General features: G+C 41.5%; 2 protein-coding genes across 4 annotated transcripts; both read left to right on the forward strand.

Annotated features, from left to right (window-relative positions):
• The first annotated feature begins 34,577 nt into the window (after positions 1–34,577).
• Positions 34,578–301,633, forward strand: DNER (delta/notch like EGF repeat containing). Of its 2 annotated transcripts, none has more exons than XM_074963860.1 (13): positions 34,578–34,847; positions 154,757–155,053; positions 175,026–175,120; positions 178,305–178,471; positions 205,392–205,537; positions 230,798–230,951; positions 239,280–239,393; positions 252,400–252,624; positions 268,201–268,323; positions 277,723–277,836; positions 282,596–282,727; positions 292,805–293,051; positions 300,533–301,633. In XM_074963860.1, the coding sequence occupies exons 1-13, from the start codon at positions 34,593–34,595 to the stop codon at positions 300,642–300,644; spliced, it is 2,181 nt and encodes a 726-aa protein (XP_074819961.1). In that variant the 5' UTR covers positions 34,578–34,592; the 3' UTR covers positions 300,645–301,633. The 2 variants fall into 2 exon arrangements, with proteins under 2 accessions (XP_074819961.1, XP_074819962.1); XM_074963861.1 differs by lacking the exon at positions 34,578–34,847 and adding an exon at positions 61,977–62,128.
• Positions 301,634–341,116: 39,483 nt separating this feature from the next.
• Positions 341,117–516,838, forward strand: PID1 (phosphotyrosine interaction domain containing 1). 2 transcript variants are annotated; one of them, XM_074963862.1, is made up of 3 exons: positions 341,117–341,462; positions 399,080–399,226; positions 509,122–516,838. In XM_074963862.1, exons 1-3 carry the CDS (start codon positions 341,433–341,435, stop codon positions 509,596–509,598), a joined length of 654 nt encoding a protein of 217 aa, XP_074819963.1. In that variant the 5' UTR covers positions 341,117–341,432; the 3' UTR covers positions 509,599–516,838. The 2 variants fall into 2 exon arrangements, with proteins under 2 accessions (XP_074819963.1, XP_074819964.1); XM_074963863.1 differs by lacking the exon at positions 399,080–399,226.
• The last annotated feature ends 59,878 nt before the right edge of the window (positions 516,839–576,716 follow it).

Here is a 576,716-nt window from a genome sequence, read left to right on the forward strand (position 1 = left end):
CAAGCACTAAATTTTAAACATATCTCTAAGATTACTTCAGAGAATTATGGGGTGGTAGATTATGTGCTGGGGTTAACTCTTTTCAGAAACAGTGGGTTCAAAGAAGAGGTAATTCACACTAGAATTTAATTTGGTGGACACCTCCTAATCCCTGATGGATATTTTGTCCATGTCATACAATTCAATACAATAAACAATCTGCTCAGCAATTAGGCCCCTAGCAGTGTGGCTATAGTTCAAGAGTAAAGTTCTTTGCAATCTGAGAAATTTAGGCCTTATCTACCTGGTTAAATCATACTGGTTTTATACATGTATAACCCCTTCCCCCACACACAATCTGTGTGAATACTCTTATTCTGGCTATTTTTTATTTAGTTTAAACCCCTTTTCACACCACATACTAAACTGAAAAAAGGCAGACTTATTCTGGTATAAGTTTCTATAGAGGATTTTACACCTGTAACTAGATCTGTTTTTTAAATTAACATCTTAGGTTACACCAGGTAGATAAGGCCTTAGAAATCCTGCCAACTCTAGCCCTAGTGCTTGTCAAAGACATTAGTCTTTCACATCCTGATCTCTAAAATAACTCAATTTATAAGCAATTTTTTATAATAAACTTGCATTGTTGCGTTTTAAACCTTCCCATAAAGCATATACAGATAACAACATAAAAAGAGTAAACATAAAAAGTAATGCATAGTGGCAAATTTTAACTCATTACATTTAAAGGTTTTCTTCATATACAGATTGCCCACTTAAGTTTAACTTCTTATCCCTTTGGGTGTTCAGTGCCTGCTTTAATAAATAAATTTTAAAACTCTGGGCTGGTCTACACTAGGAAATTTACATCAGCATAGCTACATGAAAAATCCACCTGCCTGACAGATGTAACTATGCCAGCTAACCCCCAGTGTAGACAGTGCTTGTGTTAACCTAGCTACTGCCTCTTCAGGGAGGTGTACGAAGTACAGTGATGGGAGAACCCTTCCCACCACTGTACTAAGTGTCTACACTGAAGTACTACAGCAATGCAGCTGCAGTGTTTTAAGTGTAGACATACCCTAAGAACACATGCCTAACATCAGTGGTCACGCTGGGTTTTTTGTTACTTCATTCCTCATTGTTATCTTGTATGTCATTCACTCAGACTGTGAGCTCTTAAGAGTATAGTCCTTGTTCATATGCTTGCATGTGAAATGCACTTCTCCATCATTAGCTCTCCCCTAGTGAAGACATTTCAGCTGCTCCTCTCTTCCTGCAGATACAGGAGGCAGTTTAGACTTGTCCACAGTTCTAGGCTTCAGTCTCACACTGTCCACCCCCAATCATATTGTCTTCACCTATTTAAACAGACTGGCAGATCAGTCTTCCTGCCTGCCTTGTTACCATCCCAGCTTTCAAAGCCAGACTCTGGAGCAACACAGAGCAGTCATCTCTCCTCTTTCCTGCATTTAGGGGACAATTCTTTGAGGGATTAGTCCTTGAAAAGGACCACTCACGTCCCTTAATTTTTCTCCTACCCTGAAGAGGGCAGAGATGGCCAAATAGAAAAGGTAGGCCCTGAGGAGCTCCATCTGTGACGACCCCCTGAAGAGGGGGTCATTGAAAGAGTCATTGAAAGGGTTTGCACTGCAATAATTTCTGGCCCATAAAAGTTTGGGCCCAGATTTTTGAGTATATAGGCATTTCTGAGGTCAGAGTTTCAACTACTGTCATTAGAAGGAATTTATTTAGGAGCCTAAATCTCCTTTTCTAAACGGATTTAAGTATTAGGGGCTAAATCCCATTGACAGTCATACCTACAAATATCCCTACGTACCTTTAAAACTCTGGGCTTTGGTCCTAGTAGCTAGCTTGAGCCCGTCTCCCACACACGCTGTCCCCACATGCTGAGATTCCTTCAGAGGCACCTTTGGACAGGTGGGTCAGTCCTTACCAGCAAACTTTGATCATCATTTCTGATAAAGAACTCTTGAGTGAAAAGTCTAAAAATCCTTCTAAAATTTTCCTTAGTTTAGTCCGTATGTATATTGAAAAGTTCCCAAGTCTCTTAGCGGTAACTGAGGCACTTGGCAAGGAATTGGACATCTTAGGGGATATCCCTCCTTACCAGTTAAAAAACCTCACAATACATGGGAATATTCTCCCCCGCTACTCATGACACACTTCCACTCCAGTTATACAGTGGGGATGAGCTAGACAAGGACTCCTTTACCTCTGCTCCTCTATGCTCTCTGATCCAGGAGGCAACTCCTTCTAATGATAGTTTTGTATATGACTATCCTCCTCCCACATGGAAACTTAAGCCAAAAGGGCTAAAAATAAATGAAAACAAACCCACATAAGCTATTCATCCTCACCTCCTTCCATGATCAACTTTTCCCTTGGAGACAGATTTCTCTGCTTTGAATTACAAACCCAAACCTCAGAAGCAGCAGAAGGTTTTCCCCATACATAATTGAAATCATGTTGAGAAAGATGGTAGCCCGCATTTAGCACCAGCCAGAGAGGGAGAATTCTTCTCCCTTATCCCATCAACTGGGTATAGATTGTCATGTAACCATCTGCCATCTTTGTCTGAGCCAACACAGGTCTACCTGCTTTTACCATCTTTGATGCAATCAATCCATTGCTTCCTCAGTGGTTTTCCTACCACCTTCTCCTGCCATGCTACCTTCCCCTTCAGTCATCCTTTGAATGTGTCCAAACATCATGGACCTTGACTTCCACACTAATACTTCCATTTTGAAATCTGTCTCTGTGTATAACTCCTCTTATGGGATGAAGACATGTCCTCTCCAACACCTATAGGGCTTGAACCTGCTGTCGCCCATGCTTCTGTACGGTTCTGGACTTCTAGTCTCCAGGGGCATAAGCTTGTCATACATAACCCTGAAGATTATATTTCACACTCCTCCAGCACTCCCCTGTCTGGAGTTCAAGCTCAGTCTTCTGTGAATTAGCTGCCAAGTTAGTAGTACTGGACATCTGGTTTACTCTCATTCCATTAATCTCTGTCCAATTTCCCTGTGGCACCTCTCTAACTAGTAAACTTAACCAGGTAGATAACGCCTGCAGTTCTTTCAGTGGCTCTGCACATTCCCACTTACAGGTTCTATAGCACTCTGCAGTAGAACCCTCTTCTAGCAGTGACAACTAGAGCACTCTTGCGTCCCTCTCCTGAGCATCCTGACACACTGAGGGTGAGGTTGTAAAAGGGGCAGAGTGTCCTCCCCACCTCAGTTCCTCCCAACCATATGCCAGGATGGATGTGAATACTTCCAGTTCTTTGAAGTTTTCTACAAACTTTTGTGTTAGCTTACAGTATGTCAGTAATAATGAGGGTTTTCCCCAGTCCCAGGGAATGGTGAAACTGAAAAAGCCAGGAATTTAAAAGGTTGTTTCCTGCTGGCCCTCTTCCCAATATCTGATGACTACATGTGGTGCCTGAGCTGCTTGGGAGAAGGCCACTATCCCTCTGGCTGTTCGATCTGCTTGACTTTCACCCCTAGAGCCCCCATCACAAGAAGATTAATCTACAACTCCTGCAACTTAAGGAAGCCCTCCAAGCTAGACCATCTAGATCTGTTTAAACTCTGGTTCCAAACTCTAAGGAGCCAGCCTCAGCCCCAGTGGCCTCCATCTGTTCTGGTCAACTGTAGGGTTCCAAGAAGTCGCAGCTCCTAACAAGGATGGACTCTGTTCCTGCAGCTCCCCAGTCAAGCCCCTGAGGCGACACATGTCCTAAGCAAGGGTTGTGTGGTTTGATCCCACTGCCCTGGTTCTGGAAAAGTCAAAAATGAGTTAGCCACCCTCGCTGGTACCTCATGTCTCACAGTGATCTCACTCTGATGCAACCCCTCTGGTTGCAGGGCCAGTGTCATTTCCAACTGCCTCTTCCAGATCCTGGAAAATGGATGTAAATGGTGCCTCTGAATGAGGGCCATCAGTGCTTTCAGTTCCAGATGCTGCAGCACTGAGGAAAAAGAGGCAGAGGAGCAAGATGGCCAATGTTAGCAGTGCCAGTTTTCATGCATCAGAGCTCTCCTGTCTGATTCTGATAAGGCCACCACTGTTCTGAAACAGAGAGCTGCTCCAACTCCAGCTTCAGTAATGGAGATAAGCCCATATGTACCTTCAGATCTTCTGTCCTTTCCTGATCGGGTTCCTGTTCCAGAGAGTTCTGTCACTGTGGTGGCTCAAGTCCACCCTTCAGCTACAGCGCATGCCCTGGATCTGGGCGTGAAGTATGTGGTGCACAAAAGGAGGCAAGTGCCATTGGTTCCATGGTCGTCATCCTCTTCATCTCCCATTAGGAAGAAGAAACCAGATCCCATTGCTCGTCCTCTCCTGGAACACCTTCTGATCCTTCCTCCAAGGACTCCATCAGGGTCTCCATGAAGAACTGGATCCCCATTCCTCCCTGTGGAATCCCTGTTACATTCTTTCTCAGATCTGGACCCACACCCTCTCCAGAAGAAGGATAGAGGAAAGAGAGAGAGCTATAGCAAGGTTGGACCACTCTTTGGTCCTCCCCCTATTAGCATGTTTCCAACCCCCAGTAGTTAAGGAGACTAGCAGTCTTGGGGTCTTAGTGGGTACCACTTCAAGACCTCTTCAGTTTCCCTCCTTGTGGATGGAGGGATGGTGTTTCATCTGCCAAGAATCCAAAAGTCCAAAAATCCTTGGACCTGATTTCCCTGGATCCATTGATGCTACAGCTAGTGCTACCTGATACCCTGTCAGAAGAGGAGGACAAAGAGTGAGCTCCTGTCTCTGAAGAGGAGTGTTTAGGAACTGATTTTAAGCCTAGTCTATCAGATGTTCATGTGGGGGAAGGCTTCAGCCTCCTTTTCTTCTGAGGGTGCTGTGCAGTTCTATGATCTGGTGGATCACGTGGTGTCTACTTCGAATCTCCTTGTGGTGCCAGTGGAGGAGACTTCCCACCTGGTATTCAATACCCTTGGTGTCAGAGCCATCACTTGGGTAGGGCAAATTGGGGCAACCGCCCTGGGCCCTGCGCTTCGGGGGGGGCACCATGCTTTGATAAAATTGGGACTGTCGTGATATTCAGCCCTTTGTCCCGTGTCCTGACCAATGTATGATTTGAATATCGGGACAGATGGTGTCCCAATATTCAGGTGAGGAGTCAGGTGGGGAGGTGAGGCAGGCAAGCGGAGTGAGGAGACAAATGGGGAGGCGAGTGGCAGACGGGCACGTGGGAGGAAGGGGGGGTGAGGAGGCAGGTGGGTGGATGGCAAGGAGAAGAATGGTGGGCGGGGGGTGAGGAGGCAAGTGGCAGCTGGGCACGCCGGACAGATGGCGAGGAGACTAGCAGGGAGGCTGATTTGTCCTGGGCACTCCCCTAGGGACGGGCCTGCTTGGTGTTACTGCCAACCATAAGATCACTCCCCATCTTGGATGGTTTGTTGCAGTCTGCCAAATCTATGACATTGACAATAGGTGAGATTGGTCCAATCTCTAAAAAGGCGGACAAACTATACCAGATGCCCTCTGAAGGTTTCTTGTATTTCCATAACCACCTTGTGCCTAACTTGCTAGTGGTGGCTGCTGTCAGCAACAGGGTGAGGTCTTAACAGCCACACTGCACCCTGGGTGATGGGGGGGCGGGAATTGACACAGTGGGGAGCAAGGTGTTCTCCTCATACCTTGGTATCAGGGTGGTGAATTATCTGGCAGTCACAGCCCATTACCAACTCCATTTATGGGAGATGCTACAATTTCTCCAGGGCCTTCCTGATTATAGGAGAAGGTTGGCAAACATCATCTTACTGGATGATCAGAATGTAGCTATGCATTCCTTCAGGGCCTCCTTTATTGCCTCAGACTCTGCTGCCAGAGCACTGACATCAGCTGTGATAATCAGGAGGCATGCATGGGTTTGGTCCTCTTCTCTAGTTATGGATGCTATAAAGTGAGATGGAAGATCACCCCTTTGAAGTGGGGATGTCTTTATGGGAAAAGACTGACTTAATAGAAAAACTGAAGGACACAAGATAAACAGCTTGTTCCCATCCACGTAAAGGAGGCCTCCACCCCCTCTTTCCGATATCAGAGGCATCACTATCCCCAGCCTTCGGCTTCTTTTTGCCCAGTCAGAGACTCAACAATACCAACAACAGAAAGATACCTTTCAAATGAGGCTCCACACCTCAACAGTCCACTTCCTCATCAGTGTCCTCATCCCAGGACACCAAGCCTCGGTTTTGACAAGATGCCCAAGAGTTTAGAACCAGCCAACTAGCATTCTTCTACTCCTTCTTTTGAAGACAGGCTAGTCCCTTTCATCAACAAGTGGAGCAAACTACATCAGAACAAGGGTTGGGTGGTGCACTTGAATCACTTAACAGTTTGTGGACACTTGTTTTGTAAGGAAATAATGTTGCATATCTGCATACTAGAAGGAAGCTGTTCATCTGGCACTTAGAGCATTCCTTTCTCATCTGCAAGGGAAGGTTTTGCAGGAAGTAATGCACAACACAACTGTAATGCATTATAACAAGAAGCAGGGGGTGCTCAGTCCAACCTCTTGTGCACAGGAGCGATAAATCAATGGGATTGGTGTATCCACCACCCCATTTATCCCACGGGACAACATTTGGCAGAAGAGAACAATGTAGCTGCAGATAACTTCAGCAGAAACTGCTCCTAGATACATGAGTGGTCCCTGAAGGATCAGTTGGTTCAGACCATATTTTCCAGAAAGGATTGACCAGTTGTGGATCTATTTGCAACAAGGTTCAACAGGGTGTCAACATTTCTGTTCCAGAGGAGGCAGGGACGGTACATTGGATACGTTCCTGCTGCACTAGGGGAGTAGACTGATGTCTGCCTTTCATCCCTTTCTCTTGAGCAGTCATGTTCTTCATTTGTGCAGGACATACTAGTTAACTCTAGAAAACTGTCAACTAGACATTGCTACCATCAAAAGCGGTACAGATTCCAGGCATGGATGCAGAGGAAGTCTGATTTCTCCGATATCGGCTTCCATTCCTTGTGATCTGAAATACTTAATGTACTTTAAAATTCAGATGTTGTCTAACTGATCTTTAAAGGTCCATTTGGCAGCCATCTCCACGTACTGTACTTTAATTGATGGTAGATCACTGTTGATGCTTTAGTTAAAAAGTTTATGAAAGATTTATTAAATGTGTGTCCTCCTGTTAGAGACCATGTCCCTTCTTGGGATCTCATTTTGGTTTTGACCATGTTGGTGAAATCTACATTCAAGCCATTAGCTGAGTGTTCATTTTATCATTTGTCTACCAAAATGGCCTTCATTATTGCCATTACATCAGGCAGAAGAGTAAGCAAATTGAATGCACTGATGGCTGACCCACCTTTTACTTCTATTCATAAGGACAAGGTAGTCCTTAGATCTGATCTTTTGGTTCTTACCAAAGGTAGTGTCTGATTTTCATATAAATCAGTCTATTAATTTACCATTTCCCCTCTAAAGGCACATTCTAATAAAGGAGAATGTCCTCCTTATACTGGCTGCTATAAGGGCTCTCACCTATTATTTGGACAGTACTAAGCTTCCATAAAAGTCTAGACTTTGTTTCTTATGCTAAGAACAATATGGGACACATGCTTTCTCAGACTGTTCCCCAGTGGAGTAAGCAATATATTGCTGAGTATTACATGCTAGCAGAAGTTTCTGTACCTGCTTCAAGTAGACTACATTCTACTAGAGCTGTGGCTAATTCCTGGCTCCAGCCTGTTGCCGAGATCTGCAAAGCTGAAGCCTGGACTTTGGTACATACTTTCACCAAACATTACACTTTGGATTTTGCTGCTAAAGATGACAGTAGATTTGACAAGATCTTGCTTGAGTATTCAACTAGGACTCTGTCCCCAGCTCCCTGTTAGTCTCAGCAGTGTTAATCAGTCTTTCCCATAAGTGGGAATATGCAGAGCCACTTTAAGAAATGAAGGTTACTTACTTTCAACCAGAGTTGAGATGGCTCTGCATATTCACAATTCACACTCTGCCCTCTGTCAGGGTCCTTATAATTGTCTGTGGCTTTCAAGCAGAAGGAACTGAGGTAGGGACAGTGCTCCACCCCTGTTATATCCTCACGTTCAGTATGTCAGGATGTTCAGGGATCAGGCCCGGTGTGGTGACTGCTCTAGCTGATGCTGCTAGAAAAGGCTTTTACTACAAGCCATATCAAGGTGGCTCAGTACTCTTGAAGAACTCTGGTTACAGGTAAGTAACCTTCATTTTCTCAGATTCAGGCTCTGCAGCAGGACTGGAAAAAATGTAGCCAAGTTTTCCCCACCCTACATCCTTTGAGGATGTGTCAAGGTTCCTTCCCCACTCTGAACTCTAGGGTACAGATGTGGGGACCTGCATGGAGGACCCCCTAAGCTTATTCTTACCAGCTTAGGTTAAAAACTTCCTCAAAGTACAAACTTTGCCTTGTCCTTGAACCGTAGGCTACCACCACCAAGCGTCTTACACAAAGAACAGGGAAAGAGCCCACTTGGAGACATCTCCCCGTCTCCCCTCCCCCAAATATCCCCCCAAGCCCTACACCCACTTTTCCTGGGGAAGGCTTGATAAAAATCCTCACCAATTTGCATAGGTGAACACAGACCCAAACCCTTGGATCTTAAGAACAATGAAAAAACCATCAGGTTCTTAGAAGAAGAATTTTAATTAAAGAAAAAGTAAAAGAATCACCTCTGTAAAATCAGGATGGTAAATACCTTACAAAGTAATCAGCTTCAAAACACAGAGAATCCCTCTAGGCAAAACCTTAAGTTACAAAACGACACACAAACAGGAATCTACATTCCATTCAGCACAGCTATTTTACCAGTCATTTAAACAAAACAGAAATCTAACGCATGTCTAGCTAGGTTACTTACTAAGTTCTAAGACTCCATTCCTTTTCTGTTCCTGGATGGAAAAGCATCAGACAGACAGACAGACCCTTTGCTCCCCCTGACCTCCAGCTTTGAAAGTAACTTGTCTCCTCATTGGTCATTTTGGTCAGGTGCCAGCGAGGTTATCCAAGTTTCTTAACCCGTTACAGGTGAAAGGGTTTTGCCTCTGGCTAGGAGGGATTTTATAGTTCTGTATACGGAAAGGTGGTTACCCTTCCCTTTATATTTATGACAGGATGCGATCAGGGAGGAATGGAAAACCCCTGACGAGTAAAGCACCTAAGCAAGCATGCACTTAAATACTGCAAGTTGTGAGAGTCAAAAAAATTCCAGAGTCAGAAATACTAGAGGACAATGTTGTGGAGGCATCTCAAGCAAAACATGTAATTCCATTTGAAGGGATTTCTTTCCCCACAACCCACTGATAGGAAGGTGGAAGCCACACTCAGAAGGCATTTTGAGGCTTCCTCTAATCCCCCTTTACCGTGTCGCTAGCTACTACGTGCTTCACAGGAGCCATAATGTCCTGGCTGGATGACCTTAAGGCTGTGGAAGATGAGGACTAACCTATCTTCAGGGATACCCTTAAGAAAATATCCCTAGCAATAGCTTTTTGAGACTGATGCCTCAATGGATGCAATTAGATTCTCAGCCAGGGCCATGACATCTAGCTCAGCAATCAGGGCCAACATCTGGCAGGCACTTATGTCACACAAATCCTGTGCTCATTCTATTCCACCAGCTTTCCTGTCTGGGGGAAAATGGTTAAGATTGTGGCAGACAGTAATACTGAACAGTCCCCCCCTCCTCTGCACGCTGTGCCTTGAGAAGGGACTACCTGCCCAATACCAGGTAGATATGCTCCTTTCATCCATCCATCCACATAGAAGTACCAGAAGAAAGACAGCAGGTTCACCAGTGGGAAAAGCCTGGAACTACAAGTCAGGCAGAAAAACCAAAGGTGGTAGCATCCTCTGTAAGAACTCAGTTTGACAACAACCGGCTGTGCCTCTGCCAGAATCTGAACAGAGGAGGCAGAATTTCCTTCTCAGGAGAATAGTCTCTGTTGACCACAGACAAGTAGGTGAGAGAGGTACTGAGTTGTGACTACCCCTGGCCTAGAACACTGGATCCCACTCCATCTTTCATCTAAAAATCAGATTCCAAATGGAAATAATAGCCAGGTAGCATTCCTGTCCCAAGGGGATTTCCTTGCGTCAGGGGCCCTAGCAAATGTGTATCTACACTCCCCTGTACCTCTGGACCGCCAGCACTACCACCTACTGAGATTTATGTACAGCACAGCATGCTACCACTACAAAACGCGACCATTCAGCCTTTTGTTTCCCCCTATGAACTTTACCAACATGTTGGTCATAGTTACAGGTCTCAGAGCACTCACCTGTATCCCCTCCTAGCTGATGTTTTGATCAGCAATCCAACCAAAGTAGCAGCAGTCCAGACACTGAAACCACTTCAAATACACGGTTTTGCGATAAACACCAAGAGAAGTTCCTTGATCCCTTCCACAAGGACAGTTCACCAGGGAGTGGATACAGATGCTTCTGTGGCAAAAGTCTACCCACCACTAAACAGACTCCAGAAAATCTAGAACCTAATATTTATGTTGGTAAGGAACATAAGGCCATCCATAGCTCAGTGTCTCCAGCTACTGGGCCTTCTGTTTCTGTGTATAGGGGAAAAGATCCCATATCAGGTATTTCTCCTGAAAATATAGAATCATACCCTGGAACATATACAGGACCAGGTGAAGCTTCTAACCCAGTTACTGGACTCCCCTGAGAGTGGGTAATCCTAAAGAACATTTGCCAGGGTTACCCAGTATGCCATTAAGACCTGTAGGTATTCACTTCAGATGCCAGCCTCATGGGGTGGAGAGCACACTTGGGACTAAGGACAGGGCAAGGCATGTGAACAACCATAGAAAGGAATCAGAACATCAATCTCTTGGAGCTGAGAGCTGTCATGCTAGCCCTTCAATAGTTCCACAGCCAACTCAAGGGCCACCACATTTTGGTCCAGTCAGACAACACTAACACTGTGAAGTATCTCATCTACCACTGGGGAATTTGGACCTTAACTCTGTGTAGAAGCAATGGAGATAATGGATGGGCAGAGAAGAACCTCTTTTCCATAAGATCAATACACATAAAAAGGGAAATGAACCAGAAGGCAGACTTGCTCAACAGATGTGCAGTCAACAACTCAGAATGGTGCCTGAATCAGGAAGCCTTCACTTGATTTCAGAGAAATATGGAGAGGGTTCAGAGAAGAGCCATGAGAAATATGGCCTCCCAGCAGTTGACCTGTTTGCTAGTCACAAGAACAGAAAGCTGATTAAGGACTTTAGCAGGGAAGCAGATTCTAGGTCCCTTTAAAAAAACACACACTCCTACAGAAGGCCACAGAGCCTGTTTTATGAATTCGCACCACTTCCACTTTTAGGGAAGGTGAATTGAAGCAAAGTTAATTGTTCTAGTTCTATGCTGCCCAAGGAGATGATGGTTTTTGGATCTGGTAGATTTGGCAGTAGAACCCCCACTGCATCCACCAGTGAGTCTGAAAAGCCTTCACCAAGGTCCTTCTCACAGGGTGCTCTACTCACTGCCAAAACGCTGCCTCCTGTCTGTTTCTGGGGATTAGCTCTGCTAGGCCAATGCCCCTTCCTGGGGTTGCACTCAGTCACTCCCTGCCTCTTGGTCTCTCAGGACTCAACTGCTCTCACTTCATGGCTTGGCCCTTGAGCCAGGTCCCTGTAGTTTCCCCTTCCAGAGGAAGGAGTGGGTTGTGTGCTCAAAGTCTCTTAGGACCTACTTTTCCATAGCTTCTCTTTCACTGTCCCTTGATAGTGGCACTTCCTAGTGGCTGGTAGGGGGACCCAGGCCCACTCTCTACACTTGGTTCCAACCCAGGGATTCAACATCAAGCAGTCAAAGTCTGCACAGTCCTGAACTTTACTGCTGTATCCCTGGGCTACTTCCTACCTTACTTTCTCTCACCCTGATAGTAACTGCAGTTTCTCTCTCTGTAGTCCCCTTCTACTCTCAACCAGTAGGTTTGATACAGGCCCCTCGTGTTCCCATCCAGCTGAGCTTCCTCTTTAACTAATCCTCATTGCTCCCTGGCTCCTCCTCCAGGTGCAGCCTATGTGGTCAATTGGCCCACTTAGCCACCTTTAATCCCTTCAGGCCTTGTGTGCGGAGGACACCCCATCACAATCCTATTCTCCAGTCAGCCCCAGACTCTAAAACTGGCAGTTTGGCTATTGAAAGGGAAGTGTTAATCTCGATCGACTATCCTCCAAAGTGACTGGAACTCTGCTCCTCCAGATGAGCTACAACACTAAAGGCCTATTCCTCTGTCCGGATGATGTTTAGCTCATGGTGTCAAGAAAACAACAAAAATCTGCAAGGCCCCTGGTATCCCAGCTATTTTAAACTTTTTCAAGACGGTGTGGACAAGGGACTTCAGCCTAGCACCATCACGTGCCAGGTATTGGCCACAAATAGCATTTTACACACAGGCTCCTCGGGTTCCTTCGCAGAGAATCCTCAAATATCCAGATCTTTCAGAGCAGTTAGACTGGCTAGACCTCAGTCAGACCAATATTTCCTAAATGGGACCTACTACTGGTGCAGGAAGCCCTGACCACCCACTCACTTAAACCATTGACTATGGTCACACCATTCTACTTCAGTACCTGTTTTGTGGTCAATACCTGTTTCATGGTCGCTATGATGTCTGCTAGACAAGTCTGGGAGTTGGCAGCTTTGGCTGTGCAGGAACCTCAGTGCGTTCCATGATGAAAAGTTGGTGCTAAGGACCCCAGAATCGTTTTTGCCAAAGTTGAACTCATTGTTCCATGCCTCACAGGAGGTGACTTAGTCAGATCATATAACACGACTCTTTCCACACACCACTCTTTCCCATTCTCCTAGTATCACAGTAACATCCTCAGGATGTTAAACATCAGCTACTAAAGTTAGACATTTTTAAGTCAGTAGGTCTGGATAACTTGCATCTAATTATTAAAAGAGCTGGCTAAGGAGCCTCCTGGACCGTTCATGTTGATTTTCAATAAGTCTTGGAACACCAGGTGAGTTCCAGAATACTGGAAGATGATTCAGGTAATTATAGGCCTGTCAGTCTGACCTCAATCCCAGGCAAGATTATGGACCAGCTGATATAAGACTTGCTTAACAAAGAATTAAAGGAGGATAATGTAACTAATGCCAAACAACGTAGGTTTAGGTTGAACTAATGATGTCATGTCTTTTTAAATTAGTTTACCAGTTTGGTTGATAACGGTAATAGTGGTGATGTAATATATTTAAACTTCTGTAAGACATATGACTTGGTGCCACGATGATTTGATTAAAAAATTAGAACGATATAAAATCAACATGACGCATATTATATGGATTAAAAGCTGGCTACCTGATATGGCTCAAAATGTAACTGTAAATGGGGAATCCTCATCAAACAGGTGTGTTTGTAGTAAGTCCAATCAGGGATCGGTTCTTGGCACCACACTGGCATTTTTATTAATGACATGGAAGAAAACATAAAACCGCCATTGATAAAATGCAGAAATTGGGGAAGTGGTTAATAATGAAAAGACAGGTCCCTACAGAGTGATCTGGATCACTTGATAAGGTGGGTGTAAGCAAACAATATGCATTTGCATAAGGCTTAAATGTAAATATATGCATCTAGGAGAAAAGAAGTTAGGCGATACTTACAGGATGGGGGACTCTGCCCTGGGAAGCAGTGACCCTGATGAAGATTTGGGGGTCATGGTGGATAATCAGCTGAACATGAGCTCTACTGTGGTGCTGTGGCCAAAAGGGCTAATGGGATTCTTCGATGCATAAACAGGAGAATCTTGAGTAGGAACAGAGGTTATTTGACATCTGTATTTGCACTGGTGCAGCTACTGCTGGAATACCGTGTCCAGTTCTGGTGTCCACAATTCAAGAAGGCTGTTGCTAAATTGGAGAGGGTTCAGAGAAGAGCCATGAGAATTATTAAATGATTAGAAAACATGTCTTATAGTGACAGACTCAAGGAACTCAATCTATTTAGCCTAACAAAAAGAAGGGTAAGGGAATGACTTGATTGGAGTCTATATGCCCCTACATAAGGAATGAATATTTAATAATGGGCTCTTCAGTGTACCAGAAAAAGGCATAATACAATCAAATGGCTGGAAGTTGAAGCAAGACAAATTCAGACTGGAAATAAGGTGTAAACTGTTAACTATGAGAGTAACTTAGTAGTGACAGGCCTTAACTGTTTTCCATTATCTTCCAGGCTATGTGCTGCGTGGGTATGAAGAGTACTATTGCTTTTCAAGGGCAGGTCTACACTTAAAAGTAGTGTATCAGTGTAGCTGTACTGATACAGTTGCACCACTGTAGTGCTTAAGTGAAGGCACGTCTATGCCACTCGGAGAGCTTCTCCCATCGGTGTAGTTAATCCACCTCCCTGAGAAGTGGTAGCTATGCCAACAGGAAAAGCTCTCCCATTGATATAGTGCTCTCGACATGGTGGGTTAAGCTGGTATAACTATATTGCTCAGGGGGGTAGATTTTTCACACCCCTGAGCGACATAGTTATACCGATATAGATCTGTAATGTAGACCTGGCCTAAATGATGTGTAATTTTTACTGAAGACTGGGTTGCAGCATCTGAAACAAGTACTTGAGGCTTTTAAACAGACAGCACTGAGTGTATTATTCCTGACAAGTACAGAGAAAAGCAGTCCTGAGCATGAAAAAATAGGCCCCATTAGACTTGATATAAAAAATAATCCTCTTTGGTTGAGAAACCTAGATTTGGTTTAATAATTTTAGTATCTTCTGAAAAATCAAAAAATTTAAACCTCTTTCATAGGCCTCAAAGGTCTAGTAAAATGAGTTTAACCAAGTAAATTGCATAGATATCTAAGAAAATAAAATTTCGGCTATAAGTGGCTACAAGCATCACCAATGCTCCTGAGTTCTGGTAATCAAAGTAATTTTATTTGCAACCCAAAACCTGTAATGATAGCACCGTAGAGGCAATACTGAGTCAGACAATTGAATTAGGAACACACATTCATAACAAAAGTCTGTAAGACCTGATGCTTCTTGCCCACATGCTAAGGGTCTAGCTGATCACCATATTTGGGTTTGGGAAGGAATTTCCCCCCAGGTCAGATTGGCTGAACTGCAGCATGAGGCAGGGGTCACTTGGAGGTTTAAACTAGTGTAAAGGGTGAATTATCTGTAACTTGAAGCCTTTAAACCATGATTTGAGGATTTCAGTAACTCAGTCAGAGCTTAGGGATCTATTTCAGGAGTGGGTGAGGTTTTATGGCCTGCAATGTGCAGGTGGTCATACTAGATGATCACAGTGGCTCGTTCTGACCTTAAAGTCTAATCTGAGTTTAGAAGACTGTAACATTAAGGCTATTTCTACACTTGTCACACAATGACAATTAATTGTCAATACTATAAAAGGTTGCCACAGGGCCTAAATTAATTGAATAGTCACATGAATGTACTGAACCTCATGGTTGGGGAAATGGAAAATAATTCATAATAAATGTTATATATAATATAAAATTAAACATGATAAAACAGTATAGACACTGTAATCACCCTATAAAATTGCAAATGGAATGGGGTCCTATACAGAAGAAGGGAAAATGTAATAGATGTGGGGCCAGATTTTTAAAAGGGATCAGCCCTCATAACTGAGGCCAGATCTTCAAAGCTAAATGAAGATACCTGCTTTCCAACAGGTAGCTTCATTTGTGTGCTGAGCTCTCATTAAAATCTGGCCCCAGTTATGAGTGTTGAGGCCTTCTGAAAGTTCTGGCCTTACTGGTAATAATAGAGGGTATTGGCTAGATTGAGGAGAGGGAATTTTCAAGTGTTTTCAAGTGGAGATGGGTGGACCGAGTTAGACACAAAGAAGGTGAGCGTTCTCCATTCTAGGAACGAGTAAAGCAAAAGCATGATTGCAGGATGACCTGAAACACGATGTTGGACTCCCTAAAAAGTCAAAGCTCAAATACCTAGCTAGATAAGGTTCAAAATAGTTATTACTCGGGGGGAGAGGGGTGTTCTGTGTGACTGCATGCCCACAGAAACCACCCCCCACCCCCGAATTCCTGTGCTTCCCTGCAGAAAATGGCAGGGAAGCCGCACGTGGGGATGACCATGGGTGCAGTTTTGGGGAGGGGAATTGCTCCCCCGCCAAACAGAGGTGAGGCATGGGGTGGGCACAAGGAATTACGTGCCACTGTCCCCCCTCATTTCTGCAAACGCAAAGCTTCCCAGCTGAAGGAGGCTGTCTCTGCTCCCCTGACTGTGCAGCTGAACGCCACCTCCTGGGTCTTTGCCAGTCGAACTCCCCTTCTGTGTGCTGGGAGCCTTCCTGTTTTCTGTGCAACAGTGAGAGCCCACGGTGGGAAGTGGGGGGGAAGAGGCCATGGGGAAGGAAGGGGGTGGTGGAATAGGGCAGGGGGGAGGGGAATGGAGAAAAAAAGGGGATAGGGAAATCACTGGGGGAAGCGGGAGCCTGGCATGTGAGGTCCCCTCAGCGGCAGCTAGAGTTCCCCTATTAAGCGGCCCATCGAACCTTCAACCCTGACAAGCCCTACACCTGGACTCCTTTGAGTCCCCCACACCCAGATCCCCACCCCACTGATCCCCAACCAGCTGCACCTGGACCCCTACCTCATCAAGCCCCACTCTCCTGGTACCTGGACCCCGCACTGAGGCCTCCTCATCCCCCCCCAGCCCCATCTCCCCACACCCAGACCCACCTGCTGAAGCCCAACCACCTTCACCTGTATCCCCTGCAGAGTCCTGCTGTCCATGCACCTGGAAACCCCCCAATGAGCCCCTGTGCATCCAAATTCTCACTGAGCTGTCCGCACCCGGACTGGCCCACACAGAAACCTCTCACCCCACACCTGGATCCCCCCACACTAAGCCCCTCCACACTTGGATCCTGCTGAGCTGAGCCTGCCCACCCACACCTGGTGCACCTGGCACAGAAGGGCAGGACCAGCACTTGCACTGAGTCAGGGTCAGGTGCAGCCTTACTGACAAGTCCCTGTACCGGGGGAGGTGGGGGCTTCTGAGTGATCTCCCACCTCAATGCAGCCAGTGACCTGTGGTTCCCCACTGCCATGTTGGAGCCACATTTATTTACTGACATAAAATTTGCATAATTTTAAAATGTGTGCATAATTTTTAATTTTTTGGTGCAGAATTTCCTCAGGAGTAAGTTATTTTTTGATATACTCAAGGCTTACATAAACAAGGGTAAATTTAAATAATGCCAAGATATTTAAAATAAACTTACCACTTTAAAAAAATCAAGAACATTATGTTTCAGGGTGGATCATTGAAAGGATGCAAACCATGGAGATATTTCAGTTCCTCATTAAATATACAGGGGAGAAAAATGCTCTCTTGTCGACCCCTTACTTCAAGCCACCAGAGTTTGGCTACTCCTCCATCAAATAATAGTTGAGCTATAATGTAGCTGATTTAAGCTTCACTAATAAGCTCTTAGACTAGTAATGCAATTCAAATTTTAGCAAGTGTAAACGAAGGAAGTCAACAGGGATTCAAGTTGTCTACAGTATTCAGTAATTTGCTCATGGATAATTGACTATAAAATCATTTAAATTGTGTATATTGGCACAATTTAAGTGTGTGAAGGAATAAAGTGTGTTGGGAAAATGCTATCTAATAGAATAAGAATAAATGTTGTTCTGCTTAGAGTTAAATCTTGCAAGAATAGTATTTTCAGTGCAAACATTGCCTAGATAGATTATACAGTGCTAAGGAACCTCATGTGATGTAATGTACAATTTGCCTCAAAACACTGTGTTGTGCCTTGCTTTGCTGATTGCCCTATTTATTTAAGAAAATCCTCTTCTAAAAATCCTGTGTGGTGTTAATTCAATGAAAGTGATTATTGGAAAGACAGACATCATGGATGACAGCTAGTTCAGGTGTAATGGTGTTCATATTTCAGTTTTATGTATTATTAATTTCTGCCACCATAAAACCTAGTAGCTGCAGTTGTGGACCAGAACCCCATTATGCCTCGGTGCCGTACAAATACAGAACAAAAAGACCGTTCCAATCTAAGAATAAGACAAGACACCAGATAGATACAGAGAGACAGGGGAGTACAAGGAACCAACAAGACAGCATAACCATTCTCAAGTTTTTTGTAGGCATCACAGCAAAGGAGAGTTTTAAAGCAGGACTGTGAAGAAGGATAAAGAAGGGGAGCTCTGTTCAAGAATGAGGGACAGCATGGGGAAAAAGTGCTTGTTTTGAAAATTCATCAAAATTGAAAACTTAACAAGTGGGCAATGGAGAATGGGATGAGTGGGGGTGGGAATCATAGGCGCTGACTCTGTGGGTGCTCTGGGGCTGGAGCACCCATGGGGGAAAAATTAGTGGGTGCTCTGCACCCACTGGCAGCCAAGCTCCCCTCACCCCGTGCCCCATCTCCTCTTCCCCTGAGCACACCACATCCCTGCTCCTCCACCTACCGCCCAGCCGCAGCCAAATGGGAGGGAGGGGGAGGAGCGGGAATGTTGCATGCTCAGGGGAGGAGGCGGGGAAGAGGTGGGACTGGGGCGGGGACTTTGGGGAAGGGGTTTGAATGGGGGCGGGGCAGGACCTCATGGAAGGGGTGGAGTGGGGGCAGGGACAGAGGGGGGTTGAGCACCCACCGGAAAGAGGGGAAGTCAGCGCCTACGGCAGGAATCAACATTTTGATAATGAATGAGAGCTTATAGTTTGCGTGATGATAGGCCATGAAGGGCCTTGAAAATGAATGCAATGAGTTATGTTTGATATGATGGAGAATGGGGAGCCAGTAGAGGGATTCAAGGAGAGGGGTGACATAATCAAAGCAACAGACTAGGAGAATGATCTTTGCAGCAGCATTCTGAATGGACATGAGCGGGGCAAGATTGCATTTAAAGCCAGAGGTAAGGATATTGCAGCAATCAGTTTTCTAACTAGCTTTATAATTGCCAGTACCTGATCTAAAATTTAAGTTCAGTTTGAATAGAAACTGTATCAGTTCCATGATAAGCACCTGAAAGCACTGTAACATTGAAGGTAAAATCATTACCTTGTTTAAAGTCAATGACAAATCTCCCATTAACTTGAATGGGATCCTGATATAACTCTTGAGTGTATTTCACTATCAGAAGTTATATAAATTCATAATTTGTTAACATTCCAGGCCCACTGCAAGATGAATCTTTTCTCATCTTTGGAGATGGGACAGGGTGAGGCTTTCAGGATTTTATATATGCTACTTCTGGGAGGAAGGGTTTATTCTTTTGGGCAGGAGGGTTGGTTCATTGTATGGAATTTTAATTACATTGTGTAATGTAATTTGCCAGGGTGCAGAGAACCTTGAAAGGGGTGGCTTACGGTTTTTAGAAATTGAAGTAAATAATCTTCATTTTTCATTTCACCCTCTCCTTAGGACCAAAGAATGTCTACTAACATAGTCAGCTGTGTTTTCTTCCAACCTTGGAGTCTATTCCCTGCCAAAGTTAAGATCTTCACATCATAAATGCAAAATCAACATGTGGACACCGTCTGGATTCAGGAGTTACAGATATCTACTTTGGCCCACAGAGAATATCTCCTAGCTTTTGATCAATCATACACTTGGAACGTGGAAGACTAAGCTCTTTCTAGGCTCACACAGAAGACAGCCAACTCTCATGATGTATCCATACTGCACGGAAACTGTTAGAAAGGAGTACACAAAACCCTCAAGAGAACTCTAAAGGTGACTTACAGCAATTATCATTCATCTGTATTAAAAAAAAATAAAATGTTTAAAAAGGAATATTTTCAGAGCATCACGATTGCTTTCCTGCTCCCTTATTGCTGTGGTTGGAAAGAGACAAACTTCTTTCATCCTTTTTTGGTAAGGCAGTTTACTCCCTCCCTGTGTGTTCAGCCAGGTATTCTGTCCAGCGTAGGGGGAAGGCACCAGGGCTTCTCCAAATCTCTAGCACCTTTATCCTCTCCCAATCCACTTGCAGCCAAGGACAGTGCTGAGAAAGTAGCCCCTAACTTTCTTGCCACCCTTTCTGTTCCTGGAGTCGGACTCTGAACAAGGGTGAAGAGGGAATAAATTGAGAGTCTTATTCCCTAGGTGGCAATGTAACAGCTGTTACAATCTAACCCAATATAACTTTCAGATCGTGATCATAAAACAGGATGCTTTAATTTTTCCAACGTAATGCTTATTTGCGAAACAAAAGCTATGTAAGTAACAACATTTATCTATGGAAGGGGATCCTCAAATATTCAAAGGAGACAAGTGTGACACTCTATACCTCAAAGTAGCACCCTGTAACCCACATATTCACCACTGTGATATGATTATATGTTTTGTACAAAATATGCCTTGTGAGGTATCATTTTGTAAGTCTTGATTGGTTGAAAAATAATATCCTGTTAGATTGTATGTGAAGTTATGAAGTATTGTAATATGTGTTATTGAACTATGTTGTGAGGTTCGGAATGCTCAGACAGCCTTTCAGTTTCAACAAAGGAATAGCCATCACCGGCCAGACTGTTGTTAATGGCTCATCAACACACAATCTGCTACCCCAGAGGCTTCTCGGAGAAGGCACTTAGGCTATAGGGGTGGACTAAGCCATTTCACAGAAAGGATCTTTCCAGCAGCTGGAAGAAACTAGTAGGGCATGTCTATGCTGGCAGAATTACAGCACCGCTCAGAGAGTGTTGAAGGGAAACCGCTGTTGTGTGTTCACACTGTCAGCTGCCCGTGCAATAGCGTGTTCACACTTGCGGCACTTGCAGTGGTATTTGGAGCGGTGCACTCTGGGCAGCTATCCCACAGAGCATCTCTTCCTCTTCTGCCGCTAAGAGTTGTGGGAAGGCGGAGGGGGTCATGGGGCATCCTGGGTCCTGTCCCAGTGCCCCGTGATGCATTGCTTCACATCCTAGCAATCCCTATGCTTCCGTCCACATTTGGCACCATCTTTCAGCAGTTTGTGTAGTGCGCGCCCTGCCTCTTCGGGCTGCAGGAATGGATCCCATACCGTTGACCAGTACGCTGCTCACTCTGACTAACATGTCACGAGTGGCAGTGGAGTCATTCCTTAAACTACAAAGGCAAGAGGAGTGCAACATTGATCTCACCACGCATAGTAGCTATGACACGAGATTGCTTGTGGCATTCACGGAGGTGCTGATCACAGTGGAACGTCGCTTTTGGGCTCGGGAAACAAGCACTGAGTGGTGGGATCACATTGTGATGCATGTCTGGGATGACGAGCAGTGGCTGCAGAACTTTCAGATGAGGAAAGCCACATTAATGGGACTGTGTGATGAGCTCGCCCCAGCCCTGCAGCGAAAGGACACGAGAATGAGAGGTGCCCTGCCATTGCTAAAGCATGTGACGACTGCACTGTGGAAGCTGGCTACTTCAGACTGTTACCAATCGGTCGCTAATCAGTTCGGAGTGGGAAAGTCGACCTTTGGGGTTGTGTTGATGGAAGTCTGCTGGGCCATTAATCGCATCCTGCAGTGCTTGTAATGCTAGGAGGTGACTGGTGCAGATGATGCAATATGTGGGTTTAACATAATTGAATGTTGCTTTGCAGGGCTCTTTTTGCTTTCAATTAATAGAATAAAGATTGCTTTCATACCAACACAATTCTTTTATTAAAAAACAACAACCGGAGGAGAGAGTCAAACCAAAAAAAAATCAGCAGTGAGGGGCATGGGGGAAGGGAAGGTCCCAGGAGGAGGAGGGGTCCTGGGATGGCTAAAGATTTGTGTATGTCCAGGAATCATATCCAACCTTCTCCTTTGGAGTACAATGCAGCAGGTACTGTACTTCAGCAGAGCCAAATTGCAGAGGGAAGGGTGTTGAGTGCAGTGGGAGTGCGCACTGCTGGACTGTGATGGGGCAGGAGTGGAATGCCGCGGGTATAGACTGGAGCCAAGAGGTTGATAAGAGTGTGTTGGCGGTGTCTGGGGGGGAGCATGGGAAAGAGTTTTGTGACAGTGGCTGCAGGGGAGGGCGGGTGTGGTTTGAAGAGATAGTATCCCCTGGAGTGTGTCTGCTTGGTGCTCTATAACCTTTAAGAGCCACTCCGTGGCTTCATTCTGGTGTGCCGCATTCTCCTTTCGGTCCCTCTTCTCGCTGTCCCACCACTCCTTCAATTCCTGTTTCTCGGCGGCGGAGTGCATCATAACATCAAGCAGAAAGTCCTCCTTAGTTCTTCTTGGTTGCATTCTAATTCTGCACAGCCATTTAGCCGCCAATAACAAAGAGGGAGGCTGGGCTCCCAAAGTCATCTCTGTGAAGTTTAAAAGTAACGTTTTACAGAAGCAGTATTCTTTGCAACACAGAGAACACTGATTCAGTGATTTAAAACACAGACAGTACTCACACACCAGTCACTAACTGGCTGACCCCAGGCAAGCACACATGAGCCACAAGACCCCCAAAATGGTGAGTAGCTGCAGAGGCAGGGTAAATCACTCTTCCCGGACCCTGATGTACACTGGGCATGTGGCTCTTCGGGAGAGCCAGCATTGTAGCGGCGGCCTGATAATCATTCCTGTCCCCACACTTTCCACAGGATGTGATCATTCTGGAAGGTATCTCGCTGCTGAGGGTGAGCAGGGAATCAAGGGAGGGTCTTCTCCAAGACTGTGGCCTTCCACCCTGGCCCCTATGCAGCTCGCCTGTGTGCAGCAATGGTCCTCCCCTCCCCCATGATGGCACAGTGGCATAGGAAAGTCACCGTTAATGGGGCAAGAAACAAAGCAGCTCTGCCAAAGAACCTGTGGCAGCAGATTGCCCAGTATCTCCACGAGAGTTTCCTGGAGATCTCTGAGGGAGATTCCCGTGAAGTGAGGGAGTCAATCAACAGCCTGTTCCACTGCTCAGACTAGGCATGCGGTGGGAGACAAGCCTGCTTTCTGCAGCCTTCCTGCCCCCAAGAACTCACTTCAGCGATTCCCAAAATCAAATCCACATACCAGGGGCTGCCTCTCCTGTTTGCACTTCACCAACATCTGTCAGCTGTGACTGGCTAGCCTCCTCCGGGGTAGAAAAGAGCTCCTGGTGCATGCATCTCTGGCTTCCAAGTCATCCTCTGCCTCTGGGTCCCCCTCCTGCTCCACATCCTCGTCCAAGATTTCCTCCTCCTCCTGGCTTAGTCCACTTTCAACTAGCACATGAGCCACTGAAGTATCCACAGTGACTTTCGCAGTGGAGGGGGGGTCGCTGCCAAGTATTTTGTCCAGCTCTTTGGAGAACCAGCAGCTCGTGGTCACAGCACCAGAGCAGCGGTTTGCCTCCCACACCTTGTGGTAGGTGTTCTGCAGCTCCTTCACTTTCATCCTACACGGCAGTGTGTCCTGGTCATGGCCCCTTTCTGTCATGCATTGTAAAATCTCTCCGTAGGTATCATAATTCCTATTGCTGGAGCACACCTGGGACTGGACAGTCTCCTCTTCCCGAATACTGATGAGGTCCAGCAGCTCGGCACTGCTCCAAGCGAGGGATCACCTGGTGCATGGAGTATGGCAACCTGGAAAGGTCCACTGAGACCACTGCATGCATCACCGAGCAAACAGGAAGGGGACTTTCAAATTTCCAAAGAAATTTACGGGGTGGAGATGATGGTTAGTCACCTGAGGGCAGGGCAGTAGAGTTCAAACCGATGACCGGAGAGGCGAGAACAGGCATTGTGGGACACCTCCCGGAGGCCATTTGCAGCACTGTAATTGACTGTGGTGTCTACACTGTAGTCCCGGTGCAGAAAGTTGTATGCCTCTCATTGGGGTGCTTTTTTGGAAGCACTACCACTGCGCAGTTTCTGTGCACTAAGTGGCTTGGCAGTGTGTACACCTTGGGAGTTACAGCGCAGAAAGCTGTTCTACTGTGCAGAAACTTGCCAGTCTAGACAGGGCCTAAAAGAGATAGTGACATCATCACTTGGCCTCTCTTCCCCCATCCTCACCATCTTAGCACCTAGAAGAACATCTGAAAGACACAGACTTTGAACTGGGGAAGTTCAAACAAGGTAGTCTGTGCACTGAGAAACTGTAACCTGCTTGTACCATCTGTTCGGGTGAGACACTGCTTGATTCAAAACTTGCTTAATCTGTTAAAGTTAGAATTTAGACTGCGTTTCTATTTTTATTTCTTAAGTAACCAACTTTGATTTCTATGCTTGCTACCTACAAGCACTTCAAATTTATCCTTCTGTAGTTAATAAATCTGTTTTATATTTTACCTAAAACAGTGTGATTTGGTTGAAGTGCTTGAGAAATCTCAGCTCAGATTACAAAGGCTAGTGTGTGTCCTCTCCACATCGAGGGAGGCGTGAACTACTTAATGAATTTGCACTGCCCAAGGAAGCCTTGAGCGGTGTAAGACAGTACAGTTCTGGAGTGCAGGGCTGGAGGGAATTGGCTGGAGCCTCTCTATTGATGGTTCATGAGCAGCGTGGAGATCATTCATGTAACTCAGTTGGGTGTGTTCCTGCCTATGGATGGCTGTGTAAAATCAGAGCCTGTCAGAGGCTTGTAGCTTGGCATCAGCATCACTCTGTGAGAAGCAGACCAGGTTGGTGTGTTTGGAGGACTCAGGGGTCCCACAGTCCAGACTGCACCCCTGAAACTCTGTCACAACAAGGTTTTAAATAAGTTTTCTGGGGTATTTGTAGGGTACTATTACTTTGCTTTACAATTTTAAGCTCTAATTTTTTAGCTCATTAGCATTCTTTTGCGGAAGACGCACAGTTTGCTGTTAAGAGAAAAAAACTATTTTAGACAAAAGTACCGGTGTATCAAATATTACTCCTGGGGGAATTCTGCACCACTGCGCAATGCAGAATTGTGTAGAAATTAATGTGCATGCAGAATTTCCTTTCCCTCACAGAAATGGGTTGCAGTGTTGCTAGCCACCACTAGGGGCCACTGGATCTGGCAGAGCCCAGCTCACATGTAGAAGACACTGCTGGGAGGAGGGGAGAGGGAGCTAGAGGGTTTCTGACAGCTACAGTTCCCAGCATGGCCTGAGGGAAGGAGAGGACGGTGTGCAGGAAACACCGTGCAAGCCTTGGACCCAGCACCAGGCTGTTTCTCCCTCTAGATCCCTGGGCTCTGGGGAGGACAGGTCTCTGGGCTGGGGGGGAGCTTGGCTGGGCTGTGGGGGAAGGGGGTTTGGGTGTATTGGCTGGGGGGGGGCTCTGTGGCTGGGCTCTGGGGAGGAGGATTTGTGAGTGTCTGGCCCCCTGGCTGGGCTGGGAGGGTGGGAATGGGGCAGAGAAACAGGAACTGGGTTGTCATAGGGGGTTTCTTTAACTCACTGCTCCTGGGGGAATTTTTGTGTGTGTCTGTATTGTTACAGACATACTTGCTGACAGTTATTTTGAAATATATTACCAAAATAACTGAAACTGGCGTGATTATGTAGTGTTATTTTGACAAATAAAATTTGCAGAATTTTGCAGAATTTTAAAATATTGTGCACAGAATTTTTAATTTTTTTGGTGCAGAATGCCCCCCGAAGTAAAATATACAACAGTAGCCTCCAGGCAGCAAGTGTTTTTTAAATGACTATATATACTCACTTTGAGGTGCAAAAGGAGTATATTATGAGTATATAATGTCTTTAAGATAAATTTTTAATATATTAAGGTAATGAAAACCATTTGTAATTCTTAAGGTAAATTGTTAATACACTGAAGAGCATCCTAAGGATACTTGAACACAAGCAGTGACAATGCCTTAGACAATAACCTAAAGTGTGAATCAATATCAACTTCTTTATATGAGATAAAACATTGGGAAACTAGTAGGCCATTTAAGTGGGCCAAGGTGTGTGTCTGTGGGCTGCTTTAAGGAATTCCAAAATAGACCATCCCTTTGCCTAGGAAGGAGATTTTAGCTTAAATTAAATGGTTCTGAGACTGATTAAAAATAAAAGTAAGCAAGTAATTACTTACAAGGATTTTGGGAATCCGATTTTACCACAATCCAAAAACTCATTGGTCCAGGAAGTTTGTCATCTTCTGGTTTGGCCTCAGGTTTGATGACTCCCAGGGTGGAGAAGAGGTGAAATTACAACAATTCTGGTTGATTCATATCGCTGCTCTTCGGCTCGTGGTTTTGGGTTCAGAATGCATGAATGAAAAGGTGATAAAACAGCTCTAGGCAGTTTATATAGGATTAAATCAGGATAACATAGCAGGGTCTCCCAACTTCTTAGCTTGGCCCCCACTCAACAGTACATGCAGCAGCTTAGTTGTGCTGCAGCCTCTCGAGTTTCATAAATTTAGATTTGTATGCCCTAATGATTCCCAGATTGGAGAAGTGGATAGTGCCAGCTCAGGTTGACTTATAGCTCTTCTTACGCTTCAGACCTCTGCTGGTTTCAGCTACCTAGGTTTCAGCTAGAGAGCATCTTGTCCAAAGGTTTGTTTGTTTTTTCCCCTGATTTTTTGATCTGTGTTTGGGGGGCAAGGACAACTCTTAATGGTTTTTCTGACCACCGGACCCATTTTGCAGGTAACCAATTCTTGGGTCTCTGCATTCCCTTCAGTTTCCAGTAGATGGGGATGATGTATTAAAATGCTTCTTAGGCTATATTGACACAGCCCTGCAGTTCAGACTACCTGGGTCTGAATTGCAGCATGCGCTAGTATGCTGTGCTGTCACTTCACCAGATGGATGCTGCCGGCATGAACCAAAAGGTACTCAGCTTGCATTACTATAGTCCCATTTGAAAGATGACTATGTTAATGCAAAATAGGAAGAAGAAGAAAAGAAGATGGTGGACCTGTCCATTACTTCCCTTATAAACTTTAGCCCAGTGGTTAGGGATGTGGGAGACGGGAGTTCAATCCCCCGCCGACACACCCTGATGTGGAACTTGGATCTCCCCTTTCCTAGGTCAGTGCCTAACCATCAGACTACAGGGTAGTCTGGGATGGTTGTGTCCTGTGTATAAAATACCTGACTAGTTATTAGATGAGAGAGAAAGTGTTAAAATCACAGCCTGGTGGTTAGGGCACTCATCTGGGAAACTGGAGACTCAAGCGCCTGCTACAATGCCCAGTTAATTATGTATACACAGTGGAACAGCTTCAACGGGTGAGACTGATAAAGCCATGCCTCAGAATATCCTATACCTACTGCTTAGCCCCTGCTCCACTTCAGGGGAGGGGGAATTGAATAGGGGTCTCCCACATCTGAGGTGAGTGCTCCAACCACTGGGTTAAAGGTTATAAGGAAGACACCACTACCTGCTCCTGCTGTAGTGGTTTAACAAATGGCACTTACACCCCCCGCTGAATACAGCCCCTAAATTTTATTTTGGCTGAAACTGTTTGGTGAATTCATGTCAAAAATGAGACTTGTTTCAGGTCAACTGAAACTGCATTTTTCAACAAATACACTATTTGTGTGAATTTTTTCACTCAGCTCTACTAGTCAGAAGAGAGAACATTTAACTGATATGTAAAGTGAGGGAATAGTTTTCCCTTATTAATCATAGAATTGATGGCCTATTTCATTTTTTTGCATTTTATGCCTTTTCATAGTTACAGAAGACATCATCACACTGAAAACTCTAATGCGTTAAAGAGAACATAGCTACTAAACTACAACAAAAAAACTTCAGAAACTATCTGATTTATTATCTTAACAGAAGAGCCAACACATTTTCTAGAAGAACTAAGACAAAACAAACAGGAAGATAGTGTAAGGTAACAAAAATGTTAAGATTTACAGAGGTCCCCATATAGTATAACTGGATAGCCAATCAGTTGGAGAAAAAAAATATATGATTTAAGTATATCAGAAGCAGGAAGCCTGTAAGAAAGCTGGTGAGTCAGCTGGACTTGCAGGGAGTAAAGGCAACAATTAAGTAGAACAAGAACATTGCAAAGAAGTTAAATGATTTCTATGCATCAGCTTTCACAACAAAGCATGTTGTAGACATACCTACCCTAGCCCTATTCGATTCTGGTTATAAAAATGAGGCATTGTCATGGAAAAAGAAGGTGCTAGCACATTAATAAATTACAAAGCAGGAACAGCTAGCATTCATCCAAGAATTTTGAAGAGACATAAGAATGAAGTGAGTGAGCTGCTATAAAAAACAGTCTCCCTAAAATCATTTGCTATCCTGGGGGAAAAAACATTAGACACAGATGCTGAAAAGGCACTGGGATGATTCAGCTCTGAAGGCAGTGCACTGCCAGCAGCAGCACAGAAAGAAGGGTGGCAATACCATACCATACCATGCCACCCTTCCTTCTGCGCTGTTGCCTTCAGAGCTGGGTGGCCAGACAGTGGTGGCTGCTTACTGAGGGCCTGGTCTGCAGGCAGCAGCACAGAAATAAGGGTGGCAATACCATACCATGCCATCCTTCCTTCCGTGCCGCTTCTCCTTCCTTCAGAGCTGGGCTCCCAGTCAGCAGCTTTGAAGGCAGGGCTGCCGCCAGCAGCAGCGCAGAAGTAAGGGTAGCAGTACCGCAAACCCCCCCCCCCACTCCTTTTTGTGTCACGACCCCTACAATTACAACACCATGACATTTCAGATTTAAATAGTTGAAATCATGTAATTTACGATTTTAAAAAATCCTATACCTGTGAAATTGATCAAAATGGATCATGAATTTGGTCGGACCCTATTCATAGGATAAGAATTAAACTACTGTCATAGATTAGAAACAGACTAAAATACAGAAGACAAAGAGTAGGAACAAATAGACAGTTTGAGCATAGCAAGAAGTTAACAGTAGGGCACCCCCCAGAATTATGATTTAATGTTTACTATATTTATAGCTAATTTATGAAAAGGGGAAAAGTGTGCAGATGAGACAAAGTTTTTTGGTTATTCAAGACTAAAGATGACTAAAGTAAATTCAGAAGGCCCTATCAAAACTAGCTGAATGGGAGCATAATGGCAGGTGAAATTCAGTGCTGATAATTATAAGGTAATGCACACTGGAATGAATAAATTACTTACACATCTGGGGCAGTACTTCAATTGTTGTAAGTCGAGGGGCCTATGACAACTTAGAACAGCAAAAGATCCATCCCTCTAAATCAGTTGTAAGCAGAGCTACCTTTGTGACATTGTGGACTACTAAGTGAAAATGTTTTCTCAATGCACAGCTGGAGCCAAAAAAGGAAAAAAATATAAATAAAGGATTGGGTTAGAAAATAATACTGAAAATGTCACAATGCCATTATATAAATCAGTAGTACATCCTCTCTTGGAAGACTGTATTAACTTCTGGTCATTCTGCTTAAAACTTTTAGAAGAAATATAAGGAGTCGAGAGATGGACAACAAAATGAATTAGCAACATTGAAAGACTTCCATATGAAGAGAGATTGAAAAGAGTGGAAATATTCAATTTGGAGAAGAGCTAGATAAGAGGGGACATGATAGAGGTATGCCAAGTAATAAAGATAGGGTAAATGGGACCACCCGATTTAACCTTTCTCATAATGCAAAAGCAAGAGATCATTCAATAAAATTTAAAGGCAATAAATTTGAAATTACAAAAGAATGTTTTCATACAGTGAATAATTAGCCTTTAGAACTTATTAGAACTTATTGCCACAGTAAACTCTTGCCCTCAATAACATACGCTTTAAAAATAATTAAACAATTATACGAATGAGAACATCCAAAGTTATATTAGGTTAAAACATTTTAATAAAGGATATAAATCCTCATGCTTCAGGGCATATACCAAAGGTTAGAGAGAAACGTCTCTATAAGCTGGACATTGCATAAGTCTCACAATGGAATTTCTTCTTTCTCCAGCTGAGGCATTTGGTACTGGTCACTGAAAAAGACAGGTTACTGGACTAGTTGGACCACTGATGTGATGTCGTACAGCAATCTCTATGTTCCATCATCCCCAGGGTTCTGATGAATAAACCTTCGTAGGCAATGCAGAGGTCATGAACACATAAGGATGGTAGCAAAGAGGCCCTGAGGTAAAGTAACAGAAAAAAACCTCCATTCAAGCCGTACGTATATTATTGTAAAAGATTCTATAGGAAGCCACAGTATGTGTGGTTTTGAACCACACAGGAGAGAATCTGATTGAAGTAGTTTGCCTTTGCCTGTTGGTAGCATTTGGGTTTGCTACTATCCGTCAGGACTACGGAGAGTTGAAATAAGGCTTGCTCCTTCTTTCATAGAATCGTAGAATATCAGGGTTGGAAGGGACCTCAGGGGTCATCTCTAGTGCAACCCCCTGCTCAAAGCAGGACCAATCCCCAACTAAATCATCCCAGGGCTTTGTCAAGTCTGACCTTAAAAACTTCTAAGGAAGGAGATTCCACCACCTCCCTAGGTAACGCATTCCAGTGTTTCACCACTCTCCTAGTGAAATTTTTTTTCCTAATATCCAACCTAAACCTCCCCCACTGCAACTTGAGACAATTACTCCTTGTTCTGGCATCTGCTACCACTGAGAACAGTCTAGCTCCATCCTCTTTGGAACCCCCTTTCAGGTAGTTGAAAGCAGCTATCAAATCCCCCCTCATTCTTCTCTTCCGCAGACTAAATATCCCCAGTTCCCTCAGCCTCTCCTCATGAGTCATGTGTTCCAGTCCCCTAATCATTTTTGTTGCCCTCCACTGGACGTTTTCCAATTTTTCCACATCCTTCATGTAGTGTGGGGGCAAAACTGGACACAGTACTCCAGATGAGGCCTCACCAATGTCGAAAAGAGGGGAACGATCACGTCCCTCGATCTGCTGGCAATGCCCCACTTATACACCCCAAAATGCCATTGGCCTTCTTGGCAACAAGGGCACGCTGTTGACTCATATCCATCTTCTCGTCCACTGTCACCCCTAGGTCCTTCTCTGCAGAACTGCTGCTTAGCCAGACGGTCTCTAGTCTGTAGCAGTGCATGGGATTCTTCCATCCTAAGTGCAGGACTCTGCACTTGTCCTTGTTGAACCTCATCAGATTTCTTTTGGCCCAATCCTCTAATTTGTCTAAGTCCCTCTGTATCCTATCCCTACCCTCCAGCGTATCTACCTCTCCTCCTAGTTTAGTGTCATCTGCAAACTTGCTGAGGGTGCAATCCACACCATCCTCCAGATCATTTATGAAGATATTGAACAAAACTGGCCCCAGGACCGACCCTTGGGGCACTCCACTTGATACCGGCTGCCAACTAGACATGGAGCCATTGATCACTACCCGTTGAGCCCGACAATCTAGCCAACTTTCTATCCACCTTATAGTCCATTCATCCAGCCCATACTTCTTTAACTTGCTGGCAAGAATACTGTGGGAGACCGTGTGAAAAGCTTTGCTAAAGTCAAGGAACAACACGTCCACCGCTTTCCCCTCATCCACAGAGCCAGTTATCTCATCACAGAAGGCAATTAGATTAGATGAATCCATGCTGACTGTTCCTGATCACTCTCCTCTCCTCTAAGTGCTTCAGAATTGATTCCTTGAGGACCTGCTCCATGATTTTTCCAGGGACTGAGGTGAGGTTGACTGGCCTGTAGTTCCCAGGATCCTCCTCCTTCCCTTTTTTAAAGATGGGCACTACATTAGCCCTTTTCCAGTTGTCCAGGACTTACCCGATAGCCATGAGTTTTCAAAGATAATGGCCAATGGCTCTGCAATCACATCCGCCAACTCGTTTAGCACTCTCAGATGCAGTGCATCTGGCCCCATGGACTTGTGCTCGTCCAGCTTTTCTAAATAGTCCCGAACCACTTCTTTCTCCACAGAGGGCTGGTCACCTCCTCCCCATGCTGTGCTGCCCAGTGCAGTAGTCTGGGAGCTGACCTTGTTCGTGAAGACAGGCAAAAAAAGTATTGAGTACATTAGCTTTTTCCACATCCTCTGTCACTCATGTCTTTCCCAAAGATTTTACAATGGAAATGGTGTAGAGCAGTGGTTCTCAAAGCAGGTTTGCTGCTTGTTCAGGGAAAGCCCCTGGCGCGCCGGACTGGTTTGTTTACCTGCTGCATCTACGGGTTCGGCCGATCGCAGCTCCCACTGGCCGCAGTTCGCCGCTCCAGGCCAATGGGGGCTGCAAGAAGGGCAGCCAGTACATCCCTCAGCCCACGCTGCTTCCCGCAGCCTCCATTGGCCTGGAGCGGCGAACCGTGGCCAGTGGGAGCCGCAATCGGCCAAACCTGCGGACGCGGCAGGTAAACACACTGGTCTAGCGCGCCAGGGGCTTTCCCTGAACAAGCGGCGGACTGGCTTTGAGAAGGACTGGTGTAGAGCAGAGAACTACAGGTAGCATCTGAATACACAGATTTCAAGAGAAAGTCAGGGGAGAATGTCTTTCTCCTGAAATCATGCACAGATAAAAAAAATTGTACTTAGAATCAGAAGCATTATTTGTTACACAGCTGGGAATCGGGGCACCAGACAAAAGCAATTAAAAAGAATTGGTGAAACTGGAAAATGGGCAAATAGTAAGAACGGGACCAGCAGAGGGAGTTAGTATGGCACAGAAAATGTAACATTAAAATGCAGTGGAAATAAGATAGGAAAAAAGAAAGTCATGAGGTTATGGAAAAGCAATTGCAGTTCATTTTTGCTTCAAGGTTTGAATCCAGTACTGTGTCTAGGCTGCAAATAGTCCAGCTGAGTTTTCAGTAGCTCATTTCAATTCATGAAGCATTTTCAATTATTTCAGGCCATGATCCAGGTTTCAGTCATCATTTGTAGGAGAAGTGTCAAATATCTGGACTTGTGTTAGAACAAGTTTCTGAAAAGTATCACGGATTGCTGTCCGCAGTATTACCACGTTCTTGCAAAGGTGTGACAGAGATCTGAGGGGAAGTCATTAGCTATTACAGGTTTAAAGGCCTCTGTGTAGGAGCAAATGTACAATAGCATGGATTATCTTCATGTTTTGTTATGCAAGCTACAGAACATGTTGCTTAGTTCTAGACAGGGGCAACAGAAATCTGCAGAAAAGATTAGCAAAACGTAGATAAATTTTTTTTAACCTACTGCAGTTTACCTCAATAAAGGAAAAAGAGAGTCATCTACTACTACTGCAGTTTCTTTGGGATTTTTATGAAGTGTAGATAGCCAAAGAAGAGCCCAAAAATGCACGTTACACATTTTATCTGCGTACAGCTTGATCCTAATATAGCATTATAAAACTAAATAGCTGTAATAAAATTCAAATTGTAAACTCTCTTGAGCAAGGACAGTCCCATACTGTGTGTTTGTATAGTACCTAGCACAGTTGGGCCCTGATAATGTCTGGGGTTGTGGGTATTACTGATGACATACTGAAAGGCTGACAACTGTTCATTTCTTATATTTGTCTCTTAAACTCAGGGTACTCTGGTGCTCCAGCTGGGGTGCTGGGTCGGGGGCTGGATCACATGGCTCGGCCCCACTCTGGCTGGGATGCTGGGTTGGGGCCGCACCATGCAGCTTGGCCCTGCTCCAGCCAGGGCGCTGGGTCAGGGGCTGCACCACGCGGCTCCTGGAAGCCACGGCATGGCCCCACTCCAGCTTCTGTGTTCCAATGGGAGCTGCAGAGGTGGTGCCTGCCGATGGGGCAGCATGCAGAACTGCCTGGCTGCGCCTCCGCGTAGGAGCCAGAGAAGGGACGTACCACTGCTTCCGGGAGCTGCTTGAGGTAAGAGCCGCTCGGAGCTTGCACCTCCTGAGCCTCTTTCCATGCCCCAACCCCCTGCCCCAGCCCTGATCCCCCTCCGAACCCCTCGGTCCCAGCCCAGAGTACCCTCCTACACCCCAAACTCCTCACACCCCAATTCTGTGAGCATTCATGGACAGCCATACAATTTCTATTTCCTGGTGTGGCCCTCGGCCCAAAAAGTTTGCCCACCCCTGCTCTACTGCATGAGCTAAAAGCCATATGGCTCTTAGCTAAGGCTGTAGAGTGGGTTCCTTAATCTCCCTCTACGTGGTCTCGGTGCCACTAAACGGGACAGAGCCCCACACCCAGGAGGTGTGTGGGTTACACAACCTCCCGGTGCCGGCCTTATTGCCCGCCTCTTGACCTCCAGGGAGCAGGAGCGTGAAGTGCATTGGGGGCTGAGCATGGGCCAGGTTCAGCTCACAAAACGCATCGCCAGTGGGCGCCGCAGTCCCACCGGCAGCACGTCAGCGACCCCACCGCGACCTGTGCACGGACAAAGGGCAGGTTGTGCGGGCTCCATTATCTCCCCCACCCGCGCCGCCTCCTCTCTTCAGCCAGCCCTGCCCCTGCGCTACACTGCCGCCCCGGGGCAGGCGCTGCTCACCCCCGGCCCCAACCTGCGACAAGGGGCGTGCTCTCAGGCTGTTCTCCCTGGGGTGGGTGCCCGGGTTCCCCCCAGCCCGCCCCGCTCCCAGCCGCGGCCGGGCGCCCTCTGCCGGGCACTGGGCGGGAACGATCCCGGCAGCCCGGCCCCTCCCCGCCCTAGTCCCCGCCCGCACGTTGCTCGGGGAAGCGGCGCCGGGGAGCAGGCAAGAAGCAGCGCGTCGCTGCCGTCCCCGTGTCCTCTGCCGCCGCCGCACAGCGGCCCTCAGACCCGGGCTGACCCGGCCGCCGCTGCAGCGCCATGCCCCGCGCCGCCCCGCTCCTGCTGCTGCTGTTCAGCCTGGCCCAGCGCCGCGCCTGCCTCTCCGGGCCGGTCAGCGCCGCGCCCTCCGGCCCCGCGCGGGACCCCTGCCGCAGCCAGCCCTGCTGGAACAGCGGCACCTGCTCCCCGGCGCCGGCCCGGGGCCCCGCCGCCCCCCGCCGCCTGCCGCTGCCCCAGCCCCAGCCTGCCTACAGCTGCGCCTGCCCCGCCGGGGTCACCGGCACCTACTGCCAGGTAAGGGGGACAGGGGCTGTGCGGGGAGCTGCCTGCCCGTGCCCCGCCGCCAGCCCCGCCTGGGTGCGCCCCTGCCCGTCCCCCGGCTGTGCCCTGGTGTGTGTCCCTCTCTGCTCATCTCGTGCCCTTGTGTCTGTCCCCGGCTGCCCTTGTGTCTCTGTCTGTCTGTCTGTCGGTCTGTCTGCCTAGCTCTGCTCACTAGGACTCTGCGTCTGGGAGTCTGTCTCTGTCCCATCTTTCTGTCTCTGTCTCCGGGGTCTGGCTCTGTCTCTATCGGCTCATTCATTCTCCGTCTGTAGGTTCATCTGTCCCTACCGCTACCCAGCTGTTTGTAAGTCAGGCTGCGGCTCTATATCACTAATGGACATCAGTGTTTTTGCATTATTAATCTATTAGTTCAGCAATATTATACTGTCTGTCGTAGGTTAGGTACTGTCCTCTACATAGTGGCTATAATTGTCTCAGTCCATCTCCGTATATACAGCTATGTATTATGCGCCTGTCTGTAGAGCTGCCTTCTTTTCTCTCATATGTGCGTGATACATACATATATCCAAGGAGATATCTGGGTGTATGAGTCTGCTGATCATAACGTTTGCTCTTCTTCTTTCCTTAGCGAAGTGTCCAGATTCTTAGGTGTGGTAATAGCTGTGGGTCAGAGGAAGTACCTAGGCTGCAGTTTCTGTCTCCTGCAAAAAACTATCTGAGGATGTTAGTCTTTTTTTGTTTGTTTTTTTTTAAAATCCATTAAATATTTAAGGTGGATGCTATTACTCAGAGTAACTGAGCTTGACTATTCTTGGGCAAGTGTTGGGGTTTAGTTCCTAGGCTTGTAAAACTGACATATCAAACCTGCAATGCTTTTAACCCTACCTGCATAAAAAATATATGCAAACTTGGTGGGTTAAATTATTAAAAGATGAATGGAAAGGTGAATGATCTCAGGAAATTAGGCAGCTTTCCAGAATTAGACAGAATGTTTTAGCATGGATCTCTTTTCTTTTTCTTCATTTTTCTTTCTGCACTCTGGTGGCATTTTATATATTGTTTATTTTAAGATCAAAATGATTGATTTTTTTTTTTTTTTGGAAAATGGGTAGCAAAATTGTACTGAATATACAAAAGACGACTTAATAGGTTTATGATGGCCATTTCTTTCTAGTGCATTTCCTATCACATTTTGTGTGCCACTTGGTTTCACCTTATTAAATTCTACAGAAAGATCAAAATGTCAAAGTGAGGGTAGAAAAATATTATCTGGTACATCTAGAATAAAAAAAAACTGTGGACAATAACGAATATGAGTAACATCTTTCTAGCCTGCTTGGTCATATGCTGATTTAATACAGTTTTTTTGATAAAATATTGCATTACTTGGTCTATGACGACCCAAGTGAATGCTGATCACCATATGAAGAGGTTTTGTTCATAATCCTTGCATTTTGTCTCGTTATTAAATGTCTTTGATACCACATTCTAAAATATAGATAAAATCTCTCAATTTATCCCACCACCTCTCTTTCCCTTATAAGTAGAGAGAAGGGTTTGTTTTGTGAGGGTTTATATGATAGTGATATACTTCCAATGACAACAACTATAATAGCACACAGATTGGTTCACATTTCTTTGGGCAACGCTTCCTGGTTTACAGGATTTGACATAGAGGTAAACTGATTCAAGTAAACTAATGTTAATTTTTTAAAATTTTTTCTACAGCACGCTCCTTAACTTAAGTAGCCTGATTTTGTTTTGTTGTTATATGTGTTCATTAGGTCACAAAATATCAAAGCTGTAGTTTTCCAGTGTGGGTGGAGAGAACAGATTTCTTTCTTAATAAGCCATGAATATCATGTGTAGGGTTCAATAATGAGTATTGTATGGACATATTGAAAGTCCCTGTGAACTGCAGGCATTTTAGAAAGAAATACTTCTGTGCTCGCCCTAAAATGTCTCACTTGCTTCCTTTTAACAATGAAAGTCAAAATATTACCGTTAATGAGGTTCTGCAAAATCAGAGAGCTTAAAGTGGATTAAATAGAATCCCCCCTCTGGCAAATTTTAGCAGTCTTGCTGGTAAGAATTTGACTACTTGCGCTTGGGTTTATTCTGTTTTCCGCTCTAGAAGAGACAGACAAAGTTGCATGTGTGCTGCTGCCTATTGCTGTTATACTGTCTGAAATCCATGACTGAAGGATAAATGGCTCTCAAGTGTTTTGGTAAACTGTATCATTTACTGGTGTCATAACCTGCAGGAGGTGTTGTATCTGGGGTTTTGGTAGAAGAGAGGAATACATTTCTTTGTAACCTGAGAAAATAGATAATGAATTCACAAGCACGCTTTTTATTAAACGATATGAAAGGGCTAATTCTGGGAGTATTGTTTATAAAATGTTTATTTGAGATATCATTGACTTTTATTTTAACCCATGGAACAGTAGTTTTATAAGGGAAACTTTCTAAACAAAAGATAAAAGAAATTCATCCCTGTCTATCAGGACTGGAAATGAAGCAAAAACATTTTAGTTCACTCTGAAAAGTGATTTTTAAAAAAAACTATAGTTGTAATGAAAGAGGGGACAAATCATCTGCCTAAAGAGAAATTAGTAAAATATTGTATGTGGCTGCATACAAGAAGGTTTCCTACTTTGATAAAAGGAGGATAATAAAGAAATATGAATTACAGGATTGGTTAGTAGTTCAGATGCCTGTCTTTTTAGCAGTTTAAAAAAACCCCTCACAAGTGAAAACAATATATGTACTCTATTGATGAACTTTTCCGACTCAAAGGGATTCTAAAACACAAGGAATTTTAATTCCAAAAAGGGGTATGAGAAAACTGAGTGCTAAATCAGGCAGTTTGCTTCAAATTTAAAGCTGCATCCTCAGGCAGAGGCTTTTCAACTTACTGGTGAGGATGTTATTAAACTATTAAAATGGGGAGAAGGAAATATTAAGAGGGAAAACAAATACAAGTAAGGAATTCAGCTATGTTGAAATAATTAGCCACTAGTAATCTGAAGATGGTAAATTCGCACTGCTGCTCTTTGTCATAGAAGTGGAATAATATCTCATCAATGTTTGTTCTCTGAAAACAAATTAAAACATAGCCCTGTTTTGACACACACACTACGTTCTGTAATAAAAAGATTAAGTAAACAATCCATCTGATTCTATGTTGTTTTGATGCAAGTAGGTATAGAGTTGCGGGTCAGAAGAGGACATGCTAGCACTCTTCTCTGCCTGTGTTGTAAAAAGACTGATAACATAGTCACAGCTGGAAATTACCCAGAACTTTCTCAGTAATATATTAGCTGGGTCCATTTTTTTATGCACTTCACAGTGCTCTTGGTGGAAGGAAAGTGACAAAGAGGTAAATTGGCACATCAGATGCTCTTAAGATATTTTTGAAATCCACAGCTTTTCTATCACCAAGAGCAATCTTTCATTGTGTGTGTTTTGTTTTTTGTTTTGTCTTGAGGAACCATTTTTCCATAAGATGTGGTGGTTGCTGTGGTAACTTTTTTCTATGGAGTGGAAGAAAAAAATCGTATCTGTGCATACATCAAAATTACTTATGGGTACATTTGACATATGCTGTCTAGAAAACTTCTAGTTTTTCTTACTATGTAATATTTTCAGATTGCACATTCAAGGATATGCGTGGTTTTCATTACATTCCACTAATGAAGGAGTGACAGGAGAAAAGGGATTTGTACAATTGCTTAAGCATATATTTTTCTCAAGAAGTTAATTCTTTGCTTTTGTGTATTGTGAAGAACATGAATGGATGTTCTGCATAAAATTGTGCAAACTTTTTTTTAATGAATCTGGTTCTTCTGGAAGAGATTGAAACAAATTGGAAAATTTTTAGCTTTTATTCTGAAAGAAATTGGTGGCAGAATATTAAATCTAATGAAAATATGAAAAAATGTTAAAATTATGTTGACATACTTCCTTTGTTTCTGCTGTTAAAAACCAAAATATAATATTTAGCTAAAGAGTAAATTCCATATTTTTTCTTTGATTTAGTATATCCAAAATCCAATAAAATTATTTTTTTCTTGAAAGGGACAGGTTGTTGCTTGTACTGTGTATTCAGTTGGAATATATTACGTGGAAAGTCATTTGGATTAGGACATCGTTAACTTTAGAGACATAAGAATCAAAACAGTTAAAAGGGGAAGGGGATGAAGAATTCCATGCTAGGTTTGGAGTTTGAAAAAAGATAAAATGAACCTATCAGGTAAAATTTTCTTACATTAATCACTTTTAGCAAAGTCCTGTGAGAATTTCACTAACATCTTATCTCCTGTAGAAACTGTTACTTATTATTATTTATTATTATTATTATTACTTTTAAAGAGATCCTGTCAGATACTTTTATCATTTTTATTTTTTGTCCTTTTGCTTGAAAATAAATTATTTTCCTTTCTCCCCAGTTGTCACACAACCCCTATTCTTTTGTTTCTGGCAATGTAGTTTTGTTGTATTCTGTATCCGTATTTCATAGACCTCTTCAATAATATAATCAAAGCCAGAGATCAAGTATTGTCTTTTGGGTGGTGCTCAGAACTGGCTATCAGCATTTGAGTTCTGGTCATTGGTTTGCTACTCTCTGTTCGGTTTTAGACAAGTCACTTCAGTTATCTTTGCCTTAGTTAACCCATATCTAAAATGGAGATAATATCTCATGTGCTTGATGTTAGTTTTAATTTTTTAAGTGATTTGGGAGCCTGTGACGAATATACAAGTGCTTGTTGCAGTAGTTATGCTAGCAATTAAGGGGATAGTTTCTTGTGCTCCCCCTGCTGGATAGCTTTCTGCAGCAGCAAAAGTTTTATAAAATCAACTTAATTGTGACTCTGTGAACAAATTATTTATATAAAATGGAACATAAAGAAATATATATCCTGAGTTTGAGAAGCTACTGAAAGATTTAAGATTTAAAAGCAACAGGTATATCATCTCTTTAACTCTGCTCTTAAAAATGGTTTTATTGCAAAAGATATTTTAACCAAAGACAAGATTCTTTTTAAAAAAATCACCTTTAAAGTATCCTGAGACAATAGATTCTTTCCATTTGATTAAAAATTCATAGAAGCTTGGAAGTTTGGAATAGAAATGTCCCAGCAAGTTATCCTTTCCATCCTTTTGTCACTATGGGATTTTTACTTTTAGTACATTTCCTAAAGTTTTTTCTGGTTTTAAAAGTCCTAAGTAATGTGGTTTCCATCTCTTCCTTTGGGAGACTCTCTCATATGCTAATACATCTTGCTGTGAGTTTTCCTGACATTTCAGCCTAATTTTTTTCTTAATTTCTTCCTGTTAGTTATCTCTGTGTACCACGTTAAATAATTCCTGTCCCCTCTTGATCGTAATGCTCTTCAAACATTTGTAGATGGTTATATTCCTTCCGAGCAAACTCTACTCTCTGTTCTGCACCAGCGCTATCCTCTTCTCCTCTGAGAATCCCCCAGAATCTCCACTCACACAGGTCTCTCCAGCTCATCTGCTGGGGCTCTCCGGATGCCACAGCTCCTCTTTCCTTGGGACCTGCTCCAGATGGAGCTTCTGAACCTCCGTGTCAGATGGACAACACAACCAGAACTTTTCAGCTTTCCCAGGAAGCGCCACTCAGGAGCCAGTGCCCCGTGCTGGGACTGAGGAATCCTGTTCTATCTGCAGGGAACTCAGTGCATAGGTGGAACTTTCCCTGTGATGTCCTATCCCCTTCCTGGCCCTCATGTCCGTGGACATGGGGCTTTGCCTGCTGAGCTGGCCATGTATGTGGGTGGTGGGGTGGCTTAGAAAACTGACATGTGTAGAGATAGACTAGCCCTAGCCATCCTCTGCCTAATGTCATACTAGGGCTACCTAGAGGAAAAGCTATTGCTTCCCTGCTCTACGACATAATGCCTCTATGTAAATCCATTTTATTTACTGGCTGCACTACACAGCCCTGAGTCTCTCAACATCCTTCAGTCTGTTCTGCTAGAAGATTTAAGATGTACTTTACCTTCACATCAGTGTCCTAATATATTCCATTCCTTCTCTGTTGTCTCTCTTGCTCCTGCTAGGAGGGGACATCCTAGATAAGAAGTCTTTAAGGAGTTGTTTTAGGTCTGTGCTCACAATGGACACATCACAATATTAAAAAAAATTTTTTTTGGCCATTCCAAGTTTTTTAATTGTTTGATGGTATTTTCTTTGATTTCTAGGCAGTTACTGAAGGTATATGGCTACTCCATCTGTTGCTTTTTTATCTATGCATAAGAGTAGACTGTACAATTAGATGACATCTTCAGTTTTGTTGTAAGACTGACTATTGGCTCTCTGTGCATTCTCCAGCATAGCATAGGTTCCTGAGATCTTGTACCAGTTTCCTGGTGAACAACAGCACTATTAACTCATACAGTCTTTCAAAATGTCAGACCATAAGTATTAACATCGATTTTTGTGGGATTTTGTTCCTAGATGTCATGTTCATTGGTCCTTTTCTTTCCTTTTTGTTTCTTTGGCAGAGATCCTGCTAGACCATTTCCAGGCGGTGGTTTAAGTGTGTCACTTTGTCTTTTATGCTATTTTCAAGAACCATCGAATACTAATGTTGTTCAATTATTAAACAGCCTAAATCTCCCAAACTGTTGGATTGTGTTTCAGTTTATGTGTTACCCAGTTGATGGCTGGATGGTTTGAATACCATTGGGGACAGACCACTGAACTCTGGGTTCAAGTTTCACAACTCTCTTATATTGACTTTGCCATCATGCTAGTTTGTGCCAATTTTATAGTGGTTTAGTTTTTTATTAGACTTACTAAATATATTTCACAAGGCACTGGTATGGGTGGTATTGTTATGTGTAAAATTAACAAGGTTAATTGAGAACTTGTTTTGTAATTCTTTAGGTGCAAATTCTGCTCTTCTGTTATGGAGACTTGGAGGCCCCTGCCTGCAGTGAAACTGGTGCATTTTCAGCAGTGTTGAGGGGACAGGATATAGGGAGCACTTGGACAGAGTAAACAAATTGTCTCCCACCCCATATACACATTTCTTTCAGTTATGCAAAAAGAAAAGGAGTACTTGTGGCACCTTAGAGACTAACCAGTTTATTTGAGCATAAGCTTTCGTGAGCTACAGCTCACTTCATCGGATGCATACTGTGGAAAGTATAGAAGATCTTATTATATACACACAAAAAGCATGAAAAAATACCTCCTCCCACCCCACTCTCCTGCTGGTAATAGCTTATCTAAAGTGATCACTCTCCTTACAATGTGTATGATAATCAAGTTGGGCCATTTCCAGCACAAATCCAGAAAACCTGGATTTGTGCTGGAAATGGCCCAACTTGATTATCATACACATTGTAAGGAGAGTGATCACTTTAGATAAGCTATTACCAGCAGGAGAGTGGGGTGGGAGGAGGTATTTTTTCATGCTTTTTGTGTGTATATAATAAGATCTTCTATACTTTCCACAGTATGCATCCGATGAAGTGAGCTACAGCTCACTTCAAGCTTATGCTCAAATAAATTAGTTAGTCTCTAAGGTGCCACAAGTACTCCTTTTCTTTTTGCGAATACAGACTAACATGGCTGTTACTCTGAAATCTTTCAGTTATAGTAACTTTAGATATTCCTTGTAGCTGTAGTGGGATTTTTTTTAAGTTGGTATTGTCTCTTGAGGAATTGTGGGTACTACAGTAAAAATTGCCATAAGAGAAAGAGGATTATATCTCAGCAGTTCCAAATGTTTGCAATAAATTATCTAATTGAATTGTTCTCAATGCCTATAAAGGAAGGCTACAATTATTTAAGGACCAAATGTTGTGTCTCAGCTGTATAAATGGGTATTATGATCAATTTGACAGTTTATATACTAACAACTAAAAAACCTTCACTATCTCTGTTTCAAGCTACTCAAATAGCCCATTGAAATCTATTCAAAACACTTCTTTGAATCTCATGCAGGTCATTACACCATGTAAATTATTTGGCTTCCAAGAATTGTATGATATAAAGAAAAATTGCAGATGTTGCATTGGCTTACATTTCTGTGATTAAAGATGCTGAAGAAACTTGCCAAAAGTTTTGAGGTAATTGAATAATTGCAGAATATAGCGATGCTAAAATGCTTAAATTATTTCATGTTCTTGTTCATCACAATTTTCCATTTTCATATGGTTTGATCTGAGAGAATTGCCTTACTTCTCTGTATATGGAAATGATTTCTGATTATTCGTAAACCAGTATTTTCTTTTCCTTTGAAATATGTATCAATACCTAATACTTTATGGCTTCGTTGAGCACTCCAAGGTCGAGATATAGTCAGATGCTTTTTAGTTTTTTTTAAACAGTGTTCTAGAATCTTCCACATTTTGCTTAACAGATAGGAAATAGTTGCTTTCTTAAACATATGAAAAAACCTTGAAAAAGATGACAAGTTCTGGTAGTAATATTGTAGCTTTGTGGGTGCACTGTGAGCAGGAGATCATCAGCTTCAGAGGAAGGTTTAAGAAATCTTGTAGTAAGCAGATGTGGGATAATCTGCCCTCCAGGGGAGTCTCCCCCTAACCCTTAATGGTCAGAGATTAACTAAAAACTTGAAAAATGAGATTTGACAGCTATTCTAATTTTTCTTTTTGTATTTATTATTAACTCTCTGTATTTTTGTTATCCATATAAATGTTGAGTCTCTCTTGAATCCTGGTCATTTTTTGGCTTTCAGCAATATCATATGGCAATAAGTTCCATTGTTGAATGATATATTATGTGAAAATATTTTGTTTTATAAGTTTACATTTGCTATCTTTCAATTTCATTACAAGTCCCCTTGCTCTTGTATTATGTGATAGGGAGAGTGGAAGTTCCCAGTCTACGTTCTCTGTACCATTAATTATTTTTATATTGCTGTCAGGTCCCTTCTTAAAGTAAACAATCCCAACATTTTCATATGAGAGTTTTCCCAAACCCTAATCAAGCTTGTCGCTCTTCTGCGTTTCCTCTAATTCTGCGATATTATTTTTGAGATGAAGTAACCAACATTGAACACAATTTTCCAGGGGACGGTGGACAACTGATTCATGTAATGGCATTACAGTATTTTCTGTATTATTCTCCATTCCATTCCTTACGCATGCTATCATTTTATCTGCTCTTTTGAGCAGAGGTCACCATTGAGCTATCCACAATAATAGCTGAGTTGAAACAGATATTTTAGAACCCAGTAACCTAGTTGGAGAGCACTGGTAATAGAAGCCTTTGGTTTTGGATCAGTCAAACCAAAATGAAAGCCATTACATATAGATGGAAAAATGCTGCATTTGGGAAGCTTGTGGTTCCTTGTCCTAAAACCTCTTCTAATGGTAGTGTAGTGTATAAGTGCATTCAACCTGTTAGGACTTACTCTTCTACTAGTAGATTTTTTACTAATTCTCCGCCTTACAGAAGGTAAAATAGCTTTATTCAATGTTCTATCTCCCTAACTACTGTACTTGTCAATTTACATTGTACATATATAATATAAAAATTGAAAAAAGTACCCTATGGTGGGAAACTCCTATCATATAGCTCTCCAACATGAACAAGATTAAGCATAACGATAAATTATATTACTAAAAGAAAATTTGTATGAGATATACTACTTGAACAAGCTATACCATAACCGTAGAGGAGCATAGAAAATGCAAATCATGTCAAAGTCTATGTCACACTGTCTAGAGTGGCTCATGACTGTGAATGCCTACCTCAATGCAGACTGTCAAAAACAGGGCCAATACCCCAAACTGCTGGTGTGTTATATAATTAGATTTCACCAAGCTAGCAACAAATGTGAACTCCTGTATCACTATACCAGTTTTACCTCATATACAGTTCCCTTATATCCTCCAATCTGTCTTGCCACCCAGACAAACTGGACTTAGTGGTCAGTGGTCACTTACACAAAAAATCACACCAAATTCGGGTTGCTCCCAGTCCCAAGAAATCAGTCACTTACCTCAAATCAATTGGTATCTTAGAATTTACACTAAAGACAAGTCTTGTAGCCAGTCCTGTAATAAACTATCTAAAGGTTTCTTATTCCTTTTCCTACTTAATAGAGTTATTTACAAGGTAAAGCAAGCAAACATATGCACACAAGTTATCTAAATCCTAAGAATGATAGAGTTGGAGTGATATGTCAATTCTAAGTGTCTTTCAGGGAGGACCCAGGAAGCAGCCCTGGGGGATCTCTGGCTTCAGTTTAGAGTCTCTGGCTTTGTCAGAGTTCATACAGCCGAAAAGATGGATATTTTTCAAGTGACCTTGTTTTATTTCCTTCATTCAGCTTCCAAGTCCACAGGATAAGCTTTCTTGCACATAGCATTTCCAAAGTGTGATAGGGCCATTAACTATTCCTTGGTATCGCAATATTCTTTGGCCCATCTGATTTTGATAGTCCTTCACGATGGGTGAGAGGGGGATGATTCCTGTGCCTGAGTTCACAAGCAAACATTTTCAAAGTCGTTATAAAGCAAAATTTACCTATTTTCTTATGGCATGGAATATGGACATTACAAGTGAGATGAATGCATGCAGCAATTTACAAGCATTTCAGAGAGTCTAAACACGAAATACATTCTTATAAGACTAATATCTATTTTGAGCAAAACTAACATACCGGTGAACTGGTCTGGTCTCCAGCTATGAGTTTGTTAGTTCTTAACTTATGTCTGCAGTCTGGGCAAGAGCTGTGTACATTAGGAAAAGTAGTGCCTCCTTTGATACAAAGTTCTTTGAATCCATTTCTTCCACAGGTCAAGTGCAGTGTTTTATCCAGAAACACTCTTGCACCTAAAAGGTACCCATGCTCTACATGTGGCTCATATTTTTCTTTCGCTCTCCCTTACTGTAATAAATGTCTTCTGATGTAAAAGAAAAACAGGACTGTTAGCCTGAAGGAATAGCTGTGAGCTCTGTGGAAAACAAGTCTGTTGTTGAAAGTTCAAGACTAGGATTCTGTTCTTGGCTTTGCCACTGACTTGGTGTGGGATACTGAGCAAGTCACTTTACTTACTGTGTCGCGCTATTCCCACTTACACATGGGGGAAAAAACCCTATCCTTATAGGAGTGTTGTGAGAACTAATTCCTTAATGTTTGTAAAGAGCTTCAAGAAACTTGGAAGAAACTATAAAGGTGAATTTTATTCATTACTTTGAAATGCAAGATTTTGAATTTCCAGAGTTTCTGATATCAATAATTGCCATTTCTAGTGTATTGGGGTAAAGGATACCTGGGCCAACCGCACAATATAACCAAATTGATCTTAGAGGAAATTAAATTACTAATCTCCAGTTTCTTCATAACGTGTTGCAAAAATAATTTAACTTCATCTGTTTTCATTCCACTTGTACATTAAACAATTTGAATACTTCATAGTGCTGGTTGTTAGGTGCAGCAGGGATCTGAGATACAGTTTGATTCTCAGGTGTTTGCTGCTGTTTGGTCAGCGTTTCAGTTGCCAACATCAGGTTGTGATCTCAGTCTGTTGAGGAATAGGCATAGCTCCAGCAGTGCTTTGTGGGTGACCATTACTGACCTATCTGTTTCCCTCTGTGCCCTCCCCTGCTCTGGTGTGAAGTTGACCAGATGTTTTCACCCCATCTAAAAGCTGCTACTGGGCCAGATTTTGCCTATTTGCTCCTGGATTTGAATGTGTTACAATTCCTGTGATACTACTCCAGAAGCCCTACACCATGCTGCAAACCGTCACTTGGAGCTGTGCTGAGACTCTGGATCTCATCACCATATGGGAGAAGAATTGGTGCAGGAAGCTTTTTGTAGCCAGTCACTGCAATAAAGGTCTGTTTGTGGATGTTGCTAAGCAGATGCCCATGAAGGGCCACAACTGGGATGCCAGCCAGTGCTGGATAAAGAGCAGGGATTGCCAGGAAATAATCCCATCAGGCGACATGTAACCGGTTTGTTTTTTGAAGAGCTGGATAGGATTTCACACAATTATACAACTACCAAACACAGGAATGTTGTGGAGCCTGCTGCCTGGTCCCTTCACCACCCACTTCCCAAGGTCAAACAGCAAGACTCACCAGGGGATGAGCACAAGGAGGCCTGTGAAGAGATCTCCCCAGAAAGCCAGGATCTTTTATGCGAGCTTGATTCCTACCTTGCCATAGCTGAGCCCAGTTCCCAGGCAGCAACCCAGGCCAGGGCTGAGAAGGCAGATCCTATGGAGGGAACCTTGGCATGTAGCTATCATTACAATTTGTTGTTGTTGTGCTATGCTGCATTGCTAGCTTCTGTTCCAGGTGCCCAACGGCTGCCACCATTTTAAGAGAATATGAGCCAGGAGCCTTTCTAAGTCTCCAGCCCCTATTTCCCTCCCTCCTTTGGCCCATGTTTTCTGATCAGCTCCCTATATACATTTCCAAAATGGCAGGCAATTGGCCCCTGTCTCTACCAAAGCCCCAACTATTGACTGTTTTAAGGCCCAATGTCAACGGCACCTGTCTATCTATATATTTTCCTTTCCACTCCCTTTATCTGTTCCACAGTCCCATTTTCCAGCTCAAAATGGCGGCCAGCAGCATGGCACAGTTGCAGCCTCTACCTCCCCCCTTCTCTGGTGGCAGATTCAAGTAATGAAAACATTCATTTCTGAAAAATGCAACAGTTAATTGAGACAGTGGTTACCAGAAAAGAAGTTTGGTTAGGATTCTCAGCCTGCAGGAGACAGACGTGGGCATTGCATGCCCACAAAGACTACAGTGCCCTGTTGAGGTATAAAAACATGCGTTCATGCAGAGAAAGGGCTTTTTACCTTAGGGATAGCAAGGCCTATATAGAGAAAGTCTAGGTACAGTGAATGATTCACGCAATAATTACAGAACCCTATCTGTTTTTCTGAATACTTTAACCATGTTTGCAGGGGAGATAAAGCAGAATCTAACAATAAGAAATTGCTCTATTTTTGTCCAGCCATTATGGGGGATAGCTGCCTGGGATTCCCCCGATATAGCTTACAGCTCTCTTGTACTTCTGTGTGAACCATCTTTGTGAAGAACTTCACAGTATATCTTGCTGGTCTGTTCTTTGCCTTTCTGAATAAGGTCATTCTTTGCCTCCTAGTCACCCACCTCACTATAATGTTATTTAGAGTCAGGACAGCTTAAGGGGATGTAGAAGGGATTACTATCCAGTTTGACCCCACATGCCCTCCGCTACCCACTCTGACATCATATAAACACCTCCAAGGTACAGCAAAACTACAAAACCAAGCTGAGAACAGTCTCCCTCCCCCAAATCTTCAAGGCACAACAGCAAAAGTAAAACAGCATATTTTGCACAGACAAAAATCCCAATGCAGCCAGTCCTCCTCCTGCACCGCTTACCATGTCTGAGGTTCCCCCAAGACTGGGAAGAATCTCAGGGAAGTAAAATACATTTAGAATACAGAAAAACATTTAGAAATGCTATCACAATCTCTTTAGAATATGAACAATAACCGCCTGTGTCGTCTTTAATATTCCTGCAACCATGGCACTTGCAGCAGCCAGATCTTTAAGGACAGGCCCTTAATCAACAACTGAGTGGCTGGCTAACCTGAGGGGGAGAAAATGGAAAACTTGTGATGAAATGTTCACAGACCTCACTGCAGAGTCCCACAAATCCCTGAAAATAGTGGAGAGGTAGAGGCAGTATTTGAAGATGGAGAGGAAAAGAGACGAGATCTCAACAGTTGCCAGGGTAGCATTGACGTGGGAAAAGATAGTATTGAAAAAACAGGGAGATGAATAGACAACTCCTGGAGGCAATACAAAGCCAAAATGCCCCGTTGCAGCATATGTTGCTGCTACAGCAGCTGCTAATGTAGTCCTACAAATCAGCACCCAGCCATGTTGTGCAACCCCTGGACAATACAGGCTAATGGGAACAATAGCAACTCCTCCCTGTTATACCCTTGCAGCAGAGCTCCAGAGCCATTCCCTTCACAGGCCCAAGCTCACAGCATTGAGAACAGTTGCACCTGGGAGCCCAGCTCTTTTGAGCCCTTTAACATTTCTGGTTAACTTCAAGCCTTGACACTCAACACCAGAAGGGCCACAAACAGATGAGGCAGAGGCATGATGTATACTCACCTGTGACTTTAAGCTATCCCCTTACTTCCTTGAGTTGTGCACTGCCTTGAACTGTTGCACTTTGATTTTTGTTGTTTTGCTGTTGTTTTAATGAAAGGTATGTTTGTAGTTGTTTAATAATAGAAACCTTGAAAACTTCATTCATGAGGAGTCTACAATGCATTTTACACAGAAAATCATTAAGTATGAAATAATTCATGGTTTTACAAAGATATCTAGGCAAAGACACACAGTAAAATAGGGATTGCCCCAATGTTGTATTTTTACCACCTATAAATAACACAGAACTGCTCACAATCCATTCCCCTTCTCAACCTCCATGGGTTAATATCTAGATGTACAGCTGCACAATTTCAGGCCTGATAGTCAAAATAAGAGCAATAGGAATTACTGATAATATTACCCCAGCTGTTCCCATTTTCTGTTGGATTCTGTTCTGTTCAAACAACTGAGCAAGTCTCTGAATTTGAGCCTCCCACCTCAAAGCTTTCTTGCTTATTCTTACAAATATTGTGCAAAATAGAACATGCTGCTGTAATCTTTGGCTTGTTGTTTTTCTGCAGCTTCCAACCTGTTCTACAAACAGTACCCCCTTCCTTTCAAATGGCCAAATACACACTCCATTACCATTTTCTAGCTACTGAGGTGGTGGTTAAACAATTCCTGCCTTGTGTCCAAGCAGCCTGTGTACAGCTTAATTAAACAGGGAAGCAGAGGATAAGACAGGTCTCCCAGGATAACCAGTGCAATCTCCACATCATTAATGAACACTGGACTGGTTTCCCCCAGAAATACTTTCTCCATAAAGGTAAATAGAGCTGAGTTCTGAAAGATCCTAGCATTGTGGACCCTTCCAGACCACATGGCATTTATGTCTGTAAAGCTGCCATTGTGGTCAACCGGCACTCAGCACACCTAGGAGAAATACCCATTTCTGTTTATAAAGTCAGAGTCCTGATCAGGGGAAGCAAATAGATACATGGATCCGATTAATTGCCCCAATACAGTTTGGGAACCCCATGCATGCAAAGCCATCAATAATCTCCTGAGTATTACCAAGCTTTATAACTTGGTGCAACAGTACCATTTCCATGGCATTGCAGATCTTCATAACAATGGCCCCAAAAGTCAGTTTCTCCACAGTGAATTGTTTGGACCAGTAGCATTTAGGGGTGGCCAGCTTTCTAGACAACAGTGATGATGTGCATCTATGGGAGCCTGGGGCACCTCATATTAGTAGGTTGTTGCTGCAGCTCTGTAGTTAGTTTAGCACATATCTAAAAAAAAAAAAAAATTGCTTTCTCTATCCTGAAATTCTCTTGACACTGTTGGTTGTCCTAGGTGTTCAGAATGATCCTTTTCCACCTCTTCCACGCTGGTTTCCCGAGACCAGAAATGGCACTGCACAGTTTAAAGCTGTTCCAGAAACTGTTCTTATACTATCAGTTGTTCTGTGTCTGTCTTCTCATCTTCCCTCCACTGCTGAAGCTCCTGCAGCCGCAGAAGGAGCTGCTGCTGCTGCCACATCATCTGCTCGGTGGTGCAGTGGATGGAATCCAAAGCCAAGTTCATCTGGCTATAGGTGCTGAAATACAGCCCCAGCAGCCTCTGCATATTCAAGGTTGCTAGCATAGCTACAGAGCACTGTTGGGTCGATGCTGGCCAACAGCAATTGAAAATAATGTTAGTCCACCCAGAAAGGAAGTATGGGTTGGAGACAGCAGAGACGTGGGACGACTTAAAAAAAAATTTGAACCTGCCTGGTGTTTGCCGTGCATAGTGAGAAAAATTCCAGAATGTGCACTGCTTGGCAGCAAAGCAAAGGACCATGGGATGTCTTCCAAGAACTAGTACACAGCAAGCTGCTGCTGTGTTTGCATGCTGTGCAAATTGAAAGATCGCACAGGCATCTTAATGCAGCTTGAGTATTGTATGTTACCTTACGTGCATCAAACAGATATGGATTACCCCCCGACCAGACAAGCTCTTTGTTAAAAATAATGGAAATGGACAAATGACCTTTATTTAGGCTTTTTTTGATGGCCTTAAAACGTGCTATTTCCTAATCTTGCTGGTTCCGGGATGTAACTTTAAAGCAGTATATAGATGCAACTAGTCTAGTTACTTGTTTAATAAGTCATCTCATTATCTAGGATACTGAAGTTTTATTTTTTCTATGTTACGTTTGGAAATCAGTAGTGTTTTCTTAACCATTTAAAATCATTAGGCCTTACGATTCTTTGGATGCTTTGTTTAATACTGAATTTTTCCTTTATTTGTTTTCTTTATGTCAATAAACATTTTAAACTTCCTATAACCTGCATTTTCACAACATATACCTATAAAATAACTATATGGATAGATGCAACTGTGGAATAAAGCAGCACTTCAACAATTAAGTAATCTAGCAATTCATTCAGTTGGCAAGGTAGACAAAGGCCAGTAGCCTTCTGATTAATTTAGTTTTATAACATTCTTTTCCACTGGAAGTACACATAATAGCTCAGTAATCAATTTTTTTTTAGAGTTTTATAGTGATGATATGTTTATGAATAAGATCAATAAGAGTGAATTAGATAAGACCAAGAGGATTGACTTGGACTGTGAAAATAGGGTGATTTTGAGTTATGGCTTCCAGTGATTTCAGAGACTTTGCTGTAAATATCTGATGTATTGGTCACTAGAGGAACCAAATTGCTATTTTGATTGAGAAGATTGTCAAGCAATTTCAGGAACAAGGCAAGGAGAAACAGAAGGCATGTTCTGTACCTGGAGGCTTTCCTTTATAGTAACAACCCATCTTTTCCGTGTAGATTACTACTTCTAGGTCCTTTCTACTGGAAAATTCAGAAGAGCCTAATAAAGATGAAATTCAGAGCTGACAAATGCAAATTGGAAGGAATAATTTGGACCACGTTTGCATAGTCTTATGAATTGTATGGACTCTGGAAAAAGATTTCACGTGTCGTTGTACGGCTTGTTGAAAACATCTCACTATGCAGTGGTGCTCAAAAAAACCCAAATGATATTATGAATTATAAATAGAACAGAAAGTATTTAAAATATAACACCATTGTATGAATCGATGCATACTGTCCCCTGAAATTCACTTTTGGTCACCTTCCCTTAAAACGAGTCCAGAGATGGGCGGCAGAAACGGTTGGAGGCTTGTAAGGGATTCCATATAAGGAGAGACTGGAAGGAATGAACAGTCTAGTTTAGAGAGGAGATGAATAAGAGGGTACCTAATAAAGGTGCAAAATAATGAAAGGTAACAAGAAGGCAAATCAAATGTTTTTATTTACCCACTCATAATACAAGGACAATGAAATTGTAAGATGATCAATGGAAAACTGAAAAGGAAATATTTTTTCTTTTAACTTAATGTATAATCAACTTGTGGAATTCACTCCCACAAGAGGTTACTGAGTCAAAAAGGTTAGCAGGATTCAAGGAAGAACTAGACTTTAATATGGATAATGGGAACATTTGTAGTTTCATTAAATAGGACAGTTTGAAGGAAGAAGAAAAAAAGAGAGAGTGATAACTACATGCTTTAGGACATAATTCACTTGACAGGCCTAGGGAAAATATTGGTGTATTGGCAAGTTTTCCCATAATTGTCTGCTACAAGGTTTCTTGCACCTGCTTCTAAAATATCTGGCAGTGCGTCCTGTCAGAGACAGGACAGTGAAGTATTTGGAACACTGGTGTGATCCATTATGACAATTTTAATGTTCCTCATTTCTCTCATAATTTAGATAATCCAAATGCATATTCTGTACACATTTTTAGAAGACCTAGTTTTAAGACATGAAGTTCTAATTGTTTGATTTAAATTGAGAAAATCTGTAAAACTGTCTGCAGATTGCTCCTGTTATTGTTTAAACGTGTTGCCACTATGCAGTGAGATGTTCTAATAACTCATATCAATATCATGCTCAGCTCAGGAAAACTAGTAAGGAAATTTTACCAAAATGCTATTTGGTGAATATAAAATTTGGTATTTTATTTTTCTTCATTGTTGATAGCCCTATATTACCAGTATTTTGGTAAAGGATCCCATACATTCTTTGGCAGATCTGTCAGACTTTTAAAATGTATTAATTATCTACATATCAACATGCATGTATCAACATGCATTGATCTTGAAACCTATTTTTAGGCATGGCCTAGATGAATACTACTGCTAAAAAAGAAGTAAAGTTGACTGGCAGGAACTGTAGACACTCCTGGTTCCTAGCTCTTTGCTGTGCCCCATAGTACACACGAGAACCTTATGACTGGAGGAAAGTTTTGTTTTCTGGTATTTATTGTCATGGTATGACATCAGGACAATGTTACAACATAGGGGCCTGATTCTGCAAACCTTGCGACTAGTTATGTGAGATTTATTCATAAGTAGTAAGAATTGTCTGGATCAGGTCCTTGATCTTGCATTGTTAATGATATAGCATGGTGTATGATGACTGCATATGTGATAGTTGCAGAAAATAGTGCTGAGTCTTCTGTTTTGGGAAATTAATATGTTTAATTTAAGTAAGGACAGATTTAGATTTAATTTACTTGACAATAATTGGACTTAAAAATTTGGCTGATTATGATCTCTTAAAGGTTCTAAAAAGGTAAAAAAAATTTGGTGGGGGAAATGATTAGGTGTTTCAGCACATACTAAAGAATTTGAAAGGTCAAACGGTGTCTTCTCTTTTGTCTTATGGGCGTTTCAGAACCCAGTTCTGATGTTTCTGACAGAAGAAGCTCAAATTAAATGAGGTCATTCTTGCATTGCATTACTTTTTGTGAACAAGGAGAATCCGACGTGGGTTATTTCAGTAATCATTTGCACACAGGTCATCTTGAGTTTTCATATAGTACCCATAATGCAGGAGTGCTTATTATAAGAGATAAAGCACTTCTATGGAGTGAATCAGAGGCTCAGGATCCATTGTAAAACTTGTCTCTGGTTTATTTGAGTAGCTTGCATGCAGCTTAAAACCCCCCAACCCTGAACTGCTTTTGCAGACAACTAGGAAGAAAGGGCAAATAATTATCGATTAAGGTGATGCAACCCAATTATAAATTTCTGATCATAAATTGGGTGATAGATTAATTTTCTTGAAATTAATAGGGATGGCACAAAAAGTAGCATTATGGTAGAGACGTTTTCTAGGGTGAAGTCGTCATTAGTTATAAGTAGGACCCATTATATTATTGTTTGCATAGCAGTATCACCTAGGAACTCCAGTGGACCAAGATGCTGTTATAGCTAATTTAAAAGTTTATAATGCATTTGATCTTTGAATGTAGCATATTAGTCAGTGAGTGAATAATTTGACTGCATTTTATGTTTAGAAAAGGTAATCCATTTGAAGAACATACTGGGAATGACAGCTATGGTGATAAATCTTCTGTGTCAGGGGTCAAGCAGCAGACACAAGTGCAGTCTGTCTTAAGGCTTGTCTACATGGGGACACTCAGGAACGTTAAAGCAAATCAGCTGAAGATGTGAAGTTAATGCACATAAGGTACATTAACCCCCTATGTGGATGCTTTCACTCAGCAGTTAAGTGGCCTTAGTTCTCTTGTCTCCTATAAACAAGCCTTAGTCTATTTCTCCATGGTTTGTGTGTGCCATCCATTTTGTGATCAGCACACTACAAGGAAGTCTAAAGAGAAAAGTTACTAGGGTTGCCAGCCCTTCCAGATTGGCTGGGAGACTCCCAGAATCGACCTTGATCTCCTGGTGGCTATTGAAAGCAATCCGAGAGATTTTAATAGTCCGCTAAAAGTCCAGTTGGTGGTGCAGTGGGGCTAAGGCAGGCTCCCTATCTGTCCTGGCTTCACGCAGCTCCCGGAAGTGACTGGCACGTCTGTCTGGCTCTAGGTGCAGGGTGGCCGGGGGGGGTCTGTGCGCTGCCAACACCCCAAGCGCTGATTCTGCAGCTCCCATTAGCCGGGAACCTCACCCAAACTCCCTCCCAGAGCCTGCACCCCCCCGCACTCAACTCCCTGTCCTAGGCTAAGCCCGGAGCTCCCTCCCACACTCCGAACCCCTTGGCCCCAGTCCAGAGCTTGCACCTCCTGCCTCAGCCCGGTGTAAGTGAGTGAGGCTGGGGGAAAGCGAGCGATGGAGGGAAGGGTGAGCAGGGGGCGGGGCCTAGGATAAGGCATGGGGTAGGGGGCGGGGCAGGGTTTGTGTGATTAGACAGTTAGCAACCCTAGAAGTTACTTTTTAGTTTCTTGTGTAATTATTTGAGATTTAACATTGGAACAGCCTAAAAGTAATTGTGAAATTGATCTTCTCAGACTACTTCAGCAACTTGGAACATCATTTAAATATTTGTATAATAGAAAAAGAAGCATTTAATCAGTTTTGTGTTTTTGTTTTTTTTTGGTATTGTTCAAGGGAGTTTAAGTGGAGATGATGCATTGGACTTTGAAAAGCCATGGGGAAAAACACCATTGAAACATTCTCTCAACGACCTTTGCAGTGTTGCCAGGGGCTGAATTAGCATGACTAACAACCACTTTTTCAACATTGGTAGGAAAATGTGAATTTAGTGTATTTTTAAATTACAAAATTAAGTAAGATTTTAAATTCAGTATATTTTTTAAACTTTTTGCATGTTGTCCTTACAGCTGGAACAACGTTTCTCTTCCACTATGCCAATGTCTTCACTGCCCTTCAAATCTCTCCTTAAAACCCTCTTATTTCAGCTGATTTTCAACCACTTGCTTCCATTCCAGTATTTTCTTCTTCTCCTCCTTTGTCCTCCCTTATTGGCTCAATTTGGAAAACAAAAATGTTATTTACAAACTTCATGCCTTAGGTTACAATTATGTCATGGAGGTTGTGGAAGTCACGGAATCAGTGACTTCCAGCGACCTCCATGGCATTGGAGGCCCCTGCAGCTGACCAGCCGTGGTGTAGTATGAAAAACTGCACTCTGGCTGAATTTGCTACTTATGGTGTACTGAGCATGCTCACATGAACTGAGCGTGCTTGGTAACATCTGCTGAAGCCAGCAGTGGGGGACTCCAGCAGCAGCTCAGGCTCTGCGGGCAACAGCTGCAGGCGGTGGGACCCCCCATTGACAGGGCACCGGTGGTGACTCCTGAGCTGCCCAGCTGCTGCCACTGGCAGGAGCCCCCCCGCAGCGGCTCAGCTGTTGTGAGCAGCTGGGTCCCCCCAGCAGCTCCCAGCCACTGGCGATGGTGGCAGGGGGACCACGGAGCTGCTGAGTGGCCATCAGTGGGAGGGCCCCCCACAGCTCCCCAGCTGCTGACAGGGACCCCGCCCCCGCAGCTGCTCAGCTGCCAGCCTGAGAGGGACCCCAGAGCTGCTCAGCGGGCAAGGGCCCCCCCTTCAGCTCCCCAGTTGCTCCCATTGGCAGGGACACCCCACAGCTCCCGTGCCGCCGCAGGGAATGGGGGGACCCCCCCAGCTCCAGCCCCACAGGGCGGTAGGGAGACCCCCCCCAGTTCCCAGCCACTGGGCAATCGAGATGCTGAAGCTCCCAACGGTTGCAGGTTGGGGAGCAGGGTTCTGGACCCTCCTTCCTCCCCATTTTGTCAGGGTTGTTTTTAGTATAAGTCAGTGACAGGTCACGGCTTCTGTAATTTTTTTGTTATTGCCTGTGACTTGTGTGATGGCTTGGACCCCCCTTCCGCCAGTTCCACCAGCCTGGGATCCCTCACACTGTTCCGCTGTGTCAGGCCCTCAAGCCTTCTCCAGCACACACACAGGTAGGGACACACCCAGCTGCAAATGGACACAGACACACTGAGATCAGCTTTGTGTGGGAAGACTCAGCTCGGGGATTGCCCAGCACTCAAGTGCACACCACTTTTGGGATGCAAACCGAAAATTATATTGTCTTGCGCTGTATAAAGATCTACATAGCGTAAGTTCATATACTTGCTCCGTCCCTCAAAGTGGAGGAAGATATGCACAGCTCTTTGCCCCCTCCCAGTTATGAATTGCACAAACTGGGTTTTAGAAAACAAAACAAGTTTATTAACTACAAAAGATGAATTTTAAGTGATTATAAGGGACAGCAAACAGAACAAAGCAGATTACTGAGCAATTAAAACAAAACATGCAAACTAAGCTTAATACACTAAGGAATACTGGCTACAAATAATAACTTCTCACTCTAAATGTTGTTTCAAGCAGGTTGCAGAGTTTCTTGAAGGTAAACTGCTCTTCTTACAGCTTAAATCTTCAGGGATTCCTTTTACAGGCTGATTTGTCTCACCTGGGCTCACTCCCGACCTCTCCCAGCTTAGTTTCTTTGTTTCTTCAGGTGCTTTCAGCAGTTTTCCTTCTTGGGCGAGGAGGCAGTCAAGAAGAGCCTCGATTAATTCACTTCCCAGCCTTAAATAGGATTTACATATGGCGGGAACCTTTTGTTTCCCAGTCTGACCCCCACCCCGTCTTTTAATGAAAAAACATTGGAAGCCCAAGGTGGGGGCCTAGTACCAGGTGACACGATCACATGATCCTGCAGCATCAAAGCAGCAACTAAGGAAGCTTCTTAGGAAGGTGGAAGATTAGTATCTTCAAAGTCTTCTTATTCTTCCTTGTGACCCGTTCAGGCTGATTGCCTACTGTCTGGTGGGTGTTCCCCAGATGCAAACACTTTTTTGTAATTGATACAGATCTTATATTCCTAACTTCAGATATAGCAATGATACATGCATACAAATAGGATAATTATATTCAGTAAATCATAACCTTTCCAGTGATACCTCACATGACCCTCTTGCATAAAATACATCTCAGTTATGCCATATTCATATCATAAGCATATTTCTATGAAGAATATGGGGCATAATGTGACAACCTGTCTGTGACTTTTACTAAAAATATCCATGACAAAATCGTAGCCTTATTCATGCACAATATAGTATCAGTCAGATTAGGAGAGTCTCTAAAGATGATAATGCTAACCCCAGAGGAAAGAAAAAGGATATAAAAAGAAAAAGATAGAAAAAGACCATAACTAGGGTGCAGATTACTGAAATTTGGGATAAGTGGCTTTAATTGAATAGTAACATGGCAGTTTAATTGTTTTCGACATCATGGAATGAGGGGGATAAAGGGATCTATGGAAAAATATATTGCAGATTTAAAACATTTCTATAAAACAATGAAATAGAGGCAGGCGCTGGAGGAAAGGACAAAAGTTAAACTTTGATGCATGTGTAATAGATACCCTTTAGCACAGTGATTCCCAACCAGGGGTACGCGTACCCCTAGGGGTACGCAGAGGTTTTCCAGAGATAGATCAACTCATCTAGATATTTGCCTAGTTTTACAACAGGCTACATAAAAAGCACTAGCAAAGTCAGTACAAACTAAAATGTCATACAACTTGTTTATATTGCTCTATATGCTATACACTGAACTGTAAATACAATATATATATTCCAATTGATTTATTTTATAATAAATCCAGTCAGCATGGATTCACCAAGGGCAAGTCATACCTGACTAATCTAATTGCCTTCTATGATGAGATAACTGGCTCAGTGGATGAGGGGAAAGCAGTGGACTTGTTATTCCTTGACTTTAGCAAAGCTTTTGACACAGTCTCCCACAGTATTCTTGCCAACAAGTTAAAGTAGTATGGGCTGGATGAATGGACTATAAGGTGGATGGAAAGCTGGCTAGATTTGTCGGGCTCAATGGGTAGTGGTCAATGGCTCCATGTCTAGTTGGCAGCCGGTATCAAGTGGAGTGCCCCAAGGGTCGGTCCTCAGGCCGGTTTTGTTCAATATCTTCATTAATGATCTGGAGGATGGCGTGGATTGCACCCTTAGCAAGTTTGCAGATGACACTAAACTGGGAGGAGAGGTAGATACACTGGAGGGTATGGATAGGATACAGAGGGACCTAGACAAATTAGAGGATTGGGCCAAAAGAAATCTGATGAGGTTCAACAAGGAGAAGTGCAGAGTCCTGCACTTAGGACAGAAGAATCCCAAGCACTGCTACAGACTAGAGACCGTCTGGCTAAGCAGCAGTTCTGCAGAAAAGGACCTAGGGGTGACAGTGGACGAGAAGCTGGATATGAGTCAACAGTGTGCCCTTGTTGCCAAGAAGGCCAATGGCATTTTGGGCTGTATAAATAGGGGCATTGCCAGCAGATTGAGGGACGTGATCGTTCCCTTTTGTTAGACATTGGTGAGGCCTCATCTGGAGTACTGTGTCCAGGTTTGGCCCCACACTACAAGAAGGATGTGGAAAAATTGGAAAGAGTCCAGTGGAGGGCAACAAAAATGATTAGGGGACTGGAACACATGACTTATGAGGAGAAGCTGAGGGAACTGGGATTGTTTAGTCTGCGGAAGAGAAGAATGAGGGGGGATTTGTTAGCTGCTTTCAACTACCTGAAAGGGGGTTCCAAAGAGGATGGATCTAGACTGTTCTCAGTGGTAGCAGAACGAGGAGTAATGGTCTCAAGTTGCAGTGGGGGAGGTTTAGGTTGGATGTTAGGAAAAACTTTTTCACTAGGAGGGTGGTGAAGCACTGGAATGGGTTACCTAGGGAGGTGGTGGAATCTCCTTCCTTAGAAGTTTTTAAAGTCAGGCTTGACAAAGCCCTGGCTGGGATGATTTAGTTGGGGATTGGTCCTGCTTTGAGCAGGGGGTTGGACTAGATGACCTCCTGAGGTCCCTTCCAACCCTGATATTCTATGGTTCTATAATAATATAGTAAAAATGAGAAAGTAAGTAATTTTTCAGTAATAGTGTGCTGTGACACTTTTGTATTTTTATGTCCAATTTTGTAAGCGTGGTAGTTCTTAAGTGAGGTGAAACTTGTGGGTATTCAAGACAAATCAGACTCCTGAAAGGGGTACAGTAGCCTGGAAAGGTTGAGAGCCACTGCTCTAACATCTGCTATCGATATCCATGCCAGAATGAGGAAATTGATAAATTCCTGCTCAGTTGCAAAGCACAAATGGCAAAGTTCCAGGACTATGTAATTTGGGGGAGAGGGGCATTAATTTGATGTACAAAATATATTTCCAGCAGGGACTGAGTGTGCTGCTGCTGCTAACTTGGGAACGAAGAACTAAACTTGATTCCTAGACTCTGATTGCCACTTACAACATCCTGCCACTGGACCATCAGGCTGCCCTTGCTTTTGGGCATATGTCTTACTCTGTGTTTGTAAATCTACTTTTAAGATATTAAATATACTGAAACTGATATAAAAATTACCCTTATTGGGCAACCTTCATTTTAAGAGAGAGCCCCAAGAATCTCAAAATGTATTTGTATAGTTCTGTTACACCTTAATTAGGAGAACATCTATTTAACAACTGATTTCTACAAGTCCCTTAAGTCAGATTTCATTTTAGTTTCAATAATGTGATTTCTGTTGCTCCTGATAATTATTTTCACCTTAGTTGCTTTGAATTTCTTATCAAATTAAGTTCACTTCTAAAAAAAATCTTTCATTTTTGTCTTAAAACAAGTCTCAATTTTTGAAAAACAATATTTTATAGCTTCCAGTTCTCTTTTAAGTGCTATTGTGGAGTCTGATATTTGTTTTGAATAAGTGTTTTCAGTACCAATTGTTCTCATGGTACAAATAAAATTATGGTTGGTTTGTTTTTCCCAAGTATCAGCCCTGCAAACTCATTCAGGGAAGTGAGAGTCAAGCTTCGTTCTTTGTCATATGTATCATCATTAGAAGTAGATTCTGCAGGTCAAATTACCCTTCCCAGTTACACCTATGTAGTCTAAATTATATTCTCAGTTAAATTAGTGCTATCTGTCTATGTCTAGTCGAGTAGCACACATATTTAATTGTCTTCCATGATTTCACAGGTGTAGACGAGGACAGAATTTGCTCTTGGAGCTGGTTAACAGTATTGGCGATGATGAGTGAGAAGAAAATAGAATCTAGATGACTCTCCCATTGCTGTATTGCCTCTGGATGATATACAGAGCAAAAAGTAGTAAATAGTTATTTTTGCCATTAAACAGCTGAGAGACTAAATAGATACAGGGAGCAAGTGATTAAGAAGTAGTAGAGAAAAATTACATTTTAATGTACGAGAAAGAAAGGTCAAAGTTCCTTAATTCATTTCTTTTGGAACTCTTCTTTGAATTATCTTCCTTTAGGATAAAGTCTGGGCAGAATTAATCAAGTTGATAGGACATCAGTATAATCATAAAGGACTTATTTTCCAGGAATGCTTACAGTATAGGATAATTTTAATAGATTCACTTATTTTAGGCTAGTAAAAGCAAATTGACTATCTGGGTTAGTGGTGACTTTCCAACTGTAACAGAGTGATAGGGTGTCTTCTCCCTCTCCTATAGCGAAGATGATTCCCTTATTACAGAACATGATGGAATTAACATTTGTGATATAATTTTGTTTGCATTTGTTCTTGTGGGACAAAATTCTGGGCTCTTTTGCCGTTGAAAGCGATTGTGCGGTAGTAACTAATTATAGCGATGACACCACAACTTGTTAGAAGTGAAATATTATCTACACTACGAAATTAGGTTGAATTTATAGAAGTCGATTTTTAGGAAGTGATTTTATACAGTTGATTGTGTGTGTCCCTACTAAGCGCATTAAGTCAGTGGAGTATGTCCGCAGTACTGTGGCTAGCATCGACTTTTGGAGCGTTGCACTATGGGTAGCTATCTCACAGTTCCCGCAGTCTCCACTGCCCATTGGAATTCTGGGTTGAGCTCTCAATGCCTGATGGGGCAAAAACATTATCACAGGTGGTTTTGGGTACATGTCATCAGTCGTCCCTCCCTCTGTGAAAGCAATGGCAGACAATCGTTTCGCTCCTTTTTTCCATACAGACATCATACTGCTGTCAGCAGACGGTGCAGTAGGACTGCTAACTCTTGTCGTCGTCATCCACCACTTCTGCTGCAACTCTGCTCTCCTGGTGTCATGAATCCACCTTGTAGGTCTTCTCGCCGTTCTGTATAAATATCTATTCTTGTGGCATCCATCGTCATCCACTGCTTCCGCTGCAACTCTGCTCTCCTGCAGACGACATACCACGGCAAGCATGGAGCCCACTCAGCTCACCGCTGCTGCTGTGAGAATTGTAAACACCTTGCACATTATCCTGCAGTATGTGCAGAACCTGCAAAAGCAGGTGAGGAGGCGACGACAGCGTGATCATGATAGTGATGAGGACATGGACACAGACTTCTCTCAAAGCACAGGTCCTGGCATTTTGGACATTATGGTGGTAATGGGGTGGGTTTCTGCTGTGGAACGCTGATTCTGGACCCGGGAAACAAGCACAGACAGGTGGGACTGCATAGTGTTGCGGGTCTGGGATGATTCTTCTGTTGCTCTGGGGTGGAGTGGCTGCGTGCCCATAGCCTTCCCCCCCCCCCGCCCCCATGTTCTTGGGCGTCTGGGTGAGGAGGATATGGAACTTGGGGAGGAGGGCAGGCGGTTATACAGGGGCTGCTGTGGCAGTCTGTGCTCATGCTGCCTTTCCTGCAACTCAGCCAGACGCCTGAGCATGTCAGTTTGCTCCCCCATTAGGCTCAGCACTGCATCCTGCCTTCTCTCATTGCGTTCACTTAATGCTTTCCTGGACTCTGCCATTGTTTGCCTCCATGCATTCTGCTGAGCTCTTTCAGTGCGGGAGGACTGCATGAGCTCTGAGAACATGTTATTGCGAGTGTGGGTTTTTTTGCCTTCTAATCTGCACTAGCCTCTGGGATGGAGATGATGGGGGAGCATAGAAAACATTTGCAGCTGTGGGAGGAAAAAAGGGAGAGTAGTATTTAAAAAGATACATTTTAGAGAAAAAAGGGAAGACTATTTCACCCTGAATCAAGCAATTCATATTACACAGCACATGTGCTTCACCTCCCCCCCCCCACACCGCATGGCTAGTATCAGGGAAGATCTCTCTCAGCCAAACGCAAACAGCTCAGCATGAACGGGCCTCTCCCCAACGTGTGGCAAAGGCTTTTAGAGTACCTCCAGGACAGCTTCATGGAGATGTCCCTGGAGGATTTCCGCTCCATCCCCAGACAAGTTAACAGACTTTTCCAGTAGCTATACTGGCCGCAAATGCATCCCAAGTCTTCAGGGCAAATTAATCATTAAACACACTTGCTTTTAAACCCTGTATTATATTTACAAAGGTACACTCACCAGAGGTGCCTTCCCCGGCTTCATGGTCTGGTAGCCCACCTTGGGAGGGTTCGGAGGGGATTGGCTCCAGGGTGATAAACAGTTCCTGGCTGCCAGGGAGAAGGGATTCTCTGCTTGCCTGCCATGTGCTATCCTCAACCTCCTCATCTTCCTCATCCCTGTTGCGTGAGACTCCCCCCTTCCAGGTGTCCATGGACAGTTGTGGGGTAGTGGTAGGGGCCCCCCCTTAGAATTGCATGCAGCTCATCATAGAAGCAGCATGTATGGGGCTCTGACCCGGAGCGGCCATTTGCATCCTTTTGTTTTTTGGTAGGCTTGCTTCAGCTCCTTAAATTTCACGCGGCACTGCTGTGTGTCCCAGTTGTAGCCTCTGTACATCATGCCCTTGGAGATTTTGGCAAATATATTGGCATTTCGTCTTTTGGAACAGAGTTTTGCCTGCATGGATTCTTCTTTCCATACAGCGGTCAAATCCAGTACCTCCCGTTTGGTCCATGCTGGAGCTCTTTTGCGATTCTGGGACTCCATGGTCACCTGGGCTGATGAGCTCTGCATGGTCACCTGTGCTGATCAGGTCGCCACGCTGGCCAAACAGAAAATGAAATTCAGAAGTTCCCGGGGCTTTTCCTGTGTACCTGGCGCGTGCATCTGAGTTGAGAGTGCTGTCCAGAGTGGTCACAATGGAGCACTCTGGGATAGCTCCTGGAGGCCAATACCGTCAAATTGCGTCCACACTACCTCAAATTTGACCCAGTGAGGTCTATTTTAGCGCTAAACCCCTCGCCGGCGAGGAGTACAGAAATCGATTTTAAGAGCCCTTTAAGTCGACAAAACAAGCTTGGTCGTGTGGACGGGTGTAGGGTTAAATCAACCTAACGCTGCTAAATTCGATCTAAACTCGAAGTCCCAGCTGTGAAGAATTCAGTAAAACTTATTAGGCACAAGACTATTGTTACAAACATAACTATCTTAGTTAACAAAGTCTTAGGTTCATCTTTATTTTGATCAATACTTTATGTAAAAGTAGGGTACTATTGTGAAATATAAGTGTATGAGTGATATTTTTGGGGGGAGAGGGAAGGGAGGGATTCATATTTGTGTCTGTGACTTCCAGATCAAATTTTATGGCTTTGCAGGTAAAATGAAATTTTCTTCTTTTTTCTTAAATGATAGTTCTGTAAATTCTTCATGGAAGTCAAGCTGGGTTCTTTATAACTAGTACATTATTGCCATAATTAAGCTTCGTAGACCAAATTGGGCCCTGAATGATACTTCTGGGACTCCTGGTCTTCAATGGATCTGCACAGGTGTAACTGATTAGAACTTAATAAACAATATTGTTGGTACCTAGAAAGGAGTAGTTAACTCCCACAGTTGTGTTAGCACCGAAGTATTAACAGTTGGGTCAGAGAGTCCAGCCAATAAACGAGCATGGGAGCATAAGGCACTTGAACTACAATTCCCACGAGGCACTGCAACATGATTTTTAATAAAATTATTTTGGTTTTCCATATTTTGCTGAGAAGTCTAAATGTGCAGAAAACTTGGACAAAAACTAATTTTCAGTTGAAAATTTTCTGCAGAAGCCTGTTCAGCTCTAACAAGACTACAAAGTGGTAGAAACTTGCCTTTGTCAGTAAAGTTAAGAGGTAACTCAACAGATATAGGGAATCTGTTTAAGAAGGTGCAGTTTTTTTACATAGTTAGAGTAGAAAATAAGTTTAAAAACAATCCATTGCCAAATCATGTAGCAGTATAACTATCTGAAAATGCAGCTAGAAAAAGAATTATCCAGAGTTATACAACTGTTTCTTCAGATCCTTTGGGATGACTTATGTAGTTCGGATTCACAGGTTTAAAACCATTGGGTCATCTGCAGTCCTCATGTGAGTGCGAGCGCGCACGCGCACACACACACACACACACACACACACACAGGAAGGGACACACCCAGCTGCAAAGGCACACAGACACTGAGGTCAGCTCTGCGTGGGAAGACTCAGCTTGGGGATTGCCCTCACGCCTCCTTTGAGGGTCAAACCCAAAACTATATTGTCGTGTGCTGCATAGCGATCTATATAGCATAAGCTCATGACATCTGTTCCCTCCCTCAATGTGGAGGAAGATATGCACAGCTTTTTGCCCCCTCAGTTATGAATTACACAAACTGGTTATAGAATAAACAAAAAACAAGTTCATTAACTACAAAAGTAGATTTTAAGTGATTATAAGGGATGGCAAACAGATTAAAGCAGATTTTACTGAGCAAATAAAACAAGCACGCAAACTAGGCTTAATACACTAAAGAAATTGGCTACAAATAGTAATTTCTCACCTTAAATGTTGTTTTCAGCAGAATGAAGAATTACTTTGTGGACAGACAGCTCTTTCTTGAGTTTAGAATTCCAGATATTTCTTTCACAGGACAAACCCCTTCTAGCCTGGGTCCAGGTCTTCCCCAGTTCAGTTTTAGGTGTTTCCAGCAGTCATCTTGGGTTGGGATTCTTTGAAGAATGAACCAAGATTAACTCACTTCCCGGCCTTAAATAGGATTTGCAAATGGCGAGAATCCTTTGTTTCCCAGTTTGACCCACACCCCCTTTTAGTGGGAAAAACACTAGAAGTCCAAGATGGTGTCCAGTGCCAGGTGGCATGATCACCTGACCCTGCAGAGTCAAAGCAGCATCCCAGGAAACTTCTCAGGAGGGAGGGAGATTAGCATTTTAAAAGTCCTGTTGTTCTCTGTAATGGCTCATTCCAGGCTGATTGCATTCTGCCTGGTGAGTGTTCCCCAGGTGAAAACAGAGTGATAATTGTTACATAGTTCATCGTCCTAACTTTAGATACAAAAATAATACATGCATACAAATAGGATAATCATATCCGTAAATCATAACCTTTCCAATGATATCTCACATGACCCATCTTGCATAAAGTACATCTTAATTATGCCATATTCTTATCATAAGCATATTTCTATGAAGAATACGGGGCATAATGTCACAGCCTCATCTTTAGACAGTTTCTGATATTTTCTCAAGGAGATTGGAATTATAAAGAGAGATTCAGTGTGAAAGAATGTATTAACTCCAAAAAGTGAGATCTTAAGCCCACAAAATAGACTTTATAAAAATAGAAAAAAAGTCTGACTACTTCTGTTTTTAGTTGGGTCAGTCCATCACTTATATTGTGATTTAGAATAATAGAATATCAGGGTTGGAAGGGACCTCAGAAGGTCATCTTGTCCAAACCCCTGCTCAAAGCAGGACCAATCCCCAACTAAATCATCCCAGCCAGGGCTTTGTCAAGCCTGACCTTAAAAACCTCTAAGGAAGGAGAGTCCACCACCTCCCTAGGTAACCCATTCCAGCGCTCCTCTGCATCTCCAGTAACCTCTACAGTTCTTTAAGTGTTTGCTGCTCTAATGCTAACTCTGTCTCTTTAAAAACCGGTCCTTTGAACTGGGGTGAACAACGCTACAAACAAGCCTGTCTTTTCTCTTAAGTTTTTTTTTTTTTTTTTTACTTTTAAGCACTGTTACATTGATCAGTTTTCTGGCTTTACTGCTGGACCAAAGCAAAAATTATTTGTTTTTGGTACCACAGTCACTAAATGTCACCACATTTGGATTATTTCTTTTAGCCTCATACTTAAAGGTGTTATAAATCTCACTGTTTCTCCCAGTACAGTTTGGAACAATGAAGTCGTTGGTAGCTTTTCATCTATCTGCCTAGCCATTTAATAAATTGGAAATTGTTGTGTGATCCATCTGTCATTCAGCAATGTTTCTTATGAGAAGTCGCTTCAAAGACACATTCAGTTTTTAACCTTTAGTCTGAGTTGTAATTAGAGGTCTAACCAGACCCAAAAAAAAAAATTTTAGGAAATTTGGGCTGGGGTGAAAACACATGAGCTTTGTGGGGGGAACATCAACAGACTAATATAAAGTTGTTAGGGAACCATTTCCCCCTCATACTTCAAGGGTTTCACTTATGGTTGTAATTCCAGTCTGGCACCATATTGTATACAGAAGCAGCCATGTTGGCTAACTCTTTTATTATGTAGCATTGGAATTACACAATAAGTAAAGAAACATTATTGCCATTAGAAGGATCTTTTGTAGCAACATAATAAAACAATTATTTCTGATTGGAGAGCCTCTGTGCATTCCCACTAATGGGATTCAGCGCTTCTAACATACAGCTGCAGAACTTTATAAAAAGCCATGTCTGCTGGGGAGTGCAGTAGTGCTCTTGCATTCGAATGATATCCTTGGCTCTGTGAATATAAGGGGTTGCACTCTCTAGCTCATCTCAGTGTCTTTGCTGCCCCTGACAGCTAATGGATCTCTTTCTCTTGTCAGCAAAGGCTAGTTAGTTTGTTTTCTTCCAATAGGTGGTTATAGTTAGCTTAGTTGAGACGATTGGTCTTCATTCTGCTGAGACCACGTTGTGTCCTGAACCACGTAGGGAATTCAAAAGGAGTGTGATCTGCTCAGTAGTCTTCCCTAAGTCAGAAACACATATCCAGTGCCTTGTGTGCTTGGGAGAATCACACATCATATTGCAGTGCATGATTTGAGATGCTTTTTTCAGACAAAGAAGATCAGACAGCTTGCTCTGCGAATGCATTTGGCTTCAGTAAGCCTTAAACTGGACCATCGTGATACTCTGTGGGAAGTTAGAAGTCTGCTTTTGTGTTAGTGTCGTCACTAAAGAAGCCTGAGATGCACCGAGCCAGTCCTGCCTTGTCAGGCCTGAGGTCCACCTCCCCAGTGCTAATGTGTACAATGTCTAAGTTTCCTGTCCAGCACTGCAGGCTTCATCTAGACAACATGCATCATCAACATGGTCTGTATTGGCGTCACTGTTGAAGTCTTTGGTGCCATCAGAATTGGTGCTGGCTGATGCCGTAACCAAAAGGCAGGCTTCCTGTCCACCTTGTGACTCTGCTCTGGGGAGAAAGAGGAGGAGGAAGCATTCCAATATGCAGAGAGAGTCCAAGTAGAAGAGGCATTGTTCTCTTTCTCTGCCATCGGCACGTTTCCTACGGGAGCTCCTTACTGGTGCCAACATCACCTTCAGCACACACCCATTCTCGGCTTGAGGCTCTGCTGCCGAGTTATAGTGACAGTCCATTGCTTCTGGATACTCGGATGCTGGCAGTTTCTTCTCACATCAGGGAACTCACATCAAAGCTGTTGGCTTTGCCTCAGCTGCTTGACTTTGTGCAGCAGTATTCGCTGCTGTCTTCAATCTGGAGCGTCGTGGTAGAACACAAGCTCTCCTTGGTACCAGAGAGGCGGGTGGCGGGGCTCAGGTTACAGGCCTCCTGCATGGGGCTGAAGCCCTTGGGCTTTGGCCCCGGGGTGACAGGGCGACAGGGCTCAGGCTTCAGTCCCCTCTCCTGGGGTCGTATAGTAAGTTTTGCTATCAGAAGGGGGCCACGCTGCAATGAAGTTTGACAACCCTTGGACTAAAGCATTTAGACAATTAAACAGACTGTCTGTAGCTTATGGGTAGAGATGTAGAGAGGAGGCTATTAATAACAGACTCTATGCCACTGGATCAAGAGATGTATTCAGCATGGCTATTCCTTATCCAAGAAGCCAATAGCTATGGGTTAAAGGCACACTCCTCTAAGGACACAGCTTCCTCTATCACCCCTTTAAGACTAGTTCCCCGGTAGAGATTTGCAAAAAGTACCATGGAATTGAGTTCATACTTTCACTAAGCACTACTATTAGACTTGGTATCATGTTCTGCCCAATTTGACCTAATTCCATTTTTGCCTAGAACTCCTTATTCACCACCCTCCAATGGGGGCATGGCTTGCTAATCTCTCATTAGTGGGAATGTACAGAGAGTCTCGAAGAGTGTGAGTCTGTCTACACTTAAACCACTACAGTGGCTCAGCTACAGTGCTGCAGCTTCATCACCGTAGTGCTTCAGTGTAAACACTCACTACAGTAACAGGAGAGGTTCTCATGGTGCTGTAGTTATTCCACCTCCCCGAGAGGAGGGCTAGGTCAACAGAAGAGTTCTTCCATCAATTTAGTGCTTTCTACACTGGGGGTTAAGTTGGTGTAGCTATGTCTCTTGGATGTGGATTTTTCACAATCCCGAGAGATGTAGCTATGCCAATGTAAGTTTTCAGGGTAGACCAGTCCTTACGGTTACTGTTGTTGTTTGAGAATTGTCTCTGTGCATTCACACTACACATCCACCTTCTTCTCTGCATCAGAGTTATTTGTATTTCAGGACTAACTCTGGTCTTGGGAGAAGGAACTGAAAGGGTCTGAGTGGGGGCATGCTCCCTTATATACACAGAGCTAATGATAGGTTTCAGAGTGGCAGCCGTGTTAGTCTGTATCCACAAAAAGAAAAGGAGGACTTGTGTCACCTTAGAGACTAACAAATTTATTTGAGCATAAGCTTTCATGAGCTACAGCTCACTTCATCGGATGCATTCAGTGGAAAATACAGTGGGGAGATTTATATACACAGAGAACATGAAACAATGGGTGTTACCATACACACTGTAATGAGAGTGATCAGGTAAGGTGAGCTATTACCAGCAGGAGAGCGGGGGGTGGGGGGGAACCTTTTGTAGTGATAATCAAGGTGGGCCATTTCCAGCAGTTGACAAGAACGTCTGAGGAACAGCGGGAGGTGGGGGGGAATAAACATGGGGAAATAGTTTTACTTTGTGTAATGACCCATCCGCTCCCAGTCTTTATTCAAGCCTAAGTTAATTGTATCCAGTTTGCAAATTAATTCCAATTCAGCAGTCTCTCGTTGGAGTCTGTTTTTGAAGTTTTTTTGTTGAAGAATTGCCACTTTTAGATCTGTAATTGAGTGACCAAAGAGATAGATGTTATTTTAGCTGAAGAGTGCCACTGCACCTCCAGTGGACATGGCTTTTCTGTACAGTTCTGCAGCTCAATGCTAGTGGTACTTGAATCCCATTAGTAGGAATGCTCAGACAAAACTCTTAAAGAACAGTTACTAGTAACCTCTCTTTACAATTAATCCGCAACCACTGTTGGCTGCATTCAATATTCCTTTTGTGTGTAATTCTAGTGAGAGGTTTGGTGAGTTGGGATGTGTGTAGGAGGGAGAGGAGAAGGCTGGTGCCTTGTGTTGCTCTGCACCATTGCAGAGAAAAGCAAGTATAGTTGGCCGGAGGAGCAAGGAAATACTGCCATATCAGATCACTTTCAGCCCTACATAAACTCTGAAGGAGGCGATCTGAAGTGCTGTCACTATACTTTGTGTGACCGTGGGTTTTTTTGGTGTCCTTCTGATGACAATTAGATTATGTCTAATAGTGTATGCTGTGTATTCTACATACAACTACCATATGACATATAGTTTTTTGTTATGGAAAGTCAATGTAAATATTTAAAAAAAAATTCAGTTGTCCATTAAATGCAAGTGACACATGTTTAGGCCTACTTAAAAAAGCAAACAAACAAAAACCAAACCTGAGCATGGTGCAACTTGATATTTAAAAGATCATTTAAACTTTAGTCTGTATTAGAGACTTATGGTTCACCTGTCACCTGGGTGTCAAGGCTTGAATGTGATTTACAAATCGCAGTGCTAAATGAAAGTTTTCCGTTTAGCTCTTCATTTGAGGTGACAGTGGACGAGAAGCTGGATATGAGTCAACAGTGTGCCCTTGTTGCCAAGAAGGCCAATGGCATTTTGGGATGTACAAGTAGGGGCATAGCGAGCAGATCGAGGGACGTGATCGGTCCCCTCTGTTCGACACTGGTGAGGCCTCATCTGGAGTAATGTGTCCAGTTTTGGGCCCCGCACTACAAGAAGGATGTGGATAAATTGGAGAGAGTCCAGCGAAGGGCAACAAAAATGATTAGGGGTCTAGAGCACATGACTTATGAGGAGAGGCTGAGGGAGCTGGGATTGTTTAGTCTGCAGAAGAGAAGAATGAGGGGGGATTTGATAGCTGCTTTCAACTACCTGAAAGGGGGTTCCAAAGAGGATGGCTCTAGACTGTTCTCAATGGTAGCAGATGACAGAACGAGGAGTAATGGTCTCAAGTTGCAATGGGGGAGGTTTAGATTGGATATTAGGAAAAACTTTTTCACTAAGAGGGTGGTGAAACACTGGAATGCGTTACCTAGGGAGGTGGTAGAATCTCCTTCCTTAGAGGTTTTTAAGGTCAGGCTTGACAAAGCTCTGGCTGGGATGATTTAACTGGGAATTGGTCCTGCTTCGAGCAGGGGGTTGGACTAGATGACCTTCTGGGGTCCCTTCCAACCCTGATATTCTATGATTCTATGAGAATCTCCTGAGAACCTCTAAATTGGTTGGTTTTCAAACCCCTGTTTAATTTCTGATGACCATTAGCTTTGTCTATCTTCACCTGGAGTGGAAAACTTGCTTCTGTGAAACAGAAGACTGAAGAGTAAAGTTTCTGTTTATCCACAGATTAGATACAGCATGGGGAATGGCAATGTGTTCTGACAATGTGCCTAGCGGCTTTCTTGTTGAAGGCGGTTGTTAAATTTCCACATCAATTCAGTCCTTCATCTCCGATAAGATTGCCATTGATGGTGCCAGTTAGTATCAGTTGTGATGCTGGTGTTCACATACATAGGTGTCACAAAACAGCTTCTAGAATTTTAGTTCATGAATTTTAGTGAGCAGTCTGTCCCTAAGAATAGACCGTAATCCTAGAGTAAATACACCCTCTTATCCATTTATTTTTTCTAGTAGCATATGTAACTCACAAAACAAGATATTTCTTTTGTTGTCAGAGACAAGTTCAATGTGACAATAAAATGTAAAGAAAGCAATTGGATTTCTCTATACAATTCCCTCTTGCATTATTGTCTACAAAACTTGACAAATGACTAATGGACACTGCATGTTCTTGTCTTATGTATGTTTCTTTGGGGAAATTACTGTTGTTAGCTAACTGCATGGTTGAATGCTTAGCTGCTACGTTAGGAGGAAAATAAACTTTCTCAGTTGTGGATGATTATTTTGGAGAGCTACTTATAAACATCTGGTAGTATAGCAATCGTAAAGCCAGATAGAACTTGTAGTCTTAAAATATAAAGACAAATTATTTCACATTATTAATCTCCAAAAAATTAACATGATGTTATTTATGGTTATTTAGCACTGCATTTAAAGTTAAATTACTATTGATTCAAGTGAGGTTGGTAAGTAACTTTTAAGTCCTAATTTATTTTATGAGGATAAGAACTGCATGAGTCCATTCAAATAATATTGTTTTATTTAAATAGATTTCTTTAGACATTTGAAGAATGAAAACTAATGGGCAAGTCACTCTTTCACCCTAACTATTTGAATTACCTGGAACAAACCTATACTAGACAAAAAGGAAAAGAAAGAAGATAAGTAGTAATATTAACATGTAAGTAGTAACATTACATTAACATGTAAGTAGTAACATAAGTAGTAATATTAACATGCCATCCCTGCTGCAGCAGGATCCTCAGAAAAAAGCAATTAACTTGGGTTATGATCCTGCAAACCTTCCCTGAATGAAATTCCATTGAATTCAATGATCATTCTTTACACAGAAGGCTTCCAGGATTGGGTGTATAGTTACCTGCCCAGAAATGTAGTGTAAAAGGCTCCACTAATTTTTATGTACTCACCTTTATTATGCATCTTTACCAGGTTATGGTCCTTGATGCTTTGTTCTTTGGTTTGGCATGAACAAATACCCTTGAACTCTCTGAAGTAGAACTTGTTACCAACACTATTGTTAGCAGACTTTAAATGAATTTGCTGTTAGTATAAACTAAAAGTGTTCAATCTTTGACCATATCAGAATAGACCAGTCATAACAACAATTCCATTGATCATGGGAAGAATTCATTTACTGACTAGGATCAGGAGAGAACTATGGCATTAATAATACTAAAAAATTGGACTCTATTGTACATTGCAATGCAAGATACATTATCATACTGTGTACTTTTTGTCCTACCTTCTATTCAAGGCTACTGGTTGCTAAGCAACTGAAGGGGCGAGTCCTGTAACCTTGTAGTGTTGTTGTCCCAAGGGAATTGGAAAATCAACAGAAAGATAAATATACATTTCAGAATGATTGTAATAATTCAATGATTATCAAAATGTTGCAGTCTAGAGAATATTTATTTTCTAAAGTAGATTCAGTCTCATCATTTCTGAGTTTACTTAGTCCTGCTTCAGCCTAAGAGGCTGGATTTTCGTAGAATCATAGAATATCAGGGTTGGAAGGGACCTCACTAAATCATTGCAGCCAGGGCTTTGTCAAGCCTGACCTTGAAGACCTCTAAGGAAGGAGATTCCACCACCTCCCTAGGTAACCCATTCCAGTGCTTCACCACCCTCCTAGTGAAAGAGATTCACCTAAACCACCGCCACTTCAACTTGAGACCATTACTCCTCGTTCTGTCATCTGGTACCACTGAGAACAGTTTAGATCCATCCTCTTTGGAACCCCCCTTTCAGGTAGTTGAAAGCAACTATCAAATCCCCCCTCATTCTTCTCTTCCGCAGACTAAACAATCCCAGTTCCCTCAGCCTCTCCTCATAAGTCATGTGCTCCAGCCCCCTAATTATTTTTGTTGGCCTCCGCTGGACTCTTTTTTCAATTTTTCCACATCCTTCTTGTAGTGTGGGGCCAAAACTGGATGAGTACTCCAGATGAGGCCTCACCAATGTCGAATAGAGGGGAATGATCACGTCCCTCGATTTGCTGGCAATGCCCCTACTTATACAGCCCAAAATACCATTAGCCTTCTTGGCAACAAGGGCACACTGTTGACTCATATCCAGCTTCTCGTCCACTGTAACCCCTAGGTCCTTTTCTGCAGAACTGCTGCCTAGCCACTCAGTCTCTAGTCTGTAGCAGTGCATGGAATTCTTCTGTCCTAAGTGCAGGACTCTGCACTTGTCCTTGTTGAACCTCATCAGATTTCCTTTGGCCCAATCCTCTAATTTGTCTAATTTGACTTCTTGAGATCCCTTTCAGCTCTACATTTCTATGAATCTGTGATTTTACAAGGTCATCTGGACTTTTTCATTTCAGTTATATCCAATATTCTTACGTTATTTAACTTTGATTTTATTTTACTATTGCTTGTGATTTAAGATCAACTAATAAAACAAACTCTTAAATTTAAAATGAAATTAAAAGGTCTGTCTAAAATCAGGAAATTTTGAGTTAAAACTGGGTTTTACCTGTCCTTTGGGTTGCCTGTAAGTAGGAAAAGGGTGGTTTTCAGCAGGATTTCTCAACTCTGGGATGTGAAAAGGGGTGTCGGAGTCACAACTACCATGCCCATCCAGTACTGTTAATTGGGTGGGGGCCCTGGCTTGATCCCAGCTATCTGAGAAGAGGCTCCTGGAAAGGAAAATAAAAAAGACATTGCCTCTCAATAACAAAGGATGATCAGTGAGTTTAGGTATGAAGTTTCAGCCTTTCCTCTGAATTTCCTGGATTTTGCTGATTTCAGCAACAGTTTTTTTTGCCGCCACTCTTTCTGCGTATAGATCACACATTTTGATATTCTGTACATGCACATTCTATTTCCAGCAAAGAACAGAGGGATGAGTGAACAGGAAAATAGCTGCATCTTTTTGTGTGTGTGTGTGTGGGAGAAATGAGCACCTTGAGGATCCACTTTCACAAGGTATAATGATTTAATTATTATGATATTAGGAGTGGTGAAGATAGGTGAAGACGATTTTGATTCAATAAACTGTAATGACAGTTCAAGAATAAAACAAACCTGACAGCTAACTTGAACCTGCAAAAACTTGTATGCACCAGCATTTGAGCATGAAGGGCATACCTTTTGCAAAAAGTTGTCGTCTTTTTATGGTTCTTGCATACTTTCGAATTTAATTTAATTTTTACCATTTGTAGTGAAAATGTCTTGCACAATATATTCAAACCTGAAAAATAATTCTTGTTGAAATTTGAATTGGCAAACGGTAGTGCACACCAGCAAGAGGAGCATCTTGTCTAAATTTAGGCTCTGTGCCACCTGAACTTCCCATGTTCTCTACTGCATAATCTAAATCAGGCTTGCCAGTTCTGATATGAATGATTATGCCTTGGATTCCATCCAAAAAATGGTCATATTCCTTGTTCTGTTCCAGATTCTGGGTCGTCTATGTCAACAAAGTGTGTCTATTTATTTCCCATCCTGCACTATTCTGATATATACTTTGACTTGATCAGATACATATATATCAGTGGATCCAATCAGCAATTGCTGTAATAAACCAGCATGCATTTCTGAGACCTTTCCACTTGCAGTTACTTCTCTGAAGTCTTTTACCTCATGGGTGTGAATACAAGGTTAAGGTCACTTTTGACCTGCAAGTAGCAGAGTGTTTCAATATCCGTATAGCTGAAATAATGCATTTAACAATTGTGTAACCACTGATAATCAATGTTTCAAAATTTTTGATTTTCTGTTGCGTTTTACAGAGCAGTCGTAGAAAACATCTCGCTATTTCTATTACATGTATTTCAAAAATAGCAGAGCAGCCATGTAAATGTATGGAATAAATTTGAAAGGTCTTATACCCACTTACAAAAAGACAGTACTTTATTGATAAGCTTTTCATGCTTTCTGTGAATTACATAAATCAGTTTGTCTTTCTGATTTGAAAACTGTGGAGGTTTAGATTTCCATTAATTCTGGAAAGTAAACTTGTGTCTTAACTTCTCATTAAATATATTTTAAATACATAGTTCAGAACAGTATTCTAAGGGAGAACGTCTTAATCGGGAACAGTCAGTAATAACCCTCTGCTGATTAAGGCTTGTATGTGTGGGTGGTTGTTTTGTTTTTTTAAATTTGAGTTTTGTGATGTAGTCAAGATATTTTTAAATTAAAAAAAAATCAGCCAAGTCTGTATATAGTGTTAATTTTTATACAAATGTGTTTAAAATGGTTAATTTATAAATCAATGATTGATTAGTGTACACATGCGGTCACAGTAGGGTTTTTTTATTACTAAGAGTATTTGCTTGGCTGGCCAATTAAACTATTGGTTGCTCTTCTCCCAAACATAGTTGTGTTTTATCATGATATTCTGTACCTTAATATTAAAGCAAGCTGTGTCTTTGAAATTACCAACAGTCCAGGTCTGGACTGTTCAGCTACAGTCTCTCCCCTGCCCAGTTGTTGCAGACCTCTGATCAGAGCACTAACAGAAAAAACATTCTAACTTAGTCCTGGTCTATTGTACACAGTTAAGTCTACACAAGGGAGCTTATGTCGACCTAACTCTGTAAGCGTGTACACTAAAATACTGCTCTCACTGACTCCGATTTAACTCCACCTCCACAAGAGGTGTAGTGCTTAGGTCAATGAAGTTAGGTTGGCACAGTGTCAATGTAGACACTGTGTTACTTACATCGACTTTAGTGGCCTCCAGGAGGTGTCCCACAGTGTTCCACCTTGACTGATCTCATCATTGTTTTGAACTCTGCAGCCGAGTGGCCAGGTACATGCCTCTCCTCTTTAAAGCTCAGCATATACTCATTCCCATGAGCTATCCCCTCCTTATTTCAACTCTGCCCCTGGGCTGTACTCACCATTGCTGGATCTTCCACTGTGCTGTATGAATCCTGAAGAGAAGTGAGAAGGTAGTGCTTGCAAGTTGTGTAGGTCAAGGGGAGTGAGTTCAGCATATGAAGTTTCCATTTATTTTCTGAATATACTCTCAATAGTACCTCTTTGCATTGTATGTTTTGCAGATAGAAATGTGGCCTTGAGGGTTTCTCCATCCACACCAGCAGGGTCGCTCGGCTAGATAAGGAGGAGAAGGAACAGGATGACATGTTCCAAGAGATCCTGCAAGCCTCTGCTGCTTCAGATACCGAGCACAGGACTTGGAGGATCTCTCTTGTGGACAGCGTGGCCAGGGATAGGGCGGAGAGGAGAAAGGCACAAGCAAAGGAGAGAGATGTGTTGCAGGAGATGCCAACACTTCTCAAACAGCAAACAGACATGCTGCAGGCTCTTGTTGACCTTCAGGTTCAGCAGACTTGTGCTCACATCCCTCTGCAACCCACAGAGAACTGCATTCCAGGACCTCCCTACGCACCCTCCCTGCATTCCATGTGGTGTTTCAGGCTGCTGCACTACCCTTACCACTCCACTTCACGGGAGAGTACAGGCAGTCACATCTGCATGTACACTGACCTGTGGAAGACATGGTTGGTGTATGTGTTTGTGAAATGGAAATGACTGTTCTTTCCCCTTCAAAAGTTCTTTCCTCTGTATTTATTGAGTTTCATTCAGTTATAAATATGTTTGTTTGCATGGGTTTGAAATAAGTCTGTTTATGTAAACTTAATTCATCTTTATTAGTTTACAACATATGTTGATTGGGGCTGACATCATTCACAGGTAACAGCAATAGGTGTATTTGCAATGTTATATTACTACACACGCACAGCACTCATTACAAGGCTTCAGACTGGGATGCAAAAAAGCAATACCAGGCAGAGCACAGTACAGCAACACACTTTGCCATGGCTCACTATTAAAGTGGTCTTTCAAAGCCTCCCTGAGCTGAATAGCTCTGCATTGAGCTCTTCTTATAGCCCTGGTATCCAGCTGCTCAAAATCAGTAGACAGCCATTCCACTTCCACCCCCGCAGAAACTTCTCCCTTTTGCTTCATAGATATTATGCAGAACACAGCAGGCAGCTATAACCATTGGGATTTTTTTCCCACTGAGTTCCAGTCTTGTGAGTAGACAGCGCCAGCGACCTTTCAAACAGCCAAAGACACATTCAACCATCATTCTGCATCTGCTGAGCCTGTAGTTGAAATGTTTCTGGGTTCTGTTGAGGTGGCTGGTGTGCGGCTTCCTGAGCTATGGGCCTAAGGGGTAGGCTAGGTCTCCCAGGATCTCTGTTGGTGTTTCAACATCCCCAATGGTAATTGTCTGCTCTGGAAACAAAGCTGCTGCTTGCAGCTTTCTGAACAGTCTGTGTTCTTAAAGATACATGCATCATGCACCTTCCCTGACCAGCCCACGATGATATCGGTGAAACATCCCTACTGATCCACCAACACTTGCAGTATCATAGAAAAGTAGCCCTTTCTGTTGATGTACTCTGTGGCAAGGTGGTCTAGTGCCAAAATAGGGATATGCTTGCCATCTATTGCCCCACTGAGTTTGGGAACCCCATTGCTGCAAAATCATCCACTATGTCCTGCACATTGTCCAGAGTCATTGTCCTTCATAGCAGGAGGTGATAGATGGCCCTGCATATTTCCATCATAGCAACCCCCCATAGTGGATTTCCCAACTCCAAATTGATTCCCAACTGATCGGTAGCAATCAGGAGTTGCAAGCTCCTACAGAACAATTGCCACTCACTTCTCCATGGTCAGTGCAGATCTCATTTTGATGTTGCTGTGCTGGAAGGCTGGGGTGAGCTCCGCACGCAGGTCCAGGAATATGGCCTTGCGCATCTGAAAGTTCTGCAGCCACTGCTCATCATCCCCAAACTGCATAACGTCCTTGTTTCTCAGGCCCAGAACCACCATTTACATCTGCTCCTTGAATACCATCAACAACTTTGAATTGTCCCACAGCAATATCCTCTCCAAACAATCGTCATGTTCCCTGTGGCTCCTCTTGTGGCTCTGCAAATATGCAGGATCAGGTACTCTGTGCTCACAACACTCCTCACAATATTGAAAAGCTGTGCAGAATTCATGCTTCTGAGGGAGATGGCGGATGCACGGGTTTATGGGGATTTTGAAAAGAGGCGTGAAACATTATAGGATGCAGATGAAATTATAGGATGGAGAACACTTTATTATAGGATGTTGAAATCATATTCCCAGTCACCCCTGCACAACTCATTTGGCCCCATAAAGCATTGCAAAACCTTCCCAAAATGCTCTGCATTAGATGGCAGCAAGTTGCCCAGTCGGATAGCTACCCATGGTGCACTGCCCTCTGCATTGATGCAAGCGCTGCTAGTGAGGACATGCACTGCCAACACAAGGAGTGTAGTGTGGACATGCAAAAGCGATTTAATTACTGTGGTGGCTGTATGTTGACATAACTTAGGTCGACATAAATTTGTAGTGCAGACATACCTTAGGCTCAGCCTCAGGTATGCTCAACAGTGTACCTGTTTCTGGTCCCATCCCCTTCTCTCAAGGTGGTATTTGTATGGCTAGCATTTTGTAGAACAATCCCTCCTTCTCTCTGACTGGTAGCTCAGTTCTATTACTCTGATCAGGGCTGTTCCTTTCTTATTCAGCCATGTTTCTTTCTGACTTGCAGCATGGTGCTGCTGTGCCTTACGCAATTGAGCCTGCTACTCACCTGCTTTTTTGTGTTTGCCTAATGGGCAGAAAACTTGACCATCTGATTTGTCCAGACAGTACATACTTGTTATCACCCGGAAGACACGAACATTCCCCTTATTATACAATTAGATAAAAATGGGATTTGGAATTTTTTTTCTGAAGGTTGCCTGAGCAGCCTTATATCTGGCTTTTCTTAATGTTTGATATGCTTGGCTTTCAACCTTAGAGTTCTTGTAATGTATTATCATCATCATTACTACTTATTTGTCATATTGATTTACAATGAAAGAAAAATTAAGGGCACAAATAAAGTAAATTAGAAAGACTTTTTACAAATTAGCAGATTTAACATCACTGCTAATATCCTTACCTGCAAATGCAGTTGTAATGTATATGATTCCTTTAACCAATTAACAACACTCTTCTTTTTATATTAATAAATCTTTAGTTTTTAGTACTAAAGAACAGACTACAAGCCTGATTTTGGGGTAGGATCTGAATTATATATTGACCTGGGGAAGTGGCTAATCCTTTGGGATTAGAAGAACCTGATATATGATGAATCTGGTTTTCAGTAACCTCTCATCATAAAGACCTGATGTCTGGGTAATGATAAGGGCTGGATTGCCTAATGAGATTGTTTTTTAGTTTCTTGTTAACAGTATGGTGATACAGTGGCTTATTTTGTTACTGGTTGGGTGAACTCTAATGCCAGAATCACCAGTTTAGGATGTGTCTGCCCTATTTTTTATCAGTTTGTCCTGAATTTGGCATTCTCAGCTGTGACCCGTACCAGGCATGGCCCACAGAGGGGGAAGGGCAATAAAAGAAACCGCAGTAATGGCCGAAGTGTTAAGTGTTTTTTTTTTTTGTTTCAGTTTTTATAATAAAAGTAGGATTTAACAGGCAAGATCAATAATATAATTGTACTCAAGGAACTTGCTGAGGTTCTAAAAGAATCCATATTATGGTACTATTGATCTTGTTTCTTTATCCAGTCACTTTTTGCCAATATTGTCCACTGTGGAAACAATACTAAAGCATGTTAAACTATCAATACACATCAAAAATGTTAAGCTGAAAGCAAATAATTAGTGGAAGAATATGGCATTTATCATGGAAACTGCCTAGAGGCCAAGACAGTGATTGTCAGCAAGCAGAGCTATACAGTTATGAGTTTTACTGTCCTGAGTAACACTGAAGTACACAATTTAAAGAGAGACAACTACTTTCAGAAAAAAGACTGGCATAGTCGAATTGCTGCAAGAAGTAGTTCATTATCTTTGCTGTATTATATACATCAGTTGATGTTTGCTCAGCCCTTTTAAAATTGTAATATAATGCTAAGCATTATTATTATTAAAGAGGCAAAGACAAACTTCAGTAATCATAAATTACCTTACACGAGTAGAGTCATAGGGCCCAAATCTGACCTCAGCTATGCAGGCACAAATCATTCGATGATTTAGGGTGATAAAAATGAGGCTACAGTGCAACAGTATGCAGGCTGTAAATTGAACAAAAGGGTAATAATACACTTCTAAAATTTCTAGGCAGGCTCTCTTAATATCACAGCAACATTTTATTGCTGCAGAAAGGAAAATAATCTACAGTCTCATTTTCTGAAGCTGAGTGTGTGGATTGCAGACTTCTAAAAAGGAAAGCTTTTGGGGAAGAATAAACGAGTGTAGGAGTTTCCAAGAATGGTAGATATTATGACTGAAAGCTATTAGCTACTGTGTTGCTCTGCTTTTCTCACTGGGCTGGCAGTTTTGCATTCAACTCCTAGTAAGAAAATGTGTCTTGCATTGTTCTTCAGAGACTCCCTTCTATCAGGCTTTCAGGATCTGATTCTCCTCTCACTTGTACTGATTTATAAATCAGGAACGCCATTATTCAATTAAATGGTGTCAAAGAGAGAGAATTAGGTCCTTAGAGTGGTATGTGTGGGTGGAGGGAGTTGCGTCAAGCCTTCCTTGGCTAGATGGAGTGTTGCTGTGATGTATGTTCAAAAGATGGTTGGGTGGCCTGGATATCACTGAGGACTTTCCGTCCCCCCAAAATTGAGAAAACATAAACTGTTTGATGACAATAACAAAACTTAGGGGGAAATTAAAAGACACACAGAATACACACACTGGTGTATATTAGGGCTGTCAAGCGATTAAAAAAATTTATCGTGATTAATCGCACTGCTAAACAATAATAGAATACCATTTATTTAAATAGTTTTGGATGTTTTCTACATTTTCAAATATATTGATTTCAATTAACACAGAATACGAAGTGTACAGTGCTCATTTTATATTTATTTTTGATTACGGATATTTGCATTTTAAAAAACAAAAGAAATAGTATTTTTCAATTCACCTAATACAAGTACTGCTTCTTGTTCACAATGTCATCTGAAAGTGAGAACAGGTGTTTTCATGGCACTGTTGTAGCTGGCATCGCAAGATATTTACATTCCAGATGCGCTAAAGATTCATATATCCCTTGATACTTCAACCACCATTCCAGGGGACATGCATCCATGCTCATGACGGGTTCTGCTTGATAACCATCCAAAGCGGTGTGGACCCGTGCACATTCATTTTAATCATCTGAGTCAGATGCCACCAGCAGAAGGTTGATTTTCTTTTTTGGTGGTTTGGGTTCTGTGGTTTCTGCATCAGAGTGTTGCTCTTTTAATACTTCTGAAAGCATGCTCCACACTTCATCCCTCTCAGATTTTGGAAGGCACTTAAGATTCTTAAACCTTGGGTTGAGTGCTGTAGCTATCTTTAGAAATCTCACTTTGGTACCCTCTTTGCATTTTGTCAAATCTGCAGCGAAACTGTTCTTAAAATGAACATGTGCTGAGTCATCATCTGAGACTACTATAACATGAAATATATGGCAGAATGCTGGTAAAATAGAGCCGGAGACATACAATTTTCCCCCAAGGAGTTCAGTCACAAATTTAATTAACGTATTTTTTTTAACAAGCGTCATCAGCATGGAAGCATGTCCTCTGGAATGGTGAACGAAGCATGAAGGGGCACATGAATGTTTAGCATATCTGACACATAAATACCTTGCAATGCCGACTACAAAACTGGCATGCGAACACTTGTTCTCACTTTCTGGTGGCATAGTAAATAAGAAGTGGGCAGCATTATCTCCTGTTAAAGTAAACAAATCTCTTTTGTCTTAGCGACCTGGCTGAACAAGAAGTAGGACTGAGTGGACTTGTAGGCTCTAAAGTTTTGCATTGTTTTATTTTTGAGTGCAGTTATGTACCAAAAAGAAATTTACATTTGTAAGTTACATTTTCACGATAGAGATTGCACTACAGTACTTGTATGAGGTGAATTGAAAAACAGTGTTTCTTTTATAATTTTTACAGTGCAAATATTTGTAATAAAAATAATAATATAAAGTGAGCACTGTGCACTTTGTATTCTGTGTTGTAATTGAAATCAATATATTTGAAAATGTAGAAAAACATCCAAAATATTTAATAAATTTCAATTGGTATTCTGTTTAACGATGTGATTAAAAGTGTGATTAATCATGATTCATTTTTTTAAGTTTATCACGAGTTAACTGCGCTTAATTGACAACCTTAGTGTATATCTTTTTATACTTGTGTGTGTGTGTATACACACACACATCCATGTGCAAAACATCTGGATATCCTTTTAGGAGTTAATCGCTCATGAATACTTATATGGGGACATAGTTTCAAATCATGCTAATTATAGGCCATAATAAAGTAAGTTTAGGCCCTAAATCCTCTTCAGTTTCCAGTATAATGTGGGAAACCTTTCTTTTTCTTAAAAAAAAATTTTTTTTCCATCTACTGAACCATTGCACATTTTTTTCTGCAAGGATTTTTGATACGTTACCTGAGGTAATTCTTGATATATTAATCTCCAAATATAGAGCATCCACAGTAGAGCTCCAAATCCAAGACATTAAGTCTGTTACTAGAATATTGATTTAACAGCTTCTCAGTTTATATGCTCTGTACAACCTTCTTTATGCATAGTCATATAGTTTGGGTTCGAGCTGGTTTAATTTTTAGCAGACTTTAAGGAAATAATATAAGAAAATTTCACGTTTTGATGAACATTCTAAGACAGTGGTCCCCAAACTTTTTACCTTGCACCCCACCTTGCCCTGCCCCCCCGCCCAGAGCTGGGGCCAGGAGTGGGGTTGTGGCTCCGGAAGGGGGGGATATGGACTGGGGTGCGGGGTTGGGGGCGTGGCCTTGCAACGCGGGGCCAGAAGCCAGGGCCCCAGGCGCAGGGCCAGGAGCTGGGGCCAGGAACAAGAACGGAGCTGGGCAGCACTCTCTCCCCATCCCTCCTGGGGGATGGCCCGGGCCCCAGCCATGCCCCAGTGAATTGGGGGGCGCGCTCCACAGTTTGGGGACCTCTGTTCTAAGACACAGTAATAATTGAAAAAGCAAGGTATAACTATTTACAGGTGTACCTTCAAATAGGACTGTTGGGGTAATTAGAGCAATTCTTTGAGCTGCAAGTGTTCTCTGTTACTGGCATTTGAGATTATGGCATCTCACAACTTCCCTCAATAGCTTCATGTAGATTACAAAGGATGAGGGAGACAATTTATCTTTCCATAGATGAGTGCTTTGGAGGTAAAGGAGGAGTTTCTAGCCCTTTCATTCCTCAATCCATGGTTTGGATATGGTTTAGTTGATATCCCTTTTCCCCCAAGACAAGACTCTCCCCCTCTGTTCCTGTCCTAGTCAGGCTCCCGTGTCTCTTTCTATACCCTCTCCCTCCACACACCACAAACAACATGCATATTTGAATGATTGAAATGAACAATGTAGGAACAAAGTGGATTTGTTTCTTCAACTGTTGAATGGTAACAGGTGAAGCTCAGGTTCTGCAGAAGCTAGTGGCTTCATGATATTTTAAAATGTATTGAAACAATAAATTGCAAATTATATATACAGAAGTACAAGAAGGCAGTATTTCTAGCAAATTTCCTGGGACAGTAATTGTATATAACATATTTTCACCACATGGTTTGGTTTTTTGGAATAAGCTCTTTGAGAAGTGGATTGTTCAGCAGTTTCTCGGTCTGTGAAGTTTGATGTTTCTGAAGAGATACATAGGGGCTGGTATAGACCAGGGGCGGGCAAACTTTTTGGCCTGAGGGCCACATTGGGTTTCCAAAATTGTATGGAGGGCCGGTTAGGGGAGGTTGTGTTTCCAAAAACAGCGAGGTGTGGCCTGGCCCCCGCCTCCTATCCAACTCCTCCACTTCTCACCCCCTGACAGCCTCCCCCGGGACTCCTGCCCCATCCACCACCCCCTGTCCCCTGACCAACCCCCCTTCTCATTCCTGACTGCCCCCCCAGGACCCCTGCCCCATCCAACCCCCCTGTTCCTTGCCCTCTATCCGGCCCCCCCCCTTACCACGCCGCCCAGAGCACCGGGTCAGGCCACGGCTCTGCAGCTGTGCTGCCTGGCCGCCCAGAGCATGGCGCGGCGCGGAGGGGGAGTGGGAACAGCAGGGGAAGGGATGGGGGCTAGCCTCCTGGGCCAGGAACTCAGGGGCCAGGCAGGAGAGTCCCGTGGGCCGTCGTAGTTTGCCCACCTCTGGTATAGACTGTGACCTGGCAAGACTAAAGCATTCTCAAAACTGCAAAGTTTAGACTCTGAATTTGCTTCATCTGTTTGGAAGAGCATTATCAACTTTGGCTAGAATTTTTGCAGATCATTACTGTCTTTTTTTTCCTGTTGTGGAGTTAGAACATGAGGTCACTGAATGGGCATTCAGAAGTAATGGCAGTTTAATGTGTTTTACAGAAAACAACTGAGGCTGCATAGACTAAGCACAAGGAAAGCTATCACTAAAAGTGCCATATGCAGTAGTATCACAAAACAGCCAGACTTTTGGAGGGCATGGAAACAGCTCAGGTACAGCATGATAAGAAAGAAAAAGCTAGGAGAAAATGTGACAGAAGCCAAAATACTCAGGTAGCTGGAAAGGAGCTTGGAGGAACTTGTAGAGTCAGCTACAAAATGGCCAGTTTTGGTTTGTAACTGGTTGATTTTTCTGGGTTTAAAGAGCAAGTTACTAAAGAGGAGTATGCTGAGAAAGATTCTTATAAAATATGAATCCAAACTAGGCATTTCAGTCGTGACCAGGCAGCACTACCAGTTAATGCTAGGAAAAGAAGTTTAAAATTTAAACTCTAAGGGCAAAGCCTGGAGTTTTCCTTTTGGGGAGATATTTATGTCCACATTTTGTCTCATATTCTGCTTTCATGTGTATATAATAAAAAAAATTGGATCCCTTTTTGACATTCTCAACTTGTAAGTGCTTGAAGCTTATTACCACATCCTCACAAGGATGATACCAACAAGAGTAACAGCTCCCTTGACTTTTCTGGGATAATTGTCAGGATAGGTTGGAATGATTGTTGTTGCCTTTGTCCAATGGTGGAGATATGTGGACTAAAATTATGTTTAGTTTGTTCAGAATGTTTCCAAAACTATGAGGAACATGAAATAATGACATTTACAGCAGACAATAACTAGTCCAAGTATAACACAATTTTAAAATAGAAGACAACGGGGAGAGCAGATGAAATATATATAGATATATAATTAAATAGCTTATATTTTTAAACCTTTACATGAACTGTTATACAACATATAGCACAACACATTTTTATATGAAATATAGAGGAAAACAAAGGCAAAACAGAATTATCAAAACACCACTGCAAAATATGGCCATTCAGTAAGTTGAGATGGGCATGTTTAGTCTTGAGAAAAGAAGATTGAGGGAGGACCTGATAAGTTTTCCAGTATGTTAAGGGGTGTTATAAAGAGGATGGTGACCAATTGTTCTCCATGTCCACTGAAGGTAGGAGAAGCAGTAATGGGCTTAATCTGCAGCAAGGGAAATTTAGGTTAAACATTAGGAGAATCTTTCCAGTTATAAGGGCAGTCAAACTCCGGAATAGGCTTCCAGGGGAGGTCGTAGAGTCTCCATCACGGGAAGCTTTTAAAAACAAGTTGGACAGACACCTCTCAAGAATGGTCTAGGTTTACTTGGCCCTGCCACAGTGTTGGGGCTTGGACTTGATGACTTCTTGAGGTCGCTTTCAGCCGTACTTTTCTATGATTCCCCTTCTGATTCCTCAGTAACTGAAACAGGCTTCTCTCTGTTCAGTAATACCTCTCCTTAGCGTCTCATTTTATTGGCATAAAGTTCAAAATAAACATAAGAAGTCTCCCCCCTACCCCCAGCCTTAAGATGGACTCAGCCCCTCTTCGCTGAGATACCATCTTCAAACTCCCCAGTGTCTCAGGGTCTTCACTGCAGGAGTGTTACTCCCAAGCCTGCTTACCTAGAAACTCTGCTTGATATCTCAGGGTCTTCCCTGCTTCAGCAGGCCATTCCCAGACCTTCCTAGTTGGAGTAACTCCTCTGGTCTCAGGGTTTTCCCCGCAGGAGCCTTTCTCACTCTGTGCAGTCTCTGCTATGGCTTCCTTCTCCTGTTCTCTGCTCTCCTCTGGCTCTTGTAGAGACCAGATGGCCACTTTCAGGACCCATTGAGAGCCTGTTAATGAGACACAGGTAGGCTGGACCAGTTCCCTCTTAAATGGCCCCACCCTGTGACATTGGTTGAAGGTAAATGCCTTTCCTTGCCTTAATCAGCTTGTTTTCTATTTCATATGTTTCTTCTCTGTCACTTCTCCATTATAGAAGCTTCATGACATCTTATTTACTCATCCTGAGCACTTGGACTTTGGATTTTTGTTCTTACTTGCTTTGTTGCCATTGACTGGGTGTCCCACCCTCATCCTGGCCTTCTCCTACCACCTGCAACCTTTCAGGTGCTCAACCTCTCTCTCCCTTGTGCTTCTTGCGTTCCACCCTTTCATTCTTTCCCTCAGTTTTCCTCATCCTGTAGCCATTCCTCTTATTAACACAACTTTCCTCCGTTCCTCCCCCTAATCCAGCCCCTAATAAGTACACCAAACCAACTCAACTCAAACTAATTTTTATAAATAAAATATAAATAAATAGAACTAACAAGATGTGCCACCTGCCACTTTGTATGTTGTAACATTTTGAAGACAAGATTGTGCCCAAATTGCCCCAGCAGGACCTATCACACTTTGGGTGCTACTATAATAAAAATAATTTTAAAAAAATGACAGTAATGCAGGCTTAACAGAAAACTCAGGTGTTCTCAGTTTCTTGATTTGCTTGCCTACAATTGTCAGTGCTGATACAAGAGCTTGCTACTGACTTTTCAAAACAATAAGAAAACTGCTCTTCCCCATAAATAACATCCCTACAACCAAAGAACATTTGCAGTGAGTATCTATTTTCTTTTTTGATTGTCGCCAATTATGAATCCTTTTTCTGAGAACAGTAAAAATATGAAGGATTTTTTGTTGTTGTTCTTGATAACTTGACTGTAGACAGCACGTGATTCTTTTGGCATAACATCTCTAAAATACAGCCTTTCCTGTCCATTCAAGCAACCAAAATTCTTATCTAGCGTCTACCATCTTGCATCTCAATTACTGTCACATCCTTTTCTCAGCTCTTATAAATACCATCTTGTCCCACTCATCCATATCCATTCAGAATGTTGTTGCAAAGATAATTTTTCTAGACCATTGCTTTGACCATATCATCGCCCTCTTTGAATTCCTCCACTGGCTCTTCCTTCTCTATCATATTAAATATAAACTCCTTGTCTTCACTTTCAAGGCTCTTCACAGCCTATCTCCACCCAACCTATCATCGCTGATTCATTATCGAAATGTCTATGCCCAAGATGCCAGCCTCCATCGCCCACTTGTTAAACCTTTTGTGCTTTCTCCCATGCTGCCCCTCACGCTTGGGAGGAACTCTCCATAAACATCCACAAACCTGCCTCATTATCTTCCTTCCAAAAACCTCTTTAAAATTCTCCTTTACTGTGATAGTTACAAAAAACTTGACAATGATTAGGCCACTGGTGTGTTGAGACCACTGCCTATTGTACTGAGCAATTCTGTCTCTTTGTTTCCTGTACTCCCCAATCTGTATCCATTTGTTGTCTCTTGTGTTATACTTAAATTGTAAATTTTCTGTGGGACCATCTTTCTGTTCTGTTTATACAGCTTATAGCACAATGGGGTCCTGGTCCTGTGACTAGGGCTCGTAGGTGCTACAGTAATACAAGTTAATAATAATAATAGCTTTATGTAGTAGAGACAGAAGCAATGCACCAAAGCTAAAATAAAATAAGGCTCCAAAATAGTGCAACAAAGCAGAAGGTCCAAATAACAGCTTTTCAGAATTATTCTATGATAGACATGCAATAGTAAACTCAAGAAATCCTTAGATGTGCGAATCAAGCATTTCCACCTATGCTATCCCAAGCAACAGTAATGCACACAGGCAGATATATATATATATAGTACATTTGCACAGATGCTACCACCTGCCACAGCTACTGCTTCAAAGATCCATAATGAACCTAGATATGGTTTGGGACACTCACTCTTCTAGAAAACAACTAGAAAAGAAAGCAGTGCTGGTGTTATTAAGCATATACTTTTAATAGGTTCTCTGTCAACAAACTAGAAAAATTCCTGAGGGACAGTGGAAACAAAATTGAACACTTCAGACATCAGGTTAAAATTATGTATCACTGAAAGTTGAGGACAAGAGCCTGTGCAGCATTGATGGTGAAGCTGTGTATTTCTCACCATCAAGAGACCACAACAAATACCTGGAATCCTATTCTGGTGAAGATGCAAATGGGTGCAGGATACACCATGTTGCTAATGGAGCTCATGAAGCCCACAGCAAAAAAAGTGTTAGGAGAACAGAGAGTAACATTGTGGTTTATTCAGTGTCTTTTATTCCATGATTTAAATCTTGATGAGGTCTGGATTTCTTTGGGGTATGGAAAAAGCTACAGGCACTCTGCATAAAATAGCTGCAAAAGGGACCAAATGTTTGTCTTTCATTAAATATGCTGTGATTTGCTGGACAAGTGCATAAGAAGTAAACAGTATAAAAATATTAACAAAAATAAAACCACAAACATTCCTGGAAGTAATGTTTATTCCCTGCAGTTGCACACACTTTTTGGCTTGTCATCACCAACTGCTGATGTTGCTGGTGCTTGCCTGAAGAAAATTGAGCAGCTTTGTGTGACTGCCTCAGAGCACTTGGTCATGTCATTGAAACAATATAATTTTGTGCACCAAGCATTCTCAAAAACATTTAGCCAACCAAAGCATACTAAACTTAGGTATTTCTTAATGCAACCATCACTGTGGTATCTGAACGCTGGATCTGGGGACATAATCACAATCTAAAAATCAAACAACTGGAAATGAGTGGAGGATACCTGCCCACAACGCACAGTGCAGGTAATTGAAGGCTAATCTCAAGTGTGCTGCTCATGTGTGGCCCTTGAAATGACCAGGAAGAAAATATAAAATATCGCTAATAAAGTTTGCAGATGACACAAAAATTGGGGAAGTGGTAAATAATGAAGAGGACAGTTCATTGATTCAGAACAATCTGGATCACTTGGTAAACAGGACTCAAGCAAATGTGTTTTTTAATGCAGCTAAATGTAAATGTATACATCTAGGAACAGAGAATGTAGGGCTTTATTACAGGATGGAGAACTCTATCCTGAAAGCAGTGACTCTGAAAAAGATTTGGGGGTTTTGGTGGATGAACAGCTGAACATGAGCTCCCAGGGTGACACTAGCCAAAAGAGCCAATGTGATCCTGGGATGTGTAAATGAGAATCTTGAGTAGGAGTAGAGAGGTTATTTTACCTCTTTTCAGAGTAGCAGCCGTGTTAGTCTATATCCACAAAAAGAACAGGAGTACTTGTGGCACCTTAGAGACGAACAAATTTTTGAGCATTTACCTCTGTATTTGACACCGGTGTGACTGCTGTTGGAATACATTTCTGATGCCCACAATTCAAGAAGGATGTTAATAAATTGGAGAAGGTTCAGAGAAGAGCCACAAGAATGATGAAAGTATTTGAAAAAAATGCCTTATACTGATAGACTCTACGAGCTCAATCTGTTTAGTTTAACAAAGAGAAGATTAAGGGATGATTTGATTACAGTCTATAAGTATCTACCTATGAACAAATATTTAATGATGGAACATGATCTAATGGCTGGAAGTTGAAGCTAAACAAAATCAGGCTGGAAATAAGGTGTTGGTTTTAAACATGGTAATTACCAGTGGAACAGTTTTACCAAGGGTTGTGGTGGATTCTCCATCACTGGAATTTTAAAATCAAGATTGGATGTTTTTCTAACAGATATGCTCTGGGAATTATTTTGGCAACGTTCAATGGCCTGTGTTAGTAGGAGATCAGACTAGATGATCATGTTGGTCCCTCTGGCCTTAGAATCTGAATCTCTGAAAACAGCTGTAATCGAGGGTTAAATAGTAATGTTCTCAAAGGTACTGGCATTCATGCCTCTTAGTTCACTCTGTTTACTGATACTAATGTCAGTTAAGGCTGTATTTACTGACCATTAGCACTATGATGTACTTGGACTATTTCAATGTTTTGGTGATGTACCTGTGGTAAGCAATAGTTTAGTATCTTGAGGGCTGTAATACTTTGGTCTAATTATGGTTATTGGGCTTGGTGTAGATGGCTGTGTGGTGTTTAGTGGCCTGTGATATACGGGAAGTCAGATTAGATGATCTGGTCCCTCTGGCCTTAAACTCTGTATAACCATTAGTATAGTGTTACTGGGCCACATCTCCAGATAGGGGGAAAAAAAAACACGTATATAGTGAGCAACTGTTGAACCCTTCTAAATAAAAGTGTTGCACAAGGCAAAGGAAAATCAGTATAATTTGTTTTCAGAACTGACGTTTTCAGAAATGTTGTTTAGAAAATCAGAAGGGTCCCAAAATGAGTTTTGTAGTTGAATCTCTGAATTAAAAAAAAGTTTCAGTATTGACTCTGTATATTTAATAGTTTAGGGGAAAACATCTTGATATCTTGATTAATAAGAGAAGATAACAGTTATTCCCAACTGCTTGCAAAAATATTGATGCTTAGTAGTACTCCTTGAACTTAAAATTTCAGGCTACAGTCATCTTCCAGTAGTGGAAAGATGAAATTTCAAGATATTATGAAGCACTTCTGATACCACATGACAAAATAATTAAGTAGGGCTGTCAAACGATTAAAAAAGTTAATCACGATTAATTGTGTGAATAAAAAAATTAATCGCGATTAATCGCATGATTAATTGCACTGTTAAATAATATAATACCATTTATTTAAATAGTTTTGGATATTTTCTACGTTTTCAAATATATTGATTTCAATTACAACACAATACAAAGTGTACAGTGCTCACTTTATTTTTTATTACAATATTTGCACTGTAAAAAACAAAGGAAATAGTATTTTTCAATTCACCTAATACAGGCACTGTAGTGCAATCTCTTTAGCATGAAAATTGAACTTAAAAATGTAGAATTATGTACAAAAAGAACTGCATTCATAAATAAAACCTGTCCAATCTTGGTATTAAGGTGCTGTTAGATTATTGGAGCTCACTCTCCTCACTATCCCATCCCTTGGCAAAAAATGGAATTTTGGTTCTTGCTTGTAAATTGGATTTCTGCGAGAGGCTCCAACAATGCAGAATTATTGTTTTAGGTTATGGGTTGGAATTTGATTCCTGCTAGGGAAGTTAATGAGGTTAATGAGGGCTGGTCGCTAGCTGAGGAGAAAGAGCCATCAAAGTCTTCTGTCAGCTGATTGGGAGAGCTGTTTGATTAAGATGTATGTTTGTACAATGCCATCCTGATAGGACTATAGATGTTTGGGTGCTCTGATCATGTAAATATTTACTGCTACTAAGCAAAGCAAATACCCAGTTTCTGGTTTGGAGTCCCTTGCAGAAATGCAATTTGCAAGTAGGACCAAAAGTCCACTATTTAGCTAATACATTAGAAAAAACTCTACGAACAAGTCATCTATAGTGGGAACAAAACCAAACCATTTTTGGCAAGGTCTTTGTTGGCTTGGATTAATTTCTGAACAAATTCTAGTTGAGTAAACAGGATTTCTCTGGGCTTGGCAGAATGTTCAATTTTATCTCTTATTTTAGTGATTGGTGCTTTTTCCATTTCATTGTCTTAATTCTTTCTGTTGTCAGAGTTCTTGTCCCCTGTGGATTTGCTGTTTCCATTATGCAACAAAAAATGTGTAAGGACAGCAGTTTTGTGAAACTTTGTGATTTAAGACCCTGTGCATGCACAAATTATCACTATGTATTTATTAAGATCCATATTCTTCTGCCTTTGCAAGCACAAACCAAAAATAGCTGTACGTATATGCTTCATAAATGGCTCTCATAAACAGATTCTCATTGTTTCTTTACTCACCCATTTCCTATTTGTTTAGTAAGCATACGCAAAAGGAACTTTCTGGAAATGTCTAATCTCAGTTAGCAGCATCAATAGACTCTTTTTCTTAATGATGAAGCTTAATGGAGCTTGATGGAGCTTAATGATGAAAACGTAATTCTTGGTGAAGACTTTCTAGCTGTGGGTTGCAAATTAATTTGGTTTAGTAACATGGTCTCTGAGAGTATGGAACAGCTGGGACAAGATGTTAGTGCTGCATCATTTTCTTGATAATTGATCTGGTCAGTTTTGTGTTGCTTCAGGACTTTGCAAGTTCTGTAGAAATGTGCATTACAAGGGTCACGTTATACAACAGCTTTGAGAGAGGTTCCATAATAAGGGATCTGACTGATTTAGTTTAACCTAAAAAGAAATATTTTTTGTATGGTAAATTGTTGCGTTCTTGTCTTATAATGTAGACAGATTGCATGCATAATTTGAAAGAGTACTGAAAAGCAGTTTAAGAATATTTTCCTTGTAATGTTTTTAGAAAAATGTCTCTTTGGAAAGTATTTAGTATTTCTTTTGTGTACTGCTAAAGGAAATATTTGCTGAACAGGAGGCCATTAGTCTCTTTTCATCATTGCTCTAGTCCTCATTTTTAGATCCATTCTTTTAACATATTGAGAGAGACACCCTTTCAATCATCATCATCATCTTCACTTTTGAACTGTAATTTAATGTCTTTCTTTTGGCCACCATGCTCATATCATCTTGTCTTTCAGTGCAATACAGAACTATCCTACTTGGTTTCTCACATAGCATGAAACATGCATTTTCTGTATCAGCAACCAGACACAAAGCGAAGGAACAGCTGAATAAAGACTACTTAGGATTTTTAGTTCCTTTACTATGTGAGAGAATGTTTTAATTGGGAGATCTCTGTGTTGCTCCAGGAATATTGAAGGGGAGGGAAGAGAGACTTTAAAAGGAAAGTTTACTAAAATGGACTGAAGTTTAGCAGAGGAAATAAAATTTATAAAGCCTTTAGCCTGGGTGTCGGGTGAAGCTTCTCCTTGGGAGGCTAGTCCCTTGCCCTTCCTCTTCCAGCTGAGGCCTAATTTCTTCTGGCGAGGCCACGCCCTCACTTGCTGCTCTCAGCCCCCTCGTGGCCCTGGCTGGGGCGGGGTGTGGTGGGGCTGAGAGCTTGGTCGGGGCTCCGAACCCAGAAGCCTTCCCCCCTGGCAGGGGGCCACAGTGGTGGACCTCGGGGCCTGGAGCCCCTCCCCTGTTCCGCCCTTCTGCCTGTGGCTCCACTCATGGCCCCACCCCATGCTGCCCCTTTCCCCCTCACTGTCTGCCCCTTCCTCCACAGCCTCGCCCAAACAGCCTCTTCCCGTGAGGCCCTGCCCCCATTTGCTCCTTTCCACCCCTTCCCCGCCATTGTGACCCTGAGACTGGAAATGCTCGGCCGTGGCAGGGAGCGAGATTTTTCCAGTGGTCCCAAAATGGCTGGGATCTCTGGGTGTGGGTCCATGGAGTAATCCACTACTGCCGCCTACCATCCCCCCACCCCAGTGGCATGAGGTTTGGGAAGACTTAGCCCCCTCGTGCCTCCATTACGTGCACCCTTGGCCTTTATGTACACATTCATATCCAGTACAAATAATTGAATATTGGGCTCAAAACTCCCAGACATTACTGTGACTGTCTAACTCCCTGTACAAAGACCTAACCTGAACTAGTACCACATTTTTATGTATTGCCTTGTAAGGAAATAATGCGTGAATAGTGATGAGACTTACCATGCAATTTTTGCCCCTCAGATCTCTTTCTACCCATTTTCTGCCCTCAGCTGAAGGAGCAAGAAACAACAGAAGAAAAGCCTGAGCTGTTCTGCAAGTGCTGCTACTAATATTGAGCCATTATGTTTTCCCCTCATGTGTTTCCAGAATCTTTTAGGCATAATTCTTTCTACTGCTACCACCACACCTGAGCACTGTATGTATTGTGTTGCTCAGTGAGTTACAGAAAATTCTCATTTTCTGTAATTCACATCATTTTATTTCCTGTCCAAAATGGAAGATACATTGTTCTAAATATATTATGTATGTATTTTATGGGGAAGTGTGGATAGATTCTATCCTGCCCTTGAAAACATAAAAAGTTCTTATCAGGTAATCCTTCTCGGAATACTCAGTTCCTGTCAGAGCAGCACTGGGGCCCCAGTTCAGGAAAGGAGCTTTGTTCAGTAATGTGCTTATGCCCCATTGAAGTCAATGAGACTTAGGTTTGTGTGCAAGTGTTTTCCTGAATGTTTGTGTGCAAGTGTTTTCCTGAATTAGGGCCTTGATGTTTGCCGCTAAATTACTTGTGGGAAAACAAGGACAATGAATGCTTAATAAAAGAGGGCATGCAATACAGTCCCTGAAAATGGTGCATGTGCATGACATGTTAAGAGTTTATTTTTCCATGCCTACAAGTGAATTTTAATATACTGGTGTATAAATATGCTGATACATTCCTCTCAAAAGGAAGGTATTTATTACCTGCTCACTTAGCACAACTCCCATTAGAGTTAATGAGAGTTACTCATATATGTACAGGAGGAAATAGGTGTCCTTTAAAAAGATGCAGTAATGACCATGTTTTTGCATAAACAATACGTGCTGCCAAACTGCGTATTTTGTGTTGACTTCTTTAGTACAGAAAGCTCTTCGGACAGGCTCACTTCTCTGCTTTTTCTGAATTTTCAGTGTTGTGTAGTTCCACATTTCACCTTGGTGACCCAAACAAAGTAATTAATTCTTTTGTAGATCCTGGAGAGAGATTATGGCTACACAGCAGATATTGCATATCATATTGGTAAGGTTTGTGAAGTAATCACCTTTTAAAACTAAAGCCAATGCTTGCGATAAAATAAAATTGCAGTAAATTGCAAAAATAAAGAATCTGGATGGATTTGGGGATGAAAACATATGTAAACTCACTTAACTCACAAGGGAGAATTTCACCAACTTTATCTATACTCTTAGTTACTATTCAAAACTTCAAAGATATTTCACAAGAGACTGGTAAGTGGATGGCTCTACATCCATTGGTAGTAATAAAAAAATCTTAGGTAATGGAAAGATGTGTCAGGACTATCAAGGAGGAGTGGGTCACAGGCTTGGTAGATACTGGTGATTATAAAAGTGATTTATAGGTCAGAAAATAAACTAGAGAAATTCAGTGAGTAAGGGAAATGATTTCTGAACTACATCAGAAAGGCTTTTAAATTATAGTATATCAAGAGTATTGCCAGATACTTGTGTTCATGGAAGATACTTATGAGGTAATAAAAGAATATTTCCCTTTTTCTTTCTACTCTTTAGTTTATTTATACAGGGGAATGAGAGGGAACAGATGTGCTAGAAACCTTTGTTTGGTATCCGTAAGAGAATACAATGTGTTTCCTATATTATTGAAGGCACAGTTCTGTAATCTGAGTCACAACCCCCATTTTTTCACGTTCTCTGTGTGTATATATATATCTTTCTACTGTATTTTCCACTGCATGCGTCTGATGAAGTGGACTTTAGCCCACGAAAGCTTATGCTCAAATAAATTTGTTAGTCTCCACACTACAAAATTAGGACGATTTTATAGAAGTAGATTTTTAGAAATCGATTTTATACAGTCGATTGCGTATGTCCACACTAAGCGCATTAAGTCGGTGGAGTGCATCCTCACTACCGGGGCTAGCATCAACTTACGGAGTGGTGCACTGTGGATAGCTTTCCCACAGTTCCCGCAGTCTCTGCCGCCCATTGGAATTCGGGGTTAAGCTCCCAATGCCTGATGGGGCAAAAACATTGTCGCGGGTGGTTTTGGGTACACGTCATCAGTCGCCCCTCCTTCTGTGAAAGCAACGGCAGACAATCGTTTCACGCTATTTTTCCGTGAAGACTCCATACCACGGCAAGCATGGAGCCTGCTCAGCTCACCGTCACTGCTGCTGTTGTGTCCTGAGTGCTGCTGTCACCAGATGGGGCAGTACGACTGCTAACTGTCATCATCCGTCGCTTCCACTGCAACTCTGCCCTCCTGCTGTTGTGAATGAGCTCAGTCTCCATAGCAAATTTCTCCATGTTGTCGTCATCCACCGCTTCCACTGCAACTCTGCTCTCCTGGTGCCATGAATCCACCTCTCAGGTCCTCTTGTCGTTCTGTATAAATATCTATTCTCGTGGCATCCGTCGTCATCCACCACTTCCGCTGCAACTCTGCTCTCCTGCAGACGCCATACCATGTCAAGAATGGAGCCTGCTTAGCTCACTGCTGCTGTTGTGAGCATTGTAAACACCTTGCGCGTTATCCTGGAGTATATGCGGAACCGGGCTAAGAGATGCCAGCACGAGGACGAGTTTGATGAGGACATGGACACAGAAGTTCCTGAAAGTATGGGCTGTGGCCATTGGGAAATCCTGGTGGTAGTGGGGCTGGTTGATACAGTGGAACGCCGATTCTGGGCCTGGCAAACAAGCACAGAGTGGTGGGACCGCATAGTTTTGTAGGTATGGGATAATTCACAGTGGCTCTGAAACTTTCTCATGCATAAGGCCACTTTCCTGGAACTCTGTGAGTTGCTTTCCCCCACCCTGAAGAGCAGGAATACCAAGATGAGAGCTACCCTGATAGTTGAGAAGTGAGTGGCGATAGTCCTGTGGAAGCCTGCTATGCCTGACTGCTTCCAGTCAGTCGAGAATCAATTTGGAGTGGGCAAATCTACTGTGGGGGCTGCTGTGATCCAAGTAGCCAATGCAATCATTGACGTTCTGTTATCAAGGGTAGTGACTCTGGGAAATGTGCAGATCATAGTGAATGGCTTTGCTGCAGTGGATTTCCCTTACTGTGGTGGGTCAATAGATGGAATGCATATCCCTATCTTGGCACCGAACCACTTTGCCAACCAGTACATAAACCGCAAGGGGTACTTCTCAATGGTGCTGCAAGCACTGGTGGATCACAAGGGACATTTCACCGACATCAGTGTGGGATGGCCAGGAAAGGTGCATGACGCTTGCCTCTTTAGGAACTCCGGGCTGTTAGAGCAGCTGCAAGAAGGACTTACTTCTCAGACCAGAAAATTACCGTTGGGGATGTTGAAATGCCAATAGTTATCCTTGGGGACCCAGCCTACCCCTTGCCCCCATGGCTCATGAAGCTGTACACAGACAGCCTGGACAGTAGTAAGGAGCAGTTCAGCTATAGGCTGAGCAAGTGCAGAATGGTGGTAGAATGTGCCTGTGGACGTTTAAAAGCTCGCTGGCGCTGTTTGCTGACTAGGTCAGACCTCAGCGCAACCAACATTCCCATTGCTGCTTGCTGTGTGCTCCATAATATCTGTGAGAGTAAGGGGGAGACGTTTATGGTGGGGTGGGAGGTTGAGGCAAATCACCTGGCATCCAATTTTGAGCAGCCAGACACCAGGGCTATTAGAAGAGCATAGCAAGGCACGCTGTGCATCAGAGAGGCTTTGAAAACCAGTTTCATGACTGTCTAGGCTTCGGTGTGACAGTTGTGTGTATTTCTTCTTGATGCAAACCCGTCCCCTTTCTTGATTTTAATTCCCTGTAAGCCAACCACCCTCCCCCCTTCGAAATAAAGTAACTATTGTTTTGAAATCATGCATTCTTTCTTTATTAATTAAAAAAAAAAGGGAGATAACTGACAAGGTAGCCTGGGTGGGGTGGGGTGGGGGAGGAGGGAAGGACAAGGCCACATTGCTTATTGTAGCTACACTACAAATCAAACTGTTTGAGTGACAGCCTTCTGTTGCTTGGGCCATCCTCTGGAGTGGAGTGGCTGAGTGCCCGGAGCCTCTCCCCGCCGCGTTCTTGGGCGTCTGGGTGAGGAGGATGTGGAACTTGGGGAGGAGGTCAGGCGGTTGTACAATGGATGCAACGGGGGTCTGTGCTCTTGTTGGCTTTCCTGCAGCTGCACCAGACACTTCATCATGTCCGTTTGCTCCCCCATTAGCCTTAGCATCTCCTCCTGCCTCTGCTCTTCGTGCTCACTTAATGCTTTCCTAGCTTCTAACAGTGGATGCCTCCATGCATTCAGCTGAGCCCTATTAGTGCAGGAGGACTGCATGAGCTCGGAAAACATGTCATTGTGAGTGCATTTTTTTCGCCTTCTAATCTGTGATAACCTCAGGGACAGAGATGGTAGGGGAAGCCTAGAAACATTTGTACCTGGGAGGAGATAAAAAGGGAGAGTAAAATTTAAGATGATACATTTCTGAGAACAAAAGGAAGACTCTTTCACATTGAATCAAGCAATTCACAGCAGACAGCACATGTGCTTTAGGTACAAGGTTGCATTTTGCCTTTTATATTGAGCTCCTGCCGGTATTGTGTCACATTACACACGGCTGGGCAACAGAATTCGGTTTCCATGCAGCCATGGTAAGGCAAAAGGTACGCGGGGTTGGCTTCTTACGCATAACATGTGGCAATGGTTTCAAACTGCAGTGCCATCCTTTCCCATAGAAAGCAATGGGTTGTTTTACATTTAAAAGGAGGGGCTGCGGTTTTCGGGTAGATGTGCAGCACACACCTCCGCCCACCCCACCATGTGGCTATTCTCTGGGATGATCCCTTTTAGCCAAGCATAAACAGCCCAGCATGAAGGGGGTCCTTTTACTGTTCCCTTACAAAAATTCCCCTATTTCAACCAGGTGACCAAGAATGATATCACTCTCCTGAGGCTAACAGAAAGATGTAGACCAAATGTTGCTTGAATGCAGCCAAAACCCAGGACCATTCGCTGCCATGCTTTGTGCTGCAATGATTCCAGAATACTTTCAGAGTACCTCCAGGAGAGCTTCATGGAGATGTCCCTGGAGGATTCCCGCTCCATCAGACTTTTCCAGTAGCTGTACTGGCTGCAAATTCATCCCAATTCTTCAGGGAAAATCAAACATTAAACTTTATTGCTTTTAAACCCTGTACTGTAGTTACAAATGTACACTCACCAGAGGTGCCTTCTCCAGCTTCAGGGTCGGGGATCCTGCCTTTGGAGGGTATTCGCTCCAGGGTGATGAAAAGGTCCTGGCTGCCAGGGAGAACGGATTCACTGCTTGCCTGCTGCGCATTCTCCTCCTTCTCCTCTTCCTCATCCACAAAATCCTCCCCCCTGTTGCGTGAGACTCCTCCCTTTCAGGTGTCCACGGACAGTGGTGGGGTAGTGGTAGGATCCCCTTCTAGACTGGCATGCAGCTGATCATAGAAGTGGCATGTATGGGGCTCTGACCCGGAGCGACTGTTTGCCTCCTTTGTCTTTTGGTAGCCTTGCTTCAGCTCCTTAACTTTCACGCAGCACTGCTGTATGTCCCTGTTGTAGCCTCTCTCCAACATGTCTTAGATGTGTTATAGCAAGAGTGGTAAAGATATGAAGCATACATTTATTTCTACATGGTGGAGATGAGATCCTCAAGTATAGTGTATGGGAAAGGCTAACAGCTGGGGGAGATTCAGCTCAGTAGCAGGTAATGTTAACGGAATAGCTACACATGGTGTTTATAGTGCTGTTTCCTAGAGAGTTTTAGGTGTAAGAATTTTGTGTGAGGTCCCTGTGGAGTCACAAATGGCTGTTTTATTTGTCAGATGCAGAGAGCATCTTAGGTGTGTTTTTGACATCTGGGCCTGGTGGTGATTTTGAGTGACGGATATGGGGCAGATGGTTATAGAAAAGGCTTTTAAAGTATGTGGGGAGGAGTCAAAGTACTGAGAATTTACAGATCCAGTTGGAAATATTTGGAGAGCAATAACACAAAAAGCTGTCTGGAGACTAGTTTTTGGGCACAAAAGTAATTGATGAGGTCTGAAAGTCCTGTTTTTCTAGTGCATATGATATTTGCTTCACTCTTTTACCATCTTTTCTGGTCAAGAGTTTACATATTTGAGGTAAGAATTCAAATACCAATCAGGGCAAATGCAGGACAATAAAGAACAGCAACTACTGCTGTGAGTAATTGAAGTCCTATAGGTCTGGTCAAGACAGCTACACTGAGCGGTATGTAGACTTTGAAATTGAAAAAAGGAAATCTAAAGATGTCTAAACTGGCTTCTTAAAGCCATGGTCATCAGCTTCTGGAATGAAGAACCTGTGTTATTGCTCTCTTCCCAACTCAAATGCACCAGGAAATAAATGAAGGTATCATTATTGTTTCTCTTTAGGACAACTCAACTGTAAAATAGACTATATGAAACAATCCTGTAGTCAAAGGTAGGAACTTTAGCCACAAAAGTTGATGGAATGCAAAAGAGTGGAAACTGTAGAAAATAATTAATATGCAAGGGGAGTGTAAAAAAAAATCAATGTGTGTTACAAAAATGTATGGAGGCCTAGCATACAAAAAATGGAAATGTTAGCAAATCATATATAGGGAACTGATGCATGCATCTCGGGTATACATGGAAGAGAAGAAGGAGCAGATCTAATAGTTTTCACTGAAAATTCCTAATTATAAAGGGCTGGACGTTGTCAGGGCAAAAGGAATTTCTGTGTTCCTTGATTATTCTAGAATCCCCCATGATAAAGTTCTCTGCTAGAATGGGAGAAAATGCAGGCACTGTGGTTGTATGATCATTATATTAGATATAGCAGAGGAGGATAGACTATTAAAAGTAGCCAAGAAAAAAGGAGCTATTTTATGTAAGAGAAAAAGATTACATTTTCCAGATCTCAGCTCTTTAATGCAAAACCAAATGAAGGATATGACTAATAGAAGAGTTTTTATGAGAGCAGAGGGAATGGGGAAGGCACTCGGCATGTCTCATGAGGTGCTCTGTGTCTTATAGGATCAGTTTTTGAATGCACCGAAAGTGAACACCAGATCCCAAGAGATCCCCAGAAAAATGTTGAACTCTTGTGTTCCACCTTTTTAACCTAAAACAAAAAGCAGATTATTTCAAAAAGGAGCTGCAATCACTGCTTAAAGGCAGATTCTCCGCTCTATTGAGTGCTCATTATGCTAGTCAAGCAGAACACATTTGATAAGGTGATTATGGGGCTCTTGATCTGCCTTTGGCCACCAGAACAAGACAGCTTGATAGAACATGACATGCATATACGTAATCCCAGTTATGTGCCTAGCTGTTGGTTGAATACGGTCCATGTATTTGTTTACTGACGATCTACAAACCTCTGCTATGCCCTTTGCATAATCAGAGCCAGGAATGTGTGTAAGTATATTGTAACTTTATACTCCCATGGCCATGCATGGGGATCTGCTGTGAATCTAAACTGTCTTGTAGACAATAGAAATGTCCGTTTATGGATCACCTCTTCCTCTGTTCAAATGCCAGCTCTCACATACACGTTGTCAAAATAAATTGCTTTCTTTCCATAGTAAATATATGAGATCTGGAAACAATGCTTCTGAGTGATTGCTTCTAGTTTTAGTGACTTATATGTATGGATAGAGAAGGGGTTAGGAGGATAAAAGCCTCAATTTTAACATTTTTTAATCCTGTTCATTTCTGTATAATAGAACTTCACATTTTTACTAAATACTCTTTTCAAAGCCCTTGAAAGGACACCCCCATTCTTGTCTTAGTACAAAAAAGCACTTTCCTGTTTGGCTTTGGAACTGCAGGGTGCTGCTGCAGCTGTGGCTTCTGTTAATCAATTACTGCCAGTTCTGGGTACTGCCGAATTCTGCTAATGAGAATTTGTCATTTCTATGTAGGTCACCACAATCTTAAAAAAACAAAAATCAAACCTCAGGAAGTAACTGGAAACAAAATTTGAAATGTATCAACCATTTCTTTTGACAGAGGAACCAAGTTAGTAAAACATTATACTATGCTTCGGTTCACAAATACTTGCGTATGGTTTCTTAAATTGTGTGGCTCTGTGTTCTGGTAGTGCACATAATATGCTAGGCGTTGTCCACCAGCACAGAAAGAGACAGCTTCCCCAAAGGGATTCGATTCCCCCAAAAGTGGAAGGTTCACCTGAACATCAGTTTATTCACATAATCAAAAACAAGTGTTGCTGGATATGTCATGTTCTTGCTGGTATAAACGTTATACAGGAACCTTTTCAGATACATATTCAATAGGAATCTTTCTGCCTTTCTGTGATTTTTCTTTTTTATACATCTGGCTAACCCAGATCAAAATGATAAATTCAGCACTAGTAGACATCATGCAGTTTGTGAAACTATCTGGAGGAACTTTGGTCAATAAATGGATAAGTGTTCTCCATGTGTAGAGTTTTCTTTCCTCTCTGAGAGATGCCATAATGATTTAAGAAGTCATCCAAATGTAATTTAATTCAGGTTATCAATAAGTTTTTAGTATTTTATATATTGTCAAAACTCCTAAAGGCCCCAGTCCAGTTTGGTTTGAATTGTACTAGGTATAATACAAACACATAGGAAGACACAGCCCCAAATTCAAAACCTTACAGTCTAATTCAAAATTACTCTCAACAATTTAATTTGAAGATGATAGGAGAAAAGGGGGAAAGAGGATGCTGGTAATAGTAATGCTAGCTAGTGTCACACCTTGGTGATACAGAATAATTTTAAAATGTTGGCTTTTTTAAATGTAAAAAAAAAATCTAATACAGACCACCCCTCAGTTGAGACATCAATAGTTGGCGGACTGTTTAATATATTTATTAATTACATATAAAAAGTACATTAAAAACCTGAAGGTTGCAAAGTCTATCACTCAAAGGTTAGGAAAGGCTAGAATCAGAGTTGCCCATACAGCTTTAATTTATCCCCCCTTATACATTATGAAGCAGACTTTAATTATATCATCACATATTATCTTTTACACATGATCCATGCCTCATTCAGTGCACAGAATGCATGGTGCTCAGTTAATGAGCTGCTATTCAATTTTTTTGTTTTATTGTTCAATGTGTGACCCCCCCCCCACATGTCTTATTTACTGCACATTTATTGAAACGCTGCTCTGAATACAGATATACTGGGTTCTGCCCCATGTGCTAAGTGGAGTCTACTTTAGTGGTTACAGACCCTTCTGCCTTTGGCTTCTCCAGCCTGCCCATGTCTTAGTCTCAGTCCCAATCTCCCTCAGCTCCATGTCTCAGTCCCAGTCATTCCTTCCCATGCTCCCCTCCCACTCTCTAAATGGTCAATTAGTCTCACATGTGAAGACAAGAATATAGTCAGCTAAAGTAAAGTGTGTATAAAATGATTATAAAACAAGTAAATATATACATAACTGGAATTTTAATGTAAATAAGGAAATATGTCAGGGTGACTGGCTATATGGCTCTAGATCTATTGATTTGTCTCCGGTGGAACTTTCATATACAGATGAAATATGACTATTTGTTTAATATATTCCTATTTCTGTTGTTTTTTTTCTAACATGGTGTAGATCACACGCTGATTCAGAGTTTCTTGTGTTTCTCCTCCTATCCACATATGTATAATTTGACATTTTGGGGACTGCTGTTGTAGCAGATTTATTTTCAAATATATTAACCCAAATGACAGAATTCAGCTATGTTTTAAAACAGCCTCTGGCAATGTCTTCCTTGAATGACAAGAGTCCAGAGGAGACATTTTGTAGCATGTTTTCGTAAGAAGTTATCAATATATTGATAAATATTGATTCAGCATTTATAAGTGGCACCTTAATTTCAAATATCACTTCTGAAACATCTAAGCAAGCAGTAAATAAAATAGATTGTTAAAGGAAACAAATATTGCATTATATTTTACCTGACTATACCCATCTAGGGAAAAATCCTGCCCCAGCTTATCAGAGGTGTGCTGGATGGCATATTGGTTGTGGCTGAATAGCCTCCTTAAGCTGTTTTACCTATACATAGAGCCCTGTGCGGATACACATTTATATCCGCAAATGCAGATATCCGTGGATATCAGAACCAGAGGGCTCTCTTGGGAACCGCAGCAGTGAAAGGAGCAGAATGTGGGGCCGCTGCTTCCAGGAACCAGTGCCCCGTGCCGGCAGCTCCTCTGGTGCGGCTGTACCGCCCCCAGCCCTGCCCTTGTCCCTTCCCACAGTTGTCTGTCTCTCCTGTCTGGGGGCGTGCGCACTGCTTGCACACACTAGTGCAACCAGGGACAGGTGTCGGTGAGCCTGGTGCCTGCCCAGTGGGTGGGGATGTGGGCAGTACAGCTGCTCTGGAGAAGCTGCCAGCGTGGGGCGCTGCCTCCTGAGAGTGGCGGCCCCACGTTCTGCTCCTTTCTCTTCTGTGGTTTCCAGGAGAGCCCTGCTGTTCCGCGGATACCAATTATATCCGTGGATATTCACATTCTTGTATATAAATTTGTATCCATGCAGGGCTCTATCTATACAGGACAAATATGCTTAGAATAGTCTGTAGTGTACTTTGTTGCTCCTTTCAATATGAAGCAGTTTGCACTCTCTTCAAGCACATGTTACCAACATAAGCCTAGATACAGATGTGGCAGGATATTTACCAGGCCCCTAAACCAACAACTTTGAGGCCCCAACATTTTTGTTAGCTGTTCTTCCAATATTGCAGCTCAAAAGAGTGCGCACCCGTGATAATGTCCTACTGGTGCATAGGTGGACTGGGGATGAGAAATATGACTTCTGAGCCCTCTTTCTCCTCAGACTGACACCTAATAAGGAAGAATTCCACTCATAGTAATAAACTGAAACAATAATAGTCAATTCCTAATATTTCCACTTAACTTGCATGTATATGGAAGAGAATATTTAAAATATTGGAGACACTCTTGAAAAAGGGTTGTATTAAAAATTATATGGCTGTATAGTAATACATCCCCTATTTTGAATTTTTTTGTTCCAGTCTTTCCCTAGAATGCCATAGTGCCAAAGAGCATGAACTGAATTTTTAATTGGGAAAAAAAGTCAATACTACTACTGAAAATTAGGGATGACTCATAGATGGTTTCTACTTTGTTGATGTTCTGGAGACTACAAGCAGGTGAAACTTTTGTTTTAATTGGTGTTCTTTTGCATTAATAACAGTTTCATGCAGCAGTGTGAAACACAGTATTTGCAAATTATGAAAGCTTGAATAAGGATAAGAGTTTTCAAATATAATTCAGTCAGTTGTATCTCATAATACAATGTAAATGTGATACCTCACTCCATGTACATACTGAAGAATACTTAGGCTATATTACATCATTAGTTGTAATGCAGTCAAGTATCTGAGAACTGGCAGTTTGAAAAATGAAAATGTTTTGGCTTCATTTGTCTGCAAGGGACGGTAGACCAATGGCTGTATGAATGGAAGTCTGGTGAGGAATAGAATAGCAGTGTTTCGAACCAGAGGTATTAAAACATCATGAGTCAGACCCCAACCCATGGCTTAAACATTAAATTGAAAAAACAACAAGAATAACAAAAGCAAATTTTAGGGTTTTTTATTTATCTTCAGGTATATGTCTTTAGGGTTCATATTTTGCAGTTTTTCTCCACAACCATGAGGACTAGACACATTCATTTGGGGTTTTCTGAAACCCTCATGGTGTGGTAGGATCACGTTGTTTGGACCTGGGATGCCCTGCAGTGACTTCAGAACTTCCGAATGAGGAAACAGACTTTATGGACCATCGATGGAACTCATATCCCCATACTTTGCCCACCACAAGGGATAGGTGAGTATGTGGACTAAAAAGGTTACTATTTGATCATTCTGCAAGTCTTGTGTGGTATGCACACTGTGATAAGACCTGCAGCCTGGTCAGCTGACTCGGGCTTTCAGGGTATAAAATTGCAGTGTAGCTGTTCGGGCTCGGGCTGGAGTCTGGGATCTGAGACCCTCCCCCATCATGGGGTTTCAGAGCCTGGGCTCCAGCCCAAGCCCAAACATCTACACTGCAATTTTTAGCCCTGCAGTCCAAGCCCCATGAGCCTGAGTCAGCTGACCCAGGCTCTGAGACTCTGTGCTGCAGGTTATTTTTATCACAGAGTAGATGTAAAATCCATGGACCACAGAGGCAGATTCGTGAATACGAATATGGGAAATACTGGAAAGGTTCATGGTGCCATAGAACTGATGAGATCAGGATTGTACTTGATGTGGGTAGGAGAGGCTTTATTCCCTGGAAATGATACGGTTCTGTATGGCATGTCTGTGCTCACTGTTATTTTGAGGGATGCTGCATAACTGCTGCTGCCTTGGTTCATGAAACCATACCCTGACATCAATGACCCTTGAAAAAGGGAATTCAGTTACAAGGTTAGTAGCTGCAAAATGGTCCGGAAGTGCACACTTGGTAGGTTAAAACCTCACTGGGACTGTCTATACTCCTGTCTTGATGCCAGTATGACCAGCATCTTTCATATAATTGTCTCCTGCAGTATATTATGCAATGTCTGTGAAGGTGAAGTGGGGTGCTTCTGTCTCAAGTGGGTTCAGGAAAAATCTGATTTACAAACTCTCTACAGGGTGCTGGATCCTGCCTATGTGTATATTTGTCCAGAAAGCAAGGGAAATCAGGGATGCCATATGTCACACATCTTGGAACAGGAGGGAAGCAGAGGATGACATCTGCCTGTGCCAAGGGACACCTTCACACCCTATGTAGCTGCTGGAAAAACATATGAGGAAGCATTGGAACATGCTTATGGGGCAACATAGCTTTGTAAGGGTTATGTTTCTCTGTTGCCAGATGTCATCAGCCGTTCATTTCTGTGACATTGCACACATCAAAGACAATTATATCAGGGCACCTCCACTGGGTTATCACCTTGATGTTGGGTTTGTGCTGCGGAAGATGGCCACCAAGTTATGTGATCATTGTGGAATGTTTTTGTCTTCAGGATTCACACTTCTTTAGAAACCTCTCTTATCAGGAGAACTTAAGATTTGTCTACGCTATGGACCTTACAGCAGCACAGCTGTACCGCTACACCTGTGCCACAGTAAGTTCACACGTGAAGCCGCTCTTTGCCAGCATGAGAGAGGCTCTCCTGCCAGCATAATTAAGCCACTCCCAACAAGCGGTGTTAGCTATGTCAGCAGGAGAGCCCCTCCTGCTGACGTAGCCCTGACCACACCAGCACTTTTGTCGGTGAAATTTATGTCAGTCGGGTGTTTTTTCACATCCCTGACTGACAAAAGTTTTACCAACAAAAGTGGTAGTGTAGACAAAGCCTTAAACTTCTTAAGCAAGCTTACAGTGGTTTGCTTTGGGTGGGAAGTTACTGCACCCACTGTGGGTTTTTTTTTTTTGGACTTTTTATTCTCAGGAGTGCTAAGTGCAATTAACAGCTGTTAGAGAGCATTAATTCCTGGTACCATTGAAACTGCTTAAGGTTTCAGGGGAAGTTGGAGTATTGGCAAATGCTGTTATTGCTTGTATGTTCCCTCTATTATTATTCTTAGATTTTGATTTTCAGCATGTGTAATAAAGCTCTTAAGACATTGACTCGTTTTGTGTGTGCTTTACATCTGCTGTGCTGAGAAACAGTAGGGCTTTTTAAAGCACATAATACCATACACTGCACTTTCCACATCCCTCAAATGTGTCCTTATGATTTAAGATACTGCTTGCACCAGATTTTTACACACCATTCCACTGTATGAGGTAGGAAGCTTGCAGCCCATTCAAGGATGAAAAACTGTGTTAATTTCATTATTAGGAAGGAGGACCAGCATACAGGTAAACAAAGCATAATGTTTATTAAAAATATGAGCTAGAAAGTTTAGTGGAAAGATTTTGAAATCTGCAATTGCCAGAGTAATTGTTCACAACGGAGAACACTGCCCATAGTTTACTATCTTTGCACCCATCTCCTTTGCCGTTGTATCAGAAGGGATGACTGACAGGAGACATTGACTCTCAGTGGGAACTGGGGACATCTCCTGTGAGAGGTGTCAGGGTCTGGTACTTAGTGGAGTTCTGGTACTCCAGGAGGCTCAGTGTTGTCATCCTGGTTGTTTAGTGGGGTCACTGCAACCGGATCATCTGGCCTGACAGCACCCTGTACAGCAGCCAGAGGAGAAGGAGAAGGATGTGGTGGCTGATGAGCTGGTTCTGGGACCTAAGCAGTAGGCAGATGCTGCATTCTTTTGACCACCAGTTCAATGAGCCTCACCATTATGGAATGCACCCTTTCCCTGTCTGCAGCTGCATGAATTGGTTCATAAGTGGTTTCTCCTGTTAGAGACCACTCTTCCCATATGTTAAGGAATTCAAATGGCTCCTGGTTTCTCCTTTGCATCCCTATGAGCAGCTCCTCCAGTGTTCTTCTCAGTCTATCCGTGCTGTCTGGGTGGTGCTGTTCCCTCACTTGCAGGTTTTCTTCTTGGGAGCCATAGGTGCTACCAATTCAGAAACAAGGAGAACATAATATTTTTGGCTTTTGGAAAAAGCCAAGAAATTCCCCCAAATAACACAACTTTTCTTTGGAAGGCCACAATTTTGATAGTTTTCAGCATTCCAGGAATGTAACTGTCTCACTATCCTTGTTTCTCATAGAACTTTTGCAGCCCATGAGGAAGGAACAGAGACTAATAATGGCAAGAAAACTGTACTAGTGTATTTAGCCATTTAAAATGTTCGTTGTGTCTCAGAGGGTGGGGGGATGTGGGGAAATTCCATCCAAGGGCTGTGTTACCATTTTACAATTTCTTCCCTGAAGGCTGGCCAATATTTGGAAAACATAGGGGGTATTTAAAGAATCAGAGTGGAAAAAGGGAGATTCTTGAGGACCAAGAGACCCAGCTGGAGTTTTTGTTGCAACAGAAATTTGCTGAAATATGTTTACAGGATTGGGAGGCAATTTAGAAATTTGCCTACATTCTCAGCTAGCATAGGGAAATTTCATTCAGTAGGAGTTCAGTACCACAAAACATCCCCCTACGCCCACCCCAGCTTTACAGCGGAAAGGGAAAGAAAGACACACCACAATTTCAGTTTCCAGAAGATTCAGCTCAGCGTCACAAACCCTCACCTCAGACAATTGGAAGCAGTCAAAAACGGTGTAGTGTCTTACCCCCAAACTGGATTACTGTCCCATAGACTCATATACTTTAAGGTCAGAAAGGACCATCCATCATGATAATCTAGTCTGACCTCCTGCCCATTGTAGGTCACAGAGCCATGTCCACCCACTCTTGTAATAGATCCATAACCTCTGGCTGAGTTACTGAAGTCCTCCAATCATAATTTAAAGACTTCAAGTTACAGAGAATCTGCCAGTTACACTACTTTAAACCTGCAAGTGATCTGTGCTCCAGAGGAAGGCAACCCTTCCCATCTAGTGTCCTATCCCTGGCCATTGGAGATAGTTGCTGCTAGCAGTTGCAGATTGGCTACATGCCATTGTAGGCAGTTCCATCATACCATCCCCTGCATAAACTTTTCAAACCCAGTCTTGAAACCAATAAGGTTTTTTGCCCTCACTGCTCCCCTTGGAAGGTTGTTCTACAGCTCCCTCTGGCTGCTGCAGTATGGCTCTGTGCAGGGAAAGAGCAGTCACCAGGGACAGAGACAGTAAAGACTTTGTAATCTTCCCAGGGAGAAAAGACTGCGGTAACTAGCTTTTCCTTAGACAGTCAACGGTAAGCTTTCTACACTGTTCTGTTCCTTTCCCCAATTACTGCTGGCTGAGAAGTGCACAGACACAGAGACACGCTGATTTTTTCCTTTATAAAGTGTTTGAAAAAACAGCTTTAAGAAAGTAAATGCATAATTGTAGTTCATGAGAAATCAATAAAATCATTGGTCACTTGAGGACCATTTCAGGGTGGAGCAGAGTGGCAGCTTGATGGAGGGGCAAAAGTTGGAGGACTTTGGTAAGAGAATGGGGCTTGACAATGCAATGGCTTCAGCACTGCAGTTCAAATACACAGAGACATAGCACTGCAAACCATAATATCTAGGTAGAAAAAGTCAGTGCACAGTACTTCATAGCCCCTTCATCTTAAAATCGGGAATTTAGTTCCAGTGCCCGCTCAGGTACCCCACTGCTATTCCCCTCTTGCTCTGGTGCTAAATTCCCGATTCAGTGTGGGATTCTGATTCCTGCTGCAGCCCAGGGTCCTCCTCAGGTTTGTCATGGTGAGCTTCGTAAACCTGCTGCTCCAGTTAAAGGTGCAGAATCACATGCTCCTTATCCTCCCAATCTTCTGGACAGTGAGGCTGGCAGGGTTGAAGAGGAAATCTTGAGCCACTTCAGATTCAGTAATGAGTATCCTGACAGCACCCACTCAACTCCTCATATAAGTGCATGTACAAGCAGCCCTGACTGCTGGACTCTTTGGCCTTCCTGTGCATAAGCCTCAAGTGCTTTATGCATTCCCTGCACTGGAATGGAGTCTGCAAATGCCCTCTTGCTCCAGCCTCTCTGAAATTTCCTTGTGGAGGTGAATATTTCTGCTGCTCCTTCTGAATGTGTGGAGAACAGCGTACTCCGCCCACACGTTGTTCAGCACCCAGATATGCTTGGAGGGCCAAGCTGTTGCTCTTGGAGTGGATCCTTTTCCCCAGCCAATGGGAGCTACAGAGCTGGCGCTTGTGGTGGAAGCAGCTTGCAGAGCACCCCTGACCGCCCCTCCCGCTAGGAGCTTCAGGAGCATGCTAGTTCTTCAGGAAAGGCTACTTAACAAATAAAGTAATTATATTTTCTAGGGTAGTTAGTTGTTGTTCTCTGATTCTGAGATTTATTAAATTTTTGGTCGAAGAGTCAAACTGACACCTGTTCAATAACTAAAGCCATAGGGCAAGCACGGTTAGACTGTTTGCACTGGATTTCAGATACCTTCTCAGGAAAACCATCCTAAGTTTCCAATCAGACATTCCCTCAGTGAGTAAAAAGAAAATACCTAAAAATGAACTTAGACTTTCTAAACATTTTTCAGTCACCATTTAAGGGGCAGAGAGCTGTTGCTAAAAGTTCATCATTTACCAGTATGAATAAGATTGAAGTAAGAGACATAACTTTAATAGACGTGCAGATGAATCAAAGATAAACTAAAACCTTTGTGTACTGTTGTTTGAAAAATTGGAGAGGGTTCAGAGAAGAGCCATGGGAATGATTAAAGGATTAGAAAATATGCTTTATATTGATAGACTCAAGAAATTCGAGCTCTTTATCTTAACAAAGAGAAGGTTAAGGGGTGACTTGATTACAATTATATGTATCTGCATGGGGGGCAAATATTGAATAGTGGGCTCAGTGCGGCAGAGAAAGGTAAAACATGATCCAATGGCTGGAAGTTGAAGCTAGACAAATTCAGACAGGAAATGAGGTGTAAAATTTTACAGTGAAAGTTATTAACCATTGGAATACTTTACCAAGGGTTATGGTGGATTCTCCATTACTGACAATTTTTAAATCAAAATTGAATGTTTTTCTCCAACTTATGCTTTAGTAATTATTTGCAGGGAACTTCTATGGCTTGTGCTATACAGGAGGTCAGACTCGTGTTGAGAATAAGCACAAAAACAAATCGGGTTCAGCGCCATGTCAGAAATTTAAAGACTGGTTTTGAATATTAACTGTTTTAAAAATCAGTGGCTTTTCTCTTAAATAATTCCTGTATTCTCACTGGATCAAATCAATTCAAGTTAAAGTGGGAAGTTTAAATGTAAATTCACATAATGGTAGTCTTCAGCATTAATAGAGATTTATTCACAGATTTGCAAATGAAATGCTGTCCAGATAACCTGAAAACAGAAAATGGAGCAATATATTAAGTTAGTAAAGTACAAAAGTTCCATTTCTTCTAACTCAGAATTGTCTAATAAGACTGTTTACCTTTTTTCTAAAAGTATTATAGGTAGAACTACAAACTAAAGAACATTTAAAATATTTAGCTTGCATAACATTTCACTCCTGTAATGATAAGAAATATATCATACATTGAAAACCTCAGTTTGTGAGATTTGTATTAGAGGTGTTGGAACAAGTGGACATCTAGAAGTTTTGCTCATTTTTTCCATCTGAGTTTTCATTACAATTTGTACGGTGCTTGGCATTGTAGAGAAAAGAATTTACATTCTCATTTGGGGGAAAGGGTAGAAGGGGCAGGAAGCTTACATGTGATATTTTTCTCTGCAGGTAAGATGCCGTAGATTTTAAGAATGCCTTTTAAAATGAACCCTTCTGAAAGAAAGTGTCTAGGGTGTTCTTTCCAATGGTAATCTGGAAAGAGGTGAAAACCTTATCAGCTGGGGCCAGATTATCCTTAGGGTCAGCATGAGTGTGTGAGGGAAGATAGGGACATGAGTTTCTCCATTTCTTTGTCTTTTGTGCATGGGCTGACCACAGTTGCAGTTCTTGCACACACCTGAATATAGTAAACAAATTACCATGAGCAATTCCCCCCCCCCCCAACAAAACCTTTCACTACAGAGCCTTCTTTCCAGTGGTTTCCTGAAAAAGCATTAAAGGCTTAGGACTAGATTGTGCTCACATGTATAAACTACACCAGAGACAGTGTAACTCAGAAACATTTCTCCTGAGGAACAACTTTCTTCTTTTTCTTCACTAGGGGATGGATGGCAGATAGTAATTTGCTGCTGGCCTCTACCAGTCCCTGTAGAAAATCCCCCAAACCCTGCAACCCCGTGCTTGTTCTAGCTGGCACATAAGGGTGGGCATGGGGTGAAAGCTTCATCCATTACCTGTTCACCTGCTCCATTTGCAACCAAGGTCAGAACCAAGGTCCAGGTAGCCTACACATGTGGGAAGCTGGGGTTCTTATTCCCATTTATAATCTAGCATGGCCATGTACTCCAAGTCACTGTCTAGCCTGTAAACATTAATCAGTGGGTCCAGCATTAGTTTTCATCACAAAGTCTGTATTGTCTCTGCATTAGTTGTAACATAAAGAATGCAAAAAAAAAAAAAGAAAAGTAAAAATGGTTAATTATCAAATTCTTGATATAACGGTAGCTTTGAGAAATGTACCAGTAGTCAGCAATAATGGATACGCCTGAAGTATAGTAGATAATTGTGGAATTTTAAAATCTTTTTTGTATTATAAGTTTTAAGCAGTCTTCTAGCTCCTTATCCTTATCCAAGGATAGGTCTTTGACTTTTCTCTAACAGTATTAAGGTTGAACTTTTAACCTCAAGTGAATGTTGCTTATTTCTACATATAATCTGTAGATTAGCCCAGCTATAACACCAGTTATAGCTTAGATTTCCTGGCAAATTCACGAGAGAACATCAGTATTCTGTTTCATTATTTAACTGCAAATATTGTGTTAAGAGCTTCTTAAATGCATTTAATTAGTTCCTACTTTATTGTATAATGTGGCTTACATCGGGAAATGTCAAGATAATTTGGCCTTCGGGGGAAAAAATGTTGCCTCAATAGTGACTATAAAATCTGTACTTCTACGCTCTGATGGAGTAGCACTTAAGATGCTTTTTGACTGACCTGTTTAATTTCTCTGTGGCTTCTAACGATGGTCCATATCTTTCAAATTGCACCCTCTTTATCATTAAGTATAGTTCTTGAGAAATTTGTTGTCCTAACTTCTAACACATGAATATCTTGTTTGCAGTATTGTGGTAGTTGTGTTGGTCTCAGGAGTTGGTCTCAGGGTAGGTAAGGTAATATATTTTACTGGACCAACTTCTATGGGTGGAAGAGACAAGGTTTTGAGCTTAGCCTGTTGTTGGTGTTGCATAAATTAATACTGTAGCCCTTGTGTTGCATACATTTTTAAAATAGACATCATAATTGTAGAGGCCTCCAGTCACTCATGTGCTGCTCCATGTGTTCCACCTGGCCATCAAAGTTGACTGTGATTTGATTTCATCACAGTTTTTTTTCCAGTCAAATTGAAGGTGAGCAGGAGAGAGTGTAACCCACACACCTTTTGGGTGTGGTGTTGTGTCCCATCTAGTGGCACTAAGACTACTTAGAGAGAGATAAAATGAATTTGCTCTACAGCTTTAGCTAACAGCCAGTTGGCTTTTAGCTCATGCGATAGAGGCTCATGCACTAAGCTTCACAGGTCCCAGGACTGGGGTCTGACAGCGTTAGAAGAGCACAGGTGTGTGTTCTGGTTTTTTTTTTTTTTTTGCATGCAATTCCTAATTCCTCTTTCATACTGAATGTGCTATTTCTCTGATGACATAGAAAAAGTAACTAGTTCAGCTGATCAGCGTAAAGTGAGTGTTGATGGCTGTCAGCTAAAAAAAAGTCTGTTATATTCTCTTCTCTGAGTGTATTTTGTGTCCAAGATATTTGCTGGTGTACGACTGATAAAAATAAGATAAAATGTTCAGTTTGGAAATAGTTTCCATATGCCATTTATGAAGTCTGAACTTGAAGCATTTTATATAGGTCCCTTGCTCAGAGAGAGCTCAGATTCTATCTTCTATATTCTCCTTTTCCCCTCATTCCAAGGTCTCAAGAAGCCATCTTCTAATATTTTTAATTTTTGAACACACCCAACCTTTTATAGTCAGGCACGGTAGATCCCTCTGTAGACCTACATTTCAGTTCATCTTGTGTTTGGGGATATTGACAATGGTAGGTTCATATTCCAAACTCTGTAATTAAAAAAAAAACTCTTCAAAATATCAGTGAGTTGGGCTACTATAGTGCTAAGTGACCTTTTGCACTAGCACTGACACCTGTAGAATATTGAAATTCATTTTTCCACTCACCATATGTAAAGATCCAGAATTTCCCTCTTTGCATAAGCGGTACCACTAGATCTTGAAGAAGAATCAGAGGAGCTGCTTTTAAGTGTCAGAAGCAACAGCATCAACAGCATGGGGTGGATCCTTAGCTGGAGTAAATTGGTATAGCTCCATTGACTTCCATGGAGATATGTACGTTTATACCAATTGAAAATCCTTTTCTGAACCTTTCCCAAGTCCAGTATATCTGTTTTGAGATGGGATGACCACATCTGCACACAGTACTCAAGATGTGAGCATATCATAGATTTATAAAGAGGCAATATAATATTTTCTGTCTTATTATCTATCCCTTTCTTAATGATTTCCAACATTCTGTTCGCTTTTTTGACTGCCACTGCACATTGAGTGGATGTTTTCAGAGAACTATCCACAATTACTCCATGATTTCTTTGAGAGGTAATAGCTTATTTAGACCTAATCATTTTATATGTGTAGTTGGGATTATCCAGCCCCATAAATCCCCACTTTGTAATGAAAATAACCCAGTTCATGTGCAATGATAGCAAGTACTTTGTTCGTACCTATTTAAAGTGTTCAGTCAATTAGTTTTGTTTCCTTCTTAAGATTAAAAAAGGGAATCCCTGATCTATGCTCACATTGCAGATCTGTGCTCCATGTACACACTTCATATACAAGGACCCTGTAGTGCACCAGACCTATGCAAAAAATAGAATGTGGTCAATAATTAAAGACCATTCCCGGCCAGTGGGAGCTATGGGAGGTGGCGTGGGCTGCAGGATGTGCTGGCCGCCCGTTCCCACAGCTCTCATTGGCTGGGAACGGCGAACCGCGGCCACTGGGAGCTGTGGGCAGCCATGCCTGCGCATGGTCAGTGTAAACAAACTGTCTCACAGCCTGCAAGTGGATTACCCTGATGGGCTGCAGATTGCCCACCACTGCTCTAGTTGATCTCTAAGCCCCTCCAGGTTTTTTTAAGTATGCTTTGATTTTACATTATGCTTTGCTAAAGGTCAAGATCAGGATAAAATATTGCAGCAGTACATGTAAATGCAATTTTCTAAAATTTCTATAAGTATTTGACATCTCTTAAAATGTGCTGCCTCATCATGGAGCATAGATACATAGTGTCCAATTTGAATTCCTGAGGTCAGAGGTGCCCAGTGAAAGACCCCTATTGTACTGGATGTACTGTACTACTTTCACTATTTGTGGACCCAACGTTTTGCTTACTGTGTAAAGATCTCTGAATAGCTTGTCATTTTTTTTCCCAAAGAGGCTATAATAGGAAGTGTTATGTTTTTAATACTGTAGCAAAAAACAAATTAGAACTCGTAACTAAGAGAAGGAGCTCTTGGCATTACTGTGTGATAGCACGAAAGAGCCTGGTTTACAGGGGAATCATTGCCTTGAGTTAATGCGTGCTACTGGGAAGCAGTAGATTTAGGAAGAGCCCCATAATCTGCCACCCTTTTACAAGGCGTTTCTCTGGAATTCTTCCATTAGGTCCCTTCCGAAGGAAGCTAGGGTTTCAGATCTTTGAAAAACTGGATTTTTGGTGATCTGCCAGAGGCAAGAGATATCCATGTGCATTGCTCTTTATCTCTGAACTGTCAGCTGGGTCCCTCCCACTTCTTTGCTAACCCAACCAAAATAATTAAAGTTCTTGAGGGATTGAGTTATGTAAGTAGGATTTCAAACCTCCAGTACAGGGAGTAGACACAAGTCCTGCCAATTCCTCCAGAAATCTCTCCTATCTATTATAAGTATCGTAAGGCATTGAGAAAGTAGAGACTGTATTGTTTGGGTCAGATTAAAAATAACATATGAGTTTGGCTTCATCAGCATACTGATAGCATTGCAATCCAAACAATTTACAATCTTTCCAATTCCCTTGCATACACATCCAACAAGAGAGACAATCTAACACAGAAGAGATCTCATGAATAATGAGCAACTGCCCAGTAGTGCTCTGTGTAGTCACTTGGAGAGGAAAGAGGAGAGCCCCTGGGGAGTGGTCCTGTCTATTTTGTCACCCATGGGTTGACAACACCTTATGATATTTTGGGTGCCATTTCCATGGGGATTAGGGGAAAGAAGAAATTGCCCCTCCCTTTTGACCTAAAAATTGAGAGAGAAATTTTTAGCATAATGCAAACAGTATGTGTGATGCTGGCAGACCAGGTGGCAGCTCATGTGATGGCCCCAGGCCTCACTGAACACTTACAGTTGCATAGCTGGTGGAGTGACCAGATAGCAGATGTGAAAAATTGGGACGGGGTGGGGGTAGTAGGTGCCTCTATAAGAAAAAGCCCCAAATATTGGGACTGTCCCTATAAAATCGGGACATCTGGTCACCCTAATAGCTGGAAACCTGTCTTGCTTACCTGTGTGTTAGCATTATCAAAATATATGTTAGATGTGCTTTGGAGGATAGGATTATAATTCAAAAAGATCTGAAGTAAATAGGATGACATTCAATAAGGACAAATGTGAAGTACTCCACGTAGGAGCAATCAGTTGCACACATACAAAATGGAAAATGACCGCCTAGGAAGGAGTACTGCAGAAAGGGGTCGGGGGTCATGGTTTTCTAGCCAACAGTATAAGCGATTCTTCAGAAATTCTGAGCCAAAGGAATGTTCAAGTATGATAAATAAGACAAAGTGGCTAATAGAGAGAGTCTCTAATGATCCCATTATCCTGTGGTTTCAAATGCCATCAATAATACAGTACTGTGTGAAATAATATAGTGCTGTAGTTTAAAAAAAATAAAAAAACCCCAGCAGTCCTACACTGAAGGCCAAGGAGGACCTGTATAATGGTTGTCTAACCAAAACTCCTTTATGCTTTGTTGATTGACTGGCAACTTTAGGAGACTCTCATTTGGCAAATTGTCTCCTCTTGATGTTCCATATCACCATTTACAAATTAACATGCCTCGTTCTTTTAACACTTCCTAGTTTTTAGTCCCCTTTCCTGCTTGTCCTTGCTTGGTTTGGAAATTAAATTGCAGTGTATTCTGGTTATGTTACTTATGTTAGTAATTTCATTTGTTATCCTTATTGTCTTCTGATATTTGCCACCGCCACTTTTAGGTAGGAATTGGAAGAGAAAGTCTTGACTGCATGTAGTGCTGAGGTATTTGCCTTGTGTTTATACTCCCCATCACATCACATTGAGTTTTTCAGGGTCTTGCATGATATTGAAAGTCTAACTGCATAGTTTTATGACACAAATTACTCTGATAGCATGGTGTATATTTTATTATTGTTAAATCTTCCCATTGTTCTTAGAAGAGCTGTTTGTTTCTATTCTTAGTCTACAACTGTAGCTTACAGTATAGAATGTCTAAAGCCTCATAGACCTCCAAGAAAAATGATTTATGTTGCATCTAAGCATACATTTTAAAAGTGCTGTGATTCAGAATTTGGAAATATGTTTAATGGAAAAATTCATCTTGGAATTATGTGATAGTATTCAATATGGGATAGTATTCAAAAAGAACCACTGAGGTTATGGAATATTAGTATTTTCAAGAAGTCAAAGTGGAACTTGGAACAGAAGAAGGGGTGGCGGGAACCTATCTTACTGCATTTGTGTTCTAGTTTTGTATCTTTCTTCAAAAATTAATAAAGAAAATTTAATCATGGACTAATTAAGTTAGCAAGTATTATTGTACTGATGGAATCTTATTTTTATGATTTCTTATATTTACTCATTAAAATATGTAACTATGCCATATGAGGTAAACATAACACACATGAATCATACGTTCATCTACTGCAAGAGACATTTCCATGGACAGCATATTGGGAAAACAAGTACTTATCTCATGGGGGAAATTTTAAAACTGAGGAAAGGACAGAAAAGTAGTAGGTTGGTATTTTCAAAGAAGCCCACGAGTTAGAAACCCAACCCCCATTGATGTTCAGTGGAATTTAGGTGCCTAAGCCCATTAAGCACTTTTGAAAATCCCACATGTAATTTTTTTTCTTGTTTTTGTTTCATGTAAATATTTTAACTTTTCTTCTCAGTTCAAGCCCTGATCATATCACAATTTGTGCATTATCTATGGAGGAACCTTTAGGAATTTAGTATGATTTTATTGGCCCTGACCCTACATAGACATGTTGAATTTTAAAACTGAGTTCAATAAAACTTATCAGGTGCTTAAAGTTCAGCATATTTTAAGTCCTTGTGGGGTTGGTGCCCTGGCTTGAATACATGCATGTTATAAAATATTAGGCATACCCTATCATTATGAAGTCAGGGGACTGGACTGGACTAGACTAGATGACCTCTTGAGGTCCCTTCCAGTCTTACAATTCTATGGGTTTTTGGTTTGTTTTTTTTCATAATTTGATGATTTTAGAATAATTTTAGGTATTTAATGCTATGGACTAAATACAGAAGTTACTTAATTTCAGCGTTTCAAAGTTTAAAAACTTTGTGTTAGTGGGCACCCAAAACTAGCCACAGGTTCATTTTAATGCTCTAGAATTGTAAATGAGTTATCAGTTTTAAATATATTTTTCAAAAAGTATTGTGTATGTTACACGGTGGCCAGGTGCCAGGTTTTCAACCGGAAAGTCTGGTCAAAAAGGGAATCTGACAGTGTCAAGTCAGATCTAGTGACCAGACACCCAAAGTCCGGTTACTGCGAGCAGGTGTGGGAGAGGCTCTGGTTCATCACCTATAACAGCCCCTAGTCAGTCGGGACCACCTCCTACCTGTGTCAGGCGGCTGTAGCATCCAGTCCCAGCTCTGCAGGCAAGTCCCTCCTGACCCACGCGGGGCGGTGGGAGGGGAAAAGCAATGCACGACAAGGGGTAAGGGGGAAGAGGAGTGGATGGTGGGTGGGGCTTCAGGGAAAGGGACAGGGCAGAGGAGGTTCCAGCACTGCTGCTGGAGTGTTCGGTTTTTAAATATTACCAAGTTGGCAACCCTAGTATGGTAAGGTTCATCCTACTGTGGTTTACAATTGAAATGAAATAAACATCTGAAAATTGGGAACAATTGTTATAAGTTTTTGATTAATCTGTTCACTGGTATGTTTATAATACATGGTGTTGGGTAAAAGCCTCACAGTTGCACTTTATGACTGACATTAGCTTTTCGCCCCCAGATTTCCCACCATTTTCCCTACTTGTTCAGAATCACCAGTGGTAGTGACAGTGGGAATGCTGATATAAACAGGCTGGTGAGATCCAATGGTATTTTACCATATTTTGTCTCCTCTTAAAGCAGATCTAGAAAGCACTTTGGTAAAAACACGAGTGGCTTGTCTTTACCAGTGCTCCATTGTTTCTATGTGTGGAAATGAATGGTCATAGAGGAATTTTTTGAGGAAAGAAGGCTGGTAATGACGAGAGGTTGGAATTTTTCAGCAGAAAGGCTGGCTTGCAGTGGCAGGGAAATAAAAAGATATATACACAAGATTTGACACACTCATCTTTGGCTGCTGATCCCATATAGAATCATAGAAAGAAGAGACCTTGAGAGATCATCTAGTTCAGCCCCTTGTGCTGAGGTAGTACCAAATATATGTACACCACCCCTGAAAGGTGTTTTTCTAACCTGTTGTTAAAATCTCAAATGGTGCGGATTGCACAACCTTCTTTGGAGACCTGTTCCAGTGCTTTTTCCTAATAGCTAACCTAGATCATCCTTGCTACAGATTAAGACAATTGCTTCTTGTCCTACCTTCATTGGACATGGAGAATTGATTGCTGTCCTCTTTATAAGAGCCTTTAACATATTTGAAGATTTATCCGTCCGCTCAAACTCCTCTAGTTGTCTTCTCTCAAGACTAAACTTGGTCAGATTTTTTAACCTTTCCTCATAGGTTCTCGAAGCTTTTTATCAGTTTTGTTGCTTTCCTGTCGACTCTCTCCAATTTGTCCACATGTTTTATAAAGCTTGGCACACAGATCTGAACATATTACTGCAGCTGAGGCCTCACTAGTGCTGATAAGCATAGGATAATTATCTCCCATTTCTTAGATATGATACTCCTGTTAAAGACACCCCAAAATATTAGCTTTTGTTGCCACTGCATCACATTAGTGGCTCACGTTCTATTTGTGATCCATTATAACCCCCAGATCCTTTTCAGGGCCCCAGAGAAGAGTTTTTCTCCAATCTCTTTTTTTTTCCAGCCTAAGCAGTTGACAGCATTGGTTCCTTTGGGACCAAGACTGGGCTTTTGTCTGGAGACAGATCTGGAAAAGAGATTTCTACAAGCAGACTGAATCATAGTATCCATATGCTTAAAGATAATTTCAGCTGGATCTCAGTGTGGGTTTTTTAGCCAGATTGGAAAGCTCTGGCTTGGTTAAGGTGGTCTCATTGGCTTCTCCTGCCACATTCCTCTGTTTTGGTAATAGATCTTCTCTGATTTGGCACAGGTAGAATATTCAGGCATTGGAGCCGAAGGAATCAGATCTGGTGATACAACAGAGTTCTGATAGGTTTCCTACAGTTTTAGGAGATACCTTATCAGAAGAAGCACTGGTTGTGCTTCAAGAGTCAGGTCTAGGTTCTGGTGAGATATCCTTTGTGGAAGAGAGCGCTGGATAATCTTCAGCTTTGTCACTATCAGAAGATGTGTTGCTGTTCCATTTAGTTGGTGGATTGGATGACAAGGACATTAGCCATTCAGTTGGTTTCTATTAGGGATCTGTGAAATTTTAAGGGAAGCTACCAGACACAGTGTCACACTCCTTCTATTAGATGGGTTGTGTCAACCAGCATCAATGATTTGGACTGCTCCTTCATCAGCTTAGCCTACATTAAAAAAGACTGATAAACTGTATCAGTTTCTTTAGGAAGGTTTTTCAATGTTCATACTCACCTTTCCCATAACTCATTGGTAGTGGAAGTTGCATTGAGCCAAAGGGCTCTCACGTTCATTCCACTTCTTCTGATAAGGAAGGAAAGAGATTAGGTGTGTTAGGAAGAAAAAATTTCTCTTCTGCTTCTTTAGGTATGTGAATATGGAACTTTCAAGGTGTGATGCTTAGATATCCGTATCACATGTGGCAAAAGGTATTATCGATTGCAAATACCCTTCCTGAAGAACTTAATGAGGTTGGTGAATGTTATTTTGGTGGAAGGGCAGAGTATTACCAAACATGAGTTAAGGACAGCAGATGTTTCTTCAGATACATCAGCTAGAGATATATCCTCAGCCATTTTTTTTAAAACACCAGGCCTGACTGAGATTAATGGTCCTTCTTCCTGAGAGAAGTTTGAGAATTAAAGTTCTTCCATTTGAAAGAAATGGTCTGTTTAGTATAGAGATAGATGAGGTCCTACAGAAAATGAAAAATATAAGATCTATGGCTAGATCTTTAGGCGTTCTACAGACAACTAAGAGGTCATCTTCTGTTCTGCTGTGTAGGTACCAGAGACAGTGCCCACTTTTTTGTCAGCTTTTTACTTCTACCAAAGAAGTCATTATTGCCAGCCTCAACATTACTCTCAAGAACAGCAACAGAAGAAGAGGACATTTACAGCTTCATTCAAGGTTGCAGATTTGACATAGGACAGAAAGCTACAAACCTTTCCTGTTAGGCACTTCTGGTCCGCTGCTTGGGGACTGCCAATCCCATCATTACCACAAATGACAGTCAATAACTTTGGACAGGTGGATTCTAGAGATTTTAAATGGTTGTTCAATATAGTTCAAGTCTCTTTTTCCCAAGGCCTTGTCAAAAACCTGCTGAGAGCAGGGATTCCTTCTCTTTTAGAATCAGGAGCAATAGAGAATGTACCTTGCAAATATAGGTGGAGGGGTTTTTATTTGTATTATTAAAAAAAAAAGTAGGGCCTTGGATTGCAGAAAATTGAGTACTTTTATAAAAATGTTCTGTTTCCATATTAGCTTTTATAAGCCCCTCTCTTTCGGTTCAGTATTGGTTGTATTTCCATATTTCAATAAGGCCACGTCATCAGAAATACCTATGTTTTATGGTAGGACAGAACTATTTTTATTACAGGGTCCTCTATTTTGGCCTGTCAACTGCTCTGAGAATGTTTACAAAATGCTTTTCAGTAGTAACATCAGAAAACAAGGGATATTTGTGTCTTTCCTAGACAATGGTTAATAAAGGCATTATCAAGGAAAAAGATCCTGATTGATGTAAATTGGATACGTTCATGTCTGCTGGCCTGGGTTACATATAAATTGGGAAAAATTGTTCCCGAGTCCAATTCAGAAAATCTCTTTTATAGGGGCCACGTTGGACTCGATTGTAGGCAAGCTTTTTCTTTCAGAGGAAAAGTTTGGAAAATAAGTTTCTCCATACTCCTACTTTTGCAGTCTCCAGAGCAGGTTATATTCTTTTTTCTAAGGTTAATGTGTCTTCTAGCATCAACCACATCAGTTACTCCATGTTTGTCTTCACCTGAGAATGTTACAGCACTGGTTATAGAGCGGTTACAGACTAGAAGTGGACAAAATACAACGGAAATTAATAATTCCATAGCGGGTATTATCTGCAGTGAGATCAAAATATGAAGAAGTTTGTACCATAAAATCTGCCTATCATATTAGTAATGGTTTCCTGCAGTGAATCCACTCTGGGCTGAGAGCCACATTTGCACAACAATTTGATAAGGGGTAATTGGTCACCTGTGGAAAAGAAATTGCTTATCAGTGTGTTAGAACTGAGAGCAATCAGAAGGGCCCTAAAATAATTTTTGCCTCAGCTCAGAGACAAAGTAGTTCAGGTGGTAACAGAAAAATTAAATTAAATTAAAAAACACAGTAAGAGAACCAAAAACGAGCCACTGTGGCTAAACAAAGTAAAAGAAGCAGTGAGAGGCAAAAAGGCATCCTTTAAAAAGTGGAAGTTAAATCCTAATGAGGAAAATAGAAAAGAGCATAAACTCTGGCAAATGAAGTGTAAAAATATAATTAGGAAGGCCAAAAAAGAATTTGAAGAACAGCTAGCCATAGACTCAAAAAGTAATAGCAATTTTTTTTTTAATTACATCAGAAGCAGGAAGCCTGCTAAACAACCAGTGGGGCCACTGGATGATGGAGATGGTAAAGGAGCACTCAGCGACGATAAGGCCATTGCGGAGAAACTAAATGAATTCTTTGTATCCGTCCTCACGGTTGAGGATGTGAGGGAGATTCCCAATCCTGAGCCATTCTTTTTAGGTGACAAGTCTGAGGAACTGTCCCAGATTGAGGTGTCATTAAAGGAGGTTTTGGAACAAATTGATAAAGAGTAATAAGTCACCAGGACCAGACGGTATTCACCCAAGAGTTCTGAAGGCACTCAAATGTGAAATTGCAGGACTACTAATTGTCATCTGTAATCTATCATTTAAATCAGCTTCTGTACGAAATGACTGGAGGATAGCTAATGTGATGCCAATTTTTAAAAAGGGCTCCAGAGGTGCCTGGCAAGTACAGTCCGTTAAGCCTGACTTCAGCACCAGGAAAACTGATTGAAACTATAGTAAAGAACACAATTGTCAGACACATAGATGAACATAATTTGTTGGGGAATAGTCAACATAGTTTTTGTAAAGGGAAATCATGCCTCACCAGTATACTAGAATTTTTTGAGGCGGTCAACAAGCATGTGGACAAGGGGGATCCAGCGAATATAGTGCATTTAGATTTTCAGAAAGCCTTTGACAAGGTCCCTCATCAAAGACTTTTAAGCAAAGTAAGCCGTGTTGGGATAAGAGGGAAGGTTCTCTCATGGATTGGTTAAAAGATGGGAAACAAAGGGTAGGAATAAATGGTCAGTTTTCAGAATGGTGAGCGGTAAATAGTGGTGTCCCCCAGGGGGTCTATACTGGGACCAGTCCTATTCAACATTTTCATAAATGATCAGGAAAAAGGAGTAAACAGTGAGGTGGCAAAATTAGCAGATGATACAAAACTACTCAAGATAGTTAAATTTTCCTGCTTTTTCAGGTCCCAAACGATTTCTCAATTTGGAATGAATTAGTCCAAAGGAAGAAAATATTATTTCTACACCGGCAGAAGACACTACTGCTGTTAAAAATGAGATTATCACTTCAACAATTTCTGAATCCAAGTGCTTAAGTGACTTCCATTAGTTCACTGGTGTAACTTTTTTTAAAACATCATCAGCAAACATATATTTCTTGAATGGTTCTTATTCCCAAACTGGGTCTCTTTTACGGCCTGTTGCCATTATAGGTTTTCCCTTCTAGTGAGAGAATGGTATGGTAGATCTCAAATCAATGAAGGCTACACTCAGAAAGACCTCAAGCCGTCTGGAATATGCTGCTCAAACAGTTTCACTTTTGTTTCTACTGCCTGTCCCCCCCTTCTCACATTCATCTCCAGACTTCTTCTTCTTGTCCCCAGATTATTCTGCCCCCAACAATCTTCTATTCATTGAACTTTTTGAAACTTTGCACTTTTAGAGAGAGGTAAAGGATTGACTCTGTGTACACAGATTTGCAGAGGGACAATAGGGTTGAGGTCTGTTATTTCTCACCTCTATACATTATTTATTTTATTTAAAAACATTTTTTGCTGTAAACAAGCATGTTATCTCTGGAGACACAAATCCACGGTTTGAGAACTGCAAAACTAAGCATCTCTGATGGTATCTTCTAGACTGAGCCCTGAGTCCCATTGGGTAGATAGAAAGATTAACCTATATAATCTATACAGAAGCCCCTGGAACCCCATAAGATTGGGTCCCTAATCCATGAACTATTGGAACTCATTTACAAAACTTTTCTTAAACATTATATGAATATAGAATCATAGAATATGAGGGTTGGAAGGGACCTCAGGAGGTCATCTAGTCCAACGCCCTGCTCAAAGCAGGACCAATCCACAATTTTTGTCCCGGATCCCTAAATGGCCCCCTCAAGGATTGAACTCACAACCCTGGGTTTAGCAGGCCATTGCTCAAACCACTGAGTTATCCCCTCCCAATATAATGTCTCATACTATAGAATTAGAATTTCTAATCCCTATTCCATGATGAGATATCTTTGAGCTATAATGTATCTTAATTAAAACTATCTTTAGATAGGTTTTTTTTCTCTCAAAAAGCAAAAGATAAAAGATATTTTATCAAAAATATCTGATTTAAATAAAAAAATCCAATTTTTTTGATTTAAAAAAAATCATTGATTTTTATCCACCCTGCATTTTTATATATTTTATATGGGAGGTCGCACTCAGTGGCTTGCTATGTGAAAGGGGTCACCAGTACAATAGTTTGAGGACCACTGATATAAAATGATGGGGTCTAAATTAGCTGTTACCACTCAAGAAAGAGATCTTAGAGTCATAGCATATCAGGGTTGGAAAGGACCTCAGGAGGTCATCTAGTCCAACCCCCTGCTCAAAGCAGGACCAATCCCCAATTTTTGCCCCAGATCCCTAAATGGCCCCCTCAAGGATTGAACTCACAACTTTGGGTTTAGTAGGCTAATGGTCAAACCACTGAGCTATCCCTCTGCCTGTCATTGTGGATAGTTCTCTGAAAACATCCACTCAATGTGCAGCGGCAGTCAAAAAAGCAATCAGAACGTTGGGAATCGTTAAGAAAGGGATAGATAATAAGACAGAAAATATCATATTGCCTCTCTATAAATCCATGGTACGCCCACATCTTGAATACTGTGTGCAGATGTGGTTGCTCCATCTCAAAAAAAGATATATTGGAACTGGAAAAGGTTCAGAAAAGGGCAACAAAAATGATTAGGGGTATGGAATGGCTTCTGTATGAGGAGAGATTAATAAGACTGGGACTTTTCAGCTTGGAAAAGAGACAACTAAGGTGGGGTATGATAGAGGTCTATAAAATCATGACTGGCGTGGAGAAATTAAATACGGAAGCATTGTTTATTCCTTCTCATAACACAAAAACTAGGGGCCACCAAAAGAAATTAATAGGCAGCAGGTTTAAAACAAACAAAAGGAAGTATTTTTTCACACAGTGCAGACACGTGTGGAACTCCTTGCCAGAGGATGTTGTGAAGGCCAAGACCATAACTGGGTTCAATAAAGAACTAGATAAATTCATGGAGGATAGGTCCGTCAATGGCTATTAGCCAGGATGGGCAGGGATGGTGTACCTAGCTTCCATTTGCTAGAAGCTGGCAATTGGCGATGGGGGATGGATCACTTGATGATTACCTGTTCTGTTAATTCCTTCTGGGGCACCTGGCATTAGCCACTGTCAGAAGACAGGATACTGGTCTAGATGGACCTTTGGTCTGACCCAGTATGGCCGTTCTTATGTTATTAATCTGACAGCGTTATATTACCTGAACAAACAAAGGGAGCACATACCCTGCAATTTGTGCAGGGAGGAAGTGTGTCTTTGGGAATGATATATAAGACATGAGGTTCACCCCTTAGCAATACACGTATCAGGGGTACACAACATCCTGACAGATAAAGTGAGCAGGGCTGCCTCTCAAATGCGCATGTGGTCTCTGAAGAAGGAAATGGTAGCAGTGCTCTTCAGTTTGTGAGGAAATCCTGTAATAGGTCTTTTTGCATGCAACAGCAACAGGAAGTGTCAGAGATTTTGTGCGCAGGCAGGCAGAGACAAGGACTCATTATCAGATGCATTTCTGATAAATTTCTCATGTCTGTGTTCCTTCTATTTCCCCTCAACCAAAGAGTGATAAAATAAGACAATGCTGGAGTGATTTTGAAAGTGCCAGTCTGGGCCAGGCAGAAGTGGTATCTGGATTTACTTCATCTGTCTAAGGGATTATACAAACTCCTTCTGTTGTCAGACATGTTGTCGCAACAACAGGGGATGTTGTGTCACATGGACCATCAGTCTCTTCACTTCATAGTTTGTGGGATAGGACTCTGAGGTTGGTTGAATAGTCTTGTTTTCTAGAGTTGCAAAATGTACTGGGTAATTCAAGGAAAGAGTCAACATGCAAATGTTATGGTTACAGATGGAAAAGTTATTTATTGTGGGTTTTCATGTACTGCACCTATTAGCTGTGCATTGGCATATGTATTATGTCTTGACAGGGTGGGTCTCTCCCTGTCATCCATATAGGTCCATCTTTTTTCAATTGTCAGCATACTGTGTCCCTGTGAATAACAAACCAAATTTTACTCAAGAAGTTTTCCTAAAGTTTTTGAAAGGTCTTAATACTCTATAAACTTCAGTCAGAAATATTGTACAACCTTGGTTTTAAATATAGTGATTGTATAGTTAATGCAATAACCATTTGAACCTATGGGGAGCTGTACATTGTTTCATTTATCAATTAAGACTATATTTTTAATAGCCATCCCGTCAGCAAGGTGTGTAAGCGAATTACGAGCATTAATGGTAGACCTGCCATTTACAGTCTTTCATAAAGGTAAAGTAACATTACATATTCACCCAAGGTAGATTATATATACTGGATGCTAGGGCATAAGCCTTTTATTTATACAGAATTAACATTTTAGACAATCTCGTAACTTCTTTATCTGTTAGAAAGAGAGGAAGAAGTGTAGGGCTGTCAGTGTGCAAACACTTTGCAAATGGGCTAGAAATAAACAGAAATAAACCCCATTCCAGCCACACACCCCTAGTTGTCACCTACCATCCCACACTGGGACCCATATGGGATATCATCAAGCAACTACAACTCCTATTCGATGAGGACCACATGGTGAAAGAAATCTTTCCTGAATCCCCTCTTCTGGCCTTCAAACAACCCCTCAAGCTCTCCAAGCTCATCATTAGAAGCAATCTCCCTACAGACCAAGACACACCAACTCAAAGCGTCACCAGACCCTGCCAGAACAACAGATTAAAAACCTACAGACATATCTCCACAGCTACAATAATCAACACTACTCACAACACACCTTTCAATATTGAGGGGTCCTATACATGCCTATCATAACATGTGGTTTACCTCATCCAGTGCTCTAAATGCCCCAATAACAACTATGTGGGTGAAACCAAACAATCACTATGCTCTCAAATGGACTCTCACAGGAAAATAAGACAAAAAACACTGTTATCACCTGCGGGTGAACACTGTTCACAAAGTGATCACTCTATATATGACCTATGAATCCTCATCCTCAGTGAAAACCTGCACAACACTTTCAAGGGACGAGCCTGGAGACTTAAATTAATAACTTTGCTAACCACCAAAAACCATGGACTGAACAGACACATTGGATTTATGGCTTATTACAACAATCTGTAACCCACTAACAACCCTCCAGATCTACTTTCTCCCTGCTCCTTCCTTTCCCCCCTATGACTGGAGGGATGTTAATGGGCCACTTCACCTTGAATGGTTCCTTGAAATATGGGTTAATTGCTTATGCTAAACAATCTGTTCCACCTTATAGTTAGGTGTGACACACTGAATACATTTCCCAGACCTGAAGAAGAGCTCTGTGTAAGCTCCGAAGGTTGTTTCTCACACCAACAGAAGTTGGTCCAATAAAACATATGGTCTCACCCACCTTTTCTCTCTAGTATCCTGGGACCTACAGGACTACACCTAATACATAAAAGCCAAGCTATCTCATAAGTCTTCCAATTTTTGCAGTTTGCAATGAAGAAATAGAATCGTGAATTGTGAACTTCTGGGATGGGAAGCTAACCTGCACATATAGATCTGTACATATCTTTTTACTGTATTGCCACTATGAGCCAGATTTTCTGTTGAATAACTCAGACCTCTCTCTCTTGACCATGAATGTTTTGGCTCTAAGTAGAGCACTTATTATTGAAAAGCAGCTTTGCTAAGTAGGAGAATTGTTTTCACGATTAATTTTAAGAATTCAGATGTTCCTGTTATTACTGTGGAATTCATAGTGAGTGTAACGGTATAATGTAAATGTAGCCTTTGTAAATTAAATAGAGTAAATTGGATTTTTGATTACCTGCTGAATACTTAATATTGAATTGGCTATTTCCAGACAATTTGTTAATCATATTTGCAAGGTTTTGGACACAGGCTAGCTTATTCTTGCAATGTAAAGAAAAAAGTGGACAAAAATAGTAAAGGTACTAGTTTAAAATCTATGATGATTTTTAAAAGTGGCTTTGCTATATTTGCTGGTTTCTCGAATAGATTTAGGCAGTCATGCTTTGGTTCTCAATTAAACAGAAAAGTTCTTCAGGCATTTTTTCTGCTTGACTGAAGTAAAGGAAATGTTCTATATCCGTTTGTTACATTTGCTGGCAGTTTCATTATTCTGCATATTCAAAACTCATAGGAGTGGAAGGGTAACTTGGAAACAGTCCAATGTGCTCCTGGTTAACAGTATTTTAAAGATGATTTTGATGTTCTGAATTATCTAATAGACTCTTGTTCTCTACTACATTTATTGATTTACGAGTATTAATGGGGGTCAAATTACTAAAAGAATAGGGTTTTAGTATGATGCCGTTTTATCATTAGTTTTGTAAGAGAAAAGTAACTATTCTTTCCAACTGCCTGTTGTAGCATGTGCTGAATGTTTCATAAGTATAAAGCTAAAGTGGGTTGTCATATATAATGTGGCCTATCCATTTTACCCTGGATGCAGATGGGAATGGGAAAGGGATACTCTCAGATTACCATGATTCTCTGCCCCAGCCCTGGTTTCTTGGGGGTCTGCTCTGTACTGTGCCTGCTACCTATGGTCACCTAAGGCCTTTGTGCTCCTGGCAGTCCCTCTAGCCACTCTCCTTACCTCAAATGCCCCCCCGCTCCAGGGAATTCAGGAAGAGAGATGTAGGAGCCAGTTGTGAAAGCCATGTGCCGTCTGCAGATTCCCCCCATACTGTGGATATCCTCAGATTAGGAGTTATGGCAGGTTTCCTCTCCCTTTGCACCACCTGTGCATGTTAGAATATAGGAGGATGGTGGTAGGTGGCTTTCTGAGAATGGATTTAAATGTCTTCATTGCTCACTGATGCAAAAGATTTTATATGATAGGTGGAGCAGCAATGATGCCTTTAAATGAAGTTGCCTCAGACTTCCTATTAAGAGTATATTTTCGGTTGTTTATAACTTTGCCAAACTTAACCCATTTGGGCTGAAACTTTGCATGCTGGTTGTCTGCCTCAAGCTGAATCTTTTGGGAAAGTTTCAACTAAAATGGTTTAGCTGTTCATAAGCCATGAGATTAGGGAAAAATATATTACAGAAAAGCATTTCTGCAAAATATCGTGACAAACTTTCCTTGAAGTTCTAGCCCTTCCATGCTTTGGAGCAAGAACTTGATCTTTTGCGGGCGGTTCCCTGGGTGTCAGGAATGTGCCTATTGCTATCCCTATGAAAAAATTTCCAAATTTTGCCAGGTTATAAACCCCGGAAAAATCTGTTTGCACATGCTCAGTAGAGATTTATTTGAGTTTGGCAGCTTAATTTTCCAAAGATGCCATTTGCACCCAGCATGCTGCAGTCCCTCACAGTCCTTGCAGATGGACAGCACATGTGTCTTCCCTGCAGATTAACTGAGCATGCTCCATCCCAGGGCTCAGAGCTGGCGCTAGGCATAAGCGGACTAAGCAATTTCTTAGGGCCCTGAGCAATTCCAGGGAGCCCCCTATTAATGATTAGTATGTGTTAAAAATATTCCTGCTTAGGGCCCCCAATGGGCTAGCACCGGCACTGCCAGGTCTGCAGGGATGCCAGGATTTTCCCTGCAGTTGCTGCACCCATCTGTCAGGGATTGCTGTGGCATCAGGCACTGAAAGTGAGAGCAGGGAGACTCTGTCCTGTGCTCTCAATGTTCCCTCCTCCCAAACACACTTCAAGGCTGGTGCCCGGGCAGCATGGAGGTGGAAGCTACCTGACTGCAGTGCGGAGAGTTGGGTGAAGATATGTATCAGATCCCAGAGGTGGCATTAGGAGCAGTAGCTGGGGATATGGAATGATAGGAGCAGAGGGGGAATATTGACTTGGTGACAGGGGCAGGAGGAGCAGAGTAATTTGGGGAGTTGGGGTGGGAGGATATATCAGGGAGTGGCTGTGGAGGCAGGGGTAGAAGGGTCTGTAACCTGTACTGCACACTCTCCTACAAAACCTGGAATAGAACCCTGAGTATCTAGCAAAGAGTGGTGAAACCTGCTGGCAAAGTGTGTGGCTCCATCCCCCTCCAGGGGCAGATCCACACAGAAGAGAAGTATTCTTCTGCTACCAGTTACTCCATTAGCTCAGATAGTAGAGGACTATGCTCTAGATCTCAGGATTGCAACCATGCTGATGACTCATGTTGGGGTCAACATTGTTCCATTTCATATTTTTGGTTTTTCAATTTTGGAATGTTTTTACAAGCCAGGCATTTACATTTAAAACCCAAAATAAACACCCCGTTCCCTACATTGAGTGTCAAGATTGCAAAGGCCAGGTTTAAGATTGCTTCTGCGTCCACATTATAATAGTCTTTTATTATACAACATGCTGTTATTTTCTATAGGATTCCTGCCTCATTCAGTGCAGAGGGTGGACTGTTCTCTGGGAGTGAATTTTGGTTTTATAGTGAATGAGGCTGTTGTCTTTAGGATCCTTGCCTCGTTTGTGGCACAAGTTGCAATATGTGTGGTTAAAGAGGTGGGGAACTACAGGAAAAGAAAGGATAGTCTCATTGGTAAGGCAGTTGGTGCCAACCTGCAGAACTGGATTATGTCCCTGTCTCAGTGTTCCTGTTTGATCCTGGGCAACTCATGTAAACCAAGGTATTATAAATATAAAGGGAAGAGTAAACACCTTTAAATCCCTCCTGGCCAGAGGAAAAACCCTTTCACCTGTAAAGGGTTAAGAAGCTAAGATAACCTCGCTGGCGCCTGACCAAAATGACCAATGAGGAGACAAGATACTTTCAAAGCTGGAGGGGGGGGAACAAAGGGTTCTCTCTGTCTGTGTGTTGCTTTTGCCGGGACCAGAGCAGGAATGCAGGTCAGAACTCCTGTAAAAAGTTAGTAAGCAATCTAGTTAGATATGCGTTAGATTCTGTTTTGTTTCAATGGCTGATAAAATAAGTTGTGCTGAATGGAATGTATATTCCTGTTTTTGTGTCTTTTTGTAACTTAAGGTTTAGCCTAGAGGGATTCTCTATGTTTTGAATCTGATTACTCTGTAAGGTATTTACCATCCTGATTTTTCAGAGGTGATTCTTTTACTTTTTTTTAATTAAAATTCTTCTTTTAAGAACCTGATTTGCTTTTTCATTGTTCTTAAGATCCAAGGGTTTGGGTCTGTGTTCACCTGTACAAATTGGTGAGGATTTTTATCAAGCCTTCCCCAGGAAAGGGGGTGTAGGGCTTGGGGGGATTTTGGGGAGAAAGACGTTTCCAAGCGGGCTCTTTCCCTGTTATATTTGTTAGACGCTTGGTGGTGGCAGCAAAAAAGTCCAGGGACAAAAGGTAAAATCATTTGTATCTTGGGGAAGTTTTAACCTAAGCTGGTAAAAATAAGCTTGGGGGTTTTTCATGCAGGTCCCCACATCTGTACCCTAGAGTTCAGAGTGGGGAAGGAGCCTTGACACAAGGCTTTCACAGGTGACCACTGTGTTCTTCATTTTCTGGTTAATAAATGTGAGAGACTTGGGGTCTGATTCGCAGAAGTGCTGAGCCTTCACAATTGCAAATGAGTTCTGTGGGAGCGGTGCTTTGAATATATTGGATATGTGTGACAGTTCTGGGAGGACCTAGGATTGTGAGTCACCTTGTAACCCCCTGCCTCCACCTCCCTAACACCACCAGCCTTTCAGCCACACGAGCATTCTCCTCTGGGCTATGCCAGCCCTTCACAGGTAACAATAGGTGCACCCCAGTTCTGAGTCCCCTTGAACCATTCCCCTGTGAGAGGCAGCCCCTGACACTGGCTACTTATAGACATCCCAGATCCTCTGCCCCCAAAGGAGGAATGTGCTCCTGTTTACTAGTTTTACATGGAACCACTGCTCCTGTAAATCCCCCAGCACTTGTGAGCACTTATAATAAAACCAAAGTTGGGTTATTTAAGAAATAATAGAGATGCTATTAGAAACAGGAGAGAGTGGTGGAAATTAATGGTTACAAATGAAACAAAATCATAAAGCATGATGCTGGGGCTACACTTATAAATAATTATCTTTCCCATCTAATAAAGTAGATTCCCCCGCCCCCTTGGTTCAGTCTCTTGTAGAACTTTTTGGTTTCTCAAGAACAAGAATCCAGTTTTTCATGAGAACACATCCCTCCTCCAGAGGGCTCCTCGTGAAAGGACTCAGTCTTTCTCCCTCTTCTATGTTACAGTGAAACAGTCTTTTGTTTCTGTTCATAGAGAGGGCGAACCCCATATTGTTCCTTTTTTTTTCTTTTTTACCTTCAAGTGGTTTTGATTGTTTGCAGTTGTCCCTGATGGTTTTTCACTGAAAGTCTTGGGATTCAGCAAGGCTAAACAATTGAGGCTTACGTTGCATTACCAGCTAAACAAGGCAGGGTGACAACTCCCATCTGCCTGAATGGGCTATCACAGAAACTGATTTTTACTCCAAGTCCATAAACCATGCTTTAAATATAAATACATTATTCCTTGAATATACCTATACATTCATCTTGGAATCATTATGAAGCTTGACAAGTTACAAGCTTTCTGTGGGTATCTTACATGATACTCTTTAAAGATAAATATCCTGTAAAATGTGTTTGGTGTAGAGAGTTTATCAGGTCTGAGGTAGGAGTTATTTGCCAAGAGCATGGGAGTCTCCGCCAAGGAGTCTCTCTGGCACACTGTCTACATAGTCAGCGGCAGCCTGCAGCAGCAAGCCCCTGACTGTGGCTCAACGGACTTGGCCTCACACTACAGTGCTAAAAATAGTTGTGTAAGCTATGCTTTTAAGTTATGGCTCAAGCTGGAGCTTAGGTTCCGAAGCCCACCACCCTACTGGGCCCAAACTGCAATGTCTACACAACTGTTTTAGCGCTATCTCCCCTAAGAGGCATACCAAGCAGTGCTATTTGTATTTAAGCCCCAGAGAACCTTCTTAAACAATCTATGTAAAGAAATCTGAGACACACACAAACATTTGTTGCCTCTGCACTTCTTGGTGTAGTTCTGTCTATGCTGTGTAGTGGCGTTGTGCTATTAATTTTTATATTCTTTTATATCTTGAGCTATAAAGAGAATCATACCTGTATTTCTTATCTCACTCCTAAACTTCCCATACTTCATCTGTGGTAGCTGCTCTTCCTATCTCTGTTGCATTCGGTGGCAGCTAAACAATTTGTATGCTGTCCAATCATTACTGATTTTTTTCAGTCACTTGCTATTTTAGTTAAGAGCATACCATGAAAACTTTATATGTTCATATTCTTCCATTGTCACACACCATTCATTTAAAACACGGTAACTTAAAAACATCTCCAGAATGAACTTTTTATTCCTAGGACTTCTTGGAATTTCTGTATTTCCTGAGTGCTCAGTATTTGTGTGCCATTCAAAGGAAATCTCTGGGTGCACAAAAGGTACAGATTTAGCTTTTCTGTACTAAGATTGTATTACTATTATTCTTTTTGTATTTCAGTAGCACCTAGAGGCCCCAATCAGAACCAGGGCCCCATTGTCATGGGCACCATACAAACACAGTAAGAGATGGCTTCTGCCCTGAATAACTTACAGTCTAAATAGACAAGACTAATAAAGGTGGAAGAAAGAAAATGTTTGATATCCCCATTTAACAGAAAGGGAACTGAAGCACAGAGAGATTTTGACTTGTGTAAGATCCCATAGGAGGTCTGTGGCTGAGCCAGAAATTGAACACAGATCTTCAGAGTCCCTGTCCAGTGCCTTAAACACAAGATAGTCTTTCTTCAAAATAGAACCAAAGTATTTGGATTGATATGCTTAACATCTAAAAATTCTTGTGTGTGTACCATTTGGAAAATCTGTGTTTTTGTCTCTGTTCTCTGACCTACTTTTCTTTCATTTCCTGTTTTATGTTAATATTTAATAGTTTAATAGAATGGGATTCAAGATTTCACTGTGTGAAGGATGGAATCAGGCTAAGTTTAAATAATAGCTGGAACATAACTTAGCCATTTCTTCAAGAGATCACATCTGTAGATAATCTGTAGCATCACTGATATGTGGAAGATTTAAATCTGTTTCCATTTGTTGCTCTTGAAATTTATGAACATCAAATATACAGTATATATACAATATACAGTACAGTACAATATACAGTAATACTTTAGAGTAGTTCATAGGAAAAATTTGCTAGTTCCAGCAAGTCGTCTTATACATTTTTTAAACAGTTGACATTTAAGGCAATAGTCAAGTTTGTAATACAGTAATATTCTTTACGGTTTTCAGGAATCATTAATTTTTTAATTCATTGTCCGTAGCAAAAACTAAAATGTCTGGTCTCCTCTGCTCTACCAGTGATGTAATCTTGATGTCCCATTTATCTGCTTCCACACAAGCATCTCTCGATCTTTTTCCACACAGCCCATGGAATTCCCTTCCCCACATGGTTTGTAAGGACACTGCCCTCTCCTTGATCATTCATATCTCTCCTAAAACCCACTTCTTCTATGAAGCTTCAGAAACCAACCGGCTCACTATGGTTGGGTTGAGGTATTTGGGTTTAATCTATGTATTTTACAAAAATAATAACTCAAATTGTATTTATTTAATACATAGTACCTCATGTTCGCCCTTTCCCCTACCCTTTGTCTGTCTGTCTCTCTCTTTTTAAAACTGAATTCTCTTTCAGGTAGGGACTATGCCACCTTTTACATTTGAAAAATGCCTTGCACGTTGTGAGTGCTGCTGGGAAAAAATGCTAAATAAGAATAATCTTTGAAATTTTGGTGGCAGGTGTTGTCTGCTAACAAGTTGACAGACATTAGATAGCGTGTGCATAAGCAATTAGGAAAACCTCTGTTCTGATGGCTGGACTTGCTCTGTGTGTGCTGTATGTTACTGCAGCCAAGAGACAAACTGGCTTTTTGTTGTTCATGTTAGTAGGCAGCATTTTTACAAAGTGAGCTGAAAGGTAGCTTTGCCCTGGATCATCTAATAGGATTGTGCTAAACCTGTCTCTGCTGGAGGGCAGCTTTTTCATAGCATTGCAGCAGGTCATTTACAGTCTGCCTTGTGGACGTCTCCTTTTTTTTTTTTAGGCTCTCTGGAAGTTCCGTTGACTGCTTTTAGGCAGAACAAACAGTAAATTCCAAAAAGGTGATGAACTGGAGTATGCATAAAAAGACAACAGATTTGTCTCACCACAGTTTATTTGTTTAAATGTCTGTCTAATATAGGATAAACTGCAGCAATCCATATCACTGGATGCACACTAAAATAAAATCTTAGAAATGTATTGACTGGTATACAGAGAATCCAGTCTGCATATCTGAATGTGATTCTTAAAAGGCTCAGTATTTGTACTGTAGCTGTATTCATGTCCTGTCTGCTCTGGAAAAACTATAATTGCAATATCAAGGTCACCTTGGTGTGCATCTGTCTTAAAACTTTATAGTGAAGAATATATTGAAAATTACAGTGGTGCAGGCATATGAAATATTAATTGGCTGAAATAAATCTTGCAATTTTTAGCTCTGCTTTGTCAGTTAAGCACTACAACTGCTGACTGTACCAATATATACAACGAGTAGATTATGAAAACTGACAGTCAGATGATCACTATCAGATGCAGAAGCAGATAATTAAATCGCACATATTACATCAATTTTTTTCTCTCTCTGAGGATTATTGGAATTTCACAGGTACATAGACTAACTTGGTTACCTTTAGTATAGGCAATCAGTGTGCTGTCTAACTAATTCATCAATGACTATGGCAGGTGTCAGACTTGCCGCCCCTTCCCCTTTTCACTGCATAACACTGTTTCAGGTCATGTTGTGAATGTCAAAAGAATTTAATAATGACAACAACCAACAAATTACTATTAATTAAACTCTCACACTAATCAGCTCTCATTTTGGGGGTTGTGGGTTTTATTTTATTTTTCTGGCTTTCCAAAGTTTTGTCAAAGCTAATGTCCTCAAATCTGCTATCTGTTTATTCTGGTCCACTGTATCCCCTTGTTCAAGATGCTCTCTCCTAGGATAGATAAAATTATTACCACTAAGTTGGAGGGAGAGTAAGGAAATCACAATGATATCAAAAGCAGCCAAAAAAAAAAAGTACTTTGTCTTTGCCTGACTTTTTGGAATTGCAAAATGAGGTTAACTCTTTCTCTGCCCAGCAGAAAAACTGTATGCAATGTGGGCCTTTTAACCCTGAACCTAAGAACAAATATTTTGAGAGACCTAGAGGTACCTTGATTTCTACTTTGCCAGGTTTGTGGACTCTTGATGTTCTAGTCTGCTGGTTGGAGAGAGATGAATTTCAAAATTAATTAACTGAGAGAAGACAAGAACATTTCAAACCACTAGTATAAATAAATTATTTTATCAAGAATCTTACTTTTTACACGAGGCACTGACCAATAGTGTGATGGAAGAAAAATGTAATCATTTGTTTTTGTGCATATCTCTGTGCCACTAGAATGGTGAGATTACATAGCTCTAACGGCTACTAGCAACCAATCCCCAAGTATTCAGGGTTTATATACGTGCACAGATTACATGTGTAGTATTTCATGTGTTTGTGTGGGAAGCACTGGGTTGTAATTAAAGATTTACGTTGTACTGCAAGGGAGATTAATGTTTTGTGTTTACTTATCAGTTGGAAGTGGAAGGAAGTTACTTGTGAGGAGGCGGAATCTGTCACTTTGAGTGAAAGCTTGCTGTCTGGGCTTTAGGGGATGTTTAAGAGAAGGCCCATAATGTGATACGTCCTTATTGTTTACAGTTTCTGCTGGAGGAAGGAGGTTTCAAACTTAGCCAACCTTTGAACCTTTTTTTAATGAAGATTTTTTAGTTAAGGAATATTAAGTGAAATTCACTAAGTGTGAAACATACTCCTGGGGGAATTCTGCACCACTGCGCAATGCAGAATTGGTGCAGAATTAATGTTCTGCGCATAATTTCATTTTTTTTCTGCAGAATTGGTGCTGCAGAGCTGTTGGCTGCCACTAGGGGTCACTGGACCCAGCAGAGTCCAGCTCCCAAGCTCACAGTGTGCCTGCATGGGAGGCGGGGGTGGGCTGTGGTTCCCGGGTTTGCCAGCCCCACTTGGGTCACCTGGTGTGACTGGACCCCCTCCCTGTGTGGCAGGTGCTGGAGCCACCAAGCTGTGCCCTGCAGGGAGAGGCAGGAGCAACAGCTGGGTGCTGCAGGGGAGGGGTTGCTGCTTTCTGGGAGGGGAGACCAAAGGTTGGGGGAGGGTTTGCAGACATGACTCAAGCTGTTCTGGGGGCGGTCGAATCTTTAAATTGTGCCCCCCACTATCAGCAGGTATAGGTCATCTCTGCCTGGTGGGACTAATGAACCTTTGTGGAGAGGTGCCTGTGGTTGGGCTCTGGGGAGGGACGGTGGAGGGGTGCAAGCATCTGGGCTGGGGTGGCCCACACAGCCACTCCAGCACCCCCCAAATATCCCTTCCCAGTAGACACACCCCTCCAGCATCCCCCGACTTTACCCCCCCTCCACCTGCACCTGGCAGCGTCCTCTGTTTGGGAACTTGAAATATGGCACTCCTACGGGGGCAGGGCAAAAAAATGAGAATCGACTAAAAGGCCGGACGGGCAGAGTTTTCCCCCAAGATGTGCCCACACCCAGACTGAGTCACCCAACAAGAGCATAACAGAGAAGCAGGAACTGGGTTGTTGTAGGGGTTTCTTTAACTCTCTGCTCCTGGGGGAATCTTTTCTGTTGTCTGTATTGTTACAGACATACTTTCTGACAGTTATTTTGAAATAAGATACCAAAGTAATTGAAACTGGCATGTTATAGTGTGTTGTTTTTGACAAATAAAATATACAGAATTTTGCAGAATTTTAAAATATTGTGTGCAGAATTTTTATTTTTTTGGAGCAGAATTCCCCCAGTAGTAGAAACATCATTGCTCTATAGTATATGAAGAAATAAAAAGTGGCTGAGATTATCTAGAATAATCTGATTCATCACTGAAGGTAACCTGAAATGCTGCGCATGACAAAACACTTCAGAGTATTTTCTCTCTACAATATGCTAAAGCTGTAAACAGACCTAAGGAGAATATTATCTTTTGCCCTTTGTGACCATTTGAAATTATTTCATTGTCTCTGTTTTAGGCTTGTCAGTAACAAAATAAACATTTTGAATGTGTCTAGGAAGATTAAATTAAATCGGGATGGTGTTAAATACTGATTGGTTAATCAAAGATGGTCTTTAAAATGTGAAGGATGATTTAAAATTAGGGGGTGCGGGAGAATGGAGGGAATGGTCTCAACCTCTGCTGGGAGGAAGATCATATTGCTTCTTTGAGACTCAAATCAGCAAACCAAGCAAATGGAACATACAAAAAGAAAAGGAGGACTTGTGGCACCTTGGAGACTAGCCAATTTATTTGAGCATAAGCCCTCCTTTTTGCGGATACAGATTAACACGGCTGCTACTCTGAAACGGAACATACAAAGTTGTTTATAAAGACTTAACAGAGCTTTGTTCAACCCTCATTCCCCCCAAATTTTTTGTTTTGTTTTTTTTTAATCTTCAGTACCCTAAAAGGAGAAGCAATTAGGAGGTTCCTTTAAACTGTACTGATTGCTGACACTGGGCCCAATTTTAAAAAATTAATTGACAAACTATAAAACAAAACTGGGTGAAGGCTTTGCTCCAACCTGCTACCCTTTCCTCTCAAGAGTTTCATGTGTAAGAAACGTTTTGCTTGGTAATGATTTAGGAAGTGACCCCAGGGAACTACTGCTTTTATTTTAATTTGAAGAGGGGGGGAAAAAGCAAAAAATGTAATGCCTATCTGTTCATCATAATTCACACTAGAGTTATTGATGGTTATGGATAAATTAAATATAGATTTTAAAAATTCATTGAGCAATGTTATCCTGTGTAACAGAGATACGCTCCGAAGTTAAAAATTTTCTTCTGTGATCCAAATGGTGTATTTTTTATGTGCAGTGCAGTTCTCTATTGCCTACTATGCATGCAGAGCTTACATTGATTTTAACTCCATAGTGCATATTGTAATGGAGAATCAGGGTCTGACCCTGCCATCTGATGTATTACTGCCTCAAATGTGATATATAGGTGTGTATATATATAAAATGGAGTATAATATGCGCACGCATATATAAATTGAGCCCTATGGTAAGTGAATTTGTCATGCACTTTTGACTACCTCACCTGATCTCTGCCCCACTCCATCTCCACTGGTACCTACTTTAACAAAACCAACTTTCAGTTACTTTATGAAATATTAAGTAGGAACATAGGAATGGCCATACTGGGTCAGACCAATGGTCTATCTGGCCCAGTATATTGTCTTCTGACAGTGGCCAGTGCCAGATGCTTCAGACGGAATGAACAGAACAGGGCAATCACTGTGTGATCCATCCCCTATTGCCCAGTCCCAACTTTCTGACTATGAGTTGACACTGTGAACGACAAAGATTAGTCATTAATGTGGGGAAAGTGAGTGAGAATGACTCCATAACGTTGTGGTTAGGGCACTTGTCTTGGATGAAGGACACCTGACCTGAAATTTCTTCAACTTTTTGATTTGCTGACAAATTTTGTTTGGTTTGACCTGAAACAGAACTTTAAAAAAAAAATAAAAATTTCAGAGTTACCAGCAAACCAAAAAATCCATTATTTGCCAGCTCTAGCAGTGTTGTTGCCTTTCTATTCTTCTGTTCAAGGAGGGAAAACATTGCTCAAGTTCAGCTAGTTCATATGTTTCTTTGTTGGATAGTAGAATGAACAAGCAGATGTCTTAATACCCATTTAACTGTATAACACATTATACCTGACATTGTTAAGATGCTGAATGTAAGTGCAGACACTAAATTTAGACTTTATGGTCATTATGTGATTATATAATTAGATGTCCTTTCTGATTATCATGTCTATGTTGCTGCACTGGTTACTAAGCTACTATATACTATTAATGTTAACAAAATGACTGAGATATTTTGGATTTGATTTTGTTTCAGTTTTTTTGCTATTTTCTTTTTAGAACCCTAACACTTGCTGTTTATTAGTGTTTGATTGTATATAACAAAACTGGATATTTTAAACATTCAGTTCACTTCTCTCTCTCCCATGGTGCTGAGAAATTGCAGAAGTACTGAAAGCTAATGTAGGGAAATTATAATCTGAGCATTTTGTGATCTTGTAGTGCGTGTTTGGAATATACACATAAATGAGACAAGCAACTAGGCCATATACTAAATTAAACCACAACTGGTGACAGAGTATTAATAAGGTGTTTATTGTTGTTCTTATTCTTAAACATTATTGCAGTTGCAATAACTTTCCTTGGTGCTTTACTAAAAGGTCATGGTCCCTTTTGAAAAAACTTAGAGTGTAGTGCCCAAACATGCAAAGCATTTAAGCACAAGTTGAAGAATTTGCAAGAATAGGGCCTGAAAAATAGAGCATAAAGATAACACACAAAAGAAGGGGGTGGAGAAAGGTTAAAACAAATTAAAAAATGGGCCAGATTGTCAGATGGCATAAATTTGTATCGTTCATTCAATTTTAGTCGATCTGTAACAATTTACAGCAGCTGAGGATCTGGTACAATGTCTTTTTGTATGATTCACTTGATAGGTATCTGGTATTTCCATAAAGACCCCGAGATAGGGCAAGAGTAGGTAGCACAGGGATGGGAGTAACTGATAGAAAGCAATGTGAAAGAAGTGGGCTTGGGGGATGGATTTGAGGGAGAGGAAGGAAGTTGTATGAACAGGAAGAGGGATAAGGTGGGTGAGGTAATATCTTTTATTGGACCAACTTTTGTTGGTGAGAGAGGCAAGCTTTTGAGCTTACACAGAGCTCTTCTTCAGGAAGAAGAAGAAGAGGGCAACACAAGCTTCAAAGCGTGTCTTACCAATGGAAGTTGGTCCGATAAAAGACATTACTTCACGTAGCTTGTCTCTCTAATATTCTGGGATCGACACAGCTACAACAACGCTGCATACAGGAAGAGACATGTCATTTTAAAGGTGGGTTGGAGGGAGGGGGAGAAACCAACATGTGAGAGTGGGAGAAGGAGATAAAGGGCAAAGCAAAATGCATGTGGTGAAGTGAGGAGCAATGAGAAATGATAGGCTCTACAGAATTTACTTTAAAAGGAATAAACTATGGAGGGAGGTGCTTGTACCTCTTAAGGCATTGATCAGATGTTGTTTTTAGTTTGCCTTACTGAATAGCATTTTAGTTTTTGAAGTGTTATTTAGTGTGGGCAGAGCTGTTGCTGCTAGCCCACTGGAAGTTACATCTACACTGAGTAATACCAACATGTTACCACCCGAGCAGCTGTAAGCAGAATGCAATGGCTTACATGCTAATAAGCCATCTGCTCCCTTCCAGTCAGACACCTCCTGCGCTCTTGCAGCTCACTAGCCACTCTGGTGGCAATCGCTTAATATTACTCAGAGCAGCAGCAATGATGCTGCCTGGTGCTAAATCATATAAAAACTAAAAAATTTGAGAGCAGTACTTTCAAAACATAGGACTGAAGAGTGTGTTTGGGAACTGCTTTTAAATCATCTTACAGCTTTTTCATCTGAACAGTTAAAAATATAAATTAACCTACTCGGTTTCAGCTATTGTTTTCTTTCTGTAAAATCTATTTCTTCTTCCTTACCCATGACCATCTCTCTTCACCTTCTGTCCCTTCGTTATCAGTCCATTTCTCTCTCTCCTCTCCTGTCTTGGCTCAGTGGTCTCTTCTCTTCTTCTGTTCCCCCTTCTCTTTCTGCGTGGTCCCATTTATGGGCTGCTTCCATGCCTCCATTGTGCAGCAGTTCACTCTGTACACACTCTTGTTTGTTCTCTTTCCACATGTTTTAATGCTGCCTGCTTCCTAGAACAGTGATGTCTGTTTTAAATCCCTTGGGGATGGAGTAAAGTGATGGAAGAGTTCTGGTACTAAACTAATCCAACTCTTATGTTCTTGCATATGGTCATATAGGGATTTGGGAAGTGGGGAAGGTTAGGAAAGTAGGGAGTCAAATGAAACAACTTTACTCCCCGTTAGATCATTTATCCTGAATCAGTATGGTGGGAGTTTGGATTTATGGGAAACCAAGATCAGCCTGCTGCTAGATCCAAAGGAGAAATGGAAATTCAGTTTTGTGGTAGAATAGTATATCCATCTCTGCTGTGTAAAAGTACCTCAGTGAGGTTTAGTAGTTTGTTTTGAAGTAGTGTCCACTTGGTGTTTTCCTAACAATTAAGGATAGTACCTGCTCTGAGGGCCTCACGATCTAAGGACAGAGATCTGGGAAAAGGAACAAAAGTAGATCAAATTGATATGCAAATCAACAAGATTTAGTATAGCATCCCAGCAGAGCTGGGTCTTTAAGAGAAACTTAAATGTGGACATGGTAAGGGCCTTATGGATGAGATTAAGGAGATCATGACATGCATAGGGGGCAGCATGAAGGAAGGAACAGAGGTCATTGTGTCAAAATCTGACATGGGTGGAGGAGGTTGGGATCGTTGCCAGGGCAGAGAGTACGGGGACAACTTGGAGCTTGACAAAGGGGAACAATAAGAAAGGTCAGAGTTATGTAGAGTTTGAAGATGGTGATAAGAAGCTTACATTTAATTGTGATCAAATGACTAGAAAGGATGAGTTTAGAGACAGAATTTTATATGGGTGGAAGGGGCAATGTGTTTGGGACACCAGAGAGGAAGATTTGCCATAATTAAGACTGGCTATACTGAGGGCCTGAATGAAAGAGAGGGCTACATGGATAGAAACGGATGGATCTTGGAGATGTTGGGAAAGAAGTAGTAATAAGATTTAGAAATGGTCCAGATTTGTGGGAAAAAGAGGAAGAGGAGTTCCAACCTGTTGGCCTGAAGGATGGAGAAGATGGTGGTATAGTTGACAGTGATAGAAGAGGAAGAAATTATATGACATAAAAGAGGTAATTGAAATTGTTGAGCATCAAGTAGTTTTTCCCCAAAATTACTAAAAATATGTACTTTAGAGGAACAAGAAATGCTCTTACTATTTGTTTCTCTTATTGCCTGTTCAGAGATGTGACTCCCTCTATTTTAGTCTCAGGGGTTCTTTTACATACTTTAGGAGAGACCACAATTAAAATCAAGCAAAATAATTACAGTTATTAACCATGGCTGTTTTATTTTTAAAGGAAGGAAAAGAAAATATTAAACAAAACAGAACATAAATGCTAAACACTGGTTACTTCACAGAGAAATGTACTGAAAAGATTTTAACTCGAGAGCTCTTAACAGAGTGAAATGCCTCTGGGGCACTTTTTTCTTGGTAAATTAAGACCAAGATCTTATTTCCCAAAATTATTATGAATTCAATCTTAGTATATCATTGATAACTATAACTGTTTATAGATGGGTAAAATAATGTGTTTAAGGGAAGGTGAGTCTTGTTTGGTTTATCCAGGATAACAAATAGTTTATAAATGGGCAAAGGTCTTAACTAAATCCTGCGAAATCAAAGAAAATATTTAAATCAGTTTGTAACAGTGTCACGCACCACCCACCTCTTGCGAGTGCCCCTTTTGGTTGGGTGTGTCTGCAGTCTTTAAATAGTCTTGACCCTGGTATTGGGGCGAACCCCCAGGGTTTTCTCCCTGGAGGCAATGGTTTCACCCTCTCTGGTCTGTTCTGGCACCAGCTCTCCAGCTGAGCCACTAATTAGTTCAGATCCCCTTCTGGGGGTTTATTGCTGTCCAATTGTAGGTCATTTCCCCAGTGGCTTATGGAGGGGGAGGGACCGGGCCTTCTCACTACTCTGGGACCCTAAGAGTAGCAGCTGTGTGCCACTGTGTCCTGTTAATGAAACTGCTTTCAGTTCCCACAGCCCCAGCTTTCACCAAAGCTTCACCTTTACTGAGGGCTTTTCTATTTTCAGGCCCAGCAGCCAGCCAGGAGCGCTTCCTTACTTCCCAGTTCCTGCCAGCACTGAGCTGTCCGTGGTGCTGAAGTTCTCTTTGGCCAGTGAGGAGCACCATTTGCACTCCTCTGGCTCCAGCAAGGAACTGACTCTCGTCTGCACTTCAGCACCTTGTATATTAGCCTGCAACCCTCTGATGGGCAAGCCCCTTGGAGCCTACCCCTGATTGGTTGCTTTCCTGCACAGTCTCTCTAGGCCACTTGGAGAACTTGGCTCCTCTGCTCCTTTTCTGGGATGGGTGTGGCAGGATCCTGAGGCCTTCAGCAGGGGGCCTCCAGGCCTAGTCCACCTCATCACACAGTTTTGTAGGAGAAACTATTTAAAGAGCTGTCTTAAGATAGGTCAGTTAATGAATATTAAATATCTTAAATCCAATTCCCGCTATTTCTCTGTTTACCAAAGTTTAACCCATCTGCTGTCCAGGAATACGTGGCCTAAACAATTGGGTTAGCAGGAGATACTGTTAGTATCTTAAGTTTCAATAACATTTTAGTATTCCAGTAAAATCATTACAACTTTTTAAATCGAGTCCCTGGGCAATACTTTAGCTACTTCCATCTTACCATGCTGAGGTCTTGATAATGTCATGTGGGCCAAAAGATTGCCTTTTGCTGCCGCTGTGTTGCTGATTTCTTCTTTTTCTTCTTAGCTGTCTTCTCTTGCAGCTTGCTTGTAGAGATGTACAGGATGAGTTGTGTTGAATACTGTGAAGTCAAGAAGAGTTGTAGAGTGAGTCCTGCTGGAGAATCACTCCAAAGCTTTTATATCCCCACCTCCAATTTCATGAAATCATAGGAAAACCTAATTCAGACTTGTTTAGATTCAAAACTGACGCTGTCATCTTTCCATTTCTCAATGCCTTTGTGGGTTGGCTTTCATTACACCTTCAGCTCCTGAATAGACATGCTGCTTAATTAATATGCAACACGCTTCTAATTGCCTTTGTTCTTTTATGATACAAGGTGGGTGAAGTAGTATCTTTTGTTGGACCAACTTCTGTTGGTGAAAGAGACAAGCTTTGAAAGCTTATACAGAGCTCTTCTTCAGGTCTTTTGTGGCTCGTAAATTTCAGGTAATCTTTAGAGTTCTAACTCTTTCTTCATTTAATCCATTTTCTAACATATTTCTTCAGTTTCATCAGGATTCAACAGGATTTGAAATTCTGATTTCAAAAAGTATAAACACTTTTTTTCAGTTCTTGAAATAGTATTTTAAAATTAAATAATTATTAGAGAGAGTCTTCAGACTGGAATAGTTGTTCAATGAGTTGTCCTTTCTTAACGTTTTTGAAGGGGTTATTCTTGTTCTTCTGAGTTTGGTGACAAGCTTCTTAAAGTTGCCAAATAATTCCCTAATTAATATAAATATTCTATTTGTATTAGTCATCAGTATTCTTTTATTAATAATCAGCTTAGCAAGGTCATTAGATCCCATTTTGGTTCACAAAGCATTTTACCATTTACATAGCAATGGCATTAGGAAATTACATGAGATCTGCATTTAGCTATCATATTTGCAAATATGCATTTCACAAAGGCTTACCATCTCAGCATTTCAGAAAAACAGAGGTATCTTACAAAATATTTCTCAACTATATATGTTTTTCTTAGTGTCAAGAATAAAGATTTTAGAGTGATTTTAAAAGAATCTTTTTACCAACTGGTTTACAGTTCTGATAATACATCCCTAGGCATGATTGCTTTTGAAGTCAGAGCCTACCTTTGTAAGATCTATTGTTTGAGATTAAATCATCTTTGCCAACTGATGTTTTAGTCTAGAGAAGTATCCTGGGTTGTAATAAGACTCTGTCTTTTGACCCAATGCTCCTTAGTTATGACCTGTCAGAGCATTCACAACTTGCATCTAAAACTTCTTATTAAATATTTCATACAAAACACAAATTTCAATAAACAGTGATACTATTTTTAAAACAGAGCATCAAAGCAAATACTATCGAATTATAGTGAAATTGGAATTAAAAAAGCTGCATCTTAGGGTTTGTATAAACACATTTGGGTGTAATAAACGTGGTGTTGTATTCCTTAGCACTTGAGGAGTTTGTCACGTTGAAAGACAACAGAATTCCTAATAATTTCCTTAGCTGGGACATTTCATAGAATTAAATAAACAAAAATATAAACTTGTGAGATTTTTTTCTCCAGGCATTATATGTATGAAAGTAATGATAAATATCCCCTAAAAATCAGTAAAGGCACAGGCAAGTTTGTAATGATCTAACATAAGAATACGTTATAATAATTTATTAATACTGTTTTTGCTTTAATATGGAGATATCTCACCACAAATGGAAAAGATTTCGGAGAGGAGTTAAGGAGTTTGGTTCTGGCCATGTTCAGTTTGAGATGACAAGATATCCATGAGGTGGAATCAGAGATACAAGCTGAAGTATGAGATTAAACGAAGAAGATAGTTTAGACTACCAGATACTTTGAAACAGGAGCCTCAATGTATCTCCTTAAACAGGCATATACACAATAAATACTTGAAAATAACTGAGAAATTTGATTAAAACTAATCCTAATAGTTTGGTGGTGATTGTAGTGAGCTAAATGAGCATATCTGTTTTGAGTTGGCTGAGATTCTTATTTATTTCCCACAATTCCTAGAAAACAGTTTACTTCTGTTACTGTCGCTCTGCTGTTGCTTTTCACATAAATGGTATTGGAGTCTCAGCGCTACAAAAGATACACAGGTATAAAACCCTTTACTCTAAAATCATCCTGGTATATTCCAAAGGGAATGCTGGGGAGTGAAATGTAATGTAGCTGTCAAACAACTGGAGTTTGGGATATGATGTATCTTGGGTCCATGGTACATCTAGCAAGAAACAAAAGGTACAAATGATCATAAATAAAAGAAACAATAGTGAGGTTGCTTCCTTCCATACACTGAAAAGTAAAACAAGTTTTTTCTCAAAAGCCCAACACAACAATTGTGCATCAGTATTAGAATTACTGTAAATAAGTGAACCGGCAGAATTTTCTGTAAGAAAAACAAGTAATATGATAGCAGCACAGGGTATAAATCTCATGGAGAGTTAGTTTGACCCTAACCGTATAGAAATCTTTCCATGTTTTCTAACAACTGAAAACCCCAGCAGCATTAGTTTAAAGCATGCAGAGCTTCATTGCTTCAGTTTACTGCAAATGTAAAAATGTAATCCCCTATGGCAGTTACAGAAACAACTCTTTTGTGGTTTTCCTGCTGATTGTGCTGATGTGCCATGCTTCAGCCAGGATTTTCCAGCCCGCACGCAGAATACAATAATAAAAATGCTTAATATGTGAAGTATTACGCATTCAAAGTGTTTTACAAAAATTAGCTAATTAATCACTTCAGTGTCCCTGGTGTCACTGTACTTCAAGAACTTTCTAGAAAGTAGTGTCCATTGGGGTCACATTTGTCCCGCATGTGATTTGAAGTTTCAGTGCTCAAAGGACACATTAATTGACTTTGTCAGGTTTAGATCGCAGATTGGGACAAACTCATGGATCAGGGAAGGTAAATTCACCAGGCCTTTACTGCAGTCCCTAATGGAACACAGTGGAGTTATCAATGGATGGTATTCTGAGATGGCAGACAGATGCACTTTGGCTGTAGACAGAGAGATTGAAAGACTGTATGTACTGAAAATAGTCCAAAATAGATTATATAGAAACAGAAGGAATAGTGCAGTGGTTTGAGCATTGGTCTGCTTAAACCCAGGGTTGTGAGTTCAATACTTGAGGGGGCAATTTAAAGATCTGGGGCAAAAATTGGGGATTGATCCTGCTTTGAGGAGGGGGTTGGACTAGATGACTTCCTGAGGTCCCTTCCAACCTGATATTCTATGAGAACGCAGAGGCAGATTGCTTTCTACTGCCCTTAGGGAAAACCTTTCCCAAATCTGAGAATAATATTTCAGTGTAGATGGCTTCCAAATTGGTAAGATTTTCTGCAATTCTGCAGAAGAGGCTAGGGCAGAGTTAGTCAGGATTCCATAATCCAGGTTCTGAGGGGAATGGTTCTGGACTGGGATGTAGAATGAAACCGTTTTATTTCCCCAGGAGGTCTGATGACACTGGTAAAGGATAAGGACGTTCCCATGAGAGAGTCAGGAGAACAGAGTACCAATACATTGTTTAGCCCACACCAGGGCAATCATTATGACCAAAGATTTGTCTTCTCACAACTTTGATGACAAGTGGAATCAGTGAAAAAGTATAAATAAGTCTTTTGTTTAATTTTAACAGTAATGTGTTTGTGATTGAATTTATCAGTCCTTGGTCTGACACAACACCAGAGGCATTTTGCATTGTTGCTTATTTCAAAGAGATCCTTTGATGCAAAGCTCCACTCCTTCAATAGTAGGTCTTATAAGTTCTGTTCTTGTCTGTGGCATTGGGATCAGAGCATGGGAAGAGAAAGGGACACTTTTGGAACCACGTGGTGGGAACTGATGTCTCTCATCTATGCATATGTCCCCAGAGTCTGTACACTGCTGCTCCTTTTATTTCTGGAGCCAAGCTGGGATTAGAGACTTGGGATCCTTTCATTGCTACGCTGTTTCTTTCCCTTGTGGATGAGAGTAGAAATGATGCTTCCAGAAAGGATAATCCTGACCAGGGGCCTGATAAAGATCTACAAGTAGATCAACAATGGCAGAGTCTCCCACTTAGGTCAGGTCTTCCTTGGGATGAAGGAGGCCTCCAGCATTGAGGGAGTTTGTCTGGAGTGGCTCACGACAAAGAGTGCTAACCTCAGGGGGGACTGTCAAAAAGCAGGGCAGATGCCCCAAACTGGTTGTATGTACTGTTGTTAGATTTCACCAACCCAGTAACAAATGTGAACTCCCAAAGTACTACAGTAATCTTACAATGGAGTCACAGACAGTACCCTTGGACACTCCAGGTGATTTTACCACCTAGGACTATGTGACAAATAGTCACTTACACCAAAGGTCACTCAATATTCAGGTTGCTTCCAGTTCCAAGAGACCAGTCACTCACCCCAGATCAATTTGTACCTTAGATCACACACCAAAGACAATGCTTGTAGCCAATCCTGTAATAAACTAACTACAGTTTTATTAACTAGGAAACAGACATAAGAATTATTTACAGGTTAAAGCAAGCAAGCATATCTACACAAAGGAATTTCAATCTGTGATTTAAAAGGTGACAGTTGTAATAATCTGTCAGTTCAAAATGTCTTTCAGGGCTAACCCATGCCAAGCAGCATGTGGATCTCTTTGCTAATGTTTAGGAATCTTTTCCCCTCAGAATCCAGACAGCATGAAAGAGATTCAATTTCTCCTTGTCAGGGATTTTTATCCCCTCCACTCCAGCTTCCAGACTGATGGGATTAATTCATGCATAGATCTCTCCTTCCTGGAGGGAGTTAGGAATGCAATCAACAGGGTCTCTCTCCTTTGATGCTGCAAAATACCCCACTGGTCTTCAGTGGGCCATCTTGTATGCAGGACAAGTCCTGTACCTTTATTAATGCTTCATTTCCTGTTTGGTGAGTCAGAATTACAGAAGTTTACAATGCAAACACTCAATATAACTTTAAACCATGGGCTGCAGAGGTTAGAAGTGAGATCAATACATGCAGCATCAAGTATTTTATGAAGTCTAAACAATAAACACATTCTTATCAACTTAACATCTAATATCTATTTTGATAATGCTAACTCACAGGTAAACAAGACTGGTTTCCAGCAGTGAGGCTTGGGGCTTGGCATGAGCTGGCACCTGGTCTGCCAACATCACAGAGTTGTGCCATACAAACTCGACTTACCTTCAGCTAAGAGTTGAAATACTTAAATGGGGTACTGTGAGGAAGCTTTCACTGCTACTGATGGTGCAATACCTAACAGAAGAAGCAATGGAATCCGGGGACTGGGCTGCCAGAACAGGAATCTGGAGGAGGCCTGGCTTCAATTCCTAGCTCAATCCGTGACCTATTGTGTGTCCTCGGGCAAGTCACTTCACCTCCTGTGCTTCAGTTTCCTCATATTTAAATTGGAGACTACGATAGGTCCCACTTGTTGTAAGGGCTTTGAAAATCTACAGATGGAAAAATGCTCAATATTATTATTTTTTTCTTTTCTTCTCTGACTGTCCACCTGACCTCTTTTACAAGTACTGTATTCCCTTAAAACCAGAGATGCAGGGTAAACAGAACCCCCAAATCTAGAACTAGATCCAAATTTGCACCATGAATCTATCTCCGTGGATTCTGAACACCTTTAAATTGGGAAAGGGACAGATTCAGATCCAGATTTCCGATCTCCAGGTTTGGGAGTTCCAAAAGCTATGTCCCTGTTTTGACACATTATAGAGATTTCAAGTTCTGGCCAGCTTCTACTTAACAAAAAAATTCTTCCCAATAAGTTTTGTGTCTTAATCAAAAATTGTTGCAGTATACTGGTTGATTCTATTCTTTGATTGAAACTGTTTGTCATCCTGCACCATAAGCATTGTTGGTTTCCCAAGAGATTTGGCATGGCATTTTGGTGATGTTGAAGAAATGATTAATAAAATTGACTTCAGAGAAACAGACTGTGGTGGAATCAAGAAAAACAAATATTGATAAGAGGAATACATTCAAGCCTTTACCCATGTGTAAAGCACTAGAAAAAATCCTTAGATGGAATTAGAACTACCCTAGAACTGTCATTTTGTGTATTGCCACAAGACTGCAAGAGAGACAGTGGTATTGAGATACATTTGCCCAGACGTATTGGCATAGGTGTAAGTACACTGCTAATTCTGACAAGACACTGACATGCTGCGGGATTTGGTTTATCAGCTAGGGTGGTCTAATACTGGATGTTCTGATTTTAATAAGTTTTCAAACCAAAGAGAACATGATGTATTTATGGTAGGGAAGGAGTACTTGTGGCACCTTAGAGACTTAGAGACCTTTTCTTTTTGCGAATACAGACTAACACAGCTGTTACTCTGAAACCTGTCATTATGGTAGGGAAGTAATTTTGCAAATAAAAAATAATAGTTGTAAAAAAAGTTTGATGATATATGTAGTGGAATTTTCCTATTTTCTTGAATTTCTTCTATATTTAACAAGTTAAAGGAGAGCAGAAGACCTACAATTCTTTATTTAATCTCTTCTAAAACCCTTTCCATGTAATACTTTCTTAGCTTCTGATTCAATGAAACTAAATTTTGTAACCTGCATGGCAGACTTCGATAGTAAAGAAGACACCTTTATTTTTTTTTTGAAGCAGGTTCATAAAAATTAAAAAATTAAATCTTTTCTTTAATAAATATTAGTGGTCTTCTTGTCTCTCTTATGCAGCGGAGCCCCTTCTTTGCTTGCTGCTAAACTATTCATGCTAGAAATTGCTCTTTATTCTTGTTTCATAAATATACTGTTGGTTTCTTTGGTTTGGCCTTTGGAATGTACTAGATTACACCAAATGGCAGATACTTTTAGAAAACATCACCAGGAGAGGTTACCATCAGACCTTCCTATGAGGATTACTATGATGCGGTATATGAATGCCACACTGCCAGGAAAAGAGTCAGTGAACTGCTGTGGGCTTAGTCGGCCCCGTCCTGCTACATCGGCAATAGATGTCGGGCTTAGAGGGAAGGTTAAAAGGGGAAATTCCAGCTCAGCTAGATGCTAGCTGGGCAGGAGGGATAACCACCTGCTCTCCATGAGAGGAGCCTAGCTCTGGTCGGAGCTGACTAGAGACTGTTGCCTACCTGAGCCTCCCTGAGGCAAGGTAGGCCTGATGTGGGGCTATTGATTTGATTTGCTCCCATGATATGTCTGTTGTTGCTGAGTAAGACTGCTGCAGGTGGTGCCCCACCTGAATATAAAATCCTTTTGTCTTTTCCACCCAACCAGAAACCCAGCAGTGGATTGTTGCGAGCACAGGAACGACCCCATCACAGTTGCAAACTACATAATTTGAACACTGCTGATGCTACTGTTTTATTTACTACTTCTCTGTAAGCCTATCATCAATGAACCTGTGTTCATTGACCTCGGAATAACGGACCATATTAATCCCTGTTTTTTTAATCCTCTAAAATCATTGAATTTATATCGGGGATGAATTTTGACCCATAAATATATTTTGTGGAAGCTAAATATTGGAAAAATAAATCCTGTTTTATGGCATTTCTAAAATGCAGAAGTAAATCTTTTTTATGAAGTAATTAACCCAGATGTTTTTTTTTCTCAGTTTGTTTCAGATCCTTGTGCCAGCAACCCTTGTCACCATGGTAACTGCAGCAGTAACGGTGATGGCTACCTCTGTTTGTGTAATGAAGGCTATGAAGGTACAAACTGTGAACGCTCATTTCACAACCTTCCAGTTTCTGGATGGGCAGAGTCACTGCCACCAAGACAAATCAGGCCAGTATCAGCAACCTTGGAACCTGACATTGTTTTACCCCATTCAAGAGCAACTGTGACATTACCTACTTGGCAGCCAAAAGCAGGACAAAAAGTTGTCGATCTAAAATGGGATGAAATAGAGGTGAGACCATTTTGTTTAACAGTCATACATAAAAAGCTTGTGGATGTCACTTGTTGTTGTTTAGTTATCATTTGTCTATGGGCCATAGGCATATATGTAGGAAGACTGAAGATATGATCCCTGCCCTGAGTTGATAATCCATAAAATTAGCAAGTAAAACACTTGAGAAAATGGTTTTAGGCTTAACCGTTGCTCTTTTGAAAATAGATGTATGCTTTTGTAGGTATAATGCATGGGAAATCTTTGAGATATATATGGTACAATATCTTTTAGTTCTGCCATTTTATTAATAAACTGGAAATTCCAAACTTCAAATCCGTTTAAGAAAAGCAAAAGTGAAAAGCAACTACTTTTTAGCATGGTTTTCTTCTATTTACACAGTAGTAGTAATCTTTTACATTTATAGAGCAAAGGGTCCTATATTGCTTTGAAAGTTATATAGTCCCAAAACACTACTGCAGTGAAGCCACCTTTGAGGTAGAAGATTGCATACTTGGTGACAAAAATAGCACATAGCATGCTGCATAACAGTAGGGGTCTGGGATATGGGGGAGAAAACTTAAGCAAGTATATTGAGAAGTTGGGTTTGCTTTTTTTTTTTTTTAACAATCTTATGAAAGTTTTTTTAATGGTTACTCAACATCTCTGTTTTTATTAAGCTCTCATTTGAAAGGCACAATATATTGCAAGAAATGCAGTTAATTATTCTAGAAAAATAAACCCTTTGTACACCCTGCTGGGATTTGAACATGTGGTTACAGAAAGTTTTATTTTGTAAGAAGGTAGCCACTGGTTACAACATACTCTATTAAAAATGTCACATTCTTTGAATCTGTCAAGGTCACATTCACATATAGTTTTTGAGTCATAGCTCAATTGTGTGCAATACGATTCATGAAGTCCCCACGGAAACTGTGTGTTTCTAGTCTTTCCAGCCCTGCTGTCTCATCAAGTTCCATCTTCACTTTTTGTAACTCTACTTTGATTACAGCAGGCTAGTCTGTGATTGAAAATGTTGTAGAGTTGTTTGCCTCTTTGTAGATATGCTTTGTGATATTCTTACATGGAAGAGAAATGTATATTTTATGGTTTCCTATCTGGGCCAGAAGTTCCAAGAATTCTGTTTATTGTTTTGCAACAGTAAATACTATCTGACTGTTCTGTATCTAATAAATCTGAGAAGTGTATTATATTTTCAGATCTGTTTCCACACTGGTAGGGAGACTGATCAAAAGAGTCTCAGATCTGTCAGTGAATTCTGCAGATTATCCAGTATAGACTTCTAGAATGATAGTGGGAATATATATATTTAATATTTTCAGAGAATACAAATGCTCAATACCTACAGCTAGGAAATGTATGTAATAACTACTTTAACAATACACTGTACCGTATATCACATGCTATAAATAGTTTTCCTGAAGTGTGTCTTTAGAGATGAAAATTTTACATTTGAACATAGCCAAAAATGTGCATATGCATATTTCTTAATTACATTTAATACCTGTCATAGATACAGTGATGACCTCCAATCCCTGACCGATCAGTACGCTGCACGTTGCAGTTTGGATCTTTTCAACATAGGTCAAAATGAACTAGTTATATTGCCTCGGGATTACCTTATTTTAAGTTTTTACATTTTCCAGAGCTAAACCCCTGTCATGGTGTGTTTTGAAGCTGGTAATGTTTGGAAATCAATTCTGGTCACCCTGTTCAAGAAAAATGAATTTAAACTGGAACAGGTGCAGAGAAGAGCGACTAGGATGATCAGAAAAATGGAGGTCCCATCTTATGAGAGGAGACTAGAAGAGGTTGGCTTATTTAGTCTTACAAAAGAAGACTGAGAGGGGATATGATTACTTTTTATAAATACATTAGGGGAGTAAATACCAAGACGGGTGAAGAGCAATTTAAGCAAAAGGACAATGCTGGCACAAGAATAAGTGGATATAAACTGACAATGAACAAATTCAGGCTGGAAAGTAAAAGAAGGTTTCTAATCAAAGGAGTGAGTTTCTGGGGGCAAACAATTTAATTAGTTTGAAGAAAGAGCTGGACAAATTTATGGCTGCGATTGTATGATGGGGTTACTTGTGATGGTGGGGAGGGAGGGGCAAGGCTCACAAGCACAGGGGCTCACTCCCAGTTTGTCTTATGTTCTAAAGCTCATGCATCAGGGTTTCAGCCAGCCACCATCAGGGGTCAGGAAGGGATTTTACTTAGTAAGGAAGGAGTGAGTCCTTTTTCCTTGGGGGAAAGTGAATTTGTTTTGGTCTGCTTTTTGGTAGATTGTTTGCTGTTTGTATTTCGCATAGTCTGTTTGGGGGCTGTGTATTGTGACTGAGCTGGAGGCCTCCCAGATGAGTGTGCACTAGAGATTTTCTGTCTTTGATCACTGATGGTGGACAGATAACTGCCAAGCCTTAATGAGGGGGCAGGGCTGACCTAGACAAAAGGATTATAAGCCAGTGAACAGAGGACAGAAAGCAGGGGAGTTTGTGTGGGATTTTGTAGGAGGGAGTTTGGTGGATTTTTGTCCTTTCATTTTTAAGACTAGGGACTAGGAAGTGAAGACAATGATGGCTACTGAGGTAGCACTAGAGGTGACCTGAGGAAGAGAGGAGACAAAGATGATGACTGGACACAGAAGCTGCAGGATGTATATTATTCTGACAGAAACTACTTACGTATTAAATGTCGCCTGAGAGAGCTCATGGAAGAGAAGATCTGAGGACTAGAGATGCATCTGGAGATAATGGTGGAGTTCAGATGGAGATTTAAAGACATCATGGGGGAAAGGAGAGAGGAGACTGCACATACAGCTCAAGATTTGCTGACCTTGCCAAACAAGTGGACCTAGAGGGCAGACTACTAGACGAGGAGCATGACCCATGATGACAAGGCAGAGGAAGAGACAGGCTAGTTGAGGAGAGAGAGAGAGTGGAGGGCTGCACTGGAGAACAACAAGGAGAAGCAGGCTGAAGATGGGGTGGCAAGGAAGGAAAGCAAGGAAACCAGTCCCAGTGGAAGAGATGATGGAGATATTAGGGATGAACCATAGTAAAGATAAGTATGATATAAAGGGGACAGTAAGGGACTACAGAAGTAAGAACAGCTGGGAGGGAACCTGATATTCACACCAAAACTAGCCTGTGTGACTGTGGGTTCCTTACTAACACGAATTGACAGGCCTGTCACCAGAGCAGATCCAAAGGACAAAGAGGTGTGCTATCTGCCAGAAGTAAGGACATGAGATGTAGACTCATGTAGTGATCAGGAACAGTCAGCATGGATTCACCAAGGGTAGGTCATGCCTGACTAATCTAATCGCCTTCTATGATGAGATTACTGATTCTGTGGATGAAGGGAAAGCAGTGGATGTATTGTTTCTTGACTTTAGCAAAGCTTTTGACACGGTCTCCCACAGTATTCTTGTCAGCAAGTTAAAGAGGTATGGGCTGGATGAATGCACTATAAGGTGGGTAGAAAGTTGGCTAGATTGTCAGGCTCAACGGGTAGTGATCAATGGCTCCATGTATAGTTGGCAGCCGGTGTCAAGTGGAGTGCCCCAGGGGTCAGTCCTGGGGCCGGTTTTGTTCAATATCTTCATAAATGATCTGGAGGATGGTGTGGATTGCACTCTCAGCAAATTTGCGGATGATACTAAACTGGGAGGAGTGGTAGATACGCTGGAGGGCAGGGATAGGATACAGAGGGACCTAGACAAATTGGAGGATTGGGCCAAAAGAAACATGATGAGGTTCAATAAGGATAAGTGCAGGGTCCTGCACTTAGGATGGAAGAATCCCATGCACCGCTACAGACTAGGGACCGAATGGCTAGGCAGCAGTTCTGCGGAAAAGGACCTAGGGATTACAGTGGACGAGAAGCTGGATATGAGTCAGCAGTGTGCCCTTGTTGCCAAGAAGGCCAATGGCATTTTGGGATGTATAAGTAGGGGCATAGCGAGCAGATCGAGGGACGTGATCGTTCCCCTCTATTCGACATTGGTGAGGCCTCATCTGGAGTACTGTGTCCAGTTTTGGGCCCCACACTACAAGAAGGATGTGGATAAATTGGAGAGAGTCCAGCGAAGGGCAACAAAAATGATTAAGGGTCTGGAACACATGACTCATGAGGAGAGGCTGAGGGAACTGGGAATGTTTAGTCTACGGAAGAGAAGAATGAGGGGGGATTTGATAGCTGCTTTCAACTACCTGAGAGGTGGTTCCAGAGAGGATGGTTCTAGACTATTCTCAGTGGTAGAAGAGGACAGGACAAGGAGTAATGGTCTCAAGTTGCAGTGGGGGAGGTTTAGGTTGGATATTAGGAAAAACTTTTTCACTAGGAGGGTGGTGAAACACTGGAATGCGTTACCTAGGGAGGTGGTAGAATCTCCTTCCTTGGAAGTTTTTAAGGTCAGGCTTGACAAAGCCCTGGCTGGGATGATTTGATTGGGGATTGGTCCTGCTTTGAGCAGGGGGTTGGACTAGATGACCTCCTGAGGTCCCTTCCAACCCTGATATTCTATGATTCTATGACCTGTGGCTGAAAGGGATCCTGATGGGTGTGGGGGAAAATCCACTGGTTGTATTTTATGACACTGCCACATTCCTGCAGGAAGGGCTCTAGGATGACTGCAGAAGGCTAGGGAAAGACTCCCAAAGAAGCAGAGGCTCAGAAGATTTTCTTTAGTGGAATTCTTCCAGTCCTTAGGGAGGGAAGGTGAAGGTGTGGTAAGATAATGAAGACAAACTCATAGCACCAATCCTTGTTGAAGGTTTTTGGACATTCAGGGAAAGAGAGGGCTCTTCTCAATTAATAGACTAATCCTGAGTACATGGGGTACTAACCTTCTGGGATCAAGGCTGGCATGATTGATAAGAAGAGCTTTAAACTAGGAAATGCAGGGTGGGGGAAAGGTTGGGAGAGATTCCTGTAATCTCCATGCTTGGCATAGACTGCATAGCTAGGGGGCTGTCCGGGCCATGGACCAACCAATTTTAGGCAGCTGCATGGAAAATAGGGTCGTCACCTGGCTGTTTTTCAACTGGCCTGGCCAGTTTTTCCACTCTCTTGACAGTTGCTGGTCAAGAAATTTAATTTACTGGACTCTTTTTTTGTTTTCTTTCTGTGCGCGTGTGCAGTGATCTTTTAGCTAGCAGCTAAAATGTCATGGCTGAGTGTGTGCATTTGATATAGTATCATATGGGGCTTAGTAGAATAATTGTATAGTGGCTAAGGGACTGGCTAAAGGGGAGATGACAAAGGATTGCTCCAAAAGGAGAACTATCTCTCTGGAGAGAGGTTACTAGTGGAGCTCTTCAAGGATCGGTCTTGGGATCAATCTCATTTAATATTTTCATTAATGACTGTGGCACAAAAATAGGAGTGTACTAATGAAATTTGCTGATGACACAAAGTCTGGAGACATTGTCAATACAGAAGAGGATTGAAATGTTATACAGGAAGAACTGAACGATCTTGAGGAATGGAATTATGGAAATGGAAATACATTTAATAGTATAAAGTACAAAGTCATGCACTTAGCTAATAAAAAGAATTTCTGAAACTAGGGACTCATAAGTTGGAAATAATGGAGTAGGAGAAAGACATGGGTGTATTAGTTGATTACTGGATGACTAAGGCACCTATGTGGTGTGGCCATAAAAAGGCAATGAAATCCTATGATCTTTCAGGCAAGGTATTTCCAGTAGAGAGAGAGAGAAGAATTCATGCCATGGTACGAGGCATTGATAAGACCTCATCTGGAATCTTTTGTGTACTTCTGATCAATCATGTTTAAGAAAGATTAATTCAAACTAGAACAGGTGTAGAAAAGGGCTATTGCGGTGATCAGGGGAATAAGAAGCCTTATGAGAGGAGACTGAAAGAGCTTAGCTTGCTTAGCCTCGCACAACAAAGACTGAGAGGGAATATGATTGGTCGCTATAAATACATTGGTGGGGTAAACACCAGGGAGGAAGAAGAGCTGTTTTACAATGCACAAAGTACAATGTGGGCACCAGAACAAATGGGTATAAACTGGCCATGAATAAATTTAGGCTGGAAATTAGAAGATTTCTAACCACCAGAAGAGTGATATTCTGGAATATCCTTCCAATAGGAGAAGTGCAAACAACAAATCTAATTGCTTTTAAGATGGAGCTTGATACATTTATGAATGGGATTACATCAGTGATTCTCAAACTTTTGTACTGGTGACCCCTTTCACATAGCAAGCCTCTGAGTGCAACCCCCCCTTATAAATTAAAAACACTTTTTTATATATTTAACACCATTATAAATGCTGGAGGCAAAGCTGGGTTTGGAGTGGAGGCTGACAGCTTGCGACCCCCCCCCATGTAATAACCTCGCGACCCCCTGAGGGGTCCTGACCCCCAGTTTGAGAACCCCTGGATTACATGGTCAGGGTTGCCAGTAGTAGCAGCAGACTGGGCTTGATGACCCATGAGATCCCTTTGAATCGTACGTTCCTAAATGATAAGAGCCAACACTGAATTATATTCAGGATTGCCAAAGTAAAATAAGTAAATTATGAACAATTATCATACCGGTAGGTGATACCACAAACCATAGTATCTGTCAAGAAAAGTCAGAATGTAGACAACATACTAACTTTAATTAAAGATCTCCACTTCAACGTTGTTTTGACTCTCTCCTAACTTCTCATTGAGGAGTCTCTTCTTCTCTGTTGCAACAGGCCCTAATGTCTGCAGATCAGAAAACATCTGAGTACTTGACTTAGGTCTTTAACTATTTAGTAATCTCGGCTGAGACATGATACGTGTTGCATATTAATCGTTGCATAAGGGGATCTGTTCAAAGAGGGTTCTGGGGGGCAAGTGCATTGTGTGGTTTTATATTATTCGTCTGTTGCTACTAAAGGATGTGTCTCTACTGCAGTGGGAGCAAGCCTCCCAGCCTGGGTAGACAGACTCATGGTAGCTGGGCTGGAGTAATTGCTAAAAATAGCAGTGTGGAGGCTGGAGCTTGGGCTCTTAGGCCGACCCAAGCACCTAGACTTGAGAGTCTGTGCTCCAGCCCAGTGTTAAATAGATATGAGCTCATAGTGTAAATAATGGAAATTGCTTGTTGCAGTTTGAGGACTTAAAAAAAAAACCAAACCAAAAACCCCAAAGAAACTTCCAATAGGTTTAAGTTTTGACATTTGGAATGTTCCAGAAAAATATTTCAGAAGGCTCATTGTGCTTTAAGAATTGTAATTCTAATTAGCTGTACAAGAAACGAGTAACATACTATGTTGTATTATGTATCACCATAAGTATCTATTCAGACTAAACCAAAATCATAATATAATAGTAAACTAAATAGAAAATAGCCTTTGTTTATCAAGCATTTTCCTATCCCTAAATAAATAAGGCCCCAGTTCAGCAAAGGGTAATGCATGTAGAAGTTCCATTGAGTTCAGGGGACCTATTCACAGTGGCTACACCTACAGTTGTGGATAGGGGTGCAATTCCCAGCTTGCATAGACATACCCGTTCTAGCTCTGATCAAGTTAGCACACTATAAATAGTAGTGTGACTGTGTAACACAACGCAGAGTGGTGGCACGGGCTAGCTACCCCAGTTACAAATCTGCCTGGACCAAATTAGTGTGTACTTGGTGCGGCTATCATGTCCTGCTGGTCGCCACTGTGCTGTGCCTACCACAGCTCAAAGAGAGCTAGTGCGAGTGTCTTTACAAGCTGGGAATCATACCCCTAGCTCTTAGGTCTCTTCCAACCCTGATATTCTATGATTCTATGAAGTGTAGACATAGCCAGTGCATAAAGTTAAGCATGTACATAGCAGATTGGTTCCTAAACAGGGAACTAAGTCATATTTATTAGCATTTTTGTCATAGTTCCATTAAAAAGCATGATTACAATGCCACCAAAGCCCTTCAGAATTTGGAAATAAATACTAGGGTTGTATTTGCCTTCCAGGCAAAATGCAAATGAGGTTGGATTGATTTTAGTATCAAGCACTAGGCATAATAAAGGTCAGTGGTGCAGCAATTTTTTGAAGTTCAATAAATGATAACAATTTCATAACCTTTTGTGACTTTTTTCTTAATGAAACAACAGATTGTAAAGAAAAGAAAATTCAGGTGAGTTTATTATTCAGGAATAAATGGATAAAATGTTAAGCCTGACTTTTAAAATATTTAGATTACAGGGATTCTTTGAGATGCACTCACAAGGTGTAGAAACCAAAATTAGCTAGATATTAACTGTTAATATCCTGGACAAATCTTATTGAATTAAGATAAACTTTACTGAATTAAATTAAATTTTATTGGATTAGGTTTAATACCTGAGGGTCCATTGTATTAAAATGCAGTTGTGTATGTGTTATGGAGTTATAGTAGGAGGGAGGTGCTCATGTAATTCCTCCGTTATTGCCCTTTGAACCTATCCTCCTGGAGAGGTGCACATATACTAGTTCAAAACGGATTCTCCGGGGACCAACAGACAAAGAAGAGGTTTTTGGATGAATAGCCTCATTTTAAACTGGGTCAGGGCCTTCTTCCTTATCCGTCAAACAGACAGGACCCCTGATCCACAGAGGGCCCAATCGTGAGAGAAGGATTGGAAGGACTTGGCTTACTGGGGCCCATAAAACTGGTTACTAGTTCTGAATGGAGACTGTTATGAACTTGTGACCATAGAAAAGACTCCCTTTGTAAGGCATTGAAGGACTGCTTCTGTTAGAGTGCATGTTAGAATCGGGATGATCTCTTGATCTCTGGTAAGCTTACTAGCATGCATGTAGGTTTTTATTGTTTATAATGATTTCTCTGTAGTGCTAGGACTAAAATAGGCTTGCACTGAAAGATCTGTGTGGTATCTAGAACTGTGGGCAGTCAGACTGTTAACTATCTCTGAAGAGAAAGCAAGTAGCCTGTCTCTGCTGGGAATACCACAGTGAAGGCAGGGAACTGTGCAGCCTGGAAATTCCCCAGTCAGAAGGGAATGAGACATGGGTCTCCACCCAAGAAAGGCAATGGCTGGGGAGCTGGACAGCTGAGAGTGGGTGCCCTTGCTGGATCACTGAGTTGTCCTGAACTCTGACATCCCCTATTTGAGTCATCTGCAAGGATTGAAATAGGACCTTTAATCTTCCATTTCTTTATGTGCTGCCATAGTACATGTGATACTGGTTCAAAATAGCTCTGTGTATCTCCTGCATCCTCTGGTGCTCTTAAAAATCAAGGGAGACTAAAGGGAAGATGTGTTCTATTAAGATTATATTTTCCTGTGACTTGTGTAATATCACCAAATCTCTTCTCTGCCACATCATGGCTCTGGGCTTTAGATATAAACACTATTTCCAGAGGCAACTTGGCTCAGACATCTTTGAACAGGGTAAAACTCTTCAGTGGGCCCCTTTTTTAAAATAACAAAACAAAATAACTTATCTTAAAAAATATCCTTAAGGAATCCCCAGACCCAAATAAAATTATGCTTAACCATCCATTGGCAAAAGACATTCAAGGGAATTTCAGGTAATTTTGCCACAACTACAACTTCTAGCTGTACCAGAACCACAGCTCTCTCAAACTCTTTCAGTACACTGGGGTGAGGAAATCCTTCCACAACATCAACTAGAGAGTGAAGCCCTATTAGTTCAGACTCACCTTTCTTTAGTGCCCGGGTTGGGTTCAGAACTTTCTTTTTAATGTGATCTGTTACTACTTCCAGCAAGTATCAAGATTCATAAACAAGGCTTCTCGTAGTCTTTCAAGAACCACTCCATCTTGAAACTTTTGTCTCCTCTTCCTTTAAGAGTGAATGAAAAGATAAGGCTTTCTGAACTGTGTAGTGAACAACCTTTTCTCTGGAGCAGTTCTCAATGTTTTACATTCAGCAATCTAATGTTACAGCAGAGAAACATTTTGGGACTCCTCTCCCACCTAGTCATAAAGTATAGGGGTGTGGTAGCAACCTCCATGTTGAGAATTTATGCCTTAGATCCATGATTCCAGTCGCATCAAAAGAGAGTGGGTTCCATGTGCTTCATGGTGATTTAAATAGTTCTGGATGATCTTGTCTGACTCTGGATTTGTCTGTCTTCACGTGCAAAACTGATTTCATGATGGAGGTCGTAGCTCTACTGATCCAAGAACTATAGCCCTCTCCCCAGTGCATCCCTACTGCCATGAGTGTCTATGCTTTGTAATCAGGAATGACCATTATCTGATTCAGGAAACGCCCTTCAGTCTATCACCTGTTCCCTGGGTGTTCTGAAGTTAAAGGCCACCCTGATGGTCATCTTGAGAAAAGAGAGTATCTAGATCTACTACTGACAAGACGATATACTTGTGAAGACGCAATTGTGCAACGTGATAGCTTGCCTCACTGACTGAACCATCCAGTACTTGGAAGAACATTGATAATACCATGGAGGAAATCCAAGATTTTATTCGTGGAACCTAAAAAAGGGTGCAGAGTCTCAAAATTCTGTATCTGTAGGTGGAATAAATCATATTCTAATTGAGATAATTTTGAAAGTATAGTTGCTGACTCCACCAAGGTTACAGTTGTTTTCTGAACAGAAAAACAGAGCCATCTGTAATGGAATTTGCTTGGCAGATACTTACTTTCATTCACAAAATGCTACAAAACTGACATGATTTCTTCATCTGATGCCACTTTTGGACATGAAGTTCTTCAGTCTCCCCCGGTGCTCTTCAGTAAAGACCCTCTCTTAAAAATTTTACTCAGTACTATTAGGTTTGATATTATGATGTTTCTACTCTGGACACTTTCACTTTTCCTTCCCCATTGTTAGAAGTTTTTTTTCTGCTTGCTGCTTCCCAGCAGTTCCAACTCTGTGAAGTAATGGAGGAGTTTCCATAAGATGGTTAGAGAACAAGAGAATTGGTTTCCTTACCTGTAATTCTGTCTTCTCTGAATGGGAATTCCCTGCTCTGTTTCACCCTGGGTGGTATTCAGCAATTTCAGTATGGCTGAATGGAGAGGGTAATAGATCCTTATCTTCTGGGTCTTACAAACCTGCTTTTATTTCTTGCTTCCCCAGCCCCATTTTTCCCATGCAGAATACAGTTCGGCATCTAATCGGTTTGATTTTTTTCTAGGGGTCTCCCTCCCACCCCCAGCATTCTTTTTAGCTTTGGCAGTATGGCCTGGGGGAGAAAGGTCATGCAATTTAATCATGTGCCTTTAGAGGGTGCTGCTAGGCAGATTGCACTGGTAGGGGAGAAAAGAGGAACCTCTTGCCTGCATAGAGAGGTGGAAAAGATGGAAAACCCAGCAGTTCCAAGCCTGATGGAACAGTGGATTTGCATTCACAGAAGATAAATTGCAAGTAAGGAAACTAATTTTATTGAATTAAAAATTAATTAATGTGTAATCCCTTGGAAGGAGATTTGGCAGGGTTAGCATTTACAGAAGGAATCCTGGTAATGTATTCATCTTGGCTGTTGCTGTCCTGCTGGAGGGATATAGCTTTTTTGTGAAATAACTGTCATATCACTTTTAAAATGGTACAGCTTTGGGATATAACATTTTTCTCAAGCTAATAATTTTTACAGTATTTGCATTCACCCAATGCCCTTAAAATAAGTTTTGTCTGAAGTCTAAAACTTTCATTTCCTAAAGCACTGGCTTTTATTACCTTGCCCTTCCAACTGAATGGTATATGTCAATGAGGCTTTTATCTTCTTGAGTCAGTTCAGATGTGTTATGTGAATTCACACTTGCAACTGCATTCTAGACAGTAATTTCCCCCACTGTGGTTTGGCAGCAAGACCAGGTGGATCTCATTGCCTCCACCTGAAGGGTAGAAAGGAAAGAAAAGCTAGGGAGAAAGACAAGAATAGAGAATCCTTAAGAGCAGCCAGCTCAGGAGGAAACTCGGACATAGGCTTATGTTGTCACTTGTGAATAAAGAAGAGATGCTGAGTTCTGAACAATAATCATTTGTGTGTGTGTAATGTACTGAGAGTGTTTACAAAAGTATGCAAACTCACTGCAAACCACAGTGGGGTGTTGTGAAAGCTGTGATGTCACCAGCATGGTGCATGCTGGGGTATCATAACAGATAGCCCTCAGGGAAGGATGGACATTTTGGGACTAAAAGTACAAAGGAAAAGTGAATTTTCACTTGTTAATATGTTCTGAGTCTGGCTGGTGGGGGAACTCATCCTGTATTGTTAAAGGCAGTGAAATGTTCATTGTGTTTCCAGGCCACCTTTAAGGCTTAGAGAGCAAGGACTAGATGCTCTGAAACTACAAATAGCAAAAGCCCTCTGTTGTAATCCTCCCAAAGACTCCATGGTTTTTTTCCCTGGCAAGCACACAGTGGAGCTCCTCCCTACCTCACATAGGGCCCTTGGGAAAGGACAATGGTTAAAATATTTGAAGCAGAAATGTGATTTTTGGTTTGTTATCGCTATCTCTTTAAAAAAGGAGCTCAGTATCCATTGATTTAGACCCAAACTGTTTGGGTCCATTCATATTTATGCCAATTTACAGGTGAGCAGAAGAATACCTGTGTCCTCATATCTGCATGATGGACATATAATCATTCTAAATACTGCATAACATATTGAAGAGCATATCTTTGTAAGCAGTTCTTGAGGGTGCTTCAGGGCTTTGTCTGGCTGGTGAAAGATTATGCTTTTTTCCTAATGACTATTTTTAAAGTGGCGGTGTGTGCCTTAAGGAGCTGCCTTGCTCAGTTAAAGGCTGTGTGCTGTTTCTAGTGCTACAGGGAAATCTTGGAAAAACATGATACTGCGGTTGTGTTCAGTGGATCTTTTTCCAGTTTCAGCAGGCATAACTGCTTGTCTGTCCTCATGGGCGTGGAACTGGAACATGTAGGTCATGATCTCTCAATGTCTGCATTTTTAGGAGAAAGCATATCACATGTCCTTTCAATTTTACCTTCAGAGACTCCTCAGATGAGACTACAGATTTGGTTCATAAAGGAAATAGTGTTGATGTAATATACCTAGACTTCTGTAAGGTATTTGATTTGGTACTGCATGACATTTTGATTAAAAGCTAGAATGATATAAAATTAACATAGCACACATTAAATGGATTAAAAGGTGTTGTAACTGATTGGTTCTTGGCGCTGCTCTGTTGAACATTCTTATTAATAACCTGGAAGAAAACATAAATCATCATTGATAAAGTTTGCAGATCACACAAATTGGAGGACTGGTAAATAACAAAGGGGACATGTCACTGATACAGAGCAAACAAATATGCATTTTTAAAATGGCTCAATGTAAATGTATACATCTAGGAACAAAGAAGGTAGGGCATACTAACAGGATGGGGGCTCTGTCCTGAGAAGCAGTGACTGAAAAAGATCTGGGGCTCATGGTGGATAATCAGCTGAACATGAGCTCCCAGTGCGATGCTGTGGCCAAAAGGGTTAATGCGATCCTTGAATGAATAAATAAATAGGGGAATCTTGAATAGGACAAGAGAGTTTATTTTACTTCTATATTTGGAACTGGTGTGACTGCTGCTGGAATACTGTGTTCAGTTCTGGTTTCCATAGTTCAAGAAGGATGTTGCTATATTGGAGAGGGCTCAGAGAAGAGCTATGTGACTGATTAAAGGATTAGAAAACGTGCCTTATAATGATAAACTCTAGGAGCTCAATCTATTTAGCTTAACAAAGAGAACGATAAGGGGTGGCCTGATTACTGTTTATAAGTACCTACCTGGGGAACAAATATTTAATAAAGGCAATCTAGCAAAGAAAGGTATAACATGATCCTATGGCTGGAAGTTGAAGGTAGACGATTTAGACTGGAGAGAAGGTATACATTTTTAACAGTGAGAGTAATTAACCACTGGAACAGTTTACCAAGGGTCATTGTAGATTCTCCATTACTGAAAATTTTAAAATCAAGATTGGATTTTTTTTCTCAAAGATGTGCTCCAGAAATTATTTTGGGATATTCTATGGCCTGTGTTATACAGGAAGTCAGACTAGATGATCACAGTGATCCCTTCTGGAATCTATGAATCTGAAAATCCCTTATTTAAATATTTTCCTGCAATCCCTGTTTTCGCTATCTTCTTCCAGCTATTGTAGCTTCTCTTGCAGAGCCAGTGATCTATTTGCATGTTCTGGTTTAGTTTTCTCTGTTAGTACTGGTCTAGTGTACTGGTCTAGCAAATCCTGATTTTCAGCTCTTTCAACTTAGTAGAAAACTCTCCCAGGACCAAATACAGACATGACTGGAAACTGTAATGTATTTCTCCCATTGCTATGGAAAGGTTCTGTGTAATTTCTCCCGTAATTCTGGCTGCCAAACCATGATTTTCTCTTTCACTGGTATTTGTCTGAGGACACACTGTTGCTGGCAGCATTTTGTTTCTTATCTGTGCTGGGAGGCTGCTGCTTCTCCTTCTGTTTTTGTGCTGATCTAAATTCCAGATTTTTTAGAACTGAAATATCAGTTTTCTGCCACTGTAAAATTCTATTTTGCTTCAGTGTCCTTCTGTTTTAGATGTCCTTCGTTTATCAGATCAGTGGGTAATGGAGCCAGAGTGAAGTGCAAGTGGAGCTGCTAGTTAGGTCAGCATCACACGACACCTTCCTCTCCAGGTATAACTGTAAAAGCCCTGCACACCCTTGCTGCTTTGCCTTGCATTAAAACATTTTGTGTTTATGTTGCCTTTCCTTTGAAGCTTTAATTTAAGAGAGTGTTCCTGTTTGATTGCATGTTGGTTTTCCACTCTCAGTATATTATTTTTTGTGCTGCCCCTTGTGCAATTGTACTGTCCAGTTTCATTCTTTCTGTCATGTCTGTCTGGTCTGTCTTTTCTGTCTTTCCACTTGCCCTCCCAGTCTATAAAAAGGGAAATAAGGATAACCCAGGGAATTACAGACCAGTCATCTTAGCTTCACTACCTGGAAAGATAATAGAACAATAAATTTGCAAACACCTGGAAGGTGCTAAGTAACAGCATGGATTTGTCAATAACAAATCATATCAAACCAACCTAATACCTTTCTTTAACAGATAACAAGCCTTGTGGATAGGAGGAAGTGGTAGATGTGGTCTATCCTGACTAAAGTAAGGCTTTTGATACTGTCTCACATGACCTTCTCAAAAGAAAACTAAGGAAATGGGTGCATAACTGGTTAGAAAACTGTTCCCAGAAAGTAGTTATCAGTCATTCACAGTCAAGCTTGGAAGGGCATAATGGGTGGGGTCCCGCAGGGATCAGTTCTGAATCTGGTTCTGTTCAATATCTTCATCAGTGATTTAGATAATGGCATAGAAAATACACTTATATGCAGAAGATATCAAGCTGGGAGGGTTTGCAAGTGCTTTGGAAGATAGGATTAAAATTCAAAATGATCTGGACAAACTGGAAAAATGGTCTGAAATAAATTGGATGAAATTCAATAAGGACAAATGCAAAGTACTCCATTTAGGAAGGAACAATCAGTTGCATGCATACAAAATTGGAAATGACTGCCTAGAAAAGGGATCTGGGGGTCATAGTGGATCACAAGCTATATATGAATCAACAGTTTAACACTGTTGCAAAAAAGCAAACATCATTCTGTGATGTATTAGCAGGAGTGTTGTAAGCAAGACATGAGAAGTAATTCTTCTGCTCTACTCCGTGCTCATTAGGCCTCAGCTTGAGTATTGTGTCCAGTTCTGGGCACCACATTTCACCACTCCAGAGAAGAGCAACAAAAACGATTAAAGGTCTAGAAAACATGACCTATGATGGAAAATTGAAAATATTGCTTTTTATTTGGTCTGGAAAAGAGAAGACTGAGAAGGGACATGATAACTGTTTTCAAGTACATAAAAGGTTGTTACAAAGAGGAAGGAGAAAAATTGTTCTCCTTAACCTGTGAGGGTAGGACAAGAAACAATGGACTTAAATTGCAGCAAGGAGATTTAGGTTGGACATTAGGAAAAACTTCCTAACTGTCAGGGTGGTTAAGCACTGGAATAAATGGACTAAGGAGGTTGTGGAATCTCCATCATTGGAGATTTTTAAGAGCGGATTAGACAAACACCTGTCAGGGATCAACATTTCTCAAACTGGGGTCCATGGACCCCTGGGGTTCCTCTAGGGGACTCCAGGTGGTCCGCGGGCCCCTCTGAGAAACTCCTCCCCCTCCCTTCCAGGCGCACCTCCAGTACACTGGGGAACAGGCTTACCTCTCCTGGCTCCCCACCACTCCCGGAAGCGGCAGGCATGTGCCTGCGGCCCTTGGGGCGGGAGGCCAGAGTGTCTCCGTGCACTGTCTCTGCCCGAGCACCGACTCCGCTGCTCCCATTAGCCGGGAACTGCAGCCAATGGGAGCTGTGGGGGTAGTGTCTGCGGGCAGGGGCAGTGCGCAGAGACACCTTGCCCACCCCGGCCTAGGAGCTGCAGCCAGACGGATGTGCCAGTCACTTTCAGGAGCGTCCCGAGGTAAGCACTGCAACCCTTGCCCCCTCCTGCACTCCAACCCCCTGCTCCAGCCCAGAGCCCGCATCCCTTCTCACACCTAAACTGCCTCCCAGAGCCCGCACCCCATCCTGAACCCCAACCCCCGACCCAGCCTGGTGAAAGTGAGTGAGGATGGGGGAGAGAGAGCAAAGGAAGGAAGGGGGGATGGAGAGAGTGGGGGAAGGGACGGGGAAGGGCCATGGCCCCAGGAAAGGGGGGGGAAAGGGGCGGTGCAAGGGCTGAGCTGGGGCGGCATTGTGGGTCCCCGAAAAATTTAAAATCAAAATGGGGGTCCTCAGGTTGCTAAAGTCTGAGAACCGCTGGTTTAGGTAATACTTAGTCCTGGATGACCTCTCGAGGTCCCTTCCAGTCCTGCGATTTGGTTGTAACTTTTTCTGATATAGACCAAGTTAATGGACATATAAAATTCTGCTGTCATATGATTTATGATTGACATTCATTATTGAGGGTGATGGTGGCTATATTTTTAGCTAACATCATACTGGAATATGAGAATAAAGATGTTAATGATATTTTTCCCACAGGCTTGTTAAAAATCAGGTTCTCTCGGAAAGTGATTGTACAGTACAACTCTTACCATGCATATTGGCAAATATAAAAGGAGGGATGTCAGCCAAATTCATATTGGGCTTTGAACATAATCTCCATCATCATGGTTTCCAAGATTAAGAAACAGTAATAAATTTATTAACATTTTTCTATGTTACTTTAACTAGCACAACAAAATTGCACACTATTTATTTAAATTTGAAATAATCAAATTATCTGTTGAAGCCAGAGAAGAATTCAGTAACTTACTGCCTGCTGAAGCAATAAACTGAGCCAGACATACAATTTTGCTTATTGTGACTAATTGGCCACATGAGTCAAAATTGAACTTGTGTTACTTGAAAATTATTACTTAAGTAACATGCCAGGATTTTCTTCTGTGTCTTTTTTTCATAGATACTTCATTGTCAAGTTCAAAATGTGGATTTGAATGAAACATGAGTTTAGAATTTGAATTCTGGCTCTTCCTTTTGAAGGATGATTCACTCTTTGGAAGGGGTTTCAGCGAACATTCTCAGTTTATCGATAAGCATAGTGTAAACCTAGCATAATAGGCTCTATATAAGCTTTTTATCATACAAGATGGGTTACAAACCTATCCTTACTTTTTGGCAAATGTAGAAAAGAAATTGGCTCATTTTTTGTACTGCATATGGTGTTATTACATAGTCAAGCTGTTAGGGATACACAAAAAATACTCTAGATGATGATGATATAGAGAGACACTTTAGATCCCCCTCCCCCACACACATTATGTTGATCTGTAGCAACAATGGTTTGGTCTAGACCAGGTGGTTCTCAAACAGGGTGACAGAGGTCTTCCAGGGGGCACATCAACTCATCTAGATATTTCCCTAGCTCTACAACAGGCTACATAAGAAGCACTAGTGAAACCAATACAAACAAAAATTTCATACAGAATGACTTGTTTATACTTGCTCTGTATACAATATACTGAAATGTAAGTACAATATTTATATTCCAATTGATTGATTTTATAATTGTATGGTAAAAATAAGAAAGTAAGCAGTTTTCAGTAATAGTGTGCTGTGACTTTTGTTTTATTTTTATGTCTGATTTTGTAACCAAGTAGTTTTTAAGTGAGGTGAAATTTGGGGGTATACAAGACAAATAAAACTCCTGAAAAGGGTACAGTAGCCTGGAAAGGTTGAGAACCATTGGTCTAGATGGACTAAGAGACTCTTATTCATGGCTTTTGGAAATACATTTGGTATCATTGGATAGATAGATGAATGCCTGTGCACATGCATGAACTTAGATGCCAGCATTGTATGGTCAAATAAAAATGTTGTCCATGATCATACTGCCAGTGCTGTATGGTAGAAAAGGTCTGATTAGCGAACAGAGGAATTGCTGCATAGATGGCAGAGAAAGCAGTTACTTAGCACAAGCACTAAATCACAGCTGCAGTCATGAATTTACTCCCTAGGTAGGCTGTGGATGCTTCATTCATTTTGTAGAAAGCCTCCTGTCATTGGAAAGAGTGATAGTGGGCTTCATTATTGCTGGGCTCATGTGGCAGAGTATGGCTACGAATTTCAAAAGGAAAAATAAGCTATGCAATAAGTGCAGTTGAAAGAGAGCAGTAGTTCTTGCTGTTGGATCTAAATGCCCCAAGATCTCACATTTTCACTGACATGTGGCAACATTAGATATTTACCGTATATACTCGATCATAAACCGGTTAGTTTATAAGCCAAACCCCCCTAACCCCCAAGATGAATAAGTAAAAATGGAAAATTTTAATGACCCATTCAAAAGCCGACCCTATAATTCAGGTGGTCAGCAAACTTTGGCTCATGGGCCATCAGGATAAGCCGCTGGCGGGCCGAGATGGTTTGTTTGCCTCGAGCGTCCTCAGGCGCGGAGGTAAACCTAAGCAAAGTGTCCCGGTGCACCAGCTGCTTACCCTGACGGGCTGGGACAGCAACTGGTGGGGAAATTTTTTTGGGGGGGGAGAAGCTGGGGTTCAGGGGAGTAACCCCTGTGACCATCCCCCACATGACCCCACCCCTAGCCCAGGACCCCCACACTCTTCCCATCCCATCCCTTCCCACCTCATCTGGGGAGGGGCAGGGGAGGATGTCTCTGGCCTGGCCGGAGCTGCTTCGGCGGCTGGGCAGTGCGTCCGCAGCCTGCTCCAGCGGGCCAGACCGGGCGGCACAGCCGCAGCATGTTCTAGCGCGCTGGGCCTGGTGGCATGGCTGCAGCAGGCTCCGGCAGGCCGGGCAGTGTGGCCACAGCCTTCCCTGGGGGGCGGGGCCGAGCGACACGGATGCAGCCTGCCAGCTCCGGAGCTGCAGCTGCTTCGGAGGCTGGGGGGAGAGCAGCATGGCCAGACGCAGAGAGACTCTGGCCCTGCTTCTTCCCTTCTGGCTCTGCTGGCTGTGCTGCCTCTCCTTGCTCCCTCTGCTGGGGGAGGGGTTGTGTCCCACCTCTCCCTCTCTAAACCAGTTCATAAGCTGGCCCCCTTGTCTGATGCTTCCCTTTTTTACTAAAAAATTCGGCTTATGAACGAGTATATACGGTATTTAGTATTTGACAATATGAGAAATCCATTTATCTTTGTCTCAAGACTGGTGTGATACTTTTAAAGGCGGACACCTCTCGCAGTAAGTTCTCACTAAAATGTAGAGCTATAGAGAGGGTTTTTTTTTATATTTTTGAAAACATTACCCATAAAATGAGATTCCAGAATAATTGAAGACGACATAGAACCTTATATTACCTCAAATGTATATTGATGATGAAACTTTCAATGTCTGGAAATTTCTTAAAAGATCAGGATTGGTTAATGGTGCTGTTTTTATATTCTTTTCATGTTTATTAATTTCCCTCATTTTTTATATCCTCTTTTGAAGGACTAAATCTTTAAAGAACAATCTTTACTCTTTTCAGATAACCCCAGATGTAGCTTGTGGAAATGCCAGTTCTAACAACTCTGCTGGAGGCCGGCTTATCTCCTTTGAAGTTCCACAGAACACATCAATAAAGTAAGAATATTGCTTTGTCATAGCAGCCTGGAATAATAAATATTTAAATAGTGTTTGGTACCGAATTCATGTCTTGGGAACTGTAGTCAATTGTCTCCTAGGCAGCCAGACTGTGAAATGCCTTGGTATGTCATGAAAGAACTCCAGAGCACCTCCAGATGACAGGAGGGACCTAGCAATACCAGAGCACCTTCTTCCAGAGGTGCAAGTGCTCACATGTATGTTTAAGTGGTTTGTTTTGTTTTGGTTTTTTTTTTTTGGTTTGGTTGTGGGGCATGTTTGGGGGGGACAGGAGGGGAGGAGGGACTAAGCGAGTAAAGTGTCTTTCAGCCATCAGAGAACACTGGGAATTGCAGCAAAGAGGTGGAGGACAACAGTTTGACTTGGAGAAGGGTGTAACATTTTGTTCTTTTCCCTCCACGCAGTGATGATTTCTGACAGCCAGAGCAGCTCACATTTCCCCATTGCCAAATTCAGACTTATGTATTCGTTTATATTTGTGTTTGAACTTCACATCAGTAGTCTGAATGCTTTATAAAAGCTTTCTACAAAGAGGTGTGCGTCCTACAAAGCAGATATGCTTTTGAAGAGTTTAAAGTTGTGTAAAGCATCCACTTTTTCACACTGACAGTTGTGTAACTTAATTTTAATGAACGGAATTTGATTCCCTTGAAAGCCAAGATCTGATAGCATTGACTGGGATGAAGCATACGTTTATAGTTCAAGCTTTCAGATAAAGATCTGCCAATGTATCTCCCTTCTGGTTTGCAACATTCCTGCTGTTTTAGGCCTAGGTTTCTCCTGAAACAGCGCACTGACACCATTCTTGTGCTGCCATCTTGTGCTCTAGAATCACAGCTTTCATTAAAAAAAAGTTTTGACTTATTTTGATGTTTGCAAAAAAAAGTGAAACTCTTGCAACTGTGTCTACCTTGAGTCTGCAGGCAGCCTGGAACAATGACTCTGAAAGTTGGGAACTGCCCAATTTGTCTCACTGAGTTGTTAGTTCAGACACCCAGTGATTATGATGTAAATGTCAACATTGTTAATTATTTCATTCCCCATGAAAGCTTGTAAGAAAGGAGAGGTAAGATCACAGATCTGCACAGTCACTGATTGTCTCATTGTATGTGGGTGCAGTTTGGAAGCGTACTACCATTTCCGCCCCCAAATTAAGAAGTCCTAAGTAGAGACCAGGAGGGAATCTGAGAAGCCGACCCTGAGAAGTCCAGTAGAATTCATGGGCGTATTAACAACTCACTGTGGGGTGCCCATCTCTAAGGAACCCAAGGAGCACACATAGTCATATGTTGGTCATTTGTGATATCTACTATGAGCAAGCGTCTCACTTTGGCAGCTGACGTGAGCAAAACTTGGAAAGACACCGCAAGCTTTTTCCCAGTTCAGCCCCTGCTAGGCACGTACTTACACTGTTTATAAGCGGAAATACTCCAGTTTTGCCAATCACTTGAATTAATTTTCTTTATTTCACTGTACTCCCTGTGTTAAAAGGCATATGTAGAACATGTGATCTGAATATATATTTATGTAACAACAATCACTTTAGGTTAGTAAACTTGCACTGATTTTTATCTTGGAATTTGACCTAAATTGTGGCATTCCTTGCTGTCATTTTCAGGTTACCTGAAGTTGTTGTTAGTGAGGGGCCTATAAGTTGGGTTAAAAAAAAATCCAAAGCTTTGTCCAAAATTTTATTCTTAAATAGTCCAGGTACAAGAGGGGATCTCTTCGTGTGGATTACATTCACACACACCTGCAGTTCTTGGTTTCAGCTGAAAGCAAAAGCATGAAAATTGGAAGAGGTTGATCTCATGAGGTTAGCAGCCCAATTTTAGGCAAGGAAGAGTCAGACTAACTTCTGAACATTTGGATACTAAGCTGTATAGAATGTTTGAGCCTTTGGAGGTTCACTCAATCCTAGTTGGGATTCTTCCATCTATGAATTGATGCAGATGTCTGGAAAAGATTCATATTATACATGTACACAAGGGAGTGGAAAAAGTACGCTAAAAGGAAGGACAGATCCATAGAAACAAAAATTTAAAATCCTGTGGAACTGAGTGCATATATTGTAGTTGCTTTCAAGTGACTTTACCTTACTCAACCTTGTTTATTTCAGTAGCTCAGTCCACGAACCCCTAGGGTTGCAAGCAGGTTTCAGGGGCCCATGGCAGAAAGCCGAAGCCCTGCCACATGGGGCTGAAGCCCAGGGCCCTGAGCCCTGCCACATGGGGCTGAAGCCAGAGCAATGTAGCTTTGCAGGGGTCCCTGTGGAATGTGGCCCCAGGCAATTCCCCTACTTTCTACGCCCTAATGCTGGCCCTGGCTTTTATATGCAGAAAACCAGTTATTGTAGCACAGGTGGGCCGTGGAGTTTTTATAGAACGCCGGGGAGGGGAGTCCTCCAAAAGAAAAAGGTTGAGAACCCCTGCGGTAGATCACCACAGGTCTGAGTGACCTTGACAACCTTGCATAACCCATTTGATTTACGAGAATGAAATGTTCTGAACATTTTATCCAATTCATTAAACAAAACCAGAATTTCTGTTAACATCAAACCTGCCTATCTTGAATGTGTACTAATACCATGACTAAAAGGGATGGAAGCAGGAGTATTTCAGCCACTGGAAATGGCAGCATTATGAATGCTAGTAGGGGAAACTTTGGAATGGAGTGAAGTACCATTGAAAGCACATTAATACAGGGGGGAAGAGATTGTGTTCTGGTAGTTATCCGGTAGTTATATATTTAATATGTTCTGAGCATGGTATGTGAATATGGATGCTGATTTTGTGCTATGTCATGTTATATAAAGTGTTCATTGGACATGAAAATGGTTCTTTTAAATTATTAGAAATTAAGACTGTGCATAATGTCTGCTTTCAAATATACCATTATTCAAACCCTACTGTTAAAGGATTTTGTATTGTGAATGTGCATGTATCCAGCCTTACTGCAGTGAAAATTGCATGGTAATAAAAAAATTTGTATTTTGATAGTACAAATAGTGTGCATTAAATTATACCTTTTTTCTGATTGTATATTTGCTACAGTTGAGTCGTTCTTTTTTGTTGATTAATTTTGGTCCAGAATGATGTATTGTTTGATAAGACTGATTTTCTTCAATCTGACATGTAATTATTTTTATCCTTCATGTCTCTAGAATAAGGCAAGATGCCACGGCTTCTCTTATTCTGTTGTGGAAGGTTACAACAGTTGGATTTAAACAGTGCTCACTTATAGATGGTAGAAGCGTTACTCTCCTCCAGGCACTGGGTGGACTTGTTCTTTCTGAGGAAATGCTTGCATTAGGAAATAACTACTTTATTGGTGAGTTGTGCTAACGTTCTGGTCTCCTGATCTCCAGCCTTACACAAGAATCAATAATTTATGCAAAACTTAAAGAAACGTAGAGGCAGCTCTGTTAATTTACCAGGGGCTTGAAGAACTGGATTGATGGTCAGAATATATTTTAGAATTTTGTTAATTCTAAGCAGATGAATGCTACCTGAAGCTGCAAAGTAGCACACATGTGGAACTATGTAATATGAAATCCAGTTAATGTTGTTTGACCCATCTACTTCAGATACACAAAGGGTTTTATAATACATTTTAAATTTAACTATGTTGCTTTTTGGTAAATACTACAATAAATGCCTCCAAATGTAAATATTCAAGGTGTTTCTTTGATTATTTGTTATATTATGGTACACTTTGAGAAAAGAATGTGTCTGAAATCAGTTAAATGAATAAAATACCTAGAACATAATGTAAACTTCAAAATATATTAAAATATAATGAGCAAGTCTGTTCTTCTCACAACTATATTTATTACCCACCAATAACACTTACTTGTCAAGGATTTATTCCTATGTAAATATGACACAAACACAGAACTGTTAGAATTATCTTAATATACTGTAATATACTTCATTGAAAAATGAAACATTAAATATCATGGGAGGAAGTGTGAAATGAAAAATAGTATACAGTTTAAAATAAAGTACATGGAAAATAATACTGTTTTAAAGACATTCTTTAAGAATGGAGACTATAGATTTAATTATATTGGGCTTTGTGGACAGATGGTCTGTTGAAATTAGGACATGAAATTGAAATCATGGTAATAACGGTACTTATTTGTTATAGTCTTGAAATACTTTTATTTCCGTAATGAAGAAAAAGCTGCTACAGATTATTGTTCAGTAATTTGTCATTTCTGAAACACAGGCTGCTTTGCAAATAGATATAAGACACCAAAAACACCTGTGCAAAAATATTGGGCCGTTTTCTGAATGGATGTCCCTGCCAGAAAGAAGCCCAAATAAAGCAGAAATGCTGTGTTTCCACAGTGATAAGGGACAGTGTATCAGAGATCCTGTTGAGGGTTGTTACAGCTACTTTATCAGCAGCAGGTTTCATTTAATGGCATTTATTTTCTCCAAATGGTTTCCCAATTATTTTACATTTTTCCTCTTTAGCTGAGATAGACATTTTCTCTTAAATCTCTTACATCTAATTTTTTTTTTTTGCATTTAATTTGCTGAAGTTAAGTTTCTCTCCGAGAGCAGTGCTAACATGGAATGGCGTGGCAACTGACATAAGGTAAAATTCTAGTGAAGATAAGGCAGTTTGTAGTTTTTACATGTGTTAGCCGGTCAAGGTAAAGACTACGGGGGAGTGTTTACCTCAATCTACTAACTCATGTTACAGCTACATTTGCCTTGTCTTCACTAGGCTTTGATCTTGTGTTAGTTAACATGTGTTAGCTCACATAAGGTAAGAAAGTACCTTTTTTCCTCGTGAAGACAAAGCATATGTGCAGGTTGTAATAGAGACTTCGGTCACCATGTACATCATTACAAATCCTTTTTCTGTAACTTTTTCTTCCATCTACTGGAAGTTTGTGATGTCTTTTTTTTTTTAAAAATAAATCTTCTGATCCTAAAAAATCTGTATAGAGCTTTCCAAACTCTTTAGTGCAGTTTTTTTAAAATAAAACCAAAAGATCACAATCATCCTGACTGATGTTAGAGGACACTATAATCACAAATTAGTATGGCATGGAGGAACATGCAGACTCAAGTAACAAGAAAGTGATACCATGCATCGAGGGCTAATCCGTGTTTAGTAAAGATGGAGGCATGCACAGTACATTTTGATTTAAATATTTTATTAAAAGACCCACAAATCTACTTAAATTCTTCATTTTAGTTTTATAATCTGCTGTGCATTGGTAGCACTCTGAGTTTTACTTCAAAAAAATAAATATAAAACATCCTCCCTCCCTGTACCTTGTTTTTATATGTATTAGGGCGAGGTGAACTTCAAGCTTTTTACTTTCAGTATTCACAAAAAGTTCTACTGCATGAAAACGTCAAAATGGGGCATGGATGACTTTGCTGTATACAAAAAAGCAATGACTGTAACAGTTACTTTGTTTGATGATACTTAAGCTGTAATACTCTTGAGCCAAGAGGTAATGTGGGATGATATAAGCATAATGCTACTTTCCTTCTAGGAATATATCAGCCAAATATTTGCTTTCTATGTATTATATTTCTTGGAGAAATGTAGGGGTTGCACTGAACATTGTATTTTTTTCTGCATATTCAACTGAGTTTTTTTAAACTCTTCTTTTCTTTCTTAGTGAATCTTACTAAAAGAGATTTTATTGGCTTCTTATTTTTTCATTTCTAATTTCTAATTAGAGATGTTATAGAAGAAAGGGAAGATGTGAGTAAGCTGAAGATCAAAGAAAAAGATTACATGAATCTCTCAAGTCACTTTCCCCAGTGTAGCCTCCAAGTTTGTTATGCATCTTGGATCTTTAATTATTTCATACCAGTCTTCCTGAATAAGTCTGATGTGCCAAAGACAAAACATTCCGGGAAATATATTATTTGTTTATGTACTGTCTCTTGGTGTTTAATTAACTAAATTAACATTTGTTTAAAGTTGTTTAGATACTGCTGAAAGGAATCAGACAGAAGAAAGTAATCAAGTGATGCAGTATGTAAACAGTATTTATTGAGTGGAAGTAATGGAGTGTCTCTAAGAATTACAAATAAATAAAACCTTGAGATCATATTGTTTTTTCCATATACAAAAAGCAGCCCTATACCCTCAATGTGAATGACTTTTTGGGGATTGAGCGGAACGGCAAAATGAGAAGGAATAAAAGTCTGCCACAGAGAGCACAGTATGCCCTCTCTGTAGCATGATACTCTAATTTTGTTTGTCGCTGACTCTGCAAATAGACAGATTCTTTAAAAAATGCAGTGTGGAAATGAAGTCATAATGGTTCTGTGGCTGCATAGACCACATTTGTTAAATTACTACATTTACTTTATTAAAGCTGGGCCATCTTGAGAAGGGAAAGGGGTGCCAACTCCAATACTTACTGAAGTCAGTTATTGTCACTCACAGCATATACTTTCCATAGCAATCTTATTAATACTATCTTCCTTAAAGAAAGATTTTAATGAGTTTTGAGTAAGCCACATGTTCATGTATGGAGTCTATCTTCTAACATTTTTCTTACAGCCATTAATTAAGAAACATAAAAGATACATTTATTAGTCAGAAAGAATGAGTGACCTATTAAATACAATTTAGGCTTTGAAAAGAAAAAAGGTGCACTGGATGGGTCAGTGGTTTAGGAGTGGGACAGCACACTTTTTACTTCCAGGTTGCTGGTGTAAAGCCAGGCTAGGCTGGTACTGACCATAAGGTGCTGCCATTTTGTATGGTTCTGAGAAATACTCTGTTGGGGAGGAGCCCACTCATCATCCCTTTCAGGCTGCGTGTGGGGGTAAGGCAAAGGATGATTAAAGCTCTTCTGCTGCAATAAGTTTTCTCTGCCACCCCCATCCTCCGGGGGCAAGACTTAGGGCAAACATATTGGCATGTGATTGCTAATTGTATGTTATGTGGGTTCACCATTGAATTTTTATTTCTGTTTAGGTCAAGCCAGTATCGCATTCAAATACCATATGTTCCAGTGTGTGAATATGGCAAAACTTTGGGGGCTTATGTAGGTTTTGCAGGGCATCAGTTTATTTTCCTGGTTTGCTTAGGGATGGGAAGCCGCAGTTCTAGGGGCTAAGTATATTGCTGGAGTTTAGCACAGTGGCAGCTTTATCCCTCTTTATGCCAGACATGTATCATGCTGGGCTTGGAAGTTGGGTTGTGCCAATCAGGACAATGATAGCTATACTAACCCTTTCCTGCAAAGACTATGTTCATCTCCCATTTTTGTTTGTTTCCACTTTGGTTTGTTTGTTGAATAAATTTATGGGCTGTGTGCCCCTAGCTTTTGAGGTGTCTTTTTGGGGACCCCATGGACAATGAGTTATCAATGGGCAAAAAAGAAAAGAAAACAATTAAAAATTGAAAACACATCATGTCTTCAAATACCTGTGATTGAACAAAACAGCTGTCCAATTAACTTTAGATTTTCCTAAATATTCTTCTCCGGACAAAGACTATGCATGACAAATTTATGAGGAAAGGAGGGTTGTAGTTTTTGTTTTTTTTAATTACAATGGTAGAAGGTTAAAGCTGGGCTTACAGGATACATTTTTCACACTTTTAATGATGAGTCCATAATTAATTGGTCCCAGTAAGGTTGACTCTCAGAGAAAGTAACATATGACTAGATGGGGTGTATAACTGAAAATGTCATCAGAAAAAATCATCTGTTTAAATAGAAAATGAAATCATTTACTGTAGGTGAAATCCTGGGCCCACTGAAGTCAATGGGAATGTTGCCATTTGCTTCAGCAAGTCCAGAATTTCACACTATATGGTCCAAAGACCCTTGAAGTCAGTGGGAGATATTCATCTAATTGGCAGGAGTATAGGGCCCTAATGTCCTACCAGGTTTACAAGATTCCTGAGCTTTATTAGATTAACTCAGGATCCTCTGCAGTATGTGATCATTAGTGTCACCAGAATTATGTCATAAATGAGAAACCGCAAAAATTTAACCCAGTTCTGATCATACATCTACTCTTTATTGCAATAAGTTCTTTTAATTGAAATCAGATGTAATGTATTTGACAAGGTGCTGAAAAATGACATTACAATGGAATGCATAGTATAGTAGCAGTTTGATGCATGAGTCTTTTCAACTGTGAAATTTCCATGAATGTTAATCAGAACTGCATACTTAAAGCCTTGCAGACTGGGTTGAGAACTAAAAACATGTTACTATGCATTTTTCCTGGCAATCCTAGAACACCAGATACCCAGTATATCTCTCATGAAAGGGATAATACAGTCGTCCTAGTGCCATTTACATATATATCTGTTTCTATTTGAGATGGTTGCAGGTTCCTTTGGTTTTCCTTTTTGATCTAATGAAGTTTCTTTCTTGAGAATATTCAGTAAAATTTGCCGTAAAAAAAAAAAAGCTGCTCTAACCACAGTTTTGTAATCGAGGTCTTACTAAGTTACCGCTATGGAGACCCCTCCCATCTGACATGCTCCTTCTAGCTGGGCAAATGCCCTACACCAGACATTGTGTGGAAGCCCAGCTATTTGTGGCAACTGTGTCATATGAGTAGAGTATTGAGGTTGAGGTGAGCACCAGAACCACCCCCCATTAATTTTTAGCCTTTTATCTTTGAAGGATTTATAAACTCGCTCCTTACTGTGAATGAAAACATAAATCACAATCATGCATTTCAAAATTATGCAAAGTTTTGCTGAATATAAAGGAGTTTAAAAACATTCAGATTTAAATGGCTGTAGCTTTTTTACTATAGCAAATAACATTTAATAGTCTAATTCCAGTAACAATAAAAATTGCAATAATTTTATGTTGTATTGTTTTGAAGATTTGGAAAATAGATAACGAAAGTGTTTAACATACTTCATAGTTATCTGTTCAGTTGTAGTCAGTTTCCCAAAAGTGCTCATGATTGGGGCATGGTATTGTAGGTCATCCAGTTGGCACTGAGGACTCCAGATTTTATTTTCAACTCTGCCTCTGATGTATTGGCTGCATTCATGTTAGCTGTTTTTCAGAAAAATGTCCCACTGTTGCTAATGCCAGTGCAGCTCCATCCAAGGTAACAAGGCTTCCCATGACTGCCAGCAAATGTAGCCATGTTGTCAAAACCTGCTTGTAATCAGTTTGCATGATATGATAGTCGAACACTGCTGGCAGCCAGTGGCTTTTCTGTTCTACCACCCCCACCATTGTGTCCTCTGGTGGAGCTGCAAAATTGTTAACGGCAGTGTGAAATATATCAGAAATATATCAGCCTAGTGCATAAGGACCTTGAGAAAGTCACCTTCTTTCCATATCTGTAATACGGGGGTAGGGATATTTAACTATCTCACATGGTTTGGGAGGCTTAATTAATATTTCTAAAGTGCTGTGTGAGACCTTCTGCACTAAAAGATGCTTGCCGAGTTTCATAAATTCCATAATAAGGCCTAAAAAGGGGTGGGAAGTGGGGGGCTTTGTAGGTTGGCAGAAGTATATGTGCTTTTCTTTAATTGTATGTTTAAAAATAACAGAAAGAAAAGAAAATTTGAAGACATATTTTGCCATTTCACTATAGCTGAGATTGAGAATGTTTCCCTTTAAAAGAGAAAAAATTACAGGAATGTACTGAAAAAAAACCCCCAGCTCAAATCAAGAAATTCTGAATTATCATTCAGTGCCAATAAAAGTTGATAGCCAGTGAGCCAAGAGGCTCAGCACATTTAGGATTGAATCTTATCCTCTGTTACTGTTTAGTTATCATTATACATAAATAAAATATGATTTAGAATTGTCATGTTACTGAGGGCAGAACAATAAATCCTCTCAACATAATTTCCACTTGTAGCATTTATTGTGTCTAGTATTTTGATTGTAGGGACTGAGTTAGGCCAGCAGTGTAATCTGATTTTGTCAGGTTGTGGAGCAATTTTAAATGAAAGCAATTTAATCAGCTGATTTTAAATAATAATTTAAATCACTTAATTTAAATAAATAATTTAAATCCAGTTGAGGCTCTGTGAAACTAATATGAAAACTTGTGCTATTGCAAATGTAGATTAAAATTTATAATTAACTGAATTGTAAATTCTGTTGCCTTTTTTAAATGCTACCACTTACAGGATATCTTCTTTTAATTTTACAAAACTGCTATAATAAAAAAACAAAAAAAAACAAAATAGTGAAAATTAATGCCCTAACCCCTTAACCAACTGAGCAGGTATGTAACTGCACACATCAATAGTGGGGCTTCACGTGTGTACATGTTTGTAGCAGCAAAGCTAAAACTGTATTTTTATTAAAAAGCTTTTCTCTTAATGGCATAAATCTTTGTCACTTCAAAACAATATTGCTGTAATGCTAACACTGAAATGTTACTTAGACTTCTAGTACATTAACAAAGTTATTGAGAATTTCTCTATACACATAGGGAAACATTTTCAAAAACTGGATCCCTAAATTAGGATCCCTAATTAGGCTCCTAAATCCCTATTTTGGCACCATTGACCTTGATGGAAGCATTTTATCTTTCTTGAATTGGGAAAGTTCAGTATATCAGAAAATGGTACTGGTTGGCTATTTGTTTAACATTTGCTTATCAATTATGAGTTTGATTGTTCGTACAGTAAGGGTATTAATGAAGCCCGGAATTCTTTTTCAGCATAGATGATCACTTTAAATGTGAAAATTTTTAGAAATAAAATCTGTGCAGAATCTGAAATTCTACTGACAGTTAGGAAATTATTTAAGGAAACAAGACCAAACGTTCGGTTTTAGTTATTTAAGACTATAAAGTGGAAGAAAGTAAAGAATTAGCAACGTGTAAGTAAAACAAATCTGATTTAAATAAAAATATTAAATTTAAAATACTATTTAAATTTTAAAAAAATCATGATCTTTATCCAACCTACTTTCTATCATGCAGTCTTATTTATGACTAGTCTAAGTAGTAATGGGTTTTAAAATACATGCATGTATGTACTGAGAAACAATGTGATAGGTACAATGAGAAGATATAATGGGAAAATGCATCAAAGGTCTGTTACAGACTTCCCTATTGTATGTGGTGAAAAATGTATACTTTTCTCCAGTATAAATAGAATTTTATACCCTAAATAAACTGAACTGTAACTTTTCTCATGTGACCTTGGAAAAATATTATTTGAATCAGAAGTCATTAGGAATTCAGTAATAATTTTAAAAGATGCTTTGACTTATAAATCCCCAATGGAATGTAAATTTCTCGTTTGTCTTGTACAAACAGCACAAAAACGCTTTATGACTAGTGATCTTAGTACTTAGCAATGAACATAACTGTAGTAACGAACAGCTTTCTATATTTAGTAATTTTAAATTCTTTTTTAAGACTCTGTCTAAAATACTATAGCTAAACTCAGCCTAATTAGTTTTGCATTGGCAATCTCACGTTAAAGGTGCATCACCAAATAGTGCTGTTTAATTGCTAGGGACAGATTATGCAAGGCCCTTATGCAGTTGCTTTGTGAGTGCTGCAAGAAGACTACTCCTTTGCTCTTACATGGCCAAAGGAAGGCCCAATCATAGTTACAGCCCCTGCAGTATAGTGGGCCCATGACCCTTCCCTCCCATCTGCACATGCTCTTAAGGTGGCACTCAAGTGCAGTGGGAAGCGTGCTGAACTGCATAAATGGGTGTAGCAGCTTTCACTGTGTTCCATTTGGGGCACGTATTACCATACAGTGGTGAATCACATGATCACATACTATTTCTCAGTAACAAAACTTTTTACAGCCTTCAATACACATGTGCAACATATGTATGCTATACAAACAGATTTTCTGAAAGTCATTCATGGAGAAGTGCACAGTAGATTGTTTTTACACAACATCTTGTGCATGTAATGAAGTATATAATGTACAGTAATAGTGAACATTTTCTGCCACATACAGTCATCCAAGTTTATCATGGTGACTTCTGTAGTTCAATGACACCTAATCTGAATTTTAAAGCATGCTTAATTTAGCTTTATGAAAATTAGTAATTAGTCTGAACTAAAATCTCAGCTCTAAACACGCTTGTGAACTTTTGAGGGTTTGTATAAAACTTTGTGGATTGGATCTATCTGTGTGTATTTTGTGCAGAAACAACATTTAGTATTAAAAGTGCTCTCCTGCCATTGTAATGCCAGGTTTCTACTCAGACATCTTTGCCCTGACCACTATTAATCTTGAGTCTCATGAGTTTTAATTATCTGCTCTATTGATGGTCTCTGGGCCATTTAATGTACACAGTTATCTCTCTTCTTCATGCATTAGCTTTGGTAACCTCTAACAGGGGTTAGAGACATATTATGCAGACAGAGTGAATGTCTTTGTACAAAAGAAAATTATATTAAAAATAAACTGATAATGATAGATAATCTGTAGGTAATTTGAAACTAATTACAATGATGAGGGGATCCTAACCTTTAATGTATCTGGTTGTGAGGGTTTCAGATTAGAAGAAAAATTGCAATTTGTGTGTTTTAGGTCCAGAATATGTACACCCTTAGAGGCATTCAGTGTTATTACATCTCATGCAGTGGAAAGATAATCATATTTCCATCTGAAGAATTCAATGTAGCTTAAGTTGATTTTTTTAATGAGTTAAGTAAAATTGAAATAGCACAATTTTATTTCACAATAAGAGTGTCTGTCTACACTCAGACTTGTACTGAAATAACAAAGAGAGTAAATTAAAACAGTTTTAGTTATTTCAGTGCAAGACCATAGCCTGGTTAGTGGTGAATTCAGTGCATTATGCTCAAGTAAATAGAATTTTCATTTTTATGATTGCAGTTCACCTTTAAGGACTTATTTGTACAAACACGACTGAGTGTTGTGCTTTCAGCAGTGAGGATTCCACTTCAGCCTTGCAAAAAATTACCTTCAGGGCATGTCTACACAGCAAAGAAAAACCAACAGCTGGTTCATGCCAGCTGATTTGGGCTCGGGGCTTGGGCTGCAGGGATGTTTCATTGCTGTGTAGATTTCTGGGTCGGGCTGGAGCCTGGGCTCTGGGATCCTTCCACCTTGTAATTACTTTGGCCTAGATCCACAAAGGACCTAGGTGCCTAAGTCCCAGATTTAGACACTACTGTGATCCACAGAATCCCTGCTCAGATGTCACCTAGCCGTGCGGGCACCGGAACTCACTTGGTGCCTAAATTTTTGCTGTAAAAGTTCCCCAGGTGCCTAAACCTCTGCTTCTGGGCATGTGCACTGCTGCCTGAGGCAGGCATCTGGATGCCTATCTTCTGCTTAAGCCTCAAACCAGGTGGAGATAGGCCTTCCCTCACCTGTCTGTCCTCCAGGGCCTGATCCTCTAGGTGTGCTCAGAGGCTGCCTAACTCCACACAAAATGGCCACAGGGTGGAGTAGAGAGCAGGACTGGCAAGTGATACTTAATTCAATTTTTGCCAGAACATAGTGCTATATTTCTAAGCAACTTCTGCATTTTTTGGGGTGGAGATAGAAATTTTACAAATATATTTTTTTTAAATTTTGTCATATACTTTGCAGTTCACCTTTGACTACTGCATGTCCCAGCAGTGGGAAGTGAGTACATGGGAAGTGAGTATGTTTTGTAGTTTAACCTTTGGAAATTCAGCATTTTAAAGCTTCTGGTAGATAGGTTTATGACTTGTTGATATCTATAGTTTAGGGGGCAAAACCCTTCAGTTTTCGGATTTCTCTTTAGGCAAAACGATGGTCTAATGAAAAAAGCACAGGACTAGAAGTCAGAATGTTTGCAATCTATTCATGGCTCTGTCACAGACTTGCTGTGAGGCCTTGAACAAGTCACTTAACTTCTCTTCTCGTGTAAAATGGGGATACTAATTCCTAATTCAAAGGGGTTTTGTGAGGCACAGTTCGTTAAGTTTGTAAAGTGCTTTGAGGTCTTCAGGTAATTGGTGCTACTATTTATTATTATATAGTGTGTATATGTTAAAATAGGGTTAGCCAATCCTTTCATGACCTTACACGTCGTCAGACTGAACCAACCAGCACAGATAAAACCTCATGGGCATCACCACACACCTAATCCACAGCAGATCCCCTTGTTACAACCCCAAGTTCTGCCTTTTACAGTCTGCCTTGGCTCCTTGGGGGATCAGACACTCTGACGGTCTGCCTGTTTGGCCTCAAAATATTGTTAATTGCAAATTTTCCTGAACTGTGGGTGTTCTCAATTACTTTCATTCAGGAACACAATGAGCGTGTAGTGGGAAATCGTCATATGGGAAATCTATTAGTGTAGCCAATCCTGCCATCTTTTAGTATGCTGGCACATTGTCTAGCGCAATAAGTACAGCCCTCAGAGACATGGCAGAAAGCCACACTCTAAGCTGATATTGCAGGCAGTATGCAAATAATCTCATAAGGGTCCGTATCACATTGCTATGTGATTTTGTTGATCTTTATATGGTTTATTTATTTCATCAAATTGTGCCATATTTAGAGACAGTAACACAAAGCCACGGTCTATTTTAAATGTGGTTCTACACAGAAAAGTGGCAGTGAAAATTCATTTGGGGGGTATTATGCCCAGGTGATTCCAACTCATATTTCAGAGTGGTAGCCGTGTTAGTCTGTATCAGCAGAAAGAACGAGGAATACTTGTGGCACCTTAGAGACTAACACATTTATTTGAGCATAAGCATTCGTGGGATAAAGCCCACTTCATCAGATGCATGCAGTGGAAAATACAGTAGGAAGATGTGTGTGTGTGTGTGTGTGTGTGTGTGTGTGTGTGTATATATATATATATATATATATATACATACAGAGAACATGAAAAAATGTAGTGATTATCACTACAAAAGTTTTTTTTTCTCCTGCTGATAATAGCCCATCTTAATCAATTGGTCTCGTTAAGAATTAGTATGGCAACCCCCATTTTTTCATGTTCTCTGTGTGTATATATAAATATCTATATATCTATATCTATATATCTTCCTACTGTATTTTCCATTGCATGCATCTGATGAAGTGGGCTTTAGCCCATGAAAGCTTATGCTCAAATAAATTTGTTAGTCTCTAAGGTGCCACAAGTACTCCTCGTTCTTTCAAATCATATTTGTTCAGTTTACAAATATATTCTATCCACCAACTCTGCAAAATTCAGCTTCACCTTTGAAAGTCAAGCTGGGTACTTTCCTTCTCAAGCACCACTACCAGTAATAAAGACCTACAGGCCAAATTCATGTCCTCAGTTGCACCTATGCAATTTCATTGTTATCAGTCTGTACCTCAGTGATCCTCACTAAGGTTAGTAGCATTGCACAAATTTTACTGAGACTGAGAGCATAATTTGGCCAGCAATAATATTACTGTGTTGGGATTATGTATAAGAAGGAAATGACTCAACTTGACTATCCAAGCCCAGTGTGATTTTCAATGCTGGTAGTTAGTAATGAACGTGTGTTTATTTGGAAATTGAGTGGGTTTTTTATAGTATTAGTGAGAAACAATAGAGATGTAGCCACATGATGATGATTTTAGAGTTGCTGCTCAGAGAAGAATTACTTTTTAAATCCCAATATTTCATGTGATTATTTTTTTTCTGAATGGAAAGCATTTTAAAGGGTTCTTGATATGTTTGTCACTAAGCTCTACATATAACAATGGAGATCAAATATGCTGCTGCCAAAATGGGGTCTGACTGATTCATGCCTTCTGTAACAAATTGTTCCTCCATACTTCAACATCAGTGATTTTTGTAACTGAGTGGAGGCCTGGTTAGCTAACCAGTTACAAATAACGTGGTTTGGGTCCACATGGCAGCTGTTCTGCCATCACAACCGTATATATAGGTCCACTGCTGCTGTGTTGCCTCGCAGTATTTTAGGAGAGGGATCTGTGATGTTCTGGGCAGCTGTTCTCTAGTGCAGGGGTGGGCAAATTTCTGAAATTCCTTTTCCTGATTGCCTAGCTTGGCGAGCACACTTAACAGCTTTCCATTTTTGAGCACAACTGCCCAGCTGACCATGCCAGCTACACACTCCATACATGTTGCTGCCTGGAGCAGACAGGAGATACTGGATCTCCTGGGCCTGTGGAGAGAAGAGGCTGTGCTGGCACAGCTGTGGACCAGCCATAAAAACATTGGTATCTACGAGCAGATTGCTCAGAAGATGCAGGAGAAGGGGTATGGCAAGCACCAGCAGTAGTGCTGTGTGAAAGCCAAGTTGCTGCGGGAGGATTACCAGAAGGCCAGAGAGGCCAACAATTAATCTGGTGCTGAGCTGCAGACCTGCTGCCTTTACAAAGGCATACTTGTAAGATACCCGCTCCCCCCCACAGCACCGCAGATACCTCTGAGGAGCCTGAGTTACAGGCCCTTGCCATGAACAGCAAGTAGGAGGTAGTGGATAAGGAGGAGTAATATGGGAAACAGGAGATAGCGGGATCCAGCTGCACAGCAAGCCAGGACCTGTTTTTGACTCCACCACAGTCCTGCCAGTCAAGCACGGGCAAGCCTGGTGCAAGGGAAGGAATCTCTGGTAAGTGTGTAGCTACATTTTTAATTAGAGATGTAAGCAGAGTCAGGATGAGCTCCACCCTGACATCTGGTAGTGAGTTGTGGCAAGCTGTGGAAAAGAACTTCAGGGGCTGATCTCATTTGCATAGGCACACCCACCCTGCCTAGCATGAGCCCATAGCTGCCCAAATGGTCACTTTGGCTGCTGTGGGATCCCCAGTTTCTCTGTTTTTGGGGCAGGAAGAATAAATGATTATTATCCTGATTATATGAATCAAGGACAGTGGAACTGTACTTGGCCTTTTGTTATGATGGAGGGACTCACCATCAACTAAGTAGCACTCGCTAGGCAAGGGACATGGGTTCCAAAACTCAGTGAATTGAGAGAGGCTGGGGACAGGTACTAATACCTGGTGGTATGGGCCCCCCTGGCAAGGGCCTTATATGCTAATTACACTTCCTCCTCTCTCCACTGTGGAATATCAAAGCTAATTTTGATTCCATTAGGAGTCTAGTTACAGGCTGCTGTGGTGAATTCAGTGGTGCACCAGCACTGAGGCTCCCCTACTACAAGCTGAAATCATAAAAGACCTAAACTTACTAAGAGCTGAAATCACTGAGTCTTGTGTTAAGTAGTGGGGGAGCCTGAAGATATATTGCAGAGCAGTTTGCGGGACGGCTGGTGGAGCAGAGCAGTTTGTTGGATGCCTGGAGCAGCTCATGGGGGCAGCTGGCAGAGTGGAGCGATTCATGGGATGGCTGGTGGAGCGGAGCAGAGACCCATGGAGAGGTGGGGCAATCAGCTTTGGACCACGTAAAGTGCCCTTTAACCCCTCCCCCCCCCAATCTCCACCCAGGTTGGGAGGTAAAACTCTGCAGATACATTTTCGAACTCTAGGGCTGCACTGACCAGGGACAGAGACTTTTGGGTTGTTGGACTTTTGGGACTTTGGGTACTTTTGGGTTGTTGGACTCAAGAACCAAAGGGAAACCATGCCCCAATTTGTTTGGGGTGGGTTTTTTGCTCATGGGTTGTGTTATGAATCCTGTTGCTGGTGTTTCCCCAACATAATGCTACATTGTTTCTCTCTGTTATTAAAAGGCTTTTGCTACATTCAGACTTCGTGCTTGCGAGAGGGGAAGTATTGCTTCTTGGAGGCGCCCAGTGGGGGGTGGTATATATTTGTCCCAGGTCACTGGGTGGGGGCTCAAGCCGGTTTTGCATTGTGTTGTTGGAATGGAACCCCTAGATACTGAACCCGGCCCTTGTTGCTGCCAACTCTGACGGGCAGAGGGGTTACAGAGGATGGCACCCCCAAAGTAGCAGGATACATTTTTTACTTTTCATTAATTTACTCGTGCTAGAAGAGGTAGTGGCACTACCAAGAGAGGTAGAATTGCTATCTACTTTTCATTCCCCTCTAGAGTGGGGGAGAGAGGCATGCGGAGCCGTTTTTTTCTGTGCACAGAGGTGTCCTTTGAATCCTGTTGCGAGAGTTTCATGGAGGTTCTCTGCAATTGTCTGCTGAAGGTTTCTAGGGAGGGCTGCCTTATTTCTTCCTCCACGGTAGGATACTTTCCCATGCCACTCAGCTATAATTTCAGTAGGCACCATTGCAGTACACAGGCTAGCAGCACAAGGCTCTGGGTGTCTTCGGGATGCTCGCAGCAACTATGTTCTCTCTGCCTTTGCGACACTCAGGAGTGAGATATCAGCTAAAGCATCACAGCCTATGAAAAATGGTGGCAATATTCAGTGCCATTGCCCTGCGCTACTAGAATCATGCAGCCGAGCAATTTCCTCTTCATTTCCCCAACTCCCAGAGGGCCATACTCACCATGGCTGGTGGTGTGTTGGGCGCCATGCACAAGCAGTCCCAAGTAAAGTGAGAATGTAGGGGAGTGAGTTCAGAATCTTTAGTTTCACTTACGGTAGCGAATATGCTCACAATGGTACCTCTGAGTGTTTCATCTTCAGCTGCAGCCATTGCTACCTTCAGGGTCTCCCTCTCCACACCTGAGCCAGATAAGGAGGAAAAAAAGAGTACTCAGGATGACACGTTCAATGACATCCTGCAAGCCAGTGCTGCATATTGGACTGTAAGCATAGGGCCTGGAAGATGAACATTGTGGAAAGCCTGGAGAAAGAAAGAGTGGAAAGGAGGGAGGCCCAGAAATCCCAGCAGGAAAAGGAGGGAGATGCACCAGGACATAATGAGGCTTCTCAGGCAGCAAACACAGATGCTGCAGACTCTGATGGACCTGCAGGTTCAATGATCTCAAGCTCGCCTCCCTCTGCAGTCCAGAGGGAACTCAATATATGGATCTCCCTATACATGCCTCACAATCCGTGTGGCATCAAGGCCTGCTGCACTACCAAGCCTCTGAAGGTGTATGTGGCTGAAAGGGACATGAATGTTCTTTCCACTTCATAAGTTCAGTCCTCTTAATTTTTTAAGTTTTTAATATATTTGTTTTAAAATAGCACAGAGTTTTTTTGCAATGATTTTTGTTACAGAATAGAATTATGTTCCAAACAACAGAATTCATTTGTATTAGTTCACCACATATACTCAGAAGTTCTGAAAGCAACAGATTACCTGTTATTGCACAGTGTCACGCAACTCATAGGATAAGTCACAAAGAAAATTAATAGGTTCATTGACAATGTTATATCCGTAGATGTACAGCAATGACCAACAATTCATATCAGGCCATAAAAGAGCAGGGCCTGGCTGCTACGATACTACAATAGATATTACTCTGGCTCACTGTTAAAAAGGTCTTTCAAAGCCTCCCTGAACCTTATAGATCCACGCTGAGCTCTTCTCATAGCCCTTGTGTCTTGCAGTTCAGATTCAACAGACTGCTGCTCCACCTCTGCCCTCTACACTGCTGTAAACAATACCAGTTGTCATTCTGCACCTGCTGAACCAGTAATTGAATTGTTCCTTTATGCTGTCAGTCTGACCAGCGGGTGGCTTCGTGAGCAAGGGGTAGGCTGGATCCCCAAGGCTCACTGTTGGCATTTCAGCATTGCCCGTGGTAATCCTCTGGTCAGGAAAGAAAGTTCCTTGCTTGTAGCTTTCTGAACAGTCCTGTATTCTTAAAGATGCGAGTATCAGGCACCTTCCCTGACCAGCCCACATTAATGTCGGAGAAGCATCCCTAGTGATCCACCAGTTCTTGCATAACCATAGAAAAGTAGCCCTTTCTGTTGATATACTCAGTGGCAAAGTGGTCTGATGCTAAAATAGGGACATGCATGCCATCTATTGCTCTACCGAAGTTCAGGATATATCCTGCATATTGTCCAGAGTCACAGTCCTGCAAAGCAGGAGGCGATTAATGGTCTTGCATGACTACAGCCCCCACAGTGGAATTCCTGACTCCAAATCGATTCCCGACTCACTGGTAGCAATCTGGCATTGCAATTTTCCACAGTGCAATGGCCACTTGATCTCCACTGTCAGTGCCGCTCTCATTCTGGTGTCCCTATACTGGGGGGCTGGGGTGAGCTTGGCACATGGATGCAGGAATGTGGCCTGGTGCATCTGAAAGTTCTGCAGTCACTGCTCGTCATCCCAAACCTGCATTTTGATCCAATCCCATCAGAAAGTGCTTGTTTCTTGGGCCCAGAAGCAGCACTCCATATCTACAGCTGCTCCGTGAACGCCACCAGCAACCTTGAATTGGTGGTTCTTATGTCCCACAGCAGTCTGTCCTTTGGGGAATTGTGTTCTCCACTCATTTGGTTCTTTTGCAGCTGTGCAAATACTCCAAGATCGTGCACCCTGTGCTTGCAATGTTCATGATAATAGTGTAGAACTGTGCAGGCTCCATTCTACTGTCAGAGATGGCAGACATTGAAGAGGGCTGCGTGGGTTTGTGGGATTTTGAAAAAAAGTGCAAAAATTATGGGAAACTGATAACATGATGGGATGGAGACAGTTGCAAACTGGGAAGTTGACTCCATGCTCCCCGTAACTCCTGCTCAACTTTTTTTGGCCCCATCATGCACTTCCAAAGCTTCCGAAAAGAGAGTGCACTGGACGGTGTCGAGTTGCACAGTGGGATGCCTACCCATGGTGCACTGCACTCTGAATCGATACAAGCACTCCCGGTGAGTATGCACACCGCTGACACTAGAAGCCAAGTATGCACATGCTCAAACGATGTACTGAGTATGGTGGCTGTATGCCGATGTAACTGTTCCGGTGTTCAGGGTCATGATAATTGTCAATATCAGATACAGTTGGAGGGCCCAAGCATCATGTGTATGTTCACCAGAGAAACAAATGGCGAACAAGACCCTGATGCATGACCCAGAACAGACTCAGTTTTGAGCTTTGTAATTTAGTGCTTTAGTGGAGGAGATGGAGGGTAATTGTATTTCAATCTTAAAATTACTAATTATTGTTTCAGCACTGTATGAACAGGCATGGCTGGAGAAAATATATTTCTGTGTTGGATGCACTGTAGCATGGAAATAATGAGAGAGCATTTCTGCAGTCACCAAGCACAATAGCCAAAGCAGCGTGCATGCACCAGGAGCCACATCTGTTACCCTTCTGAACCCAGCCCCATCCATACAACCAGCTACGCTCCCAGTAATGCACAATAATAGTGATCTTGCACATTACCACGTTACCTTAATCAGCCACCTTCCTGTACTGTTGCCAGATGGCTTTGGTAACGTCATCTTCTCCCCTTCATTGATGGGTCCAGTTCAGATTCTGTAGCTATTCTCAAAAGTCACCTATGCTGTGGCTGTGAGATCCCACATCCAGCATCTTGAAATGGGAAAATAGTTGTCTGTCAGTTGTCAGAGACTGCGTTTGAGTTCTTCACGTGATGGTATTGTCTCGTCATTTTTTCTCCCACTTCACTGGATGCTGCTATCCACAAGGTAATAAGAGACTCACTCACACACTTTCTGATTCGTTTGTTAAATTCAAAACAGCTTGGATACCTAACTTGTGCCAGATAACAGCAAGTAAAGCCTTGCACTGTTCCTCACACCCAAAGTACTCCCTTGCCTTTGTCACAGTAGAGATCATGATCTGTTATCAATGTTATGAACATTATGTCCAGCAAAGGAAGATAGTCATTTTGTGGTTTTAGAGTAGCAGCTGTGTTAGTCTGTATTCGCAAAAAGAAAAGGAGTACTTGTGGCACCTTAGAGACTAACCAGTTTATTTGAGCATAAGCTTTCGTGAGCTACAGCTCACTTCATCGGATGCAGTGAGCTGTAGCTCACGGAAGCTTGTGCTCGAATAAATTGGTTAGTCTCTAAGGTGCCACAAGTACTCCTTTTCATTTTGTGGTTTGTGGCTTCCAGGTGATGTAGCCAGAGTAGCCCTCTGTGGTAGTTTATACACAGGGGCAGAATCTCCAGAGGGCAAGTACATATAGTGGCACCCTCTGACTGCACTGATTTATGGGAGAAGGAAGGACTAGCTGTACCGGTTATAGTGGTGTGGTTCGGAGTTTCTGATCTACATAACAAAATGGCCATATTCCTAATTAGTTGCAAGACCCAAGCTATGTGCCAAACTGGTGTGGAGGAGGATTGTTGTGTTTTGACTTTCTTACGTTTTTGTTCGTCGACTTTCTCCAAGTGAGAGAAATGGAAGGGTTAAGGTATGTGCTTTGTGCTCCGAGGCTGAAGAATGCAAAACAGCAATGATGGAAATGAGATCTAGTCTATCTTTACCATGTATGGTACTAGTGAAATTGTACGGATATTTTTTCACTGTCAACTGATTATGTATAAGCTTGAAAGATTCTTTCCTTTAAAATAGATGCAGAGTTCTTCCATTTCAGATTCTGATTTATAACGTTTTCAAATTGTTCATACACACAGGTATAAATAGTTCAGCCTTGACTTCTTCCCCCGAAATTACTTTGACATCATTACATTGTAACTGGGCCTTGGAAAGACTGCAAAGTTAAATTGAACAAAATTACCTATCATTATAAGCAGCTATATTATTTTTCTTGAGACTCAAGATCAAGGGAGCTGTAAACATGTCTGAAATTATCCTCCTACCTGGAAATTAAAGTACATCTTAGATATGCTCTTGTTCAATCAGAGCTATTGGATTTGAAGCAGAAAGTAATTCATTTATGTTATATAGGAGATCAGACTAGATTTTCACAATGGTCTCCCTGGCCTTAAAATTTATGAATCTTGTATACCTAAATTTAAATACTGTAAGGTAAAAATAAATAGCCTTGTTTTATCTTCACAATCTTTGGAAATTAGGTGGAATAATTAGGAATTATAAGAAAAAGTGTGGCAGTCCAGTGAGAGAAATGATTTCTTCAGCAGTTTGCCAAGGGCTTTTGTTGCCAAAATAGTAATGAGAGTCAAAGTACAAAGGAGGCTGATTTTAAATTCCTTCAGGGAACTGTCCTGAAGAGTGTGTAAAAATCTGTTTCAGACAAGCAAATAAACTCTAGATACTTCCAAACATGCACATATAATTACATATTTGTGTGTCTGTCTAGGACTATCAAATTCTATTATAAGAGGAGGTGAGTTTTGGCTGCATCTTTATACTGATGGGTAATATATGATGTTGATTAGATCCAGAACAGTTTGGTAGTTTTTAGAAGAGGTCAGCAGCATACCACTTTACTAGTCAAACCAGACATCAGAGATATATCTAGTAAATTTTTCATCGAGACTATTGGAATATTGGCTAATTGATGGTGGTTAAATCCAAGTTGATTAAATTTATGTTGGACAAGAAGACATTTGCTGTGCTTTTTCCCCTCACCCTTCGGTTTGCAACTTGGAAATTAAGGTATAGATCATTACAAATTAGAAACACTAACTAATTATCCAGATTATACAGTAAAATTGTAAAATGAAATGGAAACGTCTCCATTAATATTTTTGACAGCACTCATAGAATTACTAACATACCTAGAAGCTAAGGAGTGCTTAATAAAAGCACGGGAAATAGCTTTCTTTCAGCATCCAAGAAACAGGACCCCTGTTTTATTGAGTCCTGTACTCATTATAACTTTTATATTGTTGTAAAAATTTTTCTGAGCAAATAAAGCACTCAGTCTCCAGTATGTAGCACAAGCAGCTAGGCTGTGAACAGAGGAGTTCCTTTGGGGCTAAAGGAAAGGTATCCTCCACTGCCTCAAGCTGTAGCTTAGCAACAGAGCTGCTCCCTTGAACTAATCTTAGAGCTAGAGTAGCTTCCACGGTACCTATGCCTTCCCTAGGCAGAGAGAATGTCTAGTGGATCTGTTGGTACACTTGCAATGGTGCTCATCATCTTCGTGCGGGCGGTTCCCAGAGAACTGGTCTTTTAAGGTTTACATGTCCCCTGTGTGAGTTCCCAAGATCTCGCTCATCCTATGCAATTGATTTGTACAGGTTCCACATCAGGCAGTGACCTTTGGAAGAGAGGCAGAATTCACCACAAAGTAGAAAAAATTCTTGGAGAAAACATTATGAAACTCTAAGAAAAATGCAGTTGTATTCCCTAAATTCTTTGGTGAAGGGTAAGAATAGTACTGTGAATTACATCCCTGTTTACCATGTAAACATCATTATCTCCTTGGGAATAACTGCGTTAGGGAATAGCTACATAAAAATGAAATCTTAGGGTGCAAGAGGAGGGTAATGTGTCATTGAAAATCTTTCTATTTAATGTATTTTCTGCTTCTCTCTTCGGTCATTCTTGTTAATAATGGTATTTGCATAAAAATAGAATATTTCCTTAGGGTCTTGCTGTTTATTACGTCCAGAAATATTAATCCCTTATTGGATGCATATCAGTCACATTCCAAGCAACTAATTTTGATGTCACAAATAAATTTATGACTTCAGATGGGGAATAACATCAGGAGAAAGTGAGCTGTAAAAAAAATAAATCTCATTTTCATGCCTGTATTAGTGTAATTAAGGGTAAGGAAAGAGAAACAAACAAAACTTAAGTAGGTTTTTCAAAATCTTCCATGATGTATAAAGCTGCTTTTAGAACCTCAGATGAATTTGGATCAAAATTTAGTTTTATTAGAATTTATTATGCTTGTGTTTAGATTGATGGTGGTAACATTGTGCTTTTTAGGCTATAGCTACACTACAGCTTACATTGATATACGTTGTATCTCTTGGGTGTGAATTAGTGACCCCCTGAGGAACATAACTTATGCCAATTTATACCAACATAACTTATGCTGTCCGGGGTGGACAGCAGTGTTGGCAGGAGTGTGGTAGCCCATAGAAGCACTTATATGCACACTCCAGTAGAGGCCAGGTGGACATCCAGTCAGAAATTTGGCTTTAAAGACTCATTGTCATTTTGTAAGACAAGTTTGCCACAGTGTGTTTTGCCAAAAGTACAGGACAGATAATGTGTAGCCTGGTTGGACAAGTTTGCTGCCACCTTCCACTGGTTTGATTTAGTCCATATCCTGTCTCTGACAGTGTCCAGTACCCAGTGCTTCAGAGGAAGGTTTAAAAAAACACATGAACAAAATGTAATAGACAGTTATAGAATTAAACAGCTCGTAGGGGAGATGTCTTCCTAACACCATTAGTTAGAGCTTGGCTTACATTGTGAAGCATAAGGGTTTCTACCCTTCGTGTTTTTAAAAAGATAAAACCACTAACTAATAAAAACTGAGGCACTGAAAAGAGAGAGACAAAAAAGCCTTTTAACTCACTGCCTCTGCAACTGAAATTAACTGAGTTATAGTGGGTGCTGTGCCTTCTTAGATGTGCTGTGTCCAAACATTAGGATCTATGAGGGAAGGATCCACACAGCCCCATTGGATGCTGCTATATAAAGAGCTCTGAGCGTGTATGTTGTTATGGGTTGGGTCACAGAGACCCCCTTGGGACTGCCACCTTATGTGCAGAGACTACCTCTGAGCCTGTTTTCCCTGCCAGCTTGGGACATCAGAACCCTGTCTTGTTGAGACAGACACGCTAGCCTGCTGCAAACACAGACCCAGCTCTGAGCCACCTCACACAAAGCTGCAGACTTAACTGAAAACAGCTTAAGAAGTGCTCCTGTCTCTAGCACCCAGACACCCAGCTCCCAATGGGTTCCAAACGCCAAATAAATCCGTTTTATTCTGTATAAAGCTTATACAGGCTAAACTTATAAATTGTCCACCCTATATAGCACTGATAGAGAGATTTCACAGCTGTTTGCTCCCCCAGGAATTAATTACTTTGGGTTAATTTATAAGCAAAAGTGATTTTATTAAATATAAAAAGTAGGATTTAAGTGGATCCAGGTAATAACAGACAGAACAAAGTAAGTTACCAAGAAAAATAAAATAAAACACGCAAGTCTAAGCCGAATACAGTAGGAAACTGAATACAGATGAAATCTCACAAAAGAGATGTTCCAGTAAGCTTCTTTCACAGACTGGACTCCTTCCGAGTCTGGGCTCAATCCTTTCCCCTTGTACAGTCTTGTTAGCTCCAGCTCAGGTGGTAACTAGGGGATTTCTCATGACTGGAACCTCCAGGTTTAAGATGGATTCCAATACCAGGTGACATGGTCATATGTCTTGTGAGACCCCAAGCCTTCCTTCTTCCTGGTCTGACTCACAGGAAGGCTTGCAAGTAAACAGAGCCATTTACAACCAATTGTCCTAGTTGTTGGGAGCCGTCAAGATTCCAAACCACCATTAATGGCCCACACTTTGCATAATTACAATAGGACCTCAGAGTTATATTTCATATTTCTAGTTTCAGATATAAGAATGATACCTTTATACAAATAGGATGACCACACTCAGTAGATTATAAGCTTTGTAATGATACCTTACAAGAGACCTTTTGCATGAAGCATATTCCAGTTACATTATATTCACACTTATTAGCATATTTTCATAAAATCATATGGAGTGCAAAGTCACATATGTCAAGTGCGTGTTCAGGAGAGGGATCCATATAGACAGTATTAGTATTCATGTATTAATAATGCACAGATACCAACATTTAAAAAAAAACATCCTAGGTTAATTCTGAAAAGAGACTAGAGGATTTCCTTGGGGCTTTCCTATGCAAAGTCAGAGACATTTTAGATGATAAAAATATGAATATCTTAATTCTCCAAGCTTCAAAATATGGCAGTTCAGCTAATCTTCTAGAATCTATAGAGGCTCCCTTCCTCTCCTAGCAAATTTCTCCTCCATCCTTTCAGGTGCCCTCCCCCTTACCTGCAGTTATCTTCTTCAAAGAGAGATAGTAGCCTGCAAATTGTCCTGTCCTTTCCTCCTTACTGAATGGAAGCAGCAGCAGCAGCAGCAGCAGACCCATTGCCTCTGTGACATATTAAGGGGGCATCCCCTGTCTTTTCTCCATTGAGGGTCCCCAGTTGTGTCTCCTGCAAGTTGGGAGGGTTCACCTGAAGAAATGGAGGAAAATAAACTTGTTCCAAAGGGGCCTTATGAATGTATTTACCTGTGAAAGTGCACTTCAGATCTTCTGCCAAACTCTCTGGAAACTTTTCAAAGTGTTTATACCAGCTTTGTAGATTGATGATGAAGTGAATGCTGAAAGAGGTTTTCAAATATCCCTCAATCAGCAAAGCCTTTCCACCTAAAACCAAAGTCATACTGCCATTTCCATTCCTGTGTTATAGCTAGTTTTCAAATAGTACTACTATATGCCGTTGCCCAGAATTTTCTCAACCTGAAACTATGCTAATTTATATGTTCCTATCTCCAGGCGGTGTCAGGAAATAAATCAATGGGGTCCACAGCTCCTCTATCTGATAAATGATTGGTACAAATGAGAGTGCTTTCACCCAAAAATCTTTCACCCTCTCCTGCACATGCACTTGACATACAAGCTCAGAGCTCTTTATATAGCAGCCTCCAATGTGGTTGTGTGGATGCTCCCTCATGGATCCAAATGTTTGGACCCAGGGCATCTAAAGCACACATATAAAATAGCAATAGTCCAGAGCAACCCAGATATAGTTACCCAAAGGCTGAGATGGTGTTGAGCGGTCGGCAGCAGGTTTGTGGTGGCCAGCCTTCCTCCTAGCCACAAGGAAGTTGGATGTCAGCCTCCTAGCTCATAGAAATCCTCATCAAACTTCTCCAAATTACACACACTGACTGATCTTTTTATAGGTTGCTCAAAACAAAGCTAATAACTCATAATAACCCCTTGCAAACTAACAGTTCTCCTAACATCAGCAAGCAACTCCTAGTCATAACATCAGCAAAAACTCATAATCAGGAACACCCAAATCCAAGGTCAGTTATTCACACTTTCGCCCATTCTCATGATTCTTCCAATTTTATTTTCTATCCTTATCATCAAAAGTGCAGCTGCAGCTATTTCCTGTGCTTATACAAAGCTCAAATTATTTTTAATAGTGTGGTGTTCTCGCTTCCAGCTAATGGTGGCTGAGTGCACAAAATGGCTGTGGTATTGTCAAATCAATTTATTTCGTAACAATGACTTACAGATACACAACTGTTTTTTTTAATATGCAGCAGAAGGAGTATTGTATTAAAAGGAGAGAAATGTATATTAAACAGTATGTTTTGGCTGGAAAATTCGAACCAGAAAATTGCACAGTTTGTTGCTTCTATAGGCTGAGCTCATTTCACAGACCTGGGGCTTCTTTATACCTCCATTCAACAAGCTGCCTGTGTGCCATCCTCCCCACCTCGTCTATTCAGGGACCCCTCATGCCAGGGCCTTTGTGTGCCTCATTTCACCTGTAACAAAATAGGAGATAGCTGTATTATATTTATGAATATTGTGCATTCCTCTCTGTGTGTGTTTGTGATGGGTTACTTACTGTGAGGTGAGATCAAAAGGAGGTGCTGGAGAAATCAAGCAGGAAAGACAAAATTATGACCTAGATAAGGAGCATCCCAGCAAACACTCAAACACAATAGGTAGTTACTTGCTGTAAAGAGGCTGCCTGCCTGGTGCCAGCAAGATTATACAGCTGTTTTCTCCAGGCTGAGACCAGAGATGAGTAGACACTGGTCAGTTAAAGATTTGCTCCTGTGGAAAGGGAAGGGAAGGGGAGAAGAGGTTGTCAGCAGACTGAGGCTGACACCCAGGTTGATTGAGACATGGAAAGAGGGTCTGTGGGGATGAAAATTAACTCTCAGACTCAGAAGAGTGGTCTGGAATAAGCTTGACCCACCTGAGATATTTATAGAGAAGTTAAGATCCCTGTAGGACTCTGATGTTTTAACCCATTTGCTATACATATGATGCACCCTTTGGCAAATAAATACTACTTTGTTCTGAAAAAGCTGTTTCTTTGTCACTGCAAACTTATTCTGTCATAGTCTCCTGGAGGAAATGAGTGTACAGATGCCAATACCAGTTTGACCTTCAGATTAACATGATTGCTAAATAGGAGGGCTGCAAGTCACAGATCCAGTCTGAGTGGTAGGATTGTGTTGTTCTCCCCAGTGTGAGGTGTAGGAAGCTAGAGCCTGTCACCTAAGGGTGCACTTAAAAGGGGCCAAAAGCGTAGCTCACTCTATAACCATGAAACTCCCCGTTCATTCCCTCCCCGCATACCAGGGGCTCTATACAAACCCATTCTGCCCTCTGCCAGGGATTCTGTGTGCCTCCTTTCCTCTCATACCTTCACTTTCCCAGTCATCCTCTTCCATTTTTTTTTTCGCTTTCAGGGTGTCAATATTTTGAACTGTATTGGGAGGGTGGATAGAGTTGATATGGAGGCATTGTTATTATGAATGATGTTAATGGCTGCCATCAACTCTTTGATCTGCAGATAATTACAGAGTAATTGAAGGTGCTTGTTCTGCTGACCAGATGGTGGGGACAACTTGGGTCTCCCGTTTCTCTCTTCCTTTTTTTTTTTCTTATTTTTCAGTAAAATCAATAGGGTTCAGTCCAGTGATACCTAGAACAGTCCCTGAAGTTTTGGAATTGATTGAATGTGGTGGTCAAAAGTTCTCATGTTACATTGAAACACAGTAATGCCTTCAAGTAGAGTGTAAAGCTGCACAACTTTGACCTAAAATGCTACTAGGAAACATTTGAGTCGTTACTGATTTGTTGTAATTTATGTTGTGTTGTTTCAATGATGTGCTTATTAACTCTATTCAAACTAATTTTTCCATGCTACAGATTGATTATTTAAGTTAATTTTTAACCTAATATGTTCATTGTGGTGTCTTTGCTTTCATGTTACCCTTAGAAACTGAGGGAAATGTAATACAAAAAAGTTACAGAAATGTTTAACATTCTGCCTTTAGCAGACAAAATCAAGTAAAACGAGGCTTTTATTTTGTCACTTCAGTCTACTCTCCTAAGCTATTGTAGTTGTCTGTTATATATTTTATGGTACTTAAACTAAAATATAGTTTTATCGGAGAAAAGGCAAATTGAAGATCAACTTTAAGGCCTGGTTAAGTACTTTTTACTTAAGGCCATGTTAAGCAAATTATTCATTCATTCTTTGAGGTGAAATGGGAGTTTTGCCAGAGGAAGGAGTGCTGAATGAGACTCTAATGATGGATCTTGACTCCGGAATGTCTTCCATTTGTCAGTCAACTTGATCAGTAATATGAACAAATTCCACCCTAACTTAAATCCCATGTAAGCTTTCAGTAGGGTTTCATGAGACGTGTATGAGGGTGAAATTTGAACCATAGTTTCTATATATTCAATATCTTTTACTTTACAAATAATAAAACCGTTCGTTAGAAATTTTTATTTTAAATTAAAAACCTTTAATCTCTGTTTCTTTTCAGGTTTTGTGAATGATTCAGTTACTAAATGCATTGTGGCTTTACGCTTAACTGTGGTAGTAAAAGTCAGCACCTGCATGCCTGTGGGAAGCCACTCAGATGACTTTCAGTGTTTGGGAAAAGGAAAATGTATCACAAAACCATCTGAGGTAAGGTGAAACATTATCAAAAACCTTATTTAAAGAGTAGAGATTAAATGGGGTAGGACAAACATAGCTAATATGTTTAGACTAGTATTTCTATACTAATTCCATTGTGTGTGGGTGCGTACATGCATGTATGTCTATATGTTTCAAAAGCTGGTAAAGGTTACTGAGTAATAACAGTGTACTTATCTGTCACATCATTTACAAAACTCAAGATCTGAAAAGCAAATAAATAAATAATTAAAGAGGTGAAGAATCAAACATTGCCCAGATAACAAAAAATGATTCATATCAAGTATAAAGTAATGTATATTACATCACAACACAACCAACTTAACTTTCACCATCAAGGAATACTTTTCCTCACTAGTGATCTCAAAATATAAACACACCCCCTTTTGAAACAAAAGCATTAATTGATATATGTTCACATGAATGATCTCCATCGTGTTGTATTGGAAATTTCTTAAATATTTAGGTAAAAGATCAGTAGAGTGGGTACACAGCTTCCCCCAAGGACTATAGCCTGGCTTGAGAGCAGAGAGGGCAGGGAAAGCAGAGGCTGCACTGAAGAAAGCTGAGTTGCAATAAGGGGTGAACCCAAATCTTCACGTGAACCCACAGACCTGTACGATCTGGTTTGTGCAGCCCACGCAGCTCTGTTGTTTTTAAGGTTTTATGTAATCTTACACCATTCTCACCATGTATGTTAGTCTGTGTAATGACTTATTCAGAAATTACAAAATGGTGCCACCGATTCATCAAAGCATAATATAGTGGGGTAGTTACTCTGCTCCGGCCCTGAAGGGGTTAAACCAGCCCTGGGAGAGGGCTGAGGTTGCGAGAGGGCTGCTGCTGGCGAAAGCAGCAAGCCTAGGCTGATAGGGCGTGGCCCAGCTGTGGCACTTTCCCCTATCAGGCCACAGCTGGCCCTGATAAAAGGGCTATGAGCCAGGAGCTAGACACTCTCCCTCCAGCTTCAGAGGGAGAAGGACCTAGCTGCTTGGGAGCTGAGGGTGCATGCAACTGAGCATGCCGGGGAAAGGCAAGAGGAGCTGTTGAGCTCCCACCTGGCAACTCCCCAGGCTGCAGGCCTTGTCAAAGGCCAAACCAGGTACTGGGGTTGCAGAGGTTGCAACCCAGGGGCTAGGCAAAGGCATCAGGTCCAAACCCTGTTTTGCTAATGATGAATGGCTTATACACTGCAGTCTGCCCCAGTGAGCGGGGGCTAGATGGTGACTGGCAGTAGCCATAGACTGAGGCGAGGTGGGGAGAGAGGGTTGGGGGTTCCCCTGGGTGGGGAGATCCAGAGCGGTGGGGTTACTGCAGGGGGAAGAACCCTGCTGTAGAGGAGCACCAGGGTCCAGGAGGGACACGGGGGCCAACGACAGGCGAGACACAGACCGGCAGAGGGCGTTCCAGAGGACAACCAGTGGGAGGCGCCGCCGGGTGCGTCTTGCATCGCTACACATAACTATATATCAGCTTGGGTAGAGACAAGGCAGAGCTATTTGAGTAAGGTTGAAAATCAAAAAAGATACACTAGAATTGGAAAACGTACAGTGAAGGGTAACAAAAATTATTAGGGTTATGGAACAGCTTTCATATGAGGAGAAATCAAAAAGACTGGGACAGTTCAGCTTGGAAAAGAGATACCAAACAGGGATACGAGAGAGATCTATAAAATCATGACTGGGGTGGAGAAAGTGAATAAGGAAGTGTTATTTACCCCATCACATAACACAAGAACCAGGGATCACCCAATCAAACAAATAGGCAGCATGTTTTAAAAAAAAACATAATAGTATTTCTTCACATAATGCACAGTCAACCTGTGGAACTTGTTGCCAAGGGATGTTGTGAAGGCCAAAACTATAACTTGACTGAAAAAAAGAATTAGATTTGTTCATGGAGAATAGGTCCATCACTGGCTGTTAGCCAAAATTGTCAGGGATGCAATTCCATGCTCTGGGTGTCCCTAAGCCTCTGACTGCCACATCCTGGGACTGGATGACTGGGGATGGACCACTAGTTAATTGCCCTGTTCTGTTCATTCCCTCTGAAGCATCTGGGATTGGCCACTTTCAGAAGACACAGGATACTGAGCTAGATGGACCATTGGTCTGACCCACTATGGCCATTCTGATGTTTTTATGTTATGTTATGTTCTTCCTTACTATACCTGATTACTGTTGACTTCACTTCTCTTTCCCTTTAACAATACTATATTGAAGGACTATAGTAGAGATCATAGGAATTTCATTGATCACTTAGTGGTCTAAGAGTTCCTGTAGACAAAATAACATGCAAAGGAAAGAATTATAAAACCTTCTGCTAAATTCTGTTGTCTGATTGTCATTTTTACCAGTCTAGTCTGTGTTTCTTTGAATTAGGCCACATATTCTCCATTAGTTTATATGAAAAATGTCTTGTGTGTGTATATATATATATGTTTTTTAACAACAAACATTTTAGAGCAGAGTAAAAACCTAGATTAACTGTGAATATTTAATATTCACTTGGGAGATAAAAATAGTGGTGGCTGTTGAGCAAATATTAACATCTGTTAGCCTTCTGTGCACAGGAAAGTTGGCATGTTTGGGGAATTAATAGCTCAGCTGCTACCATTTACTAATTTAAACTCGAAACAAAAGCACATTACATTGACAGAAAATTATAGTTTGAACTGCAGTGATAATAATTGAACTGCTAAAATACATATATCCATGACAGTATTAACATCTGGAAGAATGGAACAGCTTCTTCAGACCTGAAAAATAAAGTTTTTAAAATACTTGAGATAATATGCACGCAATTACTACAAGACCATTTTAGAAATAAATGCTACTTTCCAGTTTAGGGCCTTACTGTAGTAGTTGTCTATCAGTGTTGTTCATTCAAGTAGTCATGTTTCCTATTTCATAAACTAGTTTAATTTTTTAATTTATTTCCTTCTAAATTTTAAATTTTTCTTTCAGAACCACAGCTTTCTAAATCACATAAGCTTCTTACATAATAATACATTAAACACTTAGTATGGGACATCATAATGTGAATATGTGCCCATTCTTTATTTAGTAAGAAGAATTATTTAATTTAGAATGGATAATTTTATTTGTTTGGATTTTTAAATGCATTAATTAACACTCCTAAAGCACAGGTACAAAAATTTTGAAACTTTATAAGAGTAGTTCAACCAAAAATCATGTGGAAGATAAAGCATATGAACTAGAATGTTCACTAAAAAAGGAGGAAGGCAGTACACATCTCCCTTTCCTCTTTCTCCCTGTTTATTTTCCCACCTTCTCTCTCTTTTCTCCATCTGTTAATATGTTGTTATATTACATAGACCTGAAGATCTACATTGACTGACTGATACATTGATCTGTATCTGACTGTTTTGGAAGAAATGATGACCTGTTGGTGTATTCTGTGTTTCATTCATGAAGATGTGTGTATTATAATTTGTAATGAACCTATTTATATAGATCTTTGACCCGAACCGTTTTACAAACCGTTTTACAAAAAATAAAAAAGAAACAAAATTGGTTCAGTGCTATCAAATAGGGTCTGTCAACCTTCAACTTCAAAACCGCTTTCAATATCCACCACTCCACCTTAAAATCTTTGGAAAACAAATGCTCAATATAAGCCTTGGTGCAAGTTCTGGCAGTCATTAAATCCAGGCCTTGGCAGACCAAAGGGGAAGTACTTTTCAGGGGTGAAGAACCCTCACTGAGAATGCCCAATCGGTAGATCGCATTCATGTAATCATTGCTAGTCTTTGTTGTTGTAGTGGCATAGAACCACGTAAAGAATCAGTCTATAGGGACAGCAAGGCATCACACCATTTAAAGTTTTATAGGTTAAAACTCAGAACATGGAATTATTTTTGCAAACAATGGCCTTTTTCATTGAAAAATTTCAAAACTCAGGTTTTTTGACGAGCTTTATAGCTGGTAGAGAAACGACATACACTTTTCCTGAAAATAATGAAAAAAGGATAATTTTTTGTCAGAAAATTTCAAATTTCAAACTTTTTTTGCAGCAGCTCTAAAAATGAATGCATTAAACCTCAGTCAGAAATCATTTGGTATCAGTGCCAATAACGCATAACAGATGTAACGTTCTGCCTATGATAAACATGGCCAAACAGCCAGGCAGATGTATTTTGAAATTTTAGAATAGTCTTAAGGTATGTCCCTCCTTTTAGAGTGTATTACAGTCATGCAATCCAGTCTTGATATGACAAAAGCTTGGATGACCTTGATGAGATCTGTATCTGAAAGAAAATGTTGCAACCTTTTTGCCAAGCACACAGGATGAGTTGTTTTTTGGTTAAGTGCTGAAACTTGTAACATCCAGCAGCTTCTGAACTCCAACTAGATATCTAGCTTGTAAGCCTGCATAAGAAATGATAGGCTTTGCTATTTCTTCAGATTGTATCCTGCACCTTATAAGCATCACCTTTGACTTTTCTGGGGTGAACCTCAATCAACTAATCCTCATGAACACCCCAATCTCTGTTAGACATGAAACAAGTCATTCAGCTGCGCTGGCTGTGCTAGGAGAGAGAGAAATATAAAGTTGGATGTCATCTGCATACTATAGACAGCACATGTATTTCTAACCTCCTAAAAGTCCAAATGGTCATTGAACAGGAGAGGGGACAGAATGGAACTCTCTGTGTGTCTGCATGGGAGAGCCCTTGAGGGAAATGAGTAATTGTCTAGGACTACCCTCTTGGTTCTCTTAAGGAGAAAGGAATGGAGTCACTTGAGGGTTTCCATCTATTAGTGCTAGGCTCTGTAGGGGAGAAAACACACCTGATTGTGTTGCCCGATTTGTTGAGTGGATATTGATTATATCAATTTTCCTTTAGAGTTTCCAGTTAAACTCCCAATTGACAAAACAGTTAAACTTCTTGAGGTTTGCCAGGTTCCCGCCCCAGAGTCGAACACAACAGAAAGATTAAGTTCAATTTCAAATTCAGTTTCTTGTTGGGGACCCAGACGTGCACAACAGTGGCACTCAGAGTAGAGCTGAGATTTTAATAATTTTGTTAATACAGTCAGTAAAAACACAGATGTTCCAAACCAAATGAGAATGTAACTATAGTGCAACATGAGTCTGATGTCCCACATCATCCCATATGCATACTCTCACAATTCTCATGGAGACCTAGAGGTAGGAAGGCAGGGTCCTATCTGATCACTGGCATGCTAAGCTAGTCTGGTGGTCAAGGTCCTGAGAGCTCTCTAGCTTCTGTGGTTGTTGGGCCAATTATAGGGTCCGGTGGCTTCCATGAATATGCATATAAATATTCTGCTTCGTCTATCCAAAACTAAATACCTCACCCTGATAATATTGGGGTGTCCTTATCCTATAGGTTAGCATATTAGTTATCCCAAGTCCATTGTCATATATGTCAATTAAGTTGCCATAACAATCCTGCAATTATATGTTTGCAGATATTCTTATCCCAAAATACTTGAAATACCTGTTAGTTATTTCATGCACAATTAGCAAAATTGCAACTGTAAACCAAGCAAAAATCTTATGTTAGGTTCTCCTATAACTCTGTGTTTTTATTGGTTAACTTTCTTATGCTAAGGTTTGTAGGTCTAAAGCCTCATGCTAAGTGCTCAAGCTGGGTCTTACAGGGTTTGGGGCTGTAGGTTCGTTGCATTACCGCTGGATACAATATTTATATTCTGCAGGCTACAATGATCAGTGATAACTAAGCCAGGTAACATATCTAAAAGAATCAGGAATGGTTATCATCAGTGATCACAACTGGTACAGTTTATGATATGCTCTCTAACACTAACCAGGGCCACAGCTGTCCCAACAATCTTCCTCCAAAAATGAAAGTTTGAGCCTAGGCGATAGCTGAAGAGATTTTTTTCTTGATCAAGGGTCTAACAATTGTTTCTTGGAAAAAGAAGCTGGTATCTCGCGGATGCCCCCGACACCACCCTCCACCGCAAAGGAGTTTATGTGGCCCTTACATGCACAGGAATAGATGGAAGGGCTCAGACTATGTCCCCAGCATATTTGCCTATTCAGTCAAAGGGTGTGTAGACTTCATTTTTGGAGGTGGTGGAGGCAGTTACATATATTGAGTCAAAAGGAGATTTACTAATTCGCTCCATCATTGGCCATTTCTTTGCTCACTGTACTTTATCACACCAGTTCCAAGAGGCTGAAATATTTTTTTTTATGTGGTTCTCAAGGTTCCTTTCCCACTCTGAACTCTAGGGTACAGATGTGGGGACCTGCATGAAAACCTCCTTAGCTTACTTTTACCAGCTTAGGTTAAAACTTCCCCAAGGTACAAACTATTTAACCTTTTGCCCTTGGACTTTATCACTGCCACCACCAAACGTCTAACGGGTATATTACTGGGAAAGAGTCTGTTTGGAAACGTCTTTCCCCCCCAAAATCCTCCCAACACTTACACCCCCTTTCCTGGGGAAGGCTTGATAAAAATCCTCACCAATTTGCATAGGTGAACACAGACCCAAACCCTTGGATCTTAAGAACAATGAAAAAGCAATCAGATTAATAAAAGAAGAATTTTAATAGAAGAAAAAGTAAAAGAATCACCTCTGTAAAATCAGGATGGTAAATACCTTACACGGTAATTAGATTCAAAACATAGAGAATCCCTCTAGGCAAAACCTTAAGTTACAAAAAGACACAAAAACAGGAATCTACATTCCATTCAGCACAGCTTATTTTCTCAGCCATTTAAAGGAATCAGAATCTAATGCATATCTAGCTAGATTACTTACTAAGTTCTAAGACTCCATTCCTGTTCTGTTCCCGGCAAAAGCATCACAGAGACAGAGAGAGAGGCTTTTTTTCTCCCTCCCCTCAGCTTTTGAAAGTATCTTGTCTCCTCATTGGTCATTTTGGTCAGGTGCCAGCGAGGTTATCCTAGCTTCTTAACCCTTTACAGGTGAAAGGGTTTTTCCTCTGGCCAGGAGGGATTTTAAAGGTGTTTACCCTTCCCTTTATATTTATGATGGTGGTTCTCAAATTGAAACGTTTTTTTTTTTGTTGGTCCTACAAAAGAAGCAGATATCCAACCCCCATTTTTCTGGCCAATGAAGTAATACTGTTAAAAATAATAGGTTATTAGGAGATCATTCCTGAAATGTGTTCTGCCCTCAATCCCCATTCAAATCAGCATGAGTCAAAGATCCAGGGAATTCAGTTTTAGTATACATCTGTTATAGCATAGAGCATACTGAAAACAGACAAGTGAATAATAATAATAGGGAGCATATTTATTAAGGGAATAACTTGCAATGGGAACTGCTTCTAGCACACTGTAGCTTATGGCTAACTACCAGCAGCAGGTGGAGCTATTGGACCTAGAGAAGCCATAGAGAGGTCAGTTTCTGAAAGAGACAGATTCCAAAGTATTACAGGCAGAAAGAATTAGAATTAGCAATATCCTTCATAAGTCTTCGCTACAGATAAAATTTGGGCTCACAACTATAACTATTCTTTAATTTCTACAGAAAAGTCCTTCAATTCTTTGGAACGTACTGGGGAAACAACACTAACATTTATGATTATCTACATGCAACCAAACTACTTTAAAAATCATTCTAGACTGAGGATAATCAGCCAAGGCATCAATTATGTTTCTGATTTCCAAATATAATTAATTTATGAACAGTTTTTTACCCCATTGAGAATAAAAATGTCATTTTATTTATTTCTCCTCCTTACTGATTTTTCTAACAGAAGTTTTCTTGCTCTTTAGCCCTACAATTTAAAGACTGGAAACTGATTCAGAACCAATATGACCAGTGTAGTTTTAATTACCTTGATTCTGGGAGGTGCATGCTAAGTTGAGTGGCATGTTTTTGACACTGTTTTCCTCATCCAAGGTGAGACTTGCCCTGGAATGGCTTGGTGATTTTTTTAGTGATATAGCAAGCAACTGCCAAAACTATATACTCAACGTGACTCAGCCATAGTGTCAGTTTCCCACAAGGCTGATCGTCTGTCCTTCTTTTTGCAAAGCTGAAACTTTAATTTTATTTATCTTTACTACATGCCCTTTGTGATTTTCTGTTTTTTTTTTTTACCTATAATTCATTCTGTTTGTGTAATCTAGTCTTCCAAGACGCAAAGCATGTTGTTAGAAGAATGTGTAAAAGGCCTAGTGCCATGAATAAGCTAAAAGCTCCACTGGCTATAGTCGCTGCTTCCACTGCCAACAGGAATATTAATGACCAACTTTGTTTGTTTATGTGCCTCGCCATTTTGCTTCAAATGCATTTTAATGCAAAAGAAATATGCTACCACATCTGCTTAACTGGAAAGTAAATTATAATTAACAGTTTCCTGTAGTATAAGTACAGAGGCATGCTGTAGAGCGTGTAAATCAGTAAACAAATAAATTTGGTCCAGATCAAGAGCTCATTACCCAGCTTTTACTCATTCCTTACTCAGGAAAACTCCTGAGTAAGGAATATGTTGGCCCCCTATGTTTGGATGGAGTCAAATATTATTTTCACCAGCTGTTGAATACAATGTAGTAGTAAAATCAAAAGGGCTTCCAGGGTATAGATTCCCTTCCAATTTTTGCTGTACTGATGATGAGAGGAGTGCAATACACAGTCCTCTGGTCCAAATTTTGTTGAGAGAGTGGATTCTGAGTCAAGGTTGCATCCTCTTCCGACAGAATTTCTGCCTGTGTAGGAACACCATCTCCCCGAATAACATTAGATAGGCCAACAAAAGCACTTGTCCGTCAACATAGCTGTGTCTACACTGGAGGTTTTGTTAGCATAGCTTTGTTGGTCAGGTGTGTGGTGTTTTCCACTCTTCCCCCATTAACATAGCTATGCCAGTATAAATTTTAAGTTTAGACGAAGGCTTTGATTCATACATGAAAAATATACTTTATTAGGTTTCATCTTTGTATGCTTTGCAACATACATGCATGATCTTTGTATTTTTGCCAGTATGGGCTAACAATGAGGTTGGAATAATGGCACGTAAATCATGTGTAACTAGCATCTTTAACCTTCTAAAGAAATGCATACTTTTTAAGATCTATATTATGATGAAGGAATCAATTACAGTTTAAGTAGCATAAACTTTATTAGTTTAACAATAAAAAAAACTTGAAGATCTTCATACATCATTTTTCCTTAACATTAATAAATTTTCATAATATGGTTTTGCAGAACATCACTATATTACATTCAAGTTACAAAAATAAATCTATGATTATATCATTAGAATAAACCAGAATTTACAAAAAGGGTTTTTTCAGTGTGTCCATTTTTGTCACATGCAGAACACAATATAACTCCAGACTGTGCCATGATATATACTGTGGCAAATTATAACAAACATGTTTTCTATCCAAGGTTTTAAAAGTTTAAAAACCTGTAAGAAAACGTATTTGAATATTTGCCCCAGTTTCAGTCATTGGTGGTCAGCCACTAATGTAGCTTCACAGTGAAATCCTTAGGTAAAGCTCCCCTATAAACCGCCATATGTTCCAGTACAGTTTACCCGGTTTTCAAGTTGGGGCTGCTGCACCAGTGCTAATTGGATCCTATAGTAATTTTCCCTGTCTATACTAGGGGTTTGTGCTGGTGCAGAGATATTGGTGGTACCATTCTGTTTAGGATTACGACAATGTCTGAAATTCCCCATGTAGAAAAATCGAAGGAGACAATTGAAAATTAATATGCAGTGCCTTTATGTATGTAGCAGTAAATAAATATAAATGCACTAATAAACGCTTCAAGATTCAGAAGATGTTACTGCCTATCAGAAAAGTTATCAAAACCAGACACGGCTGACCTAGCTGCTAAAGTTATTTAATTCCTTCTGAAACACGCAAATGTTCTGGGGTGTTTTCTCTGAATGACATCAGTATGAAACCAGCTCTATTCAGAGGCAATACTAGAACAGCATATTTTCTGGACATTATTCAGTATGTCATTTAGCACTGAAGCAATTACCACTATTAGCATTTAAGTCATCACAAATAGGATTTCATTAAGATAAATGACAGGAAGGCCGCACCTCTCCTGATGCTACTGTTTTAGTCTGTCTGGTTGCATTCAGATGCAATAAAACAGTGAATGTACGGATATACGTTCTGATGGCAGTCTTCACAAACAAAGAATCAGAATCATAGAATAACAGAGTTGGAAGGGACCTCTGGAGGCCATCTAGTCCAACCCCCTGCCCAGAGCAGGACCAATCCCAACTAAATCATCCCAGCCAGGGCTTTGTCAAGCCTGACCTTAAAAACTTCTAAGGAAGGGGATTCCACCACCTCCCTAGGTAACGCATTCCAGTGCTTCACCACCCTCCTAGTGAAAAAGTTTTTCCTAGTATCCAACCTAAACCTCCCCCACTGCAACTTGAGACCATTACTCCTTGTCCTGTCATCTGCTATCACTGAGAATAGTCTAGATCCATCCTCTTTGGATCCACCTTTCAGGTAGTTAAAAGCAGCTATCAAATCCCCCCTCATTCTTCTCTTCCGTAGATTAAACAATCCCAGTTCCCGCAGCCTCTCCTCATAACTCATGTGTTCCAGTCCCCTAATCATTTTTGTTGCCCTTCGCTGGACTCTCTCCAATTTCTCCACATCCTTCTTGTAGTGTGGGGCCCAAAACTGGACACAGTACTCCAGATGAGGCCTCACCAATGTCGAATAGAGGGGAACGATCACGTCCCTCGATCTGCTGGCAATGCCCCTACTTATACACCGCAAAATGCCATTGGCCTTCTTGGCAACAAGGGCACACTGTTGACTCATATCCAGCTTCTCGTCCACTGTCACCCCTAGGTCCTTCTCTGCAGAACTGCTGCCTAGCCATTCGGTCCCTAGTCTGTAGCGGTGCATGGGATTCTTCCATCCTAAGTGCAGGACTCTGCACTTGTCCTTGTTGAACCTCATCAGATTTCTTTTGGCCCAATCCTCCAATTTGTCTAGGTCCCTCTGTATCCTATCCCTACCCTCCAGCATATCTACCACTCCTCCCAGTTTAGTGTCATCCGCAAACTTGCTGAGGGTGCAATCCACACCATCTTCCAGATCATTAATGAAGATATTGAACAAAACTGGTCCCAGGACCAACCCTTGAGGCACTCTGCTAGATACTGGCTGCCAACTAGACATGGAGCCATTGATCACTACCCGTTGAGCCCGACAATCTAGCCAACTTTCTACCCACCTTGTAGTGCATCCATCCAGCCCATACTTCTTTAACTTGCTGATAAGAATACTGTGGGAGACCGTGTCAAAAGCTTTGCTAAAGTCGAGGAATAACACGTCCACTGCTTTCCCTTCATCCACAGAACCAGTTATCTCATCATAGAAGGCAATTAGATTAGTCAGGCATGACTTTCCCTTGGTGAATCCATGGTGACTGTTCCTGATCACTTTCCTCTCGTCTAAGTGCTTCAGAATTGATTCCTTGAGGACATGCTCCATGATTTTTCCGGGGACTGAGGTGAGGCTGACCAGCCTGTAGTTCCCAGGATCATCCTTCTTCCCTTTTTTAAAGATGGGCACTACATTAGCCTTTTTCCAATCTTCCGGGACTTCCCCCGATTGCCATGAGTTTTCAAAAATAATGGCCAATGGCTCTGCAATCACATCCGCCAATTCCTTTAGCACTCTCGGATGCAATGCATCCAGCCCCATGGACTTGTGCACGTCCAGTTTTTCTAAATAGTCCCGAACCACTTCTTTCTCCACAGAGGGCTGGCCACCTCCTCCCCATGCTGTGCTGCCCAGTGCAGTAGTCTGGGAGCTGACCTTGTTCGTGAAGACAGAGGCAAAAAAAGCATTGAGTACATTAGCTTTTTCCACATCCTCTGTCACTAGGTTGCCTCCCTCATTTAGTAAGGGGCCCACACTTTCCTTGGCTTTCTTCTTATTGCCAACATACCTGAAGAAACCCTTCTTGTTACTCTTAACATCCCTTGCTAGCTGCAACTCCAGGTGTGATTTAGCCTTCCTGATTCCATTCCTACATGCCCGAGCAATATTTATATACTCATCCTGGTCATTTGTCCAATCTTTCACTTCTTGTAAGCCTCTTTTTTGTGTTTAAGATCAGCAAGGATTTCACTGTTAAGCCAAGCTGGTCGCCTGCCATATTTACTATTCTTTCTACACATCGGGATGGTTTGTCCCTGTAACCTCAATAAGGATTCTTTAAAATACAGCCAGCTCTCCTGGATTCCTTTCCCCCTCAAGTTATTCTCCCAGGGGATCTTGCCCATCAGTTCCCTGAGGGAGTCAAAGTCTGCTTTTCTGAAGTCCAGGGTCCGTATTCTGCTGCTTTCCTTTCTTCCTTGCGTCAGGATCCTGAACTTGACCATCTCATGGTCACTGCCTCCCAGGTTCCCACTGCCTCCAGGTTCCCACTTTTGCTTCCCCTACTAATTCTTCCCGGTTTGTGAGCAGCAGGTCAAGAAGAGTTCCACCCCTAGTTGGTTCCTCCAGCACTTGCACCAGGAAATTGTCCCCTACAGCTTTGTTTCATAATGAAAGCTAAAGTATTTTAGGTAGAGGCTTTCATTTACATGGGTGTAAGTCAATGACTTCAGTGGAGTTACTCCAGATTTACACTTGTCTAAATCAGAGTAATATTTGGTCCATACATTATAGTAATTACCCAAAAATTTGAACGAATATTAAGTCTTTCGGAGCAAGAAAGAGGCAGGCATCAGTTTAGGTCTGGACATAGTTAAGGACAAATCTACTATAATTAAGAATGCAGAATGAATTATCTGTCTCTATGTAGTTTTTATAGTCTCTCTTGCTTGTTGTAAAAATGATATCAGAAATCCAGCATCTGATACAATGATTATTACTCTTATTTATTTCCAGTAGTACCCACTTAACTTGTTTTGGCTGTAGGTACAGTATATCACTAGAAAATAGCAGAGAATTTATATTTTGGATTTACTAATAAGAAATTGGTTTGATTTCAATTTAATTGTTACCCAAATATTTGTGTATGCTGCTGTTCTAGATTTACACTCCATATTATAGTTAACTAAAATACACAGAAGAATTGTATATAAATTACGTTATTTGGTTTGAATTGTTTAGTTATCATTCTGTTTAGGATTACAACAGTGTGTAATTTCTTCTTCCCTTTGTGTGGCTTTTGTGCTCAAATTAATGAGCACGTCACCTACTCACGAAAAAAATATATGATTTGGAAAAAATGAAGATGACTTATCTAATAGCAAATAATGACACCTAATGATCTCTGCAGAATAACTTCTGTGAATCCCCAAACTGTTATGTATCATTAGAAATTTGAGTTTGAAGTGTTGCAACCCTTTTCATTGTCAAAATTTCAAAAAAAAACATTTTGTTACTGTATTTTATGGTAAATTGCTACTACATATCTTCTGACATCATCATCATTATCCTTAGCTTTTTGACTGTCCATTTTGTTAAGATTAGTGAGTAAAACACTTTTGAATTTTATGCCTCTCTTACTCCGGTACATATATAACATAGTGACTAGTATTCTGTGCATACGAGATAGTAGATCTCCATGTTTAGTTGAGTGGACATGAGGGTGGAAAAACATGATTTTCATTAGTATTTTAATTTTTCCATTATGCTTTTTCTAAATAAATTACTGCTCACATCTTTTATAACTGAGATCTGTGCTGTACTTTGGTCAGTTTAGATATATATTTGAACACCCTGAAGTTTGGTGAAGTTCGCACTGGATTCTGATGCAAACTTCATCACTGACCCCAATCTCTGTAATAAGTTGAATCAAAACTCCAGATGCAAGCATCTGCAGGCTCTGTGGAAGTTGACATCTGGGTCTTAATTTAAACTCTGCCTGAAGCCCTCCTCTGCCTAAGCAACACCATTCTCAAGGCTATTATAATGTAATTGGCTGTAAGCAGAACTCCTTATTTACTTCAGTGTAAAAAGAAAAGGAGTACTTGTGACACCTTCATCCGATGAAGTGAGCTGTAGCTCATGAAAGCTTATTCTCAAATAAATTGGTTAGTCTCTAAGGTGCCACAAGTACTCCTTTTCTTTTTGCGAATACAGACTAACACGGCTGCTACTCTGAAACCTGTCATTACTTCAGAGTGGTGTTCTGCTTAAAACTGATAACATGATATGGCTCTAAATCACAATTTGCTGCTCCTCTACTGCAGATAACTTTCTGTGTTGTACTGTTATGTCCTTTCCTTCCCCTAATATACTCAGCCATGCAGGGCTGAACTAAGGCAATCTAGTGCCCCTGTGGCTCTGCCCTGTCCTGTGGCCCCACCCTTATTTGTGCTGGCAGCAGGATTCAGAGTTAAATTGAATGGGGTACTGTTTAAGGGTGTGTGCAGACCGAGACAAACGTTAGTTAAGTCAATTCATATTTTCATTACATACATGCAGGGGTGCTGGAACAATTTTTATAGTGGGGTGCTGAGAGACATTTACACACTGTAAGCCCTGTATATAATGGAAATCACTTCAAGCCTCACACAATGGGATTCCAGTTCTAATTGAGATGTTTGGGCACTAATAATAATAATAATTAATAATAATACCTAGCTCATAAATAGTGCTTCTCAAAGCACTTTATAAAGGTCAATATTATTATCATTTTACAGATGAGTAAACTGAAGCATAGAGAGGAAATGACTTGCCCAAGATCAATAATTGGTCAATAATCCAGTGGCAGATCCAGGAATATAACCCAGTTCCAGGCCAATGCTCTGTTCACTAGGCCACATTGCCTCCCCATCACACAAACACTACCATTATTATACAAATATTGGCTCAATTTCAGGAAAGCACTTAAGCATAACCTGGAGTTTATCTGGAATTGCAACTTTTCTGAGATGTTTTATCCCCTGTTTCTCAAAAATAGTTGTACTCCAAAAGAGGGAGAATAGTCCATCTGGATCATTGCGTTGTGGGTTCCATTTCTTTTTGTGTAGGCTGCTCTAGAACAATAATTTTCTAGAGTTTCGGGATTCTTAGATTAGCAGCACTTCAAACAAAGCTGAAACCCACACTATAAAACTCCTGTAGCTTGGTAGAAAAGCCACCAGGCTTTTGAGTATTTTTATGAGTTAAATGTGTGAGAACCGAATGTAAGCAGAGAATGACTGCATAATGAACTGGCTAAACCATTCTGGCTGAATTTTTCCTGAGGAAGACATGCAATATGGATTTCATCCCAAAATTGGTAACATTTGACAAAGTTATAATCAACTGAAAATTAGGTTTTATGATGTTGAAGTGTCAGGCAACCTTAACAATAAGTGGTGCTACCAGATCTTCCTACCATAACGTGCACATGCATAAATGTTAATGAAATATACCTGCAAAAAACACTGCAAGTGAAATTGAAAATGACCTCAGGACATTGACTTCTAATGGTGTAAATTAGGATCAGCGAATTTGGCTTTTATAAAAGTTGACGAAGTATTGGCTTCATATGTACAATCAGTGGCAAAGTACACCAGGGAAAGCAGCCTTCCCAAACCTCCACAGTCCACAAAGCAGTATTAGTTTAGTCAGCAAAGTTTGAAATGCCTTGTAATTTAGAAATGATGAATACATTTACCTGTAAAGGTGATAAAGCAGAATAGCAAATCTTTGAGTCTTGATCAGGTCTAACGTCTGGCAAAGCAGTTTGCTGAGGGGATTGATATTGGAATGCAAAGCCTTTCCTACGCACCATGACTTTTCAAGTAAAGCTCAGGTTGGAAGTGAAAACATTGTGACATATGATTGATGTTCGATGGCCTGTGTAAAAATAAGTTGATAGTTCATTGCGTAGGTCCCAGTGATGAGCTGCCAAAATCTGAAGAACCGGTTCCTTCAGTCACTCCGGGTCTTCAGCAGCACGTCCTTCACTCGCTCCGGGTCTTCGGCAGCACTGAGGGACCCATCGCCGAAGTGCTGCCGAAGACTCGGAGCACCGCTGGGTGCGTAAAAAGGGATTCTCAAGGGGAGCCTCCCCAGCTGGGAGCTCAGGCGGGCCGGACAGGACACTCCTGTGGGCCAGAATTTGCCCAACCCTTTAACGACCGGTTCTAAACCGGCTTCTAAATTTATCAACTGGTTCACGTGAACCGGTGCAAACCAGCTCCAGCTCACCACTGGTAGGTCCTACATAGCAAGAGTCCACATCATAAAAATCACTTTCAAAAGTGACTTCGGCACTGGGGCGTAACTCTTATTAAAGGTCAATGGGACTTAGATTTCTGAATGCCTAAAGCACTTTTTAAATGAGATTTAGACTCCAAATTTACTTCAGATGCTTTTGAAAATGTTACCCTTAATCACTACTAAACCACTGTCGAGGACAAATTGGCATCTTTGTTGTTTGACATTCACAGCAGGGAGGACAGTCCCTTTGCCCTGAGATGTAGCTTCTTCAGGTCTGGAATGAGAGACATTGATAAGTATCCATATAGTCCACTGCGTCTGTGTACTTGTTCTGTGGATAAACAGAAGATTTCACTTTCCATGTTTGTCAAATTGGGCATTTTTCAAAAGCACTAAATTCACTGAAGAAGAAAAAAAAGCAGGCCATGTAGATTTTATATTTAAATGAAACAATCTTCAAAAGACTTGTGTTTTCCCAGAGGTTAACATTAAAGAAACTATCATGAATGAAAACATTAATTAAAACACAAATTTTGTACTATTTACTTTTCTTCACTAATCAGATAAGCTAATGACATGGTACCATTTCATCAGATGTTTGGTTGCATTTTAGTTTACAGATAATCTGTATTTAAACATGGAATGAAAAGTATAGTCTGGTACTAACCATAGCCTTTATCCACAGCATCTGTGCTTCTGTTGCCATTACATGCACCTTAATTTCTCATAAAGTGTAGAGAACCAAAACAGTTACTTAAATACTTTAGAACAGCATTTCCCAAACTGGTGTTCCGCATGATGTGAATAGGTGTTCCGTGAAAGAATCATAATTAAAAAAAAGGGTCTTGCACTTGATTTTTGTACTACTTTATACATGCTTTCCAGTTAGAAATTGTTAGTTCAAGTTATTTTAAATTTGTATTTTTGCTTTGTTTTATAAAATAAAATATATTTGAGCATAAATAACGCAATTTTTATTTGAAAACCAAATGACTACAAAATAATATTAGAAGTGTTCCGTAAATATATACGAGGTGTTCCGTGGCCAAAAAAGTTTGGGAAACGCTGCTTTAGAAGATAGTTTATTTCTATGCAGTGTTGTAGCTGTGTCAGTCACAGAATATTAGAGAGACAAAGTGAGTGAGGTAATATCTTCTATTGGACCAACTTCTGATGTCTCTCACCAACCAGAAACTGGTCCAATAAAAAATATTTTGTCTTTCTAGTTTATTTCTAGGCAGTTCAATAGATTTATCATATAGTTCAAATAGAAATTATGGGCTTGATGCAAAAATTATTGGGTGAGCTTCTTAGACCTGTGTTATGCAGGAGCTCAGACTGGAGGATCATAATAGTCCCTTCTGGTGTTAAAATCTATGAATCTGTTAAAAGGCTACGCCAATATTGTATTTTGTGACATCATTACTGTTTGATATGCAATCAAAAATCTTTAGAATTGTAGTATTAGCTCAAGAGGCTAGAGAGAGGGGAAAGGAGGTTTTAAGGCAAGATTGAAAGAGACATGTCTCAATGGTTTGGATTACAGTCATCTGGAGATTTCCAGATATGTGGGGAAGTATAAAGGGAGACCGCTCTAACCAGCAATGAGCTGCCAAAATCTTAACAATGGGTTCCCTCCGCACCTCACGACGGGGTCGTTGCCCACCCCTGCCCCCTAGGATTCCTGCCCCATCCAACCCTCCCGTGTTCCTTGACCCCCCCCAACCCCATCCACCCCACTCCCCTGTCCCCTGACTGCCCCCAGAACCGGGTAGGAGGGTCTCGTGGGTCACCGTAGTGGGTGCCCACCCCACCCCTAAGAGCCAGAGGCACCTGCCGGGAGGTGAGGTGGGGAGTCCCGGAGGTGCTTACCTGGGGCAGCTCCCAGGAAGCATCCGGCAGGTCCCTCTGGCTCTTAGGGGTGGGGAAGTGTAGCTGGGGGGGAGCAGGGGGAGCGGCTGCTCCCCAACTGATCACATCAAAAGTGGCGCCTTAGGCGCCGACTCTGTGGGTGCTCCGGGGCTGGAGCACCCATGGGGAGAATTTGGTGGGTGCAGAGCACCCACTTGCAGCTTCCCACCCCACACCCGGCCCCAGCTCACCTCACCTCACCTCCGCTCTGCCTCTTCCCCTGAATGCGCCGCCCCGCTCTGCTTCTCCGCCCCCTCCCCTGGCTTCCCGCAAATCAGCTGTTCAGCGGGAAGCCGGGGAGGGTGAACCGGCTCCAGCTCACCACTGGCTCTAACTGGTGAGTACAGGCCAAGGAATATGTGCAACCAAAATTGGAGTGGAACTAATGGGTGGGGAAACAGGAGGGAAATGTGATCAAAATAGTAGACTGAAGCAAATCCCTAGAAAGTTTTCAATAATTAGAGGGAACTTTTGAACTAGAATGAGAGAAAGATTTGGAAGCCAATTATATGGCACAGGATGGTAGTAATTTGGGCCAAAAATGGTTCTGTTGAATTATTTATAATAATTTGTAGCTGTAATTATTAACCTATTGCCTGAAAATCAAAATTCAAATGAAATATTTATTGAGTGTATGAATAATACTCACCATATGTGTACAGTGCTTTACATATTCTAAGTGTTCTGTTAATTAATCCTCTTAAATGGGGTCTAGGTACCCCAGTAACAGGCCCCTTAGAAATGAGTAGTTAGATTAAATATATGAGATGCTGCTGCAGAAAAGATTTTGAAAACAATTGAATTATATTTTCTAAATAAAATAGTCTTTTGCAGCAGTGTCTCATAGGTGTTTATGTATAGAGTTAGAGACTAAACAGCCACAGTGCACAAAACATAATTAAATATTTTTAGCTCCTGGTTTATATAAACATCTTATTGGGTTAGAAGGCAATTTAAAAACTACTAAGGAGATTTGAACAACAGCGTAAAAAGAATCTGCAGTTTCAAGGACAACAAATAGCTATTGTACAAATTTTCCTCTGTATCAAAGACTGGTTGCTTAAATGATCACCTGGCTACCAAGAAAAAGGCAAAGAAGATAGCTAATGTATAGCTTTCTGAATAGGCTATTGACATGAAAGGAAACACTTGTAAACACTGCAAGAATGGTTGGAAGGCCATGTGAGTTTCAGGAATGAATATTTTTCAGAGTAGCAGCCGTGTTAGTCTGTATTCGCAAAAAGAATATCATTTATATACGTCGCCTCTGATTCTCCCCTCTTACTCTGATGTCTAACTGGTGTAACACTACTGAAGTCAACAGATTTACGTCAGCCTAAGTGACAAAAGAGTCGGGCCTGTCATTCTTGAATCTGCCCTTTTGAAAAGCATGACCACAAAATATTCTGTGGGCAGCAAGCTATATACTAGATTGTTCTTTTATTTCCATCTGTGCGTTTGGGTTTGGGAGGGAGTCTCAGATCTGCAGTTCTGCTAAACAGTGGTCAATTTTTAACTATTACAGAGATACCCACGTCTCAACACAAGCTATGCTTTAGTCAATCACAAGTCAATACAGGGGAAACTGTAAATTTGACGGCCTGTTATATACAGGAAGTTAGGCTAGAGGATCTGCTGGTCTATTCTGGCCTTAAACTCTATGAATCTGTATGTGGAATTACATTTACACTAGGTGTATGTTTTCTGCAATATGTTTTGTTTTCATTTTTAGGGACCTAATGGAGATTCCTGGTGTTATATTCCCTGAACATATTGTACATGGAAATGTTCTGATTTTCCTCAGGTTGCTCTAATCAGCAACACTTTGCACTTGGCCCCAAGGTTGGGTGACTACAGTGCAAACAATTCCTCCTGAGATATAACCAAGGATCGGTCCCTTTGTAAGGAAAACAGGAAATGGATATAGTCCATGATGTGCGACATGACCAAGTTCATATTGCAACCTCGATATTACAGTAACATAGTTTATTTAATTTGTTAGATGTTCTAAGTAAATAAAAGGGAAAATGAAACAAAGAAAGAAAGGAGATTAAAGCTCACTGATACAGACTTTCTAGAGGCACAACCTAGTTTCTCATAACTACAACACTACTGCCTCTAGGAAGCAGTAGTATTAACTGTATTAATTGTATTTCCAGTTGCACAAGTGCAGGTACTGGAAATACAGCATTAATGCTTCTTTTAAATCTGCTAGATTCACTGATTTCATATTTTAAAATAAACAAACCAAGCAGAATTAAAGTAGAGAATAAGCAGATAGAACTGGAGGCAGGAAAATTCTGTGAAGAGGTAACAATCGTGCAGTGCACCACATTTTGTCTCTTGACTCATTTTGAAAAGTGGGCTCTCCCCACTCTGTGTATAAAGCCCAGTGAATCTCTGCTGATGTGTGCTCCTTAAAACGTAAAGATTTTTCCTGAACATGTTAAAAAAATATGTAGTTAGGTTTTTTTTTGTGTTTTTTTTTTTAAGTGTAGGGCCACACTTTGATAAGTCAATAAAGAAGGTATGAGTTATTGAATGACCATTTTCTGGCCTTATTATCCTGGTAGCAGCAGTCCTGATTTGATGATTAAGCCTAAACTCAACACTGAGAAACAAAGATGATCACAAGCCCAAGATCACAAACTGACTGTTGTTTAAGCATAAAAATCACTTGCTGCTTGAAAGAGTTAAAATAACCATGACGGATGAAGCTTGTAACAGATTTGTGTTATCTCTTCACACAAGTCCTCATCCTACAGCTTGCACAATGTGACTGTGTGACTCATGTTATCTGAGTACTGATAAACAAGCAGGGGTTTTGAGCAATTGAAGTTTGTCATCTTTAGGATTTTTTTTTAACAGAAATGAGCCATGCACTGATGTGTTCTCCACCAGTGCCATATGGAATTGAGGAAAAACTTATTCTGAATGTCACTACTGACTTACCTTTTGGGATTTACCATTTTTTATTTCAGAAGGTAGAGAAAGCTGCTAGGGGTGAGACTGTTCTATATTTGATTTTGACAAATAGGGAAGAACTGGTTGAGAATTTGAAAGTGGAAGACAGCTTGGGTGAAAGTGATCATGAAATGACAGAGTTTGTGGTTCTGAGAAATGGTAGGAGGGAAAATAGCACAATAAAGACAATGGATTTCAAGATGGCAGATGTTAGCAAACTCAGGGAGTTGATAGGTAAGATCCTTTGGGAAGCAAGTCTAAGGGGAAAAACAGTTCAAGAGAGTTGGCAGTTTTTCAAAGAGACATTATTAAGGGAATGAGAGCAAACTATCCCACTGCATAGGAAAGATAGGAAGTATGGCAAGAGACCACCCTGGCTTAACCAGGAGATCTTCAATTATCTGAAACTCAAAAAAAAAAAAAAAAGAAAAGAAAGAAAAAAGAAAAAAAGAAAAAAAATCCGACAGAAAATGGGTCAAATTAGGTCAAATTACAAAGGATGAATATAAACAAATAACACAAGTGTGTAGGGACAGAATTAGAAAGGACAAGGCACAAAAGGAGATTAAACTAGCCAGAAACATAAAGGGTAACAAGAAAACATTCTACAAATACATTAGAAGCAAGAGGAAGACCAAGGACAGGTTAGGCTTATCACTGATTTTATGAATGCCAGTGAAAATTAGGTAGAATCAGAGGCTAAAATGGGGAAAGAAAAAGTTAAAAATTACTTAGACAAGTTAGATGTTTTGAAGTCACCAGGGCCTGGTGAAATACATCCTAGAACATTCAAGGAGCTGACTGAGGAAATATCTGAGCCTTTTGCGATTGTCTTCGAAAAGTCTTAGAAAACAGGTGAGATTCCAGAGGACTCGAAAAGGGCAAATATAATGCCAATCTATATAGCCCTGTGTGGATACAACATCTATATCCATGGATATAAAGCAGATATCTGCGGAGCTGCAGGGCTCTACTAGGAACCACAGCAGTGACAGCAGCAGCGTGTCGGGCTGCCACTCGCAGGAGCCAGAGCCCAGCAAATTCCTGCCCGGAAGCATGTAAGTCGCTTGCACACACTAGCGTGACCATGGGCAGCTGTTGGTGAACCTGGTGCCCACCCCAGTGGCCAGGGCTGGGGGCAGTACAGCCATGCTGGAGGGGCTGCCCGGGCTGGGTGCTGGCTCCCGCCAGCGAGCAGCAGCCTGACATGCTGCTGCTTTCACTGCTGCAGTTCCTGGTAGATCCCTGCAGCTTTGCGGATATCCACTTTATATCTGTGGATATCCGCATCCATGGATATACATTTTTTATCTGTGCAGGGCTCTAGCAATCTATAAAAAGAGGAATAAGGACAACCCGGGGAATTACAGACCGTCAGCTTACCTTCAGTACCCGGAAAGATAATGGAGCAAATAATTAAGCAATCAATCTGCAGACGCATAGTAGAAAATAAAGTGATACATAACAGTTAGCATGGATTTGTCAACAACAAATTGTGTCAAACCAACCTAATACCTTTCTTTGACAAAATAACAAGATTTGTGGATAGGAGGAAAGCAGTAGATGTGGTATATCTTGACTTTAGTAAGGCCTTTGATAATGTCCTGCATGATCTTCTCATTAACAAATTAGGGAAATACAACCTAGTTGGAGCTACTATAACGTGGATGCATAACTGGTTGGAAAACTGTACTCAGAGAGTAGTTATCGATGGTTCACAGTCAAGCTGGAAGGGCATATTGAGTGGGATCCTGCAGGGATCAGTTCTGGTTATGTTCAGTATCTTCATCAGTGATTTAGATAATGGCATAGAGAGTGCACTTATAAAGTTTGCGGACGATACCAAGCTGGGAGGAGTTGCAAGTGCTTTGGAAGATCAGATTAAAATTCAAAATGATCTGGACAAACTGGAGAAATGGTCTGAAGCAAATAGGATGAAATTCAATAAGGATAAGTGCAAAGTACTCCACTTCGGAAGGAACAATCAGCTACACACATACAAACTGGGAAATGACTGCCTAGGAAGGAGTGCTGCAGAAAGGGATCTGGAGGTAATCACGGATCACAAGCTAACTATGTGAGTAAAAAGTGTAATTCTGTTGCAAAAAAGCGAACATCATTCTGGGATGTGCTAACAGGAGAGTTGTAAGCAAGACACAAGAAGGAATTCTTCTGCCCTATCCCTGGCTGATTAGGCCTCAGCTGGAGTATTTTGTCCAGTTCTGGGTGCCACGTCAGGAAAGATGTGGACAAATTGGAGAAAGTTCAGAGAAGAGCAACAAAAATGATTAAAGGTCTAGAAAACATGACCGATGAGGGAAGATTGAAAAAAATTGGGGTTGTTTAGTCTGGAGAAGAGTAGACTGAGAGGGGACATAACAGTTTTCAACTACATAAAAGATTGTTACAGGGAGGAGGGAGAAAAATTGTTCTCTTTAACCTCTGAAGATAGGACAAGAAGCAATGTGTTTAAATTGCAGAAAGGGAAGTTTAGGTTGTACATTATAAAAAACTTCCTAGCTGTTAGGGTGGTTAAGCACTGAAATAAATTTCCCAGGGAGGTTGTGGAATCTCTGTCATTGGAGATTTTTAAGAGCAGGTTAGACAAACACCCATCAGGGATGGTCTAGATCAGGGGTTCTCAAACTGGGGGTCGGAACCTTTCCGGGGGTCGTGAGGGTATTACGTGGGAGGGTCACGAGCTGTTGGTCTCCACCTCAAACCCTGCTTTGCCTCCAACATTTATAATAGTGTTAAATATATAAGGAGTGTTTTTAATTTATAAGGGGGGTCGCACTCAGAGGCTTCCTATGTTAAAGGGATCACCAGTACAAAAGTTTGAGAGCTACTGGTCTAGATAATCCTTAGTCCTGCCTTGAGTGCAGAGGACTGGACTAGAAGACCTCTCAAAGTCACTTCCAGTTCTATGATTTTATGACAAGGATCAGGTGATGGATTTGCCAAAAACAGTATTTCTGCTGACTACATACCGGTGTGTATGCATAACTTGCATTGTAAATTACTATATCATATGGAAGTAACATAAATTGTGGTTTTGGCCAAATCACTCTGCTTTTGTTGAAACTAGAGCCGTGTTTGGAGATTTGCCATCACTCACATGGAGCATATTCAGTTCTAGTGATCTGCAGATTTTGAAGGATGTAAAAGTATGTGCAGACCACTCACTCAGCAGAGGCTTTTGGCAGTCCCAATAAAATATAAATAATTCCAGGTTTTGGAGATATGTAGTGTTGATCTATGTGCAAATTCAAGCCTGTGTACTAACTTTTTAAAGAAGATCTAAATGTTATTGATTTCTGTTGAGTACAGAGTTTTGCAGTGTTTTAAATCTACACATTATTAATATGATTTTTTTCTTTGTAGGATACAGCTATTCATGTATCTAAGGCAAAGACAACTTAAAAAAAAAACGAGCATATCTCTATTTCCTTCTCCTTAGTTCATCTGCTAGTAATCTTAATGTTCCATAGATTCTTCTTTCAAAAATATTTTTATAATTTTTATAACTAACAACAATTATGTCATATTGTATTATGTATGTTTTAAAGTATGAATTTCTAAAGCTTTAAAATATAGTGTCCTTTGCACTTTTTTGTTATAAATTAAGATTTGGAAGATGTAGTAGAAGCCTTAGGAAGAAGAATGCTTTCAGATTTCTGTCTGGGACTTTGGCAGAATTGAAGAGGAGACTTTCCCTAGGGAATCTGTCCCAGGTTTTACACAAAACTGCTGAGGCAAGACTGTGGGCCCCCCTTCCTCTGCCCCTTATATACATGGGTGCATCTCCCATTACCTCGATGTTGATTATGTTCAGTAGAGCTTCTTATTACTTACCGGTACTTTACTAGTGTGTCTTAGGGCATTAATTAATAACACTTGCAGTTAACTGGAACACTACAGAAGAAAATTTTACAGTGGCTTATATATTACTATTATATATAACTAGCTTGCATATCAGGGTTCTGATCCCAGTTTCAGATCCCAGCATTCTGATCTCATTACTCCATTGAAATTCCCACTAACATTGTTACAAGTTTTGCCCGAGTAAGGGGTGTAGGATCATTATTTTAAGGGGTAACTTTACAGAGATGTATTTTTTACAATGATGTGTTTTTTAAACCTTGCTCAATGAAGTTAACAACTCAGAAATAAGCTTGGAAGTCTCGTAGTAATGGACACAATGTGTTTGTTCGTAGGAAATGTTTTACTGCGACTGTGAAGATCAATATATCGGTGCTTTCTGTGAAGAATTTAATGCCTGTCAAAGCAGGCCTTGTCAGAACAATGGAACCTGCACTGATGTAACACAAAAACATGATGGGAAAAATTTCACCTGCACTTGCCCTACTGGTATGTTTTACATGGTGCTTTGAATAATATATTTCTGTTTTAATATTCTGTGCATATCTTTTGCAATACAGTGCTTTCTATATCTTCAGAGAGAGGAAGAGAAGCAAGGGGGAAGATGATACAAGAACATAGGGGCTAGTGCTACAGAGACCACTAGATGTAGGTTTTGCTATTGCGAGCATTGTCCCAGTCGATGAGAGTACTCACAGTTATAAGAATTACATATAACAGGAAGAGTTTGCCTAAAACTGTCATGTTGTTTGCTTTTTGGTACACACTTGAAATTGTTCTCTTTTGAGTAACTAACTTTAAGTGGTGTTTTTCCGCTCAGACTAGTCAAATAGAAAATATTTCTATACAAACCGTGCAGCTGATGGATTCTTCACACAATTAATTTAAAATAAAATTTTGCAAAAATGTTATAAAATGCAAAAAGCTTAACTGAGTAATTCATCGTTTGGCTAATGGTCAAGTGTATGTGTTTTAAGTTGCTTAGGAATTGCTTTATGAGCATTTGTTTTTTAACACTTGATCAAATGAATATTGGCATCTTAATTAGAATTAAAATTAAACTAAATATGATGGTCATAGTTGAATGCCAGAGGGTAACTTCATGTAATTACTGTTCTGTGCTGGTGGAAAATCCTTTTTACAGAATTGGCATGATTGAATATGTAGTGCTTTCATGTCTGACATTTCAAAGGCACTAAAGTTCATTGCATAGTTCTTAGACAAACCACTTCAATAGGCATTTTCCAAAATTATTTTGATTAGTTTTAAATAAAAAGCAGACTGGAATAAAATTAACAGCAACATTCAGTAGTTTATTTTCATTTCTTATAAACATTTTACCTCACATTTCCAACTCTAGTATAGGAAATAGGAATGATCTATTGGCTGTTGATATATCAAATTATTTTTTAGAGCACCTAATACTGAGAAGAATGAAAGTGGAATTGTCTGAAAAAGGAAGAGATAACAGAGGGGAAGGAGAGATTAATATTAGAAGTTGTCATAAATATAAAGGGAAGGGTAAACACCTTTAAAATCCCTCCTGGCCAGAGGAAAAACCCTTTCACCTGTAAAGGGTTAAGAAGCTAAGACAACCTCGCTGGCACCTGACCAAAATGACCAATGAGGAGACATGATACTTTCAAAGCTAGATGCGGGGGGGACAAAGAGTTCTCTCTGTCTGTGTGTTGCTTTTGCCGGGACCAGAGCAGGAATGCAGGTCAGAACTCCTGTGAAAAGTCAGTAAGCAATCTAGTTAGATATGCGTTAGATTCTGTATTGTTTAAATGGCTGATAAAATAAGTTGTGCTGAATGGAATGTATATTCCTGTTTTTGTGTCTTTTTGTAACTTAAGGTTTAGCCTAGAGGGATTCTCTATGTTTTGAATTTGATTACCCTATAAGGTATTTACCATCCTGATCTTTCAGAGGTGATTCTTTTACTTTTTCTTTAATTAAAATTCTTCTTTTAAGAACCTGATTGCTTTTTCATTGTTCTTAAGATCCAAGGGTTTGGGTCTGTGTTCACCTGTACAAATTGGTGAGGATTTTTATCAAGCCTTCCCCAGGAAAGGGGGTGTGGGGCTTGGGGGGGATTTTGGGGGGAAAGACGTTTCCAAGCGGGCTCTTTCCCTGTTATATTTGTTAGATGCTTGGTGGTGGCAGTAAAAAAGTCCAGGGACAAAAGGTAAAATCGTTTGTACCTTGGGGAAGTTTTAACCTAAACTGGTCAAAATAAGCTTAGGGGGTTTTTCATGCAGGTCCCCACATCTGTACCCTAGAGTTCAGAGTGGGGAAGGAACCTTGACAGAAGTGGTTAAAAGTGTCTAGTTTTATAAAATGTATGCTAAATTTTGAAGTCAGTGTTGTGGCATAGAAGTATCTAAGTGTAGAATTTAGCCCAGAAGGATCATCCGTTGGAATTTTTGATACTGTGGAACATATTCTGTAAATCCTCTAATCATGAAATTCCTTTTGTAGTCAATGGAAGTTCCACACATATAGTGCTTGCAGAATCAAGCCCTGGAACTGTGCATAATATAGAAGTTAACAGTTAGTTCTGAAGATAGTTGAAACCTTGTGATGAAAGTCAGATGGAATAATCAATAAATTGAACCAGGAGTAATAGATTATTCAAAGTGGCCTTACAGCCAGCACTGTTGGCCTTGGAAGAATTGTCTCAGTGTAAGGGGATCTATCAGGGTGTAATGCAGGTATAGCAGCACCTACATCACTCTCCACCCTGCAATCTGTTCTGTTCATTCCCTCTGAAGCACCTGGCATTGGCCACCATCGGAGACAGAATACTGGGCTAGGTGGACCTTTAAGTCTGACCTAGTATGACTGTTCTCATGTAATCAAAGTAGGGGAAATGAGCTGGGCATCCATATGCCCCACTAATCCCAGGCTCTTGTACTGTCAACACGGGCTGTTGGCAGCCAGTTCAAGCTAGAGCAACCTTCTAACTGCTCTAACTTATGCTAGGATACCAACCCAGAAATTGCAGTATACAAAGATGACTTAAGGTAGCTATCTTGCATCCCCACCCATCATCTAAATATGCTGCTTTTTATGCCTCTGGATTTCCAGTCTCTCTCTCTCCCTTTGCTTAGTTTAACTATTTTGTATGTGCAGCCCCAAACTAATTTGCATATGGGTTTCATTTAATGACTTGAATTTATACTTAAACCATGCTGGAAATGAGATATGACCTCCCTATACAAATATATTCTTCTCCATTATATTTCATAAATATACAGACTGATCCAGCTGTCTCTTTTACGAGTAAGATATGTAAATATAATTACGTAATGCTTTAAATTCTATTAACGGCAAAGGACAGTTAAGAAGAGAAAGATTAGACTGGAAATGAACTAGAAATTGAGTGACTTGAAAAATCCCTACAGTTAAGTCATAGTGGATACAATGTATTCAGAATTCATTAACCATAAAATTGTCCGTAACTTGGAGAAGACACTTGAAAATGTATTTTTATATACTGTATAGGCATAAGCATATAAATACCTATTTAAATTCCTCTTTAAAATGTAATATTAGACTAAATTATCTTTATGTGAACTTATTTTGTAAATGGCAATTAGTAGTAATTCTCAAAAATTAACTATTTATAAGGCAAAAACAAATATCCAAATTCTGCTTCATGGATCCCACATTTTAGCGATGTGCAAACCTTGAGCCAAGTCCTTCAGTGGAGCTACTTGTTTGAGTAGTGGTTTGTGCATTCATCCTCTAGAAAGGTTCAGAGATTTGCTGTGGCTGGGCTTGTAGAAGTAGCCAAAAATTCATATATTTACCCAAAACTTGCCTGAAGTTGGGCCTGATCATATCATCCACTCACCCAGTCAAACTTCCCATTGAAATGTAATGCTCTAACCTTAATCTAAATCTTTTGCCTGATATATTGAATAGTGAAGCTCACAAGAAAGTTTCTATATGAGATTTCTATTGTATCCTGGCTTTAGTTGGGTTATGTTTCAGTAATCTCACAAATTATGTGTGTTTCATACTACTTGTGATATTTCTGATCCCATACAAAACAAGGAAGTTTAGAAACTGATTTTTTTTATAAAGTTAGCCAGATATCATAGATTCTTTCTGTGGCTGATCACCACTCTTCCCTGACTCCCTAAAAATAAATATATAAAAAAGAGAGAGCGAAGTTAGTGGGAACATTGCCATTGATTTCATTAGTACTAAGGCGGGGCCCATAAATATGACAATTCAGTCTTACTTAATTTTTCTTACCCTGCCTTGTTGTTGTTATCCATTCATGTTTTCAAAGATTTTTCGTTTCACTCTGATTCTTGTCTTGGACTTACATTCCTAGGCTCGCACGTTCTCCTTGGGGAAAATTCAGTTATGGGGTAAGTGGGTTCAACTTCATTGAAGCCACTGGAGTAGGACTCATTTGTGCCATTGAAGAATTTAGCCCTGTTTCTTCAGACATTTGTTAAAATGTGTTGGGTTTGGCTTTTTCGGAGGTTTTTTTTCTCCTTGTAAATTTCTGCTTTTGTTTTTTGAAATCTACTGTTTTTGTAGTAATTGGAATGACTATCACTGCTTGCTTCATCTAGTGTTCACTAGATTTTCTACTAGAACATATGTCAGTATATCAAGAAATGAAAAGTGGAAACTGGTGGTCTTCATGTTATTTCTTTGAGAAAAGATTCTAACAGATTCCCTTCACTGCATATTTGAAGCTAGTAGAGGAAATGGAAACTAAAAATAGAATATACTATAAACTCCTCATTTTTGAAAGCTTTCAGGACCCATTGTATCTGTGACGTACCATGTTGCCATAACCTTGCTACAAGAAAATGGTACAGAGATTTGTAACAGCACAAAATGTACAGGAACAAAGATTTTTAAAATGTGTCTGACTGACAAGCTGCTTTTTTGTAGTATGACTCATTTAGGAAACTGTTAATTTGCAGCACTCAGTATTGGCTGTTAAAGACCAAAAGAATATTTTCTTTCAGTAGAAGAATACATGCAATGTACTTGTTAATTAGAGGGAATATATTTGTTTTCATAAAGCTGACAATAAAATGTCATCTTTATGGTGTGATTTGTTCCAGGTTGTTATGACAGTCTCAGCAAATCCAGCTGATTCTTTTAGCAAGTTGCAGAGCCATGCAATTACATGTCCCTCATTTGACTAAAGTTTTTCCAATCACGCAGTGAATTCCAATGTAATTTTTATTTTCACAAACTTACACTTCTGAAGATGGCCATAACTGAAAATGAAGTAAGCATATTCACTACTGCACTGTGCTTCAGAAAAATAATCCTATGAATGTGAGAGAGAACTTGAAACACTGGAATATGTATATCAAAAGAAAATTACTTGGCCAACAGTGTTCTGTGGTTCCTTGTGCTTGTTGTCTTTTTGTAAGTGTTATGTTCATTAAGTGCTCATCACCATTGTCAGTTGTAAATACTGAAATCTACTGTTCATCCACAGTATGGGCATGGTAACAAACAGTTGACAGCGCAAGCTTCCTCTCATTGCTCTGCTGTGTAACCTAGCCCTGACCTAGACGAACCACCTATGGGAGATTCCTTAGTTTTTTTGTTGAACCTAGATGCCAGTTGTGGTGTTAATGCAGATACAAGAGAGTTATTCTGTATTCATGCTGGAGAACAGAGGAACAGAATTTGGCTCACGATACCATGTGAAAATTCAAAGAAAACACAGAGAAGAGGAAAATCTTAGAAATCTTACCTGGTGTAGAATTCTAGAAGTTGTACACCTTTGGGGCCAAATTCAATGCTGACTTACACCTATTCAAGCCTGTTGATGTAATTTTAAGTGTAAGTCTGCCCAGTAGGCTTTTAAATGTTAAACACTTTATATAAAAAATGATCCAATCAATAACTAAGGAATATCTATTCTGCATGAGGAAAACAGTCCAAGCAGGTCTAGTGCCTTCTGCCCCTATTAGAATTCCTGACGCTAGTTCCAAAATTACACAGCATAGTATTAGTACCTGTGCCTAGAAACATAATTATAAAGAGAGATGATGGAGAACCCCCCGTGGGGGATTCAGGCTATGACTATGTTCAAGAATTAGATTTCTGATTGAGTATATATATATTTTTAAAAATCTTGAAACGTTTGATAGGAAAGAAAGAAAAGAAAGTGCATTGTGTTTGATAAGACTGTACTACTTAATGCTAATGTAACTCTCAAATTCGAGTGCGGCCCAAATCATGAAGCTCGTATCTGGAAACAGATTCAGATCTGAACTTCTCCAAAGTTCATAGATATTCACATTTTGTCTCTGAATAGGCCCAATAAACAAAATTCTAATCCAGACCTGGATTTGAAATTCTCTAGAGTCTTAACATATAATGGTTTGGTTTTTCCCAGTAATAGAGAAATGCCAGTGTAGAAGGTGAAATACACATTTGGTTCTATATCCACATACCTAGAGTTCAGGGAACTTTAGCTATGCTGTTCTGGTTTAGACCCATTGGTACCTCAAGTATTTAAATCTATTTTAGTATATTTATATGTATTTATTCTCATATGATAACAATGATTAATCCTGAGCACTTTTCAACTGTAGATCTCATGTCACTTTACAGATATGGGCAAGCATTTTACAGATGGAGAAACTGACACACAAGACCCCTTAAGTGACTTGCCCAGTGTCAAAACACCAAGTCAGTGGTAGAAGGGGGATTAGAACTCAGTCTCCTGATTCACAGTCTTATGCTCGAGACATTAGACTACACTTCCTCCCACTAGTCTATGGTAAACTGATGACCACATATTGCCCTAGATCAATACACACAATTCCATTTGACATAACTGGGGATTGTAGACTTTGACAAGGATAATATATGGTGATAAAAATTCCTTTTTTTCTTTTTTACCACCAATTAACTTTAAGTATTTCACTATCATACTTGGTAACAATCAGGTGTGTAACATGCAGTACTTTTCTCTTTACACACAAATCCCTAGAGAATTAGTAGAAACAAAAGAAATCATTTTAAACATCGAATGAGAAATGTGTGGTACTTGTGATAGGATTTGAGTTTGGAGTATTTCATTACTTAGATTGTTATTTCCATGTTTAGTCCTTATTCTGAACCTACTATAATGTCTTCAAGCATATGGGAAAAAGCAAGTTAACAATCAATTGACATTATGGGTATATCTACACCATGGGGTAACATGCACTAATGTGTTCTGCATTAATTGGCCCATGGAGACTGTCAAGGTTCCTTCCCCACTCTGAACTCTAGGGTACAGATGTGGGGACCTGCATGAAAGGCCCCCTCAGCTTATTCTTATCAGCTTAGGTTAAAAACTTCCCCAAGGTACAAACTTTCCCTTGTCCTTGAACCCTAGGCTGCCACCACCAAGCGTCTTACACAAAGACCAGGGAAAGAGCCCGCTTGGAGATGTCTTCCCCCAAAATATCCCCCCAAGCCCTACATCCCCTTTCCTGGGGAAGGCTTGATAAGAATCCTCACCAATTTGTACAGGTGAACACAGACCCAAACCCTTGGATCTTAAGAAAAATGAAAAAGCAATCAGGTTCTTAAAAGAAGAATTTTAATTAAAGAAAAGGTAAAAGAATCACCTCTGAAAAATCAGGATGGTAAATACCTTACAGGGTAATCAGATTCAAGACATAGAGAATCCCTCTAGGCAAAACCTTAAGTTACAAAAAGACACAAAAAGAGGAATATACATTTCATTTAGCACAGCTTATTTTACCAGCCATTAAACAAAAGGAAATCTAACTCATTTTCTATGTAGATTACTTACTAACTAACAGGGGTTGTGAGGCTGCATTCCTGATCTGTTCCCGGCAAAAGCATCACACAGACAGACAGACCCTTTGTTCCCCCACCTCGAGATTTGAAAGTATCTTGTCCTCTCATTGGTCATTTTGGGTCAGGTGCCAGCTAGGTTACCTTAGCTTCTTAACCCTTTACAGGTGAAAGGGTTTTGCCTCTGGCCAGGAGGGATTTTATAGCACTGTATACAGAAAGGTGGTTACCCTTCCCTTTATATTTATGACAGAGACCCTGCCGGTGCATTCTAAAAGTTCCCTAATGCGCATTAATGTAATACTGTTTCAAACAACACTAGATTAAAGCTCACTAGGGAACTTTTAGTGCGTACCAGCAGGGTCTACACAGACCAATTAATGTGCAATACTTTATTGGTTTTAGAAATCACACCCTTATAATGTGCATTGCCTCACTGTGTAGATGTGCCCCACACTGCACTTGCAATCTGTCGCTTGAGAACTTTAAGGAGCTTGTTTTTGGCAGAATTTACAACTGTGGTGATCGTGTCTCCACATTTCTCACTTAAAATAAACAATCCTCTCTGAGGCTCAGAAGTGGGAACAAATGACAGTCATTCAGCATACACAAATAATTCAGAATGACTTTAAAGTCTTGTTTAAAGTCTCCCTAGAGGTTTTTTGTGTTCAAATTAAAAATAAAATTGAAATTCATTTGAAGTTCTTTGTGGTTGCACAACCCCATATACACTAATGCAGTTAGAATATTGCTGTTGGTAAAATACAATTTGATAGTATCACTGTATTTGAATTTTGATTTATGTTGCTGGAACCGAGGTTCTTATTAATTGAATGTTTTAATGAAAATTTGAATATTGAGAGATTGTCATGAATACTATTTCTCATCTCTGGGTAATATTATTCAAGGAAACTCACTTACTGCTATTTAAATGATATAATGGCAAATTTGGTAATAAAACTTTAATTTTTCTTCACTTTCTAAAACATTTGAATTATGATATAGGTTACACTGGAGAACTATGTCAGTCAGAGATTGATCACTGCAGCCAAGAGCCATGCAGAAATGGAGGTACCTGCTTTTCCAATATCAGTGGATTCAGTTGTCAATGTCCAGAAGGTAAATAGAAACAACTTCTTATTTTAAATCATACCTCTTATCAGCATTAACAAAGTTGGTATTATATGGGATATAGTTTGATGATGTAACTTTTTAGTTAAATGAACATATATTGGAAGCTCTATCTGACAAGACATCAATTTAAGTGGATAGAATTCCAGTTTAGAAATCTTTGCATTACCATTATTAATGATGTTCAAACCACATTAAGTTTCAGTGTATATGCTGAACAAAAGAATTCTCCATGTTCTTTTAATCTCTCCTATCTGGAAATCAGGCTAGAGAGCTCTTGTGAGAAAAGGACATAAGAATCTTACGAAATGTACAGTTGTTCCTGATTTTTGTCTTGTTCAGAAAAATCAAAAGAAAAGCCACCCTCTCATGTTATTTTTATATATCTGCTTCTGTTCCTAGATAAAATAGAAAGTTTATAGGAGTACACTTTTTTAATTAACTGAACATTTTCAAACCCTGAAAATATTTGATCCATTCTGTTTTTATTTGAACTGGTTTATCTCTCACTATATGAAAGCCTTGAAATAATTTTCATCAGTAAACACTGTAAATGTTAACTCTTAAGTAATGAGGACATTGTGACATTGAAAGCATATCCTTTTTATAACATCATGCTACCTGCAATGGCTGGTTGCATAAATTCTTAGTAGTGAAAGCTTCCAGTTACAAAGTGTTCTATTAGTCATCAAAACGAAACAATAGTTAAGGTTGTTGTCCAGAGCTAATCATATTTCCTCTCCCAATTCACCTATAGTTGTTTTTTATTCTTCTAATACTATCTTTTATACAGTTGAGTTTACTTTTAGGTAAAAGTTTGTTGATAATTAATAATCATTTCTCTTGAAGAAATATGAACCTGCTTAACAATGAAGGGTTATTTGTAATTGCTTCAGACTGGCTTTTCTCTTTCTCTGGAGACAGTTGCTCTAATGAGTGACCCACTTAACGGCTGTGTTGAATTGACATTATGTCAGCAGTCTTAACCTTACATTTTAGAAGAATTTTGAAAATTGTTTGTTGTATAAATAGTACCAGAATTCAATGAGACAATCATAAGATGTTGGGACTTAGCCAAATGTAGCTTGACTTCCTAATGAAATTTGTTCAAGTATCTTATATAATTAGCTAAAAGAAAATCTTATCAGTAAGAACAGTAATTAAGAAAAATACATATTGGTTAGATAATTTTTGCCAGTTTTGAAGGTGACATTCATTCGTGTGTATAATATAATTAAATACATGCTTATACTAACCAATTAGCAGTCCTGGGTCAGTTCCTTAGCACAGATCGGGTGATACTCCCCAAAGCTCTTAAAAGTTTTGTCCCCTCGTGACAGCAGTAGTGAGAAGGGGTCAGAGCCACTATCCACCTATGTGGTGGTGGCTATCACTCTGTCTCAGCCCCTTGCTGAAGGCATCATCACCCTGACATCCCCTGCTTAAGGAAAATCCACTTGGGCCAGGCCACCAATGAGATTTAGTCCTCCTGGAGGTGACACAGGCCAATAGGAAGACAGCAGGCCAGTTAAGAAGGCTTGCCTGCTTACTCTGAGTGGTCTGCTGGGTGAAACTGGGACAGAGGAGGAGCTCTTCTGTGCTAACCCAGCACTCCAAGGGCAGTTTGGGTCCTGGGCTTAGAAGTGCTGCAGTGAAGCATCTGCCTTTTACATTTGTTTGTTTAAAGGCACGGACAACCAGATTATTTAACCATTTAAAGATGGTATGCTGAGTTTACGGCACACCGCCCTATTCGGGATTAGCTGTCACACTTTGTAAACTGAAGCAGGGAGTGCCTGCAATGCCACACCCCAACACAAGGAGGTGGAACAATGGTGTGTGGAACCACTTACACCACACATGTTTTGTGCTGACCCCCCTTGAGCTTAACTGTTGCCCTTGCAATGTCCCAAAAATACCTGCAGGAACCTGTGCCTCTCCAGCTGAACTTACTCCTTTCAACCTCAGTGGGTTTGGATATCTTTGTGCTGCGTCCACCTGATCCTACAGTCAGGTCTGCTTCTTTTCATCGTAATTGTTATTTCTGCAGCTCTTTCTCTGCCACTAGCCCAGGAACATCATTGACAACCATTCTCCAGCTGCCAAAGATCTTGAAACAACTTTCATACCATGGCCTGTGTTTTATTTTGAGTACGAAGTTCTTTGATATAGTTTTTAGCACTTTGCCATTTTTGCTCAGTGCTTTGCTGTTTTTCTTCTTGGCACTTGGATGCAATTTTCTGTGGCATTTTTTGCTTTATCTCACTTTCTTGCTTTGCGTCTCTGATGAAGCCTTTGCTCCTATTCAGCTCCAGTCTTTCTGTTTTGTAGCAGCTTCGAGGAGTGTCTGTGCTGCATGAACATCATTAATGGATATTCACATTTTCTGGATCACTTCTGTATGGGGATGTCAGATCTAATTTCATATGTCACCGAAGGCACTCAAGTGTTTCAGAGAATGACTCTTCTCCCTTCTGAAGGGACCTCTGGCCACAAAGAAACCCCCATATATCTGGCAAGATGCCAGCCTAGGGTGCTTTGAAGGAGAGTTACTTGAAACATAAATCTGAGTTGCCTTTGGGAATGGGTACCTCTGCTGTTGTTGGCACTGCTTGCATTGGTGCAGACCCACATTTTCTCGAAATCCAACAATGTAGCTTTACCACCAAGGCAGGAGACTGAGTGGTACACCTAGTCCATGATGCCCTAGGCATCTCAGCACTGAAGTCTTTGGTACTGAGCACCACCTCATTTGGCGAGACACTGAAAAGGACTGGAGGCGGCTACACATCCCTGACCAATTAGCTGTGTGGCAGTGTGTGTGCAGTGACTTTGTCAAGTCCTTCCTGGTCATCCTCCAGGTTGTCTTGAAGGGTGCAATGATCTGTCAGACCCGATGTGAAAGATTATTAGAGCTCTAAATGCATTTAAAGTCCTTCTTGTACCAAGATTGACACCCACAAACCAGGAAGTCAGTTCAGAGAGCACATGAACATAAGTCCTGTCCCCAGCAACCCTGACATTTCATGTGCCAAAGATCTGGGCACAAATGGTGTTGACGCCTGTTAAAGCTTCCCCATTAGCTCATTTCTTTTGTAGCATGTTTGTGGATTTAAGATGACTAAATAATAGGAAATATTGCAAAGTTTTAGGGTTTGGAGCCTTTAGGAAAGAGATGCTTTCTGTTAAAGGCCCCAATTTGTGGACGAGTGACTTGTGTGTTGACTTTTTCAAAAGTAATTTTTATGGTTCATCAGAGACTATGTGATATGCTCAGGTATACAGATAAAACTTCTATAGCAAGGGATTTGTGCACTGGGATTTGGGTTGGTCCAGGCTAGCATCCAGATTTAAATGACCATGGGGAAACACTACTTTATGATTATATAAAGAATATGCATATATTACCATAGAGAATGTGCACACAATCTCAAAGGCAGAGTGAGTTGAGCTGAAATGAACAGAAACACCATTCCTATTCTCATGCTACAGATCTAATGCACTAGTAAGTTTGTGTTGTTTCATTTTAGTATCAAAATATATTAGCATTTATTTTCCTAATAAAGAATTAGAATAAACACGATTCAGTTTTTCTATAGGAGCAAAAACAAATATTTACATCAAATATTTTCTTACTGTAATTTTAGCCAATGTAATTAGTATCAGACAGATTTCTACTGCATGTCTAATACAATAAGTACAGCACGGCACAGCACGTTGACCTCCCTTAAAAATAAACCACACTATAGATTACATCATTTTTATTAATGTTTCTGAATAACTTACAACTTGCAGCCATTATATAGAATCAGGATGGAATTAGGTGACGATCTTCTACTTTGATTGTGTGTTTACTCTATTTGTTATACACCTCTACCCCGATATAACACTGTCCTCGGGAGCCAAAAAATCTTACCGCTTTATAGGTGAAACCGCATTATATCAAACTTACTTAGATCCACCGGAGTGCGCAGCCCTGCCCACCCGGAGCACTGCTTTACTGCGTTATATCCGAATTCGTGTTCTATCGGGTCACGTTATATCGGGGTAGAGGTGTACTTGCTGCTACTGCTATGGATTACAGCATGAGTGGTCAAACCGCGGCTCGTGAGCCACATCAGCTCTTTCACAGTTAAAGTGCGGCTCATGGAGTAACCCATGATCTCCCCCACATTCTCCACCTACCAGATTGGTGGTGTGGAGCTCGGGGCTTCTGCCTTGCAGCGGAATGGTGGGGCTAGGGGTTTCTGCCAGAGCTGACTGGTGTCTGTTGTGACTCGGGGGGGGGGGGGGTGGAGGGGGTGGGCACAATTTAAAGGTTTGGCTCCCCCAACAGTTTGAGTCATGCCCTACCAGGCACGCATACCCTCCCCCCCGCGCTTACCCCTCAGTGCCCCCTCCCTGCAGCTCCCAGGTGTTAGCTCCTTGTGGACAGGCAGCTGCAAACAGCTGGGAGCTGCAGGGAGGGGGCACTACTTTAGCTTTGCAGGGAGAGGCAGAAGCAAAAGCAGTGGCTCTCCCTGCAGCTCCCAGCTATTTGCTGCTGGCTCTCCCCATGGCCGCAGCTCCCAGCTTGCCAGCTCCAGCAGCTGCTGTGCAGGGAAGGGGCCCAGCAGCACCATGTGACCGAGCAGGGCCAGCAAACCATAGCAAAAATCGTGAGGGAGCTGGACATGTGACTCCATGTGCACCCCTCACACATCTCCTCTGGCTAGCAGGGATGGGGGGGTTTGAGGCTTCAGCCCCACCGGAAGCACCTGTCGAGGCTTGGGGCTTCAGCAGGAACAGGGCTGTAGCCCTGAGCCCTGGCAGGTGCCTCCTGCAAGGCTGAAGCCCTGAGCCCGGCAGGTGCGATCCATCTCTCGAACTTCTGAAGATTGTCATATCTCAGAGGGTCAGTAAGTTTGGCCACCCCTGGATTATAGATTGGAGCACAAACATTTCCCCTTTATCCAAAAAACTGTTGCTGTTTAATTGCATTATACTGCACCATGTTGTCTTTAGAATCAATCAGTGTGCAGAGCTAGATTGCCCCTTCAAGCAGAAAAACCATTGGAAGGGGACCCCATAGAGCAGGCAAAAAACTGCACTGTGTTCACCCTCTGTGTTCTCTAGAGCCATCCTCTCTAGTGAAGAGAGGTTTCTGGGACTACACATCTAGCCTCCTAATCCTTTTTACATAAGGTATTCTCTGGGCAAAACACCTCCAAACTTGCAGAATTAGGTGCTGTTCTTTATGTATGGTTACCCCCGTATGTGGCTATGCTGGTTCCCTTCCCTCAGCTGAACTGCTGCTGCTTCAGTAATGTTGCTGTTGAGTATCCATCTTTCCTAATTTTGTCCCCACCACAAGGAAGGGAGAATGCTGCTGCAGAGGTCGCATCTGGTCCCTTCTGCAAAGGCAGGGGCAGTTGTACTGGGATAGAGTATCAACCAAGCACGTTAGCTATGATATTGTCCAACATGGCAAGGAAATGCAATATACCTATACTAACAATAACAGGAATTTCAGGTTTTTGAGGGGAAGAATAAGGGCTGAGCTTGTAGATGCCACATTATAAAATACAGTATTGACTGCTCTGACCAGATACATGGCCATGTTTTTTCTTATTCCATTTGAGACCATATTTTTATCTTTCTCACTCAAATACAGTTTGTGAGCTTTTATTTGGAGATTTTTAGGGAGCAGGGAGACTGAGGAGGAAATTTTTTTTGTAAATAAGCCAAAGAATACCTGCTTGGAAGTTGCAGATCTGCTATTTTTAGAATACCCTGACATGTTTCATTTCTAAAAAATATGATCAGCTTCAAGCATAGGCTTGGGCTCTTGCTCTGCTACCTTTCTGCCACTGTGCCTAATTGTAGTTGCATGTTGAGAGGAGGCCTTTCTTTCTGAAGTGCTTTCTGAAGGCCTTTCTTTCTTTCAGCACAGTAGGGGGAAGGCAGGCCAGCGATTAGTACACATTTAAAAACTAAAGTACTGGAGAATTGGGAGGTAGTATGTAATAGAAAATGAACAGAACAGGAGAGATGGAAAATATAACCACATTACAAAAGGAAAAAAGAGAAGAGCATGCAATGAATGGCAGAAGAAGAGATGGAAGGAAATAATGAGGAATCATTTCAACATGGTCCATTTATGTTCTACAAATGAGACCTGTGTTTTAGAAATCAGTCACGAAAAGTATGAAAGGTGAGCTTCTTAGGCAGTGGAAAGTGACCGGATTAAATAGAAGTAGTTCTTTATATTCATTAGATAATCTTTAATAGTTTTAGAGTCCTTAAAGAATGGTTAATAAACTAGAGAATCAGGCTTGAAGATCCCATGATTTTCTGCTTAACATTATATTTCAGCTCCGACATATATACAAAATAAGTTGGGAAATAATCTACTATGTGCAGTTGTTGAGGCAACTTGTTTTCAGGGCACATTTAGATTTTACATTCAGAGAAGTAGAATGAAGAAATTTTTGCACTTGTGTAAGGACTGGATTAGATGGCCCAAGAAATCCCCTCCAGTGCTAATATAGGTACATGTTCAGTGACTGGGAGAGGGATATTTATTTTTCTCTTTCAGTGTGTTCCGTTTGAGTGAAATGTCACTTTGATCATCATCATTTCAAGCCTCATGGTAGGGTTTGAATTCAAAACGATCTTGACAAACTGGAGAAATGGTCTGAATTAAATAGGATGAAATTCAATTAGGACAAATGCAAAGTCCTTCTCTGGAAGGAATAATCAATTCTCAAATACAAAATGGGGAGTAACTGGCTAGGAGGGGTACCGCAGAGCAGGATCGGGGTTATAGTAGATCACAAACTAAATATGAGTCAACAATGTAATTCTGTTACAAAAAAAAGAAACATCATTCTAGGATGTATTAGCCGGAGCATTTTAAGCAAGACATGAGAAGTAATTCTTCCACTCTATTCAGCACTGAGAAGGCCTCAACTGGAGTATTGTGTCCAGTTCTGGGCACCATACTTTGGGAAAGATGTGGTCAAATTGGAGAAAGACCAGAGGAGGGCATCAAAAATGTTGAAAGGTCTAGAAAACATGACATACAAGGAAAGATTGGAAAAACTAGGTTAGTTTAGTCTGGAGAAGGGAAGACGGGAGGTGTGGGAGGTGAATAACAGTTTTCAAAGGTATGTACAAGATTGTTAAAGAGGAGAGTGACAAATTGTTCTCCTTAACCACTGAGGACAGAACAAGAAGTAAAGGGCTTAAATTGCAGCAAGGTAAATTTAGGTTAGATGTTAGAAAAAACTTCCTTACTGTAAGGGTAGTTAAGTCCTGTAACAAATTACCTACGGAGGCTGTGGAATCTCTGTTGTCATAAGTTTTTAATAACAGGTTAGACAAATGACTGTCAGGAATGGTCTAGATCAGTGGTTCTCAAACAGGGGTCAGAGGTTTCAGGGGGTCTGTCAAGCAGGGCCAGTGTTAGACTCACTGGGGCCCAGGGCAGAAAACCGAAGCCCTGCCATGTGAGGCTAAACCCCGGGGCCCTGAGCCTGCCACCTGGCGCTGAAGCAGAAGCCTGAGCAACTTAGCTTTGTGGGGCCCCCTGTGGTGTGAGGCCCTGGGCAATTGCCCTGCTTGCTGCTCCCTAATGCTGGCCCTGGCTTTTATATGCAAAAAAACAGTTGTGGGCCGTGGCGTGTTTATAGCATGTTGGAGGAGCCTCAGAAAGAAAAAGGTTGAGAACCTCAGGGCTAGATAATACTTAGTCCTGCCTCAATGCAGGGGACTAGACTTAGATGCCCGATCGAGGTCCCTTCCATTCTTACGTTTCTATGATTCTGTGAAATTTAAGAATATTGTTGATGTGGAGTTAGTGGTACAATGAGAGGAAATTAAAGCTTGACAGCGAACAGAAGGTGTTAAGTTGTGATTGGGGTGAGTTGACTTGCTCTACCAGCCAATAAAATGCACACTAGGTCAATGAATTTTAATTGACTAGCAGAGTTATTGACTAGAAAACTTTGACAATAGACTAGGAACAGTCCAGGGGTGGTGTGGATCCTTTTCTGGATTTGTTTTCCATACCCAGGCAAGATGGGTTTTCTCTAATACGTCTAACAAAGTTGATTGTTACTTCTATACACTTGCACAATAGTCCAATCAAGGTCCATCTATCACCTTGATACTATGAACATGGGGAATACACCTATTGTGTACGTGTGGTACCCAAAGTATCTGGTGATTACAGAACACACTGTTCTTCTTAACAGTATAAAAGAGGCTGTGAATATATTTGAAAAATACTTTATTGTTAATTTAAACTATTACTGTAACTTAGTCTTCATTAAATTTTTTGCTAATGTAATTATCGTTTTACCTTGCATTCTTCCATATTGTTCTTAATTTTAAAAGCTACCTTCTTTTTGCTTAGACTATCTATTTAATGCTTTAGCCAGTTTGGTCTCTCTTGCCCTTTTGTGTGTTTAGACTTGGCTAGAATGAAAGTCAATTAAAGTCTTACTACTATTTCCTAATTATTTCTCATTTCCCTATAATAGGCATCTCTTTTATATAAAATTCTAATGAAAATTCCATAGAGCATTTTATATTTCCTCATAAAAAGGCTTCGTACAAGAAAAATCAAGAACATTTATCTTACTTCTTTTATTGCTTATCCACATATTTCAAATCTAAAGATTTTGAAATTTCTGGTCCTCAATGTTCACTAACTTCATTTATCACATTTGACACATTTCCTAGGATTAGTTCTAATATAATCTCCAGCCAAGTTGGTTGTTCACAAAATCTTGCACTACCTCTGAAAACATTTACCTTTCTTAGTTTTTGCATGACTGTTATCCACTCAGTAGCCAAGTAATTAAAATGCTCCCATGATCAGAATTCTGGCTTTCTTTCAGAGCTCTTGTCTCTGAAAATATTTCCTGTTCTACCTTCTCTTGCTGTGGTATATAGAAATGTCTAAGGAATATCACGTCTCTGACTATTTCTGTTGTCTTTGACTTCTAGCCAAATGGCTATGTCAGCAAAAATATTTTTATCATATCTTTTGAGCAATAGAATTTTTAACTGATATTGCCATCCCTTCTTGCTTCCTGTTTTATTTATTTGCCTTTGGTAAATTCTGCATTCTGATAGCATAAATCCCCAGTCATTTCCCCATTTTAATCATGTGTTATTAGGGCTTCCTTTTTGCAATTTAGCTGATGAAAATTTCAGATGATATTTATCTGGAAAATAAATGTAAAGGTGAAAAACCCATTTTTCACCATTTTTATGCCGTTCTTGATCCGTGCACCTCTATTAACCTTTTCATTATTTTTTTTTATTTTATTGGTAAGTATTGACTTAAATATACAATCAGAAGCACTAAAAAGTCAGACCTTCAATTTAGCAGTGTAATTATACTTGATTCTAGTATTTGCATATATTTAACTCAAACATAAGACGTGATGTAAGATATTGTGCAAAAGGCCAAATCTATCAAAAGTAGCTTCTAGTTTTGTAGGAGTCGATTTTTGTGCGGCCATATTTGAACACTTGGGACCCGATTCTCAGAGATTCTGATCACCTATGACTCCTATTTAAGTCAGTGTTGCTGGCACTATAGCTATAATAAACGGCATACGTGTATACATATATGTGCATTTATAAGCTAAATTCTGCTTTCAGCTATTGCAGCGTCAACACTGCAGGGAGCAGATATCATCTAGTTGTAAGGGACTGCTCTGGCTTCCCATTCACTTAGCACATTTCAAGGAGCTGACTTTGATCTATAAAACATCAGGTACTATATTTTAGGTGCTTACTGCTTGAGAAACTACCTCTCCCAATGACTCATCAGGATATTTGAGATCAGCTGCTGGGCTCAAGCTTGTTAGTCCCTAGATTTTAAATGTTATTGGGCTGATGGCCAGGTGTTCTCTGCAGAGGGCCCTCAGCTCTGGAATTCATTCTTCCTTTGTTCTCACAGACCAAGCCTTTTGGCATACATATTTGTCTCTGATCCGTATGTGAATATAGGGGGAAGAACAAGCTCGCAGAGAAGTCACAATCCCTGTGCTTGAGGAGCAGCTGTCTGGGCATAAAGGGATGATTCATCATTCTAAGTTCATCCGTGTACCCACGATCTCTAGAAAGCATGTTTCTGGGAGCTTCCATTGGGGTGGGTAGCTCCACACCACCCCTAAAGCAGACCAGCATGGAAAACACAAAGCTCTTAAGTACTTAACATGCTTAGCATACGCAAATCCATTCCTCGTTCAGCAGAATTCTTAAGCACATGCAGTATAGCCAGTTCAAGCCATTCAAAACTCATGAGACTGGCTTAAAAACCAGGAGATTTAAAAAATAAATAAAAGGAGTACTTGTGGCACCTTAGAGACTAACAGATTTCTTTGTGTGAGCATAAGCTTTCGTGAGCTACAGCTCACTTCATCGGATGCATGATGAAGTGAGCTGTAGCTCACGAAAGCTTATGCTTACACAAAGAAATTTGTTAGTCTCTAAGGTGCCACAAGGACTCCTTTTCTTTTTGCGGATACAGACTAACACGGCTGTTACTGTGAAAAAAATAAATAGTTTTTCACCTGCCTTCTCAGATTTTTTTACTGGTAGTCCAAGTGTATTTAATATACTGAAGTTTGAACAGATACCTTTACATTGTTTATTTGTATTCTGATTCCTTTTTTAGTTAACTTGAAAGTTTATGTCTGTGTAAGTTTAAAAAACACTTTTACCCTGCTCTTGCAGGGAACAAGTAATGAATTTGATTCATCTCTCTAGCAGATATGTATATGGGCCTTCCTTTTTATTCTTTCAGTTAAGCTTACTGTGCTCTTTGTTGATGGGAAGGTGGGTCTCATGGGAGCTGGTGGCAGGGCATTCACAATCTTGGACTTTGAGCACTGGAAATTGCTTCCAGCAGAAACCTGTCCAGACCCAAGCATGATGGATCATGTGTTTTTCCTAAGAATGAAATGAATTCTCTAAGGTTACAGAGCAGATCAGTGGCAGGACAAAGAACAGATTCCTAGTTTCCCAACTCCCAGTCATGTGTCCTATCCAGAGGCCCACACTGCCGTAGGTTAATGGGTGTCTTACGCAGTAGAATTAAGGTGTCTGAGTAGCAGTACTGTGGGTCTGATTCTCCTCTTGCTTACACCTGTAGTCATTTACTCCTTTTACATGTTTACTTGAAATCTATGGACCTTGTTCTGATCTCCGTTACCATGGTGTAAGTCATGTAATTCTTCTTAAATCAGTGACAGTATTCAGTGTTGACGCTGCAATAGCTGAAAGCAGAATTTAGCTTATAAATGCACATATACGTATACACGTATGCAGTATATTATAGCTATACTGCCAGCAACACTGACTTAAATAGGAGTTGTAGGTGATCAGAACCTCTGAGAATCGGGTCCTAAGTGTTCAAATATGGCCTCACAAAAATCGACTCCTACAAAACTAGAAGCTACTTTTGATAGATTTGGCCTTTTGCACAATATCTTACATCAAGTCCATGTCAGAGCATGGACCACAATTAAGCAATTCTTACTTCTAGCCCAGTCCACTAGACCTTACTGCCTCTTACCATTAAGAAATCCACTGATAAAGAACAAATAGTATGATTTGAATATACCATTGTATGCTTGTTTCTCTGTTGTTGCACTTGAAAATATAATTTCATCCATTGCTTGTTTTGTAGAGTTGTTGTGATTTTAAAATCTATAGAAAAATCTTTCTCAGATGCTATCTATTATTGCAGTGATAAAACTAAAGTAAAATATTTAATGCTATTTAATGCACTTTTGTGTCTGAATAATGATTAATTATGGAAGGAAGAAAAGAAAAACTTCGTAAAAATGCCTGGAAGTAACACATCTTGTCAGGATTAATGGAAATGTATTACTAATAAAATACAACCACCTGAAGTGTAAAATGATATTGTTCTGAACAATAATACTTCCAAGATCAATAATAAATAGCAAGAGATGCCTCAATTCAGTATTTTTGGTCTAGCAAGTAGTATCCCTCGCAGAGTGTTTGCTACTGTTACTGCTCCACCATCTCTATGTTACCAACTCTCTTCATTTTATTACAGTTCTTACAATATTATATGCTTTATTTAGAGCCTGAGTGCCTAAAGGCAAAAAAACCCCAACCCCAAATTAATTCTTTTTAAAAATCTTTCGATTTTTGAATGTTTAAGGATGACACTACTGCATGCTTCCTTTCACACTCAGAATGTAAATAAGGGTATGTCTTCACTACCCACCAGATCGGCAGGCAGCAATCAATCCAGCGGGGATCGATTTATCGTGTCTAGTCTAGATGCGATAAATCAACCTCTGAGTGCTCTCCTTTCGACTCCTGTACTGCAGCGCCATGAGAGGCACAGGCGGAGTTGACAGGAGAGCGGCAGCAGTCAACTCACCTCAGTGAGGACACGATGGTAAGTTGATCTAAGTACGTCGACTTCAGCTACGTTATTCATGTAGCTGAAGTTGTGTAATTTAGATCGATCCCACTCCCAGTGTAGACCAGGGCTAAGTTACATTTATTTTGCATGTATCTTGAATGCAAGTTACCCTACTGTAACACATACATCACCGTTTATGACTTGGGGGTGAATTTGGCTCCAAGATATTAATGGGAATTATACCTGCTTACACGATGTCTGATTTTTCTCACTTTCTCTAAATTAAACCAACCAGTATACCTTTATAATTGTTTGAGATAAATGATACTTGATGTAAGATTTTGCAAATATCTTTGAAATCCTGCCACATCAAAGCAGTTACACTCCTTGTGCACTGAGTTGCAATAATGTCACAAACATGTCAGCTGCCAGAATTAACATTTTTGTGCATGCATATGTGTTTCTGTAACTCTTCCACAAAGTCAATTAGAAATACTAAATTGTGTAACTGTCAATTACTGCAAGTTTTTTTTAAAGAGCTTATGTGTAAAGAAGTTTTATTTATGAAAATCATCTCTTTCCAACTAGGATTTTTAGGATCTTCTTGTGAAGAGAAAGTAGACCCCTGTGCTTCATCTCTCTGCCAGAACAATGGGACCTGTTACGCAGACAGACTTGCCTACTCCTGCAGTTGTAGTCCTGGATTCACGGGACCTACCTGTTCTCAGCTGATTGACTTCTGTGCTCTGAATCCTTGTGCACATGGCATTTGTCGCAGTGTTGGAACCAGTTATAAATGCCTCTGTATCCCTGGTTTGTACCAACCAGTTCCATGTTTTATAAATCTTTTAATACTTCTTACACAGCCTCGGATACATAGTTTAAAATTACTTCCTTTTTTCTTTTCAGTATGTAATACACATTGAGCAGATGTTCTATCTGTTTAGAATAATGATAGGAATCTACACATTCCATTTGGATAATCAGAAATTGCAGGGTAAGCACTCAAAATACACACTGAGTTCCATATGGGTTGGTTTATATTTACAGCTGTGTTATAGAACTGAAGCTTGCAGCATGAGGATTTTTAAGGTGAGACATCAAATGTCAATGAAATGAAAAATGAAGTAAAGGTATGGGAAGTCTTGAAATTGGCTATTGGGGAAAGGCTGGAAACACGAAGAAATAAATGTAAACCACTCACAATGTTTAATTATCTCTAAGAGCCCAATCCTAGAGCCTTTATTCACACTCATTGATTTCAGTGGGACTTCTCTGTGAGCAAAGATTGCTGGATCAGGTGGAAAAACTGCATGTGATTATATAGGCAAGAAATAAATAGTTTCTGGATTGCATAAGAAATGAGATTTTTCCCCCCCTTTCTGTAATTTTTTCTCCTCATAATGATAGTCAGTAATCTAGAAGTTGTGGGTAAGCTACCCCGCCCCCCTCTGCAATTTCTGTATACACAGATTTTATCATAAGAAGAAATTGCTGACAGCATATTCCAACAGTAATAACTACGTAAACAGAACTGTTCAAGCTAATATAGAGAAGATTCGTCCAGACAAAAATACAGAAAAGGGAGAAATATCCTCTCTTCCTCATTGCTATCAACCAATCTTGCAGAATAGCAAGCAGCAATCCAGGTTTCATGTTTGAAGATGCATAGGGAATGAACAATTAAAGCAATATCAAGGGAGACAACATTTTTGTAGTGTTTTAAAGTGAATCTATCCTGAGAAAGTACAGTTTGCAAAACTGTACACTTGAAAACTGCGTCTGCAGAAGAAGAAGCTTCCACCTCATGACAGGCAAAGTGGTGTTCTGTTGACCACTTAGGATCATAGGTTGGAATGTGCAGAACTACTTTCTTTTGATTCCTTGCAGAGGAATCTTGTTAACAAACATATACACTTGTTTCATTGTTGGTTTATTTATCTAAAGATGAACATATTTCAGGGCAGATGTACTCAGCTTTGCTGGGCTAGAAATCAGTGATGTAACTGAAAAGAGCCAGCGTGACATCTTGGTAGTGCAGTATGACGTTTGCATTGTGGCATCGCCTCACCATACCAACATCATTATATATTGATGTAATGCTATGATGCACAAATGGCAGCATTATTATATCTGCAGCTCCAGTCAGCACAATATCTGTTCTCTCATCATCTCTCTTAACTTCTAGAAAAACGGGGAGTTTCTCCTCTTTCACCTTTTTTTTTCTCCTCCCTTCCTGGTTTCTTGGCCAGATATGGAGGGATCTCATAAGCTGATCCCGTAATGGTCAGTACAAAGCATGATGATGAGCTTGTGATGTGGGAGCTAGAACTGAGACTTGCAAATAAATCTTCAACTATTTAGCCCTCCTTGTGGTACTTTGTCATATTGCCTGAAATATGCTAGTGCTCCTGGGAGCAAAGCAAAAGAAAGTGAGCTCAGATTCCATGGGACCACATTCAGCTATTGATCCCCAGTTTGAGTGGTAACATTTTTGATGTTTTCATGTCCTTCCTCTGGTCTGTGTAAATCATGAAAAGAGCTTTTCAGCTTCTCTATTCTGAAGTCTGTTGTTATACCACCTTATTGCTCTGCCAATGGAGAGAGTTGGAATGATGCAGTTTAGGACAAAAGAAAGGTAAAGGCAATATTTTGGTTTAATTGGCTGACTGATTATTGGTGTTGTGAGGAAGAAAGATCATGTTTTGCCTGCTGCTTCCAGTTTCAGATAATTTTATGGTGTGGTGAAATTTGGATAAATGGCCATTTTCCCTGACAAGAGTAAATTGTTGTCTGAGATCCCCAGTCTGCAATACTGGCATCTTGTAAGACTGGTAAAAGTTATTGATTGAGGAACCAAGAAACTTCCCAATTTATGAATTCTTTTTGGACAATCACCATTGTATGGACGATACAATTAACTGCCAGTCTCTTGGGGCACTACGAAGAATTTTGAGTAGTTTCTGATGAATAGTGCGACTGAACAATTGCTTCTAGATACAGTACTGCAGCACTTCTATATGAATTAGAATATGTTGAAATAATCTTCACAGATTAGCAGCAAAAATATGGATTTGAACCATCACATAAAGTCTTTGGATATCGCAACAGATGACATAGTTGTTCACAAATCAACAGAAGCCAGTTTAAATCCTGTGCTGGGAATTTTGCAATGTTATAGTGAAATTACACAATTCCATTCAGAGGGAGAAAAATGGGGATATGAAATGGAAGACAAGGCTATGCCACATTAGTGTTATGCCCGGGTTCACTTGCTGTCTGGTAGACTTAAGTGTCCTGTGGACACTGTCCAATGGACACCAGTTGTCTTTGGGACTGGTGAATGGCATTATCTGAGAAAAAAGCTTTGCTATTTCCTAGCATCTGATATGAATTTCATATTTCAGGAGGTGAAGATAAGTCTCTCAATTTCAATTTTCCAGTCATAAAGCAATTACATCCTTCAAAGTTTATTGTTAGTTTGCATAATAGAGGAATCCCATGAGAATAAGTTAAACTGGGTATCTAGCTGAAGAGCAACAAGCCTAATCATATGTAAATATAGCTAACGTATCTTATTTTATAAAGAAGGTGAAAACTAAAACTCATACCAGGTTAGTAATTATTTCCATATCTGACAAAAATATCTTTTTTTGATTTCAGATCGGAGAACTTGCCAGGTGTTATTTTTCGAACTTCATTTGATAGAACTAGGAAATTGATGAGATTTTAATATTAACCCCTTCATTCCTGATTTTTTTCCCCATCAGGAATGAATGGGAGTGGGAATCAACTGTGTGGATATGGAGGAGACACCAGAAAATCCAGTGAGGGAGGGAGCAAGAGTAGCAGGAGGAACTGGATAGGTTGGCAGCAGTACCCCATAAATTGACTGCCTGGCCAGTACTCTGTTAGCAGCTTAGTTCACCAGGCTAACACAAAAACGCAGTTTTTCCAGCCAATGCCTGCTACCAGCAGGTGGGACAGAGTGAAGAAGCATTCTTGCAGGGGAAGCAGAGGGTAGTGGGGGGAAAAGGAGAGCTGCAGAACTGGCCAAAAAGGAGAGTGGTTCGTTGTGATCAAAGGGTGTCAATGCTTCAATAAACCTTTTGATCTTTCAGTAGTTACTGATGCATGTCAGAACTAAAGATGTAGGTATTAAAATGTCAGTAGTATGTATGCTCTGGGAGGTTATCTTTCAGCTACTGATAGGAAACAAATATACTTTAGGGTTACAAACTGCAATGCTAAGTGCCACATTCTACCTGTGCATGATCCATGGGCAAACATGTCAGATCAACCCAAACCCCTGCACTCTAGGGGGTTTGAAGTCTCTGTGGAGAAATAAATGAAAAAATCACTACTTTTGAGACTAGCTGTGTAAATCTATTTGTGGGATTTTTGTTTCTCATTCCACAGCTCTTTTATGTTGTAGAAACCTATTTTTATTTAAACAGTACTCACGTGGGCAAAGTTTTGCCAGACTGGACCCATGGAAGTAGTAGTCCAGACCCAGAAATTAAGTACAGGTCTTTCAGATGGAAGTCAGTAGCTCAGATGTTTTTTTGTAGCTCCATGTGTGATATTTTATGCAAAGTGTTTAAGGAGCTGGTTTGCATACGGCCATAAACTTCAGGTTTAAAAACTTAAGTGGATTTGGTGTTGATGAAAGGGATAAGATTGACAGCCCTAGCGAATTTAATCCCCTGCTTATCTACAGGGCAGCAGCAGGACAGACTTCCAAGAGGCTGTGCCTTGCCAGCATACTTTAGTCTTGATCTGAGGAGACTTACTATAGGGATAGAAGGGCTAGTTCAGCCTCCCAGGCCCCCACAGTCCTTGGCCTCTCTGAGTTTGCCATTCTGTGCAAAGCATGATCGTGAGCTTCTTATATGGGAGCTGGAACTGAGACTTTCCAAACTCCTCTCATATAAGGGCCACCAAACATCCATTAGATGGAAACACCTGGTAGTCCCCTACAGAGGTGGCTATATGCAGACCGGTGACATACAGGCGAAAGGCTCAGTAGCTCACTAGCATTGCCCTGAGGCACGCTGTCCTCCAGTAAGCAGTGGTTAGTGTAGAATGAAACAGGAGTGATCTCTTACACTGACCCAGTCAAGTGCTATGTATTTAAGCCAGGTAGAGGAGGACAAACCTATGGTCTCCAGGTTCACAGCCCATTATTTCATATAGGAATATTCCTCTTATAGATACAGTTGGATACACATAATGTGTCTCAGATACTGTGACTTTTCAAGGATTACCCAGGCTAGTAAAGAGTTCTGTAACCCCTGCTTTGTAACTTGGTGTGCCTTATTGCTATACTGCTATGGCTCAGAGCTCTGATACCAGTAGCCATCCTGCAGGCATAGAGGTCTCAACTCTGGCATCCACTACCCTAGTTACTGTTGCAGAGCATCCTCAGAAACCCCTTTCAGTCCTGAGTCCCCCCCATCTCCTTCTCCCCGAGTTCTTAACTACCAGACGCTTGGACTTTACCCCTCTGGTCTGTCACTCCCAAAAGGAGTGAAACCTGCTGCCAGTTATCAGTTCACTTTGGCGCACACACACCACACAGTTTGCACAGCAGAGACCTGCTTGGGGTAAAAATAAACAAAAAGATTGTTTAATAGAAAAATCAGAGATTCAAAGGTGAAATAGTAAGGGAGAGCAAACACAGAGCAGTGACACAGAAAATAAACATAAAGATGCCATCTCAGGCTTTGTACTTCTATGATAGCTAAATTCCCTTTTCCATCACAAGTGACCTATTGCCTCTGAACAGTTTCCTAGCATGCCCTCTGTCCTAGAGGGGATCCAGTGTTTCACAGACAGCACCCCGCTTAGATACTGGCTCTCAATTTATTGAAATTCTTACCCTCAAACCCCCTTCCCTTTTAACAGGGTTTTCATTTTTTCCCCTTTCTCTCGGACAATGATAATTCATGGTTACATGGAGTGAGGCAAACTCTCCCCTTTCTTAGTTTTCCAAGACTCGGGTTTTCTTTTCAGCTGCAGTGTTTTTTCATTAACTTGAATGGTCCATCATTGTCTTTCCCTGGGTTGTGCAAGGTTAGGGGCTGGGAGTTGGTTTCCTGTTAACAGCTTACCTGGGAGGTGCCCCTCCCTGCTTGATTGCTTCTCCCCTACTGGTGTGAGGTAGGGTTGTCAACAGTCCCTTATTTTTTCATCTCTGCACAAGAAGATTGGGAGTTGCTGAGTGAATGTAGGTGAGTACTGCTTATTATTATTAATACTAATAATGATAATATCTGTAGGAGGGGTGGGCCAGGGGTGCTAAGAAAACAGTCCTTTATTTTTAAAATACAATGTTGGCAACCCTACTATGAGATGATGCTGTAGTTGCAGCATAGTTACAATTACAATATTCTACTCCTATATGCATGCATACATTCATAGCCATAACCTGTATACCTATTTCCGTATGTTATGTAGCTTATCTGAAACTTAATCTCATTTTCAGAACTTCCGAGTCCATAAGTTCTACTTCATTTTCTTACATTTGATCTCAGGAACAATTCTGGTTTTGAGGTACTTAGGAGGGATTATCACATCTTAATTACAGAGACAAAAGAACCACAGAGTTTTGCTCTCATCTGCAACCTCGATGCTGTGCTTCCTTTATGCCCTCTCTTTTCACCATTAGGCATATGCTGTTAGCTGGGTTTTCATCTCTGTTACTTCTGCCTCAGAAATTACACATGAGAGGAATTTTAAACTGCTTCATTTAGCCCAAAGAATGTGAAATGTCTTTGCCTTGTAGGAAGCTTGGTTTCCATCTTTTCTGGCCAGTGTGCAGCATGGAAGAGTGACAAATGATAGCTATGACACTTATGTAGCTGCACAATCTGAAGAGCACTCTCAAACCAGCGTTTAATATTGATGGCGTTTTTAATGCTGGCTGTCATTATTATTGCAAGACTGGGACAGATAGGGATAGCTTACATTATCTAATGCAGAGGTTTTCAAACTATGGGGTGCTCCTCCTAGGGCATGGAGGTATGTTCGGGGGTGGGGTGGAGGCAGCGAGTGACAATGCCAGGCAGCTCAGGCTTCAGCCCAGTGCAATGGGGCTCAGGGAGGGAGCACCCCCTCCACCCCCTGACTCACCTCTTTTTGTTTGGATTGGGGGAGCACAACCAATAATTGTAACTCAAAGGGGGGGCTCAGCTCAAAAAGTTTGAAAACCACTGATCTAATGGCTTGTTATAGTAGAATTTTTATTATAAGAGAGGATTTTTTTAAATAAATTAGATTGACCTAAAATTGTAAATTAATTTTTAAAAGCAGCTTGATGCTTTATAGAATATTTTTCTCATCTCGGAGGTAAAATATCGATACATACTTATCCCCAATTTCTAAGTTATATATAAATAGAACTTCAGTATATGTACCCTGTAGGAGCTCCATAGACTTGCCTGCATGGATCCAATTGCAAAATTGGTGCTTATATTTCAGGAAGCACTAATATTATTTTTAGTTACATCAGGCTTAACAGACAAACACTAAACTGCATTCATGCCCATTGAAACTGTGATAAATCAGAAAGTTGAGCATCAGAACCAGTCTCCAAATGACTTACACAAAGCCTTTCTAATCTGAGTTATCAAAAAATCTTTCCTGCCATTATTGACAAAGAAAATGTATTGTTTTTGACTTTTGTACACCCTTAGCTTTGCTGGGAACAGGACTGAAGTGGACAAAACCAAGGCTGCAAGTTCAACCCTGACCAAAAACAATTTTTATCATCCAGCTTGAATAGCCGTTGAAGTGCCTTTGACTATAAGAATTTTCCTATTAAATGAAATATTTCTGTCTCTCTCCCTCCCCAAAACCATACACACACACACTACCTTATATGCTCTCTATCAAAAGGGGATGAAATTGCAATAATCACAGTACAAGAGAAAAAAGCTAATTTATTAGTAGGCTTAGAAACTCCATTACCCGTTCAGCTCCACGTTCTACAGTTGGAATCAAAGGGTCAAATCCAGGCATCCATGTGAAGCCTCACTGGTGTCAGTGGGGCTCCATGTGGCTCTGCTTGCATGGATACGTCTGCAGGGTCAGGGTCTAAAAATCATTGCAACATAAAGGGGAGAATTAAAATCTTTCAGAGAGTTTACCAGTGAAGTATGAGTAGCCATTAATGTGTCTCGTAGAGATACTGAAAAAATACAGTCCAGCTGAACTTTCTCAAGGTGTTAAGCTTACTACATGTTAAAGAATTATCCTTGATTAAAACTCTTATGAACGTTTTGGTGCTCTGCTCATCGGTGGCCTGATTCAGTCTACTGAAATCAAATGGAGCCTTTCTGTTGACTTCATAGAACATTGGATCAGGCCCTTCATTTCAAAGCTATTTTTTTTTTCCAATTTGTAATGACCTTTGCCAATCTTTTAAATCCTACTTTCAAACTGAATTATCTTATTGGGTAGCAGTGTCTATTTTGAATGCAAAAGAATTAAAACTTTTTGATTTATAAACCATGAATGGCTGAAAGTAGCCTTTCCAATGAAACTTTGACATAAGTTGGCTCGATAGTTGTAGAAATCTTATCTGCTACTTGAACAGCTTTTAGAGCAGCAGCAGCAAGATGGGATTGCAGTGAGGGTTGTAGTACCGTGGGTGATGTCCTGATGTAGTCCGTCAATCTTCTACATGCAATGGGAGTTTCTACCAATAATTTATTTAAGGAACCTCCATTCTTGTTCTTGTCTCTACTTTGGAGACATTATATGAATTATAAGGATTTGGCGTTTGAAATCCAGTTGGAAAATAATGTAAATAGATATTAGGGGAAACTAAGTATCAACTCCAAGATGGGTTGCCAAAGTGCTAGTGTGAAATCCTGGCCCTATTAAAGTCAATGGGAGTTTTGGTTTGGAGCTTAGTAGCGCCAGGATTTCACCCCTGGATAATACATAAAAATAATGTGCCCAGGTAGCGCACACACTATAATCCCACATGTACAGACATGGATATAAGATGCTCACACACATTCAGATATACATCTCCGTCACCAAAATATGTAAATTATATCATCATTAGAACATTTTTTTAAAAAGAGTAAGAGAAAAGTGAACCACGGGGCAGCAACTTCATTGATAATAGCCAGGGGTGTTTCTCTTCTACTCTTTGCCTTTCCTTCCTGCAGGTTTGTAGCTGGGGGTAGGCTGGTCTCAGTGCTTCAGAATGGGCAGCTGCAACATTTCCTGTAGTTGCAGCAGTTCTTTTCTGTTCTTCTCTCTCCCCTCTCTCTGGGGGCAGACCAGTCTCAAGACCTTGGCAGTGATGGCTGCAGGGTAATTCCAACTGCCAGCTATCTCACAGCCCTTTTTGCAGCCTGCTTTGCACAATCTGGCCAGTGTTGGTGAGCCTGCCATTCTCATCTGGAGCAGCTTCCCTGTATCTCTCTGTTTTATTGAATCACTGTTTAATTTCTGAGCTTATCAGACCACGCCACACATCTTGTCTTCCTCAGCTATACCTCTTATTCCCTCTGCAGCTCCTATTGTACATGTAATTCTGGGAAGTCTTTTAGGATAAAGTTTATATGAAAGGGCACTATGCCAAGAAAAGCAGAGTTTTATTGTACTGTACCCCCTTAGGCCAGCACACAGAGGTGTGGCTGTTGTGCTGAAGTCTCGAAGTGCTTGGGGTCATTAAGTCAGGGGAGGGAGGGAGGAAAGGTGTGGTTGCAGAGGAACTGGAGCCTAAGAGAAGCTTCAAGAGTTTTTCCCCTTGTCCCTCATTAGTCTCTGAGGGGGAGGGAGAGCTACTTCTCCCCCTGCCTTTCATTGGCCTGTGAGTGCAGAAATTGAGAAGAGGGTGGTGAGAGCTGCTATGTCTGTACCCTCCCCAGTCTGACTCCCATAGCCCTTCTGAGAATGGTTGTCTACAGAGGCAGCTCACCTAGGAAAGGAGCTGCCTGCAGGCCATGCTGCAAAATACATGGGGCAGAGATACCCAGCTCCTGCAAGCCAGTCGGACAGGACTCCTCTCTGTTTATGAATTATGTAAGGGTCAATGATCCCAGCCTCTTCTAGGCACTTTGCCTGGACTCCTCACCATTTATGGATCAGGTTAGAGTGGGTGGGGTACGAGCCCCCAGGGAAGTCTGTGTGAGAGAGCCTAGGAGGTTTGTGAAGGGGAGATGGTATGTGTGAGAGAGACCTTGATGTGCATGTGAGACTCAGCGAATGCAAATGTGTGGGAAGGGCTGTGAGTGACTTTGGAAGGAAGAGGGTGTTTGAGAAGGAGAAAGGAGGATTTGGGCATCCTGGGGAAAGAAAGAGGTAGGTATCTGTCTTTGTGAGGAGGACGGCAGAGGAAAGGGGACAGCCAGTAGGGAAAAAGAGGTGTAAGGATTTGGGTAAAGCTGGTTAGAAAATAATGAATTTCAAATTTTTTAAAAATGAAAATCAGGGACAGATTTTTCCGGAATATTTTCCCCATTTTTCAACCATCTCCTGGATGGGTGAGGGGAAAGGAGTGTGGAAAAGAGGACACATCTAAGCAGGAGTAGGGGGCACATACACATCATTATGCCCTGCCTGCCCACGTAAGATGTGGCTGTTGAATGCATGTTCAAGTTCTGCCTTCACCTGGGCAAAATAGAGCTATAAGTTCAGTTGCCCGTTTTGCCTATAAAACACAAACTGTATCACTGACGGTGTTTGTCAGCAGAGACGGCACTGAAGAACATTGCACTGATGACCCAGCAGTTAGAGTTGTTGGATAATGCAGATATTATTCATCGTTTTTGTCTGGTCACACATAGAATAAGCTGTGCACTGTACAAGCGCAAAGATGAAATCAGTTTTTTTTAATTGATTCTGACACAAAATCAGCAGAATTTTAATAGGCCAGAGACAGATGAAGTTATCAACAGACGATTCCTCTCGGGTCAATGTATTAATTTCATCTCTTTGGCTGCAAAGATAAAAATGATGTATATAGATTTCAGAGGATACATGTAGAAACAGTATAAGCATCCTTAATGCATTCAGAGCATATTAAAGAACAATAACGCAAAACAGGATGATTTGCTAAGAATTGTATGATGCATCCTAGTTTCATGGGAGGAAAATGAAAATATCACCTTTCCCTGCAGTAGCAATGGCCTGATCCCATTGCAGAGTTTTACTCTTCTCTGCAATGCAACTAGAATCAGGCTCTTGGTAACAGGATGAAAACACTGTATGCCTTCCCTCTGACCATTCATATAGAGTACATAGGCACAATCCACCCTCTAGTGGGCAAAAAAGGCATCTTTTCCATGTTGTATGTGGTATTTGACGATATAAACTCATAGACTTTAAAGCCAGAAGGGTCCATCATGATCATCTTGTCTGTTCTCTTGAACCTCACTCACCTGATCATGTGATAGGCCCATAACATCTGGCTGAGTTACATAAGTCTTGATTTAAGTACTTCAAGTTGCAGACAATCCACCATTTACTGTAGTTCAGAACAGCAAGTGACCTGTCATATTTTAATGAAAAGGAGGTGAATACTGATTTTCAAAAGTCAATTGTTTAATCATGCAATTCAGAATATTTCCTCCAAGAAAAACGTAATTGCAAACACTTGAAAATATGTATGCTTAAAATGTCTAAGTACATGTATGTTTAGCATAAGTATGTCCCGTGTACCATTTTTAAAATCTGCTAGATAGCAGCCATTTCTGTGATATAGGTATTGGCTAAAGATGTTACTATCTAAACAATACAATGTATCACAAGTTAGCTGACATGGTTGAGAATAATATACACAGAGGAAATCGTTAATTCTTCAGTCTTAAAGGGCTGAAATGTACGGAAAACAGGAGTCTCAAAAAATTCATAATAAGGTAACAGTCTGATTGCCTAAATGATTTACTTGGGAGATTACTGCATGCACAGGATAGCACTTGAAAGCACTGCACTCAGTCTCAGGCAACCACAAGATGTAACGGTGGAAAAGGAAGCTTGCTCTGTAGTATCTCAATATACTTCATTTTTTTTTTAAATTATCCTTGAGTTGGCAAAATCTTGGACCAGAAGATTGGTTGCTCTAATTGAGACCAGTTAATTGAGATCAGAATCTTTCGCCTTTTGCACTTTCTTCTTTGTGGGGGAAAAAAGAAACAACACTCCTGCAATGCAGTACTGTTTTCACAACAAACTAAAGACTCTCTGATAAAATGTAAAATACAGTGGAGAGCCCACACATTATGAACTGTTACATACACACTGATATTTGAGACCTTTTTTCCAGTTATTTCTTTAATCATCATTTTTATAAATATATGTAACGAACAAGTGATTCAAGACTTTTTAAAGTATACAATCACTGCTTTAACACCCAGCAGTGGCGGTGAAAGCCAGCCCCTTACCCCGTCCGCCGTCCCCCTGCAGCTGGAGCTGGGAACAGTGCCGTGTCTCCGGGATGGGGGGACCCGGACAGGGGTCAGGAGGCTGCTAGTAGGTCCCGGACAGGGGTCAGGGCGGGCACGGAGCTAGTAGCAGAGCCCTGGCTGCGGGGCCATCGGCTGGGGCCCTGGGAGTGGGGGGGCCGGGCACCGGTCCTCGGGCACGGGTCTAGTGGGTGGGGAGTGGGGCCAGCGCCCCAAAAGCAGAGCCTGGGTGCCAGCCCCAGGCACAGAGCCAGAGGCCAGGGCGCAGGGCCAGTGGTCAGGACCCGAGCTCCAGGCACAGGGCTGGGGAGTGGAGGCATGGGCGCGGGGCCCCAGGATCGGAGCCCCAGGCATGGGGCCAGAGGCTGGGGAGCAGTGCCGGCGGCTGGGACACAAGCCCTGGGTTGGGGAATGGAGGCTTGGGTGCAGGGCCAGCAGCCCCACATACAACCTGGGGGTGCTGCAACACCCCCTGCACCTCTAGTTCCTGAGCCTGTGACACCCAGTATTGTATTATAATTTACAAAACAGTTTTCATAGTGTTGTATTCCAGTTACACATTAGAGCTCAGTGGAAAAGATGCTGTGATATCTCAGAGAGGCAATACATTTGAAATTAGAGTGGTTGTGGAGAAAAGATGTGTTTATAATATGTAGTATTAAGTACTGTGGCATATGGCTTTTCCATGCAACTCTACATGCCTTTTGTGAAACAATGATTTTAATTTCAAAACATGTGTAATTACATGTTTTATGTAAAAATTGGTCTTCATCAGAATAAAATTTCAAGAGCATTTGAAATTTGATCAGGTCTGAGTGAATGAGCCAATTTCCACTCAAAACTGGTGAAATTTCACCAGGCTATTTTTGTTTCCAAATCTGAACAAATACTTCAAAATTAAAATGAAATGCCAAAATTTCTAATTGCCAAGGTTTTTGAATTTGTTCTGAAAACACTCTTCACAGCCAGCTGAACAGCAAGACAGTAGGAAAGATAGACCGAAGCACCAAACAAATTTCTAAAATAATTTTGTTTATATTGTTACAGAACAGGAACTTTTTGCACTCGTGTCTTGTACAGTGTTGAGACCATTCAGTGCTTAATAAATACTAATAAAACCTTATGATAGTGGATGTACATAATAAGAATATAGTGTACTGCAGTATTTCAGAACATGGGCTAAAAAGAGTAGCATTATCATAGACTCAAAGTCCATTCTTCACTCTTTATTGAGGGAAAAACCCCAGTCAAAGAATGGAGAGTTGGGTGCTCAGGGCTGTTTGTTAAATTTTGGTGGTGTTGAGAATATCACAACCTTTATGGCTCATGTGTGATCCACTTTACCCGCATGCACAAGAGAGCAGGAGGGCAGAAGTCTCGCTCATCACCTGCACAGGGGGCGGGATTTTCATCACCCTGGGGGTGGGGGAGGAGGTAAGAGCAGCCTCTGCAAGGCCTCTATTCTCCCTCCCATAAAGGTGAGTGAGCAGGGGCAGGGACCGGGTGGAGCTAAGGCTATACCAACCGAATGCATTGGCCAGTACAGATGAGGAAGTAATCAGCACTAACTATCATGATGGAGCAGATTACTTCCTCCCTGGAGCAAGGTCACAAGATTGTCTTTGGTCTGCTTTCCTGGGGAAGCACAACCATGCATTGCTCCTTCCTCAGGGCTTGTTGCAGAACGACAGTTGAGTCCTTAGCATTCATTTTATCAGTCATTTCATAGAACACAGCAAGTGGTTTAATGTTTGTGGTAAGAAAATACCAAAGTATTTTCATTCTACATGTTCATTCTACAACTTGACTTAATTTCCAAAAGGAATTGTAAATGTTACGAAAGAGAGACACAGTTACAGAAAATGAACTCTTTCTGTCTTTCAAAGAAATCAAAAAGTCTTCAGAATAATCTCTTGAACAAAATAAAAACCACCATCATTTACCCTCCATATTTTTCCCCAAAGGTAAGAAAGCAAGATAATTATGTAGTACTAAAAGGAAAACAACTTGAGTTCAGTAAATTAGCTGTTGATTTTTTCATTGCAGAAAATATCACTTCAATTCAGTAAAAGGTCAAACACACTTGGGGTATTTAAATTCTCCTGACCTAAAGCTTGATTAATAGGGAGAGAACAAATGTAAATTTTCATCTTATCGCTGCATTTAAATAATTCTTTTTGCTTATTAAATATAAATAGCAATGGGAGAATGACTATATCAGTTCTATCTTGCATATGTCTTAATTGGCTATAAAATTAGATACGACTACTGAACTAGGAGAAAAGTAGAAATATGTTTAATAAATATATTGAAGATGGAGGGCCCTGCATTTTAAATACAGATTGTAATAGATAGCAGGAAGAGAGGAAAGGGGGAACTTTTCCCTAATGAATAAATACCTTGGGTCAAAAAAGAAGAAATTTAAACAGTTTTTTAAAATAATTTAAAGAGTTTCTTTGTATTGAATAGAAAATTATGTGTAAAGTACTGCACACTCTTGTAGCTCTATATAAGTAATATAGGATATGGTAGTGCACCTGTTCTCAACCAGGGGTACGCATACCCCATGGGGTACGCAGAGCCACTGCAGTAGTAAATTGGCCAGGAAAATCAAGAAACAGAAGGTACAATATATACTTTTCTGTTCTTTGTATACAAATCATATTATGAATTATATGCATATGAATTATATGCATATAATTCATATGTATACATATGAATTATATGCATATATAATATGATATAATATAATATGCATATATAATATGATTTGTATACAAATCATATTATGAATTATATGCATATGAATTATATGCATAGGTCAAAAAAGAAGAAATTTAAACAGTTTTTTAAAATAATTTAAAGAGTTTCTTTGTATTGAATAGAAAATTATGTGTAAAGTACTGCACACTCTTGTAGCTCTATATAAGTAATATAGGATATGGTAGTGCACCTGTTCTCAACCAGGGGTACGCATACCCCATGGGGTACGCAGAGCCACTGCAGTAGTAAATTGGCCAGGAAAATCAAGAAACAGAAGGTACAATATATACTTTTCTGTTCTTTGTATACAAATCATATTATGAATTATATGCATAGATCCAGAGGAAAATATAGTATAGTGGTCAGGGAGGAAGCTGTGATAATGCTTTTGTAATCAGTCTTATAAAGCAAAACTCTTGTAACTCTTTATTCTGGCTAGTCTATCCCCATACTACACTAATGATCTTATTTATCTTATTATCTGATATGAAAAAAATGCTTCTTTGACCTAATGCGGTATGTTGAAAAAGACATTTCAACTACTATTAAGACAGATGACCGCATGATCCACTAGACCATGCAAAATAGTGGATGGTCAAGTGGATTACATAACTCATGATTTCTCATCCTGTTGTGCCACTAGCAAATTGCATAGCCTTTCTATGCTTCCATTTGCTCCATGGGCAGAATCAGGCTATAATACTTGCCTACCTCCCATGGGTACTGCGAAAATTGAATTGTTAGATGTTTGTGGAGCACTTTGAATTTGCACAGTGTTAAGAATTAGAAGACACAGCATAAATGCTAACTGTAGTATTACATGATCATCATCACTGCAAGCCAGTGAAATTGCTGCAGGGCAAAGCTAATCATGAAAATTGGTGACTATGTACTTATTGGATTATTTCACTGCTACAATAAAACACATTTTCTTCAAAGTCTCAATAATGGTCTTGGTCATCTGTCTTTGTAGTCTGGGAAATGTTGTAGTTCACCATATAATAAATGTTTAGAGTTCTAGCTATCGGACTCGCTACCCTTTTTTATACATTTTATTTGTGTAATAGATAGCCTGATAGCCTTAAAGGCACAATACCTTTCAATTAATGACCATCTACCCACAATCCAAGATAGGTAAATTGTTACCTTTTATCGGGAAGCATTTCATAGTTTATTCCATTTTCTCCCGCATGTGCTTTAGGTTACCATGGCCTTTATTGTGAAGAGGAATATAATGAATGCCTTTCTGCACCCTGCCAGAATGCTGCCACCTGCAGAGACCTTGTCAATAGCTATGAATGTGTATGCCTTGCTGAATATGAAGGTAAAATATGTTTTTGCCTCTTGTTGTGTAAGTATAGCGTACTCCACATGTTTTTAAATGCTTCCTTTCTGGATAACAGAATTATGAAGTGAGGAGGTAAGTTGTGGTACGCCACTGCATAAGGTAGGAAAATTAATTTAAAGTAGGTCCTGATCCCGCCCCGTTACTCAAGTGATTAATTCTTATTTACATAAGTAGATCCACTGAAGTCAATGGCATTACTCATATGAACAAAATTAACTTGAGTAAGGATTTGCTTGTTCAGGTTGTTACTTTGTAGGCGTACTAGTTTATTCTGTTCCCTTTAAAGATGTGAGTTAAAGTGATAGTTTTTTTAAGAGGCTGTTGGATATAGTTTGTAATCAGTTATTGCTGGGTACCGTTACCTGGAGGACTTCCCAGATTTCTGTTGGATTTTCTCTAGTGTAATTAGTTAAAAACACAGAAACAAAAACCTATATTTAAAACTCTCTGCGGTGAAAAAATACAAATGTAACCAGTTATCTGGAAGTTTATTCGCAAATCGTAAAATTCAGAAGTAATGATAATTCAATAAACACTCCTCCATGTTCACTAAAATCAATGTCATATCTGATTCAACAGATTCTGCTTTCATATAACATTTCCTAAGTATTTTGTAAAATAAAGAAAGAAAAAATTGTTTACATTTTGTTCATCCAGAATATTTTAAGAATAGATTTATTTAGTTTTCAGTAAAAAAGAGTAAACCATATATATATTTGTTTTTACACAGAGAGAGAGAGAGAGAGAGAGAGCAGTGGTTTAAGGAACATTAAACATGTCCTCAAACAAACAAACAAAAAATCCTTCTCTCTTTTGACTGAAGCTCAGTCAGCTGCTGCTTGAGGCTAAGTATATATTTCATATTGGTGTGTGCTCTGTTCTTTGGCACTAGATGAAGAATGCATCATTCCAGTGGCCAAGGATGAGGAATTAACTATCAGCTTTTCAGTGACAATGGAAACAGTGGTCTTTTTGAGAGTGCATTGGCTTAGACTTAATGTTAAACTGTCAATTCAACAAGTGTATCTAGCCAAAAAAACAAAAAACCCCAAAGTTTTAACCCCTAAAATTATAGGAAATTAATTTTTTGCATTTGATTGAAATGCCAGCATGAGGCTCAATCCTGTAAACACTTTTTATAAGGCATTGTGCCTTCTACTTTGAGTAGTTCCATTAGGCCTGATTTTTCATTGCCTTGCACTTTGTGTAGTCACCTACACCACTGTAAAGTGGGTATAGAACATTACTATTACCTACACATACTTTGTACTGATGTACGTGACTCTACAAAGTGCAGAGCAGTAGAGAATCAGACTCATTTATTTTAATAGGACTACTCACGAGAGTCGAATTATTCAAATGCATAAGGGTTTGCACAACTGGGCCCATAAGATGGACACTAAAAATATTTGCTCATTAATTTCTAGGGAGATCTTTCTTGGGTGCAAGAGAGAATTGTCAGGCAACACTGAATGCTTTGTTTGTAAATTTTGGAGACCTTTGTCTGATTTGGAGTCTAAGGGTATGTCTACACTACGAAATGAGGTCGAATTTATAGAAGTCGTTTTTTTAGAAATCGGTTTTATGTATTCGAGTGTGTGTGTCCCCACAGAAAATGCATTAAGTGCATTAACTCGGCGGAGTGGTTCCACAGTACCGTGGCTAGAGTCGACTTCCGGAGCATTGCACTGTGGGTAGCTATCCCACAGTTCCCGCAGTCTCCGCTGCCCATTGGAATTCTGGGTTGAGATCCCAATGCCTGATGGGGCTAAAACATTGTCGCGGGTGGTTCTGGGTACATATCATCAGGCACCCGTTCCCTCCCTCCCTCCGTGAAAGCAAGGGCAGACAATCGTTTTGCGCCTTTTTTCCTGAGTTACCTGTGCAGACGCCATACCACGGCAAGCACGGAGCCCGCTCAGGTAACCGTCACCGTATGTCTCCTGGGTGCTGGCAGACGTGGTACTGCATTGCTACACAGCAGCATCAACCCACTGCCTTGTGGCAGCAGACGGTACAGTACGACTGGTAGCCATCATCGTCATGTCTGAGGTGCTCCTGGCCACGTCGGCCGGGAGCGCCTGGGCAGACATGGGCGCAGGGACTAAATTTGGAGTGACTTGACCAGGTCATTCTCTTTAGTCCTGCAGTCAGTCCTATTGAACCATCTTATGGTGAGCAGGCAGGCGATACAGATTGCTAGCAGTCCTACTGTACCATCTTCTGCCGGACAGGCAAGAGATGACGATGGCTAGCAGTCCTACTGCACCGTCTTCTGCCGAGCAGCCATGAGATGTGGATGGCTTGCAGTCCTTCTGCACCGTCTGCTGCCAGCCAAAGATGTAAAAGATAGATGGAGTGGATCAAAACAAGAAATAGACCAGATTTGTGTTGTACTCATTTGCTTCCCCTCCTCCCCTGTCTAGGGGACTCATTCCTCTAGGTCACACTGCAGTCACTCACAGAGAAGGTGCAGCGAGGTAAATCTAGCCATGTATCAATCAGAAGCCAGACCAACCTGCTTGTTCCAATAAGAACAATTACTTAGGTGCACCATTTCTTATTGGAACCCTCCGTGAAGTCCTGCCTGAAATACTCATTGATGTAAAGCCACCCCCTTTGTTGATTTTAATTCCCTGTAAGCCAACCCTGTAAGCCATGTCGTCAGTCGCTCCTCCCTCCGTCAGAGCAACAGCAGACAATCGTTCCACGCCTTTTTTCTGTGCGGACGCCATACCAAGGCAAGCCTGGAGGCCGCTCAGCTCACTTTGGCAATTAGGAGCACATTAAACACCACACGCATTATCCAGCAGTATATGCAGCACCAGAACCTGGCAGAGCGATACCGGGCGAGGAGGCAACGTCAGTGCGGTCACGTGAGTGATCAGGACATGGACACAGATTTCTCTGAAAGCATGGGCCCTACCAATGCATGCATCATGGTGCTAATGGGGCAGGTTCATGCTGTGGAACGCCGATTCTGGGCTCGGGAAACAAGCACAGGCTGGTGGGACCGCATAGTGTTGCAGGTCTGGGACGATTCCCAGTGGCTGCGAAACTTTCGCATGCGTAAGGGCACTTTCATGAAACTTTGTGACTTGCTTTCCCCTGCCCTGAAACGCATGAATACCAAGATGAGAGCAGCCCTCACAGTTGAGAAGTGAGTGGCGATAGCCCTGTGGAAGCTTGCAACGCCAGACAGCTACTGGTCAGTTGGGAATCAATTTGGAGTGGGCAAATCTACTGTGGGGGCTGCTGTGATGCAAGTAGCCCACGCAATCAAAGATCTGCTGATATCAAGGGTAGTGACCCTGGGAAATGTGCAGGTCATAGTGGATGGCTTTGCTGCAATGGGATTCCCTAACTGTGGTGGGGCCATAGACGGAACCCATATCCCTATCTTGGCACCGGAGCACCAAGCTGGCGAGTACATAAACTGCAAGGGGTACTTTTCAATAGTGCTGCAAGCTCTGGTGGATCACAAGGGACGTTTCACCAACATCAACGAGGGATGGCCGGGAAAGGTACATGACGCTCGCATCTTCAGGAACTCTGGTCTGTTTCAAAAGCTGCAGGAAGGGACTTTATTCCCAGACCAGAAAATAACTGTTGGGGATGTTGAAATGCCTATAGTTATCCTTGGGGACCCAGCCTACCCCTTAATGCCATGGCTCATGAAGCCGAACACAGGCAGCCTGGACAGTAGTCAGGAGCTGTTCAGCTACAGGCTGAGCAAGTGCAGAATGGTGGTAGAATATGCATTTGGACGTTTAAAGGCGCGCTGGCGCAGTTTACTGACTCGCTTAGACCTCAGCGAAACCAATATTCCCACTGTTATTACTGCTTGCTGTGTGCTCCACAATATCTGTGAGAATAAGGGGGAGACGTTTATGGCAGTGGGAGGTTGAGGCAAATCGCCTGGCTGCTGGTTACGCGCAGCCAGACACCAGGGTGGTTAGAAGAGCACAGGAGGGTGCGGTACGCATCAGAGAAGCTTTGAAAACCAGTTTCATGACTGGCCAGGCTACGGTGTGAAAGTTCTGTTTGTTTCTCCTTGATGAAACCCCCCGCCCCTTGGTTCACTCTACTTCCCTGTAAGCTAACCACCCTCCCTTCCTCCCTTCGATCACTGCTTGCAGAGGCAATAAAGTCATTGTTGCTTCACATTCATGCATTCTTTATTCATTCATCACACAAATAGGGGGATGACTACCAAGGTAGCCCAGGAGGGGTGGTGGAGGAGGGAAGGAAAATGCCACACAGCACTTTAAAAGTTTACAACTTTAAAATGTATTGAATACCAGCCTTCTGTTTTTTGGGCAATTCTCTGTGGCGGAGTGGCTGACTGGCCGGAGGCCCGCCCACCGTGTTCTTGGGCATCTGGGTGAGGAAGCTATGGAACTTGTGGAGGAGGGTGGTTGGTTACACAGGGGCTGTAGCAGCAGTCTGTGCTCCAGCTGCCTCTGCTGCAGCTCAACCATACACTGGAGCATATTGGTTTGATCCTCCAGCAGCCTCAGCATTGAATCCTGCCTCCTCTCATCATGCTACTGCCACATTTGAGCTTCAGCCCTCTCTTCAGCCCACCACCTCTCCTCCTGGTCATTTTGTGCTTTCCTGCACTCTGACATCATTTGCCTCCACGCATTCGTCTGTGCTCTGTCAGTGTGGGAGGACAGCATGAGCTCAGAGAACATTTCATCACAAATGCATTTTTTTTCCTTTGTAATCTTCACTAGCCTCTGGGAAGGAGAAGATCCTGTGATCACTGAAACACATGCAGCTGGTGGAGAAAAAAAAAGGGACAGTGGTATTTAAAAAGACATTTTCTAAAACAATGGCTACACTCTTTTAGGGTAAACCTTGCTGTTAACATTACATACATAGCACATGTGCTTTCGTTACAAGGTCGCATTTTGCCTCTCCCCACCGCGTGGCTACCCCCTCAACCCTCCCCGTGGCTAACAGCGGGGAACATTTCTGTTCAGCCACAGGCAAACAGCCCAGCAGGAACGGGCACCTCTGAGAGTCCCCTGAAGAAAAGCAGCCTATTTCAACCAGGTGACCATGAATGATATCTCACTCTCCTGAAGATAACACAGAGAGATAAAGAACAGATGTTGTTTGAATGCCAGCAAACATATACTGCAATGCTTTGTGGTACAATGATTCCCGAATACGTGCTACTGGCCTGGAGTGGTGAAGTGTCCTACCATGGAGGACGCAATAAGGCTGCCCTCCCCAGAAACCTTTTGCAAAGGCTTTGGGAGTATATCCAGGAGAGCCGCGAATGCCAGGGCAAATTAATCCTTTAACATGCTTGCTTTTAAACCATGTATAGTATTTTAAAAGGTACACTCACCGGAGGTCCCTTCTCCGGCTGCTGGGTCCAGGAGGCAGCCTTGGGTGGGTTCGGGGGGTACTGGATCCAGGTCTAGCATGAGAAACAGTTCCTGGCTGTCGGGAAAACCAGTTTCTCCGCTTGCTTGCTGTGAGCTATCATCTTCCTTGTCCCCAAAACTTCCGTGTTGCCTCCATCTCCATTGAAGGAGTCAAACAACACGGCTGGGGTAGGGGTGCCTGAACCCCCTAAAATGGCATGCAGCTCATCATAGAAGCAGCATGTTTGGGGCTCTGACCCGGAGCGGCCGTTCGCCTCTCTGGTAGGCTTGCCTCAGCTCCTTAAGTTTCACGCGGCACTGCTTTGGGTCCGTGTTATGGCCTCTGTCCTTCATGCCCTGGGAGATTTTGACAAAGGTTTTGGCATTTCAAAAACTGGAACGGAGTTCTGATAGCACGGATTCCTCTCCCCATACAGCGATCAGATCCCGTACCTCCCGTTCAGTCCATGCTGGAGCTCTTTTGCGATTCTGGGACTCCATCATGGTCACCTCTGCTGATGAGCTCTGCATGGTCACCTCTGCTGATGAGCTCTGCATGGTCACCTGCAGCTTGCCACGCTGGCCAAACAGGAAATGAGATTCAAAAGTTCGCTGTCCTTTTCCTGTCTACCTGGCCAGTGCATCTGAGTTGAGAGTGCTGTCCAGAGCGGTCACAATTGAGCACTCTGGGATAGCTCCCGGAGGCCAATACTGTCGAATTGTGTCCACAGTACCCCAAATTCGACCCGGCAAGGCCGATTTAAGTGCTAATCCACTTGTCGGGGTGGAGTAAGGAAATCGATTTTAAGAGCCCTTTAAGTCAAAATAAAGGGCTTCATCGTGTGGACGGGTGCAGGTTTACATCGATTTAACGCTGCTAAATTCGACCTAAAGTCCTAGTGTAGACCAGGGCTATGTAAAAGTCTGGTTAGAACAAAATAATGTGGTAGCCTCTTTCTCTGTGCTGGTTAACATAATACACTGATGTTGAACTGTGCTCTTCTCTGGTCAGATGGCCATAAAAGAACTCATAACTGACTTACAGAATTTTGCCAAGTATTCTGACATAAGGAATACTGTTTGAATGGACAAGGATAAAGCACAAGCTGAAAAGGACATTGTAAAACAAGACTCAGTGTATGCATAAAACAAATGTATTACCAACTAAATTATGTAAATCCTTCTCATTCTCATTTTCATTCAGGCTTGCAGAATAGTATTATTATTATTATTATCATTATTATTATTTATAATTTGTATTACAGCACCCAAAGACATAAAACGTAAGATAGGTCCATAATTGAAGAAATTACCATCTGAATAGATCAAAAACAAAAAACACACAGACAAGAGATAGGGGAACAGATATAAGCATAGAAGTGATGGAGGTGAAATGTGTCATGTTTCCATAAGGGTAGTTAAGCTCTGGACTAGGCTTCCAAGGGAGGTTGTGGAATCCCCATCATTGGACATTTTTAAACACAGGTTGGACAAACGCCTGTTGGGGATGGTCTAGGTTTACTTGGTTCTGCCACAGCACAGGAGCTGGACTTGATGACTTCTCGAAGTCCCTTCCAACCCTACGTGTCTGTGATTCTGTGTTTCATCTACTAATTTTGTATTGTTTTTTTTCTTTGCTTTCCCAGAAGGCTCTATTCCAAGTTTTCCCACCAACCCTCTTCAGTTCTCTTACTGCCTTTTTCCAATCCTCATGCTTCCACGTCCCTCACCAATCTAATGTAGCTAATAGCCATTAGCTAACTTTCTAACCAGTTACCCTCCTCCCTCCAAGTTACTCTCTCTTCCCGCACTTCTCCAGCAAGTCAGTCTCTTGTACCCATGAAACAGCTCACTGAATCTGGAGCTATTCATTGCTGGGATTATAAAGATGTGCCCCTTGTAATCCTGGCATATCCATCATTTTTGTAGCATGTCAGGTGAAAACAATCATTTAATACATCATTTCTGTAAATATATAGTAGTAATACAAATAGGAAAACAACTGATAGAAATTGCACAAAACACTTTCTCTGTATACATTGCATCTAATCAAAGCAGTTCTTTTAGATTAATTTCATTTCAGCCATATCATTATTGAAACGGGAAACCAATAATATTTATCATGAATGGGCAGAAGGCTAAAATGTTTTCCTTAAATTCATTTTAAGCATGTTGTAGTGAATGTGAACGGTTTGTAATTTAGTAAATTTCTTAATATCCTTTCATAAAATAGCTGATGCCAAAGAGTTCAAATCTAACATTGACTGTAATTCCTGGCAAATATCCGAAGTGAAATAAATTTGTGTCTTGTTGAGGCTATTATTTCTGAGAAATGTAATAATGTTATCATACATATAATCATAGTTAGCAAAGGGTAGCACAATCTGTTGAATTGGAGTTGATGTTAAAGGGGCATCATCAACTTGAAAAGTGTATTTCTCTCTCAATATTTTTGCCTTCTACTCTTACAAACGAAACATAAGATGAAAACTTACGAATATCTGAAAGAGACTGGGTGTAATTGCTCTTCTAATTTTTCCTGTTTATTTTTTGCATTTCACAGGACTTTCAGTATCATGGTTTTCGTTTGTATGTTTAATCTGTTTTACCTTTTTTTTTTGTGTGCAACCAGGGAGAGAGAGAAAAAAGAGAAATGTGACTATAAAACCACAGTACTGGCAGGGAGATTCAGATGAAGATGTAGTATTTGAAACTAATAATTCTTTGTTTTGTTGTTTTGTTAATTGATTAGATTTCAAGTTGATGGTGCCTCTGTAAAACACGTAATCTTTATTCAGGACAATGAAAGGCAGTACCAACAAAGGTCTGTGAGCATAGCTCACAAAACTACCCACAGAAATTAATTACTTATAGTTACTTAAAACTAATCATTTAGATTTTGACTCTACAGTACGATCAGTGAAGTGGTACCCTTATGTCTGCATGGAGTAGTCAGCATTTCAGCATATTGTATATTATATAATATACAAAATATTGCATATTATAGTGGATCACAAAGTAAAGGGGATGAATTATGCAAGCAAAAGCAACCAACAGATCAAAGGTCAGCCTGCAAATACACTACTCCGTTTTTACATAGAACAACCACCAATGCATGCTTAAATTTATCCTGAACAAGTCTATATCATTACACCTGTAGGACTCCGTAAACACTTAAGAAAATGAGTAACTTTATGAATGAAAACAGTCCCATTGAGCTCAGTGAGGCTACTTATGTGGTAGTGTTTTCAGAGCTGATACGATATAATATATGATACCACTGTGGCAGCTGACCTCTCTCCCCAACCCCAGTTGGGAATCTACCATCCTTTTCTACCTTGTGCCAGATAAGGATCACACACACTGCTGCAGAGTGAAACCATTGAGTTCACACAGATCAAGTTCTGAGGCAGGAGATCAAGGAAAGAGGGATGGGGCTGGCCAGTCAAATAAAATCATATAATGTTAACCTATATGTTTGAATAAGTTGATTTCTATTTTTATTGCCTTGACAAGCCATAGTCCATCTGAGCCTACTGGAAAGGAGAAAATAGGCTTAATAATGTGTACATATTATATTTTAAGTTTCATATTAATTGGAACTATTACTGAAGATAGCAACTGTTATTTCCATTGCAGAATATTAAACAGCTGGCCAACCTGCTTCTTTATTATACCATTGTATAGCCATAGAAACTCCATTGCTGCCATTGTCTGAGAACAGGAACTGGCCTGCTATGCCTGAAGAGGTGACATAGCCTTGATGAGAAGGGGAGTCCAATGTTTTAAGACCAAATCACCATAAAAACATATGACCTGAGTCTGATCTTGCATTGGCTTTACAATTGTCTTCAGCAACTTACTTGTGAATAACATTGGTGTCTGAGAGAAGAACAATCATTGCCCTCATTCCATATGGCAGACAGCCCACATTCTGATTTCTGACTAACCATAAGTACAAATAATGTCAATAACACTAATTTATCATTCTCAGGACGGCACTGTGAATTATACAAAGATCCTTGCATTAACATCAGTTGTCAAAATGGTGGCACTTGTGACAGTGAAGGTCTAAATGCTACATGTATCTGTGCACCTGGATTTACAGGCAAGTAATTTGCAAATAACACAAAAAGTATAATTGTTAATTTCAGTGTCCAAAAGAAGGCAAATGTCAAGTATATGGCATCTGAATCTGTGTATCTCCATATTCTTTCATATAATGAACAAGTTAAAAGGGACATTTTAGAGGATAGAACTGATATAGCAGTAGTATCTTGCATTGTACTTCTGGGAAATAATGCAAGTACAGCTGAAACTAAATTTTTAATGCAATACTGCTTTGAATTATTGTACCAACACAGGGGCCCGAACCAAAGCACTAAATCTGAACACCTCTATCTATGGTGTCATCCACATCCAAATATTGTAACTTGGGACCCATCTTTAACATTAGTTATTACTTGTTTTAGTTGTCAGAATAGCATGTTTTTTAAGGGAAAACTACTTCATTCTGTACTAGTTTATATTTTATATTCCCCTTATGATGCCAATCAGGGTAGTTATGTGACTTGGAACCTCACAACATTTTGATTAAAAAACTAAGCACACTGTAAAATTAATGTACATTAAATGGTTTAAAAACTATTAGGTCTCAAAATGTAAATGGCAAATAATCATCAAGGGGGTCTGTTTCCAGTGGTCCCATGGGGATTCGTTCTTGGACCTACACTATTTAACATTTTTATCAGTGACCTGGTGGAAAACATAAAGTCATCACTGATAAAGTAGGCAGATGAGACAAAAATTGGGGGAGTGGTAAATAATGAAGAGGACAGGTCAGTGGGATTGCTTGATAAACTGGGCACAAGCAAATGTGCATTTTAATATGGCTAAATGTGAATGTATACATCTAGGAACAACGAATGTAGGCCATACTTACAGAATGCGGGATTCTATCCTGGGAAGCAGCAACTGGCAAGATGTTTCGTAGGTTGTGGTGGACAGTGAGCCGAACATGAGCTCCCAATGTGATACTGTAGTCAAAAGAGCTAATGCAATCCTGAGATGCATAAACCGGGGAATCTCAACTAGGAATAGAGAAATTATTTTACCTCTATATTTGGCATTGGTGCAGCTGCTCCGGCACTGCTCTGTCCCGTTCTGGTGCCCACAGTTCAAGAAGAATGTCGATAAATTGGAGAGGGCCCAGAGAAGAGCCACAAGAATGATTAAACATGAGAAAACATGCCTTGTAGTGATAGACTCAGAGCTCAATCTGTTCTCCAACGCTGACAATTTTTAAATCAAGATTGGATGTTTATCTAATTATTTTGGGGACGTTCTATGGCCTGTGTCATACAAGAGGTCAGACTTAGATGATCTGACCTTGGAATCTATGAAACTATGAACTGCTGGAAGGTCTGTGTTACTAACGACACAGGCATCTATTGATAAGAGAATTAATTTCTCTCTTCTGTATTACTGGTGCTATGGTAAAGTTTGAGTATTGAAGTTATTTAATATTGGTCCACATATTCTTTTTATACATAGGGCAACATTCACCTCTGAGGTACTCTCCAGAATAACTCTATTTCAGTCAATTTCAGCTTTACACTGTAGTGACTGAGTTGCAATTGGTTAACGCTTGTAAATGCTGGTGTAAATACATCTGTTTTATGTTTGATGATACCCAGAAGGTGTCGTTCTTGTAAGTAGTATAAAAGTGATCGATATCCTAATTAGGTGCTTCTTTGAGGCATGCTACATTAAAGAAAAAAGCACGAGAGGAAATTTATGGAATCATATACTGTGAGGCAATTCAAAGTGGTATAAAAATGATAAATTAATCATTCAACACGTGTTACAATTCCCATAATGGTGTCCCTTTAATAAAACCTCATGTTAAAATTTTTTAGTAAAGATGTTTGCTTCGGGCTTTTTAGGAAATGAAGTTGAGGAATAGAGGTAAAAGTTTAGCTATTGCAATGAAATATCTGAAAAATTCAGTTCTCCTAAAATATGCTAGTATTTCCTGACAACAAAATGCCATCATCTACCATATAATATTTTAGCCAAGACTTCATTATTCTCAATATTATTGGTATTTGAAATTCATATTAAAACATTGCAAAACCAAGGGCTTTTTGGCCTGATTCTCTCCTCAGACTAGTTTTATGTATAATTTAACTGATGTCAGTAGAGTTATTCCTGGATAAGTGGGAAGAAAAAACCTGGCCCTTGACTCAACCTTTCTCAGTAGTTCATACAATCACTGGATGTGAATTCATGTTTTAAATGTTGTTTGGAGCTGTCCTGATAAAATGTCTGTATAACACTGTAGAAATGCAAATACTAAATGTTGTTACTTGGCATCAGGTGCTCACTGTCTTTTGTGCCAAACACAAATAATTCCTAAATGACTTTATAACTTCATTAACAATTTTTGCTAACAGGTTTCATTTCAGCTGAGAGCCTAGCAATCTCAGGGTATGATATCCATTGGCTCATGTTCTTTTTCATCTAGTAGCCAGTTTCCATTGGACATGCATGCCTATCATTGTATATTAAGATGATTAATACTGCTGTATATTGTCAATCCTAACTTTGTTTTTCATACCATATCTGCATCAAATTGTTTTTTTCCTTTAACACACCTGTGGAAGTGGTTACAGCTTAAAATCAGTTACATTTTGTAACATTTTCTGTAGTCTAATGACATTTGAGAACATGCTGTTAAAAGATTTTTGATGCTGGACTGGGATATTCAAATAGTAAGTATGAAGTTTTGAAACCTCTTATGGTTTCTCCTTCAGATATGTTTTTAATGACCTACTCTTTGTTTGATGTTGTTAAATGCAAAGACCATCTATTGTATATACTTTAACAAATACATAGAAAAGCTGCAGACCTAGAACAGGACCTGTAGGCATTAAGAGTAGCTGCCACAAGCTGAGTCTTTAAAACATGGGCCCAACACTAGCCCCTGTTATCTGTCTACTACTGATCTCACTTGGTGGCAACCTCCCCATTCATTACTAAGGTTTCCATTATTGTTCCTATAGTTTCCAGCAAAGGGACACCTTATAACTAAGAAACACTGTGGATGAGCACTGTGCTCTTACACCATCTCCATTATAGATTGGAAGAGAGGCAGGTGATCTGCTGGTCTACTTGGGATGCACTGTTATGGAGAAGACTGGAGTCCTGCATTGTCTTGTAGCCCAGTTCTGTGCTTATAACCTCATTATATAAAATTCTTCTGTCTTACACCAGTGTGAGAGAGCAGGATGTAGTCCATTGACTTCAGGGAAGGTTGCACAGGGTGTAAGTCACTGCAGAATTTGGCCATTGATCTTTCACTTCATAGCTTGGAATGGGCTGGAACATTATAGAGGCGGTGTATTTAGCTCCTGGAGAAAGCACAAGAGTGACCTCCTGGGACAACTAAGGAATGGTAATGATGTGTTCTAAAGAGAATCTTGCAAGTCCTAGAAAAATAAATGGGAGCAATGTGTACTGTATACATCCAAGGGCTGACTTTGGCTCTAAACCTTTAAAAATATCTTTGCACTTATTAGTTCTCATATGCAGAGCTGTGGTACATTTATTGCACAGTTCTGTAGTTTGTAGTAGTTTTATATCACAGTCTCTTTTCCCCAGAAACTGATTGCCCAATTAATAAAGGGACCGTTTTACAAATGGTCTAGTTAATAGGCAATCAACTCCAAGTCTTCTACACAGACATAAAGGATTATATTTATTTCAGGAAACTAATTAATTTGGACATTGCTGGGTTATAATCAACCTTGAAAGACTGAAAGTTGTTAATATTGCATAGAATTGGTTTAGTTTTAAAAATAAAGCAGCAAAATGTAGCTGCTACTAGAGAATTCACTAAAGTAAACAGCTGTTCAACATTGTCCGTGACACATCTGTTTCAGACTAGATTTTAAAAATAACAGTTTGAACATGCTCAGGTAAGCAAATATACTAATTGGATGGTATTGAAAATGGCAGATCTATCTACCTTGAACTATTATTGGGATCTAAATAAGGACTTCATTTTGTTACATAATATGTGTTTGTTGTAAGCTCTGAAGTGCTTATATTCATCAGTTTGCACATCTAGAGCAAAGGTATGCAGCCAATTTAGTCATTTTGCCTCATTTTCAAATTAATATGGTTGGCATAATCCAAACACACTGCTTTTAAGCTAATTTACATCTGTCTTGATGTTCAGTCAATTATGTAAAAGACAACTGTCAATTTGTCAGTAATATATAAACACATATTTATTGTTTTATATCATATGCTGCTTTCTGTTAGATTAACAGGAGAATATTATTTTGGGCCTGATCCTGTGTGGTCCTTCCACAAACTTAAATAGGACTTGAGTCTTCACTTCATGGCAGCCCTTAATAGCTAATGAATTGATTGTATTAGCTGGTCTTACTGTACTGACTAGTTCTATCACATTTGACTGGGGAAGAAGGATGGTCTTGTGTTTCAAGTAAAGGCCTGGAAGACAGGTGATCAGGGTGAACTTAGTGAAGTCAGTTAGTGGTATCTGAGGCCTAGTTCTTTGACAGTTGTAACAGCATGTTGAGATTCTGAGATGGAAAGTGATATATAACTGCAAAATATTGTTTCACCAAAGAAAATTATAGATGTTCAGCTAATTCAACAAAAAAATGTCACAAATGTGGTCTTTATTCTTTCAATAAATGTTTGATATATGAGGATGAAATAACTAATATTAATGACAACATTGTGAATCTAGCTAACTTTTGCTTTGAGTGACTGAAATGACACAACTGGCTTGACAACATGATACATCCACAAGCATCTTTCTTTTTTACTTTAAGGTGAAGAATGTGAATTTGATATAAATGACTGTGACAGCAATCCGTGTCACCATGCTGGGACTTGCATAGACCAACCCAACGGTTATACGTGCCATTGTCCACACGGCTGGGTTGGAGCAAATTGTGAAATTCGTAAGTGTTACGAAGATTGTTTGTGTTGCTTTGTAATAGCCTTTTGATATATGTATAACTCATTGTCCTGGAAAAGTCTAACAATGGACCAAAATTATACTAAAAGAATCGTAGGCAGTTCTTAAACAATACCTCGATATGCACAGAATGAAGGAAAATGCACTCTAAAAAGAATTATAATGTAGCAAGGTTGCATAAAATCCTGGAATTAGTCTTTTAGACCAAATTTTCTAAAGTGTCCACTGATTTTTAGATGCTTCTGTTTCTGGGTGTTCAACTTTGAGACACCATATGCCTGATTTTCAGAAGTGCTGAGCACCCATAACTCCAGCAGAAGTCAGTGTGAGCTGTTGGTGCTCAGCACCTCTGTAAATTGAACCCAAAGTGTCTCAAGGCAGGCACCCAAAATTGGTGGCCACTTCTGAAAATTTTGGCTGGTGCACCTAGTGATCGCAAAGTTTAATTTCACAATTGTGATTATACCTTAACTCGGTAAACGTAAAGCGTATGGGCCTGATCAGTGATGAGCTGCCAAAATCTTAACAGCCAGTTCCCTTCTCACCCCATGAGGGGGTTGTGGCCTGCCCTGGACCCCTGCTGCATCCACCCCTCTCCCCGTCCCATGACTGCCTCCAGAACCGGGCAGGAGGGTCTCGTGGGCCACTGTAGTGGGTGCCCACCCCACCCCGCACCTAAGAGCCAGAGGGACCTGCCAGTGGGCGAGGTGGGGAGTCCCGGCAATGCTTACCTGGGGCAGCTCCCGGGAAGCATCCGGCAGGTCCCTCTGGCTCCTAAGGGCTGGGTAGCATAGCTCGGGGGGAGCGGCCACTCCACTCACTGATCACATCAAAAGTGGCGCCTTAGGCGCCAACTCCGTGGGTGCTCCGGGGCTGGAGCACCCACAGGGAAAATTTGGTGGGTGCAGAGCTCCCACCGGCAGCTCCCCGCCCCGCCCCATGCCCGGCCCCAGCTCACCTCTGCTCCGCCTCCACCTCCGCCCCTGAACGTACCGCCCTGCTCTGCTTCTCCGCCCGCCCCCCCGCTTCCCGCGAATCAGCTGTTGGCGCGGGAAGCCTGGGAGGGCTGAGAAGCAGGCGGCGGCTTTGCACTCAGGCCCAAGGAGGTGGAGCAGAGGTAAGCTGGGGCAGGGAGCGGTTCCCTCCCCCCCAGGTTACCTGCTGCGGTGTGGGCAGCCCTCCTCGCGTGCCCCCCCCCCCCGCCCCAGCTCTCCTCTGCTCCACCTCCTTGGGCCTGAGCGCAAAGCCACCGCCTGCTTCTCAGCCCTCCCAGGCTTCCCATGCAAGCAGCTGATTCACGGGAAGCTGGGGGTGGGGGGGAGGGGGAGGTGAGAAGCGGAGTGGAGGTGAGGTGGGGCGGGGAGGGGAGCTGCACCCACCAAATTTTCCCCATGGGTGCTCCAGCCCCAGAGCACCCACGGAGTCAGCGCCTAAGGTGCCACTTTTGGCTGGTTGTTAAATTTAGAAGCCCTTTTAGAACCGGTTGTCCCTCATGGGACAACTCACCACTGGGCCTGATTTCGGAGACTCCCATTGACTTCAGCTGGAGCTGCAGATGAACAGCACATCTGAAAAGCAGGCCCTATGTTTATGCTTCACTGAGGCCTTGTTTTTGGTCTTTGACAGCACTTCTGTCTCCTTTACTGGGAAGTTTAATGGTATATTTGACCATTTCACTGTTCATATGCTACAGTGAAGGATCCCTTCCAAATATCAGATAGTTACTCAGATTGATTTAAGGGCTTGAAGCTGCCCAGTGCAGTTGCAGACTATTGCATGAATAAGTGCAAGATAAAAAGTAATGAACTCAGAAGGTACTCAGGAGAATCCCATCCTGCATTAGTGAGAACCTGGCAGAATGTCACAAAGTTACTCCTACTGGAATAAAGCCAAAGAAGTATATGTGGAGTTAAGCTCCTCTATAATAGGGGGGATCATATTTTGGACCATGTCTCCTTAGATATGCCCACTTTCCACCCAAACCCGTTTCTTTTTAAATCCTGTGCTCTTGAGACTGATTTCTACGCAGGCAGTGCCTAAAGCTCAACCTTACTTCTACTCACATGTCACCTCTGCTCACCCTTCTGTTGGAGCGCAATCACTCCATACTTTTTATCGTGTAAGCATTTGCTAGATTAAGGCCTAAATCTATGCATTTGTTGTTCGTGAATTCAGTTTCATTGATTAATCATAGGACAGCACAAATACAAACCATTAAAGGCACAGTGTTGATGATATCAACCACTTCAAGGGCCAAATTATGTTTGGTCTCTGTACAAAGTTTTCCTTGCCATCTTGGGTCCTTTTGCAGGGTCTCTTGCAATCCTTTGATTTCTGCTTCTGGATAGCACTGCTAGCCACTCCCAAGATAGTAAATCCATTGTGTGTCTCACCTTTGATTTGCAGACAGTGCATGCTGCCTGTTTGAAGGCAGTGCATGCTGCAGTCCGGGGAGCCTTTAAGTGCAGTGCCTTCTACAGGTCCTCTTATAGAATTGCTTCTGCGCGGCAGAGATGAGCCTTCAATAGGTCTGTGAGGCCTGCTCAGGCATAGTGATACCTGAACCGGGCACATCTATGTAATCAGTAAGGCAATGCCATTCTGAGTGACTGCAGCTTCCTTATGTGGTAGGCAGTGGGCTGACAGAAAAATGATTTTAATTCCTTGAGACATGCAATAATCCTCTAGAAATGCATTCCCTGGAGTACCTTGATATAATAATTGCATTACTATTATGGAATGGAATGAAAACACATAAAAGGAAGACAGGCAGAGCTATGTACTTACTGGGCACTGCAAAGCTGAGATATGAAATTAGCAGCATCTGTTCAGGGATCCTCCTTTTTATCCAGACTTCTAGATCCACTGAGGGCTAGGTCCTCAGGTAGAGTCCTGCGTGTATCAGCACAAGGGGAAAAGCGATGAGCAGGACTGAGAGCAAGGGAAGCCTCCTCTGTTGCACATCTGAAAAATTACTCCTGCCTGATCAGAGGAGAAAACTTGTGAGGGGAATTTATTGCTAAGGGTACATCTACACAGCAAAAAAAGTATATTCTTAACTCAGGGTACCTAACTCAGGTTAAAATAGCAATGAAGACAGCAACTCAGCTTTTAACTGCATTAGTAGCTTGAGTTCAACCCCAGGCTCTTCTATAGGCTTTACCTTAAGGTGCTAATCCAAGTTAAATGCACAGTTGGTGTGTCTTCACTGCTATCTTAACTAGATCCGAGTTAAGAACACACCTTTTTTTGCAGTGTAGAGATATATTATGTGCCGGATTAGCAAGATGAGATTCATGCCTAGGCCCATGATTCTAAGACATCCACCCTACTCATTTACCCATTTGTAAGTAAGGGAGCAGGTGCACACAGAGCTTAGACCTCATTCTGCTCAGTGGGGAGAACTGTCTCTCGGCTTAACCTTGCTTGCACTCAGACATGGAAATCAATGGGAGTCTTGTCATTGTCTTCAGTGGGTTGTGCATTTCACCCCAGTTGTGTCCTGGATGGTCGAGGACTGATCTTCACATTATATCCCTGGCTTCCTTAAGCATTGCCTTCACCAGCAGTAACCCCTCATTGGATCTCTTCTATAGCAGCTACATGCACTGATGACGCTTACTACTGCTGTATAGTGAGACTTACTGTGTTAGTGTGTTTCATAGTTCCACTGACAGGGCCTAGGCCAATAGCCATGTCTGTCTTCCACCCCATTCTCACCAGTGGTGGCCCTATAGACATCTGAGTGTTAATGACTTGGATAATATCACCTGCTGATGCTGCAATCAGGAGCCTATAGCAATTTACCTGCCATGTTAATGTTTAGAAAATAGATTTATACTATTAGGTACTGTAAATCCTCTCTTCTGGTCTTCAAACATCCCCTCCAACCTTGCCAAGTCCATCATTGGAAGCAAGCTCCCCACTGACCAGGACCCACCAAACGATAAGAACAGTCTGCAGGTTTTGCATCTTTCTCCACTGCCACCGTGATAAATACCCCCCACAACACACCTTTTAAGATACCTGTGTCCTACACAGGCCTATCACAAAATAAGGTGTCCCTCATCCAGTGCACTAAATGCCTCTGTAACAACTACGTGGGTGAAACAAGACAATCACTATACTCTCTAATGAACTCACACAGAAAAATGATAAAAGACAAAAACACCCTATTGGCGGCAGGCGAACATTTTTCACAAAACGATCACTCCATATATAACCTCTCAGTCCTTGTCCTCAAAGAAAACTTGCACACCATCTTCAAGAGATGAGCCTGGGAACTTAAATTTGTAACTTTGTTAGACACTAAACATCATTAAAGACACTGGATTTGTAGTTCATTGCAGCAATCTATACCATACTAACCGTCCTTTGTCCTATGACTGCAGAGGTATGGCCTCTTACAACATGTTAACGCCTCATGCTAAACAATCTGTTCCATCTTGCATTTAGCTGTGACACTCTGAGTACCTTTCCCAGACCTGAAGAAGAGCTCTGTGTAAGTTTGAAAGCTTATGTCTTTCACCAACAGCAGTTGGTCAAATAAAAGATATTACCTCACCCACCTTGCCTCTGCAAATAACATGTCATTTATAGGGCACCTGCCTAGAAAACCTACATGTGGCACTTTACAACAGTCAAACATAAATATAATACAAACCAAAAAAGTTCAGCACTTGGTGTAAATCTACAGAATTAAACTTATACCTTAAAAACACTTAAACTTAGAAGAAAAAAAAAAGCCAGGATTTCAGCTTGTATATAAAGGATTACCAGAATAAATCTGGATGGATTTCTGAAGAAATCTTTTTTCAGAATAGGACTGAAAACACATGATCTTCAATAGATTTTTCAAAAGAGCCGTGTACCTCAGGGAACTCCTTTTCTCTGTCTTTGAGTTGTCTAAGAAATGACTAAATGGTTAGAGGCCAAGTGCAATTCTTAGTATGCCTACGAAAGAAAAGGGCCACGTTCAAACCTGGTATAAATGGGCATGACTCAGGGCTTGTGTACATTTAAAACACAACAGTGGCACAGCTGCAGTGCTTCAGGATAGACACTATTTACACTGGTGGAAGAGGTTGTCCTGTCAGCATAGATAATCCACCTCCCTAGCGGTAGCTAGGTTAATGGAAGAATGTTTCCATTGACCTAGTGCGGTCTACACAAGGACTTAGGTTGGCTTAATTATGCTGCTCAGGAGTGTGGATTTTTCATACCCCTGACCAGTGTAATTAAACCAACCTAATTTTCTAGTGCAGACCAGGCCTCAGTTGACTTGACTGGAGTTGATCCTATTGTGCATTGTCTCAATTTGGCCCATTGATTTTTATATCTCAACTAACCTGCCTCCATTTCAGCAGTGTATACCTCATTGTCAGAGCCAAGAGGACCATCCATCAGACAGCCTCAGCAGTTTCCATATACTGACACACTGGAAATTAAATTCACCACCGAAGCACTAGCTTCATGTGATTGATCCACCCTCCTGACCTGATTGACTCAAACATGCGATGAAATCGAGTTCCAGACTTTCACAGGAGATGGAGTGTGGTGGTGTAACTCAGCCACATTCCTAAACTGATCCAGCCTTGCCTTTTATGATGAGCTGCTGTTAATCAGAAAGGAGGCTGGTGAGACTGTGCATTACTTCATCCCTTTGCAGAGAAACTGTCTAAAATTGGCAGCTCCACATCCAGTGCAGCTTTTTCACAACTGATCCAACTATCTGTTACACTGGGGTTATTGCTTTTACAGATATTTCAGGGTTAAGGCTCTTCAACTACCTGTTAAACTGTATCCTTTAACTACCTTCCAAATATTCTCCAGACAGTCAATTCAGCAAGAAATAATTTGCCTCCCAATGAAACCCCACATTTATATCATCATTTTGTGGTCTTTCCCAGTGACAGCAGTGTCTACTGAAAAACAATGGAATTAAAAATAAATTCTAGAGGGACACTGCAACCAACCTGAGTTACACAAGAGAAAAATTTTTCCACTAAAATTAAATACTCTTGGCCAATGAGGATAATGTAAGATTAAAGTTTGCAACTATGTGTAAAATTGTCCATTTATAAACCACTTAGTGCCTGCACATTATCTTTCAGCACTAATATCTTTTCAGACTCCACAGAAATGGATAATCAGCCAGGAAAGTTAAATGATAGTATTACTCAGACAAAATCATTTACAGGGTAATCCTAGGAGTATATATGTATATGTCATAATCTACAATCTTACTGAATCTTATCATGGTTGCTGTGGCAACTGAGAAGATCATAAATTTGAGTCACAACCACTTTCTTCTTAACCTTTGGAATATGTGCTATGCATCTTTTGGATTTTATCTATCGAAAAAGAACAGAAGAAATTCCTCACATCCTTATCATCCAGAGATTGAAGACAGTGGGTCAGAATCAGGTTTTCCTTGCCTCCAGTGGAGATGTATCTGCTGACATTAGGTCTGAATTTGGCCGAGTGTATTTTACAATCTGACAGAACAGTGTCTGATAGATGGCTATGGAGCAAAAACAAAGGCTTTTCCAAAACTGAAATAAACTTCACACAGCTGGGCAATTTCATTCACTAGCAAGCAGAGAACATTACAATATTAAATCCTTAAAAACAGTACATAATTAAATGCTTTGTGGTTGGGATTGATCAGAATTTCAGGGTTCTGTGCAAAAGCAAATACAAACAAGCAGCCTTGAAAGCTTACTCAGCTGTACAAAGGGTACAGGATAATCTGAGCAAACACAAACTTGAGGACATAGTGGCATCAATCTTTCATCATCTCCACAGAAACAAAGAACACTGCCCATTTACTTCCCTCTCAGCCTGTCACTGAGCTGTCCTACTCGATGTTATAACCTCACTATTTCCTTGCACCATTGTCCAAGTGATTTTTGTCTACCCTGTAGCCTCCTTTTGTACCACTGCTATACATGGTCAATAAGTAATCAGGACTCTGTCCCCAGATGCCACCCAGCAGATGAGCTCCTAAAATCAGTCATCTATTGGCAATAGCAACTCTAAGGCACCTTTGACATAATAAATAAGTCCACAATCCCACTGACCCCAGAGTATCTTATTAAGTGCTTTGTCCCAGTCTGGTTTTAAGTACTCAGTGGGCCATTTGAGGATGGTGGATGGAATGTGACATGGCAGGTTCAATCGTGAGGTGAAAATAAATTATAGACACAGTGTCAGACTTCTGCATCCAAATGGATCTCCATTCATTGAGATTGAGCACTGGTTCCAAGCCATTTACAATTCCTGCAGGAACCATGAAGACATTCAGTACTATCGTAGAAATTGTGAGGGGAAAAACCCCAAAGCCCACCCTTAACATTTTAAAAGATTGCCAAGAGTTTACAACAGATGGGGTAGAGGTGATATTCAATTGGAGGTAGTTTGACCAGTGATAGAAATCACCAGATTTGAGGACGACAAACAAGCAATGGAAGATTCAAATCTTCCAGTCAGTTTAGATATCAGCAGTAACTTGATGAAAGGAGATGGAGCAGATAAGATACAAAAAGTCACCTCTAGACTAAGGGCTTAGTCCTTTATTTAAGGTACCATCTTGTAAGAAAACCACATGAGGCAGTCAGCCTCAGAGAGGATGCAAAGGGGTTGCACAGCCTATGCCTGCTCAGGACTGTAATTCATTTATCAGGTCCAGGGTGCTCCCTGCTATGTGATCAGCTAGTTCTGTATGTGTAGGGGGCTAAAGCCAGCATCCCACCTCCTTATCCCTTTGGGGCACCCCAGAGGAGTAAGGAAGGGAGCAGCTTCTCCCCTTGAGCACAGGGACTGCAATTGTGGTGGATCCTTCCACCTCCTCGCCCTCGTGTACCTTTGTAGGGCTAGGCGCAGTCTGGCCCTAAATGAATCTTGACTGTATTATAAAACAAAATCTATTTATTTAGAGTCTAATCACCCAACATAAAACATGCAGAGACTCAGTACTGTTTATGTGGTTTTTCCTGATGATTATATAGCTGAAATGAAGTGGAAATGTTTTGATGCAAAAATAATAGGCTTGTGTTCAAAGGCATCAGTCTAATGTGAGGATACACCAGGGGTACGCTATCTCCTTTTCTGGATCTCACACACGGAGTACTGAAATGCTTTCTTTGCAAGTGAATCCTGCTTATTTTATCAAGGCAGACAACTGTAGTCTCCCAGGACGTGTAGCTGAGATTTAAGAACTGTTTTTTTTTGCTTCCTTGGGTAGAAAGTATGGGAAGCTCAGGACTTGGATTGCCTATAATCAAGTACAGTCTACTTGTTTATGGCTGTATATTGCACTGCTTGAAGGACTTAATAGTTTAATAGTTGGGTCTTTAATTTTTTGCAAACCCTTTGAGATATATGCTCGCAAGTCAGTGAGAAACTTACTCCACACAGGAACCTCTTTTACCAGTATTTCCAGCTGCTTTGCCCTGCAGGAGTCCTTTAAATTATTTAATTGTGTCCAAGAATGATTCTTCTTCTTCTTTTTTTTTTTTTTTTTTTTGCAAGTGAAGTAATAGTAGCAACTGTTGGTTTTAAAGTGCTACATAAAAGTGAGTGTCTCAAAGCTGTTGAGTGAGAATCTCCATCACTGGAGACTTTTGTGGGAACTCTGTCACTAGAGATTTTTTAGGGCAAGTTAGACAATCATCTGTCAGAGATGGTCTAGATAATACTTAGTCCTGCCTTGAGCACAGAGACTCTCAAGGTCCCTTCCAATCCTACAATTCTCTGATTCCAAGAAGATCTGGAGCATGCTCTGGAAGTAAATATAAATCACTGCTGATAATACTCGCTGATGAGACAAATATTGGCAGAATGGTAAATAATGATGAGGACAGGGCAAGTCATATAGAGTGATCTGGTAAGCTGGACCCATTCAAACAAAATGTATTTTGATACAGTCACATGCAAGGTCATAAATCTAAGAGTGCAAGTCATACCTACAGAATGGGGAACTGTATCCTGGAAAACAGTGACTCTGAAAAGAATTTTAGGGGTCATAGTGGACAAGCAACTCAATATGAGTCGTCCCACAACCTCTGCCATGAACTGATGTGGCAAAAAGGGCAAATGCAATCTTTGGATGTATAAACGAGGGGAATAGTGAATAGAACTAGAGAGGTGATTTTACCTTTGTATATAGCATTGGTGATGCCAACACTGGATACAGTTCTGGTGTCCCCCTTTTTTTTTTAAACAGCTGTTGAAAAATTTGAGAGGATGCAGAAAAGAGCCACAAAAATTATTCAAGAGCTAGAGAAAATGCCTTACAGCAAAAGACTTACAGGACTCAATCTGTTTGAGAGGTGATTTGATTATGGTGTAGAAGTACATTCACAAGGAGAGAATATCACGTACCAAAGGGCTTTAATTTGGCTGAGAAAGGCAGAAGAAGAAGCAATGACCAGAAGTTAAAGACAGACAAATTCAAATGAGAAGTCAGGCATCAATTTTTAACAGTGAGGGTGATAAACCATTGGACAAACTACCAAGGGAAGTGGTGGATTCTCTCTCTCTTGCAGTCTTCAGATCAAGACTGAATGCCTTTCTGGATTCAGTCAAACACAAGGCTCAATGCCAGGGTAGCTATGTGGAATTCTGTGATCTTTGTTTTAAACAGAAGAGCAGACTAGGAGATGTAATTTCCTTCTGACTTTGAAAGCTATGAATAAACGATGAAAGTACAGATGGGAAAATGGAGGGCTCAAGGCTATAGAGAAAATCAGTGGCAGAGCCAATAATGAGAACCCTGCTTTTGTATCTATTGCAACTGATGATCATCAATCAGCAGTTACAGGGCCAACTAAAATCAAAATTATCTTTCAGATTTTGTGATATTGGTATTTACAGCATGTTAAATACAGCTATGTCCAAGGCTGAGCCTCAAATGTAAAATATAATTTTAAAGTAGAATATCATTAACAACAGAAGTCTGTACAGAAATGTTGGAAATGAATGCACCCAAAACTTCTATTCAACAGGAAGGAAATAAATAATAATTTCATTTTTGTATTTATTTATGTATTATTGCCAGATCTGCAGTGGAAGTCTGGGCACATGGCAGAGAGTCTAACGAACATGCCTCGTCATTCCCTCTACATCATAATTGGAGCCCTTTGTGTCGCATTTGTCCTAATGCTGATCATTCTGATTGTGGGGATATGTCGCATCAGCCGCATTGAATACCAAGGCTCTTCCAGGCCAGCCTATGAGGAGTTCTACAATTGTAGAAGCATTGACAGTGAATTTAGTAGTGCAATTGCTTCTATCCGACATGCCAGGTTTGTTGTGGGGAAAGGGAAAGTAAATGGAATCTCTTTGCTATATCTACTTCAAATTCTTGTGTAGTAGCACAGCATCAGCCAATTGCTCTTGACAAATATGAAGGCTGTACTGCTTCCAAATTAGAATATTGCATTATTTTAATTGCTCATCATTATATCTGGGCTACACTCTGGTCTCAGTTAAACAGTGCAAATCAAGTGCCGCTCCATTGAAGGCAGTAGAGTTCTGGATTTACACAGTGTGAGAGCTGAATCTGTCCCTTTACATCAGTCTGTAAGGTGTTTCTGTTTGGGAAGTGTGCAAGTATTTTTTTTTTATTTTGTAAGTTTTTATTCTTCTTGTTATATTTACACATTTCAAAATTTACATATCAAAATTCCATACTTTATCATCCATGTACTTTGGGTAATAATGAATAATGCATTTGGGAACGTTTTATTTGTTTTGTTGCATATATTTTTAAAAATTATTTTGACACCTAGCAAAACAAAACAAAATTCCTAAATAATCATCAAAATGCCAGGGGTTGATATCTTGTGTGTGATTAAATCATTGGACTGGGACTCAGGCAATCTGGGTTCAGTGCCCACCTCTGCCACAAATTCCTGGTGTGACCCTGTTCTGTGCCTCCGTTTTTCCATCCACTAAATGGGTATAAGTCTTATCTGCCTCGCAAGAATACTGTGAGGACAAATCCTTTAATAGTTGTGAGACAGTCAAATACCATTGCGCTAGATGTCCAAGAAGAAGATAGATTAATCTGAAAAGGTTTTTAAAAGAAAGTTGCATGCATTTTGTTCAGTGCAGCAGTCTAAATATAATTAAAACATTTCACACCAACTACAATGAGTAAATTGCATTTGAGATTAAAATGTGTAGTTTAGAACTGCTATTTGTGAGATAGTAATGGCAGGTATCTTGCTGATACTATCAGCATGGCAGGCCATTGTATTAGTCTATAAATCAGTTTCCATCTTGCTCCTATGCCAGGAGTGGGCAAACTTTTTGGCCCAAAGGCCACATCTGGGTGGGGAAATTGTATGCAGGACCATGAATGTAGGGCTGGGGCAGGGGGTTGGGGTGTGGGAGGGAGTGTGGTGTGCAGGAAGGAGCTCAGGGCAAGGGGTTGGGGTACAGGGTGCAGGAGTGGGCTCAGCAGGGGGTTGGGGTGCAGGATGCGGCAGGGGGCTCAGGGCAGGGGGTTGGGGACTCAGGGCAGGGGATTGGCATGCAGAAGGGGTGCGGAGTGCAGGAGGGGGCTCAGGGCAGGGGGTTGGGGTGCAGGAGGGGTGTGGCAGGGGGCTCAGGGCAGGGGTTTAGGGGGCTCAGGGCAGGGGGTTGAAGTGTGAGGTGCAGGAGGGGTTCAGGGTGCGGGCTCCGGCCCGGTGCACAGTGGGGCTAAGGCAGGCTCCCTGCCTGCCCTGGCCCCGCGCCAATCCCAGAAGTGGCCAACGCGTCCAGCAGTGGCTCCTGGGAGTGGGGTGGGACAGGCGGCTCCTCTGCACACTGCCTTTGCCTGCAGGTACCACCCCCAAAGCTCCCATTGGTTGCGGTTCCCCGTTCCCGGCCAATGGGAGCTGCAGGGGGCAGTCCCTGCAGGCAAGGGCAGCGCACTGAGCCCTCTGCCTCTCTCCCCCAGGGGCTGCAGGGACGTGGTGATGGCAGCTTCCGGGAGTGGTGTGGGGCCAGGGCAGGCAGGGAGCCTGCCTTAGGCCCGCTGCACCATGGGGCTGGCAATCCCATGGGCTGGATTGAAAGCCCTGATGGGCCAGATCCAGCCCGCGGGCCATAGTTTGCCCTCCCTTGTCCTATGCTGATGTAACAAACAGCTGTTTAAAGTAGATGTGTATAAACTGAATATTTAATTTCAGTAGGCAGCCAAATAAGAACTGGAAATGGTGTATGCCTGCAGCTAAAATGGAAGCCAAATAATGGACAGAACAGTTAATGATACAGTCACATGTATCGGATGTGATCATTTACTGCAGCAGGGTATTAGTGATAAAAGTCAGTGCCAGTAATCACAGATTAAAGTAGACAGGACCTCCTTACCTTGTTTGCTCACCATGGCTGTTTCTTGGCTCCTGGCTTTCCAGAGTACCCCACCTTTCCTTTCACAGCTACTCCTCCTGCCTAGGGCCTGGGCTCCCCTCAGCGGTTTTCTAGTGCTCTGCCCTTCCTGTTGAAAATGCTCTAACTATGCCTGTCTACTGCCTGCTAGGAGCCATACACCAGTCAAGGATTGCTGAAGTGAAGCCTTTGGTTTTGGAACAAATTGATAAATTAAACAGTAATAAGTCACCAGGACCAGACGGTATTCCCCCAAGAGTTCTGAAGGAACTCAAATGTGAAATTGCAGAACTACTAACTGTAGTCTATCATTTAAATCAGCTTCTGTACCAGATGACTGGAGGATAGCTAATGTGATGCCAATTTTAAAAAAAGGGCTCCAGAAGTGATCCCAGCAATTACAGGCCTGTAAGCCTGACTTCAGTACCGGGCAAACTGGTTGAAACTGTAATAAAGAAAAATATTGTCAGACATATAGATGAACATAATTTGTTGAGGAAGAGTCGCCATGGTTTTAGTAAAGGGAAATCATGCCTCACCAATCTACTAGAATTCTCTGAGGGGGTCAACAAGCATGTGGACCAAGGGGACCCAGTGGATATAGTGTACTTGGATTCTCAGAAAGCCTTTGACAAGGTCCCTCACCAAAGGCTCTTATGCAAAGTAAGCTGCCACGGAATAAGAGAGAAGGTGCTCTCATGGACTGGTAACTGGTTAAAAGATAGGAAACAAAGGTATAAATGGTCAGTTTTCAGAATGGAGAGAGGTAAATAGTGGTGTCCCCCAGGGGTCTATTCTGGGCCCAGTCCTATTCAACATATTCATAAATGATCTGGAAAAGGGGGTAAACAGTGAGGTGGTAAAATTTGCAGATGATACAAAATTACTAAAGATAGTTAAGACCCAGGTAGACTGCAAAGAGCTACAAACAGATCTCTCAAAATTGGGTGACTGGGCAAGAAAATGGCAGATGAAATTTAATGTTGATAAATTCAAAGAAATGAACATTGGAAAGCATAATCCCAACTATATATATAAAATGATGGGGTCTAAATTAGCTGTTACCACTCAAAAAAGAGATCTTGGAGTCATGGATAGTTCTCGGAAAATATCCACTCAATGTGCAGCGACAGTCAAAAAGCAAACAGAATGCTGGGAATAATCAAGAAAGGGATAGATAATAGGACAGAAAATATCATGTTGCCGCTCTATAAATCCATGGTATGCCCACATCTAGAATATTGTGTCCAGGTGTGGTCACCACATCTCAAAAAAGATATATTGGAATTGGAAAAGGTTCAGAAAAGGGCAACCAAAATTATTAGGGGTATGGAACGGCTTCCGTATGAGGAGAGATTAAGAAGACTGGGACTTTTCAGCTTGGAAAAGAGATGGTTAAGGGAGATATGATTGAAGTTTATAAAATCATGACTGGTGTAGAGAAAGTAGATAAGGAAGTGTTGTTTACTACTTCTCATCACACAAGGACTAGGGGTCACCAAATGAAATTAATAGGTAGCAGGTTTAAAACAAATAAAAGGAAGTATATCTTCACACAACGCACAGTCAACCTGTGGAACTCCTTGCCAGAGGATGTTGTAAAGACTATAACAGGGTTCAAAAAAGAACTAGATAAATTCATGGAGGATAGGTCAGCTAGGATGGGGAGGAATCGTGTCACTAGCTTCTGTTTGTCAGAAGCTGGGAATGAGTGACAGGGGATGGATCACTTGATGATTACCTAGTCTGTTCATTCCCTCTGGGGCACCTGGCACTGGCCACTGTCGGAAGAGAGGATATTGGGCTAGATGGACCTTTGTTCTGACCCAGTAGGGCTCTTCTTATGTACTCTGGCTATGCCCCTTTCCTGTTCCTGGTTAGAGAACTGAAAGAGTATTTACTCTCATCCACATTCTTCTGATAACTGGAACCGTTAGTATGCCAGGCAGAAGGATGATTTAGCAATGGTGTGGTTGGTGGCCATATTTTCCCAATTTTTTGTATTGTTCATTCTCTGTGCAACAGTGTTTTCCCAGATGTAAGGAGAAGTGGCCATTGGTGACATTTAAAGAGAATCCTGAGGCCTTGTACACAACAGGGATATGCGACCCAAATAAAAATTGTCCCAGCTGTTGGTGCTGTTCTTAGCAGCTGAATGTTTCAGCACAGTGTTTGGAGTGTCCCAAGTATTGCTCATCCCCTTTCTTGGGACTTTCTTCCCTACCCTGGCTAGCGTCTCCTGCACTGGAAGCCTAGGGACCCCTAACCCAACAGGTTGTAGGGCCTCCTCTTCCTTTGATGTTATCTTGGGTGGGGAGGGGGTTGCCTGATGGCTGGAATCTTTCTTCTGCTCCTTTATTTTCAAGGGGTACTAGATGTTCACTCCCCCACCACCCTCTTTGGGTGTAGAGAGGAAGGTGTATGGTGAGGTAACTGCTTCTCCTGCTCCAGGGGTGGGCAGAGGGCACCCGTGGTTCAATGCCCCAATCTAAAGGCTTTTTTATAAGCTCATTCACCTTGACTCAAACTATTTTCACTGCAAGTTATTGATGGATGTGATTGAAACGGTGAAACAGTGCTGCTGTCAGACTTTTCAAATCTTGGGACCTGGACTGTTTGTTGGAGGTCTTTCCTTTACCTATGTGACCTGCTCTGAATTAATCTCTGCATAGTGCCAAGGAACAACTTTTAGTAAAACCAGTGAGAGTCAAGGTGAATGAGCTCATAAAAAAGCCTTTAGATTGGGGCTGCATTCATACCGGTTTTTGAAGCCCGCATTCAGTAGTTAAGAAAAAGAGAGAATGCCAGAACCTGTAAATAAAAAGGATTTTTATTTGCACCTTTGTGAAATATATTCTAGTTAATGTCAATGAAAAGGAATGTTTGAATTGCAAATAATATTTGTGTGCTGCCAAAAAAGGAAAATGAGAAATAAATCATTTGATGCTATATAAAAATCTACTATACAGCTGCCATGCTGGTATTTTTCTAAGATTTAGTGTGCAGACTTCAGTCTTTACTTCTGTTTCAGATGGATAGAAAGCAGTATAAATTGATGCTCCCAGAACAGGGGAGGAATCACAATTTCACAGTTGTCTTTTACACAGACGTGTATATATATTGAGACTACCAAGGCCTACTTTTTCAAAAGTGACTTATTTTAAGTGTTCAACCTGAGACATATTAAAGGGGCCTGTTTTCTAAGAACAGGTTCTCAGCGCTTTCTGAAAATCAGGTTCCTTTTAAGGTGTCACAGTTTGGACACACGATCACTACTCACTTTGGAAAATATAGGCCTTGATATTCTTTATATACACATGTGTGGGTGGATGTCAAATGAAGGGTGTACTTTTACAGTGTGAAATTTTTTTTAGAATCAATAGCAGGCACATGTTCAGGGAATAGTAGACTCCTATCACATAACATTGTCAATCTTTTTTGTCATCTGCAGCCTTTGCTGGTGGTGATTTTGTTTTCTTCCAAGTCATTGATAAAAATGTTAAGTGGCATAGAACCAAGAGCTGATCGCTGCGGGACTCCACTAGAAGCACACCTGCTCCATGATGATTCCCCATTTATAGTTACATTTTGAGACCTCTGAGTAATATATTAACTAGCTATAGTGTTATAAGCAGAGCCTGGCTGATCAAAGGCATGTGGTCTATCATCTAGAAGGCTCATCCAGGCCACAAACAATTAGTATAGGTGCCGTGGTCTTGTCTTAGCGTGTGCTAGTCAACCATGGCCCACCCTGATCTTCACAGGAGAATGGATCTTGCAACCGGTAGTATGCTCTCAGCACCTGCAGTGTGCTTCTGTCAGAAAAGGGCAGGATGTCACCATAAATCACCAGAGAGTTTTCATCTTCTTTCATGCCTATTAAAAGATCTGCATCTTTAACTCCCGCTGAAAATGATAGAGGAGGAAATGGTTCAGAAATTCATCTTTATCGTATTGATTAGTAACATGCCATAAGAGTGCTTGTTCCCACAGATCTTGGAATATCAACTAAAGCACAGATTCATCCCTGATGAAGTCAGTGGCCCAAATATATTTAACTTTGTGTATAATATGGAAGAAAGCTGTCAGTCATAAAGTAAAAACAAGTTTTTCACTCTAGGCTTGTTGAGAATTGGAGTATTTTCCTTGCATGAGATTTGCATCATTCAAATTATAGGATTTCCACCCATCTTGGTTGGTGCAATTCACCAAAAACAGCCATGAACTAAATCAGGAGAATGGGGAAATTGTATACAATTCTTTAAACAATATGGGATTGGTTTTTGTTTTAGCCTAAATAATTTCTTCAAAACATCAGTTCTAAGTCACAATTTCCAGCCTGAATAGCTCACAGTAGTGGAGACACTCTGGTTACCTTTTCCAGACCTGAGGAAGAACTCTGTGAAGCTTGCAAGCTTGCCCCTTCTACCAACATAAGTTGGTCCAATAAAAGATATTATCTCACCCACCTTGTTTTTTTCAGTAGTAGAGCTAACATGTCATATGCATGAAGGGAACTAAATGGGAATCTAAAATCAGAGGAATTCCTTGTATATTAATTGAGAGGCCTTCTGTTTCACTTTCAGAGTCTTATGTGGTGGAGCCCTGTAAGGAAAATAGACTTGAGGTCTTTTCTATCTCTTTATCCCTATGATTCTATTTCCTTATTTAAAGCTCCTAGTTACTTACAACTATTTCTGAAGGCATTTTTCTACAGTCAGGTCATATCTACAGCATATTTTTTACCTAACATTTTAATAAGTGTTCATGAGAGTGATGCACTAAAAGCCATTAATGTTTTATCGGCATTCCAAACTTTTATAGAATCTTGGCAGTTTCAACCTGACTCTCTAATGGATATATCTACTCAGCAAAACCGTACCAGCTGAATTATTTGACACTTTGTCTGCCAGTTCACAATTCAACCTGACTATACAGTTTTATCTATTTCCAGATGGCAAATAGGAAGACAAAAAAACAATGAACAGTGTGTGATAACTGTGACAAATGACATCAGGGAACCTCAATGTTTTTTGGAAGTGCTACTCTCTTAAAGTGAAATTCTGGGCCCATTGTAGTCAGTGGGTGCTTCTCCACTGATTTCACCAGAGCTAGGAGCTTAGTATCTGATTTTGATTCTATTGAATTCAGGGGTAAAACCTCCAATGACTTGGGGTAAAGAATCTGTTCCTTGCTCTTTTTAGGGCTTGGTTTCTGGGTTCCATATAGTTCAAACATTCCTTCTGTGTTTTTACTATTGATTGCAAGAAATACTGCAATATGGTTTAGAATTTACAGTTTTCCCCTAAAGATTTTTCTGACAGGGAGCCATGAATCAGTGGATTATTACAGTTAACATGTATGTACTTCTGTTTATCACCAGACTCTTTTTTTCCCCTTCTTTTAGGTTTGGAAAGAAATCCCGACCTGCAATGTATGATGCAACCCCCATTGCTTATGAAGATTACAGCCCTGATGACAAACCTTTGGTCACGCTAATTAAAACAAAAGATTTGTAATCGACTGTATCTTTTTCTGATTATTTTTCAAAAGGATGGGCTACTAAATTAATTTAAATATTTTTAAGAAGAAGAAAGCGTGAGAAATTTAAAATGTTAAATGTTCCAGAATTTTCTGTAGAATATTTAAGAACTAATTTTCTGCAGCTTTTAGTCTGAAAAAATATTTTAAAACTGAGTGTTTGAAATTCATGGATTACATTTTAATGTACCTTCAACTCTATAAATTGTTAGCTAATAATAGTGTGTGTTTTTTCATGGTAGACATTATTAATAAACCCAGATGAAATTCTATGGTTGTTACAGAACAGAATACAGTAAGCTTAATCAATGAACAGTTCCTTTTTGACATCTCAGTGCCAGCTTTCTCAGTAGAGATAGGAAAAAGTGAAAAATAATATGATGCATAATATATCCATTAATTTAAAAAAAAGTCTAAAATGTTTGTGTTGTGAAAAAGAAATTAGTAACATTTATTATTCCTAACCTGAATGAATTAGCTTTTGCCTTATTCTGTGCATGGATAGATAACCTATTTCTGCATTATTTTTCTGGAAGTTGCTGACACATACTTTTGAGTTGAGGTTTTGTCATTTTGTAATAGTGTTAAAGCTAGGCCTTGTAAAAATAATATACAATTCAGGTGCCTGTGGAGGCACACGAAGGACTTGATCGTATACTCATTGAAATCGGTGGCAAAACTGCCTTTGACTTTAGTGGGTACAGGCTCTGGCCCGAGGATTGGATTGAATCGATATTTTTCTTTAAAAGTCAAGGTTTTTATATCGTGAGTAAACTAAACCTACAGTTTGAGTTCGTTTCTCAAAGGTTATTAATGTACAGTACTGTTTCATTCAATATTGTGTATTTCTCATAGTGCATCTTATTTATATACAGTATGGTTTTTCTGTGGCTGCATTTGATTGCTTATGTGCTTCTTCAAATTCTTGCATATTTCAGAGAATATTAAATAAATGTTATCAAGTCAAGGTTGGATCTGATCTGGTCATTTTCCTACATTTCAGGTTACACAAAGTCTCTAAATTTGAAAGGACCTGAGTCAGATTCATTCTCTCTCTGCTCTCAATCAGGAACTTGAACTTGGATATCCCCGGCCAGTGCATGCATACACACAATCAAATTTTGAAACTTCAAAAGTTATTGTGAAATGGAATTGTCACTTCTAGAAATTACAATTTAACCTTTCAAAAGCAGAATGAATACAATGCTTGTAACCTAGACCCAGTCCTCCAATTCATTCCACACTGGTAGTCACAGAACCATGCAGTTATAGAACTCAGCATGACTTTCATTCTGTGCTTCAGAGCCCATTATTGGCATGGCAAGGTGTCCACATCAAGACTGAGAGGAATTGGCATAACTGCCTGGAGAAACATGCTGTGCACAATGTCGGTTTGATGTTTGCCTTCAGCCAGCGCTGTTAGTTTCTCACTTCTGTGAAGAGTGAGAAAAAAATCACTGCCCTCCAAATGATGATCAGATAAATCAAGAGAAAATCCTGCCTTCTGCTAACTGGGTGCTGCATGGTAGCATAGAATGTAAGTGAATCTCTATCCCAACTCCCCCTCTGGAAGGACTCTGGGGAATTGTCAGTGCTCTTGCACCAGCCAGTAAGTTCGTCCAAGAGGATATGGCCTGCTGACTCGTAGGTGTGTCCCACAAAGGGACAGCACCACTGGTTGTGTGGGGGCAACTGCAGCCCTGGGGATTTTTTCACCCACTTCACCTAACACACAGATCCCCAGAGCTCAGCAACTGAGGTTGGTTCCAGAATTTGGCCTTAAAAACAAATAAAATATAATGAATCGAGAAGGCAGATGTAACTGCCCCTTGTTAATATCTTTACTAGTGGTTGGAGCACATCTGGTATGTTACTCTTAATTGTGAATTCCTTGCTATTAGTGTTTCCAGTTGCAACCATTGGAAGAGATCCAATCTATTTTCTGAATTTTACACTAACGTACAGGCAGAATATGGACATATTATTTTGGTGAATCAAGCTGTAAATGTTATTAAAATGCATGGGGTTTTGTGATTTAAATGTATAGATTACATTTTAGTCCAAAAATTAAAAATAGCAAAGAGAATAAATACAGCAGAAGCAAGTCACATTTTTAGAGCATGTGAGAGAAAGAAGGGAAGCAAGGGAAAACAAAATAGCATGTGCGAGTGTCAGTTCTCTCTGCTAAAATGAAACACAGTAACTTGTTTTCTAAGTGAACTAAGTAAGTAGTCATTGTCAGGAGCAACTGGACTATAAATCTACATGTTAATAAGACCAAAACTATTTGAGTTATATAAATGCCAAACACATCTTAAAAATCCAAACTCCTCTGCACCCTTGTAACTAATAAAATAGATTTTACTGAATTTTGGCCAAGCCAGTAACTTACAGAAGGAGACCGAATGACCCTAATCTAAAACCAGCTTCTGAGTTTGGAAGTGAAATTTTGCATGCACAATCATATATTGCAAGTAACAGTTTGCACATAAGAACTAGGCAGATGTCTGGCTACCTGTTTTGCATACATACAGAGTCTGCAATTCCTTGTTCTTCTCCTCTCTGCATGATTTGGAGGTCCTCCTCGATGGGGAGTTCCAAGTGGAGCTTGGAAGACACTGGCAGGAGCAATGCTCTCCAAAGGCTAGTGGAGAGGCAGCTTTTATGTTCCATTCCCCTAAAATTACCCAGTGAACCATCAGACCCTTTTAGAGGGTATTTGATTTTTAGATGATTTACTAAGCAAATATAAAGGAAATAGTTCTTAGTATTTTACTCCCTGCAATAATAAAATATTGGCCATCTGAGAATCTATATGTGAGTACAGAAACAAGCAACTTTCTATTATTTGAGGGAGCATGCTACTTAATCGTCTATATTTTACAAGGGAGATGTTGCGGTGAGCAATAGCCTCTATGCATACAAATCACTCCTTGGTAATAATTCTAAACAATTCCGTATCTCTCTTGAGTGACTGATCTGAAAGATAATAATTTGCGAGGCGCTATCTTTCTGTGAACGTGGAGCCTCCAGCTTCTGTAAATCATCCTGTGCTTCTCATGAAATGCTTTGGAAATTGGTTCTTTCCATTTATTTTATTAAACTCCGACAGCATATTATAGTTGTGCTGTACACATCTCTGCATTTCAGAAACATTTGTGAGGGGCTGCACAGCCTTCCAACCTGACCACAGGGCTGGAGAGCAGAAACCCTTCCAGAGTTCTCATCCAAGCTCTGGTGCTGATTTGGGCCAGTGACCTAAGCACTCTGTATGCCTGATCATGCTCTTCTGAGGAAAAACACGAGGCTGGGGAAGTGCACTGGTAATATCCACAAAGCGAGAGGGGGTTAATGTTTCTCTGGAGAAGTGTTACTTTTACACAGGTTTCCTATTGCAAATCCACCATGTGCAGAGGGGAATATACTGTGTGTGCTCCAGGCCTTCTCAACATGCAGAGCCTTGAGTGTGCTCTGAACCTGCTCCCCGCGCTTTGACACATTTTCCGAATTCTGCCCACATGTGTTTTCCACTCTGCATAAATAGAAGGAAACATACCTGGGCTTGTTTTTCCCCAGCTGTATAATTCTTACCCACTTCACTGGGTGCTGTGACATTTGTAATCAGTACATGGCTTAATATATGGCTTACACATGCAGTACATGGCTTAATACATACACACTGACAAAGGCTCAAGTCCAGTTTTAGGCTATGTTTACACTACAGTCTTTGTTGGCATAACTTGTGTCACTCGGGTGTGAACCACCTTCCCCCCCCAAGGGACATAAGTTACACCAACATAAGCGCTTGTTTGCACAGCACTATGTCAGTGGGAGAGCTTCTCTCGCCAACATAGCTTCTGCCGCTTGCGGAGGTGGTTTTATTATGCTGGTGGGAGACCTCTTTCCCATCAGCATAGGGCATCTTCACCAGACGCTCTGCAGTGGCACAGCTGCATCTGTACAGCTTCGCCACTTCCGTGATGTACGTATAGACATGGCCTTAGTCTTTATACTGCATATTGCCAATCACAATACACAGGGAGGAATGCAATATGTAGCCCCGTCCCTGTGGGTGGAATAATTACAGCAGATGTTAACCAGGAATACTCTCTACTTATATTTTGTTAGTGGTTAACTGGATGTGCCCTAGGTTCCACACCTTAAAGCCCCACCCAGCAGATTCATTCCCCCAACCCACATCTATCATCGGTGAGAAACTACAGACAGGCTTAACTATGAAACTGATTGATTTATTTAACAAAGACTTAAACAGTAACTAATAGGACCCCCAAATAAAACATTACACAAAGGTACAGGTTGGTTTAACAAACTGACATGAAGTCAAGGTCCCGAAACCACAGAACAAGGGAATTTGCCACAGGTAAGGTACGGACATACTAGACCAGGTTCAAAGGCAGGGACCCACGACAATGGACTTCATGGACCAAGTACAACAGGATGCTCGGACACAGGTAAAACAGGAACTAATCAGTAACAGGTAACTGGAACAGGAGTTTGGATCTTCTTCTGTGGTCTTCTGTAGATCTCTCGAAGTCTTGGCTAGGACATGCACTGTGCTGCCACCAGGAAGGATAGCCCCTTCTCTCAGGTGCAGCAGTCCTTTATGTTCTCTTGTTACTAGGCAGAACATGTACTAAGTGATTCTTGGTCTTTTCCCGCCTCAGAGGTAGAAAGGCGCCAATAGGCTCAAAATGAAGGGCACCAACATGGTGGACAAACAACAACTATTCACAAATAAAATGGCAAAGTGCCTAAACTAAATGGAACTTGTAGATTTTCTCCTTCACAGAATGCAAGTGCAAAAATAAAAGGTGCAGGCAAAACAGATGAGCACACTGGCCATATGCCATCTGTGATACTTAAACACAGCTCTAAAGGACCCACATTAAAACAAACAGTGGTGGCCCCTGTTCATGCAACAGTTTTGCCTAAGGTAAATAAATGAGAATATCTCCATAGCTGCAGTCTGCCCTAACACAGATCTGTATTTACTACAGGAAATACTTTGGTGGTTTAAATACTGAGGTTATCTAACTCTATGTACTTAATTATGGTATGAGGCATATGGAGCCTTTGCCCTTACCTTGCATGGGCCATGTGAGGGCCAGCCACAATTGCAACCCTTGCACTTGGCAGATACCGGGACTGCTCCCTCTAATGCAGCCCAAGGGGTGGGGAGTAAACAGCCCTTGAAGGGCCAAGCACAACCCCCTCCCACCCAAACGAGGAAGAATTCTGCCTCCCTGAGGCAAATTATCTCACTGAGCTTCCCCAAGGGGAGGTGTCCCTTACTCTGGGCTGCATGTGGTTTGTACAGTCTAGCCATTACCTGTCTAAGGCAGTTGACAGGCTAAGAGCTACCTCTCTCCCTTGCTTTTATATTAAATGAGGGGTGTTTTATAAACGAGTTGTAAAATTACAAATAATAGAGCATGTACATGTAACTGAGCATGTGCAGTCACATCCTGTGAGCAGCAGGATATAGCACTGCTGCAAGCAGGAAATAGAACACAAATAATGCCTGTTTAAATTTCTATCTGCATTGCTATCACATGACAATTTGCCTCAGCCCAGCCCCTGTTTTGGGGGACATTAAGAGGAAGGATGGTGGGTGCTGTGGAATTGCTTCAGAACTTACTGGGACTCTAGGTAAGTATCTGGGGGAGATAAAAGCCTCTGTAAATGCTGTTCATTTCTCTTAATATTTCCTTATTATCAGACTAACCAACAGGCTCTGAATGGCCTCAGGATTAAGGACTTTTACTCCAGGGTGATTAGTGAGTGATTGGAATCAGGCCCTGGCCACCCCCTACCAAGATGAGACCTGAAGAAGAGCTCTATGTAACTTGGAAGTTTGTCTCTTTCGCCAATAGAAGTTGGGCCAATAAAAGATATTACCTCACCCAATTTGTTTCTCCAAGATTAGTCAAATCTAATCAGAATCCATGTCTGAGTTAACACATGGAAATGCTACAAGTCTGATTCTTCTGCCATTGACACTGGTGTAAATTGTAGGTCACTCCAGTGACACCCATGGAGCTACTAGGTGGATTTTCCACTGGCCTCTGTGAGTAGGCACCTAACTCCCATTGCAATCAGTGGGAGTTAGGTGCTTTTGAAAATCCCCCTAGGCACCTCTCTGCATCTTTAGGTGCCTAAATGCCTTTAAAAATCTGGTCCTAAGGATACAACAGGAAGGAGTCAGCCAAAAGCTGATCAGTTCAGTAAGATTGCTCACAGAGATTACAGCTGTGATGTTTTAGTGCGTTCTCATCTTCATTTTTGGAAAAAACCTTGGCCTTTCTCCAGCAGTTCTGGAGTTCCGCTAGTCCTGCCACGTTGCAAAATGGGTTGCAGAAATGGCCCCTCCATATGGATGGGCAGACCAAGGCTATCTTCTGTTCAGGTTTCTCCAGGGCATCAACAGGCCTTCTTCAAGTGTTTGTTATAGTGATGCTTGTCGCCACATTCAATATTTCACTAGTTCTGCCATGTTGCAGAACTCCACAAACTGCTCGGTCTTGTTCGCCCAGTTGACCCTGGGTGCAATTCTCCTCTCTGAGTTGTGCACTGCCCTCCTATTGTTGACTTCAGTGAGAGCTTTGCACAGTATTGGGCCCCATATTATCAGCGTCTCCTGACACACAGTTTCTTTCCCAGGACACTCAGGGCTCAAATTAAAATCATTATAAGAAGGGGGCAGGTTCAGTATCTGTGGTCCCTCCCTGTGTGTATAATTATATTGATGGATATATTTTAACAAGAGAAAGTGAGTTCACCTGGTTCAAGAACCACTAAAAGATCTCTCCCAGAATCCCACCCCTCTTTTCTGGCACAATGCTATCGGTTTTTGCTGGATCTTCTAGGCATCTCAAATGTAAGGTTTGACCAGTGTGATTTTACCTAATTTGCACAATGGGGCCAATTAAATCCCTGTCGTGCTCTCCACAGAGTAAGCAAGCAGGAAGAGAGGAAAGGGCAACGTACCTGATAAATAGCAACATGGAAAAATAGACTCGATCCTCCTCCTTAGCCCATGTTCTTTGTTAGCAAGTTCCAACCTCCATTCCCTGAGCCCTTGGGCTAAATGCCTGCATTCCCTGGCGCGCAGCTTAGTGCAAAGCTGCCTCTGAGCCACCTTTATGTCCAATCCCAGGGCCTTATCATGGAGCTGACTGAGGACCGGCCCTCAGCTGAAGTTAGAGCAACCTAAAGGCTTTGTTTCAGAGGGGTAGCCGTGTTAGTCTGTATCAGCAAAAACAACAAGGAGTCTTTGTGGCACCTTAGAGACTAACAAATTTATTTGGGCATAAGCTTTCATGGGCTATAACCCAGTTCATCAGATGCATGGAGTGAAAAATACAGTAGGCAGGTATAAATATACAGCACATGAAAAGATGGGAGTTGCCTTACCAAGGGGGGAGTCAGTGCTAACGAGGCAAATTCAGTTAGGGTGGATGTGGCCCATTCCCAACAGTTGATAAGAAGGGGTGAATATCAAAAGAGGGAAAATTACTTTTTGTAGTGACTCAGCCACTCCCAGTCTTTATTCAGGCCTAATTTGATGGCTGTGATCGCTTATGCTGGCTTGTAATAACACCCTAGGGCTCATTATGCTTATGAGGCTTACTAGAGTGCAGTGTGCTCTAGCTGGGGGCCCCAAATTGTCCCCTCTAATTCCTGATCTACTCCCCTTGCGGGTGGGCATGGGGAAGACTCAGAAGGAGTTGGTGTAGAGTCAGCTGAACATTCAGGGCAGCCCTAAGGCCTTTAATGCAGTTTAGAGGAACTTTCATGTGAGCCAGGAGCTGACCTCTTATTCTTACATCCCTTCTCCTTTTACCATTGTTCATTTCCTTAGGGTTTGGAATGGCTACAATCAGGCCCACTGGATCAGGTAACTTCCTCTGATGTGGAGCAGATCAACCAATGCAAATAAACAATATCCCATAAACTAGCTCTGTGTGGGCTCATTCTCCTATATCACTTCTGCAGTGCAGAAGAGGGGACAGAAATTAGCTCTCTGCAAAAGTCTGCTTTCCAGGCTGCTGGGTGCCTGTGGGGATTCCAGTTTTAAACTCCTTTTAATGATTGTATAATAGGACAATTATTGTAAATAATCTTCCTCATTAGGAAAAATAAACCACCAAACAGGCTCTGGTTGGGGAGATCTTTCGTGAAAGAATATAAATTAATAAATAAATAAACTTGTTGAGCAAACATCTTAATCTGAAGAGCTGAGAAGAGCAGACAGCAAAATTAATCATTTGGGAAAATAAGCTGGTCTGTTGTGCTTTGCTTCCATAGCAGGCCAGGAATATTCTAACGAAAACAATCCGCTGGGGCTCTCTGACCTTGGACTTTCTGCGACAGGTTCCCACATAATCAGGGGGTGCTCCTTTTGATCAGTCTGAAGTCAAACGAGACTATCCAGGAAGATGCCTATCCACCAGTTTGTTCTGTGTAGCTGCAGCCAGTGTTGGACTTTGTTCTTGTCTTATTTATTTCTTTGCAGAAGCACACACAGTGCCCTTGCTATTACAACAGCAGTTCAGACGGTGGAGTCTCCTCCACCTTCTTGGAGCAATGCATCCTGGGAGAGTCAACCAAAACTACATCAGCCTATGTTGCAAGATTCTACAGGAAGCCAGGCTTTGGAATTCTCTCTGGTCTACCCTGTTAGCAAAGCCGACGGCCTCATTCTGAGCTCACAATGATGTACATCACAATTAATTCTAGTCATCAATATAAATGCAAGTGAGAAGGACCTGGTGTTCATCTCAGTTACACTTATTTAATTGACTTCAGTGGAGTTAGTCTGAATTTATGCCAGCAGAACACAGATTAGTATCTGGGCCTTTGAGCCAAACTCAGGACTGATGTGACTTGTGGTATATCTGATCAATGTAGACCCAATGTGTACATGGAAAATAGTGTAGTGTAACTAGGTGGATTTGGCAACTAGCAGGTGCAATTTAGATTGATCGGAGGCACAGGAAATGACAGGTGTTCCTGCTCCAAATGCTAGTTAATGGTAAGTCCTATAGGACTCTATTCTTTCTTCTCTCTCCAGTTGTATTCAACTGGCTGAGGTCCTATGAGGTCGAGGAAAGACTGTTTCTCCCTCTGACTCCCTCCAAGCCACTACCATCTTATGGAGAAGATGCTGCTGTACCCAGGATGAGGACCTCTGGAGGTTCAGAGAAGGACTTGTCAGTACGCACTCCTGGCTGTGAAACTCTACCACAGGAGATCAGGATGAAACTGTGCCTTGCTTTGTGACAGGTCTGTTTCTATAAGCTTTAGCACAATAGAGCCTCTTCTCACACTTCCTCCCATAAACATCTCTCCAGAGAAAGACACTTGATGGAATGCAACCCCACAAAGGGAACAGAAAATAGCTTCCCAGCAGAACACTGCTGAGATTTGGATCACGGTCTCCACTGCTTAAATGTCATTGTGACCGATGCCCTAAAATACATTGGTGGAACATGACGCTTTCAGCCTAAATTGACCATGTCATTTTGCTGCCCTCAAGATACAGCTTCACATTTTTGCCTCTGTTTCACTGAGTCTTTAAACTCCCCAAATCTAAAAGATGGTTGTGATGAAATAGAGAGAGAATCATTCTATTCAGGAACATTTTGAACGCTTTTCTTGAAGAAAAATGTCCAAACCTTATAACAACGGGGACAGAACATAAATGTTCATGCTGAAATATTATAACAAAATGTTTCTGGTCAAATGGTCGGGCTGTGACTGGAATGAAATAAGATGAGAGGGAGCTGGCATTTGAATGTATCCGTATGGGGGGGGAAGGAGAAGCAGCATTTCTCAGAACACAACAGCTGAGATAGTTCCACAGTTTCGGTGAAAGAACTTTGTGAAATCCCATGTAGCGGGGTGGTCACCCGCTCCAGCCCTGACAGGGTTAAAACAGCCTGGATCAGCGGGGGGAGTGCTGCCCTGGGGGAGCCAAAGACTAGGCTCATGGAGAAGGCAGCCACAGCTGGGGCCATGCCCCAATCAGGCCACAGCTGGCCATATAAAAGGCTATGAGCCAGGAGCTCAGGCAGTCTCTCTCTAGCTGTGGAGACAGATGGGCCTGGCTGCCTGGGAGCTGAGCAGGGCACCTAGAGTGGAGCAGGGCTCAGGAAAGGCCAGAGGAGCTGGGGAGCTCCAGGCTGGAAAACCCCCAGGCCGCAGGCCTTACTAAAGGCCGGGAAAGGTACTGGGGTTGCAGAGGGGCAGCCCAGGGGTAGGCAAAGGCAGCAGGTCCAAACCCCCCTTGCCAATGATGAGTGGCCATTGCACTGCAGTCTGAACCAGTGTGTGGGGGCTAGATGAGGACTAGCAGTAGCTGCTGAGGCAAGGTGGGTATAGAGGGTGGGAATTCCCTGGGATGGGGAGACCCAGAGACTGCGTGGGGACTGCAGAGGGCAGAGCCCCGAGGGAAGGGGCACCGGGGTCTGGGACAGACACAGGGGCTTGAGGCAAGCGGGACACCGGCCTGCAGAGGGTGCTCCAGAGGCTGGAGAGCTAATTCCCAGGATGACCAGTGGGAGGCGCCGCACCGGTGAGTCTTGGCCTTGCTACAGCCCACCATTTGCGCTGAACATTAATCTGCCCCTTTCATTCTAAGTATTTTTTGCTGCACCAGTGAGGTACACGGGGCAGGCTTCAGACTCTTCTGAAGAAGGTTTGCCTAGAGCAGTGGTTTTCAACCTTTTCTCAGTTGTGGACCCCTTTGGAAATCTTACACACAGTCCATGGACTCCACGCAGGTCCATGGACCACAGGTTGAAAACCACTAGTCTAGAGGTATAGCTGTAAGAGGAGGAGGAAGCCACAACTTGGTTTGTATTCCTGGATCTGCCACTGAGTTGATAAGTGTCTTTCAGCAAGTCACTTAACCTTTTAGTGCCTAAGTTTATAATAAATGCAAATTGTGCATAGTAATGCTTACCTTCCTTGCTTTGTGAGACCTAATGAATGTCCCTAGAGATTCTTTCATGAAAGGCACTATCCATAAATATAGGTAACTATGAAAGAACATCCCTTGGACAGTTCCTTTTAGTTGATACCCATATTCACTGTATTTTAGTGCATGTGGACTTTAGGGACATCATATTAAAAACTAGTACAGAAAATATCAGCCCAGAAGTACTGCATGATTCATGCCATGTGAGCTGCTAGAACACTGTTGATTATAGACCAGCGGTCGGCAAACTATGGCACGCGAGCCGATTTTTAATGGCATGCTGCTGCCTGCTGGGTCCCAGCCACCAGCCCCGCTCAGCCCGCTGCTGAACCCAGGCCGGCAGTGGGCTGAGCTGGGCCTGCGGCCAGGACCCTGGCAGGGAACAGCGTGCCATTAAAAATCCTGCCCGCCCCGGCCCGCTCTTTTCCGCCCCCGGCCTGTGGCTGCTGCTGCAGGGCAGGCAAGGTCCCCCGTCCCCCGCCTCTTTCCCCAGCGTGCCGGGTTCCTGCCCCTCCTCCTCTCCTTCCCTGCCACCGATCAGCTGATGGCCCTTGTGAGGGATGGGGAGAAGCAGAGCCGCAGCACGCTCGCTGCTCTAGGGAGGAGGTGGAGAAGAGGTAGGGAAGGGCCTTGGGGAAGGGGGTTGGAATCAGGGCTTATCCCCTCCAGCCTAATGCTGTGAGCCACTCTGGGCAGGGGGCTGGGAGCACCCCCACGACCCTAGCCCACACCCCCAGCTCCCTGCCCTGACCCCGTGCCCCCTCCACACACACTCCTGCCCTGACCTCTGCATCCCCCCCCACACACCCCAGCCCCCTGCCCTGACCCCTGCACTCCCCACGACCCCAGCCTTGAGTCCAGCACCTCCACACATACCCAGCCCACCCATGCCCTGACTCCTGCACCCCCCTCACATGCTCCCAGCCCTCTGCCCTGACTCCTGCACCCCCCACATTCCCACCCCCACCCTGAGCACCAAACGGGAGTTTCCGCACACACACCCCCACATTCCCACCTGCACCCCTTGCACCAAATGGGAGCTGCCCAGATAAGCACTCCACACCCAAACCTCCTGCCTGAGCCCGCTCCCTCATTCTAGCTCTTGGCCAGGCCCTACACCCCAACCCCCAGCCTACTCCTTCACCCCAGCTCTGTGCTCAGTGCACTCCCAGCTCAGCTCAGTGCAGAGAGAGAGGAAGAGAATGGGCTAGAACCAGGGAGAAGGTAGGTACCCACTCTATGTGGGCAGGGCTGGGATCCCAGACCGGCAGTGGGCTGAGCCGTTCAGCCCACTGCCGGTCTGGGGTTCTGGCTGCCAGCCCCTTGCCAGCCGGGGTCCCGGCCGCAGGTCTCGCTCAGCCTGCTGCTGGCCTAGGTGAACAGAACCCCAGGCTGGCAGTGGCCTGAGCGGGCCGACGGCATAAGATCAGCATTTTAATTTGATTTTTAAATGAAGCTTCTTAAACATTTTGAAAACCTGGTTTACTTTACAAACAACAATAGTTTAGTTATACAATATATAGACTTCTAGTGAGAGACCTTCTAAAAAACATTAAAATGTATTACTGGCATGTGAAACCTTAAATTAGAGTGAATAAATGAAGACTTAGCACACCACATCTGAAAGGTTGCTGACCCCTGTTATAGACATTCACTGCATACTCAGTTGCACAAATTTGGTTGAACATTCCTTCCCACTCCCTTTGGGCCAGATTTTAGTTTGTGCATACTTGTCACTTCTTGAAATAGTCTGCCCGTCTAATGCCTTAAAGCAAGTTTCTTGTATTAAATGAGTTGAAATGTCTACTGCAGGTATCATCATTTAAAAAAAAAAAAAAGACAATGTAGTTACTAGCAACTGCATGAAACCCCATGTGGGGTTTCTCCTGGGCATGAAACAAGATGCAAAATCTCTGAGCCCTTACTCAGCATTCATCTGCAAATGTGACCACCTACAAATGTCAAGAAAAGAAATAGGTGATGAGTATTAGGGCTGTGGGGCCGTTTCATACCAGGTGGCGCTCCATTAACTTCAGCAAGTTTCCCCCGGCATTGCTTTGGCTCTTGATGTAGAAATTCATGGACACATCGTGCTATTTCTTAAATCTTTTTAAAATGGCAGTGTGCCGACTAAACTGCATTGGGAAGATGAGAGCACATGGCGTGGCTTTCAGTTCTGGTTTTGTTTAATTTTAAATTAAAACAAATTCTTAAAAAAGAAAAAAGAGGCACACAGCCAAAAAAACAATCACAGAAACCCAAAACCAAAACAACCTCTCTCCCCAAATTCTAACATTCACTTCAGACCTGCCCCACGAGCATGATGTTGCTTTATTCAATGATAAATAAAGCATTATTGGCTCCTCTGGGGAAAGGCATTACCAAAGTGCAAAGTTTTGTCACTCTTCTATTAGCATATCTTGGAGCCTCCTGCAGGTACCATAAAAGAAACAACATGAACACAAGCGGAACTAGCCGGGATCCAAATAGGATTTCTTTAGTCTAGAAGTTCCATCTCAACTAACCACTCTTGGGGGCCCAATTCTTCCCCTCTGAAGATATTCTGTAGTTAATATTGTGGCCCTGATCCTTAGCAATGGCCAAGCAACTTGCACTATGGGGAAAGGCAACTCTGAACCAGCTGTGTGCTACTCTGATCCTCACCTGGAGGTAATGAAGTTACCCATTTAAGAGGTAGAAGAATACAGACAGATTGGGAGCTAAATATGGAGACCCACAAATGCATCACTTATCCCAAACACTATGGCTACAAATGGGAAAGCAGACTTGCACCAGCCCTCAGTTGCTCAGCTTGAGACAGCTGTTAAAGATTTTCTTAGTTTCCAAATTTAACCCCCATTACATTTCTAAATTTATTAAACCAGGAAATGAGTCAGCCAGCTGGGCAATTGTCTTTATTTCTTGACGGGGTGACAGGAAGAGCCCCATAAGCATATTTCTGTGTACTTCTGCCTCATGCAATCTCATTAACAAGGAGATACCATGTCACCAGAGAATAATTTGGAATGTGATGCATTGCCACATTGCTGTGCTGGGGTGTTCTCTTCCAGATGTTGCTTTAACTGGGTCTTTCCATTCCAATCTACTTGGCTTAAACCTCCCTTTCTTACTGCTCTTGGTCTCAGCCTTAGATGCTCATACATGGTAGGAATAGTTGAGCTGACTATTCATGGCTAAACAGTTAACGTCCAGGTGCATCTGTCTGAAAAGGAATGGGTGATGCTGTCGGTGAACAGAAAATGAATTGATTCTTTTCTTATGTAATCCCTACTTGGAGATTGCCAGACTGTGGAGCTGCAGGCTGAGCCTAGAGAGGACCCTACCAACAGGAACTACAAGTAAGATGGCTTCCAAACCTGTCTGACCCTCCCCACATTTCCAGCATGCTTGCAGTCAGGGCTGGGGATAGAAGGAACGAGAACCCCTTGCTGGGGCCAATAAGAGGCTTCCACATGGCCAGCGAAGGGACAGCCTAACTTTACACAAGGACAGGAAGAAAGGGAGGGAGGGAAGGAGTGAATGTACTTTCAGTTTCAATTTGGAAGTTGAGAGAGGGAGAGTGCAGTTCAGGGAATCCCTGCTAAATTCCCCCTTGCCCTCTACCGCCAAGGAAGTTTTGCACTGTTCTGAGATATTAGCTGCATGGATCAGGCAGCTCCAGCCCTGCCATGACCAGCATCCAGAGAGAGAGGGTTCAACCCAACATTCACTACTGAGAGCCAGTCAAGACCCCAAAGGAATCCCAGTCAGGAAACCAGCAAGCCCAGTTGAAGTCAGGAGAGGACCTGCCACACCCAGGGGTGAAGATAAAGTAAGGGGCCTTTTTTAAAGCCAGCCAACACTATAGTGCTGCAACACTCCATCTCAGGAGGCAACTTGGGTCTTACCAGCTGCCTCAAGAAGAAGATGGGCAGGGAACTGAGGTTGGAGGAGTTTGTAAGTGTTAGGAGGTGGGGAATGGTCTTATATATTCATGTTTGTTTATTATTACTAAACCGTAACCCTTTCCTTCTCCCGATCCTGTTTTTCTTTCACCCCCCGCCTCCAACTTAGCTCCCAGTCTGTTGTGCTGTTGTTTTTGGTGTGTTATTCCTTTGCTGTGGTCTGTTTTATTTACTTTATTGTCATCTATGTGACAGGGAGATACGTGTATAAATCTGGGTAGGTAGGAGATTGCCTTCAAATCCATGCATGTGTTATTTACCTATCTGCTGAGGGCATGGGTGGGCATGGATTGTTCTTCATGGTGTCTCATTCTTGTTTGTGTCATTGGTAAGGCTAAAGCCTGTGTCACTCATGCAATGGGCCTTGGGGCCTAGCAAAAGATTCAAGTATATGGTGCAAACTAGGATGCTTTGCAGCACTCTGAAAAAGAGTTAGTTTGGCAAGGATGTGATGTTTGCCCCACATGGGTGCAGAAAGGGTTAATCTAACCAGGGGGCAGTGGATATGAGTCCTCAGAGTGGCCCAGAGAGTCTGCGTGAGGTGCAGCCAATAGGAGAGAGGATGCAAGAAGCAGCCAATCAGGGCCCAGCAGGATCGAATAAAAGGAGCTGCAGGGAAGAGTTGAAGTCAGTTGTTAGGAGCTCAAGGAGTATGGACTCTCTCTCTCTCTCTCTCTCTCTCTCTCTCTCTCTCTCTCTCTCTCTCTCTCTCTCTCTCTCTCTCTCTCTCTCTCTCTCTCTAATAGACTGACACCTGCAGCACCTTGGACAGAGCAACTACTGGCAGGGACTGGGAAAGCAAGAGGGAGTTCCTGTCTGGCTGCTGGGACTGGGTAGTGACATGCCCTGAGGCAAGGGTGAAGAAGGTGCTGGGGCCATTGGGAAGTGGCCCAGGGAGACATAGCAGTATGGTGAGACGCTAAAAAGTCACAACAAGAGGCTGTGGTCAATAGGATCCCTGGGCTGGGACCCGGAGTAGTTGGCGGGCTCAGGTCCCCTCCCCTCCATTCACCACTGGACTATTGGACTGTGATACTAACTCCCCCCCCTCCCCCCACCACCTAGGCGGGAAACATGGATGATGACATGACCAGAAGGCCAAGCCAAGAAGAGGACACTGCAGTTCCTGAGGCTGTGAGAGGGGCTGCAGTGACAGTGTGCAGACCGCTGACAGGGGGTGTCGGCCTCAAGCTAATTACTAGAGTGACCAGGAGGAGGTACCAGCCCTGCAGTGAGTGACGTACCCAGTGACAAAGGGCTATATATTTGTTCATATATACTTCTGTATGGCAACAGTATTTATAACACAGAGCAGACTGTTGCCTTTCGACTTACTCTAGTGCCTCTGTCATCTGAAGAATGAAAGCAGATAGTAATAATCATGATGTAGAATAATTGCCTCATAAGACATATATAGGCTTATTTTTGTGTGTCTGTAATTGTTATTTTAATTTGCTCTTTTCTGTTGCATGACACAATATTGATCCATCCCATACAAAACTTGATTAGAAACTTTTTACAAATAAAAAGAAAAGGAGGACTTGTGGCACCTTAGAGACTAACAAATGTATTTGAGCATAAGCTTTCGTGAGCTACAGCTCACTTCATCGGATGCATTCAGTGGAATGCTTTTCCACTGAATGCATCCGATGAAGTGAGCTCATTCCACTGAATGCATCCGATGAAGTGAGCTGTAGCTCATGAAAGCGTATGCTCAAATAAATTTGTTAGTCTCTAAGGTGCCACAAGTCCTCCTTTTCTTTTTGCGGATACAGACTAACATGGCTGCTACTCTGAAACCTGTCATTCTTACAAATAAGGATCAATCTGACTTCAGCACATCAGTCTATAACTTTCATTCTACTCTTATCTTATGTATTTTACATTTAAATTGTTTTAGATTTGAAAGATGGTGACAAGTTAATTTATCTCAGTTACTCAGCATGTTGCTTTCCCACAAAACACAGATTACATTTAATTTGATAAGGATAAAGCTGGGAGCGGATTTTGAAGCGTTAAATTAGGTGTGCAATTTATCATTTTTGCTTCCATCTTTCACCGCCACCAATTTCATTTCCACAGACAGAATGTCTGATGATTCCACTGAGATGGCATAACTTCTGATAGTTTTGAAGGGTTATTATTTTTAATATGTGTGAGATTCAAAATGAGGTGGTAAACTAGCAGTGAAGAGATGCATGTTAGTTTTAAATCAAAATGCCTCATGGCTGTGATTTACTTATTCTCAGATATGTGCTGTTGAATTTAGAAAGGAATAGATTATTGGACTTTTAGATGATAAATACTGTAATACTTTGATGACATTTTTAGGTTTGTGAAATACACTACAAGTTCCCCATACAAATTGGATCACATTTTCTACTTATGCTACAAACTAGGAGATGATTCATTTATCAAGGGAAAAAATGATCTTTTATCAAAGCTATTGCCACAGACAGAACTGGCAACGAGACTTTATTGTGCTCATTAGAGTTGGGCGGATATTATTTTGAGGAAACTATTTTTGCCAAAAAATGCTGATTCATCTAAACTGAAACTATTCATGCGTAAGAGTTTTGCTTAATTTCCCAACTTGGCAAAATATTTTTTAAAAAGTGTTAAAAGTATCAAAACATCTTGTTTTGATGTCTTTGTTTCTCAGTTTTAAAAAAATATTTTTTTTGAAAGTTAATTTATCAGAAGTTTGAAAAGGCCGACACCAAAACAAAACAGTTTGAAATTATAGAAACGAAGTATTTCGATCTGAACAAAACATTGTTTCAGTTTGTTGGTTTGTGAAAAACAGATTTTGATTTTTATCACAATTCAGGATAGGAGAAATTTTTTAAATCTTAAATTCTCATGGGATGATGAGAACTGTTTCTAGGCTAGCCCTCGTACACATACCTCTCAACTGTTTTTCCACAAAAGCCTCCAATTTTGCATGAAAAATATTCTCTGGTGCTGACCGCAAAGGCAGAAATTTAAACAGCAGAAATAACATCACACTCTAAATGACCAGCTAAGTTTCTGTTAAATGTATGCTTTAGTCACAGCTAGTTCAGCCCCGAGATTTCAGAGAATTTTTTTTTTTTTAAAGACAGAATGTCTATGATTTAAGCCCCTTTGTTCCCAAATTTCAGTGTCGGGGTGAGAAGTATGAATGCCCTGTTCCGCATAAAATATCCCATTGTGCGATTTAGTAAATCCATTTCGCTCTGCATGTAAATGCTTCCCTTTGTTATACACCAAAAGAGAGAGATCACAGAGTCAAATAACGTGAGACACAAGATGTAGAAAAATCTTCACGTAGCAATTTGTTAGCATGTTTTTAAAATTAAAAAAATCCAATTGTTTCCCTAAAGTGGGTGAGTAACTTACATTCTCCTCACATCATTTACACCTACAGAAATTGCTTTGGACACACATGAACTGTATTCTCTATCATGAAAACAGAAAGTTGTGGCTCAGCATATGTAACTTGGCCAAACTACAGTACGAGTTATCTTGGATTTGATCTCTGTAAGGTGTTGAGTGAGCATTTCATCCCTGATCCAACAAAGCACTTGAACGTGAGCTTTGCTGGAGCATTTACTTCAGTGGACGTATGCATTTTTATTTATTTATTATTTATTTATTCTGAAAGTTAAGCATGTGGTGAAGGGCTTTGCTGTATCAGGGCCAGAGTGCTCAGCACCTTCCACGATTAAGTCTCTTGAAACTCTACAGTAAGTATTTTATAATATGTATCTTCAGTCCCTACAGAGCCCCAAAACTGACTTTATATGGTCGTAGAGTTCATTCTTTAATTAAGTACGCCAGGCAAAATCTAACGCAGAATGTTGATGAGACATGTCTTCAAGCCCTGCAGCTCTGTGTTGACTGTTGTTTCAACACACTTGGTGGGATCTTCATTCCTATTATATAAATTTGAATTGCATGCTGATTCTTAGGCACACTTATGTGCTTGATTTGTAAATGTCTTAATACCTATTTACATGTTAATTAGTTCAAACCACAGGGACAGCTCATCCCTAAGAAGAAACTCTTATTGGGAACCAATGCCAAGACAGTGTGTTAGACTATAAGCAGACACTCCTTGTTTTATGAATCTTACTATCTTGTCTCAAGTTGGCAAGTGCTTAGCCGTTGCTGTCGGGGCCTCTGTATGTGGAGCTAGTGCTCTATGAAATCTGTCCCATGCTTAAAAATCTAAAACCAGTACATTTTCCAGAGGTGGAGGTTAGTTCTTTATAGAATCACCACTATTGGGTCCCATGTTTTATAATGTTCCCTCTCTTCCTTTGTTTTCTATTGGACTCCCCTTGTTTGCTTTGATGTGTTAGGACATTCAGAACATTGTATTTTCATTCATCTTTGTTATATATGATGGCAGGTGGAGCTGCACATCAAATAACACTATTATTTTATACCTTATGACATATCTTCTCTCTGTCCTCAGCCTTTCCACTTTACAACAATGCAATTTCTAAAAACTCTGTTTTACCTATGGGATAGTCTTTATACAATTTATTTTTCTTTTATGCTTTCAAAACAGTTCTGTCCTGGGTTGTTAGCACACAGTGGTGTTTTGCAAGTTCTGGGCCCAGGTGACAAAAGAATTAAAGTCTGCAAAAATAGGTAGAGATACAGTAATTAGAAACTCTCTGCATGCCTGTGAATAATTAGCATGTGCCTGGGTCTGAAATAGGAAGTCTGACTTCCAGCGCACTTCCTATTTTCACAATAAATCATACTCATTGGAAATTGTGAAACAGTTTATGAAGCTCCAAACTTTTTCTTTCTCAGAAATTATGTGCTGAAAACATTTTTGACCTTGCAGAGTTCTCAGTGTTCCATTGTCTCAGGTCAACATCCATGTGCTTGTAAAATTGCCCACCTTCTGGCATACTGCAGACCAAATTCATCCCAGTTGTCACTCTGCTGAATCCAAGGCTGTATCCAGAAACTGTTTCCATAAATATGCATACAAAGCCTGATTCTTCACTCACTTATGATGCTGCAAATCAGGAAAGATTCAACTGAAGTGTTATACCAGCTGTAGGTGGGAGGAGACTCAGGTACTGTAACTAAAGAAGTTAGTGGAATTATTATTGTGTGAGATCAGAATCTGGCCTCTCTGCACATTCTGGGCAGGACACCTATAAAATAGTCACAAGAGCAGCAGGGTTACATAAATAAGGATTCAGGAGTCTGATTGTAGGGATCCCTTTTTGAAAACCTTGGCTCTTGTCTGTGATATTCTGCGGTGCCTACAGTGCTAAACTTCCACCTGCAGAGCAGAATGCTGGACTTGAGCTCTGCTATGGCTGTGTGGGCTGAATTTGCCCCCAAGACCTTAAATGTCTACGATAAGTCATTCATCACTGAAAAGACACTTCGGCCCAGTGGTTTTCTCTGTTAACAAAGACACGCAAAACATGTGACCATGGAAAGTGAGAGCCTCTCCTCCACTCAACTCAGTCTCTCCACTGCCTTCTACATAGTTTGTCACTCTCTCATCCTGAACTTATACATCCTTTGGTGTCCATGAGTCTTTGCTCCTCTGGTTCCCCTCCGCCCTCTCCTTTGCTGCTTCCTCTCTTGCCTCTCTCCCATTCTTTTTATTGGGATGCTTTCGGTTCTGCCCTTGGTATCCTCCTCTCGTCCCTCTATATATTCTTCCTGGGATTACCCATCTGTTCACGTTGCCTCAGCTCTCACCTGTATGGTGATGACTGCCAAATTCACTCACTCCCCCTGACGTGCCCCACTCACTTCAGTTTCCAACTCCCTTTCTGCCTTTTATGCTCTATGGTCTGCCACAGACCCAAACTCAGCATGGCTAAAATGAGACATTTTCCCTTTCCTCCCAACACTCCTCCCTCGTTAATGTATGACACCATTCTCTTTGCTAGCACACCCTCAATGTCTCTCTCCCTCCTCCCACATCCAGGCTGTTGATAAATCCTATTGGTTCTTCCCCTCATCTATCCTTCCTTTCCATCCAAAACTAAAGATGGTTAGAAAAAAGGAAAATAAAGCGAAAGAACAGCAGTACTGACTTTAGTGGCCTTACTCCAGGCTGAGAGCAAGATGGGATCCAGGCCTTTTTCTTCACAACTTTGGTTGATCCCTATTTTATTTCCTTCAAGGCTAAAGACTTCTAGTATCAATTACACTGACATAACTCTATTCATGGCCATGGAATTACTCCTGACATACACTGGTGTAAGTGAGAGGTAAATCCGGGATAAAATATTCTTGGTAGTTTATTACCATACATTTTTCTGCAGGAGCCTGTTACACCGAATCCATCCGAAGCTTGTAAAAATGTATTAATCTATATTTTTTGACCTACCACAATGTTTGGTGTCATTGACTATTATTGTTTACACTGCAGGAGCACCAACACTGGTTTAGTTGCTCTGCAAAACTATAGGAAGAGACAGTCCTTGTCCAAAGAGCTTGCACCCTGAAACGATGATAAACAAAGAGTGGGAGGAAAGGGGCTACCACCTACAGGACAAACAAATTGGTCACTTCTTGTTAGTTTAATGGATCCATTTTTTATTTTGCTTATTTACAAAACCAGCCAGCTTTGAAATTATTCTCCTCAGGGTTATTTTATATAGAAGGAAAACAAAAGTAGCCCCATAGCACTTCATGAATGCACTGCAATGATTACAGCTGAATGGATAATCATAAATGTAAACTCTTTTGGCACCAAGGCAGGTCATTAAGGGATACCTGGTTACTATAGTAGCCCAGGCAGTAACCTCATGAATAAATGGACAAACAGGATGTCAATATATTTTGACAAACCTCTTTTCAATCTTGTAGAGAAGGTATCCATATCAGTGACTAAATTATTCCAGTTCTCTGGGATATTTACTTCTGCATCAATTTCAGAAATCATTAAGAGCCCATTGCTTCTGGTCTGTAACAGCCACAGTTTCCATTTGAAGGCACTTCTAATGTAGATATTAGGCCAGATTCACAGCTGGCATAAGTGGGCACAATTCCACTGACTTCAGTGGAAGTTGCACACGCTTATAACAGCTGCCAACTTGGCCTAATGTATCTAAATCATCTTCAGAACAAAAGGTAAGACAAACTTATTCCTCTCTAAAGAAAGCCCAGCTATTTATCTGTTGTGATTGTTCAGTAAGTAGGTATCTAAGCAACTCTCTCTTTCATCTGATGTAAAGAAAATATTGAAAGGAAATACAGAATCTTTGGGGAAATGAGGCCTTTATATTGTCAGTATTTGAATAAATTTCTAGCAGTTGAATTGCTGGTACTTTAACCGAGATCATAGTAATTATGGCGTAAGCAATGATTGGGAAAGGAATATAGTGTCTAGATTGCAGGTATTTTCAGTAAGAAAAATATAGTACGTGAAATGCTGATGTTCTGGGGGGGGGGAACAATAGCAACTTCACAGGCTTTGAGATGGTTTTAATATCTGTTCTCATTACTTTGCCTTCAGTACATACTACAATACTCATTGCCAGGGTGAGTAAGGTAAGCAGCATTTGCCCCATTGCTGGCATCAGACTCAAGGCCTGGTAGAGGGTGTGATAATAAATAAGAAACATTGGCAACAAGTATAATAAGCAGAATATTGAAATGCAAAAGAAACATGCACAAACAAGTTTCTCCTCTAGGGATCAATCTAGTCAGCGGTTATCAAGCTGTGGATCAGGACCTCAATTTAATGGGGTTGCTGGGTTGGCTTAGACTTGCTGGGGCCTCACCTGGGTCAGCTCCAAAGCGCAAGTCCCACCGCCTGGGGCCGAAGCCAGAGAGCTTCAGCCCTGGGCGACGGGGCTCAGGTTACGGAACCCCTGCCCATAGGTGCTAGAACTAAAATTACGGTGGGTGCTGCCTCACCCCCTGGCTTGAAGTGGTTTCCATTATATACAGGGTTTACAGTTTGGTTCAATGGCTCTCAGAACCTACACTATACAAATTGTTCCAGCACCCCTGCCTGGAGCTGAAATCTTTGGGCTTCGCCCCCCACTCCTCCCAGGCTGGTGGGGCTTTGGCTTTGGCTCTTCCACACCCGGGGCAGCAGGGCTTAGGCAGGCTCAGGCTTCCATCCCCCCTCCTGGGGCCGTGTAATAATTTTTGTTGTCAAAAGGGGATCATGGTGCAATGAAGTTTGAGAACCCTGATCTAGATCCTATTTAAATCCGTGGAAAGATTACCATTTACTTCACTGAGTACTGAACTAGATCTCTAGAGTACAATGCAAAACCAAGCTATTACCAAATATTTACCCATACATATAATGAGCAGAAGGATGATCTTGTTGGTAGATTGGGACTCAGGAGATATGCATTTAATTCTTGTCTCTGCCTCTGACTTGCTGTGTGACTTTGGCTCCAATCCAGCAAAGCACTTAAGAAGATGCTTTAAGTAATCTAGTTGATTTAAATGGAACTAGTCATGTGCTTAAAGTTAAGCATATGCTTAAGGAATTTGCTTGATTAAGGCCCCAATCCGTCCAAACCTCAGTAATCCATCAGAAAATGGGAATAATAATCCTTCTTGTCTCCCACCCTTTATTTGTCTTGTCTATTGAGGCAGTAAGAACTTTGGGGCAGAGACTGTCTCTTTCTATTTCTATGTACAACACCTAGCACCATGGAGCCCTGATCTCAGTTGGAGCCTCTATGTAGTACTGTAATATAAAGAATAAATAATGTGTAGGTCTACCATTGCCTCCTATTGGATGGAAATGTAACTGCTCAATGAGTAAAGGAGGTACAGTACTCAGAAGATTCGATTAGCTCAAGTGAAAGAGGTGGAGGAGGATGTTCTGAGTTATGTTTCCAAGTGGCCATGGTGTGCAACATCATGAACACTGGGACGTCACAGATCTGGTATAGACTGATACTGTATATTATGCCTATGTCAATAAGAAATTAAATAGCTATGTCTGTTCCATCTAGTTTTGCTTTCTCATACCAGAAAAGGAAGTTCCACATTTAAAAATATTTGTGTTAAACTACATTTGAGAAGTTTAAAGTCACAAATTAAAATTAGTGAAATAATTTTTCACGGAACCAGGGAGAGCTATTTTGAGACAAGGAACTTGATTAATGAGGCTCAGCATGAATAAAGGAAACTGTGCTTTTCCTTTCAAACATCTGTCTTGCGGGGACCATGCTTACTGCAGAGCAAAGAAATGACAATGTAGCATGCATCTTGAATGGAGGTACACATTCCAATGGACCAGAGCGAACATGACATATGTGCCTAATCTTTGAATGTAATTGCAGGGCAAAATTATTTTCTTACTTGAGTCTGTGCAAGTCTATAGAAGGCAGTAATATTGTATGGATTTATCTGAGAGCAAAATTTGGCTGTCTCTATTAATGATTTTTTTAGGAGACAGATAGATTTTAGAGCCAGAACGCGCCATTATATGGATCTAGTCTGACCTTCTGCATAATACAGGCCATAGAATTTTACCAGTTGAGTCCTGTATTGAGCCCAGTAACTTGGCATAGAACTAGGGCATCTTTTTTAGAAAAACATCTCATTGTCATTTATATACTCAACTTGATGGAAAATTACCATCATTAATAAAAATAAAATATAAATAAAATAAAAATAAAATTACCATCACTAATAAAAGTGTGTATTTTATTTCCACTTTGAGTTTTTCTGACTTGACTTTCCAGTCATTGGATCTTGTTGTTCTTTTGTTTTCTAGATTAAAGTGCCTTCTAGTTGTCTCTATACATAAAAAGTTTCAAATAAAACTTTTAGATCCAAATTCTGTTCTGGGTTATCCCCATGTAACCCCACTAAGTTCAATGTCGATAAGAGAAGAATTTTGGCCTCTGTTGGTTGTTGTTGAAGATATTGTAAAAAGATAGATAAAGAATTATGATCTGGTGTCTAAATGATCATAGTCATATATGTTTAGACTGAAGAACTCTAAACCTTCCTTTAGAGTAAGGGCAAATCTCCTGGCAGAAGCAATATACTGGCAGGATAGCTTTTCTATAAGCAGCCGTCTTAGAGGTGAGTGCCGTACTCAAGCATAATTCCCACTGATTTCTGTGGGAAGTTTGCTAGAGTATGAAGTTTCAGATTTACCCATGAACATTTTTTAAAAAAAGGTAATACTTTATAAGTCAACATTTCTTGATTCCTCTGTGATTCTGTGTTTGGTTTGCTCTGGAGCAAAAAAATGGCTTTAAAAACACATCTGCTAAAGTTTTTTTTTCCCACTGAAGAAAATACATATGGCATCTTCCATCTATGGAAGGAGAATGCATTTGTATATAACAGGTTGACACTATATCTTTAACAGTAACAATTGTTTTTGGATGGACACTATTAGCTAAAGTACTTCACAAAACATTTAATTTCCTAATTAGGCCTATTACACTGCAGAAAAACAACAAGGTAAACTGAATTCTGGAGGAACAAGCTATGTTTAATGAAGCATGTGTGAGCTTGCATAAGGGAAATAGGGATCTTAGAAACAGGGATTGCTAATTGCTTACAATATTTGGAGAAGTACTGTTTAAATAACAGAACTGATTTTTTTAAACAATATTTTGTAGTAATGGTTAAGAGTGCCCTTAAGGCAAGAGAATGCTGTGAAGCTCAACAATTCAGCAGAGTCCAGCAATTAGACAATTCTACTGTACTTAAAAAAACACAAGCTGTGTATATGCTACGAATTTTGGTTGACGCAATTTACATCTGCATAAAGCTGCTGCAGTTAGCATATCGTGTGTACATGTGTATACTTGGCTTTCTGTGTTGTCACCAAGAGTGCGTGTTGATGCTCAATGCGGTGCACCATGGGTAGGTACTGCCATGTGCAATGTGCCAACATCCAGCGCACTGTCTTTTGGGAAATTTTGGCAATGCATTGTGGGCAGAAATGAGTTGCGCAGAGTGACTGGGAACAAGTGGTCAATTTCCCAGTGTGCAACTGTTTCCATCCCATAATTTTCATGCCTTTTTTAAAAAAAATCCCACAAACCTGTGCAGCCCTCCATACCGTCTGTGACGGATTGCCCCCAGTTAAGATGGCACCTGATGTGCTGGGATATCACTGAGCCCACCTGTTCTGCCAGCCAGGGCACCCTTTTTACCTTTCTTGCTGAGCCAGGCTATTAAGCCTCCTCTGGCACACACACACACACAGGCGGGGCCACACTTAACTGTAGAATGACACAGATACTGAGATCAGCTGTGGGAAGCCTCAGCATAAGGGACTTGCCCCAACACTCAGGTGTCCACCTCCCTTGGGGTGCAGACTCAAAGGTATATTATGAAATTCGCCTCTTCCCTCAATGTGGAGGAAGACATGCACAACAGAAACTGGGCTTTATAATAAACAAAACAAATTTTATTAACTATAAAAGGCAGATTTTAAGTGGTTAAAGAACAAAGCATATTACTAAGCAAATAAAACAGAACCCGCAAAATAAGCTTATTTCACTAAAGAAATTGGTTACAAATCGTAATTTCTCACCCTCGATATTGTTGCAGACAGATTACAGAAAGTCTTGAAAGGCAGCTGCACTGGTCTCCAGCTTGAGATCTCAGGTATTATTACTCACAAGCTGGATTCCCTTCCAGCTTGGGCTCAACCCTTCTCCCCCTAGTTCAGTTCTTGCTTCCAGGTGTTTTTCAGTGCCTCTTTGGGTGGGGGAGTTGGAGGAGAACCATGATGATGTCACTCCCCTGCCTTATATAGCTCTTGTGTATGGTGGGAACCCTTTGTCACCCAGTGGGAGAACACTAGCATTCCAAGGGGTGGGTCCAGTTCCAGGTGACTCAGACCGATGTTTCTGCAGGGCTGTGGCAGCCATTACTCACAGGCTGTCTGAAGTGTCCACAGGAAGACTGAGCTCTTTCACAGTCCATTGTCTCTGCTAATGGGCCATCAGCCCTGTCTGGCTTTTCCATTGTTGTACCTGAAGGGCTGGTTGGGGGTCACACCCAAAGTAACACATTTGAAATACAGATACATAGTTAATATTCCTAACTTCATATACAGAAATGATACAGGCATACACATTGTATAATCACATTCAGTAAACCATAACCTTTCTAATGATATCTTACATGAGCCACCTTGCATAAAGTATATCTCAGTTATGTCATATTCATATCAAGCATATTTTCATAAAGAATACAGAGTGAAACATCACACTGGCCATCATCTCTGACAGAAGCATGGCGCCTACGCAGCTCTGCACTATTGTCATGAGCATTGCAAACACAAGATGCATGAGCTGCCGGCATTAGCAGAGCTGTAAGAAAAACCAAGTATGCAGGGACCATGACAATTTCTTGGAGGACAGACTGCTGTGGGACATAGCGAGAACCGGTTCAAGAAGGAGCTGCAGATGGTCGAGTGCCACTTTTGAGCCTGAGAAACAAGCACTTTCTGGTGGGATTGCATCATAATGCAGACTTGAGATGATGAGCAGGGGCCGTAGATCTTTCAGATGTGCAAGGCCACATTCCTGGATCTGTGTACCTAGCTCACCCCAGCCCTCCAGTGCAGGGACACCAAAATGAGAGCTGCACTGACAGTGGAGAAATGAGTAACAATTGCACTGTGGAAAGTTGCAATGCTAGATTGCCACTGGGTAGTGGGAAATCATTTGGGAGTTGGAGGCAGAGGCCACTGTCATGCCAGTACTATTAATCGTCTCCTACTATGCTGGACTGTGACTTTCAGCAATATGCAGGACAAAATGGATGTCTGTGCAGCAATGGGATTCCTGAACTTCACTGGGGCAACCATATGGCATGTATGTCCATATTTTGGCACCAGACCACCTTGCCGCAGAGTACATCAACAGAAGGGGCTACTTGTCTATGGTTATGCAAGCATTGTGAATCTCCAGGGTTGCTTCACCAACATCAGTGTTGGCTGGTGAGAGAAGGTGCATGACGTTTGCATCTTTAAGAACACAGGACTGTTCAGAAAGCTACAAGTAGGGACTTTCTTTTCTGGCTGGTGAATTACCACTGGCAATGTTCAAATGCCAGTCGTGATCCTAAGGACCCAGTCTACCCCTTTCTCTCCTGAGTCATGAAACCATATACTGGCCACCTCGACAGCACCGTCGAAGAATTCAGCTACAGGCTCAGCAGGTGCAGAATGACAGTTGAATGTGCTTTTGAAAGATTGAAAAGACACTGGCATTTACTCACAAGACTGGTGAAATAAACATCCCAATAGTTATAGCTGTCTGCTGTGTCCTGCATATATCTGTGAAGCAAAGGGGGAAGAGTTGCTGCCAGGGTGGGGGTGGAGTGACTGTCTGCTGAGTTTTTAAAAAGCCAGACACAATAGCGATTAGATGAGCTCAGCATAGAGCTATACAGCTCAGAGAGGTTTTAAAAGAGCACTTTAACAGTGAGCCACAGTAATGCGTTGTGGGGTACTGTGCTCTATCTGCCCCTGCTGTTCTGGGGCCTGTTAGGAATTGTGTGGTGCTTGGTGTACATGTAGGAATATAACATTGTCAATGCACCTATTAATTCTGTGGTGCTTGCTGTTCATTTATGATTATTACACTGTGTTTGTCACTGATCCTGAGTTGTGTCACACTGCACAGTAACAAGTCATTGGTTGCTTTCAGAACTGGTAGGCACTCTGCAGCATATATTGTGAACTAATAAAGATGAATTATTTTTCAAATAATATAACTTTATTCAATAACAAAACCAGTGCAAAGAAAAATCTGCACATTTAAAAGCAAATACCTTACAAACTTAATACATAAATGGAACAGAACTTAACAAGGGGAAAGAATATTCATGTCTATTTTAACTACACATACAGCAATAGTGGCTTTCACCGGTCAGTGTACGTGCAGCTCTGGTTGTCCTTAATCTCCCCAGGGTGGAGTGGTAGGGGTAGAGATGTGGCCTCTGATACCACACAGAATGTTGAGGAGGCGTGTAGGGTGGTGCTGTAACGGAGTTCACCATGTACGTCTGCAAGAGGGTGCAGTATCTGTGTGTGCTGCTGGAGAAGCCCCATTATGTCCTGGTGCATCTCCCTCTCCTTTTCCTGCCTGGACTACTGTTTACACTTTCCTTTTCAAGGCTTTCTGCAGTGTTCACGCTCCGGGGCCTGTGCTCATGGTTTGATGCAGCACCGGCTTGCAGGATCTCACTGAATGTCATCCCCAGTCATCTTTTTTCTCTTCCTTATCTGGTGCAGGTGTTCTGCGGGTGTGGATGAGGAACACCTCAAGGCCACAGTGGCAGCAGCTGCAGATAAAACACACACAGGTACCATTGTCAGTATAGTCACAACAGAAAGCAAAAGTTAAGATTCAGAACCCCCTTCCTTTGCTCCCCCGCAGTTTTAAACAAGACATGCTTATTGACTCCTCTGCTTGGGCGTGCTTAGAATCATAGAAGATTAGGGTTGGAAGGGACCTCAGGAGGTCATCTAGTCCAACCCGTTGCTCCAAGCAGGACCCTCATCAAGTAAATCATCCCAGCCAGGGCTTTGTCAAGCTGGGTCTTAAAAACCCCTAAGGATGGAGATTCCACCACCTCCCTAGGTAACCCATTCCAGTGCTTCACCACCCTCCTAGTGAAACAGTATTTCCAAATATCCAACCTAGACCTCCCCCGCTGCAACTTGAGACCATTGCTCCTTGTTCTGTCATCTGGTACCACGGAGAACAGCTAAGCTCCATCCTCTTTGGAACCCCACCTTCAGGTAGTTGAAGGCTACTATCAAATCCCCCCTCACTCTTCTTTTCTGCAGACTAAACAAGCCCAGTTACCTGAGCCTCTCCTTGTAAGTCATGAGCTCCAACCCCCTGATCATTTTCATTGCTCTCTGTTGGACTCTCTCCAATTTGTCCACATCCTTTCTGTAGTGGGGGGACCAAAACTGGACGCAATACACCAGATGTGGCCGCACCAATGTTGAATAGAGGGGAATAATCACTTCCCTCGAGCTGCTGGCAATGCTCCTACTAATGCAGCCCAATATACCGCTAGCCTTCTTGGCAACAAGGGCACACTGCTGACTCATATCCAGCTTCTCATCCACTGTAATCCCTAGGTCCTTTTCTGCAGAACTGCTGGTTAGCCAGTCAGTCCCCACCCTGTAGCAGTGCATGGGATTCTTCCATCCTAAGTGCAGGACTCTGCACTTGTCCTTGATGACTCCCTTGGCCCAATCCTCTAATTTGTCTAGGTCACTTTGGACCCTATCCCGACCCTTCAGCGTATTTACCTCTCCCCCCAGGTTAGTGTCATCTGTGAACTTGCTGAGGGTGCAATCCATCCCATCATCCAGATCATTAATAAAGATGTTGAACAAAACTGGTCCCAGGACCAAACCCTTGGGCACTCTGCTTGATACCAGCTGCCAACTAGACATCGAGCCGTTGATCATACCCGTTGAGCCCGACAATCTTGTGCATCGTGCCATTCACAGCACCAGCCATGGTGAGTATGACCCACCAGGGAGAGGGAAATGAGGAGGGAATTGCTCAGGTGCATGAAACTGTGTGTAGGGTAATAGTACTGAGAACTGGCACCATTTTCCACAGGCAGTGGTGACGTTAGCTGATGTCTCAGCACAGAGAGCACAGCTGCTGCAGGCATCCGAAAGCTGCCCAGGTCTGAGCTGCTAGCATGTGTACGGCAACTTCAGCAGGCACCATTATCATCGATCGGCATGGGAAAGTGTCTGGCTGTGGAGGAAGAAATAAAGCTGCCATCCCTTGAAACCTTCAGAAGAGGATTGCAGAGTATCATCATGGAAGTTTCATCAAGCTCTCTCGGGAGGATTCAAGAGACATCACAGAGTACATAAGCTGCCTAACTCTACAGGAGAATGAAAAGCAAATAACATCTCTGCCTCTCTTGGCTATATCACTATCTCTTCTAGTATGAGTAAATTAAGGAAAAGTTGACAGCTGCATCCTGTCAAGTTGGGGGCACCATCAGTACATAATTGTATGGACAAAAACAATTAAGCACTTACCTAAGGTTCCTTCCCTGGTATTGGGCTCACCTATTTTCAACTGCCAGGACTGACTGGACTATGTGGAGTCTCAAACAGGTTCTGGCATGCAGCATAGCTGGACCCATAGTCATATGTCTCCCATCATCCTCTTCCTCCTCGTCCTCGCTGTTCATGCCAGCGGGCTGTGGCTTGGGCTTCTCAGAGGTGTCCTCAATGTTGTGTGGGGTGGTGGTGGGGTCTTTGCCAAGTATGACATGTTGCTCTTTGTAAAAGCAGATGGTCTGCAGGTTGGCACCAGATCAAATGTTGGCCTCCCTGGCCTGCGGCTGTTCCTTTGCTTTGATGTGGGAATGCTGCTGATCCCTGCTGTACCTCTTCCCCTGCCTCTCCCGTGCAATCTGCTCAGAGAGGTCCACCCTTCTACAGCTGGTCTGTAGCTGTGCCTGCACAGCCTCTTCTCCCCACAGGCCCAGGAGACCCAGTATCTCCTGCCGGCTCCAAGCTGGAGAGCTTCGGGAACATGTAGCTGGCCCAGTCAGCTGGACAGTTGGAAACCACAGACAGAGCTGCTAGGAGTGTTTGCCAAAGTGAGCAATTGGGAAAAGGCATTTTAAAAAATCACGGATCTTTAAAGGGGAGGGACGCCTTCCAGTTTCTGGGTGGTGGAGTGTGTTACAAGTGTGACCAGAGCTGTCACTGTTGGACATTGCAGGATAGTTGCTGGAGGACAGTTAGGGTCAACTTATGTAATGCAGCATCTACCCTTGTGCTGTGTCAACCTTACTACATGAATCATGGCTCAATGTCTCTCTGGGAGGTGGTGTTACTGTGTCACTGGAATGGGCCACTTATATCAGAGGGAGACTAATTTAAGTGTAGACATATGCACAACTAGGTTTATGCAAGGCAGCTTACATCAACCAAACTTTGCATAGTGTAGACTAGGCAACAAGTTAAAGGGAGAGTATCATCCTGAATGTTGAATTATTAGGCATTAGATGATTCAGAGAAAATAAAACATCTAATAGCTATTAACAGGGAAAACATAAATACACCTCTACCCTGATATAACGAGACCCAATATAACACGAATTCAGATATAACGCGGTAAAGCAGTGCTCCGGGGGGTGCTCCGGTGGATCAAAGCAAGTTCGATATAACATGGTTTCACCTATAATGCGGTAAGATTTTTTGGCTCTTGAGGACAGCGTTATATCAGGATAGAGGTGTATTTATGTTTTCCCTGTTAATAGGATAGATATACTGAAGTCAATGTAAACAACAAGGAGTCTGGTGGCACTTTAAAGACTAACAGATTTATTTGAGCATAAGCTTTCGTGGGTAAAAACCCCACTTCTTCAGATGCATGGAGTGAAAATTACAGATGCAGATATAAATATACTGACACATGAAGAGAAGGGAGTTACCTCACAAGTGGAGAACCAGTGTTGACAGGGCCAATTCAATCAGAGTGGATGTAGCCCACTCCCAACAATAGATGAGGAGGTGTCAATTCCAGGAGTCAGTGTAGTTACTTTGGATCGACTACTGGGTAGATGAAATTAAAATTAGCACCACTAAATCAAATTCTGCCCCTATTTAAACTATGAAATGTCATTGACTTTAGTAATTTGGTCTATTGGCTATAGAATTGAGACTGATTAAGGCAAGTGTGACTGCAATGTATAAAATAATTCAGTCCACATATTGTAATATCTGAATACAAATTCGTTTACAAGAAAAGAAACACCAGTATTTGGCACTGTGGGGGAAAAATTAATAGGAAAAGACCTACATCTTCTTACAGGTAAATACCTGGAACGCTGGAAATATGAATCCACACAAGTTTCTTTGTATGTGTGTGTTTCCTTTTTTAGAAAAAAGATTTCTCATTGGCTGAGAGTAAGAAAAATTAGAGAAGAATTATGACATCTGAATTTAACTGAAAATTGCCTGAGCTCTAGCGCTGCCTGGTTCTGAAACTCTTCTCCAGTACCATGGCCAGTTTCATCAGGACTCATTCTCATTGACTGAGAGTGTAACACTATTGCAACATGTCTGTGGAAGCAGTGGCCTAAAACAAATTAACCATTTGATAAGTGTTCTACACAAGAAGAGGCTTATGGGCTACCATTGAGAAGAAAAGCAGAATTAGGTACAGAATAGGACCAAAAAGAAGCAGTTTTTCCTGATGTGATATTTTTTTAACCCATTGAACATTTGATAAGTCTTGGTCCCTAACTATATTTTCATACTTGCCTCCCTCCTTACACCAGTTCTGTGGATGGTCATTTCAGAAAAATTCTGGGGGAGGGGGTCAAAACTGTGTCAGCATGTAGAACGTTCTATGTGATACTATCTCCTGGAGAGACAAGGTGGGTGAAGTAATATCTTTTATTACCAGGTGACTTGAAGAAGAGCTCTGGGTAGCTCGAAAGCGTGTCTCCCTCACCAACAGAAGTTGGTCCAAAAAGATATTACCTAACTTGTCTCTCTAATATCCTGGGACCAACTCGGCTACAACTCTGCATACGTACTATATCCTGAAAAGTCAGGGGATGAGAGGCCACAAATGGAAGACATAGTGGAACATATAGACCTGTGAAAAATCCAGTTGGTCAAATCAATGTCAGCGGGGGAGGGGGGGAAACTGCCCCTCTTACCTCATAGCAAATGATGCCCCGGTGTAAAGATTTGGAACCATTAAAGGAAGACCTTGACCAATATCATTCCCCTCCCCCCGCCCCCCCCCCTCAAAAAACACAGTAAAAGAAATGACCAGTATTACTTGGTTCAGAGATTTCCAGTCTGGTTGGTGATGGGTTTGTGTGTAAAAGCATTTGTACCTTGCTGTCATAGATAAAAGTGACATGCAGAATAGTCACAACAGACAAGTTTTCTTTTGCATTGTATGAACATTGTCTTGGTAGTCAAAATAGTGGAGACTGGCTTCTGTTTGTTCATTTCAGTAATGGTTTTGCCACATGCTAGCAGTACCCATGAACTAGTTAATGCAGCTTTTTCAGTTGTCTTAGGTTGTATAAAAGTTGTGTACATTAAGAAATAAAGATGAACCCCAACCCGTATGTTCCATCACTTTGCTAACTGCAGTGGATTCTAAGCTTCCTTTGTGGACCATCAATTGACAGCAGACTGGATTATATAGAGTCCCATCTGATTCAGTCTAGAGTGCCTGGTAAATTGATTGTTACATCGGGGAACAATGAAATTGTTGTCAAGGTTTATTTGGGAAAGAGAGAAGCTTTCAGAAAATACCTCTGGCGTGGAGAGCAGCAAAGAATGTAAATGTTAGTGAGAAGACAGAGAGGGGTCAAAAGGAGACAAACCACAACATCCTGTTTACTTTGAAAATCTACAAAAGAGAGCTCTGGCAAATATTCTGGTTTGATATTTAAAAGGTGCTGGGCACTCTTCTTAGGTTTTTATCTCCACAGGACTGTGGAGGTGTCAGCAGTGGGTCTCTGTTTCAGGCTGCATTCTGATGTGTGTGATTCAGGCTGCATTCAGCCCCCTTCTAACTTAGATTTCAGTGTCTTGAAAATCAAAGCTGCAAACTTTTATCTGATTTAATACATATGTTTCCGATTAAGGTGCAGCTTGGCTGGTTTTAGAAAGTTTAAAAATAACAGGGCTCAATCTTACAAGGCACTGAGCACTGTGGCCCTGATCCATCAAAACACTTAAGCACATTGCCTTCCATGTGACTAGTCATCTGCTTAAAGTTAAGCACATGCCAAATGGAGCTAGATTTCTCAGCCTCTGAAGAAATCAACGTCTCGTATAGGAAGCTGAAGATAATAAAAACCTCTTCTTTTTGAAAGTTTCCCTTGGACATATTTTTGGTCTCTTCTAGCTTTTGTACCTTGTTCTACATCACAGGGACCCTTTGGGCTTTTTTGCACATTATTGAATATTCAGGAGTCTGGTAAACAGTAATAATCAATAGTCACTATAGCCATTTCACATGCTTGCCATTTTGTTTTATGCCATTTATAAACATCCTTCAGAATCAGATGTATAGAGCATTTACATATCAAAGTCAAGCATATAACAACATTGTACATGTTAATACTTAAGGGATTCAGGGAGAAATGTGACTGGCTGGTCTAGTAGAGGTGTGAGGCATCATGTCAGGAAAAAGGTCTCCTCCCCTGTACAGATCAGGAACTCCACAGGAGAGAAGTATGGAGACTCTTCTCTCTTGTGGAATTCCTAAACTCTGTAGAAGAAGGATGTCCCTGCTATGTGTCTCCTGCAGGTAAGTGGGGAGGAGCTCCTGCTGTTTCCCACCTTAGAAGAGCTCCTACCCTGAGGACCTTTAGCAAGTCTGTGGCTGCGTATCTCCCTCCTTAACTCCTCCTAAGGTGTTTGTGGGATATTTTTGGCAGGCTCCCGGAGCATGAATTCTGTCAGTCTGTCTCTACAATGCAAAGCAAGAGAGCTTGATCCTTGGGTCTCAGCTTGACTCAGGCTTGGATCCTTCACCCCTGTGGGATCTCGGGACCCTGAGTCTAAGCCCTGAGTCTAGTGCAATTTGTGTGTAGATGGAAGGGGGCTAGGCTTGCACCTAAGTTTGAATCCTAGGCCTACTTGGCAGTGTAGACGTACCCTTACAGGATACATCTACACTGCAATAAAACACCTGTGGCTGGCCCATGTCAGCAGACTCAGGTTAATGGGGCTCAGTTTGCAAGGCTATAAAATGGATATTTGGGCATGGGGAGGGGAGAGTCCCAGAGGCTGAGCTCCAGCCTGAGCCCAAACGTCTGCACTGTAATTTTATAGCCCTGCAGCCTGAGCCCCACAGGGTTTTTTACTGCAGTGTAGATATACCCTAAATGCCTAAGGGTGTGTCTACATTGCCGTGTAAGCCCAGGGTTCAAACTCAGTCTCAAGCCTAACTCCACCTTCTCTCTACTCACAAATTGCACTAACCCAGGGCTTAGAGGGTGGAGGGTCTGAGCCTGAGTCAAGCCAGGACCCAGGATGCAAACCCTATTGCTTTGTAATGCAGACACAGACCCACTGGACTCATGCTCTAGGAGTCCTCCAAAGTATTCCATAATCCAACAGGATGATTTTCTTTTATCCTCTGCACAGTGAAGTTTGGTGGACAGTGAAGTTTTCCCATGTTGCATGAAGTAAGGGCTCGAATGGCCACATGGGAGGGCACTAGGAATTCTGGAATTCGGGTGGTTGGACTTAGGCTTGCATAATGAGTGTAGATGCTGGAGCCCCAGGTTGAGATCCAGGATTCAACAATTCCTCACTTGGGGTTACAAATGAGTGTAGGCACTGAAGCCCTAGGTTAACAAACCCAGGGTCTGCTAACTCAAGTTCTAGTAACCTTGGGCTTACATAAGACATACCTTGAGTCATGTTTGAAAATGGGACTAAGGCTCCTAGGTCATTTAGATGCTTTTAAAAAATTTAACTTCAGTATAGATCATTTAAACATTAAAAACAAACAAACAAACTTTCAGGCCTCCTTACTTTACTTTTTGAAAACAAATTCCCATGCAAAAACTCTGTTGGCTGACAGTTAATGTTAGGACAATAAGTAATGTAACCCTACTGAAAATACATAAGAAGGGCATCACCATTAAAAAAATCTCCAATCCTTAAAGATGGAAATGTCAAGCTGAGGTAACAATGACTATTATATAATCCTTAAATTTCATATATTAGTTCAACAATATTACCAGTGAAAATTATCCTTACACATTCCAGTAGTAAACAGTGCAACAGACATATACATTCCTAATGAGATATTTTGTATTCTCCAAGATAGACAGACAGATGTGTGTGTGGGTGTGTGGGTGTGTGTGTACATACTGTGGGTCAGATTTAGGGTTGTTATGAGAATATGTAATGTGAATTTTTGCATGTCAGTATTGCTAAGAAAATTTATGAACAATAGGGTTTATCGAATATTCTTACAGATTACCTTAATTTGCCATTCCCATATTTGTTAAGGTTTAGAATTTTTGAATGGCTATCTTTTTGCTAGCTATTGTGTTTGATAGACTCAAATTCTCCACAGTCAATGTTAGCTACCTTTTTTGTGGGGGAATCCATGCATTTTCTCTCCCTCCCTTCCTTTGAATGTAGATAGAGGTGGGCTATAATGAATGGAAAGTGAAGCTATTGCAGCCTGTATCCTGCTGCACACAATGTAGACATATTTATAGATAAAGCTACAGGTGCGCTGCAGATTGTTGTAATTTTAATAATCCAAGGAGAAATTCTGAGCAGTGTAGAACTTCTGCACCACCCAAAAAATCCAAAACTCTTTTTGGCTAATGACATGAATACAGCACCACTGAAATGCAGCCACTCTGGGACAAGAGACAGGAATCAATCATCACAGTACGTTATACAGTTGGGGAGGGGAGGCAGGGAAGGTCTGGACAAGCATACTGGGGCAAGTTACATCTCTTAGGAAAGTGCCGTGGGATATTTTATGTCCCCATAGCACAAGCAGGAGCGCAGTTTTTAAGGTCTTCTCCTGCTGAATGACATTATCTCTCCTTATTCATTTTGATACTCCAGTTGCTTTGTCAGGAATACACTGACAGATCATCTCGCAGTAGAACTACCTACTGCACACTCCAGACATGGATTTTCTGTTATTACAGGCTCTTTGCATTGGACACTGAGGTAAGAAGCAGCCTCAGAGACACAGAGCTGTGCCCTTAATTATAGTAGAAATATCATAAATTTGAAAAATAAAGTGGTGTAGCCAGATAACTGCACTGCGATTCTGAACACACATCGGCTAATCCCTGTGCCCTGAAAACATACCACATCCATGAGCTCACAAGGTAGGTGTGGCGCCATACACAATATGATCATTAGGGCTGTCGATTAATTGAAGTTAACTCCCGCAATTAACTCAAAAAATTAATCGTGATGAAAAAATTCAGCGTGATTAATTGCAGTTTTAATTGCACTGTTAAACAATAGAATACCAATTGAAATGTATTAAATATTTTTGGATTTTTTCTACATTTTCAAATATATTGATTTAAATTACAACACAGTATACAAAGTAGACAGTGCTCATTTTACATTGTTATTTTTTATTACAAATATTTGCACTGTAAAAATGGCAAGCAAAAAATATTTTTCAATTCACCTCATACAAATACGGTAGTGCAATCTCTTTATCGTGAAAGTGCAATTTACAAATGTAGATTTTTTTTGTTATGTAACTGCACTCAAAAATGAAACAATGTAAAACTTTAGCGTCTACAAATCCACTCAGTCCTACTTCTTGTTCAGCCAATTGCTAAGACAAACAAGTTCGTTTACATTTACTGGAGATAATGCTGCCTGCTTCTTATTCACAATGTCACCTGAAAGTGAGAACAGGCAGTTTTGTAGCCGCCATTGCAAGGAATATCTGGCACTTAAATACTAAACATTCGTATGCCCCTTCATGCTTTGGCCACCATTCCAGAAGACATGCTTCCCTGCTGATGATGCTTATTAAAAAAAATGCATTAATTAAATTTGTGACTGAACTCCTTGGGGCAGAACTGTATGTCTCCTAATCTGTTTTACCCACATTTTGCCATATATTTCATGTTATAGCAGTCTTGGATGATGACCCAGCACATATTGTTCATTTTAAGAACAGTTTCACTGTAGAGTGGACAATGCAAAGAAGGTACCAATGTGAGATTTCTAAAGATAGCTACAGCACTCAACCCAAGGCTTACAAATCTGAGAGGGACAAGGTGTAGAGTATGCTTTCAGAAATCTTAAAAGAGCAACACTCTGATGTGGAAACTACAGAACCCAAACCACCAAAAATGAAAATCAACCTTCTGCATCTGACTCAGATGACGAAAATGAACATGCATTGGTCTGCACTGCTTTGGATGGTTATTGAGAAGAACCCATTATAAACATGGCTGCATGTCCTCTCGAACGATGGTTGAAGCATGAAGGGACATATGAATCTTTAGTGCATCAGGCACATAAATATCTTGTGACACTGGTTACAACAGTGCCATGCGAACGCTTGTTTTCACTTTCAGGTGATATTGTAAACAAGAAGCGGGTAGCATTATCTCCTGAAAATGTAAACAAACTTGTTTGTCTGAGCGATTGGCTGAACAAGAAGTAGGACTGAGTGGACTTGTAGGCTCTAAAGTTTTAAATTGTTTTATTTTTGAATGCAGGTTTTTTTTGTACATAATTCTACATTTGTAAGTTCAACTTTCATGAAAAAGGGATTGCAATACAGTACTTGTATTAGATGAATTGAAAAATACTATTTCTTTTGTTTTGTATAGTGCAAATATTTGTAATAAAAAATAAATATAAAATAAGCACTGTACACTTTGTATTCTATGTTGTAAATGAAATCAATATATTTGAAAAAGTAGAAAATATCCAAAACTATTTAAATAAATGGTATTCTATTATTGTTTAACAGTGCGATTAATCACACTATTAATTGTGATTTTTTTTTAATTGTAATTATTTTTTTAATTGTTTGACAGCCCTAATGATTACTAATGTAACTGGTGTAGTTACACAGTGACCTAGCAGGGTTTTAAAAGGCCTAATGAAGAAGAAAATAAACATTGCTATTTGGTATAAGAAATGGTCCCTCTAGGAAATATTAAACCATAGGTCCGCCTACACCCAGGGAGCTGTTTTACCCAAGTCCAAAGGAAGACCTGTGCCTCTGAGAAAACATGCTACACCACTAGCCAGTAGATGTCTCTGTTACATTCACCTACTGTTCCACATGGAATGGATGAGAAGTTTCAGTAGGAGCTCATGTCACAGCTGGACATAATCAATCTCCTTTATTTATCTGAAACGTGAGCAAACATTCTGTAAAATGTAATCCGAATTTTAAAGTTATTCTCATTTTTTCATTGCCAAAAGGGTGTCCTGCATCCGAAAGTATAAATGCTATTTATAGCGTGGACATAAATATGCCATGCAAGTCAAGTATACTAAATCCACATACCCTGTATAGCTCATGGTGCTGGGAGATGCCTATGAGTTGAACCTCTCAGCACTAAGGCTGTATACCACCCATGTCATGACAGAAAGAGGCTGGGTGCTACAGACAGATCATGCGTGCCCCAGCAAAAGGCAAGACGCATGCTGAACACATCATACATGTCATAACAACATATCCTGCGTAGCAAGCAGCTGCGCTAGCGCTGGGGCGCTCTGCCCGACGCACGGCGCGTGCCTTTGGGGTCTTGCAGGCGACCAGTCGTGCCATAATACACCGATTGGTTTGACACGGGCGATACGTGGCTCACCCAGGCCCCAGATCTCTTGCATTTGTGCTCGGCGGCAGCAAGCTGAGCCCCCGCGGGGGGCTCGGGCCCGGAGCGTAGCCCGGCTTGGCGGCGGGGCAGGAGGAAGAGGAGGGTGAGGGGGACTCAGCGGAGATGCGCCGGCTAGCGGGGGCGGGGCCGGGGGCGGGACCAGAGGCCCGGGCGCTGCCGCTGCACTGCAGGGGGGCCGCCGGCGGAGCTCAGCGTCCCGCTCGCTGGTGCAATAGGACAGCGCAGCGCGGGTAGCAGAGGAGCCGGCGGAGAGCCCGGGGGTGCAAGGTACCAGGCTTCGCGCAGCTGGCGGCTGTCCCTGGCTGGCTGGGCACCGGCCCGTCCCCCGGCCGCTGAAGGACTGAGCGCACCTCGCTGCCACCCCGAACAGATGTGAGCGAGCCTGGAGAACTGAAGCCCAGCTCGCAAGCAGCCGTGTCCTCCTCTCCCCGCAGATCCACAGAGGGTGAACTATGTGGCAGCCGGCCACTGAGAGACTGCAGGTAAGGGAGGAGGGCAGGGGGAGAAACTGAGGCGGGGCTGGCGTGTCTGTAAAGGAACAGGGTCATGTGATCCTAGGGTTTCTGTCAAAAATATGTAGGGGGCATTGGTAAGCCCTTGTTTTGAATTCGTTCCCCGCCACCCCCATGGCCGTGCCTAGATCACGCTTACAACTTTCAGCTGGTCTCTGTGTGTGGAGCACTTTCTGCCCAACAATTTAACATTGCATTCCACTGACAGGATTTACAGGTCCGGGGCTGGGCTTCTTGAATCCAGATGTGGGGTGGTTTTTGTTGTTGTTGTTGCTGCCTTTTTCAAAGACAGAACAGATGATTTGAAAATCTTTGGGTTGCATTTATGATGTTATCTCTCTAAATTTATGCTCCTCCTGAAAGTAGGATTTTAATTTTCTTTCTGGTTATTGCAACTCCCTTCCATTTCTGTCTTTCTTTTTAAGGGGAAAAGTTTATAAAGAGTCAAAACTCATCAGGTATTGCGCTAGCCAATTCATTGACTCCTGCATACAAACAAGAAAATGTTTGTTTGTTTGGGATTTGGATGACGGGTGCAGGAGAATGTTTGGGGTTGAGCAATACTGAAAATTGGACGTGTCTAGTTATTTGCAGGAGTCATCAGTGACACGTATTAAGGTCTCAGGGGGCTCAGGGTTGTCCTTACTGCAGGGTTTTGCTCCATGCTTTTTTCTCTGAAATGTTCTCCAGATGGTCAGCCAGACAGATTGCCAGATGAATTTACACAATCCCAAAGACAAACTTTCTGGCATGCTTAAAGCAGCATTAAATCTCATAGTAAACTTTGAAGAACTGTTTAAGTGGCAAAATAAAACAACCTTTAAGGCAGAATGAATTTGAAGGCATAGGGCAAAAAGAAAATATACTGAAAGGAGGGGACAAGCAGCATTACTGAGGCATGCAAACTAAAGATTTAACTTGAAGTTCAGAGATCAGTAAGTAAACATATAGCCCTCATGAAAAGTGGTAGTTAAAGTTCACAAACTGAATTCATTTTTGCAGTGAGGAGCAACCTGTTTAGAGAGTATCAGTATCTTGTAATATTGAAGATTCCAACTAGATCACTGATGCTCTAAATTTCAAGGGAGATTCTAAATGGGGTGGGACAACACATTTACATATTTGTTGCAAATAATCAAACCTCAAATAAGGAACTCTACTCTGGGATGCTAAGGTGATATTAATAAATGTTCTGAAAGGCCTTATTTGAATACAAATCTGCATTCATACAGCACCTAATTGAGTGCAGTGTAGGCTTATTTTAATGTTTCACTTATCTATAAAGGTGTGTGGGTGTGTGTGTGTGAGAGAGAGAGAGGTATTGATGCAGCATCACTTTGAAGATCGAGTCATGGTAGCAGTCAAAATTCCTTGATGTGCTTTCTTTGTGACTTTGGGCTCTTGCTCTTCTGAATGTGTTGGATTTTTTTTTAATCTATTTAAGTTATTCATGCGCAGCATGTTTTACTTAGGGAAGTGTGTGGGTTCCAAAGCCCATGACGCTTGGCAGCTGAACTATTCTGGCATATATTCTGCTTTGTGATATTTCCATATTAGAAATATCAGCTTTCATTTCATGATTATTTGGCTATGCAACTGTTGGTTCTAGTGCTTCCTGTTGTATTCTTTGTCATGTTAGTAGTCTTTTCTTAAATCAGATTATATAAAATTTGTGATATAATGAAGAAAGGGCCTGGCTCATTAAAGACAATGGTTACATTTTATAAAAACTTATGAAAAATACCATTAATGGGACACGGGCAGAGTTGACAGATGCAAAATTTAGTCTACCTTAAACATAATTATACAGTAACTAGTCTCCTGACCCTAAAACCCCCATAAGATCCTCAAAATGAAAGCTGTAAAATTGTTAAAAATCTAACTTTTCTGGAAGGCAACCTGCCAACAGCATCTGAAGGTCAGTGTTATTTTGTTTGTGTGTGTGTGTCACTTCATCTCTTCACTCTGTGTCTATTCTTTTTTCTTATGAGCAGGCAGGCTAATGAAATATACACAAATTTTGCTTTCTTACCACTTCAGAATTCAGAAGTCTTGTATATTTCAAACCCCCTCTCATGACAAGAGAGCAGGAAGGCAGTGTGGGACGGATGGTGGCATGATGGGAAATAGTGTGCCTGCAAACCAAACCACAGCTAGTAGATCTAGTTTTAGGCTTACCTGCCTGAAGAGCATCCCCTTATTCTTAAATATATTTTATGAATAAATTCATATAAATAAATACATATGGAAACTTGAGACTTGCAGAAAGTAAGACAAAATAAAGCTTACTTTGTAGTTCCACTATCGCAACTTCATACAGTTTCCAAAACAAATATTTAATGAGAAATAGTTGAACATATTAAAATATTTTATTGCTTCCGCAATTGGAATTAAAAAATTGTTTTGATACCAGAGAGCAGAAAATTCAAAGACTTGCTCTGATTTGATATTAAAGCCAAGTATGATCAAGTCTTTAGGAGTTTTAATCTCTACCAGCCAGTAACAGTAATAATCCATGCTTCTTAATAAGACCAAGGAATGCAATTTCAATGGTTAGGAACCTTTGACTTTGTGTGTGCCTGAAATGTGATTTGTGAATGAAATTAACCCTGGTGGCATGTTACTTATTTATTTATTCTCCAGTAATGGCTAGAGGCCCCATTGTGCAGACCCTTTATAATCACATATTAAAGACAATATCTGCCCTGAAGAACTTAGTGTCAGGCCCTGATCCTGCAAAGACTTTTGCACATGCTGAATTTGACATACTGTAAGTAGTCAATGAAGCCAATAGGGCTACTCTCACTGCATAAAGTTGAGCATGCCAGGTAGGGGCTGAAATTAAAACCAGGTGTAATGAATGGGCATAACGAATGAAAAGGTGATTGCATAGATTGACTGAGTGCACGCTTTGTAGAATTAGAAGGTGTCTAAAATATAAAATAAGATTAATACTATAGCATAAATATATACAACATTATATTTAAAGAATGTTAGGTTGCAAAATCAAGCACTCCAAAGTAGGAAATGCTTGTGAAACTTTAATTCAGCCCCCTTGTGCATGTGTATTAGGATACAGACTGTATTTACATTAAAGCTGTCCATTTTTTCCATAGGACTCCTGTCTCATTCATCATACAGGATGGAGCTGTCCTAGGGAGGGCTGAGGGTTATGTAATGAAGGAGACTTGTTTGTATGACCCCTGTTTCATTTGTTGCAGAATGTGAAAAGTGTGTAATGAGTGAGGCAGAGTTCCTATTTGGTGCTAATGGCAAGTCATATAAAACAAACTTTTTATAGATGACCATTAACTGGGTATTCCTCATTGCCCCCAATGTGAGGCACTTGAAGTCTGATTTGCCAAAGTGCTGAACACTCACAGCTGCAACTGGGACCTGTGCTTTGAACATATAAAATGCTATTGAATGCTAACTATTCTGAATAATCAGGCCCTAGGCATCACAAATTAGGCATCCAGAATTAGTGGAGACTTTTGACCTTAATCTCTCTGTGCCTCAGTTCCCTGTCTGTCTGTGAAATGGGGATAATACTACTACTTCACTTAACAGGGCTGTTGTGGAAAGAAATTGATTGATGTCAGATCCTATAGTGATAAGTGTAGAGAAAAGCCCATGAGGAAATTAATAATTCTGTATTCAGAGAAGGGTTTGAGTAGTGTGTAGTAAATAAGCCATGGGGCCACACATTGAGCAATGAGAATAAAATAAAATATTTAATAGCTACTCATTCAGTGAGCACCATCCATCCTGCAGGAAAATAGTATGTAATGATGTAATTAAAGAGTGTGTCATAATGTATACATAACATGAGACAGAAATAAGGTTGTATGGGCAACCATAAATCTGGTGTGTCCTAACTTTTGAGTGTTTGACTTCGCAATATAAATAATGTTGTTTTAACATAGTTTTTTTGTTTGTTTTTTTAGTTTGCTTTAAAAAAACAAAGCAGAATTTCCATCATGTGGTATCCTATTGACACCCACATGAATCATCAGCAGGGTTAGAACATGTAGATTCACTGCACAGACCTCTGCTACTTGAGCTAATGAAGTCACTGATTGCCGTAGTAGGTTGTCATCCTCCACGTCAGTGGTGCCCAAACTTTTTTTGATCTTGCACACCCTTACTAGTAAGGGAATCTGTCTGCGCCCCCACTCCATTACTGCTCAGTTAGCTCGGCAGAGGTGTGTGGGCTGAAGGCAGAGCTGGGGATGAGGGAGGAGCTGGGGCTAGAGGCGGAGCTGGCCTTTGGGTGGAGAGGGAATGACGGCAGAGCTGGGCTACAGGCAGAGCAGGGGGTGGAATGGAGCTGGGTCTGGAGCGGGAAGTGGAATGGAGCTGTGGTTGGGGGTGGAACAGAGCTATGGCTTGGGTCTGGAGTTGGGCTGGGGGTAGAGCAGGGCTGGGTGGTGCTCCCTCTCTGCCCCCTGTGTGGGTTGGCGTGGGCTGCACAGCGTGGCCCCCCAACATTCCTCTCTGCCCCCTTGGGGGGGTGCCCCACAGTTTGGGGACCTCTGCTGTATGTGGACCAGCACCAGAGTTAGGCTGACCAGACAGCAAGTATGAAAAATCGGGACAGAGGGTGTGGGGTAATAGGTGCCTATATAAGACAAAGCCCCAAATATCGGGACTGTCCCTATAAAATCAGGACATCTGGTCACCCTAACCAGAGTGGGAGATGAGACATTTTACCAGTGGGTTTCATAGATATTTGCTCACGGCAGAGGAGTGATAAAACATGGACTTCTTGGGTTCCATTTCAGGTTCTGGAAGAGAGTTTTCTCTAGAAATCACAGACCCTTCTGCTTCTGTTCCTTCCAAGCCTGATTTCTTCTGCCCCTCTAGCATGTCCCAGTTCCAGTCCCGTCTCTTCACCCCAGCATTCCAGCTCCTTATTCCAGTCCTAGTCTGCTCATTTAGTCAGTCTCTAAAGCTCCCCCTCCGGGCTCCTCATCTTAGTCCCAGTCTCCTCCTACCCTGGCTCCCCATTCCAGGCCCCTCATCCTAGGCTCTTTGCCCAGCCAGTCTGTCTCCATCCTTCCTCCCAGCCCTTGGTGCCTCATCTGATCTTAGTCTCCTCCCCTTCTCCACTACCATTTTCAGTGTCCACCACCCAGACGCCTTGTCCCAGTCTCCCTACCCTGGAATCTTCATCTGATCTCAGACTTTCCCCCCAACTCTGTCTCCTTGTCACAATCTCCTGTTCCCACAGACTCCTTGTCCAATCTTACTGCCTCTCTCCACTACTTGTTTCCAACCCTAGTGTTCCCCGGCCCCACCCTCAACTCCTTTTCCAATATCATTTTCTCACGTCCATGTCCCAGTCTTCTCCCTTTACCACCCCAGAGGTCCAGCTCTCTTCCCTCCTGCTTTTGAATTAGACGGCTCCCTCCTCCATGCTGCCTGGGTGCCAGTGGTGTGGAAATTGAGAGCACAGGCGCGAGAGTCTCCCTGTTCTCAATTCCTGTTCCTGGTGGTGCCGAGGGGCACAGCAGCTAAGAGCAGCAGTTACAGGGAAAGTGCTTCTCACAGCCCCTGCAGCTCGTGGCTGGATCATGCTCATTCATGCTGTGTGGTGGTGCATACCCAGTCCAGCCAGCACGTGGGAGCTGTGAGGGGATTGACTCTTTGAGAATTTAGCTGCTAATGTAATAAGTCTCTACGGTGCATGTGCAAACTGAGATTTTTTTCAAAGGCTTATAACATGGCCAATTTTGAGTGGATTTTTACTGGGACGGTAAAAGACACATCCCTGACACAAAGGGATGCTAGCCCTGCCTATAATATAGTAATCGTTGCTAGCCACCTGCCTAGCCATTGTCAACTGACAATTTGCAGCGGGGGAGCAGAGGTTATGTGAATCTCAGTTTTGTTCATGTTAAATTGGTAGCAAGACATCCATGAGGAGATATCAGAGGCAGACCGAGATCAGGGATTTGATGTCAGGAGACAGGTCAGGACTGGAGAGGCAGTTTGTGAATCATCAGCATGAGTATGGCGGTTGCATCTGTGTGAGTGGATGGGATCTGCTAGACAAGGGAACTACCTGGAGATGGTGTCAGGGCTCAGGGGGAAGCCCTGTGAGACCCTAACTGAGAATGGGAGTTAAGAGGATGAGCTGGTGAAAATTAAGTGTTCAGAGAGGTAGGAGTACCATGAGAGGTCAGAGTCATGAACACTAAGCAAGAACAAAATTGTAAGAAGGAAGAAGTGATTGATGCTGTTGAGTCACTAAAGGGAAATGATAAGAGATCTGTAGAGGAGATTATTGGAGAACTCAGTGAGAATGTTTTAAGTGGAATAGAGGACAGAAGCCTTATGGGAGGGGAGCAAGGATGGAGTGGGTGGAGAGAAACTGAAGAAAGTAAATGTAGGTGGTGCAATCAGTTAAGTTAGTAGAGAAGGCGTGGTAACTGGAGAGGGAATTGGGATAAAACTTTTTTGTAAGGATGGAGGGACCATGCATGTTTGCATCGTGAGGGGTAGGAAACAATGAGAGTGAGAAGCTAAGGAGATGGGAGGCAGTTAGAGGAGGAAGGGGGAAGAGTACAAAGAAGTGTTGAAGGGTGTAGGCAGAAAAGAGAGGGAGCATGAGATCATGTCTGATCTTCTCAGTCTTTTCTCTGAAAAGATTGGCAATAGCCTGCCTGGAAGAGGAGGGCTCAACGGAAGGGGAGGGTATAAGGAGAGTCAAAGCTGGTGAATAGGCGGCTGGGTTTGTGGGAGAGGGAATCACTGAGGGTGGTGAATTAGTATTGCTTGTCTAGGAATAGGACAGATTTGAAGGAGGAGAGAGCAAATATGTAGTGGAGGAACTCTGTGTGGTCTTCTGCAGAGGTGCCTAGCAGAACACGAATAGGATCGGGGGGGATGTGGATGCAGAGGGAGAGCTGGGTTTGACTGGGAGGTGTTTGTTGTGGGAGAGAGGGCAAAGAAGTGTAAGGCGAGGGACAGAGTGAGTCAACATCTGAGTCAACATAAGAGTTAATAGGAAGGAATGCGTTGGGAAGCCATGAAGAATGATGGACTGGAGGCCATGGACGGAGGGGTTGGGTGTGGGGTGGGTAGGCAATGTTGAAGAAAACAAGATGGTGGTCAGATGGAGGTAAATTAGCTACTGAGGGATTAGAAATTGAACAGTGTTTAGTGAAGACAAGCTCAAGTGAGGTGGCCATTTTGGTGTGTGGGAAAATTGATCCAGTGTTGAAAGAGACCAGGAGGAGAGGGTGAAGAGCCAGCATGCTAAGGAGACATATGGGATGTCAGCACAGAAGTTGAAGTCACCAATGATGAGGCCAGAAGATGGTAAAGAGAGTAAGCCCTGCTACAAAGAGTTTACAATCTGAATAAATACAGGGAAAATCCAAAGGACAATCAGTCAGACCAGAGGTGGGGAGGGAGTCACACTTTCAAAGTATTAGTTACAACGATAGTTAGTCGAGGAGATGAAAGACAGAGATGTAAGAGAGTGATATCAAAAGGATGCAAGAGATACCACTGAAGACTGAAACAGAGACTTGGGTGAAGCGAAGATCTGGTCCTGATCCAACTGGCCAAGGACTAGAATTTATTTAGCAGGTCTTAACCCTGTGAGAAGATAAGGTGTGAAGCAATGGCAGGAGGCCACTGAGTGAGCTCCATTGTCTTGTCTTTGAGATAACGGTGTGACCCACTGTTTATAAGCTAGAATGTTGCCCTTCATGGTTGGTGAAAACCAGTGGGGTCCTATTGTATTCATTATTGATGAAGATTGCTAATGTCTCCTTTCAAGAGCTCAGGATAGCTTAAACAGTAAGACCCCTGCCCCAAAAAAATCTTGTGACCTTAACAAGACAACCAGCTGCCATCTGGCCTTTAACATAAATTATTGAAAAAGAGGTGTTAGACAAATTCCAATTGTATCTGAATATTAAGCTGGGGAGATAACAATACAATCTTTGTGCAATCTATGGGTGCCAATTATGTCTTAGAAATGGATACAAGTAGGGTGTCCATGCTGGTAATTTTAAATCTGAGAGTTTGCTAGTTTCTTTTCAGGACCAAGCAGGAGAGGATGTGTATGTTTTATACTGGGTTTGCTCCATCCTTGCTTGGAGAACCCTGAGAGTTGTATTGGTTAGCTGCTGTTTCTCTTCTTGAGTTCTTGTATGTGAGTTGCATACAACCGGGGGGGGGTGGTGGTGCTTGGGGCTTCTCTGGGTGGGGGGCTTGTGCCTCCAGCCACAGGGGGGTAGGGCGTCTCAGGGCTCTGGCTGCCGGGAAGGGCTGCGGGTGGAAGGGGTGGAGTCGGGAGCTAGCTTCCCCAAAGGGGGGCTCCACCTGCTGCCCATGCGCCCGCCGCTCGCCTCCTCTCACCCCCACACCCGCTGCTCGCCTCCTCTCAGCCCTCCCACCTGCTGTTTGTCTCCTCACTCCCCTGCCACGGACACCCCCTGCCCTCCGCGAGAACTCTTGCTTGCTGGTGGCTCACTGCTCACCTTCTCACTCTGCCGCTCACAGCCAGGGCTCACCGCTTGCCTCCTCATCCCTGCCCACCTGCTGCTCTGCTCCTCACCTCCCTAAGTTCGCAGCCAAACCATACACTACATACAAAGCTATGCATTTTAGATATGTGGTAGCTCATATAAAAGTTACAATTTATTCTAACATGATCAATCCTCCCAAGTTCCATTGATTTTCCTCTTGAAATTTAGGTTTGATTGTTGATTATGCAATAATTACAATCAACACCAGTAATAACATCATTAATAGAGCTCACATATTGCGTAAGGGCATCCGAGTTAGAGTAAGGCATTGAAAATATCTGTGGTAAATTCAGATTGCAGGAAATGTAACTAATTCATTTGGTAACCTTCAAACCTCTGGAACAGATGGTTGTGAGTGCAGTTCCAACAGATGTTGAGTTTGTACCTAGCACTGTCATGACAGCCTAGTGTTGAAAGGTTGATGTGCTGTTGAAAGGTGTAATTTTCGTAATAATGTGGCATAAATTTCTTGTTCCTGCTTAATGAGCCGTGGCCAATGCTTTCTTTGTCACTCAACTCTATGCTCCACTTCTCTCAGAATGAGGCTTGTCTTATTGCCCTCCTGTTTAATGAAGAATCATTCATTGTCTGATGTATTTTCAGTTGCTGGCAGACTTTTTACTGAATTCAGTGGATTTAACAAAAATTAGGATAGAGATGCTTAAATATCCAAGTTTTGGAATTTCCTTGAAAATATGATCTAGGAAGAGCATGTTTTGACTGTGCCTTATTCCTTCACCTGTAGAAACATCTTCACTTTTACCCTGTTTTTAGCTATGACAGTTCTTGTAATTGCATAGGACAGTGCACGGTTTGCACATTGTGGACACAAACTCGTGTAATGCTGTATGACTTTTCAAAGCCACTGGTGCAGAGAAATGCACTGATGCTCAAGAGATTATGATTACCCACACTGCTGGTCATATAGACATATTATTAATCATGCTTACGTAAAAATGATCTTAGACTGTCTCTTTTAAAACACCCTTCATCCCCAGTCTTTGATTGTCCCTCTTATTTGCTTTAATTTTCTATCAGGAAAATGTCAAGGGAAGCAGGGAATATGAACATACCTTGTCTTTTCTCTTGGAAAGCTTATCAAGAGGTGTTTGTATTTATTTAAAATGTGCTCTTCCCTTATGCATACAGCAACACCTTAATCCCCTAGCTTGCTGTATTTTCTTATGTATTCTCTTTGCAGTGGTACTTGCTGTAGAATTTACTGCTTGTTGTAAACAGAAGGCTGATGAGACTGGCTCATAGTCTGTAGCTGTAATACCACTTCAAGCAATGCATGGAGTTCTCCGAAACCTTTCATTTTAAATTATTTCTAAACATATCTCCTGCTCCTGGCATAGGATGTGAGGATCAGAAACCTATTGCCTTTGTTGTGGCTGTAATTTCTAGGGCAGCTATTTTTGTTGTTCATCATGCAGAGTTCTGAAGTGTTTTTGAAAACAATCAAGGGCCTAGTACGGTTCCATTTGCCTGCCTTTGAGAAGAATGGTGTTGGTTATAAAACCTAAATTTTTCTGGAGTCACGATACCATACGTTACTTCTAGGTAACTGTCGAGGGTCAGACCTGCTAGGATTAGGTGCTCGCCTGTCCCTGACTAACTCTGCTGCTAGGCAATCAATGAACCCAGCCAGCTGCATTGCCTTAGAACTGACAGAGTAGCCACAGCATCTGATTGGCTGCTGATTTAGGAGCCCTGCTTGTAAGCCTCAGCAGATCAGCAGCTGTTCAATGTGTACCACACCTGCAGCTGTGCTTGCCTGCGCCCCCTGTTCCAGCCTTGTTTCTGAACCTGCTCCTACTTTGCCTGCTCTGGGCTCTAGCACTTGTTCCCTTCTGGCTTTGATCCTTTGCTGTACCTTTGGCTAACAACTCGGGGTTACCCTCTGGCTCTCGCATTCAACTGCTGTCTGTCTGGTACTGATCCTCAGCTCCTCCTGTGGCCTATGACTCTGGTTACCCACTGGCTTCGGCATTTGGCTTCTGACCCTCAGCTTGTCCTGGACACAGGGTCTAACCAATAGGCTGAACTCTTGTTTCAGCCACTAGGCTTGACTGCCCATGGTCCAACTGGTCATTGTAGCAAATCTGAGTAGGTGCATAGTTTCCTAATTCATGCTGTTTGTAAGCCTTTTGGTTCTCCCTGTTTATATTTACATGTGTGTAAAACCCACAGTATTCAAGTACATTTTCTCCTAGAGTAGGAAAGGAGAGAAAAGAAGTAGTTCTGCAAGTGCTCCACTTAGCACTGCAGCGCTGACCGTTTGCAAGCAAGTCATGCCGTACAGGAAGCACTTGATCTTTTACAACTCTCTGACTTTGTATTAACTGTTAATCTGAATTCAAATGACATGCAAATAAACCGGAATAATATAGATGTTGAAAGGAAACTAAGTAAATGATCACTTTATAAAGTGCTTCTGCATCTATTTCATGTTTTCAAGTTGGGTGCGCTAAAAGGCTTCATATATACTGGTATAATTGAACAACATGAAAAATCCCTTTTTGATGATTGTCCATCACCATTGTTGGACTTCTTTCTTCTTCTAGGCATGGCTCAAATCACTGACGGGAGGTAAAATACATTCTCCTCCCCCTGTTTGGCACCCCCCCACCCCAAACATCCAAATTAGTAGTGTGTTGTTATTTCCAGTTCAGAATATTGTTCTGTGAAGAGTCATGATTAGTAACTGTGAAAGGCCAAATGCTTTCATGTAGCACTTTTCTGATCACTCTGCTAATCTGGAAACCTGATAATTCTTACCAAAAGACCAGCAAGAATTTAATAGCAGACATCTGTAGTTTGGTCTTGTACTACTAGACTTTTATTTTTTACAGAATATATTACAATACAGTTCCTAATATATTCTGAAGTATTTTCAAACAATTTAAGATAAACTACACTCATCAAAAAAAACAAACAAAAACTACAATGTGTGATGCATTATTTAATCATGAATACAAATAGCTACAAGACAAAAACATGCTGACATTGCTGTTTGATCTTTGGTTTTATTAAACTTTGTAATTACAAGGAGGAAAGTGAAAAGTGCTTGAAATTGAATCGAGGCAAAGTAGATTCCTCAGTCCAGAATATTTTATCGCCCAGGTTTTGGCATTATCTGGCTTCTGGATACTTTATAGTGCATCAAAGTTTCACAATAAATGTTGTTACTCTGATTTAATACCAGTCAAAAATCTTTAAAACAGAGCTGTCTGAATTCAGAAAAGCTCATCTGGCACCACTTAGTTTGGGTGTTTCTCTTTATTTATGCATTGTAGAAAATGAATGGCTCTTGAAAAGTGCTAATTTTGGGAAGTAATGTATGACCAAAGAAAATCAAAATCAGTGGCTCCCTTGTGGAAAGCCCTCTGGAAAATTATCACGAGGGTTCATTTATAGTCTACTGCTAGTTTCTGTTTATGAAACTGACAATCTCTCTGATGACAAAAATCAATGGTTTCCTTGAACGAAGGCAGTCAAGGGACTGAAGAATGCAGAGTCTAAATAGCTTACTATTTTATCTGTGTGGGTTTTATTCTTCTGCTGTCTGATGGCAAACGGCACTGGGATCAATGGTACTGTCTCTAATCCTTGGCCGAGAGCACTGTAGATTTCCTTTGAAATAGGATTCAGTGTATGATTGACAGGACTTGAACTGGGATACATCATAGAATTCCATGGGCCAGGCTCAAATTCTCCTCTCACTTACACTAATCCAACCCCAGTGACTTAATTGGGATGCATCTGTATAAGTGAGATGAGAATTTGGACCACAGATGTTAAACGTGGGTAATTGAAAAGTCCTTTCAGCAATATATTATACTTGTTTTTTTCACAGCCATATGATATTGTGTAATAAAGCTAATTTGCACTTATAGTAACAACTGAAAACATTACAACTAATGGCAGTGATAGTCTTTTGGGCCGTTACTGTGTACTTTATAAAAAAAAACAAACCATAATGGAATGTTTTTAATTACACGCTTTAAGTGCAAGATGTCTTGATATCAAGTTAGAGGGAACAAGTCTTGCTGTGGCATAGCTTTTCGTGACTTTGTGCTCACATTGTTGGAGAGAGAGGCATTAAAGTCATTTGTATTTAGAACAGAATGTGAGAAATTATAAAATATCATTTCAGCAGAGGATTCCCATTTGCAGAAACTGCAGTGAAATCAATGTGTTTGCAGTTCCAGTGAAGGTGAAACAGTGAAACTGTTGAGCAAGAAACAGGCATCACTGTGCACAAAATTTAATAAACTTAAAAACAAATAATTGACAACTTGCTGGCACTTGCCAGCTCCGTATTTTAACGACAGTACTTCTGTAAAATGGTACACAGACTTGGAATTATTAACAGGACTTGAACTGGTATACATCATAGAATTCCATGGGCCAGGCTCAAATTCTCCTCTCACTTACACTAATCCAACCCCAGTGACTTAATTGGGATGCATCTGTATAAGTGAGATGAGAATTTGGACCACAGATGTTAAACGTGGGTAATTGAAAAGTCCTTTCAGCAATATATTATACTTGTTTTTTTCACAGCCATATGATATTGTGTAATAAAGCTAATTTACACTTATAGTAACAGCTGAAACATTACAGCTAATGGCAATGATAGTCTTTTGGGCCGCTACTGTGTACTTTATAAAAAAAAAAAAACCATAATGGAATCTTTGTTACTTTAAAAATTATCATATCAATTCACTGATGATAGAACTGCTGAAATGTTGTTCTCAGAAAAGAAATTGAATACAGGTTTTGACCTGTTAGTAATTTAAGTTTTGGTGACTAAGCTACTTACATTTAAAGCCTAGCTCTGTTACTTCTGTGAGATTGGCATAGTATAGCATTGAAAGTTTGAAATTGACAGCATCCTTGTGTTTGAATCATAGAATCTCAGGGTTCGAAGGGACCTCAGGAGGTCATCTAATCCAACCCCCTGCTCAAAGCAGGACCAATCCCCAATTTTTGGCCCAGACCCGTAAATGGCCCCCTCAAAGATTGAACTCACAACCCTGGGTTTAGCAGGCCAATGCTCAAACCACTGAGATACCCTCCCCCATACCTGTGCATCCCCCCCACCATCACCTTCAATTGAAGTTGTGACTGCATTATGTCAGACAAGTTTCAAATCCTACTTCATGGAAAAGCATTTTGTCCAATGGTATTTGATGAGAATTGCCAAGAACATTGAGAATAGAGGCTATTTTTGTGAAAGAAAGCTGAGTGTCCTGAAGTTCAGGCTTGTGACCACTTTCTTCATGCCTCCAACTCAGACCTCCAGAGGACCCATCTCCTGAGTTGGGTATCTCTGAGTCTGAAGGGGGTGGCTGAGCTTTACATTTGGGGCCAGATTTTCAGAAGAGCTCAGGGCTGGATTTTCAAATGCTCAGCACGCAGCATACAGAGAGCTTTCTTTTAAAACCCGGCCACTTATTTGCTGCCTGTATGAGGGATGCACTGTTTTCAGAATGTGGCCCTGAATATGGGTGCTGAGCTCTTTTGAAAATTCTGGTCTGATCCAGAGCCTACTGAAGCCAGTGGAAAGATTCCCAATGGCTTCAGTGGGCTTTGGATCAGGTCCACATTTTCCTCCCCTTTGCCAGTCCTATAGGGAAGCGCAGAAAGGAAGTACAGCATGAGGCTGTACTAGCTTCAGAGAAAAGACCCTCCGTGAGGTGGAGTCTCTTCACCTAGAAGGTTTCCCGGGTCAGCTGCTGATATGGATGCATGGGAGAGCAGCAAGGGGCAGTCTGGCAACGCAGTCTGCCCCAAAGTTCCCATGCAGGTGGTGATGGCTTCTAATGAATCCACAAGGTCTCATCAAATATCATTGGACAAAATGCTTTCACATGAAGCTTCGGGGCTAAATACACCGTGTGTGAGGTTGGGTGTGTGTGTGAGGTTTGGCATTTCCCTTCAGGGACAATTGGTGGAGTAGGAACTCCATGAGGAGTTTCCACATCCTCCTGTGGGTTTTTTGTAGGTGGAGACAAGCTTTCCTACGGTCAGGATTAGTGTGAGCCTTTAAACTGATTACGCTGATACTGATCTGCGGTTGAAATTCATGTAGTTGCTGGGAAAAAATCAAAAAGTTCAGTGCAGCAAAGCCTTCACTAGATGTTTATTTCAGCTATCCAAGTCTCATGAATATGCTAAACTTTGTTTAAAATGTTATGCTAAGAGGTCTTCTCCTGAGATTTCCAGTATTTCCTTTCAGTGGGGACAGAAGTATTCTAAGAACAGGCTTGTCATGGGTATGTTGGTACTTCTCATCCTAGCTTGGCCCAGGAAAATGCAGAGACAAGCAGCAACTGAAAATAATTAGAAAAAAATAAGTTTGGTTCAGGTTAGGCTTGAGTCTGTTTTTACTGTAACAAAACACTTTGCCCACCATGAGTTCTTACCATCTGGGATCTATTATTGGGGGGAGGGATAGCTCAGTGGTTTGAGTTTTGGCCAGCTAAACCCAGGGTTGTGAGTTCAATCCTTGAGGGGGCCATTTAGGGATCTGGGGCAAAAATTGGGGATTGGTCCTGCTTTGAGCAGGGGGTTGGACTAGATGACCTCCTGAGGTCCCTTCCAACCCTGAGAGTCTATGTTTTCTATTTTGCCAGAAAAATATTTTTCAGGAATTATGCAAAATGCCACACTTAACTATCCAAGCTGGTGCCTGAATCCTAGTGAAGGGACTATCTATGCACTACTGTATTTGTTGTAAGCCCCAGAGGTGACCAAGCATTTTTATCTTTTCAGAAAACTGTCAGTTGTATCTTCACATGAACAGGAAAAACCTAGTACCAAACAAAGAGACAAGATAAAGGATGAATATGATAATAAAACTTTGCACTGATACATTACCTTCCAGCTGGGGTTTTCAAAATGTTTTATGAACACGAGAGAATTTACTTCACAGAGGTATTAGTGAGGGCAGGTAGTGAAGCGTTATTCCTATTTCACAGGTAGGGAAATTGAGTCACAGCGAAATTAAGACCCTGAGCTTGACAACTTCTGAACATCCACCTCACGCATTGTCGCCAAAGCATTTTTTAGAAATGACCCCTAAAGGCCAGGTTCATGTAAGAATTTTGTGGGACTAGAACCTGCAGCTCCTCTCTGTAGTCCTGACCTTAATCATTTCACCCTTTTTGCTCCCTGCTGTACACTGCGTCTTTAAAGATAAATCAAATGTTATATGTATTTGCATCCAATATAAATGACGATATAAATATTGCCCTACAGGTTGCATGTGTATAATTTGCTCAATATATCTGATGTACTATTCCAAGAAAGTCTCTTCTTCATATTTTACTTCATATTTTTAGCCAGGATGGGCAAGGATGGTGTCCCTAGCCTCTGTTTGCCAGAAACTGGGAATGGGCGACGGGATGGATCACTGGATGATTACCTGTTCTGTTCATTCCCTCTGGGGCACCTGGCATTGGCCACTGTTGGAAGACAGAATACTGGGCTAGAAGGATCTTTGGTCTGACTCAGTATGGCCGTTCTTATCTGCTACAAGATCCAATCCTGGTATTCTCACAAGATTTCTAGCACTTCCTGGCTTATCACTCGTGACCCAAACAAACATAAAATTTCCTTGTCTTTAAGTCTTATACTGTGCCTGTGTAAAATTTGTATATATAATTTATCACTATATTACTCTAATATTATGCCATGGAACTCCGTTGACTTCCTTGTATACAACTAGAATAGGGCAGAGGTGCATCAGGCCTGTAAGTATAATATATAAACATAGTGAGAGATTTCTGTTTGTAACATTTTCTGCTTTCGTGCCATATTTAGTGGCATTTGAACAATTTTTGTAGTGCGGGCACTGAAAGCCATTAAACAAAACTGTAAACCCTGTAATGATGGAAACCACTTCAAGCTGGGGGGTGCTGCTGAACCTGCAGCACCCCTGATCATACTGCCCACAGTTAATATTGCTTTCTGTGCTGTCCATACCAGCACCACTGCATGATGTTAAATCGACATTAATGTCTTTTTTTAATGCTACCTGCTGCTCTATGAGAATTTTTAGGGAGATAATTATGAATATAAATAAATGTGATTAAAACAATGTAGCAGCCTGAGTCTCTTTCAGTGTTTTTAAGGGAATCTGTAGAATCCAAATGTTAACAGGCTTCATTTTCACAGCTGTACTTAGTTGTTTGGATTAGAATCAGAAGAAATGAGATTTTGAAAATGTGACTTTTAAGTCTGCTCTGTAATTAGACTGCAAGGGACTATGGAGCTTGATGCTATTTGTTTGAATAAATCTTTGATAATAAAGATAAGCTTCACTGCATTCCACTGAAATGGACTACCAGAGTGATGTGAAATGTAGCTAAACAGTGATGGAGAGCTGATTTTTTTTGGTAGATAATCAAAAAGCTACCCAGCAGCGATCCCCATGATGATGCACACGCTTTCTGACCTGCCTTTGCACTTGTTCTCAAGTCAGAGTATCTGACAGAGATAAAAGGCTTGTTGATTCCTTGTTGGAGGTTGTGTGTGTGTGGTTGGGAGGGGGGAGGGGGTGGGGGCTTTGACTGACCCCTCTCGGGTCCTCTGGTTGGTCTGCTGGAGGAGACTTGCTTAAGACCCTGGCTCCCACAACAATGGCACGTCAGAGCCACTAGTGGAACTATTTGAAGGTCAGGTGAGGTCAGAGGATTCTAGCCTTTTTTTCTCTCCCCCGCCACCCATCAGAGATTGCTTTTCTTTTACCTGCCCAATCCTTTAGAGTCACTGGGGTCTTCTCATGGTGCTTTGGCTTTTTAAGGAGTAAACATACTTCCTTCACCGGTGGTGTGGGCTCCCAGCCTTTCCCATAGCCTCCACAAAGTGTGAGCCTCTACCATTTCTTGTCAGGTAAGAGAAGCTGGAAACAGAGGAGGGAGCTCTGTTCTGTAGGGACAGAGCATCTTGCGGGCAGAATGCTTACAATACTTTCTCTAAATCTGAACACTGTGGGGGCAATCCGTCAGTGGGTTGTGACCAGAGCAGGGCAACTGGGAGCTGGGGAGAAGAAGAAAAAAGAAAGAGAAACTAGCAGTGCCACATTTTTTTGTATTGGTATAAAAAGCTTGTTACCAAGGCCACAATCCTGCCGTGCTCTCCGCATGGGTTCCTGGGTCATGCCCACACAGGATTCATTCCAGAATTAGATCCTGAAATGTAATAATAATAATTAAAAATTGCAAGTTTAACACCCATGTGTTTTCCAGTTTCAGGGTTTGGAATTCACCTCCTTCATTTGTGAGAGTGTGCATGGGAAGGTGGGTAGGTGGAAAGTGAAGAGGGATGTGGAGATCTTCCACTGCTCCCTCAAATGAAAATGACATTAATGCCCAGCACATTTGTTTATATTCCACTTTTCATTTTGTTCTGGTATTTCTTGGAAAACACCAGTCTGGACTCATAGAAAGCAGGCCCTGGGTAGCTTTGGCCATGGGTTTGTGCCAAATATCTGGTTTGTGATTATAGTACCTGACTTCTCTTTGCAGAGATTACCTTCCAGTGAAAGATTGCCTTTAGTAAATCAGTGTAACTGTGGCCACTGGAATACATTATGTAAACTTGTTGAAAACCTCTGATAAATTGCCTTTCTTAAAAATGTGGTTCTGATTATGGAGGAGGTGGAGCTCCTAGTTCTTTTTCATGTTTTATTGATGGAACATTAGGTGCAGAGTTCCAAAGGATGGATTTTATTTTCTTTAAAACCAGACAGTTCTCTTTGATAAATGTATGTTGAACTACTCAGCTCACACACATTTAGGAGTTTAGTCTTATCTCGGTGCATGGGGATATGTCTCTGAATCTTATTAACTTTTATTGTACAATAGAGAGATGACAGTGTTCAGCTTCACTTATTTTTAAGGAATGGCTAGGAAGTATTGTATTTTCATTTTGATCTTATGTTTAATGTTTTATAATTAAAGAACCCTGAAGCTTAGTCTTAGTGCAAAAACACATGACATTTCTAAAGGGCAAGCTTTTATTTTTTACTCCCTGTCATAAATATAAAGGGAAGGGTAACCACCTTTCTGTCCACAGTGCTATAAAATCCCTCCTGGCCAGAGGCAAAGCCCTTTCACCTGTAAAGGGTTAAGAAGCTAAGATAACCTCACTGGCACCTGACCAAAATGACCAATGAGGAGACAAGATACTTTCAAAGCTGGAGGGTACTTTCAAAGGTCGGTCGGTCTGTCTGTCTGTGTGATGCTTTTGCCGGGAACAGATCAGGAATTCAGCTCAGAACTCCCGTAAAAAGTTAGTAAGTAATCTAGCTAGAAATGCGTTAGATTTCCTTTTGTTAAATGGCTGGTAAAATAGGTTGTGTTGAATGGAATGTATTTTCCAGTTTTTGTGTCTTTTTGTAACTTAAGGTTTTGCCTAGAGGGATTCTCTATGTTTTGAATCTGATTACCCTGTGAGGTATTTACCATCCTGATTTTACAGAGGTGATTCTTTTATTTTTTTCTTTAATTAAAATTCTTCTTTTAAGAACCTGATTGCTTTGTCATTGTTCTTAAGATCCAAGGGTTTGGGTCTGAGTTCACCTATGCAAATTAGTGAGGATTTTTATCAAGCCTTCCCCAGGAAAGGGGGTGTACGGCTTGGGGGGATATTTTGGCGGAAGACATCTCCAAGTGGGTTCTTTCTTTGTTCTTTGTTTAACACTCTTGGTGGTGGCAAGATAGGGTTCAAGGACAAGGCAAAGTTTGTACCTTGAGGAAGTTTTTAACCTAAGCTGGTAAGAATAAGCTTAGGGGGGTCTTTCATGTAGGTCTCCACATCTGTACCCTAGAGTTCAGAGTGGGGAAGGAACCTTGACACTCTCAGAATACAAAGGAAGTGAATATCATACATTTAAAAGGTGGCTTGAATAAAGATAGCTCACATTGGCAGGTTTGTATCAGCAATGAGAAAATCCTAGCATTCAGTTCTGTCTTTGTTTTTTGAAGTTTTGTGGTCACATGGTCCTCCTGTCCTTGGAGTCTTCCACTGTAGTCATTTCTGTTGTGAAAACTGAGCAACATGGCATCCTGTTGTGTCAGTCTTGTGAATGCTTTGGTTGTCCAGGTCTGTAAGGACCTCATGAACTGGACCCTAAATGAATGGGGCCCTAAATAAATGGGGAAACTGCCTTGCACAATCCAGGGCAATGAAACCCTGAAATTTCAGGCCAGTGAAAATGTTAATTAAAGCAGTGTTCTCAGTCGGGGTACACGTACCCCTGGGGGTGTGCCAAGGTCTTCCAGGGGATACATCAACTTATCTAAATATTTGCCTGGCTACATAAAAAAGCATTAGTGAAGTCAGTACAAACTAAAAAATCATACAGGCAATGACTTGTTTATGCTGCTCTATATACTATACACTGAAATGTAAGTACAATATATTCCAATTGATTTATTTTATAATTACGTAGTAAAAATGAAAAAGGAAGCAATTTTTCAATAATAGCATGCTGTGATACTTTTGTATTTTTATGTCTGATTTTGTAACTAAATAGTTTTAAAGTGAGGTGAAACTTGGGGGTATGCAAGACGAATCAGACTCCTGAAAGGGGTACAGTAGTCTGGAAAGGTTGAGAGCCACTGCGTTAAAGCTTTGATTAATTTATACTGAAATGTTCACTTCCTAAATTACTTGACCGAGCCCATCTAATGCTTGGAATAGTGGTGAGTTTCTAGGTGGCTCACACATGGAATCTGATCTTTTAATGGTTTGGGAGATGGTTTGCATAGATGGCACTAGTCCATTGATTGCTGAAAGATGTTTGTCTGGAGAGAGAGTGTGACACTCTGTATCTCAGGGGAACACCCTGCACCCCCATGTTCATCCTTATAATATGATTGTGTGGTATCCAGTGCAAAGTTTGTCATGTTGGGTGTCTTTGGAAGGCTCATGACTCTCTGAGCATTGTTGTTATTGTAATGTTATAGGTTGTAATTTCATGTATATAGTTATGAGTCTGAAAATGTGTCCTCATGGCTTAAAACAAGCACAGGCAAAACTCTCCAGGAACAGAGGGGCAGTTCATACTGCAGAGGGCATGTATGGGACAAACCCAGCCCAGCCTCACAGGAACAAAGGACACTGGCCTAGGCAGCAACAAAGGATCTGTTGGACTTTTGAGTGAGTTACCCCCCCCTCCCTTGGTCAGTCAGGGACTATGATGAGGTAATGCTCACCTGACCTTGAAGGGGGGGATGGCAAAGCCAAGAGGGAAGAAAGAACATGATAAAAGGGAGAGATGTTGCCATGCTCCTCCTCCTCTCTCTTCCACCGCCATGTATAGACATCATGCTGATCAAAGGGGAGAACCTGGCTGAAGTGCAGCCAGCCAACCTGTGGTGAGAAGCATCTAAGTTTGTAAAGGCACTGAAAGTGTTAAGATCAGCTTAGAATGCATTTTGTTCTTATTTCAATTTACCAAATCCAACTTGTTCTGTTTTGACTTATCACTTAAAACCCATCTTTTGTAGTTAATAAATTTGTTTATTCTACCTGAAGCAGTTCATTTGGTTTGAAGCGTGTCAGAGACTCCCCTTTGGATAACAAGCCTGGTGCATATCAATTTATTTGTTAAATTGAAGAACTCATATAAGCTTGCAGTGTCCAGCGGGCATAACTGGACACTGCAAGACAGAGGTTCCTAGGGTTTTGTCTGGGACCGGAGACATTGGCTAGTGTCATTCGGTTGCACAATCCAAGCAGCTTACATGCCAGAGGCTGTGCATGAACAGCTCAGGAGTGGGGGTTCTCACAATAGAGCAGGGTAAGGCTGGCTCCCAGAGTCAAGGATTGGAGTGACTTAGCAGATCACCAGTCCAGATAACACCAAGGGAACGTCACAGAGAGAAACTACATCTTTAGGTTTTCTCTCATGATTGGGCTGTCACTCTCTGATTGCCTGATCCTGCAGACTTGGCCCAGGTTGGAAACCAGCAGTGGGAAAACACAGTAATTTTTGTGGGTTAGTTAGAGAAGAATCTGCATATAAGCTGGGATTAGGTCCCCGTTCAGGGAGAGGAATGGATCAGGAATTGTGGGGTGGTTCATGAGGATGAGTGTGTAGTGGGAGTGTTTTGTGGATAACTGAACTGTACTATGTGTGCTAAGGCTTAATAACCTAAACTCTGTTTTTAGAAACTTTACTTTGGAGCAGCTCACTGCCAATTAGTTATGAGAAACAAGTAAATATTTTAAATGTTCTCCAGAGGGGACTTACCAGGATGTCTTATCAAGTGTAGTATTTGTATTTTTTCTTATCAAAAGAAATGCTGACCCCATTGTACTGTATTGTAAAAACACCCACTATACAATAGTCAATGTTCTACATGGAAATGTCTGTAACTTGTTTGCTCTGAAGTTTACTACATTTATTCTGAAAGTAACAGGCTGACCTTTTGATTCTGTTATGGTTTGAGGCTTTTTTTTATGTGTATGTGAAGCTTTCCAAGATAAATTAAATGAATGCGGTTTGGCATTTCAATAGCCACTGTTGTATCAAGCTAGAGAGTTTCAGAAGTAATAATGTCTGAGTTAAAACTCTATCAACTGAGTTATGGATGTGGTTGTGTTCACTTGAGGATAAAGTATCAGGGGGTAGCCGTGTTAGTCTGTATCCACAAAAACAACCAGGAGTCCGGTGGAACCTTAAAGGCTAAAAGATTTATTTGGGCATAAGCTTTCGTGGGTAAAAAACCCACTTCTTCAGATGCATGGAGTGAAAATTACAGATACAGGCATAAATATATATTGGCACACGAAGAGAAGGGAGTTACCTTACAAGTGGAGAACCAATGTTGAAGGCCAATTCAGTCAGGGTGGATGTGGTCCACTCCCAATAATTGATAAGGAGGTGTCAATACCAAGAGAGGGAAAATTGCTTTTGTAGTAAGCCAGCCACTCCCAGTCCCTATTCAAGTTTGCAAATGAATTGTAGCTCTGCAGTTTCTCTTTGAAGTCTGTTTTTGAAGGTTTTTTTTGATGAAGAATGGCTACTTTTAAATCTGTTATTGAGTGTCCAGGGAGATTGAAGTGTTCTCCTACTGGCTTTTGTATGTTACCATTCCTGATGTCTGATTTGTGTCCATTTATCCTTTTATGTAGAGACTGTCCGGTTTGTCCAATATACATAGCAGAGGGGCATTGCTGATACATGATGGTATATATCACATTAGTAGATGTGCAGATGAATAAGCCACTGATGGTGTGGCTGGTGTGGTTGGGTCCTAGGATGGTGTCGCTAGAGTAGATATGGGGACAGAGAAGGCAACGGGGTTTGTTACAGGGATTGGTTCCTGGGTTAGTGTTTCTATGGTGTGGTGTGTAGTTGCTGGTGAGTATTTGCTTCAGGTTGGGGGGCTGTCTGTAAGCAAGGATTGGCCTGCCTCCCATGGCCTGTGAGAGTGGGGGATCATTTTCCAGGGTAGGTTGTAGATCGTTGATGATGCGCTGGAGAGGTTGTAGTTGGGGGCTGTGCATGATGGCCAGTGGTGTTCTGTTATTTTCCTTGTTTGGCCTGAGGATAAACTTTTCCTTATCTGTGTGCATGTAACTGCTTTTGGGCCATATTCTGATCTTGGTTACATTGGTGTAAGTCCACATTGGTTCACTGAAGTCCATAGAGTTACTCTAGGTTTATACTGGTCTAACTGAGAGGAAGAACTTGGCCCCTGGAATTGCATACATGTATTTGAGGGAGGAATCTTTCTCAATCCCACAAAAGGTAGCGAGAATTGTACATGTGTTGCTGCAGGCAGGATTCAGCCTGTGGTCCCAATCTTGCGAAGGGATCTACCAGTCTTTATGGACCTTGGTGTGGTGCCCTGGATGGTCTATCTTATGGAACCATTTTATCTCAGAAACATTTTCTCTGTAGTGTTTTGCGTGCAAGTTTATCTACATGTTGTTATGCGGATGGATTAACAAGCAAGATTGAGCAAGTTTAACTGCTCATTTCCCTGATTTTTAAAGCGCTTGATATTTAAAGCAACCTTAACTGAACATTAACATTTTTTTGAGATAAGTAGCTCTTAGGTTTATGACAGAGTGATGTATGAGACTTTAGTAAATAGAAGTCCACTTGCTTCAGAGGAGGTAACCACTTAAGAAATACTTAGGGGAATGTTGATAAGCTCTGTTGCCACATGAAGTCTTCTCTGTCAGGGTGAAAAGTAGGCATAAATATGTAGTGGAAGAGGCTGACTGGGGGCTCTTCAGCCACTCCACCTCTGCCACACAGTTGTCAGTGGAAAAAAAAGTTTCAGGGCCTATAGAAGAGTACTAACTTAAAGACGTTGTGGTGCCAATGACTTCACGGCAATGCAGAATATGGCTCACCCATACAGCTAGTTCTGTTTGTTAATTTGTGTTTCTTTAGATATAAATGTCAAAAGAACACCCAAACAAAGCTTTGAGCACCTTGTTGTAAGTTCAGTTATCATCAGCCACCCAGCAGCATAAGTGGTAGTGGTGGTGGAATGAACTCCATCCACCAGCCTGGCAGTAAAGCTGGTCTAAACTTTTTATTCAAAATACTATTTTTTTATACTAAGAATGGGTTTTTAGTCCAAATGCAAACTTCTGTGGGAAATGTCCATGTCTGATTTAAGTTTTTTAGGGTTTTGTCAAAAAATTGAAAAATATGTTGTACAAAACCAAAAACTTTTGTTTGGCAACTGAAAGGAGAAATTTTGGCCAAACCCATCAAAATTTTGGTCAAAAATTTTCAGTTGCCAAAAACAGAACATTTTTTGGTTTTCTGGTTTTTGATGAAAACTTTTGAAGGAAAGATGTAGCAAACCATTTCTTTTGCACCTCACTCCCCTATGGACCCAGTGTGTGTGCGTGAGGAGCCACCGCTGAGACATGGCCCAGCTCATGTTTCGCCCCCTGCACCAGCCCAGGTAGCTTTGGCGGTGGTCGCGGGTCCAGCTGCTGGGCCCGCCAGCTGTTTACAATAGCTTTTTAATAACTATTAAATTTTACAGTGGGCAGGCTTGGAAATAACCATTTTGTGGCTTGTTCCTCACCTGTCAAACAAAAAATCACGAGCCGCCACTGGATCATGTTGTCAGTGGTGGCTCTAATGCTACTTACACCTGAGGTGATTCTCCTTTGGCACACATGGCAAAGGTGTGTTTTGGGAGCCACGGGTCCTGAGTTGTCCATTGGGCTACATGTGTGCTTTAGCTGGCAAGGTAATGTGCATGTGGATTTGTTACATCCCCCTTCTAGGATAACTGGCCTTTTTGGGGTCTGTTACGCTGTTGTTCTACGTTATAGTGCTGACCAAGCAGGGGTGAATCTGTAGAAAGTGCTTCCCTTGGGAATTACACTGACAGTTTGAAAATTATATTGGGATTTTCTGTAAAGAAAAAAGTCCTTTGTCATAAATTCAGGAAATGTTAGTGAACAGAGAGATTATGGAGACACATAAAGCAATACTTTTGTAGTTTAGATATGAAAGCCAGTTCAATGGTGAAACTGCATGGGTTAAAATAACACATACATTGAAGAGTTTCAAGCAAACGGGAAACATGAAGGATCCTAAAGAGAAATGAGATAAACAAACTTTTGGCACTAAATGATATTTAAGCTTCGTGCATGTTACAAGGGCCAAGGAGAGTTCAGATTGCAAAACATGAAATCAGCCATTTAGCTCATAATGTAAACTTACTGAAAAACTTCAGATTCAAAACACTCTGCCTGTTCTTCATTGACATAGCCATTGAGCTTCTGCGGTTTGTTAGCCCATTGGTTCGTTATCCTGCAGACAGTATTATTAACTGATATACAGAAACTGCCTCTATAGTGCAGTTATAATCACTAACACCTTTAATTAACCGATTCATTTGAAACTTAAACTCTCTGATATCCAAGGACATGTCACAAGCTGCTACCTTGTTTAATTTATTAAGTCATATCCAGAGCATAGACTAGGTACTTATTATGATGCATTTAAATAGAATCATACAGTCAAGAAATGAAAATTGCCATGAAATGTCTGTTGCTTCTGTGCTAAGGGGACAATTGTTCTTTAGCATGAAAGCTCAGCAGAATTTTCTCCCAGCATGCTCCGTTTCCGTTATGAAAGTCATAATATATACCATATGTGTAAGTAGAGGAGTGAAATAAAACTTAATAGAGCACCTGAATGAAATAACAAATAAAAAATCTGCTTTATGAAAAGTTAAGACCCAGTCTTTGCAGTGTTAACGTAATATGGTGCACTTACTGTCTGTATAGCAAAATAATCTTCTGAATGCAAAATTTGAGAAGAATTTGTTAAAGGTGGTGATGTAGAGCAGTTACCATATCACAGTTAACGATGCTGTATACAATCATTTTCAGCAACAACCACAGTCACCCTTGAATTCCTAGAAGGAGGTGTTGATGGGCAACAGTGTAATGTCATTAAACAAACAGGTATTTTCATTAGGGACATTCCAGATAAAGAAGCTGCATGGCTAGATTCCCATTGCCTGCTTTATCAGGACAAGCCAGATTAGTTGCACAAGTACTGTAAGTAACCGGGGGGAGGGGGAAGATTCTTAAAAGACTTGAGGACAATATTCTGTAGGGGTAAATTAACCTAGAGGCATACAGGAGATATATGCAGCCAGGCTATTACATGGGCATAAAGGAACTGCTTTGGGACAGATAGGCAACAATTATAAGAATGGCAAACCAATGTTTCCTCTTAATCAACAATTTATGCAGAGTCAGTACTACCAGGATGACACTATGGGCTTGATTCTCAACTGACTTGCACTTTATGTGGCTGTTTATCTTTGTGGAAAGTGTGTGCAAAAGCTTGCAAATCAAAGTGGTGTCCCTCAGTTTGCACAATATATGGCCTCAGTTATCACAGTCTTTGAGCGCCCACAGTTTTTAATGTATTTATCCTCACAATGCTCCTATGAGGTAGGGAAGTACTGAGGTACAGAGAGACTAAAGTCACATAGGAAGTCTGTGGTAGATCAGATAATCGAAAGCAGATCTCTCAAGTTCCAAATTGGTGCCCTGACCATGGGACCATCCTTCCTGTCATGGCTATATAAAATACAGGGCAGTGGAGAATAAGGCTCCATATCTTTTCTTTTCTCTGTTATAATCAATCATTAATTTTCATACTGGTCTGGGCTTTGAACAAATCTTTGTAAGAGGGTCTGGATGGGAAATCCTATCTGAAAGCAGATGTTAAGGATTCCATGTTATCTTCTGCTTCTGGCTGTTACCTGTATTTATGGGTTTTATTTGAAAAATAAAAATGTTGTAAGAGTTTGACTTTGCTCTGTAAATAATGCAACGTGATTTAGAGTTAGTTTTAACTATTCAAAGCGGTACTGTATTGTGAAATTTTTTTTTTAAATGTTAGGTCTATTTTGGGAAGTATTTATGCGTGATTATGCTCTGTACACTTAGAAATCAAAAGAGAGAGTGATTTGCCAGCTAATGATTTTTATCAGCTAAAGGCAAATGTGGTAAAGTAAAACGTTAGGGTAAAATCTGAAGCTTGGCCAGCTCTGGCTTACATTCTAACCAACTAGTCTGATACTTTTGATTTGCCTAACATGCTTTCACTGGAGTTTCATGAAGTTTTACTCCATGTACCTTGTCTGTATTTTTCATAGGTATATGAAAATTATATGATCTACTGAGGCTACAAAGACTGATAAAATCCCAGCTAGCTTTGGGTGTAGCTTTTGCCTACGTAGAGGTTGATCATTGTTATTTATGTTCAAAATTCAAAGTGTTCTAGTTGTTTCAAAGTCCATCAAAGCCCGTGGCTTTATACCAGAAGTTCACAGGCCATCATGGAGAGTAAAAATGGGTTAGGTTGGGAGCAGGGCTGTGGGGTCTACATTTATGTGGCTTCATTGGCCCTCGATATCATGTAGACATGCATCCACTGCTATTCCAGCCCATATGTTGGAGAAAGTGGCCAGAAGATGTGGGTTGATTGACAGAGCCATGTCCTCGTACCAGGTTCGGAGATGAATTTCACCACTTCCTCCCCCCTGCACTTGTTCCATATAGAACCTGATTGCTCAAACTTGATTTGCGTGTGGATTTCACATTCCAAATATTAAAATAACTAAACAAATCTAGGTTCAAGGGATGTGACTCTTACAGATGGACCCTCAGGGCTTTTCCTGGCACTGCTGTATAGTGAAATGGCAGTGTTTTTATTGCTTCTCAGAGTGGTTTTTTTAATTGAAGTAGAATGAAGGTCCAGATTGCTCCAAGGAATTATGGTATGCAAAATATAATTACAGTTACAGTGAACCATTTCTCACAGGACCAATCCTGAGACCACTTCAATCTCTGTGGAGGGCCATAGTGCATTAGAACTGGTATGGTTCTGTTGTGGAGAGGAAGGGCAAGATCTGGGGACCTAGACATGGGAGGTATAGAGGTAGTGTTGGTGCGTCTACAGCTATCCAGATACATTAGCCATACTCCCTTGTGGATATACTGTGTGCAACATTACCAGTCTGGTTGCATGCTGGTATTTGGTGCATAGTGAAGTTGTTCTGTGGGGAGAAATGATTACTTTGAGAGTCTTAGGTAAAAATGCACTATCTAAATGAAAAATATTTTATTACTAATATTGTCATTGGAACATTTTCAGTGTGTCTCCCTTAAGTAAATGCCATGTGAAAGGAGACTCAATGCTATGCTATGGAACTTTGATTTTTGGACTTCCTGTCCTACCCTGTAAGCACCTTCAAATATCTGATAATTTATGCAGTGCAATCACTGCCTGAGCAAAAAGCAGTCAAAATATGCTCAGTAATATCTCAAAAATGGCTTTTGACATTTAGCACCTATCTCACCTGAGGGAATATTCAACCAGGAACCTGGTGGCGTGGTCTACTTTTTTCTGAAAGAGCTGTTGGGTGTTTTTTCTTCCAAGTGCACAGCAACTGAAAAGTAGGGATTTTGATTTAGTATCTCATTCAAAGGACAATACTTTTGCACAGTTTGCATTTCTAATTATACTATATAGCATTATCAGCATCAACTGTAAGCCTAAATCCTGGTATGGGCCCAAAGGCAAGAATGCTACCTACTGAGCCATACTGGTATGGGATATGCGTACCAACATTAGAGAGAAAATAATGTCCTATATTGGCAGATTCCTTGGCCTGTCACTTAGTAGGGAACCTCTTTCCATCATTTGGAGGAGTCAAATGCAGCTTATAGCAACCAAATGAGAACACTACTGTGTTTCTGGCTCTTTAGGGTAATTCTGTCCTATTTGCTTTGGCACAGGGTCCAGACCTACATGGTATTGAGTGCTCTCCATGCCAATTGAACTTAATACTTAAATTTGACTCATTCTGTGCATTTTTCAAGAATCTCAAGTGTTTTACAGAGTTGGAAAATTGAAGACTGCATGATAGATGTGGCTCTGTGAAACTTTTGTATACACTTCCTTCAAACATTCGGGGAAACAAATGTCCCTGTATCTGCCTCTCAGATTCTATATAATCTTAACAGAGCTTGAGCTACGCTCCGTGTTATATGGCATACAACCGCACACCCCACATTACAGGACTGTTATTTAAGTTGCAATGTCAAACACACACAAGCTAGGAAATACCAGATTTATGGTTGCCCACACAATCCTACTTCTACCTCCTTGCATGTCCATCCTATGCACAGAATAAGGCAGGGATCCTGTGGGGGGAAAATAGTATTTGATCATGTAACTATAGACTGTACGATAATGCATAAACCCAAAGAGTGAGAGTTAAGGTTTCTTGGGCAATCAGACATTTGGTATTTCCTAATGTTGGAGTTTGACTTCATAACCTAAATTAATATTCTTTTAACATATGAAGAAACTGTAATTTTCTAGTGTTCTTAAAGGAAAAAAGGTAAAAAAACACATTATATTATGTGCAACTGCAACATCGCCCCCCCCCATCATGAATCATCACTAGGGTTTGAACCCTGAACCATCAGCATTGTATCACAGATTATGACCTCTTGAACTCAGGATTAAGTACATTAGCTGGCAGCAGGAAAAGGTTGATATCCCAGAAGGTGGGCGCTGGGGCCTGAAATGGACTGCTGGGTCCTGGGTTGGGTCCCAATTCTTCTCACTCCCCTCCCCACTTGTCTACAGAGCTACAGTTACTCTGTCAGCTGCCAGGCATTCCTATTATCGTTGCTGCTTCTGCTGTTGCTGCTTTTGTGTCAGCATGAGCCCAGCCTTAGAATGTTTGTGTTTAGTTATTATTTCGATGTGCTGATAAAATTTTCCTGAAGAACACATGTGGCAGAAGGGAAATGGCAATTTTTGGGAGTTTGTCTCAGCAAAAGCTGAATGGAATTTCATGGGACAAAGCAAAGGCACTTTCCTCCCTCAAAGGTCTATCCCCTGCTAAATATTAAAGGTCTGCTTCAAATAATGGATGTGTGAGAGCTTCTCAAAGAAAATGTCAAAAGAATCCTTTATAATGTAAACTACTAGGCAACTAGATGCAGGGGTCGATACCAGCTTCCCCTGTAGTATTGGTGCTACATGAGACGTTAATATCTGAAGACCTGATGTTCCCTTACATGAAATAGTCCTGTGTGTCTGAAAAAAGTTCCATTCATGGAATTTCCTCACAAATTTTATGTTGAGGGAGTGGATTTGTTCCTTTCCCTGTGGAAGTGGCAGAGGATTCACACCCGCTGCTTCCCAAACTTGAGAATCAAAGGAGAATTTCCAGAAGCAGGGATGTCTGCATTGCTGCAAGCTCACCCCACTCTATTTCAATGTCGCTTTGTTTGTTTTTCTCTATTGGTAGTTTTTGTCCCCTTCCTCCTTTCACAAATAAGCCAGACCTCAAACACTGTGGGCCTCTCTCTACCTAATATATAGGACTTACGTAGACTCTCTGTAGCTTAGATCTTAGTAAAGAACTCCTTTTTTGTAAATGCGTCCACTGAAAGCGATTAGTTGAAGTCTGAGGAGCTGAGGCGTTTGATTCATGTAATTCATGCTAGCTAATTTCTACCCTTATGGACTCCAAAGTCTGTATGTTTTGAGTCATCTCCAGTGAGCCCAGCATGGTTTCTTTCTCTGTGTTGTAGAGGCTTATTCATGGTATGTTTGGAACTAGATGTTGTTTGTGTGATTAATTTCTGAACTTTAATAATGATCAGTTTAAGTAAAGACACAAACATTAGAGAATGCTCCACTTTTTTCTAATTGGCAAAAGAGCATGCACAAATGGAGAATTCATATGGCCTGAACCTCTTAAAAACTCATTATGTTAATTGAAAAATGTCAGCCCTTGACATTAATAAATGATTTAGCCAATTCAGTCTCTGGGGAGAAAGGGAACTGACTTTAAAAGCCATCATTCACTGTTAGATGCTAATGATAAACTATAGCCCTTAGCTATCAGGAATTAATAGCTTCAGGTTTATGACATTGTTTTCATATATTAAGAACATCTCAGTGTGCTTATACATAGCATAACATTTTATTCCAGAACATCTTTGCATAGAAATAGCAGGATGGCGCTAAGAGAATATGTTCACTAATTCTAACCTTGCTCTTCTGCTTTTTATGGTCTGCAGAGAACTGCCTTAATAATACTTGGTGACCTTTTTTTTTAATCAAGGTTTTCTATTTTCATTGATCAGCAATCCATACTGTCTTTCACTAGCTGGAGAAAAGAAAAATAATTTAGACAATGTGTAAGAATTAGCTGTATATCAAGCCATTGCACTAAACCAGTAATTAATTTTCATGAAGATCTGCTTGGAGCCCTATTACTAACAATGTGTGGATTTTACAAATTCTTTTGGAAAACACAACTGTGTGACTGTCTAAAAGGCACTTCCTTTTAAGTGACTGACTGTAAAGAAAGTTATTTCTAATATTCTCTGACTGAAGGAAAAAGTTAATACATACTTTCAGTGTGCTATGATGATTGGTAAATTGACAAAAGTATGCATTTCTGTAGCATGTGTTAATTTTTCTCTTTGTTTTAAGGATGTAAGAGGTTTTTAGGAACAGAAAAAAAGCCATCCGAGCCAACAGGTTTGCTTTTTATTTCCTTTTGGTTGATAGAATCCTGTCTGTTTGCCTTTCAGTTCTTTTTTCCGTCCAAAATCAAGTCTAGGATTCCTGTACAGCACCATAGAAGTTGATGGAATTTTTTGTCACTGATTTCAGTAGAGCAAAATAATGGTTGAGTCTTCAGCTTATGTGTAGTTTTTGCTTTAAACTACAGTCCTGGTTCATTATATCCATTCAGTAAATATATATTTGCTGCACATTTGCCTCTCCTCCTTTTGCCATATACAGTTAAGTATAAGAAAACCCCCAATTTAGTTGAGAACTGTAAGCTTTTCTAAGCAAGTTTACAGGGTTTTCTTTAATTTTACATTTTATACATTTTATGGCCTTGCTTTATTCTTTTACTGCCTGGAGGCAGCTTGCTCAGGATTAGTGCTTTTTAAAGACCTCTAGGGATACCTATGGTCAGCCATCTGGCCTGGTAAATTATCAACAATATCCTTCTATTTTCCTTTGTTTTTTCTTACAAATTTAGTGCTCATGACATCCCTGAAGTGTGATAGTATGAGCTGAAGTTCTGACTTCCCCACATTGCCTAGCAGTTGTACCTTAGCCCTGACCATGCTGGCTTCTCTTTTGAGACCAGCAACAAGGATGCCAATTAGTTTCAACAGTAGCCGTGGTTTTAATAACAGAGACACATCTCTGTCAGGCACTGGATTGAAACCACCATGTAACTTCATGTAGCACACCACAGTCAGAACAACTACTGGACAGTAATGATTTTGGGCATATGCTGGGCTTGAACCAGCAACGTCAAGTTAAAAGGTTCTATAGCCTGTTGCCAGTTGGCTGAGCCATCTACTTTCCTTTTCATTGTCTGGTCATTTTACAATCCCAACTGCGTCTGCTGCCTGTCTCTGCTATCTCTATACCTTGAAAAGAGCAGAGAATGATATATACCCTGTTAGGAAGATTTCCTTTACAGAAATCTTAACTCATTACAGAAAGTTTTTGTTTACTTCTGTTTGCCTTGTGAAACAAAAATATTATTTTTATTCTATTTTCTCAATTGTGTTACTACACATTCTTTAAAAGCACTGACAATTGCATAGCTATTTGTGTCGCATAACTTGCCTGCTAACCTTGTATCATCACATTGGTATTTAATATTATCCTAATACACTGTTACAGGGCCCAAAATGAATTTGGACCTCTTCAGCTGTCCTCCTAGGATGCAGGACAAACTGCCCTGTGTATTTCAAGATGAGTGCCAGTCCTAGTGTAATGCTGTCAGAGGGTGGGATCAAACCTGGGACCTTTGAAACTTAGTGTATGAATCTCTACTGCATGAGCTAAAAGCCACAGTAGAACCTCTGAGTTACAAACACCAGTTAGAAACTGACCAGTCAACCACACACCTCATTTGGAACCAGAAGTACACAATCAGCAGCAGCAGAGACCAAAAAAATGGAAAATACAGGACAGTACTGTGTTAAATGTAAACTACTGCAAAATAAAAGGAAAGCAGCTTTTTTCTTCTGCATAGTAAAGTTTCAAAGCTGTATTAAGTCAGTGTTCAGTCGTAACTTTTGAAAGAACAACCATAATGTTTTGTTAAGTTATGAGCATTTCAGAGTTACAAACAACCTCCATTCCCAAGTAACTCTGAGGTTCTACTGTAGCCCTAAGCCAAGGCTGTAGTAGACTCGTCAATCTCTAGCTGGGCTAGCAGGACTAGAGGGGGACAGCGCCACACCAAGCAAGTATGGGTTACACTAACATGTATCTGGGCCTGGAGAAACTGCTCAGTTTTTGTGTGATGATTCAATCTTTGAATTAAGTGTCAAATTTTCATCAGTCTGCACAGTTCCATTTTTTACTAGGGTGAGGACATGTGTGGTATTACAGCTTTGGCCAGCAAGGGAAAGCCTGGGTTTACAATACTGGATTTCCTAGAATTCAAACGTCGGACAATGCAATAACCAATTAATTGCTCCAGGTATTCTCCGGTCTTCTGTTCAGTCCCCTTGCGCACACAGGATTGTTTGCTATTGTACTTTTACTACTGTTTTATCTGTTTAAATGTGCCCAGTAATGGGCCTTCAACATTTAGATTATTTCACTGAGTAATTGTTTTCATTGTCAGGAAGCTTCCCCTGAGGTGCTGCCTAAATTTCCCAATTCCTTAACTTCATCCCATTGTTTCTAGTTGTATCCTTTTTATTAAGCTAAATAAATCCTCTTCCTCATTTGTGTTTAAACTCTTCATGTGTAGGCTGGTACTTTGTCTTCTCTCCTATCCCAGTTGTTGCTCATGCAAGCTATACTTTGCACATTATTTAACTCATTAACCTTTTCTGATAAATCAACCTCCAGCCCTCTGATTTTTATTGCTCAAATTTGAAGTTCTTCCAGTTAGTCAATCTGGTAATCAGATACCTATAGGTGAATACGCTCTTCCTGGTCATTTGAATCAGACTACAGCTTCCTTGTCACGTGATGGGATGCCGCCCAAACTGTATTGATATTTTTTGCTGCCATGTCATGTTGCAAATTCCTTTTTAATTTGCTGTCTATGAGCACCACTAAGGGCTCTGTTATGCATTATTTGTACACCCTGAACTCCCCATTGATAGCAGATATCGGACATTGCCTTTCTTCAAGTTGACTATCATTTTATCACGTCAGAATACTTTGTATTGTTCTTAAAGCCACAGCTCCCAAAGCCATGTGATAACATGAGAAGCTCCGCTTTCATTGTGAAAGAGAAAGTAAGTTTCTTGCTCTCATGGTTGCAGAGTAAAATTTGAAAATGTGAGCCCTAAAGACTCAAAAACCAGAAGACAAATAAAAACAACTCTACAGTTATTATTTTTTTTTTTTAAAATCTGATTATTTTTGGGGACCGGAATCATTATTTTTAACTTGTGGAATTGGCAATACTGCACTCTTGATGTTTGTTCCAGAGTTTTCATTTTTTTCATCAAATATTAAAGCCCTCTCAGGGGAGACCCCATATTTTTTCCAACAGTCTCATCAGAGCCGGAGTTACATGTGGCCTGAATAGGCTTATGATTGATTTTATAATAGGGAATAAGTTTTTTGCTTAATAAATATCTCTTATTTTCTGATTGATTTTTATAGATGTAAAATATATGGGCACTTTGGTAGCCAGCACTCATATAATGCCCCAAACCTGAATTCCTAAAGAAACTAAATAAATTATCTCCCCTTACCAAAAAACCCCCAAAACCAAAAAATAACCCAGAAAACAGATCTTGCTCATGTTTTCAGTCTTTATGGTTTCCTTTGTCTTTTATCCTTTCTTGCTGATGTTTGCAACTCCTTCCAACTTTGGGTCTCTGTTTATTTCTCTTCTCATTTGTTAATGAAGATATTTAAAAAGGCTGGACTTAGCACAGAGTGCTGCAATACCTCCCTTTCCTGGGGATGCCTAGATGTGTGTGAGAAGGAATTTCTCTTTGCCTATAGGTGTCAGATACCACACACACACATTATTTTGTATAAGTTTTCTTTCCTTGTTTTTACAGGACTCTCTCAGGACTTTTCCTGCATTCTCTCAGATTTCATTCCATTGATCATGGCTGTTTTCTTCATTTAGAACCATCCTTCCTCTGGTTTTTATACCCTTTCTCATCCTTTGATTTTGATTTAATTAAAGTCTGATAAAGTAGAAAAATGGGCGCTAATTTTGTAAACACTTAATGCACATGCTTAACTTTAGGCCTGTGCATATCATCATTGGCTTCAGCAGGACTACTCCTGTTGGGGTGACCAGATGCCCCGATTTTATAGGGACAGTCCTGATTTTTGGAGCTTTTTCTTACATAGGTAGGCACCTATTATCTCCCCCCCACCCCCGTCCCGATTTTTCACACTTGCTATCTGGTCACCCTAACTCCTGTGCTTTTAATTAAGTGTGTGTGTAAGTAATTGTAGGATTGAGGCCTTAGTCTTTTCAAATCATTGGATTTAAGTGTTTTCCCCAGCTTCTGCAAGTAAATATCTAGCACAGAATGTAATTAGTTGTGTAACAACAAATGAGACAAGGTTTGGAAAACATGCCTTCCAGTGAGAGACTGAAGAAGCTCCGTCTGTTTAGTTTATCCAAGAGATGGTTAACAGGTGACTTGATCACAATCTATAAGTCCTTATACAAGGAAGAGATTTCTGATGAAGAAATAAAAGGCATAATGGGATCCAGTGGTTGGAAGCTGCAGCAAGACAAATTCAGACTTAGAAATAAGGTGCACATTTTTTAACAGTGTAGGTTATTAACTGTTGGAACAACTAGATAGATTCTCTGTCATATGAAGTCTTTAAATCAAAATTCAATACCTTACCAAAAGTTATGCTATAGCTCATGCATAAGTTATTGGCTGTGTTGTGCTGGAGGTCAAACTAGATGGTCATGATTGTCCCTTGTTACCTTAAAAATCTATTAGTCTTTGAAAAACGTGCACACTTAATCAAAAACAAATATAAAAATAGTTTAAAAGCTTGGATGACTACCATAAGTCCAGTAAGTCTGATCTCCTACACAACTCCGGCTATAGAAGCTATCCCACCAATTGTTGTATCAAACCCATCAGTCATGCGTGGACTATAGTGTATGTGCTGTGGTTAAATTCTGCTAAAGCTATAAATAAAATAAGTTGTATTTATTATAAATAAAATAAGTTGTAAAAGGAAAGGCAATAGCACTCAAAATATTTTTTTAAAAAGAGTGGGAATACCCCAAATTAAATGTTGTAACTTCATTATAAATAACAAAGTTCTCAATTTTGCAAACTTAGATATGTGCTTACCTTTACACGTGGTGAGTAGTCACTGAAGCCAATAGAACTACTCACTTTGTTCAAAAAGAAAAGGAGGACTTGTGGCACCTTAGAGACTAACAAATTTATTTGAGCATAAGCGTTCGTGAGCTACAGCTCACTTCATCGGATGCGTTCAGTGGAAAATACAGTGGGGAGATTTATATACACAGAGAAGATGAAACAATGGGTGTTACCATACACACTGTAACGATGTAACGAGAGTGAGCAGGTAAGGTGAGCTATTGCCAGCAGAAGAGCTGGGGGGGGGAACCTTTTGTAGTGATAATCAAGGTGGGCCATTTCCAGCAGTTGACAAGAACATCTGAGGAACAGTGGGGTGGGAGGGGGGGAAATAAACGTGGGGAAATAGTTTTACTTTGTGTAATGACCCATCCACTCCCAGTCTTTATTCAAGCCTAAGTTAATTGTATCCAGTTCGCAAATTAATTCCAATTCAGCAGTCTCTCGTTGGAGTCTGTTTTTGAAGTTTTTTTGTTGAAGAATTTTGCCACTTTTAGATCTGTAATCGAGTGACCAAAGAGATTGAAGTGTTCTCCGACTGGTTTTTGAATGTTATAATTCTTGATGTCTGATTTGTGAATGTTATAATTCTTGATGTCTGATTTGTGTCCATTTATTCTTTTACGTAGAGACCGTCCAGCTTGGCCAGTGTACATGGCAGAGGGGCATTGCTGGCACATGATGGCATATATCACATTGGTAGATGTGCAGCTGAACGAGCCTCTGATAGTGTGGCTGATGTGATTAGGCCCTATGATGGTGTCCCCTGAATAGATATGTGGACACAGTTGGCAATGGGCTTTATTGCAAGGATAGGTTCCTGGGTTAGTGGTTCTGTTGTGTGGTGTGTGGTAGCTGGTGAGTCTTTGCTTCAGGTTGGGGGGCTGTCTGTAAGCAAGGACTGGCCTGTCTCCCAAGATCTGTGAGCGTGATGGGTCGTCCTTCAGGATAGGTTGTAGATCCTTGATGATGCGTTGGAGAGGTTTTAGTTGGGGGCTGAAGGTGATGGCTAGTGGCGTTCTGTTATTTTCTTTGTTGGGCCTGTCCTGTAGTAGGTGACTTGTGGGTACTCTTCTGGCTCTGTCAATCTGTTTCTTCGCTTCAGCAGGTGGGTATTGTAGTTGTAAGAACGCTTGATAGAGATCTTGTAGGTGTTTGTCTCTGTCTGAGGGGTTGGAGCAAATGCGGTTGTATCGTAGAGCTTGGCTGTAGACAATGGATCGTGTGGTGTGGTCTGGATGAAAGCTGGAGGCATGTAGGTAGGCATAGTGGTCAGTAGGTTTCTGGTATAGGGTGGTAGTTATGTCACCATCGCTTATTAGCACCGTAGTGTCCAGGAAGTGGCTCTCTTGTGTGGACTGGTCCGGGCTGAGGTTGATGGTGGGATGGAAATTGTTGAAACCATGGTGGAATTCCACAAGGGCTTCTTTTCCATGGGTCCAGATGATGAAGATGTCGTCAATGCAGCGCAAGTAAAGTAGGGGCATTAGGGGACGAGAGCTGAGGAAGCGTTGTTCTAAGTCAGCCATAAAAATGTTGGCATACTGTGAGGCCATACGGGTACCCATAGCACTGCTGCTGATTTGAAGGTATACATTGTCCCCAAATGTGAAATAGTTATGGGTGAGGACAAAGTTCAGCCACCAGGATTGCCGTGACATTATCGGGGATACTGTTCCTGATGGCTTGTCGTCCATCTTTGTGTGGAATCTCCCCACTGTATTTTCCACTGAATGCATCCGATGAAGTGAGCTGTAGCTCACGAAAGCTTATGCTCAACTAAGTTTGTTAGTCTCTAAGGTGCCACAAGTACTCCTTTTCTTTTTGCGGATACAGACTAACACGGCTGCTACTCTGAAACCTCACTTTGTTCAGTTAAGCATGAGTGTAGCTTTTTTCAGGTTCAAGGCCAAAGTTAGCTACACTTTGTTTTTTTGCTAAATATTAATGTTTCAGCACACATGTTGTCTTCAGAGTTGAAATGTTGCATTTACTGGGCTAGATTTGAACTGGCTGCCAAAGTAGAAAAAGCACATTATTCTAGTTTCAATTTACTGAGCCATCCAGTTCGTGCAGAATATATTTTCAAGCTGCCAAGAGCATAATGCAGATCATTAGTGAGTCTATTTTCCATCTGTTCCTTATCCTTTGAAATGTGAGTATTACAGATTTTGTTGTTGTTGTTGAAAACGGGGTTGGGTGTACTTGGAGGTAGAACATGGAGAATTTGAACTACAGAAGAGTTGTACTGAGCACTGTTGTCTATACATGGTATAGTCAGTGAATCATGCGTAAGTGTCCAGGTCTTGTCATTAATTAGTCCACTCCATTCTTTTTAATTAGTCTAATTTAAGTTTGACACATCTATATAAAAATAGTCCTTGGTCATAGAAGCTCTTGGCTGAAAACCTTTGACTCTGAACTGCTAATAGACATATTAATGATTGCAGTATTTTATCTATTTATCTTTTCAGATGGCTTTTACAATAAAATTCTGTTTTGGGGAAGTGGGAGAAGGAAAATCATTCCCTTTTTAATGTGCATAGTATTTTCTGGTAGTATCTGAGAAAGTAAAAATTACCTTAATGCTGTAATGTAGCACATAATTGTATCTTGCAGTCCTAGTATGAAAAGTCATGCATAGATTGTAGACTACTGGTTTCACTAACCGAACACAGGGGCTACTACTGTATGGACTTGATAATGAGCCTGTAATTTTTGCGTAAGCTTTTCATGCTGGCAGTCTTCTCACGGAGCATAATTTGTCTTTTATTTGATGAGGATAGTTTTTGTGAAACAAAACTTTGATTCATGATGGGCCGAGCAAAAGTAGTAAAACATCATCATAGCTGGGCTTCATTGTACACTGTGATTTTATGTCAAGAATGTTAATGATTTGTTTATGAATAAGTGAGCCTGTAGTATTGTGAAACAATATGTGGCAGGATTGCTGAATGGACATTTCGAAAGCAGAGAATTCTTGAATTGAATAAGCTGTAGATGTTTGTCTCTCAAGCTCATTGTAAGTAGGCTTATGGATTTTAAAGAGCAGCATTACTTAGTGGATTACTATATTCTGCAGTACTCACCCGACATAAGTATCAACTACCTGCTGGTGAAGCAAGACAAGTGGTTAAATATGCTGTTTTTAAGAGGCAGTTAATCACTTCTAGGTAGTTTAATTAAAAAAAAAAAAGTTCCTTCCCAAAAGAAAATCTGTTCTTTAAATGGCATCATAGCAAGAAATTTGAGGAGTCAGCATAGATATTAATGTATTCTTGAGGTTTCAATGCATTGCTTCGATGTAACATTTTATTTTGTTGAACACCCATTCAGCCTTCCTGATGAAATTTTAGGGGTCTCTGATGATCATGAGCATACAATTTCCTAACCAGTGATGGGGAAAATTTGGGAGATTTTTCAATTTTTTTTGGTGATTCCTAGGCAAATTATTCCAAAATTATTTTCTGAGCAGGAAATTTTATTGGTTGATGGAAAAGATTACTCAGTTCACAACTACACATTTACAGTGACTGAAAATCCCTGCACGAAGTGGTGGGGTAGAGGGACAGCAGCCACTGTTTCAGTGATGAGTGCCATAGAAAAGCCCAGGAAAATTGTTTTTTAATTCAGTTCAGGGTTTGTGTGGTGTTCAGTAAATAACATATGGGACTACACAATGAATAATGAGGATAAAAAAAAATATTGAACAGCTGCCTCATTCCCTGAGCACTGTCCTACATAGGCACTGAATGAAGCAGGGGTCCTGTGGAAAAAAAAATGCTTTGTGATAATGCAATTAAAGACGATATCCTAATGTACATGCACAAGGGGGGGACAGAGTTAAAGTTATTTGTGCAACCTTAATTTTGACGCTTCCTAATTTTTGAGTTTTTGCTTTCCATCCTTAATGTTTCTTTTAGCATAATTTTTTGGGAACGGGTGGGGGAGTTGGTATGGAATATGGAAATACAGTATAGCAGTGAGAGTATATTACAGCTGCTCTGCTTCTGTTTTGTAATATTAGTTCTGGTATTGAAGTAGCATCTAAAGCAGCAGTCGGGGATTATGCTAGGTGCTGTACACCGACACAAAGAAAATATGCCTGAAACACCTTATTAGACTAAGTACTGAATTTTTTTTTTTGGTTTTCTGGTTAGTAAATAATGACTTCTGCAAGACACCTTTAAAAATTATTAAAATTAATGACAGTTTTATGTTTAAGAAGTTGTGACCTTCAAATCTTATTAAAGCTACCTGAAAAGCTGTAGGTACAGAATTGTCTGTTTGCAATATCTGGAAGCATGACGATGTGAATCACTGTGCAGTGTGCACGTCCTTCCAGGAAACCAGGAATTTCAGTAATGTGTTCAGGAAACCTCTTTTGCAATTGGCATAATGAAATACTGTTGCAGTAGGAGTTCTGTAAGTAAGCTCCCTGCCTGTTGACATAGTATGTCATTTCTTGAAATTGATCTTTGTAATTCAGCTCATTTCTGTGTAAATGCATGGTTACCACTGAGATTGCGATTTATACAAAGGATAACACTGTGCCTGGGGGGACTTATCTGAAAATCATTTGCAATTATTAAATAAATAAATTTTAAGTGTGTCTGTGGTGCTGTTTTCCCCAAAATCCTCTGTTTCCATGTTTGCTGTGGCATTGACAGCTGGAATCCGTTCTGATGGGCAATAGTATTCAAATTGGTATAACTTTGGCATGCCACCTACGATCATTTCCTCAGGAGCCTGGTCGGAACTGAGGATAAACATGTAAGATGCAGAGGCAATCTTATGGAGAAAACTGGATTTCATTCTGAAATACCTTTTCTTTCTGTGCCAAACAGGACCGAGTCTGGCATCAGATTAATACATGCCGTGTATTCTAGCAAGCTGGCTTTTAGAGCTGTTGGACTGTGCTTTCTGCTCAGACAGTACTTAGATGGCGGCAGGTGTAGTGGGTACAGATGGATAAACAAGGGTAGCTGTCAAATCTGTTACCTTGCACATCTCTGTGATAGCAGCACCTGCGGTGGGAATAAATCATCATCTTCCTTACCATCACTACCTACCATCCCAGTCACTGTGGGCAGATTTGCAGGTGGTGTAAGGTATCAGCTGTATTGATATTTACACCATCTAAGGATCTTCCCCAAGACCCTGTATATGTTGTTCCTTTGAGATTATAGTGTATTTATTACTTACGCTACTTGCAGACTTCTCTCCAACCTCCACACTGGAATTGTCAGGTCTCTGATAATGATTGAGTGAATAAACAGCCAAAGCGCTATGTTCTACTTCCATTCACCCTTACATAACACCAGATGCAGATAAAAATAGCACTGAGAGTATGGAGGAAAATGATGGTAATGGTGATTCATTTTATACATAACACGCTCTCCATATATGTAGTGCACTATTGAGCTTCACCAAATATTTGGTGCGGTTTAATGGTGCATTACATGCTCGAAGTGTCCTCTATCTAAACATAAGAGGAAACCTCAACTCAGTTTCTCTGTCACGTCAAGGATATCAGTGATACTAAAAAGGTTCTGTTAATTTCTAAATATAGCAATGGTAAAATGTGAAAGAAAAATATCCATACCAAAGGGCAAGTATCAAAGTTATCTACAGACGCTACAGGGAAGAGGGATTATAACCAGACTCTCATTCAATGTATTGGGAAAGCCCTGTCCCTGTTAATCCTATAGAAGAGGTGCCATTCAAAGGACAATATCCAGACAGAAAATCATTATTTTCAAATATTCCTGACCTTTGTTACCAGTAACCCATAGGTTATTAAACCAAACACTGAAACAAATCCAGTTAATTTTTCACCATTTTTGCTGTTAGTTTTACTTTTTGTGTTTTCATTCCCTGGAACGATGAAACTGGAATGATCTTTCACTTTTGTATATAACCACTTACATTTTCTTCTTGTGCAACTAGAACATTGCTGTTATGTTTAACATTTCCCATCATAGCTGGAAACCCAAAGTCCCAAAATGTCTGTTCGCTCCATTATCCCCAATGCAATGGCATTGATATCTTGATGAGCATGATACCCCACCAGCAGCTGAAGACAGGAAAAAGCAAAGCTTGGAGCATGTCAATTGACGTCTGCGACCATTCGATTGCACCCTATAGTGGGCAGGCTTTGCTGAATGTGCAGAGGTCTTTTTCTATCACCAGCCTGTCGGAACATCTGTGGGACATTTGACACTGAATTTGCTTGGAAAGCATGTAGCTGAAGAAAGCTGTGCTATGTGCATGTGCCTGGCGAACTCTAGCTATTGTAGTGAAAAATGTAGTAAAGGTAAACAATGAATAGGCCTCATGCACAGCTCTTGCCTTATTCACAGTGCTTCTTATAAGATAAAAGCTATACAGCTCCTAATGTGTATGGGGAGCCTTTCTGAGGACCTTGCAGTGTGCTCCAGCAGTGAGTGTTCAGTGTTTTGATAATGTCTAGCCAAATTGTTCCACATTTATTTTTATGTTGTTTCTTTGTAAATGCCTTTTTACCACAAAAGTAAGAAGCTGTTTACAAATCTTCAAGCCAGATCATATCTTTTTATAGTAATATCTCTATAGGAGACAGGCAACGCTGTTAGGTTCCCCTTGCAGTTTCCTCTGTATTTTTTCCATTGTGGGGTCAGGCTGACCTCATATGGAAGAAACTTTGGCGATGCACATCTTATACATCTCTGCCATGTGTGTGCAGGACCTGTCATTAGATACTGTCCCTCTGCCCTACTGCCATGTGAATAAGGGTTTCAGAACCAGACACTTTATGACCAGTTTAAGCTGCCATTTACACTTCTGCTTAATTTGGCCTGCAGACTTAGATGGGAGTTGCATCTTGTTAATATAGGCAACAATTAATTTAATATGCAGAGTATAGCACTTACTTGAACTATATGTTCAATTTGGAGTCTAAAATAAAGCTATAATATGTAATTCAATATTAAAATAGTTGAAAGAACTAATAGATGATGTATGTGTTCTTTGGGCTGAGCAGTCAGAATACAAAGAGCAAGAAACTGCAAAACTGAACAGACAGACATGCTATAAAAACCATCACTAAATACAAAGTTAAATTGCTGAGAAAACATTTTTTGGATGAAAAGAAAAAAGAAAAGAAGTACTTGTGGCACCTTAGAGACTAACCAGTTTATTTGAGCGTGAGCTTTCGTGAGCTACAGCTCACTTCATCGGATGCATAGCATATCGTGGAAACTGCAGAAGACATTATATACACACAGAGACCATGAAACAAAACTTCCTCCCACCCCACTCTCCTGCTGGTAACAGCTTATCTAAAGTGATCATCAAGGAGGGCCATTTCCAGCACAAATCCAGGTTTTCTCACCCTTCCCCCCCCCCCCCCCCCAAGACGTTCTGGTTAAACTTGGATTATTGCTGTGCACATTGTAAGATGAGCTATTGCCAGCAGGAGAGTGAGTTTGTGTGTGTGGTTTTTGGAGGGGGGTGTGTGTGTGTGTGGGGGGGGGGTGGTGAGAAAACCTGGATTAGTGCTGGAAATGACCCACCTTGATTATCATGCGCATTATAAAGAGAGGTTTCAAAGAGGGATGGGCTATTACCAGCAGGAGAGTGAGTTTGTATGTGTGTCTGTGGGGGGGGGAAGGGTGAGAAAACCTGGATTTGTGCTGGAAATGGCCCTCCTTGATGATCACTTTAGATAAGCTATTACCAGCAGGAGAGTGGGGTGGGAGGAAGTTTTGTTTCATGGTCTCTGTGTGTATATAATGTCTTCTGCAGTTTCCACGATATGCTATGCATCCGATGAAGTGAGCTGTAGCTCACGAAAGCTCATGCTCAAATAAACTGGTTAGTCTCTAAGGTGCCACAAGTACTTCTTTTCTTTTTTCTTTTTACGAATACAGACTAACACGGCTGTTACTCTGAAACCTGTCATTTTTTGGATGGGGAAACTACTGCGTTTATTTATTTATTCGGGCTAGAATTATTTGTTTGTTTATTTAGGTTGGTGGTTGGGAAAGGGGAGTTTTCAGCAATCTCTTTATAATTAAAGGTATTAGTTAATTTTATTAGAGCTCATATAGCTTTACAGCTGCATGCACTGGAATTGATGCTAAAGTAACTTCATTAATAAGCTTTTGCGGTACATTAGATTGCTATAGAAACAGGAGGCATGGAGACAGCAGGGAAATGTTGGCCAGGCAAGTATGGCTAGCTATTAATTTATTTTAATTTCTTTGGCTCTTTCATGTCTGCTTAAATAACTGCCTAACATAGGTAAGTTGGAGACCATTTGTGTCCTGGTATTCAGAATTTTTTGAAGTATTATATAAGAGCAGTAACATATTGCGGAAGGACCTTGAGAAACTTGGAGGTTTAAAAGCCAAAAATGCTTTCCTTATGCAATGACAATCTATATTATTTCCTTTCACCAACCCTGAAAATGTCATGGTTTTGTTTGCAATAATTGACAGGATTTGCACCAAGAAGCCTTTAAAAAAAACAACTCATCTACATTTTCATTTCTACTGCAATTTCATCACACAGCAACCTTAGCCAAAATATTCAGATGCAAAGCTTCTTCTCTTTTTTCAAAGCAGAATTATTTAAATGAAGTTATTGGGAATGGATTGTATTGAAAGTGGTCATAAAGCTTTTTTTTTTTTTTTAAAGGGATCACATACTGAGAGTATTAAGGGTCTGATCCTGCAGTCTTTCTCTGTGCAGAACTCTCATTGATTGCAAAAGAAGTGAAAGACTTGCAGATTTGGGCCCTTTATCACAAATCCTGAATTTGGTGAGGAGAAAGTGCAAGTGGAGAGGGTGAGCCCAGGTTCCTCTACCAATTCTAAAAAGACCTGACAACAATAGGAGCCGTTACCTTGGTGGATATTCCAGCTGGGAAAGACCCTGACTATTCAAGGACCTAGACCTGATGTTTCTGAACTAAGGTGAAAGCGCTGAAGCCCTTGCAGTCACTAAAATACTTCTCTGTGATTGGACTTTCTTTTGATATACTCCAAAAGGGCTGGACTGGAATGTGTGGCCTAACCAGGTGGACTGAGCCATAAAAGAAGGGACAGACCTCACAAGATGGAACTATAACTGAAAAGGGGAGATGTCAGGGAGGGAGACAACTTGCCACATCACTGTCTGACCACCACTTGTTACTGGTGGTGAGTGTTCTCCTTTTCAGTGCCCAATAGGTAAACTCCACGCTAAGAACAGAACTGAGATTTGATGATACTGTAGTGCTTTCATGTAATTAACCAGACAGTTCTTAGAAGGATAGTTTATGCTCATTTCCTATAGAATCGCCTATTTATATTATAAATTCCACTGTAGGCCACTGACTCATGACCTATAGGAAGTGGGAGGACCTGTAGGGTAAAATCCTGCCCCCATTGAAGTCAATGCAGAGTTTTGTCACTGACTTCAAGGGAACCAGAATTTTACCCATAGATTCTGGGGCATGTTCATCAAGGGTTTTTTCTGGTCATAAGCCACTGGTTGTGTGTGTGTGTGTGTGTGTGTGTGAAATTGGAGTGCAGCAAAGCAGCTACAATTTCATTTACTGGGGGGGCTGCTAGGGACCAGCACAGCCTGAGAAGGTGGCAGCACTGACCAAAATAGACTCATGGCCAGAATACTGTAGAGTTCTGCCCCACAGGAGACCCTCCGGGAGAGCGGAGATGGTAACACTACTAGTCCTTTCCTGGGGAGAATCCCTCCTCCGGTGCAGAGGACTTAGCTGGGGTAGGGACATGTCATGCACCCTCTGTCCGTATACCTGGGGTAGGTGGTGTGTCTTCCTAAATAGTCTGCTGCTGTTCAAAACCATACCTTCTTCTTAGTGCTGCCTGCTCTCTTGGGGAGCTGTGGTGGCTCCTTTCCAACAACCAAATGGAACCCTTGAGAACATCAGTTGTAAAAACTCAGGTTCAGACCAATGAAAGGCAATGCTGTCAATTAGCAACAAAGGTCAATGAAACAATTAACTGTTTTATATAAACAAATGGATTATCATCATGTTAGATGCTCCCCATCATGTAGCTGTGAATCTAGGAATTTGGTGGACTTTCATTTGGCTCATTGTGTTTAAAAGCTCATGTAAGCTTTGTTTTGGGAAGAGACTCACCTCCTTTGTGTCCAGTATATTGCTAAGCTCAAAACAAGCTCTTTTAAAGGTCAGTATAAATTCCCTGTGTGGAACAGGCACCTCACTAACCCAACCCAAATCTTTGGTTCGCAGGAAAAGCCTTACAGAGGCGGTGAGGGAGCACGTCACTATATAACTGCTTAACGAGTTATTGATTTATTGCTGAGAAATGAAGAGCAGGAATATGACTAAAATGCTTTTTGAAAAGGGTGGGTTAGGGAATGCCTATTTTTCTGGTACATATTGTACTAGATAAGTTCAGTCTGCCTGTCGCAGAGAATGGTGAAAGACCTTTTTAAGGCATTCTCTGACGCAGAAAATATTGAAATGGCTCCAACAGTAAATTGAAAAAGAACTAGCCTTGTTCATGCTGCACGATTCCATTGTTTTAATATTGGGCTTTCTCTATCCCATAACATTCCTACTGGAAACTCAAGTTAGGGAAAAAATTATTGGAGGGTGTCTGAGAGGTTGGCTCAAAATAAAAATGAATAGACGTGACATATCTGTGCCTCCGTGTGTTTTATTTTTCTCTTTCTCCTTTTTGACATCTCTCATTGCTTCATTTTCTTCACTTCCTTTCTTTCCTGTTCTGTCATCTCTGTTTTCTGGTTTGCATTTGACCAGGTAAGTGTACATGAATACTCAGGCTTGCACAGATGAAATTCTGGCACACTGGTCCTTTCAAAAATTTTAATCCAATTTAAGAATGCTGATTTTTACACACACACACACACGTTGCTTGGTGACAAAAGCTGGTGATGACAGGATTACACCTGTGTTAAATGACGTGAATGTTGTCTCCTTTGTTGATGTGCTTTTGAGCCAAGTTTGCTGTAGCATTTTCGTTTGCTCACTTCTGGAGTTAGTTTAAATATTATTAGAGATGGAAGGAAGAAAAACAAGAAGATGCTGTAACATACAAACACCATGCTAGGGTTAGTGGAGTCCAAACAGGTGTGAAAACTTTAAACTATTCATATCAGATGTAATCCTATGGATCCAGGCAGGGCGTGCAACTATTGTAAAATTGATTAAGTGAAAGTTATTGTACTTTGTTCCTAGCAATATGAATAATCTTTATATTATTCTACTTAAAATTATTTACTGTGGACACAACATCAGGAGTATTCAGCAATCAATTTCAAGATATACAAAACAGTCAACAATAAAAGAATTTAAAATTATTTAGTAATTAATAATGTAATTTCATTTGCATGCTTAATGCTGACACTGAGAAGCTGCTTTTTTTTTTTTTTTTTTTTGCATGGGAAGACCATAATAACAGTCAACTAAATATTGAGTCCGGCTCACCCAGATGATGATATTGACAATGGGGCTCTAATTATCTAGCACTTAGATCCAAGCTGTAAATTTGGCATCTGAATAAGATTCAGAGACGTTTTCATCTGTGGTTTTGGGTTTGCCTGTTGCAGAGATAAGATCGGTCATGCACTTCTCATCTGGATCCATACTTCCCCAGAGTTGGGAGGATGTTTGCATCTTGGCTTGTGTTTTGTTTGAGCAGCAATCCTGCTGACTGGAATCACATAAACTTGGTAACAGAACCAAGTAATCCAAGCCAGAGCAAACAAGTACACTGAGTATGAAAACAAAATGTTTCACATGAATTAAGTTGTCATGAAACACAAATTCTTTGAACTTGTAAGAAAACAATGCAAAGAGAGCATCAGAACAGGGGACTGTGTAACCATGGCCAGTGGCAGAGCTTGCGACTTGTATTTATAAAACCCTGATAATTAGAGTTATTGAAGACAGCATATGACATACCACAAGAAGGAGCAAGATATCTGCCTACCGATTGGCATTGATGATGAGATGAAATGTACCTTAGTGCTCACAAGCAAGGATGCCACAGAAGGTCCCACTGAAAATGTTTTTGAAGTTGAATTGGCTTCTCTTCCCTTTCATGCCAGTTCCCTTCAAAATATATATTTACCTTCTTCATCTTAAACAAGCCCAGCTATGATCATTCCCCTTCTACCTCTCCAGCGACAGCCGCGTCTCCCATCTGCCATTCCCATCTTCCCCCTCTCACTATCTGTGAGATTCCATCTGGATTTCACTGTTGCCTGCATCCCCTTATTTTATACTCCTGGTGATCTCATCTGCTCACATGATACCAGGTACCTTCTTCCTTTTCTTTCCCCCGAAACATTCTCCATTCCACGCCTTCTCTGTCACTTACTACATTGTCTCCTGCTGATAATGCTAGCTTCATTCTTCTGTGTGTCACCTTTACACACAAACATCATCTTCCATATGGCTTCATCTTACACCTGGAACAAACCCTACCATGTTGCCTATAAGAAATCAGCTAGTTTCTTATGATAGCTAGGGTGAGCGTCACTGAATTGGCACTTTTTATTATTTATTATTTATTGAAAAAGTAATACCATTTTGCAAACACAGTCATAAATATTGTATATATTTGACTGTATTCTTAGCCTCCACCGTTCATATGTCACTTGAAGCAATTTGGGGCAGGTACTAGGCCTTCTCTTCATATGTTTGTACAGTGCCTTGGATGTCACCTCAATCCTGATTGGATCTTCGGAGTCCTATTGTAATTCCATTCTTAAATAACAATAATAATAGTAACTAACACACCTAAAATGCCAAACGTACTTTTAGTTGTGAATCTATCCTTGAGTTGCTCTGATTGCCATTATAATTTTGATAGGGTTTAAAGACATAAAACAGGAGTAATTTGCTAGTTTTTCACTGAAATATCTGCTGTCATCTGAAAGAGAGTTAAAAAATTTGGTTTGATATATTAGCAGACTATATGTATATGTATCTTAACAAGAGACAAGACACAATCTTAATAACCAGCTTTCTAGAATTTGATTAGTTTTAAAAAGATTACCCAAACTGGATTTGCTTGAATATTAAGAATCATGACATGACCGTGGATTCTACAGACTTGCATGCATGGTAATCGGGTTTGCATTACAGAGCATATTGCTGATGGAATGAGTTTTGATGCTAAGTGTGTCCATCTCCTTTACAGAGGATATTATTGTATTGTCCAGTGGAATGTTATGTGAATGACTAATAAAGAACAAATAGATACTGTACAGTAAAGTTGAACGAACAGAAAATAGTATTGAAAGTGTATTAGCAATATTTGTTGAAACAAAAATACAGATTAAATGTGGCATTTATTTGTATCCAGTGGCATTTGCTTTAAATAAAACAAAAAGCCTAGAAATAGGTATTTTTTCATATACACAGTGCCAGAATTTTTCCATTCTAGGTGAGGACTTAAAATGGGGGAGGATTTCTCTGAAATCCTGTGCCTCTGATTATAATCTCATTTACATTGGTGTAAATCATGATTAGCTCCACTGATGGCAGTGGAGTTATATTTGTATAAAACTGATGTAAGCAGGTCTGGGGGGTACTGAGCTTCTGAAGGTGTCTGCGTTTTGAACAATGTGTAAAAACAAAGTTTTGCTCACCTGTGGTCATTAAAGATACCATGGCATTTTTGTAAACAGCAAGGCTGTTAACCCTGGTGTCTTGGTCAAAATCCAGTTGAAGTAATTCCTTCAACTGCGTTCCTAAATTGATTCTGCAGTTTCCGTTGGATATACTCTCCTAACCTGCTGTGTAGTTTTTTGTGTTTCACACCAGAGCTAGCTGGACTTTACTCATAGGTGAATGATCTCTGTATAGAAGTGAGTGAAATGTTAAGTGTTTTTTAATCTTTTTGAATGAAAAGAGCTTTAGACTGAATTGGCATTTTGCTACTGCAATATGGCCTTCAACTGGAAAATCTTTTCCAGTCTTGGGTGCCGCATGGGTTGAGTTGCACTCCTTTATTGTAAAACCACATTGTGGGGTTAATCCATCTTTCAACTACTTCCAATTCAAAACATATTCTTTGATACATATTAATATCTTACTGTCCTATGTGTTGCATCATTTGCTGGTCCATGGGTACATGATCAACCTCTAGCAGAATTCAAATAATCTTAAAACATTATGCCTGCAGGTGTAACCACTAGCAACATTTTGTGAAATATTCGATGGGTCTTGAGAATACAGGTAAAGTTCCAAGTTTAAAATCTTCAGGGTTTACATTATCACACATAACAGGGAAAATGCAAAAGCAGCTGAGCTTTTGTGTATTTTTTTTTTTTTAAAAAAAGGTCACTATGGAAATCTTGTTAAAATGCAGGCCAGATTATAATCTCACATACAAAGGTGATTTTCCAGAGTAACTCATTGAAGCAATGAGTTTAGAATCTGACCCACTATCTCTAAATCCTTGTGTTTATTAATGATAAAGGATAAGAGAAAGTTGTAGTCTACGACTCTGATCATAGCATTGGGGGTCAGTTTGATTCTGATGTCACACAAGTGTAAATCAGGAGTGATTCCATTGGAATCAGTGGAGTTACACTGTTGTAAAATTGGTGTGGGTAACAGTGAGTGTTGATCATTAACTAATGTGAGTATTGAGAATTGCTACTTAAGCATTAAAGATGAAAAGCAGTGCACAAGTACTAAATATTATCATTAGAAAGGCATGCTCTCTATTTTTATTCTCCAAACAATCTTTTTAATTGTATGAGGTCATGATGTTTTCTTTTAGTCCTTTGGCCATGGAAATGATTTTTATTTTCATTGACATAGAAACATGCCTTTCTCATGATATTTAGTACTTGTGCACTGCTTTTCATCTTCATTGCTTAAGTAGCAATTCTTAATACTCACATGGGAATGATTTTTATTTTCAGTGACAAATTAGAACTAAAAAACATAAAATGTTAATCTTTAGTTTTAATTATAACTTATGACTTAGAGTGTTTAATACATATCATTTCCAAATTGATAGCTGTGGAAAAATAATCGTTTTAAAGAAGTTCTGTATTTGAATATTTGGAGGATCGCTGAATGAAATATGTGATGAAAACACTTAAGATTAGGAAGTTGTGGCCCTATGAATGATTGATCTATATAGCTGATCTTTGTGGTCTGGTGGTAGCACATTTCACTATTATTCAGTACAAGACTAAAGATTACTGTGCAAGACTAAAATTTGCTGTCACTGGGGCAAGAAACACTTTGAAGGCAAGACCCCTGAGGAAAAATGTACATACTGCACTGTATGTACTGGTTGTGCATACATCACATACAGTGATCTCTCTGGTCAGCTAAGGAGTGGGGCTGCTTGGCTACAAAGAGGGAGATTCAACCTTCTAGAAAGGAGGTGAACTGAATGGAAGAAGGTAATGTGAGAACCTCAGTGGTTTCAAGAAGGGCTTGAAGGACCAACACCATGGTTTTGTGTTAAGGTAGTTTCCTGGGACGATTATTAGCCCAGTAAAGTTTGTGTAGATTTTTAAATTGAATAGGTTTCAAATCCTGCAAACATGAAAATACAATTATAATTACCACACTAATCCTGTCTGTATAATTCTTTGGAAATCAATTAAACTAGTTTACCTGCTCAAGGAATTTGAAACTTGCTGAGAAGCTTTTGGTGTTATATTGCTTATTGGCTCTTTGTGTTTCTTGTAAACATGCAGACTGAATCAGCAACACCATCTACACGGATGGAATATAAATTTCTGTACAGTTCTGCTTCCTTGAGGATTTTCAATATAAGAACTACCATATGAAACTGAGTAATTCTGGCACATAAAATGTAAATGATAACAGTGTGCTTTATGTATTAAATTGGTATAAATCATGCTTCTTAAGAACTGAGTGAATTTAATGTTCTTTAAAGGTTGTGGATTGACAGCACTGGAAAGCTAATGTCTCAGCTTTAAAATAAAAAGGTGCACTGGTCACCATTAAAAGTCTGCATTTGCCAACAGTTTCCACTAAAGATACCAGTTAGGAACAGGAACTAAGGCTCAGATACACAAAGGGCCTTCAGTGTTGCAGTTTCTAACTTCAAGGTGCCTTGCCACTCAATGGAATTTCACAGTCCCAGGTTAGGTGCCTTGGTTCCCGATACAATGAATGGGGAGGTTAGGTGCCTAAGAATAAGATCCATAAAAGCCAGAACACTGACCCACCCACTGTGAGGGGTGTGACCCAAGCACTGCCCCCTCCAGAAGTTAGGTGCCTGTCTCTCCTTGGGATTCTCAGGTGGAGTTAAGTGTTTACGCTATTTTTGGAAGAATTGCTGGAATGGGTGGGGGAAGGATGTAGCCTCCCTTATGATGTTTAGCTCAGTGGTCAGGGTACTCACCTGGGATGTGGGAGACCTGGGTACAATTTCCACCCTTTGCCTGATTTGGAGCAGGGATTTGAATTTGGGTTTCCCACCTCTCAGGCAAGTGCCCTAGCCACTGGCCTATAGATGCATTCTTTCACTCTCTTTGGCCCAGTGCATATTTAATTATTTATAGACAGTGGAACAGCTTCAACACGAGAGACCCCACCATAATATCCCATTGCCCAGGGCGCTCCCCTGGGGGTGGGAAACCCAAGGTCAAATGCCTGCTCCACATTAACCAAGGGAAGAGGAGGGGAGCAGGGGGGAATTAAACCTGGGTCTCCCACATCCCAGGTGAGTGCTCTAATCACCAGGTTAAAGGAAGATTGCTCCTGCCAGCACTTCCTCCTCCATGGCTGTTTTGCTTGAGTTTAGATGTACTCTAAGAACACTTATCAGATTAGGCCATGAAGGCAAGACAGCTAAGGGAATGCCTTGTGTGAGGATGTTGCTGGTCTTAAGCGGCTGGGTGCTTAGACTGAGGTGGGTGTGCACATGCTCACTGGCAGAAACTTAGGCACCTCTATGTTTAGGTGGCAGCTCAGCACAGGTTTTGAGGATCTTAGTGGCACTTGGAGTTCGTGCATAACTGCCACTTTAGGTGCATAAGTCCCTTTGTGGATCTGGCCATAATGCACTGATTCAGTAATGCACTTGAGCGTGCTCTTAGGTTTAAACGCATGAGTAGACCCATTGACTACCCAAATACGCTTCAATGGTTCTACTGATGTACTGAAAGCTAAACAGGTGTTTAAGTACTTTTCTTAATTTGGGACCTCACTGTGTGGCATCTGCTGCCAAATCTTTACTTTTTAATGCCAACTACAATATGCCCCTTAAAATGGCAGTGCAAATTTTCCTTTCCATACCATCAGTGTACCCCAGGCTAAAGTAGGACATCCTTTAGGTCTGAGGGGTAGTTGTGTGTGTATATACTCATTCTAGGCATGCCCTTACTGAGGAGACTGACAACTAGTTTGCACTTTACTGTCAATTGCAGTTGTTGGGTTTTTTTTTGGCATTTGCCACTGCTGACTAGATTGAAGACTAAGGCCACTCCATCTGACTTCACATGTAATAGTGACAAGATGGCAAACAATATTCTTTTCCCCTTTTTAAGCCTTTGTAGATGGTTGGTAATATATGAGAGAAATAGATCATAGCTTGGATTATCATAGCTTTTTCTCACTTTTTGTCAGCGTGCGATTTTATTTTTGTCCTTGCAAGTAATCCCAATGAAGATGAGAGGCAAGGTGAGCCATATCTGGGGTCTGATTCACTGAACTCTAGAGGAATCTATCCATAAGGAGGGTGGGAAATGTTCTTGTTAAGAGCACTGTTACTGTATCAAAGTGTAACAGTGAAATACAGTTAATTAAATAAAACAGGGCTATGGGAATGATTCTCTTTTTATCTCATTTAAGAATCCCCCCCCCCCGCCACCTTTCTTCTGTTTTCTCCCTAAAGTGCTTATCTATGGAAACAGCAGTTTTGGCCCATGGCGATGGAGTGGTTAGGCAGTGGGTTAGGATTTCATTTTTAGTTTGAAATGCTTCCAGCCATGAACTCTGTTTGTAGCCAGAATCAGTCCACCAGTAAAATAGTACTTGGTGAATGTTTTAAAAAAAAGTTTGAATTTACACCCATCTCCTCCAGCCAGCCATCCACACACATTGAAGAGCAGGGCTCCTCTGGGCCGGAGTTCTTGGGTGCTTTGATAGAATGGCCATGTTGTTCTCAAGGTTGTGTTATTGAGGGGAGATTAATAAAACCTGTGAAAGAATGTTGGCAAGTGAAGGACTGTGGTAAGAAATTCTCTCTCACAGCTCTGTGATCTGCCCATATTTCAAGCCTGTATTACTCTTTTTGTATTATTTTTTATGTTTTCTTCTGAAGAAATAAATCTTTCTCAGCAGCAAGTTAGCAAATCTGTATCCTATATTTGTAATTTAAGGGATACAGTGGTCCAGGTTAGTAGATTAGCAATTCCTTAACTGGAGTAGCAAGTAATGTTCCATAACTGATCTTAATTCCTCTTTTCAAATTGAGCATCTCAAACTTTGATAGTATTTTGTGCTAATCAATAAGGTATTTATTGATGATTACATGTTCTGTTCATTTCCTCTGGGGCACCTGGCATTGGCCACTGTCGGAAGACAGGATACTGGGCTAGATGGACCTTTGGTCTGGCCCAGTATGGCCATTCTTATGTATTTCTAAGCCTTTACGAAAAACTTACTGAATGAACCGATGACATTCAAATCAATAAACTCCTTATTCAAAATTGAAAGAAATGAAATCATAGAATATCAGGGTTGGAAGGGACCTCAGGAGGTCATCTAGTTCAACCCCCTGCTCAAAGCAGGACCAATCCCCAATTTTTGCCCCAAATGGCCCCCTTAAGGATTGAACTCACAGCCCTGGGTTTAGCAGGCCAATGCTCAAATAAGGGTATGTAAAAGAATGTTCCCAGAGAGCTTAGTAATAGCTAACAGCGCTGTTCTCCATAAATATATGTCAAAGTATATTCTTTAATGAATAATCATCTTAAATGGAGTGCTCTTTTGCCTAAGATAATACGTTATTGTGCTTAGGAGAATGAATGGGATAATGGAGAATATGAGAGAAAGTCAGATTAGAAATATGAATACATCTCTTACCAGAGTGAAAACAAAAGGAGTACTTGTGGCACCTTAGAGACTTAACAAATTTATTTGAGCATAAGCTTTGGTGAGCTACAGCCCACTTCATTGGATGCTTATGCTCAAATAAATGTGTTAGTCTCTAAGGTGCCACAAGTCCTCCTTTTCTTTTTGCGAATACAGACTAACACGGCTGCTACTCTGAAACTTACCAGAGTGGACCCCCAAATGGCTGCATAAACAGCATGGAAACATTCAGAGATGCCCTGTAGTATGATGACAGGCCATAACTTTATGGGTAGAGTAGGAAAGCAAGTATTATTTTCATAGACCATTGGTATTTCTGCCTTTTCAGTAGACTTATTGAGTACAATATTCTTCATCATAACAGTCACTAGTACAAACCATTGAGGAACTAAGGATTAAAGTGTTTCAGAGTAGCATATTGTTTTAACAATCCTTCAGTTAGCATCCCAATGACATGTTTATGTAAATTATATACAGAGGTTATTGCTAAGGGCTTATCATACATTTTGAATGGGAAATCCATTTAATAGGGTCTTGAGTTTAAAGCACAGAACTGAAAATCAGAAGACAGGGATTCTAGTACCAGTTCTGACACAGCCTTTCTGTGTGACCTTGGGTAAGTCACTAGGTTTCCTGTTTTGTAAAACAGAGACAATAATGTTTCTCTTATTCCTGGGAGTGCAGGAAGGCTAAGCTAAATGAGGTTTGCAAAGCATGCTGAAATCCTGTGATAAAAGATGCAAAGTGTAGTTTTAGTAATAAAATTTCCTCTGCTAAATTGGAGATTAAAGTTTAGTTTTAGTGAAAATAATCACAAGTATGGTAAAGTTAGTAAAGATGTATAATTAATGAGGCCTAATTTGGAGGCTGTAATCAATGAAGCTGCTATTAGAAATAGGTTCTGTATGTTGTTAGTAGTGTCTTGAAAATGTTCATAACTATATGTCCTTTCCAAATAAATAGTGATTAACAAACACTATATATTCCTGAGTTCAGGATCAGTTGAAAGTTGACTCTGCAAAATTAGTTTGGAAATCTCCCAAGAACAGGCTTTCTTTATTTAAAAACTTTTAAAATGTTGTATTGTTTTACGTGAGAGTTTGTTTTAAAAACTTGCCATTTAACATTATTACGGTTTAATCTTTATTTTTCATAATTTCCCATTCTAAGCATAGGGAGTACTGTGTGTGTAAAAAAAAAAAAAAAAAAAAAAAAAAAAAAAAAAAATGCTGGAAGTGCCACCTACTCTTATGGACCAATACTGTGATTTACCTGAGTATACTATATATCCTGTTCAGAGTGAACAATGGAAGGGGGTCCAAATTTAACAAGCCAAGGAATCAAAGACAAATGGAGAGGGCCTGACAAGGCATCCAACTCAATGGGAGTGTTGCTGGTGAAGTCCGTGAGAGCAGAATTGAGCCTTGGGGGAGGGGGAAAATAATAAACACTAAAAAAAATTCCTTTGAAATGTTGATTGCTGAATTATAGGGCCACAGAGATAGGGCATTTTGTCTTTTCCTTTTTTTCTTCCAAATGTTCTGATTTTCCCATTTTATCTTAAGTAGAGGCTTGCTGGGTGTGGTCTGTCTTTACCAGGAAGGGCAGTTTGTGGAAAGATTCAGTGTGTGATTGGGATTTTGATTGATTTTTAGTGGGATTTGTGGGTGCCCAGTACTCCTGAAAATCAGGTCACTTTCACTTAGGTGCACAAATATGGATTTAGGAGCTGAAAGTTAGGCCTTCAAATTTGGAAATGTTAGCTTCTGTTCTAAAAGATACTGGGCCACTCTTTGTGTGTGTCTTATTTAATTGTACATGTTTACTCATTTCTAATAGTAATCTATTTTTTTAATTTATAAAACATCCTCCTATCGCACATGAGGCTTCCAAGGCACTGAATGGACAGTTAAAGACACTCAGGTGAATAGAAGTATTAACTTTCAGTCCTCCTTTGTCTGAATTCAAGTGAATTGCTTTTTTGTTTTGTATTTTAGCATTTTCAGACCATGTTGAAGACCAAGTTGAATGTCCTAACTCTTCGGAAAGAGCCTCTTCCTACAGTGATCTTCCATGAGCCAGAAGCCATTGAGCTGTGCACCACAACTCCATTAATGAAGACCCGGGCCCATACTGGATGCAAGGTATTTGAAAAATCAAAACCCCCAAGGCTCAAGACAACTGTGGAATTGTTCCACACGTATAAGAGGAAAGTGGGAAAAATTTCATTTTGTTATCTTGGAAACCTCATTAAATAATGCTAATACTGTGAGGTTTATAAATCAAAAGAATCTTTGGGCTTTTTTTAATTAACATTCTGCTCCTTAATAAATGAGGTTCTCATGCATAGAGAATGAAATCCCAAAGCAGTTTTGCAATCCTGGCAATAAATTGCACTTGGATCCTGGCTTCCAAAATTGCTTATTATACTCAATATGTAATTGTTTTAGTGATGGTGTCATTTCACCTGGGCTAGTTTAAACGTGATTATCGGTACTAACACTGAGATGAAAGATGAGGTTCCCAGGCCCAAGCACCCTGTTTAGTAATCCTTACCAACATACATATACGTCCATTGAAATGGCTTTGCAGGATCAGGCTTGAGATAATATTTAAAAATAAAGAATTAGACCTTGAATCAATTAACCAGCAAGATGACTTTGTCCAATTACAGCAAACTACAGCTCCTGAAAAAGTGTATTTATTCTCTAAACTGCTTAAGCGCATAAAGTACTTTCTCTACTGTGACTATTTAACAATAGTGAACAGATCTGCTGGTCTGTCTGGGTATATCTGTCTAATTTAGTTACAAAACTAGGTTAGCCCAGTGGAGCCACAGATGTTATGGGAGATTGAGCTGGATTCTCATTTGGCTTGTACATCATCAACAGGATTGTTAGCTAAGTTCCAGTTGCTGAGCCAGATACATACCTGAGCCCAAAGGTAGTGAGAGAACAGTTCTTTTAGTCTTGGGCATCACTTGCAGTGCAAGATGCCAGCTGTAAAATAAAACCCTTTCTGATGTCACAGTGGTAGGTGAAATAGAAATTTCAAGCTACAAGTAAAACTTACAAGACCTTTTGTGCCTGTTGTTTCTGGTAATAGCCATTGAGATATTGCCATTTGGTAGAGGTGTGGAGGGAGAGGTTGCTTGATGGTGGTTTCCTATGCTTTTCACAGCATTCTCAGTAGGTAAAGGAAATGAGTTGTGGGTACATTATGAAATGAAATGCTTTACAGTGTTAGGCTGTTCTTTTCCTGGAATGTCGGTCACCAGGATTTTATGAGCAAACCTTTGTTCTAGGAAGTTTGACTTTCTTGTGGCTCTTTGCTGCGAGTGCAGCTGAGAAGAGCTCATGTTCAGTGTCAAGTGCCATTGCTGCATTGCGTTGATACAGTAGAACACAGGCCAAATGAGCCCTACACAATATTATAAGTCATTGCTACTGCCAGAGGTTTCCCTAATGATGTCTTTTGTCCTTTGTGTTGATACATAATGAAATTTGGGGAACATCAGTAGTTAATAGTACGGACTGTGGAGGGTCTGGCTTTCACATTTTGTGTGATGGGCTTTGGCTTAACAACACTTTCTGAAAGGAAATTTAACTCTGCCTCTGAGAGTATGATTGTAGAGTTCAAATCAGAGAGTGCTATTGGACTCATCCTGCAGTTCTTTAACAAATGAAAGCTCTTCTTTAACAAGTGACGCGTGTTGCAGAATGAGTTGGAATCTATAGCAGTCAGAATCCTATTCCATACTTAGCTTTTTATCTATTTCTGTGAAAAAGCATCCTGTCAGCTACCACTATATACATATCTTCTTCCCCTACTTGTCAGTGGCAACAACTGTATGTCATGCAGTGTTGTAGTCCATCTCCTTGCCAGAATTGTTGCCTACAGTGTAGTTTCCAGTGCTTTGTTGAGTTAGTCTCAAATGACTCAAGAGATGGGGCTTCTAGTACCTTTCCTGGGAGACCATTCCGTATTTGCATTGCTCTCATGGTTAAGAAGTTTTCCTCAGTTATTAGCCTGATTTTTCCCTTTCCCTATTTTACCTCATTGCTACATTTATTTATCCTTCTCTTCAAATATTCGTAGCTGGTTTGGCTTCCTCTCCCCTTGATGTTCAACGCTCCTCGCCCCACCCCCACCCCCACAGTACTTCAGTGATTAATTCATTTTTACTTCTGCAGGTAACTTTTTTAATAGCAATTACTGTTTTTCTTTTGCCCTTTGGTTAGATCCACCAAAGGACCTAGATAAGTAATAAAAAAACATAGCTAATAGAGTTGGGCAAATACTATGTGACTGTCTGCTGGATGAATAATTTAGGGAAAATTTAATTGCATAATTTTTTCAAAAGTTTGTGAAATTTAGCCAAATTATTCAGCGAATGTTATTCAGGCAGCTTTACCCTCCCACAGTTTCCCTCCACCATCCAGCTTTAGACTGTTGAGTAAATTTGCTTGCTAGATTGGTTCCTGAAAAAATGTTCACTCAGCCTTTAAAAACCATCAGAGTGCCTCCCATGTCTGCATTTCCTTAATCTGTATACCTCGGCTTGCCTTTTTCCAATCTTATCATATCATATTCTAGGCTCAACAACATGACTCCACCAAGCAAACACACACTAACACAAACAAACAAGATATAATTTACATTTGATTTTGCAGCACAGAACTGCAGTTATTCCACGTTCAAAATACTAACAGTCATAGTCTCTCAGTGCAATATTAACTTACTCAATGGCACAAGTTCCAGCTCCTTCTTGCTATCCCGGCCCTTCTTTTCTTTACTCTCTTTCTTTGAAATTCCTGACATACAGGCAAGAGCACTGCTGCAGTCTCAGGATTTCAAGACTGAACAACACCTCAGATGCCGTTGCAGTCTTTGCTTGTGATTTCATATAGTTCATAATGCAGGCCAGCGCAGCCGAAACTTCTTGGGTAGTGTGTGCTGTCAAAGATTCCAGTATATTTCTTAAAGATGAACAGACTAATTTATGAGAGAGGTGAGGTCAGAGCCCAGAGTGTAAGCTTGGGTTCTACTTCTACTGCTGACACTGCTTACAGTCTTGGGCAGGACACTCGGGTCTTGATCCTGCCCACTGCTGAAACCCCTTATCTGTCAAGAAAGGCAACAACATGGGTGCCAACAAGATTGGATGCTGCTTTTTTCAGCAATGCTGTGCGGTTTAATGTAGTTAATGTTTGTAGACAGTGACAAAAGAAAAGTGTTTTAGCATTTTGGTCACAACAATAGTAGCTGTTCTCAAGAGAGAAACAAAACACCTTGGTTAATCAGGGACCTGTACATAGAAAGTCACTATTTGAGTTAAACCCTAATATAGCTGGGAAGGGGAGGAGAAGGCTAAGAATATATGTTTTATTATTTCCAGCTTACTTGTTGGGCGAGATTTTTAATCATGGGTTTCTAAATTGCTCCTACCAAAAATTAAATACATATCTTTTTGTATGTGCATGAGTGCAATTTAGATCCCCACATATGAATATTGAGCTCCCCTTTGTTCATATGCTGAGGATTTAGATTTGACTGTGGTTATCTGACTTGTAGCTCTTTGATTATTAATTGTGATGCACTCTTGTGTTTTCAAGTGGAAACTTTCTCTCCTTTCAGCACAACGCTAAGTACTGTAGCATCAGGTTGAGATTGGAAACCTGGAATGCTTCTCGAAAGTAGGTTGCTCAAAATGGTCGCTTCTCAAAAGTAGCTGCTTCTACTGTCCCTTTTTTAAAGCTTTATCCTTATCCTTTGAAGAATAATCAAATATTATATTAGTTTATGCAGATTTCAAGGCTCCTCGTTTTCTCTCTCTTAAAGCTGTGGAGGCATTACAAGGGATTTTATGTATTCTGTTGCTGCTTTTCCAGGCATTGTTACTGTAATGCAAAATGACAGAGGTTAAAAATGTTGCCTTGTAACTTGTGAAGTGGTGTCATTGGTTGAACATTTGTATTAAATGATAAGACTCTTCAATGTGAAGTCTGTATTGAAGAGTCAGTGACCAGAGTCAGTAGTGGTTTCATTCAAATGTAGTGACCCTTATTCTTGGATTGACCAGGGGGTCTCGATTAGAGCAGCATGAGCCTAGCAAGGAATATTATTCATCAAAGCTGATTTGCTATAGTTTAGGTACAACTCATTCCTTTCCTAGGGATAAGCTCTTGTTAAATGGCAACATAAATTTCCATGATACAGCATTTTTAGGTATGGTACATTGCCTGTGGTTTTTCTTTTATATTCAATTGGGAAGATTATTAAATTCAAGCTCTTTGCTCATCTCTGTTGGACACGTAATATTAACATTTCTGAAATGACTTGTGAGCTTAATGCTTGTAAAGTTCTTTTCAAATAAGATGGCAGGTAACTTGCATAGGTGGCATTAGTGAGATAATGATGTTTTAAAACCAAATCTGACTCATACTGTTACAGATGAAAAATTAAGAATTAATGGAAGCAGGTATAATTTATACCTGTTATTCTGGAGTTGGTGAAAAAATATTTTCACCAGCAGTAGAAAGGACCTAATCCTGTGTCTGGACTTCCTAAATGGGAGTGGTTAGTGGAGTTTGTGTTCTGTGCACGCTGGGGGTCCTTGCCCACAATTGGAACTTCTAGGTGCTTCTGTAATGTACATTATACTAATAATCTTCTGTACTTGGTGTATGGTATGGCTTTGTGGAATATTGAAGACCCTGGGCCAAATCCTTCTCTTCATTAAACCTGTGTTAGTTCATTAACTTTATTGAGTTACTTCAAATTTAACTAGCATGACATAAATGAGAATTTGACCCACAATACAAAAATCCATAATTAATTTCTAGAGTTAATAGTCAGTGATTTGCTCTCATGCCTCAAAAATAATGATCTGATGATGTCCCACACAAATAAGAAAATCCTCATTTGGATACTTGTAAAATAGGTGTCCTAAAGTTGCCCCCCGGGCCTGATTCTGATCTCCTTTCCTGGGAGACATTATTCGAGAAATAATGCCTGTGAAGTCAGTGGAGTTGCACCAATTTGAAAGCTGGGTTAACTAAGAGGATGCGCAGGAACAGACAAAAGCTTAGAATCCCAGAGTAATATATAATTCCTAAATTAAATAATAATAATAATAATTATTATTATTTTATTACTGATAAATATCCTTGTTAAATTTTACCAAACTCTTGCTTGGGTATTACTCTGTCTATTTCTGCTGGTCTCTCTTCTCTATTTAGATGCAAACTCTTTGGGGTAGGGAGTTATTGTGTGTCTGTAAAATATCTAGGACAATGGGATCCTGATTCTGATTTGGGGGGGGGCCTCTTAGTGAGACCACAATACAAATAATGTAACAATAATAACGACATGGCATGTCAGCTTTTGACTACTGTCCCTTTTAGCTAAATATAACACAATAGCCTAATAGTCAGGACCATCCTTAACCCCGTCCTTTTCCTCCCAATTTGTTTGACAAATCCCAAATTCTCACCTCAATCACTTAAAGAAAAGTGGCAAACTGCTACCCTGTACTACATGTTTACTATTTCCTGCCCATATCTTATGCTACTGAAATCTAGATAATCTAGATAGTGAGTAAGTAAAATGTGGTGCAAATAAAGCTTTTCTTCTCACTTGAATACTGAGGGTCAGCTCGTGGTCCCTGCTCTGGCCTCTTTGTGCTATCCTGGTGGAGCAGAGGGGCTGAAAAACTGCCCTATGAGGTCAGTTGAGGTTTCTCCTGATGTGGGGGAAATCCCAGATGACATAAAGTTGGTTTAAGGGGGTTTGTCAGCTGGCAATTTCTTGGCTGGTCTAATGGCTCATAGAGATCTGTTACAAGCTGAGATAATGGCCCCAGGGGGCAGTATAATTTAGAACAGCGGCAGGGTTGAAATTATGCCCAGCAGCTCCAGCTTTAGAACAGAGCTCTGGTGCAGCTGAGAGTCCAGGTCTTAGTTTAGATTTCAGTTATAGAATCAAACTGCTTGGTTATTTGTGTTCAGCTATACGGAATCATGTCTAGTAACTTTCAGTTTATCTCTAGATGTGAGGAGTCTGGGTTCCCGGTCCCCAATCTGAACTAAGAGCACATGGCAATATATTATTTATTCAGAACAGCAGACAATTATGTATTTTGTAAATGCAGAACATGCATTTTCTTTTTGACATCTTTGGTGCTTAAAAATCTACTGTTTTATTTAAATTTCCTTCAGATAATTTAAGTACCCTCCCAACCTTTAAACATTTATTGCCAGTTTGGCTACTCAAACCACAGTTCAGTAGCTGCTGCATATATTTCTAAACCCACTTCATCTCATCCTAGACCAAATAAAAATGTTCTCTTTGCAGCTGTAGTGAGGTCAGGAGCAGTTTTCCTGAGCACAGCTGCATCTAGCCATAAATATAATGTGAATAGCCATAAATATAAAAGCTAGCTAGCTTTTTGATGGTCTTTATTACCATTTTGTTAGATCATAACTTGAAGGTGGCCATTATCTTTTAATAAAGAAACAAATTAAACAACCCAAACAAACAAATAATAATAAAACCCTAATCCAGGGTCTATTATTATTCTACCACATATGTGAATGGGAAGCACAATGCCTCATTTTCTTTTTGCTTCATTTAGGGCTCTCTATCTGTTACATGTAAGCCATGCACACTTTATACTACAAATTGACAGTGTTACTCTAATTGCCAAGTTCTCCCTCCAACTCCTCCCAGCTGCATTAGGAAAAGTGGTACAGATCTTAATTGCTTCAGCGTATTAGAAGATTATATTCATCAGTGGGAGAGATGCTGAAATAAGACTTAGTTTTAGAGGCACAATTTCAAAAATGAGAGGGCACAACAATGGGAAAAGTTGCTTGTTGGAACATTCATTTACACTTCCCCCAGATAGTTTTCTTGGTCTAGAATTACACGAATTGAAGAATGCTCTGTTTCATTAACCTAAGATTTCAATAGCAAAGTTATTGCACTTTTTTAAGAAAGCCTATGTAAAAACAAAGTATTAATGTCCATACTTGGAACTGGGGGTGTGATTCTCAGCTTGCACAGAGATCTAGCGTTCATTGAGCTAGACAGCTAAAAATAGTAACAGGTTTCAGAGTAGCAGCCGTGTTAGTCTGTATCCGCAAAAAGAAAAGGAGGACTAGTGGCACCTTAGAGACTAACCAATTTATTTGAGCACTGATGCTCAAATAAATTGGTTAGTCTCTAAGGTGCCACAAGTCCTCCTTCTCTTTTATAAAAATAGTAACGAAGCCGCAGTAGCACAGTGAGCAGCAGCAAGATTGGTGCACTGAATACAAATCCATCCGGACACCATGGGTACATGCTTGGGGCAGCTGGACTATGTCATTGCTTGCCACTGCCCATGCTGCTATGGCTACGCTACTATTTTTGGCACACTGGCATGATGACAGCTAGTGCAAGTGTGGCTGTGTGAGCTGGGAATGCCATCCCCAGCTCCAAGTGTAGACACAGCCATAATGGCTTTACTCTGATAGGATCACAAGGCACTTTAATAACTGTGGGCCAAACCCTGTTCTGTGCTGAGCACGGGCAACTCTCACTGAAGTCAGTGGGATTTGCATGTGCTCACCACCTCTGAGTTTGTCCACGTAAGCGGTCTGATTCTGTACCATTAAAGTCTGTGGAAGTTTTGCCATTGACTTCAATGAGAACAGGGTTGAATGTGCCAACAAATGTAGCCACCTCTGCTGTGAAGGCCAGTAGCCAAGCAGACAACCATTAAGCAGAACATCCTACACAATATCTGGCATTGTGACGCTCTCCTCTCTGAACTTCCGAGCAGATCTCTGTTGCATATCATTTGCTCGCTTCATGCGTGGAAATGCCACTGACGTCAGTGGAAGTATTGTGAACTGGCTGAGTGCAAAATAACTAACAGAAATATGACGTGTGAATGCAAGTGGAAAATGATTAGTTCAGAAGATTCTTGATAAGATCCCTAGACTTTAAAAATGAACCTCTAATCAAAGGATTTAAATTAGGTAAAATGATTTAGTAAAACCTGACTAAGTCCAGCGTGCTTGAAAAAGACTTCTGGCAATGTTCAATGTTTCACTGTGGTAGGATGTCTTGTAGCAAATTTTGTTTGCTTACTAGTAAATAGGCATGATAGGAAAAATGTATTTTGGGTGCAGTAAAAGTTGCCATGTCTTGTCAGATATATTAATGTTCTTGCTTTTTGTTAGCATTTGCACTGGTGACATTTTGCAAGCAGGAGTTCGAACAAAGGGCATCTAGTTCTGGAAGTTTAAATTATACTTCCCTATCTAAAAACCTCCTTGTACATCACATTCACCAGCAAGGGTTGACTACACACATTTATCTGAATGCCTCTTGCTTAGGTATAGTTCCATGGGTTCTAATTTTGAATATATGTTAATTAAAGCTGAGCGGTACCACAATTATTTATTTATTTTGGGAGTGAAATTGAGAACTGCACCCACAGCACAATCCCTGGGAATATTGTAAATAATAATATGAAATGCCCCCCCAGCTACCCCCTCAGAAAACTAGAGTCTGCCTGGCTCCTTTATGGGCATGCAGTGAGCATGGGAAAGGCACCAGGAGTTTCCCGACACACCTGCATGACCTGCAGAAGGGCCAAGTTCCTGTTCCTGGGCAGCCCTGAGTGCTGCTCCCTCTCTACTTCCATGGGTTGACCTCATGATCCAAGATGGCCAGGTAGGAGGTAGGTTTATGGCTGTGTCTTACTGAGCCTTCCACTCCCTGGTGGAACTTGCTGATCATGATGTGGGGAAAAATGGGGTGTGACTGCACATCAAAAAGAGTGTAGTATGGTACACTCTGTGTGCCTGGGAGCTCTGGGAGAATGTCTCCTGCTGTTCTCTTGGGCTGGGGTGAGGTGGGCCCCTCCCACCTTTTATTCTGTGCCATACCCAAGTGGCACACGCTAGCCCCAAGCAAAGAGAGGGACTACCCAACATGCACAAGGGTTAAAAATCTTGGGATTCCTTCAGTCATATGTGGGAGCAAGTTCCAGAGCGAAAAGCACCCCAGCTGACCTCCAATGTTGCAAGAGCACATTACGGAGAGAGGAGGTCATTCAGGTAGCCAGTCCTTGCTCATATGGATATAATACACAAAACCACTATGCTGTGCATCAGTTAAGGTTGGGGATGTTTTCTGTGGCCTAAACCAAAACTTCAGAAGCAAGGAAATGAAAATATTATGGTATCCATCACAATCAGCCCATAACCTCTACTCCTGTACCTAGAGAGAGAGACCTCACTGCTAGCACACCCATGGTCTGCTATATCTAACTCACTATAATCTTAACTCTGCCCATGGGGTATATGCTCTGTGTATTTGAGAAATTATTTGCACTTCTCTTAAACCATGAAAAGTGTGCTTGCGTTGTCATAATGAGCCTTTCTTTCTAAGCTTGCTATGATATATGCATATTTCATATTGTTTTGGAAACCTGGCAGAGCAAATAACCCTGTTACATTGTGTGCTGTCAACTTGCCAAAAAAAGAGTGAGTTATCTTGAAGTTTGGAAACCTTGTGAAGCACATAAAGTCTAAGGAAGTATAATCAGCTGTTTGCCAAAGATCTTCCACAGCTTGTGTTAGATTAATTGAATTTTGGTTAAATAAATGGGGACCAGTCCATCATGAGCAACCAGGAGAAGGAATTTGGAGCCCGAGAAAAATTTCGAAGGTAGGAAGAAGTCTGTTTGGCTGGAATTGGGTCCTTTTTTCGATTGCAGAGCTTGGTGGTTTTAACTGCCTTTGAGTTAACAAAAGCTTTAATTGGAAATCATCATCCCTTAGTCTCATTAGCAAGAGATGCCAATCAGAAGAAATAATCTAAATTAAACCTTTTAATGTAAAACAATTATTTAAGGCTCTGAACAGTTTATATTCCAATTTATTATGGAAGAAATAATGATTCACATTCAAAGCATAAAATGCAAATAAATAGAAATCCAAAGTAAGCCGTTTGGACTCTGTGCGACTTGGTTGAGAATCATCATTAATCATTTATTCATTCCTGAATGTCACACTCAAAACAAAGAACAAACCTGTCACAAATGCTGACCCTCTCTGTGTTAAGAAGAAAATCAGGAACTTTTCATTGGTAGATGTTCATCATTTCTTTAGGATCCAAAGTATTATATATGCTAAAGTACTTTGGAATATCTAAATAGGGATCAGTCATCCTCTGCAGTGCAGCCATCATGGGGTAGAAAATGGTGGCCATTCTCTGCCAATAACTCTTCACGATGCTCTTTCAAAGAGGAAGTGAAGAAAAATATCTCCAATTTAAACTGTAATGGAAATTTTAGGCAGACAGAATTCAAGTTGGAATTTGGCTGTGACACTGAGGCTAGTACCACTCCTGTATGGAAGTGTGCCATTGGATCTTTAATGAGTGCAAGTGAATTAGACATCTGTTGGGAAGACAAGCCTCTGTACTAACACAGTGTCCTCTAACATAGTCATTGACTCAGTCTGACTCAGAGTGCTGACTGCCACCTACTGAATCCTCAGTTTTACTTTCTGCACCACTTGCGTTTTCAGTCCAAGGTCCCAATCCTGCAATCAGAGTGGCATGGGTAGAGCTCCATTGATGTCAGCGGGGCTCTTTGTGGATGCAGAGGTCTGCCTCCGTAGTGCTATTTGCAGGATTGGGTCCTAAATAATTTAAGTCCATCCCTCTTTAGCATATAAGATCTGGCAAGAGCACAGCACTTACGTGCTATGGCCGAAACGATCACACCCCCCCCCAATACTAAGATAAGAGAAACCGGTGAGATACTGGGTGAGGTTCTTTGACCTGCGTTATGGAGGAGGCCAGAGTAATGGTCCCAGGAGATCAGATCACAATGGTCCCTTCTAGCCTTAAATCTATGAAACCTGAGGGTCAAGATTGAAAATGGAAATTTTTCCTTTAAAATAAGATCATAGAATCATAGAATATCAGGGTTGGAAGGGACCCCAGAAGGTCATCTAGTCCAACCCCCTGCTCAAAGCAGGACCAATTCCCAGTTAAATCATCCCAGCCAGGGCTTTGTCAAGCCTGACCTTAAAAACCTCTAAGGAAGGAGATTCTACCACCTCCCTAGGTAACGCATTCCAGTGTTTCACCACCCTCTTAGTGAAAAAGTTTTTCCTAATATCCAATCTAAACCTCCCCCATTGCAACTTGAGACCATTACTCCTCGTTCTGTCATCTGCTACCATTGAGAACAGTCTAGAGCCATCCTCTTTGGAACCCCCTTTCAGGTAGTTGAAAGCAGCTATCAAATCCCCCCTCATTCTTCTCTTCTGCAGACTAAACAATCCCAGCTCCCTCAGCCTCTCTTCATAAGTCATGTGCTCTAGACCCCTAATCATTTTTGTTGCCCTTCGCTGGACTCTCTCCAATTTATCCACATCCTTCTTGTAGTGTGGGGCCCAAAACTGGACACAGTACTCCAGATGAGGCCTCACCAGTGTCGAATAGAGGGGAACGATCACATCCCTCGATCTGCTGGCTATGCCCCTACTTATACATCCCAAAATGCCATTGGCCTTCTTGGCAACAAGGGCACACTGTTGACTCATATCCAGCTTCTCGTCCACTGTCACCCCTAGGTCCTTTTCCGCAGAACTGCTGCCTAGCCATTCGGTCCCTAGTCTGTAGCGGTGCATTGGATTCTTCCATCCTAAGTGCAGGACCCTGCACTTATCCTTATTGAACCTCATCAGATTTCTTTTGGCCCAATCCTCCAATTTGTCTAGGTCCTTCTGTATCCTATCCCTCCCCTCCAGCGTATCTACCACTCCTCCCAGTTTAGTATCATCTGCAAATTTGCTGAGAGTGCAATCCACACCATCCTCCAGATCATTTATGAAGATATTGAACAAAACCGGCCCCAGGACCGACCCCTGGGGCACTCCACTTGACACCGGCTGCCAACTAGACATGGAGCCATTTATCACTACCCGTTGAGCCCGACAATCTAGCCAGCTTTCTACCCACCTTATAGTGCATTCATCCAGCCCATACTTCTTTAACTTGCTGACAAGAATACTGTGGGAGACCGTGTCAAAAGCTTTGCTAAAGTCAAGAAACAGTACATCCACTGCTTTCCCTTCATCCACAGAACCAGTAATCTCATCATAAAAGGCGATTAGATTAGTCAGGCATGACCTTCCCTTGGTGAATCCATGCTGACTGTTCCTGATCACTTTCCTCTCATGTAAGTGCTTCAGGATTGATTCTTTGAGGACCTGCTCCATGATTTTTCCAGGGACTGAGGTGAGGCTGACCGGCCTGTAGTTCCCAGGATCCTCCTTCTTCCCTTTTTTAAAGATTGGCACTACATTAGCCTTTTTCCAGTCATCCGGGACTTCCCCCGTTCGCCACGAGTTTTCAAAGATAATGGCCAAGGGCTCTGCAATCACAGCCGCCAATCATTACAATTTAGAATATTAACAAGCCTACATGCTTTTGTATAAAAATGCATTTGATTATATTAAAAAATATCCAGACTGGAAAACATTATCCTAGATTTTAAGTGACCATATAATATAAAAGTGAAGTAATTTCTTTCAGTTTTAAGGAACCAAGCATATCTATTAAGGAACTTCATTTTAACTGCAGGTACTGTGCACACGTATTGTATGGTCTTCTGTACTGTCCATGTGTATTTGTATAGCACTGAATTTATAATGCATATATTCTGAATAAATTTAAATGGTAGTTCAGGTAGGTGCAGCATTACCTTTTATGTTCCCCTTGGTATTATACCAGTGACAGCTGAGAGCAGACCGTTGTCCAGTAAACATTAAAATAGTTGTAGAATGTATTTTATTTTCTTTCAAAAAGTAATAGTGGTGTCACAATTTATTCTTTTTCACTGAAGCGTTCTGGTTTGGTACTTTTTTAAAATTTAAAAGTTAAATTAAAAAGAAATTAAAAAGAAAATGCTCCAAAATGTTGTGGTTTTCATACCGAGTGGTTTGTAAGTGAAATCAGTACATGTTTTCTCTATCTGAAGTGAGAGTGATGTTTATGGAAGGCACAATGTTCACAGCACGGGAGGCTGGAGTTCTCTGACTGTCCACCAAGTACAGCAGGGGAATTGGCAGTACAATCTGCCTTGCACTACACAACTATCATGCTTCAGTACTTATAGGACTTGACGACGACTTCTGGAGAGACAGTGTGGTGTACCCTTTTTGCCTCTTCCATCCTTGACCTCTCTCCAGACACTGACAACTAAAGTCCAGATCAGTGCCAGTTGTGATCTTGGTGTTTGAGATGTGGTCACCTGTCCTGTGGAAACTGGACTAAGATCATTTCACATTGATTACTGCCAAATGTCATATGGTAGCTATTTTTTCAGTCACTTGTTACTTGAGCTAAATATAAGCCAGTGATAGACAGGTAAAAGACTGTCTTGCATTGTCAATCATCTGACACATCCATTCTCCCCAAAAGCTGAATTTCAGCACTTAAGTCAGTGGAATATTTCCAGGTTTACACTGGTATAACAGAGCAAAATTTGGCCCATAGTAAACATATACAATCAGAAGACTGATCCATAGATTAAAGTATAATTCAGCTCAAAGGAACAATTCAACTGGGCTACTTCACATAAATTTGAACTAGTTTACATATATGAATGCTATAGTGACAAGTTCTCCAAACCCCATAGAAACAGTGATATCCGTTTTACGTTTGTACTTTTTATTAAAAAATGTGAAATTTAACTCTTTCCAATTCCAGTTCTAGTCTAGAGAATTCTTTTTGAGTACAGAGATCAGAAATGTCCTACCCCTTTCCTTATCAAATTTATTTTCAGTGTAAAACTCCATTTGGAGAACCCAGAAATATGTAATATAAATAAAACATGGACTTGTTTGGTCATGTGACATGTTCAAAATCACAAGGGAAGCTATGGACGTTCTGGGCTGAGAACCCTGATCTTCTGAAGGAGAAGTCACATGTCTAATCCACTGTGCTTCTCAGAAAAAGCCTCATATCTATGTATCTCTTTATGCTGTCTGTAAAATGGGGCTACTCGTGTACGCACCCTTGTCAACTGCTCTGAGCTTTACAGATTAAAAGTACTATGTAAATCCAAGATATTATTGGCCTGTGAGCCACATGACTAAGGGTCCGCTTCTGGATCAGATATTTATTTCAATGTGACCTTGGACAAGTCACTTAACTTTGCTGTTTTGCCATCTGTAAAATGGGAATATTAATCCTTATTCATCAGTTAGGTAGACTGTGCAGCTTGATTAGGAAAATTTGAACAAGTCTTCATACAAAATACAGCTCTATATAGTGAATATATGTTTGTTTTTATTTTTTGTATTGCATATTTTAATTTTGTACAATGCCTATAACTTGGAAATGGCACTTGGTGCCTGTAACGTTCCTCCTCTCAGGGTTGGGGCATCCCCTTCTGATGGCATCGGGAAGCTGACACACCCACTGGAAGTTCATTAGGTGGTCTGACGTGGGCCTGTACAAGTAGGCCAACTAGCCCTTCAGGTTTCCCTCAGGAGGGTTTTGCATGCCCCCAGTTGGCTGGTAGCCTGGCCTCCTGGCCAGGGGAGATAAAAACAGTCTAGGGGCTCAGCACTCTAGGCATGGGTTAAGCACTTAAACAGGATCCTTCAGTCTCCTCGTTGGGGCAACAACAACAGTCTATGGCTCTGGTGCTCTGAACATAGGCAGAATAATTAACCAGTCTATAACCCTCAGCCTCCTGGCTGGGGCAAATAGCAAATCTATGGCTCTGTTCCTATAGCTTAGCAGTTTAGTGCACACCCAGCCCATGTACAAGGTTGGGGTCAGGGGGTAGAGGGACCTGGGCCCACCCCGCTCCACTGGGTCCCAGCCGAGGGCCCTGGCAATGGCAGGCGATTCCATCGTGGGCAGGGCCGGTGCAACCACTCGGCGAACTAGGCGGTCACCTAGGGCGCCAAGTGGTTGGGAGGCGGCCAAAAACGCGCTCCGGGGAGGCAGTGGAGTGGAGGTGACCTGGGGCAGGGAGGCGCAGGGAGGGCTGCCTGCAGCAAGTAACAGGGTGGGGGGGGCACGCAGGGGAACCATTCCCCACCCCAGCTCACCTCTGCTCTGCCTCCTCCCATGAGCATGCCGCCCTGCTCTACTTCTCTCCCTCCCAGGTTTGCGGTGCCAAACAGCTGATTGGTGCCACAAGCCTGGGAGGTGGGAGTGGAGCAGTGACGGCATGCTTGGGGAGGAGGCAGAGCAGAGGTGAGCTGGGGCAGGGAGCTGCCGCTCGGCTCTCCAGGCCGAGGGTGGGGGGGCGGCGGTGGGGAGCTGCTGCTCGGCTCCCCAGGCCGAGGGTGGGGGGGCGGCGGCGGGGGCTACTGCGGAGGGGGCGCCGCAGGGCTTGCAGGGTGGGGGCGGGCGGACGCAAGGTGGAAGTTTCGCCTAGGGCGCAAAACATCCTTGCACCGGCCCTGATCATGGGGTCAGCAGGGAAACGTGGAGTTGCTGCCTTCTGGTTCCCCTGGACTACTTCCTATTGGTTCCTGCTGCTGCTGCTGCTCCATCATTTCTAGGCTGTGGCTCATGGTTGGGCAACCCTACCTCTGGCGTCTCCCTGGCGGTCTTCCATCTCCTGGGACCTTTCTTCCCCGCAGCAGGTCTGGGATTCTGCGGTGGATTTGGCACTCTGGAATGGACGTCTGCATGCTTCCCCTGTCCGGGCCTGACTGAGCTGCATGGCCCTACTCTTATACTTTCTGTCCCGCCCCTGCACTTCCTGTGAGGGGGAGCAGGGTGTGGTCAGCTGCGCCCACCAGAGGGAATTAACCCCTTCCATACTGGAGGGAGGCCACTCTGCCTCACTACAATGCTCTAGTGCATAAGTAGTACTATATGGGGCAGGTCCTCAGCTGGTGTACGTTGTCATAATTCCATTGACTTCAGTGGAGATGTGACAATTTACACCAGCTGATGATCTGCCCCTAAATCTTTAATTGCGTGATAATATACAGGTTCTCAGATATATTTCTTCTACAACCTTAAATCCAGATGTGAACCCTCTGTGGCACCATGAACTCTTAATGGGTTCAATCCAAAGTCTTCTAAAGTCCATACAGGGCTCCCATTGACTTCTGTGATTTCTGGATTGGAGCTATATGCCATACAAATAGCATCCATATGAAAACTGTGCAATATACTGTAGCTAGACAACATTCTATGGATGAAATGTAACCTAGAGGAAACATTGAAAATGTGCTGGCATTTGTTGAGAATTAAGACAAAATTAATTCCCTCAGTGATTACAACCTTCTCAGTGGTGTTTATTTAATGTGTATTGCTGTTCATTGTGTTTTATTAATATATTACTTCTTAATACATTTGGAAACAAAAAGAAATTTTATATCAGTCTCGGAAAACTTCAATTTTCAATGTACTTGTAGTTGTCGAATTAGAAACATGTCAGTATCTTTCAGTGTGGTAATATACAAGAATAAATTCTGTAAACAGTTCTCACTCAAACAGTTTAATATTTTGAAGTCCACTTGTAGGAGAAATATTTGTTAGTGCATTTTGAAGATTTAATACAAATACAGAATTATATAAAAGTGTAACTAGAGTGATAATCAAACAAGTCTCATAAAATTAGACATTGTTAATACAACATTGTACATGTATTTCTGTGGGGAACTACTTGAAGTACTGACATTAATTACTGTCCAATGGTGTACGTGTCTGCAAAAGAATGGAATATCCTCCTAAACGTATGATACATGGGTACTGAGAAAATTATTAAAGTATATACCTTGGGGAGAAGTGAACGTATTGTAAAAAAATGTGTATCCGTATCCATAGAAGTGCCTCCAATCCCAAACCTAAATTGCTGACACCTCACCATTCTAAGGATCTGGCCCCTTGTGGCAATGAAATTAGTGTAAGCGTTCAGTGATGAAAAAAAATTACAAAGATGTAACATGTTTTTAAAAAAGGAAAATATGATTTTGTATGACATTATTTATAAAATACTGTGTGATCATGTACTAAAGATTGTATCATAATATCTATACACAAAAAGCTAGAATTAAGGTTGTGTTGTACAGCCCTGAAGGCAGCATGCTGGAGTTTAGTATATGCTGGAGTTTAGTACAACTGTGAAGTCCTAGATATCCACAGATTTGTTACAATATTTGTTCTGGGATTTTTGGTGCTGTAGAAAGGGCCATGCTCATGCATGCAAGGTCTTTTGGTCATAGGAGTTAACCAGTTCTGTGATAACCAGGGTTTAAACATCTTGTACTTAATAGCTTTTGACACTCAACATTAAAACAAAATTTAAATTTATTATAGTGGTTACTCTGAGCAGATGCTGAAGTCATTGTCAATCGTTTTGTTATGGAGTGTCCTTGAGAAATGTTTCCATCTTTGTATGACCGCTTCAGTTTCGGAATGGAGCCACTAGAAACTTCTTTGATCTAATTTGTGTGAATGATATCCAGGCTAGGTCTCCATGGTTACTGAAGCATGCCTGCTAGCAGGATGGCTCTTCATGATAATTAGTGTAGACTCTGCATCTTTGCTTTGTACTGGCTCTTGTAGAATGAAACATCCTTCATTTCTAAACTTTAAGCCATTCTTTAATGTAAATCTGGCAGCATTGGGTTCTCTGGGTGTTATTCGTCCTGCCCGCCAAATACCATTAAAGAATGTGCTTCTGTGCAGCAGCACAAAATCAGATGTGACAGATGTTAGGTAGATCTTTTTAGACAATGCTTCTTTGTGAAATAAATAAATGAATGCATCTTTATTAATCCATGGAGGTATTTCATGTTGTTACTCTTCTGAAACCACTGGTATTAGGTTTGATTTACTTGGACAGCATTGCATTTAGATTCTAACATGCATGCATATGTATGATCACACAGAGTATCCCAAAATTAGGAGGTTTGTTGTACCACAGAAGTTTGATGATGCACACAGAATGCCCATGCTGTTTCAACCTAATGTGAGTCTTCTTAGCAATTCATAATAATTTCTAATTGACTAGAATATAGCAATGTCAGTTTTCCTCTTGCGGCTGATCCTGCCTGCTCAAAACTCCCCTTGAAGCCCATGAGATTTTTGGTATACAAGAATGTTGGAATTGGACTGCAAATTCACTTATCTGTAGTAAGACACTGTGGGCCTGATCCACAGCCCATTGAGGTCAATGGGAATGTACAATAATATAATTATACTCCTTTATATATGATACTTTAATAACAAGATTGTTAATTTGAGCAAAGAAAAAATGTATCTAGCACACATCTCCAGTTCTCCTGGTTTCCTGTTTCCCCCCACCATTTAATTATAATCTACTATACCAAATAATTTGTAAATATGTTCCGATTGGGTGTAGGGCAGGGGTCTCAAACACGCTGCCTGCAGAGTTATTTCCTGTGGCCCGCCATAGACACCAACTCCCCCGGCAGCCAAGCTCCCCTCCTCCCCCCACCCGAGTGCGCTGCGTCCCCACTCCTCTGCCTACCTCCCAGCGCTTCCAGCCACCAAACAGCTTAGGACTTTCCAGGAAGGAAGGGGGAGGAGCGGGGACGCGGTGCGCTCAGGGGAGGAGGCAGAGAAGAGGTGGGGCTGGGGTGGGAATTTGGGGAAGGTTGGAATAGGGGAAGGGAGGGGGTGGAGTTGGGGTGGTGACTTTTGGGGGAAGGGGTTGGAATGGGGGCAGGTAAGGGGTGGGAAGAGGTGAGGCAGGGGCAGGACCTCATGGAGTAGATGAGTAGTCTGAGGCACGAAGTTCAGCATGTATGATTCTTCGCTGTGAGTAGTTGGGAAGAATGTTTGTTAAAAGTGGCAATGTATTTTGTATGAACAGTTACTTTAAAAAGTTCCTGCCGTTACAGCTATGTTGATAGACTGTTAGTGTAGATCATCATCAGTGTTACTGGCCACATAAGGAATAGTTACAGGTGTTTATATTTTATTAAAACCTCTCTTCGCATTACAGTTTTAAAAAAGTTAATACGTTGACTTTTAATAGCATGCTATATTACTCTTCATTTTTTTAAATTTTTTTCTATCGTTGTATGAAAAGGTTTCAGTGATGCGGCCCTTGGGCCGATGTACTAGTCCTCATGAGGCCCTCATGGTGATTTCAATTTGATATCCCTGGTCTACATGGACCAATTAATATACAATATGTTGGTGTGCTTTAGACATCACACCCTGTAGAGTGCATTACTCCACCATGTAGACAAGCCCTCAGGACTCTATTCATAGTACCTAAATGTTGACCAAATCTTCAGCTGATGTAAATTGGAAGAACACTGTTAACACTGATAGAGTTTTGCTGTTTTACACCAGCTGAGGATCTGGCTTCATGCTTAATAGGGTTTGAAGGATCTGGACCTTAGTTTAGATAATTTTTTTTGTTTTGTTACGAAAGTATTACACAGTGTGAGGAAATGGATGAGGTAATCAGTGTGAAGACAGGCTTAATTCATTTTCATCTTCAGTTCCTTCCCCGCCAACAGTGCTTTCATATGAAGTTATTTTTCCTGGTGATTACATGGCACCCTAGTAGCAGCGTTCTCAAGATTTAGAGGGCATGTCACCAGTTCTGCACCTGATAATTAATAAAACTCAGGATGTCTATAGTCTTGCAGTTAGTGGTCTGCCAATATAGAATTGAGTCAAGGAAAAGGAAACTATATTTTAAGCAGGGTGAAAGGCAAAGAGAAGTTAGGAAGAAAAATTGGTAAATTGTAAACGTCTGGTACTTTACAAAATTCTAGATGGTGTGACAGTTATAAAGGTGGTGTTGCTGCTACTGAAAGATTCATTGGCTTCTCTGCTGCTACAAAATTGCCAATGAACAATTACACACTAGTTTTTTTTCAGATCAGCAAGTGTGATGTATCTCAGTTTGCTTTTTGCAGGAAATGCTTCTGAGTGCAAAACAGGGGAGAAAACCAAGCCTAGTGCAGCCAGAAATCACTTTTAAAATAATATTTGAAAGATTGAAGAAGGAAGTGTCTAAAAATAGGTACAGTAAAGTATCTGGTGGGGGGGCGGGGGAGGGAGGAGAAGGAAAAGGCAGACTGAAATGAGGTTAGATAAATGTGTGAGCCATGATTATTTTGAGTGTTTTTGCAGTCCATTCTAAGTACTTGTCTGGCTGTTTAGACTGGAACAGGATAGAAGACTGGTTTCTACTGCTTTATTGAAACTGTTGATGTGACTGAATTGTCAGAGGGCTAAGAATAACTTGCCCCTGCTGACATCAGAAACACATTTATAGAGCTTACTGTTCACCTTACCTTTCCAATGAACCTATCTTGGAAATGCTTTTGTGGAATTCTTGTTAAATGTATGAAGTCTGGGGGCTGGATCCTCAGCTGATGCAAATCCATCTTCTTCCTTTGACTTCACTAGTGCCATGTCTGTTTACACTGCCTGAGGATCTGGTATTCTCAGTCTAAAAAATTATGTGAAAATTCTGATGATTGAGAGCAAGCTATTAATTAAAACAAAGTACTAGAATATAGCAGATGTGAACCAATGCTGTGTTTGCCATTTGTTATTAAACGGAAGGGTTAAAAATATCAAATAATCCTTGCAATAATGTTTATTACATAAAAAAAAAAACTTGTCAGTGAATTGAAGAGAGGGGTGTTTTCTCCCTGGAACTTTGCTTTAAGTCCTGAAGTTCTTAATAAAAAAAAAATACGATTTTAATTCAGTTTAATTCAGTCCCAAGTGGACATCAATTTCTATAATTTAGTATGGTTTGGCACAGTTTGCAGCCCTTACTTAGGAAATGCCCAGGAGTGAGCTAACATAGTGCCTTCAATTACCACTGACTTCTTGACAAGCTACTCTAAGGGTTTTATTCTCAAAGAATTTGCTCATCGTTGAGTATCCTTTGTTAACACCAAGGATCTTTTATGTACTTCAGTTAAGGCAGGGGTCTCAAACTCGTGGCCCGCGAAGCTCCCCAATGTGGCCCGCGGGGCTCCAGCAGTTTGGGGGCTGGGTCTCTCCCTTGGCCCCACCTGCTGCCTCCTGGCGCTCCCCCTCCAGGTGATTTACAATGGCCTGGGGCCCCGGCAGCGCAGCGGAGCTGAGCGGCGTCTCCCTGCTCGCTCCATGTGTCTGGCGGCCCCTCCCTGCAGCCCTGGGGCTGGGCTGTGCCTCCGCGCGCTGCCCCCGCCCCTGTGGCCAATGGGAAGTTGCGGGGGCGGTGCCTGGGGGCAGCAGCGCACAGAGGCCCCCCGGCCCGCCTCACCTTGGAGCCACAGCTAAGTGCCGCACCCCCGTGACCCCCTCCCAGAGCCTGCACCCCATCCCCCCTCCACATACCCCTTCCTGCCCCCAAACTCCCTTCCAGAGCCCGCACCCCTTTCCCTCCTCCGTCTCAGAGCCTGCACCCAGCACCCAAACTCCATCCCAGAGCCTGATCCCCTTCCCCACTCATACTCCCTCCCAGAGTCCAACCTCTCACTCGTTCTGCACCCAGACTCCCTCCCAGAGCCTGCACCCCAATCACCTGCTCCAGACCTCCTCCCCCACCCAAACTCCCTTCCAGAGCCTTAGGCAGGTGGGGGGGCAGAGTTTTGGGGGGGGTGGGTTCTGGGTGGTATGAGTGACATTATTGGCCCGCTGGAAGGATTTGAGAACTGGCACTGGCCCTAAGTTAAACTGAGTTTGAGACCCCCTGAGTTAAGGTGTGCCTGAAGGATGAAGTTCACTGCTGTAGGGGTGTGCAGGGTCGTGGAGTGCCTTGGGAAAGAGGCAGTGCAGGGGCTCCTGCATACCCAGTGACTGTAGCAGGTGAGACTTTCACCCCAACCACAAATACAGTATGGCAGGGCTGCAAGGGAAGTCACAGAATCCACACGCACTACAAATAAAAGTCCTTCTGGATGCAGGCCCCTTATCAGGAAGTTGTTTTATTGGAGGGGAAATTACTTTAAGGGGGTTCTACTGTATTAGTTAAAATAGGGAATAGATAGGACAAGAACACTACACAACTGGTGCCGCCAGAAATTGTGTCCCCCTAGCCTACTGTAGAAGAGAGTCAGTGAAATGTGACATGTTTCCCAACTGAATAACTTTTTGAGTTGAGGGCTCTGAAATATATACCACAAGACAGTCACTTCTTATTATTTTACTGGGGTACACTACACATCTCCAGTTAACTCTGCCTTAGCAATTACAGCACATACTGGAGCTTTTTTTCTATAAAATTCTTTCTCTCTCCCCACCCCACCAGCGGGATGGAGGGACACGCACATACACGTACCTACCTCCCTGGATCTATTTTACATGATCAGTGTTTAATGCTGATGTGTTTCGACACTGAATAGTCTTATGGATATTTATACATGGAGTAAATCTATTTTTCTTACGTTATTTTAGCAATTACTGAGTAAAAGCTGGCAATGAGAACCTAAAATGAAATTTATTTGGTGTGGTTCTGTACAATAGATATTTTTCTGTCAACTTTTCAGACTTTGTGCGTAATAAGTGAGCCTGGGCCAAATTTGAAATATGAATGAGTTTCTTGTGTGCCTCCTACGTTATCTGCAGCACAGTCTGCACTTCCGTTCACTTCAGTTTGGTTTTGTTGCAAGAGTTGGGATTATGTATTATATGGATTTCTCTTGTCTGCATCCCAGTTGGATCTGGGGCAGTGCTTCAATGAGGTACAGTAGTGTAAGGAGGCTACATTCTTCTCAGTTGTTGCCAAGAAACTTCAGCCTGCAGTGGAGACAGCAATGGGAGTTTTGCCTGTGTAAGAACTACTACGAGTTCTGGCCCTCAAGTAACCAAGCAATTTGTGGCCATATGGGCCCTGGCCCTAACGTGAGTGTGCAAGTGGGGCTGGAGGGTGTGTCCAGTGGTTGGAGTGCTAGTCTGGGACTTGAGGGACCCAGATTCAAGTTCCTTCTCTGACACAGACTTCTTGTGTGACCTCAGGCAAGTCACTTAGGGTCAGATTTTCAAAGGTATTTAGGTGCCTAACTCCAACAATGGGACTTAGGCAGCTAATGTTCTTAGTGTGATTTTTCAAATATACATTTTTAGGCCCCTAAATTCCTTTGAATATCTGGCCCTTAGTTTCTGTGTGTCTCAGGAAAAAAACATTTCCCTACCTTAGAGGCGTTTTCTGGTAATGGGGGCTGGATAAGTACCACAGGCAGGTGCAAGGGGCCTTCCAGCCCTGTTTCCCCTGGGCACCCTGCAGAAGGACCACAGGCAGCCAGAAACAGTCTGTACCTTGTGCCTTCGGTAGCATAGGGACTGCTCCTTCCATACACTTACAAATCACCTCAAAGGGGGAGGGAGTGGCCTGTATCCCTTTCCTCACAAGGCCTGAAGAGCTAGAGGTGCTGGGTGGAGGGTTGGCGCAATATGAGCTCCCTCTGCATGCCCGGGAGTTGAGGAAGGATATTCCTCCTCATTATGGCTTCTAGTTTAGAATCATTATTTTAATGATTTATTTTCTGGGGGTGAAATCTGTATGGGGAAAGGTGGTTTTTGTGTGTGCTAATTGACTGCATTCTGCCAGCTATCAGGAAGGGGGGTAGTAAAATAATGCTTAATTTAATTTTTTTTCTTGTTACTTGTGCCAGGGACATTCAGTGCATAACATTCTTCAAATGGTCAATATTGGCAAAAGTGACTGGTAATTTAGAAAAGAACAACTAATAGGGTTTATATTATTTTACCTCTACTTCAGGGTTGGATTGGTTTTATTTCTTTTTATTTATTTATTTATTTTTAAAATAAAACAACAGAGTTAAGTTATAGCCAGGTGAGCAGGATTTAGCTGTGCAGCTCAGGTCAATGTTAATTGAATTAGTTTTGTTTCATTTTTCCTAAAGACATAATTCCAATATTTAGTAGGCATAGGAAATGGAAAATTGCTAATGAAGAATTCTAACCTGAAAGAACTTTGCACAAACCACTTAATCTATTTGCCTCAGTTTCCCCATTTGTAGCCCTTTGAAGTTGATTTAATGCTGGTTCAGCTTTGATGTAAAGTACCGTGTTGTTTTCGTACAAAAGAAGTCATCCTAGATCCCATGGTGTGGTCCTCTACTTGCCCAATATAAATGAGGAAGGCGGTGCCAAAGTGGCTCTAAGCCACTCTTCTTCCCTAATCTGAGGGCCATTATCCGAGGTCTGGTCCTGGGGCATAAATCAGAGCAGCCAGAACTCTGGGAAGCCCTAGTCTCACACTCTTCCCCGGTCACATTCCCTACATTAGCTGCAACAAAGGAGGTGTGTGCAGGGGTTAGCTCCCTGCAGGTACACCTCCTTCTGGTGGGCCTGGGAAATTAGCTTTCACCTCATCTGGTGCCCATTACTCTCATTTGCTGATGTCATGGCCTCTCTCACCCCCCCGTGCCCCCAGTGACTCGGGGTGCTCCCTCTAGCCAAGTCACTATATAGTCATTTCCCCCTCCCCTTCCAGGGTAACAAAATCTAACCAGACCAGTTGTCTGCATGCTATCTCAGGCAGTCTTCTGTTCCAAGTCCAGGTCCTGTGCCACTTTGCCAGTGTTTGTTAGAACCTGGGCCCACCTGCTATTCCAGATTCCATCCCATGGACATCTACACAGGGATAAAAAACCTATGGCTGAGGGGTCAGCTGAGTTGAATTAACGGGGCTTGGACTCTGGGGGTGAAAATCGTTGTGTGGCCGTTTGGGCTCAGGCTGGAGCCTGAGCTCTGGGACGCTGAGAGCGCTGAAGGTCCCAGAGCTTGGGCTCCAGCCTGAGCGTTTACACAGAGATTTTTAGCCTGCAGTCCAAACCCTGCAAGCCCGAGTCAGCTGGCCTGGGCCAGCTGTGGCCATGCTGTGGGTCTTTTATCCCTGTGTAGATGTACCCTATGGCTAGTCGCCTAGGACTGCTCAGTCTCAGACCCTCTTGCTGTTTCCCTGGACTCCTTCCGACCCCATCTCTCTCTGTCTCCTTGCCTCTGGGTTTACCACCAGAGATTCCTCTGCTCCCTGTGGCTACTTCACCTCCTTGGGCCTTTTGTAAGACTCCCTAGTCCAGGGCAGGACCTAGGATTTACTCTCCACTTGGATTTCCTCATTGTCCCTGGCCAACTCCCTTTCCCTCTCAAGAGTGACTGCAGACCTCCTTCCTGCAACCCCTTGCTGTTCTTATTTTCCTGGCTTTATACTCCCCTACCTGGGCTTCACCTGCAGTTAGTGCTTATCAAGCCCTAGCTTCCCTTCAGATGCAGTACAGAAAGTTAACTGGCCACTTCTGGACCCATTAACCGATTCAGGGCTTGTGTGGGGTGGGCACCCCATCACAAGTTGGTCTAGGAGATGTCATTGTTTCTTCCCCTCCAGAGGAACTTGCTGTGTTTGGGTGATCCATCCATTGCTGGTGATGCTGACTTTTTAAGGCTGCTTTGTGCTGATGGTGTGGTGCAAATTAGCCCCAACACAGGGAAAATCTAGGCCCGTACTTGCATTGTCTACACACTTTCCAAACCCTGGCTGTACACTCCCAAATTTACCATTGCTATTTTATAGTCACACCTGGGATTAAAAGAGAAACCTTTTGTAATTGAATCTCACTGATTCCTTGTACTCCAAGTATCCACCTTTGTCTAATACTTAAATTGTAAGCTGTCTGGAACAGAGACTATCTTTGCCTCTGTTTGTACAGCTCCTAACACAATGGGGTGCTGGTCGTTGACTAGGTCTCCTAGGTGCTATGGTAATACAAATAAATAATAATAATAATCCCCCTCTCCACCATCTCCCCAAACCCCCCACAAAAATGGACCTCTGTGTGGGGCTGAGAGGAAGAATAGGAACGGCTTTTGCTTTATCTTCTTGGATCCACTCCATAGCCTCCCTCAGAGAAGGCCTGCAGTTTCATTTCAGGACTGAGCGTGAAATTAAATAACTCATGTTAATTCTCAGTATTCCCTATCATGAGATCACATGATGGGAATTAAATTTATTCATGTCACCACTGTACACAGACTGCTTATCCTCCAGGGTATTTGTAATTTCATGGCAGAATTTCTGTGATAAATCAATGGAGTGAAGTCCAACACTTTGGCCATTTGGACCTTTGTAACAAACATGAGCCTCACTAACACACAAACATTTTTGGGGCAGTTCAGTTCTGCTTTCGTGGTCTCTCTAAATTTGTCAGGTGCCCTCACTTGACAATTGAGCATCTTGTCATGTTATCATTAGATTAAAAAAACTCAGCTTGAGAAGTATGTGAGCTATCACATTACATGCCAGGATTATGATGATCTAAACACTTCTGAATTGTTACATTGCAAGGCACGGAGAGGGAGGAGAGGCCTTCAGTTATGTAGTGAATTATTACATTGTAATATCTTACAGTACTGGAATATTGTATTTATTCAATTTTTTCCATTGTAAGAAAAACATTTGGGGAGGGAGGAAAGAGACAAGCAATTATGATGCTTTGGATTATAAACATAAATTTGATTTTTCTCTTTGTAAAACTTCATTTTTGTTCTCTATTTTCTGTTAAATTTACTTCAGTATAAGAAAATGACAGATTATAGGACTGCTTATGCTCCTAATGTTGTGGAGGCTTTCTACATACCAGCCCCACCTTTCTACATACCAGCACCCATCCTTTGCATTACATAGATAACAATAAATGTCATGCAGCAAGGTGTAAAAGGATGCTGTAAAAGTCCCAGACGTAGTCCAGAGTTGCAGTTTCTTCAGAACTGTCTGAGTTTTTCCTTACGTGCAGACTTCACAATAGAAGTGTCTGGGAATCCTGCTAATTATTTTGAAGACATTTTTGTATGACATGTTGTCTTGTGAGTTGAAAATCTGAGCATCTGTTAAACAGATGAAGGGAAAACTCTTCCAGCTCATAACAACGAACACAAGCAGGTGGAGCAATTCCAAGTCTTGAGCAACACATTGGAGCCTCCCTCAGTATAATTAGGGGCTTCAGAAAAGGCTATATTTGCAGGGTATGTACAATACAAGGACACTTATTTTTCATTGTGCAATAGCAAGGTGTCACGTACAGATTGGGGCTGGCACATGTGTGGGTGCATTAGCTGAAGGAAAGCACAGGGAGCCTCCCTCTCCAGCTGCAGGGTGTTGTAACATAAGGGTCACCCTCAGCTGCAGTCCCTGTAGAATGTTTAGCAGGAGTTCACTCAACTCACTGACAACGTGTTAAAAGGGAAGCATGTTTGGAGCTAGCTCTAGATCAGAACATCGCAGATAGGGGCCATCTCTCCTTTCGAAGGGCATTGGAATGGCAGTGTTGCTTGGTGCGGTGGTGGCGTCAAGTGTTTGAAGCATTTCCCTGGACCAGTAAACTAAGTGCTTCGTTTAGGACAATCATACTCTTCAGAGCAAAAATTTGGATCCAGAAATGAAAAGTGGACCATTTAAGCCGACTGCAGAAAACGTCTGGAAAGAAGCTGCTGGTCTGACTGCCTGAGATGATGAATGACCATCTGGCAGCAATTAGTACTTAATGTATATGCACTTCTATAGAAATAATTTTTGCAGACAGCTCTCAAAGTATTTACTGTCAATTAATGAAGTCTCAACAATCCTGTGAGGTAAGTATTATACCCGTTTTACATATGGGCAGACCCGGCAGATTAAAGATCAGAGAGTTTAGGTATTAGATCCACAAAGTGGTTTAGGCACCTAGCTGCCACTTTACACACCTACATCCAATATTTAGATCCTCAAAACCTTTTGCTCAGTTGCCACCTAACCCTGTAGGCACCTAAATTTCCACCAGCACAGTACCGGTGGCACCTAAAAATCTGCCAGCAGGCACACACAAAGCCGCCTACAGCCTGATGCCTGGCACCTAAGCCTCAGTGGGATTCTCAGACTAGGTGTTCTCCCTCCAATCCCGTCTACAGGCCCAATCCTGTTGGCATTTTCAGAGGCTGCCAGAGAGCACGCCTACTGGATCAGGCCCTGCAAAAACACAGCTGGAGGAGGTGGTTCTTTTCCTTTTGCCAGATAGTTCAATGGTTAGAGTATTCACCTGGGGTGTAGGAGACCCAGGTTCAAATTCCTGCTCTGAGCTGGGAGTGAACCTAGGTCTCCTAAATCCCAGCAAAGTGCTATAATCACCAGGTATTCTGGGATTTTCTTGGGGAGTGGGTGGGAGAGGGGGGTTGAGTGGGGCTGTGTCAGTCTCCCCTGATGAAGCTGTTCCACTGTGTATAAATAAATATTCAGAGAGAGAATGTGAGTGATTGTATAATCTGGTGTTCGGCACACATGCCTCTGTGTGTGTGTGTGTGTGTGTGTGTGTGTGTGTGTGTGTGTCCATCTGGGGGAGGGGAGAGGCAAATTCCTGCACCAATAAAATCCCACTGGCTAGCTTAGGTGGCTCAGCGTGCTGGCTGTTATGATTCCTGTTCTAAGGTCCCTGATTCTCCCCATGCATCGTAAAGGGACTCTGGGTGCCAAACTCAGGATCCACTAGTCATCAGGGCTCCTAAGGTTAGGTGCAATGCTAAATCTAAATCCCCTTTGTGGACCTAGCCCTAAGTGACTTCCCCACACTCATACAGAAGTCAGTGGCAATCAAGGATAGAAACCAGTACTCCTGACTCCTACCTGCCTTTGCAAACCACTAGACAGTAATATCTCAAGATCAGTTTTCTGAAAAATAAATAAAAATCCCCAAACAAGCCAACACGTTTCTGTAAAGTTGTGAGAATAACTATTTGGCGTTTTCCTAACATCCTTCATAAAAAAACAATACAAAACTGTATAGGTGAGAGACAGAAGAGCTCACATCAGGACATCTAGAAAGGATTAAGTAATTTGGAAATGAATTGATTTTCCAATTAAAGTGTGCTGCTGATGTACGTGGATAATTGCAGAGACTATTGAAACAGATTTCCCAATGGCATCCCTACACAATATCTAAAAGGCAGCCTTTTCCTCCTTCCAGAAAAACAAAAACACTTAAATGATTTTATCTAAGAGTACTAAGATAAACCACTTTTGGATACAATGCTTTGCATTTGACAGTCATGGAAAATAAACAGACTCTCAGACTCTGCCCTGGTTTTAAGTGATTGAAACTCCATTCACTGCTATTTGTGGAGTTTGCACCCACACTGACATAGGGCTGGCTATGTTTGGTTCACTTTCAGTTTTCCATGTAGTTTTCAAAGGCCAAGAAACTATGATTCAAATATACAGAGATGTGGCTAACACAGTGGTTTCACACCAGCATAATCTGATGACAGGCAGGGGATGAGACTTGGGTACCATGCCTTCCTATCTTGTTTCCTGAGCTAGCTGGGGTTGAGTGCTGTGAAGGGAGCCACATTCATTCCTCTGCACCAGTCAGGTCTGTATGGCACTGGGATGTAGGATCTCTGAGGGTGGGGTTTAAACAGAGGTTCCTGAGGAATTATCCCCAAAAGTTTTTTTTTAAGAAAGCATCAAATATAATTCAAGTAAGGCAAGGCTGGAGTTAGAGTTTATCATCATTTTTATTTTGTTCTGTAAGTCTGTTACATGGTGGGTAGGCAATAAATGTGAAATTAATACATAATTCACTGGTATTTCATGCTCATGTTTGAGTAGGACAAACAAAATATTCTGCAGTCACACTAGGCTATGGCATTAAGATATGAATGACATGCCTTTATTTCCAGCTGATTGGTTGTTCATGAACGTATAAACAAGGAGAAGAGTTACCTTTGCGAATGGAAGCTGGGGAGTGGGTGGCTTAACCATGAGGTTTGTTAAACCTAGTGTAGTGGTTTCAAATGTCAAAAGATTAATCACCCAATTAATTCTTCCAAAGTAGGTATGAAGAATACCATGACATTTATTGTGGCTGCGTGTCTTTCAGATGATGTATTTAAAAATAGATGTGCTGTCTGCTTTGTGTGGTTATTAAAAAGCCTGTGGCATTTTTGTTAAAATATGTATTTACCCCAGTTTCTCTGGCCAAGAATTCCCTTCCTGGAGTCCTCATGTGTAGTGTGCTGTATACTTTCTTGGCTTCAACCCTGTGCTTGAGAGGTGGCTGCATTTAATGGAGCTTTGTGTAGGCCGCAGCAAATTTTGGACTCAGTTACAGCAATATGAATCCACAATAACTGCATTGAAGTTAGTGGAGCTACTCTAAACTTACATTGCAGTAACTGAGAGAATAATAGGACTGACCCATTTTTTGCGTTCCTTCAAGATGCGGAGTTTTATACATAGAATATTGTATATTTTTATATTATATGAGAGATATTATGCATATACCAGGAAGTGGAATCTATTTGATCTTTCTTCGACTGATCCCAAGTCAGTATATGTTACATAGTTGTATAGCACCAAAACCTGGCCATGGGCTCTTCATGTCTAGACTGGTTTGACATACGTCTGTCTGTATATTTTAATAGTTCCTTTAGTATCTTAGAATACTGTGGTCCTGGCTACTATGCACAAGTATTTGACCGAATCTCATTATCTAGGTGTCTAGAGCAGTGGTTTTCAAACTGCAGGTCATGACCCAGTACTGGGTCACGGAATGCAAGGCACTGGGTCACAATGGCTCTGGTCAGCACCGCCGACAGGGCCGTTAGAAGTCCCGTCAGCGGTGCTGCCTGGCTAGTCCCTACTTGTTGTGATACTGTGCTGCACCTTGGAAGTGGCCAGCAGCAGGTTCGGCTCCTAGGCGGGGGAGCATAGGGCTCCGTGTGCTGCCCCACCCTGAGCACCAGCTCCGCACTCCCCAGCTTGCAGGAAGATTCTGCAAGCATGGAACTGCAGCGGGTGTTTTAAGTGAGAGCTGGAGGAGACGTATCCCAGGGTCCTGACATGGGAAAAGCCCATGTGAATCAGCACAACTCAGCAGTGCCACAGAGAGAGGGCCCTTCAGAGAGGACTTGCTGCTTCCAGGGCACAGCGCGGTCCACATTGCCAGGACAGCAGGAAGCCTGCTGTAGCACCCCCGCTGCGCTGCTGACCAGGAGCTGCCTGAGGTAAGCCCACAGCCCTGAGCCCCCCGCAATCTGGAGCCCGTTCCTGCACCCCAAACTCCTCATCGCCAGCCCAGAGCCCCCTCCCACACCCTGAACCCCTCATTCCCAGCCCCAGCGCAGCCTTCACCCCTGCACCCCAACCCTCTGCCCCAGCCCTGAGCCCCTCCCACACCATTCATCCCCCGCTCCATTGGGTCACGGACATCAACAATTTTCTTCAACTGGGTCACCAGAAAAAAAGTTTGAAAACCACTGCTCTAGTGTACTGAAGTTTTGTGCTCTCTTGTGGAAAATTAGGTTTAAAAAATGCAATTGTTTTTTTTAAAAAAGTTGCTTTATTCACAAATACTATGACCCTCACTGCTAATTAATTGGAGCCGACAATTTTCAACATGAGTCAAGGCTTTGAATACTATTGGCCCATGCAAAACACATGAACAGTGCACAGGTGGTAAATGCCCCTGGAAATGTGTAGTAGTGCATACAGTTGCCTTGTCTGGGTGCATCTCTTTGCACATCCAAATACAAGGTTTTGAGCATGCAGTCGGTGTGCACTAAGTCTGTCTCTCTCATCTGAAGCATTGGCCCTGTATTTTTTTAAAACTATTGGTACATACACAAATCCTAAATGTCCTGTACTCAAGTGATTCCTCAGTTAGCACACACAATTTAACTTTTCGTTTCAGGCTTTGCCCCAGGGACACAGAAAATTACAGTTATAACAAAAAGATGAACATTAAGTTGCTATATAGACATTCTAGGAAAATGACTATAGGGATATATAATGATACGCTTCAGCTTTAGTGTCATTAGTCAGTCTAGTTTATGGCTGGCTTTATAAGCAAAATTAGGGGGTTATTTGATTTTTAACCAAGTTTCTGTGAAAATTGGTTCATCTGGCTTACATTACTGTCGATGATTACTAATGCAGCCACTCAGACATTGGATGGTGTGCTATGCATACTAAAGAGAACAGAATTTCATCTCATGGAAAACTAGCGTCTTGATTCCATTTGTGTCTTCACTGGTGCTCACTTCCAATGTTTTAGACTTGAACAGAAAAATGTCCATTGTGGCTTTCTTAAGATAGTTACCGGAGACACAGGTATATCTACCGATCCCAAATGTTATGCCCAGCGTGAGAAACTCGTAGGTGTGTTTGTTGGGCAGGAAGCTCTTTTAGAAATTGGTGAAATTAGTAGAAGAGTAGGGGGAAATTGGCCTAATTAATCAAGTAATGTGTAGTGGGCCTGTGACAGGATGCAGTTAGTAGCTATAAATTGAGCCCTTTGGAAGCCAGCACCCTGGTCCCTTAGAACACCCAGGGCACTGGCTATCGTTAGAGTAGGAGGGGTTTAGGTAGTCTGGATTTGGAAGGGTAGAAGGGATCATTTGCACCTTTACTGAGCTTGATGAGGTAATTAGCTTGCCGGCTGGATAGCTCTGGGAAGAAAGCAAGCAATATAAAAGGCTGAGCCAGGGAGCAGGAAGGGGGCTCTACATTACTGCTGCTGTGATGTACCTGGAGCATATACAATAATAGAGTCACTTGGGCCTGGTCTACACTATGAGTTTAGGTCGAATTTAGCAGCGTTATCTCGATTTAACCCTGCACCCATCCACACGAGGAAGCCCTTTTTTCTGACTTAAAGGGCTCTTAAAATCGATTTCTTTACTCCACCCCCGACGAGTGGATTAGCGCTGAAATCGGCCTTGCTGGGTCGAATTTGGGGTACTGTGGACCCAATTCGAAGGTATTGGCCTCCGGGAGCTATCCCAGAGTGCTCAGTTGTGACCGCTCTGGACAGCGCTCTCAACTCAGATGCACTGGCCAGGTATACAGGAAAAGGCCTGTGAACTTTTGAATCTCATTTCCTGTTTGGCCAGCGTGGCGAACTCACCTGTACAGGTCACCATGCAGAGCCCATCAGCACAGGAGACCATGCAGTCCCAGAATCGCCGAAGAGCTCCAGCATGGACCGAATGGGAGGTACAGGATCTGATCACTGTATTGGGAGACGAATCTGTGCTGGCAGAACTCCGTTCGAAAAGACGAAATGCCAAAATATTTGAAAAAAACTCCAATGGCATGAAGGACAGAGGCATAACAGGGACCCGCAGCAGTGCTGCATGAAAATTAAGGAGCTCAGGCAAGCCTACCAAAAAACCAGAGAGGCAAATGGCTGTTCCGGTTCAGAGCCCCAGACATGCCGCTTCTATGATGAGCTGCATGCCATTCTAGGGGGTGCAGCCACCACTACTCCAACCATGTGCTTTGACTCCGTCCAAGGAGTGGCAGGCAACACGGAAGCGGGTTTTGGGGGCAAGGAAGATGAGGAGGAGGAGGTTGTAGATAGCTCACAGCAAGAAAGTGGAGAAACCGGTTTCCCCAACAGCCAGGATCTGTTTATCACCCTGGACCTGGAGCCAGTACCCCCCACACCTACCCAAGGCGGGCTCCCGGACCCTGAAGGTGGAGAAGGGACCTCTGGTGAGTATACCTTTGTAAATATTATACATGGTTTAAAAGAAAGTGTGTTTAATGATTAATTTGCCCTGGCATTCGTGGCCAGTACAGCTACTGGAAAAGTCCGTTAACATGTCTGGGGATGGAGCAGAAATCCTCCAGGGACATCTCCATAAAGCTCTCCTGGATGTACTCCCAGAATCTTTGCAAAAGGTTTCTGGGGAGGGCAGCCTTATTCCGTCCTCCGTGGTAGGACACTTTACCACGCCAGGCCAGTAGCACCTAGTCGGAAATCATTGCAGAACAAAGCATTGCAGCGTATGGTCCCAGTGTTTGCTGTCATTCAAGCAACATCCGTTCTTTATCTCTCTGTGTTACCCTCAGGAGAGTGATATCATTCATGGTCACCTGGTTGAAATAGGGTGGTTTTAGTAAGCGGACATTCAGAGGTGCCCATTCCTGCTGGGCTGTTTGGCTGTGGCTGAACAGAAATCATCCCCGCTGTTAGCCACGTGGTGGGGGAGGGGTGAAGCCATCATCCCAGAGAATTGGGGGTGTGTGTGGGGGGGGGAGGAGGGGTTAGTTGGGTTTCTGCTGCACGTGAACCCAGAACCTCAGCCCCTCCTTTTAAATTGCCAGCCCATTTTAAATGGCCAACCCAACGGCTATTTCATATGGGAAATGAGGGCGCTGCTGTTTGAAACCATTCCCATGTGTTATGAAGGTTAAAGAAGCCAAAAGACTGTGGCTTACCATGGCTGCCTGGAAGCCAAATTCTGTTGCCCGGCCCTGCGTCAGTGATCTCTCACACCAAAGCGGCAGACCCTCAATAAGAGGCAAAATGCGACCTTGTAATGAAAGCACATGTGCTATGTAATGTTAACAGCAAGGCTTACCATGAAAGAGTGTACCCATTGTTCGATAAAATGTGTCTTTTTAACTTCCACTCTCCCTTTTTTTCCCGTCCAACAGCTGCATATGTTTCTCCTTCCCAGAGGCTAGCGAAGATTAGAAGGCAAAAAAACCGCACTCGTGATGAAATGTTCTCTGACCTCATGCTGTCCTCCCACACGGACAGAGCACAGCAAAATACGTGGAGGCAGACAATCTCAGAGTGCAGGAAAACACAATATGACCGTGAGGTGAGGTGGCGGGCTGAAGATGGTAGGTGGCATCGGCTTGCTGAAAGAAGGCAGGAGTCAATGCTCAGGCTGCTGGAGGATCAAACTCATACGCTCCAGCGTATGGTTGAGCTGCAGGAAAGGCAGCAGGACCACAGACCACTGCTACAGCCCCTGTGTAACCAACCGCCCTCCTCCCCAAGTTCCATAGCCTCCTCACCCAGACACCCAAGAACACGGTGTGGGGGCCTCCGGCCACCCAGGCACTCCACCCCAGAGGATTGCCCAAGCAACAGAAGGCTGGCATTCGATAAGTTTTAAAGTTTTAAACTTTTAAAGTGCTGAGTGGCCTTGTCCTTCCCTCCTCCACCACCCCTCCTGGTGCTTCTCTCCTCCACCACCCCTCCCGGTCTACTCTGGTAGTTATCCCCCATTTGTGTGATGAATGAATAAAGAATGCATGAATGTGAAGCAACAGTGACTTTATTGCCTCTGCAAGCGGTGATAGAAGGGGGGAGGGGAGGGTGCTTAGCTTACAGAAAAGTAGAGTGAACCCGGGGGCGGGGCGTTTCCATCAAGGAGAAACAAACAGAACTTTCACACCGTAGCCTGGCCATTCCTGAAACTGGTTTTCAAAGCTTCTCTGATGCGTACCGCGCCCTCCTGTGCTCTTCTAACCGCCCTGTTGTCTGGCTGCGCGTAATCAGCGGCCAGGTGATTTGCCTTAACCTGCCATAAATGTCTCCCCCTTACTCTCAGATATTGTGGAGCGCACAGCAAGCAGTAATAACAATGGGAATATTGGTTTCGCTGAGGTCTAAATGACTCAGTAAACTGCACCAGTGTACTTTTAAATGCACATTCTACCACCATTCTGCACTTGCTCAGCCTGTAGCTGAACAGCTCCTGACTACTGTCCAGGCTGCCTGTGTACAGCTTCATGAGCCATGGCATTAAGGGGTAGGCTGGGTCCCCAAGGATAACTATAGGCATTTCAGCATCCCCAACCGTTATTTTCTGGTCTGGAAAGTAAGTCCCTTGCTGCAGCTTTTGAAACAGACCAGAGTTCCTGAAGATGCGAGCGTCATGTACCTTTCCCGGCCATCCCACGTTGATGTTGGTGAAATGTCCCTTGTGATCCACCAGTGCTTGCAGCACCATTGAAAAGCACCCCTTTTGGTTTATGTACTTGCTGCCTTGGTGCTCTGGTGCCAAGATAGGGATATGGGTTCCGTCTATGGCCCCACCACAGTTAGGGAATCCCATTGCAGCAAAGCCATCCACTATGACCTACACATTTCCCGGAGTCACTACCCTTGATATCAGCAGCTAAGTGATTGCGTTGGCTACTTGCATCACAGCAGCGCCCACAGTAGATTTGCTCACTCCAAATTGATTTCCAACTGACTGGTAGCTGTCTGGTGTTGCAAGCTTCCACAGGGCTATCGCCACTCGCTTCTCAACTGTGAGGGCTGCTCTCATCTTGGTAATTTTGCGCTTCAGGGTAGGAGAAAGCAAGTCACAAAGTTCCATGAAGGTGCCCTTACACATGCAAAAGTTTTGCAGCCACTGGGAATCGTCCCAGACCTGCAACACTATGCGGTCCCACCAGTCTGTGCTTGTTTCCCAGGCTCAGAATTGGCGTTCCACGCCATGAGCTGCCCAATTGACACTATGATGTGCACATTGTAGGGGCCCGTACTTTGTGAGAAGTCTGTGTCCATGTCCTCATCACTCTCATTACTGCGCTGCAATCACCTCCTCCTCTCCTGGTTTTGCTTTTCTTGCAGGTTATGGTTCTGCATATCCTGCTGGATAATGCGCGCGGTGTTTATAGTTCTCATAATTGCCACGGTGATCTGAGTGGGCTCCATGTTCCCAGTGCTATGGCATCTGCACTGAAAAAAGGCGCGAAATGATTGTCTGCCGTTGCTCTGACGGAGGGAGGGGCGACTGAGAACATGGCTTACAAGGTTGGCTTACAGGGAATTAAAATCAACAAAGGGGGTGGCTTTGCATCAAAGAGAAACACAATGGCCCCCTCAAGGATAGAACTCAAAACCCTGGGTTTAGCAGGCCGTTGATTTCACGGAGGGAGGGAGGGGGGCGAAAATGAACACAAAACAAATCTGGTCTATTTCTTGTTTTGATCCACTTCATCTATCTTTATACATCTTGCTGGCAGCAGACGGTGCAATACGACTGTTAGCCATCGTCGTCTCCTGGCTGCTCATTAGAAGACGGTGCAGTACGACTGCCAGCAGGACTGAATTGCCATGAGACGAAACTTAAAAGGGAAATGACCTGGCTGAGTCACTCCCATGTCTGCTCAGATGCCCTGACCGACCTCACTGAGGTCAGTTAAAAGAGCGTCCTGGAGTACGGCGATGATGGCTACCAGTCATACTGTCTGCTGCCAAAAGGCAATGAGCTGCTGCTGTGTAGCAATGCAGTACTGCATCTGCCAGTACCCAGGAGACATACGGTGACGGTGAGCTGAGCGGGCTCCATGCTTGCCGTGGTATGGCGTCTGCACGGGTAACCCAGGAAAAAAGGCGCGAAACAATTGTCTGCTGTTGCTTTCACGGAGAGAGGGAGGGAATGGGGGGCCTGACGATATGTACCCAGAACCACCCACGACAATGTTTTTGCCCCATCAGGCATTGGGATTTGTACCCAGAATTCAAATGGGCGGCGGAGACTGCGGGAACTGTGGGATAGCTACCCACAGTGCAACGCTCCGGAAGTCGATGGTTGCCTCGGTATTGTGGATGCACTCAGCCGATTAAATGCACTTAGAGCATTTGTGTGGGAACACACACCATAGACTGTATAAAAACGCTTTCTACAAAACCAACTTCTATAAATTTGACCTAATTTTGTATTGTAGATATACCCTTGGTGGCATTACCCAGGTGGACTGTGTGTGCTGCTCAGTTCACAAAGAGGGCCTACCAGTCAGGGTTTCCAGGAGCTGAAGGGGGAGCCCATTCCCATGGCCATATTACACCCTCAGAGAACAGATTGCTTTTAACTCCTACTGGGTGCCATTTGCTGGGGCCCCGTGGCCAGAGATGTTTCCACAGGGCCCTCCCTCTGCCCCCTCTCTTCAGGGACCCTTAGGAGCACCATATGGTCTGGCTCAGGGCTATCCCCAGACTTCCATTGAAACTGGCTCAATAGCCCAAAGTAAATCAAAATATAACTCTGTGTCCCAAAAGCAAGATCCTTGGGAGTAACCCCATAATTCATACTCATTTCCAATGCTCCTGTCATCCACAGAGACATTATTCTGCTTAGAATCTAACCTTCTGGCTCAGACTTCCTTCCTCTGGCCACATGCTCCCTGTTCTGAGAGGGAAGGCAGCATATATACTACCCTCCTTCTGAAAGCTTCTCCTGATTGGCTGGGAGAGAGGGGAGTCCTGTCCTCCCAGACTGTGGGATCCCGATGCTGGGCCTTTAAAGTCAGTGTCCAGGGATCTTCCCATTCCACTGCTAACTCCACAGGGCTGCCTTCTCTCTTCTTGTTTTGAACTGTTTCCGAGCCTGTGCTCACCAACATCCCTTTAACGAAGTCTTCTGGAGACCCTGTGGTTTAAAGGGTTAGTACAACTCATTATAGTGAGGACTGAGGGCACAAGGAAGATCCTTTTCTAATATATTGTTGCAACATTTTCTGAAATCTCAAAAAAAAAATGCCTTAAATGAAACAGACCAAGGCAACTTTCCAGCAACGTGTCCAGTATGCACTTGTATAGCATATGATGCATTGGCAAGGTGTGGTACTTCATATTAATGAACTATTCTTTATCAGTTTTCCCAATGGATTAGGTGCAAACAAACTACAAACCACAAAATTCATTTAAAAAACCCACAAACTAATTATGGACAATACAAAGAGAATCTTCCTTTCTTTTTTGAAGCCCAAGGAATTAATGCTATATCGACCCTTGTTACATTCTCATTTGTAGAGCATCTTGGAGTAACTGGTGTTGGTTACTTCTCTTTTTGCTCAGTTATGTTCTTTAGGTTGGATTGAGATTGATTGAACGTCAGACTCTGTTCTTCTGCGATCTTCTGTTCTGTGGCGATAGCAGTAGAGTAGGTAGAGCCAGCAGTTGTTGGGGGCTTAGGATAATCAGTGAAGAGATTCTATTAAGATAATTCAGGCATCCATTTCCCATACATCCAGTTAATTACTATGCTCTACCAATTGGTGAAAGCTGCCGTTATTACAGGATTTCATACTAAGAGCCAGATTCTGATCCTGTTGAAGTTCACGATAAAACTCTCATTGACTTTAGTAGAACAAGGATTTCGCCATAAGGATTATTACACATTATTATGTTCCCCTTCTTACCTCCCAGAATATTTTTATTGTGGTCACTACAAGCAGATGGTAAGCTCAACATTTCAGAAGTATAAATGATACCAAGATAAGTTTAAAAAAATTTGCTCAAATAGGCTGTAACCATGCAGAGCATATGAAAGGAATTAAATATATTTGTAGAATACATAATGAAGGTTAAGTAATGCTTTGGGTGGGTGTAGGCTAACCAGATTCTACTATTTTTGGAGAGGAGTCTTAAATGGCTGCCAATGCTTTGTTTTCTTATTCTTGATTTGTACAGGGTTGGGATTTTTCATTCATGGTTTTGAACCATCTACAACATGTAGGGCCTTATTTTGAAACTGTGTGCAGGCTTTTATCCACCTAATTTGTTGGTGTTTGCACGTACAAGGAAACCAGGCAGGCACATAACCGGTCATTTACATGCAGAAATACCCAGTTTGCGCACACCATTGTGGTGCTTGCACATGCAAATTAGGCACACAATTGCTTACATGCATTTTCATAGATTCATAGATATTTAGGTCAGAAGGGACCATTATGATCATCTAGTCTGACCTCTTGCACAACACAGGCCACAGAATTTCACCCACCACTCCTGCGAAAGACCTCTCGCCTACGTCTGAGCTATTGAAGTCCTCAAATCGTGATTTAAAGGCCCTTTGTGTCTGAGTAGGAGATGTGCTTCATTTCTACAGTGTGTATAGCCATGAGTGCATTTGAACCATTTTAGGAACATGTCTTCAACTGGTTTTTATTACTGTCATGACAGATTATGTAGCTCTTTTTGTTGTTTGTTTGTATTTGTCTTTTTGTTGTCATACTCTCTCTCTATAACATGGACTTTTGCAAAAAGATTCTTTTTAAAAACAAATTGTTATGAACGTTTAAATACATATGGATGTGATTCTGCCATTTTTGCTCTGTAAGTAGCCCCAGTGGGTGGTAGAATCAGGCCCTATGTAATTTAAAGGTTAATAAATATGTTATAACATATTTATATAAATCCAATAAAGATGTGCCGGTGCACTCATTTGAGAAACAACTTATACTTAAGTCCTGCAATGGACACCCACAGAAATTGTTCTTAGTCACATGACCCGCTCCATTGGGTGAGATGTGTAGAGTGAGTAGGGACTACTCATGTGAGTATTTGCAGTACTGAGCTCACTTTATAGTTATGGTAATCATGGAAAGTACAATTGTCTTTGTAGTTTGGCTGTTTAAGAGAGTGTGTTTGTTATTCCCCATGTGAATTGATAGATTTTGCATGTTGTCCTTAGAGAACATGTATGAAGTGACCATAACGAATCTATATCATTGATTCATCATGTTTTGTATTTGACCTTAAGAAATGGCCTACACTGGATATCTCAAAGAAAGCAACCCCGCCCCCGCAAACCTTGCAATATCCCAGGCCATTTGTGGAATCCTACACAAGGAGTGGGCTGAGGGTAGAGGTAAGGGTAGGATTTGTTCCTGATCCCAGCTGGTGATCATTTTATGGATCCTTTCATCCTTGAAGCATGAGATTTGATTTCCTCATATCTTTTTGTTCTGCCTCAAGTAGCTGTAACTGTAATTCATACTCATTAATTCATCTAATCCCATACTCCAAAAAGGAAGTGCGGTCGGTTAAAAACAGGGACTGTCTCTGTTTAAAGCAGCAAATATGGCCAAATAAATTAAAAATTTGCCAACTGTGAGCTCTACAAAAGTTCACAAATTAGATCTAATACCCACCATTTCTTGTTTTGAGGTATTCTGTATGTATGATATGCTCCATATAACATCATACATACATACATACAGGCACATACAGACATATTCTTTGTGTAACTGGTGAATGGCCCAGCACCACTGCTTCAGAGCCATTCTGGAGGGAGAGTCTAAATGAGAGCTGTGTACAGAAGAATGCTGTATGTGAGCTTAGCTACATGAGATGCCTGTACATCCCTGTGTTTAATATGGTAGACCACATCATGCCATCAGTTGTTAAGGAGAACTTCAGTGGGAATATGGCTGAGTATATGGTATAACCCAGTATTTTTAGTCAATGGTTAATTATGGGTGTTAGACTAAGCAACACATCCTGTATGTTACATTGTGTTAGAAGCATGATTCACTTTAATTCTCTTCATATGTAACACCCACAGACAATTTCTTTTGTACTGCAAAGAATTTTACACTATGTTTTATGTAAGGGAATTACATGCATAATAATAAACATACTGGACTATATGCATAGTTATCTTTATCTGCAACAACTTTAATGGAATATAACAGCATACTACAATGATACTGCCACAAATATATGCAAATGAATAATCTTTCATATTGGTGAAGGCTGGTTTCACTCCAAAAAGGATGCAATGACTCTGTCTCATCCTGTTTTTTAACTCCCCTCTTTTTATCCTCCCTAATCCCTGATCTGTCTCTCTCTGTCTCTCTCTCATTCATAGACTTTAAGATCAAAAGGGACCATCGTGATCATCTAGTCTGACCTCCTTCACATTTCAGGCCACAGAATCTCACTCACTCCTGAAATAGAACTCTAGCATCTCATTGAGTTACTGAAGTCCTCAAATCATGGTTTAAAGATTTCAAGTTTACCGAGAATTCACCATTTAACCTAGTTTAAACCTGCAAGTGACCCATCCCCATGCTGCATGGGAAGGCGAAAACCCCCCAAGGTCTCAGCCAATCTGACCTGGGGGGAAATTCCTTCCCAGCCCAAAATATGGAGATCAGTTAGACCCTGAGCATGTGGGCAAGACACACCAGGCAGACACCTGGAAAAGAATTCTCTGTGGTAACTCAGGGCCTTCCCCATCTAGTGCCCTGTCTCTAGCAGTTGGGGATTTTTGCTACTGGCAGTCGCCAATGGGCCACATGCTAGGCCGTCCCATCACACATCCTCTCCATAAACTTATCAAGATCAATCTTGAAGCCAGTTAATTTTTTGCTCCCACTGCTTCCCTTGGAAAGCTGTTTCAGTACTTCACTCCCCTGATGGTTCAAAACCTTTGTCTAATTTCAAGCCTAAACTTGTTGACGGCCAGTTTATATCCATTTGTTTTTGTGTCCACATTGGCACTTAACTTAAATAACTCCTTTCCCTCCCTGATATTTATCCCTCTGATGTATTTATAGAGAGCAATCATATCTCCTTCAGCCTTCTTTTGGTTAAGTTAAACAAGCCAGGCTCTTTGAATCTTCTCTCATAAGGTCGGTTTTCGATTTCTTGGATCATCCTAGTAGTTCGAGAGCAGTGGGAGACCAGAACTGCACAGAGTATTCCAGATGAGGTCTCACTAGTGCCTTGTATAATGGTACTAAAACTTCCCTGTATCCACTGGAAATATCTCACCTGATGCGTCCTAGGACTGCATTAGCCTTTTTCATGGCCACATTACTTTGATGGCTCATAATCATCCTGTGACCAACCAATACACCCAGGTCTTTCTCCTCCTTTATCTCTTTGAACTGATAAATTCCCACCTTATAGCAAAAATTCTTGTCATTTGTCCCTAAATGCATGATCTTGCACTTTGCACAATTAAATTTCATCCCAATTCTATTACTCCAGTTTACAAGGTCACCCAGATCTTCTTGTATGATATTCCAGTCCTCCATATTGGCTATACCGTCCTAATTTGTGTCATGCACAAATTTTATTAGCACACTTTCACTTTTTGTGCCAAGGTCAGTAATAAAATTGTTAAATAAGATTGGTCCCCAAGACTGATCCCTGAAGAACTCCACTAGTAACCTCCCTCCAGCCTGACTGTTCACCTTTCAGTATGACCCATTGCAGTCACCTCTTTAACCAGTTCCTTATCCACCTTTCAGTTCACATATTAATCCCCATCTTCTCCAATTTAACTAATGATTTCCCATGTGGAACTGTATTAAATGTCTTATTGAAATCCAGATAGATTAGGTCTACTACATTTCCTTTGTTTAAAAAATCAGTTGTCTTCTCAGAGAAGGAGATCAGGTTGGTCTGGCATGATCTACCATTTTAAAACCATGTTGTATTTTATCCCAATTACTGTTCACCTCTATGTCCTTAACTACTTTCTCTTCCAAAATTTGTTCCAAGACCTTGCACACAACTGAGGACAAACTAACAGGCCTGTTGTTTCCTGGGTCACTTTTTTTCCCTTTCTTAAAAATAGGAACTGTATTAGCAATTCTCCAGTCATAGGGTATGACCCCTGAGTTTACAGATTCATTAAAAATCCTGGGCTTGCAATTTCATGTGCTAGATCCTTTAATATTCTTGGATGGAGATTATTTGGGCCCTTGTAGTTTTCCCTTGTAGTTACTCTACATAGTCAAGAGAAGAAACCTGGTCTTAATTTTCCTGTCATGTCTGTCTCATAAAACATACACTGTATCATGTGACTATTGTGCAGTGTTAGAATGCTGTTGAAATGAATACCACATAGACTTGTAAAGTCATCGTGAGGTAAAATTAAAACTTCAAAATTGAAGAGCCAATAATAATTCCATATGGATGACTGAAATATTGATATTCTTGTCAAGAATGAGCAGTCCTCCTAGTCAGTGGCATTTTCACCTCTCTCAGGTAAGGAGTCAGGATAGGCAGTCTATTGTATGGTTTACACACCCTTAATACTAGGCTGCTTTATTTACCACTTCATGCTCCCATTTGCCCAGTGTATCAGAAGCTACGCTGCACCATTAACCCACTGATGGAGAGCATAGTCTTTGCATCATGGTCAGTGTCAATTGCAGAGAGAGGCATGAAACTGTTTCAGATGCCATCCAAGTGACTTTTAGTTATGCTCTTCCTTCTGCCATGTCCTTGCTAGGGTGGGTCTCTCCAATAATTTAAGCAGAGGTTGCTTCTATATCGATAAACCTCGCTATGTAAAAGTTCAATATAGAGCTTTTTAAGAGCTTAGAGTTCAATGCTTCAGTACCCTGCAGTGTTTGTAAATTAAGGACCGCGTTGCTTTATTCATTCCATACTGCAGTCAGTATTATACAAATCTATTGAATAATTAGTAAAAGGAATAAGATACAAGAGTTTTAGAGTAAATAGACAAAATATCTGGGCATTTAAACAATAACATGGTTCTTAACATGACACCAGATTTCAAGACATCTGTCTGGTACTGACTATGTGGAAGGATCTCTTTTTATTTTGCATTGTTGTTGAATTTCATTAAACTGAGTTGGAAAGAGTTCCCAAGAGTTCCAGAACATCAGCTAATTTTATCCATTGCACAGCGTCTTCAAGCAGGACCCCTAACTGTCCCCCGGGCTGTTTGCTCTGGCAGGAGCAGGAATCAGAGGCACCCTCCTTAGCAAAGTGCAGTGGTGCAGAAAGCCAACAAGAAGATGATCTGGAGGGAAAAGGAAAATAGAAAGCTGTGTAACGCGTAGGATGCTATAGCAGCAAATTAAGAGACCTTGCCAAGAAAAGCAAATTGTTCCATCTAAATTTGGACCTGCAGTGCAAGTGGTTTAGAGTCTGTGGTGTATAAAACAGGAGGAGAAAAAAGAAGATAAAAAATACTGCTTGCAAGAGCAATCAAAAAGAGGGGAAGGATTATGCAACTAATGAGCTGACTAATGATAGGAAACAATGAATGGCTATAGTTACTCCTGGAGAATTTTGTGCTACTGTGCCTAAGGCCTGTTATGGCCAACACAGATTGTAGCACAGAACAAGACCTCACAGAGAATGTTGTTAACACAGAATGTTAGTATGAAAACTTCTTTAATTATTGCAATAATTTGAAGTTGTTTACATTTTTCTTATCTGACAAATGTCCTGTGTGTTCTTCTTGGGCAGTATTTCTGTCTTCATGTTTTTAATGTTGTTTCACTTCCACTTGGTTTTCAATGAGCAGAACAATAAGAGGTAGTCAATAAGGACATTCTGATCAGCAGTGTTGCTTGAAATCTTATCTATGGGTGTTTTGTGTGCATGCTGCGTCCCTGCTTCCCTTTTCAGTGCTAGGCAGGCTGTAGCTTTCTCTGGTGGACATCAGTATTATTAGAGCTGCAATATGTCTGAATCATAATTGTCTTTTAGTTTTTAGAGTTAAAGTTCCAGGGCCACATTTTGCTTTCATTAACACTGGTGTAAATGAAATCAGAATTTGCATTCTATCTTTGCCCAGGAAGTAACTGCTGTTTTGAATACTCTTTGTACTTTTTCTAATTGCATATTTATTTGACTAAAACAACTGTTAGATGAGGTAAGATTTTGCTTAGGCACCACTGCATTTGTATCTTATCTTTTGCATCTCATCACTTTCTGGTTGCAGAACTGACAGGAAGCAGAAGTACCAAAATACCTTGGGAAAGACTGGCCTTGTGATATTTCTGGACTAGTGCAAATGAGGAAGCACTGAAAATATCTTAGAAAATCTGTCTGTTCTTATGAGATTTTGGTATCAAAGAGGTTGCAATAAATCACTAGGGCCATCTGAATTTTGAGGCCAGATCCACCCTATTTTTGCAGAGAGGTGTAAATTTAACCTTTTAGTGCCCAGGGCCATAGTACCTGAGTGCCGGGGCAATTCACCCCTGTTGACTCTCACCTGATCTTGGAGGGTCCATAGTTTTGGGTAAAAAAAAAAAAAAATCTATCTGCTAAGCAAGCTTATAGAACTAATAATGAAAGTTACTGAAGAGGTAACAGTAAGGAGAAGAACCAAAAATATGTATTAAATATAGGCTTGGCTATAGGTTTTAAGCATTAAGTGTTAAGAGCTTAGAATGAGGCCTAGCAGAAATTGGTATTATGTGCTTAACCAAAAGTTATGGAACGATACATGCTTGATCTAAGGTTATAACATTTAGCAATATGTATCTTATGATAATTTAGCAATGCAATTTGTGATAAATTGGTAATCCACAAATGAAGAGATGGTAGGGGCTATTCGCAATCAGAGCTAACTGCAGTGACCTAGCAAAACTTTTGGGAAAGGAAACTGTGATTTCAATTATATCTGTCTATATTAAGTAAAGCTCATAATCCCAGGCTACCGTCAGTACCCAAACTCCAGAAAGGAGACAGCCTTAAGTTCTGGGGCCTTCATAGTAGCTCTATCAGTGGAGACTGCCATGGAGATGCCTTGATTGTCCCTCCTTAGCAAGCACCATTTGCCCACTTGTGGGGCAGTGCAGCTTCCCTGCAGGGCCTCTGATAGAGGTTGCTGGTGGATGAACTGCTGAACCCCACTCACAGTGGACTTACCCCATGATCTATCCTGGAGCAAAGTCAGACTCTGGACTTCTGAGGATCATCTATCATTATCATTTTTGTAGTGCTGAAAAACTGGTCTTTAAGCACTTCATTTTCAGTTGCTTTTTTAATGTGGAAAAAAAGTCTTTGATATAAAAATATCTGGATGGAAAATGGTGATTAAAATAAAGTTTGCTTAACAGAGCTCCTTCAGAAATAGTAGACACTGTGCAGTGTCATCAGTTGAAAACAATTCTTTTGCTTAAATAGAATTTTTCACTCTTTTGATCTGCAATTTCATTTTTCAGAAGGGCTGTAATAGACATTGTAGCCTGCAGGAATCTCTTGGAACTCAAAAGCGGACAGAAAGGTCACAATGATCAGGGTTTTAAAGGACAAGATGTGCATTGCTTTTGCTTCTCTCCTCCCTCCTTTTCTCCAGATTTAAGTTAGTAGGAGGAGAATAAAACTTGCGGTTTTCCAGTTGATCAGGTATGTAGTTTGTTAGCAGCTGCAAGTGTAACCCACACACCTCCTTAGTATGGTGTTCTGTCCCATCTAGTGGCACCAAGATCACTTAGAGAGAGAGAGAGAGAGAGATAAAATGAGTCTGTTTTACAGCCTTAACAAACAGGCAGTTGGCTTTTAGCTCATGTGATAGTGGCTCATGCACTAAGCTTCAAAAGTCCCAGGTTCAGTCCTGCCCACCAGTGACCGGGATCTGTCAATGTTACACAACCCCTTATTCATTCTCTGCTTTACCTTCTCTGGAAACTTTAGCCCTTTTGTGAAATGTAGTCTTCTTGTTTTTCAAATGAGATACTTTGCACAAAGAAGAATATTTTTGCCTAAGGTTCTTATGGTGTCATTTATGACTGTCTTGTTAAATGAAGAAACCCAAGGCACTTTTGAGGGCAGTTTTGTAGACTCAAAGCAGGATTTCACAAACATGGGTCCAGATTCTGTTGTGCTAATCTGGTGTAACCGGGGGGTAATTCCAGTGGACTAATTGAATCAGAATCTGGCCCAGAATCACTATACTATCGCTGTGCTGTAGTTTCGATAATTTCTTTCTAATTTGCTTTATCTCACATTGTGTTATATTTTAGCGGTGTTAAAGATGTAGGACACATTTGTTTTTATTAGAAAATTTTGACTTCAACTATTTTCACAGCTGAGTCTGGAGTTCTGCAGATTAATGGTGTGTTCCATATGTGCTTACTTTCTCCATATTATGTTTTTTGAAGGAGAGGAGCATGTCCTGCTTTTCATAAGAGAGCGTGTACTGAAGTACTTTTAATGTGTTTAGAGCCAAGGCTCAGAAATGTGGTAAAACGTGTATACACTAATTTTACACAATGAAATGTTCTGGAGTTCTGGAGCCTTGAACTCCCACTTCTGTAGGAGATATCTTGCTCTGTAGGGTGAATAATAAATAAACAAAGTAATTAACATTTAACAAACAATAATTTTTCTCTAGCTCTCCAGACAGTGTAAATGAAAGGTACAGGCCCAGATCAGTGAAGTTTATTATCTCCATTGCTGTTACTAAAAACCCAACAGATCTCTTTAACCCGGATGCAAGGCAGAGATATATAACTGTTTCTGTCATAGCAGGAAAAATGGGCCTTGTAAAGGAAGTGGTGTGATCCAGGGGATAAGGTAATGGACTAGGAGTTAGTTCTGTTACTGATTCGCTCTCTGACCCTAAGCAAGATTTCTAACCGAAGATTTCTTTGTCTCTGTTTTCCCATCTGTGAAATGGGGGCAATGGTACTTATCCCAAGGGCTGTCCCTGGGGGTGGGGGTGGGACATAGGCGCCGAGTTTTTAATCTGCCAGGGGGTGCTCCCCCCGGCTCTGCCCAGGCCCCACCCCCATTCCACTCCTTCCCCCAAGGCCCCGCCCCCACCGTTGCCCCACCCACTTCTGCCTCCTCCCCCAAGCGTGCTGCGCCCTTGCTCATCCCCCCAGCGCCTCCTGATGCTGTGGACAAAACATCTGAGCCACGGTAGGCTCTGAGAGGGAAGGGGAGGCGCTGGGGTAAAGTGAGGTTCTGGTAGGGCGGCTCCTCCTCGCCTGCCGCTCACCTCCCCATTCGCCTCCTCACCCTGCTTGTCCGCCCGCTCACCTTCCACCTCACCTCCCCACCCGCCTCCTGTGGGGCCTGGGGCGATTGCCCCGATTCTCCGTACCGTAGGGATGGCTCTGCTTATTTCCATGGTAAAGCACTTTAAAATCTATGGGTGAAAATTAATTAAAAATTAATTAAAAATTAAGTTCTGTTATTTTAAGTCTTTGTTTCCTGCATTCAGCTCCCATTGACATCAACAGGAACTACATGTAGGGATAACAACTATATGTATTTTTGTGTACTGTGGTGTACAATAGGAACATGATAGAATTTCTTTCTTCATGCTGTGATGATACAAAGCAAATGCAAAATATCATGACTTTGCGATCTCTGAAGTAAGATTGGGGATCTCTGTTTGTCCTACAGTTTGTGGACAAATTGCTGTCCTATGCTGAGTGGGTATGCTTGTTGTGTAAGACACAGGGTGGCTTTTCCACCCATCCCTTACAAAGCCACGAGAAAAGAACAGCAAAAGCTGTCTGTTTCTGGAAGTGCAGCTTAACCACAGAACTGGGGGTGTCGAAACGAAATGAACTCCAATATCTAACACGACAAAATGAAATCCAGCAGCAAATATAGAACTAGCTTCCGGATATGCATCCTGACACTGGAATGGCATAATACCAAGTGCCACACAACATACACATTCACTTACTGTTTCACAATAGAATCCCCAAGCCATCTGTGATTAAAGGGAAGTTTCACAGCCACTCTGAGAGCTGTGAGCAGAGCTCTCCTTCATTATGGATTCAAATACAGTTCCTGAGAGTTATAAACAAGACAATTGAACACATTTTTATTTTGCTACATGAACCATTTCTCTGTTCTGTCCACTGGCTGTGTCTTCTCTAAAACATCAGCCATGTCCTTGCTATCACCTGTATAAGATGCCTACTGGCAATATATAAAGCTCTGAAGTTCTGGAAGTCCGCAGCATCAAAGGAAGCCTCTGCTTTCAAAAGATTCACCTGGGAGTTAAATTCATAACTTTGCTAGAAACCAAAAATCATGGTCTTAATGAAGACACTGGATTTATAGCTTATTACAACAATCTGTAACTCACTAACCTCCCTTTTTGTCCTATGACTACAGGTGTGTTAACAGGCCACTTCACCTTGAATATGGTCCCTTACAATATGTACTGACTGCTTATGGTAAATTATCTGTTCAGTCTCATATTTAGCTTTATACCCCAGGGTGCTGAAACTAGAGGTGCTGGGGATGCAGTAGCACCCACTGGTTTGAAGGGGCTTCCATCATGTACAGCAGTTGTTCTCAAAGCCAGTCCGCCGCTTGTTCAGGGAAAGCCCCTGGCGGGCCGGACCGGTTTGTTTACCTGCCGCGTCCTCAGGTTCGGTCCATCACGGCTCCCTCTGGCCACAGTTCGCCGCTCCAGGCCAATGGGGGCTGCGGGAAGGATGGCCAGCATGTCCCTTGGTCCGTGCCACTTCCCGCAGCCCCCATTGTCCTGGAGCGGCGAACTGCGGCCAGAGGGAGCCCTGATGAGCCGAACCTGAGGACACAGCAGGTAAACAAATCGGTCAGGCCCGCCAGGGGCTTTCCCTGAACAAGCGGCGGACCGGCTTTGAGAACCATTGATGTACAGGGTTTACAGTTTTGTTCAATAGCTTTCAGTGCCTCCACAATAAAAATTGTTCCAATGTCACTGGTAACACCCTTAGTACCTTTCCCATACCTGAATGAGAGCTCTGTGTAGCTCGAAAGCTTATCTATCTCCCCAGCAGAAGTTGATCCAGTAAAAGATATTACCTCACCACCTTGTCTTGCTAATATCCTGGGACCAACACAGCTACAACAACACTGCATGCAAATAGACGAGTTAGTGTCACTTTTGGTAATGATTTTACACAGGTTTGCTTTCTGACTTTCCTGTGTGAGAAGAATGTTGCAATGTTTAGGTTGCAAATATTGCATGAACATATGTATTTGTTTTTCAAAACAACAGGTGATATTGGAATTAAACAGAGAACTAGGGAAACATATTTGTTCTTGGGTTTGATATCTTTACAAAATTTTAATTTGGGGCCAGATTTGCCATGAAAATATCCCTGTTCCTTTATAAACAAAGACGTGAATGGCTATTGATTAAGGGACTACTCAGCATGTCCTCCATGCACAGGGTAGGGTTGCCAGGTGTCTTGTTTTCGACTGGAACGCCCGATCAAAACGGGACACTGGTGGCTCCGGTTAGCACCACTGACTGGGCTGTTAAACGTCTGGTCAGCGGTGCAGTGGGGCTAAGGCAGGCTCCCTGCCTGCTGTGGCTCTGCGCGGCTCCCAGAAGCAGCGGTTTGTTCTCCCTCTGGCTCCTAAGCATAGAGGCAGCCAGGGGGCTCCACACGCTGCCCCCAACCCAAGTACTGGCTCTGCAGCTCCCATGGGCCCAGAACTGCGGCCAATGGGAGCTGCAGGGGCAGTGCCTGCAGACGGGGCAGTGCCTGCAGACGGGGCAGCACGCAGAGCTGCCTGGCCAAGCCTCCTTGTACTAGCTGGAGGGGGGACATGCCGCTGCTTCCGGGAGCTGCTTGAAGTAAGTGCCGCCCAGAGCCTGCACCCACGACAGAGGGGATGGTGTGAGTTGGAGGCAGGGCCTTGGAGAAGGGGCAGGGCAGGGATGGGGCCTTGGAGGAGGGGCGGGGCAAGAGTGTTTGGTTTTGTGCGAGTAGAAAGTTGGCAACCCTATGCACAGGGTTCCCACTGAAGACAGTAGAATTGCAGTGCACAGAGCCACTTCAGAACTGAGTTGTAACAGCCTTGAGGGAAAATTTCCAAACTCTTTCATGATTAAGAGTTTTAACTATAATGTTTCACTGTTGTCTTTGTAACTTAGCAACACCAGCTGAAAACTAACAATGTTTTTTGTTTGAATCAACATAACTATTGATGCAAAATGAAAGTCCATGTGCGCTCCATGTGGGTTCCTTGCCTTTACCCCAAGCTTAGTCGAAACCACCCCTTTGGAATTCATTTCACGTCTAAGCCATGCAAACCCAAAATTTCACATAGTTTTGACATGATTTTGTAAAATTGGCAAAGCGTGGTTTAAAACTGGGCCTGTGTTCACCAAGCTAAATGAACCTATCAGCAAACATTTTCTGAGTCACTAACAAAACCCCAAAGCTGGTGGATTCTAAATTTCACTGCAAATATTTTGCATACCTCAAAATGTTATGCCAGCATTAGAAATTAGTTAATTTCAATAAAATCTGTAGAAGTGATAGGGGGAGAAAAGAAATACAATAAGGAAAAGAATCCTCAAAATGTTCTTGAGACATCTGCAGTTCTTACCACTTCTGTTGTTAGAGGTTAAGTATGTTCTTCTTTTGACTTAATGGAAATATATTCTTAGGTTAGAGACTCCTGTATCAAATAAGCATTTATGATCAAAGACTTGCTCATTATGTGAATCTCCATTTGTAACTTAACTGAACAATGCGAACACCATAAAGCATAACCAAATGCTTTATAAACAAAACAAGTTCTGTACATGCCAAATGGAGTTCTAGTAGCACTTCATTTCCATCAATTTAAAAACAATCCAATATTTCTCTGGATTTTCTTCCTGTTGGCAAAATGGAATCAATTATCCTTTTTGTCAGTATGAATCCAGTTCTGTTGAAGGACATTTCGAAGATTGGTGAGGCATTCTGATAAACAGGGTTCCTACTTTACACGGGAAATCCTTTAATTACTACCACTGGAAAGCCTGCATGATAAGAACAAAAAGTCAAATGAATGTAGTGCATTGGCTGGCTGCATGTGATGGACAATAAAAACAGAGATTGGCTGAGATTTGGTGGAATCAGGGCTGTTTAATCCCCTTTTCATTTCTTCTTATGCAATTCATGCTCTAGATAGGGAATGCTAGTTGCTAACAGGAAAATGGCTAACTACCAACAAGCCTAGTCACATTTAAAAATCTAATCGTTTTCTGAGGTATATATAATTGTTATGTTCTGTAACTGTGTGGTGCTCCCATTGTGTAGTAGTGTCCCTCTGGAACTTTTGGAATCTTTGGCTGCCTAGCTGTGAAATCACATGGTTTTTATTCATCTGCATAGAGTACATCTCATATTCCTCATTCAAAGTCCAGTGCTGGTTAAAATATCCTAATTTAATTCTATTTTGGTGAGAATTGTCTTAATCCAAGCAGATATCTAACTTGGAGTCAAACTCTAATAAACCTGAGCAGCAAGCAGATCAGAATGTACCGGGGGCCTGTACAATATTGTGTTCTGATTCCACGCCACCCGACTCCAACTCCAACTCGCTTCCACACTGGTAAGAAAGCTCAAGAAGGGGAAATTTATTTGTGTATATCGTGGTTCTTTATAAAGCAGTTCTGCAGGCCCATGCAATGGGCAGGGCAGTGGCCTTATACCCAAGCTGAGTTCCATGGCAAAATACCTTCTAGTTCCTGTGTAACTCTGTCCCCTAAGGAAAGATCAGAGAGATCAAGCAGCATTTGTTTCTCTGTGTGGGGGATGAAGGGGTTTCAGCTTTACTGCGGTAGCCTGGAGGGAACATGGCATATTTCCTTCCCCATTTTTTGCAGAGCTCCTCTCGTATAAAGTTAGTTAGAAGTGCTTCCATGAAGCTACCTTTACCTTTTTCTGTGGTGCTCCTCTATCCCATCTGGGTAGATTTTCCGTTATTCTCCACACCACATGGCAGAGGAGAACGCAAGGAGCCAGCACAAAATCTATATCGGAAAGAGTTTCTATCGCTCTTTAAATATTGTGTGTTTTATTGACTCAAAGGAAACTATGGTCTATACGCAGAACCATTCACACTAGCTGAATGTATTGGCTTTGGAAATGTCCTAATACACATTTTTATAGTACGTTCCTTTTAAAATTCCTAGCCATTGCTGTATTGGGAAATCCCAAAGAATCTTTGATTGCCTAGATCTGAAATTATGTGGTTTTTATTCATCTATATAGAGTAAGTCTCATATTCCTCATGCAATGTACTTTTCAAAATATCCTCACTTAATTCTATCTTGCTGAGGTTGTTGGCTTGCAGTGGATACTGTTGTTTCCATATAGAAACTCACATGTTTTTGTGAAAATAGAGCATAACAAAACAGGTACCCATGTTACTACGAGTTTGAGGACAGATACAGCTAATATAATTGCTGTGATATGAAACAGCTCTGAGTAAAATATTTAGGACCACAATAATTCCTTCAGGGAATGTGAATTTAGAATCTGGGATTAGTATCAGCTTTGTACAGCTGTTAAAGTTGGGTTCAGATTTAACCAGAGTAAATCAAATAACCCTTAACCAGTGATGAGCTGCCAAAATCTTAACAACCGGTTCCCTCCTCACCCCACAAGGGGGTTGTGGCCCACCCCCGCCCCCCGGGACTCCTGCTCCATCCAACTCACCACATTCCTTGACGCGACCCCCCAGAACCCCTGCACCATCCACCCTCCTCCCCTGTCCCCTGACTGCCCCCAGAACCGTGGGCCACTGTAGTGGGTGCCCACCCTGCCCCTAAGAGCCAGAAGGACCTGCCGGGGGGCGAGGTGGGGAGTCCCGGCAGTGCTTACCTGGGGCGGCTCCCAGGAAGCATCCGGCAGGTCCCTCTGGCTCCTAGGGGCGGTGTACCCTCAGTGTAGCTGAGGGGGAGCGGCCATTCCTCTCACTGATCACATCAAAAGTAGCGCCTTAGGTGAGGGACAACCAGTTCTAAAAGGACTTCTAAATTTAACAGCTGGCCAAAAGTGGCACCTTAGGCACCGACTCTGTGGGTGCTCTGGGGCTGGAGCACCCACGGGGAAAATTTGGTGGGTGCAGAGCACCCACCGGCAGCTCTCTGCCTCTGCCCCTAAACACACCACCCCGCTCTGCTTCTCTGCTCCTCCCCCCCCCCCGCTTCCTGCGAATCAGCTGTTCACGCAGGAAGCCTGGGAGGGCTGAGAAGCAGGCAGCAGCTTCGCGCTCAGGCCCAGGGAGGCGGAGATGAGCTGGGGCGGGGAGCGGTTCCCCGCGTGCCCCCCTCCCTCCCCAGTTACCTGCTGCAGCTCCGCCCCCCCCCCGCCCCAGCTCCCCTCCACCTCCCCTTCCCTGGGCCTGAGCGCGAAGCCGACGCCTGCTTCTCACCCCTCCCAGGCTTCCCGCGCCAACAGCTGATTTGTGGGAAACCGGGGGGAGGGGCGGAGAAGCAGGGGGAGGCGCATTCAGGGGCGGAGGCGAAGCAGAGGTGAGCTGGGGCCGGGCGTGGGGCGGGGAGCTGCCAGTGGGTGCTCTGCACCCACCAAATTTTCCCCATGGGTGCTCCAACCCCGGAGCACCCACGGAGTCGATGCCTAATGCACCACTTTTGGCCGGTTGTTAAATTTAGAAGCTCTTTTAGAACCGGTGGGACAACCGGTTCTAAAAGGGCTTCTAAATTTAACAATCGGTTCCAGCGAACCAGTGCGAACTGGCTCCAGCTCACCACTGCCCTTAACCTTGAAATAGGAAAGGGAACAGTTCATGACAGTTACATATTTGGTGTAACAGTTTATCACACATGAAACTAATTAATAACTAAGGGGCACTTATGCCATAATAAACATCTGATTTTCAGTTTCTTCACCTTGTAGTTCTTGGCTTTATCCCACAAAGAAAGATACCTTTTCTTTGACAAAGAGGTGGATTTTCCAGCTGGCAGGCAACCGAGGAGGCTTAAGTCTGCTCCCAGTTTCATGAGTGTAAATCCAGAGTAACTCTACTGACCTCAGAGAAGTTATTCCATATTTACAGCACTGTATCCGTGAGACAGATTTGTTCCGTCATCTTTGAGTAAAGAGGTCTGGCCATCTACTCATGTATTGCACCATATGGGTTAATCTCAGCAACAGAAATGATCTGTTTCTACTCAGCCTCAGAAAATGATGAATCCCATGATTTTTCTGCAGTATCTTTGTCTGGCTTTCCTTCGGGCCTGCAAGTACCGCCTCTCTCTGGAAGTACTGAAAGTTTCAGTGGCAGAAATTAGGAACAGGGAAAGGGCAGGATCACATGAATAATTAAATAACAATCAAGAAAAAAACTGGCAACCAGTGCTGCCTTAAAAGCAGGCACCAGCCATTGTGAAATTTGAAGATTTTCTTTTTTAAATGGCTACTTCCTCTCTAAATTGAGAGATGAGTTCATGACAGGGTTGCCTAAACTTTCACAATTAATAAAATCTTTAGTGGTGACACAGTAGCAGATGATGATTAAAATGTCCATATTTCACCACTTCCCCTTTGTTTTCCATCAAAATCTGTTATTTATCAAGATCCTAATTATGTTCTGAAAAAGAAAAAAGCCATAATGATTCTTATGACCGACAGTTTCAACTCCTAGAAAAGTAAACTCAGGCTTTGTCCACTGAAGCAAATTATCCCTGCCAACTCAATCATTCCAGGTTAACTGCAATACAGAAATTATAGTTTTCAGCACAATTATCAGTTGGGGGAAGAGCTTATTTCTTTCCTTGCTGCACTTATGCATAATGATAGTGTCATATGCTAATTGTCATTTCCAGTGTTTGGTCACATTTGCAATTGCTGCCATATGGGTTCTAGAATAAAAAAAATATAGAAGGATTATTTGCAAATGAACTTCAAGTGGGCCTTAGGCTGAAACCTGACCACGTCAGCCTTTATCCAAGGTTTAACCTCTGGTATGGCAGATGAAAGAAATAAAGCAACGCACTGTGTGCAGGCATTGTATCTAGTATGCTTGGAGCAGCAATGACAATAAACACTCATTGTTATGTGTCAGCCAGCAGAATGTAAATATTTAAAGGGTCCTATTGGAGGCTGAGCTGTTTCAAGAGCCTTCTGTTTATAATCATTCATGAAAGTAAATGTTTCCTATTATACACAGAGTATGTGGTAGGTTTCTGCACTTAAAAGCTTGGCTAAAGTAATATGAAAAGAATAAAGAGCTGGGTTAGTTGAGTTTTTTGCTACTTTTTGGGCACTCTACCAGCTTCTTGTGTATTTCTATTATGAATTCTGCCCCCGTTGTGGTGGTCTATTGCTTACTAGCCAAAACTGGCAAGGCATATCATGTGGTGGCACGTCTTTCTTCAAGCACAGAACTGTCACTGCATTCCAGCGAAGTTTATATCAACTGAAATGTAATATTTATTAGAAACACATTGCATCTTACCTTACACATGGAACTTCCCTGCCCTCGGCAGTTTTCTCAAACCATTCAATAATATCATTCACATGTGCAAATTCACATGCACAGTGGACTGATTGGATCACTTTACTTACAAGGACTTATGACTTTAAAGGTATTGTCATTTAAATGTATGGCCTTTAAAGACGCCATGGAGGAACCAGGATGCTGGCTTTGGAAATGGTCCGTTTGATATAGAGGCTTTTTGCGTCTTCCTCCTTTTCAAGCTCGTATATAGGGGGCTTTTCTTGCACCTCTATTTTTTGGGGGAATTAAATAGGCTTCTGCACACACTGTTCCTTTCCAGGTGCTCTTAAATTTTTAGTAGAAATGGCACTGCAAAGATCTGCTTACATTCCACAAAAGACTTCATATTTGGATTCCCTCCTGATTTCATTGAGAATCCATAAAGAGTACTGACCGACTGCCTGGAGAGCTACATGAAATCAGAAAGTTCATATGATGCGGATGAATTGCCAGTGCAACATCAGGAAAACACTCTTCTTTTTATCTTGATTCTTTAGAATACCTTTCCGCTGCCTGATTACAGACGTAAACCTCTAACAATCGCTTATGCAAGCAAATATAATAATCAGAGTGCAACAGTTGAAAGTAAGTGGTGTAAACTTTAATGGAATCCTTTCCTCGGGAAAAGACAGAATGGCAATAGTTTCTGATGTGCACCAACAGGAGTGGAGATTTTCCAGGCATCAAGTTCCAGCCCAACAGCCAGTTTCCTGTTCTTCTGGATTCATGCCTATATTAGGCAAAATTACAGCTGAGTGAAATAGGTTGCCTGTGGGCTGAGTTAATGTTCTGTGGAATTTGGAATTAGATGTCGTTTCCTGCCTTGGGTTGCAGTTGGCCGTTGCTGTGGTTGGTTATCTTGTGAGTCCAGTCATAATACTGTTCGGTCATTTCCCCCTCTCCCCCATTAGATAGGTGAAGGTGGGTCATTGAGGCCACTCAATTTGATGTGATTGGGATTTGTCCAGACAACTTCATTTATCATAAAAAGTGGACTCTGATTAAGCTTGTCACATGTTGTCATGATCCAAGTTATCCTAATGAGTAAACAGGAGGAAGATCGGCCCTCTCATGGGTCATGATGTTGGAAAGTTGGCCAGCAATTTGGAATGCTCAACAATAATAATAATAATTAATAATAATCAATAATAGTTAATAATGGATGTTTGATATTACTTGTTACAGTATAGTCTGATTTCTACAGTAAAGAGTCTTCATGTAAGATCTTGTTTTCCACTGTCTGTTACCAACTTGCTGAGCTGCCCAAGGGAGAAGGGTGCTGTGGGGTACCTCAAATGAGAATCATTATTAAAAAGTCCTAATCTTGTTTGAAGTTCTGACTGGGATATTTTTATTCTCCTGAGATGCAAAGGGTTGGGTGTTTGTACATCTAGTGATTGCTCCTCTTTTCTTTTCCTTTCCATTGCCTTGTTTCTTATTTCATCTCACACACTCTTCCTTGCCATTCCTGTTCTATCTTCTCCCCGCAGCTCTTTCTGAAAATGAGGATAATGTTGCCCATAAATTACTCCTTGGTTAAAGAACAGAATTGGCAATGGAGAAAGTTCTGTTGCAATTTGGTCAGAAGCAGCAGATTCTCAGAGGAAGCATGGCTTTCTTAAATGCACGTTGAGTGCTGGTCTGGCGTGAGGTATCCTGGCAGAGCAAATAGTTTAATATCGACTAAGAAATCTTGGTGAATCTTCAAAAAAAAAAAAAAAAAAAAATCTTGTAATATATTTTCTGGTGATGGCATTGCACATTCAGCACCAGGCTGAGATGCTCATCTTATTTCCCATTACTTAGCTTTGGCCTTGGTTTCTGACTCCATCCCCATGTAAAATAGCCAGGCTGGTTTACTTGAAGGCACTGTTGTGTAAATAAAAAAAAGAAATAAAAATCCCCAATGTTTTATGATCCAGCATTGACTGAAACCATGTGACCTGAATGTATAGGAAACAAAATCGTTTTTATATCGTGTTAGAGAGTACCATATAAACAACTTTAAAATAGTATTTTCATAAATTCTGAATTGCAGACACTCTCCCAGTTTGCGATAGATGTCTACCACTTTTAAGAGTGGCCATCAGGTGGCAATCCTGTCCCACAAATTTAACAGAGTAAGAGTATGTGTCTGTCATCAGAGTACTGGGATCTTTAAAGACAATTTTTGGTGAGTGGCTAGGCAGTGTCTAATCAGACTGATTTACTGAAGGTTAACTTGCTTTCTTCAAAAGTGTATTTTAATATACAGTGTGCCATTTCACTATCCCAATACAATAATATGAATATAAGTTTGATTAGCTATCAATTTTCTGAACTGAAAATACCTTGGATATATCATTCCATCATTGCTATTTCAGAAAAACTGAAATAAAATAAAATAAACATCTAATTGGTTTGTAAAGGTGGATTATAATAGTGAAAACACCCATGAAAAAATAGTTCTGGGTTCACATGCTGGAACTTTACTTACCCAGAAAGTGCTGCTCAGTAGCTTATCATGAGTGTCTGTTTATGGGGCAGATGTTGAAGGAATATAGGTGTTGTAGCTCATACAGACACTTTCTGCATGACCACTAATCTACTAGAGAACTATTGCTCTTTGAGACAGCACTAGTTTTTTGTTTTAATCAAGATTTCATCTCTTTTTGAAGATTCATCTTGACAAAGGCCAGCGTTGGGCTTATGAAGCCAGTACTCCAATAGTTTGTCTAATGTTTCGTTTTTAATCAAACAGAATCAAATGTTGTGTTCACTGCATCTCACAACCTCAATACCTTTTTATGAATCAGTATAACATAGGAGTGCATTTCAGTGAGCAGTTAACTTAATTTCCCTTTTATTTTTAAATGAGGATACAATGGATTAAATTACTATCTGGTATAAATTGACTTAATTTGAATTACACCAGATTTGAATTTGGCCAATATGTCAAAGCTAAGCAGTGCATAATTTAAAAGATTACCAGTGTCACAACAGATCATCCATCAAACTCTATGGATCTCAGATTGTTTATAACCATTTTTATCATAGGGAACAATTTCTAGCTCATAGTATAATAACCATTCAAGCTAGATGACATCAATCAAATTCTTTTTATGTGATTAATGGATGACTCCAGTGTTCTTCTTTACACATATAACCGTGAAGGCAGCTGTGAAAAAAAGAGAGTCTGCACTATTTATGCATAAATGCACTGGATACAGCTCCTGTTTCTAATGACAACGGGATGTCTATGCATCTAAGATAGAGTTATGGTTCCCTCTGGAGTTTATCCATCACAGATAGCACTGTTAAATAGAATGACTGTTTTGGAAAAAAGGGCTTATGCAGGCCTATGTTTTCTAGTTATATCATGACCAGAAGTAATCACACTTTGTGGGCCAAATCCTTAGCTAGCGTGAACCAATATAGCATCGTTGATGTCAATAGAGCTACAGATTTACGTAAGGATGACAACTTTCTAATTGCACAAAACTGAACAGCCTTGCCCTGCCCCTGTCCCACCCCTTCCCTGAGGCCCCATCCTTGTCCTGTCCCTTCTCTGAGGCTCTGCCCCCACTCACTCCAGCCCCCCTCCCTCTGTCACTCACTGTCCCCCACCCTCACTCACTTTCACTGGGCTGGAGAAGGAGGTTGGAGTGTGGGAGGGGATGAGGGCTCCAGCTGGGGGTGCAGGCTCTTGGGTGGGGCCCGAAATTAGTGTTTCAGGGTGTGGGAGGGGGCTCCGGGCTGGGGCAGAGGGTTGGGGTGCGAGAGGGGGTGAGGGCTCCATCTGGGGGTACAGGCTCTGTGGTGGGGCTGGGGAATGAGGGGTTTGGGCAGCAGAAGGGGGCTCTGGGCTGGGGCAAGGAGTTGGAGTGTGGTAGAGGGTGTGGGTTGCAGGCTCTGGGAGTGAATTTGGGTGGGAGGGGTGTGCAGGGTGGAAGAGGGGGTGCCGGGTGTCGGCTCTGGGAGGGAGTTCGGGTGCCGGAGGGGGTTCCAACCTGGGGCAGGGGGTTGAGGTGTGGGTGGGGGTGCAGGGTCTGGAAGGGAGTTAGGGTGCAGGAGGAGGTTCCGACCTAGGGCAGGGGGGTAGGGGTGCAGGCTCCGGCTGGGTGAGGCTTACCTCAGGTGGCTCATGGTTGGCGGCTCAGCGAGGCTGCGGCAGGTTACTTGCCTGCTCTGGCTCCACGCTGCTCCCGGAAGTGGCTAGGCGGAGGTGCGGCCAGGCAGCTCTGTGCAGCACACGCTACCCACGCCTGCAGGCACTGCCTCTGCAGCTCCATTGGCCATGGTTCCCGGCCGATGGGAGCTGTGGAGCCGGCTCTGTGGGCAGGGGCAGCACGCCGAGCTTCTCTGATCAGCCCTGCACTTAGGGGACAGACATGTTGGCCACTTCCAGGGAGCTGTGCAGATCCAGGGCAGGCAGGGAGCCTGATTTAGCCCTGCTGCGCCTCCTACCGGACTTTTAACTGCCCAGTCAGCAGTGCTGACCGGAGCCACCAGTGTCCCTTTTCAACCTGGCTTTCTGGTTGAAAACCGGATACCTGGCAACCCTAGATTTACACCAGCTGTGGATATGGCCCCAAGCCCCTCAAACGTAGTCTTTTAAGTATCGATTTCCTGTAATAGGAGGTCAGGTCAGAGCTAAAGCAAGACTCCAGAATTTTAAAATATTCACTGCAAATGTCCATCACATTTTCTGTTGACTTGATATTTCCACAAGTATGTTACCCTTTCTAGCATATATCCCTTATGTATTGTATATGAGGTAGTCCTGATTAACATGAGTAATCTCACTGATTGCTTGTGAGAGGAATGGGTTGTGGGAAGATGGCCATATATGTTTTAATAACAAGATATCTAAAATTCAAAACAGAAGGCCATTATTTTCAACCATTTTAGAACCAGGATATTGCTTTACTTGAGATAAATTAGGAGGTGGTTAACAGAAGTTATAATACAAATCCCTGATACAGAACTATATGCTAAGATGTAGAAATATACACATTAATGTACACTCCTGTAAATGGATTTATCAACAGTGTGACACAAATACTTCATTGCGATGCTGTCTGCTGTTCTTCTGCTTGACAGGTCAAAAGAGGGTAACCATTGGCAATAAGAGGGAATGTTGTAAATTTCCATTATAAGTAGTAGCAAACTTTCATGGAGAAACTATGTAACTACTTTCTTTCTTGGGCTTTTGTTCTTGAGCTAGATCCAGAAAGGGGACTTGGACTAAGGGTTGCAACACCTAACATTTAAGCACCCTGCTGCCTAGTGGAATCCACAGCCCTTAGATAGGAAGTCAGGCACTTTATACAATGTATAGGGAGAGCTAGGTGCCTGAGAATGGGACCTACAAAAGTCAGCAAGCTGAGTGGGGACCTGTCTAATTTAGCCAGTAGGAAATACTGAGTAGTTGCGGGTAGCCTCAATCCCACCCCTCAAAGGGAGTTGGGGGTGGCCTCAGCCCCATCTGTGAAAGGAAGCTAGGAACCTAAATATGGGCTGGAGGCAGGTTTCAGGATTCACAGCTGTGAACCCTCTCCTGGAGTTAGGTGCCTAAGCCTTTTCTCAGAAAGGATTAGTAGGATAAAGTGTTAAATATAATCTTTATCCTAGGAGTTAGAGCAGTCATCCAGAATGTGAGAGACCCCATTTCAAATCCTCACTGTGCATGATGTGGAGCAGGGATTTAACCCAGCTCTCCCACCTCCCAAGTCAGTGCCCTCACTACTGAGCTACAGGTTGTTCTGGGATGGGGCGCTCTCAGTATCTCCTTTTGAAGCTGTTGCAATGATACATAGCTGAATGTGTTTGGATATATCTGCTGTGAGACTTTTTTTAGCTTTTCATTTATGTTTACCTCACCAAGATTAGCATCTGAAGGCGTCGTTTTTTACCCACGAAAGCTTATGCCCAAATAAATCAGTTAGTCTTTAAGGTGCCACTGGACTCCTTGTCATTTTTGTGGATACAGACTAACACAGCTACCCCCTGATACTTGTCACCAAGGTTAGGTGAGTGTCCCTTCTTTAGAATGAAAGGTCAATACACAGAGCATATTTGCTATAGCTGTCTTCATAATGGGTTGTCTTCACTGAAATAGTTAACTCCAGTTAGTACGCTTGAGTTAGCTTAACTCAAGTGAGAGCAGCCAACACTGGACCAGCACAAAGTGATTGAATTAGCAGAGTGATTGGAACAGCAGCTAAGGAGCTGTGCTAATCTGAGCTGTGTGTGTAGCCTATAGCTCAGATGGCCAAACTACGGCCTGGGGGCCACATCTGGCCCTTCAGACATTTTAATCTGGCCCTCGAGCTCCTGACAGGGAACAGGGTCTGGGGCTTGCCCTGCTCCACCTGTGCCATGGCTCCATGTGGTTCCCGGAAGCAGTGGCATGTCCCTCCTCCGTCTCTTATGCGTAGGGGCAGCCAGAGGGCTCCGCACACTGCCAGTGCCCCAAATGTCGCCCCCGCAGCTCCCATTGGCTGGGAACCGTGAGCATTCATGGCCTGTCATACAATATCCCCACCCAGATGTGGCCCTCGGACCAAAAAGTTTGCCTACCCTGCTATAGCTGCATCCCCTCTGCAGTACTAACTCCAGTTTCAGCAGAACTTCAGAGTCAGCTCACACCCCTATGAGCCAGTTAGCTTAACTTGAGCTATGGACTTTTTGGTGGGGAATAGGGGCAACACTCAGGTTCTACCTCAAGCCAACGCTGTAGTGAAGACAAGCTCTAAGTCAGATCTCTGTATAGCTCCAAGGCCTGTTGATAACACGTCTGTTTTATACGATGAATGATTTCCTCTATCGTCTTCTTTCCCCCCCCAGTCTGCCAAGCTTGCTTGCACACTAACTTATCTGCCTTTTATCTCAGTAAACTGACTCATTCGAGCAAAAGTGGATAGTCTCTGTATGACCAAGGATTTCTCTAATAGTGCTTGATCACGCCAAAGGACTTAATAAGCCAATAGAATGAGCTTTTGACCCCATCTCTTTTTAGTTTTAGTATAATACAGCTGTGCCTCAACTACTTTAATGACAAGCAAATTATTTATCTTGGCTCATGATGCTCATTCACCATATGGCATTATGGCTCGTTCTCATCTGCTATGTCAAAGAGATGTTGAAATAGTCCCATGTTTCCTCTTAGGACGTTAATGTACTAGTGCACTATACATAAACCATGAGTATCAGGGATGGAATTGTATGTACTAAATCCAGTTTTCCAGATTAAAAATGCAACTTTTTAAATCCTTCTGTTTTTGCTGGGTTTCTCTAAGCTTTCTAGCTTTGTTTTCAATCTGCATGTTTTAAAGTGATCAGACATTGATTGTACAGCTGTAGAAGAAGATGAAGGAGTAGGGATCAAAAAGGTCTAGTCATTAAAAGCTGTGGGATCACTTCAAATAATATACATCACTGTGCAATGGACTGAGCTGTGTGGCGCATTTCTGTTTGCCTTTCGTATTCCATGTCAGAGGTTAAAAATGGTAATTGTTTCCTCCACTTTCTACTTAGTAGGCACTGTGACCTAGTGCATAATGGATCAAAACCCCTACGAGCTTTCTCTTAGGAAATGGCTAGAAATAACTTACTTAAGGATAGGATACTGTATTAAATATTTCATATGTATTCTGATCTGACAAGATGGTATGCATGTCATGGAACTAGACCCAATTTTCTAAGATTGCTATACCTCAAGTTGTTTTACGGGCTAGCTTATCCCGGTTATAATATGTCAGCAAGACCATATTATAAGGGATAGCTCAGTGGTTTGAGCATTGGCCTGCTAAACCCAGAGTTGTGAGTTCAATCCTTGGGGGGGCCATTTAGGGATCTGTGGTGAAAAAAAATTGGGGATTGGTCCTGCTTTGAGCAGGGGGTTGGACTAGATGACCTCCTGAGGTCCCTTCCAACCCTGATATTCTATGATATTAAAGTACACCTGTTTGCACAATCCTAGGGTAACTGTTTTACTGAAGCATTAGTTATGCTTTTTCATCAGAGAGGAGAGATTGTTGTTACTTGACAGTTTTTGCTTACAGGGGCTCACCCCAAAATCTTTTAATCAGAGTCCACTGCTGTGCTTTCAAGTTTTTGTCCTTGACACTGTTGTCCCAGTTGCTCTTTCAGCACCTTCCCTGATTCTGGATGTCAAAACATGCATTTTTCTTTGGTGTTAAAGCTTCTATGTGAGTTGGCCAGTTGGGAAAATAGGATTCTGAAGACAAATGAGAGTAGGATTTCCTGTCAATACATGGAATTAATTGATGTGCATGACCTCCACCAGTTTGGGGAGTAGAAATCCTAGGGTCACTTTTGTTGTGACACTGTTCTGGTTATTATTGCCTAGCTATAGGAAAGCAGGCATTGCTCCAGAAAGCTGTTATTGTTTTGTTGTCATTTTTAGAGTTTGTAAGTAACTTTAGGATAGTCATCTACCAGAAAGAAGAATGTCTAATCAGCCAGTAATTCATTGGTTCTTCAGAATGGGAGTTGATTGGTTATCTGGGCCGGATCTGAATATACCATCATCCTTGAGGGGTGATTTATAATTCTGCCCTAGAATAATCTGAAAACAAGTGCATATGAATTAGAAGGAAGTTTGATTGGCAGATTTTTTCTTCTCATGCATGTTACCTCGTGATCAGAGAGGGGAATGATTACCTTAGCTAGGTTAGAGGCTTCATTCGTCATTTTATAATCTGTCATGGGTGGAATTATGCATTCCATATGGAAGGACTCATGCTTGTGTTTTTATAATGTTCTAAAGGACTTTTCCAGGCTAGAGGTGATTATTATACCACCTGAATAAACCACTAATCTTGGTCTACTCTTTCACTCCTGAAGGGGGACTCCCAACTGAATTTTTTACTCCGTTCTTTAAACATTGTGTCCAGTTTCTTTAACCCTGTTTCCACTCTGAATAAATAGTTGCCTGCAGCTGGAATTCAGGGAGAAATGCAAACAAGCTAAAGCCTGTTTTAGCCATTGTGTCTTCGATTTAATTATTCCAATTGCAGGATCTTAGTTATGATAGAAAGCATGTTGTGTAAAATTATTCCCCGGGGTTAGTGGGGAAGTGTAAAAAACATTCTCCCTTGCCTCAAGCATGAAAGGAAAAGGCCATTTTTCTGTAGAAGGACACTCCAGGGCACCATGCTGTACATCAAAGAAAAGCAGCTGAAACTATTGGCTTCCTGGTCACTTGCCAGACAGATTATAGCGAGAGTCCACAACATAGTCAAAAAAGGGTAGTGTAACTTTAAAACCAAGGCTTCCAGTAGCCAATATGACTTTGCCTTTTCTTAAGGACTCTCTTCCCAAACATGTTAATGCTGGTGATGTGTTACTCCAACTTCTCATGGCTCAGGTCACGTAGAGAAGACGACAACAGATTTTGGATTAGTTTGTTGTGTTGTTGCTGCTGTTGTCATCTTGGGCAATTGTCAGCTGAGAAGGTTGGTAGCAGTCATACTGGAATCTACCAGTTTTCACAGTTGCATGTGTCATAAATATAAAGGGAAGGGTAAACCCCTTTAAAATCCCTCCTGGCCAGAGGAAATCTCCTCTCACCTGTAAAGGGTTAAGAAGCTAAAGGTAACCTCGCTGGCACCTGACCAAAATGACCAATGAGGAGACAAGATACTTTCAAAAGCTGGGAGGAGGGAGAGAAACAAAGGGTTTGTGTGTTTGTCTACATTTTGTCTTTGCCGGGGATAGACCAGGAATGAAGCCTTAGAACTTTTAGTAAGTAATCTAGCTAGGTATGTGTTAGATTATGATTTCTTTAAATGGCTGAGAAAAGAATTGTGCTGAATAGAATAACTATTTCTGTCTGTGTATCTTTTTTGTAACTTAAGGTTTTTGCCTAGAGGGGTTCTCTATGTTTTGAATCTAATTACCCTGTAAGGTATTTACCATCCTGATTTTACAGGGGGGATTTCTTATTTCTAATTCTATTTTTATTAAAAGTCTTCTTGTAAGAAAACTGAATGCTTTTTCATTGTTCTCAGATCCAGGGGTTTGGGTCTGTGGTCACCTATGCAAATTGGTGAGGCTTTTTATCCAACATTTCCCAGGAAAGGGAGGGTGCAAGTGTTGGGAGGATTGTTCATTGTTCTTAAGATCCAAGGGTCTGGGTCTGTAGTCACCTAGGCAAATTGGTGAGGCTTTTTACCAAACCTTGTCCAGGAAGTAGGGTGCAAGGTTTTTGGGAAGTATTTTGGGGGGAAAGACGTGTCCAAACAGCTCTTCCCCAGTAACCAGTATTTGTTTGGTGGTGGTAGCGGCCAATCCAAGGACAAAAGGGTGGAATATTTTGTACCTTGGGGAAGTTTTGACCTAAGCTGGTAAAGATAAGCTTAGGAGGTTTTTCATGCAGGTCCCCACATCTGTACCCTAGAGTTCAGAGTGGGGGAGGAACCTTGACATGGTGGCAGAGTGGTGGGATTAACCTGAAATCATTTTGAGATCCAGTTGAGATTTTTTTGAACTAGAAATACAGATTTTAAAAAAAAAGGAAGTCCAGAAGCAGCTGAAACTGAAAGCAGCTTGTTTTTCTCTGCTTTGTGGCCAAGCAGAGACAAAAGGGGATTATCTTTGTGAATTGCAGGTTTTCTTTGCCTGGAGGCAGGGTACTTAACTCCTGCAGGGAAATTCACAGTCTTCCAACCCAGAGTTTTTTGTTTCCCTAAAAGTAAATAGAAGGAGGGGTGTTCTACCCATTTGCCTGGAGACAAAAGTGGCAGGGGTTTTTTTTTTTTGGATTTTGATTTTTTACAAGGAGCACAAGTTTAAAAAGGAAACTTGTTTTTTCTTTGGGCTGGGTAAACAGGTTTCCAAGTAGTTGGAAGTTTTGCTTTGATTTGGGCCCAGAGCAGAGACAAGGGAATTGTCTTTTTCTGTAGGCTGACAGTCACTATCAGAGAATAGGTATTCTATTCCAGCACAGCAAAATTTTACAGCCAAGTTTTGTTTGTTTATTTCTAAACCTCGGGTGTAAAGTTAGTTAAAAACAGAGAGGTTAGAATGACAAAATCTGCAGCTAGACTACAGCTGGAATTAGCCAAATTTCAGGCTGAGGAAAAACAAAGGGAACATGAAAGACAGATAGAACTCATGCGGCTGGAGAAGGAGGTACAGGAGGCTGCCCACAAGAGGGAAATGGAGGCAAGGAAGCATGTGGAGGAGGAGAAGGAAAAAGAGAGGAAGCATGTGGAGCAGGTAGAGAAGATAAAGGCTCAGCAGAATATACCAACAAACCCTAGCAATCCTTCTCCAGGTACCACTTCCCATCCCAGAAAGTTCCCCACCTACAAGGCAGGTGATGATACTGAGGCCTTCTTAGAAAACTTCGAAAGGGCCTGCCTTGGGTACAGCATCTCTACCGACCAATACATGGTAGAGCTGAGGCCACAGCTCAGTGGACCCTTAGCTGAGGTGGCGGCTGAAATGCCTAGAGAACACATGAATGAGTATGAACTGTTTAAATCCAAGGCGAGAGTCAGAATGGGGATAACACCCGAGCATTCTCGTCGGAGGTTCAGAGCCCTAAGGTGGAAACCAGACGTGTCATTTACCCGACATGCCTACCACATTGTGAAACATTGGGATGCCTGGATATCGGGAGCAAGTGTTGAATCTCCAGTAGATGTGCCCTTCCTAATGCAAATGGAACAGTTCTTAGAGGGTGTTCCTGAGGAAATAGAAAGATACATCCTAGATGGGAAGCCCAAAACTGTAATCGAGGCAGGAGAGATTGGAGCCAGATGGGTGGAGGTGGCAGAGAAGAAAAAAACTGGTCGCAGTTGGAGCGGAGACCAGAAGGGACAACCCCAGACCACACCCTATTACCGGGGGCCGCCCAAAGCCCCACCTACCTCCCAAAGAACCCTCCAGACCCCTTATCGTCCCACCACCCCGTTCTCCAGCAACCCTCCTCGCCCCAGTGACCCAATCAGCTGGACGATGTTTTAAATGTAACGAGCTGGGGCATGTAAAGGCCAACTGCCCCAAGAACCCCAACAGATTACAGTTCATTGCACCGGAATCACACCAGAGGTCCACAGGCCCAGATACCTCCCAGATACCCTTGGAGCGGAGGGAAACTGAGTGTGGGCGGGAAGAAGGTCACCACGTGGAGGGACACCGGAGCACAAGTGTCAGCTATCCATGCTTCCTTAGTGGACCCCAATTTAATCAACCCAGAGATCCAAGTGACGATTCAACCCTTCAAGTCCAACTCTTTCGATTTGCCTACAGCCAAGTTGCCTGTCCAGTACAAGGGCTGGTCCGGAACGTGGACTTTTGCAGTCTATGATGATTATCCCATCCCCATGCTGTTGGGGGAAGACTTGGCCAATCATGTGAAGCGGGCCAAGAGGGTGGGAACGGTCACCCGCAGCCAGGCTAAACAAGCCGTGAGGCCTAGCTCTGTTCCGAAAACTTCTATCAGGACCCGGTCAGAGGTGATGGACCCGGACCCCAGACCAATGTCTGCAACAGCAGTAGTGGATCCAGTCCCAGAGACCCAGACGGAACCAGTCCCAGAACCGGAACCAGCCGAACAACCAACACCAGACCCATTGCCAGCACTGAATCCAGTACTTGCAACCTCAACACCAGAGGGCCCCACCGACCCTGAACTGGCAGCAGCCGATAACCCGACACAAGAGGCTCAGCCGGAGCCTGAACCCCAACATAGTGCACCAGCGGAGAGCGGTTCACAGTCAACAGAAACAGCTCCATCCCCTATATCGCTTCCAGAGGGACCAAGCCTAGGTCCACAATCCAATGAGGAACTGATGTCTCCAGCATCAACGGAACAGTTCCAGACCGACCAGGAAGCAGATGAAAGCCTCCAGAGAGCTTGGACGGCGGCACGGAGCAACCCACCGCCTCTCAGCTCTTCTAATCGATCCAGGTTTGTTGTAGAAAGAGGACTTTTATACAAGGAAACTCTTTCTGGTGGACACCAGGAAGACTGGCATCCTCAGAGACAGTTGGTAGTTCCAACTAAATACCGGGCCAAGCTCTTGAGCTTAGCCCATGATCACCCTAGTGGCCATGCTGGGGTGAACAGGACCAAAGACCGTTTGGGGGGGTCATTCCACTGGGAGGGAATGGGCAAGGATGTTTCTACCTATGTCCAGTCTTGTGAGGTGTGCCAAAGAGTGGGAAAGCCCCAAGACCAGGTCAAAGCCCCTCTCCAGCCACTCCCCATCATTGAAGTTCCATTTCAGCGAGTAGCTGTGGATATTCTGGGTCCTTTTCCGAAAAAGACACCCAGAGGAAAGCAGTACATACTGACTTTCATGGATTTTGCCACCCGATGGCCGGAAGCAGTAGCTCTAAGCAACACCAGGGCTAACAGTGTGTGCCAGGCACTAGCAGACATTTTTGCCAGGGTAGGTTGGCCCTCCGACATCCTCACAGATGCAGGGACTAATTTCCTGGCAGGAACTATGAAAAACCTTTGGGAAGCTCATGGGGTAAATCACTTGGTTGCCACTCCTTACCACCATCAAACAAATGGCATGGTGGAGAAGTTTAATGGAACTTTGGGGGCCATGATACGTAAATTCGTAAATGAGCACTCCAATGATTGGGACCTAGTGTTGCAGCAGTTGCTCTTTGCCTACAGAGCTGTACCACACCCCAGTTTAGGGTTTTCCCCATTTGAACTTGTATATGGCCGTGAGGTTAAGGGGCCATTGCAGTTGGTGAAGCAGCAATGGGAGGGATTTACACCTTCACCAGGAACTAACATTCTGGACTTTGTAACCAACCTACAAAACACCCTCCGAACCTCTTTAGCCCTTGCTAAAGAAAACTTACAGGATGCTCAAAAAGAGCAAAAAGCCTGGTATGATAAACATGCCAGAGAGCGTTCCTTCAAAGTAGGGGACCAGGTCATGGTCTTAAAGGTGCTCCAGGCCCATAAAATGGAAGCATCGTGGGAAGGGCCATTCACGGTCCAGGAGCGCCTGGGAGCTGTTAATTATCTCATAGCATGCCCCACCTCCAACCGAAAGCCTAAGGTGTACCATATTAATTCTCTAAAGCCCTTTTATTCCAGAGAATTAAAGGTTTGTCAGTTTACAGCCCAGGGAGGAGACGACGCTGAGGGGCTTGAAGGTGTCTACTACGAAGGGAAATGTGCTGGTGGTGTGGAAGAGGTGAACCTCTCCATGACCCTTGGGCGTATGCAGCGACAGCAGATCCAGGAGCTGTGCACTAGCTACGCGCCAACGTTCTCAGCCACCCCAGGACTGACTGAACGGGCATACCACTCCATTGACACAGGTAATGCTCGCCCAATTAGAGTCCAACCTTACCGAGTGTCTCCTCAAGCTAAAACTGCTATAGAACGGGAGATCCAGGATATGTTACAGATGGGTGTAATCCGCCCCTCTGAAAGTGCATGGGCATCTCCAGTGGTTCTAGTTCCCAAACCAGATGGGGAAATACGTTTTTGCGTGGACTACCGTAAGCTAAATGCTGTAACTCGCCCAGACAACTATCCAATGCCACGCACAGATGAACTATTAGAGAAACTGGGACGGGCCCAGTTCATCTCTACCTTGGACTTAACCAAGGGGTACTGGCAGGTACCGCTAGATGAGTCTGCCAAGGAAAGGTCAGCCTTCACCACACATCTCGGGCTGTATGAATTTAATGTACTCCCTTTCGGGCTGCGAAATGCACCCGCCACCTTCCAAAGACTTGTAGATGGTCTCCTAGCGGGATTAGGAGAATATGCAGTCGCTTACCTTGACGATGTGGCCATATTTTCAGATTCCTGGGCAGACCACCTGGAACATCTACAAAAAGTCCTTGAGCGCATAAGGGAGGCAGGACTAACTGTTAAGGCTAAGAAGTGTCAAATAGGCCTAAACAGAGTGACTTACCTTGGACACCAGGTGGGTCAAGGAACTATCAGCCCCCTACAGGCCAAAGTGGATGCTATCCAAAAGTGGCCTGTCCCAAAGTCAAAGAAACAGGTTCAATCCTTTTTAGGCTTGGCCGGTTATTACAGACGATTTGTACCGCACTACAGCCAAATCGCCGCCCCACTGACAGACCTAACCAAAAAGAAACAGCCAAATGCTGTGCAGTGGACCGAAAAGTGTCAGAAGGCCTTTAACAAGCTTAAAGCGACACTCATGTCTGACCCTGTACTAAGGGCCCCAGACTTTGACAAACCGTTCCTAGTAACCACAGATGCGTCCGAGCGTGGTGTGGGAGCAGTTTTAATGCAGAAAGGACCTGATCAAGAATTCCACCCTGTAGTGTTTCTCAGCAAAAAACTGTCTGAGAGGGAAAGCAACTGGTCAATCACTGAAAAAGAATGTTACGCCATTGTCTACGCTCTGGAAAAGCTACGCCCATATGTTTGGGGACGGCGTTTCCACCTGCAAACCGACCATGCTGCACTGAAGTGGCTTCACACCGTCAAAGAAACTAACAAAAAACTTCTTCGGTGGAGTTTAGCTCTCCAAGATTTTGATTTCGACATCCAACACATCTCAGGAGCTTCTAACAAAGTGGCTGATGCACTCTCACGTGAAAGTTTCCCAGAATCAACTGGTTAAAATCGTCCTTGAGATGTGGAAAATATTGTTAGTCTTTATGTACTTGGTAGTATATTTAGAGATGCATGTGTCTTATTAACTCTGTTTTCCTAGAGCTCCAGGAAGAAATCCCAGCCAGTGTTTCACCCTAGCTGAGATTTGGGGGGCGTGTCATAAATATAAAGGGAAGGGTAAACCCCTTTAAAATCCCTCCTGGCCAGAGGAAATCTCCTCTCACCTGTAAAGGGTTAAGAAGCTAAAGGTAACCTCGCTGGCACCTGACCAAAATGACCAATGAGGAGACAAGATACTTTCAAAAGCTGGGAGGAGGGAGAGAAACAAAGGGTTTGTGTGTCTGTCTACATTTTGTCTTTGCCGGGGATAGACCAGGAATGAAGCCTTAGAACTTTTAGTAAGTAATCTAGCTAGGTATGTGTTAGATTATGATTTCTTTAAATGGCTGAGAAAAGAATTGTGCTGAATAGAATAACTATTTCTGTCTGTGTATCTTTTTTGTAACTTAAGGTTTTTGCCTAGAGGGGTTCTCTATGTTTTGAATCTAATTACCCTGTAAGGTATTTACCATCCTGATTTTACAGGGGGGATTTCTTATTTCTAATTCTATTTTTATTAAAAGTCTTCTTGTAAGAAAACTGAATGCTTTTTCATTGTTCTCAGATCCAGGGGTTTGGGTCTGTGGTCACCTATGCAAATTGGTGAGGCTTTTTATCCAACATTTCCCAGGAAAGGGAGGGTGCAAGTATTGGGAGGATTGTTCATTGTTCTTAAGATCCAAGGGTCTGGGTCTGTAGTCACCTAGGCAAATTGGTGAGGCTTTTTACCAAACCTTGTCCAGGAAGTAGGGTGCAAGGTTTTTGGGAAGTATTTTGGGGGGAAAGACGTGTCCAAACAGCTCTTCCCCAGTAACCAGTATTTGTTTGGTGGTGGTAGCGGCCAATCCAAGGACAAAAGGGTGGAATATTTTGTACCTTGGGGAAGTTTTGACCTAAGCTGGTAAAGATAAGCTTAGGAGGTTTTTCATGCAGGTCCCCACATCTGTACCCTAGAGTTCAGAGTGGGGGAGGAACCTTGACAGCATGATTTTAGAGCTTATGTATCTCCTACATGATCCATTCTTCTTCTGTGGTCCCTTCTGCCTCTTCATTGGACCACTCTTGGGGATTCACTTTATTCCAACCTTTTGTCCACCTCAGTGACAAAACTTAACTTACAAGCATTTAGATGACCTATTCACTGTTCATTCTGTTTATTCCATTATGGCCAACTTCTTTCATTTTTAATTGCTTAAGAGAGTATAAGTTAAGAATATTGTAGGTTTCCTACCTCTCTCCCCTTAAATGAAGGAGAGCTAGTTCGTTGTCATTCAGGTTTATTTTTATTATCTTAGTTTAAGCCAACTAAAACATTTGCTCTCTGTAGAGAAAGCAGAATGGCGTCAGTGGTTGCTATACAGAAATAAATATCACTAAAAGAATCAGATATTCCCATTATTAATTTTCTTATATGGTCACTTTTGAGCTATGATATGCATAAAATCTATTATAAACAGATCACATTATCCACAATATTACATTAACTTTTTAACATGGGGCAGTGTGTGATCTCACACACTAAAAAGTTTGGGCCTTGTGAGTATTGGAAGGGAAAACCCAGCAGTCGTAGGAAGCAGAAGTCCATCAGGGATGCAAGAGCCAGGGAAGATTAGGATTTGGGTTAAAGACTAAATGAGGGTTAGTGACTCTGTTTGAATTCAGTGATGGTGAAATCTTATAAACTTTTCTTAAAAGATTTCAGTTGCATAACCATAATTAGAACCAGAAAATATGTACCTCTTCTCATCTAGCCCAGAACCAAGCCCATAGAGGTGGGTGTTCATCCTGGGATTTGAATCCAAGCCTTGTTCCCCATAGGCTATACCTTCCCTCCCATCCCAAAACAGCAACAAAAAATAAAAAATCAATAAGATTGTAAATTCCTATTTAGGCCTATTTCAAGCAGGACTTGGTGGGGATGATTCAGTAGATGACACTCTTCCCAATGCAGAACCAGTTTCTCAGCATGGTGTTGGGGGATATTGCCTTTGGAGATGCTGTATTATGAATGAGTCTTTGTAACTGAGCACTTGTGCTCATTTAAAAATCCCATGGTACTTTTTTGCAAGGGAAGGATAGTTAACCTTGGTGTCACAGCCAACTTTCCTTTCAGTTAATTAATTTGTGCCTTTATAAATTTTCCCTGAAGTTTCAGCTGGATATATTATTCATCACATCCTACTGTAAACTTTTGTGTTGGGTTACTCTGTGCTGTTTGAACAGCTGCTGCTTATATTTCATTGATAGAACATTTGCAAAATGTGTAACATTGGAAATGTGTTATATCAATATGCAATATTATTTTTATCTTATTTGTGTATCTAATATTATGACTGTTATTTATGTGTTCCATTTCTATATATTAAAGCTAAGGTTATGACAGGTAATACAACATGGCATGTGGATTCAATTAATGGGCCAGAACAATGCATACACAAAAAGAACATATTGTAATTCACCAGTTCAACTGACCTTGCTAATTATATCCTACCTTTGTGAAAAAAGTGAATTATATTTGCCTTTACTCCATCGTAAGTATTAATTCATTATTAATTATCTTTCTTTGGTGTGAGAAGAGCTGCAGTTGTATTGAACTGTTATGGCTTATGTTAAAAACATTCTACATTTTTACTGACAAAACATTAATAAATCTAAATCAGAGTGGCGCGCCTAGACTGTTGGCAGTAATGAATTCCTAATAAATAGTCGCTATATGAAAACTGCTATCTCATGTTTGAACCTTTTCTCCTTGGAAAAGTAAATGAAGAGGGGTTACTTCAATGAGAATCTTTTATGCTGAGGTGAAGCTGATACAAATGTCTTTTTAGTGAGGTACTCAAAGAAAGAGGACATTTTCTTTTAAATATAATTCTTGTGTACACATAGGTTCATTTACCCTATCTGGTTTGATATTTTGCATTGAGGACTTTAACTTTTATGTTGTTTGGGGTTTTTCTGTCTAATTAAGGATTCCTCTGCTTAGTTGCTGACCATCAAACAAGCATTAACTTGTTTGGGCCGAAGAGATCAGACCAAATGGGGGAGAAAGAGGGAAGAATGAAAAGAAGTGATGGCAAAAAGGAACTCATTTTTATTAGCATATGTTCTCTTCCACTGCAGACCTATATTTTTTTAGCTTTAAATGAGTACAAAAGTTTTTGAGGTTAGCAAAAATAATATTTTCTGTCTGTTAATATACCTTCTATTGATGTTCATATGTAATTAAAACATGTATTATTTTCCACTTAAAATAATTTAACTGAAAGCATAGTAACTTTGGTAGGAAACAGTTCATTAAGAAGGTCTCAACCAGGGTTGTAATCCTTTGACTTAATGGACAATTGTCTCTCTTAATATGATAGAACCAGGGTCCTGGAAGTGGAAAAATTTTACTCACGAAACGTAGATAGGGTTAGCTACAGAATTTAAAAGGGGTATAAACCCTCTTGTTTCAGACTGTTAACCAACCATAAGGGACCAAATTCAGAACAGCTCAGTTTTGGTACCAAAATAAGTGGGCAGATTTTCATAAGAGCTCAGCACATGTGGTGGGTGGGGTCTTTTGAAAATCTAGTTGTAAATGACACAATGGAAGTTGCTGGGCACTTTCAAAAATCTGGCCCTTATTCAGGCATCTAAATGGAAAAACTGAGTTGGTTTGAAAATTCAGCCTTAACTGCCTGGAGAAGGAAGACTCTTCCTCTGGTGGGTTATTCTATAGGTCCCTGATCCTTCACCTTTCAAATCAATGGAAATTTTGCCATTGATGTTGACTGGCATAGAATCGTACCCTAATGATATGGTTTCTTGAATCTCCCACTTAAGTAGCTGGCACTGGTAAGTGTTGGGGACAGTATTATGCACTGGTTGGACCACTGTTCTGATATGGTAAAACAAATCCTGTGCTCCTAAAATTCCAAGAAATGTGTGTGAAATTTACAAAAGTATGTTAATGATACACTATTAAGAATAATGAATTCCTTTGTTAAACTGTTGTGAAACGTTTTTGCCCAGCTTACCGTATAAAAAATACTCTATCAGACCATCAGACTTCTGGAATTCATTATCAGATGTATATTATATTATAACAATATGATGCCATTACTTTGTAAGCTGTTATATTGAGACCTCATTTAGAATACTGTGCTGAGGAATGGCCTACATTTTCATAGAAAAGATGCATTCTGCCTGGAGACACAGCATCTTATAGAACCTGTATTGTTCTCTGCTCTAAGGTATATCTGTTAAAGGCCAAAGCACTTGTATCTGTTCTCCTGTGGAAGAGTGGACTTCAGTGACTGATAAGGGCTGTTTTATTCATGATCTAATCCTGCTGTCCCTTTGGAGGCCAAACTTCCATTTGAAGTCAAGTAGGTTCAATGATCATATTTGGCAGTGCAGTCCATAGAGTTACTGTTATCTAAGGCCTAGTTCTGAAGTTACGCTGATGTCAGTTTGGGAAGGAGTCAAGAGAACAGCTAGAGTTCCATCTATTTTTCTTTTACTTGACTTTCTTATGAAGCAATGCACGACAGAGAATAGGTAGGTGTGATATGGCCATTTTCCCAGCAAAATTGATTCTGTCAAGTTATTTTCAGCCCTACCTTTCTACATATTCTTACATGTTTTCTTTCTGTGTTTTTTCATACAGAAGCATAGATACCCATTAAATGTACAGTACAATATGACTTTATAGGACAATCCAGTCCATATAGGAGTTTTGGTTGGCTAGGAATTGCAGAATCAGGCCCTTCTAATGTTTTCATATTTGGTTGTTGAGGGCCATACTGTACATTTAAATGGCATTGATACATCTTTATATGAAGATGAGGTATATCAAGAAAAAGAAGCAAGTAAAGCTTCGGCTATATTTATAGTTTTTATTCCCCCAAAGTCCCTTAAATATGCACTATTTCCGACAAGAAGGACTGAGCTGATCAGTTGCAGGTACCCATTGCTGAATTTAGTCAACAAGCCCTTACATGGTTCACTTCAGGGTTAGGGGAAATTATGAAAATGAGTTTGCCATGCTTTGCAATGGCAGTGACCAGTAGCAGAAAGATTAACTTCCATGGGTAGGAAAGGAAGTCTAGGAGGTTGCTGCAGGATGGGACAGACTGGAGTTCAAATCTGAACTGTGATGTCCTCATTTACACTGTAGGAATGTGGTTATGATAGATGACTTGGGCTACATATGATTGCAGCTGTGTTAAGTTATAGTTGTCCCTAGAGAAGATAAAAGATCACTTTCTTTTTCCCATCCTTGCTCTTTTCTTCTAATCCTCCATTTTAGAACAGTGTTTTTCATGCTTTGAAAAGTAAAGGTTTATTCTTTCCTTTTATCTTTACTAAGATTAGCAAAACAGAGATCTTTAGATTTAACTAGTTGCTTCAGGTGGTGCCAATTTCTCTTTGAAAATCCAGAAGAGGAAGTGCCATAAAGGAGAAATTTATGTCATTAGTATAAATTGGCTATTAACCAGGATGGGCAGGGATGGTGTCCCTAGCCTCTCTTTGCCAGAAGCTGGGAATGGGCAACAGGGGATGGATCACTTGATGATTACCTGTTCTGTTCATTCCCTCTGGAGCACCTGGCATTGGCCACTATTGGAAGACAGGATACTGGGCTAGATGGACCTTTGGTCTGACCCAGTATGGCTGTTCTTGTGGTGCCAACATAACTTTGTCTGAGAGATGTACGGGTGATGTTTGAATTAAAGTAACCAATAGGAAAAAAGAAAAGCAAAAGGCCTCTAAACTCAGCAATATTTAATGGATAATATGTCACTTTTCTAGAAGGATTTTAAATAAAATCTATGTTAAATAATATTCAGAGTAATACAAATAGTTGTCAATAAATGTAAGTTTAATTATAATTTTACATGAATTTCTCTGGGATTAATGTACATATTCTCTGGGATCAGCCAGTTAAATGCAATCATAAGCTTGCTTGCTTGAATCAGTATCTGTGTACAGAAGAAAGCAAAACCAAATGAGGTGGGCAGTGCTAGCTTGTGCAACTGAATAGAGATCCTGCAGCCTGGGCTAAAGTCATGTTAGATGTGTTGACTGGCACCAGCCAAATCAGTACCAAATGTGGTTTGAGTTCCTAGGGACAAGGATTATTATTTTTACTAGTAGTAGTATTACAGTAGTGCCTAGGAGCCCTAGTCATGGACCCATTGTGCTAGGCATTGTACAAACGTAGACTATAAGGATGGTCCCTGCCCCAACAGGCTTAGTCTAAGACAAGAGACAACAGATGTTTACAGACAGATGGCGGAGTACAATTAAGCAATGAGACCGTATTGGTCAGCATGATGGAAGGTGGTCACTGGATATCAGCAGCCTAACTGTTGTCAAGTATTCTGTAGGCATCACAGCAAAGGAGAGCTTTGGAGGAGGGATCTGCAGGTGTATAAATGAGGTGGCTTTGCTGATGTTTATGGGGGGCTTCTCCTAGGCATGTGGGGCAGCGTGGGATTTGTTTGAAAATTTAACAAGTGGCTGCATGGAGGAGAACATCAACAGCTTGATAGCCAATGAGAGCTGACAGGCAGGGTGGGGACTGACTGTGAACAGCCGTGAAAGTGAAGACGAGCAGTTTATGTATAAATCATAAAGAAGGGGGAGTCAATGGAGGGATTCAAAGAGAGCGGTAACAAGGTCAAAGTGATGGGCTAGGAAAATGATCTTTACAGCAGCATTCTGAGTGAACAAGTGGGGCAAGATTGCATATGTCAGGGCCAGAGAAAAGAATGTTGCAGAACTGAAGAGCAGGATGATGAGAGCCTGGATGAGAGTTTTTGCTGTGTGAATGGGTAGGAAAAGCAGTATCTAAGAGAGGTAATATAGAAAGAATCAGCAAGATTTTTATATAGGCTGGATGTGAGGAGCAAGAGAAAAAGTCTGAGTCGAAGATGACCCCCAGTTACAGGCCTGAGTGACAGGCAGGACAGTGGTGTTGTCCAAAGTGTTCAAAAAAGGAATCCGTGGGGAGGGTTTGGGGGATTAGATAAAGAGCTCTATTTTAGCCATGTTTGGCTTGAACTGGCAACTAGACATCAATTAAACGTCAGAGAGAGAGAGAGGCTGCGATTTCAACTTGGTATGATACAGCATGGCCAGAGGGCAGCAGGAGAGTGTTAGAAGGGAGACTTATTCCCTGTAGAGGGAAGAAAGTTTGCTATAGATTAATTAAAGCCCCTGAAGCCAATTAGAGCACCTGAAGCCAGTCACCTGATAAAACCCCCCTGCTTCAATCAAGGGAAGGAGTTGAAGCAGAGTGGATTGGTGTTGGAGTAGAGAGCAGTTTGGAGGAATTGAAGCAGAGTGGATTGGTGTTGGAGCAGAGAGCAGTTTGGAGGGAAGCAGAGGAGAGTTTGGAGAAGACCAAAGTGGTGGGCGAAGAAGACCAAGACCCTAGGTAAAGGGACACCTGGTTTGTGCAGAGGGAGGCCCACAAGCTGAAGGGCAGGAGAGGGAAGTAGTCCAGGGGAAGGAGCCTCTAGTTCAAGCCGTTTACCGCTATCCCTAGGGCTCCTGGGCTGGGACCCAGAGTAGAGGATGGGCCTGGGTCCCTCCCTCTCCACTCCCCTCCTCTAGGGCACTAGTGGGGCAGTTAATACCCCAGTTCAGGGGTGAGAAATGGTGCCCTGAAGACTCCCCAAGAAGAGAGAGCGCGAGACCCATCAAAGTAGTACCGGCAATTTGCCACAGAGGACAGAAGGAGACAGGTCTGGAGTAGAAAAGAATATCTGTGAGTCCTCAGCATAGAGAGTTGAATTTGTTTTTGTGGATGAGATTACCCAGAGATAAGGTGTAGAGGGAGAAGAGAAGGGGACCAAGGACAGAGTCCCATGGAATTCCCATTGAAAGTTGGAGGCAAAATTCATAGATTCCAAGACCAGAAGGGACCATTGTGATCATTTAGCTTGACCTGCTGTATAACACAGGCAATAGAAAGATAGTTCCCTAGTTACAGTTACATGTTGAGACCTATCAGTTAGCCAGTTTTTAATCCATGTAATGTGTGCCATGTTAATTTTATATCATTCTAGATTTTAATCAAAATGTTGTACGGTACCAAGTCTAACGCCTTACAGAAGTCTAAATATTATGTCAATACTATTACCTTTATCAACCAAACTTGTAATCTTATCAAACAAAAATGTCAAGTTAGTCTGACAGGTTCTATTTTCCATGAATCCATGTTGATTTCCATTAATCACATTATCCTCTTTTAGTTTTTTATTAATTGAGTCCTGTATCAGCCACTCTATTATCTTGATGAGGAGGATCCTACATTTGATTCAAAGGACATGCTGAAGGAGCAATTGGAGAGGTAGGAGGAGAACCAGGAGAGCACAGAGTCAAGGAAGCCAAGGGTGGACAAGATTTCAAGAAGAGCATGATTGACTGTGGCAAAGACAGGTCAAGGAGGATGAGGATGGAGTACTGGTTCTGAGGTTTAACTAGGGAGAGGTCAGTAGATACTTTGGCTAGAGTTCTAGTGGAGTGCCGGGGCAGAAATTGGATTTAAAAGGGTCTAAGATAGGAATGGAGGAGAGGAACTTCAAACAGGAATTGTAAACAGCATGTTCAACATGTTTAGAAGATGAAATGGCATGGAGGGGGACATGGGAAAGGGTCTTCAATCAGGGCACTTCCCAGGCAAAACTGCTGTCCAGAATTAATTACTATTCAGTCTGTGCTGCATTAGGCTCTTAAGCCTCCTTTCATATCCACAAAAGTTAATCCTCTGGCATTGACTTCAATAAGATTTAAGCACATGCTTAAAAATTAAGCAAATGCTAGAGCGCTGTCCTGAATTGGGGCCTAATAGCCTAAGCCAGAGGTTCTCAAAGTGTGGTCCGCGGCCCACCAGAGGCCACAAGCTCCATCCAGGTGGTCTGCAGACAGTTCCCTCAAGAGAATGAAGGGCCACCCACCTAATGAGTGGAGCTGTGCAGGCGTGGCTCTACTAATTAGGTGCCTGGACCCTGGAGAAAGACATACATGTAAGGTGTGGTGGTGGCCTTCGGTGGGATAATGGGTAGTTGGGAGGGGTCAGTGGTGCGAGAAGAGGGGGTGGGGGAATTTGGGATATGCAGGACTGCAGTGGCCAGAGAAAGGGGCGACTTTCCTCAGCTCCAGGGCTGCGGCTGCCGGGGAGAGATGGCCCTCCTTCCCAGCCTCAGCTCTGTGGCTGCTGAGATGGGGGAGACCCCCTTCCTTCCCAGCCCCAGCTCGGGGGCTGCCGCATCAGGGGAGAGATCCCCCCTCCTTCCTAGCCCCCGCTCGGGGGTTGCTACAGCTGGGAGAAAGGGCACATCCATCGTATTAGAAAGGTAAGACTACTGATATTAAAATATGAGTTGTCTTTTTATTTGTAGAACAAAAAAAGTTATTTTTATAGCGCTTTTATCCAAAGCACTTTACAATAGTTAGCTAACGGTAAAAACAACATTTGGAAAGATCATTAAGTGGTCTGCCAAGACCCTCAGCAATTTTCAAGTGGTCCGTGGAAAAAAAAAATTTGAGAACCACTGGCCTAAGCTAATCACTAAATAACTAATCAGAATCTAACTATATTTCTGCCTCCCTTATTCACTAATGTACATGTGTGACTCTGGACTGAACTTAATTCAACAAATGGAAAATTCTCTATACAGTTTTTCAGTGTGATGATGACTAGAGGTCCAAGAGCAGTATTTAAGATAGTTATTTCTTCCTGTAGCAAATGTGAACATAGATCAAACTGAGAACAGTAGATTACTGAACAGGTTTCTCTGTTAAAACTGGAGAAAGGTGATATTGTTATTCTGTATTTAAATACATGAGCTTGAAAATCAACTCCTGCTAATGCACCTGTAGTTCTCTGATTTATCTGTAACCAATGTACGTCCATGATTGGTCTAAATCAGAAGAATGCTAAATAAACGCTGTTTAAATACTTGGCAGTGGCTAGCTCAGCAGTTTGACCGTAGCTCCACTGAACATACCTGGGTGGCTTAGTGTAAAAAAAGGCTTTCATCAGTGTTCTTTTTTGCTGTAAAATGAAAATCAATAAAGATTTGGTTTGAATGATTTCAGGAAAGGATTGCAGCTTGAACTTCTCATATTATAAAATAAGAGTCCACAAAAGTATCCAATGAACCTCTGAATAATAAAAATAATTAATTTTCCTTTTAATAATATATTTAATGGTTTTTAAGCGAAAATATGCAATATCCTTTTGATATTGCTGCAATGAAGAATCTTCAGAACCTACAACCCGTTGCACCATGTTTGTTATTCTGCAGTCCTGAGGTAAGACAGAGAGCAACATCCTGGAAACACTATAAATTGTCACAGCTGGAAAAATCTCTAAGGATTTTTCTAAGTCATGGAACTCGTTTCACATGAAGGAGATGTGAAACTAATGACTAAGTGCCTTAAAAGGAGATTTCACAGATGCGGGTACGGTTGCTTTTAGACAGTTGGTTACGTTTTTGTGGTCTCTCTTTCACTGAAGGGAATAAATTTCATTTGAGATGTGCAGTGAGATAGCAAAAGGGAGTATGTGCTGCCGTTTCTGAGAGACCCTAATGACTTGTGATTGGTTTCACAATTTCTTTGAATTTCTCATGGTCTGATGATACTTAGAAAAAGACAAGATGATTTTGTTTTCATTGTAGTATAGGCCCAATTCTGCTTCCATTGACATCTATAGGAATTTTGCCATAACTTTAGCATGACGAGAATCGGTCCCCTTCTGAGTTATCATGGACACAGACACTTCCAAACAGTGGCACCATCCTTCTAGTGCAGTGCGCTCTTTCCAGGTATCATTTTCCCTTGGAGATCACATCTCTTGAAAGCTTCCACACAGGGCAGAAGAATGTAAGTTAGTGATGTTTCTCTTTTCTCCTAAGTGCTAATTCCCACAATATAGAAATAGGTTTCAGAATAGCCACTGGGTTAGTCTGTATCTTAGTCTCTAAGGTGCCACAAGTACTCCTTTTCTTTTTAATATAGAGATAGCAGCTTAACCATTTAACAGATGAGTAATTTATTAGGTATTAGGGGCAAGATGTGTCAGGTGCTAGTAAATGGTCTTTTAATTATCAATGCTTCAGTAACGCATTTTCATCTGCCTTCAGGTGAATGTAAACCTAATATGAATAGGGCTAGTAGGGAGACTAAGTACTTCCTTTATTTCTAATGTGGTTGGAATGTAGGTACTCTAGTAAAATATCCAATTCTTTTCAGAAAACGTAAGCACATGCTATTCAGGTAAAATGACAAGAAGGGAGCATTTTCTGTTTGGTGCATCCAAAATAACTCCCCAAAGTTCCAGCAGAATGAACCACCCTAACTAATGTCCCCACAGCACCAATTTTGGAGTCAATTCATTTGATAAAGTTCCGTATACAGTTCACCTGAAATTCAAGATTTGTTAGCACAGGGTTTCTTCTACTTTAGACCAGATGGGTAATAAGCACAAATCTGGGACAACAGGCTCTAAAGGAGAAACTAGAACAAAAAAGAGAGAACATCCATTTATAAATGAAAAGCATAGAAACATTCTGAAAAAGGCCAGTGTAAAAGCTGAACTAGCTTTTGGTCAGCTTTTACAAATGCCCCTCCCCACACAGTCAACAGGAAAGAACGTCCAGTGACTGTTAGGAAAGGACACCGCACCCTCATTTTTCAGAGTATGTATGTGTGTGAAGCAAGAGAGCATGTGCTGCTGGGAGCAGGGGTTGCCCTCCCTCCCCTGGCTCCTTCCCATTGGCTGCTGGAGGCAAGGGAATGGGCTAGTCACCCAATAGCTCACCTGCTATTTGGATATTTAAGCTTACTCGGTCTTTTCAAAAAACCTCTTGCTAGCAACCCTTAATGTAGCGTCAGGGTTGTGTTATTTATGATGCTGTGGGTCTGACCAATCATGTGTTTTGGGTCAGGAAGGAATTTTTCCATTGGATACAAGTGGCAAGAATTGTGGTGGTTTTGTTTTGTTCCCTTCCTCACAGCATCAAGGAGGCACAGTTAGCTTACAGCAATAATACTTAAAAGGTTAATATTAGGAAAGTAAGACTGTTTAGCTTGTCACAACTTGCGGCTGGTGCCCAGTGCAGATAAGGATAAGTGGGACCAGTTCCAAGAGGTAAATGAGACCCAGGGTTGCACTGGTGGTCCTTCTGTCTGGCAAAGGGGGACACCTGATGTTTTCATGGGCTGAGGTCCTCCCTTGGGAACCTCTACACACCCTGTGCAGCAGAGGTGGAGAGGATTCTGAAGTGAGCTGAATCACAGGGGTGAGCTCAGGTAGGTCTATCCCAAGTTACTGATTGTAGGGTGGGAATTTTGAACACTGCACTGGACCCAATTCAGTGCCTGTTATACGAGGGTGAGGAATGTAATGCACTCCCCCCGCGGTAAATAAATAATGTGTCTGCCTGCTGCTGAAAATCCATCCCATATGACTATCATTCATTTGCCTGTGTGTTTTGACTAATGCAATTGGCACTAAATCTGGAAACCAGAAAAAGGATTTACTTATACACCAACACAAAGCAGTGTCTGAAATCTTCACCCTGCATGTGTGGAGACACAGCATCCACACATTTCTTTGCACCATTTAAGATCCAGTAGAACTTTTTTACTTTAATATTTAATTAAAATGTCTAGATTATTTATTTATTAACAGTATCTTGTTTATTTATTATCTTGCTGTTACCTTGTCCGTGAGGACAATGTGATAGATGATTTCTACAGTGCTATACTTGCTCAGTTAATTTGTTCTGTAAAATAGTTTGTATTCCAAGTATAATTCTTAACAAAAGTTACATACAGCATGTTACTGTCAAAATCCTTTAATAGTAAAGTTTTATTTGGGTTTATTTGTTTGGATTTACCCATTACCAAACCATTAAATATGATAGGCACAGTATAGTTAATGGTCCAAATGATTTTGCTGGGTTATATTCTTTCAGTGTACCTTAATCAGGTAACTCTGGCAAAAACAGTGTCACTGAAAACAGATGTGCTGTTGTTTTGCTTTAACTACCAGGTACTATTCAGTGTTATTCTAGAGCCACTTTTCTTGACAAACCAATTATGGAACAAAACAAAAACCATGTGTGACAAAGTTCCTCCTCTACCTTGGTGGGTCTTGCGCTTATTGGCAGATTTGCTCGCCTTGGAGCTTCACGGCAGCCCTCAGCTTGGCCGTTTTCATGAACCCACAGTCCAGGTCAACTCCTTCTGTGTCTGACCAGGAGTTGGGAGGTTTGGGGGGAACCCGGGCCCACCCTCTACTCCGGGTACCAGCCCAGGGCCCAGTGGAATACAGCTGTCTAGAGTGCCTCCTGGAACAGCTGTGCAACAGCTACAACTCCCTGGGCTACTTCCCCATGGCCTCCTCCCAACACCTTCTTCATCCTCACCATAGGACCTTCCTCCTGGTGTCTGATAATGCTTGTACACCTCAGTCCTCCAACAGTATGTGTTCTCACTCTCAGCTCCTCGTGCCTCTTGCTCCCAGCTCCTTACCCGCACACCACAACCTGAAGTGAGCTCCTTTTTAAACCCAGGTGCCCTGATTAGCCTGCCTTAATTGATTCTAGCAGCTTCTTGATTGGCTGCAGGTGTTCTAATCAGCCTGTCTGTCTTAATTGTCTCCAGAAAGTTCCTGATTGTTCTGGAACCTTCCCTGTTACCTTACCCAGGGAAAAGGGACCTACTTAACCTGGGACTAATATATCTGCCTTCTATTACTCTCCTGTAGCCATCTGGCCCAACCCTGTCACACATGCCATGGAAATCATTTGAGTGAGAAATTAAAAAGTAAATCAACACTGATACATTCTAATGTTTGAATACTTGCAAACTAGTAGTCAAAAGACTTTTTTCACAAATGAGTAATCTGAACACGACCAGTGCTCACACAGGTAGTTTGACTATGAGACCAGTGATATCTAGCTCTTATGTAGCACTTTTCATCCATTGATCTCAAAGCTCTTTACAAAGGAGGCCAGTGTCATTATTCCCATTTTATGCATCAAGAATCTGAAGCACTGAAAGGTGCCATGACTTGCCCAGGGCCGCTCAGCAACTCATAGCAGAGCAAGGAATTGAACACTGGTCTCTTGAGTCCTAGTCCTGTGCTACAAACACTAGGCCACACCGTATTTTTATGATGGCTTCACTAGAGCATAGGTTCATGGAGTGTGTTTTTACAAGGTGCTATCTGTATTACTATTATTATTTGTATTATAGTAGCACTTGGAGAGACCACTCTGGATGTGAACACCATTGTGCTAGGCACTGTACAAACACAGAGTAAAAGCTAGGAGTTTATAAACTCCCCAAGGAGTTTATAATCTAAATAAACAAGACAGTCAAATAAGTCAAGGAATTGCTTTTTGCATTTGAATGGGGATGTTTATAGCATGTAAAAATGCAGGTAACCCATTAGTGTATGATATAACCTTGAATTTATTCAGGGCCTTCATTCAGCACCATTTAAAATTTGGGAGAAAGAAGGTTTCATAAGTTTTAGACAGCTTCTCTAGAACAGGAGAGTCAACAGTTCAGGGACTTTACAAAGGAAATTAAATTTCAAATATTGCTATTTTTTCTTGTCTTCAGGCAAAACATTTTGCTATGTGCTCTAAATATAATAAGACTGTTGCTAGAGAACTTACTCTCTTGGAGACAAGAATTGTAACTTGAGAAACTTAAGGAGGATGATCTCCAGATGGGAATGTATAATGAGAATTAATTAAAATTGATTTGGAGGAGTAGCATTCTCATTTGCCAACGTGCGAAACTACTGTGAGGGGAGGGATTCTCTAAGCGCTTTTAGCTGGAATAGGAACTGGGCTGCTTCTTCAGTTGTGGGTGCATAACTGCTGAACTCCTTCACGCATGTAGTTCCATGAATTTGAGTGGATTATTCACATTGGGACAAATTGTGATACCGTTACACATGTTGAGTACCTTACTACTCAAGTAGTGTCTTCAATGAAACTGCTCAAGGAGTAAAGATATCACAATCTAGTTCATATGCCCAATCCTGCTTTCCCCCTGATTAATTTGTTTGTGTCATAGTCTATTATGTCTTAACTTTTAAGACATAAAGTCTCTGGGACAAGGACTGTCATTTTCTCTGTGTTTTTATACAGTACCTGGCACAGTGGGGCCCTGACCTAGCTGACTTCTAGGCACTACGACAATATAAGTGTTTAATAATAAAGCAAGGTAGCCCTTGCCCATGTCAGGTTGAACTTGGCTACAAATTTAGAGTTTTGCTGTACAAATCTAGGCCCAATAGAAATGTTTCCATGAATTTTAAAAATTCTAAAGGAAACAATGTTTACAGATGAAAAACATTTTCCTGCTATGTTTGCAACCTAAATATTGCAGCATTCTGTTAATGCATGTAAACAACGTAACATTAACTAGAAGCTGACAATAAATGGTGAAACTGACTCATCTGTTTTCATTGTCCAAACAGAGAGATGCAAAATTTAAACAGAAAGCATAATTAGTGAGAAGTAAATTGAATTTTCAACATTTTCAATTTCAGTAATCTAAGATGTGAATAGTAACACAGATGAGAACATTTTTTTATTTTAAATTATTATGTTCACTGGCAATGGTGGAAGAATTAAAGAGGAAATATTAGCATGTGGTAGTATGAATGTGGGGATAATGAAGGTGACTTCATCCATATTTGGTGGGAGTGAATCTTTTGGACAGAGTTCTTAGCATTAGTAAGAGATTGTGAAAAATATAATGTAAATGTTTTCATATCAGTGTTTTCCTGTCCACGGTTTTTGAGAATAAATATGAAAAATATGTAGCTCTTCTTGGAAACGAAGGTCCCAACCCTGCCTCCATTCATGTGCTAGCTTTACACATGTGAGTAGTCCCATTGAGTTCAGTTGCACATGTTTTTTTAGGGTGGGTGCCTAAATTAGCTTTCTGCAGATTGGAAAAGTAAAAATGTACCTTATCTAAGAAAATGGCTTGTGAGAGTAAAGTCGGATGATACTTATGACTGAGAAACGTAGTGCTGTGTGAGAAGACCAATAACAAGAGTTCCATACTTATGGTTCCTATTTGTCACAAGTTTAGGGGGGGAAATTACCTATATTTCTGACATAAATGGTCTCGTAGATAACTTGGTCATCATGAATGTGGAGATGAATATCTGTAATGTCCCTCCGAGCCCCTGGAGGAGATTATGGCAATGCAAACATGCAGCAGCCTTCTTCCAGCACAGATCCCATAGATAGAAAGCATGGCCCCAAAATGGAGGTTTTTGGCCAAGGAGGGGACATGTTGGGCTGCCAAGGGGATGCTCTAAATATCAGTAGCCAGTGACAGTGATTTTTCCTTCTCTTTTCTCCACCCTCTCTACCTCTTATCTCCCAGCCCCAGGAGCAGAGCTCCAAAGGACAGCAGGGACCTACCTTGGGATTAAATCTCCCTGTACATGCAAGCATGAATCTAGACCAAGTTTGCAGGTTTGCAGTAAAAGGAAATTATATAAAGCAGTGAAAGGAGAAAAGCTACGCAGATGATCAAAACAAAATATTTCGATGACCAAGATAAGCACAAATGTTTTCTTAGGAATTAAAGTGGCCATTGATTTGTGTGATAGGGAGTCCAACAACCCTGCAGACTTGCATATGATCTTAACGTTTGTTCATTCCAGTGTGTGTCTCACTAAAAACATTTTCTAATGTACTTTAGAATTAAATTGTACAGCAGAAATCTTCCACTCAAACAGAGTTCCTACTGTCTTCAAGTGCAAGTTCATTTCAATTCACCACTTGATTTAATTTCAGGCTCTCCCCAGCAAGCCAAACCATGTTCAGTGAAAAATTAAAAGCAAAAGTATATTCTCTCTTTGTTAATGGGGTGGTATAAAGAATACCACTGAGGACAAATTGAGCTAGATTAGAGGATACAGGGCAGGCTCTTGATGACATTGTGTTTGGATTTACCCATTTTGCCAATTAAAGGCAGTTTTCTGGTCCAGTATGAAGATGCTATTTACAGTGTAACTAAAGACAGTAGTTTAGTATCCCAAATAACTTATAGAGAGACTTTTTGAGCAGCAATCTGATGTAATATATGGTACAAAGATCCTCGTTCCACTGTGGTTCTCAGAACTTGAGTTTCCAGGGGAGAGCTTTAGTTGCTTCTTTATTTATCCCACACTGACTACTTGTGCTTTGGGGCCAGAAGACTTTATTTATTTATTTGCTGCTATTCCTATCCATCAGAGCCTACAAATTAAGCTGTCAAAAGTAAATCTTTTTCCTTTCCAGTACATTTAATTACTAAATATTAAATCTGCAAAATGCCAACTTTCTCCCTTTTTTTAATCCCCCCCTACTGTGCTTTGAAGATCTTGGTTCCCACAGAAGTTGCTCAGAGATAGAAAGCAGTCTATTCATAGAGCTTCAAAGGAGGAAATTTGCCCGCTAAACAGATTCTGTTCGATATGGATTCTTATATCCTCCTTATCATCTGAGAACCTACCAATAGTGCATGAAGCAATGTGACTAAACTGAGGTTCATTCTGTATCTCATCGTGTCCCCTAAGGGAGAATCATGTGTGCAGTACAGACTTTTGTTTTGGTAGGGTTTTGTTTTTTGGTATTTTAAAATGTACACACTTCTATATGTTTATATTAGAGAAGTCAAGTCAAAGAAGTGTGCCTTGCACATGGAGTGGAAGGTAGTGAGTATAGTGATGATCCTTAGTTATGAGGGGGGGTTGTTTCATACTCTTGGATCAGCCTTTAAGAAAGCTGTCTCTCCTGCATAGACAAACGTTACCCTTATGATGGAAAGTTCCATTGGACCAGCGGAGTTGTTGTCCTTGGTCTCCATCCCAGAGCTTTTGGCGATCTTTTAGATATCCTGGTGTGACGCACATTGCAGAGACTGTAAACAACTGCACAGAGGTATCCCCCTCCAGGGTAATTTGCATATAGTGGTTCAAAGTTTCATTTCCAGAGACCAATAGGCAAAGAACAGGATTTTGGTTTAAAAAGGCTAAATTTCAACTGACTCAGGGCCTTCTTTCTGATACAACTAGTGGATATGAACTTTTGTCCAAGGGGGCCCAAATCCTGTTGAAGAGTTGGAAGGACTTTGGCCTACTGGGTCCCTATAACGCTGATGTGTGTACGCTGGTATGTCTAGTGAGTGTCCCATAGCTGTTGATTGTTTTTATGTGTTTTCTCTCTAATGCTTCTACCTTAAGAATAAATGTGCTTGCTTAGAAGGAGCTGGGTGGTAAATAGTAACTGCTGGCAATGCACTGGACATAGCCCTTGGGAGAAAGCACAGCGCAGGAACTGGCCTTTAGGCAGACTGGCTTGCTGGGGATATCACAGTGTAAGGCAGGGAGTTGTGGAGACTTAAAAACCTACGGTCAGAAGGGAGTGGGACAAGAGTCCCTGCTGAGCAACAGGTGATGGATGGAGGCCTGACACCTCCCTGGAATCTCCTGGAATGGACCACGGAGTGGTAATACAGGTGAAACTATTACATCTGGGGCCAGGACATTGAGCACCTTGAAGATAAAGGTTCAGCCTTGGACAGAAAGTCAGCACAAAACCGTTGGGCAACTTAGACGTTTTGAGGAATTAAGGTTTGCATACACCTTGGACTGGACCGTAGGGGTGAGTCTCACTCTTGGGGCTTGCTACACAGAAAGAAATATATAGTTGTCAGGGAATCCCAGTCTCCCACTGACCCTTCATTTTGGCTGCATGCTGGGCTGCTGTAGCCTAGAGAGAGAACAAAAAGTGAGTCAGGGAAAGAAGCATCAACGCAGGGAGTGGCACAGCTGCTAATTGGGGTAGAATTCATGAACCTTGCCTCCCATGTGCCACAGCTCCCAGTTTTAGCTGGCTAGTGCCCTGTTCTGATACCAGCAGTCCTTAGAAGTATCTGTGGTCCTATGTTTTTACTGTTGTTTGGGCTGACGAGGTGACGAGAGATGGTCTTGGGCTAGCAGCCTCTCTTCATGCAAAATACCATCAAATAAGCCCCCGTTCCCTGTTTGGTGCAAAAATGTGGGTCCTGTCCATGACTGCAGTCTCAGAGATGCTTATAGGGTCAATTTGAAAATTTAGCCTCTAAAGCCTCATCAGGAGAATCCATTTTAATACCAAATTTGATCAAAATAATTTTGTTTTTTTTAAATGCTGGATGGTGTAAACATAATAACAAAATTACATTGTGGTTTTGGATCTTTGATTGTTTTAAGGGTTAGAATTTAAAAACAGCCTCAGTTTAAAAATGAAAAAAGATCAGACATTCACACTTAAGTGGCTACTATATAATATTTTCCATCGAGATTTTTAGTGTTCATTCTTGCTGTCCATCTGAACTGTCCAAACCTCTTGAGTCTGAGAAACTGGACTCTTGCTCTTTTATAGTAAAAGAAGTTTTATAATAAAACTTTTATAATAAAAGAAGAAAATGGGGAAATGGCAGAGGTGCTAAATGACTTTTCTGTTTCAGTTTTCACCAAAAAGTTTAGTGGTAATTGGACACGTAACTTAATGAATGCCAGTGAAAATGAGGCAGGATCAGAGGCTAAAATAGGGAAAAAACAAGTTAAAAATTACCTAGACAAGTTAGATGTCTTCAAGATGGCAGGGCCTGATAAAATACATCCTAGAATACTCAAGGAGCTGACTAGGGAGATATCTGAAACATTAGTGATTATCTTCAGAAAGTCATGGAAGACAGGTGAGATTCTAGAGAACTAGAAAAGGACAAATATAGTGCCAATCTATAAAAAGGGGAATAAGGACAACCCAGGGAATTACAGACCAGTCAGCTTAACTTCAGTACCTGGAAAGATAATGGAGCAATTAATTAAGCAACCAGTTTGCAGACACCTAGAAGAAAATAATGTTATAAGTAACAGTCGTCATGGATTTGTCAAAAACAAATCGTGTCAAACCAACCTAATAGCTTTCTTTAACAGGGTAACAAACCTTATGGATAGGAGGGAAGCAGTAGATGTAATCTATCTTGACTTTAGTATGGCTTTTGATACTGTCTCACATGACCTTCTCATAAACAAACCAGCTATGCACCCACCTTATAGGAGCTCCATCTAGGTTGGAAAACCGTTCTGGGTGGTTCACAGTCAAGCTTGGAAAGGCATATCAAGTGGGGTCCTGCAGGGATCAGTTCTGGGTCCAGTTGTGTTCAATGTTTTCATCAATGATTTAGATAATGACAGAGAGAGTACACTTATAAAGTTTGCAGACAATACCAAGCTGGGAGGGGTTTCAAGTGCTTTGGAGCATAGGATTAAAATTCAAAATTGTCTGGGCAAACTGCGGAAATGGTCTGACGTAAATATGATGAAATTCAATAAGGACAAATACAAGTTACTCCACTTAGGAAGGAACAAAGAGTTGCACACGTGCAAAATGGGAAATGGCTGCCTAGGAAGGAGTACTGCGGAAAGGAATCTGGGGGTCATAGTGGGTCACAAGCTAGCTATGAGTCAACAGTGTAACTCCTTTGCAAAAAAAGCAAATATCATTCTGGGATGTGTTAGCAGTAGTGTTGTAAGCAAGACACAAGAAGTAATTCTTCTGCTCTACTCAGTGCTGATAAGGCCTCAGCTAGAGTACTGTGTCCGGTTCTGGGCCCCACATTTCAGGAAAATATGGACAAATCGGAGAAAGTCCGGAGAAGAGCAACAAAAATGATTAAAGGTTTAGAAAACATGGGTTTGTTTAGTCTGGAGATGAGAAGACTGAGGGGGGACAGGAAAACAGTTTTCAAGTATGAGGAGGAAGAAAAATTTGTTCTCTTTGACCTCTGATGATAGGACAAAAAACAATGGGTTTAAATTGCAGCAAGGGTGGTTTTGGTTGGACATTGGGAGAAACTTCCTAATTCTCAGGGTAGTTAAGTGCTGGAATAAATTGCCTAGGGAGGTTGTGGAATCTCTGTCATTGGAGATTTTTAAAAGCAGGTCAGAGAAACACCTGTCAGGGATGGTCTGGATAATACTTAATCCTGCCTTGAGTGCAGGGGACTGGACTAGATGACCTCTCGAGATCCCTTCCAGTTCTATGATTCTATAAATTCTTAGGTGATAGTGCCAATATTTTCTGCTTTCACTGGGATCTAAAATGTGATAAAAGCCGTTTTCACAGTGTTTCAACTGTTTCCCTTCTGCTACTGGCCACAACCTGGGTGTACAGAGGTTAGGGAAACCGAAAAATAATGTGGAATTTAAAAATTATTCAAACCTTTTGAATCTCTAAATGGAAATTTGGTTGGAGCATTGAGTAGGGGCATGTCTACACGTACAATGCTGCAGCGGCGCAGCTGTACCAGTACAGCTGTGCTGCTGCCGTGCATGTCATGAAGACACTTTATGCCAATGGGTGAGAGCTCTTCTGTCTGCATAAAAAAACCACCTCCGTGAGCAGCAGAAGCTGCGTTGGCGGGAGAAGCTGTCCCGCCGACATAGCGCTGTGCACACTTGTGCTTATGCCGGCATAACTTATGTCACTCGGGGGTTGAATATTCACATCCCTGAGCGACATAAGTTTTTTACCCTTATATGTGTAGACATAGTCTAACCTCCAAAGTGACTCATCCATTCCTATAACTGTACTTCTTATCCTTAGGCCCTTTGGGGGGCGTAGGCCATGTCTACACTACCACTTATGTCAGCAAAATTTATGTCACTCAGGGGTGTGAAAAAACACCCCTGTGAGCAACATAAGTTACGCCAATATAAGTGGTAGTGTGCACAGCGCTATGTCAATGGGAGAGCTTCTACTGACATAGCTACCGCCACTCATTGGGGCGTGGTTTAATTTTGTCAACGGGCGAGCTCTCTCCCGTTGGCAGAGAACAGCGACACGAGAGAGCTTACAGCGGCACAGCTGCATTGGTACAGCTGTGCCGCTCTAAGCTCTCTAGTGTACAAATAGCCTGAGATGCCACAACGATTGGTGCGTTGTGAACGTTTAGGAGACAGACCGAAAGATAAAGGCACCTGTGAAGAGATCATAATGTAACTTAGGTAACAGAAGTAAAGCCCATTAAGGGGAGGGAAGGGACACATGTAAGCAAGGAGAAGGGAACAGAGATCTCAGGAATGCAAAGGACTAAACTGTTGAATATATTTCTGTTGGTTTTGTTTGTTTTCGTTGCTCAGTTTTCATACTGCATTATTTTATGTCTCGTGGTCTGAATGAATGGTGTGGTAGTCTTGGTACCAGTCTTACTCTTACTGAAACAGTCATTGGGAAACTTTGTCATTGACTTCAGCCATCAGCAGGCTCTTTTCTGGCTTCTCTAGGGTTAAACTTAGATTCTCTTAAATAAGTAAATCACATGTTAATAGCGATAGGTTTGCCCCCCGCCCACCTAAATTGGAGCGCAGATATAAGAATCGGTTGTTATTTTCCATTAAGCATTTTGCCAAGTCAGTCAGTCAGTGCTCATGCTGAATTTCTTTTCCAAAATAGAACTGTTCTTAATATATTTGTGTGAGCCATAGTTCTGTGTGCTGATGGGCTCCACAAAGAATCTCGTGTTTATGCTGAAAAGGTTCTGGCTTGATCACATACAATGTGGGCAAAGAAGTAGTGACAGACTGGAGGGAAACTACTTTTTTTTAAAAACTGAGTTGATTTGTTGGGTCGGACGAAAAAGTTGCTTGAACACAGTTCACAATATTTGGTTAGTAATCCAGTGGAATGTCTGAGGCGTTTTTGTTTTTCCTGTGGAGCCAAAAAATCATTTGCGCTCTAATACTCAATGCCACCAGCCAGAGGCTGAGTTACTCTACCTAAAGGTGAGCAGAGGAGGGCTGTGACTTGGAGTGTTAGCAATTTGCACTAAGACTGGCAGGGGAGCCTTTTCTGGCACAGAGTATGCTCTCTATGTCCCTGCCAAAAACCATGTTTGCAGATTAAAGACATTTAAAATGACACTAACGCTAAGTTTGCTTTTACTGAAATGAAAAATGTGCCCTGACTGACTGACTGAACTACCAGTCAGCCCACTGTAGACCTGTCCAGCTAATGTCTGAGTGCCACAGTGAAGAAGAAATCCAGTTTCGGAGAACTAACATGTGCAACTTTCAAAAGAAATCTGAATCTGTTGAGCTAAAAGGACTTTGGAAAATGCACATGTGCTTTCTGAGTTTCAGCTGAAGCAAAACACCAATTGCCTTGTCCCACTTCCAGTTTTCCAAATTCTGCACTTTAAAGTGTTTGTGGGAAAGAAAGTCCCCTCTCCACACATCCTGTGAGGTTGAATGATGTCTTTGTCCAGTCTTGTAGCTGGAGTGCAGCCATCCTAGAAGTTTCATGAAAACAGAGGTTGCTCAAAAATATGGAAAGCTCTTTAAAGACCTTTGAGTTGAAATGTGCTGTATAAATCGAAGAGAGTTGTCATGATGATTATAATAATAATACTGAGGCAAGCTGTCTGTGTTTATTTGCCTCTGGGCCAAAGAACGGGTATTTGGGATTCACCAGTGCCCTGTCTAATTTAGTCTTTCAATTTATCATGCAATCACTGTGGAACTTGGATACTAGGTCCTTCCGTGTTTTATGAAACCTGTAATCAGGTGGTGTTTCCACCTTGCCACTAATACAGCATGCCTGTGCCCACCTGCCCAGGATGAAGTCCAATTTTAACCCCCCCCAGAGCTTTTTTTTAATTGTTAACTTAAATATTGTTGTTTGTATTGCAGTAGCACCTACTAACAAGAAACAGAAGTTTCCTACCCATATTTGCTCCTGGCTGTTCCTAGAATTGCTTCCTTCAGGACTTCTCTGTAGCTACTCCTAGACACCTTTGCCTCAGAGAGACACCGACAGCCTTTTATATTCTAGATTGGTGCTAGGATTTCCCTGACATGGTTGCAAAGGCAAGTCAGTATATTCACTCTGCTGCTTTATGCATGGCCCAAGGCCCTCACACTGGGTTACGGGCTCTTATTTTGCCTTTCTCACTGGCCCCTGACATAGCATAAGGGACCTGGCAAAGGGAGGATTTCTTTCACTTGCAGCTACTTTTGGACGATTACCTTATTTCTTTGTATTGCCAAATCACCCTATAGGACTTGGCTGGCAACCTAAAAGGTTGAGGGACCACACAGGAGTCATTCTGTTTGTGGAATCAAATTCTGGAAATCGCATAAATCCTGAAAAATAGGGCTTCATGCTGTTGTCTTGTGAGAGGCCTACAAGCAACCAAATCCATGCCCCCAAGCTGGAGGCAGATTACAAGGTTGCAGTGTGTGTGTGCGTGTGTGTGTTCCCCCACCTCCTTGCTCCCAGTTTTCCTTTTCTTTCCTTTAATTAGAGCTAGCTTATATCCCATTTCCCTGGGTTGCAGAGGGCCCCCTATGTGCTCATTTCAATTTGGCTTAATTGGTGCAGGGCAGCAATAGGCCATCCATGCCAAAGAGGGGGATCAGCACAGGGGAGAATTTCACCCACACAGAGAAGAGAATTGCAATCAGACACTTCAAAGCAGCCTAGAAAACTCTAGACCTACACACCTTCAACCCTTAGTAACATTAGGGCGAGGGTCCTGAATTAGGAGTCTTTATTGGCTGAGTTGTATTATTTAATCCAACAAAATGGGGATTTAGAAATATACCTCCATTAGTAAAACAGTGTGGGTCAGATCCCCAGCTGGTGTAAATCGATGTAGCTTGTTGATTTTAGTGGAGCTGCAACCATTTACCCCAACTTCAGATATGGCCCTTTAAAATTTAGATAAATGAAAAGTTATGCATATAACATTTAAAAACAAGATCTCGAGAACATAATTTATGTACGTGCTATATAGTGTACATAGAACAGAATGGAGGAAACATAAATGTTACATATATACTATGTGCAAAAATTACTGTTTCCTGCTGGTAAAAGTTAGACTGCTAAAGCGTATCCCTTGTTCAGGTTGAAATATCACTGTTACTTCTAGTATCATGTTGTTGGTTTTTTTCATGCCTTTTTCCCTTTATACATTAAAATGTTGCCAGATGATGGAAGCCATTGAATCCTTGTAAGAGTTACCTTATTAGGTGTGCGTTCTATGAGTTCATTAGGTATGTTAGTAAGGAGGGATGGTGACATTCTCTTGGTTGTAGGCTAATAAGATCATGCAGTTCACAGCATCATAGTTTTGTTAATCATTTACACTGACTCTTTGAGGGTTGAGGAACAGAGATCTCACTCTTTAGTTATTACAGAAGAATGATGAGATTTTAATACAGTAGACTCATAGGGCATGATTCTTTGCTTATTTGCCTTGCAATGATGTAAATTTGGAGTAACTCAATAGACGTCAATGGAGTTACAAAAATGTAAATCAGATATAGCTAAGAGTAGAAATGTACACAATGAAATTACAACAGCATAAAATGGATGTAAGTGAGAGAAAAATTAAGACCATAATATTTTACTTATTGTTATACCTGTATACACACTCTTTGGTTAAAAGGCAGAGATCCACTTTCAAATCAAATCTACTTTCTGTAGGAGAATTCAGTTGTAGCCTGATTCTGTCTGAATGCTTCAGGAATGGTCAGTCATTCCACTAGAGCTGGTGCTGAAAGAAGATCTTCAGGAATCCTGAAAAAGGAAGTTTTTCATTTTATGGCAGTAAGGCAGAGATGTTTTTCTAGACTATACTTTAATGGAATGTAGTCAACTGTAGATTTCACATTTTTGTAGCTATCCTACACTTGAAAAGTCTACTAGAAAGTTTTTTTTAAAAAAATAGCACTTTTTTTTAAAATCAAACTAGTATTTGATGTTTGCCAAGCCAAATTAATGTAGTTTGCTTAGCATTTAGGAATTGTTGTGTTGTCAAGTTAAGACCATCCATGTTGCAGAAAAAGTAATAATTTTATAGAATTTGTCTACATTTTTCATTCAATAACTTTTTATACAAAAAAGCCTTTTTTCTAAACTGAATATTTTTGCAGAACTTTTTCATCTTTTCAAAATTTTCCCATTTACAAACATTTTGTATTTTTTAAATAGAAAACTGATTTTTGTTGGCTTTTTTTCCCTTTTTGTTTTCCCCTCACTTCCCCCCCCCCCCGCTTTCTTTTTTTCCATTTGGTTTTTGAGGGGAAAAAAGGGTGGGGAAAGGAAGAAAAAAGTGATAGGGTGGGGGATTCATTATTTGGTGTCAAAATAGTGGAAATTTGAATCAACAGTTTTCCCGGAACTTTTTTTTCTCAAAACATACTTGCCATTATTCAACTAACTCTAATAAATTCCTTTTTGTGTTAGCATACGGTGGTAGAAAGAAACGGTGTATAGACAAGGCAATTATAATTGTATTACCTTAACAGTTAGTCAGAATATCCCATGCATTGATAGTCGTTCCTCTCACTGTTGTAATTAGAAACAGTTCTGCTTCTGTCAGCTCTGTATACTCAGTCTTCTCAGATTCATTTTCCTTTGTAATTTTCAACAAAATGCCATAGGTAGCTGGAAAAAGTGAGTTGAAGAATAAAATGCATACATGTTATCAGGCAACTCTTTAAAAAAGATTTTGTTTGTGTTTTCCTTTCCTTTTCTCTCCTTTAATCACAGTATCTACAGATTTCTGAACATTTCAGGATTTTGTTTATATTGCTCACATCATAAAGTATATCAAGCAGCAAGAGGGCATCTTAAAGTCATAAACTAAATTGTTTTTATACCGTGAGGGTAAGAATCCTTTGTTTTGACTCTAAGCTGGACAAATGGGGCAATGGAGTCAAACAGAGAGTACACATATATTACTGTGATGTCATTTTTATAAAGTGATTTTGTCTCCCCAGGCATGCTTTAATGCCTTACAGATAAATCACTTCTGTCTCCGTCAGTGACAGTGACAATATCTGCAGTCTTTATACATCCAGAAAGCCAGCTGGCAGGACAAATTACGCACTGGGACAGTTTGATAAGAGTGAGATGGGAAAAACAAAAATTCAATTCCCCATTCCTCACAGAAAAATGTCAGAGCTAAGTTGTAATGTGAATCCAGAAACCAGAGCTGTCACTTACACAGCTAATTGTAATGGATAGTACACACCGGGAAGGTGGGAGGGGAGGACCCAAAGGCAGGGGAGGGAGGAGCAAGTGGGATTGTAACAAATGAGCATAGCATTATGACTCATGAATGAAAAATTGGAAACACTTTCTCAAAAGTTCTGTGTATCAGTGAAATTCTTGGGTGTTTCTACTTAGTCTGATTAATAGCAATGGAAGAGGGAAGATGACATTGACCTTGGCAACACAACGAATAGTTTATATTCATATACAAGAACTGTTATTGACCAAATTTGTCAGTTTAGAAGGAGCCAGTGTAATTTGTGCCAACATCAAATGGGCACTTTCCTTTTTCCTCCACTCTTGCTTTGTATACATAAGCATATATTTGTGCTTGCAGTGTTGGGCAAATCCCAGTGCCTGCTTATGGTAGAATTTTTGCTTTTTCTCCTATAACCTATCAGGGTAAAAATGAAGTACAGGATCTAATCCATTAGAGCTTTTTGGTGCAGAATAAACAGACATACTTAAAAAGAAGTTATCAGTCCTTTTTGATAGAAAGAGAAAGTAAAAGCAGTATTAAATCATGGAATCATAGAAGACATGAAGGGACCACTATAGGTCATCTAGTCCAGTCCCCTGCACCCAAGGCAGGACTAGACAACTAGACAATTCCTGACAGGTGTTTGCCTAACTTGTTCTTGAGAACCTCTAATGATGGAGATTCTACAACTTCCCTAGGCATACTTAACTACAGAGAAAAAGGTGAAAATTATGAGAGAAGCAGGACAGTAAGTATGACAGTAAGTAATTATGTTACTCGTGGCAAGGTCAGAGAAGTGCATCAAGAATCTAGAACTTGGGAAGTATATAGAATTACATCCCAAAAACCTATATTAAAAGAATGTTACAGTTTCAAAGTCAAGCTCTCCAAATTTCGGGAATGCCAGAATTGAGGTTGCCAGCAGGGTGAGCGTTGGAAGCATGAGAGAGAGAGTTCTCCCTGAGGTCAGTTCCAGTGCCTGGTTCCACAGCAGCCCCTGGCAGCTGATAGGAGGAGGGGAAATTTCTGCTCAGCCCCAGGCTGGAGCATGTTCTGTGGGGATGGTGCAATCTGGTCACACAGAGGAGCTGAGGTGATAGTGGCTCAGTAAGGGAGGGGGGGCTTTGACATCCGGTTCTGTGGAAATTTGGCAGATCATGGGAGACAGAAGAGGCAAAATGTAAGAGAAATAATAGCAAGGGCACCTGGTGGTCTGGGGCCGCTGCACTGTGATTTTTGTGTCAGTGGCCGTATGTGTGTGCCTGTTTGTGTGTGCAAGAGGTGTGCCAGTGGCACTGCCTGAAGGCAGGATATGTCTAGGAGCACTGTGGGGATCATGCTGAGGAACAGCTCCAATGCCTCCATTTTGTTGGTCCAGCATGTGGTCCTCCAGCATCAGACTGACAGGTTTGTCTCTGTTTGTTTGTGCAGCACCTAGCACAATGGGGCCTCGATCCTGATTGGGTCCTCCTGGTGCTACTGGAATGCATATGTGTATTTATGGGAAGGGTTAGGGATTACCAAGACCAGGACTTGGCTTAGAAATGAAAAATCCCAAGGTCTCTTTTTTTCAGAGGAATCTTTTTAGTTTTAAAATTATGGCAAATGTTTGAATCAGGTCAAACAGAAATCAGACAGATGGGAATGATTTCTTACTTTGATCCCATTTAAATCCCAAATTTCTCTTAACTGAGATCACAGAACCATTCAACACTTTATTGATTAAGCATCCCCATGGACATGAGTCCCATGGTATGAATGCACCCAAAACTGGACCCGATTCCAGCACAAAGACTTTGGGATCTCCACAGTCTGCCGTTGCCACGTGATTTCAGAGGGGAAGCTGATTCCATCCCTCAACAGCTGCTACAGGAGGTGGAGGTTGTGAATCTGCTCCCCTCCCACTCTAACTTCTATATGGCCCCAGTTTAGAAAGGGAAAATGGTACAGTCCCCTGAGATTCTGCCTGCCTAGCCCCACTACAGATATTTTTGTCACTCTTCCTTCTAACAGCTCCCTGGGGGTTACTGAAACCTCTGGTCCACTGCAGGCAAAGATAATGTCTATGGATGGGCTGAGGCAGGGAGATATTCATTTGAAAGAGCGTCCCTTCAGCATCTCTGTACCCTTTTGCTCCAGTGTCTCAGAGGATCAGGATTTGGCAGCTGTTATTTAGTTGCTTTTACTAAAAGATAATCTTAGAAAAGTTTCCTTTTTCTTGATTACTTACAATATCCTCCTTCTCCAGAAACTCAGAAATATAGTACATGGCTGAGTTCTCCGAGTGCCTTTATCCAATAGGAAATGCCTCTAGTGGATATTAAAATCTTTCACTATTAAGTTCTAACTAATTTAAAAACAAATAGAATATACTTGAATTCACACACACACACACACGACAGCCACAGTTAGCCTACAGGATTTTTTCATTGGTGGAATTCTAAGCAGTGTATGGTAAGTGGATGCATCCCTGTGTGCATCTGATGTGGAAGTACACATAATACAAGGTGTATTGAGATTGATGTCTGTTGACTGCTGAGGGCTTCAAGCTTCAGAAGTGGAGCAGAGTAAGAAGAGGATCTGTTGAAAATAATCCAGTTGCCAAATATATATATATTTTAAACCAGAAGTGTTAAGTCATTGGACAGTTTTTTAACTTGTCTAACCAGTACTTGCCACAGATAACAGTATCCCGAACATTGGCTTTGTGCATGACAGGCAAATTGCACATCAGAATGAATTTTTCTTGAACTGTTTTTCTTAAGTACTATATTTGACACACTTGTCCTTTTCCTGAGTGTCAGACACACATCTTCCCTTTTGTGTTCCATTTTCTTTTCACTAAATAACACTTATATGTGAACAATACAAGAAAAATCTCAAAACCATACGGTGGACTGTCACTTCAAATGTGTGAAATCCTAAATACTGTAATATAGGAACAGTTTAACTGAGTATCTGCCCGCTGCCCTGCGTCCCATTAAGGCATGTCGGATCTATGAGCCTAGAGCCGAGATATAATCCCGAAAGAGCATAGTTCTATCCAGGATACTTGTTTTTGGAACACTCTATTATGTCTACACTGCAGTGGGGAGCAAGCTTCCCTGTCTGGGTAAACAGACAGGCCCAGGCTGTGCTTGAGCTAGTGCTCTAAACATAGCAGGGTGGACATTGTAGCACCGGCTGTGGCATGGGCTAGCCACCCGTGTATGATGGATGGGCAGGTTTCTACGCCAGCAGGTAGCCCATGCAGCCACATTCACCTATAGCTCAGCTTCTGCTGCTGCCACTCCCTCAACTGGCTCTGTTTGCTCTGTTCCTCGCTCCACGGCATTGTCGTTCCCCCTGCTGCTGGGAGCTCCTGTGTCGCCCCTTCCCCTGCCGTCGCCTGCCTGTCTCCTGTGTCACCCCTTCTCCTGTCGCAACATCCACATCACTATTTTTAGGGTGCTATCTTTAGCAGAGCTAGTCCCTGTCGGCCTGCCCAGGCTAGGAGGCTGCGGTGTAGATGTACTCTATGGGGCCTGATCTTGGAAGGTGACGAATACCTCCAGCATATTGCAGGAGGCATTCAGAACGCTTTGCGGGCTTGCCCTATCTCCCTGAAGGCCAATATAATACACTGCATCCGTGGCACCCTTCCAGGCAGGACTGAAGGCTTTTTTTTGTTTTTCTTTCTTATGGCTGAGCTGTTTGGACAACATGCATTTTGTGGGGAAGGACTGGGATTTGCCTTTTGACCGTTCACCCATGAATGTGCAAAGGCATCCGACCATTTAGAGCATACATCAGAAGACACCATGGGCAGCATGAGTAAACTGTATTGAAGACATTTTCCTGCTTGGTCTTCTGAAACGTTTCTTTCTCTCTGAGTAAGGCTCTTTGTGCTAGGCACAGCAGGAGCTAAGCCATTATTCTTCTTAAAATGAACAGAGAATGAATAATTTGAAGTCAGTTAAAGAAAACAATTCCAAGTATGGAAAATAAACTGTCACCATTTTGTGTAACAAATCTGGCAATAAAAGAAGTGACAGTTAATATAGGATTCAGAGTAACAGCCGTGTTAGTCTGTATTCGCAAAAAGAAAAGGAGTACTTGTGGCACCTTAGAGACTAACCAATTTATTTGAGCATAAGCTTTCGTGAAGTGAGCAGTAGCTCACGAAAGTTTATGCTCAAATAAATTGGTTAGTCTCTAAGGTGCCACAAGTCCTCCTTTTCTTTTTAGTTAATATAGGAGTTGCCATACCATTTTCCTTTAAAGATACTGAAAGTATCAGGCATATTACAAACAATTCTAAAAACATACGTCTTCACTCTTACTTACAAAAAATGGAGTAAGTTAAAGGTTTGTTGTCAAAATACTCAAATCATATATTTCAAAAATGTCTTTGTTCTGCTTTTTCTAGAATGGGACATGAAGATGTAATAGATCACAATATTCATTAACTTGATGCTGAGCATCTTTGTGTACCAAGTAGCGGTGGTTCTAATAATTAAAGGGGACAGGACAAGCCATTTTTCTATTGAGGGCACCTTGAGTCAGATATTGACATTGGCTACAACTACAACCAGTTGCAAAGTTTATGAAGAGAAATAAGGAACTCCACAGAGCGACTTGCCTTTTCGCTAGAGTATTCACATGCACATAATAACAATGCTAAAACCACAGCTGTATTTCAAGTCATGCATGTGTTTGGTTGTAGTGGCTTGCCAGTGAGAGAGGAATTAGATAGAAATTCCCAGTTCACAGGAGAAATGATGGAAAGGATATAGACAATTTTTAGCATGCAAAGGGAGTTGTCTGAGTCACATGTTCCACAATCCTTTGGAAAAATGGAATGTTCAAATCAAACTATTGTAAATGCCATAAAGAAATATATTTCTACTTCTGGAAAAGCATAACATATGAACTATCCTTTATTACTTAAGGTTAGCAGTACAGTATTGTGTTCGCTTTTCCATTACCTATTTCATATGTAAAATACAGCATGTGAACCTACTAAGTGCTTCAACAGCCTGTAAATAATGTATGCACTTGAAAGAGGCTGAGGCTGCTCTCATCAAAGTCAATGGGGGATTTGGCTATTGACTTCGATGTGTGTAAGATTGGGCTCACTTTAAATCTTGCTGTACCAGAAGAAATGGTTTGTCCTTCTAATGCCTCCGTCAGTTACATTAATATAGTGGTTCAAAGGAAGGAAAAGAACTCAGCCCAATTGTGTAGTGCTATCCTCTTGCAGGAATTCTTTTTCTCAACCCCAGTTTATGCCCTAAAGCATAAATACTGGTAACTCTTTCAAGTGATTAACCTAAATAGTGTAACTGCCAGTGTTATTCTTGTTATATTTCTTTAACTAATTATGTGTGTATATATGTAAACCATTATTTTAATCATGTTTGATGCATGTAAGTATGGAAGAAATGATTCTTTTCTCACTTTGCACCAGTTTTCATTGGACTTACTGCTGATTCCCACCAGTGCGAGAGGAGAATCAGATACAGTATCTAATGCTCTTTTTGAATCTTGTTAAATTGTTCTCAGTAATATCTTGTTAAATATTCAGAGTAATATCCCGTGATGGTGAATTACGAGGTGAATATACTGTGTGGGTGGGAAAGTATTTCCTTTTATCCATTTTGTGCCTTTTTGAATGAATTATCTTTTAAAATGTGTTGTTTTCACCGAAATCTGAGTGAAAGCTGTAAAGGCAAAGAGACCTGTTTACAATAAGAATAACAATGAAAGAACATAATTGACAATTAAGTGGTGGGTTTTGAATGCAAAAGAGGGAAATATTTCTGGGAAAGGAACTGAGATGGAAATTACCCATACTTGATCTGAGCCCAAAGCTTATCTATCTTGGGAAGTTTAAGGAAAAATTGGTTCAGCTGTTCTGAGACATGGGAATATGGAAGGAAACAGTTTCCCAATATGTTCTGAATGACGTCTGCAGTCCCATGTATCCCAAATGGCTGAAGCTGGAAGCCATTTTAATGCAATACTGAGTTGAACAGTTGAACACATAAAAGTCAGAAAATTAAAACCTGTAACATTTCTACCACAGTAGGCCACGTTACATATACAATAAGGGAGTATTTTGGGTGGATGTGTATATATTTTCCTTCTTACATGACTTCTCAGACATGCCTGTTTGTTACTGTACAACCACTGGAAATTCTGCCAGATTTCCTGTGCATGTCGCTGCATAGACCAGCTGCCTCTTTAGCCCCATCCAAAATCCTCCAAAAAGCCACAGCAGTGTAGTGGTCAGGAGCTGCTTTAACTCTAGGCAAAGTATGCAGCAGTAAACTAGGCAGGGCAGCAGATCTCTGGGAGAAGCTTTTTTTTTTTTTTAATGTTCATGGCTTTGTCTTCCCCTGGTGCTTCAAATGCTGCCCTCCCAGAGCTATCCCTGTCACTGGCACACACATGCCCTTCGACTGCTCCCTGCACAGAGCTCCTCCTCTATACCATGGAGCCCTTCCTCTGTACAGAGTCTCCAGAACTCTACCAGACAGCCCCACTCACATGTCATAGCACCCCACCCACTGTACCACACAGCTCCCCTGCCCCAAACTGGACCATACAGCCATACCTGCTTTACCATAGAGCTTGGCCTTGATACCACACAGCCATGCTCACTGAATAGCGCTCCACCCACTGTTTCACACAGCTCTGCCCACTGCACATGGCTTCACCCAAAGGGGAAGCACACTGAAGTTTTGCCAATGGCAGCGGATTGTGTTGAGTGGCCACTGGTGCATTCACGTTTCAGGATCATCTGTGGCTTTGAGGGAAATGAAGATGATTCCTTTTGAGGGTCCTAAGCCTCCCCACGTTTTATGGTTTGTACCCTAAACTTGTTCCCCTCTGCATCTCATCCTGGATGGGATGATCTGTTCTTTGATCTTCGGTCAGTGAATTGAAAGAAGTTGGAAAAAGAAAAATGGTTCTATCTAATACCTGTACTCTGTAACGATGTGCTTGGGCTGATTTTGTGTATTTAAGTGAGGTGCATGTTATAAAGCATGAGTCTGTAATGAGAAATAAATGGTGGTAGAAGCCAATGTACAGTAACCTTACTTGTGGAATATCTTTGTAACTGAGAACCTAGTGAGGAGTGCATAATAAATTCATCCTCTGCCAGTTTTAGTTTGTTGGCTCAATACCTGCAATTGTGCAGATATTAATGGGCAGGTTACTAAAATGGCTAACTCCAGAAGGTTTAATATCTAATGTATAACACTTAGACGGCATTTAATTATAAAGAGGTCTTTTATGTTCTGAAAAGAATGCTGACTTTTTTTGTGTCAGATATTCAAGAACTCTTGCCAGCCTTCTGCATCGCTGCTCTATGTCTAATAGAGGGGACTCTGAGGAAATGATGCATATTGTAATTTGTCTTCAATAAAATGTCCTGTACTAACGTAATACTCACGCACCAAATGGGAAAAATCTGGTTGCTTGTTAAAAGTCTAACTACATTATTAGAGGTCAGTGTTTTTCTAAAAATAAATATAGCAGAACTGTGAATCTAAAAGGTAAAGTTTTATTTATTTATAATCTCTTCTATGGTGCTCATCGCTGTAGTAACTTAGAACCTCATAAATACCAATCAGTTTATCCTCATGGGGAAAGAGTATTATTCCCTGTCTGTAAAATGGGGTTTTGAAGTATAGATAGATGAAATTATTTACTAAACGTCAAACAGTTAGTGTGTGGCCGAGCTAGGAATATAAACCAGATCATCTAAGTCCCATTCCAGTGCCTTAGCCACAAGCCCCATCCTTCCTCTCAATCATTATTGCTGTTGACATTGTCTGTTTTTCAGATTTCAGAGTAGCAGCCGTGTTAGTCTGTATCCACAAAAAGAAAAGGAGGACTTGTGGCACCTTAGAGACTAACGAATTTATTTGAGCATAAGCTTTTGTGAGCTACAGCTCACTTCATCGAATGCATTGAGCTGTAGCTCACAAAAGCTTATACTCAAATAAATTTGTTAGTCTCTAAGGTGCCACAAGTCCTCCTTTTCTTTCTGTTTTTCTGAGTGATTCACAGATCTTCCACGCAGGGACACTCAGCTTTCTCACAAGTTTATGTGGAATATTTTCCTTTAGGAAACTTTGTTTTAGACTTTACATTTAGGTACTGAATATTCTGAGATAAAGCAGATGGTTAGTGACGGAGAAGGCGTTGCGGGAGGTTGGTTGGTCAGAACAAACAGAAAATCTAGATAGCTTGTATGTGCTCAGTGAATGTGAGAAAAGTCAATCCTCTTTGTCCTGCCACCCTCCCTGTGACAAATAAGTCAAATTCCTCAGCTTGCAACATGTGCCTGCACAATACTTACAACATACTCCACCCTCACTTATTTTAGAGTTGACACTTGGCAAAATATATATAAAAAGGTGACCCCCCCCAGTCGGTGTTTTTATTCTGTCAGTGCTTGCACTTCTTCACATTAGCAAGCAATATTAGTGTCCTCTAACCAGCAAAAACTTGGAAAGGCAAAGCCGGAGAATTTGTGTCAGGATCCCACTTATGAAGTAGAATTCAGGGCAATAGTTTGGCTGGGAAAAGTGTATAAGCAGAAGACTCACTCTCCCTTTTGTGTTTTCAAAGTTTGATGCAAACCACATTGAAGTCAATAGAGAGATTCACTTTGACGGCAATGGGCTTTGGATTGGGTCCCCAACGTGAAACTTCTTTACAATGTGCTAGTCTGTTGTTAACTGATTTGTGAATTTTAAATGGAACATAATGGATTTTTAGAGAATATATTGAATACTTTGTGATCATGTTGAGTTCTACTTTTATGTTGTTGTTATTTTTTTACTAGAAATATGCCTGTGAATACATGATGAACTACTCCATAGTACGCTGCGGTCAAACTGCTGCTTGGTTTTCTATGTACTATTTATATGAGTACAGTTCGTGCTATGAGCTGTTAGGTACTTTACTTTCTACTCACTAGTACAATAAAATAAAGTAACACAAAGCTCCAGTAGGGCTTGCCTTGTTAACGGTTCTAGCTGATGTGATTCTCACTGTTCCCAAAAATATAAAGGTTTTATAAGATTTAAAATATTCCCAATGGAAACCACGAACATTTATTGGAGAAGAATAAAACTTTTTGTCTGGAAATGTCTGTTATGAAATTGCTTGTTTGACAGGCATGATTAAGCCACACTATTTTGTAACCTTATTTTTTAATCATAGCCTAATTTAGGTCTCTGAGTGGGTATATCAAAGCTTGCAGCAAAACCCAGAATTATTTTTGAAGATTTTTGCTTTGTATGAAATATAAATTCAGTATTCCTTGCAGCTGTATCTTTAATGTATTTAAACGTGTGAAAATCTATTTTTTCCTTTTTTTAAACTTAGATAAAAAATAAAAATATAATACTATAATTTATAGAAATTAAATTGTACAGTGCACATTATTATTTACAAATGTGTCTAGTCCTGGTAACTGTCAGAGACAGGACAGTGGTCCATTTGCTTGATCTATTATAGTCTTATGTGCATTATATTTAAAATCGGACAAAGTAATTTTGCTTTTATTTTTATAATACTAGTTCTTAAATGCAACTTGCAGACAACAGTGATCGAGGGTAATACTATGTATAAATTATATTTAAATGGTATTGACCATCCTAAAATGTAACTTTTCCCACTTAATAAAAGCTCCATTCAAAATATAATTGAGAAATGTTTCTTGAAATATAAAGATTTAGGTGCATTGATTCTTTCCCATATGCTATATTTAGAATTTTGATTTGGGCTGTATAATGAGTTAGATTTTGGCATGTGAAACAAATTTTAGTCGAGGCTCATCATTTTCCTGTATAGACGGGATAACACGATTCTTATTTTTGAATATTTACCCGATGGAGCTAGACACTGAAGCAGAGAGAGCTGGTGTGATTAAACTAAGCTAGATTTATTACTGTGGGTTTTTTAATGGCACATTTTCTATAAAATTGAAGGAGTAAATGCCTCAGCCCTTTAGCTAACAATAGAAGATGTAGCATTTTGCATAGTTTCTACATATTTCTGGATAATTATGTAAGTAGAAGCAGTGGAAGAAACATAAACAAGATCATTCTGAAAAATGCATTAGAATAGTTGTGTTATTATCTGTTGTGGTTGTGCTCTTCTGACCACATTGTGTTCTTACATTATTATACTCTGTGTATGTCTCGATGTAAGTAAAACTACTGTTTAAAATGTATTTAACAAAAATAATATGAACATTATAAAAAAGAAAAAAGAAACTGTGGGTAAGCACCATGTTCCAGTTATCTGGCCTGTGGGCCTGATCCTATTGACCATACTTGCATGATCGGTCCCATTGGCTTTATTGGACTGCTAGCATGAGTGAGAGTATCAGCATTAGGCAGAGATTTTCAAGAAGCTTAAGAGAATTAGATGCCCAAAATAAACTGAAATTCAGTGAGAGGCTCTTAACTCCCTTGAAAATCCCAGCATGAATGACTAAAAATACTGTTCTGAGAGGCAAATCTGTCGCTGTCAATCAGAAAACTTCATTTGAATGTGTAGAAAAAAAATCCATTGTTCCAGGTAAAGAACTCAATTTGCGGGATGGTAGAAATGAATATCAAAGACTATTGTTGACATCACATCTCATTTTGCTTTTTCTTTGTAGGTTACATATTTGGGTAAGGTGTCCACAACAGGGATGCAATTTTTATCAGGCTGCACAGAAAAACCTGTCATTGAATTATGGAAGAAGCACACACTAGCCAGGGAGGACGTCTTCCCAGCCAATGCCCTTCTGGAAATCCGACCCTTCCAAGTCTGGCTTCATCACCTGGACCTCAAAGGCGAAGCCACAGTCCACATGGATACCTTTCAGGTGGCACGTATTGCCTACTGCACTGCCGACCACAATGTCAGCCCAAACATCTTTGCTTGGGTTTACAGGGAGATCAACGATGACTTGTCCTATCAGATGGACTGCCATGCTGTAGAGTGTGAGAGCAAGCTGGAGGCCAAGAAGCTGGCTCATGCCATGATGGAGGCCTTTAAGAAGACTTTCCATAGCATGAAGAGTGATGGCCGGATCCACAGGAATAGCTCATCTGAGGAAGTGTCTCATGAATTCGAATCTGATGATGGCTGACTGAACTCATTGATAGTACAGCAAAGGCAGAAATTGCCTAGGGAATAGGAGCTGATAGATGAATAAGCAACAACTGATATCTGGAATTAAAAGACGGCCAAATACTTGGCTGACCAGCTTTTTAAATCAAAAGAGCAAATCAATACCTAAAGATATGCCTCATTAAAGTAATTATGTTACATTGAAATCTGCTGCTGTTGTAAATGTGAGAAAAAGCTTTTTCTTTTTTTTCTTTTTTTTTCTATGTCACTTCCCCAACCCGTGCACCATCAACTCTTTATAGCCTGGTATAGTTCAGGTGTACAATCTGAAGTTGATTCAGTCCAGTTTGCCTTATGAAACTCATCAAGCAATTTTAGTAGTAGATTCTCTGGGATTCATAGCTGGGATCTGATGCTGCTATGCAGCAGCAAGTGGAAAAGGGAGCCCTTTGGTTCAGAAAAACGAATCCCTTTCCATGTCATGTTGCAAAATCATTTGACCTTACCTAGGCTGAAACAGCCATTCATAGGCTTTTTGACACGTGGCCTGACATTCTGAGTTTATTCACATTTCACAGATTTTTAAAAAGATGCTTATATTTACACATTATATCATATGCTATCCTTTATTTTATTCATTTTGTCTATTTTCTTAATGTACCTGCAGCCACTCGTCTCCCACCAAGCACCATTAATTACAATTTCCAGGATACCAAAAAGGGAAAAAAAATCCATGATGGCTGGTAATACCGTGAGCCAGCTCCATTATTTTTGCTGAGAGTTGAGTGACATGTTGCTAAGACCCGTGGTCTTTCACCAGTTGAACTGGGACTTATGATCCACCTCAGGTCTGAAGTGATATGAACATCATAGGCTTAACTCCACAGTAGTCTCCATTACCAACCTAGCGTATATAATTTGATGTAGCTGGTACTGCTGGGTCACAAAAGCCAGGGGTGTGTTACCAATAGCAAAAGTGTCTCTGACAGTGAAAAGGCACTGGTCCTTTTAAAGTCAGGTTTGAAATAATTGAGAAGTTCACATTAAGATATCCTGCACTTTTCGTGGTCCACGGACAAAAAGGTTCATAACTTTTGTAAAGGCAGAAAAAAAATCATACAAAAACAAAACCTTTGGTTCACTAAATGTTTTTAAGGCCAAGAGCAGATGAATAGTTTGCAGGTAATGCTGCTCCTTGTTCGTAATCATGGTAATGGTAGGGGCACTAGGGCACCTTACAGAAGCCTTAAAAGAAAGCTATGTGTCTGTGTTCTGTGTGTGTATATATACATTGTGTGAGAGAGCATATGTATGCCTGTGTGTATGGCCAATGTTAAAGCATGTAGATTGAGCATGGAGACATGTTGAGGGGGACCCACAGCTCTTGAAAATATGCTTGTTGCTTTCCAATGTATGTAAACTATTCTCCAGCATAAATACATTCATACTTTAATAAAAAATATGTTTGAGTTAAAGCTATGATAGTTTTAGGCTCTGTTTCCAATGCAAACTCTCTGTTTTTGCTTAAAGTACCTTGGTCATCCACTGATGACAGATGTTTTTACAAACACCAATTAAACTGATTAAAAATTGTTATAGGCTTATTTATATATACACCCACCCCAACAGTTAATAGGATTAAAATATTAATTTATTTACATTTAAAACATTATATTAGTTTCCAAAAGGGGTAATGGGAATTTTTATGATTTCCTGTTGGGCTGAATTATTACTATCTAAGATCAGCTTTTAACTTTTATTTTAAGGTCTGTAGACACCAGTTCATACTTTCTGCTTTCCAGTAGGTGGCAGAGATTTTTCTCCAGGCAATGAGTCTAACTTAAGAGCCCTATTGACCAGAAACAGTACCTTGCCTCCACTACCATGGAACGGTTCGGGTCTGGCATCAGCATCCAGTATGAAGAACAAAGAAGCTCAGCAAGTTCCTCGAATACTTTGGTATTGTATCTTTGAGTGCCTGCTGCAGAGAAATGATCCAGAGTACAGAACTCTGAGTCTGGAGAGCCTAAATTTGATTCTCAAAGTTGAGATTTCCTTCTCCTCACTATGGCTAGTAAGAAGTTGGGTTACTCTACAGTCTTTATCTTTGCTTTAAAAAATAAATCTGAACTCTGTTAGGCAGGTATGTCTCTTTATGGTCAAAGGCAACCTTTCTTCAACTTTGGGTCAAATTCTGCTCACTTCCTCAGAGTTATAGCCTGCATTTAGCTATTTTGGGACATTTGGCAGCCAAAATTGCTGTCATTCAACTTCTCAGATCCATTCTCTGGTCCTTTTATAGTAATCCCAGGTGTCTCTTTGACAAGGTTCAATGGGTTCTCCTGATTTCACCACTACTGATTATATATCTTACATGTGTGTTGGCAGGAGACAGGTCCAAAAAGCCAGAGCTTGCAATTTTATAAGGCTATTTAAAGAAATGCATCTTGATTAAGCATTACAAAATCCTGATTAAGCATTAAAAAAGTTGCCAAGCCATGGAGCCAGATTTTTACTAAATGGAGCCCTGATGAATGTGTGATGGCTTTTTGTCCTTTATATCTTGCATCATTTTCATAATGTATTGGAAGAAGGTTGCCAAAGCTAAAAACAGAACTATAAATAATAACTGATATAATTAAATATTTGTATACCCAGAAGGTAGGACTAGAGAACATTGCTGTGGGCTCTGTTGTTCCATATAATATCGAGTTTCTGAATTTTCTGGCACTCGTTTGTTTGTGTCAACGTTTAACATCAATTGTTGTATTTAATAGATTGTTATGGTCCTAAAGGTGCTCGTTGGGCCATATGGCAATAAAAGTTTTACATGCAAATAAAGGGCAGTAAATAATCCTTAGTATTTACTTATCAATCAGTGGTATGTGCCACTATTGAGGTGTGCACTCTGATCATTTGTATTGTGTTGTAAAATATTCCCAAATTACCTGTATTAAGTGATTTCAAAAGGAACATAAAGAAACCAGTGGACCTGGTCCCATTATAGACACAACATTTACCTTTTAATCAACATAACAATGGGATAGAATTGGAGACAGAAATAGTTACTGTTACATTTATATTCACATTCTTACAGCATATTGAAAACTGTTGAACACATTCCCTTTTCCCAAATCACCAAGAGGTTCTAGGTCTAAGTTACACCAAGGGTAAGTTAAAGGGCAGATTCTAAACCTCTGCAAACAGTGCTGACTCCACTTTCACTAAAGCAATGCAAACAGTGCACTGGACTCCAGTAACTAGACAGATACTTAGGGACTTATTCCAACATAGCTTTATTCCCCATTGCTCCTTAAATACTACAGTCAAGTCTCAATGCGCCATCTCCCTCCCTAACTTCAACACATTTAATTGCCCATGAAAGAGGAGATGCGTGTCCTTCTGGCTAATCTGGCTGTTTGCAGTTGTCAGAGCCTCCATGACCAGGAATGCCAGCAAACTCATTATAATGCCACCTAGTTGGGTTTGCCATTGATTTTAATGGTAGTAGGAGTAAGAGATCATTTAAATCAGTCTGTCTGATCTGAAAGTTTTGTGTGAAGATGCTTCACAGCTCTAAATTTTCACCTGCTTTAGTAAATAGTAAGTTCATGAAACAGAGGATGACTTCACATTCTGATGATACCAGTACAGTCCTGCATTCAATGATGGGAAGATGGAAAAACATGTTCTGTGATACAGATTGCCATCTCTTGTCTCTTGGAGTCCCTCCTGCAACACACATCATCAGACAATAGTAAATAAATCTAACCTGCTATAACAGGGGTGGGCAAACTATGGCCCACGGGCCATTTTAAGTCGACCCACAAGCTCCTGCTGGGCAGTGGAGTCTGGGGGTTTTGAAATTAAAAAAAAAAGAAAAGAGTTATTTAAAAAATTCAAAGCCTTCAATTCAAGCAAACAAACAAAAATTGGCTGATTTTATGTTTGTTTGCATCCAAATTTTGACTATGCGCCTGCTCTTTCTTATGTTTATACTGGTGTAAACTTGTTGCCTTCAATGGAGTTTCTACTGGCTTAAACCAGTGCATGTGAGAGGAGATTCCAGTCCTCTCTCCTTGATGGCCCTGACTGAGGCTCGGTCTTTGCAAAGCACTTAAGCACATAGTTGACTTTAGCTACATGAATGGTCACATTGCTTAAATGAAACTACTCATGTGCTTAAGACTCAGTGCCCCAGAAATCACTGGATCATAAGCTAAATCGAGAATGTTACTCCTATGTTTGTCACGCCAGGTGCTCAGACCCAGGGTAGGTCTACACAGCAGCGGGTAGGCTGACACATGATAGCTCAGCTTGAGTGAGCATGCTATAAATAGCAGTGTGCACAGCGGGCACAGGTAGCGGCTCAGGCTAACCACTTGAGTACAAGCCTGCCCAGCCCTCGGGGTACATACATAAAGGGGCTAACCTGAACTGCTGTTGCCTCACAGCTATTTTTATTGCACTAGCACAAGCAGAGCTAGTGTGTCTGTGCTGGGAAGTACACTTCCAGCTCCCATGTAGGCATATCCGTAGTGGGGAGGGGGATTATTTTAGATACATGGTTTTAATGAAGTTACAATGATTTATACCAGCTGAGAATCTTACATCTAATATGTCACCAACTCTTGTGATTTAATGCCACTCTCGCAATAGTTGGTGTTTTTATTAAACCCCAGCTCTCAGAAGCATGACGTTATGTGAGACTCAGGTCTTGTCTTTTAAAAAAGTCAGTTTTCAGCCTTTATGGTTGTGGAGGAAAGCTTAGAAATGTGCCCCAAGTGTATTCTAAAGGCTCAAAAACTAGATAGCAAGTGAACAAATTTATTATTTTTTAAAATCTCGTGATTTTTAAGCCAATCTTACTTTTGGGGGGGGTCCTGGCACATGATTTTTGAACATTTGGGATAAACTATACTGTATATGAGTATGGTTTTATATACTCTCTAGTATAAAAAAAGCTATGTGAGACTGAAGAAAAGTTCACTAGAACAGATTTTTGCAAGTCCTGCTTATAATATAGAAACAGTTGCTGATACTAAATTGATTAAGTATTTGTGAAATGGGCTTGGCTTTTATTTGTTTTTTAATTTGTTATTAAAAGAATGTAAATTTTGTAAAACTATCAAGTTAAGTATATTTTGTTATGAAGATCTTAAAAGACACAGATATTGTGAAGGTAACGTTCTAAAGTGCATCATAAGTGCATCATTTGGGATGTATAAGTAGGGGCATAGCCAGCAGATCGAGGGATGTGATCGTTCTCCTCTATTCGACACTGGTGAGGCCTCATCTGGAGTACTGTGTCCAGTTTTGGGCCCCACACTACAAGAAGGATGTGGATAAATTGGAGAGAGTCCAGCGAAGGGCAACAAAAATGATTAGGGGTCTAGAGCACATGACTTATGAGGAGAGGCTGAGGGAGCTGGGATTGTTTAGTCTGCAGAAGAGAAGAATGAGGGGGGATTTGATAGCTGCTTTCAACTACCTGAAAGGGGGTTCCAAAGAGGATGGCTCTAGACTGTTCTCAATGGTAGCAGATGACAGAACGAGGAGTAATGGTCTCAAGTTGCAATGGGGGAGGTTTAGATTGGATATTAGGAAAAACTTTTTCACTAAGAGGGTGGTGAAACACTGGAATGCGTTACCTAGGGAGGTGGTAGAATCTCCTTCCTTAGAGGTTTTTAAGGTCAGGCTTGACAAAGCCCTGGCTGGGATGATTTAACTGGGAATTGGTCCTGCTTCGAGCAGGGGGTTGGACTAGATGACCTTCTGGGGTCCCTTCCAACCCTGATATTCTATGATAACTTGTCCTTTCTAGATTTTTGCTGTATTACATTTCTTAGCTGTGCTAAGGCAAGAGCAGAAATTAGTTTCTCAGCCACCTGTCAGAATGTTTAAATATGGGGCCGAATCATTAAGCAAAACAAATGTTCCCACTCAGGTAAAAGAAGGAAGATTTGGCCGATCTGTTGAGAATATTATTTTCATACCATAGGGCAAAAATCAATTACATTTAGACATGAAACATCACAGTTAGGTTTCACTTTCAACTAGTTTGCCATGGGAACTCACTGTAATAAAATGTATAACAGAGATGGTTTCTAATTGAAGACATTTTTTCTACCAGGATGAATACAGCTTGTGAACCCACCAGTTTAGTCTGATATACGCTAATATAACTAAAGTTGATGGCTGTGCAGAATAGCCTTGAAAGCTAGTTTCATCAATAAAAAGGAAATGCTCTGTTTTCATAGTCAAAAACCAGATGATGATTATAGCAATGAGGCATCCTCCCAGCCATCCCACTGCTGCTGATTCTCAGGAATATTTTGCTGCTATGTTAGCGAAGGGGTTGCATTAAGGTATTCTGTCCTAAAATTGTTTGTAAGACGGGTTAAAGATTCTAAGTGGGCCATCAAGGAGAGCAGCATTTTGATCATTAAAACCTGAACTTCAGCATGGAACAGGGCCAGTCTTTAACCACAAGTATTTTCATCAGTGCATTTTATGACCATAAGGAAGGAGAATATGCCTAATTATGCCTAGAACTGAAGGATCTCCGAAAACTAATTCTAATGGAGGAAAATATCTGATTCCTGTTCATACTGTATGTTTTCTATGGCTCTGAGAGCAATTGAGGTAAAGTCAGTTTTCTTGCACACAGGTTTTTTGGGGTGGGGGGGGATGGAGATTTAATTTGTTTCCTGTTTAAAAAAATATCTGAAACATAAAATTAATATGCTTCTCCCTAAAACTCTATCAGTGAATAACTTCTTTTCACATGAGAAAACAATTGTACATATCTAGTGGATTACATTTAACATCCCTAAAATACACCAGTAAAAGATTTGTGACTTGGGGGTGGAGGGTTTGAAATAAAGAGGAAACCTCAGATCAATCGATCAGATTATTTTACAGTTCTCACACGCTTGTGAGTTCTGGGGCTCCAGTACTATTTTGTTCACAGTACATTTTCTCTAAAATTTAAGGATCTGTCTATAGCCAGATATTCTTTTATGAAATGGCCACATTTTGAAACAAGATGTTTGTTAATACAGTAGTTTAATAACTGTTTTGTGGGGAAATTGTAAGTATACATATAAAAAGGAATCCTATGTGCTGGAATTCAAATAAATTGTGCATCTGATAACATTAATAAACTTGTAAAAAAGTTTTTTCCATAAAGGAAAGCAAAATAATTTGTCTATTAAAAATGTTACTTTTCATATGTTACATGCATTGTTGACAAACATAAATACAGACTATTTACCAATTCTGTGTCCAGTTGTTTTTATATGTCTTTAGAAAAGAGATAGTTGTGCTCATGTTCCTATTGACTTTAATGGAGCAGGGAGATGGGGTAGGACTGGACCCTAAATTTCCTGCGTTATCTTCTGCATAATTTGAGAAGTGAACTGTAAAGTATAGGGTTGTCAGCTCATTGAATAGGGAGGTATAGCTGCAAATTTCTGTCTATCAGGAGAAGACTTTGCAAGAAAGCGGTACAGAGGTGAAAATAATTTACTAAGGACATTTTCCCACTGTCATCATTCATCTTTTTCTAAAAGGTCACTCTTTTTACTAAATTAATTAAAAGTCCTTCCTTCCTTCTAAGATTTACAATTATTACCCTCAAAACGTTCTTGTTTAAAGAGCTTCACTCCAAAATATCAGTCAGCCTCCCCCCAGTTCTTTTATTTGCCTTGTGCCAATTTGAGTAAGTTCAATATTTAGACTTCTGTTGTGCCCCTATCTCCATCCACACACCAGTCTTCCCCATTGTGTGTGGAAGAGAGTTCAGCTATCTCCCTGGCACCATCCCCCGCTGCTTCAGAGTTTGCAGAGGCCACTCTGTGCAGTCTGCAGTCTACACTGGGTTGTATACCAGTGGTGCTTGTGTAAGCAAGGTGGAGGAGAATGGGCATTGTCCCCCTTCCAGGCCCATGTGTGTTCCCCGGATAAGATGATGCAGACTCAGGCTGTATGATGTATTCTGCACAGCTTCCCCTGTCCCTGGGTTCTGAGCAGTTTCAGCCAGGAGCAGTCCTTGGCTGCGTGGCTTTGTTACAGGTTGGGGGGCCCTTTGCGAGCAGCTGAGCTCAACCTTGCCTGTGACATAGCAGCTATCCTTCAGCTGGTCCTGGTGTGGCAATTTAATTATAATTAGTGACCCCAGCTGTGAAGGGATCAGGAAAATACTGAGGAGGGATGGGGGAGAGCTCACTTAGAAAGGACCCAGGACAGAGAAGGTAGGGTGCTCCCTTGCTCTGGCAAGGGCCTGGAGAAGGCAGACTGTAGAGAGCCACAGAGATGGAATAAATCCCTGTGGTGCGCATGGGAAAGGGGGCAAAACACAGAGAGGCTGTCTTGAGGGGTCTGCCCTCTGGCAGAGAAAGAAGGAGCTTGGAGGATGTAGGGAGAAGTCAGAGGTCTAGGAATCAAAGGAGAGGCTGTGTTAAGCACAGGCTGTAGGGAAGTAGCACAAAGGCCTTGAAGGTAACAAGTGGCCCAGGGAAACAGCAGTGTGTCTGAAGGAGCAGACCTAACTGCTTACCATAGGGTCCCCAGGCAAGAACCCAGAGCAGGTGGTGGGCCTGGGTTCCTCTGCAAGACCAATGTAAGGACTATTGAGCTAGTTAGGGTAGGGATGAAGAGTGAGCCTAAATGACAGGCTGAAGAATAACCCTAGAAGAGATAGAAAAATATTTTGTGTTGGGACGTTTTTGGCCTTTTAGTTGTACTCTTTTCACCCCAGACAGACGGGACGCAGCTGGAGGGCTGAGTTGTGACAGAATCAGGCCATTGCAGGGCCAAAGAGGCAACCAACAGGAGGCACTAGAGGCGAAGACCCTACAATGCCTCAAGCTGACAGAAGGAGATGCTATGGTGGTGAGTGCGACTGCCTACAGCCTCCAATGAAGTAGGCTGCATTAATGTCACCAGTTCTCCCATTAGGACTCTCTTGTTGTGAGTCATGTTTTAAAGGCTAATTCTGCCCTCAGATACGTATGTAACTCCCATAATCTCTCCTATACAGCTCCTAGTTTTAATGAAGGACAGAACTCCAAATAGGGTACTTTACTTTCTGAGGGTGAACTGGATGCCTGCAAGTCTGGGTTAAATTGATCTGTGTACTTTGACTAGCTTCCCACAAGCAATCTCTTCATTGCAAATTGGTAGCCTGATGACAAGTCACTTAGTGGCTCCACGGGACTGTTAGCAGAGATCTTCTGTTAAGTCAAAATGATGGAGGGTTCACTGGAATGAATAACCATGGCACTGGACAACAATACAGCTGATCCTACAGATGCAAGTGCATTAGTGATGCTACCTTCTTTTAATTGTACAGGCAGGCACTTCGAGATGACTAGTTTTTGACAACTGGGAATATTAGTCGAGCTAAGAATACTGGCCCTCAACAAATAGTGAATTACTACCTTTTTACATGGTCTTGTAAGCCTGCTTTTTATTGGAGAAAATGTACCTCCTCACAAGTTGATCTGTCACTCTTTCTGATAGTTATGGGCATAGGGAATCAACTCCATGGACTGGCTTCTTCCCTCCCCTACAACAGTTCTAATCCTATTAAACGCCATTAATTTCAATAGTGTTATGCCAGTGAAAGTAAAAGGAGTACCAGGCCCCATGCTTCTGCAAGTGGTATCTGTTCTGCAACAAGTCCTTTTGAAAAAAAAATGGAAGTGAAGAAACATAAGTTCTAGGCATTGCTGGTTGTTGCCTAGATTATATTAAATCATACAACTGAGAAAATCACTTGGCATAGCAACCTATGTTTAACAAGAAAATCCTGGCTAGAAAACAGTCTATGTGAAAATAATCCTAATGCAGCAGTACAGCACAAGAAGACAAAGCCCAGGCCTCAAGGAGTGAAATTGTTTCAAGCAATCCTCAATTAAGCCAAGAGGCACCATCTCTGGTTGTCTCCAGTAGGTTCTTTGATGGCTGTGTTGGAAGGGCACGTACAAAATAGACTTTGAAATGTTTGTTCAGCCTGAAAAAAATCCTTGTTTGCAAGTAACTTGACCAATATGTGCACATACAATGGTGAAGTCGAGCAACTTTCAGTTTATAAAATGCCATGATTATATGACCATAATGAGAGAACTGGCTCTTATCTAAGAAAACATTTATTTTCTGGTTATTGTGTGTACCATAGAGCAAGTAAATTTCTACACCATATACCTCATCAACCAGGGAGATGAAGCATGGTACTCTGCAGAGTACAGCATCTTTTTCCTTCCCATCATCAGTCGAATAAGAAGATATCAGCAGAGAATACTATGCTTTTAGGTTGAGTTGGCCATTACACTCTCAGTGATTTTACACTGCCGGCAAGGAAAGGGAAAGTATTGTTGTTTTTATATAATTAATATAAAGTAGGAACAATATTGTGTTCTATAGACAATATAGTTTTTCTGGAAACCTTGGACTTGTAGGGTCCTGCCCTGGCCTTACAGATTGTGAAAGCTTGCAGTTAATCTTCCAGACTTCTTTCCTAGAAACTAAGTCGTTCATCAATCTGTGTTAAAGGTCCTATGCATGTGAGATATATTTTAAAGCTACTTTTTCTTTTTATTTAGCAATCTCTTTCAGAGTTTTTTTTTAATGGCCAGAATAGCTAAAGTCATAATTAATTCAAAACCATAGTCCTTTCTTTTTAAAGTTAGGTTAAACAGGCTCTGGTGGCCATAATGTTGAGCACTACTGTACCTATTGCTCTTTGGTTTGATCTCATCTTTAATGGATTCCAGATTCTTCTGTGTTTCAAATAAAGAAAGATATTTCAGTGCCCCAGAGAATAATAAAATGCTAGGAGGAACTTCAAAGGAAACTTGCAGACACAAAAGCGTTTAAATGCTGAGCTGGTGAACTGCTGAATATTTCTATAACCATAAAAGATGTCAGGCCGCTTCAAATGTAGAAACAGGTGAAAACTGAAGTGATGACACATTGACAAATATACTAGGACTGCCAGTTAGCCAGTCTCTTTTAAACAAGGAGTTCTGAGGGTTTTTTGGGGCCTGAGTCTTTCCTCCCTCACCCCAACATAATTCCCCTGACTTGAATGGAGTCACTCCTGACCAGTTTGAGAGAAGAATTACTTATTTGTGGCTTCACTTTTTCATTGTTTTTGGTGCTCCTGGGATGCCCCATCATTAGCTGACAGCTGAAACTAGCACTAATGGATCCTCTGTAAACATCCTCATACAGTTCTGCCAATCAGAATTGTGACAGCCCTTCTATTCCAATTCTGGGCCTCTCTTAGGGAAAGGCTGTCAGTCAGGATGAACTTTGTTCTGCCTTTTGAATTGTTACAAATATCAACTAGGGGCTAGGCTCTGCTGGCCAAATACTTGTAGCATTGAAAGCAGAATACTTTTCTCTTGTGTTGGTGTTTTGGCCTGCCACAAAACCTACACAACTTTAAGCCCTTGAAATAGTTAGCTTCTAGAAGATTCAATTTATAGGAGCACTGGGAAGATGTTGCACTCGTCTTATTCCCTTTTTTGGCCACTAATACATAGGGATAACCTGAAGCCATATCCACTTTGCTCTGTGATTTTGTAACTCACATGATTACAGGTCCCCTTCTATACCAAAGTGTCAGAGAGTATAAGTCTGTTATAGCCTCAAGCAACTCATGCTTTTAGCTGTGGAGGGCCTCTGTTCCATGCAGTCTGTTGGCCAAGATGGCAGCTGTTATTGTTGCATCAGCTCCTAGAAACTAAGCAGCACAGATAGCCTCTGAGGAAAACTCGGATGATACAGGAAGTCTGGATGGTGACTTAGCAAGGTGGCATTCTTCTCTGAGTTGTTACTGAACCATAGCACAAGCCAACTGGAATACTTGCTAATGCAGGTGTCATTGCTGACCACTCAGTCATTAACGACCGTAGACACTTTTTATAACAATAATGGTGGTAGACTATACAACTCCTGTATTTGCATTCGTCCACTGTAGTCTAGCTGAGCGACATGTTGCTTCCCATCTTTAAAAGCTGTAACGTTGTGTCAGTGCTTAGGCTGTTCCTACCCCAAAGGTGGTTACATTTCAAAGAACGGTGAAGTGATGCTGATTTGACCTAAGCCCTCCTGAACAGCTTCAAGCTAGTGCATTAACTCATTGTGTTACCTTCTCTTTTTATGGAAATCTTACGAAGACAAAACAATCAGGCTCTGAATTGTTTGTATTCTGCACAAGTGGTAGGACACAGCGTGGCAATAGATCGCCTCTAATACATCAGAAGTGGTTTGTTCTGCTTGAACTCCTAGAGAATGTTTCTTTTCTTAAGATATTTCTTTTGACTTACTTGCCAAGATCTAATGAAATATGAGATTCGTTGTTGTCTTCTGGAGCACTGGGGACTGTGTTTTGCCTGCACGTTTTTTCATGACCTGGTGTCAGCAGCATAACCAGGATATGAGCTAATTTGTATTCTTGGACAAGCAGCTGAATGTGTCTTAGTAAGAAAGAAGAATAAGTTTGATCAGGCCAATGAAGTTAATTAGGCAAGATAGAAAATTAACTCTAATCCACCAGACAAAGTGATTTTTGAAGTTGCAGGTTGTTAGAAACTTTCACCCCAGTGGAAATCAAAACCAGCTAAGCTGTCACTGCATTAAGACTTAATAAAAATTCACAAGAAAATAGTTAACTAGCTGTAAGTATTGCAAAAGAGTTGCATAGCTCACTTAGGAAAGAGCCCATTCACCAACTCAGTCAGCATAAAGATCTTTACAACTTAATGCAATAATCTCATAATACTGGTATTTTTTAATTAGACAATCTAGGCCATCCTGCCCTCCCCCTATCTTACAAAGTAGAGTTTCTTATCACTAAATAATGATACTGCCCTCTCAGTCCTTTGGGCACCATGGGAAAACAGTTGAATTTACTCAAATGTGTTGGCAGCAGAGAAGAGGGTTTAAGAACAAAACATTTACAGACAAGACTGCTCCCTATTGCTATGGTCTAATTTCTTTCTTACTACACTTCATGGGGGTGGAGGAAGCTGTGCGCATCTCTTTAAAGAATATTAAAGGGCAAGTTCTGGACTGATTTACTCCTGTGCAACCTCAGTAAAGTAATTGGTTGCTTTAAAATCCTCTCTCTAAGAAGCATACTAGTGACCATTCTGAAAATGCAAACCTCTTCTCTACTTGAGAACAATATTTTGTCTTGTGACTGTTCAAAATCATCCCAAGAAATAATGTGTGAAGTCCATGGTTGTTGGAGCTGTAATGCTACCAATGGCCTGATCCTGGTAGGGTGGTATCTTCAACCTCTGCGTCAGTACCAACCCTACACCTTGCAAGCCTTTCATCTGAGGAACTCCCATTGGATCTACTTATGGCAGCATAAGGCTTGCAGGATTGGGCCCTTGAATGGGAGCTGATTGCCCTCAGCCCCTCGCAGGAGGCGCTCAGCCTCTTCCTCTAGCAGGCTTCAGATTCTGCGATTCTGAATGTCTCCAGAAAGGAGCTGCTACCTGAGCAGACATTGCCCTGTGCCTTCCAGGACTGGATCCCCCATACTTAGTGAAAACGTGTCCCTCCCTTGAAAGCAGAGCTTTCAAATTACATAACAATATTTGACAGCCCATGTCCACTTCTGGCACTCAACCCACCGTTGCAAAAAGTTTGGATACAGTACATTACAACATTTGCTTCATTTGTTCTTGACAAGCCCCTAAGCCATTTGTCTGACACAATTTATACTAAAAGCCAGCGTGTGTGTTTGTTTATCACCACTGCTTTTCAAGTTCAAATGGGGACTCAACTCTGTATGGCTGTGCATTTAAAATCTCATAAATGAAAGCTCACTATTGCCCAATAAGTTTGTTCCCCCTGTTTTACCTGACATATTTATCTTACTTTTCATTGTATCTACCACATTTCTTTGGAGGAGTCTATAGGGTTACTACACTTACAGATAGACGGTTGTGTTCAAAACCTTTCCAATGAAATAACTGTTTCCTTCATGTAATGGCTCAGAAATTGTCTATTTGGGTTCAAAGCAATGTGAACACAATGGACCTGCTGCTTTCCATGGCTCAGTAGGGCTGAAATTCACCCCAGTACAGAGGGCTGTACATGAGGCCTTATGGACAGCACCACTTACACCCTGTATTATGAGCGTAAGTGGTGCAGAAGGCCCTGTGCAATGATTTTCAACCCAGCAGGACTGACGCTGTTAAGTTACTTTTAGCCTTGCTGCTTAGAAAGGAGAACTGCAGTTTCTCAGATGCCACTGCAGGTAAGTGTTCACTTTATAATGACAACACTGGGTGCCTCCTTTTTTCATGCAATTCTGATAAAACTGAACTTGGTGCTCTGTGAAGTAATTTTTCAGCACCACACAGTTCGGGGCAGACATGCACAAATGCCATTTCTCGCTCTATTTTCAGAGTTTTAAAAATATTTTTTATCAGAGCTGGATTGAGTGTCTACATAAATTCTTAATTGTGGGGATGAGTGGGGAATTCGTAATTGAATTTGAATACTTCCTCTACCCACGGCAGTCATCTAGAATTGCCAGAGCGGATCAGATCAGCCGTCCATCTAGGTCCCCATCTTGCAATCAGCTCTGTGCAGGGTACGCCTAGGAAGGACTCATTGCATAACTGGAACCCTGGTCTGGTATTCTGTCTCTGAAATTGGCCAACACTGGAACTGCGGTTTTATGGGCACCAGATTATGCACGTGTTAGTACAGCATCCTGTAAAAGCGGCAAAGGGTCCTGTGGCACCTTATAGACTATCAGACGTATTGGAGCATAAGCTTTTGTGGGTGAATACGCACTTCGTCCATCCGACGAAGTGGGTGTTCACCCACAAAAGCTTATGCTCCAATATGTCTGTTAGTCTATAAGGTGCCACAGGAATCTTTGCCGCTTTTACAGATCCAGACTAACACGGCTACTCCTCTGATACTTTACAGCATCCTAGTAAAGGCAGTTGTGTGTGTGTGTGTTTGTCTGTGTATGTTTGTACTGGGGAGAGGGAGTTGGGGGGAAGCAAAATATAAATACATTTAAAAAGGAAAAAAGATTATTGACAAAGATGTAGCCATAAAGTCACAGGCTTAAATCTCATGATCAAATGAAAAGAAAGCTGGATGCTGATGTTTCCAAACCTAATGCATTTTATAAGCATATTTATTATTGTGTGTGTGTGTATAGATACACTTATGTTTCATTTTAGAAATAACTAAGGCCAGCATCTTTGCCCCCTTAGAATCCATAAGTAGCATATGTAAACATGAGGCAAGGAACCTCTGATTCCATTAAAAATCAAAATTTTGGGAGTGTAAAATCATGTCAAATGGAGAATTTTCCTATTAATTTTGGCAAAAAGAAAAAAAGTCATTTATTTTCAAACACTGATGGTGTTCAAGTTCAGAAGAGCAGTTGCACAGAAGTAGAAGCATAACTTACATGTGTCAACTTCTAACCCTGGTAGAGGCTGTTTCTGCTACCACACTACATCATGCCTTCCACTGAGAGCTTTACATGCTAGGAACACAGAACCAGTGCATTCCCCAGCTACTCCAAACAGGGTCCTTCATGGCCAGTGGCACCCCTTTAAGTAGTTCTGGCCCCTCCTGATCTGCGGGATGAGATAGCTACTTTGTGTGACCACAACCACATGGTTGTCTTTTGACTGCAGGGGATCTCCACCAGAGTGTATATCAGGGTGCATGCCAGTGTAGTGTAGGGAGTGACTCTGGCTGATGGCTTGAACTATCCTACATGGGTCAGCTAGGCGTACCCCTCATGTCCTCAATTTATAGTATTGCAATAGAGGAGGTTTGTCTGTCTTTTCTAAGAAGTTGGCAAATAACCTGTAAGGGATTCAGTTTAGTATAGTTTCAGAGAAGAAGGAGGAAAGAAAAAAAAAAAAAACAAACAACCCCCCTCCCCACCAAAACTATGCTTGTATTGAATTAATGCCAAGAGGGACTGTATCATAACGGACATCATCTGTGTCTCATGTGTCTCCTGTGAAAGAGAACGGATACTAAAAGAGAACACCATGTGTAGTTTATTACAGCCATTACATTCTTGGAACTTGTGCTGTCTGAGTTTTTGTCACTTTTGGCATATTTTTCTTTCATGCTTTCCCTCAGGGAGAGCAAAATGGTAGCAAGGGGGGCAGAGACTCTTTGTGACTATAATCAAAAGTAATTTGATTTGACTGTGACTCATTAGACAAAATCCCATCCAGCACCATGGGGGTAAGTAGGGCAAGTGCAACATATTCAGGAGCACCCAAAATTATCACTTAGGAGCCAAATTTTGCTCTCAGTCAGACTGGTATAAATCTGGAGTAATTCCTTAAAATCAGTGCAGTTACTCTGGACTTACAACAGTCTACATTAGAGCAGAATTTGCCCTTAAGATTTTATTAACTCTGCCTGTCACAGATGAAAAAAGGTTAGGTGATGGGTCTTGATTCAGTCAGTGTAATTGGAATACTAAAAAGAAAAACTTGAACAGCATTACAGAATTTCTCTATAAGAGATTTTGGCTACACCAAGGCACAGTTGAGGGAAAATTTGTAAGGGAGGACATGATGTTGCACAGATCGCTTTTTTTTACTTCTTTCACCTTATACATGGAAACATAGGTAAAATAAAGGAAAGGACACTTTTTGATCATGAAGGTTATGTGGATCAGCACACATCTCTGTGTTTCTGCTGGAAAGCTGTGGTTAACTCATCATCATGGGCAATTGCTTTACCTTATTGGACCTTTAAATCCAGAATAATTATGTACAAAACTAAGCCCTAATATTAATACATTGCACCTACTGGCAACTCCTCAGCTCAGCACCGAGACCGAGTAGCTGGATGAGGATGCAGGAGCTCAGTAGAGAACAGGGCAGGGACTATTAGTCATGAAATGAAAGAGTCATCCTTCTCTTTTAACATTAACATTGTAGTATGCTGGAGAAAATGTTGCCGATTGGCATTGGATTGCCTGATTCAAGTTTTTAAGTGCAAATTCCCTAAAGGAAATACAAAGATGATCACTGCATTATCACATTATTTACTTATTATAGCGTGGTGCTGCAAAGTCTACTCATGCACAACTTCCACTGAGTAGGGACCGCAGGGTCAGGCTCCACATGTTTAATACTGTGGTAAATGAGCACGTAGTAGTGGAGATCAAATACTGGAGAGTGGAAACATGGTGGTGATAGATTCCCCCGTTCTTGTATTTGTTGGTGGATTTTTATAAAATCACAGTGAAGCACTGAGGTAAACATGGTTCAAACAAGAGACAATGAATTTAATGATTAATGATCATGTTTTCTCAGTTCTCTCAGATGTCCATATCCCGGTTAGAAATCGGTCAGAGATTGGCATCCTAGTCTAATAGTTTCTACCATTTTGCCCATTGCTAGCAATTTAAATTCTTGCACAACTCCACTTTTAAAACTTGAAATGATTTAAAACAGCTGCTTCATGTGAAGATGTAAAAGAGGGCCTGCTTTTGTAATCAAGCAACCCAATTCCAAATGGTACTGAAGTACTCAAACCATTCTCCATTAAACAGAAGCCGCTATCTTCTGCATTCACCAGCTAGACTATAAATAGGGATAATATGATTTCATGTCTGGCTTTTTCAGCTGACACCTGAAGCTTACCTACCATAAAAAGTAAGCAAGAGACAATTTACAAGGGCCCAATGCACTTGAACAAACAGGAGTAGTCCTTAATTGCAGTTGGTTTATTTGCATATCTAGGTGATCCTATATCAGATCATCAGAGCTACCATGTTTGGCTTCTCGTAACAAACTTCACCCCAATTATAGTTTACTAGTGCAGATAGGAAGAGACTGTGCTGATATTATAGCTTCCAAATGAAGAAGCCACTTTGGACAATTAAACATTTTCCAAATCTTGTTCAAAGAAGAGAAAATGATGCTATTGCTATAGATTTCAATAATCTATGGAAAGCCTGATGCACCAGAAATAATTTCACTAAGATATGACTGATATTCCACCTTAGAATATAGTAAAAATCAATAAACTGTTTCTGTAATTGGTTAAATGCCAAAGCAAAACTCGGAAATATAATCAATCCCAGAAGGCATTCATTAGGCGAGTATGATAATGTTGTGTAGGATCTTACTGGATGATCGGACATAAACCTGTGAGGGTGGGAAACAGTCTTTTGCCCTTCTAACTCTGCAGATGCTGGGAGTTGGATTAAATGAATAAAGCAGACACTGTGTGTTGTGGTAAAAGATTTTTTTGGTTTGGCTGCATTACTCACGAGTGGCAAATCTGTGAGTTATATGGGTCCTTTCAAACATGTTGTCAAGGTTCCTCCCCCACTCTGAACTCTAGGGTACAGATGTGGGGACCTGCATGAAAAACCTCCTAGGCTTATCTTTACCAGCTTAGGTCAAAACTTCCCCAAGGTACAAAATATTCCACCCTTTTGTCCTTGGATTGGCCGCTACCACCACCAAACAAATACTGGTTACTGGGGAAGAGCTGTTTGGACACGTCTTTCCCCCCAAAATACTTCCCAAAAACCTTGCACCCTACTTCCTGGACAAGGTTTGGTAAAAAGCCTCACCAATTTGCCTAGGTGACTACAGACCCAGACCCTTGGATCTTAAGAACAATGAACAATCCTCCCAACACTTGCACCCTCCCTTTCCTGGGAAATGTTGGATAAAAAGCCTCACCAATTTGCATAGGTGACCACAGACCCAAACCCCTGGATCTGAGAACAATGAAAAAGCATTCAGTTTTCTTACAAGAAGACTTTTAATAAAAATAGAATTAGAAATAAGAAATCTCCCCTGTAAAATCAGGATGGTAAATACCTTACAGGGTAATTAGATTCAAAACATAGAGAACCCCTCTAGGCAAAAACCTTAAGTTACAAAAAAGATACACAGACAGAAATAGTTATTCTATTCAGCACAATTCTTTTCTCAGCCATTTAAAGAAATCATAATCTAACACATACCTAGCTAGATTACTTACTAAAAGTTCTAAGGCTTCATTCCTGGTCTATCCCCGGCAAAGACAAAATGTAGACAGACACACAAACCCCTTTGTTTCTCTCCCTCCTACCAGCTTTTGAAAGTATCTTGTCTCCTCATTGGTCATTTTGGTCAGGTGCCAGCGAGGTTACCTTTAGCTTCTTAACCCTTTACAGGTGAGAGGAGATTTCCTCTGGCCAGGAGGGATTTTAAAGGGGTTTACCCTTCCCTTTCTATTTATGACACATGTCCAGGGAAACCTTTGTACCACTCCTCTCATCTTCATGTCACATGTTAGAAAAACTGACTTCAGAAATGCTTTAAGTTATTTCTAAACACTTGTATTGGTATGTGATGGGTGTATAGACCCAAATTATGGCATCCAGGAAGGGGTTAATACATGGGTCAGTTACTTCTCCAGCTGCAGCTAATTGGCCACTTTATCACAATGGTGATAAAAGGCTGCAGCTGAGGCAGAGCTTGGTGACTGACAGAGAACCTACAAACCCTTATGAGAAAGAGCTTGAGGAACAAACTGGGGAAAAGCTGCACAGAGAGGTGATGCTCTAGAGAGTGAGTAGCAGAGACTGCAGCTCTAGGACAGATGCTTGCTAACAGGCAAAGGTAGGAAGCAGCCCAGGGAGTTTGTGAGATATTGTAAAAAAAACAGCCCTTACCTGTTTATCACAAGGACCCTGGGCTGGAACCCCGAGGTGAGGGTGGGCCTGGCTTTTAGCCCCTGTGGAAGGGGAGATGTAAGCCTTGAGATAAAGGGGCAAGGACTAATGTGTCTGGACTGAGACTGCAGGTGTGACCTAGAGTCCTTGAATGCCAAGTGTGTGTTTGGGCTTTCCTGTTACCTGGAAGGGGTTAGGTTTGAGAGCTGAGCCATAAGAAAGAATAGACAGCTGAGTGGCCTGAGCTGTAGCTGACTGGGGCTAGGGGTGAGTGAGACAAAGGGGTTGTTATTCTGTGCCTAACTATGAGGTAGCATACCAACCACTCACTGACCCCCCTCTACACGGTACTTTATAATCTTTCTGCCTGTAAATCCTGTTCCTCTTGAACCTAACCGTACAAGTATTGCAGGGAGAAGAAAATCATAACTAGTAAAATGTTAGCCTGAGAAATTACATATCATAGCCTCTTCTGTACATAACAATGTTCTCTGCATGAGATACGGTCTGATCCCTTGAACATCTAGGCTCCACTGGAAAGCTGAGAATCCTGTCTTTTCTATACAACTTATGACCCAGCAGGGCTAGAGACATCTGTCTCTCTTCCTAGAATGATTATTGCTCATCCTGGGTTTTGGGCCACTGTGGCTTTGGAAGGCAATCCCTCATTTGAAGGAATATTTTTCTACCAGGCTGATTTACAGAAAACAAACACAAAACCCCCCACCCCCAACTGTTCAGAGGTTTAGAGTGGTGGTGGTAATACCAGCAGAGACGAATTGCCGAGCAGAGTCGAAGTGAGGCTGTCAAAGGTGCATGGTAAGCTACATTAATCATATAACTCGAGGAGTTATCAAAGGGATGCTTCTACCAAGGTGCACAACAATTGAAGCCTGTATTCTGCTTTGGTTAAAGTCCAACAGTGAAGCTCTCATTTATAACAAAGAGCTGATTTAAGCCCTGAGTGAGAGAGCAAGATTGCACCAATATCCTCTATTTGGAAGCTATCAGTTTTGCTCCTCTCTCCAAAAAGAGCAGGATTGGACCCCCTTACTTTAAAGTAAATAACAGATGGAAAGGGTGACTGTGACTGGAGAGAGACAATGCATGAAGACTTCACTGTTGCTTAAAAGGGATTGTTTACAATGTCCTGAATGGTAACTGGATGATGATCAGTTCTCCTTGTATAGCTCTACTTCAGTATTATAATGTTGTCCAGGGACATGATGGCTCTAGCTGTGAGCACTTAAGGCTTTGCTTGTGTGGGGGTGAAGGTGAGAAAGAAGCAAAAGTCTCTCTATACCTTTCTCCAGAGCTCTTCTTTAGGAGCAGGTAAAAATGATTTATCTAATACCCCTTGAATTAAGGGAATAAGCGAGCTAGCCTGCCCGGTGGCCCTCAATGGCACCAAAGGGTTGTGACCGGCCAGGCTGCCTGTCCTTCTCCGAGTGTGCAGAGGGTGGTGCAAGGTGAACATCTGTGGCTGATGCTCCCGTTCAAGAGCCTGAGAATATCACTTCTCCATATGGCTGTGGGCACACCCCTGAAAGCAACAGGTAGCCACAGCCAGAACTTAACCTCTAGAAGACGCTTTCCTCCACTTTCACACAACTTCCTCTGTTTTTGTTCTCATCCTTGTTCAGTGACTATGAAAACCCTTAACTGCTCTTTCTATGTCATACCCCGCCAGCCATTCATTACTGTATAAAGGTTATGTTACAAATACAGAAACATGAATAATAATGAATGAGGACATTTTGGAAAGCCTGAAGAAACATGAGCAAGCCTGTACATACAAAGAAAGCAAAAACATATGTACTGTATCCCACCCATGTGTATATAAGGAGTGTACTCCTTCAACTGATTTATACAGTGCCACCAAAACCACTAAGATCCTTCCCCTACCCACTGAAATCCAGACACATGCAATGAACAGCAGTGACACTACTTTCCTAAAAATGAAGTGGATGTTATATTGTAACCTGAAAATAAGAATTCACAAAGGCTGCACGCTTTAGAGAGATGCTTTCAAAATAACCTCTGCAGCCCCTCTGATGATCCCGCAGACAGATGGAGGCCAACTATTTCAGCTTACATCAGGATAGGACTTTTCACCTCAAAACCAAAAATTCTGCCTTCCTAGAGCACCCTGCCCCAAAGGCAGACCAAAAATCCTTCCCAGACTAACTGACTTCCTTGCCCCTCGTCTACCCTCAGTCCCACATGGACTGGCTGAAAAAGAACTGCATCCGCCATCTTCCCATCCACATGGTCAAAAAGTAGGAAATAAATCCGTCTCCTTGCTTGAACAAATAAACTCAGCACAAATTTCCATAACCAGCACAGCAATAAGAAAACTAAACTTTGAAACTGACTTCTTTCAGAATATGTACAGTTGTCGTAGCTGTGCATGTCCCAAGATGATGATAGAGACAAGGTGGGTGAGGTAATATTTCTTATTGGTCCAACTTCTATTCGTCAGAGACACCAACAGAAGCTTGTCCAATAAAAGATACAGTATTACCTCACCCACCTTGTCTTTCTTTCAGGATGGAATTCAAGTTTAGGGAGAACAAGGTTGAGATTGGAAGAAACAGCATCTGCAAAATTTGCAGCTGTGTGGTATGTGCAAATGCCAAACTGCACACAGAAATTGTGTTTTACTTTCTTAATTAGCATTTTCCCATGCAAATGCTTTTTCATGTGCAAGTAAATTAATGAACTTGTGAGTTAGGGAGATTTACTAAAAACTTTTAGACAATCTTTTAGTAGTTATGGGTTTAATATGTGTCTTTGGTTTAATTGCATAAAGCTCCTTTAGTATACAACTGCTTGATGTATATAATAGGTTCTTTATAAACTAGTAAAAACAAATGAAGTGACAATGAAATGGGGCAAGATGTTATCCACATGGTGAAAACTCATCTGCTTTAAAATCCTGCCTCTTTCCTTTTTTGTCTAGATGATGCTGTACAGTAGGTTAAAACATTAACGTTTCCGCTGTGGAGAGGTGACAAATGACATTGTGCTTGGGTCACAGCACAAGTCACTAGCATTGATTGCAGGCTTTGCTCAACAGAGTTCCAATTCTGGAATTGTGAGCATGTTGCAGGTTGTGATTGGGGATGGCGTGGCTCCAGTCTCAAGTCACCTCTGTTAGCTTGTCACTTTCACCAATAACCAAAAATTGAACAAATTCAATCAAAATTTTACTAGTAAAAATAGGAAATTCATTATCTCCACCATGTGGCAGCTGCAAGGCAAAAATAAAAGCCAAAATTTATGTCGGTAATTAAGTTTAATATGTAACAGCTTTATATTAAAGCACTTAAAATGCCACTAAAATATACAAGAGTGCTCATTACAAACAGATAGAGACCTAGATTTCAATGGCAATTAGGAGCCTAAATGCCTTTGTGGACCTGGGCCATACTGGGTAATTTTGTACTGTAGTTTCTCATTTACTGCATTGACTCATGTCAGGCACATACCAGATTTCAGCCAATACCCATTAAAACTGTCTTCAGTGAGCACTGGATCAGGCCCATTATGCTTAAAAGAGCATATTCAATCAAACTTTGAAGTATGATATTTTGCTAAGCTAAATTAAATGACAGTACCATGTACTTCCTATTATTGGTGATTATTTCATGTTAATGTCACTTCTCCCTAATTTTGTTTGATTCTTTCAGTGATGGAAGAATATGGTGTATATGGCATAATTCATCAACATATATGTGATTGTGATATCACAAACACTGGATTATGCCAACAATGAATGAATTGGAGAGGAAGAGGCTGGTTATGAATAATCACCAATGGTAGGAAAGCAAATATAGCAAAAGTACATATTAGTTCGTAGGATTTTGAGTAAAGATGGGCCTAAACCACTGAATAGGTCCAAACCACCCATGGAACTTGAGGTTTTTTATTCTGACCCCAAATCTGGATCAAGTATTATATTGGTTCAGCATATTACGAAGTCAGGAGCTATTTTGAAATACTAACTTAGTATTATAACATATTAGCCATATTAACTTTATAAAATAAACTGAGTGTAGGTATGGATCTTTAAAAATACACTCTGATATAGAAATCCACTGCCAACTGAGTTCAAATAGCTACAGTACTCGGCTGTTGTAGGATTCCTTTTATCATGGTAACAGTTTGACATATCACCTACCAACTCATAGGTAGCCAACTTTGTAAATCTACATTTACTGTCCAGCTATCACCCAAATTTATATCCATTCACTCAAGATACCAAATAATTCCTTGTATCAGTTGCAGTGAATCATACCTGAGTGATCGTTGTCCACACAACCACTATAGTATTACATCTGGCTCTGAGGAGCAGGAGCTGCTCTGGGGGAGGAGGAAATGCACCATACCAGCCGTGGTGCCAGGGAGACATCATACCTCTGGAAGCCTGGAGAGAGCACAGGGAAGGGTGACCCTTGCTCAGCCTGTATAACATAGTCCGTGATCCCCCAGTGCAGTAATCCTGGTGTGCAGGGGATATGCATGACTTTGACCGAAACTTTTCTCTCTGGGATACTAGCAAATAGCAATCCCGAGTGTATTGACCACTATCATCCCATTCTTGTGTCACCCTACAGCTAAGCAGATGTAGCTGTAATATACCAATTGCTTGTACCGCTACAGCCCTTTCTTCAGGACACTAAATGTGAAAGTGACACCAATTTAGACTTGCTTATACTTAGAGGGCCAGATTGAGCAGGGAGGTGTAAGGGGTGTAAATTACTCAGTGATGTGAGTGTAAGGGAGTCTTGGTTCATGTTTAAATGCTGAAAGAATGTTGAAATTGCACCAACTTAGACTCTGTTCGGATTTTTGGCCCTCAGGCTGACAGTTGTGGAATTCAGGGCCCAGTCCTGGGAACTTTACTTACTCTGTCCCATTGAAGTCATGTGAGTAAAGTTACACAATCAGGCCCAAAGCCACTGAATTTCTGGCATACTGTGGGCTATGTACTAGCAACAAAAATAACACTGGGCAGAAGACTAATGTCTTCAGAAATGTTGAAGCTGTGGTAGCAATTCACTGAATTGTTCATTGCTTAACCACAGCTTCAAGGCTCAGTCTGCTCTGATTCACTGTCAGCTTGCTCCAAAGTATGACAAGAATTCCTCTATAACCAGCTAATGGGCACAATACTTTGTTTATGATAATGGCAGCAGAAAACCCACTGCTGCCATTTGTACGATTGTACGATTTTACATTTACATGGGTAACAGGCCAAACATTCTTGTATGTGTGTCAAACATAACAAATACAGTTTGTGCCAGAGAGAAAATAGTAAGAAGATACAAGAAAATGCAATATGAATCCCTTCAATAGCACAGACATTATATCAGAGCAGACTAGTGATCCCTCATGTCCATTATTCTCTCTCTGACAGCAGCCTCTGCTAGATGCTTCCAAGGTTGGTACAGGAAACCTTGGAATGGAATAAGCTGTTGCCTGGAAAAGTTTCTTCCTAATGTCCCATCAGTTTGCTCAGAGACATGAGAGTTTACATCTTATCTAATGTAATCTCACTTTCCATGGAAATGTCTAATTCTTATTCAAACCTAACAACCCCATTGGCTTCAATAACATGTGGCAATTAATTTAAGATTAAGCATGTGCTAAGGAATGCTTTCATTTATCATTATTAAATGTTTAAGTCCATCATCTTTCGATTGCATGTCCTTTGCTCTTGCATTATGAGAATAGGGTGCTCCTATTTACCTTCTCTATACCTTTGTTTGTTTGTACCTTTCTCCTCTCTAAACTAGAATTTTTCAGTCTCTTCTCAGATGGAAACCTTACCATGTCTCTAATGAGTTGTGTTGCTCATCTTTGGATTCCTATTTCTGCTATATTTTTCTGAGCTGGGTGACCTGAACGGTACATAATATTTCAGGTGGGGGCAAACCATTTAATTACATAGTCGCACCATAATATTTCAGTAGTTTCTATTCGAGTCTGTATAGCCTGTTTACTTTTATTGTTGGTGTGACGGGGTGGACTGGTCCCACACTGGAGCGGAAGGGATTAAGGCAGAGCTCTTAGCAGCGGAAGCCATGCCCTCTTGACCCTGCTGGGCATGTTCCTGCTGCTGCTGCAGTATAAAAGGGAGCAGCCTAGATCACTCTGGGCTGACTGCCAAGGAGGAAGGGTGCTTGTTAGAGGCTCCAGCCCAGGAGCCAAAGAGCCAGAGACCTGGACAAGAGGCCTGCAGCCAGCAGAACCCCAGGGAGCCTCCTGGGCTGAGGAGCCTGCTGCTGCAGGCAACCTGGTAGGAAGTGACCCAGGGAGGGTGGGTGAGTTGTACCTCCCACCCTCCTGAGGTCAGCATGTTTCTGTGGGATTCCCCGCTGACCCAGTGGCGGGCCACTCTGCCACTGTTAGGGCCCTGGGTTGGAGCCCGGTGGAGTCAGGTGGACCCAGACCCCCATACCAAGGCCACCACACCCCTGGTGATAGTCCCCCCAGGTGCTGGCCAGTAGGCCACTCTACCGTGCATTCAAAGGTGATACTGACTCCGGCCACTAGACAACACTACCCTGCATTTGAGGGTGGTTATATTGACTCTGGCCTGTGGGCCACTCTACTCTGGACTATGTGTCCCTGAGGCTGGGTGCCACCCCTTTGGCTTTGCTGTGGGGTGACCACGCCCTTACCCCATCACCCTGAGGGTGGGATGTACTATCCCCGCAACAGTTGGGCACTGTTCATTGACCTGATAATGCACAGGCTATGTAACCACTTGCATATGAATGCAATGAAAACGTGTGTGTGTGTATACTGCATGTATGTATAAATATGGAAGTTTGTGTACATAGAATACATGGTGATGTAGATAACAATTTTATTGGTTTGGGATGGCTGAATTAAAAGTGGCAAAACTACAAATGAGCCATAGAGACACCCCAAATGGCTGCTAATAAAAAACCTTAAGACCACAGCATCCTGTATTCTCTGTAGGTAATACAAGTCACAAACACTGTTTCACAAATTTTTTTTAGAGAACTTGTAACATTTTTTTACTGGAACTTTATCCTGCTGCATCAAAACCAGGTGCCTTAATTCCATGTGTCCAACTGTACAGGACTCAGACATAAACTCTTTCAAAAAACTGACCTAAAGGCCTTTTGTGTACATAAAAATGCACTAAGGTCAGACGTATCAGATACTTTAAGAGCTGGAAGTGACTACTGTCTATCCCACTGAGAATGTGACAATCACCCTCTTCCAAATGGGATGGAGATCACTTTTCTAGCCCTATCCAACTAGAAGATAACGGGCACTAAAGCTATGACTTATTTAAGTTTAGAAAAGCTGTCTCTAGTCCAGGACTAAATCTCATCTGTCCTGGGTCTCAGGCAGGTGTAATTTAGCTTTCAACGCTTCTGCTAAATGACATGTTTCATCCTAAACAAATCTGAGGTTTGGAGCGGAGCTGTATAAACTGTTAGACTTAGTGTGGAAGCACTTGCGATCAGACTTCATGTGTTGTGGCGCAGCAGTGGTTTGGTAGAACTTTCTTGTGTCTGCAAATGGTCAGCAAAAGAATTTTGCCAGCACTTCTACACGATGCGGATCCCTGCAAACATCTTTAGGATACTCAACACAGTGTATTTCAAGTTAGAACCTGGTTCCTCAGGATAGGATGTAAGGGGGCAAAGAAGTAATGGTGTTTCTCTTTAGTTGCTGCCTGACTGAGCTGTCCTATGTAATCAGGAAGGTCAGCATAAATCAACAACCTATTTTCATCTGGTTTCTGAGGCTCAAATTCTGGTCCCTTACTCAAAGCTTTGTGCACATGGGTCTAGAGCAAGAGACATAAGTCTGAAGAAGACTGGAATCCACCCCTTGCTCAATAATGGTGAGGTGCAAAGCACCAACACACCTGCTTCATAACAGCTACAATAGTTCATGGGCTACAGTAGCATGCACCACTACCACGCTTCACCCCCAAAGGGTACTTTGACCTGTGGTTCTGCATGGCTGCAGACTCACTCCCCACTCCTAACAATGCTTGCATTGCTGTACTGTGTTTCGCTACTGAGCACTACTTTCCATTGCCTGGCCTGCTCACCCTTACTGTTGGGCTGCAGTAGTGCCACTGCTTTTCTGGGCTTCTGTCCTCGGCAGGATTTGGCCCAGATGTTGAGAGATCTAACCTAATTGAAAAGTGTTAAGGAAAAAAATCCCTTCTCTCTTAGTTCCATACCCTATACCTGTCTGACTTTAGGAGGCAGGAATCTAGTAAATTAATTATCTTCTCTAATTCCTTTGGGAACTTCCTTACACTGTCACAGTGGTGCTGCAGCCATGTTGGATGTGTGAGAGACAAGGTGAATGAGGTAATATCTTTTATTGGACCAGCTTCTGTTGAAAGACAAGCTTACAAACTCCACAGAGCTCTTCTTCAGGTCCGCTCTGTGGAACTTGAAACCTTGTCTCTTGGACCAACTTCTGTTGGTGAAATGATATCAACTCACCGACCTTGTCTCTTATTAATGACACATTGACTGGTCTCATTTACATTTTGGTGAATCATACCCAATTTTCAGAGAAATCCTACTACAGGGTACATGGCATCATATCTATTTCATCCTGCGGTAAACAATTATATCAGTCTAATAAAGAATCATCCCAATTCATTTTATTAAAGAATCAAAGTAGAAAAAATGACACCCTATTAGGCTAAAGCAGAATACTGTACTAATTCCAACATCTGTTAATTTTTAATAAATACCACATTACAAAACATGCCTGTTTTGTGGCTAGATGACACTAGCTTGCCTGCCCTACAAAAACGTTCCATGGTGCTTTGCTGTTATTAATGAGCCTGGTTTTAAATCATTGTTCGTAGTTTGCATGACCCATATTTTGAACTGGGACTCTAGCAGGTGGTGATCATTTTTCTTTGTAAAGTTGTCCATGTATGTTTGATACAGTTGTGAACAAAACATTTTCATCCATTGTAATGGATAGCAGACTTTTCTTTAATTGGCAAGAGACCTATTAATCTGGAGTATATTATTTTCATTTGATTTGGCATTTATTCTTATTTTTGCACTCTCTTTAATGTTATACAAATACATTGAGTCATGTGTTCCATCATAGGTATGTGCACTCTGCCAATTTATCTGCCTAAAATATTGTCTTAATATTCTTGTTGAAATTTTGGCATTAAACAAACCAAATTGTGCAAACCCGCCTCCCAAAAGCTTGAGTATATTGTATTAGAAAAAGTAATTCTTCCGTCTCCTTACACATTCTATTTCGGTTCTTATACTGTGCCCATCTCTCTGCAGGGCTGGGCCTGTATTTTTTTTTTCTTCATGGTATAATACATGATGTGCAATAACAAACAATGAAGCCTTTGAAGGCCAGACCTATTAAGCAGACTGTTTAAAACGTGGATCTGTACTAAAAGTTTTTTCTATATGGGATTTACTAGAGGGACTTAGTGGTCTGTTTAAAATAACACCTCTTGTGTATGTGCTGTATGCTTGGCCTTCACAATGCAAGTCAATGATATGCTATTTGTGCAAGATTCTTCATCCGGATGAGATGGATTACTTGTGCAGCAAAGTAAAATAAATGCAATGGATCTCATCTCTGGGAAGGGTTTGGGATGATATTTGGCTGTTTTGATACATTAGCCTATTGGGCTCCTGGAGAAATATGGGCTGTAGCCCACCAAAACTTATGCTCTAATAAATTTGTTAGTCTCTACGGTGCCACAAGTACTCCTGTTCTTTTTGCTACTCTGAAACCTGGAGAAATATGGTTCCTTATGTTTGATACTGAAAAAGAATTTAATATGTTCTATGTAAAATACATACCCTGGAACTCAAAAAAACAACCAAATCCTATTAAAGTGAAACTGATGCTTGTGAACAACATCCTGCACTGATGGAATTTTTTCAGCACAATTCTGAAGGTACCATTTCTAAGGCTGAGAGCACTGCCAACTCAGATTAACTCAGCCTTTGTGGTGAGATTGCCTATTAGTATAAATGGAGTTTTGATGTAGACAGGTGTCCACGGGGAAATAGGCTGAGACTTCCAACTCCTTCTGCACTTCACAACAGCCATCAGATAATATTGACTTTCAGTTATTAATCCTGGATGAGATTTGAATTTAGATGTGAAAGACCCTGTATATCATCTCTGGTCCCTTAGAGCAATCGGCCTGCATGGATGATATCATGTAAACGAATTACTATACCAACAAAACCAAACCCCTTGTCTTTAGCCCCTATAAAATGTGAAAAGCGGATATAAACTGTCATAGCTCCATGGATTTTAGTGGACTAGGAATAAAGTTTACTCAATACGTTTCCAGCTATGCAGAACTTTGTATGGCAGTTACAGAAAATATGCTATGTGACCTTGGCCCCGTATGTTCTGATGGCAATGTTTGATTAGATGCCTTTAATTTGTAACTAACAAAACAATTAGTTAGAAAAGCAGTTACATTATCCATTGGGCTGTGTAAGATACTTGGCACTACCAGCTTCAGAGACAGCAGTTAACTGTGCATCTGAGGTAATGTCAATTCTTTGCAGGCAGAGGACTTGTATTTAATAGATATCATATGGCTACCAAATGTACTCTAACGCTGCCCTTGTTTGATTGCTTCTTACCTAATAACTCTTGGTGGGAGTCCAAGATAGGTTTTAAAAAAAAAAAATGCTGTAGCTGTCTTTCTAAGTTGACAGGATTGCCGCAACCCTTCAGTAGATACCAGTAGCAACTGGGCACATACTGCATCGATTAGAACCATCTGGAGAATGGTAAATAGAGCTGTAAACACATACATTTGAAGCTGACACAAGACTACAGGGGACTTCTGCTGGCCAAAAGGAAAGGTTATAATAATTATAATGTGATTTAACCAGTGCTGAGCTGCCAAAATCTTAACTGGTTCCCTCCTCACCCCATGAGGGGGTCATTGCCCATCCCCACCCCCCGGGACTCCTGCCCCATCCACCCCTGTCCCCTGACTTCCCCCAGAACCGGGCAGAAGGGTCTCGTGGGCCACTGTAGTGGGTGCCCACCCCACCTCTAAGAGCCAGAGGGATCTGTCGGGGGGCGAGGTGGGGAGTCCCGACGGTGCTTACCTGGGGCAGCTCCCAGGAAGCATCCGGCAGGTCCCTCTGGCTCCTAGAGGTGGGGGAGCGTAGCTAGCGGGGAAGCAGGGTGAGCGGCCACTCCTCCCACTGATCACATCAAAAGTGGCGCCTTAGGCACTGACTCCGTGGGTGCTCCAGGGATGGAGCACCCACAGGGAAAATTTGGTGGCAGCTCCCTGGCCCCAGCTCACCTCCGCCCTAAACGCACCGCCCCGCTCTGCTTCTCGGCGCCCTGCCGCCCCCCCCCCCCCGTGGCTTCCCGCAAATCTGCTGTTCGGCTGGAAGCCTGGGAGGGCTGAGAAGCAGGCGGCAGCTTCCCACTCAGGCTGAGGGTAGCAGAGGTGAGCTGGGGCGGGGGAGCGGTTCCCCTGCGCGCCCCCGCCACCCCCCGGCTTACCTGCTGTGGCGTGGGCAGCCCTCCTCGTGCCCCAGCTCACCTCTGCCTCCCTGGGCCTGAGTACGAAGCTGCCGCCTGCTTCTCAGCCCGCCCCTGCTTCCTGCGCGAACAGCTGATTCCTGGGACGCCTGGGCGGGGCGGAGAAGCAGAACAGGGCAGTGCATTCAGGAGGCAGAGCGGAGGTGAGCTGGGGTGGGGTGGGGAGCTGCCGGTGGGTGCTCTGCACCCACCAAAATTTCCCCTTAGGTGCTCCAGCCCTGGAGTACCCATGGAGTACCTAAGGCGCCACTTTGGGCCGGTTAAATTTAGAAGCCCTTCTGGGACAACCTGTTCTAAAAGGGCTTCTAAATTTAACAACCAGTTCTAGCGAACCGGCTCCAGCTCACCACTGGTTTTTAATTTCTCCTTGGGTTTTGTGTTAAGTAACTTCTTGAGAGAACTTGAATTTCTACTTTCTGTTCTTCAAGTACAGTTTCAAATGAACAGGTCTGCCCACGTCTCTTAAGTGCACAAAGGTAATAAAGATCCTTTGAATAATTATCATGATTAATTTCTTCTTTGAGAAATTCATTTATGGTGTGGGTTTTTTTTTTTTGAGCCGCAGAACCTAGAGCAATGAAATCATAGTAAGTTATTGCACTTAAACTCCTTATGCTCTACCTGACACATCTTTAAAAGGATTCTATCTTTCCCTTCCTGTTCCTAACACACTGTGAAGCGTCTTTACTTGGTCTTTCAACACAACAGCAGGAGTTGACCCTAAATCAATAGGAACTACACTGAGCCTTTGACTGGATGTACTATAAATCCTACCTTGGCCCAGGAGCTCAAGCTTTGCTACTAGAACTGTATGCAGGCAGACTTCTAGAGTGTATATAGTGTATAAGCAGGAACACAACCAATAAGTGACAAAACTGTGTATTTATACCTAGAGATTATATGATGGTCACTAGACAGCTCAAAAATGTGTTTAGCTTTTATTTGAACTAATATTTGACCAAATTATTAAAAAAACTAAAATTAAATGAAAACTTTAATGGGATTAACATAATCTGAGAGGCAACCCCCTGGATAAAACACTAAACTGGGAGTCAAGAAACCTGGGTTCTATTGTTGGCTCTGCTACTGATCTCCTGTGTGATCCTGGCGAAGTCACCTAACCGCCCTGTGCCTCACTTTCCCCTCCCATCCTTTGTCTTGTCTAATTAGGTTGTAAACTTTGAGGCAGGAATAGTCTCTCAGTATTTGTAGAATGCTGGGCGTGCTGGAGCCTCAAATTCAGTCCTCCAGGGTTTACTGGCATACAAACAACTGCATTTTATCAATTTTCCAATTGGCCTCTTAACAATTTGAAGCTGATTATGAAATGATCTTTAAAATAAAGGCAAAGTAAGTTAACTACAAACACTATGACATTTGAAATCACATTGTGTGCATGTGTGAAGCGTCTGTGAACAGAGATGACTGTGGTACAGTTTCTTTTTTTTGGGGGGGGGGGCACCAGTAAAATATTTTCCATAGTCAGGAACAGCATTTTCTGCAATAATTGATGTCTGTTTTTTTTTTTTTTTTTTAAATCATGTTTACGGCACAGTTTGAATTCTGAGCTGGGATTGGTTGCATGAAGTAATATGGTGTTTCTTTGGTTAGAACACACAGTATACTAAATTACTAGTTCCACAATAACGAAATACTGTAAATGCATCAATGCATTTTGGTGCAATGTTAAAGCCACCAAGAGCTAAAAAATAAAGGTTAAGTTTCCAAGAGCAACAACTCCTGTATGTTCTATAGTATTGATGTAATAAGCAGCCACACACTTAAACAAAAGCCCAAGAGTAAATAGCACATGTTGTATGAGCAACACAGAAGAATTAAACATTGCAATGTCTTTTTCCCATTCATCTAGTAAATAGGGCAATGCATACCGGGAAAGGGTGGATCCCTTTCTGATCCCAGCAAGTTATTGGCATTTGTACAGTTCCTTACAAACTTCGTAAATGGATGCAAATGTAATATGCAAGACTGCATATTGGTTTATTTTTCCTTAGTAAATAACAATTCATGTTATGCAGAGTGGGTTATACAATAGCATGACATGAATTCACAATGAATTTGATGGCTGAAAGCTCTTGGTGCCAAGTTATCTGCCTAACTTTATTGGTTTTTGAACTTGCCATGTGAAGATGGCATGACAGTGTACGAATCACAGCTTTTACAGGGGTCACTTTGATATAGAACCAATAATTATTGTGCTAAACCTTAAGCCAGACATTTTGCTATAGGCCTTTAAGGGCATGCTTTCTAATACTACAATAGTAGCATTAAATACAGCCTCTCTCATTCTAGGATTGGAGTAACTACATGCCACTGTGTGGCAGCTATTGGCAAGGGCTAACTTTGTTTAATAACCATTGCAAATGAAGGAAAACTGGTCAGTCAACACCTAAGTCTATGTAACGGTTAAGTTACATGTTTAAACACACACAAATCAGGAAGTGCAAGAGGTAAGAGGATGGATCTTATGCTGATCTAGTGTTGGTATAACTATATACTTCACGAAGTTATTCCTGACTTACACCAGTGTAAGAGGAGAATAGTGTGTCGTATGGGTGGAAGTTCATAGATGGTATTTAGTGTCTATCTGCACCATGAGCATGGGAGAGTTTGACCTTTCCTTTGCATCACTGTGCCCAAAAGCTACAATTTGTGAGCATAGATCGGAGTGATGGATCTGTTGGCATTTCCATAGTGCTCATCACCAAAGTATCAGAATACATCAAATGTTACTGAATTACCTCATTACCTGAGGGATTATCTTAGTTTCCATAAGCGTATACGCCCTATGACCTGAACCCTTAGAGAAGGGAGCTCCCTGGTGGTAAAATGGAGGAAGAATGGCCCACAGCTGCTGAAGAACTGTGGCTGGAAAGGCCTTCCAGGGGTGAGAGAGCTCTTGGTCAGTATCTGTGGACAGCAGATAGGCCAGACCTCATTTGTCTTTGTTTTATGTGACTTTTTTAAGTGACATTTTTGTTAAAATCCAGTATGCTTTGAGTTTGGGGGCAATAAAATGCATTTGAATCCATTGGGAGATGAAGGGGCAAGAAATCCACACCAAATGTGCCTGCGTCACCCTGACTCAGGCTCGAGTCAGGCACTGTTGGGCAATGCAGACTGGTCAGAGATGAGATGAAAGGAAGGGGAGTGGAAAGAAGCTCCTACTTCTCTGGTGATAGGGACTCTGTAAAGGGTCCTAGATACTACTAATCCCCCTCTAACTGCTGAGCTAGACTGGTGGATGGTGCAGAGTGCTAGTGGCAGCTTTGAGAGGAGGGGCAACACAGAAGCAGTGGCTGGAAAAGAGCTAAAGCACCTTGAGTTGAAGCTGCCAAGAACAGCAGTCTACCTAAGGGATTCTGGTGCAGGCGCCACACCTAGTAATTAAAGCTGAAGTCGGATCAGGTGGTAGAGCCCCCACAGGAAGTACTGGCTTACCAGTCTCCTTGGACTTCTCCAGGACAGCTACCCATGAGTGGGGAACTGGGGAGGAAAGCTGGGGCTAGAGCACATCCTGCCACACTCAATTGCCAGGAAGACTGAGGTTGGGAATATTAAGGCTCAGTAGGGGGAAGGAGTGTTATCTCAAACTTTTTTTTTTTTTTTTTTAATCTGCTGGTTTTCCCAAGTTTTATTTTGTAGTCTCCTTTTTTTACTGCCCCAAAAGTTTTGTCTTAAACTCCTGGGATTCTGAGGCTGGGGGAAAATAATGCTCATCAGGGATGCCTAGCTATAAGGTTTCCTAGGTTTCTGGGTGGGCACTCAAGCTTGTGTTAATTTTTTAGAAGGAACCCCTAGAAAATTGAACCCATCCTTCTTTTGCTGCTATGCCCTGGCAGAAGGGTTACAAATGTTAAAATGTCTTTTTGTTAATATGCCACAACACCAGTATCTCTGCTAAATATGTGGAGAGGAAATTAACTTATTCCACACACATCATAAATCTTCACTGCAGACCCACAGGCTATTATTTTAAAGCATTTTCTTGCCTTTATAAATTTGCCTCTACTTGTGTGTTCAGTCATCTAACAGCTGCCTTGTTGAAGGTAGCAAGGTGTTGCAATCCACCCTCCAAAAGTAGACAAAATGCAGGCTCTCATTCTAAGTGACAATAAACTTGCTCTCAATCACTTATTCTGGAGTACTTGAATAAGATATATGCAGCTACTTCCTGAAACAGGGTCGTATATTTATATCTAATTTCCACCTGGATCACTGAAGAATGTTTTTATGTAGAGGGGGCAGACAACTCCCAGTCATGGAGTTCTGGGCATGAATGGAAGAGACTGTCGAATGCAGTTTATTAGTGTATTACTACCAGCATGTTGCATTGTATTACAGTTGTAATACCTTAAGTATGGGATTCTAAAGTACTAATTTGGAGCCTGGGAAGAACCTACTGAAGTCAGGGAAGACTCATTGTCTCCAACTGGCTTTGGATGATGTCCTTATTTCAGCTTAGTCTTCATCATCTCTTGGTGCTATATATAATTAAGAGTATCCTTTTTTTGTGGGTAGTGTACTAGGGCAGCAAACTAGGTGGCTTATGAATTCATAAGAACAATATTCATGTTTTTCCACATTTTAAGATAGGGGGTGAACTGTCAAGCTCCTTCTGTAAGGCCTTCCACTGCATTCTGCAGAGGTGGGTGAGGTTTCCCCCATCCTCAGAGAAGAAAGCATGACTTGGGACCACAAACAGCTCTGGCTTGGCTTTTTTTGGCAATATGACTTTAGGCAACCATGCTGCCTGGGAATTTTAATTGGGCAAGTGTGAGACGGAATTGAGTTGGATCAGCACAATGAGAATCAAAACTGGATGGATCATAGTATAGCTTTGATTGCTAGACAAGGTAACAGAAACAGGAGTAAGGAAATTAAGCATTTGCAGGAAGGGTATTTATTAATATCAAAGTACCAGAGAGCGGCATTTCTATACACTGAAAGCAGTTAACAATGAGGGCTCTTCACTGGGATTAGCAAGGCTATTGAGCATATTGAAAAATGAAGGAAGACTAAAGAAAGTGATACAATGAAGCAAGGCAGAATCACTATAAAGGGCTGATTGGGAAAGTTAAACATGAAAATTAATATTATGCTGTTCTGGAGTAAAGTAAAAACCCAATGAAAGTCCATGAATACCTAAACAAGAAGGGACTGATGCATGAAGCACTCCTACTATTACTAGAGACCATTTATTAGTACACAGCCAAAAAAAAAATAAAGGATTTAAAAAGTAGTACTAAGGAAACCTAGAGATGAAATGTTAGAGCAATTATTTTTCAGAAGAGGTGGCAAAACATCCCCAATCTCCTACTGCCCCCACCCAAAAAAACCAACCAAAAAAAAAAAAATCAGAAGTCAAATCCCTCCTCACCAACAAAGTCACCCCCGCCCCCCACTTAACAGATGATTCAGAACACATTTTCCCTAATGAAATATCCATAAAGATAGCAAGTATGTGATGGGCAGGTCATAAATAAGGCTCCCAAAAAGAATGTCTTGGAGATTAAGTGGTCTGTTAACACCCTAGATCAGTAGATAATCTGTCTAGAATACATGATGACTTTGGCTTTTATTTATTTATTTTTATTTTATACCATTGAGAGAGATTTGTGCTTAAATTCTCAGGAATGCTCACAATACGGACAGTTATTTATGAAATGACCCTTTCTTTAGCATTACCTCTTCAGTAATTCCACCATCTCAGTTCCTTTCCCTTTATAGAGAAATCAAGAGTGTTGTGTCATTGTTTGGCAAGAGAAAAGACAAACAGAAATGGCGATGTATGGGAAAACGTTCCATCAATGTCCATCTGAGAAAAATAGCCTCTAATACCTATTGCAATAGAGCATAAAATGCTGCCCTGGAAAACTGGCACTTCATGTACTCCATTGACTATAATCCATCAAAAACTCCAAACACACAGGCATAGCTATTAAGAAGCAAGATTGAGCTGCCTCCTCAGTAGCATGAGGAATAAATTAAGTCAGCAGGGAGCACTGCAGGCTCCTCTCATGTGATTCCCTACCAATAATGTAGATGAGTACAAGAGGAATTGTCATCCATCCTTGCCTGTGCGATTTCTTCATAGGGTGGTGGTGGGGGAAATAATGAAGAGAAATTAGAATGATCACAGAACCTCATATGCAGCCCCACAAAAAAAGATTGACCTACAAAGTAAACACTGACTGTAGCAGTTTTATTACATTAATTTGAGTACTGCACTAAAAGAAGGAGGTGTAGACTTAAGGGCAGAGCACATGACTCACCTAGGGACCCATGATTTCTAATTCTGCCTCTGATAATAGGTTGCATCCTTGACTGGAATGAGTTTCTTGACCTCTTCCTTATTTGTTCTATATGTAAAGTGGATATATCAGCTTCCCAGGATGCTGGAGGCTCAATCAGGTAATGCTTGAAGCACTATCAGTTGGATTCACAGGCAGGATGTAGGCACCTAAATCCACAGCATCTAAACTTTGGTATCTTTGCATGCACACAGCTGCCTAAGACTTAGTACTGACTGCCCAGCAGTGTGCTGCCCAACTCAGCCATAAGCACCAGCAGAATTCACAAACAAGGGTTTCCCCACCACCACCATTTTGCTTTCAAGGCCTGATCCTGCCGAAGTCCCTTTGTGCATCCCACCTATGAACTGTATAACAAAACTACAATCTCACCCTACAGCTTACAGGTGAATGCTCTGCCATGCGCTCTTCACAGGCCCATTGGGACTACTTGGGGAACACAGTAGTAGTCAACATCAGTACAAGTGGCAGAATCAGGTCATATGCAGGTAAAACTTCCATTAACTTGAATGAGAGTTATACCTGGATTACAAATACAGGGTTGGGCCCATAGAAAATGCTCTATTGCAATCATATCCTCAATTAGTGACTATGCGGTCCAATTTAACACAATACCATTTAACTGTTTCCATTTCTGCTATAATAATACTTGTGATTAAGCATACAAAGTAGCTCATAAAAATGTCTAATTTTATACCTCAAATGTAAAGCATAATTCACTTTTATGTTGTAAAATCATTCCTTTTTAAATTTGTTAGGACACAGAACAAATAGGACTCCAGGAGAAAAGCTGTGTTTTCTAATTCTCTTGAACATTATTGTTCTTTAATAATTCTGTTTTGCCTTTTTTATTTAAGACCCTTTGTACGTGTCCCAAGGAGAATTTCTCTGAAGCTGTGGTGTTTTCACTACTGTTACTTGATAAATATTTATCATCAAATAGTAATCAGCTTCTTGTAATGCATCATACAGTTCACAACTGCACTAGGTTGTCTATTTTTTTAAACCTAACCATTTTTTTTGAAAAAAAAAAAAAAGGCGAAATCATAACACAAAATGATCAAACTAAGTTTTCAGAATACAAAGAGTGATTAATTGGCTCTATCGACAGAAATGGCAAAGCTCCCACTGACTTCAAGGATTTCACCCAGTGTGTTGTCGTTTTGTTACTAGGCTACCACTTTCCTAAGATGTGATTGTTTGTTTCTGGTTATTATTAACATACTGTAGGGCCATTATGTAGCAATACACAGTACAGTACAGGTAACATTAGATTCCCTTTCTTGAAGAGTTCACAATCTAGGACCCTGAAAAGTTCTATAGAGTGTAACAGAACAATAATTGCCAATCTATAAATTACAATAGCGAGTAATACCCCTTCAATAGAATTCTAAGGGGGGTCTAAAAATATAGATAGGACAACCTTTCTCTCTTACTCTAAAATACTACAGAATATAACTTTTATAGAACTTCATTAAATGATGCTGTTCATTAATTTTGTAGGACTAAATGTTAATATTGTGCATAATGCTGACAACCAGATGCCACTCAACGGAGATGATAGGAATTTTTCTGGCAGAAAGTGTTTGCAGGATCAGACCCCAAATTCAGACAATCCAGGGAGATATTGGGTGGGGGAAGACATTTTGATTATGAAGTCATATGTTCTGAAGTTCACAAATCAGTGTGACTACTTATTAACATTATTAATGTTAATGAGGCTCTAGTCTATAAGGCGACTTGAAATGGATTTTGACAAGATATTTAAAGGGGGAAAGGGAGGAGGCAGGGACATTGGCATCAGGAAGACAGTTCCTTACATGGGGTGCGGCGGGGGGAAGTATAATAGTAGGCCCAGTGGTAGAGTGGAAGACGGACACCAGGGGCATTCAGGCAAGCAGTTAGGTGGAGCAAAAAAGCATAATGGGGGAGAAACAGCTGAGACAGAAAAAAGCTTAGCTGTGAAGGAGCCTGCAGCTGAAAATAAGCAGCCTGAGTTTGATTTGGGAGAGAGCCAGTGATGAGACTTTAACAGGACTGAATGATAGTTTCATCACAGAGAACCTCTGAAACTAATTGTCACATTCAAGATCAGTGAGAGGTTGTAACCACGTGGCCTGTGACCTTGGGTGGATATATCAGGATGCTGGAGGCTCAATCAGGTAATGCTTGAAGCACTCTGACTTTGTTGCAGCTAATTGTGTAACTATGGTGAGCAGGACTTGGCAGTTAGAATCCAATAATTCTTGTAGAAATGTTGTGGTACTGGAGGTGCTGGCTCTTGCAGGATATGTAAAGCAGAGATCCTGCAGTCATTAAAATCCCATACTGCGTTTTGTAAATGCATGGTTGTTAGCCAGGATTCTGGGTCTAACTTCTAGTTGGGTAACTGCTACAGCTGAGTAAATAGTGGAACTTGTCTTTTCATGAATATGCATTTGAAAACAAATTTTGAATTCAACATATTTGCTATATGAGAACACTTCATGATTGAGCCTTTCCCCTCCCCTAGTTTGCATTGTATGCCAAATCATAAGTTCTAGGAAGTCAATTTCTGATGTGGAGTATCAGTTTATTGCACAGAATTATTTGAAGCAAATACAGTATATTTATAGCTTGACAAATTGAAGGCTCTAAAGACAAATACTTAATGCCTGGGTGCCTAACATAAGGTTTCTATCTATCCCTCTATCTAACGCATTGAAATAAAAGTGGTCCAACTTTCAGAAGTGCTGATCGTCCACAGTTCTCATTGGCTTTGCTGTTTTGTGGGTGTTTAGCCCCTTTGAAAATCAGGCCACTTTTATTTAGGTGCCTAAATATGTTGGGAGCCTTACTGTAAGAACCCAGGTTTGAAACATTTAGCCTTCTGCCTTATAATTTAGGAGGCTGATTGATTATGTTCCAATAAAGTATGACGCTTGCAAACTGTTTTGGGAAGGTTTTGGAACTATGGTTTTTAAAAGTAAAGTATTTCTGCAGAATGTTACATGGGAACTGTGGTAAGAGGCAACAATTATGGGCCACTCATGCCATTTAAATATGGGAAATCTTTTTTAGTTGAAAGCAATGAAGAGATTTTGCTTTGTATAGTTATTAGTAGAATATATTTAGATCACTCTCTTTCATGGTTCGTTACTACTTATTAGATGCAGAAATTCTTTTGGAAAAAACATTCTACATAAATTGACAGAAAAAAGGCCTGATTTCAGTCTCCCTCCTACCATTTTTACATGTGTGTAATCCTCTTAGTTTCAGAGAGTGACTCCTGAGTTCCACCTGTATTGGGGAAATCAGAATCAGACCTAAAATGTTTGTGTGACAGAGGTCTTGCAGCTTTTAGTGGAACTCACAACGTAATGCAACATACAGGGCAGAGAACAGAATATTCTATGAGCGGAGAAATGGGGGCCAGGAAAGCGTGGGCTTTAATCTCAATTTGGATGCTGATGCTCTCTCTGCTTCTCTACCTTAGTTTTCCCATCTTTCACAGCGTATTTACCAGAGGTGCAATAGTATTACCTGATCTTCAGGAAATACTTTTGAAGATGGCAAGAACTACAATAAGAATTCACAATAAGAGCTCAGAATGATAATGTATCACCAAATAAAGAGAGGGATTGGTTTGGTAAGCTTAATGCTATGTGCTAACAGTGAACCAGTGACAACAATTATTTAATCCTTTATAAACTCTGTTTTTATGCCCTTCCAAAGGACACTTCTTGTAAGACAAAAGCCCAATGTACTTAAAACCATCTCTCCTTGGGAGGTCTACGGCTGCAGATACACCATTAGCTAAAGGACTGAAGTCATAGTTTGTTTGCGTGTGTATGTGTGTGTGAAATGCAAATTGTTTCTGTCCCTTGTACGGGTATACAAGAGAGGAAGAAGGCGCACAAGGAGTTTTTTCCCTCCCTGAGACATAAACTTTTTTCCTTGTCCATTTCTAATTTGACACATTAAAACAATTGTAATATTACTGGTTCTGTTATATGAGCTATGTCTATTAAAGTCAATGGGCATTTTTCTGTAGACTTCTTAATGGACATTTGGATTGGGCTTTTAAAAATCTAAATATTTGTGATTTAGGGAACAAGCAAATCTAATGAGATTGGAGAGTTTGTCACATCCATACTCTGGGATTCTTTTGTCTGGAAGGCACCATGTACCGTAACTGTAAGTTGTCACTCTACAAATTATTTGGCTTAGTCGGTACTTCCCTCTCTAATGTTCATGCACACCAGAGAAACTACTAACCATGTGAGATGAGTGCAATGAATTCTAAATTGCATTAAATTTAGATGGTATCAGCCTCATGTTTTTACCCATCATGCATTTATTTGAATCCCAGAGATTGGTGGTGGCTGTATGCAATTCTCAGAAGCACTCTCATGTGGAGTCTAGCAATCAAACAGCAGTGAACTGGTGGGCTTTTCCAAGCAATCTGAGCAGGGCTCGTTCCTCAGAATTCAAATAGCCAGAGAACAGCTGGATGCAACAACTCTGTTATTGAAATGTCATATATGTCTATGTATTGGGGTGGGGTGGGGTGGGGAAAGGGGAATCTTTCCTCAAAATAACAGCAAAACCCCTACCCTGGATCAGAAGTATGCACTCATGTACTCACCTGAAAAGACTGGGCCAAGTGTCAGGAGGATACAAGTCAGTTTATTTTAACATCAGTTGCGTTTCCAGATTTTAGGGTTCTCCATTGTTTCCTGACTCTGTTTAACTCTCAGAATTTGCACACAATTGGCTTACCCAGCATAAACAATAGTGCATTTTCAGAATAGTTCATGCTTTTTTTTTAAAGGGGGGGAAAAAGAGGAGGTAAGGCAAATTCTGTGAACAAATTCTGGCTGGATCATGCCTGTGAGGCACTGGCCCATGCTGAGAGTGATGCAGAGCTGTATAGCCTTCCAGTAGGGGGCACAACACACTCCAGAGCTCTGTAGTGAAGGTGGGGATATACATCTCTGTTTACTACCCCAGGAGGTAGCATAATGTGAATGGGAGTTAGTCATGGCCCTGCCCGCTCTTAACCCATTTCACTGCTGCTTGTGCCCCAGGAGAAGCTAGGAGGGAGCAGCGGGCTCAAGAAAACAAAGAACTGCAGTGGTGCCTGGCCTCTGAACCTGGTCCTCAGTGTCCTGGCTTTGAGAATAGGGGGTGTGGTGTTGTAAAGTGGAGAGGGAGGAATTTCTCCCTATTAGTGTTTGGAGAAGTGACTGAAAACTCTTTGTAATAAGAATTATACCACTGCTTCATCTAAATGCCAGACTACTTACACACTACAGAAGCAGATGGTTTCCTACCCACTGCTTATGTTCACTTACACTCTCTGGGCATTTGACAGTTAATAAGAGATGTGGATGGAATGAATATTTTGGACCATTATTGGCTTTTAATGAAACAAACTGCCTTTGAGAATCTTTAACCTGATCCATGCCCTCAGGTTACTTAGAATTCAGACATTTTACATAGTGCTAAATATTTTTAGTGTGGTATCACTAGATTACACAGTAGGTTATTCTCTCTCTCTGTGTGTATACACATGCATATCCCCACAGATTTCTATCTACACATACTTATACACAAATCTTTGAAGACATTTATTAAATGTATAAAAGGAATTGGAAATACCATAACACAAACAATTAAACTAATTTATATCCCCAAACTGATATCTTAAATCCCCGTTGTGATTCCTGTATCCATGCACAGATGGAATCTTTCATGTGTTGATCTGCCATGGTTCTGTGGTAAGGACAGTCAGCTCTTTGTGGCCCTTTCCCTCATCCTTGTTGCTGTTCTTTGCAGCTCTGAGGATCTGCATATAGGAAGGAGTAATGAATGTGGGCATGAATTGTTTGCCCCTAGCACTACTGGCTGGCCCTTGAGAAAGGATCCTCCATTGAGGGCCTGATCCTGCAAGAGGCTGAGCACCTCCTCAGCTCCTACTGAAGTTGGAGGTGCTCAGTCTTGTTCCAGAAGCAGCTGCACACAGACTAAGGCATGGAAGCAGATTAGAGGACTCTGTGCTTTCAGGGATTTTCGTGAGACCTGTAGGCTGGATTCCCTGCATCTTCTACGAGATGGGGTAAGGGATGCATGGGGAAAAGATGGTAGGAAAGACAATGAGAGAATTCAAAACTTTGCAAATTTCCTCCCATCCTGTGGATTTTTCTATGGGAGGAGATAATCTTGGCCTTAATAAATGACCCTGAAGTCCTCTAAGTTCCCCCTTTTCTAACAGAAAAAAACCTAAAATATAGCTTCCCTAATGTAGTTCTGTATAAATAAACCCCCACTCCTAGTACATTCTACGCTGAAAAAATGAAAGCAGATGTTAATTGTTCTTAGAAACAAAGTGCTAAAGAACATAACCAATGTAAGCGCATTGTTTGTATGTGTTATAAGGTGCAATTCATCTTCCATCATGAGAGCAAGAGATAGCAGGGGGCATCATAAAAGAATAAGACCTGTGACTGAGCCAGCAGATGTTTTAAGGCAGGGAGAGTAGATGCTAATTCTGAGACTGCCACCTATTGCATACACAGGCAATACTTTGTGGGCCAGATTCTCCGCTAGTATAAATCACAGTAGCTCCATGGAAGTCAGTGGAGCTACATTAATTTACGTCATCTCAGGATCTGGTTTTTTATCTTTAATATCCATATTTTGATATTGATATTTATTAGGGATAGACAATAAAAATCAATCCCAATCTTAAAATTATCCAGTCCCTTTTTGGATTTGGATGGATATCCTTCTCTTCCTTCTCAGTTTCTGATGGGTATCTTGTCGTTTGAACAGGTGGTTCATGCTCCACTGGGCCATTTGCTGCCTTCAAAGTATCCGGAGTTTGGGGGGCTAAATTCAATCAAAGGCAATGAATTTTTGAGTTATCTGTGACTGCCAAAAGCCAGGAATGATCAACCTAGGAGGTGAGGAATGAATGAAAACTCCCTTTGATTCTAGCAATTTCAAATACAACCCTCAAAGATACCTTATCTTACAGGGACTATTCTGTGCTTTTAAAGTTTCATGTTATCTGAACTTGCTGGCAGAGTATGCAAAGTGTTGGTGTTTGCTCTTTTTCTGTGGGGGTAAATATTCTATATGTATTGACCAAGATACTCCAAAGCACCCATGAATTTTTTTGGAGGGTGGGGGGATATCCACCTTAGGACAGTGTTTAGCTCTGATTTTTCAGCTGTTTCAGGTGTTGCGCATCCACAATTTCAGCTGGAATTAATTGGAACTGCAGAAAAATCAAGCCCAAGAGATATGTGGGTGGTGATCCAAGAACTGAGACATCCAACATCAGTGGCTGCTTCTGATGAAGTTCATGCCGTCTTACAATTCTTCTAATAACTAAGCTTGTAATTATGAATTATATCTGTTTTATCATGAAGACAAGCCCAGTCTATCAGGAGAGATAACAGGGGTCACTTACGCACTAGCCAGAAACTTGTTCTTATTTATAGGACTTCTGATTATGAAAAATGCTAATCTGAACTTGTCCACTCAGGCAGCAAGGAAGACAATGCTGGTGCAGTATATATTAGATATTTGCTTTTGTTAACACAGACCAGGCCCTTAAATATGCAGATTTAAAGTTGCCTTTATTGTATAATATCTCTTTATGTGGAAAAAGAAATAGCCGGAGATGTATTTCAATTTTATTTCTTAACCTTAATTCCGCAGTTCCCAAACATTTTCCCTGCATGACTCCATTTTCAGACTTTACCGCTTCCATTGACCCCATACAACATGGAGGATGTTTTTTTTTTTTTTTTTCAGTATATTTTGGTAAATCTTTAGAGTTGAGGGTAGCCTCTGAACCTTTTGAGGCTCTTCTCATCGCTAATATTTAAACTGCATGGTATAGGAAGTCCTGTTTGAAATCTAAACTTGTGTTAACTAGTGAAGTTTGTTACCTTTTATTTGTTACTCCCCACCACAATCTTTAGACTGAAAATGGCCTAAGATGATCAAGGACTAAGAGAAAGTTTTGTGCTGCTCTTATGCAACGAGGATAAGTAAATGTAGGTTAAAATGTATTTAGATTTATTTTTCTGTTGCCTTTATGCTCTGCAAATGATGAAATGCAAATACTATGAAAGTGAAATTTAATTGCAAGGTCATCTCCAGATGCTAGCATTTCAGAGCTTCATTGTTTTAAACTCTCAGAGCTTACAAAAATGGCAGGAGCATAGCCAGCAGGAGTCAGGCCCTCAGATGGTATAAATCCAGATAGCTCTACTGATTTCAATTGAGTTACACCAATTAATACTTGCTGCAGATCTGCTTATTTTGCTGTGTTTAAGAATCCCCACCCCCTCCCCAGGTGGAGTTATTCTTAGGTGACATGCCCCAAAAGTGCTGTGCAGCTCACAAGAGCCTCTTGTTAGAATCTGACCCCCACCAAACAAAAGGGAAAGAAACCCAAGATGAGAATCCAGCACCGAGGGAATCAGGATTAAAACCCTGATCCTTCAGTCCCAGCATTCTGCTTACCCTCCTAAGCACAATGGATGGGATCAACCAATCAGGAATTTTGAAAAACTATAATGAGATTTTAGCCATGTGGTGGAAACCCAGCCAACCTTTTTCTCAGCTTGAAAACACACCAATAAAACATTTTTTGGTGTTCTTTAAATAGAAAAATTAATGGAATACTCTACTTTCACACAACTATCACAAACACGAGAATTTTCAGTAAAGACTGCATGGAGAGTGAAGTGGAAAAGTATATCTAGAGAATTTTAAATAACGCAGCTAATATTTAATTTCACAGCTCTAATAGTGCCCCAGCTAAGGGGTGCAGTATTTACTTTTTGGCATCTCAAATTGTACTAAATGAAGTGGAATGTTCCTTTAAGAACCTGGCACTTTGACACTATTGGCTCAAGCAACAAAAGCCCAGCTCTTCTGAATGCTGACTGTTGGAATCTGAGATGGTGGACCACTGTAGTAGGACTTCTCTGGAATTTGGGAAGTAGGATGGCTACTCTACACTGCATTTTGAGCGTTCTGGAGCTGTGACTCCGTTTATCTGGTTAACTTTATATGTTTCAAAATAAACAGCCTTTATCTGAATAGACAACAGCTGGAATGGATGAACTTCTCTTCATGGAATGCGTTATATGACAGTGCCATTATGGAGCTCCCTGAAGAAGACCAAAAGAGCTTTGGAATCTCTTTTTTTCAAGGCGCTACCAGAGAATACAAGACTAATCTAACAGGATGTACAGTACTATCAGTGTCATTATGTAGCATGGTGTAGCTTCAGAAATTACTAGGCCATCATGTGAATGCCATACTTTCACTTGTGAGCACTTACTCACACCCATAGTCCCAGTGACTTCAATAAGAATACCCATTGGGGTTACTGAGAGTAAAGGGTTCACTATCTGGCCATCTGTGATTAGAAATCATCAGTATCTGGCTCTGTCCTTTAACAAAACAAATCTGTCTTTTTATTCAAATATATAATATACACACACAAGGAAAATGTGTTTGCATTATTCACCCAGCTGTAATCAGCAGTGCTGTTCTCAGTTGGTGTTTGTGCCATCCTAATCAGCAAATTTGATACTTGATGCTAACTTCTGGAAACATATTGACAGTAATTAGTGGCAATTGAGGCTAGGCCCCAGGAGAATTTTCGGATGCTTTTTTCTCTCAAGCTTCCATAAGGCTGTACAGAGGCTGCTGCTGCTCTAGCTCTCTGGAGAAAAACAGAAATACTGCAGTGCTGCAGGCATTTCTGTTCAGTGTGAGGCTTACTTCACAGTGGGATAGAGGCAGTGATGAGCTGCCAAAATCTTAACAACCGGTTCCCTATAAAAAGTTCTGATTTAAGGGATGTGCCCCAGTATGTATTTTTTGTACCAACAGGGTTATCATACGTCCATATTTTCCCGGGAGGAATTTTTAAAATTTAAAATTCCTCCCTGACGGCGATTTAAGAACCAAAAAGCCTGACCTGTCCGGGAAAATACGGATGACCTGTCTAAAGTTCTTTTTTAAAAAGATGGGCCTGAACTAGAAATGAGCTCCTTTTCACAGGTGTGGGTCCCCGCCACGCCCTGGGGGTGTGCTAGGGTGACCAGATGTCCTGATTTTATAGGGACAGTCCTGATTTTGGGGTCTTTTTCTTATATAGGCTTCTATTACTCCCCCACCCCCTGTCCTGATTTTTCACACTTGCTGTCTGGTCACCCTAGGATGTGCACATGTGTGGGTCCCAGCTGTTCCCTGCCCCCCTCATTGAAGCAGGTGTGCAGGGTTACTGCCCTGGGAACTGCAGGGCATCAGTGAACGTGGGGCCAGCTGCAGACAGGGGCGTGGGGCAGGGCTGGCTGTGGGCAGGGCAGGGGGTGCAGGGTTGGCTGGAGACAGGGGCTGGTTGCGGGCAGGACAGAGGGTGCAGGGGTGGCTGGAGATGGGGTGGCTGTGGGCAGAGCAGGGGGTGCGTGCGGCAGGGGTTGGCTGGATACAAGGCAGGGGGTGCGGCAAGGGCAGGCGGGGGCAGGGCTGGCGGCAGGCGGGGGGGCAGGGCAGGGGCTGGCGGCAGGGCAGGGTGGTGGGTACTCACAGGGAGAGCAGCAGGACGTAGTCCAGACCCAGCAGAGAGCATCGGGAGCCCCAGGGCTAGGAGAGGAGGAGCAGCAGCAGCAGCAACAGGGCTCGTGCCCAGGGCCAGGTGGCAGCCCACATGGCTCCCGCAGCAAAGCGCCCCCAGTGGCCGGAGGAGGAATTACATCACTTCCCCGGCCAGAGCCCATCAAAGCCTCAGCGCCCCCTACAGGGAAGCGGGTTAACAACTGGTTCTAAAACTGCTTCAAAATCTAACAACCGGTTTGAGCAAACCGGTGCGAACCGGCTCCAGCTCACCACTGGATAGAGGCACTGCTGACCCCCGGTCTCCTTCAGTCAAAGAAAGGGGGGAAAGAGCCCAAATAGTAAGTGAAAAGAGGGTGGGGGGGAAGCTCCCCATGAATGGTGAGCTGGAGGGATAGAAGGGAATGAGTGGAGTGGGGGGAAGAGGGAGCTGGCTTCAGGCTAGGAATAAGTGTCCCAGGTGTTCCTCTCTGCTCCTGGGCCTGTTCTAGCCCCTCCACATCCTGCTCTTTGACCCAGGTGTGTGTGTGTGTGTTTACACAGGGTGGAGCCCCCACAATATTTCCATGGCTGGTGTGTTCTCTACTCCCTCCCCCAGCATTCCACTGCCCTGAGCAGAAAGAGAAGGAGTGAGGGTCAGGACGAGTGGATCTCTGGAGCTAGGTAATGGGAGGGAAAGAGGGAGTAAGTGGGGTGTTCTTCTTACATGGAGGAATAGCAACAGAAGGCAACAGGGGAAATTGAGGGTGGGTTCGTCTGCACAGGGGAGGGGAAGTTGGCAGTGCGAAGGAAGGTGGGAGAAAGTGGGTGGAGGGCATTTTGGGAAGGGGAGAGAAGATGACAGTGGGCTGCACAGGCAGCATAATAGGAGAGCTTGCAAAGGGAAGAGAATAATGGAGCATAGGAAGGAATCCTTGTATGTTGGGGAGGAGGGAAAGGAGGCAGTGGGAGGAGGCACCGATGCAGAGGCAATGGGCAAAAGAGTTCCTTTGTTAGTGTGGGAGTGAGGGAAGGAAAGAGCTGTTTCTGCCATGTATCTAGACCCTACAACCTATACCTAAAATCAAAGTCAGTCTGTCCACATTCAGAGACAGTAAAATGAGGGACTGGCTGCATGTTGCACTTCAATTTGGATCCAACTCTGCTCCCAGAATGGGAGGTTTTGACATTGACTTAAAAATTTGGCCCCTCACTTGTGTCTTTGAGTGCACAAGGCAAAATCAGACAATATGCATATTACAGATAGATGGTTCTGGTAGTGCTGCCTATTAAGGTTGCCAGACACTTCCCATAATAAGACCTGGTTTTCAGTGGCTTATAACTTTGCCAAACTAACTGCTTGCGGTGAAATTTCCCATGCATTGTGGCTCTGTCAGGTGGAAATGCTTTGGAATGTTTCAGCCAAGATGGCTCACCCACTTCTGAGAGAGGAGCAAGGTGGAGGGGGAAATCCACTGTTTTATCAATTTAAAATTTCTCAGGGCAACCTCTCTTCTTTGAGAAGGTCTAGCACGATCCCACTTTTGAGCTGGGACTTGAAATTGGCAGGGCACTGGCATTTGTGTCAGTAATGTGCCTTTTGATGTTTCTACAAAGATCTGCCCAAGTCTGCACCAGAAGTATAAATCTTTGAAAAATATCATTTGACACATGCTCAGTAGACACTTAGTTTAAACCCTAAAATCCACAAATATTCCATGCGTACTGAGAATGCTCTAGCCCTTCACAGCACCTAGTGCTGGCTGCACTGTACATGCACCATCCCCAGAGTGAGTGAACGTGCTGTAGCCAATGGCTGCTGACGCAAATCTGGAATTTCCCTGTAAATGCTGATTCTGGCTGCCCTGAGCAAAGCACTGGAACTAAGAGCAAGGAGCCACACTCTTCTGTGCTCTCAGTTACTCCCCTACTGGTAGCCAGGAAGCATAGAGAGAAATCCACCGGGCTTGAGTACAAAGGAGACAGAGAGGGAAGGGAAATACTTAGACTGGAGAAGGACCCTGATAAGACTGGAATGGGAGCTGGTGGAAGGGGAAGAGGGAAACTGTGCCTGGGAGTTGTGGGGGATTGGGAGCCAATGGTGGGGAGGGAGAGACCGGGAAACGAGAGGTAGAGGAAAGCCTGGGGCTGGTTGCTGGTGGTGGTGGGTACAGAGGGGAAGCTAGGGCTGGCTGACCAAGGAGACTAGGACTGGAAGCCAGCTGAGGTGGGGGTGGGGCTTTGAGATCATATGGGCTTATGGGTGTAACCCTTCTGCCAGGCCAAGTTGATAGCAGCAAGGGCCGGGTTCAGTACACAGGGGTTCCCTCTCATCAAAGCAAATACAAAATTGGCTCGAGCCCCCACCCAGTGACCTGGGAAATCTTACACACCCCCTGGGCACCTCAAAGAGGCAATACTTCCCCTCTCGCAAGCACAGAGTCTCGGTGTAGTAGAAAATCTTTAATAACATGAGGTAAACGACATCAGCATTAAATTGGGGAAACACCACAACTAGTGTTCATTAACCAAACCATGAGCAAAGACCCACCCCAGAAAATTGGGCCACATCCTTTCCCTTGGGTTCTTGAGTCCCAGAACCCAAACGTCTCTTGAGTCCAGCAATCCACAAATCACCCAAAGTCCAAAAAAAATCCAGCCCCAGAGTTCAAAAGTTCATCTGCATAGTGTTACTCCCCAGTCTGGCTAAAATGTGCCTGTGTGTGGGGGAAAGGGGTAAGGGGCACCTTACGTGTCCTGAAGCTGACTGCCCCACAGGGCTCTGCTCTGCTACGCTGTCTCATGAACGGCTCCGCTCCACCACGACCGGCTCCGCTCTGCACAGCTCGCCGTCTCACGAACACACCGCTGTCTCAGAGATGGCTCCGCTCCACCACGACCGACTCCACTCTGCACAGCTCACCGTCTCATGAACAGCTCTACTGCACTCTAGATCTTCCGGCTCCCCACTACTTGACACAGTGCTCAGTGATTTCAGCTCTCAGTAGTGGGAGCCTTAGTGCTGGTGCACCATAAGGCCAAAGTGAATGCAGCACAGTACCTGTAGCAAGACTCTTAATAGACCCAAAATTAGCTCTGACATTCCACAGTGGAGAGAGACAGAGGTGCAATTGGTGCTTCAGGCCCTCACAAAGAGGCCCACACCACCAGGTACTAATACCTGTCTCAAGTCTCTCTCTCTTCACAGAGTTTTGGAACCCATGTCCCTTGCCTAGCGAGTGCTACTCAGTTGATGGTGAGTCCCTCCATCATAACAAAAGGCCAAGTACAGTTCCAAGCACAGTTCCCATAATCAGGGTAATAACAATTTACTCTTCCCGCCCCAATAACAAAGACACTGGGGATCCCACAACAGCCAAAGTGACCATTTGGGCAGTTATGGCCTCATTCTAGGCGGGGTGGGTGTGCCTATGCAAATTGAGATCAGCCCCTGAAGTTCTTTTCCACAACTTGCCACACCTCACCACCAGATGTCAGGGTGGAGCCCATCCTGACTCTGCTTACATGGGGAAAAGAGAGAGTAGGACTGTCTGGACAAGGAGACTGGGAGACAGTAAAAGGGGGATGAGGGGAGGGGACGCAGATCTGACAAGAACTGTGGTATAGTGCGGAAGAATTGAGACTGGCTGGGCAAAGAGACCGGGACAAAGAGTGAGAAGGGTGGGAGAAAACTGACATTGGATGGGGAATACAGGGAGGGAGACTGGGATCCAGAACCAGAGGTGGTGGGGAAGGGGGGTGGAGGATGGAATGACTGGAAGCGAGGGTGAGGGGAGAGGCAGATTATATGAGGAACTAGAAGGGAGCAACTTGGACTGGCTCAACAAGAGAACTGGGACTAGTAATGGTGGGGTTGAGAATGCGAATTGGGGGTGGGTAGAGACTAGGAGTGGGGGGGGTTGAGATTGGGACTTGGATGTGGGGCCCAAAGTCCAAGACTAGGACTGGGTGTGCAAGGAGAGTGAGAATGAGAAGCCTGAGGAGTAGAGACTGGGACTGGGATGAGGAGCCAGGAGCAGGGAAGAGACCAGACTAGGCTGGGCTGGGGAAGAAGGGGTCAAGGTTTGGTGGGGAAGCAGACAGAAGGGTCTGTGCCCACTGGAGAATATTCCCCTCCAGAGCCTGAAATGGAATCCAAGATTCCTAATCTTACCATTTCTTCTGCCTCCCCACCCAAGAAGCTTCTTGTCAACTGTTCGGAATGGGCCACATCCACCCTAATTGAATTGGCCTTGTTAGCACCGACTCCCCACTTGGTACGGCAACGCCCATCTTTTCATGTGCTGTATATTTATACCTGCCTACTGTATTTTTTCACTCCATGCATCTGATGAAGTGGGCTATAGTCCACGAAAGCTTATGCCCAAGTAAATGTGTTAGCCTCTAAGGTCTGTTCAGTGGATCTACAGGTTCCAATTAGAGCTGATTGGAACACCTTTACCAAAACGTATTTTTGCTGGAATATGCTGTTTTGTTGAATCTGAAATGTTTCATGGGGACATATATGTTTCAATGGAGATTTTGTCTGGAGGCCTTCTGAGGACCAGATGGTCACTTCAGACCAGAGAGGGAGAGCGTGACCAGAATCAAAGACCTGACATTTTCAAGGAGAAAAACACAATTTTGGCACAATTCTCCTTTTGTGGAAATATTTGAAAGGTTTTGTTTTTTCATTCCAGTGAGGAACAAAAACAAATGTCAAAACCTTGATAATTGTTGGAAACCAGAATCATCCTCCTCTGGTCAACTCTGCTTCCAGCCCTGCTGATGAACCAGGTGGAAGCCAGTATGATGCCATGTGGTAGAATGTTTTTTCAGGTGTTTTTTTTTTTTTTAAACCTAGAAAACTAGACAAACTACGTTAACAGAACATTACGATTGCTAAATCAGTAATACAAAAGTTAGGTAATGCCAAAATTAAGGTTGCCTGTGAAACTTAATTCACGCCCTGGTGTGTATTCAGCATGGTATTGTCTGTCTATATAATCCCATGCTATTTTTTCAACAGGAACTGTCTTCAAGAACCAGAGTGGACATGCTCTGAGGATAAACCTTGGTTGTGTAGTGAATAAGGCTGTTGTCTGTAGGACCCCTGCCTTCACAGGTCCTGACTTGTTTTCCTGGTAGGTGCTCTGCCCCCTCCCCTCCCCTCCCACCCACTTCTCTCTACCTTCTCCTGAGCGCCTCCTGCCAGCCACTGAACAGCTGATCGGCGTCAGCCCAAGAGCTGAGCACCCCCTATTTTTTTTTCTCCTTAGTTGCTTGATCCCCGGAGCACCCATGGAGTTGGTGCCTATGCCTGCCTCATTAATTGCAGTAAGCAAAAGGTGTATAGTGAATGAGGCAAGGGACTGCAGGAAGAGATAGGATGGTGTCATGGTTAAGGCAGTCGAATACAGCCCTGGACAGCTGGATTTTATCCTTGCCTCTGCCACAGAGTTCTGTCTGATGCCAGGCAAGTCACTAAAGGCAACTAAACTTTCCATGGCAGGGGGGAAGAGTCACATGGGGTTATAGGCTCCTCATTTTCTGGATGCCTGACTTGAGATCAATTTGCAGAAGGGCTGAGTAGTCACAGCTGCAATGGAAATCAATAGGAGCTGTGCTTAGAACTTATAAAGTGCTATATACTCTGGAAAAAAAATCAGATGTTAGGCAGCTGAAATTGGGCACCCAAAATTTGTGGGCATTTTAACCTTAATCTTTGTCTCAATTCCCCATCTGCAAAATGGGGATAATTCTACTGCTTCCCCTCACAGAGGTGTTGTGAAGGTGTTGATATTTGTGGAGCACTCAGCTACGATAGTAATGAGCTCTGTGGAAAAGCCCATGAGAAAATTAATAATTCTGTTTTCAAAAGGGGGGAGGGTGTTGAGTAATGTGCAGTAAATAAGGCATAGGACATGCACTGAACAATGATAAAATCAAATCATCAAATAGCTGCTCATTGAGTAAGCACTGTCCATTCTTTGTACTGAATACAGAAGATGTTCTATGGAAAAAGTAGTACCGTATGTGAGTCTGTAATTAAAGACTATCATAATGCAAACACACAAGGGGCCAAATTAAGATTGCACAGGTGACCTTAATTCTGGCACTTCCTAACTTTTCAATGCTTGACTTTGCAACCTGTCAAGGTTCCTCCCCCACTCTGAACTCTAGGGTACAGATGTGGGGACCTGCATGAAAAACCTCCTAAGCTTATCTTTACCAGCTTAGGTCAAAACTTCCCCAAGGTACAAAATATTCCACCCTTTTGTCCTTGGATTGGCCGCTACCACCACCAAACAAATACTGGTTACTGGGGAAGAGCTGTTTGGACACGTCTTTCCCCCCAAAATACTTCCCAAAAACCTTGCACCCTACTTCCTGGACAAGGTTTGGTAAAAAGCCTCACCAATTTGCCTAGGTGACTACAGACCCAGACCCTTGGATCTTAAGAACAATGAACAATCCTCCCAACACTTGCACCCTCCCTTTCCTGGGAAATGTTGGATAAAAAGCCTCACCAATTTGCATAGGTGACCACAGACCCAAACCCCTGGATCTGAGAACAATGAAAAAGCATTCAGTTTTCTTACAAGAAGACTTTTAATAAAAATAGAATTAGAAATAAGAAATCCCCCCTGTAAAATCAGGATGGTAAATACCTTACAGGGTAATTAGATTCAAAACATAGAGAACCCCTCTAGGCAAAAACCTTAAGTTACAAAAAAGATACACAGACAGAAATAGTTATTCTATTCAGCACAATTCTTTTCTCAGCCATTTAAAGAAATCATAATCTAACACATACCTAGCTAGATTACTTACTAAAAGTTCTAAGGCTTCATTCCTGGTCTATCCCCAGCAAAGACAAAATGTAGACAGACCCACAAACCCTTTGTTTCTCTCCCTCCTACCAGCTTTTGAAAGTATCTTGTCTCCTCATTGGTCATTTTGGTCAGGTGCCAGCGAGGTTACCTTTAGCTTCTTAACCCTTTACAGGTGAGAGGAGATTTCCTCTGGCCAGGAGGGATTTTAAAGGGGTTTACCCTTCCCTTTCTATTTATGACACAACCTTAAATGTTCTTTTAGTTTGTGTGTAACATATTGTATGACACATCTCTTTTCCTATAACTAGCCTTTTTTTGCCTGATTTTAGGAGGTTAATATTATTATTTTGGATAATGTGTTATAGGCTCACCAATTGATCTGATCAGAATGTAATAAGGTTCTTGTCCTGGAATCAGGTTATACAGAGTTGCAAGGACCCCTGGAGTGTGTGACAAGGACACTCTCACACTGAGACAAACAGATTTAAAGACTTATCGAGGTAAATGGAATAGTAATCAAATGGTAAAATAATCAGTTATAAAGGCAATAATATTGTTCTAGAGATACGTGTGATATTATATTCTATAGAGCTTTTGATTAATATAATCACACCCTTCCTTGATAACCTGATGGTAAGAGACAAAGGACCAGCCTCACCTCTGGCATGCCAAGAAATTTCAGGTCCAGGTTCCTCAATTCTTGAGTGGGAGGTGCAGAGCTTAGGAGACGCTAAAGAGCTAAGAACTAAAGAATTTAATTTAGAGTTTTACTTAACTAACTTACAATTAAAAACTAACAGACTAATAGACTGGCACACAAAGACCTACGAATGAAGAAGCTTGAAGCTCCCTTAGCTTGGGGGGTCTTATAGAGCTTGAGCACTTCAGCCTTCCTTCTATGTCCAAACTTAGTTTCTTCACCCACAAAAATGTTGGTGTACACTTACTCCATAGAATGGGATGTATTGATGACATTAGCTCATTCTCAGATTTGTTATTTGTCCTAACTGGTTGTTTTGATTCTTTCCAAGTTGCAATGTACCTGTTAAGTTTAAAAGGCTATGAAATTAGGAAGCCCCTAGTGCCAACCTGCTTCAATGCATCCTTTATCTATTTATGTTAAAGGTCACAGCTATATATGGACCTTAAGTTTTAGCTCATCACCACCTATCTAGGTGAAAGGTCCCTAACATATCTACACTACCTTAGCCTTAGCTCAACGTACAGGATGTGACCTGTATGTCCCTTGTTACAGCCAAAAATACTCTAATATAAGCCTATTATAATAAAACAGATAATCAAACCCATAAGAAAAGATTATATATATAGGCAACCAGGTAAGTTATCCCTATAGGCTACACCCTACTGTATATACACATTTTCACAGCTTGTATCTGATGCATCATTTGATGCTGATCCTCAGATTTAAATCAAACCCATAGGTGGTGCCATTCATACATGTGCTCTTTTATGTTATGGGGCAAATGCTTGCAGTGTATTCCCATGTAGCAGAAGACAAGTATTAGTGGAATTCTCTGCTACAGTGTATGCAAGTTACTTAAAAGGCCACAGTGTGGGCAAGAGTGAGATTACCTGAGTCATCGGGACAGTTCCCATTACTAGTCAGTCTCAGACTGAATTTTATGTCTGTCACAGCCCGGTTTTCAAGCCAGACTGGATTATACAACATTCTGACAACTACTGAGAAAATCCTGTATCATGGCAAATGTACAATAAAATCCAGGTCATTTTTCTGAATAGAGGTTGGGACTATTTTTGTTTTGATTTGGGTTTTTTTTGGAAGTAAATGTGTTCAGAACAAAATATCAGACTTTATGCCTGGGTTTCTTTCTGCTGCAGAATAATATTCTTTTATCATCTTGCCAGTTTTTCCAATGTCCTGCTCAAGAGTTCTCTCAGCAAGGGCTGAGCAGTTGCAGAGGACTCTACAGGTGTCTATTTCGTCTTTATTTTCAAAGTAGGAAATATCTGGTGACAGGAAGCACCATATTGAGTTTAAAGAATAAAATGGGAAATTATGGACCTGTGATTTCAGGGGTATGAGTATCAGTCTTTGTCAAGGTAGAAGCCTAGGATCAGGTAACAACATGCCAGCCAGGCTGCATGAATTTAGTTCCTTCTAATCTAAGAAATACTTCAATTATTTTACGCAACACAGTCTTTTGATTCTGGGAGGTAGAGACAGAAAAAGAAGTTGCTATGCAACCAAGCAGCCAGCAGGTGAGCTGAAGAATCCAGAAACAAGAAAATGTTTAGAGTTAGGAATTGTCTGGAAAATGCTAAAGGTAAAGTTATAAGGTTACTTCCCACTTTCACATTGACCATCGGATTCTAAAGACTTCTAAATGTACATCAGTAACGATTAGTGAAGAGTTGAAGAGTTGTCACTCGGATCCAGATTAGATATAGCCTTGTAGTTCAGCTGTGAGGCCATAAAACAAATAAAATTTGGATTTAGATTCAATGATGTTGAAATCCCACAAAAGTTTATATCTGTGAGTTTTTTTTTTTTGCCATTTTGAGTCTTGTTCGCAGCAGAGCTGGAAAATTGGACTCACTGTAGCTTTTTTTTTAAAATACAACTTGAATTATAAACTGAATTATAGCCAAGGCATTGGTTCAGATCTGGGATTTGAATCTAGTATTTGGCAAAAGTCATTATATTTTAATTTCAGCGCTGAAATGCCAAGATCAGCGTTGCATGATTCTGACACAAACAGGTGACACTTGGACAGTTTGCACCCCAAACCCTAAATGATAGTCAACATCTGAACTTACATAGATCATGTGTGGGTAAAATGTCAGCATGAACCTGTGGCAAGTGAAACTACTGAATTTTGCTGAGTTTCAAACCCAGGTTTAGTAGGAGAAGGGATTGATGTCTGTAGAAATAACTGCAGTTCCTTTCTAAAAACGAAGAGGAAGTAGAAAATCTGGCATTATTCCTCCCTTCACTCATAGTTATGAAAAGAAGTATAGCTGCTGTTAGGAAGGCCTGAACTTGCTATCTTGAGTCTTTTACTTAAAAAGAAAAAAAAAGTTGCCATGAAAAACTGGCTCTTTCTCCATCACTGGCCTATATACCATCAATTAGCAAAACTTGATGGGAGCAGTTTTAAAGTTTTATAATTGACTTTCTGCACCAGGACATAAAACATAGGCTGTAGCTATCATTTGTGCCATATAATTAGCTGATAAATTCCAGGCTCAGGGACATACAGGACTATAAACAAGTCTTATACTGCATTATTTTTTCTATATAGGCTACAAAGATAATTTATACATCCTGACTTAGAATTAGTGTTATTGAATAAAGCACTACTTTCTGCTGCACTCAAGGTCATAATTCATCTGGGGGGTTATGCAGATTTCCTATTTGTTGAGATTGATGTTTAAGCAACTGACAAATGGCACCACAAATCCTTAATCGAATTATAGCCTTATTACTCAGGCTGACTCTGTACATTGTTATAGATAATAATTAGAAAGTAATTACCATATTAAAGTAAAAATCAAAGCATCAAAATAATAGCTCCAATTCTGAATGTATAAGCAAGGAAAGAAAGAGAAAATATAATTATAAAAGTGTAAGTACAATAAACTGTGGAAGACTTCTAGGAAGATGAATAAATGCTCTAATGCTAGGTATGATGGTGGACTCAGCCATATTTTCAAGTATTGTCCATTATATCCAGCATCCATTATAAAGAGAGGTAGAAGAAAACGTGCCAGGAGTACATATTAAACAGAATACATTGGGAAAATTCTACAGAATACATTGGGGAAATCCTTTTCACACAATATGTTATGTTGTTTACATTTCCTTTGCAGTAAGAACATCCACATTTTTAAATACAAATTCATTCTTGATACTAGTAAAAATGAATATCAACTGTTGGATGCTCTTGAACATTACGAACACAGACAATGAGTGTATAACTGCATGTTTCCAGGAAAAGTGGAACATCTGTCTTTCAAAAGAATATCTTAAACTACATAATATTTAGAAGTTAAATTTGAATCCAACTCATTCTGTCCTCCAGCACACAAACCATATTTTTATATGATATCTGTCATTTTAACAGACATATGGTGAAATCCTGCCCCATTCAAGTAAATGGCAAAACTCCTATTGGCTTCAATGGGGGCCAGGATTTCATCCATTACATTGTAATGGTCATCACTTGGGGTTGGGGAACATGGTCTAGTGGTCATTGCTGCAACCCCGACTGTCAATGGGATTGTGGGGAGGGGAGCCCGGGCCCTCCCACTCCATTGGGCTCTGACCCAGGCCTTTGGGCTACCAGTGTTCTGGCAACCAAGGCTGTCCTCTCTGGGCCTCTTCCTCTCGTTCCCCTCCTGGGTCAGTTTAGTCCAAGGTTTTCCCCTGTTGGGGAAGTCCAAATCAAAATAAGTAAGAGGGGGTTGCCGATGTCCAGGGTCCACAGTTGGGGGAGAGGGGAATACTTCCCTCTCTGATTGTCTCTGCGGTGGGTTCTCCCTTCTCTCAGGGAGATCCCCTTTGGGTAGTTGTCAGTCTTTAGGTTTCCCTCTGCTCAGTTCTGTGCTGCGCATGTGTTATGGTGTAATACAGTAACAGGTGTTACTAACAGAACCGTTTCACCTGTATTCTGCCCACCAACCTATTGGTCCCTTTTAACTTCCAAGAGGATTCCAACAGCCACTACTGGAAAAAAATGGTATACAGATATTTCCTCCTTCCCCCCGCCAAATTACATCCTGGACATTGATTGAATTTTAAGATCTGATATCATGTGAACCATTAGGATTAGAACTGGTAGCTTTAAACCATTGGACATGGAGAGTCCTGCATCTTTCCCTGTTTTCCTTAACTCTGCCTTTTAGTGACACCTAAAACAATTTTTTGACTTTTCATTTTGGCTAGGGGAAAAAAAATCCAATAATAAGAAAATTCTGTTTCGGGTTGACCCAAATTTTTTTTGGTTTGGCCAGCAAAAACCAACCAACCAAACCAAAAATTTGCTTATCTCTACAAACCAATTTTTAAAGACATTCAGCATTTTATTTCCCTCCCCCATGGTTTTGCTGCAGGGCAGAGTTTTTAAAAAAAATGGATGCCTTAATTGTTACATTTTTAAATTTAATGTGACCCCTGAATTTCCTGAGCTTAGAATGTTTGGTTTAGGGACAATTACAATATATTTTACCCATAGTTACTTATATTGTGGGATTGAAAGGGGGTAGTTTTAAATAGTTGGACTCCAAGTAATTTTGTTTTAAAAATATTTAGAGAAACAAAAATGAAGGCAGCTTTTACTAATTGTTTCTCTTACTGTCAGCTCAAGGGCCTGGCTCCCACTATTTAGTTACAGGGGTTTTATTTTTTTTATAAACCTTAGGGGACACCATGATCAAGACCAAGCAAAAATCACAATTATTAATCATGTCTATTTTATTATTAAAGAGAAAAAAAGAAAACATTAAACTACACAAATGACAAGTTCATTATAGTTATTCTGTTTTTTTTTTTCTGTATGGCTCTCTGTGGAGAGCTCTTAACAGAGAATACATCCCTGAGATGGTAGGCAGACCTGTTGGCTATTAATAAATAACAGGACAGTTTATAGTTGGCAAAGTAAGCAATTTTAACTACATTCTAGGAAACCAAAGAAAATATTTAGATCAGTTACTTAGAAAAAGCCATTTAAGGAACTGTCTTGATACAGGCCAACCCTTAACCAATATTAATAATCTTAAATCTAATTAAATCCCACAATTTCTCTGCTTACCAATGTTTAGTCCCTATTTCCTCGTCAGGAATATGTGATCTAACCACTTGGTGACTAACCGGAGGAGCTGTTAGTATTTCAAGTTTTACAATAGCATTTTAATATCCCAATAAAATTATATGAATTTAAATCTAATCCACTGGCGGTGTCTTAGTTAGCTTTCTCTCGCCAATCTATGTTGAAGTTTTTGGAAGGTTTTCTGGGGTGGTTTCTTTTGGATTTTTCCCCCCTGTTTCTTATCCATGAGTGACTGCTTGTTTGTAGAGATGGACAGGATGAGCTGTGGAGTTCTTGCTGTCTGAGCAGAGTAGCAGAGGGTACCTTTCTTCAGAGTCTTTTATACCCGTGTTCTATTTTCTTGAAATTCTAGGAAAACACATTTCTATCCTGCTTGTTTAGATTCAAGTTGGTTGCTGTCACTTTTTCACTGCATCTATGCCTTCATGATTGGCTTAGGTGACACTTAACAAATATGAAACATTTCTTCCTTTGTTCTTCTTGTGGCAGAAAAAATCCAGATAACTTTTTAAAAGTTAAAAACTAACTTTCTTTTTATTTAGTCCATTTTTTTTAGATTTATTAGAATTTGACAGGAAGTAAAATCCTGCTTTTAAAAAGTCCAAACTCACCTGGCCTTTTATGTAAGTGTTTTTAATTCTCAGACTCTTAGACTTTAAGGTAAGAAGGGACCATCATGATCATCTCTAGTATGACCTCTCAAAACAGTTTTTTAAAATTAAATAACTCTTAAAAAGCCAGGTTTCAGAGTAGCAGCCGTATTAGTCTGTATTTGCAAAAAGAAAGAGTACTTGTGGCACCTTAGAGACTAACAGATTTATTTGAGCATTAGCATCTGATGAAGTGGGCTGTAGCTCATGAAAGCTTATGCTCAAATTTGTTAGTCTCTAAGGTGCCACAAGTACTCCTTTTCTTTTTTCTTAAAAAGCCAAAGATCTTAACTCTACATGACAATTTCTGAAATGATGATTTTCTTTTGCACTGCCAATGATTAATTCTCCATTAATATAAATATTTTGTACTTAAATGTTTTCTTAGATTAGTAATTAGTCTAGCATCAAATGAGCTGTGCTATGTTCTTACTTTTAGATGAATTGTATCAGGAAGTTATTATATGAAGGCTTCCATTTAGATACAAAATATTTATAAATATTCATATTAAAGGTTATGCCAGTTTAAAGCATTTGAGAAACAAAAAATATTTTCACCTTTTAAGTGGCAACATGAGTTGGAAGCAACCAGTAAGCATTTTCTACCATAAATGTTCAAGTTTACAGCATGGAGACTTTAGTGTGTTTTAAAACAAAATCCTTTTAATAAGGATATTTCTCGAATTCTTTGTGGATTTAAAATTGTTTTTTTTTTTTAAAGGAAAGGGGGAGGGCAGTTTGGTATTTTCCCTCTCGATTTATTGCTCTGACAACACAAATCTGCATTTCTTTCACAATCGGGTTTCTTCCTAAAAGTGTTTTCATGGTTTAGCTGCTTAATGTTTGTTTGCTTGTCCACCGGAGCTAGAAACGGAAACACTGTCAAACTTTTGATTAGCTTTAACATAATTAGCTAAACATGCATACTGTTATATTTTCAAATATCCTGGCTATAATGTTCTTGAGCTATACCTTAGTATTCAGTAAAGGTGCAAATAAGTTTGTAATTACTGAAAAATAAATTAATAGAATTTTTGAATCAATATTAAGTATTACCCCCGCCCCCACATGTACATGCATGGTCTTCACGGCTGAGGATGTGAGAGATTGCCAAACCTGAGCCATTCTTTTTAGGTGACAAAGCTGAGGAACTGTCCCAGATTGAGGTGTCATTAGAGGAGGTTTTGGAACAAGTTGATAAACTAAACATAATAAGTCACCAGGACCAGACGATAGTCACCAAGAGTTCTGAAGGAACTCAAATGTGAAATTGCATGACTACTAACTATCATTTAAATCAGCTTCTGTACCAAATGACTGGACAATAGCTAATGTGATGTCCATTTTTAAAAAAGCGTTCTAGAGGTGTTCCTAGCAATTAAAGGCCAGTAAGCCTGACTTCAGTACAGGGCAAACTGATTGAAACTATAGTAAAGAACACAATTGTCACACACATAGATGAACATAATTTGTTAGGGAAGAGTCAACATGGTTTTTGTAAAGGGAAATCATGCTTCACCAATCTATTAGAATTCTTTGAGGGGTTCAACAAGCATGTGGACCAAGGGGATCCAGTGGATATAGTGTACTTAGATTTTCAAAAAGCCTTTGACAAGGTCCCTCACCAAAGGCTCTTAAGCAAAGTAAGCTGTCATGGGATAAGGGGGAAGGTTCTCTCATGGATTGGTAACTGGTTAAAAGATAGGAAACAAAGGGTAGGTATAAATGGTCAGTTTTCTGAGTGGAGAAAGGTAAATAGTGGTGTCCCCGCAAGCGTCTGTACTGGGACCAGTCCTATTCAAAAGGAGTGCTCGTGGCACCTTAGAGACTAACCAATTTATTTGAGCATAAGCTTTCGTGAGCTACCGCTCACTTCATCGGATTGCATCCGATGAAGTGAGCGGTAGCTCACGAAAGCTTATGCTCAAATAAATTGGTTAGTCTCTAAGGTGCCACGAGTACTCCTTTTTCTTTTTGCGAATACAGACTAACACGGCTGCTACTCTGAAACCAGTCCTATTCAACATATTCATAAATGATCTGGAAAAAGGGGTAAACAGTGAGGTGGCAAAATTAGCAGATGATACAAAACTACTCGAGAGTTAAGTCCCAGGCAGATTGCAAAGAGCTACAAAAGGTGCTCTCAAAACTGGGTGACTGGGCAACAAAATGGCAAATGAAATTCAATGTTGATAAATGCAAAGTAATGCACACTGGAAATCATAATCCAAACTGTACATATAAAATGATGGGGTCTAAATTAGCTGTTAGCCCTCAAGAAAGAGATCTTGGGAGTCATTGTGGATAGTTCTCTGAAAACATCCACTTAATGTGCAGCAGCAGTCAAAAAAGAGAACAGAATGTTGGGAATCATTAAGAAAGGGATAGATAATAAGACAGAAAATATATTGCCTCTATATAAATCCATGGTATGCCCACGTCTTGAATACTGCGTGCAGATGTGGTCGCCCCATCTCAAGAAAAAATATTGGAATTAGAAAAGCTTCAGAAAAGGGCAACACAAATGATTAGGGATATGGAATGGCTTCTGTATGAGGAGAGATGAATAAGACTGGAACTTTTCAGCTTGGAAAAAAGACAACTAAGGAGGGACATGATTGAGGTCTATCAAATCATGACTGGTATGGAGAAAAATAAGGAAGTGTTATTTACTCCTCATAACACAAGAAATAGGGGTCACCAAGTGAAATAAATAGGCAGCAGGTTTAAAACAAACAAACAAACGGAAGTATTTCTTCACACAGAGGATGTTTTGAAGGCCAAGACTATAACAGGTTTCAAAAAAGAACTAGATAAATTCATGGAGGGTAGGTCCATCAGTGGCTGTTAGCACAGATGGGCAGGGATGGTGTCTTAGCCTCTGTTTGCCAGAACCTGGAAATGGGCATCAGGGAATAGATCACTTGTTGATTACCTGTTCTATTCATTCCCACTGGGGCACCTGGCATTGGCCACTGTCAGAAGACAAAATACTGGGCTAGAGGGACCTTTGGTCTGACCCAGTATGGCCATTCTTGTGTACCCTGAAAGTCATAGAAGTCATAGACTATTAGGGTTGGAAGAGACCTCAGGAGGTCATCTAGTCCAATCCCCTGCTCAAAGCAGGACCAACACCAACTAAATCATCCCAGCCAGGGCTTTGTCAAGCCGGACCTTAAAAACCTCTGAGGATGGAGATTCCACCACCTCCCTAGGTAACTCATTCCAGTGCTTCATCACTCTCCTAGTGAAATAGTGTTTACTAATATCCAATCTAGACCTCCTCCACTGCAACTTGAGACCATTGCTTCTTGTTCTGTCATCTGCCACCCCTGAGAACAGCCTAGCTCCATCCTCTTTGGAAGCCCCCTTCAGGTACTTGAAGGCTGCTATATAGTCCCCCCTCATTCTTGTCTTCTGCAGACTAAATAACCCCAGTTCCCTCAGCCTCTCCTCGTAAGTCATGTGCCCCAGCCCCCTAATCATTTTCATTGCCCTCCACTGGACTCTCTCCAATTTGTCGACATCCCTTCTGTAGTGGGGGGGACTAAAAATGTATGCAATATTCCAGGTGTGGCCTCACCAGTGCCAAATAGAGGATAATCACTTGCCTCCATCTGCTGGCAATGCTCCTACTAATACAGACCAATATGCTGTTGGACTTCTTGGCAACAAGGGCACACTGCTGATTCAGATCCAGCTTCTCATACACTGTAACCCCCTGGTCCTTTTCTGCAGAACTGCCACTTAACCAGTCGGTCTCCAGCCTATAGCAGTGCATGGGATTCTTCCCTCCTAAGTGCAAGACTCTACATTTGTCCTTGTTGAACCTCAGATTTCTTTTGGCCCAATCTTCCAATTTGTCTAGGTCACTCTGGATCCTATCCCTAACCTCCAGCATATCTACCTCCAGTTTAGCATCATCTGCGAACTTTCTGAGGGTGCAATTAATCCCATCATCCAGATCATTAATAAGGATGTTGAACAAAACCAGCCCCAGGACCAACCCTCTGGGGCATTCTGCTTGATACCGACAGCCAACTAGACATTGAACCATTGATCGCTACCCGTTGAGCCCAACAATCTAGCCAGCCTTCTATTCACCTTATAGTTCATTCATCCAATTCATACATCTTTAACTTGCTAGCAAGAATACTGTGGGAGACCGTATCAAAAGCTTTGCTAAAGTCAAGATATCACATTCGCTGCTTTCCCCATATCCGCAGAGCCAGTTATCTCATCACAGAAGACTATCAGGTTGGTCAGGCATGACTTGTCCTTGGTGAATCCATGTTGACTGTTCCTGATCACCTTCCTCTCCACCAAGTGCTTCAAAATGGATTCCTTGAGGACCTGCTCCATGATTTTGCCAGGGACTGAAGTGAGGCTGACCAGTCTGTAGTGCCCCGGGTTCTCTTTCTTGCCTTTTTAAAATATGGGCACTATATTTGCCTTTTCTCAATTGTCTAGGACCTCCCCCAATCGCCACAGATTTTCATAGATAATGGCCAATGGCTCTGCAATCACATCAGCCAACTCCCCCAGCACCCTTGGATTCATTAGATCTAGACCCATGGACTTGTGCATGTCCAGCTTTTCTAAATAGTCCTTAACCTGTACTTTCACTACTGAGGGCTGCTCACCTCCTCCCCAGACTGTGTTGCCCAGTGCAGCAGTCTGGGAGCTGACCTTGTCTGTGAAGACCGAGGCAAAAAAAGCATTGAGTACTTCAGTTTTTTTCCGCATCATCTGTCAGAGTCAGAGATGACACCAGGCCTGGTTACAGGCCTGAATGACAGGCAGGATGGTGGGGTTGTCCAGAGTGACTGAGAAAGGAAGGAAGTGGGGACAGCTTTGGAGATGGGATGAGAGGGGATTAAAAGCTCTTTTAGCCATTTTGACCTTGATCTGACAGCTAGACATCCACGAGGAGATGTCAGAAAGACAAGCTGAGAATTTAGTTTGGATAGAAGGTGATGGTCTGGAGAAGAGAAGTAGATCTATGAGTTGTCAACATACAGATGGTAGATATAGCTGGTTTTTTGGATGAAATTATCCAGAGGCAAGGTGTAGAGGGAGAAGTGAAGGGGACCAAATGGAGCCCTATGGAATCCCCACAGAAAGTTGGAGAGGGGGATGAAGAGGTTCTGTCAAAGGGCACATTGAAGGAGTGATTAGAGAAGCAGGAAGAGAACCAGGAGAAGACAGACTTCAAGAAGAGCATGCTGAATGCAGCTTGTGGGTCAAGGAGGTTGACGATGGAGTACTAGTTCTGAGATTTGGCTAAGAAGAGGTCAAGAGAGCTTTGGTTTGAGCAATTTCAGTGGAGTGCAAGCAGCGGTAGCTGGATTGGAGAAAGTTTAGGATGCTTTCCAAACACTCAAGAGGAATCATCCTCATTCTGAAGAACTTGCAATCAAAGGACAGATGAGTAATAATGTCTAAATGAAGGGAACAGGAAAAATGCGCAAATTATATACAATGTATATAACTTGATTAACTGTCAATAATTTACTTTTGGCATTGCTAGTATGAATCCACCATGACTTTCCCCAAAACATACCACGATGACAAACCTGCAGCCTTAATTAG

The sequence above is a fragment of the Natator depressus genome, chromosome 9 (genome assembly GCF_965152275.1).
Source record: "Natator depressus isolate rNatDep1 chromosome 9, rNatDep2.hap1, whole genome shotgun sequence".
Taxonomy (NCBI): domain Eukaryota; kingdom Metazoa; phylum Chordata; order Testudines; family Cheloniidae; genus Natator; species Natator depressus.

What these genes read in the sequence shown, in the direction of transcription:
- DNER (XM_074963860.1), top strand. Translation starts at nt 34,593, where the DNA reads ATGCCCCGCGCCGCCCCGCTCCTGCTGCTGCTGTTCAGCCTGGCCCAG. An exon ending in TAAAATGGGATGAAATAGAG is followed by an intron (nt 155,054 to 175,025) that starts GTGAGACCATTT and finishes TACTCTTTTCAG; the next exon opens with ATAACCCCAGATGTAGCTTG. An exon ending in GTATCACAAAACCATCTGAG is followed by an intron (nt 205,538 to 230,797) that starts GTAAGGTGAAAC and finishes GTTTGTTCGTAG; the next exon opens with GAAATGTTTTACTGCGACTG.
- PID1 (XM_074963862.1), top strand. Translation starts at nt 341,433, where the DNA reads ATGTGGCAGCCGGCCACTGAGAGACTGCAG. An exon ending in CGGCCACTGAGAGACTGCAG is followed by an intron (nt 341,463 to 399,079) that starts GTAAGGGAGGAG and finishes TTTGTATTTTAG; the next exon opens with CATTTTCAGACCATGTTGAA. An exon ending in GGGCCCATACTGGATGCAAG is followed by an intron (nt 399,227 to 509,121) that starts GTATTTGAAAAA and finishes TTTTCTTTGTAG; the next exon opens with GTTACATATTTGGGTAAGGT.